The 403,816-nt window shown below is 36.6% G+C and overlaps 3 protein-coding genes and 1 long non-coding RNA gene across 9 annotated transcripts; 2 read left to right on the top strand and 2 right to left on the bottom strand.

Annotated features, from left to right (window-relative positions):
- Positions 1–8,133: 8,133 nt before the first annotated feature.
- On the bottom strand, positions 8,134–12,840 carry sod3a (superoxide dismutase 3, extracellular a). Its single transcript, XM_088625695.1, has 3 exons — positions 12,675–12,840; positions 10,819–11,514; positions 8,134–10,195 (listed from the first exon to the last, which is right to left on the bottom strand). The coding sequence occupies exons 2-3, from the start codon at positions 11,501–11,503 to the stop codon at positions 10,080–10,082; spliced, it is 801 nt and encodes a 266-aa protein (XP_088481821.1). The 5' UTR covers positions 11,504–11,514; positions 12,675–12,840; the 3' UTR covers positions 8,134–10,079.
- Positions 12,841–17,444: 4,604 nt separating this feature from the next.
- Positions 17,445–57,228, top strand: dhx15 (DEAH (Asp-Glu-Ala-His) box helicase 15). Its single transcript, XM_088625625.1, has 14 exons — positions 17,445–17,641; positions 20,811–21,153; positions 26,516–26,709; positions 27,410–27,569; positions 29,339–29,557; positions 34,065–34,232; positions 40,765–40,851; positions 41,098–41,247; positions 42,811–42,919; positions 47,838–48,029; positions 49,271–49,393; positions 50,836–51,026; positions 56,068–56,237; positions 56,696–57,228. Exons 1-14 carry the CDS (start codon positions 17,571–17,573, stop codon positions 56,811–56,813), a joined length of 2,295 nt encoding a protein of 764 aa, XP_088481751.1. The 5' UTR covers positions 17,445–17,570; the 3' UTR covers positions 56,814–57,228.
- Positions 57,229–83,948: 26,720 nt separating this feature from the next.
- Positions 83,949–403,205, top strand: ppargc1a (peroxisome proliferator-activated receptor gamma, coactivator 1 alpha). Of its 6 annotated transcripts, none has more exons than XM_088625639.1 (14): positions 83,949–84,069; positions 364,741–364,920; positions 377,042–377,236; positions 379,081–379,203; positions 380,302–380,575; positions 382,280–382,325; positions 382,462–382,535; positions 385,561–385,638; positions 387,114–388,068; positions 390,780–390,884; positions 393,339–393,459; positions 396,563–396,684; positions 397,090–397,241; positions 400,222–403,205. In XM_088625639.1, the coding sequence occupies exons 1-14, from the start codon at positions 83,986–83,988 to the stop codon at positions 400,323–400,325; spliced, it is 2,613 nt and encodes an 870-aa protein (XP_088481765.1). In that variant the 5' UTR covers positions 83,949–83,985; the 3' UTR covers positions 400,326–403,205. The 6 variants fall into 6 exon arrangements, with proteins under 6 accessions (XP_088481765.1, XP_088481784.1, XP_088481775.1 ...); XM_088625649.1 differs by lacking the exon at positions 83,949–84,069 and adding an exon at positions 360,984–361,162; XM_088625658.1 differs by lacking the exon at positions 385,561–385,638 and having other exon boundaries at positions 83,958–84,069.
- LOC148677769 (uncharacterized) lies at positions 371,021–375,521 on the bottom strand. The gene is made up of 2 exons (XR_015935412.1): positions 375,002–375,521; positions 371,021–371,240 (listed from the first exon to the last, which is right to left on the bottom strand). It is a non-coding gene; the product is annotated as an uncharacterized LOC148677769 (long non-coding RNA).
- Positions 403,206–403,816: the final 611 nt, after the last annotated feature.

The following is a 403,816-nucleotide window of genomic DNA, read 5'->3' as shown; positions in this document are numbered from 1 at the left end:
TGGGGCGAGGAAGTGTGGGGAAACTCATTCCCACAGACATCTATCCCTCCAGATATTCCCTCTGCAGCAACAGGCCCGAGGATTGCCAGGGTTCTTTCCTCCTCTGGGGAAAGGGGCAATGTTGTCATCTGCCCGCCTCTAGTCTTGGCCCTCTCTCTCCTCAATTCTCTATTTTTTTCACACATCAGAGCCTGACCGAGGTTGTGACGTGCAGACACTCATTCTCTCGGCTATTTCATTCCACTTAAATTTCTTCTCAGTGTTGGATAGGCTGCCGTGTGCCTTCGTCAACAATAACACTCTGTTGTTGTCAATTTCATCTAAAAGAAGAGCAAGCTCTTCCTTAGAAAAATGCGGCTTTCTTTTACGCCGTGTAGCTGTCATTTTTTTTCGTGTTCGTCCTAGAAACAATAGGTGTCCGATTTTGTGCTTTCGCTTCATTGGTAATTAAATGATGTCATGTTTTCCTCAGTACTTTTCACAGCTTTTATTTAATTGCACTGAAAGAGCAAAACCGACACCATATAATGAAAGTATTGTCAAAGTATTGTCAATCGATTGTTTTTCAATCGACCTGTAATGCTTTCTCTAACCGACTGGGCAAGGTTAACAAAGAAGTACTTTATACTCTCTCCTTAAATGACCGATTAAGAGGGGTTTGGGGAAACACACGAAAAAGTAGCACATACTTACATCGTACAGTTGCTCGTTAGTCTCTGAGATTCATCGTTTTTGGGAAACTCACCCCAGTTTAGAGAGGCAGCCTGATCTAGGCAGTGACTGGGTGGTACTGTATGATGGGTATGATGCACCTTCCATTTCTTGATGACGGACTGTTTTAAAACTTAAAGGTCCTTAGCCTTCACAGTTGAGTCTTTGCTTAAAATTCACTGTGTGATCAAGGAGCCTCAGAGACAAGTGTTCAGAGTCTGAATTCTGAAGTCACAAGAACCATACCTATTATTGCATACCAAGGCCACTTAAGTACAGTAATTGTGTGACACCTTAATGTAAATACATGTATGTGTACCTTAATTAATTTAATCAATTCAGATTTGCCACAGCAATGGATACTTGTGCAATCATGACTTGAATATTCTTCTTATTTTTCTGATAATTGTAATTATCTGTTTTTGTTTTTTCCTTTGAATATCTGGAGTAGTTTGTTTATATATATTGTTGCTTCTTCAAAGTGTCATGTCTAGAAGATTTAGAACACCAAAATATGAAAACTATGCAAAGGTCTGAATACTTTTTTTTTAACATATGGTGGTGCCAGTTTTCACAAAAGGAATTGCAGTAATAATGCTGAGTGCTCAAGAGAAACATATTTTAACAAGATTAGTTTGTACTGTAAAAGTTTTTTTTTTAATATTAGGAGCATTTTCTTTGGCTTGCTGTTCAAAGCTTCATTTGGTTTTGAGCAGCTGCTTGCTCAAAACTGTAGAAATGTAGAGCTTTAATCTCTTACAAAGAATTATTTAATATAATACAGTGTCATATGAGGTTTATTAACACATCAAAATGCATTTTCTGTTTTACAGATTGAACTAGATTCTGCTTCTTGTTTTATGTAGTGGGGAGGTTCTTCTTATTTTATATAACAGTACTGTCGGCTTCATAGCATATTAGTCAGTGAAGTAGCATGCTTTGCCCAATAGGCAATTTGTCAAATTAAGCAGAACATATAGTTGCATGCAATCTCATTCAGTGGCCATTTGGCAATGGAAAACCATTGTGTCTTACTTAATGTGTAGATTTCCTTGGTAGTGCCTTTTATTATACAGGATACCATGTAGGGAAGGTAATTTATTGACTCTTTACAAGGTATTCACCCAGCCTCATAACTGCACTTATAACAGAGAGCTGCTGTCTTTTCATTGTACTGACGGGCTTCTTGATAGCAAAGGAATTGAGACAAAACAAAGCTACGATGTTGGCACTCTCACACATGAGTGGAGGCCTTGGTCAGTGTTTAGTAGCCCCATTGAAACCCCATCGGCAGCAAAGTCTTTTTAATACATAGATACTCATGGAACTGTCAATTAAATCCCTATATTGTTGTAGGAAGTTCAGTGTGTCCTGGCTAGACGAGAAAATAAGCTTTCTGCCCCTTTATCCAGACTGACAGCCACTGTCATCAGCCTCCAGGGGGCCGTAATTAGGATGAGCTCCCTGAGAAACAGCTCATCTGCTGATTTTAATCAAAAACCAAAGGACTAGCAGTGTGTTGCCACAGCAGGCTTCCAAGTCAGCGTGCAGTTCATTCCCACCACCTCATCAAATCTCAATTAAGAAGGATCCGTTAATGTGTTTAGTTTGTAACCAATGTTTTTAGGATGTGTTTATGGTATTATTGCAACTTATTGGACAGACATCTTTTTTGATATTTTGCATTTAAAATCGGATTTACGAAACCACTGAGCCAGCACTTTCTTGTCATAATGTGCAACTGTGACAGGACAAAATGCGTAGGATTGAACAATGGCAAGCATTGCTGTGTCTTATAGGTTGGCTTTAATAATAATTAATCATAATTATAATTGCTAACACTTATATAGCGCTTTTTCTGGACACTCCACTCAAAGCACTTTACAGGTAATGGGGACTCCCCTCCACTACCACCAATGTGCAGCATCCACCTGGATGATGCAACGGCAGCCATAGTGCGCCAGAACACTCACCACACATCAGCTATTGGTGGGGAGGAGAGCAGAGTAATGAAGCCAATTCATACGTACTTTGTACGTCACATGGGGAGGGGGCATGAATCGATTCTTATACAGAAAGATAATACTTACTGCCCTTCTGAGAAAAAGTGTTCTGCAAGGTCTCGTTTTTATATGTACCGAATCTTATCAAGTGCTTAAGTGCCCGATGTGTCCCATACAGTATGGAGAGCTGTAGAAAAACTGGACAATTTCACTGTTTTTGCAGTTGCTCATGTTAACAATGCCAGGCTCACTGTGGCATTTGTTTTGAACTCTTTCAATGATGGTTTCTTTCAATGGGCATTAGAAGGTGGCATATTTTCTTACAACAAGGCTAAATTTGAACTTTGACTTTGAAGGCATCTTTTTTTCTCGTAGCCTTTACCTTAGCTTTGTCTAAAAGGGATCTTTTAAGGTGTTTTGTCTTTTGAATCTCATTCTTTTTTACTGAAAGTCTGACACATTTTCTTTTTTAGAATTCACGTAAAACAGTTTTGCTCAGTTACGCTTGTAGTTTTCTTGTTTCATTAATGCTATTTAGTAATTATGCTCATGTCAGGAGACATATGGCATTTTGAGGTTTTGGGGATTTTTATTAATTGGATAATAATTATAAAACCTGTGTAGGTTGATGTAGATGCAGTATTGGTAACCATATTGTTTTTAAAACTGCAACAAAGCAAGGGCATTTTTATATTAGCATTAATGTAGTGAAAAGTATATTTTTGTCATATAATGTGAACTAGAATTAGAAGTGGTGTATGCTTAAACTGGTATCGGTACTAGTAATAGTGCTTTTTATGACTTTTGATATTTATCTGAATATTACAGGCATTTCACCCCAAGCATACTCTTGTGCAATAAAATCTTCTGAGTCAACCTGAAGGATATGATCTTCTTATAGTCAAAAACACATTGGGTAGACATTACTTCGTTGTAGTAAAATAAAATGAGTACACTTTCATCTTGTTTTTCTTTATATGAGTATGTCTGTGATGACACAAGTATCAGGTGTACGGTAGTATGACTGACAGGTCCTTTCAGAGCTTCTTGTAGAAATCTGGGCTATTAGTAATTTTTGTAACATTAGAGTGAGCGTTTTAGTCATTCTAATCCATCCCATTTAAAAAATATGATAATTGCCAAGAATCAGATTTTCTGCAGGTGTAAATTACCTGAGAATATAAAAGTTTCCGGAAAGAGAGCAGATCATTTGATGCTGAATAGTCTGTATCAGAGAAGTCTAGCGACGACAGCAAAGACCACAATAAAAGTCCTGCATGAGATAAAATTGTTTTCATTTGCATAGAGGGTGTTAGTTGTGCTTTCAATGCTGCCAAAAAGTTGAAGGAAATGTCTTAAATTAGGAACAAGTAATAGGTTTATTCCATGCTGAAAAAATTCCATGCTTTTTTTCAGCATGGAATAAACCTATTACTTGTTCCTTTGCAGCCTACGCATGCTGACGCAGCTACCCACCTGAACTACTATGTCTTAAATTAGTTGTCATTTCCACAGCAGTTTGTTCAACCTTTGATTTCTGGGCTGCATTATTATAGTGTCATGTCTTGTGAAATGTATACATGGTAATGGCATACAAATACAAAGCAATTTAATTTTAAAAAAATTAAAAAATCATTAAACATGTTTGTCTGTAGAGGTACAATTTTGTGAAAATCATAGTAACAGCAACAGCTCTACTTCTTAAACTCTACACAATGCCATTTACTACAGTATGTAGTACAGTACAGGGACATGGAAAATCATGATCCTTAGCAAAAGTGACGTGTGCTCATCGTATAAAAATAATGGACACTTTTGCTGTAGTTTAGAGACGGAACTTTGGACTCTGACACTAAGAGTCCTGAAATATTTCTGATTTCTTCATTTCAGGCAAATATTTACAATAGCCTTTGAGCAACAGGCATACAGTATGTGGAATGTGTGTAAAATGATTAATTGGGAGAAGCTACTAATGCTGATCATTTGAATACTTCTGTGTTTGTGTTGTAATGGTTTACTTAATTTTTTTATTTATTACACCTGTTTTGTTAAGAAGCTGTTTGCCAAAGAAAATGTTTTATATTTTTCAATGATCTGAAACTAGTGGTCATCACTTTGAATATTGTTATTTCTAACTTAAGAGCCCATGGAGGACTGCTGCTGTAAGATGGCTTTTTTTTCTGCTTTCTACTATTTCAATGTATGGAAGTCTAATTTCACTTAACTTGCTTAGCTCAATAGCAGAATTAACACTACTGAAAAGCTGAACCATGCAAATATACAGTACCTTCCAGAATTATTCATACCCCTCATAAACTGGGAACAAAGTATAACAGAAAAATGTATAGATTGGATAGTGTCCCTCTGAAAAGAAAATGTCAAACTGTAATCTTAACATCATTTCAGGGAGCAAAGTCATATTTGTCGTAAATAATTGAAAGTCCAGAAAACAAAGGTCACGTTTATTCACACCCCTGTATTCAGTATTTAAAAATCCTCCTCTGGTAGGGATTACTGCACTCTCATACGTCTGAGGAGTGATTATTGACCTAGAAAGTTTCTAGGCCCTTTTAGTTTGTGAACAGCCTACTTGAGTTTGAACCCAGATTTGATTGGATTGTGGCTTGGAGATTGTGATGGCCAGTTGAAAACAATTATTCTGCGTGGACTTAACCAGTTCTTTGTCCACATGTAGAGTATGTATGCTTTGGAAACATTGTCGTGGTGGAATGTTATTTTTTTTTTGTCAAACTTGAGTTTCTTGGCTGAAGGATAGTATTCCATCTACCTTTTCGATGGAACCAGGAACCACAGATCCAAACCAACCACACTCTAACAGGCACTCTGTAACCCCCACACACACACACACACACACACACACCCTCCAATGGAAATTGTTGTTTTCGTAACATGAATGTCACCTTTTTTACACCAAGCACACAACTGGTATTCATTTTTTTTATATATTGTATGTCTTGTCTGTCTGCTTCGTCAATGTTCTCCTGCTGTACAGAAAGCAAATTTCACCAAATTATTGAAGAAGGAAACAGTTTCAAATGGCTATAAGGTATGGTTTGTCACCCTGATACACTTTTAGAGGTTTGACCTGACTAGATTTCCTTGCTGCCCGGCCATGAATGCCTCATTCATGCAGGTGATGTTGAATGCTAGTGTTGACACTTTGTATGCTGAAGATGCCAGTTTCTGCCGGAGATCTCCATCTGCTGCCTTAGGACCTACAGTTGCCTCCCAGACTACTTTCTCACAGTTTTACACCATGTGGTGGGAAGATAATCTTGCATTCACTTACGGGCAGGGATGCCTCTATACAGTACATGTAGCCTTGTACAGTATATATTAATAATGCAAACTATTATTAAGTTTAAAGTCATAGATTCAGCCTTTTGTGAATTCCTTACAGCCCATCCCCCCACTTGAGAAGGTCAATGACCATTTGCTTGCAGTCTTCAGACAGCTCTCTGACCTTAACCAGGTGTTATTACTGAGCCTTCAGTAAGTAGTGAATGTCTTCTATGTATCCAGACAATGTTCAGAGGCATCTATAGAATTCTGGAGGCTTCCAATACATTTTGCGATTGTAGAATGCTATTGTAAATAACATTCTAAGAATGTTATTGTAAATAAATATTTAGAGGTGTGAATTACAGTGGCCCTCTTGTTTTCTGGAATTCAATTATTTATGACAAATATGACTTTGCTCTGTGCAGTGCTATAGTATAACAGTCTGGCATTTTAAGAATTGTTTTAGACAAGACATATTATCCAGTCTATAATTCACTTTGTTATATTATGTTTTTTGCTACTGTTGCATCGGGAGCATGAATTAATCAGGAGGGCGTAGTATATGATTTGGCTGATTCTATATTTTTATTTCTTTTTCCTCTTTCTACTTCTACTTAAGTCTTTTATTCAGTATTGTAGGAAGAATTTAAAAGAGTATACTGTGTTTTTAACGGGATAACCAATATATACACTAGGAAAATTATTTTCTTTTTAGGTCATTTATAAGTACTATTTGTGCACTGTTACATATTACACATATTATATATCATCTTTTTTGAATGTCCATTTTTATCATGTTAAAAGCTGTTACTCATCCTTTGGTGAGTACAATTAATTGAGTAATTCCTTCAGAGATAACATTTTATTTTACTAATTTGAGAGAGCTAAATTCAATGTAAAAAACAAAAATGTGCACATTTCAACCTTTAAGAAGAAAATTAACAAGTGTTCACAGTTAAGTGACTGTGGTTATGTTGCATATCCTTTGCTGTTTTCTGTGTGTTGGGTTTTTACACCAAATTGAACAGTATGAGGGGACTGTATGTGGATGTATATTTATATTATAGTTTTTATTATTTATTTCTTATGGGTGTCTGATGGGCTTAATCATAAAATGATCAGGGAGTGAATTCGCTTCAGAAAATACTAATTGATTCTCTGCTCAAAGTCCTTAAGATATCTGTAGTGTTTATTAAGAACTTGTAGAATTTTCAGTGACTGTTTTAATACAGATGGTGTGACCTAAAAGACATTGTGGCTGAAGCAGAATATACTGTATGGATCTTCAGGTCCACACAGAATGGTTTGTGTATGTCTTTGATTGATTTTAGCACATTATGGACTATTGTGCAAGAATAGCAGAATACAAGTGTACAGTAATATTATGGAAAAAATGATAAATACTTTTCTATAGATGAAATGTTTGATTTACCAGAATAGTTTTTAAATATATTTTTTCATAAATGAAATGGCACTTAAACTAACAACAGTGAGAAAGTGCAAACAAGGAACTCAAAGAATATATTATTTAGATTTCCTATTTATCACATTGAGTGTAAGGGTCTGAAATTACTGAACTGATTATTTTCTAAACAAATGTTTCTTAATATGCAGATGATCTCTCTGTATTCAGTGGTTTAATGATTATATTTGCAGTTTTCATTCCACATGGAATTTAGGTTCTTTGAAATTCTTTGTTGAACTTTCTGCAGAAATCACCTATTGCAATTAAGAGTTCAGTTACTTTAATGCATATTAAAATATATGCTTTTTACTTCTCAGGTGAAATTGCATTTCCCAAAAGTTAGAACTGCTGTTTAACTGGACACTGTTTATGATTTTTAAGCATTCTGAAAATTGTCCCATTAGATTTTAAGAAATTATTTCCTTAGGTTGCATGATGTTATTCTTACAATTTGCTATGTCGATTATATAAATTAACTTTACATTTCAACACTGGTAACTGAAATAAAGTTAATATCTCTGTTGCATCATTGTATCTCATTTTTTTATATCACATTTATATGATAATAACTTTACAGTAACAAATTCTCCCAAGCATGGAAACTACATTTTCCATGTATTAGTGATATAAGTAATACAAAAGCTATGCATATTGTAATATTTGTATTACATACACTTTAATCAACATTATGAAAACAGTTTTTTTCAGAACTTCATGTTTGCCAACTTTTGCCTAATTCAGATTTTGAAAAATATACATTACACTGTATATATTTCAAGACTATAGGTTTATGAGTAATGATGTGGAAAGTATTACAAATAAAAACAATAACTCTTCAAGCAGCATATTAGTTGGACCTGTCTTTGCCAAGGTATTCATTTAAAAATATGGGAATGGATTTTCCTTAAACATACCACACGGGAGAATAAACAATTATTTTATGTTATATGGAGAGGCATTAAAAATGAGTATTTTCCCAGAAATACATATTCACAAATTATCAGTAAACATCATTTCATTTACTTTGTTTACCTCTGTACCTCTGACCATTTTTACGAAAATCTGGAGAATAGAAAACATGGGCACTAATCGGAGCTGATCCAAAATGCCACAGCTGCCACAAGGTAAAAGGGATAAGGTCATTAGGATGTTGATGACCGGAATGTCAACGTCCAGACACTTTGATGCACATCACTCAACAATATCACATCTGCACATCCAATAAGTGGGTTCGACTCATGGCAGATGGCAACCACTGCAGCCACATGTGACCTCCACTGCAGAAGATATACAATCTATGATTGACGTATCTCTGGAATTGTTACAGTATGTTCCTGCATCCCCAATCTGCTCCAGTGACACCTGGTTGTTACTGTTATCAGATGAGCTCCCCCACAGTAAGAGTGAATCCAAGATAAAGGCATCAGAGCATACTGTATACATGGGATTGGTGCTGAATAACTGGCATAGGAAACATATCATGCCTGGGCATTTTCCACAGAAACAGGCCAAATGCAGAGCAACGTCATGTTGTATTCAGTGAGGATTCATGATTCAATCTGCTCTGGCACAAATAGATTGGCAGAGAATATAAACTATGTAGGTGGGGATGTATCATGCACGTTGTGATGTAATGGGCTGCAAAACATTATGGATGGAAATTACAGTGTTTTTGGATGATTTCATGACTGTGAAGAGACTGAAGAGATAATGTTCAGCACCGAATTGACAACATACAGCCATGTCACGCCCATTTGCCAGAATTTCCTAACATGATGCAACATGCATGCAATGGACTGGCTACCCTCTGGGATGCACTTTGCACTGAGTGTAGTATGATTGCCAATGGAGAAATAAACACTATTGTAATGCCCAGCTGGGTATGAGTACAGTTATCTGAAAGACACACAAGTTCTTTGTGCACGAGATATGGAAATTGTTCATTGAAAAAAAATGTATGGATCATAACATTTATAGTTCATACTGTATACAGTATATCACAGCATTATGCACAGTCCACTTCTTCTAAGAAACACATCTCTATTTTGTTCTTGATCAGTAAAATGTGATACTAAACTCATTAATTGATTTGTTAATGTCTCTTCTGAAAGATCTGTACTTTGTAGAACAAAGAGTAGCTTTTTAGCTTAAAGGGTATGTATTGTAGGACAAAATTGTCAGTGACCAGTAAGACCTGACAAGGAGTCAAATTTGATTGGTCAATGTCATGAATTAGCTACTGCTACTCTTCAGATGTGCTGCTGATGTTTTGTTTAACTTAACCTGAGATCACGTTTTTGAAGATGATGAACACGACTGTCTACTTATCACCCAAATTAAGCTGCATTAATAACAGTCGTTATAACAGTAGAAAACATTAGTGGAGGCTGTGATTAAGTAACTGTTGCTATAAAATACATATACTGTAATTCCTGATTGAGCCTTTTGTAGTGTATTATATTTATGTCTCCTTTCAGATTCTTTCAGAGGCAAAGTACATTGCTTTTCTTACTGGCAATAAAACCATAAAAGATTACATAATTTCCATTATTATTATTGTTATCGATCATTTTTAAGAAAAATTTCCATATTTAAATTTACTCTTCCATTCTTCCAACCGTTTCTTCCAATTCAGAGTTGAGAGGGATTTGGAGATTTTCCTGGCAAGCAATGGGCACAAGGCAGGGAACCCCCTGGACAGGATGCCAGTCCTCTGCAGGGAAAACAGACACAAACATACACCTAAGGCTACTTTTCTCCAAAGCCAATTAACCTACCCATATGCTTTTGAACCATGGGAGGAAACTGGGGAACCCAGAGTAAACACAGGAAGAACATACAAAATCCATGGAATCCATAGAACCCAGTGCCTCAGGACTGCCAGGCAGGAATGCTAACCACTGCTCCATTGTGCCACATAAATTTACTCTTTAAGGTAATTCAACATGTTAACGGAAACTACCACCAATTCACAATGACTTGACTTCATTAATTTCAGTCAATTAAGGAAAACGTTTTGTGGGAGTGATTCATTACACTGCTACTTAACGCCTGGCAGCTGGGAGAGTTTCTTCCAAGAACTTGCACTTTACATTCCCAAATTCCTACCCAAACCACAAACCTACACCAGGGTATATAATGGTGCTAGCAGTAAAACATGGTTTTTTAATTAGTTTTTGTTTTTATTTCATGGTTGAGAAACAATAAAATATGAGGGTGTCGTTTTTTTGAAGCTTCGCTTTTATATACAGTTGAAATCCCTTTGACGAAGAGCTGGCCATTAAGCAGTTCCTCTGTTTGTATTCGAAAGCCTTTTGGGATTCCTCTTTCTCTTACTGAAGGGGGTGCTTTCGATTGTGTCGCTCCAGAGCTTCTGCTTGGTGATCCCAATGACACAGCAGGCCAGCCGCTTGCCCGCGTTTCCGTGCAGCAGGCTTCCAGCATTGCCTCCTTTTCCCATGTCGTCTTCCTTCTCGTGAACCACCACTGCCCGGCTGAGTATCGACTCTGGCCCGAACATGGTGGCTTTGCTGTTGCTCTTCATTTTATGTATCTTCCCCTTCTTTGGCGTAAAGTTGCCAAAGTCGCCTGGGTGCATGGGGTGGTCAACGTTTTGGGGGTTGAAATGGCCGCCGGTAGAATCGCACCCGTTGCTGAGGTCTCCGTACGTGTGAACGTGGATGGCCTTTGATGTGTTATCGGTGGTGTTGAAGCCCGCCAGTCTAAATATCACGTCAAGTTTTCCATCCGGGTAGAGCTGCTTGAAAAGCACTTCTCCTGTGACTTGTGGCTTGCCTTCTTCCAGTTTACTGCTGGGCTTCATGACACATGCTGCGTAGACGTTTTGGTCGTCGTTACCCGCTTCTGGGGTAGCAGGAAGAGGCCAAACGGCTTTCATCCTCTCCTCGATGTATTTCTGCACCTGCTCTTCGCTGACTGTGCCATCTTCACAGCAAAACACGTGGATTCCCAAGAAGACCAGCATGAGCAGACATTTTAGCGAGAAAATAGTTTTCGCCATGTTTCTGTAACCTTAGAGGGAAAAAACTAAATATTAATTCCTCAGTGGTTAAGGAATTGTATATTAATTATGGCACATAGTCATATATTTACCCTTTAAATAACATACATTTTTTTTTAGTTATTGCAGATTTCTTATGTTTTTAGCATTTCCACTGTGTATAACAAGAACAGCAATAATGAACAGTTCTTTAGATTAATACTTTATGAAGCACGCCTGAAATCACATTAATGGAGGAGTATTTAACGAGGGAAAACTGCTTATTATCCTTTGGGCTTTCCTTTTGTTTTGATGTATGGTTTTAAATATAGTTTACTGAGTACATTATTTGCCAATTTATATCTTCCTTCTAAAGAAATAAACTCACGAATTCTTTATTTCAATTAGTGGGATAATGAATAAAAAAATATTTTAGATTTGGGATTTCATTAAACATTAACGGTATCCCTACTAATCATGCATGCTTTGACTTAATATAATCGAATCAAAACTAAAAATCACCTCGGACTGTTCCGCTTTATTAACGTTGTGAAACGACCATAGCTAATTAATATTTCTAAAAACTAACTCGTAATTAATAGATTTGCTCCTACCAAACCGGGCAACCAAAATTGCACGTTGTGGCACTATAGTATTGCAGCAGTTTTAGAGAAAGTAACTTGTGACGCACTTGGTCTCTATCCCTTCTACAAAGATATTGCTGTATTATAACTGTAATCATAATATTTAAAAGGTGGTATAGTACGATGTTGTTTTTCCATTAAAAAAAAAAATCTTTACACCCAAAGAACGCAATTTAGGAAAGAATAAGAGACTGAGATGCTACTTTATAAAGGTTTTAGAACATTGTTTAGAAATTCTCTTGTGATAGAATTGATAAAAAGAAATAATATAAAACCCAAAACTCATGTTACATTGTGGCCAAATATTTTTCTTTCATTTGCAGCTTTAAAAAAAATAAGAATGGTTTCTCACCCGCGGTTTTAGATTTTAAAGTTTATCCTAACTAGAGAAACATTCCAGGAATGTACTCGTTTCCATCCATTACTAAGACGAGCAAAATATCCCCACCACTTAAGGTAAGCACAAAATTTTAACAACAGTTTTACAGGAAGATGTTACAAATTAATTTCACAAGTATACGAAAAGGGTTATAAGCAGACATATTTACCTTTGCAGGACTGCAGTGCACTTTCTTTCGCTTAAAAAATTCCAAGGTTCTGGAACATAAACGCGATCCTCTTTATCCAGACCGGGTAACGCCCACAAAGAAGTAGGGAGAACTTCGGATGCACTTAACTTCGGACAACAAAATATTTGGTTTGTCTTGCCCAGAATTAGCTTGCATAACAGTGGACTTGCGCAAGTTTACTTACGTCATGTGATTTGTTTTTATAAGAAAAAATGACATACAGTACTTTTCAGTCTTTGTCTTGTCATGTACTGTATAATTTACTGTTTCATGAAGAGATAGATTGACCTAGGCATGCCTAACATAACAATAATAATTATATTGGATTGCATATAATCTTTTTATTATTTGATTTACGTTTCAGTTCATGACCAACAGATGAATCAGAAGGACACTATTTTAAATGTTATTTCTAATAGCCAGGATGCTGGACAGACTGACTGAAGTGGCAAACAAAATGCAAGATGATGGCAATTTTGGAGGTCATACAATGAATCAGGAAAATGGAGACAGATATGACAATATGGGCATTGTTTTGCAAAGGCACTTGGGATTGGGCAGAGCCAACAAGAACAGAAAGCTCATAGAAAGCGGTAATTTCTCAGGTACTTTGAATAGGTTGACCACTGGGGGACAGGTGTTTCCCAGAAACCTGAAAGTGAACCTGACCATTACAGCAGCATGGGAGTCCCAAGATCAGAGAAAATATTTGACTGTCCCCAAGGTCCTTTAAAAACATAATTAAGAACGACAATTCTGTACATGATACAACAACATTATTTGTTGATAATGACGGCAATATCAGTTACTTTTTTAAAAATAAAACATAAACAATTGCTGGGGTCTGGGGTGTATTGCATGCCACACCCGAAGAAGTAAAATATTCTACAAATAGCTATGTCTTGCTTAGAAAATTACAAAAGGACTGAGAAATAAAGTATGACTAACATATCAGCTATCCCGTGTAATATGATATACTGTTCTTTTCACTTTTTGTGCTAAAAGCTTTTTTAAAGTTAGAGCCTTTATAAGTTTGAATGCAGCCTAATTCTTTATTTCTAACAGGGAAAAAACTCATTTCACTCTTCTTTTCTTTGTCAGAAGTCATTTTATGTTGATGTTCATCTAAGTATTTTCAATTCAAGTGCCAGTCATTTTAGCTATAAAACAACTCCCTGCTCTTTCCCTTCCTCCTGCAAAAGGTTCCTTTTCCTCTGTTTGACAGTGAGGCTGCCAGGCAGTCCTATTTCACACACAATTGGACTGTTATTTAATTGCCTGTGAAAGAAGTGGAAAAAAATGGCTGGTATTTTAAATTAGTTTTGAATTTGGAACATTAGTAAGGCTTACTTGTAATGTTAACTTCTTCTTTCCCATCACCATCAATCCCTAGTTACAAGCAATGAGCCATTTGCCATTACAAAGATTGTTAGCAATGCCCAGGTTGTGTAATTACCTGTGTCAATTGCAATGATTGTCTTAGGTGTCTACCGATTCATCACTACATAATCCAATAGCTTTTAAGCTGCATGGGATCTTATTAAAGTGGCTATGTCTATGGGGGCAGTGTTTTTAACAGTCTTTGTTATGGAATATAAATGTCCCATTAACAGACTGATTGTTTACATGGTTATCCACTGTTGCAACCAAAGTTTCCTGTTGAAAAGAATTTCTTTTTTGTTTGCACCTCACAAGTATGAGCAGAAATAATTTTAGATGCTATTTAATAACTTTTAATAATAATAAAATTGCAATTACTTTCGGCTAAGGATCTGTGCCTGTGGCTGGAAGGTTGTCGGTTTGTATCCCATGGCCAGCAGAGGAATCCTACTCTGTTGGGCCCCTGAGCAAGGCCCTTAACCCCAACTGCTCCAGGGGTGCTGTATAAATGGCTGACCCTGTGCTCTGACCCCAAGGTTCTCTCTCTGTCTGTCTGTATGTCCATGGAGTGCAAGTTGGGGTATGTGAAAAGACAAATTCCTAATACAAGAAATTCTATTTGGCCAATAGTGATCTTATCTTATCTTATACTGTTGGTGAAAAACAATACACAGATTTTACAGCAATGGTAGGGAAGTACACATTTAATAAACAATACATTACCTCCAGTTGTGTTGAAGATTTTTCAAAGATAATTAAATTCCAAAAGGAAGCTGGCAGGGCTATGACACTCTCCTCACCCCAATCATTTTTCCCATCATGCACGTGGCCCAGGTCTTGATCTGCAAAAAAGTAATGCTTGCTCCCACATTGCAGACGTTGCATGACTGTTTTTGGCAGAGTAACAGATTCTGCTCCTTCCATGGCCAGAAAATCTACCACATTTGTCTCAGATTGAACATTTGTCGAACAAAGTGATTCAGTGTCTTACTGCCTAGTGAACTCTAAACAGATATTTATGGATTTGCTGAGGAGCTGATCAACATTTGGAACACTCCAGAAGCAGTCAGCATCAATAACATTACAAATCACTGCTATAAGGTACTTGCAGTCATCGATGCTAATGATGGCCCAACAACATACTTACTGACTTTGTGATCTGCATTAGCACCATCCATGTCATGTGTTATAGGGACCAAGATATTGGACTTAGATTTGGATGATTAGGACGTATGCATTTTTTGGGGGAAAGCTTCTTCCATTAACTTATTCTCTTGTATATCGTATATCTCACAATACAATTGCTATTTTATGCAGTTTCTTTTTTATGATAGTACAGTACATACGGTAGTCTATATGACTCTCTCTTCTAAATACCCCAACACATATTTTATTGTAGTTAAGTTGCAGTTATTCATTACCATAATTTAATGCAAGTAGATTAAACTCATTTACAAAATTAATGACTCAAAAATATTAATAAATGTAATCTTGTTATTATTGAGAATCATCTACAAAAGCATAGGAGCTGTTCTCAGAAATCATTTCTGGGAGTTTGTTAAGATTTATACAGCACCACCTTTTTCCTGGAAAGATCAACAGCCTGGGGCATCAGTTCTATAGAAGAAAAATAATAGACTAAATTAAATAATTAAATAAATAACTGTCAAATTACATGTTGACAGCCAAGGAAAACCAGTAGGTTTATGCTACACTGGTTTACACTAGGTTTATCACACTCTACTGTGGAGCATGTGCAGTGTTATGGTAGATTTTGTAGTGCTCAAGCTCATCACATCTTAAACAGAGTTAATAGGGTCCATAGCTATATTGTTTAAAAACTCAGGATTTCTCGAGTTTGCTCCAGCCTTGAGTGAACTTCTGTTGGTTGGAAATGCACTTCGCAAATTGCAAAACATTTGCAAATGCATGTCATTTCTTCAGTTTTGCAGGAGACCATCACCATGATACATTGTTTTCAATGAAAACTGGATCTGCCCTCCTCTCACATTTTGTTTTTTGTGAGAGATAGCCAATCAATCCACAGAGTAACCAAGAAAATATATGCTAGATATATGCTATGTGGTCATTAGCTAGAGAAGGATCATTTTGTTACATGTTTGAATTCAATCTTATTCCATTCCATTCTCTAATGTAAAACCAAATGTATGTACAGTAAAAATGCTTCCTAATTTAAATGAAGAACAGGGAATAGACCAAATTTAAAGCAAATAATTTTATTTTTAAGTGGTACAATACTCTAATAATACTTATTTCTCTAATAATACTGCTGAAAAGCCAGAACTATATGGAAGTACATTTTAAATCAAGAATAGAAGACACTTCTTTACACAAACGGTTGTGGGAGTTGAGGAACAAGCTACCGGACATTGAAGCTAATACCTAGGCCCCTTTTAATAAAGGCTTGATAGATCAATTAACTGCTAATACGGCTACCATTTGTTTATAACTAATCTTATGTCCACTGGAGCCCAGGCTATAATCCCATCTCCTACCCCCATGGACCCCTCCATTACAGTGTATCCGTGGACATTCACATACTGTAAGTAAAAAATATGAAACCAGCACTCATTCATTTCCAGTCATTACTTATCCAGCTAGCCTGAAAATTGCATATTGAATAGTTGAGAATTCATGTTTTGCCTAGTTAATATAAATCTGAAAAAAATGCGTGACCACTTTGGATTATATTCTTATATAAAGTAATACAGGAAATTAGTATTTTACTTACAGTATATTGCCATATATATATAATCTCGTATATATGTGTAAAAAGGTACATTGTATAAGGTTAGGCTGTCCTGGATGTCATCATGAAATGCATTACTTTTTGGTAACACAGATATGATCTCAACAGTCTAAACATAATTATGAAATCTAACATCAGCAACATAATAATAGTTTAATTTTGAGTACTGTTGAAGACACAGCATGATGAAAACAGTTACGCCGTCGTTGTAAACAATAACAGTTTGCAACACTATACGCGCTAGGCCGATCTACGCGCTAGAACTAAGTTGTCGAAACTGGTATCCTTTTTAATTAATTCAATTTTGAGTGCAACGAAGCCCAAAATTGACACCAGATTTTCCCTCGCCAAGAACACATACACACGTCACGGAGGGAACAGAGGGGCGGGAAAGTTACTGTACTGTCTTCCTTCTTCCGGCGGTGCCGGCCGGCTTTCAACACTCCGCACCTGATGAGCTGTGCCATCCTGGACTCAAATATTTTTATTTAATACATTTCATAATTACATATTTGTGGAAAATAAAAGAAAATCAAACACATCTATATATTTTAATGAAGGGGTTATTTTCATTATTTTATGTGAAATAATAAAGACGAGATGAGTGGTTCCGGTCGCCATCTTGTCGCCTGGTGCTGTGACTGAAGAGGAGGGTTTGTTTGGGAATAAGTGTGCATTTCAGGTGTATTATTTTTTTTAAATAAAGCTTTTCCCGGTCAAACAGCATGTCCAAAAGGCATCGGTTGGATTTAGGCGACGACTATTCTTCTAACAAAAAAAGATCGTCCTCTGACTTGTAAGTTAAAGGTATTTTTTATTGTTTGGGTCCGGGAAGATGGGTTATGCATCTCGGCGCCTTCCTCGGGTCAGCGAGTGCTGTGCAATAGCAGTCTCGCTCACTGCTGTTTTCCTAAAATCCGAGTTTAATACTCTTGGAATAATACGCTTGGAACGTATTATTTAAAAGTTAAAGTGGCTTTAATTTACCAAGACGGGATTACAGCACGTCTTATTTTGTTAGACATGTATTTTGTTGCACGTGGGATTCTCTTGCGGCCTGTATGCGGTTTGCAAACAAAATGCTCGTCTTGCATCGAGTTTTTAAACTTACAAAAAAGCTTTTTAAGTCAATCGTGTCCTTTGCAACCCTGAGGGGTTACGATATGCGCCGCCTCAGTTGTGTTTGTCCTTTGCTCAAATGCTCTCTCAACACGTGTTGGTAGCTGCAGTTGTTGTTGCAGACGGTATGTGATTGAGAGCCTTCAGCCTGTGTAGATTTCCGTGCAAATATACGTTTTGGGATTAGTCTATGATAAGTAAGTCTGAGGCATGTTTTAAAACTTCCAACAACAATGTTTAGTTTGCGGTGGGTCGGCATGCGGTGAACATGGTTTTCTTGGTGACATCTGATGATGATGGTTTATGCCTTTATGGCCTTATCCTCGGTACATCTCGGTAGTGTTAATGCAACAACCTTGCTATAAACTAGTGGCAGCTTTAACGGGCGACGCTGGCGTGGTGTAGCTTATTTTATATTTTCTTTTTGTTTTGTCACTGATTACGTAAACACTTATGAATATATTAGAAATGGACCGCCAAATGTGTGGATTGTTGTAGTGGGCTGGGGGCACTGGTCTGTTGAACTTCACAAAAAACAGGCTGATTCTCTTGAATATGTACTGAGCGTGAAAAAATGGATCATTCTGTTTTTGCAAAGCACATGAATTTTGGATATTGATTGTTTTGGGGGCATTAAATGAACCGATCTTGGTGATTTCGTTGTATAAGAGCTAAATTCCTTTATTAATGATAGGGGTGTTGATTCAGCCTATGGAACCATTTGTGAATTGTTAAAAAGCTAGGAATTTGCCAGTCATTTTGAAGATTTCATATTCAGTCCAGATTAGACTAAAGTAATGAATGTTTGCAAATGGCACAGATGTGCAGATCTAGAGCAAAGTCCAAGTTGTGTGGTCTGGGCAGGAGTGTTGCTATAGAGCGCCTCGAGCAATTTTATCACTAATTTGCCACATGGCATTGTAAGACCTGTGACCTCACTTGCTGTCCTTCCTGCATTCACATCCTGATATGACAAAATTCCAGAAGGACAGCTCACACATAAATCATATAACAAGTGAAGGTTTATTCCATGCTGAAAAGAGAATAAAAGAAAACACAACTTTTCGGCCGTGGAGCCTTCTTCAGGTGTGAGAGCCTGAACTAAATCATATAATAGCCGGCCTGAACTAAATCATGAATTAAACCTGGACTAAATCCACCTGGACTAAATAATATAACCACTTTTTTGTGAAGTGGGAACATGGGTGATATGACACAGTTGCCTTTTCTACAGATTTGATGCCCATTGAACGTATGTGGGGTGGCATGATGGCCCAGTGGTTAGCATTGCTTTCACTCACAGTCCTGGGGCCCTGGCTTCAATTTCAGACTTGGGGTACTTTCTGTGTGGAGTTTGTATGTTCTCCATGGCTTTGTGTGGGCTTCCTCTCACAATCCAAAAGCATACTGATAGGTTAATTGGTTCCTGGGAAGCTGCACTGTGGTTTATGAGCGTATGAGTGTCTCTGTGTGTACCCTGCAATGGACTGTCATCCCAGCTGGGGTAGATCCTGCCATAGGCATTGGCTCACCTGCAACCCTAGGCCTGATTAAGCGGTTAGAAAAGGGATGGATGAACATATGTGGGCTGAGTTAAGACAACATGGCAGGGAAGAGGCACATGCTTGTTCAAACCCTGAGAGTGGAATAGGACAGAATCCCACAGAATGTGTTGCAGGTGTACAGCTTGTACTACTTCTAATGGTGCCCCCACACACTACTCGCTTGTGACTTTTAATGTAGACCCTGTGTTGATCGACTCTGGTGACGATGATGATGTATCAGCATAATGAATTTACCTGTGTGTCCAATAATATGTCGGTGTAGTTGCACTACAAATATTTTTGGTACCTTTGCAAATGTGTTGTCACTAAAGGTTTCTTTTAATGCTTATTGTATTTGAAACGAGGTAGTGGATCTTAAAGAATTACATGCATCCAGCTGTTAAAGCCTGAAAGGCAATGGCCACCTTTATGGCTGTATCAGAATGCCATGGTCATTTTCTACTTTGGGAAAATGTTCTGCTCTTATTCACCCAAAGCACGTAGCTAGATTTTGGTTCCGTCATGTACAAGGATCTTTTATAAATAAAATCTGTGATTTTTGAAGGTATCCCCAACACCACTCCCTGGAAAAATCGAAGATGCCACAAATTATCACGATTAAAAAAAAAAACAACTTAGCAATGTTTCCACCTACTTTTAGAAGGTCTCACATCATGCCCACCTGTTTGCAAGGAATAGTAAGATTTTGAATTCTGTGACTATGCCTATCATATGCACAGTTTCAAACTGAGAATATTATTGAATATTGAAGTAATAGGCCATTGATTGACAGCAGCATTTTGTTTGTCAATCTTGAATATTCTGTAAATCTGACCGTGTTGCATGCTAGTTTACTCAGTAATGCCAGGGGTCTATTTATGTAGTGTTTCCAAAATAAAGGTAAATTTAATAAATGTAATTACCAGTATGATAGATCATAAACTCTATATAAATGCTGGTAAAGAGTGTGAACACCCTGTTGGGTGTTTACCATATTTGCTATGTAGCTAACACCTTAAATTTGTTCTTGTTAAAAGGGTTAATCTGATAATACACAGCAATGTTGAGGATTCAAAGTTGTTTTTCTCTGAGTGAAATGCATTGATCTTGCTCATGCTAATATTTTGTGATGCGCTATGAAGACCTTTCCCTCCAAAGTACAGGTTTCTTTTTTAGGTAATGGTGGGAAACAGGGTCTTTTTTTGTGTTTCTCCAGTGCCGTTGTAGTGTTTTTGAATAACTTCTGTTCAGCTTCCATGCAGCCACCCAACAATGGTTGTGACTTTTTGATTTATGTTGCAGGAAAGATCGAGACCGCGACAGAGATCGTGACGACCGATCGAAGGACAGGGAACGCGACAGAGACCGAGATCGAGACCGGGACAGAGAAAAGGACATTAAGATGCCTGGCATCTCTCTCAATCCTGTGATGGCAGTTGGTAGTATGCCTGCTCTAAGGCAGTCCGTAGTTCATCAACAGATTAACCCCTTCACCAATCTCCCTCACACTCCTCGATACTATGAGATCCTGAAGAAGAGGCTCCAGCTTCCTGTGTGGGAGTATAAGGAACGGTTTAATGACATTCTCACAAGAAATCAAAGCTTTGTATTGGTTGGTGAAACAGGTTCTGGAAAAACAACACAGGTGAGATTAGTTTTGCAACTGCAAAGGTGAATTCCTAATTATCTACTGTGCTGGAAATAGGTCCATTAACATTGGTGAGAAATGAATTTGCTAAACCAAATGTCTACTAGAAGGCCAAACTTTAATCTGTTACACTACCCCTGAATTGCAAAACCTTTTCTGTATTTACTCAAAATTATGATACTTTTTATGGGATATGTTCTGGGAAAAAATTAACTGGTTGGAAAGATATTTTATTGTCCGTTACAGGACCCCATCTAATTTCTGAATGAATGCTTTTTCCTATCAGGTCTTTGCATTCACCATGCACATATGCAAGGAAAGCCAGTTTTCTTTTTCCTGTTCAAGTTTCTCAATGTCAGTTTAAATATTTCTAATAGAAATGGCAACCAACAGACAGCCGATAGCAGTCACTTAGGTAGATAAGTCATATTCTGAGTAAAGTTTTCAATTCCCCTTATAGCTACATAAAATTAAGGAATACTTAATTCTTAACTCTCACATTACCATTTCAATCATTGAGCAGTGTTAGGGTCTAATTATTAGGTCCAGTTCTGACTCAGAATAGGAAATATGTCTAGAATATGTTTCTATAACATTATGAACAGCGTGTCTTAGTGTGTAGTGAATGCAATTGACAGCGGTATTGTATTAGCGGCCATGATGTCTCAGTGCACCATGCATAACTGTGACTGTGTGCTGAACTCAGGCGAGGAAACCTCTGTGTCCTACATTGAGTCTCAACCCTGAGATTCACGATACATCATAGTCAGATCTTGCTCGCAAAGTAAAGCTTTGTAAGTTTTTTCTGCAGTTAAATGTGTGTTTGGCAAAGAAAAATGTGATTCTACCATGACGTCAAGGAGATGTCTGGCACAAGCTAAGTAGACTATTTTCCCTGAATATTTGAAAATATACCAACACTGAGACTTAACTAAAACTAAGGTTTATGGAATGAAAATCTGTGTGCTTCCTTTTAGTGGATATTACTCTATAACTGAATAGGATGCATCAGATTTGTGTCATACTCTCCTTTTTTTGCATTTCCCCAACCATATGAGGCTGTGAGACTTGGTGTTATTTCCCTCATATAATCATGCTACTCTTCTTTGACAATTGATAAATATGGATAAAAATCTAGGACACTCACATGCTACAGTTCTCGCATACGCAGGCAAAGTTGTTGTGGCTCAGATCTCACTTGAAATGAAAAAGAAGCAGAGTATCACTTTCCTGCTGTTGTAGAATCACATTGAGCTTTGTCTTTCGCACTTGTCTGAAGATCGCTTCAGATGGTATGCATTGCACAATATCAGCTATTCATCTGTAAGGTCATGATTTGTAAAGTATATAATAAGCATATCAAATGGGTATGTGAAAGAAACATTCTTAAAAATATCCCATCTGGATTAGATACTGGCTACAGAATAAATCCATGCTTAACGTTTTAACAAGAACTTTAATAAAAGTAAAGGATTTAATGGATAAAACACCTTTGATGGAAAAAATGTATTTTGGGGTATCCTAATAGTTAATTATTTCTTCTTTCTGTGTACTAAGGCATTATCAAAAGGCAAGTTTGGTGTTTGGGCACATTCCAAGTCAATAATATATGAAAGGAATATTGAACATATGGTATATTCTGTCTTTAGAAATTAAGATTTAACTTTCGTGCTGGTTATGTGATTAGCCATATTGAAATCTACAATAGTACAAGTATAATCCAATAACCTGGAGTTATAGAAGCAGTTTTGTTCAACTAATGTATATGCTGCAAATTTAGGCAAAACCTAAGATTTACATATTTTGCTATATTTACTTATTTGCAGTTCAAAATGGAAAACATGAGCAAGAAAAAACAGCTATTAGCAAACAATTGCAAAATAAATCTTGATTTATATGGGGGTGATTTACTTTTTTCCATTTAACATATTGTAGATTGAAATATTAAACATAATAAAAATCAAAAATGGATCAGAAAATGAAATCTAAATTTGTTGCTACAAATTACTTCTACCAAAGTATGAGATTGGCAGTGCTGCTTAGTGAAACACTGCACTCAATCATAGAACTTCAATAAATCAATGATTATTTTTAGGCTTGTTGGTACCATACACCTAAGAGACCTTATCCAATCCAGTGTAAGTTTTTGTTGCAGCCAGCTGTTGAGCTGTATAATTATTGTACAGTTACGGCACTCTTTATATACATATGCTGCCAGGAATGGATTGACAACTCTGATATTTGAAAACCCTTGTCATATTATCCAGTTCACATATACTGATACTTGAATGATTATAACTGATACCAGCAGAGTTTGCAGCAAGTTTGTTGGATGGAGACTATGATAAACAATCATGAATATTATGCTAGTCCTTTAGGTAGTAAACTAGATTTGCCACTTGTGAGCTGAAGCAGGGGCCAGCTGAAGAAGCACAGCAATTCTTTGCAGATATGAATGCATGAGCTGCTTTTACAGACTTTTAGGAACCAGCAGAATTAGCTAGGCAAGTAAAGTAGTTATGGAATACACTCCCATGCAGGATTTTCAATACATGCATATGTAATGAACCACTGAAGGTGTACACCTGGTTTCATATTCATGCCAGCAGCCATATCACCCTGCAACTCACAACTGGCAACCCACTGAAGCTAAGCAGGTGTGAGCCTGGTCAGTACCTGGATGGGAGACCTCCTGGGAAAAACTAAGGTTGCTGCTGGAAGAGGTGTTAGTGGAGCCAGCAGGGGGCGCTCACCCTGCGGCCCATGTGGGTCCTAATGCCCCAGTGTAGTGATGGGGACACTATACTGTAAACAGGCGCCGTCCTTCGGATGAGATGTAAGACCAAGGTCCTGACTCTCTGTGGTCATTAAAAATTCCAGGGCGTTTCTCAAAAAGAGTAGGGGTGTAACCCCGGCTTCCTGGACAAATTTCCCATTGGCCCTATCAATCATGGTCTCCTAATAATCCCCATCTATGAATTGGCTTCATTACTCTGCTCTCCTCCCCATTGATAGCTGAAGTGTGGTGAGCGTTCTGGCGCTCTATGGCTGCCGTCACATCATCCAGGTGGGGCTGCACAGTGGTGGTGGTTTATTACCTGTAAAGCGCTTTGATTGGAGTGTCCAGAAAAGCGCTATATAAGTATTATAATTATATAATTACAATATTATAATAATATTGCCTAAGAAACGATGTCAGACCTGTGATCACATCCCTGCTTAACATGAATTACTTTTAAAATTAAGCTTAAGATGTAGGCACAGTATTCAAACGACAGTGGTATTATTTTCAGGACGCTTAAATCACTGTAGTGCCATTTAGTCTTGTTTCTGACTTGCCCATGAACTTGCTTGAGTTAAAAGAAATGAAATAGATTGCTTCCTCTTTCCTCTGTTCATGGGTTCAGTCCGTTAAATGGATGTAAAATTCGCATTATTGCCTCTTTTTGAGACGGATTGCAACATTTTGTAGCGTTACAAAAACAATTACATTGAAACTTTGCTTAGTGATAGACTGCAAATGAGATGAAATACTCTTTGAGAAAAGTCTGTAAAGCACTGATTATTCAGTCCCTCATTCTGGGGAACAACATTCAACACTGCAGCCTTTTTGTTCTTTTTGGTGTCGATTAGATTGGAAATTACCATCAGCTATGAATATTTTAGAAAGCCTCACTAGTTTAGTATTTTTTTTTTTCAATAAGCACAGTTGGGTGGTAAATAGTGTAGTGTTTAAAATAGTTTAGTGTTGAACTTTACATATTCTTACGCCACAGTTTTAACAATTGTGGTGTAACAAGTGAGGTTGTAGTTACATCTGTTTCTTTTTTGAACATTGTTTTTTTTATCATTTTATCTGGAAAAGTAAAGTATTTTCAAATTTGTTTTACTTGATAGTGTTTATAAATGTAGTTCATCCTGTTTAATGCCATAAGATGTAGTATCTTTTTATATCAAAACACTGCTCCGCAACTAAATTGCTCATTCCCTCTTGCAATTTTATCACCAGAACATAGGTGAAAGATTAAGTTTCATCCTTTGGCCAAGAATGGGTAGTTTATTAATCGTCTATAACAAGGTTAAACAAGTTACAAAGGTATCTTTGTGGATCTCATAACTTTGTGAATAAACTAATTGCAGATCTGCTTACATGTAGAATTGTAGGAAGCTTCATCACAGTGCAGGAGCTTTATTAATGATAACGCTGTCCTTTGAGCAGTTCTTGGCAGGACCAGCTGTTCATATTTAGTATTTTAATCATTAAAGGTTTTTGCGATTGATCTTACTGTAAGCAGTCTGTATTTCCTTTCCGCTTTTAAATATGCGTGATGGAATCAAAAAAGGATGTCACATTGTGACGCAGTGGTTAGCATTGCTGTCTTGCATCATCGGGGCCCTGGGTTCGACTCTGGACCTAGGGTGCTGTCTGCATGGAGTTTGTCAGTTCTCCCTGTGTTTGTGTGGGTTTGTGTGGGTCGGGTGAGGTGGTCTCCTCCTCCGCTCTAAAGAATTATTGGTAGGTTAATTGGCTTCTTGGAAAATCAGTCCCGGTGTGAGTGTATGTCAAATAATTTCTTTGGTTCTATTATTCCTTTTTTGAAATTGAAGAAGACTATTTTTTGTTATAAACCCATCTGCTTGGGAGTAGCTTTTTACACCTTTGCTCACAACTATGTCCCCTGTGACCACGCACAAGGGATGGTGGGAATGAGCAGGCAGACTCCTTCGACCTGCCCTGCTTTGAGCCTCACCACTGGCTCCACATTGCAATACCTAATTTATTTGTGCCAACTGAAAGAGATGTGTCCTTTCCCAGCAGTGCCACATGCCTTTAAGCTCCTGGGAGGTCAAGGGAGTTGCTAAGATTTGAGAGACCCACATTATCCTGGGTGGCATTCTTCATCACGGCTAGGGGAATCCCAGCCACAACTAGCTTGTAAAACCAGTGATTGCAGACCTCAGTGTGTGCTTGTAAGTTCTCCATTTTGAATTTAAGCACAGATGTTCCTTTTTGAGGATTTCTCACAAAGCAGATGAGAGTTTTATGGGTGTTTTGTCATATTAGTATGTTTTCTGACATATTTCTGGTGGGTATCTGCATCAGCATGTGGAGGCTGCTCAGGAACAAGTAATAGGTTTATGAAATGAGAAGAAAGAAAACAGCATTTCGGCTGTGGAGCCTTCTTTGGGTGTGAGGGCCACCACAGCCAAAAGGTTGATCTCTTTCTACTCTTTTCAGCGTGGAATAAACCTATTATTTTGATCCTTTCCTGACATGTGACTGGGTGCAGTGCCTCACAAAGATTCTTTTGCCGTCACCACAGAGTTCTAAAATTGGCAATCCCCTTTTTCTTTCCAGATTCCCCAGTGGTGTGTCGATATGGTCCGTGCCCTTCCTGGACCGAAGCGAGGAGTTGCCTGTACCCAGCCCAGAAGAGTGGCTGCAATGAGCGTGGCCCAGAGAGTCGCAGATGAAATGGATGTGATGCTGGGCCAGGAAGTTGGATACTCCATTCGATTTGAAGACTGCAGCAGTGCAAAGACTATATTAAAGTAATTCTTACTCCTGATGTTTGTTTCCATGATATTTAAAGTTTTGAATATACATTTTTAGCCTTGAGTTTTACAAATTAGACGATTTAATGATGTGTCTGTAGTTCGAGACATGGCTGTGCATTGTAATGCTTAGGTCTTCAAAATTCTGTTAAATATTAGAACTGTGTTAAAAGCACTTTATAAAAACTGAAACCTCATATATCAAAAAGAGCCCCCTCAAATAGAATGTTCACAGAAATTTCTCTAAACCACTGTGAAATAGTGCATTTATGAATGTTAGACCTATTTGAGTAAGCACCAGCGGTGATGAGTACCGAAAGAGTATATGATACAGTCTGTTTAGTGTTCCATAAAAGATTAATTCTCAAATTGTTGAAAAGGGGAGTAGAGATTCAAGACTGCATGTATTTGAATTGAGTAGCGTTTCAAAATAGAAAAAGTATATATATAAGTGCTGTATCAGTTGGTTGATTTGTTTTAATATCACTGATCTTCCTAATTTATGTAAAATATTTAGCTTCTGGTATAGTTAGTAATCTTGGTTTGAGTGTGGTGGTGTGTCAGCATGTGCTGGTTGCAAAAGAAGCAATACAGGTTAATTTGACTCTAAAAAAAGTACAAAGAAGAAACATTTCAGATATTTAAACTTTTTAGCATGTAGTATTTTTAATCTATTCTATTATTTTTTTCTCCTAAGATACATGACTGATGGTATGTTACTCCGAGAAGCAATGAATGACCCACTTCTGGAACGTTACGGCGTTATCATCCTTGATGAAGCTCATGAGCGTACTCTTGCTACAGACATTTTAATGGGAGTCTTAAAAGAAGTTGTAAGACAAAGATCAGATTTGAAGGTATTTATAACATGGCGTGTCACCAATTTTATGCAAAAGAACATGTATTATATTATATGCAAAAAATATAATTACGTGGGCAAAAAATGAAATCATGGTTTTGTGTGGGTCAGTGTATTGATCCCAGCATCGTTAGGCTAGTCTAAATGTTCTGAGTTGGGTTTGTTGCCCGTAATTATGGCTAGCATGACTGCAATTGGAGACCTTTGTGAGAGAGAGATCATTTTTGAAGGGTACATTTGCCAAAAAGCTTCAGTGTCTCAAGACAGCTTAACCTGCTGATGTTTCATGATAATGGTGTTTTAAGGTCATGACGACATAGAACTCTAGAAGGGAAAGACAGCAGAAGCAAAGGGGCCATGGTGAGCAGAAGTGCATCCTCCATGATTGTGATATCTGTGCTTTAGTTTGAAGTGCAAGCCAAAACAGACGAGCTCATGCACATCGATCTAATTTACATAATACAAATTTTATCCTGGGGTGCAAACGGCCAGTTTAATTGAAAACGAGATTGCAGTTCACAAACTGCTCATCACACTTCACACCATTTTTTCAATAAACAGACGCCTACGGTGCCACCCTAAAGAACTCATGATCACACGGTGCAGTATTTCTTTTGCTGCTGGTAGTAGTGTCTCTCGGGATGATAGTGCCCACGACCGTATCCACAGAGCATGCGTGGTTGCCCAGTTGTTTTAATGAGCACGACACTGATGTTATCCATATGTCATGGCCTACTTTGTCATCAGATCTGAACCCAACTGAGCATTCATGGGATATTGTGGAAAGACATCTGATATAGTGTTCTCCACCTCTGTCAACTACCTGCTCATGTGCTGATGGATTTTCTCATGGGAGGTGCTGCATCTCTCCTGCAGGATTCCAGACAATGTCAGACTTTGCCATACTGCCATACAGACTTTGCCATACTGGCTGCATGTGGCATCCCAAATCCCTTCTAAGTGACTTTAGTGTTTCCATCTTTTTGTCCCAATACCTGTTTTTCTGTAGGATGTACTTTTTTCTTTTCAACCCTTAAAGTGTCTTCTGTTGCAGATGTTTACATCTTTATTTTTTGGGTTTTTCTGACAAATTAGTGGTGAAGTTACTTTGTCCGACAGCTGCATAGCTATTGAAGAAAGAAAAACGGAACCATTTAACAAGAAATGCTCTGTGATTCACTGTGCAGCACCAGATAAATTGTTCCCTGGTCAGCTTATTTAAAGCAATCAATCTAAGGGGATGAGAAGCGTTCATGATTTTATCGTTACAATGTGCTGGACAATTCTCATAAACCAGATGGGTAATGACTGCTTGTTGTTATGAACTTATTAAAGGTTATACATGTGTTCATAGACTGTTAAATGAGGTCTAGGTTATTCGGCATTATCTCTGGTCTCGGTCTCCTCTAATTTAAGGTTTAATTTGCCTTTGATTAAGAATGCATCGAATGAATATTGAGAGTGGCCCGAAATATTTATATGCTAGAGCTGTACTTTCGGTTGCAAGGCTGATGTGATACGTTCTTCATATTTTCAAGATGAGACGAGGATTTGTGCCTTCATTACAAAATCAAACATCATGAGTTATTTTGATGAAAAAGAAGTTTCTAGGCTCAGTTGTACATCAGGGATAAAACAGACAAACACTCTCCCTTTTGCTCAAGGTGTTTTACAAATATTGCTGAAGTGCAATGTTTTGATAATTTGGGTTTGGTAAGTCCACGCAGTTACAAATAAATCACTGATTTTGCTATTGTGTTTTTTTAGGTTATTGTTATGAGCGCCACATTGGATGCTGGGAAATTTCAGATTTATTTTGACAACTGTCCCTTGCTCACCATTCCCGGTCGTACACACCCTGTGGAAATCTTCTACACACCAGAACCAGAGCGAGACTATTTAGAAGCAGCTATCCGTACTGTAATACAAATCCACATGTGTGAGGAGGAAGAAGGAGATGTCCTGCTGTTTCTTACAGGACAAGAGGTATGTCTGCAAAACCATTCCAGTTTGATTTTTTTTTTAATTTACCAGTTGCGCAAGGTGCAGTGGTATATTGCCTCTGACTTTCTAATATAGAAATCATTTTCTGGTTGCTTTGAAATGGCCTTGGAAAGAATGAATCCATATATGATTGAAAAAGTGCTTGGACTCATACCAATATTCACTTGACAGTCTGTGTAAAAAATGCCCTTGAATTGATTGAAGAAGCAACCTAATTCCTGATAGTCAGTTTAAAGCTAAGGCTCACAGTTTCTTATTCCTTCTGTTTACTTACTGATATCTAAGAAAAGTTCTTGCTAAGATACTTATAGTTCATTTACCAGCACCTGTGAGCTCAAATGCATCTGATATCTTCAGGATCATAACCAGTGAAGTGTGTGAGCATGCTACTCAGTTTCCATTCTGTTATTATGCAGCACATTGAGATGACGTTTTGTGGAGCAGAGCATCTTGGGAGTTCATATCCAGCATTACAGTTGCTCTACAGTTCAAATGGTGCATTGCACATTTCCCACAGCTTGTACTGTCAAAACAACAACAGCAGTTTTGCCTTGAAACTGAAAAAAGAGTAACCACATTTTCACTTTTTAGAAAATTTGCTTTCAGATGTTTTTGCCTAACTTCTTCATTTGAAGAGTGCTTTGTAGTAGAAGCATAAACGTTTTGAGAATAAAACCCAAGGATTAATTAGAATTGACCATTTTCTTTCTCATCTATATTTTTTTTCTTTACATTTGCCGTCTTTGACAGTATCCGATAAGCACAAATATTTAGGCTTTTGGCAGTTGAATGTAATTCATTGCAATTTTGGGATGAGCAGGATGAACTGAACTTCCAAATTCTGAGATTTGAAAGTATTACCTGGCTTCCAGTGGTCAATTTGCGAAATACTCAAAATTAGTTGCACTGTATTTTGTGTTAACTATTCCTGAAGTATAAAGATAATTACCACAGGGCTCACTTTTACTTTTTTAAAAAAAATCTATTTTGATATACATATTTCATTTGTTATTTTGTAGATAGAGAAAATAACTTTATAATTGCTATAGATTAGAAGAAATGCAGAAAAGTTTTTTTCTGAAGTGCCTCTTGTTACCCATATGAAATGGGTTGAGAGTCATTGTTTTTTTTGTTAATTTAATGACGGAAAGCTTTTTACTTGAGAAATTATGTTTGAAGAACAGTCATCTTTTCACAGTTTTTTATGTAAAAAAACAAATACGTTAATTTTTTTTTAATATGCCGTGCTTCAATTATAGCGTGACACAGTCAAGTGATTTCTACTGTTTCATGAGCACAATCTTTCTCGTTACCGAGAGAGTTGAATGGGCACAGGTGAGGAAGGGAATTAACTTGCTGAATGTGAATCCTGGTGAAAATCTAAAAGGAATAATGGAAAAGTAACCATCTTTATGACATGGGTATTTTGTAGGCTGGATTAAGTCTGTACAGAGTCACTCACCATCTGGGGTGTTTACAGCAAGCAGTTTCTAACTTGAGCTGATATTACAGCCAGAAAGTCCATCATTGATGGGCCACGCTCTGGGAAACCATGAATCACATCTTGCCATGGTTGACAGGGGAGGTCTAGGTGTGGGGTGTTTAATCTCTCCAGTGCTCCACTTGTACTAATTAGTGGAGTCTTGACTATGAGGTGCTACAGTCCTCGGACCTCCATCAGGACCACCATCCTGATTGACAGTGCCCCAGCAGCTGTCATGGTGCTCATGTAAAATTGGCTTTGTTGCACGATCGGAATGTGACAGGTGTGCCGTATGGGCTGCACCTGAACTCCACTGGACCTGTGTGGGAAGGGTTGGAGCTATGTCTGGGCAGGGTTGTACAGCTTTTATTGCTTTCAGTGGTGGCCAAACTTGCGACTAGCCTGTGAATTTCACAGTGGAAACTTTGTTTGATGACAATGTAATCAACACAATAGGCTGATTGAACAGACATGACACTGGAAAATGATCACTGCCTCTGCTACAAAAAAAGTAAGTTTCCTAATATTGATGCCACAAAAGCCTTGGGAAAATTGTGAAATTGTTGCAGTTCCAAGTGATAAGTTTATTCTGTTCGATGGTATGTTCTCCCCTGTCAGGAAAACCGAATTGCACTGCTTATTTATTTTGAGTATTCAGTTAATTATAGAGATGACTTAAAATTGAAAAAAAAACATTGCAGCCTTCTGCATTTTTTCTTCTGCTTATTTTCAAAGATAGAATGTTTATTTCCTTTGAGATGAGGGTGCGCCATATTCTTAAGACCCATTTTAAATCCTTTTGTGGATTCAAAGCCTTTGTAACTTTGATAAGGTTATGCAAGTATTGTGAACTAAAGTAATGTACATTTTATTAAAAACTGCTTAAATACGTTTCTTCTGTTCAGTACAATATTTTTAGTTTAAATTTAACATCTGGAGCAAAGTGATTTGTTCAGATCTGGGTGCAGCATTTGCTTCCTATAAACTTAAATTTTGTCTTAACTTCAAAGTTGAAGAATTGTCAGTTTTATCTTCAGTGTACTTACATATGTTTTTTTTTTGTTTATGGCAGATAAGGTATTACAATCTATGCCAAAGTCAATAGAAGGCATTTTTCTTTTGTTTTTGGAATGTTTTTTTTAATGGAAAAATGGAAAATTAACAGGCAAAATATGCCCATAGCTGTTTTCCTTCAAGTGCAGAAATATGCTGCTATCTTGGTGATCAACAGGGCTAGAAGACCGTTTCATAAGATTCATTAAAATAAAAGGATTGTACTAATTCTACAGGGTAGGATTAAATTGCAGTGTTTTCAGTGTCACATCTGTAGCTTTGGTTTAATGGTGGGACAACAGATATTAAAATGGCTCCAATAATTTCAGAATGTGACTTGCCCACAGTTCCTGCAGAACGTTCTATTCTGCAGTCAGATCCAAGTAATTTATCTGAGTCACATGACACTTCAGTAAGCAGTTGTGTTTTTCAGTGTGGGCTGATGGTGGTGCTACAGCACAAGCTTGTCATTTGTCAGCTTTATATCTACGTTTGTGCGCACATGCATTTGTATTAGTTGTCACTTAAAATTGGGAACACCTCTTACAAAGTTTTAAATTAAGCGGGTTTATATCTAAAATTAGGGCAGTCTTTTATAGTTTATTTTGACCACATGGTGTAGTATCTTGACTAGATCCCTATTCAAGAAGACCAGGTTTGAAATGACAGCTGAAGCCAAGCTTCTTCCTCCTTTATTTCAGCTGCACACACATTCTTTTTCTCACATGCTCTGTGGGACCATCAATTGCAAATTCAGTCTGTACATGATAAAAGATGCTCTGGTCCACTGTGTTAGTCAATAGTGGGAAAACAGTTTTGCTTAATCCCTGTGATAAAATGTATAGCTGGGCTTGGTGCTGTAACGCCTGGTGCTTTCATGTGGGGGAATGATGCTAAAGCATCTTTGGGCAAGTGACCTTTGATGCCTTGTGTTCACTTCTGAGTTTCATAAACGCGTTAATTGGGATCGATGTAACACCGTATAAAGACAAATAACCTGACCTTGCTTGAGGCTGAAGTTTTTTGAGTTTCATCTTGGAGAAAGAGCTATAGGAAACTTAAAGATGGCCTGCTTACCTTTTTTGTTTTGTTTTATTACTTTGTAATAGTTGTCTGTTAAAGCAGAATTTGCTTGGCAAAATTTTAAGAAAAGACGTCATGCCCTAAGTGGTGATAAGAGTTAGAAGCCTTAGGTTTTATAGACACTTAATAATTAATCTAACAATGTGGATTACTCTAGTAATAAAAGTTCAGCTTTCAGGTATTGGTGCGGCAGCCATTTTGCAACAGCTGAAAGCAGGTAGTTCTTTAGCCAATTAAATGTCAGGAGGGGGGATATAGCTGACCTGATTTTTCAAGAGAATAATGATACTAAATTGAAAGTGCAGTTGGATCTTAGGCCCCTTTTTGAACATATCACCTGATAGATGGTGCTTCTTACAGTGCAGCGTTCTCATTATTACTGGGCTTGGTGAGGGCCTATTCCATTTACTTGTCCACTAATATCACAAAGTACTCTCCAGGCCTGGCATGTCTTATCTTCTTTCTGAGATTCCAGTAAGATACGGAGTCACAGTGGTAAAGCTACAGAAATACGTATTCCATTGATTTCTACATTTCAAGCCTCGAAGTTCCGTGGAAAACATTTCAGCAGGCGTTGGTCATTTTTTTGTGTGAAATGACCAGCTTATTTTTCTCTTAAAATACCACTGATGTTCTTGACCAGAAAATTCGCTTGGGGTGATACGTAGTTCGTCTTTGGTTCCCCTGTCAAGATTAGGTAGTTGCTCAGAAAATGTATAAAGCATCCCAAACCTCCCGCGGTGCATTCACTTCACCAATGTGTATTGTTTCTGTAGGTGATGCAGAGCATATTGCCAGCCTAGCTCTTCATGCTGACTGCAGCTTGACAGCTGCCTTTTGCTAACATTAATTGTATGAATCATTTTTCAGGAAATTGATGAAGCTTGTAAAAGGATAAAACGAGAAATAGATGACTTGGGACCCGAAGTTGGGGACATTAAAATCATTCCACTGTATTCCACCCTACCACCACAACAGCAGCAACGAATCTTTGAACCTCCGCCTCCAAAAAAGCCAAGCGGAGCAATAGGAAGGAAGGTATGTACTGCATTCAATTACTTATCAGGCCGGTGCCTTCCAACATGTCTGGTCGCATAAGAAAAACAGTTTCCTCGGCTTTGGTGCAGGACTGACTCACAGCATATGCTGTTTTTGTCAGCTGTGTTGAACTGTTTCCCAAATTGTTACTTGGGTATTAGTCATTCACTTAAAAGCTAAGGAAGGCATTGTAGCTGCATGCTTTTTATGTATGCATGTCCCTCCTGATTTCTCAGATCGTTATTGCTATTTTTAAACTGACCCGAGACGAAAATCTGTTATCTTAACACAATGAAAGAGCTTAAAATTCATTGTCATGTGTTGTAGAAATCAGCATTTTTGTGGTTGTGCAGCTAGTTGTAACTCTTTTTTTTCCCAAGGCTTGCCAATTTCGTTGTTTTTGGCAACGATCAATTTAATCAAAGTTGAATTGTAGGTTAAAAGTGGGTGGTTTTATGAGGTTTTTCTTACAGATTTGATATTGAGGAGGATGTCAGCTTTAATTAAATGATACTGTGACAACTGTGATGGTTGTTCCAAACAAAAGTAATCTTACGTACTCTATTAAGAACTGTACAACTCTGTATTTCTTTTTTTGAAAATGGTGTATTAGACCTGATCTGGTTTGGTGTAATGTGACTGGAAACCCCATAAACAGTGTAGACCCCAGTCAGCAGGATTTCCATGCGTGCATATTGGTAAATGTCACTTTCTAAACAAAGTTAAAAAGCAATCATTAACATAAATCTTCCAAAGCAGTACATAAACTTTGTGGACTTTGAGGTTATTCACACAAGGTAAAGCCAAGTCATTCACAAACCATGACACATAATCTTAATATTGAGCAGCCTTTGTTTGTTAAAAACCAAGTGAAACACCAGAAGGACAATTTCAATATTTCCATTTTATTGAACTTATTCTTTCATGCACCTGTACAAAATGCCTCCTCCATCTTGGGAATAGGACCCAAAAGTGAGGCAAAGCATCTAAGTCTGTCTAATCAGTGGCTGTCTCACAGGGGCACATGTGTGGTCATTGTATCAGGAGTAGACCATTATAAGAGTAATGTTTAATGGAAAATCCACCTATATTCATTAAAGGAATGGCTTAGTTTTTTTGTATTCAGTGTGGAATGTTATTTTTATTGTGTTGATGTCGTGTGAGAAGAATTATGATGGAATATTTACATTTTATTTATATTGCTGTCAAGGCATTCCAGGGGGAGAGGTCAAAGCAGTTAAAAGCACCTATATAAGAGTATAGAGTTGGATCCGAGTTGAAGAGAGAGCAGCAAAGACTACCTGGATGGTTTTCTTGATGTTCCTAAGTAGGAATCGGCTACTGATTGTAAACATGTTTTGTCAATAGCTTTCACGGTGTTTGACAGCTGCTTTTTCATGTGGTCCGGCTTTTTGGGAACTGTCCCTAAATTTTCCTTTGTCCTAACGTTATAATGGCTGTCCAGCAAATTACCTATCCTTCCTCAAATGCTACTAGTAACGTGCGTATGACACATAGGAACAAAGAAACTTGGAGCTGTGATTGTACTTTGATAAAATCCATGTTCCTTGGCATATGAAAGCAAGGAATTGATTTTGAAAAGATGTTAACAGCTTTGAGTGTTTTCTTTCCTTCTGAACTCCGGCGCTGCTTTGGACACCTTACAATCCGAAGTCTTTCAATGGCACCTGAAATTTGTTCTGCTTAGTGATGACTGACAGTTTACCTCATCAGCCTAGCGAATCCCAAATTGAGTCCTGCTCATCAAATGAAGGCTCACTTGAGTTGAAGTTAAGAACTTATATTGCAATTTACTAGGCATTTCATTCTGCCATTTTTTTTCTCCTGTGACTTTATGCTCTCTGTCTGCTTTGTATTTATAAAAGCTCAGGCTTTTCCACAGCTTGATTACTGAAAGCAGAAGACAAATTATCTTAGTATGCACCTTGTGTTAAAAGGAATGTTGACATAAAAGCCAGACATGGATACAGGGAGTTTAATAACATAGATACACCAGATGCCACCTTGAGATTCTTTATGTAATTAGCATGTTTTTACTATCTGAAGACCCGATGACTTATGTCTAATTACTGTCTGAAATGGCAGCTGCGTTTCTTTCCTGTTGAATCCAGAGGTGTCTGAATATACTGGATGTTTATTTTTCGGCTTCCTGTAATCCTTAGCAATTTAGTATGCATTAAGATGGGCTTCAATTGCCTTGTTAAAATGCCAGGTTGAGAACGTATATGTCAGGGATACAGGTAAGGGGTTTGTAGGTGGGAAAAGGCTGAAGGTAAATATCTGAAAATTCTTGCCCATAAGTGTCAGAACAAGGCCATCTAACGGATTCATTTTTATAACTGAGGTAGACAGAGGCAGTCTTTTTAGCCTTGATTAAAAGATGCACAGAAATCCTAAGTTAACTTAATCCTAAGTCTTGTGCTGTACCAGAGACTAACACATGCTTGAGTTTCTTAAATTGATAAAAAATTGAAATTTGTGCTCCTCATAGTGAAAATATATGAAGCCTCACTGTTAACATAAGGAATACAAAACGTGCTGTGGCTTTTGCAAGGTTAAGCATTTTAGTAACTTTTATTCAATTGGTTGTACTGATTGCCATTGAGCTTGTGTCATTGTCCGATGAACTGCTTCACCAATCAGCGCTAACTCTCCTCTAAGGCACAAGGAGAGCACACGAGAAAAGGCAAGTGACTTGTCAGATGACATTATCGATCCTCATCCCTCTTGGCAGGTTAAGGTAATTAATTGGCAATTCCATTTAGGGAGAGTATAAAAACAAAGCTAATAGGCAATCCATTTTTAAATGGATGAGTAGGTGTTGTGAACTGTATTTGTAGGACCCTACGTATTGCTGTTGATGCATAACTTTTTTAATCAATATCCAGGATCTACATCTCTGTGGCTTGCTTTTCAGTCTGCTATACCATTTGATGAGGAGTCATGTGATCCAGTTCTTCAAAAAAACAGTGCTTTATTTTACCTAGTATAGTTTTATATTACATTTGCATTGAATTTTTATTACTTCAAGTGAACATTATATTAAATTAATAGAATGACTATTATAATTGAAGAACACAAGTGTTGTACTAATTATATATATGCAGTATCAGAGGGAATAGATTAAGGCTCGTCTTTGAGCTCTTTGACAGTACTTGGAAGACATTTCACTATATCAAAGCCTTCAGACATTTTTTTAATAAAAAAATCTTCACCTGCTTTTGCTAGGAGCTTGTCTCCTATTTGGATGTTCGCCACCTCAGGGACACAGTTTTCTGTCGTTTGTCAATTCTTTTTGTGTTTTTGGTGGCACTAATTCTACTTGTTGTGACCAGCATCTGAATTTCACTACCTGAAATGATAGTGGTAGCCTGAGAACTGCGAATCAGAGTCTTCCAAGTCTTGGTTGGCTTTTTCCAAGTCTTGGTTTAGAGCAAGCTTGCTTGGTGATATGATGTTAATTGGGGCTTTCGGTTTCTGTTCGTGAACTTCCATTCATGATTTGGGACCAGTTCCCTTCTGTGTTGCTTTGACAATTTGTAATGCAAATCTCCTCAAATGTGACTTGTGGGTTTTGTCTATTTTATGGTAGTTGCCCGTTTCCTCTCTCTGTTGATGCTGGTTTGCAAAATGTATTATAGTAAGGAATCATGAGGGCAGACTTGATAGAAGAGGCTGATAGAAATTAAGTTCATGATCTGTTTGATATCAAGATAGTTGTTGCTTATGCACTGGTACCAATAGTGTAGTGACTACAGCTGAGCGAAAGGATAACAGTATAGTGCAGAGGCAGAAATTTCAAAATACTATTAATACTATCATTGAACAGATAAATTGTACATTATTCTATGCAGGATTTCTGGCTAAATACTCCCTATGGAGCCTTTTTAAAAAAGTCCTTGTATGTATCAGATTGGCTAACCTTGGAAATGCTAGGGGCAAATATGAAGCCAACCCCCAGTCTTTAAAATGTGCAGGACCATTGTGGCAGTATTAAGTATGTATGAATGCTCTTGATACTTCACTTGATTAATTGATGAAGTCACTTAGATGCCAATGCCTTAGACTCTTGTGTATCATTAGCTGTAAATGAGCTTTATGAAGCAGGACAAGATTGTGAAGGTCAGACAAAGCTGAAGATGTCATATGTATGTACTTTGTGCTGACCGTGGGTTTGGTTAGTTACAATGAGTGCTTGAAAGTATTACATGCAAGTTAGCGCCTTTTCAACCTTACCGTTTACAGATGGAAAGATTAGATTTTCTCTTAAGCTTTTAAGCTTTTAACAAGTGTTAGGAGTTTTTTAAAGCATACCTAGTTTCAACTTTAATCCTCTGTAGGCTTTACCTTGATGAAGGGAGATAGAACAGTTCAATTAAAAGTTCAAGTAGTTCATTAATCTCTAATTTTTGTGACTTGTGGGTCAATTAATTTTTAGATCTGCAAATGGTGTTAAAGTTTAAATGATAGCAGAGCAGTTCCTGTATGTCCCTCGTGCAGTGCATTAAATGCAGAGGCAAGCCACAAATGTTTATGGTCTGAGGCAGCACGGCTGTATTTTCTGTAATGGAATCCACTGTTAGCCTGACTTGCATGCAGCAAAAGCAGAATTCGCTTTCCCATTTGTTTAAATGCTGACAGAAAAACCCATAGGGTGATGTGACTCATTTGATTTCTGTGTGAAGATTCAGCTGTCATTTCTCATACTGAGACTTGCTATAGGGGATAGTTGTAATAGAAGATGATCAGGGATTCAGAAGCACAGTTGTTAGAGCTTGCTTATGTCTGTAAAATCCAGAAGATGTTTTTTTGTTCAGTGTGTGGAGGGGTCCTGTTCCATTTCTTGCTGCTACCATCATAGTTTGTTCAGCTATAGTGCAGAACTGGGAGAGAAGAGGCCTTTGCTTTACTAAACCCAATTTTTATCACTGTGGTTAATGAGTTGTTCTCTAAACCATGAAACTGTAGCAGAAAAAGTTAATAGTTTTGGACATTCCTTTACTGTAAGTCAGATAATTCCTCCTTTGACAGATGCACAGCTGTGAATATGAGCCAATTTTTAGGTAAACTGCATCACAGATTTGGATAATTGTAATTATCAGATGTTGAAATTTTAAATTTGTAACACTTGAAAAGTAAGGCAAATGTTATTATATTTGTCCCTGCAAGTCATTTTTACATCAGTATACCTGCACACATTCAGTAGTGTAAATACATCACTGCAATTGTATTTGTTCCAAATATGAAGCAGTTTAAGTTTTAGTACTCTGTAATTTAATTCTGGAATACTGTGTCCCTGTTTTTTTTCATTTATGTATTCAGAAAGTCTCCTTCTTTCAGAATACATAACTGAAAAAAACTCTTCTGTTCTGAATAAAATGAGAAAAATGTTTTTTTATATTGATAATGCAAGTCTGTAATACGCACTGTACAGATTGCGGATATTAGTACGACATTGTAGTAGAGGAGTATTAAAATAGCAGTATTTGTGTGAATAGTATGATTGCTTTAAACAATGGGTACAGATGAGCATTTGCTTGCTGACTGAAAATGCCAACATTTAGGACAGCCATAGGCTTCTACCAGCCATCTATTAGGCTGCATAATTAACATTATTGAATTGCATCAGCATTGATCTTTTTAACATTAGTATTTTAAATCTCTTACTGATACCATCTTTAATATGCTTGAGTTGTTGTTTTGTGTTCATAGTTGTATTTGTATGATTATTAGTGCAGGCAGTTATTTTATGGAATTTTTTTAGAATTTATTGAAATATTTAAACTAAGAAGTGTTGTAAAGCATTGGGGGGGATTTGAATTTTATGGTTTTGGCTTTCCATACCATTAAAATATTTGTTTTAAATAGTCCCTTTGTATTTTATTTAACACGTGATTTAGGTTGAATTTAACTTGCTGAATAGTACTTCTTAATTTTGTTGTCCATTGAACAAGATGTAATTTGGTTCTTTAAAACCTCATATTCCCATCATAGATTTTTCTGAATGAACACATTTTGTGTCAGGGTTGTTTTGCTATTTGTGCAAGAAGGAAAGCCTTTCTAGGAACTCCAAATTTCTCAGTGGTTGTTTTTGCAGAGAGCACCACACAGAGAAAACTGCGTGTTTTTTTATTGAGGTGTTAACCTGGTGGATGACACAGTGGTGCAGTGGGGTTCAATTCCAGATCTAGGGAGCTATCTGTGTGGAGTTTGTATGTTCTCCCGGTGTTGGTGTGGGTTTCCTCCCACAGTACATGGACATACTGTTAGGTTAATTGTCTTTTGGGAACACTGTCTCCAGTGTGAGTGTGCGCGTCTGTGTGCCTGGACTGGTGTTGCTTGCTGGGATAGGCTCCAGCTACTGAGAGACCCTACATTGGATGCAGTAAGTAAAAACAAAAAAATGCGTATAAAGGTGTCAACTTATTAAAAAGGTATTAAACCCTTAATTGCCAAGCATTATGGTTGTTTGCTCTTCATACCATTGCTTCTGTTGCTGTTTGCTTCACAGGTTGTAGTGTCAACAAATATTGCTGAAACTTCCCTGACAATTGATGGTGTTGTGTTTGTAATTGATCCTGGATTTGCTAAGCAAAAGGTAAGTGGCCTTTCTCATATCATCTCTACAACATGTATGGTTTTTTTTTTAAATCCTAAGTACAACCTTTTACATTTGACAAAGCCAGAAGCAGTACATAAGGTACTCCTGTTTTATTTGAAAATAATTTGAGAGGATCTGATACACAGAATTATCCTCTTCTATTTGTTTTTAAACTGGTTACAAAAAAAAAACCCTCATTTGCACGAGTGTAAATCTCATTGATTGTGTCCTGTGTCTGGTTAGGTATACAATCCTCGGATCAGAGTGGAGTCCTTGCTGGTGACGGCGATCAGCAAAGCATCTGCCCAGCAGAGAGCTGGCCGTGCTGGCAGGACGCGCCCAGGGAAGTGTTTCCGCTTGTACACCGAGAAAGCCTACAAGACTGAGATGCAGGTGAATACCATTCAGAGTTGTTTCCATATTCTTTATTACTAATGGAATTGATCAAACTGCTTAGGGACAGTTAACACAAACACCTCGTGTTCTCTTAGCCCATACTTCCACCAGCCGCTGGCAATGAAAGATACATTTGAAACCCAGGAAAGTCCTTTGCATTACAGCTTGAGCACGAATTCTTAAGTTGCTCAGTTTTATGGTGATTAAATGTTGTCTTTAACAGAAAATGATATCATTATTGTTCTTCTTAGAACACATTTGCTCTTGCTCAAGGCCTGATTAACATATCTGAACTGCAACTGAAGTGCTACAGATTCAATTAATTCCATAGAAATAGTCAAAACTATATACTAAAAAAAGCAGTGTGTTTGCCTACATGTTTAATCCTTTAAGCATTTACTCTGTTTGTAATCATTTCAAAGGTAAAACGCCGCAGGTTCCTTTTTTATTGGGAATTGCTATAGTCAATAATACAGGAAAATAGGCTCATTCAAACAGATGAATCGCAGGTAATTTTGTTTTTGTGGCCCAGTATAGTCCACCTGAATTCTCACATTGACGTCCTGTTCAGGCAGCACAGAAATTAGCCTTTTTCAGAGCCAACTTTCTGTGTGTCACAATAACCGATAAAAATAGAAGTTGAGGAAACTCACTGACCATCATCCCTGTTTGTGTTTTAAGATCTAAAAAATTAAAACACAATTTAATCATTTTAATGTTTTTTGTTGAGGATATATCTACTGTTTCTGGTGGCAGTAACATTTTTTGTTGGATTGTTCTGTATTCTGTACTTGAACGTTTGACTGCTAAGATCTGTCTTTCTACTTTAGACATGTAACAATTACACCACAACTGCAGAGAGGCACATTTGCTTCAGTATTCCCTCTGCCTTCAGTGTGAAGATACGATCCTTGCTGCAGGCACCTCAATCAGTATGAATACCCCCTTAGTGTCCGCAGCAAGGCATACCTGGGGCAGTAGGGGAGAATAATTGGTGCCATGTGAGATATGATATTTGTCAAACTAAAGCACACAGGTCCGCAAACTTAACATTCTTAATAAAGCAGAGGTGTGGTTCACTACTCTGTACTCTGTCAGAATTATTACTTACCATGTGGACAAACTCTTCACAACTTCATGCCACCCAACATGTTTACTTTGAAAGGGCAAGCAGGGCAGTATTGCCCTATACTGTAGACAGAATGTATACAACTTGTTGTAAAATGCTTTGTTGTCATCTGCAGAACATCACCCTTTTTTCTTATTAATCATGCTGCTCATAAATGTTATCCTTGGTATTCAGGTCCTAAGTACAGTAAACACCCTTTTCTATATAGTTATAGTATTTAATAATACATTATTTCTTAAAACTGTCCAGCTCGAGAATAGGTGGCCTAAGTGCACATGGTCAGTGATAGAAGAATGCACAAGATCTGATTATGAAAGGAAATGGTAGATCTTTTTCATGTCTAGTGGAAAAAGAAATGGTCACCCAAACAGCTCTTAAAGTGATTATAAAAAAGATTAGTAGAACTTAATTTTATTTCTCTCCTGTGACAGGATAACACATACCCTGAAATTTTAAGGTCTAACTTGGGCTCTGTTGTGCTACAACTAAAGAAACTTGGGATTGATGACTTGGTTCATTTTGACTTCATGGACCCACCAGGTAAGAAGGTTGTTTTTTGTAAAACTGAGATGCATTTTAAATACTTTTTTGAAGTTGAACATTCCTGAAGTTTCTTGTTGCAGAAGGTGTGTTTCTTAGTTTCTCATAGTGGGTACACCATCATCTTCCTCAGTGCATGGGTTAAGCACATAAAGAACAGAAATCAGAGGCGTTTTGGTAGTTACTAGTATTTGATCCGAGGATCCAGGTGTTTCTTTAATAATGTCAGGGTATTGGCTTGAACAAATTGCTGGTACGGAATCAGTCAAGAGAAGCTTCCCAACCAATCTTTTTTTGTAGTGTGACCAAAAGTATACACAATATTCTAAATGAGCACTTACTCTTTTAAATTTCTTGCTTTTGATTATATATCCCACTATTTTTCCTGACTTTTTAATTGCTAATTGTTTGTTTTTGCTGTTTAGATTTAGCAAGGGGGGTCTTTTCTCTTCATTCTTTTCGTACCAGGCAGGTGTAATGGCTTAAACCAATGGTTTAAACAATGTGTTAGCACCGTCTTTCATTTTAGTTGTGCTGCGTTGCACAGTGTCAAGAGACTTGGTGACTGTGTGTTCATGTGGTGTTCATATAGAGCAGTGTCTTCTAATTCTTCATTGGGGGGTCATTAACCTTCACGTTGATCACTCCTCTCTACATTAGTAGTTTAGTTGCTTTTTTATTCACAATCTTAACTTTTTGGTTGTAGCTTTCACAGGTTTTTACAAGCTTCGCCAAGGTAGAGAAATCTGTTAATTTGTTGAATTTTTGGGATTGCAATTTAACTACTATATGATCGTAGTTTTAAAGAGCGTTTTCTAAATATAACAAAATACTTTCAAAGAATTTGAAAATGTTCCGTTACCTAGCCACTTTCACTTTTTGGGTTCAGTAATATCAACATTTTAGTAAGGTTTGCTAACAGAGTGGCTTTTTGGCTGTTTGATGATTTTCAATTTTGGGTTTCTTCTCATGTTTTGGATTAATTTCTTGTTCTGTGTTTTTTTGTGCCATTAAAGTTGTATCCAGTTTCCTCATTCCGCAGCACATCAAAACATCTGCATAATAAGTCAGATTGAGACTGAGCTTGGAACTATTCCAAATTCAGATTGGTACTTTAAAAACAAGTATAGACATTTCAGGGAACCTGTGCTTCCTAATTCCCATGGTATCAGTCCCCCCATTTCTCTAAACTGAGTTTCTAGTTTTTAGATTGAACTTTTTTCGACTACAACTCTGATTTATAGTTGCGGGTGATTCCTTGACTAATACATGCATAACAATTGTTGTTTTCTGTAAAGTGCTTGTTTTAGTCAATTAAAATTTAACCACCTTTAAATTCATGACTCAATTTTTATGTAATAGGACTATTGTTAAAAATAAATAAATGAAACTGGACAGGCAGCCATCCACTATAGAAGATGTAACTGAGAACTAACCTTTGATATGAGAAATGAACCATTAAAAATGGGAGTACTTGAAGAAGCCTGGATTTGAGAAATTGGAGCTGGAAATGTTTTAAAAGGAAAATGATTTTTAAGCGACTTCACTACGGAAATGGTGTAGTCTTAAAATAATCGCCTTTAATTTTAGCAAGCTCTGTTATTGACTACTGAAATAAAATAAAAGACTATACTATTTCACTTCAGACCAATGTCTTTTCAGTGTTTCTGCTACATAATTCATGTGCACCAGCATTTTCTCTGTACAGTTCTAGTGAAAGTATTAAAATGCTTTTCACTTTATTTTAGTCAGCTGTCAAGATGTAAAATAGCACAGAATGAACTGAACAGCAGTAACTAAAAATAAGTAATGTACTTGGATGTCACTGTCTTTATTTTGCTTGCAATTTCAAATCTCAAAGCAGTTTCTATTATTCAACTTATTTTTGAAAGCATAAAAGTGCACAAAGGACTTGTGTACTGTTACCACATTACAAAAAATGTATTTTTTTGGCCTGGAATCACTCCAGAGAAGAGAGACCCGATATGAGGTGCCTTGCAAACGTATTCAAACCTTTGCACAGTTTTCATATTTTGTTGCTTTAAAGCTTGCAGTCCTGGTACTTTGAAGTAGTAATTAATGTTCGTCATATACACAGTTTGTGCCATGTGTTCAGCAAAATAGAAAGAATTCATATGAAAGAAATGTAATGATATGGAAGTGTCATGATAGCTTAAGTACTCCAACACTTGAATTCCATTAAATCTCATTTAATGGTGCGAACTACCTGATAAACCTCATTTTGTATGGACGGAGCAAAATGAAATAAAAGTAAGTACATCTGTTTCAGTCTGCTAAAAACTTAAAACTAGGGTGAAAATTCACCTTTAAGAATTCACTGGAGTGGCTTAAGAATAAGAGAGTAAATCTCCTTGAGAGGTCTTGAATCCTATACAGATTCTGTGGAAAGACTTGAAAACTGCTCTCCGCAAGCAATCCCCTAACAACCTGAAGAGTGCCTGAACTAATTTACTGAGAAAGTGCACCAAGCCTCTGCAAAATTTAGAGACTTAACCAAAAGGTCTTGCAGTTGTAGTTGCTGCCAGAGGTACTTCTATCAGATATTGAGTTCACAGGATTGAATACTTAGCAATTAACACTACAGTTTACGCTTTATTTTGCTGACAATTACTGAAACGTATCTTATTCTGAGACATATTCAGTTTTCCAGGTTTATTCAGAAATTTCAGGCTTTGAATAAAATAGTTTTCCTTAAAATGTGTATACAATATACCTACTCCTCAGTTTCCAAGTAATCATTACATATTTTCACTATTACAAAGCTTGTGAATTTATACCCATTTTTCTATATACAGCCATTTTTGCCACAATGTAGAATCCCCTTCGTTCGCAAGAATTCTCTAAAAAGTACAGAATTTGTGGAGAAATGCGGAACGCATGAGAGACTGGATTCAAGGCAGCATCTTTCAGTGTCAAAGCGCTCCCATCTCTCTTGATCACATGCATGATATTAATCTTAAAATATCTTTGCTATGTCTGATATTCATGGGCCCAAAAAGGCGAAACGGTGTCTTTAGGTGGTGTATCAAAATCAAAGAAAGCAAGAAAAGCAATATTGCTGATGACAAAATTGGAAATGATTAAAAGAATTGAAGACGGCCAGTGATCGAAACGCATTTGCACAGCAATGAAATTGGCTGCATCCACAATTCATACCATCGTTGCAGAAAGACGATAAAAAATGGCTGAAATACGTGTTGGTGGATATAGGGTGCTTCAATTACAAAGGGTAGAAATGCAATAACGGAAAACCTTGACTCAAAACTTAGATTTTGTTAATTAAGATTTCACAGATAAAATTCTGGTACTTATACTGTATAATGTGGTTATTAGTATACATCACAATGTAAACTAATTCAAACATTCTCTGTTAGAGTTTAATAGGTAATTATCAAAAAAGTTATATTCTTAATTTAATGACGGTACTATACTTATTTTATGGGGAAAATGTATTTGTATAGGGATTTTTTTTTGAATTTGGGAACAAATAAGAGGCTTTTATTTAAATACACAGTGGTGTTTAAATTTTTAATTTACAAATTTTAAGCTTATGAACAGATTTCATTGAACAAACTACGTTTGCGGGAATGTCTGTTTTATCATTTTACCTAAAGCAATTCCAAAGGGAAAGGTCTGAATATTTTAGCAAGGCACTGTATTGCTTACTTAAATAAAAATCTTTTTAGTGTTGAACAGAGATGACTAGAAAGGAACCCGTTTCATTCATGTATTATTTTAAATAGCTTTGACTCGGATATCCCAGTGGTCTTTTTTTAGTCTTGGAACAGTCACATTGCTTCATTTTCACTGTTGCTTGCAAGTTCATTCTTTAAAATGATAGATATCACTGATTCCATGGCTTTGCTGATTTTGGGGTTCTTTGGTGCACATCTTCAACTTTGTTGATTGCCAGTTGGAGGGTATGGCTGTCACAGAGGAATCAAGTTATTCTCTGCCTGCTCTGAAGCTTTTTCACAGCTACTTTTATATTTTCACCATTATCATGGACTGCGGCCAGAACTTTGCTTACAGAAATTTCAGATCTTGCCAGGATTTCTGTCCATCCAAATTTTTCTTGATGGTACTCTGACCTAATCCAACACGGCATAAATTGGTCAGTGTAGTTCTTTTCTGTTTTTTCCTTCTTGATTTGCACCAGGATTCACATTCAGTATGTTTAAATCATCACCTATGCCCCATCACACCTCACTAAAGTGACTGTGCTAATGCTGCAGCCAAAGTAACTTGATTATATCACTGTCATTTGTGAATTAATGACCCAAAAACCTTTAATCATTATCAATAATCTATACTTAATTTTTCCAAAATGTGCAGTTTGTTTTATTCTATTTGTTTTCTGTGAAAATTATTTTGAATCTGTAATTTCCATCTGTGGTTTGAACCTCATTGGTTTTAATTCCAATGTTTTAGAACAGTGTTAATTTTGTTACTCAGTTTTTGAAAGGTGTTTATGCATATAGTAGAGGTATTTTGAACAATTTTGTTCACTTCATTACAGAAGCAGTTTCAATGTAGAAGATCAGTATGCTTATGGTTCAAACAAGATCCTCTTTTGGGATTGTATTCATACGTCTCTACCGTAATCAGAAATCAAAGCTGGTAATTTGCATTTAACACACAATTGATCTCCAGACTTCAGTTTTACAAAGCCAAAGGTCAATAATTGCATCTAGGAAAATCTTTTAACCAAACCGCGTAATTGGTTGAATTCATTAGATGAAAAAAATCTCTATAATTGAATTAGTGTTGTATGGTTGTGTTTTGGACCATTCAACCGTTGAATGAAAAATGAGCCTCCTTAGTAAGTTAGTATTGTGTTGCAGTTCTGCTTGCTCTGGTTGGCATGAGTAATATTGTGACATTTTGTTTTTTCCAGCACCCGAAACTTTGATGAGAGCCTTGGAACTCTTGAATTATCTAGCCGCCTTGAATGATGATGGTGATCTGACAGAGTTGGGATCAATGATGGCAGAATTTCCTCTGGATCCACAGCTGGCCAAGATGGTCATTGCGAGTTGTGAATTTAATTGTTCCAATGAGATCCTCTCTATTACAGCAATGCTGTCAGGTAATGCCCGGGACAAGTTAAGGAAACAAAATGACCTAGCAAGCATTGAATTTTTCTTGCTCAACCACAGTTCCGCGGACAAAAATCTTCAGTTCTTCTAAAGCCGATTTCTCTTTTTTGTTTGGATTTAGCGGTTGGATGTGTCTTGAAGCTTATACCAAGCATTTTAGGTTTTTCTAGATAGTGATGTGTGGAGGAAAGAACTGGTGGTGTCAGGTAATATTTGTCAAGGGGGAAAAAATGCATGCCTACGCTAAATTAATGAGTTCATAGTCCTCACAGCTAGAGTTTGCTGCTGCAGTAATTGCACTTTAGGCTGCCAAAACAGAATGCTGCTCATTGAGATGAAAACAGATGCCTTTGAAGGAAAGAGCAAAAATTAACTAGCTGTTTCTATGCTGGCTACATTAATAATCAAGTATGTAGGAAGGCTGATTTCTACAGAGTTCATTACCAAGACAGCAGTGTAAAGAAACCATGGCATCACAGCTGCTGAACACGGTTTTCAATAAACATTGGGCTTGCCTGTTAGGTTCATGATTGAATGGAGAGGGAAAAAAAACCTAGGCAGCAAAAGCTGTAGTGTTCATGAACATCAGCTCACTTTTGTTACCCTTGTGTTACACATGCAGTCCTTCAATTATTTAGGAAAATTATTCAGAAAGTTCAGGCCCAGAGCAGCTGGGCAGGGCAGAAATGTCTCTTTCCATTTCATGCAGTATTTTCGGTATGCATATACATTAATGCTGTGTTACTGATTTTTTAAGCTATGGGAATGTCTTTAACTTAAGATGGTTTCATTCACATAGTGCCTTTCATAAAGTGTTTGGAAACGTTTTTTTTGAAGGGTTTGCTGTGAATGTTTTTTCTTTTCAGTATGAAACGCTGCTCTCATACTTGTCTGCTCAGCCTTTTCTCCGATTGTCTTTGTATTTTCGTCTTTCATCTGTAGTGCTAGTGAAATGTTGAAATGGAACTTTAAATTGCCCCGAGCAGATAAGCTGTAGTCAAATAAGCTTTGTATTATATAGTTTTGTAAACACTCTTGTCTTCCAGATGTGGTTAGGTGTTGAGACCAAGGTAGTAGGCAGTTCAACATGCAGTTGGAGACCATGAGAAAGCCCCATCCTGCCCTGCCCTAAGCTCTGTGAACTGATCTAGCTAGGCCTTGTTCCTCTGTCTGTGATTGCGTGACTCATCGATATGGGCGTCTGTGTTGGGCCCATACCAACCTTGTTTAGTCCCACAGTGTTTTGTTCGTCCGACGGAGGCTAAGAAAGCTGCTGATGAGGCCAAGATGAGGTTTGCGCACATAGATGGAGATCATTTGACACTACTGAACGTCTACCATGCTTTCAAACAAAGTAAGTCAGCATTTTTTTATACAGCTCTTCACCTGTGTACTGCTTTCCCCTTTCAGTCTTAAAATGAGAAACTTCAGTAGTTTACAAATGTTACTACTGTAACAGCGGGACATGTTGTAGGGCAGAATAATGATGACTTCTGTCGTAATTCCACATTATATATAGTCTCTAGTCCCTTCTCAGAGATGGATTCTACTAGGTATGCAAGGGTGTTGTTGCTTGATGAAGGTGGGTTTGAATACATTTTATCAGGCACGGTGATGGGCTTCCTATCAGAAGATGAGAAGTGAGCTGTTTAAGCAGTGTTTTACTGGTCTTCACAGCTGAAGCTTCCTACAGTTTTTTTATTTCCATAATCTGTTTAGAATTGACAGAATGAAAGTATCAGTTTGGCTTAGCATGATTTCAAAAGTAGAAAACGTTGTCTAGGTGAAGAAAACTCCATTTTGAATGGCTTTTCATAATACGGATGGGAGATGAAAGATAGTGAACTTTGGGTTCTACTGAGTATTACATAAGTGCTGTCATTTCTATACAGCAAAGCCTGGTTATTTGTGGGGGGTAGGTAGGTAGGATTCCAAGAATGGTGAATTTGCTAATACGGAACTTTATGCATTATGCGGAACATAGAGTGTGGTTCTGCGGCCTGCAAAACAAAAATTGCCATAGTTATATTTTTTACAATTAACTATTTCAGAAAGTGTTAGTAATAAATGGTAGCAGGTATTTTTAAAGAATATGAGTTCTGGAAACTTGAATTAATGTTTTCCCCCTATAAAATTCTCATTTATTACATTGTTAATATCTGACAAGTAACCTTTTTACTTGTTCCCTTCCCTCTTAACCAACTCATTCCTGCTCTTGCGATTTATCTAAATCTCGTATTTCTATCATATCCTTTTCTGTGAGACGCAAGAGACCCGAGACTTAACTGTGATAACTTGGGGGACCGGAGTTATTTTTTCTTTTATTTTGCAACACGACTTTGAGTTACAGACACTTCTCAGGTTATATGTCTGCACACAATGCACATCTAACGCTTTCCTGACAGAAATAGAATAACTCAAGCATAAAGTATAACCCTTGATGCACTAATAAATAAACCTAATAAGATACGTCTTCACTACAGAGACCAATGCATATTGGGTGAAATAGAACTGAGATGAAAATGCTGCAGAATTCGCTGCCCGGTTCCTACTGCAGAGCCCCCAAATATGTGACCTTGGTTCCCGAATGTGGAAAAAGTCATTATAATTTTGCGTCAATTGGCGGAATCACAAATACTGAACTTTAGAATATCGAAGTTTTCCTGTAAGTTACTCTGTGATTTTCACGTGGCTTTGTAGTATGGACTTGAAAACTGTGAGCTGCAAATATTGCCGTTTTGGCGTCCCGTCTTAATTTTTCTTTTCTTTTATTGCATCCGTTTTTCCCCTTTTCAGATCATGAGTCTGTTCAGTGGTGTTACGACAACTTCATAAACTACAGATCACTGATGTCGGCTGACAATGTACGTCAGCAGCTGTCCAGAATAATGGACAGATTCAACCTGCCTCGCAGAAGCACAGAATTCACAAGTCGAGATTACTATATCAACATACGACGGGCATTGGTGACTGGCTTCTTCATGCAGGTAAATCCGAAGCATCAGTTGGGCATGTCCGCACAAAGAGCACATTTTCCTTCTTGTATTTGGCTGAACAACTTTTTGTGTGTGTATATCATTTGTAAGTAAATGCTTTATTTCAGAGACATTTTTATTATTATCAATTTATTAAATCAAGCTTAAGTGCCAGTAGATGACTGATGTATGTCTTAATAGTGAAACAAAAAGGGTATGTATTAATTCCTGGTTATGAAAGACAGTAGTTGTCTACCTTGGCTTTATACAAGGGTTATCCATTTAAATGCTAGTGTTTTAATACAGCTCACAGAGAACTCCTAAAATAGTGTTAAAATATTGAATCTTTTAATGTTAAAGTGCTTACTTGAACAGTGTGTTTCCCGAATGTGTTTTGCATTAGCATCTTATACTTGCCGATTTGGGTACAAATTTGGTATAAAATCAGCAATTCCCATGCAAACGTAAATATAAATGTATTTTTTCATTTACATTATAGTACAATGTAAAAGCAGCCATGTCCTGTAGTATAGGTAGATCCAAAAGAAGGCAGGCTGGAGTTCATTAAGTGAATTTTCCTTCATTTTAGTTTACCTCTAAAAACATGTGACCTGGATTAAAGTGTGATGTTGTGTTTTAGCAACCCAGCACATTTAGATCAGTCTTTGGTTTATGTTAGCTAAAGTTACTCCTGGGACCCTGAGTGGGAGGATGGTAATGAAATATTGCAGCACTCTGGCTTTTATGAATGTATTGTACACCTGGTATTTAAAACTGTAAAAGCTGGCACTGCTTCAGCGAAAAGACCTGCATAGGTTTCATAACTTTTCTCCTGCTCTTAGAGACGATTTGCATAGGAAGAATAATGTACGCCAATGCTGTTGTTTTTCAGTGAGTCATTTTGCATAGTGTTTAGTTTATAAAATAACATCTAACTTTTTGAAGCAGTCACAATAGACACGTGTACAAAATGATCTTTTCCAAAGAATCAGTGACATTTACCAGTTGCATTATTTTGTGCCTTTTCATGATTGCTTTTTTAATTCAAATTAATTTCTCTAGTACCGTAAAAGCAAACTATAGCATACTAAAATGTGTGTAAAGTGAGTGCTTTGGCTGAAGGTTCTAGAAAGGGAAAGTACTGTGATTTTTGGTATATTAAAACCTCTAATACATCTTTCTTTGCCCTTTGCTTTACGCGTTTCCTGGTAATTTGCACCTCTGAGACTGCCGCATAAGGATAACAACTTTTTATAAATGAATAAGAGGTCCCTGAATCTGTGCCTCTCTTTACTTTTTGCAAATGCAAAATGCATTAGAAATTGATGGCTACAGATTTTTAGTGGCTGCTGTGGTTTTTGATAATCTGAATCAAATAGCATAAAGTTATATACAAAGGCATGAGTCATCTGCAGGGTCTGTTGGGTTTTGATAAGTAAATGAAATTGCCTTCTGTAGAATTGGTTAAGACTGATCAATATAAGATGAATACGGAGCTGAGCACATTCTAGTTTTAGCCCAGCGTTTGCTCAGATTTGCCCCGTTTTCAATTTAAATGTGGTTTCCCACCCAGCTTAAATTGCAGATGTTTACCTTACAAATTTGTCTGTTTAATGATCACTGCACTCTAATCCTTTATCTTGTTCATTTTTAAACAGGTGCAGAACTTTGTTGTTACCTTCCTAATGCTTTACATACAGTATGCATATGATAAGCACAATCAAAGGATTACTATTAAGCTCATTTTACAGATAATTCTTTTTAACACGATGGTAACTTTACTGAATTTTTTTGTCCCATCAAAATCACCTATTATTGTTTATCTTTACATTTGTTCATTTCCTTATTTAATTTATTAAATTGTTTTAATTTTATTTTTGGTTGACACTGGCAGGTGTTAACACAATAAGCCCCAATTTGTACTGGGTTAGGGTTATCTTGGGTTTCTGATTTTCTGGTGCTTTTAGTTTTTAAACCCCAGTGGGTGTCTTTTTAAAAAAAAATGGGTAAATCTAGGTTAACCTTTTTTTTCTAATACTGAATTATTTGGATTGGAAAAACTTGTTAAAATTGTTTTTAACAAACTGGTTTTAATAATCACAACAGAATACAACCATCCCTTTAAAGAGTTGGGCACAAAATATATACTGGTTTTTTCACTAGTTAGCATTTTTTAAACTAACCCAAAATCTAATTATCTTAATTATCAACCCTTTTTTAAAAATAAAATAACAGCCACCCTGTGAAATAGCTGGAGTTAGAAAGCTAAACTGTTCCCTGTACCATTTTTTTGCATCTCCAACTTGAGAAAAAAATATTTATTTTGAGGTCAGTATTAAAAGCTTTGCAGCAGCTGGTTACTGTTTTGTATATTCTAATTAACACAGTCACTTAAAAACTTTGCATGTAAGTTTTTTTTTTAAAGCTACACAACTGCATTCTGGAAAGTAGAAAGAAAGTATGGAATGTTTTAAGCTGTGACGATGGCTCTCTATCCAAAATGTCTTACACTCCACTTTCTAGTGTGGAATTAACCTCTACTTGTTCATTTTCAGCTCACATGCTGACACAGCTCCCTGCTCTAATAATTTTACTCTACAAATTAGATCAACTTTGTACAACAGGACTACCAGCATGCAGTGTAAAACATAACTCGAATGAATTTTCATGTGGTAACTTGGCAATTACAGGAATAAAATTCTGCTGTTTAAATTTGTTTTCGCAAGGAATATGAAACATCGCTGTAACTAGACCACTGATTTACAGTGCATCCAATGGCACATTCTATAGACAGAGTTTAAGTAGTTGTGAATCAGTTCTAAAATATTAAGAATAACCAAAAGGTTTAAACAATTTTATACTCTAAAAATATACCTTTAATTCTAGAAATATTTGATAAATTTGATGCATCTTCCTATTTTTACTCAAAACGTTATTTCATAAAGTTCAGGTAGCACAACATTACAGCTGACCCTTCTGCTGTTCTGAAAAACTACCTTTGGAAATGTGGACGCTACTTTTTACAGGCATTTAGAGATAGCTTTGAGAGGACGGCTTTACTTAAATTGTTGGCGTCAGGTTAAATATGTTCATTTTTATATCATTGGAAAAGGCTTTCAGATCAATGTTTAAGAATATTGGCAGTTACAACTGCCTTTTCTGAAAACACTGATTTATTGAATTAAAGTTTCTATTAAGATCTTTCAATTAAATGGCTGGCATTTCATACATAAGCTGCACATTTGAAACTTTCCTGAAATTTGAGCTATTGAATGGAATAGTGAATATCCAGCCTAATGCCATTTTGGAGGAAGACACATTTTTCTGTTTAGTGAAATAGTCTGCATTTGACTGCAAACAAATAAAAGCCCCAAGATGTGCTAAATTTAATCTCTACATGCACATTAGCAGTGACATTTGCTAAGCAGGTTGCCCCCATACTGTTTGAAATATAATTTCTTTGGCTTCCAAGAAGTGGGTTTTATTCTTAGTGCTTATTACTTAAAACTGCTTGTGTTCAAAGACTGTGCAGCTGAGCACATTCATATACCTAGGAAGGTATTCTGGGAAAGACTAGCCACTTCATTTTAGGGCCCAAAGTAGGGTTCTGAATCAACCAAGATGTCAGCTTGATATTTGAAAAAAGTCTGTTGTTGTTATTGAGTTGCAGCACTGTTTGTATTATGAACAATTTCCGTGATAGTTTTAACACCCATTTTGAATATTGTAGGAAATATAGCCTTTCACAAACCGTTTCTCCTAAAAAACTTGTAGTCGGTTAACTCCAGACCTTATTACTCTAGCTCCAACTGAAGGAATAGTTAAGTAGGTGAAAATGGCAGGTGTTATTTTTAAACTTTCCTGTATACATGTCTGTATAATGCTGCTAGGTTTATTTTACCTCTTAACGGGAATGTAGTTTCTTTTTAGACTTCTACCAAATATTCCAAACTTCCAAATAGAAAAGTAAGTTGTTCTTAGGGCAGATAACCAGCTTTTTAGGGTACACATTTGAAGTATCTTTGCTTTTAACAGTTAACCATGATTATTTAAGCCTCGGTCTGGGAACAGTAATTGAAAATCAGGTAAAATATTAACTGTAAAGACTTTTAGTATTATGACTTTATCAAAATGATCCCATGCTTACACCATCACACAGAACATTGATTTTACTGATTACTGTCATGCTGCACTGCAGACATTCACAAAAAAAGCAGCAGCTCTTTATTATTATAACTATAGGTAGAAAAAAACTGCTACTGTAGGTATAATGCCATACATTACTGTATTGTAAATTGAATGTAGTTTATTGATACTGGAGAATTACAAACTGGAGTTATTTCTCAAGAGGTATTACTTTGAAGGCGAATGTAATTTTCCTGTAGATAATCTATCTGCATTATAAAATAGTGATTCTGTTGTTTCACTGCTACAGGGAATTTGATTACAATATACAGTATGACAGGGGTCTTGAACCCTGATCTTGAAGAGCCCTAGTTCTGTAAATCTCAAGGGTCACCCTAAATGACCTGTTTCTTAAAATTGGTGATGCTTGTAAGTTATTGATCAAACGTGCTGGTGATTTCTTTAAAGGAACTTTGTTCACTGAGGGCTTATTCAGATTTGTCTTCCAGATAAACTTAAATCCCTGGTTTAATTGACTTCATAATTTGTTCCAAATCTTAAGAAATTGATTTAATGGTTACCCCATAACCTGCTGGACAGGGGCTCTCCAGTGCCAGTAATATCTGTGGTGCCATGTACATTTTTTACTGTCCTTCAAAGAAGGTTTCTGATTGTTCAGGTTGTTTAGGTAAATTGTTAAAACTTTATTCTGCTACCTTGACATTTAAATGCTTCAAGTGTGAATAAGACATTAATGCTGAGCTTCTGAATAAAGTAACAAGTACTGTTTTTTTTTGTGGAGAAAAAATAAATTTGCAGCAGGCAATGGAAAAGAGGTTATTGCACGAGTTTGAACTTGTTTCTGCTACCTTTCACTCTAATTTGAACCGTTCAAGTTTACGTGGAATGACTGGTCCCTGTTTTGTAGGTGGCACACCTGGAGAGGACAGGGCATTACCTAACAGTGAAGGACAACCAGGTGGTACAGCTTCACCCCTCTACTGTCTTGGATCACAAACCAGAGTGGGTGCTCTACAATGAGTTTGTACTCACCACGAAGAACTACATCCGTACATGCACTGATATAAAACCAGAATGGTGAGCTTTCACTTTCACTGTCGTCTGCATGCACTTTCTTATACCGTTAGTTGTATTAATATCATATTATATATATATAATAATATAAGTTGTTTTAATATCATATTTCTCTTGGTATATTTGTATGCTGCTGTAGTTTACAAACCTTGGTAACTTTCTTTTTAGCTAAGCTCTCCACTTGTGTGGAACAAACATACTTTTCAGTGTAATATGTAAGTGATATTCTTATGAATCTCTTTGTGTTGCTAAACCTTAGTAGCGTTGGTGGTGAGGTAAAAAATGTTTGGATAATCTTATTTAACTGAAGAAAAAGACAGATGTCAACACTGGTTTTTCAAATTTTGAACAAATATGTTGTATTCCATTCTACCCTAACACAGAGCACAATCTTGTACATTTAATTAATGTATTACTTGTAGAAAGAATCTGTGCTTAAACAATGTTATTTCCTCTTCTAGGTTAGTAAAAATAGCCCCCCAGTACTATGACATGGGCAACTTCCCACAGTGTGAAGCAAAACGACAGTTGGAGCGCATCATTGCCAAACTTCAAACCAAGGAATATTCCCAGTACTGAACATGGTTTGGCAGGAAAAAGACCGGCTTCAATACTATTGAATTGGATCTTCTGAGATTTACACCATAAATGTTTAACAGCCTTTGTTTGGAAAGATTTTTAATGTTTTCTTTACAGTTAAGATTATTTTTATAACTTTTATTTTTCCCTTTTTTGTTCACACAATAGCATAGTGTAAAACTTGTCATTGTTGGCATATATTAAAAATGATCGTTTTTAAAGTGAACACTGCAGACTTTCCTTTAAGGTTTTTCAACAGGAATGCAGTTACTGACCATGTTATGCATGATCATTCATGTTGATGTTGACATTCCTTTTAGAAATCGTGAACTCTTTCAGGAAATGTACTTATGTAGACAGTCCTTGTTTCTTCAGTAAAGGAGCTTTGACTTCAATAAAAAAAATCTATTACTAACACCTTTTGCAGTTTCATAAATGTTCTGTACAAATAGCCACTGAAATCAAAGTACGTTTTGGGGGTTATTCTGTGGTTTTTTTGGCAAGTATCTCCATCACAACATCATTGGTACAGCGCAAACAGGAGTAACTGACAGGAGACAATAGAAGGCTTTTAGAGACAAGCAGAATTCATTTTTTTAATAAGAATGGTAAGATGTTTTGAAAGGTACAAGCAATTGACTGTCCTCTTGCAGTTTTTATTTATTCCTCTTCCTCTTGTGAGTGGAAGACCTCAGTAGATTGAAGGACCGCAGCCCTGTGGCAGAGCTCAGACCTTTCCATTAGCTGTGAGAACAAGGACTTGCACATTTACAGGAGGAAAAAAATCAAAATGCCTCTAATCAATTAAAGCCCAGATATTCTTAGCAGACACAAATGGGAATTCAAGAGGTAATCTGAGAGAACTGTTGTTAATTATAAATGTTTGGGAAGGCAATCAATGAAAATGCTTTCAGTGGGCAATGTTGCAGTTACATGGATGCTGATGGCAAAACGGTAAAGAAAAGCCTTACTGAAGGCTTTAATTTATGACTCATGGCAGATTTACATTAAAGTAAAATAATGATGTCTGCTATTTGGACTTCTGTTTCTTATGGCATGGAAATCATTGCTTTTGCTAGCCTTTTGAACGGATGTCCAGATACCAGTATAACTTTTTTTTTTCTTGAATTTAAATTCCTGTGCTCTTTTAATGACGGAGCCAGTGAGGGTAACGATTGCTTTGTAGGAGGTGCAGCTGTAACTTGACTATTCCTTTGTGGCTTTGTGCAACAAACTTTCGAGACCATGGCAGGTTTGCTTTCCTTGGATTTGACAGAAACACTTGTGGTAATGTGCTCATACCTTTCCATTGCTGCAATGCATAGAAATTGCAAAATTATAGAATAAACGTTTGATGAAAAGGAAAACACCAGTATCGGTGTGACAAAGATTTAGACATCTGTCATTTTTATAAGCTCATGGCAGAGAGTCCTAGTTTCAAAGAGATGTAGACTAAAAGGTGTGCATTTAAGAATACTATGAGAAATGATTTACCAATGGTGCCTGAGGCAGTCATGTACCCAGGAGGCCACATATCTAATTTAAGTAGTATAGTACTCCTTTTTGAAGGTATACAGATTGGTATTGATCGTGCATGGCATGTCATATTTATATTGTAGCATTAATTCATAGAAGGTCTTTGAAGAAGTTCTTTTCACTGAGCTCTTGGCTGTTTGTATTGAGTTGCTTTGACGTTATCACAGAACTGTAAAATTGCTGTTCAGCATTTAGTCTTTATAAAACACATTGCAGTACTATAATCTGCAGTAGTTTTTCCATAATTGACTTTCAGGGTGCCACCGTCTTAAAGTTTTTAATGAACAGTTATTGTGTAGTCATTGAAAATTGTGTTTTCTTAAAGGAATGTCCTTTTTTTATCCCCTTAGTGAAAATATAGATTTTATTAGACATTTTAAAAAAAGAAATGCTCTTACTAGCTGGAGCAATTATTTTCCCATTTCATTCATTTAAAATGCACAAATAATTTTCCCCAAATTTCCTAAAACCCTAGTGCACCACAGCTAATGCCGTCTTAAAATTCACTTTGCTGTGCTGCCCAAGGGTTTTTGTTCTATCAGCATCTTAATCCATTTGTTATAGATGAAAACTGAATCCGTTTTTACCCATGGCATTCTCTAGCAGTTCAAGTATTTGCCAAGGACATAAAGCCAGAAAGGATCACTAAATGTGTTGAAATGCCAGAAGTGATGATGAGGGAACTTAAAAAGCAGTCTTAAGTAAGCACTTGCCCTTTGAAATTTGAAACGCATGTTCCTGTGGAATGGTTTAGAAGAGTCTTTAACACCTATTTAAGTGATCTACTCCTGGTCCTTCCAGGCTTGTATTGGAGGGCACTTGCATGATGTGTAAATAGATTAAAATGTTTATTTTACTTTTTGTTTAAGTTAAGGTGTGCTAAGGCTTCTGAATTTGTTAGTGGAAAGTTGAAGGATTAAGTTTAACCGTGAAATTAGGTTTACAAGATTAGACTCATCAATTAGTCCTATAGAAAATACATTAGTTTTAGTTCATTGGAAATTGTTCTTCATTGATCTTGAAAGTTTTTGCTCATTGATTTGCTTAGGCATCATTATAGTAAATCATTAGAATTGCAGAAATCTTAAAAATATTTTGTTGACTTCAAAGTTTAAATGCTTATGGTGTACTTTTTTTTTAGGTGGACAAGATCTAGGCAATCTTGATTCATAACTTGAGCTTTTTAATTAAATGTGGGTATGTAATTCAGAATCCATCAACCTTCAATACTGTTGCATGTTAAAACAAACAGCTTTGCACCATCCATTCATTTTCTAACCCCTTCATCAAATTAATTATCCCGGTGGAGCCAGAGGCTATCATGCATGCAATGGGCGCAAGAGAGGATATACAGTGCCTTGCGAAAGTATTCGGCCCCCTTGAACTTTTCAACCTTTTGCCACATTTCAGGCTTCAAACATAAAGATATAAATTTTTTATTTTATGTGAAGAATCACCAACAAGTGGGACACAATTGTGAAGTGGAACGAAATCTATTGGATTTTTGAAACTTTTTTAACTAATAAAAAAAATGAAAAGTGGGGCGTGCAAAATTATTCGGCCCCCTTGCGTTAATACTTTGTAGAGCCACCTTTTGCTGCGATTACAGCTGCAAGTCGCTTGGGGTATGTCTCTATCAGTTTTGCACATCGAGAGACTGAAATTCTTGCCCATTCTTCCTTGCAAAACAGCTCGAGCTCAGTGAGGTTGGATGGAGAGCGTTTGTGAACAGCAGTTTTCAGCTCTTTCCACAGATTCTCGATTGGATTCAGGTCTGGACTTTGACTTGGCCATTCAAACACCTGGATACGTTTATTTGTGAACCATTCCTTTGTAGATTTTGCTGTATGTTTGGGATCATTGTCTTGTTGGAAGATAAATCTCCGTCCCAGTTTCAGGTCTTTTGCAGACTCCAACAGGTTTTCATCCAGAATGGTCCTGTATTTGGCTGCATCCATCTTCCCCTCAATTTTAACCATCTTCCCTGTCCCTGCTGAAGAAAAGCAGGCCCAAACCATGATGCTGCCACCACCATGTTTGACAGTGGGGATGGTGTGTTGAGGGTGATGAGCTGTGTTGCTTTTACGCCAAACATATCGTTTTGCATTGTGGCCAAAAAGTTCGATTTTGGTTTCATCTGACCAGAGCACCTTCTTCCACATGTTTGGGGTGTCTCCCAGGTGGCTTGTGGCAAACTTTAGACGAGACTTTTTATGGATATCTTTGAGAAAAGGCTTTCTTCTTGCCACTCTTCCATAAAGGCCAGATTTGTGCAGTGTAAGACTGATTGTTGTCCTATGGACAGACTCTCCCACCTCAGCTGTAGTTCTCTGCAGTTCATCCAGAGTGATCATGGGCCTCTTGGCTGCATCTCTGATCAGTCTTCTCCTTGTCTGAGCTGAAAGTTTAGAGGGACGGCCAGGTCTTGGTAGATTTGCAGTGGTCTGATACTCCTTCCATTTCAAGATGATCGCTTGCACAGTGCTCCTTGGGATGTTTGAAGCTTGGGAAATCTTTTTGTATCCAAATCCGGCTTTAAACTTCTCCACAACAGTATTACGGACCTGCCTGGTGTGTTCCTTGGTCTTCATGATGCTCTCTGCGCTTTCAACAGAACCTTGAGACTATCACAGAGCAGGTGCATTTATACAGAGACTTGATTACACACAGGTGGATTCTATTTATCACCATCAGTCATTTAGGACAACATTGGATCATTCAGAGATCCTCGCTGAACTTCTGGAGTGAGTTTGCTGCACTGAAAGTAAAGGGGCCGAATAATTTTGCACGCCCCACTTTTCATTTTTTTATTAGTTAAAAAAGTTTCAAAAATCCAATAGATTTCGTTCCACTTCACAATTGTGTCCCACTTGTTGGTGATTCTTCACATAAAATAAAAAATTTATATCTTTATGTTTGAAGCCTGAAATGTGGCAAAAGGTTGAAAAGTTCAAGGGGGCCGAATACTTTCGCAAGGCACTGTACCCTGGACTGGACGCCAATCCATTGCAGTGCATACATGCATTAAAACCTGCACACACTCACACCAAGGGAAGTTTTCCCAGAAGCCAATTAGCCTACCTCTTTGTCTTTGGACTGTGGGAGGAAACTGGATTATCCAATGAAAATGCACACTAACATGGGGAGAACATACAAACCACGCAAATCTCACCCCAGGTCTGGAATTGAACCCAGGGCCCAGTGCTCTAAGACAGCAATGTTAACTAATACATTACTGTCTCACCTGCTTTGATCTTTTTTTTTAATACTTAAATACTAACTTCTACATTCAATGTTCACAAAAAGTGCATTAGGCAAGTATGTAACATCTTTGAAAAGAGTGGGTAAAAGCTGACCTTTCCAGCCTTACGTTTTGGTCTGATTTTTTTTCACGTCATTCTATTTTGGTAAAATTGAATGTGCTGAATATCATGCCCTATGTTTTTTTAAACAGATTTTCACATAATACACTTGCTGTATCGCAGAGAAAACCATATCCATTTATGGAAAATAGAATAGCATAGTTACTGTAACATGAACATGTATATCAAAGTCTTGAAAGGTAATTTTATTTCTTTCCTTTTATTTTTGAAGTTTTTACAGTTTGGAAGGTTATAGTGAAGTCCTGTAATATGATTAAAGGGTTCCTGTAGACCTAAGTAATGTGCATGCTTATTTTATGCTTTTTAGAGTCTGTATTTGTTGCTGGAAAACCAATGCCGTGTCTTAAGTTGATTTATGTTCTCTATACAGATGCACAGTGAAAACACAATAATTCTTGTTTTGATTCAGTAGCATATTGGGCACATAATTGTATTGGCATTTTAAATAGTGGATAGGTTTGTTGATTGAATAGAGTGTTTGCTTGATAGCAAAGTGCTGAGCTGAAGATTTGGTAAAAACATACTCGGTTTTCAATATTTGAGTTGTTAAAATTGTCAGAACGAGATGATTAACAATCTGTGTAAACTGTCATACAAAAAGACATTTTCATTACAGAGAGCTGGATCTGTTTCCCTCTTGAGTAAAAACAATCGACTTGATTGAAGGTGGCTTATCTGGATGTTGCCTCAGGAATTAAATCTGCTTCAACAATCCAGCTCAAAGTAAAAGGACATGTCTTAGAAAACAAGAGAATCAAGACACCAGTCAGACTAAAACACCTGTCTGATGCTTCTCCATAATCATTTTCAAACTGCAGTGGCTACACAGTCCTGAGACATTCCATGTAACCTGTGCATAAGCAGCATGGCTAGCTCCGTGTTTGAAAATATTCTAAATGCTTGAAGGCTGTGGTCTGCTGAGTCAAAATAGCCATTTGCTGAGGTAGTGGTAGGGATCGTGGAATGTTAAATTCACAGATGAGTGCAGTTGTGACATGCGAAAACATCAGGTTGAGCTTTATGCTGAGTAGCATTGTTCAAGCAAATCGGTGAGGTTATCTAAGGAGGCAATCTCCCTTAAAATGACTACATCTTTCATGCATATTGAGGGCAGAATTACTGCTCAGTCATACATTGAAGTCCTTGAGCCAACAGTTTTTCCTGCTCCTTCAAGCCAATCCAGAAATTTCAATTTGAATGCAGAACAATGCAAGACACAGAGTGTTAGGGTTACAATGACGTTGCTTAATGAAAATCGTCTTGTCGTTGTCGACTAATAATAATCCAACACTTATGTAGTGCTTTTCTAGATGCTGCACCCAAAGAGCTTTGCAGGTAATGGGGACTCCCCTCCACCACCAATGTGCAGTCCCACCTGGATGATGCAAAAGCAGCCAAAGTGCACATGTACGCTCTCCACACATCAGCTATCAGTGGGGAGGAGAATAGAGTAAAGAAGCCAGTTCATACATGGGGAGTATTAAAAGGCTATGCTTGGTAATGGCCAGGGGAAATTTGGCTAGGACACTGGGGTTCACACCCTTACTCTTTTTTTGGGTATTGGGACCTACACAATCTGTCGGGTGAGTACTCCCAACTGATCCCACTAACATCTCTTCCAGCAGCAGCCTTTGTTTTCCCATGAGGTCCTGCATCCAGGTACTGACCAGGCTCACAACTGCTTTGCTTCAGTGAGTCACAGATCTCCAACAGCTGATACTGTTTCATGACCGCATATGCCTACAGGAGCCGGGGACAACCTTGTAGACCCAAAGAGTCCTTTGGCCAGTTAATCACATGCTATCTTTGGTCTCACTTGGCTATAGTGCTTTTAGTATTAATTTAACACTTACAGTTAGAAATATAAGACCATCATTCCTGTACACGTGCAGATGAAGGTACACAACAAATTTGACTCTCTTGTTGCAGATTCTACCTGGTTCTACCCATTGATCACCACGACCTAAGCGATACTGTGGTTCTGTTATGGAAGTATGACGTGACCTTACAGGTGATCTGATCTCATCACACACCATTGTAAAGTTTAAATGCAGACGTTCAATAAATCAACGTATGCATGATTTAAGTGTGGTAGTGTTGGCTACATGTTCACATAGCATCTTTTCATAGGTATTTTCTTCATTTGTCTTTTTTTCTGTATGCAATAAGCTGGTCTCACCTGTGATTTGCTACCTGAATGTAACATGTTTCCCTCTTTATGCTAATATTTAATGTAGAACCTTCTCTACAAAATATATTGTTGATTTCTTCTGAGTACATGAGTAAAATACTAATTTAATACAACAGCTTTTTCCATTTCAATATTTAACCCCCCACCCCATCCTATCCGTGCTCTTAAACTCACATTGTTTCATAATCTTATTGGTTCACCTGGATGAGCCGGAGCTCACAGCCCCTTGTCTCCAAGGAAACCAGACGCATTTGCACATGGAGTTGAACACCTCCTGGTGCCATGAAGATTCGTTCAGGATGGCTGTCTCAGCCAGCTCCCTCAACATAACAGGTAACCATCTTATTGGCTCTAGGATACTTCAACTCTGATCTGCCTCTGGTCCAGCGCTCTGTTATTGAGCGTTCTTCCATGCCAGCCTGCTTAAAGAAGGATTCTCTGCCAGATTCAACCCATTGTCTGATTTTGATTCAGATTCAGAACGGTGCTGTCAGCCCGTTCCAGCATTCCGTTGTTCCAGACCAGTCCTCCAGTCTTGCTTGGCCATTCAGCTGCCCTGTCCTGCTCTGCTCTGCTAAGCTGCACCGAGCGAATCTGATCAGCCTGGCTGCACAATGCTTTTCCTGTTAGGCTGACTTTTTCTGCTCACACAACGTATCCTCCAGCTCCTGACACTCCGCTTGCATTCACTGGGACCAAGGACTTGGGCTACTCACCTTGTCCAGCAGACGCTGCTTTTTTACCCCATCGCTGCTACTTCCCTCTTTATTTAACTGTAAAAATTCATAATTTACTTCAAATCATGCCATATTATGAGTGCAGCTCCTTATTGATTCCCCCACCTCTTACTTCCTATTTCAAACAATGTTGTGATTGTTTGAAGACTAGATTAATACAGGCTTTCTCCCTAGCAGGTATTCTAACCAAGGAAGCAATCATTAATCATCTCAGCCATTTCAGTTTCAGCTGTAGCTCCTGTTGGCTTTTCACAGTCTATGAGAGTAAATATTTTAAACTTATACAAAAGCCACTTTACATATGTTCCTAATTTGATCATGCACAGTTAAATTCAAGTTAATTTTAACTATGGAAATGCTGTGCTTTTGGACTTTTATACAACTCATGCGTACTGTGAGACCTTCATTTCATCTAGATTAAATTCCTCTGCCTTGAATTCTCTTTTTGTTGCATAGTGCTGCTTATCACAGCAATATTCGTTACCATCACTCTCTGTTTCAGTAATTCCAATTACATTGTAATTGACTGCTAATGCACTACCTTCTTGCATTTTGTTCCTAATATTCCTGGAAGTTAGGTATAAGCATTTAATTACCTGGCCCTGTGACGTTTTGTTTTTTACCCTGGGGTTGTTTTGTGACTGTACTCCCTATGTCTAACTCATTTGCCGATTTTATTTGGATTACCCTTTCATTCCGATTTTGATGGTTTTGTATTTTTGTAGATCCATGCCACAAGCTGACTGCTCCCCATCTCATTCAGATATAATCTTTCTCTTTGCTGTAAATAGCCTATACTGCATGAAGGTCTCTTAGCTGGTGTAATACTTACTGTATCATTATCTTTGCATGTTGGCTTCTTGAGAAAAACCTGTTTTAGCCCAGCTCTTCCCTGCTTTTCCTCGGTTTGCAAATTAATTTTGTTTCGAGAGCGTGCACTTTATGGCATTTTCAATCTTGACATGAAGAGGAAAAACTGATTTGAGTTTGCTGGTGCTTTCTTTGCTTTTTGGATGGTTTCCATCTCTGTCTCCATCGAGACAGAAAAGTGTTGTTGATTCAGTCACTTATAAGTTTTGGTCACTTATAGTTTTCCTGATAATGGTGTCCTATGTTCAGCTCCTCTAAGTTTGTATATTGGGTAGCTCTGGCACTGTTTTAAGTTTTGCCTTAGTTTAAAGAGACTAGTGCCAGAACATGTCCTGGGACCACTCAGCTACCTTTTGCTTCCAAAACTTGGTTGTTTTTTTTCCAGGTACTGCACATGAATTAATTTATCTATTGATGTTGGTTGTACATTTGTTAAGCTGCTGACTTTTTTGTTGATCTGTGAGTAGTAGTTGCAAGATTTACAATTTTTGCAGGTGTATTTGTGTGTGTTTGCTGTATTTCTCAATGAATCTGGAACAGGCAAATCCTCAAATGTCATGGAGCCACAGAAGTTGAAAGAGAACCTTCTCCAGTACATTCACTTGTTCAAGGTGCAACTGGATTTTTTTGGCAGATTTCCCAGATGTCCTACTTCTGCAACTGGTCCAGAATGTTCCACGTGTTGCAGAAGCTGCACATCGCAGGCTTAAATACCATTTTTAAAGTGAATAACAATATTTCTATTTTTCTGTATTAAGATATATAGTGCTTGGTCTCACTTTGATCCATTTTTTGTGATGCATCTCTTTCTTTACAGCTGCTTAAATACGAGTGGCCTATCTGTGTGAGCAATTGCCATCTTATCAGCTCTGTCTGTGACACATTAGCCTGCAGGCTATCACCTAACAGTTGTCATACTCTCACTTGGACACAAAAGACCCTTTCTTTGTTAGGAAAAAAAATCTAAATCACTAGTATCTTGGTTACATGGCAATCTGCTTTATTTCTGATGAACCGTGAATTGCTGTGCAAAAGTGTAAAAAAAAACTCTTAAACAGACAGACGTACAGTGTATACTGTACACAAAATATCTAAATTAAAATGTATTTAAATTGCCCACAAATATTTTCTAATTTGTAATAACATTCTATTAATAACAGTCAAATTTGCTTTGAGTGAGAATAAAGCAGGCCATTTTTCATCATGCTGATCAGAATAATTCATTGAACTACACATGAGTAGCCAAAATGGAGGATCGTGTTTCAAAAATCATCACATTTAAAATCCGTCCATTTCCGACCAATTCATCCAATTGTGGGGTCGTGGGGGTGCTGGAGCCTATCCCAGCAAGCAACAGGCGCAAGGCAGGATACACCCTGGATGGGATACCAGTCCATCAAAGAGCACTCACAGACACACCTGGGCCACTTTCCCAGCAGCCAATTAGCTTATCAGTATATCTCTGAACTGTGGGAGGAAATCGGAGCACCTGGAGAAAACCCACCAAATTGAACCCAGGTTCCTAGCTCTGTGAGGCACTCACCCTGCTTCCCACTCACATTTACCAATCCAGTCTAATTTGGGCATTGCCAGGTTGTCATTCATATTTATTATTTTAAAATGTTACTTTCTAGTACTTAAAACTTAGTCTTAAAACGAAAAGGGATCAATTCCGGTAGATTACCAATGGGGATTACCAGTAGATCTTCACTAGATGATGTTTTTTGCATAGAAGTGTTTATGGAAGCATTTTGATACTGTCTCATATTATGTTGTATTTATTCACACATAGCTAAAGGTGTTTCTTTAAATTACTATGGAAATTGAAGTATTGAATTGCCAGGATTCAGCACCATCCCACATTTTAGACACTAAACAACTGGTACTTTACAGCTCGGTGCCAAAGTCAAAAGCAGCAGAGAACACCATCTGGGCCGATTCATGAGTATCTGAAGGCTGATTCAATATTTATCAGATGTACACTGTCCATGGATGAGTATATGTGCAGCACTCAGGGCAATGTTCCTTTTCAACAAAAGCACATTTCAGATGTCTTCACTAATCATGCTTTCTGTCTGATAAACACTCATCCGTGGACATCCTAGTTTCAGCTCAGCTTGAATACTGACCTGCTATGGAAGGCATAGCAGCACACCTGTACCTGATGTCATGACATGACAAAGGGTCTGTATATGTCAATGAATCGGCAATGAATTTCAGCAAGAGTAATGTCCTCTGCATGCAGAGATCAAATTGGATTTGGTTTAACATTTTTACAAGTCCAGGTACCATTAAACTGATCTATGGCTTTATCATGGAGAGCTTGTGCTGTCCTGTGGACTCATGACAAAACACAATGTCATGTTTCTAATTGTCTATCCAAGTACTTAGAGAAGTCTTAGAAGGACTTAGTAGTCTTTTTAACTTAGCGGTCTTGCTTAGTGACGTATACAGATATTTTATCTACAGTATATTCTTCAAATACTATTTCACTCTGCAATTGTTAACATATGCAAATGTTTTGCAAATAGCAAAATTTTATATCATTGATGGATTTGTTTACCTCCTAGGAATTTGTAATAATGTATTTAAACGCTCCATGCAACTCCATTACACGGAATTTTAAAACACTTCAGAACTGAGAATGCCAGGAAAGCAAGGAACAATGTGTTTAATCTCTGAAACCCGAAGCAAAAGGGACTTTACTGCTTTATGCTGAATTTACATTTATTCTGGGTTTTTTAATATGGCATTGGGTTTTGTTAAATTACATTTAGAAGACCAACATGAAAATGCTGAATAGATACAGCTATAAAAATATTAGTTAATTAATTTTAAAGACAAACATATGGCTTTTACTGTTGTGTTTGGTAGTTTTGGGTAATTATATGCTATTTTATTGAATGTATTTGCATTTTTTCCATGTGTGATACCACACCTCTTGAACTGAGTATCTACCTAACAGAAAACTTTGCAACAGATTTTCTGAATGTTTTTGGAAAGCTGCTATTAATGTTAAATGTTTTAGCAAGGTTTTCACAACATTACTGAGAGGGATTTTGTTTGGTCGAGACAAATGCAGACATAACAAGGGAACAAGTAAAGGTTAACATAACAAGTACAAGAATTACTTTGAAATTGTTTTAGAAAAAAAACAATTGGCAATATTTCATAAACATTCAGATGCCAGAATCTTACAAAATCCTAAAATGACAAGTGAACATGGCGGAGCGATGTGTGCTAATGTTAAATTAATATTATTCTATGATTATTCTATGAACTTCCCCTTGGTGTGTATACAGTAAACCTGCACGGCCCAAGCTTGTCTGTGCAAAGGTTCTCCTTTTTTATGATGTTGTCTCGGCGTTATTTGGTTAGCTGAGCACTGCACCAATTTTCAAGCAACAACTTCAGTCTTTCCTAAATCATCTTGACCTTTTAACTCCTATTAAGCTGCTTATCTCTCTAGAGTGGTCACTTGAGGGATGCTTTCTTCACCTTTTTGCCTCATTTCAAACCATAGTTACTGGATGGGACACAAAGACACCAATAAAGAAGGGCATTGGACTGACTATACCCCAGGGGTCGAGGTTATTTTCTGAGGTTATTATCAAGATCAGCAGCACATAAGATCTCTGCAGTCCTTACAGTTTGGAAAGACAGAACCTTTTTCCAGACCTGCAGCACAATTTGTATGACATTGATTGCAGCCACCTCATCAGTGAACAGCCACTTCATATTCTAGCAGCTTCACTGAATCTTGTGCCGACAGGTGTCTTATCTCCATCGCACAGCACACACAACGCTATCCTTGCAAAAAAAATGGCAACTGAAATGTGACAAATCCATCTGTCCTGCTTTGAATTTGTATGCTAATTTTAAGTAATAGCCCCTCTGGTGACAGTGCAATAAAACAATTCAATCACACCATCTTTGACAGAGCCACTGGGCTACCCTTATTAATGTTTCATGTTGTACCTCCAAAAAATTGATGCATAGAACACCAAGGGATCATTCCTATTTTGGATCTTCGTGACCATATTTGAAATCACAACGAGCAACATTGCAACACCTGAAGTTATCCATCACTGAAGAAACAAATGATAAAGAAATCTTTTCCCCCAATTTTTAAAGAGATAGAGATAGAAAATAGAATTGAAACGGGGTACAATTTCACAAAGGTCATGATATAGAGAATTTATTGAACCATGTAATTATACATATATAATTATATAAATATGCAACAATTCCAAAATATTTTATTTACAAATGTTAGACTGAGATGCACAAGCTTTACACTATCCTTTTTTGTGAACCACATTTTGTTTCAAATTGTTCAAAAACAACACCAAAAATATATTTTCCTCCATTCCTAAAATCCTCCAATCTTAAAATGAAGCCAGACAACTACAATGGAATTACTGTGCTATGATAAATTAATCAGCAGTAGCACTCCAAGACTCCATCATACATCTTCACCTGGCACCGCAGAAATAGTCAAGATAGGACAGGATCAAATGATGTCAGAGGAGAAAATGCAGAGACTCCCATCACTGTCCCATATTATCTTATCTGCAGTGAGACCAGACAATCAGATCTGTTTCTACTGCTGTGAGAAGCCAAGAGGTACCATTTAGGCACATTTTAGTAGAGTGCAAGGAATTGCCTCATTCAGAATAGTGGACAAAGAAGAGGAGAGTTATTTTCAAAACATAACCACATCAGGAAGTGTCCAGATGTGATGTAAAATCATGTAAAAGCCCACAGCACCTCCTAAGAAGAGACTAGGAAAATATTTCACGTAATAGTGTCTGAAAGGGTAAAAGTACAGTCTGAAAACAATGAGTCAGTTTATTAATCTGTAACATTTAAATATTTATTCTGAATAGTTATAGCAGCAAAAGGTTTGTATAAGTAGAGGTTAATTCCACTCTGAAAAGTTCAGAGTAAAAACATCTTTTGACTGTGGGGCCTTAATCAGGTGTGCCCAGGAGAGGAAAATAGCAGAGGTATGAGAGAAAGGTGGCATAGGGCAAGCAAAGAGGAGAAAAGAGAAAAGTGAGAATTGGTAGGGAGATAATAAAGTGGAAATATGAAGGACAGATTACAGTGGGAGGTGTGACAGGCAGCAATCTAACTGAATAGGGAGTTTAAAAAGAGTAGACATTTGCTGAGTGCTGGAGGGAATGTGTTAACCCACTCTTATTATTTTGCCTTTTAATGTGTGTATAGCCCAGGTGTCTCCGACTCCCTGTTAAAAGGGAAAGAGAAGTCACTGTGATTGTGAGGCATAAAAAGATGGACGATCATCTTGGAGAGTCCACCATTTGTACAAGAAATGCGTAGATGAGATTACCGGTCAAACACTCTGGGTGGTCCTAAAATAATCTGAGAGACCACATACGAGTGTGCTGTTGAAAATGTATTTGCAGGTGAGAGAGTGCTTCTGCTTTGGCAAACTGTGCCTGGTGAGGATGGAGGCTGTAGGAGGTTAAGGGAACTCTGGACAAAGATTTTGTGAAGATCACTTAGTCGATGATCTGAGATGATTGGTTGGTACTAATAAAAGGTTCCAGTTATTGGATCATCTTAAGGAATGTAGGAATTCCTACAATTGATTGCTAGAGCTGGTGATGGTACCAACATGGTCATCTTTGTAAATACATGTAGAGTTGAGGGACTAAGCAAATGTCGGAGATTAAATGTTCTTCTATTGATCTGACAAAGAAAGCACAGGAGAAAATAGCATAGCTCAATCCAGTCTTGATACTTGAGACTTTACCTTTGATCTGATGTTAAGATCCAATGCATTCAAGATCTGAACCACTTCAGCTAAGCTGGTAAAGGTTATGAGTTCTGTACTCCTGCAATGCAAGTTTGTTGCATGTCTGTGTGAGAGCTATGAGACTGTTGTCATGGAGAAGTTTGTGAATAGCTGGAGAGAGTGGTTAGAGGTTTCAGTGTACCAAAGTGCTGCTTTTGTTTACAGATAATTACAAATTTTAATAAAAAAAACTTAACCATTGTCCTTTTGCACACTTGAGCCTTTGCCATCAATAACATCTAGATAGACTGAGAATAGAAAATGAGAAGAGGTTCTGCCTTTTTGGTTTTGTAACATTATCCTGTATTAGATACTGGATGTAATTGGACAAACCTAATATAATTGTTTTTCACTATTCATTTTGCTGTCTTTCAGTTATTTCATGTCTTATGGTTTCTGTTGAGTTTCATGACCTTTGGTTTCTGTCTGCAGACTGTTATTTGTAATTAACATTTACAGCAAAATTATCTTTATAAAACCTGTTAGGAAAGCAATTTAGCCTCATACAATTCTCTGAAGCCCACTGGAAAAAGACTGTCACTGAATCATTACCAGCTCTGACAATATAAATCCTGGCTTTGTTTCTTTGTTCAGCCTTCAGGGGATCTCTGAAAACAATCTTTTTTTTTTGGCTGGGAATGGTCTGTTAGAATAATTTCGAACAATCAAGACACAAACAAAAACAGAGTCTTGTGATAAATTCTACAGAATCACACATGAAGCAAAAACATTGAAAATAAAATGAGAGAAAAAGATGGAGTGAGGCCCCTAAAAGTACTGCAGTGTTTTACTGGGGTACATTTAGAATTGTACAATCCCTTTCCTTTTATTTTTGCTAAAGCGCTATTGTGCTTACAGAGATCTGCATAGAATTGTCTTCTTGCCTGGGTTTGCACATTTATAGCAATCAGCAATCTTAATTTAATCTACAACAGCCAAAAGATTACTGTAGATTGTGACAGGGAGATAAAGATAGGGAACATTTTGTTTTCCCTGGTGCAGAATGTTAATTCTGCTGGTATTTGCCATCATCAGACGAAGGCTTTGATTTAAGTGGATTCTGCAGGTATGCTTAAAGATTTCAGTAACTGTTCCCCTAATCTCGTTGTTCTTTTTGTTCTCTTGCTGGGCTTCTGAAAACTGACACAATGGTGAAAGAAAGGAAATAAACAGCAAACTAATTGTGCTGAAAAGAATGTGCTGTAAATCTATTGGGAACATGTTTCTGTACTTCTGGTTCACATAAATAAAAATTGTCTCCTGTGTTACTTTGTACATCGAGCTCTAGATCCAATGTTGTGAGAGTCCTGTACCCAATGATCTCAAGAAACAAGGAGGGTGTGAGGAGTTTCAAATATATACATACATTTTACTTTGTGAATGGAAGGGTATACAGTAAGTACCTATACAGTAAATACATAGATAGTATAGTATAGTTCTGTACTATGATTTTCTTTGTCGAATTACAAAGAATTTATATCTTTTGATATCAGTGTGAGTTGGATAATGTACCTCCTCAGCACTCCTGAGGATGGGTTTTGAGTATGGTATTAACTGTTCTGCAATGTGGGCGCTAATCATATTTAGCACTTCCAGTGCATTTATAAAGCTAATACATTTTCAATGACTAGAGTCTACAGAGCAGAACGGACTGGACCCTACAGACAAGCCTTGTTGCGCAACTGTTTTCTGCCTGTCTACAGTAAGCTGGACCGATCATTCTTCTCTCAGAATAGGTTACCTGATTCGAATAAATGCTTTTGTTATTTGGGTCATACATACATCTATTAAATTTGTTATATACAGTATGCATATTATTTTTCTTAGATCATATTAGATTGTGTCTTCTATGGTGTGATCTGTGCTATTTTCCCACAACTGTGTTTTCTGTCAAGTAAATTCTAACAAAACTAGAATTTCAAAGAGTTATCCTCAATGAAAAATGACCAGTATATTTATTGGAATTTTCCTGCTTATAAAAGGCAAGCATGTTTGATAGGGAAAAATGCTTTGCCCAATATTCTGAAATTCCACTGATGAAGTCTGTGTTCCACTGATGTGTTTCTCACTTTTGTCTTTCAGAATGGTTAGATATCAGTAGGAAAGTATGGAGGCACAATTAGCATTGACCCTGGATCCTGGATTCAGTTCAAGTCTGAACTGGACTGGACTTGAGCGTAGAGTTTCTATGATCTCCTCCTGTTCTGGTGGATATCTTCCAGGTGCTCCTCTTTCCTCCCACTGACCCTGAATTGGAAGAAGCAGTTAGAAAATAGATGGCAAGGAAGTATAGATATCAGCATGGTCTTATTCCGGCAGTAGTCCCAACTTATACCTTGTGCTGATTGAACATACTATGGGTTGCCACACCCCTTACCAGGAATAAGTGGCTTTCTGATCATGGATGAACGAAGAGGTACGAATACAAATAACTAAGCATAAGCAACCAAACTACCTTGACGTAGTGGACAACAGCAGCACCTCAGCTAGGATTTGACTCATGACCCTTCAGTTCAGAGTCCTCACCACTATGATAATACCTACAATATGGCAGCTACAGCAACTCTTTCTCTGGTGTTCCCTTTTATAACTGTTTAGGCAGCTGTGTAAAAATATGCAACTAAAATATTTTTTTATTACAAATGCAAGAGCATGTGACTTAAAATGATTAACATGAAAGATTATATCAAATCAAGAATTGTCAAGTCTCTTTTGGCTTCTAGGTGCCTATGGATTGAAACTGATTGTAATCTCTAAAATGTATTGCTAGCTTTGAAATATTCCCCTTCAGGGTATAGCTAATTACATTTTATTGACTTAAAGTAATCTTTCATGCTTTGTAGTACAGAACATCTTCTTTGAGATCTATAGAAACTCAAGGTGATATTTAGTTTTAAAATAATGTAGGTTTTTTTGCTTTATGACAGTAAATATATGTATTACATATACTGTACCCCTTCTGGTTTTAGTAAAGTGTATGAACACTTACCAAACCAATGAGAAAACAATAAAAGAAGTTAGGTTACATGAACTCTGAGCTGTAATTTCAGCACAGCTTACTGTATCTGAAATTGTGTTTTTCAAGATATTTTTCTAAGCTATTTGTGCTCTCATCTAACATAGCTATTCTTTCCTATCTATTTGCAATATCATGTTCTGTGTGGTAAGCAGCAAATTTCAGTTTGATACTTCAAATTCCTATTCCCCTTTGGCATTTTATGTGTTCTGAGTAGAGTTTCTTTCCCCTGATGTGATCATAATGAAATGACTTGAGTTAGAGCATACTTTTTGCACAAGTTTCTATAAAGAAGCAATACATTGTTGAAAGAAATAGGGGGGAAAGCAATATTAGATTTCTAGCATTTGAATTTGTCAGTGTCCTCAGAAAAACCTTTTTTAAAGAAGCAAACTATTTTAAGAAAAAAAGTACACAATGCCAATTTTACCTTTCCATTACTTTAGTCATTGAAGTGTAGCTGACAATTTGTTTTAGACAGAAAACCTGCTCCACATTAAGCCATTCAACCGAAAATCAAAAGGTTACAGCTGACGTACATTTCACATACTATATATCAGATCAAAGGAAAACAAACACATAAAAAGCATTGAGCCACCTGCAAGTAAGGATTTACATTTAGTATTTTAAATAACATTTTAATGAAATTAAAAATAACCAGAAACCTCTCTTTGAAAGTAAATGAATGAAATGTGCCAAAAGAACAGTTTCCAAAATAATATGAACTAAAAAGCAGACCAATTCCCCAATCCACACCTCTGCACCTCGCAAAGTCTGGAAGAGTATTGCTACCTCTGAAGCACAATTATAATAATTGCTTAACAATTGCTAACACTTATATAGCGCTTTTCTGGAAACTCCACTCAAAGCTCTTTACAGGTAATGGGGACTCCCCTCCACCACCACCAATGTGCAGCATCCACCTGGATGATCCGACGACAGCCATAGTGCGCCAGAACGCTCACCACACATCAGCTATCAGTGGGGATGAGAGCAGAGTAATGAAGCCAATTCATAGATGGGGATGATTAGGAGGCCATGATTGGTAAGGGCCAATCATGTCCTGGAAATTTGGCCAGGACAATAATAATGCTAACACACTTCAATATGGTACACTTCACCCTGACCCTAACTCAGTCTAACATAAATCAAATGTTGTCCTAGTTAAGAAATGTGTGGGTCCTTTGGTGTGTGTGGAACACTGCTACACATTTTTTATGAATCAGTTGGGGCGGCAGCCATCTTCTACGCTGTTGTGTGCTGGGGCAGCAGCATCATGACAAAAGATGCAAATAGGCTCAATAAACTTTTCAAGAAGGCTGGCACTGTGTTGGGGATGAGCCTTGACCCCATAGAGGTGGTGGCTGAGAGGAGAATGCTGACCAAGCTCACAGCCATCATGAACAACACCTCTCATCCGCTTCATAGGACTGTTATTGGGCAGCGGAGCACTTTTAGCAACAGACTGCTCCAGCTACGGTGTTCAAGGGAACGTTTCCGCAGGTATTTCCTCCCGGTGGCTTTCAGGGTGTATAACGCTGCCCTAGGCTAGGACTGCCCTTCATTTGCTCATCTATGGACAGCATGTTTGCTCCATTGTACTTTTTGGACAATCAGTCTGTATAAACCTTGCACATATTATATTGTTTTTACAGTGACTATGATCATCATATTTTGCACACACCTATGTATTTATTTATTTTTATTTATTTTGTTTTCTTTTGTTTTATAACTATTCTGATGTCTGTTTTTGCTCGTCTTGGGCTGGACTGCTGTAACATATCAATTTCCCTACGGGATTAATAAGATATTATCAATCTATCTAAATAAATATCTTCTTGGTGGGTGTTGCTTCTCTTTAAAAATGTGACACAATTATAATGAGAGGGGTAGACATCAGCATCACTGGCTGTTCTATGCTGTTGATGCTCTTGTCTCCATGGAACCATCTCATCACCCTGCTTTGGTCAGAGATGAATGCTGCTGCAAGATGTAAATGGCTGCAAACATGTCATCCCTGGATATTAAAACAGTTAAAAACATAAGAAACATTACAAATGAGAGAAGACAATTATGTAGTACCTACTTGATTCAGCCACTTCTTAAAAGAAAACTAGGTATCAACTTGGCTGAATAGCTTTTTCAATACACCCACATCCTTTTGCGTAAAGATGTTTTTTGGCTTTAAATACACTGCTACGGTACCTTACACTTGGTCTTCTGGGTACCGTTTTACTGTTTATCCGTTATGAAATTCCCTGGGTTGCTTTGTCAGAACCACTGAACCACTGAGGACTTTAAATATTTGTATTGCACCCCCTTGTAACCTCTGTTCAAGGCGAATAAGGCTCAGTTCCTTCAGCCTGTCAGTGTAGAGTGTCCTCTTATACCCCAAAATGTATATGGTTGCTCTTTTCTGGACTGCTTCCAGAGCAGCAACATATTTTCTGTAACATAGTGACCAAAATTGTACACAAAATAATAAATGATGCTTTACTGGAGTATTATATAATTTTTAAATGACCTCCCTTGATTTACTTTCTGTCCCATTAACAGTATATCCTAACATTTACTGTAGCTTGCCTTTTTAGTTGCTTCCCCACATAGTCGAGAAGATGTAAATGATGTGCCATAGTACACTTCTGTATCTTTTTCATAATTGGCTTCTTCAAGCTCAACATTTCCCATTTTGTATTTATGTTTTTCCTACCTACTGTACGTGTAAAAACTTGTCCTTCCCTACATTAAACACCATTGGCAAGATACCAACAGGCTCTGGGGATTTATTAATCTTTCTTCTAGTACACCAAATACTTCTGCTTCTTGTATGCTAATACAATTTAATACAGAACTTTGTCCTCCCCCTGCCTGAGGCATGTTGTAGACTTTTCCCTTAGTGACCAACTTCCCATTATTGTCCTGAATATGTTTTACTTTATTCTTAATGGTTCTTTTGATGTTGTGGCACTGAAAGAACATTTTATTACCTATTTTGTCCTCCATTGCAATATTGCTTTCAATTGTATGTCACACCTAAACAAGGCTCTATAGCGCTGACATATTTCTCCTCTCTAGTTTTCATTGTGGAATTAACCTTTGGAGTTATTCAGCTTTGCCCTTTGCTGGTCGGGTTCTTGAGAAGTAATAAGATGGTTTCTGTTGAGGAATTAAGGATCCCTTTTGATGCACTGTATGCACCATGTGTGAAAATGAAGTCATGTTGCATGAACATAGACAACAACTATTTCCACGCAACAATGGATTTATTCACCTTAAGGAGAAAAGGTCCTGCTTCAAGGTCCCTGGCAACCTGTACACATGGAGGAAGGAAAAAAGGATACCAGTATGCATTGACTGACATATACAGATATAATTGTATACCGTTCATATTTATATCTAGAGCATGTAATTATCTCTTACGTGTGGAGGTGTGTGCATTAGTGTTAGTTAAGAGACAGTTATGAGTTGTGGTAATAATATGGGACTTATATTTGGTTTGTTTGTTTATTGCTTGTTGTATCTTTTTTTTTTCTCACTGGAAATAAAAGCTTCAATTCATTGTTCACTGTACTGAAACAGTTACCACTGACAGCTGGCGCCAGTGATGACAAGGTTTTCTTTTTACTAAAAAATTGATTAAGCTATGTTGTTTAAATAAGAGACAGTGAACAATGGTAGAACAAGAAATTAGGAATCCAGTACATATGTCGGTTAAGTTCAGGTAGAAAAGGACTTTGTCCAGAGCATTGCACCCTCTGGGGTTACGTCAGTGCCACGAGTGGGACAGATGCTTGATTGGTTCATGGAGTTACAGAACATTCCTGGAGCATTCCTATCAGTCCAAGAGAGAAAAAGAACATCCATGAGTTACACAGGCTGCTAGAGAGACAAGAGGTTCATTTTACTCAGCTGGAATGAAACTGAATCAGATGCAAACACATAAAGCCCAGACTGCGCTACAGTAATGACAGTACAAGCAATTTGCAAACACAGTCTGAGCCACTACCCAGGCAAACTCTGTCTCTTTCTGAGACTAGAGCCTTTAAAAAACAATGACTTGATAATCCACATGCACGAAAAATATCACTAATCATTTGCAGTCTGGTCCGTGGTTCATCAGTGAAATTAGAGCTACAGTACACTACTCCAGAGTCATGTTGCATGGAACCCATGCAACATCTTCTCTGATGCTCTGGGTGTAAAGGAATAGTGGTAGTTGTTCACCTGGCTCAGAGTGCCCCATTTCTGATTTGCGTTTGACACAGAATTTCAGAAAGAAGGAAATTCCAATCATGTTGCCATGGATGACTGCCAACAATCTTTATGACTTGTAAAATATAATACCTTTCCTGCAAAATAGTGCTTGTAATTTAGTACATATAATGTCGATTGTAATTTGTAAGACTATAACAATTCTTGTTACAGCCTCTAGGGCTGAAATAAGAAGAAATTACAAAATTAGTTAACAGTTTCTTTTTCAATTTCAACTCTTTCATCTAAAGGGATATTTTAACTTAAGAAAAGCCTAAGTTTTTAAGACAACATGATTAAAACATTTTGATTTGTTTTACTGTTTGTTGACACCAACTGTTAGGATTTCACTCAACAAGCTGCTCGGTGAAGATCTGGCAACAGTGTATGTGAAACAGGATGAAGTATTAAATAACAGTTTCCGAGCAGCAACTTACTCGGTAGTTGGAAAACATCTCTAAGAAGAGACTTCCAAGTTATCTATGTTGAAAGGAAAAGAAAAGAGATGTAACGTTTCGTCTGTGGAGCCTTCTTCAGTTGTGAGCCCTTTTCACCTGAATAAGGTTCCACACTTGAAATATTGTGTCTCTTTTATTTGCCTTTCAGCATGGCATAAACCTTTACTTGTTCCTCCACAGCTTACTGCCCAAACATCTTCTATATATTTTCAGTCACTGAATCTACTTGGATTTCATACTTTTATTGTTCATGTGATAACAATTACTTTGGCTTTTTTGCATGATTAAAAAGTGTTACAAATACAAACAGTGCCTCATTATTGGGCACATGTGATGTAGTGATTTCTATTAAAAACAACACATACTCAGCACATCAGCCATGTGAGATTCTGTCCTTTAACTGTAAAGTGCTTTTACTGTAAGGTGAGTAGCACTAATGCACTGTCTCTAAGACTCAAGTTTCTGTCTGCACGTCTGAACCTAAGAGCAGCGTACCTGTAAGGCTCCAACTGTCTGTTGTCCTGTTGAACTGTAGAACAGTTAACCTGCTCTGTCATAAGCAGGGTCATGTCCCAATCTGGGCTTCTGGCCGGTCAGTTCTGCAAACAGAGGATCCTTGTAACATGTCATAAAAGACAGACCTTCGGCTGTGGCTTATTTTAAAGGGGTTTTTACTTTCGGTCATACCAACTAAGGTCTAAATCCTGAGGTGACCCAGACAGATTTGGGTCGCGGGTCAGTGTATGGTCCAAAGATTGGGCCACCGGGCAGCACTGTGGTCCACGGGCAGGTGGGAAGAGGAGATGAGCGTGATATGTGTGAATGGCTGGGTCCTGTGTCTGTGTCGTGTGTGTGTGTGTGTGTGTGCGTGCGTGCGTGCGTGCGTGCGTGCGTGCGTGCGTGCGTGTGTGTGTGTGTTAGTTCTACAGGCTCAGGCTCCTCGTCTGGGACAGGATCCGGTGTGTCTTTATATAAAAAAAATCGATCTGCAAAAAACCAACACATACAAAGGCATACATGTACCCTGCCTTTATGCCATCATTGGTTTGGAGCAACACCTCAGCTTGACTCAGCAGCAGTTGAGTAAAGTCCTCTTAAGCAATAAATAAAGGTTTTGTGCAGATTGATGGATGTCTGCAAGTATGACACAGAGGGGCAGAGTAATAAGCTAATTGTGATATATTATTGTTGGGGAAGTCCAACAAAAATGCAGTGAGCAGGGGTGTCTAGACCAGTGCTGTCCATTCCTGGTCCTGGTAACATACAAGCCTCCTGGTGTTCAATCCATCCTAATTCATAATTAGATAATGGAAGCCTTAGTTGTTTCATTGTAATATTTGCATTTTTTTTTCTTTTCACAAGTTTGGGATTTTATTTCACTTACAAAATACAATGTATGAGGATTGGGAACCATTAGCCTAGAGCATACAGAACTCCATGTGATTGATGGCAAGCTAAATACACAGTGCTCCTTTGAAAAAGTCATGTGACCTCAATTGCTGCACTTTTTGCTGGGTCACCTGATGTGACAGCACTGCAACATAACTTGTGCACCCTTGTTCTTCTTGTTTGACGATGGCTTTCTTGGAAGATGGGAATGTAACACTTATGCAGTGTATGCTGTACTCACTGGATTTGGGCCGCCTTGAACATTTATAGGTTGAGCTTGGGTGTTGTGTGTGTGTTTTTTTTTTGTGTGTTTTCAGACAGGAACATGCTTGTCCCGGCTCTGTGAGAGGAATGGGACAGGATCTCACAGCACAGCATCTGCAATTTGGTGGAAAGCATATGTCACAGATGGGCATCTTGTATTGCATTCAGTGGTGGCTACACATCTACAAGCCCCCGACATTCACAGTAGACACCTCCTTTGATCATCCCTGTTGATGACAAATATTAAGGAGCACAACACATTTATCTGTGCCACATCTCCTGTTCAATGTCAGTAAAACTGCTGCAAAAAAAATGATTATTTTTCCTTATACCTTTGTGAATTTGTTATGCAATTTGTTGTAGTGATACATTTCGTTTGATGACCTGTATACGTGGCAAATATGCTGTATGAACATCAATTTTGATGTGTATGTAAAAATGTGCAATAGTAGCTGGTTACACAATGGGAAGCTATTTTTTAATTTTGTGCAAGGCTGCAAAATAAGGATATTTTTTTATCAGGCACATTTTATCCAGATTATTTGTGGTTAGATTTATAATCTATGCATTTGTCAGTGTAATTTTATACAGTATGTGATTAGTAACACCAGCCTGGGGACTACGAATAAAAATGAACTGTTGGTTTAATTGAATATACATACAACCCAATTGGTCGTTATGCTTGCTTGGCACTCACTTTGCAATTATTCTTGCTTCAGTGAAACAAAAACAAACAAGTTTATACATGAAAACAAAGTCTGTAAAATACTGTATATCCATACACCTACTTTATTTAAAGGATCTAATATAGTGAAACCTCACAGTATTAAGCTTCTGTTCGTGGTCCACTGTTAGATATTTTTAAACCTATAGATACACTGTAGGGTGGCATGATGGCTCAGTGGTTAGCATTTTGTTCCTTGCCCTTGCCCTGTTGGGACTCTGGGTTCAATTCTGGACCTGGGATGCTATACGGTATGTGTGGAGTTTGTATGATCTTGTGGGTTTACATGGGTGTTCTGGCTTCCTCAGTACAAAGACATACTGGTAGGTAAATTGGCCTTTGAGAAGAATGTCCCTGGTGTGGGTGTGAATCTGTTTGTCTTCATTTGCCCTGTGATGGACTGGCATCTCATCCAGGGTGTATTCTGCCTTGCACCCATTATTTGCTGGGATAGGCTCTGGCTCTCCTATGACCCTGTATTGGATAAAGCAGTTAGAAAATGGAAGTACTGTACCTTATATTACCTTATCCTTACTTTGATAGGGAAGATTGCATCTTCTTGGTAACATTTCTCATTATGCAGACTGTGATATACATCATATACAGTTAAACAAAAAATAGAACAAAATAGCAGATGCACAGATTATGATGAGTGGAGTCAAATTCCAGGATTTAGAATGAACTGGTTCTTAATTTTCTTTGTGTTTGCAGATCATAACATAACACAGAAAGTAAAAAAAACAAACGTCTAGCATTATTCTGTCGTCAGTGTTGTTGACACTCATGTATACCGGACCAAATAACTTTTCCAGGCATGTGCTGAAACCATTTAAGCTTATATCATTGCCCAAGTTCTTTTTATTTCCAATCTCCACTCGGTTTACCTTCAGACCATGACTTTTAATTAATAATAATAATTGCTTACACTTATATAGCGCTTTTCTGGACACTACACTCAAAGTGCTTTACAGGTAATGGGGACTCCCCTCCATCACCACCAATGTGCAGCATCCACCTGGATGATGCGACGGCAGCCATAGTGCACCAGAATGTTCACCACACACCAGCTATTAGTGGGGAGGAGGGCAGAGTAATGAAGCCACTTCATAGATGGGGATTATTAGGAGGCCATGATTGGTAAGGGCCAATGGGAAATTTGGCCAGGACGCCGGGGTTACACCCCTACGGTTTTCGAGAAACACCCTGGGATTTTTAATGACCACAGAAAGTCAGGACCTCAGTTTTACGTCTCATCCAAAGGACGGCGCCTGTTTTACAGTATAGTGTCCCCATCACTATACTGGGGCATTAGGACCCACACAGACTGCAGGGTGAGTGCCCCCTGCTGGCCCCACTAACACCTCTTCTAGCAGCAACTTTACTTTTCCGCAAGTCTCACATCTGATTATTGATGTGATGTCTTATTAACTGTCTTGTTTGTAAATGTGCTTTACATCATTACTATCTTACAGTTAATTTATTTTGCTGCTATTTATAAAGGTGTCAGCTAAATCAAATGAATAATATCATATTATTATGGTAAGTGTTATGATAAGGAGCTGCATTGACCCTCACAATGGGCTGAACACATGTGTTTCTAATGAAGGCGGATGCCACATGTTGTCTTACAATGATTTTGCACTGGATATGACTTTAAGGAACCCACTCAGAGATCAGTGAGATGATCAGTGATTGTACACACTGCATGCATCCTTCCAACAATCCCAAACAAAGTACTGGATGTGATGCATAAACTTGGTCACCCTGAACTGACCTGAATATTAACTCTTAGTTGCTTGGCAACTAAAGACTTAAATACCGTACATAGTAAGGGTCTGTGACTGGCCAAACTATATTAATAAAGAAGAATGCCAGATATGGTACTGTGTGGAATTCATTAAAACTATTTGTACAGTCATCACATTTATCTAAAGCTCAGTTTTTGTTAAAGTCTATATAGACAATAATTGGTAACGAAACATCCACGAAGATCATTATTTTCATTTCGTTAGAGACATTTAAAATAGATTCTGTCTCATCTTTACCTTGAAATGCGTGGTTAAAGATGCCAGAGTCTAATGTAAATCTGCAAACATACTGCATCAAAGCGATTCAACTAATTCGTGATCCCAGAAATGAGCGCACTTAGATGCAATATTAAGGTGTGTTTGTGTGGGTGTTGTTTCATTTACACATTAATATTCCTATTACCTGTAGAATCCCCAAAATGACTCGTTCGTGTGATATTACACACTTTCCCTAATTCATTTTAGAATAAGTGATGCTGTTTCGAGATGGAAATGAAAAGGGTTACTTGGGAAATCTGGGGTGGTAAAACAGCATGATATAGTGTAGATCCAATGAAGGCTTCCCGGTTTTGGAAAGATAGTACCCACGTGACGTAGCAAAGCCGCAACACAGCTTCTTACAGATGAACACAAGGCGCTCCAGAATAAGGACACAGACTCGTTTAGGGCAAGAAAAGCACTTCCAGACAACATCTCTCCGTTGCCCCCCAGATAAAAGCAGATGATGGAAGGTTATGCGCTTTCTGAAGATGCATTATTTTCCTCCTCCCTTTACAACTACACCTGGGAAAATCCATACGACCAGGTAAGCACCCGGAGTTTATTGGCATTCCCTTTTACTTCATTATAACTAAGTGCAAAGCTAGTTGTCTTCCGTACAGATTATTTCGACTTTGAGAGCAATCAACAATACTGTATTTATTAAATGGCCATAGCAGTTTTAATTGTAGATTCGAGTACGGACAATTAATTAGGATAGCAATTGTTAGTTACAGCAGGCTAAAGGAAACTCCTGGTGCGCTGTGCAGCATGCATGCTAACTAAATTAAAGGTTGCAGAACGTTCACTGTCATTATCTAACATGCTGTCATTTATTGTACATAATGTGTTTGAAGTGAACCGATTCATGCTTTATTTTTGCTAAATACTTTTTGATGGTTCTGGTGTATTAAGTCTGCTGGTGGCAACGACATGCACGTACGTCCAAGGCATCTAATAGGTGTGTCTGTAAAGCACAGAGGCAGAAAATTCTTCAGTATCAGATTTGTGTAGAACATACAGGTACCAGTTACTTGGCTGTATGTATCCTGCTGTTGTGATCCTACAGAACTTTGTGGTTACTTTGTTTGCGTGTTTAAATACATTTTATCTAGTGGAACCTCGAAGTGTTTGTATCAGGATAAGTACAGTAATTCACTTGAACCTGGAAAATACTTGAACTTTATAACTCGCGCCGTGGAATTAGACGTCCTGCGTCATTACAAGATCTCATTGGAGTTAACACCTGTCTTTGATTTTATAACAGACTTTCATGGGACTTTTTATTTTATTTAATAAATAAACCCACCTAATGACACCGTTTTCCCTCCGCCAGGAGTTTAATGCCTAGATCACCTTAATGCCAAAGCTTCCTAGAACCTGGTTGGTGCTCTGCATGTAACAACTTTGTACATAGCCCGTGTGTGGTTGTCGTAGATGCGTGATGCTGATATAATGGAAAAGCAGCGGCAGAGTGCACTCGTTTCTAGGAAACTACAATCCCCCAACTAGCAGTTGCCAGTGTAAAGTTACAGAGGGAAGGTTGGGAGGGATCAAAAAACCTCACGCTGCCTTGGATGTTAATAATATATAAACACAATATAAAACGGTCTAACTGTAAGACTCAGAGCTGAGAGCACTTCGAGACAGCAAAGCAGAAATAGAGCTAAGCAGCCATACCAGAAGATAATTATGTCTGCTACAGTATACACTGTCCAGTAACATCTATGCAGAATTTGTAATAACAATGTTGCTTTTTATGTTTGTTTTTCTCTCTCAAAGTTATAGCAGTTATTGAGAATCCTACTCTTTCTGTGATAATCCATTTGCCATTTGATGATGTTCAGTGTAGGGCATTATTGTTAAAAGCAAATCAGCTTTAATATGATGAGATATAAAACACGGATCTTACATTTCCAAATCTACATCTGTCGAGGGAATAGTTTACTTGCTTGAGACCTAATTCACTTGCATTAATCATACTCTACAGGCATGAAAATTTTGTATAACTTGGTAATAATATTAATGAGCTCTTTATTTAATCGCTACATGGGTAGAAACAGAAATGTTTTATGATTTTCAAAGTGAATGTTAACAGCCTAGTGACACAAACATATACAGTACATGTAATTGAAGGAACACACTTCTAGGTGGGATTTAACAGCAGAACTTGCAAATAATTATGGATATAAGTATTATAGTCAGAGTTAACTATGTCAAGATAATGAGCCCTAAAAATGTTTTAACAGCTGTCTATGGCTGCTAACTTTGATGTAATATTGAAAAATGGTAGAATGTTTCCAAAGTATTAATATAAAAAAACAAAAAAACAAAAATCTATTGCTTTGCTTAATGTCTTCCCAAAACTAAGTGGTCTTCATTCTGATGTGTAGATGTGTATATACAGAATGTTACTTTGCTGAATATTTGACTGATATCAAGTCTATGTTTTACTACATTTTTTTTACTACATAGACTAAATGCCAAATAAAAATAAATGAATATATATATATATTATATTAAGTAGGTGGAGAAGTCATTAATATTGTATTTGTTTTTATTTTACTGCTAACATTTTGATTTGTTCAGTATTTTATATACAAGCAAGTACTTAAGAACTCTGGAAATATTTTTATTTAAATGAGCCTTATTAGCAAAAAGACATATACAGTATTAAGATAAATGATATGGAAAATACAGTATTCTTATCATCACAATGTCCAAAGTACTATTCTTTTTATTTATGAGAACACCAACACAATTAATTTGTAGTTATTGGAATGTTTGTTAAACCGTTTTCAGTGTCTCTGTATTCTGTAACTGAATAACATTAGAGGATGAATGAATGCACACTGGCTGCATAAGAAAGCAGTATCCATAAAGTTAGTTGCAAGAAGATTTGAGTAGGGGAAAAAACACCAATATTAAAAAAAGAAGCTTTTGGTTGGAGCAAGGCAATGAGGTCTAATACTAGGAAAGTAAATTTTTGATTTTGGAAAATATATCAGCACATATAGTACGCATGTAGTGTAATATAAATACACAAAGAATATTCAGGCTGTGAGTCCTTTAAAGCTTGTTTTTTGTACAGTTTCTTTTTAAGATCATTACCTAACTGACAAATGACACAGAAGGTCATGGTCTTGTGAGAGCAGGTCTAATACTTAGCAAATTCTCTTTTATCATTGCTCTGAATATTATTGCCTCTCTGTAAATGCTCAAAGTACATTCCTTCCACAGCCTTTCCTGGTAAAAGATAAATAAACTGTACACCCATGCCTAGATTACCAGTCAAGCTTGAGGATTGAGATAAACCTCTACATTATTTAGCTTCTTCTGAGTCATGAAGGCTAAAACTGTGGAATCACAGGGCGCAGCAGGGATCATAGCGTGAGCCCTAAAAAAAGACAGAAACAGTTTGTTGTGGAGGGCACAGAAAGAATCTTGAGCAGATAATAACAGCTGCAGTTTGTATTGTTCTTCTCATGTTCCTCTTTCTAGTGAGTACCACTTCTCTTAACAAAAAAACCCTTGGCCCATTAAAGCCCATGCTGGACTTCATGTCTGTAGTATCCCTTTATTTGCTGTTCTAATAGGTTCTGCAGAGCTGTATGGTGGAGGTCCAGTTCTCACCATTCAGTAGTATAGTTAGTAGGAGGTTGTACTTAAATATAGTTGTCCACTATAATATGTACTTTAATAGTGTTTATTTCTCCTAATCCTTTGAGGACCATTTTTTTGCTCATTTTGACTGAAAAGAGATTTTTCAGATCACACTGCAGCAAAGCTCCCAGAGAGTGCCTGGTTTGTTGTCTAAGCCTTACTGCTATATAGAGTCAACAATATTTCTTTCCTGGGGACGTCTGGAAAGTTCTTTTGCTACTGGCTGGCATTTATTTAAAATGGAGTGTTTTTCCATTTAAGAGACAGAATTTACAAATTTACAAAACTCTGTATCAATAAAGGTTCTCTTCTCTCTTTAACAATCTTATTTTAGTAAGTCCTCTTTGAGTAGGATGACTATACAAATCCATGATCACCAGGTCACATTGAGATGGGACAGGATTTGATAAATTCTTTATATTAAAAGTGGAATTCCAGGATGACATCTTTGCTGTAAATTAGTGGTTAATAACTATGCAAAGTCAAATACTTTTCCTACCATCAGCCAGACCACATGAACTGCTTATCAGTGGTATTTATTGTTCTGAAGCATTGTTTCAAATTAGGCTTAATAAAAGATAAACTGGTATTTTAGCACATTTTATAATTGCAAAAATCGAACGGTAACTTCAAGTATTAGACACAGACATTTCTAGTAACAATTACTGAACATTTTATTATACTTTTCTTTAGGATAGTTAAGCATAGTAATGGATTAAGTAAATGTGTCTTGGTTAACCCACGTGATAAAAAAATTAATTTTAAGGATTATTTTAACATCCCATCCCATCTCAAAATGCCTCTGTGAACAGGAAGTCATATGGTCTCCCTAACATTCAATTTAAATTTGGATTACTGATTTCTTGAATCACCAGCCTGAAGGCAAAGACATGGAAGAAGAAAGATATCTTCTCCAGACAAACAATAAAAAAGAAACCTTGTTCTGTTCTAGAACAATCCATTTCTTTGTATATATGATGTGCATTAATCACAAACACGCATTGAATCAAAATGTTGTATTGCAGAAAATTCAGAAAATCAACATTTTAAAAGTAGGAATGCACAGAAGAATTTGGTTTACTATATTGTGAGGTTTGGAAAGCCAAGAGTAATAAATTATGGACTTATATACTATATGTAGCAAACGTTTCCTAGAGAAAGAACTTTTTCAATGCCAGCCCAAGAGCCTTTTAAACAGTTAAAATGGATATCTAGAATATTGTTCTCAAAGTGTGCTTCCATAATGTTGAGCATTCTGTGCAAAATTATAGTTAACCTCATATAATGCAGCACAGGTCAGGATTGATTAATTATTAATTTAATGTCTGTGAGTCAGTTATGATTTTACCTTTTTTTTGGTTTAAGTTTTGTTACCTTTCCTTTCGTTTTCTGTTTAAGAAATGTTTGACTTATTGGATTTCTTGTTTCCTTACCCATAGGTATAGTTCATTCCTGTTCTTTGCTAATGGCTCGCCTGAAGCGTTGCTCTTAGCTGTGCACAGTGTTCTTCTGGGTTTAGACTAGGTCCATGTAAAGGTATTGGAGCAACCTTAAAATATGTCAGTCGATTCAGACTTACTACTGTATACTGAGCATTTTAGTGTTTGTGCAATTTGAGAAACTATCTTTTGAGATTTGGCTTTAACTGGATTGGCTGAGGTAACGACAGCCTGGACATAAGGCAGAAGCGGTTTGCCACCATTCCTCCATCTCACTCCACAAAGAAGTCGAATGGAGAGGAGCTCATGGAAGAACGATGATGGGGTGTGGGGAGGATGCAAAATGCCAAAAGCTGGGATAGTGAAATTCATTACTCATATTTGCACTGACTGTATCTGGGGGGTGGTTGATGGTTAACCCTTTGTTTCTGAACTTTAATTAAAAAAACCCATTAGCATAATTATTTAGGTCTGTTTATCTGCTTTCAAATGCTGTAGCCAATAGGTTATGCCTTTATTAATAAGAACAGTTTGCTGTTGGAAACATTTTGCTTCTGCTAGTTTTTCTTTCACATCACTGATAAAATTATTCCTTGTGCATACAGTACTCCTAACAGTGTTGGTATGTAGTCTGTAAGTTGTTTCTTGTGTTGTACAGTAGGTCTTTTCTTATTATGAATGATTACGCTGTTTTGAAACTTTCTATTCAGTAGAATAGCCCATACTGAAATATTTAGCAGTTTTTCATGAAGTTATATGGATCAATACTTCGATGGGAAGACAGTTTCTACTTTGCAATGTGGGTTTTCAAATTTTAGTTTGTGGGCCATTTAGTTCTTGTAGTTTAGTATATTGTTGTTTGTTTGCAGCCAAGCTATTAAGAGTTACAATAGTTTATACAGATTTATGCCTTAATGATTGGCTTTTTAAAACTAAATTGTACAATATTTCTTGTTCTGTATGTAATACGATTATCAAGAGACAGAAGGCTCTTTTCATGGATCCTTATCAGAGCAGATGAGTCATTACCACATCATTTTTATAATGTTATTTTTAATTTTCAACAAAAGCAGATACATGAGGCAATTCCAAATTTTGCGCACGCAAAAGAAAAATGTAAAAAGTAAAAAAATAGTTTGTTAAAAAAGAATAAGATGTAAAGGCTAGAGAAAGCTGTCAAAATATAACATTAGGGACTGTAATACTGTATTTGTGCAGAATCTTAAAAGACAAATTTTACTTTATCTGGCTTCAGAAATACCGGGTAGGGATAAGGAGGGGAACGCATCTTTCATTTAAACAGTATACGTAATCTGATGGACAAGCAGATCAAGGCCAATACAAGGCAACGTGTTCTATTTAGTTTTCTGGGGATCACATCGAAAGAATGGTGAAAGTGGGATGTTTTTTAACATACTTTGGAAGCAGTTCAATATTTGGATTGGTGGCCCAGTTCGCTGCTGTAACTTGTAACTGTATAATAAGGTGAAGGTTCTAGGGGTGTCCAAATGATTCTTTAACACCACATAAAAATAGTAAAGTTTCTCTTGTGATATTACCAGATTCTAACATGAATATGGTCATTAAAAAAAAATTGTAGTACTTAATATGCACGCAGCTCATTTTTTGTTGGTTTATAACAATGAAATGATTGGACAGTTGTAGGACATTTATCCAAATAATTCAGTATGGGAGCTAACTGATTTCAAAGAACTTTATTTCTTATTTTTTAATGGAAAACAAATTTTAAGTTATCAAGAAATGACTGTGAGTGCTAAAAATACAAAACGCAACACTAATATTTTCTTAATACCTTCCAGGTCGGTCAATCAGTGTGCATAGATATTGCAATAGCCTAATACCATCTTGGGCAGTGCTGTTCAGAGGATAAAGTGTAGTGATACTCATTCCAGTTCACTGGAATGTAACATAGCAACATAATCTCAAAGATGTAATTGCAACTTGGTTTTGTAATAAAATCCACTTAATCACAGATGTCATTAACATGCAAAATTTCTATGTATTCTTTGTTTAGTAAATGGAAAAGCGCACACATTTAATTAATTAACTCTTAAATATATTTGGCTACTTTACTAGAATGCTGTGAGTGTTCAATGTTGATTGAATATTAATTAAAATGACTTACTATACAGCATTATCAGTTTGGTCAAGGAAATGTTTTTCAAGAGAACCATTATTTTCCAGAAGAAATCTCTGAGTGCTTTAGGTCCAGTATGATAGTATTTTATATTCTCTACACTGAGTGTCAAGAGACAGGGCCTATTCTTTGATATTTAGTGCCACCCCAGCAACAAATAAATTACTTAACCTCCATGAAAAATGAAACCAAAAACATGGCAAACTGCAGGTTTATTAAGGCTCGCACTGGAGAAAGGGGGAAAAAAACAAAGAAAGCTTGTGTGTTATACTGAATCCCAACCTTACTCTATGCTATAAGCGGTAGTTTTGGTGCATTGCGACATGTGGACTGCTTTTTACTCAAAGACCCAAAGTTATGGTAATGGATCTGGATTGGTCAGTGAGTTTATTAATTTCAGATGGTGTTTCAATGAAATTAGGTTGGTGGTCTTGGGTTAGCACTTAAAATAAACACCACACATTGCTGGCATGGGGTCAGGAACAGAGGCTGAGATTTTTTAATGCAGGGAATATTACATTGCCACTTCTTGAACTGTCCTTATTCCGTTATTAAATAGACTCTGGCCTTGAGTTTTGCTGCTCAAGCACTTCTTGTAAGCTTCCCTACTTTGCCTTTGAAGCATTTAAACTGATGCACAAAAGAAAAGCAGCGCTCAGGTCTCATAGACTTCTTTAATGGGTTGGTGTAAATGAAGCATTACTGTTACACAGTGTTTTTTAAATTCATGTACTAAGTGGGACTAAAATTAACTTTATTCCAAATCCTTAAAGTCAATGTAGTGGACTTCTCCAGAATAAAGGGTGAAACCCAAATCAGTGGACAGAAGTGGAAACTATATGACAGTGTATTTAAATCTGGGCACATGGGACATGTCTTTACACAAAGAGTTGTGGGAGAATAGAACCAGCTAAATAGCCAATAGCCTGGCTTCCTTTAAGAAACACCCGTGTGAGATCAGAAGACATCCTCTCATTTGTAATCATCCTTGTTCTTGTTTTCTTTGACTTACTGCTGACCAGCACTAAATACATGCAGCCTGAGTGGTACGGGGAATAGTATAATTTTCCAAGTTTCTTTTCTTTTCCTTTCAGCATGGAATGAACATTTACCTGTTCCTGTGCAGCCTACACATGCTGATACTGTTGCCTTCTCGAACGTCTTTTGCCAAATTGGACTACTTGGGGGTTAAATTAGTTACCTAAGGAGGATGGTAATCAAGTATTTAAACATGATTATTAAAATGAGTTAGCTGAAGGACTTTGTCAATAAATCTCTGAGCAGTTAGGTTGCTCTCAGTCTGCACCAAAGGTTTCCTTATTTTAAAGATTCCTTCTCACATCATCGGATTTCTACCGCCTTGCCAGCTGGCGTGTGCAATGCAACAGGAAGCATATCGTACACCATGAAATCTCCATGCATGTTGTCTTCTTTCAGGCCTGTCAAGGGCAAAGTGGCTTTCTCATTCTCAAGCTCCCAGAGATGGTGATTTTGTCTCTGGGTTGTTAACATGATATCCTTCATCTGATATCCACTTTCAATTAGACAGCGGGTTACAGTCATTCTGCTGAGGCGCAGGGTCTTTTTACACCGCTGTCTGAAAGCAATTATGTAGAATGACCAGATAGATGTGAATGTCCTGGACCAGGGTTTTGTCACTGTTTTCCAAGACGTATTGGGTCTCTCAGAGCCAGTTAGCTGGATTTACAGAACAAATCTGCCTTCTGGGATATGATCTGTCCCTTATGAATCCAATTTTTGCCTCTCCTGACTAGGCTGTTGATTATTGAAACAGAATATTTAATTCTTCAGGCAGTTTCTATCATAGGCAGGCCCCTTCAATCATGGCAGTTGCAACAGGTTGCTTCTTATTACTCAAGCAGGACATGGTGCTATCTTTTATGGTTCTTGCAATAATTAAAATTATGGCTATTTGAATAGTTATTCATACAGATTCTTAATCAACTCATTAGACAGTTTTAACTCGGCCCGAATGCTAAACATTGAGCACCTGCTGTGTTTATGAAATCGCATGATATACTGTACACTCATTATTTTCTCACAAGGGGAAATTCCTACTCATCCAATTAAAAAATATATCTCCTGATATTTAAAATGTAAATGTCTTTATTTGGGGGGAAAATGATGTGGGTGTTAGCACTGCTGTCTTACAATACTGGGTTCAAGTCACGGTTTCCTTGTGGCCAAGTGTGATCCGGCCAACTGGTCCGATTTCCTCTGACAGTCCAATGACATGGAACAAGTAAAGGTCTATTCCATGCTGAAAAGAGAAGAAAAGAAACAGGCTGTGGAGCCTTCTTCCGGTGTGATTCAGCACGGAATAAACCTTTACTTGTTCCTTTGCAGCCTGCACATGCTGACGCAGCTACCTACTTGAACTCCTTCAGTCCAGTGACATGCAGCCTAAGTTATTTTGATGTCTCCCTGTACGAGTGTGTGCTCTGTGACAGACTAGTGTCCTGTCCTCACAAGCTTCTTGTCTAAAGGGTTAGGCTTAGGCTCCCTGGGATCCTGCATTGGACTGAGTGGTTATTGAAAATGGATGGATATCATTATGTGCTCAGTGAACAGTGGATGTAAAGTGTTTTGGCTGCTTATCCGTATGCTTCCCTTGAAGGGTCACCCTCGTAGAAGAGTCCTTTGCTGTCTTTGTTGTTTTTTTAGGACCGTGATTTTTACGCTGCATTTTCAAGGGGGCACTGGCTGTCTGATACACCTGTGAGCCTGAAATTGTTTTGAAACAGAATTTTAAACATACTCAGGCAAAAGCTAAAAGATGTAACTAATTAACAGGATCTCAGGATCTCCGTGTAAAAACATCCTAGTATAAAATGTGTTTCCAGTGGAATGTGAAACTTACAGTATAGGCCACCTTCATGTAATTACTGCCTAGAATAATTCCTGAAAAAAAAAACGCTTGATAAACAGGCTGTTCCAATGAGTGCCTTCCCTTTTTCTTTGCAAGCATGTTTATTCATTCATCAGCAAAAACAAGTAGGGGAGTGCAAAATAATTGAGCTCTGAGGGCTCGCAGAAGGAGGAGCTCTCCTGGGAGGTGGTCTTCACTGACTACGCCACGTCAATTCCCCTCCTCAGGGCTCCTTCTTCAACAGTGCCACAGAGATGAGTAATGCTGGGTTAGATGAGAATTAAAACTCAGCAAGAAGTGTTACTACGCACCTGAGAACTGTTATCATTAAAAATGGAAATTTGGCTCTCAGTTTCTTGTCTCAGTTTACACGACGATAGATGTCTGTTGCAAACGTAACATAGAATCAGGCAGGCTGAAATAACTTTCATTAAAAAAAACAGTTGTAGCGTACATGATTAAAATGTTATTGAAAGGATCCCAAGTCATTTAAATAACCCAGCAACTGGCAGGTTACATTTTCAGAATACAAAATATTATAAGTACCATTACAAGATAATGGGGTATTTTAAGATGCTTACATTTCTGCATCCCTCCAGTGAAGGTAATGCATGCTGTCACCAGTTCACCAGAGTTCTATAGTGACATATCAGTGTTTGGTTTGTGTTTTATTCATATTTAGAAAACAGGGTTGTGTTTGTAAATTGTGGCACTATGCCTTGGGATTATGATGGTACATTCGAGAAAAGGTGAATTTTCATGTTATCACAGTAGATGTCAATATTCCTCAGAAATGTTAGACATTTTTAGAAATTTGATTTTCCAAAATTTAGAAATTTTCCAAGTTTCTTTTCTTTTTCTTTCAGCATGGAATGAACATTTACCTGTTCCTGTGCAGGCTACAAATGCTGATACTGTTGCCTTCTCGAACGTCTTTTGCCAAATTGGACTACTTGGGGGTTAAATTAGTTACCTAAGGAGGATGGTAATCAAGTATTTAAACATGATTATTAAAATGAAAGGAAATGCAAATTAAAATACAAATCAAAGAATGGTACCTTTCATTAAGAGCCATGACATATTGTGAAAATCAAAAACCTTACAAGCTATGGAAGTGTATGAGACTCCTGAGCATTAACATTATCCTGGCAGCTTGATCAGATTGGTTGATCGCAACTGTTTCTTGTTGATGGTATTAGTGCATTGGTGCAACAGATGTTCTGTTAGGCTCAGGGCAGGAGGAAAAGATGGCCATGGTGTGGTAAAAGCAGTGGTCTCAACATTGCTTTTGTTTTGTTGTGCTATTGGAAACCCAGCACTGTCTCATCTTGCACATTGGCCTGCTGGGAAAATTAGCACTTGGATATTGACTTGAAGGAGCTGAAAAATAGTTAGCTGAAGGACTTTGTCAATAAATCTCTGAGCAGTTACAGTAGGTTGCTCTCAGTCTGCACCAAAGGTTTCCTTATTTTAAAGATTCCTTCTCACATCATCGTATTTCTACCGCCTTGCCAGCTGGCGTGTGCAGTGCAACAGGAAGCATATCGTACACCATGTCTATGCATGTCTAAAATAATGGGGTATTTTAAGATGCTTACATTTCTGCATCCCTCCAGTGAAGGTAATGCATGCTGTCACCAGTTCACCAGAGTTCTATAGTGACATATCAGTGTTTGGTTTGTGTTTTATTCATATTTAGAAAACAGGGTTGTTTTTGTAAATTGTGGCACTATGCCTTGGGATTATGGTGGTACATTCGAGAAAAGGTGAATTTTCATGTTATCACAGTAGATATCAATATTCCTCAGAAATGTTAGACATTTTTAGAAATTTGATTTGATAAATGTGTACGATATGTATAGTGTGAGATCACACTCTTGTTGTTTGGGATACTGTAAATCCTTGCACTGCACTGTATTGTCATGTACAATTATTGATTATCTGGGAATAAGACGGTGACACTGTGTTTTGCATTACTGCCCTGCATTGCTAGGGCTCTGAGTTCAAATCCCTGGGTTTAAATCTGTGAGGAGTTTGTGTGTTCTCCTCATATTTGTGTGGGTTTCCTCTGAGTCCTCTAAGAATTGTCTTCTGGGGGAGCTGGCACTACATTTGTGTGTGCTCTGTATGGGATAAGAAGTTAGAAAATTGAAGCAAAAGAACATCTTAAATATTGATTCTGTAATATTTATGGAACTCAAATAGGTCCTTGAGTTCATCATTAGAGCAAAATGTAACATGTAAAAATGATTTATCTTGTAGACAATGCTATGATACTTGGTTTCGATTACGAATCATTATTCCCCAACATTGAAGTTGAGCTCTCACCACCTTGCAATACGCCACCGACCCAACAAGCAGATCAAGCTGTGATCATGCTAAATTTAAATGCATAGACAGTGTGTGGGGAAAAATTAAATTTGCCCTGAAGTATCGAATGACTTTGTTGGTTTTGATTAGTTTGACCTGGTGACATTGTTTATTTCTATTTGTTTTATATGGATTTTAGGTACATTAAATGTACTGTATACACCAGTGTCAGAACTGTCCGTTGGGAATGTATCTAATGTTTTTTACAATATTCCTTATGGATATTAATTCCCTTTTCAAAGTAATTTTGCCATAAGTTACATTATTCAGGAACATAACCTAGACTTATAACAGCTGTGAAACTTATATACTTATATACTGTACATTAAACATATACTCAGCCTGATTAAGTCAATACTCTTATAGTCCTGAACCCTCCATATCTTCATTGTTCTAATGGAGAATAATTCCCGTTTATGATATATGTCATTTTGCTATATATCGGGACTTTCTGGACCCAACAACATAATATACTGTCAACATAACATACTGTTAACATACAGTATAGTGGGAACTACCTGTACTTGGATTTTGTTTTTGTCAGTTTTAATACATTGCAACAAATACTGTATGTACATTGTCCTTTATCTGTAAGTATTGCAATTATATTTTAATTACATTTCCTGATTATTTTGTGTAATATATTTTATTAAATACCCTTTATTGTGCCATTGTACATATATTTTGTGAAAACTGTCAAACTTTTCTGCCAAAGATTTCTTTTGATTTCAGCCTAAAGGAAGGACATATACTGTACAATATCAAGAAATTTGTAATGCAGGCATTCTTGAGAATCTACAAGTCTACTAGAATGGCTGAAAAATGAATAAAAAGTCTTATATACTGTTTTAAATTAATATTTAGATGCTTTTGTATGCATCTATGTTCCTTTATCCTACTTTATGGGGTAATTTATTTATTTTGTTTATTTCCTAATCAAGGAGAACCTAAAATTGCCCTGTCCTAGACCAGGGTTCACAATTGCAAAATGGCAAAAAATATATAAAAATCTCTTGAAACAATGAAATACCTACACAGACTGATAGAAAGGACATTGAAATGTTTATATTTAGACATATTCGATAGAAATGTTTTTTTTCTGTAAATGCTGTCTCTCAAAAATTGGGTCCCACTTTAATGTCAACATTGTCAGAGTTTTACAAAAGTGTTATAAAATCAGGAATAAACATGGGCAGCTATATCCAAAGGGCCCCTTTTCCACTTCCTGGTTTCATTGTGTGTGGCACATCTCCTCATGGTCTGGTAGGTTTTTTATTTTTTGATAAATGTAATGAATAATGTTTCAAATGGCCATGTCACAACCATAAGACCTCAACTCCACTGTCTTTTAGATTAAAAAATAAATACATCATGTATTAAAAATATTTGTATTTCATTAGTTGGAAGAGAACTTTTCATAAATAGGCTAAAATAAAAATGCTGCTCTGTAGATACCGTGTGAGAAAAACAAACGTAATTATGTCAACTCTGTACAATGTCACCTCCTTCAGATATTTCGTCTTACAGTGTTGACATCAAGGCTGATGGAGTTGATTATGCACAATTTTATCAACTATAATTGTAATATGCAATTAAAATCAGCAAACAATCTTGGCTAAATTGCTTAGCTTTTTCTTTACAACATTTATTGTTGTGGATGAATAAAAACAGCAAATAACACTATTTAGTCCTGCTTTTATAATTTAGGCACACATGGCTAGACAATCACTGACTTTAGAGGAGTGCAGGAGAAGGAGCAGAGAATACCAAAGAAAGAAGGGAGAGAATTAACAGTCAACCAGACACTAAGGCCCAAGAATTAGCAAAGGAGAGACAAAGATGGAGAAGAGTGTCTGAAGGAAAAATAAAGAAAATAGGAGACTTAAGTGAGAAAGAGAAGAGACAAGAAAGAAAGGCATGGAGACAGTCACAGAGAGAGCTTAGAAAGTGCAAGAAACTATTACAGTTATCTGACACACCCCCCCCCCCCCGACAGTGGAAACCACCATAAGCCCTTTGTCACAATTAATACAAGAAATGGAAGAAGAACCTATGTCTGGTCTGAAGGCACATCAACAGAAATAACTGCTGATAACCTTGGATGTGGGGACTGGATAGCAGTGATGCATGATGGCCATTGGTGGCTGTGCACAGTCCTTGCTGTGGATTCTGAACATCACGATGTGGAAGTAGAATCCAAATGCTCATTTTCCACCAAGAAATGGCATAGAAAATGTATGTTTCTGTCCACTTAGTGACATCTTGGTAAAAATGACAGGGAACACAGCTCCCACCCGCATAAGCAGAACAAGAGAAATTTACAAACTTTCTCTGGATGTTAGGGGCTTTATTGAGCCGGAACATATCTGTCGCCTACTACCCAGTAAATAAAAAATAAACCACATGTCTCCTGACAATGAAGAAAATTTAGATGTATTCTGAAACTAAAATCTATAGTAGTTCTTGTTGTGATGGTTTCTGTTTTGCTGGAAATTTTGGGGGGATCATGCCAGTCGCCTATGACCCAGTAAATAAAAGATAAACCTCATACTACCTGGTAATGAAGACAATTCAGATGTACAGTATTCTGTAACTTAAATGGTTTCTGTTTTAGTTGGAAATTTTGTTAGTTTAAGACAATTAGTCTAGACAGTTTGTGATGTTCTAAGAAGTAAATAAAACATTTTTTAAAATATATTCTCAAATCCGTCACTTACTGGTCAACTCAAACAATCACTTCCATCAGTGGTCTTTTCTCTAGAAATAGAATATTTTCTAGAAAATGACATTTACCAATGCAATATAACTGTTTATTTTGATGAAACAATTGCCTTTTACAACTGAAGTATGTCTTATTTAATATTCCAAGTATGTCTACATTATTTTTCTTAAAAATCTAAGTCTGTATTAGAAAATAACTGGCACGGGATGATTTCTTGCTTATTTGTTTCTAAAATAAACCTTTACAAATATTATAATAGAATATTTGATAAAAGAAGTTTACATTGTGTTACATTTAAGGACTTCATTCTCTTTAGAAGAAACTATTTTCAAATACTATGCTTTTTACTGTGTCTGATTGAGTTGGCAAACAAATCAGTGGTCAACTGCAAAAAAGGGATTTAAAAAATATATTTCAAACAGGAGGTTGTTCCTTTATAAAGTCTGATAGCCAAGACCCTAGTCTGTCAAAATATGTAACGAAATTTTGCTTTAACCAAAAAATCTAAATTAAAAAAAAAAATCTTGTTTTGTCCCAGATCTCAAGAATGGCTAAATCGTCTGTGTGATGCATTGTGGTCAAAATTGCACTATTAAATCACCATTATGCTTTTTTGCTTCTCCATCTTCTTTGCTGTAGTTTCCAGGCATTTATTACAGCAGGTCCACACTGCCATCCATCTCTACTTTATGTTGCTGTGTAATATTGACCAGTTAGCTATTATAATAATGGTGTAATTATAATAATGATGTAATAATGGTGTTATCACTTATATTTTAGGCTTTAGAATAAAAAAAGAGTCTGTCTGTAAGTTTCAACTGATAGTACTGTGTTCTCTTCTGATCTTGTCTTACACACCACACTGTCTTCTACTGAATGGCCTACGTGCCCGTTTTTTTGTTCTGTTAACTACCTCAGAAACAAGCAAGACTTAAGTCCTAGCTAGAACAGAGGCATGACACACATAATTGAAAAGCACTCATTACCCTTAGAAACTGTGCAGGTCAGTTGATTTTAATGATCTGAGACCTTACACAGTAAGAGGGCTGCACCCTGTTGGAAGCTGGTGAAGCTGTGTGTCTCAACTTGTGTCTCTCAAGTGGGTGTTTTTTATGGCCATTTCAGTTGTAGTCTCAAATATAAAATAAGTTGCAGCACATGAGCAGAGTAATTAGTCAAAAAAGAAAGTAAAAAAAATCTGGCATTTATTGGCAATTATTGGATGTCAAGTAATGTGTAATGTGATTCATAGAGCTACTGTATATGTGAGTTCACCAGCCTTTGGTACAGGACGTACAGCATGTGTCTGTAGAGGCTGTTATAAAGCTGTGTTAATCTGTGTATGCAATGTGGTACAGTAAGCACGTTTCCATTTTACAATTGTATTCGAATTATAGAGAAATTAATATCCGTGAAAGGGTAATTAGTGCCTAAAGGTAATATTATTTTTTTCAAAGCTCAGCATTCAGTTGGCAAAATAAAGGATGTTTTCAAAATAGGCTTGTACTTACTCCACAACTTAAAGTACAAGATATATTAAAATGCCTCTTCACTTAATACTCCCCCCATTTCATGCGGTAGTTTTGCTCGCGTAAATTTATTTCTATGTAGCCTGACAAAGTTTTAAAAGAAAGACCATAGTCAATATGTGTGCTTTTTAATAAGCTAATGCTATGAAGCTAAAATGTCAGTAATACATTATTTTCTTTTTAAAATGGAGAATCAAGTAACTTGGGCTACTCAATGCTATTTATATACCATTCAGAATGTCATTTTTTTCATTTTCATGTCTTGTAAAAAGTGATTTTGTTTAATATTACATCTGTCACTGCCACGCTATATGTATGAGAATCTGAGAACCTCCTCGTCTTAAAAAAGAGTGTCAGTAGCTAAGAGTTTCTTTGTAGTAGCAAAATTAGTAGCTAAAATGTGACTATATTGATAGTCTAAACTTGAGTGTGGTGGAGAGAGGTGTGGTTCCATTACTGCCTCAAAACCTTTGGATCCTGTGTTTGATTTTGGACCAGGGTGCCTTCTATGTGGAATCTACATTTCATGCCATTTTTTGCACTCATTTTTCAAAGTTCTTTGGTTTCCTCCCGCCTTTCAAAGACATGCCGCCTATGTTAATCTGGGCCTCTTAATTGTCTTGGTGCATTTGTGACCTTATCCCTGTGATGTTCTGTACTAGGATCCTATCCACATCGACAAAACCAGAAATAAATGGCCTTATGCTAAGATATGAACGAATGTGGTGGAGACGTCTGTGAGACTAGGTTGATTTATTATGTACTGTAAATGTAGCTTCAAAAATATATTTTTTTAAAAATCGTACACTTACCAAAAACCTGCTATTCCAGAAATAGCTTGCTGACACATTACTGTTTATTCCTAGGTAAGACCTATTTATTACTTATTTAATTCAACAACATTTTTAAGAGTAATCCCAAGTTCTGAGAAATAGGCTTTTATAAATGAACTATTTAGAGTACTTAATGTTATTTAATGCGACTCGGACAACTCGGACAGGCAGGTCACGAAACTGGCAGTACAAGAGAAGCTTGGAGTGGTCACAGCACAACGGCTTTTTTTCAACAAAAATAAACTTCCATGCATTCACACTGTGAACTGGCAGAAAAAAAAACTCTTAAGCTGCTACCAGCTCCCTGGACTGCTATCTTAGTGGATCTTCTGCGGCTTGTTGTCCGGTCTCTCCGACTCATGTTCCGCTGTCAGCACCTCGGGAATCAGCCTTAGAGCCTCTGACCTTCTGCTCGTTGGTCTTGTGTCTCTCGGGAGCTCTCCCATGGAGCTCCTGTGTGTTCTGTCTCTCGCCCTGTTGCCTGCTGCCTCACACCTCTGCTTAGACGGAGCACAGGTTTATACAGAGAGGAGCACAGCTGTCGGTGTCAGGATTGTAACAACCGACAGCTGCCTCTCTGTCAGATTTATTTTAATACATTTTTAGGTAATTATGAGAACTGAGCTGATCAACTGTGACTCACTGAAATGTTTTTTTTAATTTGAAATAACCAATTATTTTCCCTCCCTTGTGGGGCTGCCAATTGTTCATCAACTTGACCTTTCTTCTGTAGTGGTATGAAGGGATGAAAACTTCCTTTTAGCCACTTGGGCACTGTCTGGACCATCTATTATTCCTCAAAATTGGCTGCCCACTTTTCCCAGTTAGCTTGGGTTGGAGGAGTGAAGTGACTCTTGCTGACAATTACTCAGCCTATCAGGAGCCTGACAGGTCACAGGGGTTTATGAAGTGTGGTAAGATGATGACCCCTTGGCTCTCCCAGTCTGGCTGCATGTTTCCTAGCTGAATCTTACTGGGGTATTTTAGATACAGTAGATGGATAAGACTTAATTGATCCTGAAGGGAAATTGAGGTGTTATACAGTAGCAACCCAACCCAACCCAAGACAAGCAAAAACAGACATTAGAATAGACAAAAAATTAAAATAAAAAAGTACAGCAATACAAAATAACATATACTGTATAGAATTAGGTGTATTCAAAATATGCTCATACTCACTGTAAAACAATAAAATATTATTAAATACAAAATGCACATAGATATATGACAGATTTACTAACTGCTAACAGTCTTTATTCATTATTCACAGTACAGTATGTAATATTTTACTGTGCAGCTCTGGCTTCTGTATCTAAGTTTGAAATGTGACACAGGTTGCACTAGGTCCTTTCCAGGAGATGTGACACTACGATCTCCAGGGAAGGACCTTGAGCACATAAGTTTTGTGACAGAAAGAGCAGTTCCATAATCTTCAAATGATTTTAAAATGGAGTTGTCTTCTTAACTGATACTTTCTGTCTGGAACTGAGGCTGGAACTGAGGGAGTCTGGAGTTTTTGAGTGTCAGATTCACCAGACCTTCCGATTAAAACTGTGTGTTAATACAGCATTTACAATATCTACAGTGTAATAAATATCCCAGTGCTTACTTGGCTTGTCTTGTCATGCGACAACACATTGGGGTGGATTTGGAAGTGGACTATAATGTCATCTGTCACCACAGAACACTTGGCAGCTAGGGGCCCCTCTTGAGTTGAATAAGATACCCCTGGCATCCACTCAGGCATTTGTTTGATTAATGAGGCTCTGCTGTGTGTCCTACATTGCTGCCAATGGGTGTCCAATGTGGTAATGATTTCTGAAATATCTGTAATTATGAGACAACCCTCTGTAAGGGTGAGTCAGTGGTGATCAAAGATTTGCTGTTGACATTAATTTTTCCATGTGACTGAATATAATCCTAAAATTAATAGGTATGTAAAGTTGGTTATTTAATGTTATTGTTCAATAGACAAAGTTCAGTTTTCATCACAGAAATTTAACTAAAGACTGATTTCAGAATTCATCGCACATTTAACTTTTAATACCTAATACAGTTACATGTCTGAATAAATTGTACTTGTCATGATAATGCATATTGGTGTATTACATTAAAAGTTACTTTATGTATCTCCAAATATCAGAGCTGTTGTGTAATATTTTCAAATTTCATGTTTAGAATTATATGGAAAAACAGCTATACAAGGTATTAGAACACATTTTGTATCTCTCCTTAACCTAGATCACCTCAAACTTCACTGTTCAGTAAATTACTGTATGGCACTGAAATGTACTGTACTGTATATTGTCAAGATTTGTTTAGAGCTAGCTAGCCTTAAAGTCATCTTTATTGGCGCCCGGTTTTGATATCAAATAATATTTTAAAATTGCTAAACACACTAATAAAAAACAAAATCAATATAGAGAAAACTGCACAGGTATTTGCAGATCAAGGTATCATGCCAAAATAGTCTGCCATCTGCCCAGTCCTCTCACTTGACCAAGTAATTGTTTACATCAAATAAGCAATGCTAACCTTTGCTCCTGAAAGTAATATTGGTAAATTCTCTAATACATTCCATCCTGTCTTGCTGTAATGCTTTTTGTTACGGGTCAATTTTGTTGTTTGTTGTGGCATCAGACCTTTAACCTTTACTGAAGTCTTATTCCATTCCTTTAGCATTATCATTTTCTGTGGAGGATGTTTTGTTTCTGGTTTTACTTTGAAGACAGGATCTTTAATTAAATATAACTCTTTTACTGATTTCATCTGCTGCAAGCCCATACGCGCCCAGGATGTAGGAACGATCAAATTTTATGCAATCAGCTTAGGTCAAGATAGATTTCAAGGGATTGGGAGGACAAAATTTAATCAGTTTACTTATTGTACAGACAGGAACTAGGTCAAATATATACTTTGGGGAAAGATCTGTTGGACTTCAATGTGCATTTTTATTGTTTTAAAAACATCTTAGCATAAAGCATGCTTTCCAAAAGAGGTACCAGAAGTCTGCAGCAATCCAGCAATGGAATTTAAACTTGATAAGAGAAAACAAGTATAGATTTCCTTTTTTTTACTGTGCATACTTCCTAATCAAAATTGTTTGTTGACGCAAACCATAAAATAATTGCAGGCAAAGATGTTTTGAATGCAGTATGCTCATTAATGCATTGTGTAAAGTTTCACCTATTACTATATCTGACATACAGCACTAGCCGATGAAATGCATTGATATGAAAATGTATTTTTCGTTGAGACTGATGTAATTGTTTATTATGCACAATCGGACTTACCTTAAGTTCCTACTTGAATTGCTGAAGAGCAACCCCACTACATACTGCAATACATTAGATGGAAAAGTGAGGAACTTTTTACTGCAGTGGTAACATGAAGTCTAACTGATCCGATTCAAGTTTTTTCTACCAGATGTACATTAACTGTATAGCTCAATAAATCCCCGACCACTTTCAAAGAGCACAGGGATTTTAAGCTGCACAAATACTGAAATATATTAGCATATACATTTTGAGGTATACTTTTGCTAGAATTATATACTTTCTCATACAAATGTACAGCGCATGAGTAATGCTGGTCAGCTGCTCACTATTTCTACCAGCAATAAGCTGCAGTGATTAGTATTACTGATTCAATATGGAACGCTCTGTGCAGATTGGGTTTGGATGTTATTAACCAAAGCTAGTTACAAATTTAAAATAGCAACTGAAAACAAATATTGTAATTTAAATGCAAACGTTTAAAACATTTACCGTGCTTAAAGGAGTTCAATCCACTTGACAGGTTAAAATAATGGAGCAGTGAAGACTATGACTGGACTTTAACTCAGGTATTCCAAATCCTGAAAGGTATCGATAGCATCAACTTCAGATTGACAATGAAATAAAAACTATTAGACATAAGTAGAAATAAAAGAAAAGTGCATGTAAGATTGAAAACCACAAGCACTTCTTTACACAAGGGGTTGCGGCAGTATGGAAGAAGCTAGTCCTGCTACAGTATATACCCTGACTTCTTTGAAGACATGGATGGATAAGATCCTCAGATCAATTGCATATTAGCAGTATCAAAGAACCTCCTCTCATTTGTAACCTTTCTTAAGTCCTGATGTTTTAATTTTGAAAAAGGCTATTGCAATTTCATGAAACGTGCTGTAACAATGCAACAATATCCAATTTAGAAAAGGTGCAATATGGTTGAAAAGCTCATTTATTTCAGGTCAAGTTAACTTTATATCCTTGTCATTTGTCAAAATGTACAGTACCAGAGATTATGATGCCAGATGATCACCCCTCTTATATGGGACTACTGGTGCGACCATAGTACAAGTATAAATATGTTAGCAGTCATGAGTTGCTCATGTCTATCTTGAGCTTTACACATGTATTTTGGCTGTTGGATGGTTCCACAATGTCAATGCATCCAAGCTGGGTTGAATATATAGAAGGCACTGGATATTTGTCAGCTGTGTCTAGAATTCTGCTAGTAGGGAGTGGGTACAAGGCAGAATCAGTCAAGTCATCTTTGGCTTGACACACAAACTCCGAGCTTGCAGTGATGAGAGCTGCAATTGTTCTCCCTCTGGTGCTCAAGCTCTGTTGTTGGCTAACAGGGTGAATAAGAAATCGAACATGTGACAAAAGCAGCAGATTTCAGAGGACACGTTTCTGATTGTGATCATCCTTGTGCAAACTTCAGGGTTGATGCAGGCAGCTGAGATTATTCAGAACAGGAAATTGCAAATGGGTGGAGAGTGGTGAAGAGACATAAAAATAGAGTTCTGAGTATAGAAAAAAACAAGGAAAATATCAAGCACACAATGGGGTGTTAAATGTCACTGGAGAAGGAACAGTTAGAGTTCTTTGCCTTGCTTGCGGTTCAGCAGAGCTATAAAAGTGGAAGGTTTGCATATGAATGAGACAGTGGTCACCTCGCCTCAGGGCCCATCATCACAGAAGCAGAAGATTCAGCCAAGAGGACCATTGGAAATCAATAACCATGCACTTAATTGTAAAGAAAAGATTCACTGTTTTATAGCAGGAGTGATCCATCAGTACAACCTAGCTTTGATTTTTTTAAAACCTTTTTTCTGATGTTATCCTGTAAGTGCTTAAGTTTTAGCACTTGTTCTTTCTTTTTTTTTTGCTTTGTCTTTTTGGGTACAATTTATGTTATTCTTCAAACATGCATTTATATAAATGAATAATTCAGTCAGAATTAATTGAAGAATCTGTGTTCATTCAGAACTTGTGAATGTTTTAAAGTGCAGATGTTTCTAAAGAGAGTATCTGAAGTGCTTACATTTCAGGATTCAGCTGTACATTGTCGGTAGACCAGTAGGTGGTACTGTTTTGCTTGGCCCAGACAATCCCAACCAACTTGTTATTGGGCTGAAAAAGGGGACACTTTTGTTACAAAAAGTGAAACTGAGGAGAACATTCAGCCTCAATGACCCTTTGACTGGCAGGGATGTATAACCATCGTCATGGTCAAGCAATTCAAAATATAATATAGTCAGTTTTAATCAAAATCCGGTGTTAATTGCAGCTAAAACCTGCCTCATGTCCCACGACCTGCACTTCAGCATGTGATAGCTTCACTGTTCATGCATTTATAGAATTGCTTATTGCATTGCCCGTCATGGAGACATTTTCATTAAATGAATTGAACCTCGTATTGTACAAAAGAAATAGTCGTCATATTCAGTAGCCTTGTGTTTGTTTGTTTTAAATGGTTGCATTAGTGTACCTATCTGTTTATTTTAAGATTTTGATTAGGTCTTTTTCAAGAATGTTCAAGAAACTTCTGATTGTTTGACCTAGAAGGCTAAGCAGAACCTGGAGACAAGCCCACTGTCCCAAGAGACTGACCTCCCACTGCAAGACTAAAGTTTTTTTTTAAATGGTCTCATCAGCTCTCCATTTTAAAATGCAGTTCAAGATGGTTCATCTGGACTTTTTTTTTCAAGTTTGGCTGTTTATCCATTTTGTATTTTGTTTTTTACATATGATTGTAAATTAAAATAAAAGCATTCAAAGTTTTATTTTATTTGGTGAGTACTTTTTGAACTATGTATGCTTTGCATAGCAAGACCAAAACCTAAGAAAAGGACAGCTCATTTTAGAATCTGCTTGAATATCTTAAGATACTTAAAAATGCATGTTACCTGAAATTCTAGACCCATTTTTGTACTGTTCTTTAGTAGGAGTTTCTTAAGAATTCGTTAGCTGAGGACAGTGATCCAAAAATCTGATTAGATTGACTTTGCTAATTAACTGTGTTGGCTATTGTTTAACATTTGCATCTTTTAATACCACTATCGTTGCAGCTGTCATTCATCTGCCATCAGTATGATTTTTGGCCTTTCTGCTGCATTATTTCTGTCATCAAGAAAAAAAGTAAAGACATAAACACAACATTCATCCTCCTCATTAGGAAACAGGTTACAGCATGCTGTGCATTAATGTTGGAAATAGTACTGCTTTTCTGTGGCTAGTGATATTTTTAATTGGTTTATTAAAAAAAAATCTTTTCTGGGATCTGTTCCATTTCTTAGACACTTACTGTAAGAATTTCCAGTGATTCTTTGAAAGAACCCCTATTTTATAGACATTCATCGTCATTGTCAAAATAATTTTAAGCAATACAATTATTTGTTTTTGCACAGTATATTAGGGATTTTAATGTTTAGATTTGTTTAAGTACGTAAAAATGTTTAAGTATGTTATCATATCTGTTATGGGAAGAAAACCAACATGTGTGGAACAAAGTAAATCTAGTATTCAAACCTTGTTTTAGGCTGAAATTTTAGCTGAACCTGTTTACAAAATAAAATGTAAATAAACCAACATAGTTACATACTGTAGTAATATACAATGTGTTCAAAGTTTGGTTTTGTTTTAAACAGGCCCTTTGTCTAAGTTTTTTATTTGCTGTAAAAGAGAGCTCGTTCTTGGACATTCTTTAACATTTTTGAGCTTTTGTCTTTTTGCAGCCTAGCAACTTTTTGAAAAAAAAATGTTGTTCTTCTTACAGAAGAAGACTCTTTTCCCTAGGGAATGCTGATAACACGTGTGAACAGATCGGTTTTGATTAGGACTGCTGCTTTTAAAGAAGCCTGTGGTATATCAAATGAATGAGAGATATAAACAAATATTGGTGTTACTTCCCTAGAGAACAAAGATATTTTACCTTCATAAAATTTCCCCCTAGAGAAGTTCTTTTTATCTCCAACTGCTGTTAATACTGCACTTAAAAATTCTATGCTATCCACATACATATACTTGTGTTGCAAAATGCTTCTATCCTTTAGGTTTGAAGGGAAAAAAACACAACTGAGGAAAGAATTCATCTGGTATTCACTGGGGATGCAGTTTTAATTTTTTTTTGTAACAGCCTCACAATATAAGACCCACTGCCACTCAGTGCTGACTGTAAATTTACATATAAAGTGTCTGATAAGCATATTTATGTGTTGCTAGCTGGGGTTTGCAAATTGTGATGTGAAAAAAGGAGCAAGTGCTGTTTTGGATATCTGTTAAAAACTTTAAACCGCAGCAGTTCTACTAACCAGGAAGTGCCAAGACCATTTTGTGCATGAATAGATATGTGTTCACCGTGAATGCATGAAAGGGATTGTCTATTTCATGTAGTAAGGATTAAAAGTGTAAATGCTAGGCTATCAATCATAGCACCGCATGGAATAGACTATTTCTTTTTTTCTAAGGACAAATTTGTAATGTGTTCTGGGCTTAGATTTTTTATTTGCTTAGCTGAAATACAGTACGGAACCCCCTTTGTGGTGTTGGTGATGGGGGAGCAGAGACGGAGCAGTGTTAGCAAGTTGGGAGGATTTCTTCACCTTTGGTATGTATCAGTTAATCCCCTCACCCCCTACCTTGGAAGAGGGCTTCTTGTAAGATAATGAATTCCTTGCTTTTTTTAAACAGTTTTTGCTCCAACACGATCTCAAAGTGTTGTACATATAAAAGAGGACTGAATTCATCCACGATTGAAGTGCACATTCAGAAAGGGTGAATGCTATTGTGCACTGGTTACCCACTACATACCAGTTCAGATAGAGAAGTGAGAAACTGCTTCTCTAATTGAATTAAGAAGGAGCTTATTGTCCAACAGATTGTAGAAATCCAGAGCAGAAGTTAGTCAAGGCACTGGGCTTAACACTCCTATTGTTTTTTCTTATGTGTTTTGAGATCTGTAATGATCAAGTAGTCAGAGCCTCAGTTTAACATCTCATCTGAAAGGTGGCACTTCTTCCATTATAGTGTCCCCAGAAACAATACAGGGCTACTTGTGGTTCGGAAAATGTGGTCCATCTTTTGCTCCACCAACATGACTTTTCCTTCCAAGTTTCCCATCACAGTACTAATCTGTCCAGTCAAATAATTGATCCTTTACAAGAATTCATTACACTAGGATGCCCTCTAAAGGTTTTGGGAACATTTAATAATAATAATATTAATAAAATAATAATACTAATAATTATAATTTCTCATGAAACAATCATGGCAAATGACAAGTACAAGAATAAATACTTTAGAGTAGCTTATATTTTATAAGTTCAGTTCTACCCTCTTGGATCAATTAAATTGAAGGTGTTGAGACTTGTTATTTTGAAGGAGAAGAGGTCCTGGGACAGTTGGCTGACAGGCATATGCTGTTGGTTAATTAGCATTCATAAAAGATCTGTGAGCATCTGAGCAACCTCTCTTGCTTTAATTTTATTGTTCGGCGTCTGCAGTCAAACTTCAGAATGAAAACCAAAAAACAGTTTATTAAAGAAAAGCGAACAATTTTTATAGTTGAAAGAAAAGAACAACCCTAGCAAAGAAATTGGGCCTACTAACATCAACAATTCCAATTTGATATAGACTGAAAAATAACAAAACCACAGGGATAATTAACAGTCGGCTAAGACTGAAAACATCGGCAGTTGATGACCAAAAACTGATCAGAATTACGAATTGTCAACAAAATTGTTAACAAACTCTAGAGAGCAGGGATGAAAGCATCACAATCCACAGCTTGCAGAAGACTGAGGCAGCAGAATACCTAAATGCTATACTACTAGATGATCAACAAGATCATAAAAATCAGGTTAGTTTGCTTAGTTCAAAGATGAGCCAGAGGAGTTTTGGAATTAAGTTTTAAGGACATATGAGACCAACATAACCTTTACCCAAGTGACAGAATGAGGCAAAGAAACATGCAGATACCCCCATGAGCACCACCTCATTGGTGCTTATGCAGAAGAAAATACCTCTAGACTTATTAGGCAAGCCCATGCAGCAGTGACCAAGATTATACAGCCAATGTGACCAAAATTGTTCAGCAGGAGAAAACAGTGGAAAATTGTAGACTAAACAAGTCAATCTCCTGACTTAAATCCAACGAAGCATGCATTTCACATGATGAGGAAAAACTTAAAGTTGGAACACCTTTTAGATAGGCAAGAACGTAATGCAACGAAGGCTTGTCTAGACATCTGACATGATTACAAAGAGTAAGGAGTTAGGAGAGCTCAGTGGATTGTAGCCTTTGTGCAAACAATACTAATGGTCTCTTGAAATCGCTGGGCTAAACATAAAGCACACATTTGATCATATTAAGGAAAACACAATGTTGTGTACTAGTATGGTCAAATCTATGGATGGAATATCCAAATAAATAGTATATTGTAACCATTCACATGAATCATCAAACAGTGGTATGACTGTAAAGCAAAAATAACAGACTTGGGCTGTAGCAACATTTTTCAGGACCCTGTGAATGTGCTCTATTCCTAAAAATCCATATTCCATTTCAAAGTTTTTAATTGTATCACTTGGGAACCATTTTTTATTCTTTCTCCATCACAGTATAGTGTGTAGTTAGCAGTACTGGTAGCTCATAAAAAAAACCTCCTCAGTCCTTATTTTCCCTTGCTGATCAAAGGTTAATCTTTCACTGCAGTACGAGATCTATTTGGTGAAAAGGGCAGAGTTGCAGTTTTAAAAATTTAGTCTGACCGGTTCCTACTCGAGAGACATTACTGTTCCAGTCTGCTGTGAATGGAGAATTACAGGATGGTTGGTTTGAAGATCATATAGCAAAGTTGTTGGTAGGCCCTCGACTTCTCCACATATCTTAAGGTTTTCAGAGGTAGAAAATCTAATCTAAAGGACTCCATTACTTCAAGATGCAGATTACTCACAACAACTTTATAGTAAAGTCCTTGAGCTTTTTATAAATATTTAATTCTAAAAATATTGATCTTTTCGATCAGATCATTGAAATAGACTTTTCTGTGCTTTGTGACACAATTCCATAGATTTCTTTAAATGTAGATGGACTTCAAATGCCAACAGACATTTTAAAATGCATTTAATTAGGAGTGTGTTTACAATATCTCTTAAGGAATGTGTTTTCCCTTGTTTAATGTGTGTGTCTCTCTTAACACAGTGGTGCACAACTCCAGTCCTGGTGGGATTCAGTGTGGATTTTCATTCCACCTGTGCTCTGCAAATAATGACTGAATTGAGCCGATCCTTAGCTTATCTGGACCAACTTAACACTTTCCCCCTCATTTTCTGCTGTTGATGATTTAAAGAGTGAAATCCTGATGGATTAAGGGCCTCAAGGACTGGAGTTGAGTACCTATGTTTTATAATTATTTTGAAATTCGTCTGTACCATCAATCCATTTGTATAACCACTTCATCCAATTCAGGGATGCGGGGGAGCTGGAGCCTATCCCAGCAACCAACAGGTGGAAGGTGGAGTAGGCACTGGTCAGGACACCAGTTCATCATAGGACACAACATAGACAAACACATATACTCACACCAGGGCCAGTTTTCTCAGAAGCCAATTGACCTCAATGTACCTGGAGGAAACCCATGTGAACACACAGAGAACATATAAACATAGCCCTCAAGTCTGAACGCAGGGCTCTAGTCCTGTGGAGCAGCAATGCGAACTTCTGCCAACCCGTTCATCAGTACCATATATCCTCAAAGCACTTCTTGAGTATCTCTGGTTACTTATAGTAAGCTACTTAAAACTCTGGAGCATCATAAGTGTCTAAATCCTGTCAAACACACTCATGCATAAATATGTTCAAGTATACATATTTTCATCTTTCATCTTTAATTTTTCATCTTTGTTATTTTTTTATTAAAACCAAATGTGTTAACTTATTTTAAATATGTTTATTGTTCATTTTCACTTTGCCTCTATTAATATTTCATTCATTTTAGTAATTTCCTCACATACAAAAATGTGTAAACGTTTTAGCAGAATACTTTCCATACATTTATAAATGATCGCATTTGCATACGAATAAAATCTAATAAAAATTATTATTTTTTATTCAGGGTGATGCTATATTAAATTCAGTGTCATGCTTTATATTTTAAAGGCCACAGTGACCTATTTATGTTCCCATTTTTCCTCCTGACTAAAAAAAGTACTGGAAAATAAGAAAAGAATCGATTGGCCCTATAGGTTTGTATTATGCTGACATTTTACACCTGAAATGATGATCGTGTAATTTTAGCATTCCTTTAGGGACAGGCTTGACAGTATGACATTTGTTGTAAAATAAAAATTAAATGATAATAAATGTATAACAAGACTGTCGAAAAAAACTGAAAGGCGGTGATATTCATGAAACAATGACAGCTCTAGGGTAGACAAATTAAAAGCATTAATCACAAACCATTAATTGAAAATTGTTAACTGATTTTACATTGGAAATGCATGATAGTCTTCTGATTCAATTTTATCTTGGTAGCCCCAGTGAGACACACAGGTACGATGTCAGATAGCCTATTTATCAAACAGCCCTGTTGGCACTAAAAACTAATTGGCTGCAGGCAGCATCTGGTAATATTGTAGGTTGTACCAGACAATGACAAGAGTTCAGGGCTATGAATGGCCATGTATTGATCGGGATTTTAAAGAGTTCATTAATCCCAGTGCAAGTTGTATGAGTAAATTTGTATAATTGTGAAAAATGTACAAAACCAAATACAGATGTTTCAAAATGTCAGATTTGATCCTTTATTATATAGGCTGCTCTTTTTTCGAAGATTATGCAAGATTTCTTTAATGGAGATAACAGTAAGAATTTATGTAAGAATTGCTGTCAATTTATAATGTTTATGTTTCTTACAATGGTGATGCATTTTAATCTTTTGGCAAAGTAAAAACATTAAGCCAAACAGGCAGTACCTTTCATTTGCAGTATTTGTCTAAAATACAAAGGCGATGATTTGACAGGCGCAGCCAGTTTATTTGTACTCACTTGACCATTATTTTCAAGAAATGACACTCTTGAAAATCACTCGCATAAAACAGAATTATTATTACTCCTGTACTTTTACAAATACAGCGCATACGTTCAAATTGTAGTTTTGCCAACTCTAAAGTTCCAGTTGCATGCATGTTTATTTGTAGATTTCTTTCATATCAAAAATACAATGCAAAGTACTGAAATACTGTACAGTAATTTGACAAAAAAGCCTAGTTGGAAATTTTAAAAAAAGCTTGATTGTGGCTTTCCACTGAGTAGAAGGAAAAAGCAAAATGCCAGCATTGATTGATTTGGAATTTGCAGTCAGAATACATATTGTACAAAAAATACAAAATATTACATCTGGAATCTAGACAATGTTTTTGAAAAGTAGGAAAAAATGGAAGAATTGTTTACAAATGAGAATTAGCCTACCCAGAAAAGGTTAGGAGATGATGGAATGGAAGGTATTAACTTGTACTGTATACCTTATACAGTAATTAGCTGTAATTTTTGTTCTGTTTCCTTAGATTTTGTGAAAACAGACTCCATATACAGTACATTCCTGTCTGCAGTGTTTGGAAAACATTTGGATTGCTTTTATGGGATAACATGGGATAGATATGTCAAAGAGTTGCTGCCAATTCATCATGTCATTGCACATTGCATTATGTCATTGCATATAAATAGCAGCATTTTAATTGTCTTTATAAAACAACACAAATCCATTTTTTACCTCCAGTAAACATAGTTTTCTGCTAAAATTCAATTCATTAGGTTACTTGGATTTTGTCGGAGTTGTCCCACAGAACAGGGTTTTAATGTACAGTATATTGCAACAGAAACAGATGAACAAACTCTTGTTTCGCTTTAAAAAAAAGAAAAAAAACATAAATTACCTTCGACTGTCTAACTATACAAGTTATGAAAACAAAACTTGTCCAAGTTATCTTGCAATAAATTGTAGCAACATTTGAACCGTATTCAGGTTTAATGTGGAACCTATCAAAAAAAAAATGGAAAGAAAAGACGGTTCTGAGGGACCTGTGTGTCATGCGTCGGTGACAAATAACTTCTAGGTAGCACTGGCCTCCTTTCCAGAATGAAACCAAAGCTGCAGAATGAACTTTATAAGCCTTTATGGTCGAAGGGATGAGAAACATAAACAAGTGCTCTCTATGGGTTATAGAACTGCAATAGGAAATGAACATTTCAGAAACCCAGCTGTGAGATTTCCTTTGTAGCTTCACCTTCCATCACACCAGTGCTCCCCCCCCCCAAAAAAAAACAACAACCCAAAATGCTAACAAAAAACAATGACAATTCCAATCGCTTTCAGTACTTTCTTTCACGCTTATAAGGTAAGCTGAACTATAGCTTTCGATAGCCTTTGGCAAAGAACTTTCTTTTTTAATATGGCCTGCCTATATAAGAGCACATTACAATATCATTCCCTTTTTTCATTAGAAATGAAACTTAATGTCATTCCTGTGCTGTTCCGTCTCCAGATTCTACCTGCCTACTGGCTTGTGAAGTGAAGCATTGTTATGGGATAGATTGGATAGTGCAAGGAGAGGAGCTGGGGGAGGGTTTCACTGTACTGTTGGTTTCATTGACATCATTCATTTCGTGGAGTGGTTGTGTATGTTTTTTTATTGATAGCTAAGCAAGTGTATTAAAAAAACTGCTTAACCCACTTTTGTGAAGCACTGCCCTAAACCTGTAATGACAGTCCTCGCCCTTGGTATACTGTACAGGTTGAATCATAAAATCAAGATTTATGTCTTTGCTAAAAAAAAGTCTTATTTAAAATGTCTCTTGGAAAATTCTGATTCTAATTACTTTGTAACTTTTTTTTTCGTGCATCACAGCCTCTATTATATACAATGTTCAGTCAACTTCCTCAGTGGCCTGTGAAGGAAGAATGTCTTTTAATTAATATTTATGAGCTATATGATCTATGTAGTCACCTTTACCAGTGTGAGGTGTCCATCTAAGCTCTGGTTTCCTGTTGCTTTTATCAGTGAGAGCTGTCTAATAAATTTGTTAACTTAATATCTCCAATAAAACATGAAAGGTTTATTTCTTGTAAATTAAATCAGGAACTTCTTACTGATCCCTGCCTGAATCTTGTAAGATGCTTTCCATTTTGAGAAAAAATATAATTTTTGAGTTGCCAGAACCTCTCTCAATTTCTTACAGCAAGCAAGAGACTTTATAAAGTAACACTGATTGGAAACTTATTTTCTGGATATGATCCTCTTCAGCCAGAAAAGGTGGCAGAGACATTTATTTTGGTACATTTACTTTAAATAATACAATTACTATGGACAGTCTTCTGTCCAATCTCATTTCATTAAATTCATCAGATCATTAAAAAGAGCATTGTCATGTTAATTAATCTACTGGATGTTGCTATAACGTTCATGATGGCTGTTGATGAGGCACATTATTCATGGACAGTGTTCCGTGAGAGCCTCCTAAATTTAGACTTTCATCAACAGATTGCAGTTTTTATTGGCATTTCAACAAAATGCCTCAAACAACCACAAAGTAATTTCTTGTCTTCATGTTAGAAAGAATTTAAAATTTTCAGAGGCTCATTTTTAATGTTTTCCAAAATATTACATCATATTATGATGGTTTGATTTGGGATTCTTTCCTTTTTTTATGGGTGTGTGGTGGTGGGCAAACAGGCAGTAGTTTCTGTTTTTATCTATCATTCCAGTGATGTGAGGAATAATGGAGTTGAATACTTAAAACAAAAATGCTTGTTTCTTGCCTTTGTTAGTGCCATGGTTAGTGTGTGTAGGTTATTGTTTGCTACAGGTTAAAATGAACTTCTTATGACATGCATCTTACTGCAGTAATTAATATAAATTAGTAGGTATTAAGATGTGTGGGTGTTTTCAGAGTTTCTCAGTACTCCTTTCTTAATGGATATAGGTAGAATAATTCACCTTGTAGACATGCCTAGAAAATTAATACTAACTCAGAAATGTTCTTTCACGCTCTTATTTATGGCAATTGGGCATCAATTCCTGGCTCTGCAAGGTGCTGTTCTGAGACTCAGGGCTTGTTCATGGAGCCCATGGATGTTCCTCGTTCTTTCCTTGTATGTGCACATTATTCAGTTATTCAGCTGTTTAGGTTTAATTATGGATGATAATTGAGATCATGGGAGGCAAGGTGATGCAGTGGTTGCCTGGGATCTAGTTTTGGGGTGCTATCTGGTTGAAGTTTGTATCTTCTCCCCGTGTCTGTGTGGGATTTCACTGGGTGCTCTGGTTTCCTCTCATAGTCCAAAGGCATATTGTACTGGTAGGGGTTTGGGGGCAAAACAATTGCCTCTGGTGTGAGTTTGTGTATGTACAGTATGTACCATGTGATGGATTGGTGTCCCATTCAGGCTGCATCTTTCCTTTTTCCTGTCGCTTGCTGGGATAGTCTCTGGCTACTCCACGACCATGACTATATTGAATAAAGCTGTTAGAAAAGGGATGTGAAATTGAGATCACAGTTAACCCACAAAATAATTTTCAAAGGCTGCTTTTGATTTTTTTTTGTCTGTGAGACAATAGCCGGATTGCATGTTTCATTTTTTACAACAACGTAACATTTTTATAAAGCTGAATATTATCAACGGTTTCCTCAAAGTGCTTAATTTGTTGTTGTAAAATTGCAATATGCTGCAAAATACACTCAAGATTAAAACATATACTGTACTGTATATACTCACACATTTATTAAACTGTCAGTTAAAATAGTTGGTGGAGGCATATTATTAATTGACTGGTTTCCACTGAACAACAGTTTAAATCTGTGTTTTCCATTGTGATTTAACATGTAAGGAAATACTATTATAAAAACTACAAATCAGTCTGTTCGGAGTATTGCAGGCAGGGCTCCAGAAAGGGAACTTCGTAATAATGTAGAAAAATTATAATAATCCTTAATTTCCGTAGCACTTGTTATGTAATGCTTGGCTGCATAACTCAGGCTTCAGAATGGAAGAGTAAGGTGCAAACTGGCAAATTTTCTTGATTATTTAAATTCTGTTTGTAATGGTATTTTTTTAAGTGGAACATTGATTGTAAAAAGGTATCCAGCTTGTTGACAGGCACTTAAGGAGATTTAGTCCTTGAATAATGAATAATTCTGTTGTATATTTACATACCTTCTCTTCCTGTAATGAAAGACTTCTCTTGCGATTAGGTGCTGTTAATTGAACTCACAAGAACTAGGCGGAATCCTGTCAGGCAAAGTTGGAGTCACAGCCTACTCAGTTATTCCATTATGCACATTAACCTCTTTGCATACCTGATATATTGTCTATTTGCCATTCGCTGTGTGTATATTCTGAGTGTGTCTGAGTAACTCAAAGGGGGGGACAAAAGTGTTCTCTTTTGTGTGATTGATCAATTTTGAAAAATTGCTACTGTACATCCCCTTCTTTGAAGAAGACTTACTGTATATACAGTACATTGGTTTCTTTTCGATTGGTGACTTTGTATTCTGGAGGCAGTCTCTGAATACTGGCCACTCATTGCTCTTTCCTGTCAAGGAACATGTGATGAGGGCACAATAATGCCCTTGCAGCCCGATTGACTTTAGACCCTTCAAAAAGGAATCAAAGTCCCTTTCATTTTCAGAAGGTTCGTGTAATTTCAATTTGTGCAACAGCTTTTTCATTCTACTTAGTGTTTAGCATGTCTTTTTAGCGTACCTTTACACCATAGGTCAAGAGATTGGGACCCTGGTCCATTAGTGCTTAAATCATTTTTGATATTTTAGCCAATCAGTAAAAGCCCAGAAGACTTAACTAAGCTGAGATGGCATGAAGACCCCGAGATATTTGTTCTTTGTGACCTGGGCTGCAGAACTCGATTATACGTGACAGAAGAGTCAGCCGTGTTCTCTGGAGGTAATCTGTAGTGACAGTGTAGTGCCAATACATTTTTATGATATGTCTGAAAACCAACTGCAATTTCATGGGTAACTTTGTGATTTTCAGAAGAGGAAGTCACATCCCCAACTTATATACATATACTGCTTGGGCTCAAACTAATGTAGGAAAATTCATTCGTGTTTGGAGAGATTCTTTAAAGTTTGGGACACTTTGAAAAATTGATGGATAACTTTTTTTTAACTTTGATTAATGTTTTCAACACAATTATGATAGCATGTTGATAAAACCAGTTTTGAATTAACCTTTTAATATGTTCACCTTATGACCATTTTTTCCAGGTTTTCTATCCTATCTGGTTTCAGGCTGGTAAACTTGACAACACACAGCAATACAAAATAACTTCTGTCTGAGATTAATTTCACAGTGTAATGGAAGCGCAAGGGACTGATGTGATTTTGAAAATGCTTTCCTGAGCTGATCAGTGGTCAGTGTGAGTTGAAAAATAATGTTTTGCTTTCAGCCACCTCTGAAACCCGTGTAACAAACTAATAAACACACCCCAGAATTTAAATCAGCCTAAGTACAGGTGTCTTACATACTGTTAACTGTACCTCATGTTTCTGACAAATTGGCTGTGTAGAATGAGACAATTAAGGGGTTGTGCTATTTTACAGGTTTTCTAGAGGAGTACTTTTAATCTATGTGCAATGCCTACATTCCTCAGTAAAATACAGAACTAATAATTCTGTAATTAATAGAATTAACCGAGCAAAGAAATGTCAGAAAATTATAATTTCACTTGTAGAGCATATTGTACTATGACACCAGATATTGATTATTTTTACCATCACAAAGTGAAAAGCACAATGACCACACACTTAATGTGGAAATTGAAAAATTATAAGTGCATTTGTGCTAATTTCTAGTCTTTCTGTACCATATGCTTAATTTTATATGCCTCATGTACTTATATACTTAACATTTTGAAAGCTTAAAGAATGAGTTGGTTTTTTTTTTACATTAAAGATAAAGTCATACTTGAAGTGGTCTTATCCAAACAAAAACCACAGAACTGTAAGCATCTACCAGGATCGTCACATAATTTGGAGATCTGTCAAGTGCTCAGAAATATTTTGTTGGAACCATAAAAAACTGTTTTGTTGATCAAAAAATAAGAGCGGTTGAAGAGTAGGTAGAGTATATTTTAAAAGAAGAGAGAATTTCTTGTTAGAAAACAATCAGCCCATTTCTTTTATGTGTGCATGGTTTGAATAATCTCTTTCCTTTTTATGCCTTGCGCACAGTGATTTAGTGCAGATGTTGCTGTAATGATGCAGAAGGCTTTCACAATCAAACAGAATGGAACTGAAGCCAGATGAAATTAGTAAAAATTAGTTTCTCATTACCCCCCTCATTGCTTCTGTAAGTAGTCTGGATTCCAAGCAATTAGAGAGTGGATGAAGAACTGCTCTTGCAATACAGTGTTTTCAGTCAGGTAAACTGACATGGGGTTAAATCATGGGCCTTACAGCAGCAAAATATGTGTTATAGCTGCTGATTTTTGTGTGGGCTGTGCTTTTGTCACTTATTTTGCTCTTTCTTGGCAACTAATTGCTGAACAAGCTAGATGTCATGCAGATTACGTACAGCTGTACTTCAGTAGCTGATTCAGTGGCAGCATGATTCATGACAATGCCATCTTGCATTTTTATATTGCTAAACATTTATATACTCTTTATATGGTCTGTGGGGAGCTAATTATTGTATGAAATATAGTTAGCTAGGTGTGCAACATTTATTTTTATCTGTATAACAGTCATCTATCTTTTGAATATGCAAATGTACTTAACTTATTAGCTTTGTATTTCTGAAGTATATGTAAAGTGTTTACAGTACAGTAAACTTTAGAAAATGTGTTAGAAAAAGTATAGATTTTAGTATTGTAGGTGGCTTCTCTTAAAACACAGAGTGATAAGATAATATTGCAAAACTTGGGAACCATTTCTCTTCATTGTTATGTTAAGACTACATTTATGTAAAATAAATAAGTGTGCAGCATGCGTTTATCCAGAGAAGCGTCAAAGATTTTCCATGTTCTAAAGCAACACTATTGTGTCTTTCAAAAATTATTTGCAGAATTTTTGCAAGGGTAACGATGTGTAAATCTGTTTACTTCTGTGGTTAACACAAAATTCAGAAAATATAATGATCAAAACCTGTAATCCAGCATTCCATTAAGTTTTATGAAGTATAAAGAGTTTTGAAAGAAGGAGTAGGCAGGGATTGGTTTGCCTTCAATGAATTAGCAATCCTTCCAGGTCTTGTACTCTAAGGAGGCTTAATACCACAGAATGAAGTCCTCTTAAAATGCCACTTATGTTCACTGGCAGAGTGTGATATAGATAAAAGAAGGACTTTAGACCAGCCAAAATCAGAAAAAAACTTAGTGACTACAGAAGAAATAGAGGGGGAGGTCAGCAGAGGTGATCCATGTTGTAGTTCTGGTGAGCTAGATAGGTTTTGAGCTGGATCTATCCTATCTTTTGAATGTGATATGAAACCTAGGGGGTGAACCATTGCAGCCAAGCTGTTGCAAAGTATTGTAAAGCTCATACTGTTTGGTAGCTGGTACTGTGCTTGGCCCTGGAGGTTGTACTGTTCAGAGCATGTTGATGAAAGTCCTGTCACTGGAGCACTGCAGTAGCCCAGGTTGAATGCAATGAAGTCACAACAGAATCTGGGCATCTGCAAGGGAGAGATAAGGGCTCATCGTCACAGCAGTGATGGCAAAAGAGGATTTCATAGCAGGTGATAGAAGATAGTGTTTTAAGCAAAGTGGATGCCAATTGTCAGATTGCGGATTGAATGCTAAGTCATTACAAGCAATCACCTTAATATGCATCTATACAGTACCTCTATATGTTACAGACTCACAGATAATGCAATAGAGGGCCTTACAAGAGAAATTGGAGGCCTTGATGTTGGCATTGGACCATAAGAAAGTTAAAATAACGGCCCAGAAATAAATCCCTTGGGGCGCCATACACCTCATAACGCTCATAAACTCGGAAAAGCTACATAACATGGTTGTAGTCAGAGTAGATGCTCATTCAAGAAGACCAGTGTTTATATTAAAATATCTGTGTATTAGGCAGCATAGTAGATTGGCAATTAGTGTTGTGGCCTCAACGATTGAGCCCTGAGCTCTTGCCTGGGGCACATTCTGAGTGTAGTTTGCTCACCCTCCCCATAACTGTAAATTGTCCCCCATTTTGGGCTTCATTTGCGTTGTGCGTTCATGTGGGTTATTTGCCTTGCAATTGACAGTGATTCTGTCTGATGTATATCTAGTTGTGCATCCATTGTCTGCTGTATTAGGCTTTAGCTCACCGTGATGCTATATTGCAAGAGTTCCCAGTCCTTGGTCCTTGTGGACGACTAGGTCTGTTGATTTTCAATCCAAATGACCAAGTGCTAAATCTCTGATTATAGTTGAAGCCTTTAATCTGCTTTCTATTTTAGGATTTTGGTTTACTATTTCCTACCTTCAGTCCTAAGTTTAAAAAAAGACCCCAATTTAAATCACATTGCTCATATGTAACCAACTTCAACATGCAGAACTTCAAACAGTATCTGCTCAGTTCCCTTGTTTCTATCTACAAGCTCTTAATTGGTGATCAAATTATGATACACAGGCAGTGTATCTGTTATCTGACATTTCCACCATTATTTTTCTTTTCACTCGCCGAGGTCCAATTGTTTCCATTGCAAGTATCCTACCTGGATGAGTGGACTTCTAAAGCTGATGAGGTTTTATGCTAATTACAAATTACATTCATTGTTTTAAGAACAGAAAACGCATCCTTCCATCCTATCCCGATAAGCAATGGACAGTAGGCTCTGCATGGGCCATTAGTCCATGGCAGGGCACATGCAAACACAGATATGCACACACTCACATCAGGGCCAGTCTTCCCAGAAGCAAAATAACCTACCAGTATGTCTTTGGACTGTGAGAGGAAACCAGAGCATTCGGATGAAACCCATGTCATCACTGGTAGAACAGACCAACTCTGTACAGAACCCAGGGCCCTTTTGATATGAGACAGCAGTCCCAACCACTGTATGCTGCAAATGTAAAACTGAATTGTGTTACTCTGTAATTAAGAATGTGTTTAGAGCAGAAGTCCAAAGGTACAAAAGTCTCCCAGGTTCAGAAGTGGGAATCACTTTTATATTGGACTTAGTGAATATTGGAACTGGATGGAATGGCTGTGTACTAAGAAATATAGTGGAGAATATGTTTTGTAGATGCTTCACAGCACATTTTTGTCTTTAAATGACCTGTCATGATACAAAGTTGCAAATACCCTAGTCATCAATTTCCCTTCGGGATTAATAAAGTCTTGTCTGCCTGTCTGCCTGTCTGCCTGTCTGCCTGTCTGCCTGTCTGCCTGTCTGTCATGTTTGGTCTTTTGCATCCATACTTCACATCTGGTTATTTGGTTGTCTTATTGTTTCTTCTTTTGTTAAGAAATTCACATAATTTACTTCTATGTAATGTACGTTAAAAAATTGTTGTGTATACAACTGGAACCTTCTGAGTTGATGTGAGATATAATAAATGTCAAATTAAGCATTGAAGACTGTCAGCCCAACTCCTTCACATGTCAGAAACAAGTGATGAGCATTTTCTTGTGCTCTGCCCTGCAGTTTCCTATAGTTTTTTGTAGCCTCCCAAAATCTTCAATATGGGTACGAAAAATAATGGCATCAATTCTTACACAAAATCAATACAAGCTTTTTTGTTTACTAATAAATCTTGAAAGACTGCATTAGAGTTGTGCTTACTTTGTAGTGTTGGCCTTTCTCACAGTAATATACATAAATGTTGTCATACGAAGTTTGAAATAAAAATAAATACAGTATTTCTATTCAATAATATGGTCATACTATGATTCATTTTTGTGCCAGAGACAAAAAAAAAATTGAAAGCTCAGAGATGCTATAGAGTAATTTAAGAATTTCCTAAATTTATACGGACGCACACAAATACACAATATATACTGTACATGTGTACTATATATTTAAACTGATTATGGTTTTCATCACTGTGAGATTCTGTGTGCTGAGATTAATTTATTGTTTGAATTCTAAATCATAATGTGATTCACTCAAACCATTTTCAAGTTGTTATTTGCCCATTATGTGAAGTTATTTTGCCAAATAGTAAGAAAAAAAATGTTGACTGTGTGTCTGTCGTGCCGTATTTATTACAGATGCTGTTGCTCGGGGCAGTGCTGTTTTAAGCACCCTCGTCAGCAAAGCACAATTAAAAATAGATTCCGGATTAGGCTAAAAATCTAAATGGTATTGATCTGGAATTTAATCACTTAATCAAAACCGCTTGTTGTGCCTTGTGAATGTAAGATGAAAATTAATTGGGGCTGACAACATTTTAGGCTGCAGCACTATGATATGTTTAGCAAAATGCATAAAAACATAGCTCTGTTCTGCATGAATGCTACAAGGTTATGGAATTCTATATTTATCTGACACCATTCAGCAAGAAGAGATCTGACCCTGCACTGATTCTAAAAATACTTGACCACCATGCGTTATTATTAAGTGCAGAACGAGGGAGCTAGGATGTGTGGAGTAATAGGAGCAGCATGTGCTGTGGTGTCCTTTGGCAGGGTCTTGTGGTATGGGAACAGGGCCAAGCATACTATAAAATAAGCAAACATATCACTTTCTGATAGGGAGGTAATGGAAGTTGACTAAGTCAGTACCAGGTTTTTTTTTTTTTCCACAAGGACCAGCTGAGCCATCTCTCCAATTTTTTTTTTGGTGGTAATTCTATGAGAAGATTTAGCCTCCAGCCCCCCTCTACATGTGTAAATGCGATGCCTGGGCGACATGTGTCAGATGGTTATGAGGTAATAGAGTTCCTACCTCACATTTGAACGTCACTCCAGCTTGCTGAATGGTGTGGGAACCGAGTAAGATTGATGTGGTTCCTAAGAATAGCACTGATTATAGAACAGCTTTTCCCATACACTGAGCCATTTTTAATTCATTGACTGCTGCAGCTGCCAGCTTGTGAGATAATTCCTTCCAGCAGAATAGCTACAGATTATTATAGGGAAATCAAATTTGCCAAAGATCATTTAATCTTCCTGTCATTCACAGGCGTGTACTGCATTTGCTTTGATGGTTCTTGTTCGGGCTGTCTGACTTTCAACCACTCATCTGTCTGTCTTTCTGTTCTCTCTTTGAACAACATATATACACACATACGCTCAGTGAATGTCAATTATTTTAATCCTGAGCAAAAAATGGGAAAATACATTCAGTAGTTTTAACCTTTAGAAGCATTTAACAATATTGTATTTTGATTAAAGTAATATATTCACTTGTTTCTGTGAATGATAAAGATGATGTACTATATGCAGTACTAAGAAACCAAAAATGAATGGAGATGCAAGGAAACTAGATTATTTAATTAAATTCCCTAGCAAGTATACCAGCAGAACCTGAAATCCAAGGGATGCCGATTATTTTTAACTGCAGTTCCTCCATTTACTAAGATAAGGAGGTGCTGATTTTGAATCAGCAAATGGCAATACATTTATTTGGCTTTAATTAAAAGCATAATTGCACCAAAGAAAACTTTTTACAGCTTTCATTGAGGTCATTGAAAACTGAGAAATGAACGCAATCTTTCATCAAAGAAGTGTTCCTACAGTTTAAATCACAGTTGCTGCATACGGAGAGGTTTGAAATCATTTTACAGAATGGAGATCTCTGTTGTTTTGTTTGCCTGCTTCTCTTCAAATTTAAATTGTATAATTACATACTTTCATGCATGCTTATAGATATAATTAATACAGCAATGCACTTTGAAAGTAGTTCTCTTGTTTGAGCTGTTACACTTTGATAAATGTTTACAAAAATGGCACAAAGCTTAAGCAATTTTAACATGTAACAAACAAGCTGCTTAACATCAATATATTAGAATTGCCATAATAAAACAGTAACATTTATAAGACAACCTGTCACAATTATGTGGTATTAAGTCATATTAATATTATAGCTGGTCATAACAATGAGTAGTGAATAATAATAATATGGTAGTACATTGTAATCATGTAATTACCAAGTTGTAAAAAATAATATTGTAGTCTTTCTAGAATTAAACAGCTTGAATCTTGTGTGCTTCAGATCATGTGGAATGTCTGCCTATGCAGGTATACTGGGAAGTTTTTTTAAGGTTGTTATAAAGAGGTCTCATTTTTAAAAATAAATTGAGAAAGTAGCTAAAATAAAATTCCTAGGTGAATGTTGGTACAGAAAGTCTTTTCTGACTGATGAATTCATCTGTGAGATCTAGGAGTGATTAAATGGCTCTTTGTGTTGTGGTCTACTTCAGATGTACAGTATAAACCAAGTTCAGGTCAAAGAAAATGTGGTCAGTTTTTTTTTCAACAAAAAGGTTAAGAATGTAAAAATGGTTGCAAACAACAGGAGGTCATTGGGCCCATATATAGTAGCTTGTTTAATTGTTATTAGCTAATAAATCCAAGGAAGTGATCTAGCAGTCTGTTGCAAGAAGCCAGGGTACAGTGACAAGGCTGAGTAGCTTGTTCCTCACTCCCACAGCCCCTTGTATAAAGATGTGTCTCCTGTTGACAGTTTTATTTGCACTTCCTTTTAGTTTCCATTTGTGTCCTCTGAATAAACTTGTGAATTTGAAGACAAAGTCAATTAGGTCGACTTTGTCAGTGCCTTTGAGGATTTAAAATATTTAAATCAAGTCCTCCTGTTGTCTTTTCTATTCAAGAATGTCAAATTGTTTTATCTTGTTATAGTAGGATATTCTTTTTAGCTCAGGAGTCTATCTGGTCTGTGCTTGCTGGACAGGTTAAAATATAGCAGTATACTGTATATTTTTAGAATGTGGTCAACAAAGTTGTACACGATATTCTAAATTTCATCTCAAGTCCATTGTTGCAATGTTACAATAACAATCCTTGATATAAATTCTGTTTCTAGGAATTAATCCTATGTGCTATAATCAATCCTGGTTTGCTTTTTATTGTTCCCTATTTTATCTAGATCTTCTGCTAGATCAATGTTTCTACAATACCATAATTTATACTTTTTTTTTCTACCTGCTTCAAGCACTCTACACTGCATCAGGCTGCTAATCTTAGCTCTACACTAAATGTCCAAACAGGTGACTACCCAATCTTGAATTCTAGCTAAATCTTTTTTTAATTTCATTTTCTATTTCTGCACTGTTTTTTTATAATCCTCCTTTTTTGTCATCAACTGCAATTTGACTGCTTTACAAACCTTTTCCAGGATCTACAGTAGTTTGTTGTTATAATTTAGGAAGCAGTGGTTCTAATAGAGCTAACAGTGGTACAACGCTGACTATATGTTTGTACATTTTTTGAGTAAAGACCAAGGAGGAACACGTTTTTTTCTAGAACCTAAAAGCTTCTGGATATCCCCACAACATGATGCAAAAAGGTTCCCACAATGCCTTCTGGACAGAGCATCAATCATCAATGAGAGGTTTAAAACACATTTTCAAGAAAATTTAAGTGCATCATTCAATGATGAGGATATTTAAATGCAGACTTTATATCATTTACAAAATTAACGCAGGAAATAGCTTAATCTGTAACAGTCACGTTCCTGTTCCAGATAGTAACTGCTGTTAAATAGGAGGAAGCCAGTCCCTCTCTCTTTAAGGGACACATCAGAAAGTAGACAAAAGAGAGATGAGCCAGGAAGCTTGTATTACAACTACAAGTCTTGCGGCCAGTGAAAAAGATCATTTGTAAATATATCTGCTAAAATTTAAATAGCGTTTTCACTCCAATGTGGAAAGGAGAAAGTTGAACTGCCTGTAAAAAGCTTTTGATTGATAAGTCTTTTGTGATTTTGTGAATCTTTCGACTGAATATCAAATATTAAATTATGTTATATTTAGGAGCCCTGTAATTTAGCAGCTGTATCTCTCAGCTGTCTGTGACGGTTTTTGGACCAGTGGGAGAGATAAGGTGTAGACATTCACATGAGACTGCAAGAGTAAGATCTGTTGCATCTCTGTTCAATCATTTGTCTTTATAAAAAGGTTCAGAACATGGGTCCAATAATCTAATTGTCTAGTCACAAAGGCAGACTAGTTAAGGGTTGTGGTTATACCAGAGAAAGTCCTGTAGGTTAAACAGGGAAAAGTGTGTTAGCTTTCCCATATGTTCGAGGTTAAAAGGGATAAGTGCAGCAAAGTTCTCCTGTTATTTAAAATTTGTTATATGGGGAAACAGAAGATGCAGACAAGTTGTGGATCAAGACGAGGTGGGAAGGCTTTTTACGCCAGGTTTGGTCGGGTCTGGCCAGGTTTCAAATTTATTGTTCAGGTTATAGTGTGTAGGATGCAGGTACCCTATAATAGTGGGTTTATGTAGGTCCTCCTATGCCATTCTACTAGGTTAGTGGTATCTGTAGGGCCAAAAATATAAATATAAATATAAATATAATCTACAATGTCTAAGAGGTCCCCAAGTTTAAATCATACAGTATATATAATGAGATAAGACTTCAAATAAATGCCAAGATACAGGAGTGTCAGGGTTAACCCAAACAGATAATGCAAAACAAACGTGTAGAAATAAAATCAAAGTCTGTTTGTTTGGCAAAGCCAGGCTTTCTGTAAAGTGAAGAAGTTAATATGAAGTCACTTCCTTTTCCATATGAATTTCTATATTCTGGGAAGTAATCTTTCCTAATGGCCTGAGAGGGAAGGGGGAGGAATCATAAAATAAAAAAAAAAACATTCAACTGATGAAGGACATTCCTTTTTATTATGGAGACACGAGCTTGACGTGAACTGGAGAAATGAATCTGTCCAAGCCAGCATCTACCTGTTTAAGTGTTATTAAGATTGTTCCCTATACTGGCAAGAAGAGTGAATCTCAGAACCAAGGCCACTGAAGCATTAGACCAGTGCCACAGTCCACAGTAGGCTGACATTCTTCACTGAAGAATTTAACGGCAGTAATGCTTTTGACCTACACATTGTATGCACTAATAGAGCACTGAAATTGTTGAAAATAGCAAATAGAAACTCAGAGACATTGTCTACATGTAACAATAGTAACAATATATACAATAGTCTGATTTACAATCTTGGGCATTATTAACAGTAATATGGGAGAGAGTAGCAGATTGACAAACATCTTGATCTAGAGAGAAGATACAAAGGTTAAAACTGGATGTCGCTGATGAGTGATAATAGATGTCGCAAACTGGCAAGATCACTTGTGTGACTACTACTACTGAAGGGTAATAAATACTAGGTGACTGAAGGTCTTGGAGAAACCTTTCCCTGTTAAAATTAAGTTTCTGAACTGTATAGTTCAGAATAAAACAGATGAAGTGTGTAGCTTATCTGCATTGAATCTGACAGTAATACCCCCCATGCCAATCTGATGGCAGGAATATCTGCAAAATGTTTGTTGCTGCAGAGTCACAAAGCTAGTAACCAGTTAGGTCAACTAATTCTTCCTAGGTTTTAGTGTAGGAAATTTGGCATGATGTTTAAGCACTAAATATAATTCTTTTTGGAGACAGCTATAGCCTTAGAAAAGCTATCAAGCATTCTCTACAAAAACAAACTCAGTTTTAAATTCAATAATGTTCCTGAGATTAAATGGATACGTTTGTGAGGCAAAAACAACACCATTTTTTTAAACACGCCTTTGACTGGGCTTCCCATGATGCAAAGGACATTAACTGACCCATGATTAAAAAAAAATCTGACTTGAGCCACATCCAAAATGTATCGGTTTATTTGTAGTAGTGGTATTAAAAACCCAGGTGTGGTGTGTGTGTGTGGAGGAGAGGGAGGGGTTTGGGGATTTTTCACACACTTTTAAACAAATTTGCAGAAATTGATATTTTTGTTGGTTTGGACACTTCTTTTCCTAGCAAATGGGAGCAAAAATTAGGGAGTGAATAGTTTCATTTAATTTGTAGGGTCACAATAACCTGCAGTTGTTTGTAATTCTAAATAAATGTATAACTGTATGTTTTAAAATAAAGTAACTCACTTTTACTCCAGCATAAGAAAGGTTAAGAATAAGAGGAGGTTCTTTAGCTTGTCATGCTCATCGAGTCATCGTCTCTTTGCCACTCTTTTTTTGGATAAATGTAATGTTCTATGCAGTATATAAATAGTTGGCCTTCCTCCTACTTCTTTGTACACATACCAGCTATTTTTTCTGATGAAATGTTTAGATCAGAGTCTGCCTGAAGCTTTCTAGTTTTAAAAAATTCAGAATGCTTATCTTTTGCCTGCTAAATAAATTAAGCTGTACTGGCTGTCCTAGAAAGTGTTCATTACTTACCAAAATAATCCTTTCTGCAATTTCATTAGCCTAAACACTTTAGAGGAGTGTGAAAAATGGTTGCTTACCAGCCTTGAAATCAAGCGTGTTGATGAGCTAATACTTAAAGAAAGCAAAGAGCCCATAGGTGATCCACAACTGATAAGCAGAGAGAAGTCTATCTTTCTTACATGAAATTCCCTCCGAGCAGCTGTTACCAAGTAGACTGACCAACTGATAGTAACAGTGTACTTTGAGAGGACAAGATGACAAAATAACAAAGTTACAAAACCTTCTGCTGAACTGACAGAAATTAGTGTTGTCATTGCAAGTGAGTTTAGCTGCTAGACTAGAATGAGAAAGCATGTAGTCCTTTCTTATAGTCCAGGAGGAAGAGCTGGGGATGATTTATGGCTTTGTTTGTGAGAAAGGGATGAGTAGACATATGCGCACAGGGTTACACAAGGGGAGAGCCATCACTGCCTGTTTTGTATAGGATGAAGAAAAATTGCGACATTGAAGATAGTCATATACCAGTAATTCCAAGGCAAGAAATGTGAACCTGATGATCATTTATACCTGGGTCTATTAAGTTTTCATTATGTTGAATTCTGCATACTAAACATTTTTACATACGTACTGTATTCCCTCAGATTTTAAATAACAGATGCACGTTGCCATTTTTTTGCAAGCTGTTTTATGTGAAGTTCTGTGAAATCCAGCATGCATTCATTATTATTGGCTTAATGGGGCCAGTTTTAAGTTTTGGAACATGCGGGTGTTTTTGATCTGTAGATGAAGATGCTTTTAGTTGCCAAGATGGAAGACTGAATTTCTGAACAGCAGTTCTAGATACAGTAGATACAGTGAGGTACAGTACTGTATATGCTTTTACAGTGCCTTGCAATGTATTCAGACCCCTGCACAGTCTTACAGTTTTATTGTTTGTAGTCATGTCACTTTGAAGTAGCAATTAAAGTTTGATAAATACACAACGTACCCCACATATTCAATGCCAAAAACATAAAGAAACAGATAATTAGTATGAAAGAAAAAATGATGTCATTTTTGCATAAGTATTTAAACTCTTTGCTGTGAAAAACCTAAATTAATTTAGGTGAAAACAATTATTTTAACAAGCCACCTAATTAGTTACATCTTATCTAATACATCTGTCTCTGTATGTTGCCCCAGTAATACATTTTTTAGCAAAACTTCAACCCTAAAGACCAAGAAGCTTTTAAAACAAATACTTTTTTGTATTTTGTATTGTATTTTTTTTACAAATACAACTCATCAGCAGCCATATCACCCTGCAACTCACCACTGGCAGCCCACTGAAGCTAAGCAGGTGTGAGCCTGGTCTAGTACCTGGATGGGAGACCTCCTGGGAAAAACTAAGGTGTTAGTGGGGCCAGCAGGGGGCGCTCACCCTGCAGTCCATGTGGGTCCTAATGCCCCAGTATAGTGACGGGGACACTATGCTGTAAACAGGCGCCGTCCATCGGATGAGACGTAAAACCGAGGTCCTGACTCGAGGGTGTTTCTCGAAAAGAGTAGGGGTGTAACCCCGGTGTCCTGGCCAAATTTCCCATTGGCCCTATCAATCATGGTCTCCTAATAATCCCCCTCTATGAATTGGCTACATTACTCTGCTCTCCTCCCCACTGATAGCTGATGTGTGGTGAGCGTTCTGGCGCACTATGGCTGCCGTCGCATCATCCAGGTGGATGCTGCACATTGGTGGTGGAGGGGAGTCCCCATTACCTGTAAAGCACTTTGAGTGGAGTGTCCAGAAATATAAAAGTGTAAACAATTATTAATTATTACTGATGTACTGTATAAAGGCACAGATCAGGAGAAAGGTCTAGAAACATTTTACATTTTACAAATAAAACAATTTGCAAGTTATACTGCAAATGTGATAGAAGGTTTTGAGAAAATTAGAAGCTTTTGGTCTCAATGCAATGTTACATCTAAAGCAAACCCAACAACGCATCACCCAATCAATAACAATCATGCATACATGGTAATGGGAGCATGATGTTATGTTTCATTAAAGAATATGAGGCTTGTCTGATGGAAACATAGTTGGAGCTAAGTACCTGTAGATCTTAGAGGAACACCTGCTTCAGTCCAAACACCAGGACAACAATTCACCTTTCTGCAGGTCAGTGACCCAACGTACAAAACCAAAGCTACAGTGGACGTAATGTGACGTGGATGTGATGTAAGAAGAAACTGAATATTTTTGAGTGACCCTTTCAAGTCTTGTCTTGAATCCAATTGCAAATCTGTGTAAAAACTTGAAAACTGCTTTTCATAAGCAATCCCAAACAACTTCAAAGCACGAGCTAGTCTGCAAAGATGAATGGGCACAAATTGCACGGAACTGGTGTGCAAAAAATATTTCCACCAAACACTGAGTTTTTCAGATCTGTGAACTAGAGTCTGCAATAAACATACTTCATTTTTTCCTCTTTATTTTTTGCTGACAAGTACTGTACCTCATTTTACGCTTAGAAACCTTCAGTTTAAACATTCAGGTAAAATATGTCTAGAAATGTGCATGTGTAACTTTTTTCACCAAATGGTACACCATATGGAGGATCTGTATACATTTGTTAGGCACTGTAAAAAATTCACATAGATTAATCTGAAAACATGAATCTGAAAACTTTTTTTCTTTGAGGGGGGAGTTGACTTATAAATAAGTCGTTTGTTTATCAATGAAATATACAGTATATTTACTGTTTGATTTTTAGTATGCTGACTGTAGTAGCTTTTTGTATGTATAATTTATTGTGGGCCATCCTTGAGTGGACTGAGCATTTCAAACTCATAGAGGTTTTAAGATTTTAGAATCGTCCTTTCAACAGTTTAACCACTGGGTTGGGTTAAGTTGGGGAGAAGAAGTTAGTGAATGCTCTTCATTCAGTGATGATTGAACTGAAGAAACACTGATCTGTATTGGATGAATCATTGCTCATAACTCTAACTGACTAGCATACTTTAAGGCAAGCTTACTGCTGACCACAAGACATAACAGTAATCTAGCAGAACAGTGCATGAAATGAAGGAAGCTGATTCTGCTTTGGTGTTAGGGGAGTTCTATATAAGCAGGAGGTGCTGGAGGAAAGCTTTTAACCAGCTGAGTGAACACATATGGCATTATCACATAAAATGCTACCGCTGACATTTTAGTTTCGCTCTGCTATAAATACCATGCATTCATATCAGTAGCTAAATAATTTGCTCTGTGTTTTATTTAGTATTGATGACATTACAACATGGGCAGCATAGTAGCGCAGTGGTTAGCTGTGCTATCTGTGTGGAGTTTGTGTGTCCTCCCCATATTGACTTTGGGTGCTCCAGTTTCCTCCCACAGTCCAATGATCTGACCTGAAGAAGGCTCAGTCTCACCTGAAGAAGGCTCCACAGCCAAAACGTTGTGTTTCCTATCTTCTCTTTTCGGCATGGAATAAAACCGTTACCTGTTCCTACCAATGATAACTGGTAGGTTAATTGGCTTCTGAGTAAATTGGCCCTGGTGTGAGTGTGCATGTCTGTCTCTGTGTGGGCCCCGTGATGGACTGGCATCTCATTCAGAGCATATCCTGCCTTGCGCGCATTGCTCAGATCTAACCATGCAAACATGTATTGAAGACAGTGGTAGAAAAAGGATAAATAGCTACAATAATGGTCATATCACTGGAATTCCCTGCTGGTTACAAGAAACGTGTTACAAGAAAGCCCTTGTTATTTTCACCAAAATGAATTGCCGTAAATAGCGAATTAGGAGTAATTAAAATTTTGTACTTATGTTAAGTATGCTTTTGAAATTTTATTTAAATGTGCAAATGTCAATTTTAATGTGAGTACATGATTGATAATATATGGCAATTAGTGGTTAACAGGTCGCTGCCTATGAATAAATGGCAATTAATTGGTACTGTAAATCTGGTTTTATTGCACTGGTCAAGGAAGTCCCGATGTGAGTTAGACAGAGAGGATGAATTTAATGGTGTTCTGTTCTAGTCAACACTTTTGTCATCTTATTCATTGTTTTAATACATTTTCTGGTAGTTTTGCACCGGCTCCAAATCTCATCTTTGTTCTCCTTGAACTTTTTTACCTAAGTGCCCTGCAGGCAATGGTCGGCCTTCACAATCTGGTTGCAGTAGTGGGTATTTGTCTGTGCCACTGAAGAGACTGGAGCGTAAATATAGTCAAAAGTTGTACTGTGCTTTGCTTTAAAAATGTGTATGTGTGCATACAATATGTTCATATGTATTTTTTGGGGTTTTTACCGTACATGTATATACTGTACAGAGAGATTAAGGATACCTATTTTGACTAGCCAGTGAGCTTTCCGACCACCACTCTGCTCAATATAGACTTGTACAGTTGTGGTGGTACAATTGGCCATATCCACTAAATCTAAGTTCTTTTTAGAATGGGAGGTACAAATGGACTAGAACTTGTGTTAAAGCCTGATATACTGTTGTAATAATCAAAAGCTAAGTGGTGAACTCTAGAAGGCCACTCTAGACCAGTTAATTATATTGGAGGTTCAGTTATCAGCTGTCCTTTTTCTCTATCCCAGTTTTGAAGCAGTTTTGCTGTGTGAGTGGGAGCCATTTTCATAGTCCAGTGCTCTAGGCCTTCTGCTTGAAAGACTGAAAACTAACTAGATAATTGAGATTTAGATGGACAGACTTTAAACCCAGAAAAAGAGGGCTGTCTTCATTTGTTTGTGGAATTATTTTCTTTTTCTGTTAGCCATCGGGCAAACACCTCCTCACTTGGTATTGTGATACATTTATTTTGTGTGGGTTGAAAGGTTCCCTCTGGTTTAGCATCACTTTTGAGAGCAGTTTTGTCCTGCACTTACAATTATTGGTAAGCATTGCAAATAATAATTGGTATGTTTTGGTTTTTTTTGTTTAGATTTTGCATATAAAGATATGTTTCTGTCTTTAAAGTTGTACAGTATGTTTACTTTGAAACGATGCCGTTCGTGAGAAGCTACGTGACCCGTACTTGACATTCTTTTTATTAGCGTAGTGTTTATTTCATTTTTAGAAATTTGCTTTGCTAGGCAAACTGGGATCAAGGTGTGATTTTTAACTTTCATTTTGTGTTAATTCTACTGCTTACTTATTACAATTGGCATCGGAGCTTGACAAATTCCACGTGAGCTGTACCACAGTTTGTAACTTCAATGAACCTGTTCACATACAAAATACAGTACAGTATGTGCTATTTTTTTAAGGCAATGGAGGATCTTTCCTGTTTTGAAATGTAGTCTTTTCTGTAAACCATCTGATGTTATTTCCTTTCCACATTTTGTCAATTAAATTATAAAAACTGTTAGACAGGAGCTACTAAAATACTAAAAGAACTTGGAGTACAGTAGGAGGGAAGGCTGCTTTTAAAAAGTAATTATTACAATACTAAATTACTTGTGTTGGGGATTAAATCATTTTAAAAAGTCATCAGTTACAGCACTCTATGTAGTGCATGTCTAGTTTGTGTAGAAAATACAGTATTTGTTTACTTACTGCAGAAACTAAGTAAATTTCTATATAAAATAGTAGGTTACCTCTTTAAAGCAATTTCCCGCAACTTACACAAGCAAAGGTAAGTGAAAAAGTAATCTCTTACGCAAACAACCCATAACTGCAATGGAGTTGTTTTTAAAAACAACTTTCCCCAACACTGTTTGAGTATCCTGAAGGGCCTGAAGATGAAAGAGTGGAGCCTCCTCATGGGATCTCTGTGTATTATAATATTGTAAATAGGTTTTTCTGTCTCACTTGTGAAGGAGGACATTTTGCATAAATACAAGCCTATTGAATGTTTTGAGGGCCTTCCTGAGTCATCTCACTCAGTGGAAACTCTTCTACAGTATATGGAATGATGCACGACAGCACAGCATCAGAAATAAGACAAGAAGGGTTATTAGTCAGCTGTCAGGATTTATTTATTTTTTTTCTAACTCAATTTGTTGGCAGTTGAATATTGACTAGGACCTGTCAAAGTTCATTCAGCCTGTCATCTCTGCAGCTGTTTGGGAAACATTTCTTGTACCTGCTGTTTCCACATTGTCTTCTATGCCATCAGTAAAGGGCTCACCTCTGCCTGAGTCCTGCGTTTGCTATCTGCTAGCCTCAACTTTTTTTTTAATAATCGTCTGATAAGTAACAACAACAACAGCAAAAAAGATTAATTGTATCCATTGTAAATGTGAACTGATATTCCCTGCTCACATCCATCTTACACTCTCTCTAGCGGGTATCACATGATCGCTGGCTCTGAGAATATTTTTTAAGAATATAAAAGCTAGTCAGCTGTAAAGCTTAATGAAAGTCATTTTCTCTCCACAGGCATTGCTAATGTAAAATACAGCTTTAGGGACAATTGGTCTTTCTGTAGTGATAAAATAACTAATTCTTAAAGGGAATGTTGAATAATTGAAAGTGATGGAAAGGAACAAAATTAGAATAGGCATAATTTACTGGTTGGGGGTACTGGGCTGCTTCTTTCTGTTTCTGTCTGTTTTCTAATAAATCTTTGGAATTATTCATATCAATACATATTTTCTTTCCCCCACTTTATGGTGTGAATAGTTTTTTTTCTCATAGGCACTGTTCTCAACGAATTCTTTTAAGATTCTGCTGATTTAAAAATAAAATGATACTGATTCATACAGTGTGACTGGATGTGCACTCCGGAGACTGCAGCAATGTTACAACTGTACTGCGTGGATTCCTGCTGATCTATTGAGCTGGGCTTTGGGAATTCAGGAGGTTACAGTGGAGGGCTTCAGTAAAGAGTTAAAAGTAGCTGTGAAAGATAGAATTGTGCTAATTTTGTCTGTTTTACCGAGTAGTAACTTTGTAAACTAAAGTAACTAAAAGTTTTCCATTAACTGTTTTCTTTTCAGGTTTTAACTCTCAACTCTTTCACAAAGCAGTAACTTAAAATATCTGATGGTGAAAATGACCCACAGAACTAGAAATCAACAACATGTATTTGTAAAATGATGGTCAAAATGGGAATGATATGTAGAGACACACCCAGCAACAACATAACAGATGATGATAGTAACAAAGATGCAGCATACAATTGTATAAAAATTAATTTGATCTTCCTGTATACTCTCTTCTTTTTGTATTTTGTGTTTCTGTTTTGTGAATGTAAATGAGAGAATTATGTAAGCAACAGCATAACTTCAATATATAATAATTGCTTACATTTATAAAGCGCTTTTATAAATCAAAGCGGCTCAAATCGCCTTACAGGTTATGGGGACTCCCCTACACCACCACCAATGTGCAGCCCCACCTGGATGATGCGACGCCAGCCATAGTGCGCCAGAACGCTCACCACACATCAGCTATCAGTGGGGAGGAGAGCAGAGTAATGAAGCCAATTCATAGATGGGGATTATTAGGAGGCCATGATTGGTAAGGGCAAATGGGAAATTTGGCCAGAACGCCGGGGTTACACGCCCTGAGAAATGCCCTGGGATTTTTAATGACCACAGAGAGTCAGGACCTCTGTTTTACATCTCATCCACAGGACGGTGCCTGTTTACAGTATAGTGTCCCCGTCACTATACTGGGGCATTAGGACCCACATGGACCACAGGGTGAGCGCCCCCTGCTGTCCCCACTAACACCTCTTCCAGCAGCAACCTTAGTTTTTCCCAGGAGGTCTCCCATCCAGGTACTGACCAGGCTCACACCTGCTTAGCTTCAGTGGGTTGCCAGTTGTGATTTGCAGGGTGATATATATAAATAGTATAAAATAATAGTTTTTTTCAGGTTTCACTGTGCCTCTAACCCCACACCCCACAATCGATGCACACACTCCTCTTTTCTTGTTAACAGCTTGCGATGATCACAAAAAGCAATATTTCTGAGTCTTTGAAATATAGAAGGAACAGGAGAAAGTACTGTTGTAAAGATGCCATTGTCTTCCTGGGTAGTATATTTTGCTGCTTGCCATTTTAAGAAACTGGGAGGGATGTGCCAAAAGGAGGACACAGATACTTTTATTTTTGGTACTTTCATCATAAAAGTGTACCCTTCTGAGACCTTACCTGCACAGGCATCAGTCACAGTGCCAGTAGGATTTCACTTTGTTCCAAAAACATTTGCAGTTAATAAAAAGTGAATGAACTTGCACAAAAAAAGATTTCAATATTTAACAGTTACAGAAATCTACAAATGACAAATTAGTCCAAATGTATAGGGCAGGACATTTTACCAACATGTCAAGTATCTGTTTGGTTAATTTTAAGCTTTCATATAATTCTGTTTTCTGAATCATAAAATCATGCAATTCAACAAAAAGCCATTTGTTTGATCCAGTTGTTCTTGCATGCTTAATCTGTCAGTTACTTGAAGGACCCTGGCATAGAGGAGTTCACTGTGTGCACCAGTCGGTGCAGGTGGCATCAAAGTCATTGTCAGTCAGGGGGTAGAGACCTTTCTTAAAGAGGAATGGTATCTTCACACAAAGATTAAGAGGGGAAACCATCAATAACAGGTTCCACTTCCTGTTATAGAAAAACCCTTAGCTTTGCATCCTCACTCTTTTTCCCATCAATTCAAAACCTGCTCATTTTGGTCTTTCCTCTTTTATGTCAGCAGTGAATAAAAGAGACATAATTTAAATTAACAAGTAATTCTTCCAGAGTTTTTAGGAGCTGCCTTGCAGGGTATACAGAAGCTGCACAATGTCTGACATGACTTTAGGGAGATCCTCATGATTAACACAGCTATTGTTAATACAGGCTGACTGCCTGTAGGGAATGCTAATTTGACATCTGCATCTCTGTGGAGCCAAGACTAGTTACAATTTATTAATTTTCATAAGCCAATGACCTGGTCTGAAGGGGTGACTGGCAGAGAAAGTTCATGCATTACTTAGGCTAAACAAATTGGCAAGTAAATTGGGTTTCTTGATAAAAATGTGGCATTAAAATAGGCTGTTTATGTATCAGGTATGTCCGCGTTATGGTCATGGTTTCACATAGGATTATTTTGAAATCTCATAATTGTTAGCAGAAATCACTGGAAAGTACTTGAATACAAGAGGGATTTGTATCCTGATTTTCCTCTGATTCTGAAACCTGTATCTTAAATGCAATACGGTGAAATTGTGTGTGTGACGTCATCAGCTCAGATATTTGAAATACAAATAGGTTGGCACATGTTTAAATGTGTGCTTCGTTATAGGCACACAAAAGACACAAAACTTTATAAGGCTAACAAACTATGAATGTTAGGTAGGTAGGTTTCTATCTTTCAAAGAAAAAGCCCTAAGCTCTTTTACAGCAGTTGCCATGTTACAGTATAAATGGTACCCACTCACAGTGATGCTTCTTTTGTCATTGGAAGATAAGAAAGATGGCTGGATTATTAAAAGAACTGATCTCCTGGACTGATCTACTTCTGGACCAGAATTGAAGAAGAACCTTTAGTTTTACAGTAGGTTGGTATTTCATCATCATAATAAGACATCTTTTACACGGGTTTCTTCCACTTCTTGTCTCCCACTCAGAGAATGGTTACGTTTACCTGCTTCAGGTGTAAACAAACTGCTGTCCAGTCCTATATGTGGCCTTATGTAGCATTACCCTACAATTAGTTTTATGTAGGCCTGACAGAAGGAACTGACCTCCAGTGAACAAGTAGTTACCAGAATGTTGAGTGGGTGTGTAGTACAGTATATAAGCATCTTTAATACCCCTGTGACATGGAATAATATTAGGTAAGAAATGACAGGAAAAATATTTATCTTATACATGCCATGAAACATAATTCATAAGTAGATTTTCAGATATTTGATATTGTACATAAATTTGTCCAGTGAGTCAAACAACCTTTTGACATCTCTTCATTGTGAAATTATGTTTGTATAACTTTTTTGTGACTTTCTGATCATCTTAACAATTCTGTGTAATTCCCTTTAATGATAAACTAAAGGTTTGCATTCAGTCTCTTTCTTGTCTGAACTTCAAAATGGGTAAACCTGACTTTTATTTATTTGACACATTACGTCAAGTAGTGTACCCAGAGCTCTTCAGCCAAGCCAGGTTTTTATCACTGTATTAGTCATTGCCATCATTACAATAAGAGACGTGGAGCCAGCATTTCAAATACTGCCAGCCTGTAGCAATGGAATAACAATGAGAATGAAATGTAAGGAGTTCTGTTGACGTGCTGAGACAAAAATCTGTTTAGATCACCTTGATGTTAATTAACTGTTGTTAGTCTTTAGTATTGATTCTAGCTCTTTGCTCAACAGCACATCAGGGAAAATGTAATTAGAAATAATTTGGGTTACATTGCTGTGTGTCCCTGTTCCAGGCAGAAGTGGTTGGCAATCAGGGCTGGACATAAATATTAAAACAAATATTGATGCTTACACAGCTACACACACACCCAGTGTTTCCTAATGTGATTGTTATTAATGTTCTCTGCAGTTGTTGAGCTGGCACTCTGGCTGTTTGGAGGCTTTGTTTTACTGAGAGATCTTTATTTCCTAGTCAAAGGAGGGTTTCAGAGTGCTCCTTCAATTTGTGAACTTGCTTCTGAAGACTAAAGGAGGTCTGTCAGATGGCAGTGCCTTTAATCAGTTAATTAAATTAGGCTTTGTACATATATGGAAAAAATCAATCTCCCATACACAAGAGTCTTCTGTTCTCAGCTGCTGTGAGATAAAACAAAGGTGGTGTTAACACTTTTGGATCCAGCAGATTCGAGACTTTGAAGCATTTTGTGTCTTGTCTGTTTACCCAGTAGCTTGTGTGCGCTGTGTGCTTGTGTGCTTTTTTCAGATACTGTAGGTAGGATGGAGAGATGGAAAATCCTAAAAATAAACTGTGACACGAGACTGCAGCTCTTTTAATTCAAGTTCCAGCAGATGCCTAAATTAGACAGGGCGTCAAACTGGGACTAAAATGTTGGATGGTGTATACAGTACCTCATAACCTATCATGCCCATCATTATTACGGTAGTGTCGTCTGTCTGTCAGCTGGAGTTGCATGGAAAATGTGTTGGATGAAAAATGACAAATCGGCTCTAATGGGAAATAAAGGCTGGTCATGAGCAGTGAACCAGCGGTGCAGTGTTAGCATAAAAAAAAAACCAGATCCTGGTATATAAATATCTTAAAGCACCTGTGGATTTGTCATTTACAGTATTTTCTCACTTACTAAAAAAATAGTTATTAGTCTTTAAAAATTCATTTGATTTCTTACAAGCATGCTTAGCATTATTTTCCTATTGGGATATACCTGTACAATTTTGTCCTTTCAGCTTTCTTGCAGATGGAATAGTAAGATGGACTGAAATATCACAGTCCTAATTCATCATTCCTTGCTTTGACCAAAACGTTTGGTCTTGTACTGTACATTTTACTGCTTGAGGGCATTATGTTTTATAGTCATTTAAAAATGATTACATGTTTTGTGATAGACTGTAGGTGACAATGGGATGTATTCGGTGAAATCAGAAATTTGCCTTTATAGAAATCATTTTCCAGGACTTTTTTGAAGCAGTGCTCTGATGAAATTCACAACAAAGCTGAAATCTACAGAAATGACTTTACATGTGCATGCACCGGTCTCACATATACTATACATTAGTAGTTTTATAAAAAATATCTTAAAGGGGCAATACGAATATTAACATATTGTTGCATTTGAAGACACAATAAGCATATCAAAGTAAAAGCCTAAAATTATTTTTCCAAAGCTGTCTTTCTATTTAAAGTCTAATAAATGTATATGAGCTAAACTACTTGCTGTCGGAAACTCGGCTTGTTTCTTTAATCCCCTTGGTGTTTGGTTAATTTCTGTTTTCCTCAGCCATGTGGTTAACATAATCATAGAACTCATTTTACATAATTCAAGATTTCAATGCAAACAGACAATATTCTCAAATTCTCTGTTAAGTTGCACTTGTTTGGTTCATTAACATGTGCATTCCTAACATTCTAATAAGGGAAATTCTTTAAATAAATTTAGTTTACTTCTGCCACTTTGGTTTATACAATACACATGATAGAATTTTTTTAATGCTTATTTTACTGGAAGTTACAATGAAAGGATTTGTTTTAAAGGACAGTAGGGGAATTAGTTATTTTGTATCCCAGTAGGCTTTTATCTATCTTTAGCATTCCTTGTATTGTATGAAGGTCATGATAAACAATCGATAGTATAAGAAATGCCTCCGGTGTCCTCCATTTTGTGGGGCAGAATCCTCTTCCCCTGGACAATTAGTGTTTTCAAAGTCATTAATGCTGAAGTAGTCAAGAAACTTTAAGCGTTCTGCCCGGGATAAAGTGAAATTCAATGTATTAATTTTTGTTATTCATGAGCTTTGACATGGAATTGAGAGGATCACCAAGATGAAACAAGTAGCAGTATAAAGGGACAGTCGCTCCTTTTAATTAATAATATTTTGCTGGAGGGTTTTACATAAAGAACAGTAACAGTGGGAAACCTTTATAACTGTTGCCCCTAGAATCTGTTTTTTTCCTACTTTGCATGCACATGTGCTTTTGTGAGCCCTAATTACATGAATATATTTTGAAAGAGAGCTCCTGAGTGCTTTAAGTCCCATATGTTGCTTTTCAGCTCTTGTCTTCAAAGTTTGCTCAGAGAGAATTTCCTTCTAGCACATTTTGGAGTGGCCTTCATAACCTGGACAGATGTGGATTTCATACATGACTTGCTAACTCATATGTTTATAACGGTATTTGTGACAGACTATGTCCGTTAAAATGATAATGCTCTGTAGCTTTATTTTGTCCATATCCCAATTTAGTTTCAGCTATAGAGCCTTCTTCATGGGAGATTTGTTGCAAAACGTCTGTAGAGGAATAGGAGGTGGTTGGAAAATCTTGTCTTGGAGCAAATAGCTGTGAAGAAACAAAATGCTGGTTTAATAAGAGGAGGCCTGGGCAAGAGGCCCATGGAGGAAGAGAATTGCAAAGAGATCTGTAGAAAGATGTAATAGATGAAATTATAAGTTGCAGTAGCAGAGATAGACTGAAGATGTGGTGGGGAGCTGTGTCTGCATGCATTGGCTTCAAAGAAACACATAAAAGTTAATTCCACACTGAAAAATAGAAAGATGTCACACCTGGAGAAGATACTATAATGGAAATGTTGTGTTTCTCATTTCTATTTTACAGCACGGAATTAACCTTTCCTAGTTCCTATGCATTCAGCATGCTGGCCCATTCAAACAACTGTATCATGAAAACTATGCTGTATGGAGTGACACACATTCTATGGTTTGTCTAGTAAATGGAACTATGGCACACACTTTTCCATAGACAATAACAGTACACATTACAAGGTGAGACTTCAGCTGAATGTGATCACAGTTTGTATTCATGAAAAAAAGTATACATGCGTACAAAGATATTCACTGTACCCACTGCAGATATTACTGTGGAGTTGTTCCTCGTGAACTGCATTTGTGTGCATAGCAAATTTCATTTCTCCCCAGTGCATAGTTTTTGATAGAGAATAGGCCATTTAAATTAATAGGGACTCCACACATAAACACACATACTGTACAGTGCATGTACCTAATCAACAGGATGTTCCTGGTTAGTTCCTTTTGCAAAGAGTTACTGTACATGGAAGCTTTCCTACTGTCACTTTGATTTTTTTTATCTGCATTCTGATCAAAAAGAATTGCTGATATTGCAGATTAATTCTTTTGATATTTAATCTGACCATATTTTTGCTTAGTGCATAAATGTAGTCTATACTCTGCAGTACACACACAGTGATTGGTTTATATGCATGTCTGTGTAACCTGACACAAACAATAAACTTGGTTTAGTGAGGATATATCCACATGCAGACCAATGCAGTTATAGCTACTTACAGTACATGTTGAGTATATGTGAAATAATGAAGTCAGTGTTCTAGATGGCTTTGTTCTTCATTTATACTTTTTCTTTTGCAAGTCGGCAATAATGGCTGCTGACAACAAAAAAGTGTTGTTCTCTACTATCAAAACTGTGATGACAGAACTCTGAACCAGAGAAAATTTACTAGTGCATGTTGAAAGTGTTGTGGCAGATAGTTCATGGCAGCACATTTCATGTCTAAAAATCCAAACTAATCTGCACATCTTCTACAGTAGAAAGTTTATCGCTCGTTGTTTTTTAGATCTATTTTTTAGAATCCTCAAAGAACAAAATGTGAAAGCTCCTCCTGCTTTTTCGACAAGCTGTGTCGCTATCAGTTCTGACACCTTGAACACTTCTGTCACTGATATTGGAAGTGCTTTCTGTCAGCATCACTGCCCGTGATACTCCCTCTAGGCAGTGCAACCCCTCTGGCAGTCACACTATAAAAAGAACAATCACAGTAGCCTGATGGAACTAATTTCATCAGGTTTTTAATTTTTCTTCCTCTTTTACTGGTTGTTTTACCTTCTGCTTTGCATTCACGTTTCATCTCTTTTGTATGATTCATTCTGCTCAATAAGCTCCAGACTAAGCAGATTTGTCCCTCCTCTCCTCTCTTTTTAAGAAGGATATTGTGATTCATGGAGGGAATCCTTTTGGAGCAAATATTCTGAGGGCATATCATGTATAAACACGCACAACTTTAATCTACAAATGCTTCCTGGGCACCATTGATTCAGTATGTAGTGTCCAGTGAACATTTGATGCACTGGTTCAGGCAATTTTGTCAAGTTTGCATCACTGGTATTTGGTGTGATAAATAGATTAGTCTTGAAATGCAAGGGGCAAATTAGTTTTTCTGCAGAATCTGTCAGTCTTGCTAATTTGATCGTGTTTTGTGGGCCAGAAATGTATATGAACACACACACACATATTTATGTACAGTATACAGTATATGCATGTGTGTATTTCATTCCAGTATTTTTAAAGAAAGCCTGAAAGATCCCATCATTCAGTTTAACAATCATTATTTTAATATTGATAATACTTGATGCATGTGCTTGTGGATATCAAGATTTTTGGTATTTTACTGTATCTATCACTGTACTGTATATAAAGTATATATACTATATACAGTATATACAGTATCTATGCTACTGGAATGCAGCATGGAATTTGCTTTAGAAATGGTAGAATGTTTGGCGTTTTCTCTAAGAAGCATTGTTTGTAAAACTGCTGTAATGGAGGTGATCAATAATGCAGGTAGATGTTTTGTGCTGTGAAATGTGTTTTTTTTTCTGGTTCTCAATTATAACATAAGCTCATTAGGGAAGTTGACAATACAATATAGTGGAATCCCAGCTCCTCTAGTTAAAAACTGCTTCACTAAGCAACAACAAACAACAACTTCAATTATTTTTTTTCTGAGGACAGCAATATTTATTACCTCAGATGATGTACACTGCACCAGAACATACATATGGAAAAGATTGAAGAATTTTGATTAAAATTGATTTTCCTCCCCTTGGGAAGTGAAAAGTCAAAAATGGTTACTTGCACATTTATGTAACAGATTTATTCTGTTGACTTTGAAGTCTATTTGATAAGTAATTAAATCCCTCTTACCCAGCACAAGGTGACAAGTAACAGCATTAATTTTCCTTACGATACAGCTGTACAGATAACAAAAATATTTTTGCTTTGAAGAAATTGTCCTTTTAATCTGTTTTTATTTATTTTTAATTGTTCAGGGAAATGTATTGAGAAAGTTGTACAAGGAGTATTTAAGAAGGGGTAATCATTCAGGTAGCTTGAGAATATACTGTAAAGGTTATTGAACCTATAATCAGTTAACAGAGTGCAATGTAATGTTTTTGTGTTTAGCTCTTTTCACACAGATGCTGAACTGTTTCAGGGACATCTCAAGAATTATTTACAGAAATGGTTAAATAGACAGTTATACCACTATTAAGACATTATGTTCCATAGCTCTAGGAACTGCGTTACATTTTAATTTTATTTAACATTTAAATGTTTTGTTTTTTATTTTAGTGACTCATGTTTGAAGTTGACTGTATTTTTAGCACACTTTGTCAACATTTTCATATAAATCCTAGCTTCATCATCTAACTGTACACTTAAAATTAAAATACTCCTCAAAGTGAGTAAATCATGCACTTTTTCTAAAAAAGTGATATTAAACCTGAACGCTCAAATTGAAGAAGGGTAAGAGAAGTTACAGTAAATGTCAAAAATAACTGAAGAGAAAAAACTGAGATAGGTTTATTGCATTTTTATTCAGACACTTGAACTCGCTAATTTTGTTTAAGCAACTTTGATAGCAATTACAGAAGTGTTTTTTGGTCTCTAGCAGCTTTGCACAATTCCTTGGTGCAGTCTTTCTTATTTTCTTTTCTTTTTAGAAGATGAGCTCAAGGTCTCTTTTATGACTCATGGACATTTTCTCCCATCTCAGCTATTGACCTCTGTAGCTGTTTCAAAATCGGCAGTGGGTTTATGGTTACATTCCTATCCAATTTCCTAGTGGTGTGACTGCTAAGTTAGAAGGGGTTAGTACTGTAGATCTAGTCAGTGTATGGGTGGTATGATACACATTCCACTTCTTAATAATCAGCTTCACAGTGCTTAAAGAGATATTCAGTGTTTTGGAATGTTAATACCTTTCTCCTAATCTGGGCTTTTCTACAACTTTAGCTCTGAGTGGTTTTGAAAGCTCCTTGGTCTTCATGGGTGAATCCGTGCTTAAAATTTAATACCCAACTCAGGAACCTTACAGAATCAGGTGCATTACTTGTGAAATCATGAGCAGCACTATTATTGCAGGCAGACAGGACTCTCAGCTAACTTTGTGGCTCAATAAGATCATTTTGTGCACCCTAAATTAATAGAGGTTTGCCACAGCAAAGGGTTTGAATGCTTATGCAATCAAGCCCTTTCCATTTTTCCTTCATATTATCTATATCCTTATTTCTTTTTGTGTTTTGATTTAAATGTGTACAGTAGGTTATGAACCAATATTAATTGCTATTTCAAGTTGTCATAAATACAATATTTTAAGTAAAAAAATGCATAAACTTTGCAAGGGTTTGGATACTTCTGCATGGCACTACTATATATGTGTGTTTTACAATGATAAAATATTGTGCAGTTAACACTGCAATATACACAGATTGCATGGATCTTATGAGTTGGTTTAGAGCTATGTTAAAATATGTACTAATATTGAACACAATGTCGCTTAAATCCTGGCACTGAGCTGTGATTGTAGCACAGTACAGTGATCTTCATTCTGTCTTTGCTAAGAGATTAACAGTCACCTACAGGCACAGTTTTGTAAAATTGTATGTACATTTTTCATGATCTAGACCTAGAAATGCTGAAAATTGGGTTTGCAATGTATGTTTTATTTACTGCTTAAGTTATTATACATTTGTTTGTTTATTAATATTTATCTGTGTCCAAATAGAACTAAGAATAGATTTTTCATTGCACTTTGTCTGTAACAATGTGCAGTTTTTCATTATCTTCATTTTTTTCATATTTCATATGTATTTTGAAAAGAAAGTCGAGAAGGTACTTAAATGAACACACCAAACTTCAAGTGCTTTGTTAGGATGTTATTAATTATTTTATGAATACGAATCTCAGGGCTTCTGGTAGAGTCCTCTTCGCTGTTGAGCACATCAGCAGCAATGCAGTGATATACTGTAGGTGATTGTGTAAAGCTTTTCCCTTTGATAGTGTTGTGTAAGTATAATTAATATTTCCTTAGCCACGTTTTGCACAGTTCCAAGCTTTGTGATACAGACGGTGCATAGCAAATACTGTACATCATGTTGTGTTATTATCTCAAACATTTTTTCTTGACTAAAAAAATAATAATAAAATTCAGCTGAGGCATTAGATTATAAATGAGGTTTGCGGCAGGCGTCATAATGTTATTTAGATTTCTGTTTACTGAGACCTTGTATCAACTCCCATGAGCACTGCAACAGATTCAAATGTGAATATGAGCTGATATAGGAAAATTGGTTTGTAATATGCTGATGCATATGAGACATTGCACTATGTGAAAAATTTCTAACAGTGTGTGGGGTGATGTTTTAATTAGCAGAACGAAATGGTAATGTTCCTGTTTTGAACATGAGTCCATGAATATGTTTATAGGGGGTTAGTTTTCTAAAAACCTCATACCAAGAGTGATGTTAAGGATTGCAAATGTTGACGACAATTGAAAAAAGCATTTAGGTTTTAGGTGCCATTTTATTTCCCACATTCATCAAGGTGAGGTGGTTTTCAAATGATATACAGTATTACCATTTCAGCTAAAGAATGAATATATACTGTATATACTTTGTCTCCATTTTCACAGTGGTTAAAATATTTGTTGGAATAGAGATGGGATAATTGGGAAAAGTAAGGACAACTAGCTAGTAGATGAGTACACAAATACAATTGGACATGGAGTAAACTAAATAAACAGTTCTTTGTGTTCCCTCTCTTTTTTGATCTTTGACTCACTTCTTCCAGTCCCTTGCTGCCAGTCTGGCAGCTCGCCTGCTTGCTAAGCAAATACAAACATGCTTTAGTTTGTATTTCAGCAATCAATACTTCAACAAACACTACTACCATCTCTTGGTCTTTTCTCTTCCTCCGTCTTTCATTCACTTGTGAAGGATTCCTTCCCATTCAGAAATATTCGGTTTCTTTCTTTTTTGCTGATAGCTGTTTTCCAGTTCCTGATGGCACACATGGACGTCCCTTAGTTCCTCTCCATGTGGCAGCCGTGGGGCTTCTCAAACTTGTCAGTGTCCTACAGACCTTTTCAGTTTAATATGCTTCCCATGACCGTTCAACTTCAGTGCTTTGGTACCTTATTGGGAAGGCTTCTGGGAGATGGATTTTCTCTTGAATCTCTCCAGAAACCTGGCACTGTGGTAGCAATCATCTCTCGTTCTGCCCCTCATGGTGCCTTACTGGATATATATATATATATCAGGGATGAGCTAAAAACAGTTCAGCAAATTTTACAGGTCACCCTTTAATCTTCTTCTTACTTTGTTTTACATAAACAAATCAGTCTTATGTAGCTTGGGCATCATTTGAAATTATAACACCAACATGCTGTAGCTCTTAAAACTGTAGCTGGCTATTCTCTTCTTAATTGAATCAATTTACTGACTAAATGACTCAAACCTCACATCAGTTCTAAGTCCTTAGGAATAAATGATTTAAGGGCCTCTGACCCGTTGGACCTGCTGGCTTCAGGATCAGGGTTGGCAACCTCTGATATACTGTATATAATGGGAATTAATATAATTAGCCCTTGCAGCTTTATACTGCCAAAGGAGGCAGTATCATTTAAAGAGATTTCTAATTCCGCCTTCTGTGTGTAAAAAGTAAAGTTCATAGTTGCTACATGTTCCTAACATTCACCATAAACCCACAATAATATAATAATATGTCCCTTGTGATGAAATGCACATATGTATACACTTTATTTAAAAACTAGGGTGGCATGGTAGCTGTGTAGTGATCATTGCTGTCTCACTGCTCTGAGGCCCTGGGTTCAATGCTGGACCTGGGGTGTTCTCCGCGTTGAGTTTGTATGTTCTTGTCATGTTTGCAAGTGTTTCCTGACACAGTACACAGACGTGCTGCTAGGTTAATTAGCTGTTGTAAATTGGCCTTTGTGTGATTGTGCACATCTGTGTTTGTGTCTGTGTGTGCCCTGCGATGAACTGGCATCCCATCCAGGGTGTATCCTGCCTTTTGTCCATTGCTTGCCAGGATAGGTTCCAGTGTCCCCTGTAACTCTGTACTGGATAAAGTGGTTAGAGAATGAATGAATGGATAGACATTAACAAATGATCTTGGACAGGATACCAAACTATGCACTCATACAATTAGCCTTATACTCTATAATTGTTCTATTGATTTTCCTTTAGTCCCCCCCATGGATTGAAGAAGAATAACTCCCTTCAAAACTAACGTCTGTGACGCGAGTTCTTTAATCTTTGCAGCTGAGTTTATTTTTTCTATCAATCATTAAAGCCTGTAATCTCCTTAATTTACCTACTTACCTGACTTCAGTCTCCTGATCTCATCCATGGGAATACAATGTTTCCTTTTGCACATTTTAAGTTTTAACCACAAAAGTCGGAGAATGCCTGTTTTCCTGAATTTAACACGTGGGAGAGAAGGTTGCTTGGAAATACTTTCATTACTTCATGTTATTACAGCACAAATTACTGTATACATGACAAAATGTGCTCCGCTTTGCTGATAATAATAAAGTGTTATAATGGCATTGACATTTATTAATGCATTTTTTGCATTTAGCTTATTGTTCCAGTATGACTAATAGCAGTAATTTCATAGAAAGGCACAAATGTGACAGAAAAAAATGTCCACCTGGTAGAAGACTGGAATGACTCAGTAGGTAGTGTGAGATGAAGACACATCCTGAGGGTTTCACTTTAGGTATGAATATTGGGGTTGGAAAATAAGAAAGAAATGATGAGGCAAAACTTCACTGGTTACATACACAGCATTATTACAGTGTTGCAATTTACAATTTTAGTAAAATTGTGTATGTACAGTATGTGAAGTCTTGTGTTTATATGCTTAATTGCTTTGAATGTTAGTTTTAGTTACAAAACAGTGAGTACTGAAGCAAATTCCTGTAGTAACTATTCAAGAATAAAAAGTAAATTATGGTCACAAAAACATGTGTGTTAACACTGTGGTTGCATCTTACATTAATGTGTTTTTTTATTGTCATTAAAAACAAAAGCTGATTTCTGTGAGAGTTAAGTTGTTATTAACTAATTAATTAAGTTGTTATCTCAGGAGTTATTCCTGGCAGCCAGAAGATATGCTAGAAGACAAGTTTATTTAGTTGAAATCCGTTAAATAATTCACTTTTAGTTGTCATTATCTAACACAAATGCATATATGCATTATTTTTCACTTAGTGTACTTACTATGCCCAGCGATACTCTTAGATTTAAAACTTCGTACTTCAACTTTTCTTCAGAAATAATAACAAAATTGAATCCATATAGCACTCTTTTATCCCTAATGATTTTAAAAGTGCTTTACATTTAAGAGGGTACTCATTTCATCCACCATTACAGGGCTGTACCCACCTGGGTGAAATGCAACAACTGCTAAAATAATGCAGCAGCTGCCCCACTGTACAGCAGATCACCTAGAAAAGTGAGAAATTGCTTAAAGCCTCAGAGACATTAAAATGGTCTTGGGAGCTTTTTGTTCAAGCTCTTTTCACAAACTTTCCTGAAACATTCACTTTTCAATCTACAAAAAGATTCTAAATGGAGGACACAGTTCCCTGGATAACAGTTTAGCATATTCAAGTTCAAGTTTATTGTCATTATACGCATATACAGGTATATGGTATAACGAAATGCTATTTAGCTAGCTCTCAGACGATACGTAGTACAAAAAAACCCAATACAATTGTATAATAAAAGAAAGACAGAGACAACAGGCAGTGTGCAAAAGCAACAACAGGCAATGTGCAAAACAACAAAAAGGTAACAGGTAATGTGCAAAAACAACATTAGATGTGCAAAAACATGCATCAACAGAATGAACTAAAAGGATAGAAATTATGGGGAGTGAGCTTTTTGACATGTAAGGTAGAGGTAGATAATCTCTTGTCCATTGAGTTTTGTTGTAATGTTTGATTTAAGTATTCTACACATCCTTATGTACGTACCCTATATTTATACTAACTACGTTAGCTTTATTAACACTGTTAGCTGTCATGCTATGCCGTTTCAGATTGGCATCGCATCCAAGGTGTAGTCTAGGCTTGTGCCCACTGCTTCTGAGTTAGACTTCAGGTCATTGTGTCTCTTACCTGCAATTAAAAACTTCCGAATAATGGAAGGATGGACTGCACAGTTTCATAGAGGTGGGCTTTCAAATTAATTTAAAAAACATACTAGTTTTGTCTCATATGGCAGCATGGTTTTTGCAGTCTGTCTGACTGTTGGTGGGCTCTGAATATTAATTAAATCTCAGTGTTCACAGTATTGAAAAGTAAAATGGTTTAAATAGATTTCAAATTTTACTCAGCAAATATGAAGTCAAATTTAGTCACACTATCTATCTCTGTATACAATAAAGATGTATAACTTTTCAAGGAACAAATGCAGATTCGTGAGCAGAGCAAATCATTTTACACATTTTCTTATCAATTTTTTCTCCCTCTAGATAATATTTTTTTTCTCTAGTTTAGCAGAGATTACTTGGGGACCACTTCATAAAACCACAGATGAAATGATTTCATATTAAATAACTTCTTTCACAAGTTAATAACCAAGCATAGTGAAACAGAATTTTTCTTGTAGTGTTGGATGCAGGCAATTTCAGCTGATAACAGTGAATCTAGTCAATATATAGCCAGGGCAAGTTAGCGTTTTAATTTGTTTGTTTTGTACAAGACAGAAAACACACTTAAGACACTAATAGAGAGAATTAAACAGAAAGAACATTTAAACCAGGAAATCCCTTATATGGGAATATGCTTTCTAAACACTTTCTATGCCCAGAGAACCTGTACCTAATGTAATTTTATAAACTGAAGACAAACCAAATGATGTCACCCTTACTCCAAATGGTAGACCTATAATAATAAGACAGAGTCTTCACAAAATTGTTTGCATGACACAGATTGCATAAATACATAATTGATTTAAATCTAACATTATAATTGGTAAGGCTTCATCAGATTTGGTGAAAGACGATGGACAGATGAATATTGAGAAAACATTGGGATAATCTTGTTAATGAAACAACCTTAGAAGTTATATCATATATCATATATCATATATCATCGACTCTTTCTTCATTAAAGTTGGTGCCTTTTTCTTGGACTTCGTAAGGTGCTTTTTACATTCTTATGCAATGATGAAAGAAAGCAGTTAAGGTAACCAAAGTATATACAAATATGTAAGACATTTTCCTGCAGAATATTAAATCATACCTCTTTTTCTGCATTTATTTACAGATCTTAAATATTGCATAATTAGTCATCTCCAATTGATTCTTGGCCTTGTGGAACTGTCAAAACCATAATTGCTAGGGTGATCAGTGGGTTATCAAAGCCATATCGTAGGTTTTCTATTTTTCTGTGCAGAAAGACTTTGATTAGATTTAAAAAGGTTAAAGGAGGAGGTTATCATACAGGCTTCATATCTTTAATGTTATGAACAGGCTTGCCTATTCAGGAAGAGATAAGTAGAATGCATAAAAGACCTCTGTGCATATATATTGAATTTTAAATGGCAATGCAGTTGACAAATCTCAACTGATTTTTTTGGGAAACTTCAAAGAACCATTGTGGTTGGGTAGTGGATATAATCATATTAAGCTCATTTTTGTGACTCTTTCAAACTCTTCAACATTGAGGTCTAGTATTTTTACAAACTGAACTTCAATTGTGATTACCTTTTATTGTGGGCCAGGTATTCATCAACTACTGTCGTTGTCAACCAACAATAAACACTTGCTAATTCAGGCTGTTGTTTCAGTCAAGTATGGGTTAGGTATTCAGGAAATATATTAAATACTTGGGTAATAAAATAAAAAGCTGTAAAAAATTAATAATTATTTATAACCAAGGGAGCATGATGGTTAGTATTGCTGTTTCACAGCACTGTGGCCTTGAATTCAATTCCAGACCTTGGGTGCTGTATAATAATAATAATAATAATAATAATAATAATAATAATAATAATAATTACTTACACTTATATAGCGCTTTTCTGGACACTCCACTCAAAGCCCTTTACAGGTAATAGGGACTCCCCTCCACCACCACCAGTCTGCAGCATCCACCTGGATGATGCGACGGCAGCCATAGTGCGCCAGAACGCTCACCACACACCAGCTATCAGTGGGGAGGAGAGCAGAGTAATGAAACCAATTCATAGATGGGGATTATTAGGAGGCCATGATTGGTAAGGGCCAATGGGAAATTTGGCCAGGACACCGGGGTTACACCTCTACTCTTTTCGAGAAACGCCCTGGGATTTTTAATGACCACAGAGAGTCAGGACCTCGGTTTTACGTCTCATCCGAAGGACAGCGCCTGTTTACAGTATAGTGTCCCCGTCACTATACTGGGGCATTAGGACCCACATGGACCGCAGGGTGAGCGCCCCCTGCTGGCCCCACTTACACCTTTTCTGGAGCTTGCATGTTCTCCTCATGCTTGCATGAGTTTCTGACAGGTGCTCCGGTTGCAGTCCAAAGGCATACTGGTAGGTTAATTGACATCTGTAAAAATAGGTTCTGGTGTGAGTGTGTATGTTTGTGTCTGTATGTGCCCTGCATCCTATCCAGGGTGTACCCTGCCTTGCTCCTGTTGCTTACTGGGATAGGCTCCGGCTCCCCCACGACTTTAAATTGGAAGAAGCAGTTAGAAAATGGATGAATGGATGAAGCTTTTTATCCCATCTATGCATGAATTTGGATGCATAGTCTTTGCATTTTCTTTGTTAATTTATTGTGCAGCTGTTGACCTTTTCTAAGAAAGTAAAACCTATAATATGTTTGTGTTCAAGTTATTGTAAGTCTACTAATATTATCTACCTAAACTGTATCCAGGGTAAATTTGACTGGCTTTAGTGTATTGCTTGAGCGTTTTAACTTAACTTAATATACAGTACCTGCATACTTCTTATGTTCTGCATATATCTCAGACTATAACATACACTTCCAATAAAATGTTTTAGTATTTAGCAATACACAGATGAAAAAAGGCCTGGCAGGCATTAAAGGGGAACAGTCTTGCTCTATATGCTAATGGCCTGAGAAAAAATCCCACATGTAGAAAGATTTTTCATGAAGCTTTGTGTTCTTTTTGATATGACATAACCAATTTGTGCCAGTGATGTTTTGCAGGTTTAATTTGAGTGCTTAAAGCACTTGTTGCAGTCGTTTAAAAAACAATCACATCATTGCCATTATCTGTGTGCCTGCATTTAAACTCTGTAGGCTTTGTTGTCAGTTTAATGTTTTTAACAGTATTAATGTAATTGCATGGGATGTGAAAGAAAAACTTTCATGAAGGAATACAAACAGAATTGAATAAAATTACAAAGAATATAATTTGTAGAATGAAGTGCTACAGCACAGTACATTCTAGAAAAAATACTTCAGCGTATCATTGTCATAGTGAGCTGACTTCTTAAAAAGTGGATAACAGAATTGTTTTCTTGCAAATGGTGTCTATTGAGTAGAATTGTATAGATGCAGTTGGATATCAAGGTAAACTTTTAGAACCCTTTTGTGTGATGTGGTACTGTAAGTGACTTCCCTTGTGCCCTTAAAACTATATTTTGGGCACTACATCACATGTTTAATAGTTTGGCAGCTGATGAAAAAATTAAATGGTCAAAGAGAATTCTGTCTGTCAACAGTGTGATCCAAAATTTCACTTGGTACTGTCACTCAGCAAACTTATGGAAAAAGATGCATTACTTTCTCTAAGTGCCAGTGGAAGGATAGTTGTGTACCTTGACATTGGTGACAGACAAATATTTGTGTATTTGAAATTCAATATTCTACAGTAGTGAATACATCACAGAAGTGTTGTAATCAGAGCTGATATACTATAGAACAAATATTGTACAGTGCTCATGATATGACAAAATGTTACAGATAGCTACATACACAGGCAGCTTTGCTCTAAATCTGGTGCTTATTTGCTCAAAACACAAAGGGTATTTAGTGTGGATTTCTGTACTAAGCTTTGGAAATGAGATACTGTAAAATAAATATCCCTAATTTCGTTGCAAAAAATCAAAACATCAATTGCATGATTTTATTTTTTTAATTAATAAAAAAGAACTCTGCATCCAAATTCTTATTTACCTATCATAGTTTTCAGTGTAAACATTTCCTTTTGCAATGACCCAGGCAATAGTCCTAATTTTGTGATACATTGATGTTGCCTTTTTTTGTTTGGGTATAGAGAGGTGCAGCATTAAAGAAAACTCAATGAATCAACAAAAAAATTAAATCTATTCTGATTGTGTGATGGTCTTTTTCGTGTAAAGTAAAATAAGTCACGCATGATATCATAAACACTCAGTTCTGTTTGATAGTCATGCATGCCAACCTACAGAGGTACTTTTTATAAATATCATCAGACAAAACAAATCTCAATTTCTTCTGGTATTTCCACAAAAAGTTGTTTTAAATATAACTTTGGTATAAAATGCTTATGGTTGTGCATAATGGCTAAGGTTATGTTGAATTTAATTATATATATTTTTATTTGTGGAAACAGTTGATGTGCTGTATTCTGATCTATCGGCAGAACAAAATTCTCCAGAAATTGAACAGAGAAGGAAAAGAAAAAAAAAGTTTGCATAATTAAGCTTTGACTTATTTGACACCTTCTCTTTTTTATTTTCCACCAAGTGTTTTTAGCAATTGCTTAAATGGAATTATTGGATAACCTCATTGCAAAGGGTGAAACTTGTTATTTGCTTTGCAGGAAGTCTTATAACGTGAAAACATTTGACCCTTTCAAGTATACTTCAATGACGAAGTAAGAACATTTAATAGAAAATGTACTTTGCTAAACTTTGTTAATAGATAATCACTGCAGGAAGCTAGTATTTGTTCTTGAAAAAAGCACTGAGACACAAAGTCTGTTTGATATTAGATTTAGTAATTTCAGAGATATCCTGCATTATTATTTTTTACCATTAGTTCTCCTATTGGGATAAATAAGTATTTTCTTTATGTATGTTATGTGCATGTTTTCAAACAGATCAAGGGATCTTCTCAGTAAAGATTCAAGATCCCCATTTGTAATGGTAGTGGTTATTAGCAATTTACGAAGTGTAATTTAATTTTGGTTTTAAATGCACTTAGCCTAGCCAATCCCCTGCACTAATCATCCTTTTCAGGGGTTTGTTTGGTTTTGTATTTTGACAGTCTCATTGTGAGACTGACTTGCTTTGGGATAGCTTGAAAAGAAGTGCACAGGGAGCTGTGTTAATGTTGAGTAGAAATTGCGAAACATGGGAGTCCTTTGTGGTTAAATTATTTTCATGATGACTTTGATGATGCAGGTTGAAAAATTTCCCCCAATATATATTGTAAATAGTCAAAAAATGCTTGTTTATAAATGGAATAATTAGACATCTCAAATGAATACTATATACTAGGATTTAAAAAGAAGGTACTATAGTAGAAAACAACCAATGACACTTTAGGCTTCTTTTGTATTTCTGTTTGTATACAATGATTCATTAAACTTGCTCTTCAGTAGTTTTTCAGTAGTTTTGTATGTTTTGTATTTGATGGATTTTTGGATATCACATTTATTTTGGAAATGTTTTCAGTGATGATATTGATTATTCAGGTTTTTTTTGTTCCTCTGATATCTATGACTGTAGGTGTAATTATTTAATTAACTGATGATAAAATATATAAGCAAGTTTATATAGGCTATATATAGGCTCAGTTTTCATTTCTGTTTTATTTAACTCAAGAAAATTGTGGTTAGACACAGTAAATAGCCCCTCCTCTGCTGTGGACCTGTGAAGAAGACATTCCATCACCTACAGTACATTTCTCATAACATTATTTACAAGAAGGACAAAGTGTGGGTTGATATTGAAATTAGCTATGCATTGGACCAAATCAAAGTTCTGCTGTTCCCTTTACATAAAAGTCAGTCAAGTTGTGGTTTCTGTAAACATTTACATATACAGATTAGAACGAGGTACACAAGAATGGCATGTGAAATTGTATTTAACTGAATTGTTGATCGAACGCTTACTGTAAATCTGTGATGTGAAAGTTTCTTGTGTTTAGCTGCTTGATTTTTACGAATATTCTTGTCCAGATTGTTTTAAATATGTCACCGGTGGCATGTTAAAAATGTTTTGGCTAATTTGCAATGAAGGGCATTAAATGAAAAGACATCAGCTTGGGGATGTGACTTATAAAAAGGAATTATATGTTTACATGAATCCCTTAATGTCCACATCCAGACAGTGTTCTGGAGCAATAAAAAGACCAACTAAATGTTAGGATAGACTTTGGAAAGGAGGAGGTTATGTTGGAATTATGCAGCACATTGGTAAGACCGCATTTAGAAAATGGTAAAATGTTGGTTGTCATGCTACAAAAAGGGTATTGCTGCCTAAATCTGTTCAAAATGGAGAGCCAGATTATAACTGTCAAACAGACAGGTTAAAGGAACTGAATGTCTTTAGTCTGGAACAGAGGATACAACAGGAATACTTGATAGAAATATCTAAAATCCTCAAACGTACTGTACTGACAAAGTCAACCCGGAGGACTACTTCAGGATCAACAGTGAACTAGGAGGGAGTGCTTTTAGGATGGAACACTGTCATATTTGTTCTACACAAAGTGTTTGGAATAAACTGTAAAAATAAATTGGTCTCATCCAGCAATTTCTTCAAGGATCCCAGAAAATCAGCAGCAATAACATTGCTGAATAAGAACTTTTTCTTGACAAAGTAGTAGCGTCCAATTGAGTAAGGTGGTTGAGCTGCCTCATCCTACTGGTAACTTTACTTGAATTCAAACACTTGCTCCAATGCAAATAATTACAGTATCTTTTCAGTATACCAGGATTAAAACCTTGTGGAGATGCCATTCATGTTCTCCAAAGCTTCCATATATAAGCTCCCAAAGCTTTCTAGATTGTGAACAGGTTTTTTTTCTTTTAACTAGGCAGAAATAACCTGTAACTCATTCTGTCAATACACCCCTGTGCCTTGGTATCTGTTGTAAACAACACAGTAAAAGTAACTGCTGTGGAGATGACTGGGCTTAGCATGCAAGTTTGTTTTTTTCTGTCTGTAATGGAAATACATGTACTGTAGTTTGTGGAAGAATTTACACCGCTTGCAAAACCAAGAACACCTGTCCTTTCTGTTTTATGTTGGTGTAGAAAACAGCTGCCCATACCCCCGTTTACGTTTAATTTGTGAAGCTTGCCTCATAAAAGAGAAAATAAAAAGAGAACCGGATGGCGTTGTTAAAATGTATTAATCATTTTCAAATTAAATGCCACTCTGGTAGCTCTGAAACTCTTTAAATTTCTGTAGTCCTAAAGTGTTGTTGCTTTAGCAGTTTTTTGTGGAAATATAACAGGCTGCATTTTTTGGAAATAGATCTACATCTGACTACATCCTGCAAGCTTTATAGAATTGCCTGTATCAATAAAGACATTTTGCACAGAATGGCTATCTTATTCTATTTGAAACAAGTGTAATGCTCTAATAAGAATGCATATACTATATGTTCATTGTACAGTAACTTTTCTAACATTTTCCTTTCAATGTTCTGTGCAATAATAACAGTAAACTAGGAAGCACCAAAAGAATGTATATGTTTCTCCAAGGAAAACCTGCTTATTATTGATTTTTGTATGAGGTTAAATACATGCGCTGTTTCATAAATTAATTACAGTCTTTGCATGTGTACTTAAGAATCCTAAGTACACCAATGGGTCAATATATCAAAAGAAACCCAATATGGTTAGTTCAGATGGTAGACACTACAAAGGAGATTGTTTAGGTTGCTTACAGAGCTTTGTACATACAGTAATTTTCTTGGAATTCTAGCTAACCTAAAGTCTTCATACATATAAATGGAATTGTTATATAATCCGACTCTTCTAACCTTAAGGTTAAGGAATTATGTTCTATTGAGAGCATAGTCACACAAAGCAAAACATTTAATTGATTTCAGATTTCAGATTTATTACAAAATGGATAACGTTCGTGTTTGTGAATTTTAGGAGAATTGGTACTTACTCTTGCAATGGAGTACACCAGTAGACACCAGTACAGACCTCTTGAAATATAAATAATAATAATAATGGACAAATCAATATACTGTAGATTATTGAAAAATATTAAATAAACCTTTTTAAGGGACAATGCAGGAGGTGATATGATAAGGACCTGCTCACATTTTTGCCATTCTGTCACACAGCCTTAATTATATCCCCAAGACTCAATATCAGACTGTTTCTGTCTTTTATTTAACCCATCTTATATTTGGGGATGCTGTGTTGTTGAATTTCAAAGTCTTAAAGCCGCATTTATGATAATCAGATCAGATCTCTCCATATCAAAGGAGGCTATAGAATCACTTCTATAATTATAGGAAGCAAAAGGGAGACTTGATTCAAGTATGCAAAATGTATAAATCTGTGAAACATTTTGCTGGTTCAGTCAACTTCTACAGAGTCAGCAGTCAAGCCCAAGCAAGTTGAAACTAAAGAAAAGTGCATTTAAATTGGAACAGGATTCACAGGTTTTGAGTCTTGACTCCAAAGAAAGACAGCACTTTGAAGAGCTCCAGTCCAGTTAATCTTCTACTGTAGGTCACCTTAAATTTCCTGTTATTTAAATGTTGATTAACACTTCTTTAAGCAATTGGTCAATTAAGCAAGCAGTAGTAAAATTGTAGTCTGAATAAATATCCTCTGGGAGATGAATAACACTGAATGGCTGACAATAGACAGCAATATACTGCAAAGGTTGTCTAACAATTTGCCTGAAGCCTGTGACCTTATGGACACTAACAAGAGTTATAGAATTGTGTCAACATACTTCCTTTGCTACTTTATTGTTTTTTGGATATATAAATACATTTTCATACAATTCCAGAATTTCTCTTGTTTATTTGCTAGCTGTAGGCATCCTCATCTTGTATTTTTTTGGCTTTTTAGGGAAGCTGGGTTCCTAAAAAGCCGCTAAAATGTTCACGTATGTTCTCCTACAGCAGATAGAATATCATTAGGTAATTCTTGAATGTTTCCTTAACTTTGCATTTTGTGATGATTAATGTAGTTAACAAATAAATATATGGAATATCAACTCCCAAAACTTAATAGCCCTTGACTGAACCAGATGGGGAAAGAATATCTGGGAAGGAGCCTGACACATTGAGTTACAAAGGTTTCAGAATGAGACCTTGTGGTCTTCTCAGTCACATTCAGGTCTGTTAAAGGCTATCACCCTCCACCAAGAGAGATGGCCAGTGAGGCCATCTTTTTGATCAGCCCTGTTGATTACAAATGCTAATCAGTATAAATAATTTACCTGCGTCATTGCTGTTCAGTAAAATGTCAGTGCACCTGCTAGATTGTGAATTTGTTGGCATTAATGTATTTGATGCTTGGTGTATGTAGATTCTTAAATGTATATGTGCTTTATAAAGTATATTTGCAGATGCCTTTTCAGAATTTTTGCAAAACTCCAGACTAAACCAAAGAATGTCTCACAGGTCTGATGTTTAACCAGTAGGCTTGGTTTTTTTTAGAGTATTAAGAAAGTCTTAGGCATTCAAAAATAGAAAACAAAATTCGCTTAAAAGATTTCTAGTTTAGTCTAGTTAAATCCCTTATCTTCTGGGATTTACTTGAACTCTTTTTATAGTACTTTTTTCTAATTGTATGAAATGACATATGGGGTATTTCTCACACAGTAAATCTAAAAAAAATAATACCTTTCACTATAATTGGCTAAATATATACTGTGTATATAATTATATATTATAATTTATAACATATATTATATCTGAATACTATCTTAATTGATTTTTAGAAGTACCCCCTCCCCACACACCATCACAGTTTATGTTTTAGTTGTGAGACTCTTCATATGTTTTTTTTTCATATGGCATTTTCAGTGAAGAATAAAAGGTCTGAAATTTGAATAGTCCACTGTAGTGTATGTCTAAACTAATGCCTTTACATAAGTTTGAATCACACATCTGTTACAGAAAGGATGTTCTGAGCCATAAATATAATTACATTGCTTTATTTTAAGAATTGCAGCTCTGGGTGTTTAGCAAATTAATTATTTCACAAATATCTGTATGGTGCACATGTAATGTAATTATAATATATTCACCAGCAGCAGTATGCTATTCTGCAATAAATATGAAATAACGAGATAAATGCGAAACCAAATATAGCATTACATAATTACATCTACTAAGTTTATTACAACTTTTACATACAGTATCATGACTTCTAAGCCACAAAGAATTGACCCAGATACTCCATCAGTGATGTAGTACTATCCTAATTCATCTGGATTCCATCAACACCAATTAGTTATTCCCACATTGATTGGGCATTCAATAGTGAATGTTAATTTCCATCCTTTGGAAAAAAATAAAATAATTAAGAAAATAATTTTATTAACGACTAAGCTTTTGCTAATAGTAATCAGTTTAGAGCTTTGAAAAGTTTGGAATAAACCGCTGAATAAGTATATTTTGCCTGGTTTCCATGTAAATCAGATCATACAGTGAGGAATATGAAATTTTTAAGTCCTTAAGGATGAGCTTTGTTATTCATTAACAGCCCTTAAATTTTATTTTGAGTTAGAGACTTATGTGTTATGCATTGGGTCATTTCTTGCATCATTATAAAAGAAATCCGTTTACATTTGGAGCAACTAGATTATTTTGATAATGTCAGGTATAAAGATGTAACATGTTAATGCTTCTAATTATACCCGATATCTGAAGTTAACTTTTATCCTCTTGGAATGTAAAGTGTGTGTGGTGTAAAGTACAGTGCTTAAGTTCAAGGAAAATGCAGTACATGGGTGCATTGTTCTCAGCAGTATAGGATAACATATTGCATACTCAAAATAATAAGCATAATGCTTTCAAAATCATTTTCCTGCAGTGCAAAATGTATCAATTCCATTTTTATGGGTGAGGAAATGGAAAGGGGATCCATTACACCCCTTATGATTAAAGTTTAGAAGCATTTCTGAAGAAGAAAACTGGGCAATTGATTTAAAATGTGCATTAAATAATGCAGATGATGAGGAAAACAATGTAGGGAGAAAAAGTGTTACTGCTTTTTGTTGTTGTGGTTAATTATTAATGTCAGCTTGGTTTTATTCCCTAAGTAATTCCCTCAAAAGAATGTCCCTTCATTGCTGAAAAGAAACAAGCTCTGAGAGGTTGAGAGGAGAGGCATTTCAAATGCTTTTTGTAAAAAAAAGGCATTAATAAGCTTGAACATTAATGAATGCAAAATAAAACATGCAGTAAAAAATAATGTACTGTATATATATTAACATAGTAAAGATGGAACAGTGTGTCTGCATTGAAAAGCTCAGTTGCATTCACCACTGTTAATCATCATCATAAACAACAAAATCAATTAATCAACGGAAACTGCATAAAGAAGAATACATTTGTATTCCAGTATGCATGCAAAGTAATGATTTTCTCATTTTCTCATCAGCAGTGATGCTTCAGATAGTTTGGTTACGAAATCAAAGTAAAGGTGACGTTTTATGTTATTAAATTAGAAAAATGGGTTGCAAAATGAATTACTGTTGAGTTACTTGAGCTTCTGACACATGTACTGTACGTTAATACTAACGTACTTGTTAATACATAATAAGATATGTGGACATGCAATACACTGTAGTTAAAGCTCTGCCACTTTGCAGCACTGGAGCCCAGGGCTCAATTCCTGGGGGTGCTATCTGTGTGGAGTGTGTATGTCCTCCCTGTGTTCGAGTGGGTTTCCTCCAGGTTTTCCAGTTTCCTCCCACAGTCCAAAGACATACTGGTAGATTAATTGGCGTCTGGGAAATTTGCCCGGCCAGGCTTGGGCTCCCTTGCAGTCCTGTATTGGATAAAGTGCTTAGAAAATGGATGGATGGAACAAATACAATTGTTAGATCCTATTTTTCATCATGTGCCCCAAACACTACAAAGATTCCGGGGATTTATTTCATTAAAAACCTGACTGAACAGATAAGTCTTTAGTCTAGATTCAAATTGGTAAAGGAGTTAACATATCTCAAATTAACAGGGAATGAGTTCCTGAGTTGTGGAGCAAGGAGGCTGAAAGTGTGCACATTGAGGCTCTGCTGGAGTCATCTGCAGTTACAGTAATTCAAGCGCCACTTGAACACATAGCTGGAGGAGAAAGGATACAAAATTCAAATACTGATTTATGAATCTTTCTTGATCCCTAACAAATAGCACTTCAGAACAACGGCAAAAACACTAATATGCTATCGGCTGGACAGATTAATATAGAATACTTGTTGAATATAGGTACAGTGCATTGAAAGCATTTGATTTGGGGGTAATGAACTGACCTCAGATTAATTTAATGAAGATAAAGGGAGAATGTAATGCTGGTTCCACAGTAATAAATTATGTAGAGCAAAGCCAATTAACATGTAATTGTTGCTTTCACATAGTAAAGTGAATAAAAACGGTTTTAAATACTCACACGTAGTAAATTAAATGGAAACATTGGTATTTCTATTTTATAATCTCTGTGTGTTTGACATGGCTGAAAAGTAGAAACAGTACTGGTACAAAAATAATGTCATTTATTTTACCATTTCCAGATTATGCAACAACTTTCTGACTTGCATATACAATGAGCCGGGATTTCTGGTTTATTTGACGACTCATTTTGCCCACTGAATGTGTCTGTCAACAAATATATCAGTTTCTAGACATCACCTGACATTCTGAGCCATTCTAAATCATATTTTATCATTCACGGAAAGCGATATTGGTACCTCTTGTGGGTAATCTGTTGAGTCATTCCAATTTCGAGAACAGTTTAACTGATTTTGCAGTTGGTGAGATGGCTGTGTTCTTAAATTTATTTCAAATCTGTGTTTCAATGCAGTTATTTAATAAAAGAGACCATAGCAAAAAAAAAAAACATTTTAGGAAAAGGTGTTATATTTATCAAAAGCATAATTAGCTTGTGTCAGTTTTTTTTCCTCTGTCTTTCTTTCCCTTGACTGCTGCTGTTATCACCCCACTTTAAATCACAGTTTTCTGTCACTTAGTCACTTAGTAACAGTATCTGAGGAGGTAGAGATACAGTCTTTGTAAAGATTTACCCTCTGCAGGAAGAATAAAAAATGGAAAGCAGGATTTTCAAATATAGATTTAAAAAATACTGTAGTTTTTTTTTCTTTTGGCCACCATTTTTAGGTATGAAAGGTTGAAAACCAATTACAGTACACAGGAGTTTTTGGAAACAAAAGAAAAGATTTGTAAACAGTAGTGTATTGTAACGCACACTGTACTGTAGGTGTGTGTTGTGGTGTGTTGGAGTCAGGCTGAGTGTTGCTGTGTGCTCACCACCTGCTGGATGCCTGTCTGCATTACAGCTGATACAAAGGAATGTGTTGTGGCCTTGTCAGGCAATTAATGTGTGTTTGCCTATAGAGCTAGAAGCCATGGTTGAATTCCCCTCTTGCACTGTTTAAATTTCCAGGCTTGAAATGTACACTTAACATAAACAGATTCTTTTAATTACCACAAAATGATTAATTTTAGACCTTGTTAAATTAAGAATAATGTATTACCAATGAAGAATGAAGTCAAATATTACATTTAGTGAATGTAAATCGGGTCCATTAGCAGTAATGATCACATTTTTTATTTTAAAATGCTGGTATCCGAGCAGATGAATGTTCATATTTCACATTGGTACAGGCCTGTGAAGAGACACGGTATTGTATCTAATGTTTAATATTTTTTTTTTGAAGGTTTCATATCTTTGCACCATGAATATTATGCACAGTAATTGATTTTTCTTCCAGTGAGATAGTTGTGCAGGTCCTGTAAGGTGTAGAAATGTATTGAGTGGAATTTGCATGAAATGTAAGTGTGTAGGCTCAAGTGCCATTCTCTGCACTACAAAAGGAACTGCAGACAGATGTAGAAGGTAGGATGTGGAAAAATAAATAAATAAAATCTTAACAATAGCATGTAATCTACAACTATGACAAATTCCTTTGCAGGGAGACAGCTGCTCTACTTCTCTACCTAGCTTTTCCCTGGTGGTTTTGATGGATTTTCCCTTTCAGGAGAAATACTGACTCTTCCACTTAAGCACAGCAGAGTGAGAACAGGTTGGGCAACATTTCCACTGAAATGAGCTCGAAAAATACTGTAGGATTTATATTACGTTCTTTTTGTCATAACTTGAAAATTCTTTTGCTCAGAATGTGGGTACTGAGTCTTTGGATTACATCACGAAGGGTGCTATTGTGGTTGTCAGTGACCTCTTTGAGATTCATATAACAATCTGGATCCTTTCCCATTACTCACTGCAATGGTGAAGTCTCATTCATACAATTTCCATGAAAACAAAATGTACAAGAAGCTGTTAGAAGGAAGATTTCAGTTTCTTTTAAAACCAGGAGAATTCTTAATGTTTAAAAAAACGTTTTCCTGTGCCATCAATGTTCACGTTCTGCTAAATAAGACTCAAGTTTACTGCTTATCACAGGGGGCCAAAGAAGTCTTTAGCTTTAGTCCTTTAGGCTGCTTAAAATTGAGTTCCTCTATAGATGGTTTCACTTTAAACGCAGCTTGTTAACTACTGTTTACTACTCTTTGCACAATACTCTATGACAATAGTCTCTAAGTAGAACATTTTAAAAGTAATTCAGTCCTGCTAAGGAAAGAAGATACTAATTAAGTACCATTAAGCCCTAACACTGAGTGGGGGAATTAACCAATTGTTTTTCTTGTGTTCAAGTATTAAGCAGGTGTCATCAACTGTGCTTCTGGGGAACCTGAGTTCAGCAAAATTTACAGCTCACCTATTAGTTAGCAATTTTTAGAGACATTCAACAGTTTATTTACTGTGATCAACGATGCAGGTGATGTGTTGGCGATGAGCACCTGTAGATTCAGCTGTCAAGGACTAGAGTTCACTTAATATAACAGATTGCTTGATTAATTAATCCACGCCTTACATAAGCCAGACACTGACACAATAAGATTTCCCAAACTTCAGAAACAGATGATCACTAAGACTGACAAGATGAGAGGATAGGACGGGGGGTTATCTGGTGTGACCCTTTTGTGTTATTTCGCAGCACTTTGACCTTTTAGTATTGGTAATATAACTGAGGAAACCATGAAGACAACTTATAAAAAAAGCCTGATAACTGATAACCCCTAGATATTTTAAAATGTCCATATTAGTTAAGAACAAAAGAACAGTTACTGTAAAACCAGAGAAGATCATTTGGTCCACCTATGCCATTGGGTGGATAGTAGCTAATTGATCCAAGGATCTGATCCAGCAATGTCTTGAAAGAAGCCAGGGAATTGGTTTCAAGAACATGGCCAGGTAGCTTGTTACATACTTCTTCAATCTTGTGGGTAAAGAAGTGCCTATTGTTCTTGGTTTTAACTAACATATAGTCTCCTTTCTATTTCATTGTTTCATTTATTGAAGAGAAGTAATATAGCAGATTGACACAAACTCCATTTCACTTATTGAAGAAAAAGAGTCCAACAATGACGTTTTAAACACTTCCTACAAAATGCACCACATGAAAAAAACAGTGTTAGAAAAAAGTTGTGATAAATATTTTACTGCAAGGTTAATGTCCATCTACATCTGCTTTCAGGAGTTCTTCTTTCTGTTTTCTGTTGCTGTTTGAACTCTCTGGGAGTACTTTCAGTACATCTAAAAATAAATATACATAGAAATATAATTGAAACGCAAGAATGTTTACTGGCCTTCACACGCTTACTTCAGATGCTCGGTATTCATATGCTATATATTTTTAAAATATAGGTTTTGTAAAAACTTAAAGGTTGCAGTATCTTTCTGGGTCATTTCAATGGGAATGTAGCCAACTCTTTCATTGTGATGGTTTTTTTTTTGCTGCTTATATGTCCTTTTTTGACATGAAAAGAAATAAAAGAAACTTTAACAACACATTTGGGAATGTGTTCATTCTTCATGAAGACCCCAAACTGTAGAGTTGTATTGAAACAATTATATTTATTTGTGGAAGATTGCTCGCTTGTAGTTTTTGGAAGAGTCAAGAGTTTCCTATATTTTACATTTTAGTACCCATGTTATTACAAACAATTGCAATTACAAAAAATGGCATTTTGTATAAGATGTCAACTGAGTCTTATGGTCTTAAGGTTAGATCTTATTATTATGAAAATATCAATACTAATCTTTCAGCTTTGGGAGGTTCTAAAATATTTCTGCTTCTACAGTAAGATGTTCTCCATTCTTGAGATGCATTGGAGCACATCCTTAAATAACTGTATCAGTGGAACAGGGTAAACAAACCAAGTTATATTCTGCTAAGGACTGTCAAGAGCTTGTAGGATTGCATTCAGTAATGAATAATTTGTTTTAAGCTAATAGTCTTGCATTAGTTCTGTTTGAAATATTACTGCACTGACATAATTCATTAAAATTTAACATTGACACAATTAAGTGCTTCTTTTCTGCAGAGAAAACTATTATTTAAAGGTAATAAAACATAGTTAATTTTTGTGCCAACATCTTGTACAGTACATGTACTGAGCGATGACTCGTCAGAGCAGTTGTTTGGGAGGTTCAACATCTGATGCCAAACATTGTCAGAGTTGGAATGTTTTTGCACAGCTGCTACACTGTGCTCTGTGGTGATAAACATTAAAAATACTGGGAATACTGAAACATGTCTCCGACTTAGAACAGTAGTTCTGTGTCCTATAAGGTAATCGGTTTGGTAATGTGATCAAATCTGTTTTAAATAATTCCTTGTACTCTGGGTTTGTCACCAGCAAGACAGTTTTTGTTATCATCTGAAATCCTTCAGCCAAAGATGTGGATTTCCCCAGACTTTAAGGGGACTACAGTTTGTGACCTCTTTAAAAAAAAATACAGCTTCAGAAGTCCAGTTCTTGGTGTCATATGTTTAAAGTGAAGGGGGCAAAGCAGGTGTTGACATTGCTAGTTATACCAGCTCCCAGGAGGAATAAGGCAGTCTTGAAGGTCTTGAAAACATATTGATGCCATATAACTTGGAACCATCTGTGAATCTGAGAGGCTAGATGAACGACAAGGAGCAGCTTGGTTTTGATAGTGCCAATTTTCTTATCAAAGAAATCTCAGCTCTGAATGGCTCTAAAGGGGTTATTGGTGTGAGACAGAATGATGCCTAGGGAATCAGCTTTCATGATATGAAGGTTTTTTTTCCCTCCAAAACATAATGTTCAGACAGTGGTTAAAAAGGACAAGAGTACCTACAATAATGTTGGCTGAAAAGATCAAGACCTCAATAAAGAGGAGAGGAAGCTGAGTGTGTTTTTTAAATGAGCTTTGCAGAAGTCAAAACGGTGCAGTTCCATTCTGAGAAACGTGACTTTTTTAAATGAAAATAAAGCCTTTTTGGAATTTCACACTAATAAAATAGCTGTGTAATAAATAATAAAAGAAATGTGAGTGAATTAATTTGAAGTTAATATTTTCTGAATTGTTTATTATGTTAATTTTGGTTTGTATGTCTTTAACAAAACATGGTAAGAATAATGTGGGTGCCTGTATGTTGGAAAGCAGCCATGTTTGAATGTATAATGTCCCCACAGATGCTAGGGGCAGACTTCGGTTAGACGGATTAATTAAAGGACAGCTGCCCAAATGCCCACAGCTAACCTTTCTAAACAGATGCAGAATAAAACTTAACATACATGTCAGAAATATTTGAATCTCAGTGTACTTTTATAACTTAAGAAAATCCAGTATTGTAAAAATTCAAATATCATGAAAAGCTAATGTAAGTCTAAGCTATTAAAAATGTTCTGTTTTATCAGAGGGATTTACTGGTGACAACCAAAATCATGATAATGTGGTATGAGTCAATTGGTTATTGCTGAAAGACCTAAAATAAGGGATATTTTTTCAAATTCAATCTCTGCAATGAGCAAGAGTTTAAAACAATAATTAAGCACTGCAATAAAAATGATTAGAACCACTCTTGACATTCTCACGGCAAATAACTTCTGTTTAATTGCAATCACAAATTTTAATGCCAGTTTTATGTTCCATGGCTATAAGCTGTTTAAAGTTCAATAGGTATGCTGTTTAAATCTCTTGCCAATTTATGCTGTGAAGCAAACAGAAAGAGATTCACAATTTCTTTTGTGTAAAAACTGGGCACTAAATATTTTTGGCCACAAGGAACATCAGTGTAGTGTCCTAGAAGCTAGTTAGTCATTCAGCTGCAACATCTGTTGAAGACTAATGGATGTTATAACCTCATAAACGTCATGAAATTGGACATTATCCCTTAATTAAAAGAACAGAGATGCATTACAATGATTATGCTATGTTACACACTGAATTTTAGCAGGAAAAGAGTGCTAAACATTTTAAGACTGATGCATGTGTAAGAAATGAAATTGGCACTAGCATTTCCAGCAGGATTTTAATTTTTAAAATGGTATTTAAGGTTCCTGGTTTCATTCTTGCTTACTGTAAACTGGTCGTGCTGACCGTACCAAAAGTGTTAAAAATCAGGGGTTAATTATTCAGGGTCCTCAAGCTGAGACTGCTGTGGAATAACAGAATAACAAAATAGTTCTAGTCTTGTGTGACACTGTGACAACAGTGTCTGTAGTCATAGCTACATTGTTAAAAATAAGAGGTTACAAAATAGAGGATTACAGAAAATAGACCAATTCATCAATAAGTAAAATAAATAATAATAACCTCCAGAATGTAAAGATATGACAAGAATATACAGTACCTGAGCTGATGCTATAATTACAGACACCTGAATTTTTAGCTTTCTGGCATAGCTTTGGCAAAGAAAATAATATATCATGCACACTGGAATAGACAAATAAATAAAAATGTAATAATAATGACAATGAAACACTAAACAACATATACAGTAATATACAGCATATAAATCACTCTATTTACAAACAGGACATCCCATAGGCTAACATCCTGATCAACCAGACTGCTACCAAGTATTCAATATTCAATGTAATAATAAAAATAATAATTGCTTACACTTCTGGACACTCCAAGTGCTTTACAAGTAATAGGGACTCCCCTCCACCACCACCACCAATGTGATCCACCTGGATAACACCTAGATATAATCTCTCTCTCTCTTTCCTAGCGTTAATCCCGCATCAGCAGGGTCCGCTTGTCGGAACCAGTCTCCATTTGTTGGTTTGAACCAAATCTTTGAGCTGACGTTGTCATTAACTGCGACCGAGAAATACTCCAACCGGCGCATCGCTCCGCCTGCCATCGGAGTGGGAGAGGGGGGGGAGGAGAACAAAGTAATGTAGCCAATTCATAGAGGGGGATTATTAGGAGGCATAGGAAATTTGGCCAGGACGCCGGGGTTACACCCCTACTCTTTTCGAGAAACACCCTGGGATTTTTAATGACCACAGAGAGTCAGGACCTTGGTTTTACGTCTCATCCGAAGGACGGCACTTATTTACAGTATAGTGTCCCCGTCACTATATGGGGCATTAGGACCCACATGGACCACAGGGTCACCTCACTAACATCTCTGCCAGCAGCAACCTTAGTTTTTCCCAGGAGGTCTCCATCCAGGTACTGACCAGGCTCACACCTGCTTAGCTTCAGTGGGTTGCCAGTTGTGAGTTGCAGGGTGATATGGCTGCTGGACAACACCTACATATAATATAGAATATAATATAACATGTGCACAGGCCAACAACGAGCAATAAACCTGACAAAACAGAATATGAACTATAGTTAAATCCCTCTCTGTATAAATTGTGATGCTACAAAGTGAATGGAATACCTATTTCCTTAATCTAAAAAAGCATCCACTAACCAGAAGAGGCCATTTTTGACCTAGGGATTCTCTATACTGGACATCAAAGTTTCCTAAAAATAACAGAATGACAAGCTCTCTTAACAAGATTCAAATACTTAATTCACATCTGGTTTTAAAGGCTGATCAGAACAAAGACCTCTCACTTGACACATGCTTTCTTCTCTCTCCTTGTGTCTTACTGTCTTTTTCCATGTCCTTGTCCTTTATTCTGCCTTCTCTGACTCTATTTATGCAATTTTTCCTTGACTGTTAATAACCCTTAATCACATCATCCAGGTGGGTGCTACATCATCTAGTGTAGGTGGTGAAACCACCTAGGGAGTCCCCATTACCTGTAGAGCGCTTTCAATGGAGTATTACTGTACCTTTACTATTACTATTATTTACTCAGAACTTAATTAACCAAGGTAAATCAGCCAATCAGTGTGTCTCAGAGACCACCTTCAACTCTGCAAACTCTTCATGTTCCATAGATTGTTTCTACTTGCTTTGAAGCTCCTGAGAACTGGAAATGTTGATACTAGGCAGGTGTTGACCCTTGTCTCTAGATTCTGAAACAGCTCAGTAGCCATTTCCAAAAGCTGTTTATATTTCTCATGTCTTGTTGAAGATTGTTTAATTTGTAGTTAGGACTTTTACTCAGTGCTAGTAATTAAGTGATTGCCATGCTTACAGTATTCTTTAACACAATTAAAATGCTGCATTTTTACTAAAGCTATAGTTTGGTAAATTCTTGCTACAATTTTTTACTAAAGCTTGGAAAAGTGTGGACTGTTTCCACTCTTCATTCCAGCTGAGCACCTGGATGCTCCACAGAGTTATTTCTGCCTAGTTTTTAAGATAAGAGTGTGGAAAAGTTAGAGAAACATGGCCATCTTGCAGCACAATAGCTACACTTTATCCAATAAAGCATTCTTACAGAGGATTGTGAACAATTGGATTATGAAAGTTTGAGAATGATTAATGGATACTACTTTCACCACAAAATTTGTATCATTGTGGATCAGGAAACAATTATAAAGAAATATGTGTTTAATAAACATTTCTTCCAGGCTGATCAAAATAAATAACTTCAGCCTAAGAAGTAAATGATTATATATACTTGGATTAATTATATATAATATAATAAAGTAAAACCAATTATTTGTAGTTGTATCAAATTATATAAAATAAATTAAAACCTGATGGCTGAAATAAAGAAAATAATAAGTGGTCTGGTTTGCATTTCTGAGTTCAAACCTGACATACTGTAAAGTCTTTGACCAAATTGTACTGTATATACTACTAAAATGATACAAAATATCTTTTATATTGGCTGCAAAACCTTTCAAACCACACTTGTACTGTATATACAGTATGTAGGCAGAGCTAGTATGTCATGCCCTATCTGATCAGTATAATGATGGCTTTTATAGAACCTCGGTACAGACTTTAGGATATACAGCTTGTGTCATCGTGGTCATAAAAGGACGTTCTTATGATCCACACTCCAAAAGTATGATTGACTCCTCAGTTTCGCTTTTGCAGTTGGTGAGCCTCACTGGGAATGATTGGTAATTGGATTTTGTCTCAGTTTAACCATTAAGATGATATACAGTCCAGGATATGCACAGTAGTGATGAGTAGTATACTTAACAACACCATAAGGTGCTCTGTATCCCTTAAAAACTGCAGAAGGCAAATGTTGTTTTATGTAATGTTTTAAACCAAGCTTTTTTATATACAGATTTTATACCATGATTGTAGCTATTTATGGGGTATGTGAGTCATAATAGGGCTCAAAGGCTATGTGAAAGAATTCAGGCTTCTATGCTGAGTTGTTCCATTACTGTCTAGTACTGAAAATGACCTGAGATGTTACATTCTAGTGCAACCTCAGCAAACATAGCATGGTGCATACTGTATGCACAGAAGACACAAACTGAACTGTAGAGCCATGGTTTATTTGTAGTGCATAACTTTAAGGGCTCTGCCATGTACTTTGGTAAATAAAACTAGCCTTACAACTCTTAAGTCTTGGAATGAAACCAAGCAGATAATTTCCTTCTCATGTGTTAACACCAGCTGCACCTTATTGAGTCTCTTGCTTCAAAATGTCACATTCTTTAAGGTCTTGAAACGTACAAGTGTTTGGTGGCTGCTTTACACTCACATGATGCCTGATCCATTTATAAATATCTTCAGCTGCCCTAAAATAGGTACCTCCCATAGTTTATTAATGAGCTCTCTTCCCCATGATGTCTGTGACCTTGGGGCTCAGTATCATGTGACCCTCTCAATTCATGTTTTAGGTTTTAGAAAAAAAAAATGCCTAGTGTGTGATGATTGCAGGTACAAGACAGTCTGCCTTAATACTTGACTGCCATCAGATGACTTGTTTTACATAAAATGTGATATATTTATTGATGTCTGATGCTTTCTATGTTGAAACTGAGACTTCTCATTCTTATAAAGAATCTTGGCTTGTTTCCCACCTGCTACCTATGCAACTATACACCAGGAAATAAAAGGCTTTGATTGAGAAACAAAAAAAAACACTCAATCTGGGCAGATATGCAACTGTATATCACTAGTCAGGAAATTCAGCAAGCAAGGTCAAGGCGTGTAATTTAAATGCAGTGAACATTTAAAACAAGTTGATTCTTTTTGTAATTTTACACAACACTTCAAAATGCTTACCCTTTTCTTTTAAGTTACTTGCTTTTTGCATTGAGGTTGGTTTTCACTGGTTAATTCTTTGTGGTCCTAACATGCGTTTCTGCCACATCTAGGATGATTGATTTGTTCCATTTAACCTTGATAACGAAGGCAATAGAAAAACAAATTGCTGTATTGATACTACTGTGATGGCACGTTCAGCTGAGGTGACTGGAAAAGGGAACAAAGGTCATGCTGGAAGAATGAAGGATATCTTTACTTTAGAAAATTATGTGTGCCCTGCTTTGTGCCTACTGGGATTTTTCATGCAGTGTACTGTATCTTATGCTGAATAGAATAAAACACATTGCTCTTTCCAGCTGATTAAATGATCTACAGTACCTTGAGCTGAAGGAATTTATATTCAAGTAGATTGTTGTTGTCATTTAATGTATTAATCGACTGCCAGACAGCGATTTTTTCTATTATAAATAAAAATAATCTTTGCTCTATGATACTGTATATATTGTAACGCATATGGCCTCCCTTGCTTGCGAGAGCTGGCTTACCAGAGCGGTGACGTCACCGCCCTTCCCTGTGGATAGCTGGGACCGCAGCCGCCGGGCTGACAGGAGATTTCCCTTTGGCTCAAGAGGCTGGGTCCCTGTTGAGTGATGCCGGAGACCCGGGTTCGAGTCCCCGACGGTGGGGGGCCATCCTGATGCGGCAGCGGGAACCCCGTAGTGTTACATTGGTGTGAGAAGTGGGATGGGATAGCCCTTCGCCGAGAACGGCGAGTTAAGCGGGGGAGAGTGTAACGCATACGGCCTCCATTGCTTGCGAGAGCTGAGCTGGCTTACCAGAGCGGTGACGTCACCGCCCTTCCCTGTGGATAGCAGGGACCGCAGCCTCTGGGCTGACAGGAAATTTCCCTTTGGCTCAAGAGGCTGGGTCCCTGTTGAGTGACACCGGCCGACCTGCTACAGCAGCAGCAGCGAGGGCACCCACGTGAACCCTGTAGCGTTACATCAAAGAAATAAACTTCATTTTCTGTGGCTTGTAATCCATAAACTTCAAGATATATATATATATATGTTGTTTTAAATGCAAAATTATAATTAAAAACATTTAGAGTTTCCTTTTAAATACTCAATGATCTTGGATTAAAGTAGTTATTTATTTTTTTCATTGATTGTTTTATTCCTTTGGTCTGTGATATTTCAAAGTCTTTTTAGATAACTTTACCAAGTGTGTGGTACTGTGTGTGTGCACTGTGACTGATTTTTCACCTTCTCAATCTCAATTTTGAATGATTTATTATCACAAAACTAGGTGTCTAAACTGGAGTTCCCCCGAAGAAATAGAGGAAACTATGCTGTTGATGGGAGCGTATCACCAAGAGATCTGGCTGAGATTGTAATCTGCCTATGTAATAATCACCTAAAACTAATCCTCAGCTTGTAAAAGATATTCTAATGCATATTCATAATTCATACTTCTAATACTTTACAAATTGTCTTGTTTTCCAGTTTGAGCCTCGGTAGAATTGATCCCAAAGCTTTCAAAAGAACTGACCCTATAACATCCTAATGTTAATGGTAATACATTCAAATGTATGTACCTGTACATAAATTCATACTGTATATAATAAAATACTGTGAATTATCTCTGACTACATATAGGTTATGTATTTACACGAGGAAAGAAACCCTAGCACTCTGCCCTTTCATAATTCTGTCTGACTGTACTATTAATCTTTTTCTGTGTGCTTATACTAGGATCTATCTTTCTTTATTAAAGAAATCTTTTTAGCAATTTCAAACCTATTTTAGTGCTGCTGTAGAAGTGTGCTTTGAATATGTTTCAACAACCATAGCCTAATATCAGAGCTCAGAGGCAGAGAAGACAAATGAAAAGCAATGCATCATTTTTTTTCATTAATTTCTCCTGGCATATTCTGATTCCACTTATCTACCTTGTCTTGAGTTTTGCAAAATACATCTTTTTTTAAGCCTTTTGTTTGCTGTTCAATACGTGATTAGGTAGACTCCTTTTGACATTTTGTGATATGTCTACTCACCCACCCCCAGGTAACAAATTAAAAGTTTAGGTTTGGGCTTTGCAAGCAAATTAGTAAAGTTTATTTTGATTCTCTGGAGCAAGGACATCTTGTTTCACTTGTGAAATGGGGTACTTACCGTAAAAACAAAACCACCACAGGGATGCACAGTTGCACACACTCACCCCTGGAGTCTGGAGGACTGTGACCAATAAATGTCAGATGATTCTTTATTCTGGGCCATGCACAGTATTAAGCAAAGATTCCATTAGGCTGTGAGTGAGCCAGTTTTTAAATGATTCTGCACTTCATATTGAACGTGTCTTACTTCATTGTGTACAGAGAATGGCTCTGTCTCTGTGGACTGGAGGTTTGTCGTCTTATGAGGGACACTGCGTTCTTTCTCTGCATTACTCTCCTTCCCTAGAGACTTGTTTCCCTCTTCACATAGCTGATGCTACTCACCCCCAGGCTGTTTGTTTTATTACAAACTTTAATATCCCATGTCCCCTATTAACATTCGTGATGTGTTAAGTAATCCAATTGCTCCTTTACATTTTATAACTAATATACATATTTTCCTGTAACCAGATATGACCAATGACTTTATAGCATTTAAAGTTCTGTTTGTTTGTTTTTAGATATGCAGTTTGTTTTATTAAATAAGGTTAGCAATACGAATACCAGTGGAATTAGATATAAAGGAAAAGTATAATTATGTCAAGATTAATATTTTCAGTTGGAGCAAATTAAAAAAAAATGCATATATTTATATCCCAAAGAGATTTGGTTATTTTTTAACTTGGTTTTAGTAATCCTTTTTATATTTGTACAGTACATGAGGCCTCAAAAAGCATACTCATTTTTTCCTCAAATGACAATTTATGCTCCATTCTGCTAGAGGTCTTCTGGAATCAATGAAGTGATCAGCCTTTCATAACTGTAAGCCATGCAGTTGAAGCAAAGGTTTATGTTCCAGGTGTCTCTCTCTTTTTATTTAATTGTTGTAGTGTTCTGCCACGGCAAATTGAATAGTAAGGTATGGACAGGTACATACTGAATTCTCTTAAGCTCACATTTTAAAAGAGCAGTGTCCATGAGCTTTATTCAGTGATCAAATTAAAATCATACTATACTGGTCCAGTTCCAAAAGCTTTTTCTCTCCCTGTTCTCTCTGAAAATAAAGAGGATTTAAAAATAGAGTCACAAAGTCCATTGTATTTCGATTTTTCATACTTCCGTTTGTCTCTTTCCAAGATTTGAACTTTAAACTTTACAAATCTGTTAAAGATTCTGCTCTAGGATTCTGAGTGAAAAGCTTTGATAAAATCATCCTTGATATTGTGCATGCAGAGCCTGGCATGACTAGTCCTCATGGTGGCAGCAACCTTTAAAGAATCCAGGAGCTCCTATATGAAGTGGTTGATTGGGGTCAATGGAGGAAGGTGACCAGTCCAGAATCTGTTTAATCTATCTGCTGTAAAGTTGAGCTCATAGGAATTGAATTAGAGATCTTCTTCCTTTGCCTGTTTGATGTCTATTAATCTGTTCCTAGATTGGCTTTATATTAAGAGCTAATTAAACACTGACATTAAAGGCCAAGACATTGGTAAATCTTGGCATGGACTGATGGCAGTTTGATGAGGTTGTGCTGAATTTGATCCTTGTGTTGAATACTAAAGTCAACATGGGTCTGATTTCTACCTCTGATGGTAAGAAGGTCACATTTTCAAAATTAGCATTTAGTGTACAGTAATGTCAAATTCGACCTTGTAGTAAAGTTATACTATTGGTAGTATATAATGAATCCGACAACTTCTGTTTTGTCATAGAACAAAAACCGGATATTTGCTGTAATGAAAAAAGAATTATTATTAGACCAATTTTACAATCATAATAATATATCATTTGCAACTCTAAATGTATCCGTTATCTTTCTAATAAAATGCCAATGAACTTACTTTGTGTTTCATTGCATTCCATTTCAAATGTATTGTCCTGCTTTTCCTCTGGTATAGAATCTGAAGTAAGCAACTTACATTTAATTTTCAAACTTTGTGTGATGTTGCTTTCCAGCCTTTCATAATTGATGTTACATAAGGCTGAAAACACAGCTTGAGTCCTCATTGCGGTGTTAAATATGTTTTTTCAGCAATTTCACTGAACATAGCACTACATAATTCTGACACCGGGCTTCTGCATCAAATTGTCTTATGTTACTATTAATACGTTATGATCTAATTCTAAAAAGTGTTCTTTTTCAGGTACGTTTGCATGCACATTTGTACTCCTTTCTTTCTGAGAATTTACAGTATGTTGACTCCCATTCTATTTTATTAGGTCTGCCATACTCCATTGAAACTGGAGTGGAAACTCCAGTGAAACTGTATATGAGGCTAAAATAGACTAGAAACAAATAGTTTGGTACTTTTGGATTTAATAGGAGATGCCATCAGGTTTCTAAAACAAATAATTTCTAATGTGGGATCCCAACCTTGTCTGTCAGGTGTCAGTGTTATAATGGAGACATTTAAGATTTTGTCTCCAGTGATGGTAATAAATACCCACCCACACAGAATCAGACCTTCACTAAACTGCCTCTTATCTAAAATGTTCACGAGGTTCAAACTAATTTTTAATAGACTATTTTTAAGCCATTAATGAGAACATAAAAAGTCCAGAGCAGAGTTTGTGTTTGATTTGGGATTTGTATTTATAGCTACTTGGGAAAGGAGCTTTCCTTCAAGTTCTATGAATTTGAGTGTAAGTGCAAAAAAAAAGGTTAATCTAATTTAATCAGTAGTGTAGAAAACTCTGATCTTCTGAAGTATGTAATGTTCTGGGCATCAGCAGGAACTCGTGATGATTATCCCTTTTTCCATTCACAGGAGCCGGCTACTTCTTTTCCTCCTTAAAAGAAACTTAATAAATGATGCTTACATTTTTATTGGCAATCATTGCATCTGATGACAGTCTTTGCAGACACTAAGCAATACCGTAGAGCTTCAGTTTTATCTGTATATTTCCGTAGGATCAATCACCAGCTAAAGATTGACTTGGTCTCTGCACCGTAAATAAAGGCAGGAAGCCAGGTTCTCTTGGGACCAGGTTAACTTCAACAGGATTTAAAATTTGCTTGGTACAGTATGACCTGGAATTTTCAAGAAATGTGTACAAACTTGACTCTTTAGTATGGCCTTGGGAAATCAAAGCTTTATACATACAGTACAGTACAGACAGACCTTTCATAAAAGTAGCCTGTAGGATGTCTGCCAAATGTATTTTACACATACAGGTGACTGAAAAGTTTCTTCAAAAAAAAAAGTTTCTTGCCTGGTATAATCTGCAACTGAGTAAATAAGTGGTTCTCCATACTGTGACGATGCACAAAAGTATTTAACGAAAGCTCCTCAAACTTCAATTCAAGCTTTGTAACAGGAAGAGTAGTGCAAGAACAAGTGCATTCTTTGCACCTGTCAGCTGTCAGTTAAGCTAGAGATGTCAGTTAAGGACTCTGTATGATGTAAAGTACAGTTTGTCTCATGAGAACTTAGCACTGTAGTTTTGCAAATTTTTTTTCATGGTGTTTTGCCTTGGCTTATACTACTGTCTGCGGTCACCTTCTGATATTTTGATATGATGTTGTTTCACAGATAAATGCATTTTGATAATAGACATTATGGATTTTTAGTTTACTGTTTTTTTAATTGAATTTACAGATGACTGTAAATTATTATTGACTTAAATGAATCCCAAAAGCTACAGTAATTTTGTTGTCCACCATTATCCGGTGGAATTTCAGTATGTTTTGTTATGTATATTAACGTGGTATTTGTCTAGATTATGATGAATCTGTCATGGGTATTTTGATTGTATAGCCAACATATTAAAAATAAGTCTATTAAGTACTAAAGGTTTTTGAAAGAGATCATTCAAGGATTCGGACATCAGCTTTCACAAAAGACTTATGTGGTTCCACCTGCCATTTCATTAGCTAGGCAAATTTCAGAAAAAGAATTTCCATCACATCCATTTTAATGCAATTTCCTAGTTACATAATAAAATATTAATATGTAAAATTTATTTTTACCTGCCTCCGTCTATGCTCAAAGATTGGTTTGTCTGGTACTGGGCTGTGGTGTGTCAGATCCTAACCAAGTGGACAGTGCGCGCAAGGCAGCATACACCCTGGGCGTGATGCCAGTCCATTACAGGACACATACTGTACAGTACACAGACACATGTGTGGGACAATTAATACATGCCAACTAAACTAAACAGAATGTCTTTGGACTGCAGGAGGAAACCTAAGCACGCAGCAAACACCTATGCAGCCACTGGGGGAACATGAATGCTCCACACACAAAGGTGTGTCAGGTCCTGAATTGACCCCGGGACTCAGGACATGTGAGACAGCCACTCTAACTGCCAGTCCACTGTGCTGCCTGCTTCTGCCCTACAACACGTAAAAACAAAAAAAAATGACTTCTTCATGTGTGTTCATCCAAGATTACACAGCTGCATTTCTTTTTTGAAAAAGGTCAACAGTGTGACCTTGGCGCTAATTGAGAAACACATTCTAAGATGATTTTTTTGCAAGGAGTTTGAAGATGTAACCTACTTTATGTGCAGGCCATGTTACACTATACATATTCTTGTGAGGAGCACATTAAAAGTAGTGTAGCCACACAGCAGTTAAATTAAAAATACGAAGGAGAGCAAATCCATTTAAGTAAAGCTCAAGTGCATTTCATATCTAGATCATGATCCAGGGAGGCTAGCTGACTGAAACTCTCAATCCTGGCAGTTTGGAGACTGTGAGAGTTATTAGAAAGGCTTGATGTCTGCGTCGTAGTTAAGAACCATACAGTGAATTAAGTTTTCGATATTCAGGGTGCTCATCTTCTTCTGGTCATATGAAAGAAAACAAAAAAAATACAGAGAAGTGCAATGTCAGAAGATGGCTCTGTAAATGCGAGCTCTACATTTGAAACGACTTTAAAAGATGAGGATGAAATGCTGATGTGTAAATATGCATAGCTAGAGTGACACAGTGCAAGCTATTTGCATAGAAAAAAAAACAGGAGAAGGCTCAGGGTACCTTTCAGTTTATTTGGTTCTAGAGTTTTCCTGATAAACTCTCAAAAATGATTGTGAAGAATCCCAATAAATACGCAACACCTGTATAATGTAGTGTGGAGGTCCATTTCATTCATTTACCACTCTAAAGTTTCAGAGCAATCTCAGCATAACCAATAGGCTCACCACCAAACTGAGTTGCCAGGGATACACGTTTTTTATCCTGGCTTCTGTTACGATTTGCAGTACAACTTACTGTAAAAACAGCTTGGCATGAATTGGCACAGCCTTCCATGTGAAACTAGTACGAAACTGTCACACTCATCGTGATACATTCTAAAATCGTCTTTTTATAAACAGCAGGACTTGCTTGCTGAATAATTTACAATATGTTACAATTATATCCTTAATGAATGCCTGGCATTTCAGTAAAGCCATGCCAGTTCCTTCTCAGACAAGACCTTGAAGTTTATAAATATGCTCTGTGGACACAACATGAAGCCAGGAGTGGGCTTCAGTTATATATATCATATATACATAATGGTATATCTACATAGAAGATGCTTCTTTGAATTTTGCAGTTTTCATCAGATACGGATTTTAAGAAATTAATGTAGCTTCAAGAAAAAATGATAAGAGTATACTTTATACACATTGTTGTTGTTTTTTTCATTCATTATATGCATCGACCAAATAATTCAAAAAGGCATTCTCTTACCTGCACATTTTGCTATTGGAACCATTACACATCTTTAATTTGCTTATTTCTGTAACATTTTGAAACATGTACTGTACAGTATCTCTTTTTAAAGGAATACCACGCTGTTAAATGACACTATAGAGCATGAATGGCTTACTGCATTTACATCAATATACTGTATGAATCATTGTGAAGGCCTGGTAATTAAAATTAAAAAGGAAATTCTTAAGTGCTTTTTTAAAGAGATACCTTAAAAGCAATGAATTTATGGTTAATAAATCATGGTAATGAAGACAATTACATTCAGCTTCCATTTTTAAGTGGTATTGCAGTTACCTCAAGGCAGTAACTAGGTGAGATAGGAAAGAAAATGAGCCTGAGCAACACTAATCTTTGAAGCTTTGGCAGAGCTTTTCCAATTGAAATTTCATGATGCACCTGACGTCCGAGTCGTTTCTTCATAATGCTTTTTTGCCTTTTACGTTTCAAAAATATGCAAGTAGATCCAGTCAATTCATTTTTAGTTTGGAGCAAAGAGTCTTTGTCTGCAAAATAAAATATGTGTTTGCCCTTTTATTTGACACACAAAAATTTCAGAAATCTGTAGGGTCAGGAGTTTAGAACAGGCAGGATAAGATAATGTCTCCAGTTACGGCCAAGAAAAGATGGTCTGTAAGAGTACATTTAAGAACATTTTTTTCTTATCACATTTGTGTAGTGTCACATTGAAAAGATGAGTGACAAAGCTGTGCATTGCATAAGAAATATGAACTGCTCTCTGTTATGTCTACACAACTGGCCTCTGTCTACACGTAGTTATATACTGTATATAACTGAAACCAAGAGTGGGCTTCAGTTATATATATACAGCATACAATGGCTAGTATAGCTGATCTTAGGAGGAAAATACAGATGTGAGTTGTAAATTTTTGTAAGGTTAGTGGAGCCATAATTCCCATCTGCTAGGTGGAAAACAAATGTTTTTCGTTGTGAGGTTTTGATCTCGCTTGGCACCCTGCTGAGAGAAGAAGTGCTGGGCTGGAGGCTGTGGCACATTAAAAATGATGAGGCCACAGATTCTGATGATAAGAGGACACTTGTATCTCAAAGAAGATAACCCTTGTCTTTGTCAGCGGTCTTTCAGCCAGAAGTATAGTAGTGTGGGACATAAGAACCCCATTGTCCTGTCACTGTGGGATCTGCAGTAAGGTTGCCACAAAATGGCACATCATTCCATTCACTGACATCTAACCAGTATTTTACCAATGTTATTTTTTTTTCTTTCAAACTGATTACTGTGCTTGTGCAGTTCACCTTGAAGTAGTCCATGTTTCTTGTCTGCTGTGCACACAATGAAAACCATAAACCTTAGATATTGAGATGATAAACATTTGCAGTCTTGGAAGTCATTATCAGAAATTACGCACATACATAAATGTATGCTCAGTTTAGGAAATATTATACCATCATGCTGTTAGTACCCATAAGCTCTTTTGTTCGTATTGTAGTTCAAAGCAAAAAGGACTCCCTGGAATAAAAATAAAATACATTCATTGACTGTAAAAATAGCCCCCCTTTGAGAATGTAATTTAGTCAGAATAATGATGCCCTGAAATACATAAAGGTCCATATGCTTTTTAATGGGGCCAGTTCTTTTTTTCTGTTTTCTTTTTAAGTTCAATGTGGACTGTATATACAGGCAAAAATGGGAAATTCGAATTCCAAAAAATGCACAGGGACAATACAGCACAGCAGTCACTGTTCCATGACTATAAATATGAAGTGCAATATTATGATATGATATCAGAGATACAGAGCAGAACAATGCTACTTTAGCATTTTCAAGTAAGGGAAATATTTTTTATTCTGATGCAAGTATACAGTAACTGCCCTTCGTTTTCTGACTTATTTCAGACCCTTTCTTTAGAAACATCATTAAAAAGGCATCTTGCATTCTAAGTGGCAGAGCTAATGCCCTCTGCACTAGGGGAGCTCAGGGATGTTCAATCTTGAAAAAAAAAACTGAGTGAACATGTTCTAATTGCTTTTTATTTAAGTTGCTGAAGGATTTCAGATTTGTGTTTCTAGAGCATATGTACTGGAATTATTGCTTTTTTATAGCTTAGCTCATGTTCTTATTGTAAATCCTGACTGATGGGAGTCAAGTGTATCAAACCAGATACAAAAATAGTCTTGATTATGAGCTTTTTCCTGGTCTCATCTGCATATCACATACAGGTTAAAGGAACAGGAGCTGTTTAGTCTTGCACTGATTCAAAAATCTTAAAACGTAACGGATGGACTTCTTATATAAAATAAGTACCCAAAGAAAGAGGAATCAATATAGGAAGCAATTCTTTATGCAACTAAATCCATGTGAATTTTTAAGGCACTTCTGCATTATATACTTCTATCAAACGGCTAAAAACAAAATATGCAAGATCTCTCTTCCTATCCTTAACTTTCCTTGTGTTCTTATGTAACTAGTAATTGTGTCATCTCAGGGGTACTGAAAATCTGAAAAACGTATATAATATTTTCTTTCTGTAATTTATTACAATGTGTTGGACAATTTTTTTGCCCTCAAATATGAATACCTTGCGTTAAAAGAGGCAATCAACTTTGTCTAATCCTGACAGCCCTGATACTTTCTTGTATGGCGGTTAAGCCAAACTTTGCTTCCTTTCATTTTGGCCTTAACTGTCCTATTTCATGTGACTTTCTTTGTGAAACATACCTTGTGTAGCTGGAGCTTTTCCCCCTATTCACAGCTGTGAACTACCAGTGCATCTGTTTGCACCATAAATCTGCATTTGTGATATAATTTTATAGCATATCAAACTGGACATGTACTGGCAGGAAGGAATAAAAGAATCAGTCAAATGCATCATGTCAACAACACTTATACAGCAATTAGAAGCAAATATGTAACTTTAGTACTACAGTTGGAAACAATGATTATAATTTACTCATTATTACATCCTATGAAGGCAATTACTTCAGCCAAAGTTTTCAAAAACGTGTGATTGATAAAATACATACCCAATGAACCAGCAACAAAAAATGTAACATGATCCTTTAATTGGGAGCTTAATGGGCTTGTATCCATAGCATAACTAGTTTAGATTTTTAGATAAGTGCATGATGGTCTGGCTATTTTTAGAGCTCTCTATATTGATTTGATAAAAAAACAACAGCTACAATCCATTCTATACACCACACTCGTAAGTGACCATCTAGTTTCTGTTTGTGATGCACCTGCCTTTTATTTCCAGTGGTCTTACATTCATCAAGAACTGAACACATTTTGTTTTCATGCATTAACCAAGCCAATAAGTTACGCTTTTTCTGTCAGAACTTTAGCAGTAGTGAATGTGGATGAAATAACCATATTTATTATCAGAAAGGTGAAAGCTAGTTGAAAGTCTTTGATAATAACCGTATGTTTGTCATGCCCAGGCGAGCTGGAGTTTAATCGGAAACACATTCCCACGAGGAGCCACGTTCCACCCGAGGAAATGAGGACTTGCTCAAGCTGGTTATCCCAGTATCCCTTATCAAATTAACAGTGCTTCAATCATTAAACCATACCATTTAAACCCTGGTTTGCCACTGGTATGGTGCTCTGTCATTGAGCTGCTTCCCAGACTACAGTAGTATGCTTAGCAGTACTGACCTGTGTCACCAAAGTCTTCTCGGCCTGAAAACGTCCAAGTCAGTCCTGAATCTAATCTGCCTGACGATATTGGTCTCCTGCCAGGTGACTCCAAGTCCCCCACCAGTTACTGTTTCTGCCCTGAAGGCTGTGTTCACTTCAGCCCAATCCTGCTGTCCCTTTCTCCATCTCTGTCAGTCTCTGTCCTGCCTCAGCCATCTCTGGCAGCCTCCAAGCTCCACCACGCCATCTCTCTCTGCCAGCCTCCAGAAATCACGGACCTCTAACACTTGCACTATAAACCTGTCAGCAAGACAAGATAGTCAATTCCAGCTAGCCACATCATATTAATGGTAGTATTTAGAGATTGCTTGAATGTTGTTACTGCTTTTTTAATTAGGAAATTTGTAAGATGACTGTAGATTTTGACAATATTTTTATGCAAACACAAGAAAGGTCTTAACTTTTCCTTCATCAACTTAGCTTTAGGAACTACAGAGGAGGCATTGATGTAGTAGATTATCATACTAGTCTACATCCACATTTGATTGAGGTTGTACTGTACAGTATCTTAAGCTAGTGAAGACTGTATTTGCAGATTAATAAAAAGCCAGTTTTAAAAGTGTCTTTGATTCACAATATTTAGCAATCAAAACTAAATTTGATCCACATAATAATGATAAGATTTTTGTGTGTGAGTGTTTTCTGAATTGAATGGTTAGTGTTTATCTGGTGCAATTTGGCCTGTTTCTCTGGAATCTGTTCTGAGTTCATTAATTTGCAAATTGTATTCTCCATAAAGTGCTTACAAAAAGATAATTGTGACTTTATTAACAGTTTTCTTGAGTAGCAGATGGTGTGCTGCTGGGCTGCCATGTAGAATTAGTGATGATGCTGTCCTTTTAGGTTCTATCTACAATAGCAACATATAAATCTATCCAACAAGCCCTCTGATTAATGTTGTTTTTTCTAAACAGTAAGTAAAATAATTATATTTGAAATGTGAGAAAATACCTATTTAATGTGGAGACAGAACAGTAGGCATTCATAATGAAACTGCTGTAATTAAATTGGAGTATAGAATTAGATTAAGCAAGGGACTTTTGCAGTTTTCCTTACATGCTTTTGCCTTATCTCAGTTAACAATGTTTTGAATCAGACACCTTTGATAAGTTATGATTTCTGTCAGTTCCCAAACCGTTGCATTAAGCAGAGCTGTAGATTCCATAAAAAATAAACTCATCTGCATATACACATTAGACTCTATTGAAAATGCATGATTCTTATAAATAAGTAATTGTTTTCCATAGAGTGGGGCAAAACTATTTTTAAGGTGCTGAATCCTGCATTCAAGAATTTATTCCACAACCTTTAAACCTGTGTATTAAAAATAAGATCTCACTGCATTTTGGTTGATTCGTTTTCAAATGGTTTATTAAAAATAATCTGAAAAATCCCAGTAGTTGAGCCCTGTAATGCATTGCATCAAGTATTGGCAACTGCATAAAAAAGTACAAATAATAAGTGAACACCGAAAGGGATTAAACTGTTTACCAGAAAATCACAATATAATTTGTAATCTTCCCTTGGATATTTTCCAGCATGCAATGACTTGACATATTTCATTGGTAAAATTATGCTTCTTCAAACACTGCCAGTAAAATCAGGCCAGTGAGAGACTGAATTAGTTGTCAGAAGGTAGTCCAACATTGTAGACCTCAAGAGTTTGTGACCCATGTAGGAAAGACACCATCTGCATCCTCCAAAATATTTAAATATTTATTTCTTAAGTATTAGATTAATTAAAATTAGTTAAATGCTTACAGGATGTGACATCTCTTCCGACTGAACTATTCCTATAGTTTCTATAAACTATAGCTGTTTTGATTATATCTTGCTTCGGTATCTGATACAGTAAATATGTGAATAAAATTATTAAAGAGATTACTGTAACCTTTACAGTAATCAGGAGGCTGTTCTCCTTTAGCATTGGGTTTGTTAGTGAAGCCTTCACAGAAACACACAAGCATTCATCATGGATAATGCAAGACAGGCCATGGACTCAACAGAATTATAATAGCTGCCCTACGAAGAGTTTCTCAGTAATGAGCAGAGATTGTATTTGAAAATCTATTTTTTTATTTTTAGTAGCCCTTTGGTCAGTACTCCTTTTTACTTGATTGGTCTCTGTGCAGCATCGAGGACTGGCTAAGGCACACCCTGACTCTAATACATTTTATATTTATTGATGTATTTCATCAAAAAGGAGGAGCAGATTGAATTTTTCTAACTGCACAGTTGTACACAGTGGACTGCAGATTACTGGCACAGTAAGATCCAGAAATATTTTACTGTACAGTTTCTTTTCTGGAGAACCAAACCAATTAGAAGGGGAGGAGATTAAAAACTTTTTTTTCTTACAAAAGGGAAGATGGGAAAGTGGATGTTTTTGTTATGTTCACATGCTTCAATCTGAACGCATTGAAATACAGTATGTTACTTAAACCTTGTGAGCCCTGTAACTTTGAGATTTTTATTTAGAGATTGTATTTTAGTGGGAACGGCCAACATTGAACTGAGGGAAAACAATGAAAATATTAGCACTGGTGTAAAAGGCAGAATCTTGATGTTTTACTTTACTGTATACCCACAGCACTTACAGTATTACCACAAAATAAATAGTAGAAAGCAACTCGTATCTTTTTTTTTGGTAGAATTCATTGATGAAGAATCTGAATGAATACAGTATCTGTTGAGCATTATGGTGGCACAGTGATTAGCATTACTGCCTCACAGAGCTTGGTTTAATTCCTGGGATGCTAACTGTGTGGAGTTTGTACTGTATGTTATCCCTATGTTTTTGTGTGTTTTTGCCAGGTACTCTGGTTTCCTTCCACAGTCCAAAGACTTACTGATAGGTTAATTGGTTTCTGGGAAATTTGGCCCTGGTGTAAGCATATACAGTAGATGTTTGAGTCTATGTCCCTCTGATATACTCTGCCTTGCACCTGTTGCTTACCAACATACTGTAGGCTCTGGCTCCTCCACTACCTGTATTGGATAAAGCAGTTAGAAAATGGATGGATAAATAGCTGTTCAAAAAGGCATGGTTATAATAAATGTAACATGAACAAAAGACATGACCATACCCCAATTGAAAAAAGAAAATCACTTGGTTGCTATAGATTGAACCAGCAGGCCATTGCAGAGAAACCAGTAAACTGGAGTAGAACCATCACATTCATGTGATCCATCTGTAGAACAGTTTTAAGACTGCAGTGACTATTGCACACAAAATTACAGGAAAACAGAACCTTTTAGAATGATTATAGTTTGTGGTATGCGTGAAAATGATATCCATGCTAGAAGGCCATTCAGGGATAATGTTGACAAGCGAGAAATGAAATCTATTCTTCTTGGGCCAGATTACATCTGAGGTGGCAGCAGTGAGAATAGTGGAGTGGTTTACTCACCATGAATATTATTTTGGCCTTGACAGACCTGACAGAAGCCGTGTGTGGAGATCTTATGGTGAGTGTTATGCAGACTATAGAGTTGTTTTTAGCCAATAGTGGAGAGATGGAAGCATAGAGATGTAAGAACGAATGTCTGTTAACACAATATTGCCTTTGGAGGCGATTGAGGGCAAATTTACTGCTCAGCGATGCATTGATGAAGTCCTTGTGCTAAATGATTTTAATTCCAGCATGCTAATCAGTTTTGCCAACTTTCCAGGAGGACAGTGCAAAAACACAAATACTGTGATTACAGTGGCATGACTTTAAGAGAACAATCTCAAAGTCTTGCCATATTCAAATATGTTAAATAGAATATCTGCAGAACTGCCAATACCATCACTAGGATAGATCTGTTTACTCCCACCTGGTTTAGATGGGCCAAATGTCCACCTCTCATTTGTAGCCTGTCTTATGTTCTTAAATGCTACAGTCCAAACATTGCCAGCTGACTGCAGTTATGCAAGAAGAGAGATGGAACATCTTTCAGTATTTTTCCAGAGCCTGATCTACAGTATGAATTGAAGAATCACATCTACAGTATGTGCCAATACAATCAAGATTGTATTAGTACTTAGTTAAATCATACAGAGAAGTTTGCAATATTTTCCTTTTCAAAATATTATGTTTTATACTGAAAACTAATAATGATTCTCTGATATGTGCTCTTGGTTTATATTTTCTGTGATTTTGTTTGATGTCTGGTAAAGATTTTTTGATTAATCCGTTAGACCTGACTGATCTATTTCTTTTGTGCATCAGTATATTTTATAACGTTCAAAGTAACATTTAGAGACATCAGACCTATTTTATGCTAATGCTCTTAACAGGAACAGCCAACAATGAATCCTATTAGTTCCTGAAAGCCAAGAAGCCTCTTCTTCCCTTTGCTATAATACCAGCATAATATAAGGATCAAAGTGTGAGTTTTACTTTATATTGTGTTTGTAATCCCTTTGAATCCATTCCATATCTGGTATTTAATGACATTTTTTTAAAAAGTTTTCTTGTGGTGTTAACTGACAATTGGTAATTATCTATCAAGACTGATGAATTTCTTTGAGGATTTATTCATAATTAAAGACTGTTTTGATTTTACTGAAGGTGATGTGCCCGAGGTTTGAACTGGTTCAAATATAAGAATATATGTACATGACATGAAATCTCCCTAATTCAAAATGAAAGCTCTGTTCACAATTTTAAAGTTGAAAAATCTGCTTTATTGTTATTCAGTGTAAAAATAGCTACTGTATGCTAATTCCACAAATTGTAGCTAAATATGGTGGCTCACTTAAGACTGAAGTACTTTGCCTGAAGCCTCAGAGAAGCTACTTATTTTAGTGACACAGAGCTTCTACATAAATAAAGAGATGAGGTGGATCATGTTGCAACTGAAAATATATGTGCCACAGTGCCCAGATCATTATTTAGCCAGAAACTTACATTGTCATGCACAATATCCTGAGATATGACCTTCATAGTTTGTTGTGCTTTATGTTAGTCTGATTTCTGTAATGATTAGAGGCAGCAATTACACACACACACACACACATTCCAAAACCAAACTTTTTTTTCCCTTGGCCTTTGTTTGTGAAGGAAGATAAATATCCTCATAACAAAACGGCTCTGCATTTAATGCATTTTCAACAGTCCACTGCTTCAATTACATGTATTTACTTACAAGTCAGAATTTATTTTCTGCCAGACACAGTTAGTTTTGTTTTGAATAGCAAGTGCAAAGGTTTCTTACACTATTATGTGTAAATTTTGTTGCTAGAATTCAAGAGCAGTAGATGTTTAGCAGGCTAAGACCCTGTGGATAGCCATAATTCCATGACTTTTTAAATGCAAATAATTTGTTATATTGAAAAAATAGTGAATTGAAATATAGAATTGAATTCATTTACAAATATCTCTAGGCATGAAAGGCTTTAGTGGCAACATAGAAAGGTGAGAGAAGTGCTGTTCTGAAAGGTACATACTGCACCACTGCAATACAATTATTTAGCATCTTTTTAAATTAATTTTGAAGAGCGGTGCTTCTCAAACCAGAGAGGCAGCTGTTACTTATAGTTATTTTTTAGATTGTCAGGAATTGTAAGACATGAAACAACTCTGTTGGAAACATAAATGGGGACTAGTTCTCAAATATCTTATCTGATAAAAGCTTCCTCTTGGATTTCAGTGGAGATTCCTGGTCTGAATCCAAGACAAGCCGGCACTTGACTGTGGCTGGGAGCTCCCTAGGAGGCAGTTGTTTTTTTTTATGACTAATAAAATTTGTCTGTGCTCTTTTCCAAATAAGATCTCTTGGGTGTGCAGTATGAAAACAAACATACTGTAGGTGGATGGACAATTTCAAAGCAAGTGTCCATTGTTGTTTTTTTCTCTCTCAAGCTTGTGTGGCAGTTTTCGTCAGTAATTCAGGTTGATGATCAGTTTCTTTTTTTTTTATTTGCTGGTGTCAGCAATAGGATGGCACAGTAGGCAGTTTAGCATTAGTGTCTCACAGGTCTGGGGTCCTGTGTTCAATTCCTAATGTGCTAACTGCATAGAGCTTGTATGTCCCTGTGTTCATATGGGGTCCGCCAGGTGCTCCGGTTTTCTCCCACCAAAGACACACTGGGAGGTTAATTGGCTTCAGGAAAAATGGTCTCTGCTGTAAGTGTGTGTTTGTGTCTGTGTGTGCTCTGCAGTGGACTGATATTCCATCCAGGGTGCATCCTGCCTTGTGCCTGTTGCTTGCCAGGTTAGGCCCCAATGTCCCCCACAACCCTTTACTGGATACGTTGATAACAAAATGGATGGATGGCTTCCAAACAAAAATCCAAATATAATCGGTAATTCTAAACTTAAACAGGAATGAATCCTGTTCTGTTACCTCATATTGCTGTTTTCAAATTTGACTCTTTTGTTCTGAATATGAATTATTGAAGAAGTGTCCAAGAAGCTAATAGAAATTAAAGCTGCCAGCAAACATTTCTTATGTATGTCAAAATTTGTTCTATGTTGAAGCGCTTAAAGTACAGGCCATATGGGCTGCCCTGGGAGTCCTTAAGAGGTTGGGTGTTATTAAAGACCAATAGTAATGCTCTTCTTTGTCCTGCCAAACTGCACTGCTGTATCAGCTTAATATTATCATTTTCCTTAATCCAAGTCATTGTGGCTTTTCTCTGCTAAAATTGGAAGAAACGTGTGGTAGGGAGTATTTTTGCGGTACAGATGAAAGAGAATACCTGTGCTAGGCAAAGCACAACAATAATATTTCAGAAGGGTCCTCAACTCTTGTGTTCACAGGGCCGCAGTCCAGCATATTTTTAGGTTTGTTGGATCATCTGAAGCTTAAGACCATGGGGAAACAAAAATGTTAAATACATGCAATTAATAAAATACTCAGTTGGGATTTGTAATTAAGAGCTCAGCTGGAACAAAATACAGAAGACCCTGCAGGCCTTAAAGACTATAGTTGGGGCTGCAGTAATTTAGTCTGATACTATACATAATAAGTTGAAATCCATACCATCTAAATCCTCACATTAAGATTCTACTCCATGTTGTTTTGCTGGGATTAAATGAAGAGAAATACTTAGGAGAGTACTTTTAATGTGCCACCTCTTCTCATTTTTAGTACATTTTAATTACAAAGTGTTTCATTGTCACTGTTTTAAACAATTTCTTTAACAATTAATATTTAATAATAATTAATATTTTTGCTTGAATATCAGGACTTATGGCTATGGTAAAAAAGTATTCAAAGCCCTTGGAGTACTCATTTGACCTCAATCCAACTGAAAACCTGTGGCAGGAGTTGAAAATTGCTGTTCACCAACAAAATTGCTGTTCATTCCATCAACTTGGAGGGGCTTGACCCATTTTGCAAAGAATATGCAAACTCTGCAGTGTCCAGATGTGCAAAGTTGGTAGATACTTATCATGGCTGTAATTTCAGTCATTGTCTTTTTTATATTTAATTTAGTCGGTTCTGTAGAATTTTGTTTTCACATTGACATTATATAGTGTTTTGTGTTGTTTGTAGTAAAAAAATCCCAATTAAATACATTATAATTCCATATTGTAACATGTAACAAAAGTGAATACTTTTGATAGCCATTGTATGACAGAGAGCATTTTTTCATTTTGTTTTGCAGTGCATAGGAACTAGGAATCCCTTGGCACCCTGCACCTAAATGGAAACAAAGCCTTATTCCACTGTCGTGTGGTTCATTGCGTTTTTTATTACAAAGCTAGTATCGGGTTCTTATGTTTCAAGCTACTTTGTTTTGTGTAAAAGGGAACAGACATTAGTCCATCCATTATCAGAAAGCTATATATTCCTGCAACAGCCAGCAGCTCAGCCTATCATTAGGTAATCCAAATCCACATTAACCTTGGGGAAACATGCAGACTCCTTGCAGACAACACCCCCTTCCAGAGTGGAGCCTTAGAGCCAAGAGCTAAGAGCATACTGCCACACCATGTATTTAAATAATATAAAATACATTTAAATTCAGCTTCAGTGGAACTAATGAAATCTGAAATGACACAAAATATTTTTCATAGAGAGTCTTAACAGTTTTTTCTGAACTTAACCCCATATCAGCAAAGCAATTTCTAGGATCTCCTAGAGATAAGATCAGATAAGATCACTTTATTAGCCATATACAATTTCTTGCATTAGGAATTTGTCCTTTCGCATACCCCAGCTTGCTCTCCATGAGACACATAGGAGAGAAGCTTGGGGTCAGAACACAGGGTCAGCCATTTATACGTTGCCCCTGGAGCAGTTGGGGTTAAGGGTCTTGCTCTGGGGCCCAAAAGAGTAGGATTCCTCTGGCGGCCGTGGGATTTGAACCGGCAACCTTCCAACCACAGGTGCAGATCCTTAGCCACAGTGCCACCACTCCACTCGCTCTCTCCTAGGCACTTTGCAAAATAAATATACTGTATACTGTAGTAGTTGAGAGTTAAAGCAGAAGTTCCCTGTTTGTAAGACTTGGCCTCCTCTCTGAGTGGTGGCCTTTATCTGACAAGTATCTTAGGAGCTTTAATGAACCCCTTTTCTCTCGGCATTTCCACAACCACAACAACAGCAACAAGAAATGTGTTTTATCAGCATTAATTTTAAAAAACAAATGTTCTGAGTCCTTATTAGTTGTCCAGTAAAATATGTCATGACTCTGAAAGAAATCCAAATCTTGAAAGGCGTGGAAGTGCAGTAAATTAAATGAATATGCTGATAAAATATTATAAAATGGGCGATTCTTATTATCCCTTTTCTTCCAAATATAATGTTACAATAACCAAGTTACCCAAAGAAAGTACAGTACATATTGCAAAGAGATGTGTCAGAGTAGAAAAACCTAAGAAAGTGGCCTCTTTGGATGAAAGGAGCACAAAGAAACTAAAAATGCTCTGCAGAAGTTTTCTCAGTCAGACAGTGTAGCCACTTGAGCTGACTGCTGTCTGGAGACAGAAGGTCAATCTTATATTTCAAGTGGTCAGCAGAGCTTCAGTAATCCTTGCTGTTCTCCAAAAAATAAAATGTGATTGGAAGCACTGGACTTAGACTAGGAAGAAGAATCCCTCGTGTTTTTATGCCTGTATGATCTGTGGTCAATAGTGTATTAAGTAATTGGCTTCAAAGAGCAAGTTGTGAAGATCAGCTTTTTAAAACTGGAGAAACAATCCTTCTTGTTGAAGAGAGACTGATTTCCTTGTTGTGTTAAAAAATAGGTAAATAGGCAGTTTCTTACAATATGAATGGGGGAAGGGTGCTACAGTGTATTATTTCCTCAGCGTTTTGGGCTTTATTTCATTAGTTGTACACCGTAATCCTGAATTGAGCTTTTCCTGTAGCTAATCTGTGACTCTTAACCTTAGCAATGGGGCACTAAACAGAGTAATCAAAAATAACCTTAATCATTATTTATACACTCTATCATGCACAAGAATCGTGGTGAACTTGAATTAAAAATGTTCACTAGTTCACTAGTTCTGTGTTGTACATAAATATACAGTTATATTTGGCACAGCTCAATATATTAGACAGATGTCTTTTGACTGCAGTTACACATTTCTCACTGCCTGCTTTGTGCATTTATTAAAAGATAATAGTTTGAAAGGTGTAGGTGTGAAGACATTTAATTTTTCTCTTGAATGTCTATTCAGCAAACAAGTCTAGATATGTTTTTCTAATCCATCATTGAGTTCGTCACTATAACATATTTTGTGCCAGTCCTTAGGTAGTTATTCTTAACCGTTTAAAAATTGCATATTTAAAGGTAGGGATATTTTTAGCAATATTGCTTATACAGCATAACACACCCTGCCTTCCTGCTATAGTAGTATTTGTTTTGAAACTGTATGGAGTGATTACAGTTTCACTTAACCCCTGCTGTTGTGGAAACCCAGTCAGTGTGGAAGGATTAAATTGATTATGCCACCAAGCAGTACAGTTGCTGGGCTGCATCTGTAAATCACAGAGGGCATTATACTGTAACAGTGATTTTATATTACCTAGTTGAAGAGATCAGCATTCATACGGTGGTGTATCTTTACTGCTAAAACAACACAAGGGCCTGTGCATATTATAATGTCAAATGAAAGTCTTTTGATTAAGATGCTTTTTACAACAAAGATGGCTTTCTACTCCAATTGCCTTGTGACTGCAATGAAATGTACTGTAGCTCTGATGAAAAGGAAGTGTTTCCCCTTCTGGATTACTGTGGTCGAATTTCATTTTTTTATTTTATTTTTTCTTTAAAAAGTATCTTTCTGAATCTGAGGACTGGTCTCTCCTGTTTCCTGGAACTTATTATAGGAAAAATAAAATGTTAGAATTAAATTTGTCTTACTTTGGAGAAACTGAGCATACAATGGCTGCAACATAACCATGTCATTGAATGTGTTTTGCTAAGTAGTGTTTTCCTGCAGTAAATCCCAATGAGACCATGTTTTACTGACATCCAGGCATACTGTAGAGTTTCACAAATAACATTGTATTTCCTAGTCATGGCATTTACCGTTATGTTTAATCATAGGCACGGCTCAGACAGACAAGGAGGGCTGATAAACCCAATCCAAACTGTTCAGATCTACTTTATACTGATCTGATTCTGCATAATGCTCTGAACTAGGTGTCACGATCTTCATTAACATCCCAGTTCAACATCATCTACATACATTCTCGTGTAACACTTATATTCTAATATAATTTAATATATATATATATTTGTAGAGGTCTGTGTGAATCCCAGAAAGATGAGCTGCTCTTTAATGCTTAGCTCAAGAAGTTGTATATTATCCCATTTATGTTTTTTTACAGTCACATTGTAAACAAGAGCTGCTGTATCTCATTCGTTATATGTACGGTAATCCACAAGATTGAGAAAGTGTCAAGGATGGAAACTACTAAGACATAAAATTCTCACATGCATAAATCCATATTACTTGAAGGTTAGGTAAGATCAAAGCATTAGTTTTCGTAATGTGGTTCAAAATAAATCTGGCAACTAAAAGCCGTGTGTGTTATACTGTAGCTGATTTTACATGAATACCCTGTCAATAAACAGCACATGCTTCATTGTGCATTTGGATAACCTATAAACCTCCAGCCCCTTGAAGAGGTCGTAGCTTTTTATTATAGCAGATTTAAAAAACAAATGCTAACGTGTACTGTATAGAATAAATACAGTATTATCTTTGACTCTGAAGAGGCAAAACACATTGCACAGAACATTACAGTTCCTTTTGAACTATGTAAATTTAAGTGCTTTGTATACACATAAGCGGTGGTTGAGATGGTTGTCTAAAAAAAAAAAATGTTTGCATCTCCTGGAGGGGGTGCTTGTGTGATGGAAAAGTTGAGGGTACCCTGAGGCTAAAACAGCAGAAATGCAAACAAAGTTAAAGCACATTCTGTATTCATGGGAAACTAGGCTAATAAAAAATTACTATGACCGACACTTTTTCTAAAAATACTGCAATATCGAACACCATTTGCTCTTGTGCTTGATTTTGTGTATAATTAATTAATTGCTCATTGGGTAACATATGTGGGACATTTGAATATTGCACCCATTATATTTTACTATTAATTACATCAGGGGAGGAACCCTTCAATGCCACTAGTGTTAACTATTGCTTTCCCCTCAAAGCAATGTATAGGAACTGCATTTTAAAGTACTTTAACATATAAAATAAAATATTATACTTAAACATATTAATTTTTTTTCATTGTTCTTATTACAAAGACTGTCTGCATTGTGATTGTAAAGACCATATAAGGCGACCTAGAGAAATGGAAGCAACAGGAAATTCGCTCACCTGGCTATGTTTTTATACCGCCTTCAGCATCCATCCATCCATCCAAGATGACAAACTTAACACAAATTATTCCTTACTTTTGTATGTGCTCAAAATGATTGAGTCATGTCTATTCACTTAGTAGTGATTTGATCCTACTGGGTTCTTCTGTGTAGGCTAGGGCTTTGCGTAGCAAAGGGTTTGGGAATAGATGAGTGGGTTTTGAATGAGGCCAGAAAGGGCATTATACAGTAAACAGATGGAGTCCTACATGAGTCTACATGTGGCATCATAGCAATTGCAAACAGAAACCTTTTCCTTTGCATTGCACATAATAAAAAACTGCTTTATTTCCATAGAGAAAACAATACATTGTGAGGTGAAGGCATACAAATACTAGTGTATTGTTATAGGCTTACCTCTCTGTTCCAAGAAGCCCCGGTATGGCTTACTGTTGAATACCAGACCAGTTCAAGCACCACATATACTGTACTGTATGTTTTTTCATGTCCAGCCACTGGTCAAATAGCCAGTGATGTACGCACACACATACTGATTGTTTCAAGAAGTTACTTCTTTGCCATAGTAGCATTTGAGATTTGTTGTTGTTCTATTGTGTTTGTAGATCTGCTTTTAACATTTTTGGTGAAATACTGAGTGTTGGCAGATTGGCTGTGCTGGTATAGTACACAGCACCTCAATAAGGCAATTTTCAATGGTCTGCCGGTGCCATGCTGTCAAAGACTTTCTCCTCAGGCACTTTTGAATTGTTCTTTATAGTGTGCAGTATACTTGTATGCAGCTCCAGGGGCCCTTCTCGCATTAATAGTCTCAAAGTGGGGACGTTTTTGCTCCACATCAACAAGGAAGCAGCAAACCTCCAGGTCCAAGAAATGGAGAACTAGAAACTCATCACAGTGTCGTTGAAGCTACAAATTCCTTGCTGGCACTCACACTAGAGGTCCATGGTGACAAGACACAATATATGTTGTATATATTTTGAAAAACAGTAGTTTAGTAGCTGTTCATTTGAAGTCTTAAGTGGTATGTTTTACAGTTTTAACAAATAATCTGCTTTGTAAGCTGTCAAGATCCTGTGTTGAGCTGTTCCTTTTTTTCCACAGTGCAATATCAATTCACTTATGCAGCTTGAGCAAGCCTGAACTTGCACTGCTTCTGTAGCAGTGGCAACCGTGCTTCCTTGTTCAATTGGTTTTCCCCATAGAAAAGAGTCTGTTGGGGTTGGCCCTGTGTGTCAGTGTGTCGGGGACTGGAAAACCACTGCATGAAGTCACACAGCTGTCTCGTTTCTCAGAACATTTAAATGCTTGCCAAGACATCGATAGCTCAACTGGTGTAGTATTTTCTTCTAATTATTTTCTGATTAGTTTTGATTTAAAGCGATGACACATTCATTGTCACTCAAAACACTGTATAATTTTGTATGTTTTTAAAATGGATGGTCATAACCCTGCACACAAGCGATTGGTGCAATGACTGTTGGTGGTCCAGAAGCTTCCTATACACTAATTTTATTTAATTCTCAGCTGATGCACATGGGGAGTGTTTCCACCATCCTTATGTCACTGCTCTTGTTTTTTGAAGTTGCAACTGTTCACAGAAATGTCACTGCGGATCTGCAGATTTCAGCGCTGATGATGGATTTTGGTTCAAATGCTCTTTCAGTTTCTTGTACTGTAAGTCTCCCTTTGTTAATTTACATTTCACAGATAGCTCATACAGTAATAAATGTAGTCATCATCATCATTTGTAATATTCTTTCTTTTGATGCTTTATCCTGTACATGAAGAATTTAAAAAATAGGTATAATTATGCTCTAATCAAAATATTAGCAGGGCTCCCAAGAGGCTCAGCTGGGGAAGGTGCTCACCCAAGCCAGGCTGAGATCCATAAACTTCGAATTCGAACCTGGATTAGCTGACAGTGGCTATGACAAAAACAATAACTGGAGATTCACACATTTTTTTAAATGTTAGCAGACATTAGTTGTACACTTATGCAAAGATATGAGAATCTACGCATACACATGTTGTAAAATTTTATGTTAGCCCACCTGTCAAGTTTATATGATTTAGTTTACAGTTGCAGGATCCTAAAATTAAACACAGAGGCAGCTACCAGCTACACCTTTTCAATGCCAGTATAAAAATAGTGTCCTAAGGATTAGTGATGTAGGGGTTTAAAAGAAGGAAAGAATTGCCTTGGAAATTCAATTATTTTGTCTTGAATTCTGTGCATCAAATGTGTGCAGAAGGAGACTCCATTAATAGGAATAATCCAGAAGGTAGCCTAAGATACCTGGAGGTGATTCTGTTCTGCATCATACTTGATTAAAGATGTAAATGCCTTCTTCACATTTCTAATTAAAATGAAGAAAATTGATATAGTACATGTAGAGTGAAGAAATTCCCCTTATTGAAGCCCATGAGGTTATTACTTAATGGCAGCATCTGGAAGGGTTATTGCGAAAATGACCCCAGCACTGCTGTAGGTTTAGAAGTGATTATCAAATTAGGTATATTTGAATGATTGATAGCTGAATATGCTTTTATCATCTCATATTACTGTAAAGCCATCCAATGAAAATGGTGCATTTTGCCAGGTTAGAAAGCATTTTATATGCTTTACAAAAGATCAATGAAAACAATTTTTTCCAGGAAAAACTCCTCTAAAACTCTTTGTTGTTCCTGCCTCTCACATCTTTGCATTCTGGGGTAGTGTATAAAAAAGGCAGAAAAAAAATCTGTACAGGAGCTGAGAGGATTGGAGCATATGTTTGACAGATTGTCTTGAAGTCTTATTTATGTAAGGTTATGTGTGATATGACCCAAGATTTATTTACGTGTCCATCTCTGGCCCTATGTAGGAAATGCAAGAGCTGTCCTTCTTTGGTGAGATTGCTTTAGAGCAGTAAAGGGCAAACTCATAGATATAGCAAGATGTTCAGATGGGATAAGCTATTGTATGTTGAGACAAACAAAACAATAACAGGTCAAAAAATAGAGTGTGGTACAATAAACTAGAGCTTCCTGAAATTTACTGTACAACTCTGTGAGCAGTTTAAGAACAGTGTAACAGCCGATTAATGATTTATTGCTTGTGCGGAGGTCAGCAGCACTTCAGCTGTTAGCGCTTTGACCAGGTGGTTGAGGGACAAAGAGGGCATTCCCTTTCTAAAATAAAGCTTGGGAGTGAAGTGGAGTGTCTTACTGTAGGTTTTAGAAAGGCGCTTCAGGAACCATAAAAACTTCAAAAACATTCAAATGACTTCAGTACACCCATGCATTTTTTCCATCTTCTCAAAATTTGTAATTCCATGACAAGATGGAAAGATATATAAAAAAGGCTGGGGTTTTCTGAAGATTGATAATGAATTACTGGCTCATTAACGAGCTCTATTAGCCATGTCCATGTATGCTATCTCACAAGTGAAATGGAAATGGGGTGAATGATGCACTACAATAAAGACTAATTACCTTCAAAAAAGGAACTTGATTCTGTTCTGATACTGTAAAAGTCCTAAAACATTCTTTACTCTACTCTCGTTACTAAAATTTTGAAAATGCGCAGTGACATTTCTGTCCCCCTTCCAAAGATGATATTTCATGCATACATGTACAGCATATACAGTATATATCTTTTACATCTTTGATGGCCAGTTAATATAGGAGAAACAGAGCTTTGCTAATTCCATTTAATATAAATAGAGGAAAAGGAGAACCATAGCCAGTACATAATAGCAATAATAAGAATACATTTTGAATTCCATATTTTTCATAACAGAAACAAAATGACCACAATGTGCGGTTCTCATAGACCCAATTATTTTTCCTGAACTAATTGTTTCATTCTGAAAGAAATGTGAGCATAGAAAAATGAACATGCTCTTGTGCCTTAAAGAGCCTTGCCGAACAAAGTCATCATCAGTGTTGACAAAGTTTGATCCAGCATATCTCTGTTTACAGATTGTACAAGAGGATTGAGGTGGGATAGCCCAGGCTACTATGTCATAAATGATCTGGTCTCTGCTCTGCTTAAACAGAGCTGTCACCTGAGGTTTTTGACCTCTGACACAGTTGATCTCAAAGGTCAGATGTTCAAATGCCTGATTAAATCCTGGCACCAGGTGGTAAAAAAAAGGCAGAACTCAGCATTGATCCTTCTCTGGTAAGGCTCATTTGCTGTGGGAAAACCCTCTATACAAAACTCTCAACAGAAGAGTATATTCAGTTTGGAGATGCTTCATGGGTTTTTAAAAATGCAGGTTACAGTAAAGTGTAGGAAAATAAAGTAAGTATATACATTAAATAAATATACAGTATGTGTGTGAAAGAGAATTTGTGCTTTTTTGAAAACTAAATTACATAAGGCTAAAAAGGATAGTTCACAAATATAAACATCAGTACTGCTCAGAAGGAGGCTGGCACAAAATAATTATTATAGTAGTCAAACTAAAGATAATCGATATAGTAAGGTCCTTATAAATCACATATCTTCAGTTTGGGTGCTCTAACGCTTACTGTATTTTGTTCTACTGGTAGGCAAGCAGGGGCTTCAGAGTGCATTGAATGGCAGCTGCACTGCATTTAATTAGCTCTCTTGGTCCTGTCCATTGTGGCTATAAATACAAAATACAAAAGACCATTTTCGAGTGTAGTTTAAATTCCATTCAGTTACAAGTGTGTCTTCGGTATTTACATACAGTACTGTACTGTTTATGCCTCATCTTTGATGAAGGTGTAAGGTATATTCCCCTCACTGAATTCTTATTTAATACATTGAAAGTAATGAGGAGACCTTCTTCCAGCAGTGTGCTTTGCCTATATACTGTATATATTTTTTAGAACGATGAGCGTATTGCATTGTGGTTACATTTATTTTGTAAACAGTTGAAGACTTTTGTCTGAAACATGCTAAAGGAAATAGTTTTTAATCAGTTAATTGTTTATGTCTATACCCTTAGTCTTTAATGTTGATTAATTGTGACGGGTTCTCACCAATAATATAACTTTATCCATACAAGTATATTCAAATTAGTAAGGCTAAGATGTGCCCAATGTTTGCATATTGTGGATTCTCTACAAATAACAGTACAGGGTTCATGTCAAAGCTCAGAGGTATTTGTGAAGTAAAGTGAATGCTCCTTTGTTATTCCTGGGCAGTAGTTGTCAGCCTCCACAACAGAAATGTAAACTTGTGAAATAAGACAACCCTAGAAGAAAATGAAATTGGTGTTTCACTATGCTGAAAACAAAGCAAGAGCAACTGCCTGGAAGTAACAGAAAATAAATTCTGATTTATCTGTGGTTGATACCAAGCCCAAATCTTTAAGGAACTTGTGGAATCAACCTGGCTGGCAGCAGCAATTAAAAGAAATCCTGCTAATGTGACTAACTTGAATGACAGGCTCTTAATACTATGACAATATGGCAATATCTGGAAGACACTAATTTGAAAACGTATTGATGTAGCCTAATTATCAAAGGCTCTACTCTCTGTACTGTACATAGAGGAGGTAACAAATATTGCTGTTCTCACAACATTTCTGTTTTTCTGCTTTGCATCTAATGTCAACTGTAGTGGGTTTTGCTTTATGCTGGTACAGTAGGTCAAGAGAATTGTTTTTTTAGAAACACACTTGAGGCCTAGATAGCCAAGTGTGATTAAGGTAAGGCTTAAGACTTGTTACCAGGAGGTTGTTGTTACTGTAAGTTGATCAAGTTCTTAATCCTTCTTATCTTTTTGATGAGTTCTAAAATAAAAATAAAATGTTACTTGTCTGAAAAGCATCTACAAAATACTACTTAATAGCTAATAGCTGCTTAAGAGCATATGATACAGGTATTTTTAGTTTATTTTATAATGTTTCTCATAAATAGACTATGATTCTCAAACTACAGGTGGGAGACTTTAGAGAAAATACAGTACTTGTCTTCAGAATCATATGTGGTTAATGTTAAAACAGATGCAGATAATAGCTGAAGTTCAAATATGGGTGTTATTAAATTTAGTAATTAAAGGTTTTATTTTATATAGCACATTTAAAAGCAAAGCACTTTACAATATATAAAATGCACATATGATTATGATGAAAATTGAGAAAGCTAAAAAGAAAGCATTAAATAATCCAAGTTTTAAGGCTAGATGTTGAATAATACAATGTATTTATATAATATAATATAATGAGGAGCCAAACCACATAAATCCATGAATGTGAGCAGAATAATTTGAAAATAAACTCTAATTCTGAAAGGGTAGCCAGTACAAAGACTCCAAGACAGGAGTGATGAGACTACACACTCATGACACGGGATTCTAGCTGCTGAATTCTCATCATATCATAACTTCAGTAAGAGACTCCTAGATACAGGGAGCATAGGAGAATTGTCAGGATGGCAACATTTGTAAAATGCCCAAACTACTGTGTACTGTCTATATACTGTATAATACTTTACACATGACGTACAAACGTTAATTCTTACTTTCAAAATGATCCAGTCACTTTGGATCACAATTCAAGCCCTGATAAACACAAAAAAGAGGATCTCGATAGCATGACCTCAGTTTTATAGAAATATTTGTCTTAGCTTTTGTAGCAGAAATGCAAAATAAAACTACAGAGAGAAGTAAAATGTACAACAGGTGTACATTTCTTAGCCTACACCTGCTGCGACCCAAAATGTACAATAGATGCTCAGCAACATAAGAATTTAACAAATCAAGGACAAAAGATGTTCCTCTTACCAAGTGAGTAGAATGTCCTGATTTATGGTACAGAATGCAGCCCTCAGATATATGAGAATAAGAAAAGATTATGCAAATAAACTCGTTAGCAGCTCTAACAAGCAGTTTCGCTGCTTTGTAATTGTCTAAAACCAAACTGAAAATGTTCAAAAAGTTTATTAACAGGGAGATGATTATTGAGTTGCAGTGCAGAAACATATTCTAACGTCTTTGCAAAAAAAGATGTGTTTGGTATGTGCCAAAATTATCCAAATGATATGCAGTAATTGTAAAAGCTGCTAGCACCAGGGCAGAGCTCGGGGGATAATTTATTACAGTAGGTTAAGCACCAAGAGGGCAAAGGACAGAGAAACAGGAGTGAAATAAAGCAAAGGAAATGTGGTCCAACAAACAGGACCTGGGGTTCAATACCAATTCAATAAGACATGCAGGAGTAAGTTGTGTGAGAAATAGAATTATCTCTAAGTCAGGCTTTCACTGAGGCAGTGTTATCAAGTTTCATTGTAAGTTAGTCAAGTTCGCAGACGATACCAAAATAGGAAGATGAGGAAACACTGTAGAAGCAGCAAAGGACATTGAAAACCATTCAGGTGAAATTCAAGACTAGGGAAATTCTTGGCAGATAATGATGACGATATAACAAGTGCTTATTGTTCCATGCAAAATATAAGCTTATATTTACTTACAATTCTGCTATAATAATCTAAATGAAACATCATCAGCAATGTTAAATTTTAGTATAGCATCCCATGATATCAATTTTGCTCTTAGAGCTGTTTTTTTATTTTTAATTAATTTAGTAAAATGTCTGACATTATGGAGTACTTTGTGTTGATGAGTGGCAAAAATTCTCAGTTAAATACATCATGGTTCCATGCTGTAATACAATAAAATGTGAAAATGTCTACAGGGGTGTAGACTTTCTATAGGCTCCGTATAATATATAAATCTAAAATATTTGATATTTATTAAATGTTTTAGTTTTTGCAGACAACATTTGTGATGAAAGCTGAATCTGTGTTCTTACATGGCACCAGCACAATGCGTGATCATTTATATACAGTATACTGTATAAACAGCACATATCACATATTACATGCATGCGATATTTCACATATATATAATTATAGTCATGCTCTATGATATTATTTTACAGTATTTTTATAGGATTTTAAATGTAATTATAATATGGTTTGCCTTTTACTCTCCATTTTCTGAAATTAAATTACATGGAGGCTAGATTATTGGCTATAAGTAAAGCCACAGAGAATGCTGCCTTTGAGTTTTCAGAGTTGTTTCCCTGTTAGTTTGTAAAATGAGCATTACATTTACACAATTTGTGGAGGAGTCTGAGTGTATGACAAAGGTTTTGTAGCCAGTATGGAATGACAGGCTGTAATGTGAACCTTAGCTGACAGGATCCCTTCATGTCTAACCTTAGTTGTAATTTATTGCATTCCTGCAGCTGTCATTTTTTCACTCTGTCCTCTTCATGAAGAAAGACCTGGAATAATTAATGCATTTGTGAGGTTTCTTAGTTAGTTGGCACACTTGACTCTGTTTAATGAATGATGTACCATATTTTCTCATTTATTATTATGTCATTAAGACATATTAATTCCCCCCACAGCTTTAACCTTTAGCTTTCTGTACCATAGGGATGTTCACAGGTTCAGTCTGCACCTGTTTTACTATGCTAATGCATTGTACCACATGAAGTACCACTAAGTAATTGAAGGCCATTTATATAATAAGCACTTAAATCTATTTATTTTATAGAGATGAGAAAAAATGTGAACAGAAGGAATTTTCACACTGTTAAAAGTGTACGCCGCTCTAGTGTTTTTCAATCTTGTTAAAAAATAGGTCTTATCCAGATCAGAAATCAGTCCTTTATTTAAAATTGTACCCGTTCCTTTGTTTGACCCTCTAGACAAAAGTCAGCTAGCAGCTAACAGAAAAGCAAATTTAATTACTTTGCTTTGTGTGCAGAACCCAGAAATGTCAACATTGTCTGGATGAACAGTCACCTATTCAGAGCTGGGATTTCAGCATGAATTGGAGATGGACGGTCAGCTAATTAATGTATTCATCTGTACCTATAACCTGTAGACGCTGCATTGAGTGTCTGCATTAGAAGCACAAGACAGGGCTGTGCTTCTAAATATTGGGTCAAAGAAAAGATGATTACTATATATACTGTATGATTGATCACTTTATGTTTCTTTCTCACCTTTTGCTTTTGATTAAAGTATTCGGCCTGCTCATTTGTTTCCTCCACATTTGTGTTTAGTGCAGAGTGCTGTACGTAATCATCATGCCTATCCGTTAGCAGCACAGTAGAACTTTTGTCCTGAGCAAACATTATCACCAAACAAAATCCATGATTACTACAAACACCAGTGTAACTGTCTGGAAATACCTGTACTGTGGTAGACATAGTTGTTAGTGCTGTGCGTTTTCTATGGGTTAAGGCCCTATCTGGTTTGTCACAGGGGGTTAGAAATCAGTAATGCTTTATGCATCATCACTGTTCTCAGAATTGATTAATTGGTAGCTGGTTATTTGCTGACACCTCTGCGAGGCTGACATCAAACACGCCTCAGATTAAATCTAGTGGGTTTTTTTTTGTATGGGATCAAATGGACATTATCCCCCTTCCATAAATCACTAGATATTTGTCAGATTCCCAGAGCTAAATAACAGCAGATAGATATTTGGGTTACGGCTGAGGTGGGCTAGCAGTATTCTGAGTGAAGGCTCCTGTGGTGCTTGTTGGCACTGTCTGAGATTTAAGCTTGTGCCACTGTCACTTGTCATGCATGAGCACCGTGTTCTAAAATTAAATCTAGCACAACATCTTTGTTTAAAAATGTAGTATACAAGTGTCTAAGTGGAGATAAAGATGAACGAAAGACTGTTTCTTTATAAATTTCAGCATCACGATTTACATTACAAATAAAAGGTATAGGAGCAGAGTTTTTGCTGTAGACACTGAGTCATGGAAGAAGCACATTTTATGTCTAATTTGTGTATTTTTAAATATGTAAGCATTACATCCTTTTCCCCAGAAAAAAAAAAGATTGCTAAATTGAATGTTTTTCCCTGTTCTTGTGAAGGTTTTATCTCACACAGAATTTGTTTTCCCTTCATGGCATGAATACTGGGACTTGGCATATGACGGTTTTGGTTTTTGTTCAGCTTCCTCACTAAAGGTCACTTTTCAAACAAAAGGAAATGAAACTGTTCCTATTTTTCACAGGGTGGCATTGTGGCGCAACGGTTTGCATTGCTGCCTTGCGGCGCTGGCGTCCTGGGGTTAATTTCTTGGGGCTCTCTGCTTGGAGTTTGTGTGTTCGCCCCCTCGTTTTGTTTCCTGCAGGTGCAGTGGTTTCCTCCATAATCCAAAGACATACTGGTAGGTTAATTGGCTTCTGTAAAAAAACTGGCTCTGGTGGGTAACTTTAGTAGTGTATCATCTGTATTATATTCCATTCTATGGATTGCTTCTACACGTAGACTAATCTTGTTTTCCCTTGTGCAACAATGCAGAATGTTGCTTATGTAGTGCTGTGAAGTATTACCTTCCTTGTACATTTTATAGAAAGTAGCATTTAAAATGTTATTTATTACCACTTACAGATTAAGTACTGACTATTCTGCTGTATATATAGCAGAGCAGACCTATTAATCTTGTTACTGTGATAAATGTCCTTTTTAGATTCTGGTAGTGAAGTGACATTGAGTTAAAAATCACTCTGCAAGACAACGAGTTCCCAATATGCAAACGGTACAGAACAGCAACACTGCCACTATGGTGCTAATTCTGTTAAATGTCACAGTTTATATTAATCTTTTTTATTTACAGCGAGTCAGAATACACTCTTGTACTTTGATGAAGCTCTTAAGTCTTAACAAGCAACCTGTTTTCCCCACAATCCACAAAACATTCACAGAGGCTGGTGTACAAAACAAAAACATGACTTTGAGTTGTGCTATGTGATGTAATGGATATTCCCCTAAGGGTTACAGTTGGGCTAAGGGTGTGAGATTCTGACTTGCCAATGGGTTGGACTTTTGGATGAGGAAATGTACTTTGGATTGAAGCCATCCTTCAGGGTTTAATTCCCTGTCAGACCTGCCTACCACTGTGAGCAATACAATTCCTTAAAAGTAGACATTGTTGTCTGTCTTTCTTAAAAGCTCTAATTTTTTTTTTGGTTAACATATATAATATGGTTTTATCCCAATGACTGTCTGCTAAACCTGGTTTGTGTCACTAATTTCCCTCAGCAGTCTTATTGAAATCATAGTAGTCAAGGTATCGGATTAATTATATTTCCAATAAATGTATCTCCAACTCAAATTCCTAATTTACTTGAATATCAACGGTTCACTTTGTCATTTCCAGTGTCAGAATTTTAATTAAATTTTACATATGAAGAAAACACAGTAACACAGCAAACTAATTGCTACTTTATTAAATGCTGTTATAAGATCTCTTCAGAAGAGACAACAGAGAGAAAGACTGAAGAAGTAAAAACTGATGTCATAATCACAAGAGATACTGTATTAACCCTTCCCAACTTTTAAAAAATGAGATGTTGTGAAATGACACAAGCTAAGTAAAAAATTAATTTCTCCAGTTCCATATGCTTTGGAATATGCTCACCATAAGACATTCTGTTTACATCCTGCTGATCTACATACTTTTTAATGCGATAGAATTAAATGACTGAAATCCTTAAACTTCTGAACAAAGAAAAGTTCAAAGGTGAAACTAAATGCTTTTGAGTAATATTCATTTAGATGAACAGAGCCTTTAAGTGAGTTTTTTTAAGTAGATAAATGAAATTAAATTTAGACTATTCACAAAAGTTTACTTGTTTATATTTTTTATGGCCTCGGTTTAAAAAGCATATATGTACTGAGCATCAAAAGGAACGTCTCTCTATTTATGCATGTTTGTTTTTAGACAAAGTATACAGTAAAGTATAACAAATGTTATTGGTGTCATTTTGATTTAATGATTGTTCATGTCTGTGATGTTCACAAGTGAAATTTACTGTTGCTTAAGCACTAAATCACCATTAGTGCTAGAGGTAAATGGACACCGTTGATGAGGTTTAAACTGTTGAATGTTAAACCTGGTGAAGAAAGAAAAAAACACAGAAAAAACTAATACAGTATTCCTTGCTCATCAAGAAAACACTTTCCTTATGGCATAATTATGTTGGGACAACACTTCAGATGGATTTTCCAGCAGTGGAAACAAGTCCTCTTTAATGATGAATCAAGCTTTTTGTGTAGACCACCTTAATAAATAGCAGCAAGCGTGGCACATAGTTGCAGATTGATTAATTTATGTGTAGGACAGGCCAATTAGTGTTGAGGTTAGAGAGGGATCTCATAAATAGGTGTGTCTAGTTGCAACAGAATTCCTCTTGTAGCGTAATGATTGATGGCAGACTAACTGCACAGCTCTAAACAGATCAAGTCCAGGCAGCTCACCTGCTGCCCTTCCTGCAGGATTCTACAGGCCTACACAACACATACTGTATGCGCACATGTGCCAATGGCTTTCTTCTAGATGACGAGTTTATGTCAGGCTTACATAAATAACAGGTAATCTTTGATATCCTACTGTACTTGAACTTGTTTTAAATTATATCTGTGGGATGAGCTGGGATGACATGTGACATGAAGGGCTCATACTGTGAAAGGACTGGGACAGAATCGGACAGAATGCCATCTTAAACCAGCTACAAAAGCTTGTGTTTCATACTGTACAGTATGTGCAGCTTGCATTGTATCCAGTGGTAGAAAATGCTACTATACAGTGACATTCCCATTAGACTCTATGATAGCCTTTTTGCTGAGAAATGTTAATCAGCACAATTAATTTGCATGCAGTACAGTATGTCATGTCTGTTCAATAAAATGTTATGAACATGCACCTAATTCAAGAATATTTTCATTTTCCTGATAATAACTTTGTGATTTTTTGGCAATTACAAGTGATACGTTTCTTCTGATGCTCAGTCTCTATTACTAATTGTGGCATGAGATCGATATCTGACTATACAGATATTTTTTCCTAATTAAACAAAATTGTGAACAGCTTCTCTTTTCAGTTTCTCTGCTTTTCATTAGTCAGTTGAAAGAAACCATACAGACACTCATACCTGGTTTCAACTCGACATTACTGAAACTCTGTACATATTATGTATTGATAAATGGGTCAAATCAATCCATTTGAGCATAACGTGCCACATGTGGAGTTATGCACTCCTCAGATGGTTGAGATTACTGACAACTTTAAGATCAAGTTTTTTTTTTATTTAGATGTTTATAAGTGCGAAAACGGGAACAACTTAAGTCTCTTGCGTCGTTGTGTTATTGTGATGCCTGATGTCTGGTAGCTAATAGTAATCGAATCTGTTTCAATGTTTTTCAATTGTTTTCAGTAGTCTTATATTGGTGAACTTTTCAAAATGCTTAGAGCAGTTGCTTAAAATCTTTGGAGACAATGGCAAGGACCTCCATGACTTCCCACAAAGTGTACCGTCCATTTTTTCCAAATGATTGCATCTTTGCTATCACCTCTAAAGTGCTGAGTAAACCACAAGAATGCTCTGTGAGCCTTGTAGTAGTGGTACCAGTGCTGTCGTAAGGTATCTGCATGAAAGAAGCATCCGTGTTTGTTGGCCTGTTCAGTGACCACATCTCGTTCCCTGACAGATTAAAGTTTGAGTTTAATGGGCTGCCCACCATGTCAGCCAGAATCAGATTCAATGGGCTAATGTGATTTTCTCAGATGAATCATGAATGATTTAAATTCTGTTGAGTCTCCCTCGGATGTCAGTGATCATCATGTTGGGGCTCATGTTATATGTATGGTTACTTTCACTGGGGAGTTTACCTGTGTGAATACAAGTTTGGAAAACATTTTAAATTTAATGAACAACGTCTGAACTAATTTCACAGAAGTACTACTTTGCTGACACTGGGTAGCAAAGTGGTGCAGTGGTTAGCATTGCTGGGGCCCTGGGTTCATTTCCAGACCTGGGGTGCTGTCTGTGTGGAGTTTGTGTGTTCTTCCTTTGTTTCATGTGTTTTCCCTGGGTGCTTGGGTTTCTTCCCACAGTCCAAAGGTATACTGGTAAGTTAATTGGCTTCTGGGAAAGCTGGCCTTGGTGTGAGTGTGTCCGTGTCTGTGTTTGTGTCTGGGTACCTACTCTGCAATGTACTGGCATTTTGTCCAAGGATCCCAGTTGTTTAGCTTCATGTATCCTGCTTTGTGTTTATTGTTTGCCTAAATAGGCTCCATTTCCCCTGCCACCCTAAATTGGATGAAGTAATTAGAGAATGGATGGATGTACAGACACTGTGCTCTTTTTTCTATCCAATTAATCCAGCCACTAGGCAAATTCTGTCAGGCAAAGCAGGTGTGAGCCTGTTCAGTACCTGGATGGAAGACCTCCTGGGAAAAACTAAGGTTGCTGCTGGAAGAGGTGTTAGTGGGGCCAGCAGGGGGCGCTCACCCTGCGGTCCATGTGGGTCCTAATGCCCCAGTATAGTGACGGGGACACTATACTGTAAACAGGCGCCGTCCTTCGGATGAGACTTAAAACCAAGGTCCTGACTCTCTGTGGTCATTAAAAATCCCAGGGTGTTTCTCGAAAAGAGTAGGGGTGTAACCCCGGTGTCCTGGCCAAATTTCCCATTGGCCGTTACCAATCATGGCCTCCTTATAATCCCCCTCTATGAATTGGCTACATTACTCTGCTCTCCTCCCCACTGATAGCTGATGTGTGGTGAGCGTTCTGGCGCACTATGGCTGCCATCGCATCATCCAGGTGGATGCTGCACATTGGTGGTGGTGGAGGGGAGTCCCCATTACCTGTAAAGCGCATTGAGTGGAGTGTCCAGAAAAGCGCTATATAAGTGTAAGCAATTATTATTATTATTATTATTATTATTATTATTATTATTAGTAGTAGTAGTAGTAGTAGTATTATTATTATTAAATGTTAGCATTGAGGTGTACACATTTGGAACCTTTGAGCTCCTCTGTATTGAAGAGAATTGTTTGGATTTTTGTTCCCCGTATGTTTAACTGATCACATTTGGTTTGTTGGTAAAGCCGCATCATTGACATTTACAAATCACTACATATGTTTATTATTTTGTCAGGATCAAGATGGAAAAGAAATTGTGATGCCTGCTTTTATTACCTTGATGCGAGATTACAGTTATTCAGTTTTATCAGCATTGCCACAGCCATTAATTCACACTCATCAGATTGTCTAAGAACTCTCAGTTTCCAGTACTAGAAAAACTTGGCATCTTGTCCTTTAAAGATCTTACCTTTACCAAAAAAGTAACATAGTTCACAAATAATTCATCTACTAATGATAAATGTTACAAATTTACACTGTATATTATATATAATTCATATACCGAAAATTTCCAAATCAATACTCAATACAATAGATACAGTACGCAGTGCCATGACAGAATCAAATTATTGCTTCTGGGCAATACCTGTTTTTCATACACTAGGGAAACTATTAATCATAATTCATCCTAATTCACATAGCTACATTTTATGTATTACTGATCAGTCTTTTACTATGTTTTCTAAGTGTTTGCAAGTTGCACACATAATGCATGCAGTACATCTTAAAAGCAATGAGAAACATTCTGTGTCTAGAAGTGGAAATAGAACATTTACACTCCTAAGCAAATGCTTGACATCCCAAAAGTGAACCTCTTGGAAACATCATGACATGTGTCTTCTGGAATTCAAATCCAATAATTTGTTAATCCCATGATTAACAGTATAGAGATTGAGGCAGTATATGCTTTTAGTTTTTAATACTTATTTGATCAACCAGAAATATTGTTTTAATTATGCATTCATTTATGGATTCTTATGTTTTGGCACTGACTATATTACTTTATAACCTTACATTATTCTGGCACAGTTCTATGATACGTTGACAAATTACATTTGCCATAGTTTATTTTGAGGTTTTTAGTTTAATTTGCATTAAATATATGCATTGTTATGAGAAGAAATTAAGTAAGTGCTGCTGATGTACTGTACATTAAGTCTGTAAATTTATAAATATCAGATTCACATTGCAGTATAATAGTTAAAGCATTTCTTGAAAAATGCAATTCATAAACATCTTTTTGAATTATTAGGTCTCAGATAAGCATGGTGTGCTATGATAAAAACACAGTACAGTATTTACACAGTTAAGGGTACTAAAGCAAAGTGGAGAATTTGTATTTGTACAGTATGTACTTTTATTCATGTACACAAGTAGCAAAAGCATCCAATTACTGTTTTTTCACATCCATTTCAATCTAAAAAGCCACTGAGAAGCTTCAAAAAGTGATGTTAAACTAATTTGCAACAGAATTTGTTTAGCATAATAATGTTTCTTAAATATCCGGATGGCATGTCACAGATACTGTAGATACTTAAATCCACTAATCCTATAGTTCCATTGTTTTAATGATGGTTCCATTGCTGTAAAAATGGCTTCGAAATGTCTTAAGCAGTGTCTGGGTTTCAGCCAAATGTTTAAGCAGTTCAATTTTGTGGTGGAAAAACTTGCATTCAGGTAGCACGCTCTTTCAAGTTCTGAAAGCAAGTCTTTGAGGTGTTGACTGAGGTATGGATTTCTGCATTGCTTTGTGCCCCAAATCAGATCTTATCTTTTGAAGACTGTTTCCAAAGCCTGGGTGACTGCCTACTGCACCTTCTGTAGAAAAGTAAACTTTAAATTGAGTTGGTTATTCACTTAGCGATAAAAAAAAGGACACCTTCACATCTTATGTTGGATCCTTCAGTTCCTCCACATAGAATAATTTAAGTTCATACACACAAGCAATTAGCATGTGTAGTGTTAATGTGTTTTAGCAGCAAGATGAGAGTTTTGTTTTGATCTAACAAAATAATAAAATTAATGTGTTTCTGATGCTAAGCATATTTAATTTATTAAAGCCTTAAACAGTAGACAATTAAATATGATGTACAGTATGGTATCTGGTGTTGCTCCATTTATGCAAAACTTGTTTACCAAGGTTTCCTATTCTACCCATTTTCCTCCTTTTTTAGTTAAATTTGGCTCTGAAGTGTTAAATGTATTAACACTGTGCAGAGATCATATTCTGATACACTGATCTCTGTCAAACAACACAGACATAGAACTTTCAAGTGTCCAGGCAAGGTGACTGATTTTGTTTTTTCTTGTTTTCATTTTTAAATTATTTCCTGTTGTAGTTGGTCTTCAACACTGGATCAGATTCACTGAGTGCGAGGATGTTTGTATGTCTAATATGATGGTAAAATATACTCAAGCTGTACAGTATGTTATAGTGCTCACATAATTCAAATTACTTTTATGCTAATGTTGAGACTGATGCACACCAATTTGTTTGTTAATGAAATTAAATTGAGATATAATTAAAAGAAGTCTGTGTCAGTGTCCATTTAGAGTTCTGTACAGGTGTGTGTTTAAAGATAAGAAGCATAGGTAAATGTCCATTAACATAAAGGACATAAAACATTGAGTTTACCCCCATTTTGACCTAACCAGATTCTTGTTTATATTATAGAAAAAATTACCTGGGCAGCCATGACTGGTAAAGTTAACCTTACTTGCCCAGAGAATTAAAAGGTTAAAAAAATTAAAAATATTAAAATTCTAATGCACAGCTCTAATGTGAGTAGAATACTAGTAAATATGTGCTAAATTGTTTTGTACATCTTTCTAATAATAAAATATTTAATACAAAACTCTTAGTTATAATATCAAATACATTATATGTATTTAATTATTTTCATAGCATGTTTAAGGTAGGACTGTTAAATCATCGATCCCAAGACTCCCAATAACAATAACGATGAAGTACCCATGCAGATTTTATAACGTTTTAGGGCATAAAACTTTTCTTGTGTGCTTCATGAGGGTAGCAGGATACCTAGAATATGTTAAAATACATTAACATCATGGAGATATTGTGGTTATGTAAAAATTCCCTGCACTGTGTTTTGCTTACCTCACAATTTAGTGTTGTTTTCCATTTGAAATAGTCTTGTATGTCACAATAGGCATAGTTAGTGGTGAATGTACATGATGACGACTGTTGTCCTATATTATCTTTGCTCGTCTTTGTGATGCAGTTCATGTGATAGTGCGTGTGTTGAATATAACAAAAAACGCAGTAGCGATAACAAACATGCACAACTCGGACAGTTGTGATGTTTAAGATCATTTACATAAGTGTTTGGTTAAAAGAAGGCTGTTTATAATGTCTCTTAAAATTATTTTATGGTGAAGTGATTGGTAAGTAGAGATCAAAGTGAGTGATACTGTAGGTTAGACTTAATGGTTTAAAAATGTTATATGTACTGTACAGTATATGCATATCAATTGTTCTACATTTACAGTGGGTAGCTACAGTGAAATACAATTTTAGTCTAATTAGTTCCTAACCCTACTCTTTACCTAACTCTTATGTGGCAAACTCTCGCCTTTTTAAGTTGTATAAGCAAAGCTTACACTCTTGCAGTTCATCACCCCCTTTATTCACATGTTATGGTTCCACCACTTTACCGCCAAAAGGCGCCTCAAGCCCTGGTTACTGACCTGGCTGCGAAGCAGAGTCGCAGACCATGCAGGTTGCTGCCTTAAATATTGACAATCACAGACTGATCCCTGTACCATGGACTCCACGTCTCCCTTTGCCAGATCTACAGTAGATAATACAGTATGTGCTTTCGTGCACTGCAGTGCTCAGCCTCGTACCCTCTGGTTTGAGCTCTAGTCTATACTTACTGTACTTGTTTCTCCTGATTCTTGTACCCTGTTTCTTGACTTGCTCCTTTCTCTTCTCCTGCCTCAGCCCACTGTCCTATTATTTTTTTCTCCTTTATTACGTTGTTTCTTCTAGTTTCGGTAGTGTTGCTGTTTCCCTTCTTTTTGTGATATTGTCCCTCGGATTGCCTTCCTGGTTTCTGAATTCGCCCTGTTCTTGTACTTTGCCTCTGGATTTCATCTTCTGGTTACAACATTTCAATTGTAGTCTTTTGGTTCCTGCACAGGGTCCACTTCCTTGGTTGTGTGGCTGTTTATGCCACTGTTAACATCATTTGGGTGTCTGAACAGCCCTAACATTATAATGATTTTATGGGGAAATATTCCTCTATATACAGTATGTTTTGTTATAATTTGTGATTTTGTGGTCCCATACTCAGTTTGTGGTACAGAATCAATAGCATCTCTGTAGAAAAACTAATTTCCTTGTGGGGACGAGAGATTGAATTGAACCGTGGGAGTGGAAATTAGAGTAGCCATTCAATCCTCTTCTTTGTGCCTTTGTGGGGTGACATGAACATGAAGCACTCGGAGAACATCCAGATGGACATTAGGAGAACAGGAAACCACACTGACAAATGCCAAAACCCAAAATTGAGCCTAGGACATTAGAGCTTTTTTTTCACATTGATAAACTGCGCATTATCATGGCATTCTAGATATCCTGTAGCACTTTTCATAACTCATCCAAGCTCTTTGGTTGCCATTTGACCTTCTCACTTGTCATATCCATATATCACCATATACTGTAGCCTTGATGATGTTCAAATCAGGACTTCATGCAGTCAAAAGCATTTTGAATGTTTCATTAACCTCTATGCATTCCACTTACGTTTTCACCACATCGGTTGTGTTCTTGCGCTCATTGTTTCTGAGGGAGGAGTAAAACCTAATTGAGTTTGTTTTTGATTAGTTTACCGTTACATTTTTTCCTTAACCGCTAATTAAACCTACTGTACCTTTAGCTGCGATGCAGCTAGACCTGCATAAATCCTTTCCAATGCTTCACCATAGCTAGTGTCCACTGACTCATGATACCACTCTTCAGCTGGCCTTTTTAATCATTAGTTCAAATCATTCATATCTGAACTCATCTGCAAAGAGCACCTTTTTCCTGGTCGTGAAACTTCAGTTTAATTTCTGCTGCATAATTGAACATTTTTTGTTCACTTATCTCTATTCAGCAAAGGTTTTCAGGCAGCAACATATCCACTGATACTGTACCACTTTGCACTAATGACTTCTGTTCTAAAAGTAACCTCAGTTCTCACGATTGCATCTCGCTTGTTGGGAAGATATCTACTGGACTATTCCCCATCACATTGGACACTTGCACTGTGGTACTTCTGGAAGATCTGTACTTTCTTTCTTGACCACTTTTCTGAATATCTCTGCTAAGAGTCTTGCATATGACTCATGTTGAAATACAAAGTTGATCTAAAATCTGGTGCTTGAAAGTAATCTTCATCACCCTCGATTTTGTTTTGGTTGTGATATGACAAGTCCTGCCCAGTCGCTGTAGCATTCATCACACTTTTACTAAATTACAATGGAATTCTGTGTCTGCTTTAACAGTCCTAAAGGAGGTGTGACACTTTCTGATTTCATGCCAGACAGCCAGTGACTGTATTCTATAACTGTACTATAGTATATTTCATTTGTACATGAGATAGTATCCCATTGCATTGTATTTGCACTTTATCTCCATATTTTTGTTTCCATTAGTTTCAGTACTTTATACTGCATATGTAAAATGCACCCATAAACAATTCTTACATCATATGCTGCTTCTTAACACTATTTAATAAATCTTTGTAAGATAAAAATGAGTATTGTCACTGAGATAATAAAGCATTTTATGTACTTTGCAAAGATTCCAACTAGGTGCAAGCAAATGTCTAAATATCACACATGCTGTGTCCAAAATATATTTAGTGAATTAGCGGTAATACTCATTTTAATATAAATGAGTTCAGTATAATGAAATGTAACGATCACTGCGCACAGCAGGAGCAATGCAACTTACTGTTAAAAATGCCCATTTGTGAATGACAGCTGAGCAATAAATAGGATCTAATTAAACACCGGGCAGCAAAAAAGTGGAATGGTGTGCAAATCTGATTGTAGTTTAGTAAAAATAGTACAATGTGCTGTGTCAAAAAATGCTGCACTCCTTTAGTAACACCTTTGTTACTTTTTATTTAAATGTATTGTAGTTGTGTCTTCAGAGATAGTGATTCAACTCTTCAGTAAGAATATTTTTGTTTTTTTAAATTGATTTGCAGGTTTTTGGTACCTTTCAAAAGCATTACTTAGGGCAGATACACTGTACTTAAACAAGAGCTTTTGTATGTACTGTGCTGGTTTTGTAACCGTCATGAACTAAATAGAAACAAAAGACTTATTATCGCATGTTTTTTGCATTTCTATCCACAACCACAATTGTTTCATGTTTATTCTGGGTGTTTGATATTGGAGCAGCTTTTGGTGTCACTAATAATCTGGACTGCATAAATCTGCTATCACAATGTACCAATTTGAAGTGGTTGCTGAGGAGGCCAGGCATGCCACATTGGGAACTGGTATAAATCAAGTAGGACAAGTGACAGAGATAAATGTTAGAGCAGCTTCTCAAATATATTCTCTGCCCTGTAACAACTTTCAGATAAAACCAGCAATGTGACACAATGCATTGTGCAACATGCTCAGTGCATCACATACAGTATGAAAATCCAGTAACTGAGAATGAGAAGGACAGTGGCAGTAAATAATGAGATCTGTTGTTTTCCTTTGAACTCGTTACATAATTGTAAAGCATATTCGGATTTGATATAATAAGGAAGCATAGAGTTACAAAGAGTACTCAAAGCATCATGGCCTTTAGTGTAACGTTTGCTACATCTGTCAACAGCATACATCAACCCAGTAGTATCCACAAGAGCTGTTTTCAATCTGTGTGACCTCACTGAAGCTATGCGTAGCATTAATTTTGAAAATAAATGGGGAAATTCCACTGTCAAAGTGACCCTAATTTTGAAGAAACCATACTTTATTATTCCTTAAAGGAGAAAATCACTTCTATGGCACAGTAAGTAAAACAATTACATTTTTTTTCCCTCTTTGTGCTGTTTAGGAAAATTCACTGCCCTTTGTTGGGCCAGAAAAAGAAACATCACCTAATAAATTTATATGGTCCTGGAGGCAGCTGAAAACCTATAAAAAACAGTGGAAATATAGACCAATTAAGCAGACTACTGTTTTAAATAAAGTCATTAACGTCAGGGTAAAATGAAAACCAGAAGACATTGTAACTTTCAAGGACTGGGAATGAATACCAGTGTCGTAGTAGTTGCAGAAAGGCATTTATGTATGAAACATGTTCTTACAATTGCTCGTTGCATTTGTAATTTGAAAGAGCAATCTTGATTATGTCTTGGCAAAATCTTATTTGTTTTTTGATTGGTGAAGATGCTAATAGCTGTTTCCAAGCCGAGCATCTACTTGAAACCTTAAATAGCACATTTTCTTTGCCGTATTCTTGCAAACGTCTACTGAACTGCTTTTCAGTCCTTATATATTTGCATAATACTGTAAGTGGCTTCACTGAAGGCCTGTCTTTATTAGAGCCAGGGGCAGCACACAATCAGTTAAGAAATGAAGTGGCATGTTGATCCACTCTACCCCCTGTCACAAGACAATACAGCATTTGTTTGTAGCTAACTTTTGTTTTTGTCTTAGTTCACTTCATTTTTTTTAACGTAAGCAAACCTTTGCCTGCTGAGGTCCATTACTTTTTTTTTCTCTTTCATTCTTCTCTGCAAATTTAATTTCCCAATATTTATTTTTTTATAATGATTTATAAGTCTCAGGCTGTGAAAACAAATGCTGTTATAGCAGAAAGGATGTGAAAATTAATGCACTTATTAAAATTGTTTAGTTGTTTCAGCGTAATTAATTAAAAGTGGAATCTGCTTTGTGTTTTTAACAGATGCGGTATGTCAGGGTTTGGCTTTTATCTAAAAGTAATATAAAAAAAACTTGTGAGGATCTAAGTACGAGTACAATGAGTAAGTGGGTAATTTATAATACTAATGATATTTGAGGCTTTGTAATTTCAAACATTAATACATTATTAACAATGTATTAGAATGGTAGTTTTTTATTGAATTATATATTTTGAATTTAAAATTGTTTTAAATAATTAAGTACAAACCACAATAAATAATTATCCATTTTCTAACTGCTTCTTCCAGTTCAGGGTTGCGGGGAAACTGGAGCCTAACCGGCAAGCAACGGGCGCAAGGCAAGACACACTCTGGATGGGACATCAGTCCGTCACAGGGCACACACTGACACGAACACACGCACTCACACTAGGGCCAATTTTCCCAGAAACCCATTGACCCCCCAGAATGCCTTTAAACTGTGGGAGGAAACCAGAGCACTAAGAGAAAACCCTCGTGAACACAGGGAGAACATACAAACTCAGTGCGGCCAGCACCACAGGAACTGGACCCAGGGCCCAGAGCTGCAAGGTACAGTAGCAATGCTAACCACTGCACCACAGTGCCACCCATTTAAGAAACAGGGTATTTACTAGAGCAAAAAATAGTACCTTTCTCAATGATCCAACCCACTCAGGTTCTAAACAAACAATCTTCTGGCCTGGAATTTACAGCCCTAACCACATTTTGCCTAATGTAAGAAATACATGTACGAGAATAAATGGATATTTTAATGTAGATACAAGTAAGGCTATAGATTCAAGAAGGCTATTTGGTTATTGTTATACATTTCAAGACATTAACTGAGCAACTTTCAAAACATTTTCTGCGTGATTGAACTACAAAGTAAAATCTTTTTTTGACTTGATTTATCTTACAGTGTCTGCTACTTTACACTTCTATGTTCAGTTTCATAAATATGATAGCAAATCCTGCTCAAGGGCAAAATCTTTTATTTTAATATCTTTTGGGAAATAACAGATGTTTTTGCAGATCTGGATCTTTCTCGTACTATTCTATACTATTGTTCCAGTAGTATTATTTTTTCAACTGTAGAATCACAAGTTAGAATTTCAAATGTTCCCATTCAAAGCCTTTATGTAAAAATAAATTAAACACATATAGAGTTGATATTTGTTTGCCGGACAAGGGTATTATGTTTGTATTATGTTTGTATTTCTTTTTTTTTTCCTGAAGATGACTGTAACGGTATCAAGCAGAAAAAAAATAATTGGGAAGCACAAGTTTATCAAATGCCAAAGAAATGTGACTAGGAATAATCAAGCCTTGATGAAACAAAGGTATGCATTAATCCTGTCTGCGTCAGAAACGGATAAAATTAACCTTACTCTCACAGTATTTCTCAAGCAATCAGTAGAGGTCAGTTTTAATTTGAATCTTAAAGTTAAGATTTTGAAAATCATCTCAACAATCGGAATGAATTGGACATTTCCGTTCCCTTTTCTTTTACTATTTCCTGCTTTTGTTGTATTACTTGATAATAGGTTGTTAAAACAATTGTTAAAAGTCAGCTTGTACAATACTGTACACCTACAAACACTAAGGGTGATGTTTTCAGAACATTTACAGCATGAACGAGCCTTAAATGGTTTTAGCATTCTGTCATTTAAGGCACTTGGCGTAACCTGATTCTTGTAAATTCCTTTGGAAGATACTGCTGAGAATATAAGAGGAGGCCGCTCAGGGACAGCTCAGTTCATACGAGTTGAGTTGGTATTCAACTGAGCGGATGTTCAGCTTTGAGTGTCATTATTGATTTTAATACATCACTGGTGAGTTAGCAAACTGTAAAAATAAGGCTATTATTTAGAGCTAGTAATACACCACAGTTAAAAAAAAAGAATAAAGAAAAGCAAATGCGATAGGACAGCTGGAATCTGCAAAGGCCCCGAAATACAGAAGAACCAAACATCTGAGAATATCAAGAGCAGCGAGAACTCTCAGTCTAAAGGCATTACGTTCAATTTGTATTCATGTTTGTTATCCGTTATGTTTAATTTATTTTAAGTACAAGGTCTCAACCGTGTTTTCACTGGAAATCATTGTCAATCCCAAAGGGATAACATAACATCTTATTTATGTATATGTGCACCTGTTATATGCGTCTTACAGCTGATTCTTGAAGCCAGTTGGACTCTATGGTTTCAATGGCATAAAACACTGGGAAGCGGATCACCTGTTATAACATTTGTGAGACCAAAACCTTGGTAATTCCTCTTTGTTTGATGGAGGAATGTGTAGTGTGAAAGGGATAGGATGGTATTGTTAAGAACAAATATTCAAATTACTGGCAAAATCATCTGCTGTGTTCAAATCTGCAGTTTTCTCTCCAACTCTGTTCTTGTGGTATAAATATCAGATTTCTGAATGAGCATCTGCCTCAGGCCCTGCATAATACTCCAGGCCAAGCTCCCACAAACTACTACTACTACTGTATTTTGTTCTTGTGTCTATGTCAAGGTTGCTAATGTACATGAGTCTGATCCAATTAAACATTTCCGTGCCCATTCAAGGCCCTGAGAAGAGATAGCATTAGTCTTTCATTAATTTTTTGCATATATACGCACGTCTCTTACATGTCATTTTCAATTAGCATGAAGCTTTGCGAGGGTCAAGTCCAAACTGAATACCAGAGCCGAGTTTCTTGCTTTACAACATGATATCATTAAAGGCTTTTCATGCATTTATCTTTTAGTAAGCACCAAGGGCATGTTAGCAGCAGGTTCATCAGACCTCTATTGTATTACGTTCTTTGAAAGTCTGCCTAAATAAATCTAAAACTGCATGAGGCAAGCTCTCATTGCTCCAAGGAAGAAGTATGCAAAAGACTGAAGAAACTGAAATACCTTTTACCCCAAATGTTTGCTTGTGTCAGGGGCACATGATTTAATACACTGATATGCTATTTGATTTGAGCTGGAAGCCAGATTCAGTGTCAGGTTAAGGGCAAAATGTTATATGAAAGAAAGAGATATGTTTGAACTGTAGTTTGAACTGTGTTTGAACTGTTGTACCAACTCTAGCGATGTCACCAGCAGATGTTTAATATGTTTAACATTACAACTGTACTAATGCTACATGCATTCACATTTGAACTAAATTAATACTAAAAGTAATTGCTATTATGATAATTTTTTAATGTGCATTTTCCATAATACCCGAGTTGGACATCTTCAGAAGAATTAAATAAGCACCTTAGGTAATGAACAACTGATTGGATGACCAAAGATTAACCCAACTGCCTACACACTGCAAAAATGTAAGATTGCGCTGCTACACTCTATATGTATTTTCCATTGGGAATATCAGGTTATTTTCCAATTTAGATGTCTTTCATGCATCTTTTCTTTGCAAAAAGGGGTTTTAATTCCTGTTACCTTTGTTTTGCATTCTCTATTCCTTTACAACAGGTCATATGATTCAGTGTTTATTATTTAGTTTAATAGAAAGGTAATCATAAAAATGTGCTTGATAAGATAAAGCATTTTAATTTGAAAAGTATTTGCGCAGGGCACCTTTGAATATTCTGTAATAAAAGTTACTAAGGTTGTTTGTACGTGTTGATTATTTTAATTTAAAAGACATGTAAACTGTTAAATTGACTCTACTATCTATTAGTGCTGATAATATTGAAGTGTAAAAAAGGTAATGAGGTTTTGTATAGATTTAATAAATATTTTACTTTGAAATATGTTATGTTCACTTTGATTTCAGTGCATTGAACCAACCAGGGTATACAACTTTTAAAATCTGTGAAGTGTGTGCCAGGATTTTCAATTTGAGTGAAAGAATAGGGCCTCCTACAACAAAACCTCTGGGCTAAAAGAGAATTGCCGAAAATGTGGTTATGCATAACAGGATCTTAGCTAATTATCTTACCTTAGCACATTCTCTATGTTCCAGTAGAACTTCAAAACATATTTTAACGGTGTCTGAAGTACATATATGAAATCGGTGTTAACTTAACTTATACATATATACATATACATATATTTATATATATACACATAAATATTTCAGACGATCTTAAACTCTCAGAAAATGCCAGACTTTTTTCTAAACTGTACAATAAATTAGTAAAGATACGTACAGATTTTGTTTTCTTTTTGGAAGATGCAGTCCAGTTAACTTTGACATCAAATGTATGTTAAAAGCTTGCCAAATACCATTCAAGCCAGTGCTGCTAATCATGTTGTTGATTTGATGTACAGTATGTTCTCTTGTTTCTTGTTTAGTGGGTTGTCACTTACTCCCAGCATTGTTTAGTAGCAGCTCCACCAAACCAACATTTGCAGTTCATTCTAGATTCTCTTTGAAGACATGTTAAATTTTTCACCATTCTTCCATTTTAGAAAATAAAATACTGTAATTGCAATCATTCTGTTCAGCACATTTTATAAGTTGATAAATTTCTTTCTCTTCATTTGCAGAGTGCATTGTAAGGTAGGGGATATCAGCTGTTATAGAAACCAGTTAGTGTCTCTCCACGATCCAAGCCAGAAGTACAGTGTGAAGGTGTGAAGAGTGATGTGTGCTCAAGGCATTATATCATTTGCATTTTGACTATTTTTACAATTACTCTTGCATCAAATTTGAAGGTCCTGCATTTTGGCACTTTTACACTGTAGACACCCCTTGACCTTCTGTTTGCAAGCAGTAGACACAGCTAAAAACATCTAAAAATAGACCAGCATTTCATAAATAAAACAAAACAAATCAGTACATAGCTTGGTAAGCGGACAGCCGACAATCTTAAGTTACCATTTAACTTTTTCTTTTGAGACAATGAATGAACTTTGAAATGTAACATCCATAAGCAGTTGGTCATTGCAAAGCAGTTTAACCAAATGAATCATTTGCCACAAGTATTCAAAATCCATGAATATTCACCATCCTGTCTCCATCTCGATATCTTCCGCACTCTGTGATGCATGTGAAGATTTTTCCTCTATGAACTGACAGTATGTGAGAAATTTACATAGTACTGCGGGGTCCTGCGACAATGATCTACAATAAGATTCCATCCTTACATCAACATTGAAGGGAAATCCAGAAACTTACACTCTGAAATGCCTAATTGTTTATTTAAGCTTCAAAAATGTGAAGGCTTGAAACAATTACTGTACAAAATGGAAATAAATATGAAAGACCCCTTGAAACTGCAGAGATGAATTTTTGAGCTTTTGTGACAGACCTGGAAATCATTTGTGCACAGTTACTGTATTAACTTGTGTAAATTTCAGTATGTACAGTACTTAAAGCTAAAGAATAGAATGCTATGACATCAATTTAACATAACGTGATTGAACCAGAAAACTGTACCGAATGCTTGAATATAAATGCCTATATTGCCCATTTATATTTTTATGACAGTCTTGAAAAAGATAACTAACAGTACTCTGGTATAAATAGTAAAGGCATATACTATATTGAAGTGTACCTTGAAAGTGCATTATTTTGGAAAGCTTGTGAGTACTTTGATCGCATATTCCTGTTTACATGTTTCAATTTGATTCTATAATTTTATGTTACTGCATAAAAAGGAAGAAGAGAACATTATACTCTTCATTGTTTTTTAATACAAATATGTCCACTTCCCTTTAATAGACATCAACACAACACTTTGACCTTTTGAGTAGCAATTATTGTTATCAGTGATTCATAATGGCATCCTAATGATTTTGTTTTATTTAAATAACATCCCATTAGTTACTAATACATTACAATCACACAGCTTTAGGAACATCAAAAGCTATACTGTATAGAAAAGCTAACTTAGCACTTTAAAAGGGGAGAAAATCCCATTATCATAATTTATAGTCTACTAGAACCTCATTAGAGTAACTCACCTCTTCTTGTAAGATAAATTATTTAAAACACATTTCCCTTTTGGTCTTTTGACAGACATTGCTTTGCCACCAATGGAATACCTGAGCCACTGAACTTTCTTTTTCTAAATGTGCAAACAGACTGAATTTAAAAAGAATCCAATTAAAATATGGGCAGCTGGAAACTTATTAAACCATTGAAAGAATAGCTACCTCATACTTCCCCCGATCATTCAAAAGTTATCTTCTATCCTTCCTTAAAATTGAAGGCTAGCCATTCATCAAATGGTAGGATTGCATTGTGCACAGAAATACTTATCACTGGCTTTTCTAAGAACATAATTGAAATTTCACAAGGGTCTTTAGGGCTTTGCTTAAATTGAAAACAACTCAGTGTCAATAAATTAAGGTTACATTTTTGACTCAGTACATCATAATTATGTGAGTACTACCTACCTCAGCTGAAAATATTCTTCAGAAACTATGTTTTTTTCTATCTAGATATAACAAGATTTAAGCTTCAAAAAATCATTTTCTAATAAAATGTCTATAAGTTATTTTGGAATGTCAACATCTTTTTTATTTAGAAATAAAGACTTTAACACTGAACATTTGAGGTTGCAGTATGCATTGTCATTGCCTTAGCTTTGGAGGAAGTGGGTTGTACCAGAAGAGTGATTTGAACCAAAAGATCACTACATATTAAACACCTAATTCTGTAGTATTTTTTTCATCTGGTTACCTTTGGTATATTCTCTCTTCTGTTTTGGTCAAACTGAGTTTATCAAATAATTATATATAATATAATATAGTTATCCAGGCCAGACGTCAATTTTTTGCCTAATGCAAGTAAATAATAATAAATAAGACCAGATTTACAGCATTTCAAAACATTTGAATTTTGTACATTGTTATGTTAGGTACTTGTCTGATATGTAATTACACACTAGTTTCACAATAGTGTGCTAGTCAGAGAAACATTAACAAAATACGTGCCTTTACAATTAATAAATCGGAGTTTGTAACTGCATATATATTCTATCAATTGCAAAAAAGACTCTAGGGATTCCAGACTTCTGATTAAACTCCTGTCTAGTTAGACTATGCTTGTGCAGCCCTGTTTTTGCAGAGATGGGATAGGAAAGTAAGTGTCCCTGAAATGCCACAGGTTTAAAAGATGACTGTCTACAGTCTTCGGAAAGGAACCAGAGGCTATAAGATAATGCTGAAAGCACCTTTTATGGAGACAAGCATTGTGCTTTTATCTTGCCATATCTCTCTCAGTATCTATTTACAGTAACTGGTATATCTTGTCCACACTTTCCTTGTAACTGGGAGGTTACTTTTAAATTGGCTGTCTCTGATATTTAAAAAAGAGGCACAAGTTAGGAAACCTTCAATACAACATCTTTTCCTTTTTGCCTTGCATCTAATTACTGTATATTATAGCACTGCAAAGTTTATGTAGGTTCGAAAGTATGAAGATATGGAATTTATTGCTCTTATATTGTGAAAGGGTCAGTGCTAGATCTGCAGCTCTTCCTTTGGAAAAGTACACATGGTCCATGAAAACGCCCACTTCAGTTCGCAGTCAGCTTTGCTGTGGTAACTCCCAATAGTCAGTGAATCCTTCGACATGCTGCTTTTCAGAGCTCTAATTGAGTGTATACACAAATATATCAGAATTAGCATACACAACAACCCTTACTGTCAACACTACAAATCAATAAACATGAATAGTTTGTCATCCTTCAGTATTCCCAATATGCCCTTATGCATACAGAGTGTGCAACCCAGGATGTCACTGTCCCACAGCTCTGCTATGGATTGTATAGGTGCAACATTGCCTCTGTGATCCAGATGTCCACATTGGATTCAGATCATTTCGCCAAACCACAAAAGCAGTCAAGTGACATGGAGGACATTTGATCTGCCTGCTACACTGATGCCCAAGTTAAAGTCAGAACCATGTCCTCAGTGCACTTTTCTGATCCCTCCTTGTCTTTGGAGTCCCGTGAACTCAAGTTCAGTTCTTCTAGTTTCAGGCACCAGTAGGGAGAGCTAAAATCCTATGAATTTAGGGAGCCTGTTGGTTGTAGTCCACTTACTGTAGATATGCCTTTTTAAGTGCAACTGTTCCCAAGTCCCTGGCAGAAGACAACATGATGGCCTATTTCTTAGTACATGGCTCACCCGAGAGAGTTTCATAGGCTGCTACACAATCTCATGAAACCACTGCTATCAAGATCCTCATTTTCAACAGGTCAAATGCTGTACAGTATATCTGCTACAGTATGAAGGACCCGAGCGCTGTCTCTAGTGTCCTTCCCAACCACTGCCAGCATTTAATGGGTAGATCCACATTTCTGAAGTGGCACTCAAGTGTGGCACAAAGTCTGTGTGTGTTACAGTAAGTGCTCATTCTTCATTCACTTCTAGGAGAACTTAAAGTTCCAGCATGAGGAAATGTCGCCTCAAGCTAAGAGGCCATGGTTTCTGTGCTCCGTCTGGTAGCCTTTGTCACCATTTCAACTGCAGTGACCTGGCTTAGGCAAAAACTTGGGGGTAGTAGGAGCCATCTGCTGACTCTGTGCTTGGGTCCCTTCTGGCAGCTGCCTGCCAGAATTCAGGCCAAGGTTTCTGCTTTCTCCCCTCTTTTCTGAAACAATAAGGCCCTGTATAGTCGTCCCATAAGCTCACAGGTTTTTGTTCCATTAAAGGACCAGTGCTAGGCCAGCAGTACTGCACATCAACCAGTAAAATGCCAGCTCCAGGCTGAGAGAGAGTATTGCAGTATCCTCCCCACTACTCACACTGGTCAGTGACCCCTTGGGGACTCAGACTCTCATTGATCTTCAGAGCACACAGATAGAATTAACACACACAGAACAAAGTTACAGTACCAATCAATAAACACATTCAGGTTGGTGACCCCAGGTATTATATGCATCCGTGCGTTCTGGGAGCATCAGGAGTAACTGTTATTCCCAGGTTCTGGTTAACATTATAAAAAGCCTATGCACAATGCATAAAATATTAATTATTTAAATATTTCTGTGCATTGGAGCACAATTCACACTTTATGTGTTCATATCTAAAAAATATAAAATAATAACAATAAAGTTGCCACCTTCTAGTTTGATTTTGGCAGGTCTCGGAAGCTAAATAAGGCCTGATCAGTACTAGAATGAGAAATATCCCAAAACAAAATACAAATTGGTGTTACAAATGGTGTTCATAGACCTGTAGGTGGCATTCTTCATTCTAGACCAGAAAGTTCTACAAACTAAAGAGGGGACGGAGACCCAGTATGCTGGCAATGGATGCTGTGAGGATGAAAGATTAAACCAAAGTCCTAGCAACTTGGTCATTATTTGTTTGGAAGGGAAGGAGTGGTATTAGTGATTTCCTGCCTCAAGTCCAGTCTGAGTTTTGATAATCTGGCCTTATTAAAAAGTCCCCTTAATTCATGTGGTGAAGCAATTGGTAACTTCTCTACCTGATGGTACTGTATATACCTTGATGGGGTAACAGTCACATAATGTCTTCATTTCGGTGTTATATCTTCATGGTGGGTGAGTGGGTCCAATTTGATATGAGAAATGCTGTCAAATGAAATGCACTATATAAATACAATTAGTATGTTTTATACTCTCTTCTTGCTACACATGTATGCACATTTGTTTAGTCTTACAGTATGTGCTTTATTCTGAATGTATGCATTCCTGCTATTGATACCCTCTCTTTAGTTTGTAGAACTTTTTGCCCTGGTACTAGTGATGAGAAAGAGCCTTCTTCAAGTGGTACTTTAAAAATGTACCACTAAGACACTTTGGTGTATCTTTTTACTTTTAAAGAGCCATCTCCTCCAGCTGTGTGCTTGCCACTGTTGCTAATGCTATTGATGAACCCTGTACTTGCAATTACAAAATCACATTATTTTTCCAAAATCACATTGTTAAAACTTAGCCCTGAGTTTGAGCTTTGTTGATGAGGCACTATGTTTTTTCTTAGCTTTTTGTTCTTTGTCCTGTGATCAAAATATACCCAAATAATTGTGGTTTGATATGTCTAACATTAGATATTATTACTGTATGATATCTATCAATATACAGAATTGATTTTCTGTTGCTTTATGGGTTTTTGTATTTACTGTAACATCTAATAAAAAGGAATGTGAAAGGAGAGCTTTCCTTTTTCTGTTTTAATGGGGAGAAAAGAGAGAGACATTATTTTTACGAGTATGTTGTGGGTACAAATTACCATTATAATAAAGCAGTTTGTTTCTGTGAGCTCTCAAGATGTTTTAGGCAAAAAGGAGTCATCAGTGTTTTTTGGCTCTAGGCACAGTGTGGAATCAGTGGGAAAAATGGAGCATTTAACAGACATGAAACAATAATAATGCGGGCTTACACCTACAAAGTGAATATGCAAGGAAGTCACATTTTCACAAACCCAGTGGGGTGATTTGTCCAAAATTGCACAGGGTACTTACCAGGAGGGCAACATGGCCTTCTTACATGGGGGCAAAGTTACAATCCCTAGTACTCAAGATGAAGATCCATTTCGGCATTACTGCTGCAGTGAGATGACACCAAGAGAACTGGAGACCCCTTCTAGATACCACTGTATCTCAGGAACTGCTAACTCCTAATGATCCAAACTAGGAGATCCACCAAACGGTCAGTAGCTCATTGGTGTGCGCCTCAATGACTCTTGTACTGCAGTTTGGCATGTCAGCAGCATGAGAGGTTACTGCTGGTAGTCTGGAGGTGGGGGTAGTAAACTGGATTGCAAAGTTTGGGTCAAACTATTCTGCCAGTCTGTGGGTGTGAGTGTAGATCAAGGTGGTGCAAATGTTATGGACACCAACCCGATGGCAGGGCTCCTGGAAGACCAGGGACGCAGAGGTCTAGCCACTGTCACTGAGGAGCACCTTTGGGCCTCTGAAGTAGGCTGTCCTTCCATGCAGCTAGTGTATACATCCAACAGGAGGACATACTGTAGGCCCCGGGCCACTTGATAAAACAGTCCATGGAAATGATAATGACAGTTTTCTGCTGTAGTCATGGGAAAAGACCCCAGGATGTCAGTTTCCACACATCACATTGGTACTCCCAACTGGTAGTGTTGAAGTCGTCCTCTTGGAGACCTCATGCACCTTGAAGATCAGGCAGAAATACTGAAAGTCCTTCTGGCAGTTTCCCCTGGAAAAAATGCATCTGGAGTTGCAAGGTCTTCACTTTCCCAAAGTGGCCTGTTCCAGGGATTCCATGCTCTGTCCTCATAGCACTGTACATGTGTAATAAAAGACTTTTGATTAATCAATTGCTATGTTCTTTTAAATTCTCAAGTGCCAAAATATTCGTTTTGTTATTTTCTATTTTCCTCTTGTGTAGAGCTTTGTTTTTATTGGAGCTTGGAGCAGTAAATAAAAATAGGCTGAGAGTCCTCAGGAAGGTCCCACATGTAGGAATACAAATGTACACTATACGATGGGGGAAGCTGTAGAATATTCCAAGGCTATCTGCTTGTTATCTATATATTTTCTTTGTGCCGAATAACAAAGATATTCTACTGTGGGTGTGATCAACTTTTCTTTATAGGTTCACAGACAAGTTACCTTCTCCCAGTTATTTTTTCATAGTTTCCACAGTCACTGTTCTGAGTTCTGTGAACCGTGTAATCATAGGTCATTTTGATAGAACATTTACTGGTTAAAGTTTTCCCCAGGTGTATTCTCAAGAAAAATGGAAAACAACAGAACTTTTATCACATGGTCTTTCATTAATAAGGCTAAAGTATAAACTAAGACATTTATGTACGGTAATTCCTGCTGTCTCATGAAAGTATTGTAATATATCTAATCCCTAATAAACTGTATGAACATGAATATATGATATACAAATATATATGGTTTATTTGTATTTATAAACAAGACTCCACAGAAATATACAGTAGTATTTGGTACAACATTGAATAATATAAACTTAAACAAATCTGAAAGAATGTTTTTATTAATACTATCTTTTTGTATTTTACTTATCCAAACACCTAAAAATGTTGCCATTTTAGGAAAATTTGATTTTTTAACTCTTTACCTTTAACAAGATTTTAATCCTGGGTGACTTGGTCTGAAAGAATGACAGAGAACCTTCTTGACAGTAGGAATGTAATGGCAAGTGCTAGCCACATGTATGTTTTTCTCAGATTTTTGAGATGAGTAAAAAATAATCCTCTGTACCTGTTTTCAATCATTACCTAGCTGCCAAAGTTTACTCTCTCACATTATCTACCTTATCACAAAACCCTTTTCTGTTTTGCTCATCTGTTCCAATCGAATTGTTTGAGTGGTTTACACCTAATGTGTACATGTCACTTAATGTAATGTAATGTGCCTATTGCATCGTGACATTGCTGTTGTTGTATTGTGGACTTGGTTAATAATTGTACAGTATATAAACCTGTGTTTATATACATCTGTGCCTCTTGAAAGAAGAAAGAAAAAGAGTAAAGAAAAAAGACATGACTACAGCTAAAGGACAGATTTTGGACCTTAGGGAACACCCCTTCTGCGTTTTAGGGAAAATGATCATATCCCATTCTTCAGGCAACCAGGTGCTAAATGTTATTATTTTAACATTATCTGTGCTGTGTTGATTTTCAGTGTTTACCATTTGTAAAATAAGTAGTAATTAAAAGAATGCAGTCTGTAGTAATTAACATTTTATCCTTTCTCTTTCAAACCCAGAGTAAATTGATACTTTATCTTACAAAGGGGGAATGTATACTACTATTCAAATTTGAATGTCTACCCAGTACTTTCTCTTACAATCACATTACCTTTTCTTTGTTTTAATTCCTGTTTTTTTCTGCCCTTTGAAAACCCTTTGCCCTTTGAACCCTTCGTGCTTAACATAAGAAATTACTCCCTGAGCTCTGGCCTGGTTTTGGACACTTTTAAAACTGCTGTTGTCATGTCAGTGCCTTAAGAACCTAATATGGCTTTGGATAATCTGAAGTTGGCTTTTTCTTGTGAGATATTAGAATGTGGTGTTGCAATGCTGCAGTTTGGCTTTAGACAATTACATAGCACTAAGGCTGCTCTTGTTAAAGTTGCTAATGATCTCCTTGTGGCAGCTAATTAGGATGCATTATCTAACTTAATTCTCTTAGCTCTCAACACTGCATTCAGTCTTGTAAATCAGGACATTCCACATATTCAGTTGGAGAGTGTGTTTTGTTTCTCTCTGTACTGTACTGTCCTTAAATAGTTAGCATCTTCCCTTGTGTGTCAGAAGTTATTTCTCTTGGTGATTTTAGTTATGAGATAGGTTTGATTACATCTGGTGTTCCACAGGGCTCAGCACTGGGCCCTGTGTTACAGTATTCAGTATGTTGTCCTTGATAAAATACTCACAATGAATGTTTTGAATTTACATTTTTGGGCAAATGATACTCAAGACTACGTTTACCCTGAACTTTTTCAGTACTCTCTGAATACACTTCTGATGTGAAACCTTTGATGACACCATACTGTATATTTTGCATCTCACGTGAGATATGTCTAAGATCATGGATTTGTGTTATTGAGTTCCTTCCGTCATTTATCTAAAACCATGTTGTAACCTTGTTAATTGCGCTTGATTTCTGTAAATAAAGACTCTGGAAGTGACTTTGTGTTGCCAAGCTTCATCCTAATCTCTTTGTGTCTGTTGTGAAAAGCCTGATTCATGACTGTTTTTTTCAAGGATTGATTACTTTAATGCCTTACTTGTACAGTAGCTCTCTCTAAAACTACACTTCATCAATTCCACTAGTTTCAGAATTGAGCAGCTGCAGTCCTGACTACATGCAAGTGATCAGGTTTTTGGAGTCCTTGCGCTGGCTTCTTGGTAGGATTTTACATTCAAACTTTGACATGGTCTCAGGTATCCAGTCAATGCATTGCTGTTTATTCCTCTCCACATGACTTCATTTAGTTTATGTGTGGCTAAAATGTGTTTCCACTGTTTTTCTATGCTTTGTAGGTGATAGGATGTTTCGTTGCTGTGCTCCTAAGCTTTGGAACCCCATTTCCAAAGAAATCACATGAGTGTTTTAGTTTTGTAGATGGAGGACAAAAATGGAAATATTGGGTAGATGCAGGACATCAAGTACAGTATATTGAAAGAAAGCTACCACATACAGTAGGTGTGGCACATGCATTAATTAAGCAAATGAATTCCAGCATGCTTACAGTCATGTATAAAAATGCAAGATGGGGTTTGTTCCCCATACCGATGGCTGGCATGGCTGCAAAAAGAGGCCTCAGTGACTTTGAATCATGGGAGAGTGTTGAGGCACATTTGGTACAGTAGGTGCTTCAGTGACCAAGACAGCTCAACTTCTCTACGGTCTAAGTCTAAGGTCATGTCTTTAACCTGCGGATCAATTGACTGCCAATCTCAACCTGGATTGCAAACAGCCAATTTAGTCAAAAATGGTCTGTGAAAAATAGGAAAATGGAACACCACAAATAGGGATACCACAGTCAGGAATGCACAAACTGCCTTTCACACCTCGCATGTTATTCTTAAAAGAGTGCACTTTTTCTAAAGTACCATTCTAAAGAAATGATCAGCGCTGCGTGCTTGTTTCCAACAGTGAAGGATTTTGGCTTCCTCTGTAATGTTGTGAGGTGTATTTTTCTGGTACACTCTGGGTAGGCTCATTCACTCAGGAGGCAAGGGTCAATGCTAATCACTGCTAATCACTGGTACTGAGCGATGACCTTCTAAGTCACCAGATCTGAACCCAATCAAGCATTTGTGGGATATTCAGGAATTAAATCCAAATCAGTGCTTTCCACCTCCATCATCCAAACATTTCTGGAGTGTTTCTCTGGATTCTGGATTGTCTTTCTCTGGAAGGATGGTGCTGCATAGTAACTGCAGAATTCCAGACACAGCACATACAGGACATACTGGCTGCACATTGTGGCTCAGTGCCCTATTATATGACTTTAAATAATTGATATTAATAATTGTAGTAGTATTGGACCAAAGCATTTGCTTTGAGATGATCTTTAAAGTATTCTCTATTATGGAAAGCTTGGCTAATTTTTCAATTGTGAGGCATAATACTGCAGTTTCAATATCAATTTCAAGATTATAGTAATATGGGTTTATGGGTTTTAAAGGAGCTAGGACCCACTTTCTAAGAGACTGCACACTAAACACTTCCTCCAGCTCCTTCATACTAAGGAGATGGAAAATGAGAAAAGTTCAGTTTACTTTACTGCGTCATCTCTAGAACTAGAATACAAATTAATTTTTTTTTACATTTGTTTTTAAATTAAAAATAAGTCAGATCAAAAATGTTAATCTCAAAGTGGATATCAAGTTAAACATTGAAGCGTGTTTGAAATTCATCATTCACTTTTGGAGTTGCCATTGTTTCAGGTAATTCATTCTATCACCATTCATCAAGTGGAGCTGTGGTTATTAGGGTGCATAAAATCTGGCAGTAATAGTTAATGCTGCCATAAAAAATGATACATAAAACACAACACAAGTGCAGCTATTGATAGACTGAATTAGACAGGACTAAAGTATAGTGAGTATAGTGAGTATTGGCTTATAGCCAGAAGTTAGCCAGAAAAGGACTAACGGTCAGCAAAATAGAAGATAGGTTTAATAACCTGGGTTATGTCAGTAGCTGACTGTAACTGGGATTCCCCAAGTGATGCAAATGGGTAGGATTAGTTGGCAGGACTCTCTGTATCTCTTTTATTGTTACCATTGGCCTCAGAGTGGCATCCCTGGCAGCATCTCCTTGGAGGGACTACGTGACTGAGGGGCCTTACAGAGATATGTGTATCTATTATGAAATCAGGGGAACCACTGTTATTGTACACAGACATACTGTGGGCTACTGACCTAATTGTGGCTCATCAAGGTAATTTGGGGCTCTTAAATTAATATAGGTTTCCAATAGAATTGTGTTAAAATACATATGCTATCATGGCTTTCCCATTTTTTTCTTTTATCTACTTCTGTTTTACATTTTTATTTGAATGTGTGGAGTATGTTATGTTATAATTGGAAGCTATAAAGAAATACATTGTGAAACTGTGCAAGGGTGAGAATCCATTTGCAAGGCATTATATCCATTGAGACAAGACAGTTTGGAAATCTCTGTCCTTCCATAATCAAAGGCAAGGCATTCTACCCTGGTAGAATTCCAGCAGATTGTGGTAATGAAAGATAATCAGTTTAAAGATGGATGACCTTGTGAAAACAAGCTACACTTTTTTCTCTGTCCTGACATGATGTCTGTATGCCTCTAGGAGTCAACCACAAATGTTGTTTTGCCCATTACATGTAGAAATCAAATCGTGCTCCATACCTCAGTGTCTGACCCTAAGTGCCTTATGTTACCCATCTTTTAATTGACATTTAGGGGGACCACAGGTACATGTCATGCAACTGTGGAATCATCATCATGTGGTCAATCAATCAATCATCAGTGGTGTTACAGTATGATACAGTACCTGTTCAAACACTCTTTTGCTGTGAAAGAACATGTTCCTTTATTAATTTATAATATTTATATATATAATATTTTAAATTTATTTATTTATAATACCCTCGTATTATTTATTCATTCATTTAAATTAACATTTTTGCAGGATTTGCTGGGCATTGGTGCATGTATGTCTAAATTTCCTCATTTGCAGCACAGGTTGAGCCTGTAATCCAGACATTGCTGCTTCCCGGCTGGTCTGGGATTACCTGTATACACAGGCAGATGTGCCAGAAGACTTGGCGGACGCATACATGACTCCACTTATAAAAAAGAGCCCCCTCCTCCTCAGGTCAAAGAAGTGTTGCCACTAAAAGCTGCATCGCTCTCTCATTCTAAGTTCTCTCTTCTGTATAACTCTTAAGTCATATGACTCTGACAGCTCCATATCTTGGATTATATCATGCACAGCCCTCATCTCGTTTTTCTTGGTATGAACGTTCAGATTGACAGGGGGGATAAAAAAAATTGAGTTTTGAAACATGCCTCTTCCCCACTTGGAAAATGGTTTACCAATCATTTCTTTTCTCTGCCGTGACAGGCCGGTTCCTTTTTCTGCAAGTACAGATTCTTGGCTATGCAGTACATTCTGTATCCTGCTTAAATAGTGAATGACTGTTTATATTGGTTTAAGGTAAAATCTCATTTCCCAGTTCAAGGCAACAGAAGTGTGTTTATGAGAAGTTTCCTGTTGTGACACCTTATGGTCTTTGTTTTTGCAAATCTACTCCGTGCAGCTCATTTTGAAATAACATTAAGTGCCCTGAATTTTTATCTGATTTTGAAAAACGCAAATATCAGGTGTTGGAGGGCTCCACTCCCTTTCTAATGTCCCGCTTCATGAAGTCGGAAGATGCTGAAGTATCTAGGCCTGGCCAGATTTAGTTGCCTGATCTTGTTGCTGACACAGGATGCCAACGACATTGTCTCAGTGTGAGTCTGGTTTCAGGCTTCATCTTAAATAGGTCATCTAGGGATCTAGGGTTTTATTTTCATTTCATGTTCCTCAAGCCACAAAGTCTTTTGGTTTTTAACACACTTGAATTTTTACCGGAGCACTCACCGTGTCTTCATTAACACAAAATTTAAGGGGCTGATCTAGCCCTTCCCCAGCCACACTCCCACTCTAATTAGAATTAAATGACCTGCAGAGACCTTCTTACCCTTTGCTGTGCCATACATTTACAAAGCAAACAAATTTGCCAGTACTATGAAAACAAAACCTGTAACGCTCAGACATTTTACTTACAATCGCTTTGGCTAAAAAGCATATTTAAATGCATGAGTTTTTTTTCTTTTGCAATACTTAAGAAGCAAATGAATAATCTCTGCAATTGAATGTTTTGCATTGTGACATTTTTAACACGTATGTTTTACTTAACACGTTCCTTGGAGTATGTGAAAAAAATCACATACTCCAAGGAATCATTGTTATGAAATGATAAACTACTGTACGTACCCTACTGATTATCTATACTGATGATAGGAATTACAAATTTTTGTAGATGCAGTCATTTTGTAGCCTTGCTTGCGTAGTGTGCATCAGGGAGCAATGTTTCCTTACTTTAAGAAGAAAAAGGCTATAATTTGATTACCACACTTTTAAGAGTGTAGTCCTTAAAGAAAGCTGGTGCTTGGATAGTAAAACAAGGGTGAAAAGTTCAAATCATTTGGAAAAGACATTGTTAAAAAAACTATTTCCTTTTAAAAGCCAGAACAAAAACCCAAATCACAATGAAAATGCACGCCAATGTCTATTATTGGTAAACCAATTTGGTTTATTAAGGCATGTTTACTTTTAATTTATAATCAGTTGGAGATACTGTAAATTGCAACACATGCGTTGAAGAAATAGGATATTTAACTGAAGAAATGTGGGAAATCATTTCCTCATTTTAAGAGAAGAATCTGATATAAAACGTTATTATGACAATACATGTTTTATAAATGAAATTAAATCTGCAAAATACCCATTTGATTATTCTGGAATATTAATTGGTGACATATTTTTTCTATCATGAATTAGTGCATGCTGTATTACAACATAGGAGTCTTTATACCCAGAGGATGACTACTGTTCACATGGCATGATATTACTATTAAGTCTATATAGACTATGCATTACACTAACTAAAAGCTAATGCAACACCAATGAAACTACAGCCACATTTAATAAACTGCAGAATTTGTCTGAGATTAAAACATTAAGAAATGTCTGAAGAATGTGTCTTCCACTGAGATACATCTATATAAACCTTTAGTACAAAGTTTAATTTGCTTCTAAATCTACTGGAACACTGATGTTTGACACACTATTGTAAGACTGGCACAGTCAATGAATGAGTAAGGGAGTTTTGACAAATAGAGGAGTCTGGAGCAACTCAGTGGTGTTTGCAGCCCAGTAAAAATGAAGAACAGTCAAACGTTGAAAACAAAATTTCAACATTGCTTGTTCTGTTTTACCTCATGACTGATTATGTATTTTGCCCTTGAAGAAAAATTAATGAATTAAATTTAACATTAAACCTTTGCTAATTTTATATTGTTGCTAAATAACAGTAAAGATATTAAGGGTTTATTGTAGAATTAGAGCTACGCATTTTGTTCGATATTTTGTCTGTTTGCATGTTTTGCAGGTACCATATTTGAAATTTGCTATTTGTCCTGCCAATAAATATTTCAAAATGATCTCTAATCAAGTAATTAAAGATGATTAAATCTGTGGTCTAATAGGTTGCAACAAGAGCTATTAACATTCTGTAATGGAGAATAATTTATGCAACAGTGCTAAATGTGACAGAAAAAAATAACAATATTTGAGATGAAAACTAGAAGAAGCAATACATGAAAAGATAAAATAGCAGATGCATTTTATGGTTTGAACATCTGAAAGTTACAATGATATGAGACAATTAGGTCCATAATGATTGTATTATTGCCACAGTATTATTTTAATAATGAAAGAATCAAACCATCAGTCTTCTTAAAGACTTTTATTCAGCCATCTTCACCACAGTGCAGTATTCTAAGTTCCACAGCAATCAATGTAAAGAAATAGTTTTCTCTCCTGAAAGCTGTCAAACTAATTTCCTTTTGTATTCCAGAACACTGGCATTGTTGTTATGAAAGAATTTTGTTTTGGTAATAAAGGAAGGATATCAGTTTAGCATAGGCTTGCCCATCACTTGGGGATTTGTTTTATTTTCAGGGCAACCTTGGGAACATATACAGTACTTTCTCAATATCATATTCTGGAAAAAAGGTGGCAAGTAACCAACCTGCAGTGTGGTAGCATACTACAGTATAGCTTATTTTAAAGACACACTACTGAAGACCTCCATTAGAAAACCCAAGTTGATACACCAAAAACACACTGTTATTTCCTCATTTCCACCTCCTTACAAAAACTGCAGACTAAATGTAAACAGCAATGCATGGACGTTTCTGTCTCCTCCTGACAAATTGCACTGTGTGGAGTAAAGGAATAGGGAGAACAAAAGAAACTATTAATCAAGGTGGGGCATTTACCCTGAGGTGTATCATAAACACAGGTGTATGGTTAACAGGTTCCTAATTAGATATGCACCTGCACATAATGGTAAAGGTGTCTTTGTAACTAGGGCAAAATGGCCATGACCAAGGTCTTTCTTCAGCCTGTGTGAAAATAAGATATACCAAAAGATCTTTTGTGCATCTGTGAAGCACTAGCTGGCAGAGGACATACACTATAGCGCACAATTGTATGACTGAGATCTTAAACCTTTTCTTTTTTGGTTAATTTCTTCTATTTCTCTTGGACTCTGAAGCTCTCTAATTTATGATTTAATTGAATTAATACATTTAATGATTTAATAGCTTCAGGGAGGATACATTAATACAAGACAGCAGTGAACCATACAATTACTTTTAAGTGAAGGTGAAACTTGTGCTAATACTGACAAAAAGAGTCAAGAAAAAAGAGCTTTCTCCCAATGGTGAAGCAGAAAAATCTACTGTTGGTGTAGGACAAAATGTTATTTTTGGTTTGCTGCTGGAGAAACAGATGATGGATAATGTACAGTAGATATCAGACAAAGAAAAGGTACACTGGCACCTCACTGCTGACTGACGTTTTAACCTTATATACAGTATCAGTCGAGAAAATGCTCCTCATTTCCAAGTGTGTAAGATCTGCCTGAGCATTCCGACCTCCACCGAGTTATTACCATGGGTTTCTGCTACTGATTCGTTGAATGTCCTGTAAATGTGCATGTCATGGGATTTCAGGAAGGTTTGCTGAAGTTCATCTTTTACGATTGGTAGATCGTCACCTGATTAATGTTATTCTTTGTCATATTTTGGGTTTTAATTGAGTCTTAAGAATGTCATGGATAAATTAGATCAACCTAACTAACTTGCATTTCTAGTCCAGATCTCAAGATGAAAAAAAGAAGAAAGAAAACACAACGTTTCAGCCGTGGAGCCTTCTTCGGGTGTAAGCTTTCTGCTTCACCATCGGGAGAAAGCTCTTTTTTCTTGCCTCTTTTTGTCAGTATTAGCACAAGTTTTACCTTCACTTAAAAGTAATTGTATGGTTCACTACTGTCTTGTATTAATGTATCCTCCCTGAAGCTATTTAATCATTAAACATATTAATTTACACCTCACACCTAAAGAAGGCTCCACGGCCGAAACGTTTTGTTTTCTTTCTTCTTTTTTTCAGCATGGAATAAATCTACTACCTGTTCCTTTGCAGCCTACGCATGCTGATGCAGCTACCCACCTGAACTACTACAGGTCTCAAGATGTCTATTAGGCATTCCAAGTACCTACTGTACTGTAGCTCTTATGAAGGTGGTTAATGTGTTTATAAAATGTTTCTTAGTTATCAGTGCATTCCAGTACAGAGAGACAATTACAGTCAGTTTATGATTGATTTGAGAAAGACAAACCCATAAGTTTTCTGTTTTTTAGATAAATGGAATCAACAACTAAAGCAAAACCCTTTGTTAAGCAGAACACAGGCAACAACATATAGTACATCTGGTGATTACCGTACCGGTGAGAATCACTTACTTTGTAGAACAAACTGTTTGTTTTTGCGCTAAAAAGTGACAGTATAGACTACTATGTAATTTTACAGACAAATAACACCAAAGATTTAAGTTGGAAAACTGTACAGTATTGTCTTTCATATGATACTGTATACTGTATGATTAACAGGTGTACCTGTAAGTGGAATCGTTGGACATGTTTCGGTATGGTTTTGGTTTTTATCCTTCATTTGTTTCCCTACAACACTCTTTTGAAAATGCTGATCCCTTTCAAGAGCTGAAAAGAATAAACAAAAGCTTCAGCTGTCACTATTTTTATGGAAAATACTATCTCAGGCATTTCCCATAGGATGTTTTAAGTGCAAAGTTTTAGAACCCCGGTGCTGGGTTAATACCCTGGCTACATCACAAATATCTTTTATTTTGCATGGTGTGAGGCAACAAGAGACCTATGGATCACTTGTTTTGCACTGTTTTCAAAACACATTCTTATGTATGCAAGGCCTAGTTTTGCAGGAGGTGTGATCTCTTTGCTCATTAAGGCTTCTATGAACTCAACGATGGTCTCTTTTCTGCTTTCTGCTCTGTATTTTATTGCTCTTTTTGTGCTGATTTCAGTTCTTTTCTCTTCATTTGTTTTTTAGTCTGTCTGACAGCAGCACTCTATGTAACATTTAAAACTTTTCAGGAGTTTGATTTGTGTGTGTGAATGGTTTTGTTGCTGTGGTGCACGGGCTTTCACAATGCTGCTCTTTGATTCATTTTTGTGTCCAGCTACAGTATGTGTTGTCACTTGTACTGAATAAACAGGATAAAAATAAAACATTTGTGTTCTAAAAACCACAAAGTAGAAACTGGCTGGGCTGTTTGCCTTGAAAATATCTTAAACTGTACGCACAGCATTTAAAGGAAAAGGCACTTTTCTTCATCTGACAAGACAGTCAAAATCTATCACCTTTGACTTCTGGTGGTTGACTGGTGCCCAAATGAGCTGAGCCCCACATTTGTCTTCCCCACTAACCGATCATGAAGTTTCTTCTAACCTTACATTCCCACACACTGTATAAGGTACAATTGCATACAATATATGAAACCATGTCCTTAAGGTGTGAGATTTCAAACCACTTCCAGATTTTCAAGATGCTGTGAAACAGAGGTAGTAACATTATAATTAATCTTTTTTTAATCCCTGTTACAAATCTCTTCGTAAGAGCGTTGTATTGTACGGTTTGTAAAAAACAATGACACAAAAGGCTTCTTAAAAATAGCCCTTAAAATGAAAAGAATTCCTCTTTATAAAAATGCTAGTTGTGTCACATGAGCAGTTTGGCATTAAAACCTTTTATTCAATGACAGCATTCCAGTGTCCTTTGAGCCTCTTGTGGCTCTCAGTGTCACTGTTAGATCTTAAAAAACAATGGTTAACAAGTTCAACTATTATAAATAAAGCAAAATCTGTTATGGCTCTATCAGTATGCGTAGGCTGCAAAGGAACAAGTAAAGAAGAAGGCTCCACAGTCGAAATGTTGTGTTTCTTTTTTTCTCTTTTCAGCATGGAATAAACCTTTACTTGTTCCTATTTTCTGTTATGTGTGTGTTGTATACCCCCTGGGGCTAATTGAAGGCTAATAACAATAACAGGCTAATTGTGTTAGATTTGGATGGCCAGCACTTCTCAATAAGTGATTTTAATTATTTACAGACCTCTGTGTGTAACAGGGCTCATTGGAACCTAGGCATGTGTAGAAATGATTTTCTGTTTTGATTTAGGTCCTAATATATACTTCATTTCTTTTTAAACCTTAATTTCCAGTTAATCTTTTTTGCTCAGTATCTGTACAAATAGTTATTGCATCCCTGCATTTGCCACTAAACATATCTAATTTACTTGATGTTCACATATGAAACTTAAGGCCCAGTGTCTGACGGCACATAGATATTAGAAACTGTCAAAAGTTACCCAGAGTTAGACAATTTTTACAAAACGTAGACTCCTGAACAGTGCTCAGTAAGCATAAAAAATGTGCAGCTGAGGAGGTCTTCAAAGATCTGTAAACCTTTTGTATAAAATTTGACATGCACTTAGTTTAAGATTCATGAAATGATTCAAACATAAAATTGTATGTGCCATCCTTTCAAAGTGCAGTCATTAATGTCACTCTTCCTTTAGCCTGGAAATAGATAGCTTTGCCACTTGTGAGCAGTACTCATTTGTTTTTAGGCATGCCAGGATTATGGAGTCTGTATTTAGAGGAAGATCCATGGGTTGCAGATCTCTCATGCAAAATAAATGTTAATTTCCGTGAGATCAACTGGTAAAATAATGTTAAAAAGCAATATACAGTAAGATCTTATTTTGTCTTCTGGGTGCTTCACGGCATGAGCTGCATCACTAACTGTTTTCCTCTGCAAATTCCCCGATTAGCACATAAACCGAACTGTTCCTGATATGGAACAGGAGTGCAAAGAAGGAATTGGGCCGGGTCCTTGTCTGAAGGAAGAATAGATAAGTATTTGCCCCTCTTAGGGCAATAAAGAAGTGATCAAGATTAAAGTACAGTGAAGATATTTTAAATGGTATTTCCCAGATTTTGGTGTTTAAGGTGGTAAGCAATTGTCGAACCCACAAACATCAGGTCCAGGAGAGCCTTAGTTGGTTTTACAGGTCACCCTAAATCCCCAGCTTTTAAAGATTCGGAACACTTGGCTGTTATTGATCAATTAAGCAAGTAATTTGTTCACTTCAGTTAATGCTGGTCCTTGAGGGCTGAAGGGTATTCTGATTTCTTCCAAATTAACTCTAAATTATTTAATTTAACAAATCACCAGGTTAATTGATTACAGTTAAACTATGTCTGGTCTTCAGTAAGTGATGATTTAGGGGTAACCTATCAAATCTGCTGGATTAAGGCTGTCCAGGACCAGGATTGGAGATAGCTCATCCAAGCTATTTTTTATTTGAAAAAAAAATGGTTTGATATTCTTTCTTTGCATGTGAAGTTTTATTTTATTTCAGTTTTTACATTTTAATAATTTAAAGAAAAAAAAACACTGAAGAAATATTTTCCATCCTCTAAACAGCCCATGTTAAATCCCTATTAGTTATGCATTGAACAAAAGAAAATAATATTTCAAGGACAAGGTTTAGACATGTCTGGTGTATTGATTTGTTAACAATGCCTCATTCAGCTCAGTTCCATATTTAAAAGTGAATGAATCACACAATGGAGCACATTTCACTATTTACAATGCATCCATCTAGCCTACCATACACAAAACAATGGCTGGTTCCAGCATATTTGTAGGTTATCCACCATTTGTTGGATGTTTCATTGTGAATTTTAAGCCAAACCACTACTGTCTTCTTAATCTAACAGGAAGATTCAAGAAATCTTTTGGAATGTACAAGGCAAGCAAGATCGCTTTCTTATACAGTAATTCATAGAGACCGCAGGCTCTAAAAAGATAACTCTGAAAGGTGTTCCTTGTAAGATACATACTGTATATAGTATGTACTGTATGTTTGAGAGTTCAGAGTTAGCTAGATAAAGCTGTTGAGACCTAATAAGGTTGAAGTTGGCTTTTAATGGTATGTATACAAAAAGCAGAATTAGAAGTCTATCTGTATTTCTCATCTCTTTGAAATGGCATGAGGTAATTAGTAGCCACCCATTTTCAAACAGTTTCTTACAGTTCAAGGTCATAGGTGAGCCAGAAGAATAGGCAAGCAACAAGTGTAAGACAGAATACACCCTGGATGGGATGCATGTCCATTGGAAGGCAGACAGACACACACTCACACCAGGGCCAGTTTTCTCAGAAGCCAATTAACCTACCATGGGGAAAAATACAAACCCAACACAGATAGCACCTCAGGTCCAGAATTAAACCCAGGGTCCCAGCCCTCTGAAGAAGCCATGCTAACCTCTGCGCAACTATGGCCTTCATTCCATAATCCATAGACAGATAATAAGTGTATAGTATATGCCTACTGTACCTCATTTTTCAAATTGAACAAACGATTCACTCTTCCAAATTATTGTACCTATAAACCAGTATCCCCAAAGCTGGTTTCTGTTCCTTCTGGCAATATTTACTTGCCTATTGAAAGTTGCTAAGCTTTGTTCTGAATGTTATGTTCCGTCTCGTAAGATCATAGTCTTTACTTAAATTAGCAGTGAGGCCTTCAGTCTGGCAAGAGACTGAAACATCTGTGTGAAACAGTATTCAGTACAGTAGAGCAAAGTCACATGGATTTTAGAGCCTTGATCAGGTATTATAGCAGCCAAGCTGCCTTTTATTTCTAGAAAGAAATGCTTTAAGTAGTGTGTGAAAAGAAGACTTAACAATAATAAGGTCTGATAAGTAAAAAACAACTTTATATTAAGTGTACTGTTCCAAGAACTACTGTCCCACTACTGTCAGCTCCAGCAGATACCACTATTTATTCCATCTGCATCTCTTTAGAAATGCAGTGACTGTCGGACAAACATTTATTCTATCTGACATAGTCCTGCTGCAAGTGAACATTCTTTTCACCCGCCTGTAAGGAGTCTGACAACCCAGTTACCCGTCTCTTGCTTTGTTTCCAGCTTTCTTGGTGTTTCCTACCTTAGGATGAACACTTGCTCCTTTGATTCAGCTTCAAGAAATCAAAATCTTTTCCTCTGATTATTCATAAAACTCCTGTTTTGAAAAAGAATCTGTCTGCTTACTTAGTCTGCTTCCATCTGCTTTTCATAGTAAATGAAAAACAAAGGTCCTTTTATGGGCTGGTATTTGCATGTTAACAGTATATTTGCACAACAAGAAACACAAGCTGTGAGTGAAAATTATATTTAAATACCTCAATTTTACATTTTAGAATTATGCGTAAATCAAAGTAATTGTATTTTGTGATTTATGTTTATTGTTCTCTGTATTTTTCAAAGGTAGAGATTTCCTCTGTTTGTACAGCAGTTTGCAACCATTGTGGATAGAGAAACCCCAGGACAGCTGTATTGCTGAACCAGGAGTGTTTTTTAATGAAAACTGTTCATATTCTTCTTTTTTTGCTGAGTAAAGCCTTTTATTTGGTTTAGGCTTTAGGAAGTCCTTGGATAAAATAAGAAGATCAAGGAAATTAGTATTCTTAAACTCACTCAATTTAGCTGTTAGATTTTAAAGATGCGTATAGTCATGAAATCAATATTTCTTAACTAGGAGTGGCTGTAAATTCAACTACAGGTAAATAATGGGTTATTGATGACAAATTGTGGTAATTAAGGAAAGTTATATTAGTGATATATACAGTATAAGTAATTAACATGAACTGAAGAAAATCTTGCATTGCTTCTTGTAGAATTTGGTTTGAAATTCTGTGGAATTAATACAATAAATTAATTAAACGTAATTTAAATACACCACAAATCTTTGATTTATTAATTTATAATATATTTAAATTTGATTTAAAATGTGTAGAATCTGATGTGCAAAGGAATTCAAAGTACTGTATGTGATAGTTAAAAATGAATAATTAATTTGCCAGGACACTTAGCAATATCCATATTTGCATCTAACATTGCATGTATACAAGGTGTGAGTGTGTAGGAACACCCAAATGAATAGTTAAAAGAATAGTTTAATGAATTTCCATAGTTCATGCCATACATCTACTAATAACTGCACATGTAAGATGATTACAAGTCTGTGAGACTAAAAGATATGACCTTGTCTTTCAATTTTTCCCTAAACTACTATAAAAAAGTGTGTAAATTCAAACATCAGTTATTTAGGTTACCCAACAGTGATTTAAGGATTTATGCCCTTTCCACGTTGAAATTATGTTTACTTAATGACAACTTAAAATCGTAACTGTAAGAACAATGATTTGATTTGACAGATCCGTATCCCAACATTTAGTCAACCTCCATTGTGTATCTTTGCAGTTTGTTTTTGTATGCAGTATAACATTAAGTTGTTAAATTTCTTTATAATCTTGCTCCCAAGAAGCACAGGCTCCTAGTGTGTTTTAAATTGAATGATTGCCTGTAGCAGTCAGATTGCTTAACCTCTGCAGTCACAGTCCTCCAAAGGTTTGTATTTTTAGAACGTATTTACCTAAGGTAGTGTAGTCCAGCAAAATGTTGAATCTTGATTCCGGGGAGGTACCGCTGATACCCATTTTTGTAACAGAGAAAGGCCACACAGACATAGAGACAAAGTGACTCATACCCTGCAGCAAGCCATTGGCCAAGAGGGAATATAGACTGTGATTTCCTTATTTATGACCCTTACCTCCAAGCATGTGCCAATTTGTCTAAAATCACTTCTCCATTCTAAGGTTGGTAGATTTCTGTTACATTTTATTACCCTCTTAAAGATGAGTGCAAACCCTGACCTCTCGGTCCTAGAATGTCTCCTTTTTCTTTTCATATTGCACCAAGTGATGGTATCATCAACTTAATGATGTCTGATACAACCACAGTCAAGCTGTACAGTCTCAGCTTGTACATTTCTGCTGCATAGTACCCCCGTCATCGCATGCTCATTAAAGGCACCGGGCTTTTTTGTGAAAAAGATTACTGTGCTCCCATTGGATCCCTTAAGCTCGATTTTGCAACATACCCTTTAGCAATGAATTTTCGTTGCCGAACTTGCCGCTTAACTTTTTCTATTGCAATAGTCCTGAACTTAAAACATGCTCGGACTTGTCTAGGAGTTTTGGTGTCCATTATACAAATTAAATATTCATGCTGGCTAGCACTCTGATTTCAAAACCAGTTCCTTTTACTGATTTTTGAGAACTGAAACTCAGGTACTGTATGAAGGCTGTAGTACATATATTTTGATACTAAAAATTCTGTAGTTTATTTTCCTTTGGAAAAAAATATCTATAGATCTCCGGACGGATACATTTGTCTTCATCACAAGCTAAATGCATAGACTGTACTAGAAAAATTATTGCCTTAAGTTTTTGTGTTTGTAATTTATTTTTTTCTGTAATAATTGACTGTTGTAAATCAACACATTGATACAACCCTTGTAGTAGCACTGGTGGAGTAAGGACTGAGCATACTTTACTTTGAAACATGTCAGGTGCTTTCACCATTTGACACCCTGTGAGTCCCACAGTACCTTTCATGAGATGTTTTTATCAATTGGAGGGCTGACATGGCTCTCACTTGCCATACTGCAAGCTTACAGAAGCTTGGCAAGTCTCATGGCCACTGTTTCATATAGCTAGATTAGGATACCATCCCAGTCTGATGGTTTTTGTTCAATTGCATTCTACCACTTTAGAATCTGTGGTTAATGAGATAGTTAAGACTTGAATTGCACTGGTACAACAATTTAGGAACCTCAAACCTTTAAATGTACCCTTATTTTCTGTTTTAAATGTTTACCCGGAATTTCCAAACGATGCCTCTTTGAAGGTGAGTTGGCAGATCTTGCTGATGAAATAAACTGAACTTACACATTTATTACAGAAAAAGTTTGAAGTTAATATTGGATTTCTTTGTGATGAGAAAGTTACATTGACCTCTTTTCTGCATTATATCCACAGAAACATAATTTCTTGCATGATGTGACATGCTTATTGTTGAAGCATGCTAAAATAAATTAAAACTACATGCAATTCCAGTTCATTTCTAATAAATTAAATACTAAACTGAAATGTATTCTTATTGGCCTCTGTGGTCTTGAATACTATAGTGTATATACTGTAGAAATACAGTAAAAATACAGTACAGTATATTTACCATTTAGATGCGATTTGACTTTTGAGCAAACACCAGCAACAGTTTTTTGTTTCCTTTCATAAAACACCATTTAGGTTATTCTCCACCTTGAGATCACTGTGGCAAAATTAAGTTTTAAATCTTTCTGCAAATATATATCAATTTTCTTCCCTTTTTAGAATACAACTAAAGGCAATTCATTCAGCTACTTTTTTGAAAGTATATTTAGACAAACACCATCCACAGGGAGTAAGCTTCTTTACTGGGGATTTGTGTTTGGCAGCAACTGGAAATACACATCAACAAAAAATACATATTAGCATAAAATACACACTACAACTAAAAGAGACGTAATTACTATTGACAGAATTAACAGACAGATTAAATCCCTACAGTAATTAGAAAGTCCAATATAAAACTGTCCCGTGTTAGAGACTTCTTTTGTCATCCATCTCATTTAGGTACAGTATTGTTAAAATCAATTCAATTGTGTTAATTTATTATTATTTAACCATTAAAAAACACTTTTGCATTAAGATTTCATTTCCAGAGTTACACATTCAAGCTCTGGTGAGCAGAATGAAGCAGTGCAGTAATAACATACCACAAAATGCACAAAAACAGATCAATACAGTAAAAAATGTTCAGTTCAAAGATCAGAACAATTTCAAATATTTACACTTTTGACAAATTATTAAGCCATTATAAAGTTAGAGTAAATATCTAGAACTGAGCCTGTAAGAGAAAAGATGTTTTGGTGGAAAATGGTTGGGATTACAGAAGGAAAAGAACGAATGATCTACTGCATCATACTGTATCATCTAGAGTTTCATACTGTGTGTGTAACTAAACCAAATCCTCATGCTGTTTGTATTTTAGCAGTTAAAAATAACGTCTTCACTTAAAGTAAAGAGAAAATAATTTGCTGTATGGATACAATAATTAAAATTATCATATACATTAATGAACCTAATGAGTGTTTTATTTAGAATTGGTGTTTTGGAATACATAAACCTTTTAATACAGTATACAGTTATATTACATTTCTTTTTTGGTTTGTCAAATGATTTAATTTGATGCAGACATTTTTCAAAGATGTATTGTAGCTTCTGAAGGACAAGTTAAGTGATTTGAACTCACTTGTGCTTCCAGAAAAGACAAGGTTTTTATGCAACCACCTGTTCAAGAAATCATAAAATCTCTGTTACCATCCATCTAGTTAGATTTACTGTATACAGTTTGATATCCATTGCTGTCACGTGTTTTCTTTATTGAGCATGTATTTTTGACTAATTAGTCATTGAGCGGTATGATTGACTAATTAGTAAATTAGTTGTGTCTGTAGTAGATTTCACAGGATGCATCTTGTGATACATTTGGTTTTTTTATTTAAGAACAACCAAACATCCTATTTAGGTCATCAAAACCATAAACAATTAGTCTTTGACTTTAATACAGTACTTTTAGAAGATTTCACTTAAACTCATACCATATAAACAGGCTGACGTAAAGAAGTACAGTGCCCTCCAAAGTTTTTTATAGCGCTGATGAAAAAGATTTACAGTTTGGGTGGTGCTTCCTGCATAAAAAAATGTTACATAGAATGAAGTCTTATATGACCTAAATAATTAATTTAACACCAGAAAACATGAGGGTCACTTTTTTCACATTTACGTACTGTAGCTAGTATTTTTTGACACAATTTTCACTGACAAAGCACGTTCTACAGAGTTCTATGAGGTACTGACACTTCAGAGGGAAATATATATATGACCTTTTCTCTATACAGAATCTAAAGTTCTTCAGACCCATTATCTTCCATTAGTGAACTGCCGTCTTGAGTTAGAATCACCAGTGTTCAATTGGATTGAGGTCGAGAGATTGAGACGGTCAGTTAATTTCTAAAATAAATACAGGATTGCTAATCATTGCTTTTGCAATTTGAATTTGTGGTTTGGTTAATGGTTGTTCTGGAATTGTCTGTTTTTGGCAAGGCTTGAAATTATTGGCGGAAACAACTTGGTGTCTGACCAAAATGTTATGGTAAAGATCCCATAGATGCAAAACAGCTCCAAAACATATTGCACCTCCACAATATTTAACACTGGACATTACTTTTTTGTCAAGCTAACTCTTCATTTTTTTATGCTAAATGCAATGTTCATAAGCATATTCCAAAAAATCAGTTTTCATTTCATCTGACCATACAGCATTGATTTAATTGTACTATAATTCAGATGGTGTTTTACTAGTCTGAATTGCTTCCATTTGTGGTTGGCTCTCAACAAGCTTTTTTCCTTGCAACAGAAACAGCTATTACACTTATTTTCTATACTGTATTGTCTTTGAATTTTCTTTAAAAATACATTTCAAGCAGAACATCATTCAAACCAAAGATCATTGTTGTGTCTTGATATGAAACAAAAAAAGATTCTTTCCCATCTCCGTGTAAATCTTTACACCATAGTTAAGTATGTTACAGTTTTTAAATATTTGCAAAAAAAATGTTTATCCCTTCTGGTAGTCAAGGAGATAGTGTATATTATAGCACAATTAAGAAATAGTCAAAACCTTGAATACTGAATGTTTGTGACAAGACTTAGTGATATATGTTTTCAGAGTAAACAGAATATTTAGGCATACTGTATACTCTAGTGCAGGGGTTCCCAACCTTTTTTGTCAGATGAACCCCTTCAACCTAAATTATTTGCCTCAAGTACCCCCTTGAGATTTTAACTAAATCAAACTTTTCAATAAATATAGATACATGCTTCACCAACCCTCTTAACATGCTTCTTTTCGTTTTGTAAAATATGAATATTACTTCTGTTGTTTTTCTTTTTTATTATTATTACATTGTTATTTATTAATAGGACTATTTAATTTGCAGCTGACTTTTCCAGCACAATCTCAAAAAACCCCTGCAGTACCTTCACGAACCCCTAGGGGAAGGCGTTGAAATTAAGTTACTGTACCTCTGTTAAATCCATGTTGTCTCCTAGAAAGTGCTTTTTATTCAACGTATTAGAATGTTGTTCCATACCTTTTTGTAATGTAACTAAAGTGAGGGTGATTGGTCTATGACTACATTAATCTGTTTTGTTCTTTTTTGAATACCTTTCCTCTGTTCTTTTGAGTACAAGACTGTAAATAATGCCTGGTCTATGCAATTTGTTTCTGAAGCTCTCCGTGTCCATTTAACACTTTATCCCCCGATATGCAGAAATAACTTGGAATTGAGAACAAATGTCCTTTTCCCTGTGACATACTACCTTCGTGACCAGCTCTATAAAGTAGTCATTGAAAAATCCTGCCATTCTCTGTGTATCTTCTATAATAGACTCATTTGTATCCTTAAGATGCTATGCTATTGGCTGATCTATTGCTGTTGTAATATTGAAGAAGAAACTTTTGGCACGTAGACTCCCATGACTTTATTTCTTTCTACCTCTCTTTGAGCTTTTCTCAAATCTGCCTGATACAATTTCTGACTTGAGTTTGCAGCTTAGCTTTTACTGGACATCTGATATGTTACCAGTCTGTGTTCTCTATAAAGCATATTCTTTCTCTTTATGTTCCTCTTAAGTGATATATTAAACCATTTAAGCCAGCATTTTCTTACTTTAAGATTGTGGAGTTTGCTCCATTCTATTTCTTTAGGATCGGTTACGTTATTTCAGATATTGCTGCTGTAAAATAATATACAGTACCACTCCATTTCATTATGTTTGTCTAGTTTTGAAATACACTTCAGACGTGACAATGGTATTTACAGTATGTTGATTAATTGCTATTAAGGGTTATTTTTCTTTCTTTCATAAGGCTATGTATTTTAAACTAATACAGTACTGTATATTCTTGGTATGTGCCTTTAATGCAGGAGGCTGATATTTTTATGTTTCTTCTTTTATCCTTGACTATATATTACAGTATTTCATATCTGCCTAGTCACCTTATCACTAAAATAGTAATAAATATAGAAACATATTAATATTTTTTGCAGGGATTCTTAGATATGTTATGGACAAGCATGACGTTTCGCATGTATGTTTACAATTGTACCTGTATACATCTTTGTCTATGTAATATACTGTATATAGATGTTAGTAATTTCCATGGGCACATATGTAATTACTGTCAAACACTAGATTGAAGGTAGAGGAGTCCTTGGTATACACGATAATAACTCTAAGACCTTTCTTCACTGCCATATATGTATTAACTGGAAAATGAATTTTAATTTAAAGTTGTCTTGCTTTGTACTCTAAAAAGAATCGATTGTAGACCAAAGCATCAAGGGAGGTTATATCTGGTTGGCTGGTACTGTACAACTGTCTCAAATAGCCTCTCTGACACCTCTGTGGCAGATCGCTTATAGCTGCCATGGCCAACAATAAATATGAGCTACAAAAAAACAGTTGCATCCTAACGAGATATTAATTGTGTCAGGATTAAGTGACATCTAGATTGGTCAATGAAATTATTTATTAGGTGTTTATTTTTATTAGTCAAGAACATTAGTCTTTCTTTTAAAATCAAGAGTGTCCATTGATTTTTTTCCTACTCAGGTGGTATTATATGACCCTTTATAGCACTTGCTATTGACTTATACCAGATCAATATTGTAAATGCCTTAACAACTGCAGTTAAACTCATTTGTCATTTATCGGGTCCACAAAGTAACAAATTTATCAATCCAGCATAACTTACATTTTCATACAGACGTGTGTCATCCAGCTGCCATTACTTAGACCAAACTGTCGATTTAAGGTACAGGAAGCACTAAGGATGTGTTATAATAAAGAGGTGTACAGAACAGGCACCAGTTTGTTTCTCTGTATTGAAATGAAGTCTGTGGTCTTGCCTTTGTCAGTTTAATAGATTTTCATAGCTGCAGGCTGTTAAACAGAGAGTAACACAGCAGTTGTAGGTACATGGGATTTTATTATATCAGACAGCAGTTTTGTGAAGAGCATTATGCTATGAACTTTTCTTAAGAAATTGCTGACTTGATTGTTAAGTAAACAGCTGGGAAGCAGATTACCTCCAAGAATAATGTAGGGGGTAGAACAGTCGATGCAAACATAATGCAGACATTAATGGTAATTTTGGAATTTCAGTTAGTGCTTGAAAAAGTTTTGAGGCCATATACTTTATTTGTATTTTGTAGAGAAAAACACTGCAAGATATTGTATTATTGAATTATTTAATATTGAATTTTATCGTTCTGTGACGAGGTAAATTTCTAAAAATTTTAAGTAGCTGTACAAAAAACAAACAGCTGTCTTGAAATGTATTATCTGTCATTAACAAGTTGTTAATGTTTAGTAGATTTTATGCATTCATTCTTACTACAGTATATTGCTATGCCTTCATTTGCAACCTTTTTTTTATCAAGAAATGGACTTGTAACTGCCATTTTGTTCCATTTCACACCCACAATACCTGTACCATTGAGTTCAACCTGGAATCTGAGCAAATGCCTCCACTAATGGGCCACTGGAAATAAATTCTTTCTCTTTTTTGCATTTTACTTGTTTTTGATTGTTTCCTGGGAATTATTTGGTGACATGCAGTGTAAACTAGACCAACTTTCAGACTGACTGTCCTAATGCGAGATAATATCATTTTTAACAATATAATTTTTACCAAACATGCAGTTCTGATGTGCAGTGAAAACCCCTGTTTCATACAATATACTGTACAGGTACGTACAGTATACTGTCATAATGTATAGTATTTGCCCCCAGCAACACTATACATTTTTATAGCACAGTTCCCCTACATAAAATAAAATAGCCATAATACAGCATATATGACAATAGTTCCCTCTGGTTTTTAAGTACAGTATTTCTTTCTTTGCCACGGTGACATTAAACAGCCAATGGGAATTGACGAAAGGTCATGGCCAATGTGCAGGTTGTTTTTCTATTGAATAGCAAAGGCAAAAATAGTTAAGAGTGGTTGCTACAATATGTGAGGTTTTCAATCACATATTTGTCAAATTGTGAAATTGTAACTAAAACAATACAAATGAGTGATTTTACAGCAGTCTGTAACATGCCTGAAACACTTCTGTTCTGAGGGAGTTTACAGTATATGACAGACAAGCTCCCTCAAAACTGGACATTGGAAATACTGGGGAAACGCATATTGTATATCACTTGAACTTATTAAGCAGAGTTATACCCTTTAAATGTTTAATAAGATATGCAAGACATTATCGTGAATGACATTTTATACTGCATATTGCATTATTTTCTTGCAAATCACATTTGAATGTTATTTTTATGATGTTTACCACCAAGCAAACAAATAAAGACCCCGTAAAAACGACAGATGGGATTAACCAATTTTTCCAAACATTTTTTTAAAATAGTTCTGTTATATAGTGCACTTGAAGCACCTTGTCCTGATTGATGTGCATTAAAAAAAACAAACCACTCTACTCCCAAAATATTAAGTATCATCATTCAAATCTCGGGTATGGTATGCCCTCTCATTAGTGACACAGACATTCTTGGAAGGTACAGATAAAACCTCTCTCTCTACACATACTTTCTTTTTGTCCTTAACCATTTCACCTTTACAGATGCTTTGGGATACTGCCAGGCAGCACTTCTATTTGGCCATTTGGACAACCTAGCAACCACCTTAACAGTTATGACAGCCCTATAAATCAACAAGCACAGGCTCTTTCTGATGGTTCACCGTGCAATGAAACCATCAGCAGCTGTTCCTTAATAAGAGGGCCTTTGCTTTTTGAAGCATTTTAGAATTGTGAACGGCACTAGGTGATGTTTCGGTTGTTGTTTTTTTACTGCCCAACACAAATCGATAATGACATTTATCAACTAGGGGATCCTAGTTGTAATTAAAAAGTTGTCTTAGGGCTGTTTCAAAGGGCTTTAGATTCTGTGTTCCTATATGTGATTAGTATGATAGTGTTGGGTATTCTGTAAATTGTCATTTTACATGTGTAGCATGTACTGCATTTTGTTACAGTATATATATATTCTCTATCATTATTGATTTAAAATGAAGAGAAACCTCTAACTCAGTTTATTCATTTATGTGTTCAAAAAATAAAGTGTGAGGATTTTGTTAAATTATTAAATGTTTTTGGCATCATTTTCATTGGTTTGTCATTAATTACTAACCATGATACTGTACATTCAGTGTCTTTGTTAAAATACAATATTTTCTACTACAGCTAATACTAAAGTACTAAATTACCTTGCTAGTAAGATAGTTGATGGGGCATAGTTTATGATGTAGTTTAATCTGTTGAATGCCAGGCCTGTTGAAAATCTGGAAGGAAAAACATAGAAAGGAATTAATGTATAGTAGTCCTCTTATCAAGAGACCAACCCCTACTTGTGCAATCAACATGTTGGAGGCTGTGCTAAGTTAGGACACCAGCACTCACTGTCTGGGTTGTTCACAGCTGGTATTTTCTAATCTGGCAAGGTGTTACAGCAAAACATAGTTTGTGAATGACAGACCACTAACCGGAAGACCATGAGTCACAACACCTCACCAATGGAGAGGTTAATGTTTGATGGTCAGGGCAGGAGTGTGTGCTTGCTACAGAACACCGCTTTGTGATTGCTCGATACCTGACCATTTATCACTACACCGATCAAGTACTGGAGCCTAACTTGCTGCCCTTACCTGCAGGTTCATCCTTATGTGACATTATTATAGTAGGACAAAGTCTTCATATTGCTTATGTAACACTGGCTGTCTTTTGAGAGTAGAATGTGTGAGTAACTGTATGCCATGGATGCTACGTTTACTTACCAGAGTTTAGACTTACGGAACATTTGTGAGGTGATCTAGGATGGCATATACTGTACAGTAGGTATGACATAAAGGATTAATAGACCAGAGCTCAGGGACATGCTTGTCTATTTTCTATATGGAAAATGGAATACATGGAATGGAATACAAACGAATGTACTTCTTATGTTGCTTCCAATGGAGACTGCATACGGTGGTAGTCTTTGACTTTTACAGCATACTCTTTTTGGGTAGCCCTGTTGATGACAACTGTTAAGCAGCCTAAAGCCTAAAGAATGTACCAATGTTATGTCTTTTCAATAAAATGTCAGCTTACTGTTTTTGGTACAAAAAAGATTTTGCCAGTAATAACGTTGTGAATGTGTTGGAGTCATAAATGATAGTAGTTCAGGTGGGTAGCTCCGTCAGCATGTGGAGGCTGCAAAGGAACAAGTAAAGGTTTATTCCATGCTGAAAAAAAAGAAGAAAGAAAACACAACGTTTCGGCCGTGGAGTCTTCTTCTGGTGTGAGCAATAAATGATGTTTGTTTTCAATGTAAGTATGCTAGAAATTAAGACATGAGCGTCAAACTTACTAGATCTAGTGATAAAATGAACAGTGTACTGTATATGGTATAATATTAGCAGGATTAAAAGGAAATTGTTTCAGTTTTTCATAAATACATTTAAGAACTTTAAAGATAATAAAATATCTATAAAATCAAGACACATTTCTCTCCTTCTTTGCTATAGTGTCCAATGTCATGTGAGTATATAGTGCTCTTGGAATTAATTTCTAACAGTCACTCCAGCTGAAATGTATATGCTATCACTGAAGTCTCACTGTCTGTCACTTCAGTCATGTGAAAGCTGAGCGGCTGAAGCCTTGTGCTAACTGGATCAATCAATACATGTTGTAAGGTGGGCTTTTCCCAATCTTTTCACATGTGGGCCAGTGCATGTCAAGACCTCTTTCCTTGAAGCTTGACGTTTTTTCATAATGGCCTGTCAGTGGGTCTGCTATAGCACTGCCTCAGAAAAATGAGAGACAGAAACAACAACAACAACAACTATAAAACGCAATATACTAACCTCAAAAAAGAACAATTTTGGCAGATGTGTCACGGAGAGCTGTTATTGTGCTACTGCTCAATTAAACAATGGATGTGACATCTGTAAGAGAGAGTAAAGACTTATGGGAACAACAGCGGGTAATGTACTGATGCAGGAGGCTAGCTGGCTGGTCTTTACAATAAATAGTATGACAGATGTGGGCAGAGTCAGTGTAAGTCCAGAGGATTGCAGGCATATTGAACTTCTTTGGTCACACTGTTCAGAGTATCTGGATCCTCACTTATGACTTGACCTTCACCTGCTATCCAGGGCTTTATACTGTAGATGATGGGTAATGAAGTTCTGAACCACAATAGCCATGAAAAAGTATCTGCTTTAAAAAAAATCAGCTGGTGCTGTTACCAAACTTAATATATTGTAACGCTACGGGGTTCACGTGGGCGCCCTCGCATCAGGTCGGCCCCCCACCATCGGGGACTGGAACCCGGGCCTCCGGCGTAACTCCACAGGGACCCAGCCTCTCCCTTCAGCCCAGCGGCTGCAGGCCCTGCTATTCACAGGGAAGGGCGGTGACGTCACCACTCTGGTAAGCAAGCAATGGAGGCCGTATGCGTTACAATATCTTTATATATCATTATTTCATATTTTTCAGTAAATGGTGTTTTTCTGCATAAGGAAGCTCTATTTGACATGATTGTTTAAGAGTGGGAATTTATTTCTAAAAAAAGACATTTTAAATGGAAACAAAGAGGCTTGCCTATTTTGAATGAAGGTGTGACTTTAAAGAAACAATTCTGGGCAAAATACATTACTTTTGTATAGTTCTAAAAAGGATAGTGAGAATAGGCTTGGGTTTACTGCCGAATACCATTTTCTTAGCCATTTGCTTACACCTATAACATTCTATATCATGTCAGACTGTTTTTTTATTGCGCAGCAGCATCATCCAGCTAGGGAATTTCTCTCTAGCACAGTTAAAGATGATTATTACAGCACAAGTTATATTTCACTGCGAGTGTGCTGATAGAGATATGGTGGAGGTACAGGCAGCACTGCTGCCCGTACACTGATATGCTGGCTTCTTATACGAAAACGAAATGGCATAGAATTTCATGAGTGAAGGGTTTACAGATTAGTTTCCATTAGGCAGAAAGTGTAGAGTCAACAAAATTAGGCGATCGTCTTGTTACATGAAATCATTCAAAGTCAAAGTCAGTCCATTTAGAGATTCGTTTTTTTTATAATTCAGTCCAAAAGATAAAGTGAACTAAAATTAGCAGTGAAAACGTTTATACCGCTGTGATCTACTCTGACCCAACCACACCTGAATGGTGTTTTTAATTTTTCAACAATTCTTGGATGTTATAACTGTTGAGAAGAAAAGGTAGGTATAATGCTTATGTTCAAGATAGTGGTACAGTATATACTATATAGACCTCTCTTCCAAAAGACATTGTAGAGAGTTCAAAATCTTGTTAATAACTGGACAGAGCATTTTCCGGTGATCACAAATCACCTGGTTATGTTTTATGTTCAACTCATGAAATGTCGATTCTTCAGTAAAAGAGATTGCTTTCGATTTAAGGATAACATATGTTCTTTAATTACAGATGTATAGTATTTGAAAGAAGGGAAACAGTTTAAGTCTAATGCTTAGTTTTGTCCTTGTGAAGAACAGTTGTCAGAACTGAAAGGAGTCATCTGTGGTCGTACAACTGCACAGAAGATGTTGGCCAGTGACTAACTGTGACTTACTGTAACTGTCAGTCAGGCCTCGGGAGCTTATAATAAGAACAGTGTATCATTGTGGTCCAAGCAGTTTCTAGATACAGTATGTTCTCTTTAGACATTTTAGGATTAGCACTAGAATTGGTCTCAAGTGTCTCTAGTAATCTGTACTTGACTTCATGTGGCACACCACTACATCCACTGGAATCAGAATTAAATGCCATTAAGAATCTATGGAACATCATTGATTCTTAAGTTGGCACTTTGAAGGTGAGGTTTGCATCATGAGGTTGCAATTAACATTTGTTATACACACAGCCTACTTCACAAAAAGCAAAAAAAAACAGGAAGAAGTAATAAATAATATGAAAGAAAAATGGAAAAGTCGTGGCTGTTTAATCATTCAAACTTAAAATTTAGATGGCAAAATTTAAATTAATTTAGGGGCACCAAATTACCTTAGATCTCTCTCTGCAATAATAGTGATTTATATGATTTTAAAATAAATACAGTATGTGTCTTTGTAAGGTTCTTAGATCATATTATAAATTTCACTCATTTTTCAACAATATTAAGACCACAGACCTTTCAAAACAGCTCAGAATAAAGTTGTAGAAAGCCACGAACCAAGAGAATGGTATAAATAAATTCTAAGACACTGAATATCCCCGACTAAGAAGCTGATCGTTAAGAAGTGGAGGTGGTATCAAATTACCCAGACACTGCCTAGATCGGGTGAGCACAGGGACTTTGAAAAAGCTAACATTCAATGGCTGTTATGGGAAAAAAAAATTCCATCTAGTGCAAACAATACAAGGCATCACCCACTCGACACTATCCTAAACCGAGAAACTTTTCAAGACTGAGGGGAAAATGAATGGTGCAAAGTACAGGAAAATCATAGAGGAAAACCTGCTACAGGCCTAAAACCAAGTCAAAATAATATTTCAGCATGAGAATGAAACACAAAAAAGCACAAGACCTAAGATGTAGAGTAAGAAATTCAAAGTCCTAACTCAAATAATATTGAGAATTGTGGAGAGAACCTAATAATCTACAAGCGTCCTGAGAGTGCTGAAGTGAAGTTGTCAAGACAAATGGGCGAAAATATGAACATGCCACTGTGCAAAGCTGGTTTAGACCTACCCAAAAGTTTTTGCTACTCAACTGCCAAAAGTGCTTCCACCAAGTATTAAGTTCACATCTACAGTAAGTGCTTACCTGTATGCAATCAACATACTTCAGAACTTTCTCTTTAGTGTTTGCTGACATTTACTGTAACTTAACTTACCATTAGAAGTTTTCAGTTTGAGTATTCAGGTTTTGAATAAGGTCGTACATTTAAAAAAGTGAATGCATCATTTCTTATTTTCAGAAAAACGGACGCCACAGGAAAGGTTTGAACACTTTTGCGGCTTTGTACCTGGTATTGAAAATGTTACTTTAGTGAGTATAAGGAAATGTTACTGTTAAATTGAGATTAAATGTGAATTAAATAGTTTGTGAATCTTTTCTTTAAAATCCTTTTTGCCATGACAATATATTAAGGTCCATGTTATACAGTAAATAAAGTATTAAATAAATAAACAAATAAAGTTTTTCTTTGCAAGCTAGAGTCGCTAATTATATTCTAATTACATTATTATATTATCACTAATTATATTCTGTTCCACATATAGTGATTAAATCTAATAGAAAAAAAGGGAAACAAGTCAACAAATGGTTAGAATTAGTAACAGACAAACTCTATATGTGAAAGTGGTAAAGTATAAAATGACAGTGACATTCAAAGACTGGCTATAAGGCCAGGAGATGAGTCAGAAATAACTGAGTGAGCTCTACACAACACCAGTAACAGATATTAAGCTGAAGGTGTTAACATATGAAAGTAGCCCACAAGGTAATAGATTTGATACATGTAGCACTGTAAGCATAGAAAAAGTAAAATTGATATTATGTACACAAATCCAATAATTATCATAAGATTGAGATTAAACCAGAATAATTTGGGATATTTAAAATGTTCAGATTTTTGGCTTTACCCACATGACAAGTGGGGTGACTGTCTAGCAAGTGATTGTGAATCTCCTACAGCCAAGTAACGGTTGCATTAGTGGTGGTGAATGGGGTGGAACAGAGTATTAGTACAGTGAATGTTGGATTAGATTGGGCCAGCAACCCACATTTAAACCCAGAATTTGTAAAAATCAAAGTCTGTCTGTATCCCAAACTTTCGTTATTAACTGATTGTGACAGCATGTTCTATTTATTTCAGTTTTACTGTATTTGACTCTGCTACCAGCACCATCTCCCCCTATAACATTCATGCCATTTGGAATTAAAAAGCATTTTTTATTTCTCAACTACAGGCAAAGCTAAAGGCACTGGGACCTAACCACAATTTCATTAAATGAAATCTCTTATAATGAGCTGTACAGTAAATCTTATTTCTTTTTAGAGCATCATAATGAGGATTTTCATTGGACACTGGAGCCTCAGTAGCTAAACTGATGGAAGGATGATTGGATTAATCATGCCTTAAAAGGTTAAATGATGGAGTGGCTTCTTAGTCTTAGCATTTGAGAGCCATCATCTTTAGATAGAGGTGCTCCTTACAAAAGATTAAGTTTTTAATTGGGGATATGATGGGCAACTTGAGTTTTCATTCTTGATCTGTCCTCTTTTGTTTCAGATATACATTTATCAGGGAGTGAAGAATGGTTAAAGTTTCCAAGATAGCCCATCGACTTTCTAATAATACAAAAGAAGGGTAAATTGAGTGACAGGAGTGGAGTGAATGGGCCCTTTTTGAATTATTGGGAATAGAATCATGGTTTGATAATCTGAAATGTAAGATGTAGCTCTGGTAATATATAGTAGTATTCCCAGATTCTGTATGCTAATACAGTAAAGGGGTTTCTAACTTGTTGACCCTACTTTTAATTATAGATGTAACTTTCTTAATTTTTTGAGATGCATTTAATAACAGAGTAGTCTGATGGCTTGCACCATTAAAACGGTCCTCCAGACAGTGCTCCAAAGGTAATTAGTGTAATCATTGTATTAATCATAATTTGTCTGGCCATTCAACGGTATTATTTTAGTGATGTTCATTATTGCACTGCATCATTTAACAGTTTGTGTTAAGTGTATCATTAGCATTAACCTAAAGAATTTTAGTAATTTATCTTCCACTCTTGATGACAGATGCCACTAGATAAGGCTCAGAGCATCATCTTTCAGATTTTTTTTTCCTTTTTGCAGTAAATGCATCAATGCTATATCATGTTCCATCATTGTCTTGTTTCCCCTCTTCTGTATTTTGTAGTCTCTGCAGTAATAATCCCATAAGGAGTCCTCTGTTGTTGGCTTGAGATGTGTTCATAAAACCTTTATATTTTTTACAGCTGCATACTAACATAATAAGTTTCACCCATCTACTGTATATTGATTATCCACTTCTATATACTTATAAATGTGTATAAAGAGTCATAGTAAACTGGAGCCTGACCCCACAGGCACAGTAGCACTATGTAAGTCTACATCCTGAATGAAATATTAGTCCATCGCAGGGCATACTGTACACACATTCACTTACACAGGCATAGAGTACAGTACATGGGTCAATTCAGACCCTAGTTAAAACTGGAGGACCTTAAAAAACATTGGGAGAAAATATAAACTCCACACCCCAGGCTGGCATCAAACTGAGGGCCCAAGAGCAGCAAAGCAGAAGCTAACCATGACAAGATGTTTATCCATAACATTCTTAAAATCATTTTTGCAAGCCCATTTTATTCACTATATATTTCACATGGTTTTCACGTTAGAAGCATATAGTAATAAGAATTAATTGTCAGAAAAATTAAAGATTTATCTTCAGGCTCACAGCATGGTAACAAAGCTTTGCAATAATACAAAAACTCATTTAAAAACCTTCCATTCAATTGGTCCTTCTGTCCTGTTCAATTTCAATTCTTTTGAAACTGAGTACTTTCTTTAAAGAACTGGATTAAAGTACCATATTGCAAGTAACGTTTTTCTTCTCTGCTTTGTTGGAATAAAAATTGTTCTTTGTGCAATGTTAGTTTTAGCAAACAGAGGCATACAACGCTTACTTTTGTGAAAATGTTTACACATCAAACCTCTCAATGTGAGAAACAGAAGCTCTGTTTGATCTTGAGGATTTACTCTGATAACCCACATGCATACTTCATTTTAATTCTTGACACTAGTTCTTCAATGCTAAATTTCTGCAAAATGCTCAGGAGATTAATGTGCCATTCAAAAGATGTCATCTGTGCTGTACATTTCCCATTGCTTTTCCAATTGTGAAGTGTGGCCTAATGAAAGAATGGCTAGGTTTATCCCTTCTGTCAACTTTTAAATGTGGGTTTTGACCCAGAGGTGTAACGTGTATGTTACCTATTGAGTCACAGACATAAAGCCTGCTCATTAATCCTTTCTGAATTAAGGGCTTTATCTCATCTCAAAGTCTCATTGGCTTTCCTGGCAGTAAATCCAGCAATAAACTAATGCTGTTGAGATATCAATTTCAAATCCTAATTTTTCAAATGGATTCATCTCCTTTTAATGGGGTCAATGAGTAGAGGCTAGGCTTGGCAAAAAATTACTCATTACATGGTTAAAGGATACAGTATGTACTGTATACTGTTCTGCAAGACATCTTCAACACAATCAATAGTTACTATATACAGGTCTATATGAAGTTTACACCCCCTTTCAAATCTTCTCCTTTTGTTGCCTTATATTATGGAATTATTATTTTTTCATATATCTCCGTATCCTACCCCACATCTTGTAATAATTCACATGATTCCAGTATAAATTGAGCAGTTCCTATGTATGAAATGAATTTCAAAGCAGGGACTCAAGCTCTAAGCAGCTTTAATAATACTGTAACTCCAATATTTGTGGAAAGACACAGATCATGGGGTGAGTATAAATAATTTCAAAGGGATTGAATATCCTTTGGCATGGTCAAGATAATGATTAAGAAGTGGAAGATGTACTGTATGGCATCATCCTGACCCTACCTAAATCAGGCTATCCCTCCAAACTGGATGACAAAGCAAGAATACAACTGATCGGATCTGAGATCAGAGAGGTTACAAAGAGGACATGAGCAACATTGAAAGAGCTACAGGCTATTACAGCCAAGACTAGTAAAAGTGTGCTTTTGACAACAATATTCCAAACACTCCACAGACCTGGCTTCTATGGCAGGAGGGCAGGAATAAAGCCATAACTGAAGAAAAAAAACAGCACCAAAATATTAAAGTTGTATTACAAATGTTGCAAAGTTTTGTGGTTGGATGAAACTAAAATGGAACTTTCAGGCCAAAATGCAAAGTATTATGTTTGGCATAAACCCATCATAGCACTTTACCCAAAGATCACCATCCCTACTCTGAAGAATGGTAGTAGCAGCGTCATGTTATGAGGATTTTCTCACCAGCATGTTATGGAGCACTTTTCAGGATAGAAGGGAAAATGAGGAGAAAAATATAGAAATGCTCTTGAGGCGAACCTGCTGTAAGCTGAAACTGGAAATGAAGCTCGCCTTTAAGCATGAAAACAACCCAAGTCACACAGCAAAACCTACACTGGAGTGGCTAAGGAACAAAAAGGTAAATGTCTTTCAATGATCTAGTCAGAATCCATTCATTCATTCTAATCAAATTCATTCAAGCACAACTTGAAGATTGCTGCAACCCAATGCTCACCAAGGACCAACACAGAGATTTAAAAGTTTTGTAGAGAAGAATGATCAAATATTCCTCCAAATATTAACTCAGGGAGCTGGAGACTCATTATATTTTAGTTTTGATTATATAACGTTTCCCATTAAAAAAACTGACAAAACAAAATGTGAAAAAAGTTCAAGGGGATGTAGACTTTCTATCCGTAGGGTAGGTACTGCTGTATGTACAGTATATGATGAGCATCAACCATTTACTCAGAGGTCTCCACTGCTAGATTTTCTGCTATTATAATGACTTTATTACACCTCTGTTTAACAGACTTCTCTTTAATGGAATTGGATTTAATGAACAGAATCTGCTAAAGGGGAATTTTGTCTGTGAAATCGGGAATATTGGACTTCCCCCACAATAACAGTAAGCAAACTGCTTATGATAAGTGTTTATATTTCAAATGCTTCAGCACATTTTTTAAATACAATAATTTAAATAAAATCACTCAAATGCTAACAATATGTTAAAAAAGGTCTGTAAAATGCAAAAGAATAAACAACATAAAATAAATACTAGGTTTAAAATACAGTAATATCAATAATGCCCATATAGGTAGGTCAATTGCTTATTATGTTTGTTGTGTTTTGTATGCTTTAACAAATTTATTCAGTATACAGTATTTATAACACATGATATAAAAAGCTTGTATGTTTATGATAAAAAGGACAGGAACAATTTACAATACATGATTGTATTGATTAAAATTACTTTAAAAAGTCAGAAAATCTAAAAAACACATTTATATAGCAATTATTTCTCATATTTGTTTTGGGGGATGAAAAAAATGTAATTTGTAAGTTAACGGACAATCAGATGTAACAGAAATCTCTTCCTCACTATTTCTCTGTTGAACTGAATGTTTAATGCAATACAGCTGAATATTGGTGAGAATAAACCAAACCTTTTATTAAGCAATCTTTGTTTGACATTTATTAGAATCTTCAGAAATGTGATCACAGCAACTAACATTTATGAGGGGCTGTTATTTCTACAAATAAAGATCTAATGAAATTAACTGTTAAAATAAATGAGAAAATATGATAAGAGTAGAGCAATGCAAAAAAGTATTTGCTGTGCATACAGTATATGACTTTTCTATAAAATATGACAACAAAAAGCATCCAGAAGGCCTAAAAGTGATTGCAGTTCTCCAGGCTATTTTCGTAGTTTATTCTGGCTGAATTGACTAACATTTTGTAGTAACACTAAAATGTGTTTTTCTCCAATTTATCGCTTGCCCATTTGCAATAAAAGCAAGATATGACCCTCAGTCCCAAAGGCTTACAGGACAAATTTGTATTTATCCCCTTCCCATTATACAGTAGATATAGACAGACAGCAGAATCAGGTTATTGTAGACACATGACCTTTATTCTGTTTTGTCTTGGGTCTTGATGTTGATGAGGGCCTGTCTTCTGCTGTCCAGAGAATACATACAGTACTCACCAACAAAACATCTCAAGGTGTGTGTTCAATTTCTAATGTGGGCCTGGAAAGTGCAGTTCTCAACAACCCCACCCCATTAATATTATAAATGCATAGAGGACGAAATTTTACTGATTTCATCTGCAAAAGGTATTTTGCTAAGGAAGTAAACATAACTGTTATCCTTTCTAAAAATATAAAGGTGTAAATATATGTTTACTTATAATTGTTTATACATGATATATAGAGTGTATAAGATTTATACAGTAGTATCGTTTTCCCTTTGGAGAAACAAGCAGTTTTCATTTTGGGTTAAACTGATATCCAGCATAACTTTTAATCCCCTAAACTTTTTTAAATTTCATTATGATGTTTCCTTTGTTTTTCCAGTATTCACCAAGTGGCATTTTTTTTATCAAGATGATTTTTATTTGGCAAATCTGAAGAAAAAATGCATTGCTAGTCATCCTGAGTGAAGAGGTGCTTCTTTGGGATTCAGTTATTAAATGAATTGCGCAGAACAAGGCTTCTAAGGGATTTGACTTTCATGATTCAACTACAGAGCTCCCAGAGCTCTTAAACTCTTTTAAGTTTCATTTCTGTACTGCCTTGAACATTTTTGTCATTACAGAATAAGAATTTGAAAGTGTTTATTTTATTTAACGACTTTTATATGATAACCCGATTCCCCTGCAAACATTATTATGTTCATATAAAGTAGTATTATGAAATCAAATCTCATTACTTTATCTTGTCCATTATATGTGTTAAGATGCTTAGTTTTTCATTGACAATGTAATGTTCCTACTTACTAAAATCTTATGAAAATACATAGAATATTGAAGACAATACAACACTGTATACAGTATTTATAATATAATACAAAACTCTGAATAATCAAACCTTTATACGATATGAATATTTTTCTTGCACTCTGGCTCCTATTAATTACAATAGTCTATACTACAGTACATATAATAACATATATATGCAGAGTATTTTAGTCACTAATATGGTCAGTACTATGTTTTGCTCCTATTTTCAAAACTTGATCCATACGGCAACATACAGTATGCGATTGGTATGAGCTTCAGTATGAAAATGTGGAAACCATTAAAATACAATGGGCAAGCCCTAGTTTTGTGTCTGTAACACAAATATTAGTTTTCTGCTTACCCATACTGAGCTTATGTTGTCCCATGAAATTAAAGGTTACTTTAAAAACCACATATAACATGTTGTATGAAGTCAAAAAATTTAAAGTTGATCAGTTCCAAGGATTTGACAGAGCAAGAACTGTCAAAATATGCAATTAAACGTATACTATCAAAAGGTAATAAAATAGATTAACAGTACCTGCTTAAATACTGTATATATATATACTGTAATTGAAGGAATCCCCACCGTTTGTGTACAAGTTGTGTATTTGTAAAATTACATTAAATATATTTAATAAAAAATCAATTGTAATACATTTATGCATTGCGTTTCTGTGGAAAAAATAAATAAACTCAGCACAAGGTGCTACAAATACTTTAAAGCCTTATCTACAGATGGACTTTTCAAGTGTTTGAAATTATTGTTTCATTCAAACAAACAGATTGAACATTCCATACATCCTTGGTGTACATTGAAATAAATCATTCAAATCTGATTTTTCTGAAAGCAATTTCTTAGCCTGCCTCCCCTACTGTGGAGCTGTCGCTCATAAATTTCGCAGCAGGAGTGCATAAATCTCCTTTACAGATAGTGTCACTTGCTTCATAGTGTATGACAAAAGGTTTGGTGGCTCTTCTATTTGTTTTTTTTCTCAGCTTTCTGCAAGATGTGCTGATGTTCATGAAGTATCAAGACATGGGCACTGGATGACGGTATGAATGCCCTAGTTACTGTTAGCTGAACGAACACAAAGCTGGGGGTAATGATTTAGTCAAGGCAGCTGCTATAGTACACATGTCAATGATGTACTGTATGAGCTGGGAGTTCCTGCCCTGCTTGTCCCTGCCTAAAAACTGAGATGTTTAAGTCATAGTTGAGTTCCACTACCCTGCTCTCTTTTTATGAAGAAAATGTGGATATCAAATCAAATAATGCTGTTTTTGCCTCTACAGTATATCAGGTCTAGCGTTAACATATACTGTATTGTGCATATAAGACTAATAACAGTACAGGTATGGAGAGACTCCAGGGAGAAATTAAAGAATGTATCCAAATATGTGAGTGGTACAATGACACTAGTTATACAGTGTTTAATAAAAAGCATGCTTTTATTTCTAATTGAATGAAAAACACTTATGTAAATGGCACAAAAGAACTTTAGAGAATAAAAGCCTTTTCTTTTTTTCTTTTCTTTTGCTGCAATAAATTCATTTGAGAACAGGACAGGCATTCTTTATCTTGACTATTGTAGTGCCTTACCTGAACACAGAGACAGGTGCATGTTTACTTTAAAGCATCTGACACACCTGTGCGTGCTATTGATTGCTTAAATGTATCTTTAACTAACTCAGTAGGCCTGGCAGAGCATCTCTCTAGAAGGGAGGTACCATTGATTTGATATGCTAAGATGGGAAAGGCAGCAATCGCTTTAAATTCCTTTGACTCGCTTTGTCTGTCTGGCAGAAGAGAAAGTAGCATTTTATAATCCTTTCTGGGGCTGGGCCCAGAGCATAAATTGAGCACAGCCAAATCATGTACAATACAGTGCTATATGAGGTCTTTCCCTGCCTGCAAATTAGAGAAAATTAACAGAATGAAAAAGCTTAGATTTTTTAGGTTTATTAAGGGGATGTGATTATAATTGGTGGACAAATAATGGAAACACAAATGTAAAGTCATTGTAAAGACTGTACCATTAATGAGCAAATATCATTGACCTTGCCTCCAAAGGGAATGAATGCCTCCCAACATTATGGAACCACCAGATCCCTTCAGTGTTGGAACCAAGCATTGAGGGGTCTAGAGTTGTTTAAGGTGGATCACTTGTCCATTTGCTGAGAACATGGAATGAGGTGTGTTGAGCATTTTGTAAACTGCAGCCTGACTATAGGATCTCAGCAGACCAATTTCGATTAAACTAGCTGCTCACACCCCAGGATGACGTTATTGGTCAATTTATCTCTATTTGCTCACCTGGTTTGGCTTGCACTTTGAATTAATGCATGTCTGCCAATGCCAGATGGCCCCCAACAATCACCCTCTTTCAGAGTCATTGAGGTCTCCTCTTGCAGCCACACAAGCCAGAATTATAGGCAACCAGCACCGAAGCATTCTGAGATGTTATCTCTGTAAATAATGCATGAGCTTCATCTGTGTGGAAGCCATTACTTTCCTGATACTTGGAGTCCCTTGTTTACCCAGGTTATTTTCTTTTTTAAGCTCTACTACCTCTGGTGGCAGTATTTATATAAATGGAAATGTCTTGGTACTGAAGGAGCCAAGACATTTCTAGGAACACATGAAATAGTGTATTTTTAGCAGAAATCAAATACTTTGCTGGGTTGCCTGTCTCTACATACAGTACAGATAATATACTCTCACATATAATTTATTTTAAGCTTTTGTGGGAATGCGAGTAATAAAATACTTGATGCTACATTTGATTTGTATTTTTTCACTCATCACAAGTCCTTTTCTCCCCCAAATGGTTTTTCTTAAGTGTTTAAGTCTTGATTACTTCTATGGCTTTTGGGAAGGATCCCAGGAGGCAGGGTGTTGCATTACTCTAGAGAGAAAGGTGAAAAAGGCAATGTTATCCCTTGAGGTACCACATCCCCTGGGAAGGAAACCATGAGCAATCATAGTAAATCTCAAAAGCCTTTTAATCCTAAATCAGGTTTCTCTAGGGCAATTAAGTGATTGGTGACAAATATAAATACAGTATCTGACTAAATGTTTGACTTTAGACTTGATATGCTTCCAACTGCAAAACCCTCCCACAATCCCGAGACATACTGGTAGGTTATTTGGCCTCTGGGAAAAATTGGCCCTATTGTGAGTGAGTGTGTACACCCTGTCCAGAGTGTATCCTGCCTTGCGCCCATTGTATGTCAGGATAGGCACTGGCTCCCCAATGATTCTGTATAAGATAAAACAGTGAGAAAATGGATGGATATAAATCTTTTTAGAGCAGATTGCAGTGGCTTCCAGAATTGTTCTATGTTTTCATCGGGTACAGATGAGTTTATTACTTTCTAGAAAACAAACGATTGTATGGAGCCAGCATACAAAAAGCGAGACAAAAAGCTCCACCTGAAATGAAAATTAAAATATTTTTTCACCTCGAAGTTAGTGTGCTGTAGTTGGCAAAGCGTGGTTGCTTTGCTGTTATTATTGGAGGGTTATTGGAGTGTCACTGTGGGGGCTCTCGGCATTTACTAGGATTTTCTTCCCAGAGATTCACTCATTAGTAACAAGCAGTCATAAGTGACTCAAACAGGCTGACTAAGTGAAAGAGTCTGGAATGACCAAGCCCCAAAATGTTGTTTTCTTCCAGTAGGTACAGTACTGTATATTGCATAGGGCACTTATTTTACTTGAAGCTGCATTTTTAATAAACCAGTGCAGCATGGCATGTTGTTGGAGAGAAGTACACAGAAAAGTGGTGCTTCTTCATGGAATAACACAGTCATATCATACTTAATAGTCAAAAGACAGACTTCTTTTTAGTAAAATGGGGTAGCATTTTTATTCATGGATGTAGTTCTGTAAAGAAATTCCTAATAAGGAGATGATGAGTTTTCAGCTGCAGTAAACCCTCAATTTAACGGACTTCATTTGAACAGATATCTGAATTAACAGACAAAATCTGCAATAATGGAGTAAATAAAACAGTAAAAGTAAAAAAATCAGGAAAATCAATAGTACCCTGTAGGGGTTGGTCAGTTTCTTATGATGGGTGTTGTTTGTGTTTTGTTTGCTTTGGCAAATTTTATACAGTACTGTATATTTACTACACAAGAAATAGAGAACTATAATTATGATTAACAATAACACAGGAACAATTTTGATTGTGTTGATTGGAATTGTTACAAATAAGTCAAAGGATCCAGAAAACATACATCTAGTATATTGTATATATGTCTCATATAATACCATATTTACAGTACCTGAATATAAGTCATTCCTAACTTCGGACTGTGTAATTTAAAAATAAGAACTTATTAAGCGCAAGTTACCTTTCTGAATAGAAATGGTTGAAATGAAAAGAAAAGTTCTCTTAGTTTTGAATAATTAAAGGAAAATGGAGAGGAGTTTAAAAGACAAAATACAAGTATACAGTATACTCCATCGTATCCTGAAGAAATGGAGAGGAAGGGGTTCCAGATACAAGGATTTTTCAGATAGATGAGATTTAAGCAAACTGATGCTAGCCTAGAGCAAAATGATTAGGACAGCACCACAATGATAAAAACCATTCTTCCTCATGAAACATGTTATCCAGGCACGAGACACTTTGAATCCTGGAATTGGAACGTTTAGCTTTGTAGCTGCCTCTAGTGTTTTAAACATTATCCTATCTGTTGTGACTGCGAATCCACTCCAAACTGCCTTTCAGCCTAACGATTCCCATACTGTTCAGCACACAGGATCACCTCCCTCTTGAACGCAAATTGAGCTGTGATCTCTTGTTCATTTTGGATAACTAAAAATAAATAGAAAACTTTTTTTAATCACTCAATCACAACAGCACACCAAGCAGAATGGCAGTCAGTTACAATACATTCAAATAGTTCTACACTGTTCAGCACTCTGGTGGTACAGTAAATACTGTATGTAAACAACAAGATCATTTTTTTTTACTTGTATTTGAATATAAACTGCAGGCCAATTGTACACATGGTAGTGTATTTTTGGGCTGAAAAACAATATTTAACAAACATTTGGCAATTATGGACACCACTTCACCACCTAACCACTTCAATAGGGACACCACCCTATTAGTCTGTTGAAACAATGGTTTGCTGTAATAGTTGGATGTGGCTTTTTAATTCAGACACTGTTCACTCATCGTAAACATTTGGAGATAGATTTCTGTTCTGAACACTTCTGTTTAAGTAGCTGGATAGTGTACTCCTCAATAACTAACACTGGAAAAAGTTGTAATTAAAAATAAGAAGATTTAAAACAATAATCAATTCAATTAAGTATTTAAAATATTGTGTAGAATGCCAAGAGACCCAGGACCAGAGTACAGCTCACTGTTTTAGTGTAACATGCCTGAAGAAAACGCAAGTTGAGTAGTGACTATGATAAAGCTGTAATCTGAACTGCAAGGACATCCTGAGGTCTCACTGTGACTATGGCCTCGCACATCCCATTGAAATGAATGAGAGGATGGCCCTTGTCAATTTACCACTCAAATTGCTACACCTGAGAGGTGTTCAGACCTGATTATGCAACAAATGAGCAATGACTCTTCTGAATATCCAGAGCTGACTTGTGCACATTCATTTATTTTTACTTTGATCTGTAATGTCAAAGTTTAATTCACAAATTTAATTCCTCCCCCCCCCCCTTAATAATCAACAGTTTTTGGCCCCAGTCTGGCAAGATATATCCTGTTATCATGCATCTACTTATCGTTTATGTTCTTGATTTATTTGACAAGAAGTAACTTATTGTATCAATAGAGTTGATGATGCCTTGTATAGGTATTCAAGCCCTTCTTATGGTGTCCCATTTTGTAAAACTATTCAAAACCTGAATGTACAAACTAAAGGCTGCTAAAAAAGTAAAGCTCTGCAAAAACTGAATAGAAAAAAATATTAAATATGTTGATTACATAAGTATTCAAACTCACGAGGTCAATATTTGGTAGAATCACATATAGCAGCAATTACAGCAGTCCTTTTGGGAAAGTCTCTACCAACTTTGCCCACCAGCTTGGTGCAATATTTGCCCATTCTTTTTGGCACGTTCCCTCAGTTTCTCTCATGCTGAGGGGTAGTGTTGTTGAAGCATTGCTTACTGAGGGAACTAACAGGAATAGAAGTATTTGTTCAAAAATCACATTAACCACTATTTTTTGCACACAGACATGGGCCACTCAACTGACTTTTGTCTTTCAGATTATTTATCTATTTACTTCTTTCTTTATTTTTTTTGTGTAAATAACAAATATTACTTCAATATGTTGTGACAGCAAGCTTTAAAGCAACAACTTTGCTTTAAATATTAGATTATTTAAAGCTTTGAATATTAGAACTGACCTCCCTATTTCCTTATTAGTAATGCTATCCTATGACCCTTCTCATATTTTGAAGCTGAACCTTTAATGGTTAAGAATTTAAAAAAAATGTCTTAATCCTGACTTTGAAGGAAGTTCTTATTCAACGCGATATCCATTTAGCTTGCTGACAGCAAGAATTCAGTCTTAGCCTTGAGCAAAGTCACTCCCAGGATTCTACTCACATCATTTGAACCCCCAACCGGCCCCTTCTGTCGTTATGGTTGAGATACTGTGTACAGTGGCTTATTGTGACATCAGTTGGAGCGAGTGTAGATTTTGCTTTAACATCTTGAATGAACTCTGCCTAGTCATTAGGCTTTTGTTTATTTCTTGTAATTGAAATCTGAGCTTAAGAATGTGATGAGCACACAGCTAATAGTATGCACTTACTATGATAATAATGTGTTTGGTATCCCTCAAAGGTTTTTAAAATGCTAAAAAGAATTAAGTAAAACATTAACAAAAAGCACTTCATAATAACCCTGACCATAATTAAACACATTGACCTTACACTTTGTAAATGTATTGTCATTAAAATATGATTATACTGTACCTACAGTACATGTTTCATCCTCATATTGTTGGACAGTCTGTTGTTGTTATGCATGCTGTGCAATGGTTGTCTTTTATTTTGGTGTAGAGTAGGTAAAAAGAAAACGTTGGTACCGGAAACTACTGTACTTCATTTTCCTTTTTCCTTTTTGAATGCATGCTGATGAATTGAGTAAGGCCTAGGGTATAAATTTGAAGACAACATTTCTGACATCTGTGTAGCAAATGCCTCTGCTTAAAAACAGTTTTTCTTGTTATCAATTACCAGATGACTCTTAATCAATTTTAGTGAAAGAGTAATGATTTGTTGTCAGATGTTTACTTTGAAATGGCAAAAGGTTTGGAGGTTTGCTTCCTTTATAATGGAAAAAAAATAACTGCTGAATAATTTCTGTTCTAGATGTCTTTCACACACTGTGTTTCTTGACCCTTTTAACTCTTTTAAAAGGTGACGGTATTATCTTTAGGTTATAATTTTCCACTGATCTGCTGCCAGGCCCTGTGATATTACAAAAGCTTTCTTGACATAAAGACAATCACTGTAACCAAAATTGAATATAAATTACACTGTCACAAGTATGCACACAGTATTGCAATTAAATGGCAAAAAATGCACAAACTGTGTCATAGTGATGACTTGCTAGAACATTTAGGGATTTTACAGGCTTTGAATGGAATGAAAAAAAGGTTCCTGTCTTGATGTTGAACATTTAATATTGAGTGGAAGTGCACACAAATATTTCATATATATAGTGCCAAAAACATACTGTACTAATACAGTAAGATAAGTGTATGATTTTTAAAATGCTTTTGAAGATTAATACTAAACCTTGCAAAAGTAGTCATACCAGTGCTGCTTTTTCACATTTTGTGACTTTAAAGTTTGCATCATAACACTTCAAAGTAGCCATTAATATTTGTTCTATTCACAATCTACTCCACACATTCAAAGCAAAACACAAAATAAGTGTATTACGTAACAATAGCATACCTGCATCTATAACGTCCTTCAGTAAGGTAGTGAGTTTTACTACAATTCGGAGATAAAGTAGCATCAAAACATTAAGAAGTAGAATGTGTTTCATACTTTCATACCATCAATTGGTTACGAATGCAACTGTGAGCTCAATGGTGACTTTTAAGGAGCTCCAGAGTTCAGTGACTGAGATGTGAGAAAATGTGCATGAGTCAACAATTCCCCAGTTATTTTGTAAAACCTTCATTCTTGTGCTGAGATAACATTGACCATAATATTCATTTCCATCACTTTTCTCACATTTATTTCTGTATTTATTTGTGAAATCCTTACATGGCCTTAAATAATAGTTGTAAAAGCTAACAATCTGACTTGTGTTTCTGAGGTCTGTAATGAACTGTAGCAATTTTCTGCAGTACATCTAATTAAAAATCTTGGCGCTATTTTTATTCTGGTAATTATTTCCTTTGCTTGAAGTTGAACATAACAAAATATTACTGTCCAGTTTAGGGTTACATTAAAAGAATAGAAGAGAAAAATAAAAAAAGCAAATGTTTATATTGAAATTTAAGTATTTTTTCATTTATTTTGGTTGGCCTATTTTCATTTAAATAATATTCTCCAATAGTGATTAAAAAAATCTATCAGACTTATATGAAGTTTCATACTGAATACCTAAGTGTTGTGTATTTCATTATTTATATATCTGCTAGGTATTAATAGCCATATTGTTATAAAGCTTATCAAAATATACGCAAATTCATTTGTTTAAACTATACAGCTGTATGTTCATCAGTCACTGACATGAGAAAGTAGATCATGGAGGAAACAAATGACACTTCCTGGCATTAAACTAACCTTGTATCGCTGCCACTCATGGTCTTGTTGAGATAACAACGAGTAAATTAATTCTGTTTTTAACTCTGTAGACCTGATTACAGTAGATACATACAGTATATATGTTCATACCTGTAGAGTACATGTGTATATATTTGTCTAAATCCATGTGCAAATACTGTATACCTAAAAATGAATTTCCTGGAATTACCCGTCTATTCACGAAAAAATATTTGCAGGAGACTTTGTGCATTTTTTCTGTTCTTTTAATTTAACTAAACCATAACTACAGTGCATTCCTTGGTCTGTGTTCATGCATGAGAGCCTCCATTAGTACAAATGGTCCTGATGATAAGTCGACTGTGGACTATTCTCTTTTTCATCATTGTGCTACAAGGCTGGGGTCCTTCTGATTTACACATTTCACAGTAAACACCAAATGCTTTTCTTCTTATTATTATTATAATTTCTGACTGGCACATTCCAGTGCATCTTACCTTTTTTTTAATAAATAAAGTGCTGAATCGGAAAGTGCATAAGTCATCATACCTGGTACAATTTGAGTCCCAGGGTCTGGGTGTGTTGTTGTCTTATGGTCTCACAGGGAAAAGGAATGCAAAGGGAAACAGCGACAGTGAAGGATCTAGTTGCTGAGGCGTGAAATGAGAGGATGAAGGTAACTGCTGTTACCCCACTGAGGAGGCTTGTGGGAATAGTGACATCAGGACTCTGCTTACTGCTGTGTGATGTCAGTGGAAGGACAAAATTAGAATAAGGTTTGCATTAGGTTTATGAATCAGCCCCAACCCCCAGCTTTTAGAACCTGCTGCATAGAAGTCTAAAGAAACAGTGTTTTACGCTTTCAGAGACATAGGTATTGCTGAATAAACAGAAACAGAGAGACCCCAGGATCTGTCTTTTAGAAACTCGGTCATAATCTCTAACTGTAGCAGATGGGTTTTGCTTGGAAAGGCTTGTCATTTCCAATGGTTTTACCTGATTTGCAGTGCCAACTCTCAAAAAAATCAACATTTTATCCAGTTTCTAAACGAAATCCATATCTCTGTCAATATAAATTACTGTATGAGGTAGAGCTACTGTACATTCATTATGTCTTTGTTGTTTTTCTTCCACATGGCAGTTTGAAAGATAATACAAACACTGTGTTGTATCCAGAAAAGATATATAAAATTGAGTTTTCTTTTCACAGAAAAAAATCATTCCGAATAAAAAAGTAAAATAATATTTCGACATGTGTGGGTTTTAGGTTTGTGAAAATAATGAAAACTAACCTGAGGCTGGTTAGATTAAAGTTGTATCTTGCAGTGTGCTGTGCCTCACCAGGGATCATTGCATTAACAGTTGGTCTCCCGTGGGTTTGGTAGGGAAAAACCACAAGGCTGTTAACCTCGTTTTCTACCCCGGTTGTAACACACTCATTACCAGCAATGAGGTCTGTAAGTATTACCTGTGTTTTGCGTGTTCTTGAAACAGTAGAAAGCGTTTTAATTTTTCAGAAACCATAATTAAAGTACGAACTACTTCATGCAAAAACAGAGCTAAAACATTTATTTTTTCTATTGCCAGATAATCATCATACTGTAATTATTTTTGAGCCCTGTGAAAAGAAATAAGAAAAATAATAGTTTGCTTCTGATTGAGGACAGAATTATCTAATTCAGAATCCCCTTGTGGTTCGTTCTTATTCTGGAAACACTTAATCTGAAGTCACTATGATGTTGTGTAGGTAGAGAAAGAGAAACTTCTATGTAACTTTCTATCCCGCAATGAATGTATTACAATGTACATCTACATTCCTAAAGTTGTTATCTGTCTAGAACAGTGCTATATAAAATAAATGAATTTATTTGTAAACTAAACTATCCGCTCTTTATCAAGAATCATATATAGTACATTAAACATCTACCTGTACCACATAATATACATGTATTTACTACAGTACGAAACATACAAACTACTGTCAACTTAGGAAATAATAAAAGATTTGACATACTTAATACAGTATTTATCTTAGTATTCATTACTTCTAACCTAAATTTGTGCTTATTAAGTAACACAAAATGAAAGAAAAAGGGGTTTTGGTATCACAATGAAGGCAATAAATGAATAGGTAGTGAAAATGCATTTGTGGTTTGATTTTCATTGCTGCAGGTGACACAGCACTATTTTATTTTGAACCGTGCATCGAAATGTTGTTTGAACAGCATGCGGTATGTTTTGTACTAAAATTTGTGACTAAGTATCCTATTATAGTTTGTTTGTACTTGATGTATAGGGTTAAGGATAAACATCTACCGGACAAATCTGTGTACTGTATGTATTTTCAATTGGAAACTTGTATGGAAACTATATGGCTTGTATTTGTTCCTTATCAGTTGACGAATATTCTCAGAAAGTGTATGCTGAAATAATGTATGCCCACTGCTTATACTTGTGCAGTGGATTTAGCTTTAAATGGGGGAGGTATCTCTTTTCATGGAATGAAACTTTAAACTTTCAGATTCAAAGTGAGTAGCTTAATTGCTTTTGACAGTGATAATATTGGACTACATAACGCTTCTAGTACTGCCAAAATATATCCACTGGTGGCTCTTCACAGTTATCAGTATTGCTGCTCATGTAGTATTTCTAATGGAGTTGAACAGTTTATGCTGTTTAGGTGGTTCCCTAAGGTATTGGTCCCCAAAAATGCTATTGTGAGGTGACTTCACTTACTAGATCTAAAAATTTACTAGATCTTTCACTTTCTAGATCTAATATATAGCTAGACAATAGAAAACCATTAACTTCCTGTTAATGGAAATCTGTGATAACAATCTTAAAGAAACAGGGAAAGCAAATCAGCAGTTGTTTTTTCTTTGCTGATTTTTCGAAAGTCCTGCATTTCCTATTCAGGAACACGCAGAGGTTTCATGACACAGAGACATTTATGAAAGATTCACAAAAGGGTGGACACAATATATCCTGATGCAAAAGAATTTTGATATTCTTTTTTTTCATTCAACCTGAATCATTGAATGCATATTCAGCTATGCATGGGGACACAGTAAAAAAAAAAGCCATATTATTTTTCTTTACATTTGCTGATTAGACAATTCAGCTGCTTAACAAAGGTCGACTACTGCTTGTGTCAGGTTTCTGTGTATTCTTGTATAACCCTGCCTGACTGTTTGCCATCTCTCAAGTGAGTGATTTTTCAATAATACTTTGCCCTCCTGGCGCTATACTGATGTCTTGGCACATGATGAAGGACCAAAGCCCTAGAAAGGAAAGGATAGTTTATACCATTTAGAGAGACTGTTTGTCAAGAAACAATAATGATTTTTATGCCTGCTGCTCTTTTTTTCTTATTCTTTTTGGCTTTCTATCTTTAATGCCATTTTCGTGATCTTCAAAGAGAATGGGAAAACAACATTTCCCCAAAAAAGATTTTTATTAAAATAAAGTGACCTGAATATTTTCCATCATCATGGAGGCTACTGAAGCATAGATGTTACTTTGAGAATTCTAAGGGATGATTCTAGGGTTTTAAGTTTAAAAATCGGACTCGCCAAATATTGAAATCTCTAAAGCAATTGTTTTTTGCCAGTGATAAAGGTTTATCCCAAAGAAAGTATTGAAAGTTTAGTTCAAGTATTTCCCAAGTCACAAAGATGGGGTTTAGTGTGAGACCGGGAGACCCTTTTTTTCTAATTTCTAGTTTTACTACGACAGCCACAATACAGTTTTCTAACATATTCTTTTCCTGCCTTCATTTAGATAGTAGTTTCTGACTGTTTTTCAATTTGTGGTTTTGCTCTTTCAAAGCCCATTTGTACCTTGTTTCAGCAAACAGCTCATCAGGTTCTCCTGATCTGCAGTTTCCTGCCACAGTGGTTTCAATGAGATAGTAGTCAGTCATCCTGAAATTTCATTTCCAGTGAAACAGGGCAATGGCAAACCATTGCTAGTGTTGCTTGCCATTTATAAAAAATTACACTTATTTTTTATATTAAATATTTTTAATTACAATTATTATGTGCATAGAAGGGGCAGCATGGTAATGTAGTGGTAAGCATTGCTGCCTTGCAGTACTGGATCTCCGGGTTCAGTTCTGGACCTGAAGTACTACGTATCTGTGTGGAGTTTGAATATTCTTCCCAGATTTGCATGGGTTTTCACTGGGTGTTCCGGTTTCCTCCCACAGTTCAAAGACATACTAGTAATTTAATTGGCTTCTATGAAAAATGGCTCTGTTTGTGTATGTCCTGTGATGAATTGGCATCCCATCCATGGTGTGCCCTGCCTTGCACCCATTGATTGCTGGGATAGGCTCTGACTCCCCTGCAGCCCTGTCTTAGACAAAGCATTTAGAAAACGGATAGATGGATTTTACATAGTAGTGGTACTATTATATAATTGTCATATGAATCATATGAGTCATATGAAAACGTCAAGATGATATTACAGTAAAAGAAAGTAGCACCTGATGCCAAATTAAATAAACATTCCAGTAATTGTTTTAAAATGTATTTTATATTATAAGAATAATGCACAAATGCAGACAATCCTCCAAAATATTATGTTGTACTTTTAGTAATACAGTATATACAGTATGAGAAAACTAATCATATAAAATAAGAATTCAGTTTCTTTAGAAGAATAGAAATAGACTCATAAGGATTCAGTAATCTGTATGACAAGACACGCACAAAAGGGAAGTGATCAGGTGTTGATAATATAACATTTGTGGAGTGTACATATTATGAAATATCATCTGTAAGTTTAGAATATTTTAAGCATGATTTGAAGGTACAAAAATGTTCTAAATAGAAGCACAAACTGAAAACATAGAATGGGCTTGTTGTATGTATGAGCAACCACATGTGTCAAATGTTTTGCTTGCAAAAGGATTTAGCAAAGTTTTAATGCTCATATCATACAGTACTGATGCTTAAGTGTTACATCTGCTGTGTCTAAGACTTTTGTACAGCAGTGTAAATGAAAGTAAGAATGAACAACATTAAACACAGCTTTTCATTGAAACCAAAAGGGTAACGGAACAAGACAGGAAATTTTGCCCAAGACCTGCAAACATCTTCCTACAGTCTGGAGTGCAGTGCCTTCAGGCTGAGCAGGGTAAATGACACTGCAGACAGTTTAGCATTCACTGAGGGTATTGAGAACAATAGAAAATGAGATTGTTTGACTTATGGTTACAAAACAATGTGTCTGGATTTAGAAAATATGAACAGCTTTTGTACCTATAGGGCTTAAAATGTTGTTTCTTTTAATTTCCTTTGAAGTAAGACTATAGGCTGTGCAGAACAACCTTGGTTAACCATTCATTCTCTTTTCACCCTTAGTCTGCTATACAATCTAAATTTTACCTTGACAAAGTAGAGGAAAGACAAAAGTAAAATTAGGTTTTCCTACAATGTAATAATGTTGATTGGATATTAAACAAATGAGATTAAGTAAGAACCTCATAACCAGTTCTAGAGCCATGGCATAGACAGGCAACCTCTTTCTGGACCAAACATTCCAACAACCTGTAGTCCTGAGTCTATATCTTTCTGCTGTCTGGGTTTCAGATATGCCACTTAATATTACAAAACAAAACTGCTTTTCAAGTTGCTAAAAATCCTTATTTCTTTTCTGAAAATATGATGTCTTTTTTTATAATGACCTCCACCTTCTTCATGTTAGAGAAATTCGTTACACACTGCTTAAAGAGAAAAATCAGCAAATTGGGATGAAGCATGGTACTATACCTTGCACACTTTTAGCCTGAACAATTTATTTTCTCTCAGTGAATTACTAGTAGTTGCTTGTTGGCTCTTCCTACTGGCAGATATTTTCCCTTTTGACTACCACTCTAGATAGACTTTGATGACAGATGTCTTTGAACAGCAGGTCAAAGAAACCGATCTTCAGCAATGACATTTCCTATGAACAGATTCTTATATTCGTGCCAAATAGTGCCCAGCTCTCAGAAGGTGGATTTTGCAAGCTGACCAATAAGATGCAACATACAGTACAGTATAATGGCATTTATGCAATGACATGCATCATGCATCATATTAGAGACTCAAAATGGTAATTGCAATGAATAGCATGCTCTACATCCATGTTTGTGATCTTAGTAATCAAGTGTAGAATAAATACATACTGTAGGATGTTCAGTGTTTAACAATAATAATAGCAATACTATTGAAAAATCAGTGTTGAAACTCTTATATAAAGGAAGTCTTGATGTCCAACTAGTTTGGTCTATAGCACTTTTCAAAGACTGTGAAAAAATGTGTGCAGAAAGGCTGAGGGTGAAAAAATATCATTCATTCTGCACTGTATTCCTTATTTCACTACAGTCTTTTGCTTCTCTGAGCAGACAGGTGTCTTCCTTTCTATAGTAACCTACAAACATAAATGAGGAAATTACCCAAGAGTGATGGAAGCTTAGTTTGTTCTTCTTTACCTAGGAAAGCTGTACAACTAGTCAGTGTGTGAGTTGCTTCAGTCATCATGTAAGAATACATTTTGAACTGCTGTTTAAATCTTAATGGACTACTTTATTCAGAGAATGCAAGATATTTAACATACAGTACATGTGCAGATTTGTCAAACCACACACACACACACACACACACACACACACACACACACACACACACACACACACACACACACACTCTCTCTATTAACACGGTTCTCGAAATAAAGGACGACATAAAATCTTCACTAACATAGACATCGAAGTGGAGATTGTTTTCTGTTCAGGCTTGTCTATCCATTCATTTTCTAACCCTTTCATCTAATTCAGGGTCCAGGGGAAGCTGGAGCCTATCCAGGCAATGCAGGATACACCCAGGATGGGATGCCAGGCCATTGCAGGGCACATAGAGGCACAAACACACATACTCACACCAGGGGCAATTTTCTCAGAGGCCCATTAACCTACTACCATGTCTTTGGACTGTGGGAGAAAATTACAGTAACTGGCAAAAATCCACATTAACACAGGGAGAACATACAGACTCCACCCAGATAGCTCCCCGGACAGGAATTGAACCTACTATAGGACCCTAGCGCTGTGATGCAGCAATTTTAATCACTGTGCCACTGTTTTGCCCATTCAGGGATGTAAATATATTAATTTATAGTGAAGAAAAAATAACATGTTCTCTCCTGCTGAGTGCCAGCTTATCTTCTTCTTCTTCTTCTTTTTCACAGCCTTAGTCCCAGACTGTCCTGGGGTCAGCTGCTTTGGTTGCTCTTCTCCACTTGTCTCTGTCGAGCACATCTTCCTCACTCACTTCACATACCTCCATATCTTTTCTCACACAATCTATCCATCTCTCTCTAGGCCTGCCTCTTCTTCTGTTACCTTCCACCTCAAATTCCATTACCCTCTTTGTTACTTCCTCAACGTCCCTCCTCATGATATGTCCATACCACCGTAACCTCGCCTCTCACATCTTCTCAACCACATCCACCACCCTACATCGTCTACGGATTTCTTCATTTCTGATCTTATCCTTCATTGAAATCTGTAGAATCTATCTCAACATCCTCATTTCAGTTCTTCTCATCAAGTTCTCTTCCCTCTTTCCAACTGTCAAGCATTCAGCTCCATATAGTAGTACAGGTCTAATCACAGTCTTGTACATTTTGGACTTTAACTTTCTAGGAATTTTCCTGTCACAGATTATTCCAGTTATTTCTCTCCACTTGTTCCATCCAGCTTTCACTCGTTGTTTTACTGCCTCCAGTGTTTCTCCTCCCTTTACCAGTGCCAGCTTATGGTATATCTAAAAATTTGAACACACTGTAATACAGCAGTTGTGAAATATGAAGCTCAACTTAATTACAGGGTGTCCTGCTAGTCTTTTTCTATCTATGTGGTTGCAAATTAGAACAGCAGCATCGACTGGCTTGTTTTTCATGGTGTAGTTCCGCTTTGTGCCTTATGCTCTCACAGTAGGCTGTGAGTTGCTACAGCTCTTTCCAGGAATAAGAAGTTTTGTGATAATGGATGCATGTACATGGAACATCTGTATCCTGTAGTGTGAATTATTAGAATTATTATAAGAAAGGTTACAATTGAGAGGGGATCATCTGGCCATCTATCTTATTTGATTGCTTTTAGCTAATTGATCTAAAGATCTATTAGCTAGATCATCCAGCTTTTTCTTGAATGAAGCCAGGGTTTCAGCTTTGACATAAAAGCCATTCAGTCCTTTTAGCCTATCAAAGTAGGTGTTTCCATCAAGCTCATGAAAGTATCTTGACTAATTCTAGAGCCATATGTTTTTTTGTGTCATGTTGACTAAAATTTAATGTTATTCTAAATGAGCTCTCAGTTTTCTTGTCAGATTTTTATAGTTTATGTTTCTGTTATCTATAGATATATTATTATATTATCTATATATATATAAAACACATTATAACAATTTGTAATAGTCCACATTAAATTACATCTGCTAGATGTTTGTCCAATCTTTATTTATTTTTTAATTTTCGCTGCCACTATTTTGATGTTTGTTAACTTTTCTACTTTGGTATTCTCTGTGAACTTGATGCTTTTAGTATAGGTAGAGCAGTGGCTGGTACAGGTCTCTGTACTCCACTAAATATTTCACCCCAATCCACCCATTACCTATCTATTAACCAGTTCTAAATCCCAATCCATATATTATCTTTGATGCCTACATCCTTTAATATAAGAATTATCCATCCATTCTCTAACTAATTTAGGGCTGCAGCGGAGCCAGAGCCTATCCCAGCATTCAACGGGTACAAAATGGGATACATCCTGGACAGGAAGCCAGTCTATTGCAGGGCAGACCCACAAACACACACGCCAATCACACCAGGGCCAATTTTACAGAAGCCAGTTAACCTACCAGTATGTCTTTGGACTGTGCCAGGAAACTTGAGCACCTGGAGGAAACCCACATGACGAAGGGGAGCACATACACCTCGCAGATAGATCCCCAGGTTCCGGTATTAAACCCCAGCACTGCGAGGCAGCAGTGCTAACTACTACATAACCACGCTGCCCTGTAGGTATATCTTAAAGTTAAAAACCCTGATTTGGAACACTGTTCCAATAATGAGATTATTTTTAATTATTATGATGATATTATATGCTTTGCCAGCTTTCATAACTGAGAACCCTGATCTTCGTGTGGTTCTTACAGTATGAGTATGAGTCACAGAGCAATCTGCAGCAGACCAGTTTGTTCAGGGTCCGCTTACTTGAGCCAGATGAGGTTTCAGTCTCATGACCTGGAAATAGCATGAGCTGCCTGCTAAGCCAACCAGCTCAGAGTTCACTGAAACACACCCCCCCCAGACATTTATGTCCCTTGGTCATGCACCCACATCACATTATTCTTCTGCGCACATGCATCTTTTTCCATGATAGTATACAGGCAAAAACCTCAATCATTTTTGCATCTTGGAGATCTATTTCATTCTTACAAGTAACCTTGTTCCAACAATAAGATTACAATCTTTATATACAGTACAAACCAGTGTTATACATTATTCTACAGACTAATTATTCCTTTTTTTAGAAATGTTTAATTGCCCCTATGACAATTATTTGCATTACAGTTATGTGGCTGGGTTGTATGGCATATAAAAAGTTAAACTTTTACCACTTTTGGAATCGCTACAATGAAAAGTGTTCAAGATGCAGTAAAAATCTTTGTCCTTGACATTAAAAGACCATATTTAAGACATTTGGCAGGTGTTCCTGCAGAGTTGAAAAGTTACTTCACTTGCAGGGGGTCAGTTGTTTAGCAGTGAAGTATGGCTTTGATGGATACATGCATCAGGTCTCCCCACAGGAACAGACAACAACAAATTAGTGTCACCCATGACTCAGTAGTGAGAGGGAAATACCCCCCTTCTCTTTACAGCCTTAGTAGGTGATAAATGATCGAAGAAAAGTGTCAATGCCCAAGCTATTGCTTTAAAAACATGAACAAAGTGTGATTTTCAAAATGTCCATCCCTCCAGTATTCAGAAGCTTTGTGTTAAAAGTTAAAATTGTGAGGAGATCACAGGAAAACTGCATTAAAAGACATATTCTGTGACAAATGTCTAAAAATAACAGTTTCCAAATTGTGCAGGTCTCACCCAGTTTAGTACAAGACATTACACATTTCCTTGAGCTTCAGCTCTAATAACTTGACTCTTGGAAACACGTTCCCCAGAAATTGATTTGCTGTTTTTCGTTGAATAGGCATGATGAAGCTGGCGTCTTCTAGTAAATAAAACTTTCACAATGCAGGGTTACTCATCCACTCATTCGAGGAGTTACATTTTCCCTGAACTGTTCAGTGAAAGTGGGGGAAGGTTAATTGCTGCCTTTTTCATTTAACTGTATAATAAAACAGAATGTATTTGCTGTGAAGCTTGAGGGAAGTGTTTTTCCAATGTTCATGTTTGTATGATGACTTTTGGAATGTGCTGAAACATTGCTAAATGGAATGTAATGACAAATAACAACCACACATCTTCCTTTATAGATTTCATTAAGTTTTAATGTTTTTGAAAACTTTTTTTTAACAAAGCTCTGGTTTTATTTAGTCTCTTATTTGTTTAATAGCTTTTCGTTTTCTTGAACGAGGATTGATTTTACCTTTCATTTTGAGATTATTTTCAGTTGTCTTATTACAGTTTTGAAAGCATAACAAAAATGGATCTATGGTAATCATATTCCAGTCGTTTCAAGCCTGTTCCATTACTTCATAAAAGAATGTGTCTTGTAGTCCTGTGTGGCAGCCTTCTAATTGCACTCTTGCTACTCAGAATCTAATTCTGAAAAAAGCCTCTGTGTGATTCCTAGACTTCAGACACCACAAGCTCCTGGAGAGTAAACATCTCTCCAGTCACTGAAAGAGACAGATAGGAGCCAAGCTCTAGCAATTCTTTATCTAGGCCAATGGTGCACATCAGTCATATTTTCCTTTGTAATCTTTCAAAACAAAAAGGAAAACTAACAGAGCTTCTGATAAAACACTTTATTTGTGTTGCTATGGAAATATGCATATGTTTTTTGCCCGTTATATTTAAATCTTAGCTTCTCCAGATTAAAAGAAGGAGCCTGGTAAATAAAATTATAGTTATTTACTCATATGCTTTCTTCAAAGTTGATTCCAGAAATTTCAAACACGTCTTTCAGCTCTTTGCAAGATGTCATTAGTCATTACATTTAATTTCTACAACTTTGCGTAGAAACCATTGATTGCTGTTCTGTAGTCTGTAAAATCTTCTCAATCTGAAAATGAACAGTTAATAAATGTCAAAATCTGCAAAATCTTCAGCCACAAACCTAAAAGCAAAAAATACATTATTTGTAGTCCATAATGAAAGAAAAAATAATTCAGTAGTTATTGTAATAAACATTTTTTATTTAAATACTTTTTCCTTATTACTTGTGTTTTGCATAAGTGAAGGCTATTGTTTTTTCTAGGAATGATATTCCTACATTGGTACTGTAACTAACATTATTCCAACCACATCAGTTATGTTCTCTGAAAACATACTGAATAGTATATATTAGTATTGATATTCATATCATATCAAATAGATCCAAACAGACATTAAAGTCAGGAAAATACATAGTATTTTTAATGTTTTCTAAATTAATCATGACAAAATAAGCACTTGTTTGAGAGCTTTAAACAAAATGTGATTCACAAAAAACAAGTATAGTACTTGCATCAAAAATTAAAATGCTGATTAAAGTCAGAACAGCTGATGATAAAAGGCTCCTTAAATCCCATAATGTTATACTTGATAGCTCTTTAATGCCAAATTGATTCAATGTTCAAAAAACGTCAAATTTATTTATTTTATATGATCTGGAGTTAGTGTGGATTATTCAGGATTGTGGAATCAAAGTTAACTTCTTTTAAAATGTGTTATGTCCCCAAAGAAAAAATACCGAAAAGAGCAATACATATTAAAAACGTATTCCCTCCATCTTCCTTTCTTTAAAAAAAATATTTGAATATTTTGTTATACTGCTGGTCAGGCACTGGCTATTTGTGAAGGAGAATGACGCTATTTGTATAAGGAAAGTGATGCTATTTGTATAAGGACAGTGACGCAAGATCTGCTTGTTCCCTGCGCAGTAAGGTTTTAAATCTTATCGTGCCCCACAAACTGAAAAGAGCAAAGTACAAAAAACTAGAGAGAGAACAGGGAAGGCTCTGATCTGGAAAAACATGTGCACTGCACATCAAAATGCAGTTTTCCAGTCTCATTTAAATTTGGTGAAGCAAACTGTGATTTCCTTGTATGTCAAAAATTATATGAGTTGTGCACAGTTCTGGTTAGTATGGTTCTGCCAGTCAATTTCCTAGAGAAAAAAGCAATGCAAACAATGCTAAGCGAACTGTGGTGACCCTTATTTCTGGAGCAGATAAGAGAGAATGGTGGTAATATTCTGTGAGTTATTGCAAGTAGACTTCTCATAAAAAATGTTCCATTCTAGTTCAATTAACCTTCCATATTAATGGACCAAGACAGCAGGCAACTTAGCATTTGTTGAGGTCAGAGTAATTGAATACTGTTATAAGGACACTGTCGAACAGTCTCTTTGAAAGTATGCTGTAGTGGCATAGTGTTGTAAGTATAACGTGAGCTCCACTTCACTTCTGTTCTGTAGCCTCCTGACAGATATGACAATGGGGTGCCTCCTGAATTTTTGCAGAAGTTAATGGTTTAAAATACAATTTCATTCCATTTATTTCAGAATTCAATCTTTTCCGCTATTTTAAGTTTTCAAAATCTGGTTTGTCCTTTTGACCTCTTTTTAATGCTTATCAATGATTGTGTTCTAATGTCTACTGTCTTCGAATACAGCATAATAGGCTATCAAAAAGAGAGACTTGAAAATGCACATATTTTTTTCCTGTAATTTTGAATACCTCATTCAAAAGCATAAGTAGCATACTGTACATTGTTAAAGTGAATGTGTAACATTTAAATAAAGGCACCTGAATTATGGATTAAAAGTTGGTAGCATTTGTATTTTAAAACTCACCACCCTTACTGTCCTTCTTGATTTTTCAAAAAAACAACAACAATGGACAACAACATATTGCGATAGTGGACATTTCCTCTTGCCCTGGACAAACACTCTGTTGGACGGAGGAAATGGAGAACAGTAAATACACGTCTGTCCATAACGTAGTTGCCTAAGGATAAGATGGCTGATGAATCAATGTGTGTCCGACGCACAGATCAATATTGTGTGCTCTGGTGGTCAGAGGACAGTGTCTGACGAACAGGTGCATTCTGCTGATCCCGAAATCCCATTAATTCCTGCTGGCAATACTCAGAAGCACCTGCAGAAAAAGCCCACAAACATTCACTGAGTTTCATTTTAGCTGCTGAGATTCTTCTGTAGGCAGGAGCCTAGGGGAACAGCGGACTGAAACTCACTTACCAACCTGTGATCCATCATGCAGTTCTCCTTGCACATTTCTATGGAATATTTTACTTACCTGAGATCAATAGTAAAGGAAAAAGATACCTTATCAGCTGCACCCAAATAATTTCAACTTCAGCATGATCTGGGTGTGAAATGTGTAATATACCAGTAGCTTCTGAATAGAGAATGTGCCAATTTGTTATTATTTGTAAAATGTTCAATACATGTGCATTCACTACCAATAGAATGATATATAGTTTAAACACCCTGAGGTAGCAGCTGACTCAAATTGTGTGTTATACATTGTGCCAATAAACCAATAGGTATTCCAAAGTACTCAGCCAGGATTTGTTCTTGTACTTTATACTGCCCAGTCCATTACTAGACTTCTGAATCATCTCTTTAGGAACATACAATAAGTTTGATTACAGACTGGATTAGGTTGTGTCAGAAAAAACAATCCTATTGTTCTAAACTTCAGCTCTTTAACAAATCTGGCTGGTGCAGTTTAACTTAATTGCCCTGTAGTGTTGAAAACATCTGAACTGTGTAATGTAAACTACTGAATGTTATGACTTCTAAGTTTATTTTGTGAACAATAAGCTGTGTTTTCTTTTGCAACCTGATCTTTCAGTGGAGTCTGTGACGGATAGACCATCCTTCCAGGTTAAACTGTGATTTAAGAGTAACAGCTGAAAGGAATTTACATAAAAACGACAGAATAGTTACAAGCACAAGGAGGTTATTTGGACACCTCACCTGTTTTGTAGTTAGTAGCTTATAAAATCTTATTCAGCTGTTTCTTGGGAGGAATAATAAACAAATAGCTTCAACAGCATGGCTGGGTATTTTGTTTCTTACTGTAACAACCCTTTGATTGAAGGAGTGCCTCATGTCTCAATTTTAGATGCACTTACACATAGTTTCCACTTGTTATGTGTTTCACTGTTCATCCTCAGGTACTGAAACACAAATCAGAGGACAAATTTCAAGTTGGTAGCCATAGACAGCAGCTTTGCCTTAATTAAAGGGAAACTGTGGCACATTTTTTGTATTTTTGGGTTATAAAAATCAACATTGCATTTCTGGGCATTTCAAACCACAATAAAAGTACAATGTGCACAGTAATGTGTGAAACCTTCCATTTGTATCACAAATTAGATTAAATTTCCAGGTATGCGTAGAACCATATTCTGCAATTTAGAACGAGGCATCTTTTTTAATCCAACAGAAATATTGCTCATGACTTTGAGAAGGTTTTGCTGACAAATACTACTTACCTGTTAAATGTTGTTAAACAGATCACTTTGGAACATTTCTGTGGTAAAATATCTGCTGCGCAACTTTTACTTATTCGCTCGTAAATCGCAGAAAGTAGTGTGCAGAAAGGGCTGTTGCAATTCATAGGAACTCTCCCTCTCCAGGGGTTTTCAATAACATGACAACTATCCAGTATTTTCATGATTTTGTGCTTAATACAAAATCTGTCTTTTTTTCTGTACGTTCAATGAATTTATTTTGTTACCAATATTTCATATACGATCTGAGAAATTGGGACTGCAGTTCCCCTTTAAGGGTTATCATTATGATATACCTCAATTCTACTACAGTAGCTTGACCAGTGTGAAAGAGGAACCTTAGTAATTATCCCTCTTAATTCCTTCTAATATATACAGTATCTGTCACTGTTTTACCACAGGAACATTTGCAGAGTGATACCCTCAGTGGCTGACCACAAAAATGGAATTGATGGGGGGGGGAATGAAGGCAACCAGTAGAGGAACTGGACATTTCTTCCTGCTCCAGGGCACTGTGCGCCCTTTGGAGGGACTTAAGTAGAGGGCAGAATTACTCTGGAGCTGACATTAAACCCGCATTTAAGTTTCTCAATTGGTTTGGGGCTAGCACTCTCTATAAATAGTTAATGTCATTTAAATTTTGTTTTCCACACAGTGACATGTCTTCAATCGTCTCACTCTAATATATGTACATACATTTCACTGCCCAAAATGTACAATTCACACTGCCAAGCCCTAATAATGGCTAAATGGCAATTTGTGGCTGCTAAGACTGACTTACATCCTCAAAAATATGAAAAGAATTTGTAAGTCATTTTCATCTTCTGTTACATTATGATTGGATGAGGAATTATTTCATTCAGATGTTTTTTTTGTCTCTGAATTAATAGATAATAAAACATATAGAGTGTGAACTTAGTTATTTTGTGGCTTTATGTTTGGGTCTGCTGCTTATTAGAGAATTTGAGAGAAAGAAGAAATATATAACACATTTCAATAAATATATTTAAATAGATATGCTATAATTGACTTGATTATTCTAAGGTATTTTTACAAGTGCACATAAGGAGCTTAGCCAACAGAGCAAGCTTTCATTCTCAAGACAGAGATGGTATGCATGTTTAAGGGGTACAGGAAATTTCCATGACCTGTGAAATGGACATGGAAGAAGAAAGTTTTTAAAATGTATTTGTATGCGCCTGCTTAATAAAAAAAAAAGGCAATCATGGATTTCTTTGACTTTACTTCACTCCCATTTTGCAGTTCTTGCTCTTCACCGTTGGTATGAAATGTAGAGCATCTTCTTAAATTTCACATCATGTAGTTGTACTGATTTAGCACTGTATCACTGAAGCACTTAACTGTCCGGCATCAAAGCAATCCCATCAGGCCTGTCACGCAATGTGAAAGCAGGAAATCTTATTGGGTAATGGTTTACAGTCCTCTCTACTGTGATTTATCCCTGTCAGAGGACTAACGCAGGGCAAGCATTCACTGTTGAAATTCATTGCATTGCCCTCACATTTAGCTGCTTTATAAAACAAGACTAATTCCATTTTTCCTTTGTCTCGTGGGATTTCTCAAGGCTATATGCTCTTGTTTCAGCTGTATGTATTGTAACAAAATGACAACATGCAATCATTTGATTTTTTGAGTGTGCCTTCTGCTGTAAAGCCCACATGGGAATCCAGTTTTGTTTTGGACAGTGGTGGGTATATTAACACAAGGTCCTTCATCTTGAACTCTGTGACCCTGATGGTTTGGCAAGCAGTGTGTCTTTTTTTTTTTCTGATGGAGAGCACATCAGCTGCTGGGCGCACAAATGCGAATCTCTTGCTATTTATAGGGCCTTGTGATGTGATTTTATGTGCTTGGAAAGGATGTCTGTAAGCCAGGCAGTGGTTCACAAGAGCTAGGCCTTTTTAATACACAGGATTTGTGGTTGATAATAGACTCACTCAGAAAGCATGAGCAGGATTTATTCACTAAACGTTGGTAAAGGATTTGATGATGTCACCCGTATGAATGAACCAGTTAGCGGATTATCTCCCTGAGGTGGAAGTGATCCAAACAAATTATTGTGAACAGCTACAGTAAAAGAAAAAAACAGTATTGCTTCAATAGCTGCTATCAGGTAATAACAGGAAACCGTTATTGGGAGAAAATAATCAGCGGAGAAAAAGGGCTAGAGGGCCAAGCCAATAATAGTCCTACAGTAGAGTTTTTGTCCTATTAGAGTTTCCCTCCCTCCAATCTGCCATACTGTGCAAGCTCGGTATTCAGAATAATCATCTTTACTCTGTGTGGCAGCTGAGGTCTACAGGTTGGGATCCTGAGCCAACTGCCATCATCCTAGGGGAACAGTCTTTATTTTGTGCTACATCTGCTTAGAAATGCTGTAATGCCTCAACGGTAGGAACAGGAACAGCAGTTCTGCTGTTTCTTACTTCCTCTGTTCTTGCCGTTGCAGAGAATATGAGCTGAAAGCTGAGAAAACAGTGTTTATTTTATCACCTTGTACACATTGTTCAGCCTGGAGAAGGGCTACCCTTTCTCCAGCTGCCCAACTGCTGTTGACAAACAGCTTCTGACAACAGGGAAGCTTCTAAATAATTTGCACTTGCTAATCAACTCCTCTTGAAAAACCAAATATGGCATGAGCCATTTAATGTAGGTGGAAACACAAAAAAGCTTAAGGCTTCTGCATATATTTTGCTAATGCCTTACCCCGCAAGATGCTCATGACTGGCTTAGGACAAGCCCTTGGTTCTTCCTCCAGCTGCTCACACACAGCAAACTGATACAGTCATTTACAAGAGGGATTTAACAGTTGTTCCTTGCTCACACAATATATCAGTAAAGACACTGCAATAACAATTACAAAGCCTGAGTCAAAATGTCCACTCTACGCAACCCGAGGATATTTTGCCCATCTACATAATATAGCAGACACAATCTGCTTATAATAGAACACCCCATGTTCTGTATAATGTTGTTGTCATTTAAGAAATACTCTTATTCAAAGCCAATGTAAATGTCATGTATAAAAATCCCTCAGTTTTACTGTATATCTCATCTGAAGGATGCAACATAGGGAGGTTCAAAATATTTCTCAAGGTAAAGAACATTATTTCTGAGGCATAGCCAAGGCTAGAACTGGGAAACTTCTGGCAGCAAACCCTCTGCCTTTACAAATGGCTCCGTTCGTCACTAACGTATCAATTTTGCCGATAATTAGAAACAGCCCCATCACCATTGGAAGGGGTGTTTGGGGTTTTTAAACATAATTTAGAGTGCTATGGATTGCAAGTTTGACTTCTATGGAATCATTAATATTTGGACCACCTGGAAAGCTGCAAGGAATCACACTGCCATTAATTTATTAATCATCTCTAATTAGCAGTAGGTGCTATTCTTGGATAAATACTGCTCCTGATCTTAGGTGACAAAAATAAAAGCAAAATACAGTATAGCTGGAAAAGAAAGAAGAAAAAAATGGGTCACGCCTCATCACAGCCTTTGCTGAGAGGGCGTATAATGCAAATATGGGGACCAAATCCTCAGAAAAGATTTCTTATGAAATACGATAGCAGTGAAATTGGGCAGTCATGGCCAGTGTAGTGTCCTATCACTGAAAAAACAACGACAGAATTTTATATTGATAGATGTTTTTTGTGTTAATGGGTGTTTTCACTGTAGTGGCATAACGCCAGCTAACATGGAAAGCCTGGAACTGTAAATGTACAACCAAATGACATTCCTTGTCAAACCTCATTCCACACTGTCTCTGAGGGATAAAACTGATCTCTCTCTTAATTTCTGGATAAACGTAGATTTGCAAAACTAATCACTAAAAGCTGGTGTAACCTGGGACACTGTTCCAGCTATTTAGATGTTGCACATTAAAAGACATCAGTCATGGAGTATCTAAGAAGGATCATAATGTCTATCTAATTAGATGTCAAGGGAAGTAAACAGAGACATTTGTAGTGTTACAAGTACTGTACATGAAATATGTATCATGAAATTTCAGAATTATTTGTCAAATGACACTATTTCCATGCAATAGTGCATGATTAATGTTTATTACCGTTGGAGTGGGCAGACAGTATGATAACGAGCAGTCCTTATGTTGCTATTTTAAAACAATGCATATTTTCACTTTTTTCGGTAATTTAGGCATTGAAGTAATAAGGTATCACTAGAGATAAAGTTAATGATTTTTTAGAGTATTGGGGTGTCCTACTTAGGTTTGTTTCTTGTATTGTTATGTCACAATATAAATTCATGTGAACAATCTGTGGGGTGCAGAGTGTACTGTATTGTTCCTGTGAAAGCAATAAATGTATTATGCTAGAAGAGCTATTCTTTGTGTATTTTCATCCATTTGTTCATTTAGAACCAAGGAAATTCTCTGTAATACTCCTTCTGTTCAAGCATCCAATTCACTTTTCAGGATGCAAATTTACAACAATACCAGGCAAACATCTGTTACAATACATTGTATATGGTGATTCTTCAGAACTAGAAATGCAAATATTAATCGACGGTGGCAAGTGCTTTGGGGGTATTGTACACAGTATTGTAGCATCCTGCACTTTGAACATTGCTTTGTTCAGTTACTCCTGTAGCAAAAATAGTTCTGCTTCCTAGTATACAGAGCACAGCAACAAACATAGTTACCTCTGTCTCTTACCTCACAAGTCATGCACAGCCACCCTTTGGATGAACCCTCCTAAAATTAGCAGGCTGCTGATATTATTTATTAGAAGTGGCCCCGCTGGAATCTTGTCTTTTCTGCAGCTGTTGACATGGATGGCTGCTGCAGAATGTCCCCTTAATCCCAGCTGATCTGTGGTTCTGGATGAGTGTGAAACTGATCCACTGGCAGAGAGGCAGTATTCTGAATTCACAGTATGAGTCGGCAGTTCACAAGAGCTCCAGGAAGCCAGGGCATGGCTCAGGATTACAGAGATATTAACTTGAGGCACTAATTTCATTTATTTTGCACAGAAAGATAAGTGTGTGCAAGTGCATGTGTGTCTGTGTCCATGTTCGAAATGTCCTTCCCTGCATGTTTATGTTCACCATTATTAGAAAGCATGTCAAGTAATTTTGTCGGCTCGTAAAAGTAAAGAGGCATTGCAAGATGTCTTTAGATGCTTGTCGCTAGGACGTTAATGAGATACTGAAAAGATGACGTAACTTTCAGTGGCCTCCAACAGTATTGGAACGCTGAAGTCTAAGCTGTGAATTTCACTATGAACTCACATTATAATGATTTCTCATGAAAATCATGGTCGATAAGCACAATAAATACATGTTTAAAATAATTATGACATTTTTAAATACATTTTAATAAAATATATTCAGTTCTATGGTTCTTATGGGTCATTTAAACAAACTGCTTATTATTTATTATTTTAAAAACTACAGGTACCTTTTTATTTTGAAGCAGAAAAAAATATTGTGACGATAGACTGACAGGTGTCTCTTGTTGGTCGAGTGTTTGTTGTTAGGCATTTAGGCTTATAAAAGATCTCCAAACATTCTATCAACCTCTCTTGCGTTTAGTCCATAATTGAATGTCAAAATGAAAACCAAAGAACTTTTTGAAAAAGAATCAGCCACTGCGAAGCTTAAAGCTTAAGCACAGACGTTGGGCATACCATTATTAATAATTCAACTATACTGAAGGAGACGCAGCGTACTGTACCTTGCGCATTTTGAATGGCTGGATCTGTATAGTAAACCACAGGTTCTGTTACCAGTCAGCCAAGACTGGATTAACCAAGAAAAACATCTGCTGCTGATGACCGAAAATAAAATATCAGAGCTGTCACTGAAAACCATAGAACATCTTTTAGTAAATCAACAACAATCTCCAGAGTGCAGGTGTGAAGGTATCAAAATCCAAAGTTGATGGAAGTCTGAGACGGCAGAATTCCAAAGACTACAAAGCATGATATAATCCTCTCATCAGCATCAACAGCAGAAAAACTGCCTGAGAATTTACTTTCAAGTACAAAGATAAGACAGAAGAACTTTGGACGCTCTGGACAGATGAGACCAATATAAACCTTTACCAAAGTGATAGCAAGATTTAAGGTGTGGAGAAAGAAAGGAACTGCAGATGACCCCAAGAACACCACCTGATCTGTGAAGTATGACCTGACTTGGCTCATGACCAGCCAGAATATGGCTGCCTTTATTTTTGCTTCCATATGTCTTTCATACAGTACATCTCCATACTTTTACATGGTGCATGAAGATGACCCCAAATATGCAGCAAATGTAACCAAGGAGTTCATCAGGAGGAAAATTTGGAATCTCCTAGACTAACCAAGTCAATCTACAGATTTAAATCCAGTTGAGCCTGCATTTTACATGCTGAACAAGAAAATGAACCACATTGGAATAACTCAAAAAAGATAAAAAAGTGTCTACAATTAAATGCTTAGTTTCACAGTCTGAAAGTGAATGTGTCCCCATATTTATGGTAACTTAAATCACTATGTTTCTTAAAAACTATGTTTCTGTCCTTATATGTTCAAATGTATGGATGAAATTATCAAGAAATAGTATTCTTATTTTTACATTATTCTTGGCATTCATTTTAATCACACAACCAGAAGCACAAATACTTTGACTGTAAAGTAAAATTAAGAGTTTTGAGTTTGCTATCCCAGTACGTTTAGAGAGTAGCATAGATGCAATAGAAGAGTTCATATAGTTTTTCCGACACTGGCATTTTTACCACAGAAACATCAAGATATATTAAGGAGCACAGTAGTGTAATAATAAAATATGTGTGCTTTTATTGCATGGTTTTGTAGAACTTAAAATAGCCTGCACTGGTTCTGAAGAATTAAGTAGCAGAATCTTTTGTAAGGATGTTCAGTGTCAGCTCCCCATCTCTGCTGTGCAACTAGGACACAAGACACAGGAAGAACAGAGCCCTTCCCACACTCCAACTAAGACTACCAATAAATCAATGATAAACCACCCATTGCCAATGTGATTAATGGGGCATGTGATTTTTCAGTTGTATTAGGCAATTCACTCAAAGCAGTAACACTGAATTGGCCTACTTCTGTCATTTGCAGATTTAAAGTACACAGTTAAATATTACATTATTCTTCACACTAGTTCTCACTAGAAACACTTTTTTAATAATGAACCATATCTATTTCTGAACACATTCACAATGTGTTTTTGTCACGCAATATTCAAATGTATATACTGTACACGGAGTGGCCAGTTTATTAGGTACACCTGTCCTTCTCATGTAATTGACTCGCTCAAGTCAATGACAGCATCATATGTGTAGGCGATGTTAATTTTAAACAGGTACCTATGGATTGTGCATGTGCAGTTCAGAGGAAGAAAGGATAAGACAAAAGTTTTAAGTGACTTTGAATGCAGCAGGGTAGTGGGTGCCAGAAGCGCCAGCATGAGTGTATCAAGAACAGCAATTGTTGGGGTTGTCAAGTGCGACAGTGTCACGGGTGTATTGGAAATGGGCTGCCACCCAAATAACATTCAACCAAAGGTCGTCCTGTGGTCTGAAACAGACCGTTGACAAATGGGGCTGATGAAGGCTGACATGACAGACGGGCTGCAGTCAGCCCACTAACAGCTGAGTACAACAGAGTCGCCAAAAGAAGCATTTCAGAATGCATGACTCATTGTACCTTGTCACAAATAAGGCAAGGCAGCCGACAACCCAACCGAGTCCGATTCCTGTCAGCGAAGAACTAGAAGGTGTGGTTGCAGCAGGCTAAGGAACACAAACACTAGACAATGGAGGATTGGAAAACCATCGCCTGGTCGGATGAATCCCAGTTCCTGCTGTTTCATGGTGATGGGAGGAGCAGGATATGGCAAAAGGCACAAGTTCTTGAATCCATCCTGCCGGGTCTCAACAATGCAGGCTTGAGGTGGTGTGATGGCGTGGGGTGTGTTTACATGGCACACAGTGGGTCCCTTGATGCGAGTGGAGCAACATTTGAAAGCAGCAGGATATCTGAACATTGTTGCCAATCAGGTGCATCCCTTCGCGGCAGCACTGTCTGCGAATAGGCCTTTTCAGCAGGGTAAGTGTTACGACCTTAAAAATACATCTAGGGTCCCACCAAAAGTCGCAACACAAAAGAACGCCCGAGTGATCGGACTTCCCCGAGAAAACAAATCAACTTTTTTATACCAGAAGAAACCCAGGGAGGCAGAGTTGCACATTTGTATTCCAACTGGGAGGGGAAAGACCAAAAGAAAAATAAACCCCTGATAAACTAACTGACTAAAAAAAACAACTACTGTAGATAAGCTAGAACCAGAAAAAAAGGTGGTGGTGCCAAAATAAAGTCTTCTGCGTCCTACCCGTATCTACACTAACTACCCAAACCAAAAGCAAAAAAGCACACAAGATGACTTTCCCACATCCCTAAAACACACCTCTCAACTTACCTCATTCACCATCTCAGATCTCCCAGTGTTCTTCCCTTTTGCAGTCTCATTTTCCCCTTTTAAATGTTTCAGCCTCATTTGCTTAATATATTAATTGGCAGCACCCAGAGAAAATGTTTAGGAAAAAAAATAACTCTCCAACTGAAGACCGTAACAATAAGCTTCATGCCACAAGGCTAGGAAAGTCCTGAAATCATGACAGTGAATTGTACTTGTGAAGTGTAATGCTATGGCCTCCCCAGTCACCAGATCTCAATCCAATCATGATGGGGGATGAGGTGGAATGAGCTATTCAGAGTAGAGAACCACCACCGGCAAATTGGCAACAATTATGGGACATGTTGGAGTCAGCATGGGCCTACATCACTGTGCTGCACTTTCGACATCTTGTTAAGTCCATACCCCAAAAAGTATAGGCATTTCTGAAGACAAGTGGGGGACCACCGTGCTATTAGTTAGATAACTTTGTTATGTAAGCTCAACAACAACGATTTTGCTCTCATTACAAGAAGGCATTTTCCTTAGCATTTTTTGTCATTAGTAGTGCAGCTGGTATGTGTGTACAACACACACACACACACACACACACACACACACACACACACACACACACACACACACACGGTATGTGTGTACAAAGCTAACTTTGATATATTTCAGTGAGATGTTTTTGTTCACCTCTGGAGAGATCTAGCTTTACAGACAGCCATATCAAATCTTGAAAGAAGGGGGTCACCAAGGTTCTCCCCGAGTAGAGAAATCTTCAGTTTTATCAAGCTAAAGGTCTCTTCATGTAAGAATGTCCAAAAAGATGGAGCACCTGCTGTGCATGCTTTCTCGTTGCCTGTTTCTGCACAAACGTACCTCTTGCATTGCAGTGAAACATTGCCTGTTGTTGTTCTTTTCTTTTACAGTTAAATCACAGTCAAATTGAATTAGCTGCAATTGATATTGTTCAGGCCCAGCGTCAATTTCTCAATTAAATCTGAGTGCAAATCCATCCATCCATTTTCTAGCCGCTCCACCCTGAATTGGTTGAGGGGTTGAGGAGGAGCCAAAGTGGGCAAAGCCTGCGAGGCAGGGTGCACCCTGAATGGGACTTTATTCCATCACAGGTCACACACTTACATCTGGAGCCAATTTCCCCAGAGCCCAGTTAACCTTTCGGTGTGTTTTTGGAATGTGGAAGGAAACTGGAGCTTCCAGCAGAAAACCCATGTGAACACGAGGAGAACATTCAAACTCCACATAGATGACACCCCAGGTCCCGAATTGTACCCAGGGCTCTAGGGCTGCAAGGAAGCGATGCTAACCTCTGCACCACTGTGTGGCCTGAGAGTGACAGTAACAAACATTATTTTCAGTTTTTCAGAAATCTGAAAACAGCTTTCAAATTCCTGCAACAGGTCTGTAATGAATGCTGAATAAGTTTTTCCACACCTAGTGCTATCTGTACCTTCATTTACTTCTCTAAGACTTGCAAAGTGAGCAAGATTGGAAGCCTTTAGTTGCCATTCAAGAAGCAGCAGTTCTTGTTCAAACGTTGCAATGCCTTTATGCTGTCGTATAGTTGATAAATGAGCTGCTCCATCCCATGCAATTACAAATTCAAAGAACTGGGTAGACTGGTGATGTCGAGCAGAAAGGCAAAATCTAAAAGCAAGCTTTTTGTCTAACAGCACCTTTTCATCTGCTCCTGGCTTCTCCATGAACTATTTTATTTCAACTCAAAGGTAAAAAAAAAATATCTTTACAACTTTACTTTGACTTAACCTCCAAACACCAGCACATCATATTCTGCATCCCGTCCCTCTAACATTTCTGTGAACTGTTGGTGATTCCGTGCTTTTTTATTTGCTGAAAAAAATGATGAGACCAGCTGTAGTGCTGCAATCATACTCATCTAGCAGAGAGTGTACATCGTCTTGCCTTAAAAATTAAAATTGATAAAGTAATTTTCCTTGTACCCACTTTGGTACTAAATAGACTAATGCTGTATGTAACCTTTCACTTATTTTTTGCAGAGTAAGTAAAGTGCACACTAAGATGTACTGCAAACCTGCCATTTACTAATGAGCATAAGAAAGCATCTTATGCTCCTGACAGTATATGAAAAGAACTTAAAACTTTGACATTTTTAAATAGGTAGCAGTAGGGTAACAGCTGTTGTTTTTGTGTTCTTCTCTGTTACACAAAGTTTCATGTTCAGACTAATTAATTAAAATTTATATCACGATACAAATAGTGCCAACATCCTAAATCACATTTTCAAGATAACGGTGCAAAAAAAATCTTCCATCTTCTCATACATTTTGTGTTTCACAACTGTATAATCAATGAACAGCCTTATTGCCCAGATAATCCAATATAGTGTCTAAATTACCTTAAAATTTAAGATGATCAGCAAGCTAATTGAAAGGGAAACAAAGGAGTGTAAACAGTATTGACATATAGTTCTCTACAACAACTGTTGTTTAGCAATAAAGTTTATTAGGTAAATTGAATTTATTAAAATATTAAATTAAACAAGCCAATGCAAATTATTTAAAGCTTTCAGTTACAATTTCATGTGTTATGTAAAATGCTTAATATTGTGTGTTTCTCTGCAAGGCACTCTGTGCATGGCTATAATACTTGTTTTAATGGAAGGATGTTTTTATCTAGCTGTATGCTTGGTTTGAATACATGCCAGATACTCACACATTGGAATCCTGAATGGTGAGAAGATGGATGATATAATGCTCTCCAAGAAAACCTTTTGCTCTGTGCAAAAACACTATTTTAAGTACCATCCTTAATGCCATTCTCTGTGATCCCTGAATGACCCTGTGTCATGCAGTTTGTATGTTTCAGTCCTGTATCATTTACATTATGTTGGGAGAAGGTTATTTTTGACTGTGTTTAATCTTAGACTTTTGTTGAGTGCAGTTTCTTGTTATGAAATATAACAGCGAGCATTTCACTGACCAGACTGCTCCTCTTGGAAATGTGAGCTTGGGTGCAGAAAACACTTCCAGCATTATTAATCTTTTTAAAGGATCATCCAAGGGCATGGGGTCATGTACACTAAGTATTTCAAATTCTGTCTATCATGGGATCACTTTTTCCCATTGTGGATATATAACCTACACAAGTACTATAAAATAATAAAATATGTATGTACAGTATATGTATAATATACGTCTAATAAAATAATAAATATTTATGGTCTGATTTTATAGTCAACATATTCATTATGACTGAATTTCATGTTTGGTTGTGTTTTTTAAAATGCTTTAAATAAATCTTCCTGATGATGATGCTAGTTTGTGGACCACAAACAAATTATGTTTTAATTTATCTTAGCACCATACAGACACAGGGCTTAGTTCTCTATATGGTATACATAATTTTTTATTGAAAATGTATGGATACATCAAGGTCATGTTGAATAACTGAGCACATTACGATTTCTTCCAGGTCTGACAAAACATTACAAATGCAGCAGAAAGAGTTGTGTGAACCTTTCACGGTACTAAATACTAAACGTAATCCACTGCATGTGTAAATAATTGATTTTTTTTTTAAGAATTTGACCCATGAATATGGAAATAAAAATCAGCAATTTTGAATGCCATCAAAATGTAACTAAAAACTTAACTTTTCGCTTTGTTTCTAGGCTTGGGCTTTAATTTCTAATTTCAAGTACACATTAATACTGTATGATATCTCTTTAATTGCAGCATGCCAAATAGAGAAAAATAAAAATAACTTGAAGTAATAATTTTTGTTTTTCTTTTAATTTACTTGTATGGGAGTTAACTCTCATGCACTGCAATTAAAACAAAGATGTTGCCATATGCTTAGGACTTTCCATTTTTATCTTTATCTTCTTCTTCATTGTCTGTGGGGATGTAATTACTGATTAATTTCTCAATAATTTCTGATTCTGAAAAAAACGTGGTTACCTTTTGTTGGTTTTTAAATTAATTGAAATGCCTTCACTATTACAGTATGTACAACCTTTTAATTCCCGTAAAAAAATGCCAGTCAGTATTGATGTAATATTGTGGTTGGGTCCTTTTAATATACTCCTTCAGGAGGTTATTGTAAATCTAGGGTCCACAGTTATATCTTAACTCATAAATCAAAAGACCATCTTACTGTACATCTGCTTCCCTTTGCTTTAGCAGCAGATATCACTCATTGAATATTGGGGCTTCAAGTGATGACATCTGTACAACAATCATATACAATATTAACATCTGAGTTTGTGAGTAACTAATTCCTTTAATACAGATTATCCCCTGTGGGGAAAAAGAGTATTGATTGAACAACTGAGGCTGAGAAAAAGGCTCTAGCATTCAATTACTAATGCCGATAGACTGTCTTCTCGCTTCCTTGCTTACAAGGCACAGTTGGAGGCATTGTGAAACTGCACAGTTTTAGCTAAAGAAGATTCACAGGCAATCATATAGACATGTGTGTCTGGCCTCTAATGATTATTTAGAATTCTGTGTCGGTTAATTCTGTGCACGTTCGCTTCCAAAAGAAGGTAGGAACTGGGCTTCCTTTTGACCTTCTGAAGCTTGCTTTGAAGCATAAACTTCATGAATCAGAGGTTATACATTTAGCTAAGAATTAGGATTTCCTGCAGCTCCTAAATATATTCCAAGACATTATGATAAAGGCAGATTAGAACTCCTGGGGAAAAAATGTACTGCAGTGTGTTTAAGAATGCAGTCTAACTGTTTAATGTAACTCCCATGACAATAGCACTACAGCCTTTTAGTGCATCTGTTCGGTGTGATCACCTCTTAGCTGTTTGGCAGACAAATAAACAGTGTGAGAAGCACACTTTAATACAGGTTAACTCAGGAGGCTGGTGTAGTCCTGACAATTTATAATCAAGTAGGTTTCTTTTGAGGGCTCAATAGCCATCAATATTTGCAACATGCTAATTGTTAATTTGCCTTATCTGATTTTCATATCCTCTGCACAGGGAAAAGCTAAATGGCAAAGCCTATCATTTACAAGTTTAATTTAAAACCAGAGGTGCGGTGTGTAAAAGATACATTGCTGTTAGCCCCCTAGGTCATTATCATTAGGTCCATTCTATGGTTTAATAAGGTAAATGCTAATTGAAGTAGAAAATTAAAAATAAATATACGTAAGGACATTCATCACGAAAAATACAGTAATCACAATCTGTAAGGCACAGTGTGCTGAAATAAAAGAATAGTTGCAAAGGCCTGGCATGGAAGTGTAATACCAGATTGTTGGTATTTCTTGTTTTGTCTCAGTTTGTAGTAAGGAGAGGGGGACTAAAATGCAGTTTGCAGCCAAGACACCTAATCTGAGAAATGTCCATAATGGCGGTAATGTTCTTTTCTCCCTGTCTTCCACTGTGTTAGATTTCTGTCCACTTATTCAAACTGGGGATTCATTCATTCAGGAATGAGAAGGTACAGTACAAAGGGGTGATCATGGAAAAATACGACAAGTGGGACAGAACTGCCAGAGACTTCAAAATGTCTTGCCTGTCTTTTGTTTTAAGTTAGGTATTGAAAATAATGGTGAGGAAAGTTATCAAATTAATGTCTGGACCAACACATTGATCAAGAAGCACCGATCTGAGAGCTGCAACACTTGGGAGTAGAAAAGTAACTTAGCTGAATTGGCTTCTGATTAGCAAGACCCTGCGGAGTCATAGCAGGAATCACAGCTACTGTAGCTCTCAAACTTCAAGCAGCAGAAAAAGTCACATGCGTAAGGTTGTAACTTGGTGAATCTAAGTGTTCAACTTTTTCTTTCAGCTTGGATATCAAGCTTTCTGTTGCATTGAAGCCCCATTTATTTATCAAGAATAGTCCATGTATACAGAATAAGTCTGTATGTAAAATACACGAGCAATCATTCTGTTTTTCCAGATTTTTCAATGAATAAAGGTGATTGTGAATTACAATGCACGTCTTATCCTGGTTCTCAAAAATAACCTTTTAACCTCTTTTCTTCAGTTTCAGGATATTAATTTAAAATATGTAGGTTTTCAGTCCTCGAAGACAAGGATTGGTGAACCTGTAAGAAATGAATACTCATTCTATAAAATGTGAAAAGGGTCATATACTGTAATGGTGATACATTTTGTCATCATTAGACATAACATTTAATCATATGGCAGTTTTTGGTTTTCTTCTCTACTGTCTTTTTAGACAAAAAATATATTTCTCAAAAATAATTTCAGCCTTTTTCCAATTATATTAATTACAAGATTGGATGAGTGAACAGATATATACAGTAGATAGGAAGGTACTGTATCTACAGACGGATAGACTGGTAATTATATATAAAGTCTATTTACACTTTTTTTGCTTTTCAATGTTGTAAAATGATGGAAGATACGATTAGTAGTAGTTGTAGTAAGGGGATGCTGGAGCCTACCCTGCCAAACCATGGGCACATGTTGGTGTATGCCCTGGACAGGATGTCCGTCCATTGCAGGACACACAATTTTCCAGAGGCCAATTTACCAGTATGTCTTTGGACTGTGGGGAAAAAAAACAGAAAACCTGTAGAAAGCCCACATAAACACATAGATACTGTCACTCCCCGGGAATTGAACCCATGGCCACAGCACTGCATGGCAGCAATGCTAATCACTGCACTATCATGTTTCCCCAATTACTAGTTCCTTAATAAGATAACTTAATAACCTTCCATAATAGCTGTTTGGAAGGATGAATCAATAATGTGAAATTCCTCAACTGAACAGTTCATGCTCCTTTGTAAATCTGACATCATAGGTTTTGTAAAATTATTTGAATGTGTCATTTTGTTTTCACCAAGTGATCAAGTCTCTGAGAGCTTTTGGCTTCTACCCCGCTAGTGTAATGCAAAGCAGTAATTTGAGAGACCCTGTTGTCTGTTGACATGAGATATAGTTGGACTGCTCTGTTTGTGATGACACCCATCTGTAGCAATGGAATGCAGCTTAAAGTTTAACTGCTATAAGGGAATGTAAATGACATTTAAAGAATCCCCTCATCTTAGCGATGTTTACAATACTTGACATTAGTTTTTTTGCTTTTACAATATTAATTTGTGTTTTTAAGTGTACGTATTTGTACACATAATTGTAAGTGTGAGATGGAATAGGTTTCTACACATGTGATTGTTCATTGAACAAGTACATTTTTTATTTCCACCATTTCCAGAAATACTTGACACCTGGAAAAAAGTCATTTTTCTGCTGAAATAAAGTCTGTAATATAGGCTTATGTTTTGATGTGTCTTAATACAAGGCGGGAAGCTGATGCAGGCATTAGCATTGCTGCTTCACCATGCTGGGGCCCTATATTAATTCCTGGGGTGCTATCTGTGTGGAGCACATTTTGTATGTTCTCATTGTGTTTGCATAGATTTCCTCCAGATGCTCCGGTTTCCTCCCACAGTCCAAGGTGTACTGGTAGGTTAACTGGCTCCTGTAAAATTGGCCCTGGGGTGAGTGTGTGCATGTTTGTGTGTGTTTGTGCCTTCCCGGATTTATCCTGCCTTGTGCCTGTTGCTTGCTGGGATAGGCTCCGACTCCCTCAGTCACCTTGTACTGGATACATCAGTTAGAAAATGGATGGATGGATAACTGGTACTGTATGATTTCTTGTTATTTTTGTTAATATTGCTGTAGTTATTGTATGCAGTTATATTTCGGAATTCAAGTGGAGATGTTAAAAACCCTGTATTTCATGAGAAATAATTCCATTGGTATTGACCATTCACAAATATAGATTAATCAACTGATCTGTGAGATCATAACCTTCCACATGCCCAGCTCCTTTTACTTTATCCTACTCCCATTACCTAAGTCAAGCAAATGCAGTATTTACATTCTGCAATGAATACAGCTTTTAAATGGTGGTATTGAAATTGTGTTCTTTTAATCTTGCTGATAAAAAGCACTGATAATTTTCAACAGCTGACTTTTCAACATCTGCTACTAATCTAAATCATTCTCATTAAAGGAGGAGTCAGACATTTTTCTTATTACATTTTGTATTCCATGTTTATGTTTGTAGTGTTTTAATCATATTTTTGTTTCTTATGAAACAAAAACATTGACTCAATGCACGGTTTTTGGGCCATTGTTATTATTATTCATCATCATTGTTGTTGTGGTAATATTGTATTTATTTACGTAGCAGGTATCCCTATCCAGGGCAACTGACATGAAAGCACTAACTCAAGTGAAATACAATATAATTAGTTTAATCAAATGAAAATGAGGTAGGAACAAAACTATAAGTGCAATGCAACGAAAAACACCAGGAACTAAACACAACATTTTTTTCTGTAATTTCTCAAGGTTGAGAGGTTTAACAATTTTGTACTTTTGTTAAGCATCAGGGAGTGTCTTTCTGAAGCTACATTCATTACAAGTGCCTGAATGCAGTAGCATTTGATTCTTGAGCAGTGAAGCCTCTGGTGCTGTCCTGGGTACTCAATAAGTCCTGGCAGTTATGTGAATGTATGTAAATCAATGACATGGTTGTATAAGCAAAATGGCATCCATTTACTGTACAGTAGGTGCATCTTACACTTTATAAATTGCACTTTACATTTTTAAATTTAATTAATGTATGTTCTTTTTGTTATTTTCTTAATATGGTGTCATAATTGCACTTATTACTGAGGTGTTTGCCCCTCTGCTTAACCTGAAGATTCTTTTACTCTTTGTGGAGCCCTTCTGCCATAAACAAAACAGCAAATAAAGCCAAGAGAGATTTTCCATGGTGGAGACTTTATGCTTTCATGGCTTGTAATTTATCATTTAAGTGAGCGCAGGGCTTTAGGAAGTAATTTAGCCTGAGCTCCTTTGAACTTCCAGTCAGTAAATGAAAGCTGAGAAACTTAAATTATTTGCTTTGTTGACAATCTTTACACTGTGAAGAAAATACTACACTACTAAATGGTTAACTAACCCTAGAACAGAGGAATCAAAATGTTGTTCTGCTTTTATTTATTGTAATGTCGTTATGCTGTATGTTCTTACATGTATGTGGTTACAGAAGGTTGTACGAGAATTCTCCTTTTTTATTATTAAAAAAAAAGATGTGATGACTCATCCACCCATACAAAAATTCTCATGTGGGCAAACCTTTGAAAAAATGCTGTTTATTTAAGTAAGGTAATGATGTTTAAAGTCTCACCGTATCAAACTTAAAATGTTAAGCAAAGAAGACTGCACTACTTGGAAGAGACACTTTAACAATGCTCCTGGGGGCACTCTAAGTCAGGGACCCAAGTTCTAGCACTGCAGTGTGATAGCAGTCAAGTTTACTGTGCTACAGGAGGTGGTCTCCCTCAGATGTTATATTAAACTTAGTTGCTCTACAGTCACAGAGAATCCCTGAGCACCTTTCTGAAAGAGTGTAAAAAAGCCTGCGTCCTGTTTAATCCCCACACAGGTTAATAAAACTCTGACCTCCTTAAATCCTTCCTGCCTGATTATATCTTCATTCTCTCTTCCCTTGGTATACCTCAGTACATTTCAAAGCCTTATAAGAGAGGCAATAAAGTGCTCTGCCAACAGGAAGGTTCATTTTTATGTGCAGATAAGAGTTGACTGTATTGTCTTGTAGACTCTGATGGCTCTGGCCAGCACTTTTTGCCAAGCAATAGAATGGTACACAACATTTTTCCATAGACCACATTTCTCATTTAATGTTGTAAGGAAGTAAAATACAGTAGATATGTAAAAAAATATCTGATTTATAAACCCCCTTTGGGTTGAATGAAAAAAAAAACTATTTTGAGTTGTGGACAGGAAGCTAAAGAGGCATCTCATAGATAAACCTAATGAAGATGCCCTTGTGTACAATGTGTGCTCAAAGTCTTTAGATCACGATAACACCTTTCAGAGTGGCTGCTAATGTGAGGCTTCAGTCTTGGCTACAATCCAAAAAGGAGACCGCTATGGATATTTTTCTTCTTTCAGCTGAGGAGAGTGCAACATGTTTTGACCAGAGCAGTAAAAGTCAAGGGAGAAAAAAGGTGTTTCATTGCTGATGTTTTATGGTGGGGAAAGGGGCAACTGACAATACATTGTTCATGGGTCTTCTGTGGGGTAGAATCACAATGTGTTGATTATTCTAAGAAACAAAATAATATATAACTAGCAGTTAATTTTGTTTATTCCATCAGACATTGTGACCCTATTTGCTTTGACCTGATTTTATTTGTTGATTATGATTTAGCACATAGTGTCTATGTGAAGCTTTACAGCCAGCTGCTGGGAACATAGTGTTTCACAGAGGCACAACCATCAGATTCCATCTAATAAATCATAGCACTGAGTTAAAGATCAGAGGCACCAGATTAGCTACCAGAAGGTCTTTTTGACCTCATGTATATTGTGAGATATGTATGTAATTTTACATCTTTCTTTTAAAGGTCTTGGAGCTAATAAGGCTGCCAATATGCATGGACCGCATGCCTATCACGACTCCCCTTACACATTTCAGGAAGGTTGTCATACTTAGGCTGATGCTCTAATCCACACAGCCAGTGTTGTCAAGGGGCTGTTAAGTTTCATGCCACACAGATCAGTAGAGACCTAAAGCATTTCTACATAATCATAACGTACCTACAGCATAAGTTTACTCTATTAGTGTTCCTGGATGCCTCTGGTTATGGAAAAATACTAGCCCCTTCTTTCTTAGTGGGCATTTCCCCTCACACCTTAATAAATTGTTAATTTTTGTGCACATTTCTTTCATTTTTGTGCATGCATTATTTTTTATTTTTGTCTTTGAATTGCAATAGTTACTGTACTTAACGAATATTTACAGTGTGTATGCTCATTTCTAGTTATTTAAGAATTTTCAACCTTTTGTTTTCCCTTTTTCCCATCTTTTCAATATGGGTTGTGTACACATTAATGTTTTCAGACTAATAGACACTACCTATTTGGGCTTAATAAAGCACATTTCTGAAAGTTGTAATTTTGACATTTATCATTATCTATTGTTTTTTGAAGCATCACATACTTTGTAGAGGGAATCTCCAAATCCAGTCCTGTGGAGACACAGTGTCATCTACTTTCCTTTATATCTTTCCAGGAACTGCACCCTGACAATACAAACATATGCATTATCATGTGGGAAGGAATGCAGAAGCTGCTGATGTGAGAAAAGCAGCTGATGTTAAGTAAGACAGGACAATCCATTCACACATCATTTGTAGGAGATGTTGCCAATATTGAAAGTAATCTTGGGTGCAGGATATAAATAGTATTTTTGTGCAGGGATGGCAATTTAAGGATGACCAGAGGAAGGGTTGGCCATAGTGTGACTTTGCTTTTGGGGGGTAAGGTGTGCTGTTACTGACAGGCGTGGCAGCTTCTTCCCACCTGCAGAAAGTCTATCAATCAGCTATCCTGCGACATCTTGCTCCTCTGATTTCAGTTATGATTATCTTGGTAGCATCAAAACAACTAATCTGGCTACCATTGAACTTCATACACTCACATTCAAACAAATGATTTGCATGCATACAGTTAATGTGCATGCAAATCTGAACAAGCAAATCGTTAGAACATTCATGTCTGCATGAAAGATTGACATCCTAACCTAATGAAATGTCACTTCAAGTTCAAGTTTATTGTCATTACACTCATATACATGGTATATGGTATAACGAAATGCTATTTAGCTGGCTCTCGGACATAAGTAGTACAAAGAGAAAACAACAACAACAACAACAACAATACAATTGTGTAGCAAAAGAAAGACAGAGACAACAGGCAGTGTGCAAAAAACAACAACAACAGACGATGTGCAAAAAAAAACAACAACAGGCAAAAAGGTAACAGGTTATGTGCAAAAATATGCATCAACAGAATAAAATAAAGGGATAGAAATTATGGGGAGTGAGCTTTTGACATGTATGGTAGAGGTAGATTTTCAATGTGTGTTTGGGTTTTTGGTAAGAAAGAAAGGAAGAAGGCACTGTGAGGTTCAGATCATAGGTGAGGGGTGAGGTGAGAGTGAGAGTGAGAGTGGCTGGGAATTTAACAGTTTGATAGTGCGGGGGTAAAAACTGTCTCTAAGTCTGGTAGTCCGGGCCCGAATGCTCCGGTACCGTTTTCCAGATGGTAGCAGATCATAAAGTCTGTAGCTGGGGTGTGTGGGGTCTTTGATTATCCTTAGAGCTTTCCTCAAGCACCGTCTGTCATAAATGTCCTGGATAGATGGGAGGGTAACCCCAGTGATGGACTGTTTTCACCACCCGCTGTAGGGCTTTGCGGTCAGCAGCACTGCAGTTGCCATACCACACTGTGATGCAGCCTGTCAGTGTGCTTTCTGTAGTGCATCTGTAAAAGGTAGTGAGGATCTGGGGACATATCTTGGCTTTCTTCAATCGTCTTAGGAAGTACAGGCGCTGTTGCGCTTTCTTGATCAGACAGGTTGTGTTGAGAGACCGTGTGAGGTCCTCGGTGATATGGAGACCAAGGAATTTAAAGTTACTGACCCTTTCCACTTCAGTCCCGTTGATGTGAATAGGGGCATGTCCGGTTTGCAGTTTCCTGAAATCAACAATCAGCTCCTTGATTTTGCTGACGTTGAGGGTGAGGTTGTTGTCATCACACCATATTGTAAGGAGATTAACCTCCTCCCTGTAGACCCTCTCATCATTGTCTGTGATCAGACCTACAACTGTGGTGTCATCAGCAACTTGATGATGGAGTTGGTGTTGTGTTTGGCCTTACAGTCGTGGGTATAGAGGGAGTAGAGCAATGGACTAAGCACACACCCCTGGGGGACCCCAGTGTTCAGAGTTACTATGCCGGAGGTGTGGTTTCCAAGCCTGACAGCCTGAGGTCTGCCTGTCAGAAAGTCTCGAATCCAGTTGCAGAGGGTGGTGTTGAGACCCAGTGCACTGAGTTTCTTGACTAGTTTCTCTGGGATGATAGTGTTAAAAGCTGAGCTGAAGTCGATGAATAGTAGTCTTGTGTATGTGTTCTTTTTGTCCAGATGGGATAGGGCCGTGTGTGTGGCAATGGAGATTGCGTCATCTGTGGATCTGTTGGACCGGTAGGCAAACTGGTACGGGTCCACTGTGTTTGGGATGGTGTCCTTAATGTGCTTCATGACCAGCCTATCAAAGCACTTCATGATGACAGGTGTTAGTGCCACTGGTCGGTAGTCATTAAGACATGTCACTGTGGTTTTCTTTGGTATTGGGATGATGGTGGTTGTCACTTATAGTGGATATAAAATAAATATTGTGAAAAATTAAATGTGACATGTACTGTAAGTGATAACATCAAGTCATGTCAAGTTCAGTATGTACTGTTTGCAAAAAAAATATTTATTGGGAACACTGAAATACATTTTCCACATACAACTTCACGTATATTATTTTAGCCAACAACAATCTGTTGCATGATGTTGTGCTCTCAGTATGAAAAGTATTAATAATAAATTTAATGTAGTAATTGTGCATATTCTATAAACCAAAAACTGAAATGACACTGTAAATTGAATGGGATAGAATCCCACGACCGTGCACACATTACCCAGTACTAGACATATTGTACACTACAAAGGAACAACTAATAGGTTTATTCCATGCTGAAAATAGAAGAAAGAAAACACAAAGTTTTGGCCGTGGAGCCGAAACGTTGTGTTTTCTTGTGTTTTCTTTCTTCTCTTTTCAGCATGGAATAAACATATTACTTGTTCCTTTGCAGCCTACGCATGCTGACGCAGCTACCCTCCTGAACTAATATTGTACACTAGCCTGTGACTTTCACAGTAGGCCCCTTTGTTGATCACATCTGTTTATAACAAATGTTTATCATCAGAGAATTTCCCTGTCATGTCACTGTGCTTACCATGTCATTTCTGTTCAATAAAATCTGGGGCACAAAGTAATTTTTTTTTTCATTTTCCTGATAGCTTCGTGTATTTTATGGCATGTATAAACAATATGTTTCCTTAGATGCTTAAAAAAGTAGTGAGGAAATAAAAGGGGTCCATTTTTAAAATGCACATCTGTGATGACAGTCTTTGTGATAATACACAAGAAAGAAGCAGAAGCACTACAATTTGGGAAATAGTTCCATTTCACTGAAGTAACTTGACATTTACGTGAGTAAATTTCAGTTTTTATCTTCCTCACTGACATGGTGTAACTGCAATAGATCATTTTCTTGCTTAAATCTCTATTCTCCTTTGATTTTATTTCCTACAGTATTTCTTTATTTTACATTACTGCGCTACTGTAAACCTATGTTTGGAACCCAGCTATATTTGGTGTTATTGCTGTTATAAAAGTGCATTTTATTGTAAGTGTCTATATGTATCAACGATAACACTGTCATTTCTTCAAAAGTATCAAAATAACCTACCTACCGTGTACAGTTCTTTTTTCTGTGATATCTTCATTTAGTGCTTCCATTCAGAGTTACTGGTCAACTATTTTAACTTCTCCTGCAGAAACAAAGTCCGATAACCGATGACCAGAAGGAATGTGAAGGAGGCAAACTTGCATAACACAATGCTTAAGAAGGGCAATTAAAAAATATTAGGAACTTACACTTCTGAAAGGCATCATACATTTTCTTTGCTCTCCCTGAGCTTTGAAAACTTTGTAATGAGTAACCCTCTGCTGCTTCTTTTAAGTATCTTAGCACTCCAATTATCTAAGTAGACTACAATTGATAGGGCTTTTTACCTTTTCACATTCACAAACAAAAATAATTCCCTTGAAATTAAATAAATACATACAGTATAAGACTTAAAGGTTTTTCTAATTCATTGCAACAATCAAGGGCTATGGTGTGGCTTTTAGCTATGGATTAAAAAGTAGCAGATTTGATATCCATCAGGAGTTGGATTAGGCTGCACATAGGAAAACGCTCAAGGGAAGGCTTTTGCGTTGTGTAGAGGGTGTATAAATCCTGATTAGGTAGATAAATTGTTGGAGTACGGCTGGTTGAGAAATACTCTCAGTGCCACAGAGTTAGCTTGGGAGGAGATGGATACCTCTATAAGCAGTTCATCTACAGTAGTTTATTCAGATGGAGCACTACACTGTAGCATGCAGTGTAGTACAAGGGCAACTCCCTAGTATTTGAAATGCAAGTTATTTGAAAATTCGTCATTTTTTTTCAAAAAATATATTTTACCAGTGATATGTAGATCCTAGGATATATAATAAGAAAGATGTAGAACAGGAAACACAATAAGAAAATGAAGTCAGCCTGATTTTTTTCACTTTAAAATTTAACCGCTTTAGTCTGATTGACTAAAAGTAAATTGGTTACTATTTTCAAGTTGCAGTTCTTGTGCTTTTCGGAGCTTCAATTGTACTTTAACAAGTCCATGTACTTTCACAGTAGGCTAGGTAGTTGAGGTTTAAATTGGGAAATAACTTTCAAATGCAAAATAAGCTTGACTGTTACACAGTAAATTGTTTTACTCACGTAGGCGCACCTTTCCCAATTAAAGAAATTTCAACAGAACAAAAGTAACAAAGGTGGTGGATATCTAAGTGTTTGTAGAAGGGTCATTCTGATCCCTTTTTTGTTTCCATTGATTGTGCTGTATAGGAAGGCACATTTATGTGTGCTGATGGTTTCGTAACTGAGAAGTGACAGAAGTTTCTTGCTTCTAGACCACTAATAAGCTCTGCCTTATGTGCCCTGTGGATTGCCATAGGTGTGTTTTGGTTTTATAATAAATGTGTCTTACTGTATACTGTACGTCTGTCAAAAAAGGTCTTAACCATTTCACTTGCTTATATTTCTATCAGAATGGATTTAACACAGCAAAGTGTCAACCTTTTATAGGTTAAGCAGTGGATGTCAACTCTGCTCTTTGACATTTCATCTCTAAAAATAACTTTTTCCCCTTAATTGAATGTATAGTCCTTTCCAGCTCTTATGCTTAAGATGATTAAAAGTAACCTGTAAAACCTGTGGCCATTGATGCCAGGGTTCTGTGCCATTGATGTGATATTACATCTCTTTGAGATACTGTAGCTGAGGGAGAGTGTTGTATTGTGAGATTGAGTAACCACATACTGTATTTTACAGTCTGAAATAGGGGCTTTGATTGTACAAATTTGTGGTAGACTTTGCTAGGGAAAAAAATCAAGAAACATGACATGTTGAGAAATGCAAACTTTAAGCTCCCGCTCTCATGGAAATTACACTTCTATGGAAGAAAAATGATCGATATTCTATTATGACGATTATATCAACACCATTTGTTTTCTTTGTGAATTGAATCATTCTAAAGCTAACTATACCTTCGCTCTTTAGAAGAGTAAAATAAACAAATGTTTGTCATAGACCTCAGTTTCTACAAGTATAGAACCCTGGAAATGAATTATAGAAAATGTTTGTGTGTTTGCTCTGGAATGCTAGAAACATTAAACTCATAGCTGTTTGACAGAAACTTTTATTGTCTTTCAATTAAGCACGTATTATCATAAAAGACTGACACACTAGGCTTAGCCCCATTGAGGAACGTCAGCTATGCAAGTGTCAATATCCATTTTTGTAGCATACTTTATTTAAATTAATTTGAATATATTTGTCTCAGTAAATACTTTTTTGTCATTTTGTTCAGATACATCCACAGTATTTGCATATGGCTCATTAAGATCTCCTCTGGGATGCATTTTGCTGATCTTAAACTGGTAAAATAAAGTGATGGAATGAGTATGAAAATGAATGCAAAATAAATGAAAGTAAAAAATATTAAGGGCAAGATAAGTGGCATTTAAGGTCATCTTTGGTCTAAATGCTGGAAATCAACAGATAAAAAATTTAAGCAGAGTGTAATAGGTCACGTGAAAAGTACAGCGCTTATCTGATGATGAATGGGCAAGGGTCTTCTTTCAGAAATACTGTTTTACTCCATGATACACAACAACCTACAGTAACTTCTCACTCTCACAGTTGTGATTGAAAAACACTTAGATTACTGACATACATGTAGGTGTTGGCTTACATACCTTGTAGATTAACAGGGAGATACTTGACCAGGACATCATGTACATGTTTTATAAGGTCTATAAAACAGAAACTCCTATGAGAAAGTTTTCCTCTGAGCTGTTCATAAATTCATTTGCCACTTCTGAAGGAGAGGTAAAACTAGAGTAGCATGTTATCCTATGACTAGATCTTCCAAGACACTCAGATGATCAGGTGAGAGAAACTTAAGCCAACTGACTTAGGTTCTGGCACAGACCACATACAGATCAGTGCAATCAGCCAGACAAATAGGGTAATGCGCTAAAGTTGTTAGATGGAAGTAACTCATGACACAAGTCAGCACGTCTGTATGAAAAGAGGGTAATAAAAATTTTGGGGTAAATGCCAATGTTATGAGAAATGTATAGTTTGCCTAAGGTGTCTTGATTTTCAGATGTTTTCTAGGCTAAACTGTGCTAGCAGTTAATTTTATTTTTAGCATATCTGTTCTTTCTCATAAGCCATGAGACATTTTTAAACAATGTCTTACCAGAGCCTGTGTGAGCATGCTTTTATTCATAGAAACTACCTTTGGAATTTTAAACAAATACAGTAACAGTTCTTTCCCTTTCCATTTTCCTGTTCTACATATCCAGCATCTGTCAGCTCAAGTCTGACCGATGAGGCATCATCTGGAACTGATGCATGTAAACACAGGTTATCTTAGTGTCAAGAGCTTTGCAAGAGAAGATGAAAATAACATATCACCAACCCTCGTGTAAATTATTTTGCTTACAGAGAGGAATATATTCATGACAGTCTCAGTTGTCCAAATATAATGGTGACTGAGATATTATTCTAATTCATTTTCTTTTTTAATTAAATGTAAAAGGATAGTCTTTTGCTTAATAACAAAGTCTTCATTATATAATGTCTATCCATCCATCCAAGTGGGACACCAGTCCATTGAAGGGCACATGCACATACATGCTATTCAGAGATTCCAATTAACCTAGCCAGCATGTCTTTTGAATGTTAAAGGAAACTAGAGCACCTGGTGAAAACCCATAAAAACACGAGGAGAGCATGCAAAACTTCACAAAGAATGGATCTCAGTCTGGAATCACAAGACCTGAGAGCTCTGAGCCAGAAGCATTAACCACTATGCTGCCATTTCTTGTACACATACAGATACTGTACTGTATACTGTAAGTATTAGCTCTTTGCCCAATCACAATACTACAGTAGATAGAACTGTCTCATATCTTTTCTTTCTGTCTTTTTGCCATCTTAAACCACTGTACCTTTGTGATTGGACAAAAAGCTAATGAATATTAATAATGCATTGTATATTCCAGTGAGTGTGTGTGCATGCATACTGTACCAGTGACTTTCATGTACAAATCTGAAGAATATCAAAATTGCTCTTGATATAGCCATGTACAGCAACAGGAATACTAGTTTTGAAATAATGTTACTACTTGTTAAACTATGGAAAACAACTAAAAAAAACTTAATGGAATCCCGCTACTATGTTGTGCATAGTGTATAGCAACCTCGATGTTTGTGCTGAAGTCAAGTGTGCTTTCAGATACAATGTTGAAAAAAGAGACACCTCTCAAGGAAAGGGACAGCAATCCAGCTCAGGAAAGGCTATCTTCACTTCAGCGCTCATGCTAACTAAGCCAAAGTTCAACTGAAGGGCAAACTTTGACTTACAGTACAAGTCATGTGGCTCACAAGTTGGTGAGTGTTTCACTTAAAGCAGCTTCTTATCTGATTCCATTATAACAAAGCTGGTGTTGACAGCACAGAACAGGTTAGGGAAACAACTTGGCCATTATTTCAGCCACATGATAGTCATGTTAATGTATTATTTGCAGAAACAATAAAGCAAGAAGAAATGAATTTGAGTTTCAATCGCATTTGAGATGTCTTTGTCTTTTCTTTTTAACATAAATCCTGGTTTTGTCTTTTAGTGTCCACAGGTGCAAAGGTAGTTGTCACCTTCTGAATGGGAGCCATTACCACGATTGGACAAAACAAAATGATTATTTCATTACTCACGAAATAAAATGAAAAGGGAGAGCTTTGCACTTTAATACTTGCAAAAAAACCACAGAATCACAGTTCAGGCAGTGAAGAGTAGTGGGGTTAGAGACGACAAAAAACCAATTGAAAAAGGCATACTGTAGCTTAGTTCTGTAGTCCCCAAAAGAAAAAGAATGCACTGCATCATAGTGATGCTATCCTAGACAGATTCAACATACAAATGGTCTTGTTCTTAATATTGCATTAGGAACAGAGAGAATATTGGCTGCATTGAAGCGGAGCTTATGTTTTCACAACAGGGAGTCAGAGACTCTGACAGTGTTTTATGTGTCACTCACGAGCAAGAGACCAATACTTATGCAGTTCTCACTGCGCCTAGAACTAATTACAAACTTGCACAGTATTGCTTTATTTAATTTATCTTTCTGAAAAAAAAAAGATAAAGAATCATATAAAGATAAAGACCATATATTAATTAAAGAACCCAGAGAGACGGGTCAAGAAACGTGATGCAGAAAGTAGGCTACCTGCATTTAAATCCAAATTAAAGAAGCTGCAAAGAAGTTCTACAATCTAGAAACTACTACATTTTAGAATATAATTTTACAAAACAAATTGTTTCAGTTTGGTTCTAAAGATGTTTCGGCTAGCAGAACTGTAGACAGAGTGGATTTAGAGAGAAACCTGAACTCTTAACAGACATGCAGAACAGAGCTCTCTGTTTAGACTCCATCAACCAGTCCACGCGGGGACACCCCCTATTTATAGCCCTTCCGGTGCAGAAGATGATTGTGTGCATTCTGGTAGGAGCTGATGTCAATCCCCACCAATCCCACCACTAGAGACAGTGCATTCCTCCCTCCATCTTGTATAGATCACAGAAGATCATTTTAATGCTGTATTAGGTAATATGTACTAATACTAATAATACTAATAAGGTAATATGTAGTAAAATGTGTAGAAAAATTAAAACTGTTTAATAACAATTTTCAGATTGTGTAGAAAGTAGGCAGTCCAGTATATAACATCATTCCTGCTTTTTGCCGATAATGTTTTGGCTTTTTTGCAACCTTTTAAAATTATTAAATACAAATAGACAAATAGCAATCATTGCTATTTAACATGCTGACATGCTAGGATTACCTATAAAATTATATGAATTTATTTCAATCCACAGTGGATTATTCAGACCTTGTCCACCTGACCCGTGAAAGCTGTTTGGCACATTTATGTTCATTTGTGTTCAAAATGTTATCTACCCTGTACAGTATTGATTCTGCATATAAAACATGGTTATTATTGTATTGCATATTTTAAGATTATGAAAAATGTGACTGTCATTATTTCGATGAAATAGTAATATCTTTAAACGCTATCTAGTCATACTATTTGGTTCCAGTTTGATTTGTCCACATAATATTCGGAATTTCCTTCCCCAACATAAAAAATTAAACCAGGAAACAACTAAATGAATAATAAAGATTTGAACAGATTTATTTTCAGGCATTTGGGTTTCAACATCACCACCATAGATTTTCTATGCTTGAAACTAATGAAGTGAAGTTTATTGTTATTATTGCTATTATTCATAATACAGCATATTCCCAAGTACAATGATAAGTTTGTATGAATGGGTTGTTCTGTGTTAAATCAACCTGACCATCTCATATTTGCTTGAAAATTGGCAAATACACCTGTCCACAAATAGAAGAATTTGATGCAAAACATTAATATCTCAAAGACTTTTGGATGTATGGTTATTAAAGGTGTTTAAATTTTTTACCCAGCAGCCATCCTCGAAGACAGTATATGTCAGTACTGCATACGCTACAGTTTGTGTCATATTAAAGCCTCAATATTTTTATTGTTTCTAAAGTTTGAATTAAAGAATATTAATATTTGTATCAGTAATATAGCATGTAGAATATTCATATTTTACAAACATGATTGAGGATCATTAAAAAGACCCCCAGATCACCTAGTTTGATGTTGGATATTTTTGGTTATGTTATTTTTTTTAATTTTTTTGGCATTATACAGTATTTTCCACATTTTTAATACATGAGCATGAAAAATGACTGAGTGGAAGCTCTGGTATGTTGTCATTTTAAGGAAATGCAACAAAAAGAATGAGATTTGGAAGACACTATTTTTTACTGTCCATTTTTTTAGAACAAAAATGTGTTTTAGACAAAATTGATTGTATTCAGCTATTTCTCTTTTGGTAACCAAGATAGCTCATTTCATCATTGTTATCTTGCATAATATTTGTGAGGTACTATCCATGTCATCTTCTGACATACTGTACTATATGGTCATTTGGTGACTTCCTGTTACTGTTAAAGGATCTGCAACTGTCAAAGCAAGGTCCCACATGAATGTATGAGAGAAGTAATTTGAGAATGAGTGAGCAGATCCTGCTGGCTGAAGGACGGCCCACATTCAGTTTGGATATGTTGTCCAAAGCGCACAGCCAAACCATTATATCACATCATATTCTGTTGTGACAAAGCCTGTGATGTCTTCAGAAATTGATTTTTCTGGGCCTACAGTGTCCTAACAGGCAATACCCTTTCAATATGTTTTCACCCGCAGCTTGGTTTTTGATACTGTATGTACTGGATATGACTTTTGAGCACCTGGGATTGTCTTGACTGAATCTCACTAGCTTCAGTCATCTTCACATTTCTTTTTTGCTTGTGGAATACATTAATACTATACCAAGTATAGTCTATTTTTCAAAAGCAATGTGTTGCCTTGGTGTCACAATTCTGTTACTGAAAGGCAGCTGAGTTTTCTTTAATTGTGACACAAATTAACGTGTTTTTACAGTTTTCATAATGTGATGCTGTCCCACATGAGAAATAGAATATTTTAATGGGTGGATATTGCATTACTTCACACACATGACTAACAAGTATTCTTTGAAACAAGGGCGTTACCACACTGTCATGTTGCTTGCCATCTGAAATCACAGTGACATTCAGGAAGATTGCCATTTATAGTAGTAACCAAACTGATGCAAAATTGAGGTATCTCCCATTCCAATGTACACTTTGCATAGCCTCCTGCAGAGCAAAGGAGTAGTTCTCAAAAAAGACACCAAAGACAACTTTTTACGTCATTCACAAAATGAAGCCAATGATTCAGCAGTACTCTACCAATGTCTTCTATATTTATCTGTCAGTCGCTGTCCGTTGGCTGTAGTAGATCTTTGAAGTGCATCTTTCAGGGAAGGGGATATCTTTGCATTTTTTCCCCAAGATGACATTTTGTAAGACCCAGATTGCACACAATAGCAGCTAAACAGCAAAAGTGGGTGAGAGGAGTTACCTAAGACCTTCCTTTTTTCTTGTTGTTTTACAGTTTTTGCAGCTTTATTTGTCTGTATCTTACAGATATTTTTAAGTATACTGTATCTTCTGTATTGGAGATTCCACCGTGAGAGACTACCATTTGTTGATTTTTAGGCTCTTAACCAGCCATATTAACATCTGGATCTTGGTGACTATGGCTCATAGAAAGTTGAGCTACATCTTTAACATTACATGCTATAGGGTAAGAAATTTTACAGTGTTTGTGAGATGTTCTTGTGACAACATTTCAGAACCAAACTTTCCATGATTTCACACCTTTAGTAACTTTCTTATAATGTATTTTGGAAAGTTCATTAGAACGGTTTCTCTGGCTTAGCCTGTGGAAATCTTTTTTTTTCCACTACTAACATGTCTTTAATATTCTAGAAGTAGTTTAATCTCTGAGTCTTTCAAAAAAATCCTTTAAATTCCTTAAAGGCCACTGGAGTTCTTCTATTGTATATAACAACCACTTGTAATTTGATAATTGGCATGAATATCAATGCTGTTAATTAATTTATGATTCTCATGATTGGAGAACCAAGCCATTTTGTATTCTATGCATTTACTGTATATGAATGACTTGCTTTAAAAGACAACCTCCATTCACTTTCTCACATCATATTACTCATCATAACTCTAAGCTCTGTGTAATTCTCTGTTCCTATAATTGATGGTATAAAAACAAACCAAGAAGGTATTTTTGCAAGACTGTTACTCATATGGAAAATATTAAATTAATGTTCAAAATGTACTAACAAAGAAATATTCATATTCAAAATTTCAACAAAGCTGAAAGACATTCAATCTACCTGGGCATGCAAAGAGCTTTAAAAGATTGTATTTGTGTGTGTGTAGTGCAGACATTACAATGTCTTCAAGGAAGCCTGGGTAGGTATAAAACTAGGGTAGGTAGTACAAGCCCTAAAATGAGCGCTTTAATTGACCATATTTCAAAAACTACTTGAGATTTTCATGTGAAATATTGCCCCACATTCCATCTTCACATAATTGACTCTAAGCTGTTTGGAGCTTTTCTTAAAACTCACAGTCTACAATATGATTTTAATCAGTTAATGTGGAGTTAAATGAGGAAAGCATGATGATGTTTTAGGCATATCAAGGCATTTATTAGCACAGCAGTGAAAATCAAGAAGGACCGTTTTTCATCAATTTATTCTACATTATGGAGAGTTCGGATGTTAGTCTATTTTTATAACTATAACAGATGTTGTAATAGAGCAACGACTGACACGTAACAGACCTCACAACTTATAATAATAAGAAGAATAATTACACTTATGTAGCACTTTTCATCCCTCCTGGGTGGCTTGTGACAATCATTACATGCCAGCAGCTCGGCTACATAACAGATAAGGTAACAAAGTAAAAAATGGCCAATTTAATTAAGCAAGAACTTCTTTACAGTATGTAGGCCAGATTGCGCAAGTGCAACTTGTGCAGCTAGGAATTTTGTCCTAGTCTTCCGAACTGTGCTATATGCATAAATAATGGCATCTTCCACAGCACACTGACCCTGGTCACCCTACTATGACATCAGTTATGGAAATCATCATCCAGCGAGAAGAGTGCCTCCTACTGGTCCACCATTTTTCTTGGAGCCTTCCCATCCTAGTACTAACCAGACACAGTTTTCCTTAGCTTCTGTATTTAGTGAAATCAAATCCTGGTCAATTTGATTGACCAGGGATCAATCCTGGTTCTGGAGAACCAATGCATCTGCAGACATTCTTGGTCTCTCCAGAGCATTCGAAGAGATGGTAGAAGTTGTTTTGTCCTTTAAACACATTTTGTCTGATTAAGCGAGTAACCTGAAGAAACACTAACTCTTTAGTATTAAGATTGCCCATGTCTGAAAGAAGTTGGCAATGCTGACAAATGAGCTAGGTTTTGTCTCTCAGAAGTGAGGCCAGCTTTTAATCATTTTGTTGTTAGCTCATTCGATAAACTCTCATATGAAAAGGCAGCAGGACCCACACTTTATATGTATCATTGATATTACAGCTCTACATATGGGATTTTTCAGTTTTGTAGCACTGGGAGGCACTGAACTGAGCATAGTCAGTAATTATCCTTACTTTGAGGACTGCAATGTACATTCTGCACTGTATGAGTTCTGTAAGCTTCCCTTTTTCTTCTTTTTTTTTCTTTAAAGCAGACTTATTAAAATAAAGGAAAATGAAAAATGCAAAACTACTGAATAAGACCACAAGTTATTTTGGACATCTTGTTAAAAGAATAATTATTTGTTCAGTTTGCTTCTATTTTATTTCGTGTTGCTGATAGTTCTGCGTCACCACCAAATTATGTGCTGCATGTGTTTGATCCTCTTATTTGTAACAGTTTGCTCGAAAATGTTACAGTAGATCACAATATTTCTTCCATAATTTGGTAGAGGTTGTCTTCTAGCAAAATGCTTTTGGCCTACTTGCTTTGACCATCCAGCAATACCTAGTGGGTGCTCCGTGATTCACCTGAGGGGGATAATAATTAATAATCTCTGCAGATAGACAGGTTTTGAAGATTCAACGTTCATGGATAAATTGGAAAAACAAAATCCAATCCACAAGCTAAAACAGTTATCAGTAGAATACATACTGTACTCCCCCCATGAAAAATGGCCATTTTGTAACTGAGTAGAATGGGAGAAAAGTTGTAAAAATGGAATGCATCCTCTCTTTATTAGCCCAGGAAGATTATAAAGTAGGCAATAATCTGTATGAACTGACAACGTTGTGAGGTTTGAGCTTTTTACTTTTTACAGAAGGTATTAATAGCACTCACTATCTTTCATGTTAAACACAACATATAAGTTCAGTGTTTCTGGGGAATGCAATCCTAGACTAAATGCTTTGTTTTTATGATTTAGGATTATTACTTTTTTTCCCCACTCTGTATCCACCAGTTTAGAAATCCCACACCTCATATGACTGTTCAGAAACAAGGTCATCCTTTCACAATGCTTATTTTTCACAATATATTCTTAGATCCCCAGAACTCACACAATCCTCACTAATATTGCAGAGACTTTGCTGAAGCTAGATTAGACACAGTCCTCGCTACTGGTGGCCACTGCTGTGTGGTGACAGAAGGTCCCCAAATGAACTCCACCCAATACCAGAAGAACACAGTCAGCTGGCTATTGAGCCCTGGGAGCTTCTGTTCAATAGCACAGACAAGGTATAAACCAACAACCCCAGGCTTAAGGGTTCAGTCTGCACACTAAGCCTACCTTAGGATGTTATAGGATTTTAGCAGATGAACCAATCAGAGCCAATCAGAGCACCTCAAATACACTTTGCAGTACCATTCTGTAAGATAATTTGAAAGGCATCTACAGATTAATTAGTGAAAGAATGTTTTAAATGCCAGCGTATGTAAATTCTTGTACTCTTGTAAACATTCGCATCATTTTTGATTTGCTGATTCTTAGGTAAATATATATCAGTGAAACACATCATGTACAGTATGCACTAAAATATATTAGCAGTGATGATATATGTACAACAAAAATAACAACAGCAGCGGTAGTAAGTTTCCCCTTTCATGAACCACTCTTTTGGAATAATACCCGCATACAGTATATCGCCAGTTTTTTTTCTTTTGAACCTGCCAGTGTGTATGTTTTTTCCCTCATTATACCGTCTATGTATAATATCCTTTAGTATCACCAGTTGCAGTGCCTGTCCAAGATTATTTGGGTAAATAGAAGGACAACAGTCGAAATGAAACATTTACATTTGAGGTTCTTATTTGTTTCTTGAACTTCATAACTTGGTAACCTTGAAGATTATTTTTTTCTCTTGTACAGAAAAATGTCGTTTAGCTATTAAGCATTTACTGGTATGACTGCTGATGCGTTCCAGCATTTGCCTATTAAGAATCTGGAGAAAAAATATATCGGTAGGTGAATTGTAAGGAAAAATCAGAAACCAAACTCTTATGGTGAGAGGTTGAAAAAATACTCCTTAAATAATAAAAAAATAAAATAAAAAATAAAATATTTTTGGACTTATTGACTATTTAGCATTTGACTAAAATATTATCATTCCTAATATTAATTTTATTGAAATCCAGTGGAGTGTATGTTAATGCTCAGCGTATGCAAGAGATTGCAGTTAGCAGCAGGCACCAGCAGTAGCACCCTGAAATCAAAATAGCCTGTGTAATCAGTGAAATATAAATGGCAACAGAGGCTGGTGCTCCCTTTTATGACGCTGTGAAGGGAAGGAATTTAGTGGGTAGCCATATGACTATACTCTGCATAGCTGAGAATGTAACACTTTGTATTGTCTGGAATTACAGTGATCCTCTGTCCTCTAGGTATTTGGTATAGTGCCTTGTGACTGACCCCCGTCTGAAGGTGGAAACAGAACAGAAAGGCATTATATGTAACACATGCATAGGCACTGCATGCTACTGCTGTTAGCATAATTAAAAACTCACAAAATGCCAACATCAGCTTTCATTAACTTGCACAGCGATTAAGAAAAAAAACATGAATAGCATAAATTCCTGAAATCCAGCAAAGCATTTTCCATTCATCATTCAGATAGAGAGGGAGTGACTTCTCTTATTTCTCACATTAAAAAGCAACGAATGTTCCCAAGCAAAATTTTGTGTTCTCAGTTTTTTTGGTATGTTTACTACAAATATTTGATGACCATACCTTGGGTAATAATGTGGAAAGGTTATTGTGCATTTTGCATTAAGTTTTACACAAAATCTAACAGTTAAAAAAAGATCTCTGTGCTAATGTGGAATATTTTCAGGTCTGTACAAATTAAAAGGAAGTGGCCAGTATACATATTGCAGTGAAGCACAGAATTAAGCAGCCAAAAAAATGAAAAAAGTAATAAAAAACTGAAAGCAGCAGTGCCTTTGTGGCTGTGGCAGGAGTCATGTACAAAACAAATTGCTGGCTCTTTTTTGGGGTTTTGAGGAGCATGGTGGAGGGGGGCGGTTGTTATTAATTGTTGGGGAAGGCGATTATTGAAGAGCTTTCAATTTGCCCACAGAGTGATGATAGGACATTTCGTGGCAATGTGGTGTTACACTCATTGACCTGATTTCAGATTGCTTTGAGGAGGGAGACAGGGAGCCCTGTGTGCACTGTAGAATGTGTGCAATAAGTCCATTATCTTATTCTGTTGCTATTCCAATACTTTGTAGGGAACTTGTGGCCTTGACTACAATGGAATCTGGTTTCTTGTTTCACATACACAAGCATACAGTAAGTATTTGGTATTTAAACTACAGGAAGTGTAAATTATTTCAAAATATTAACTATTTTAAAACATTTAATATGAAAACAACTTTCAATTTTTAATAGCTACTAAATTAGTGCAAAACCTCATTAAACCATTCATATTTTTGCAATTCCATATCAGTTACTCTTTTATTTTGCAGTAAGGTTGTTACTTCATAATATACTGTATGTATGTTTTCTACAAAAAAAGACCAAAAACAACACATTTGATAGAAATGAGCTTTTTTTTCCTCCACAGTCCGGTAATTAATTCTATTCTTTAGATTTTAATACATATAAATGTTGTAAAGAATTCCCTCTCTCTGTTTGGTCTATAACTCCTGGGGTTTGTAATGTACAGTATGTCTCATTGCATTATGTTGAACCTTTAAATTATACCACCCATCCATTTTATAACCACTTTTTCTGATTCAGGGTTGTGAGGGAACCAGAGCCTATCCTGGCAAGCAACAGGCACAGGGCAGAATACACACCATGGTGATGTCAGTCCAACACAGGGCGCACGTGCACACACACACACACACACACACACACACACACACACACACACACACACACACACACACACACACACACTGTGGGGAATTGAACCCAGGGCTCCAGTCCTGCAAAGCAGTGGTGCTAACCACTGCCACCATGCCACCCTTTATTAGACCATTCTGTATATGTTTTTACAGTTCAGTGCGTGTTTTGAACGTTCAGTATGTCTTCCTGAATAAAGATGTCAACTATAGTACGAATCTGTTTTAGTTAGGTCTTGCTGTTTCACAACACTGAAGAGGCACTGATGTCCCACTGATGAGCACTAATAAGGCAAAGCTAATTAATATTCGTTCCCATAATTCATAACAACTGCATGCTCTTAATAGACTATATGAATCTGAAAAGGTGTTCCTTGTAAATCTATTATATATCTTTATTTGGATAGCTATGTACATATAAAAGTCAAATTGTTCAAATGTAATCTTCATCAAAAAGCTATTTATAGTAGTTGAAAATCTGTCACAAATGAAAAATGAATTTAGGTGAAAGTAGATTTTTGGCAGATGGCTTTTTTCGCATTATTTGATCGGGATGTGTTCTGTGCTCTGTTAATTATTATTCTTGTTGTTTCAATCAGTAGAATGGCTAATTTTGCAAGTGAATGCACGAAGGACAGTACTGTTTTATTTATTAGCACATTGGTTTTTAAAAACAGGGAAAATTGAGTCAGATCAGGAATGTTTTAACCTACTGGAGCATGGCTTTCAAACTGGGATTAGTATGTGGTTCCATGCTGTGCACTATCACTGCACTTTAATATACAGTAAATTAAGAGATTGATTAATTAAATAAAGTCCACTTATTCAGTAACAAGTTCCCCATCAGTAGGCTGTAGTTCATAATGCCATATATGATAAATTGAAGTTAAATCATTTATAGGTTGGAATAAATAGCATCAAGGAAATGGTGGGAAATTGTGTATTTTAGCCAACGTATAGAACAAATATGTAGACATTTTTGCATACAAAACTATTTGATACCTTATTTTTATAACGTGAATGATTATCTACTTTTTGAACTGATGTAAAGGAACAAATCATCAAAACCCCATTTTCTGCCATGTGCTCACATTTCTTCTTAACTGCTTTCAGAAACCCATAAAAAATAGAAGAACTGTATATGTACAGTATATGAGTTTTTGTATTTATTCCTTGGATTTTGGATAGTACTGCTCTAATATGCATTGTGTAAATATACATGGAGCATACAAAAATAGAAGACCTTTGCTGACATCATTGTGAATTTTATAGTGCCTATAAGATGCATTAAACACACTATTTATAAACCCCTTATAGCCCTCATAATATCTGAAAAGAACAGTGGCATCTTTGTTAACTGAAGTCTGACATTTGTAAATAATTTATTGGTAGCAACTTTTACTGTTAACAACTGTTTCTTAACACTTATAAAGTGTGATTTTCACTTCTTAAAACAAAATGAATGAATGAGTGAATGAACTATGGTAATCTCGTAATGTTCTGGAATGTAAGCAGTAGTAAAAACAATCTCTGCTGATATACAGAACTCAGGTTCTCTTAGACCTTGAAAGGATTTCTGGAGTTGTGCTCTGTCATTACTGGACTTAATGCTATCGCTTTCATGCTCATGTTACAGTTTTGTGGTATTATGCTCCTTGACATGTCATGACCCTCTTTGAAAGGGGCTTTAAGTGTGCACTGTCAAATGCACGAACCACATGAAATGAGCTGTATCACTCACCATGTTTATGTGGAGGGTCTTCTGTGGTTGTTAAAGAACTCTACAAAAAAGGCCACACAGGCCAATCCAATGAAAGAGGAGCCTGGAGGAATTTTCCAGATGGCGCTCTCCTGCCTTTCTGTGGTGAAGGGTAAATGGGAACACCAGTACGCAGAAAACACCAGCTGTGCGGCATGTACTGCAGGTACTGGAGGTGTGAATTCACTGAAACCTTTCATGCTACATTTAGCCTATTTGAAAATGAATTGTACTGTTACCTTGGGTGCCATATTTTCAGCCTTTATATCTATTCATAATAACTATTTGGCTATTTTTGACATTGAGGGGTGGAAGGCGTTTGCAAATATTTATCTTTGTCTCACACTGTTTCAGTGAAAGGAAATATCAGCTCAAGCCATTAACTTGTCAATAGATTTAAATAATTAAATTGTGCACCACTTAAAGCTGTTGAACAACTGTGAGCTTTAGTTATAAAATGCTATATACCAAGCTATATACTGTATCAAAGATGTCTTTTCTTCGCTTTAAATTGTTCTTAGCACCATTTATTTACGAGAGAAAAATGAGCCGCAAAGTCAATAATGTGTAGTGATGTCTAGGATAAAGTTTGAATGGAAGAGTATTGCGATGTATTTTAAATATATACAACATAATTCAGATAATTGTATATAGAAGAGGTGGTTGCATTTCAACATGTATGCACTTCAGTATAATTCTAAAATAGACAGAAGTAACGATATAAAGTTTTTCCTGCAAGGAATATATTTCTGCTTTCCATTTCTTTCCCTTTTCCCTTTAATTAATGCTGACAGAACATTAAAAATGCAACAAATGCATAAATAAACCAGTGACATTTGTTGTGTTTTTTTTCCCTTTCAGTATATACTGTAACTATATGTTTGTATGCATTGATATTTACAGTGCAATACAAAAGTATTCAAATCCTTGCATGTTTTCACATTGTGTTGTTTTTAAGCTGCTGTCATGACACATATACACAAATATATACACAACCTGCTCCACACATACCGAGCAATAGACAAAAAGTAAGAAGTACATATTGTAGATAATCAATAAGCAAGAAAAATGGAAAAGTCTTGATTGCTTAAGCATGCAAATCCTTTGCTCTGGTAAACCTAAATTAATTTAGATGCACAAAATTAACTTAACTTAACGAGCTCCAAAATTGGTTGAGTGGCCTGTCTGTGTGCAATAATACTGGTTCACATACTGTAATTTCAGAATAAATACATCTGTATAAGGTCCGTCAGTCAGTGAAATTCAAGCAAAGATTCAACCATGAAGACTAAGGAACTTTAAAAACAGCACAGGGTTAAATGCAAGTTTGTTCTATAATGGTGCAGATAAAAAAAAAATAGTATAAAAAAGTTCTACTACCTGGATAGTGCCTAGATCAACCTGTCCCTCCAGAATGAGCAGTTGGACCTGAAGACAAAGTCCTAAAACTGGGACACAAATTTACCTTTCAGCAGGAGAATAACCAAAACATGAAAGCTATACTAGAGTGGGTTAAGAGTAAGAAAGTGAATGTCATTAAGTGGCCCAGTCCTGACTTGAATCCTCTTGAGAGTCTGTGGAAGGACTTGAAAACCGTTGTCCTTAAGTGATCCCCAAACAACTTGAGAGAACTTGAGCAAATCCATCAAGAAGGATGGGCAGAAATTGTTCTGGAATGCATTGATAAAAAAAATATTACTGATCTTCTCCAAGACTGCAGAATCATTGTGCCGAAACAAGCAATGTGTGCTAAAGATTTTAATGCAGACCCTACAAATTTCACAAGGAATAAGAGTTTTGTCCAGGAATGACACCTACTGTACACAATTCTGACCAGTAAAAGATATCCCACCCCTACTACTTCAAGCAAACTGTGTTATTATAAAAATATACACCCTATCCCCGGAAAACCCCAAAGAAATGTGGATTGTGCCTGAAAGAACTTAGACATTCTGTCACCCAAGTTGTCACCGTGTTAATGCATACTGTATGTGGATTGTTAGGCTCATCAAATGGAATGTGAATGTAATGTTTTTGATTGGAATATATAATATCTACAGTAAGTTGCACAGCTGATGTGAATAAGGGCTAAGATGATAATGGAGCGTACCTGTTGCTTCAGGAAGTTTGATGAAGATTCCACGTCTCACAACCAACCAGAGAGTGTTAAGCCTCCTCAATACAGGCAGTACATGGGATCGAATATCATGTAGGCCTAAACAATACTCAAGATGTCATTGTTTATATGACAAGAGCACTGTTCAAAATCTTTACATGATGAGATTGTGTTCAAGTCTCTCTCAATAAGTGTTTAAAGAGGTTTTGAACACCTCAAAGTCTGCAGAGTCTCACTTAGAAATCACCAATGTATTTCCTTATGTGACATTAGTGTGCAGTACAGTATTCTCAGCATTAGACTATTCCAAGTCTTCGCTTCCCAATTTTATCTTCCACCAATTAAACACCTCTGGGGAAGTCTTAGAGGTTGAACTCAAAATCACCCTTTGCCACATAATCTCTGGCAACCAGAAGACTATTCTTTTATAGAGGTAAAATAGTACGCCCTAGGCATGTCTTCCAACTCTGCCAAACCATTGGGCAATTGCAATGAATCCTGTGTAACTGCGAATGGATGTTACTTACAGTACGGATTTCTCAAAGTCTGACTCTTTCTTAGACCCTTGAAAAAGTCTTACTGTGCAGGATGGAGTATTATGTTTTGCTTCCCCTCTCCAGCAGCTCTGTCAAGATAACAAGAGTGGGTCAAATTGAAGAATGATAATCCAAGCTCTCTCTATATCAGTTCATTTGAATATTTCTAATTCATGAAAGATTTAGCTTCACAGGAAAAAGTAAACATGCATAAAAATTATTGAAGTTCAATAATGACAAAATTCTTCCAGTGAAATAATAAAACTACCCTGCACATCATGAATATGAAATTTTATCTCTGAACTGTTTTGACAGTTAAAAGATAGACAAATACTTGAAGGAGCATTAAATAAACAAAACAAAAAATATCATTTACTTTCATGTCATTAGTGTACGTGATAATGTACCATCATGTTATTAAATGATGATCATCATGTAATTACATGATAATATTAAAGTAGATACATGATAATCTCCACGTGATTATGTGATTCACATGATGTTTTTCCACGATGGCACCAATGCACTTCTGTATATTTTAGATCAAAGCTTCACAGACATACAGTAACCTAATTGACTAACCTCTTGATCCGGGAAGATGCAAGACAGTAAAATACAGTAAGTGTGAAATTTACAGTACATCTCCTTTTCCTTAATGAAATCTGAGTCTCTTCAGTGCAAAATACCTGATAGGTTACTCTTCATCAATGAAGAATATGTGTGTTGAAAAAAAATCTATAGGGCTGAACTGTGACTCGAACCTCTATATTCTTCCTTTTTTTTTACTCATTATCTTTACTTACCCTATCTTCCTACTCGCCGGTTGATGACATGAGCTGGTCCTCATTTCCAAACTCAGAAGTGTCAAAACATTCACTTGCCTCTATTCTACTCAAAGGATCTTGTCCTCTTTTTCTTGGTGTCACAGTAGAACTGCTTTTTTAAGATGACCAATAAAATAACCAACAAAGACATCTCAGAATATGAACTTGAGATACCCACTATATAACACTGTTGATAACATAACACTATTGATCTATAATGCATAATTAATATTATGCACTCACTTTTCCTTCATTTCCAAAATAGTTCCAAAACTGTGCATATACTGTATATTCACACAGAATATTTATAAAATGATGCAGTATCATATTGGGTCTTACTGCATGCAGAAATAGTTCATTTGGAAGGAAATATGGGCAGATAGCATGGTCAGGCACTTTGTCTTGTAATCAAATCTTGTTTGATTAGAACCCCTGTCCAAAGGTATTTTTATTAGTGATTTTCTATTTTCTACACTGGCCAGCATGTTGATTTTAATGTTTGTTATTGTGTAATGATAAAATGAATCCAAAAAATGAATAGTATTCCTTAATGCCAAAATACTTGCGTAGAAAATTGTGCTTGTCTTATTTTTTTGTCGAAATCTAACATGCGTGCCTTTTGCTATGTCGGTACACAACATCAAAGTGAACCCTTTAACATTACTGTTTTTTTTGTTTTTTTTCAAAGGCCACCTGTCTCTTAGCGCAGATGTAAGATACTGCCTGTGATATACAATCAAGAACTAGACATGTAGTCAATGATATTTCTGTATATCTTAACTCCTTCTAATCCACATTCTCCTATTGTGTTACATGTGCTACATTTTTTTAATTTTAAAGTCATACAGGTATTTAAATACCATTTGGTGTGAAAAGGCATTTTTATAGTTCTTGAATGACCTTATTTTTGTGTGATACACACTGCTGTGCAAAAGACTTTGTTCTGCTCTTTTCACTCAATGTGTTTCCTCCTTTGTGAAGAAACACAATTCTATGGTGATATTTCACTGACATTTCAGTTATTTTAAGCCAACAGTTAATCCCAATAGATCTGTATTTTATAGTAAAGAAAGTGGCCTATTAGTTTTATGGATGTATATAGAGAGAGGAATAAATGATGTTAATGACAAGGAACACCCGACAATGAACCAGTTAGATTTGACTAATAATTTTGATGGATTGACTGTTACAACACTTCATATTGACTGCTCATGTATATTTCGCCTTTATTGTGATCACATTTTTGAAGATTATGTTCCATGTGAATAAAAAAATTGTAAATGATGAACATGATTTTTTCACACTGAAACAAAGTTGTATTAATAACAGCCAAAGCTGCTTTTATAGTGGACTATATACTGTAGCTATTATTTAGGATTTGAGTCAAATGTTAAAGTTCATCATAAAGATGTATTTTAGTTTCTGATTGTGTTCGAGATCCTTATGCAATACCAATTTGTTTAGCAAATTTATAAGCTGAATGGTACATACCAAATACATTAAGTGAAAATGTTGGCTATTGAAAACAGACAAGTGCATAAAGATGTTGTATGGCACTTCATTCAGCAGGAATAAAATTACATAATAAAACCATGGGAATGAGAAAATGTATATTTTATTGGATATGTATTATTATAAATTGTATACTGTATTTCACATAGTCATAGGAGTTCCTGAGGCCTTACGCAGCCAAAGACAAATTAATGTACCTAAATAGATTCTTATTTGGGAAAATGTTTCTGGTAAATGTAAAAATAGATATTCCTTTAAATTTTAAAAACAAGGGATCACTTTCTATGGTCAACTGGAAACAATGTAACAATTCTTTGTCCATCAAAATGAATACAGTACTGTACATGCACCATAGGTACTGCATTGAAGTAGCTCACATTATTAACACTGCTGTGTGTATGACACCAAGAGTTACTTCCAGATAAGACAGGCAGATCAATCACCGGATATTGTGAGGATTACAGACAAGCAACATTAAAGAGCATGGTTGTTACTGTACATGGGGATGTTATAAGATTCATGGCATATAAAATAAATGTTTGTAAGCCATGCTCCTGTCATCTGTTATGTCCAGTAGAATTTGCTTGAATTTTTGTTGTTTTCACTTGAAATAACAAAAATGTTTTCTCTCTATTTTGTTTTAGGGGTACAGTATTTAGTATGATAGCAATGGGACTAGAATCATTTTGGTTTGTGACGACTGGTGGATCCACAGCTCAGTGCATTCTTTTTTTTCTCTTTTTTTTGCAGGGCCAGATGAACTTAAGAAACATTAGGCTGAAGATTCCATTGCTTTAAAAATATTGACCAAGTTAAAAATGGAATTTATTTAGTAATCACCAGAATAGATGGATATTTCTTCTAATCATTCTTAAAATGAATATGTCTAATTGTTTGCTTACACCACAAAAAAAAGGAATGTTTGTGGCACTATTAGTCATGCTGAGTGTAGGCGCATAAGCTAGTGGCCACAGAGAAATCTGTCTGAATCACCACTTTTCCTCATATCAAATGCGTTTGTTCATTAGAGATTTCACGTGTGAAACTATTAGAGACCTACAGAGCAACATTTATTTTGAAAAATGGGTTTCCCAGATTTCAAACTTGCTAAACATTGTTGCTATTATTCTTCAGTGTAAAATGATAATTTGATGAAAATAAAGAAACCTTGAATAACAAACCAATAAGAGCAAACCTTGAATAGCAGTGGTTAGTATTGCACTCCTGGGTTCAGTTCCTGAGGTGTTGTCTGCGTGACGTTTGTATGTTTTCCCGATGTTCACAATGGTTTCGTGCAGGTGCTCCGGTTTCCTCCCACAGTTCAAAGACCTTACAGCACGCTGGAACGGATCCCTCCTTGCGCCCAATCCTAAGCTAAGCTCTGGCATCCACGCACATCCCTGTACTGTATGAAGAAGTTACAAAATGGATGGTTGAATAGCCAATGTGTTACAGTACATACATTTTCAGATCTGGTTATTTCAGATTTGTGAATTCTTCACAAGACCTGGAAATTATAATTATAACCTTACTATGTAATTTCATCAAGTTTGTTTTTGATACATGTAAATGCTGTATATGTGGAAACTGCTAGTTTAACGTATGCATGGTATGGTAAAATATTCATCCTATGAATGTCTAATGGATTACAAGAACAATTTCTCCAAGCAATCAGGCAGTTTTGCATTATTTCTGTGTACAGTGAATATGGTTTTCCTTTCAGAGCTTCCTTTTGTTTATTATATTGTGCTCAGAGAACTGTCTAGGACACAAGTGTTTCCTCAGTCAACAAATAGTTTGAGAGGAGTACACAGAAAAAGAGAGAATCTCTGTGTTTTTCTATTTCGAAGTTTAGAAAGTAAGTGGTTAACTTTAAACAATATCTGTTGCAGATTAAGAAATGCAAGGCTGAGCTTTGTCAACTCTAAAAAAAAGACATTGCATCGCTATCAATGAATTACATGAAGATTTAGATCCGTCTCAGTGATTAAAAAAGGAGAACTGCACAAATAGCTAATCATCAGAAGCACTTTGCCAGTGTTTAGCAGATAGTGTTTATTTTAAAGTAACTGTGTCAATATCTAAATGAAACTCTTTATATAGTTTATTGTGGAACTACAGTGTGAATGGGGGCAGAGGTGGATGTGAACTGCTACTGTACTTGTCACCTGACCAGTCTGGCAGAAATGGTCATGTCACTGCCAGGGGAAGATCTGCTCTCTTCCTTATAAACCAGATTGTCAGAGCTGACAGTGAGTCTTGCTGTTCCTGCTATACGCAGCCACCTGAGCAATCACAGGTCCTGGTGACTGTATGCACAAGATCATTCCCAGAAATGTCTGAGAAGGTAGTGGAAATAAGATTTACCATTTCACTCCCAACCTATGGAAATTCAAGTTTATGTTGAAGGAGGAATTCCGGTTTGGTCAATCATATTAGATCCTTTTTATCAGTGGAATTTGATATCTTTGGAATGTGGTCCTGAATGCTTTTAATAAATGATCCAAATATGAAAATATACTTAAAAATATATTTAAAGAACTGTAAAATTGATATAAAATGTGAGCTGCCTTCAGACTTTCTCAAATTTGAGGTCCCTTATTCTTACTTAATTCCTTAAAGATGACGAACCTAATTAAAATGATCCACAACCAGAGTATTAGGTCTCCAAAACATTCACTATTTCTATATAATGTTCACAGCTTTTTATCTGTTATAGGAAAGAGATATCTATAAAAGAGAGTATTGAATTAAACTACTTCTCTGCTTGTTTCTTTTTTTTTCTCCTATTTTTATACATCATGGCTAAATAGTATATTGTATGAAGTATACAAGTGGGGAGGAGAACACAGTAATGAAGCCAGTTCATAGGTATTTTTAGGAAGCAATGATTGGTAAAATCCAGGGGGAAATGTGGCCAGGGCATCGGTGTTAACACCCCTACTCTTTTGAGAATGCCCTGGAATTATTTATCACCATGGAGAGTCAGGACCTCAGTTTTATTAAACTTCGGAAGGACAGCACCTTTTAAGTATTTTTTCCCCATCACTATACTGGGGCATTAGAACCCACACAGATCTCAGGGTGAATGCTCTCTACTGGTTCCACTAACACCTTTTCCAGCAGCAACCTTAGCTTTCCCAGGAGGTCTCTCATCTAGGTAGTGGCCAGGGTCACACCTTTAGTGGGTTGCCAGTTGTGAGCTGAAGGGTGATATAGCTTCTAAAACACAAAAAGATTTCAGTTGTTAGCAGTTCTACTTCTCACTTTTCTGTGGGCCTCCCATTAAACACCAGCAGCCAGCAGCCAGCATTAAAGCCTTTCATCCAATTTTCTTTTTATAGTTATCCTGGAAAGAATGATTCCTTTCACCGTTGTGACATGAAGACCATTTTTAAAGTGAGCAGATACCAGTGCTGGTTAGAATGACAGTGAGTAAAGAATTCAATGAAAGAAAGTTTTGAATGTTATTCCTTAAATAAAAAAATATTTGGGGCTTAATCCAAGTCACAATCATTTTTAAATCACGGATGATCGAACAGAGAATAAAGGCTTTGAAACACTGACACTGTTAAATTGATGTGCCACTGTGCTGCATCCCTGTGCACCTTCCGTACGTCCATAGCAACCAAAGAAAAATTGTGGAAAGTGTGTGTCTAGCAACATATTCCCATTTGATTCATGGAACTGGCTACAGCAGCATTTGAAGTATTGAGCCTCCCTCAGTGAGCTTTTATGATAGGTGTTAACTTTTTTTTATTGTCCATCCATATGGTTCAGATTGAGAACCAGTGGAAGCACAAAAATGGAGCTATTTTTAACAATCTTCTGCTGTTTTTCCAAAATGACTTTTATTACTGCATTGTATCGAACCATACAAAAAAATGTGACATCATTTAAAAATGTTGACAAGACACATATTGGAAAGAGGTTTTTCCCTCATGATGATTTTGATTGAATTATTACAAGACAACAATATATAGTACTGTATATCTGAAATAAGATACCAATTAATCCCTTACTAACAAGTAAACTCATTCTTGTTTGTGCTGTACAAGGTATTGTCTTAAAATATTTCTTTAGAAATGTTTTGAAATGATGCTTATCTACTTACCTACCAGTGAAAAGCCTTTTTCACTTCACTCTAATTTAGGTGGTTAAAAGTCTAACTCCAACCTATTGATGAAATAGTTAATACTGTCAAGCCTTCATATTTTTAGTTTGGTTTTGAATTCTGATTTTTTTACACTTCACAGTCACCAATGCTATCAATACTTATACAGTATATGCATTATAGTACTGTACTGTATATGCTTTTTCACCCCTTAAAGCTTTAGTGTGTAATAATCCTGATTAATTCTCCTAAACTAAGCAATACATATACACAACACATTTCTCTAATGTATTCCCTAGGGAATTTGTTGAAAAAAATTGTAAATGTGTCCAAGTCACTACATGAAACAAGTAAATGCAGGAATAAGCATTTTTTTTCTCCCAAAAAGCTCAAGTGTTAAAAGAAGAAAACTAAGAGCATTTTTTAAGCATTTAATATAAAGCTACCTAGATAATCCATTTACTAATTCTTTCCTGGTCTCAGTTCAGTGTTTAAGAAGCAATACGGTTAAACTGTCAATTTTATATTTTTTTTACTAGGTAACCAAAACACATAGTAATGAGCTGTGACCGTTGGCTCCGTTTCAGATCAAATGATAACAGCAGGTGACTGATGGTTTGGAAAGTGAAATAAAATGCACCCTGTTTTCCAATAACTTTGAAATAGACACAAGGACTACATTATTCCATTTGGGCCATCTTGTCATTTCGTTCTTTCAATTTTTATTTTTTCACATGTTTGGTGTTTTCTGTTGTTGTGTTTCAGCTTGTTGTATTGAATAACTACAATGACAGTGGACAATGCAAGTAAGATTTGCTTTGATTTAATTATAGTGCCACACTCCGTGTTGTGAAGCAAGACAGCAGAGCATTCTGGTACTCAGTCCTGGAAACATTATCCATAGATCATAATTTTCTTAGGCATTTGTTAAAGGACATGGTTATCTCTCAGCAATATTAACATATTTATAAATAACAATTCTGAACAAGAAAAGTAAGAAATACAAATACAATTCTTCAGTTTTTAGTTGAGTGTGTGTTTCTGTTGGGGCAGTATACCAATAGCGTGTCAGTTTATAGAATCGAGCTCTGAGGTTGACATGGCAGCGTCTTATGCATAGGAAAAAAAAAAGAATTAAAATTCAGAGAAAATACACCGCAACAGCAGCAGAACAGTATGCCAAAATATTTAGAACGTTAATAAAGCCTCAAATTGGTGTTCATGTGGTGAAGCCTTTGGAGTTAATTAACAATTCATTTAGAGTTCAGTTTTCTCAATGGTATTCTCTTGGATTTACAAAAAAGCATATTTACTCATAATAAGCAATAATTTCACACAAAACATCTCCTAAATCTATACTACTGTATGTTCTTCAATTTCTTGTTCAAGAGGAAATGCATTTTAATATATGACCAGGTCATTGGAAAATAATCAGCAAGGTTTAGGTAGTAAATATTTTAGAATTAAAAAAGAGGTTGTTTTTTTTGTTGTTTACACTTGAGTACAGACAATAGCTTAATCTTTATGACAAGAAATCATGTTTGGTAGAAAGATAATTTGCATGTGGGAATGCAAGTTTAATAAAGTCTTAAAATTAGGTTACTTGATATTGGACAAGTCTGCAAATCCGTTTTCCTAGCAATCTAATGTGAAAACCATGCAGACTTAAAATAGCCAATCATAATACTTTATTTTGAGAATGTAATTTTCTCATGTCTTGCCAGTAATTAACCTCAGCTCAAAAAGGTATTGGAACACCACAGACACAATTTCAGCCAGAGTTTATTAAAGAAGTGGGTATATGATAGGACTAAAAAAGCAGAGATTCAACTTTCTCTGCACTGACTAGGTCCTGATTAAGTTTCTATTATTATTATGTAAAAATGCTGTTTCTTCACTTCTGTTGAATTGGTTTTTATTCAAAACAGGTTCACTTCTCTCTTTTACGCAAAGCCTTGCAGTGTCTAGGGATTTTTCACAGTTCTAGTAGTCAAAATACTTGACTGAACTTTCTTTGCTTCAGAAAATATGCATTAAAATGTTATTTTGCCTTTCTCAACTCTGCAGTATCACACTAGCCAAGGAAGATCAAGGCACACTTACCTCTTCTTCCAGAAGTTATAATTTGATTTTTGTTTCTTATTGCCTTCAATCAGGCAACACATTATGAACTATAAATAGATAATTTCCTTACCTACTGAAGTCACTTTTGACAATGTCATTTTCTTCTGTTGGAAGCTAACTGTTACAAAGATGGATGTTTGTACAAAAAGGCAGAAAGTTGAATATGGTGTATAAATCTTTCATTGATTTTTTTCCCTAGTTTCTACACTCTAAAACTAGGGCTATGTTTGCCTTTTTAGTCCTGAATTAATTTATTTGGTACTGAAATTGCTTCCATTTTTCTAGGTATTTTATTTTTCTTGAAAAGAACTAACTATATTGTACTGGATACGCATAAAAAAATGGAATGCAGCCCAATTTAGAGATGCATTTAGTACCATACTGTATTATCGCTCAGTGTGAAAAGTATCTATAACCCCCCATGAGATCTTGTCCATACTTTGTCTTCATACATGATAGAAGGGAAAGAACATGCTAGTTAGAGTACAATCATCCTGTCCGACCTCATAGTGATGAAGGGACTTCTAGTCAGCACCACCCCATCAGACCTCAGCCATATTCTGTCATTCACGTAATGCTAGTGGGACTTTGGACCACCGTGGACAGTAAAGAGCCCACATACTGGGCAGATGCTTTCACAAACTTGAATCTTAAATGACCCCAATTTCATTTTTGTTGAAGTCATGTGTAAGATATTTTGCCTATTTTAGGGCGATGCTCTAGATTAACAGATCCCTTGCTTCATAGAGAATGGGGCTCTCACTTTAAAATAGAATCAGTCAAGAATTGTATTTGTTGCAGCAGTCATAGGTGCTACATGCTTTGAATACGTGGGTTGAACAACCAGGCAGCTAACAGTATGTTTTTTTTTAACACTGACAAACTGAACTAACAGGTGGGTAAGCAAAAGGACACGTAAGATTGACACTCTGCTTGATAGGTGACTAATATTGACTTGAAAAACTTCAGAAATATCAGCCTATAAATAGGTCAATATGAATGGAAGTTATAAAAGAGCAACTTCCTTCGTTTGGGCTGGATATCATTTATCTTCAGTAAAGACTGTGAAAATGGAGATCTCATGATTCGTCACGGGAACAGGAAACAATGTGGACTGCAAGGCACTTTTTAGCCATGTCAGCAGGACAGATAACACAATCAAAAGCCCAGTCTTCTGTTTTTTTTGTTCTAGTAGTTAAAATTTTCCATGAATGGAAATATTTGATACCCCCATGCTTACACTTTATGTCAGAAAAGGAATAATTGTGCTTGTTTGTAGATATTCCTTTCTGTTTCATACTGTATGTCGTCTAACTCCTTTAAATAATAGAATGATTTTTTTTATCATCCCCGTGTGTCACAAAAAGCTTTAGGATATTGAGTATAGATCTGTCTTGTTCTGTTGAACAATTAAAAAAAAAGTAATGAGTACTGAAAATGGTATCCATGTCAGTGTTGGAATTTTTATTCTGTGTATTTTTAATTTGTAATGACTATCACTATGGTCAGCCAAAATCACTGGCATAAGCTGAAATAGCCTGAATGTCCGCCAGTTGGCTGAAACAACAGGCCAGAGAGTTCTGACATGGCTTTCACGTCTGCTATTCCACACAAGTTCACCCCCCATCACTGACACTATAGACATGGACACCAAGAACAACAAAACACTATACAGTATGTTACTTACCAGTTTGGTAGACTCAGGCAAATGTACAGGAATTGGTCAGACCAACATAAACTTCCATTCTTTTGTTACAGCTACTTAAAACAGTTCCATTGTATAACACCGAGGTTATTGTGATGTAAAGGAAGATGGCACAAGTGATTGAGGTCTTTGGTGATGTAAGTTATAACAGGGAGCTCAGGAATCAAAGCTGTCCAGTCATGTCTGAACACCCAATCCCCTGCTGAAAATATCAGAGTTAAAGAATATGTACTAGTGACATGTTTGACTATTGTACAATATATTAAGAAAACTAGGATGTTATGCTTTAATCAGGCAGGATATGAGTATGTTTGTAATGGTAGTTTATACGGCATGCATCAAAGGAGTAAATGCATAAAAAACGAGTAAATTATTTTTTCAGCAACTTTCATAAAAATAATTTAAAATATGGTAGAAATAAAAAAATAAACACTACCCCCTTTGTCCTGATTTTAGTTATTTCTTCAAACAGAGAATCTTAATTGATTATTTATCCCTCATCTTTCATTGTTTATTTCAATATACAGGAGGTCAAGAACAGTAAACATAGAAATGGCCACTGTCATGTTCTTAATGGAAACAATTATATATGTATAAGGAAAGGGGAAAAATTGTCTGTGATTCAAGTTTCGGATATATGGTGTCTTCACTTTAGCTCAGGAAAGCTGTATGAACTTTACTGCCATGATATAAAACCATCAAAGAGGGCACAGATCAAAAACTGGGTCTACATACAAAGTGGCCATAGTACATTTTTAAACATAAATTTTATATATACTGTATACAAATCTCATAGAACGAAGATGTGGGTGAATAGGTAATGTGGAGTTTTTGCTTGTGATCTAATCTTTTTGAGCTGCATTTGCAAAAATAATAAATGCAGTTTAAACAGTACCAGAAATGTTGTGTCAACATATTTGTTCTCTGTCAGAAGATGTTTGGTAATGTTATATACTGCATTGAATGCAAAACTTATGTCACTTAAAATGCTATATACTGTACATGTGCACATATACAGTACATGACATTTCAGAAGCACTGCATTTTCTATTTTAATGAAAAACCATTGTGAAAGCAATGTTGCATATGGTATGTATACTGCATTGAAAGTTAACAACTACAAACATATGAAAATTACTAGACTTGGCAAGGCAGAAATCCAGATGGGATATACTGTACCAGCATAAACTGCAAAACAAAATCTTCATAGGGGTGCTGAACATTGAGTCAGGGGTTTACCAGCGCATTAAGACCTACAGTATATATGCATTTTGCCTCGCACGTTTCTTTTTGGAAATGGGCCTTTGTTTTGTTTTTTTGCAGGCATTTTTAATCTGAAGGTTCTCCTTCAACACAAATTTAAGAGAGAGTGCATACTTTAGTATATCATTTTCAGTGCATACATCTTTTTCACCTTTTTAATACTTGAGTAAACACTATGATTTTTATTCTGAGGAATATTTAGATTGGCATTTAGATTGTGACACAGCTGCATCTGTTATTTAAGATTTATTACTTATTTCATTGTCCCAGTGCACCATAGTGGGTCCTAGCTGCTCTGTTTGGAAAATATTTATTTAAATGAGCGATTCTTGATTAGAAAGTCTCATGAAAATACATCAGCATTTACTTTTCTTCTGAGGGAAGATTATGTGAAAGAATTTGTCAAATTAAAAGGCATGAATAGAGTAGGATACATAAATGAATGCTAGAAAAAAATCACTCCTACAGTTACGTGGAGTGCAGTAAACCTTTATGTGTAGCTCAGAGAAGTTTTGTCCCAGGTTTTCTCAGAAAGGCGCTTACCACCAATCACAATATCAGCAGGCCAATGAGCACATCTGTAGTGTGCTCCCAGATTAAAATGAGCAGTTTTATGACAGAGGTAACCAATCTGCAGTTGCAACTCAAAACCCAACCTGGTATTTGTAACATTCAGTTAACCCTGAATGAAAATTCATCTGTGATTATGAGTCCTCAGAGATTCCATCTTTCTTTTTCACTCTAATCTTCTGAGAAGAAGTTCCCTGCAAACTTGCTATACATTTTTTTTTTCAATTTTGCAATATGAATATTTAAATTATTTACTTAGAGAACTCAGTAGTAGATTATATAACCATATCTGATTACTTGAAACATGAGTTTCCTTCCCTACACCCATACATATTTCTACTACTGAGTTTAAATGTAAGTAGAGACATAAACAGGAGAAACAATAAAGAAATTAGTGTTCTGTGACATGCTACAGTATATAGAGACGTCAGGCTTTTTAGACTGCAACTAGTCTTGACACAAGTTAACAGAAAATTTGTGGAGAGAAGTGCTTTTGTGGGTGAGTATAAATGAACTAAGTAGAATAAAATTGAAAGTAAGATTTTATAGAACTTACCTAAAACATCCGTCCATCCGTTTTCTTACACTTTATCCATACAAGGAATGGGCACAAGGCAGGATACCCCCTGGGCAGGACACCACATGAAAACATTCATACCAGTGCCAGTTAACCTACCAGTATGTCTTTGGACAGTGGGAGGAAACCAATGCAAATTTTTCAGATCCAATTATTAAATAAGGTGGAGACACTTTATTTCACCAAACAATATAAACTTTCTTGCCAAAAGTGTTACAAAAGCAATTAATAATTCTTTACATTTACATAGCACTTTTCTGGACACTCCACTCAAAGCACTTTACAGTAACGGGGACTCCCCTCCACCACCAGCAATGTACAGCCCCCACCTGGATGATATGAGAACAGCCATAGGGTGCCAGTACGCTCACCGTACATCAGCTATCAGTGGGGAAGAGAGCACGAGTAATTAAGTGAATGCAGAGATGGGGATTATTAGGAGGCCGTGATTGGTAAAGACCAGGGAGAAATCTGACCAGGACACTGAGGTTAACACCCCTATTCTTTGTGAGAAACGCCCTGGAATTTTCAATGACCACAGAGAGTCAGAACGTCAGTTTTATGCCTCATCCAAAGGACTTTGTATTTTTTACAGTACAGTGCTCCCTTCAATATACTACTAGGGCATAGGGAACCACACAGACCACGGGGTGAGCGCCTCCTACTAGTCTCACTTATATCTCTTCCAGCAACAACCTTTTCCCTCCTGCAACCTGCTTAGCAAGGAGGGTCAAGTTCTGTTTAATATTCAATTATGTAGATTCATATTTTCTCACCTACCTCTTACTCCTCCCCAGAAAACCTCCACAACATCTGCCACCCTCACAATTCCCCATATATACTTATTCCAGTCATGTGATCATAAAAATAAAAATGAAGATCAAAATCTCTGGATCATAGAGAACGTGATTAGAAAACTCCTCCTTTAACAGTATGCCATTATTTGGTAGTGATGTGCAATGTTTGTAGTCAGTAGAAAAAATGAAATTAATTCACAGAACACTAATTAATTACAGCATACTTACCAGGAGTAATAAAAATGCTATTAAGTAAAATACCTCTATCATTAACCTAACTCTGGTAAAACTGAGTTCAGCAGGACTCAATAAACAAAAGCAGTAGATCCTTTCACCATGCTGCTGTAATTAAAATTCAGGTTCATTCATTATATTACTGGAGTTCATAGAATTAGTTAGATAATTCTGAATTATGTTCGATTTTTCAGTGATCCTGTTCAGCTGGTGATGCGCTGTTTTCCATATTCCATATACCATTATTGTCATCTAGGACATTTGGCTTAGTAACTATTTGATCCAAGGATTTAAAAAAGATTCTTGGAAGGACTCAGGGCATTGGCTTTGATAACACGACTGGGTAGCTTGTTCCAGAATCCTCCAATCTTCCATGTAAAGAAGTGCCTCCTGTTTTAAGAACCCTTCCCATAGTTCATGCTTCTGTCCTCTGGATCATGTTTCACTGTTGATGCTGAAGGAGCCTGTTGACTTGACTTTGCCGCTGCCTCCGAAGATTATGAAAATGTGACTAAAGTCCCCTTGCAGACCTTTCTGTTTAAGACCAAAAAGATTAAGTTATTTTAGCATGCTGGTGTAGGACTTTCTACAGAGCTTAAGAATTTGTCTGCTTTCTCTTTTCTGTACCAATACCAGAACAGCAATATACTTTTTTATCAAGGTGACCGAACCCTTCAAAATATTGTTTGTGAGGTCTTATTAATGAATTTTACAGAATTAACATAATAATGTAAAAAATATATTCTATATTTTTACCTACCTATTGACAATATCAGCCTGAAATTCTATTGAGGCATTTATCATTTGACAAATTATATCATATGTAGCTACAGTATCTTTGCTCAATTTTCAGTACAGTTCCTTAAAGTCTAGAACCTTATAGTGTAAGCATGTGGTACTAATGATAGAAAACATCTAAAGAAATGTAGGTTGCTGCTTTAAGTGGTATCAACCAGTAATTGGTATTATTTCCTCTAGAATTTTCAAACCAGTGCAGCACTATGGTGCTGAAAGGGACCCTAAGCTAAATACAAGTAATCATTCAGATGAGATATTAAACCAAAGTTCTACAATAGGTTCCTGGTCATTAAAATATCCATGAGATTGTAGTAGGGGTGTTCACTCAGTGTCCTACTGTAGCTAAATTGTACTTCAATCACTGAAGAGGATGCAGGATTTAAAACATAGGTTCAAACATAGATGAAACAAAATCAAGTTAAATATTGGCCAACCTGCAAACAGGCTTAAGCCCAAAACTGAAGTCTGAATTGCACTAAGCTTGGATAAACAAGTTTGTTTTTAGCCTTGATATGAGTTCCAGATAACTATTGTATTATGAGAAGTCCTCTTAAGGAAATTTTACATGTATGCTATGATAAGCTCTGCCAGTCAAACAAAGACAAGTGTGAGTGCTGATCCCATAGAATAAAGCAACAGCCCGCAAGATGTTACTAAAGATATGAAATACTTCTGTTGTAAAAATAACATAACTGAAAAATAAAAATCTTGCAAATTTCCATGAGTGATTTTTCCATAGTGTTACGGAGTAACTCATATTTCCATGCACCAAAAAAAGAAGTGGAAAAGAAGTGAAACCTACTCATTAGACATTCGTGTTATAGTGGTGCAGTGCAGAGAAAAAGTTTGTGAACCCTTTTGGATTTTCACAGACAGTATTTCGAACCTAAAATGTGGTAAGATCTTAACAGTCCTAATAATACATATAATTAATTTAATGAAACCATTGACATAAAACATGAATCTTTACTTATCCTCAAATGATGCAACAATCAATATGTGTGACAAAGTATATGAACCTTTAGATTCAGGAACCAGTGGCACCCCATTGAGCAGCAATGACTGCAACTAAACGTATCCAGTAACCATTGATCAGCCTCTCACATTGGTTTAGAGAAACTTTGGCTCATTCCTCCTGACAGAACTCCTTCAATTCTGTGACATTTGAGTGCTGCCTTGCATGGACAGCTTGCTTCGGGTTCTGCCACAACATTTCAATGAAGTTTTAGATCTAGATGTCAACTAGGTCATTGTAAAATTCGAATTTTCTTCTTCTGCAGCCCTTCTTTTGTAGATCCACTTTTATGTTTAGGATACTTGTCTTGCAGCAAGACCTACGTTTGATTCAACTTCAGGCCACAGATGGATGGCCTGACATTCTCCTCTAGAGTCTTCCAATACAAAGCAGAATTCATGTTTGTATCAACGATGGTAAGATATCTGGGCCCTGAAGCAGCAAAGCAGCCCCAAACCATCATATTACCACCACCATCCTTGACGGTTGGGATGAGGATTCTGTTCACAAGCAGTGTTTGGTTTTTGTCAAACATGTTTCATTGAAGCCAAAGAGTCCCACTTGTGACTTGTCTTTCCAGAGAGTAGTGATCCAGAAACCTTGTGGATGATCTATGTGTTCTTTGGCGAACTTCAGAAAGGCAGCAACATTCTTTTTGCAGAACATTAGTTTTCTCTTTGCTATTCTTCCACAAACATCATTTCTGATAGCTGAGTCATGAACAGTAACATTAGCCTAGGTGAGATTGGCCTGCAGTTCCTTGGGTGTTACTCTAGGGTTCTTTGTTAGTTCTTTGATGATTTTCAGATTTATTCTTGAACAGATTTTGGACAGTTTCTCATGCGTAGAGTGACAGTGGCCTTAATCTTACGCCATTTGTAGAAGGTCTGTCTGATAATAGATTTGTGGAGCTTCAAATCTTAGAGATGTTTTCTAACCGAGACTGATGAGCATCAATTACACTTTTTCTGAGGTGCTGAGAAATTTCCTTTGATGGTTTCCACCCACCCGTGTGCTGAATGCCTAACTCGGAATGTTTCTTGATCTTTATATAGCATGAGACCTTCCAAATGCAGACCCCAAGATCTCCCTGATTATTTAAATACCTGAGTCCAATTATTCCCTTAATTGAGCTAATGAAACTAAGGTTCCCTTAGTATCTTAATTGGTCATTGTACATCATTTTGTTTCAGGAGTCATAGAATTGGTTATCATAAAACACATTATTTACATAATGATTGATTTAAGAAGGTTATCATGGTATCATTAAGAAATGTCCATATCTATCTTTGGGTTCACAAACTTACACAGTACTCACTACTGTTTAAGCACTTCTCCTGCCCTCTTCTAATTAACCTTATTGTGTAATGTCCTTTCAAGTTTTAGTAAACATTTTATTTTTCATGCGAAATGAAATAGGGAACCTCTGCAGCATAAATTCATCTTCACAAAGTCAGTCTATCACTCCCTGTACAGTATATACATACCACTGCTGTCTCTGAGCAGTCAGGAAGATTATAGAGAGACCTAAAAGCATGGTTTTTCTTGGGGGGGCACTGGATATAAAATATTTGCCACATAAAAATAGCTTTCAGTCTACAGTCCAAAAGCGTACATGTCTTCAGAAAATATATAATGTGTGACATTATTATTATTGATTTCATACCTTGTACCAGAAATCCATTTACATCTGGAAGGGGCAATTCTTCTCTCCATTACCTAGCAACAGTGACCCATTTTGCTAGATACACCCTTGGTGTGTAACGCCGTACACCTTTAAACGGTCCTGCACTCAAAGGCTAGCTGTCTCTCTGTAGCACACAGAAAATGGCACTGCGACCATGAAATTGATGTGATGAAAAACAACTGGGATATCTCTATGAACCATTTGCTTTGCTATTACAGTGCACCTTTCTCTCACAGCACGCAGCTTGGATTCCTCTGTGATGGGGAATACAGAGCAAATTACTAAACAGCTACATGTATCTTAGGATATCAACTACAATGCTTTGGGACTGCTTCTTGTCAAGTTTTCTTTATTCCATAAAATATTTATATTTTACATCTCACAAAAGTAAGTCAGAAAATATAATTAATGAAAAGCGCATGATATAGTCAATAAAGTTGAAATTTCAAGCAATATCATATACTGTATCAATACCTTTCACCCTCAATTCCATTAGAAATCAATATAATGCCTCTCAGTTGCTAATTGTTTATCTTATTTTCACCCTTCACAATTTGACATACCTACACTAATACTATAGTAGTTTTTAGTTCCCTTCATTAGCTCCTCGTTACTTGTGAAATTGGTTTTTTAATAACCAAATTAATGTCTTATTAATAGTAATAAGTACTTTCAGAGATGGTGCCATCTTCATAAGTCCATCTAAAAAATTTTTCTTAGGATTTTAGAACACAGACTTACAGCATTGGCCATGGAAAGACTTTGACTTTAGGCGGCTGGAACTTGAGTTTTTACCTTCTCATTACATGGGGAACTCCCACGCAGGAAGTGTGAGGAATGTGGAAACCACCTTTTAAATCTATACTATTTGTGTGGTTTAACTGTAGTGTATCTTTACCTATTCTATGACAGTTGTTCAGTTCCTTGATGTGACAGGCACTTTAGAACACAGGAATATAAGAAAGACTGCAAGTGCGAAAATGCCATTTATTTGATCTCACTCATTTGGTTACTACTAACTAATTGAGAAGGAATTTCATACAGCTGTCTCTTCAAAGAAGTCAGGTTGTCAGCTTCAAACACGGATACATAGCTGGGTCCAGACTCCTGCTTTTGTTCTTAGTTTTAAATATACATTCCTGAAGTTTGCACTTGAGTCCTGTGATTCGTATCTGATATAATAAACTGATATTTTATTCTCTGGTTGTCTATAAATTTCTTTTAAATCCAAGCAGCTATGCTTGACACATGAGGAACTTACAAATAAATCCAAAAACAAGATACAAACAACACAAATAAACAATACATACTGGTATCCTGTCCAGGATGTATCCCGCTTTGTGCCCATGGCTTTTTGAGATAGGCTCTGGGCCACATTGACCCTGAATTGAATAAGTGGTTATTGAAAGTAACGTGATATCCAAGGTTTGTGTTGGCTTTTTACTGTTTTTCTGCATTGTCTAGGAGATAATGATGTGTCAACACTTATATCTTTGACTTTTTCACAGATAGCTTACTCAAGCTAAGTGTTTCTTTTATTTATAGTTGATAGTTTTGCTGTCTTTATGTTACACTCTGCACTTGACTACATTAGGTGTCGTCTACCAGGTGTTTGCCTGTCTTGAATTTTGTCTATATCTCTTGGAATTGTAGCTCTGCAGCTTCTACAATATTGGCTAAACCTCCTATTGTGAGATCATAATCTGTAAACAGTTTCCTACCTGTCCCAGTAGTTAAATAATTGCTATAAATTAAAAAAGCAGTGGTCCTAATACAAATCCCTATAGTACCCCACTAATTGCATCACACCAGTTTGAATGTTCACCATCTCTAATCTCTGTTTTGTATCTTTTAACCAGTTCTCAATGCATCATTGATAATTAGTATTTCTGTAAATGCCTACTGCCTGTAAAATAATTTAATTTTAATAATTAATATTCTATGATGAACTTTATTAAAAAACCTTCTGAAAATCTAAATGTACCATGTAATATGCTGTATTTGTGTCCATTACAGTTATTTCTAAGGTATAGCATTACATGTACAGTAATAGACATAAGACTTCCTGGTAGCTAATTTCTTGTTTCGTTGTTGTTGCTCTTTTTATGTCTGGGTATTACATTAGCAGTCTTCTATTCAATGGGTATTACCCCTTTCTGGAGTGAGTACTGTGGACAGTTTTATTGGATATAACATGGATCAGAAGATAACATCTCTTGCTTCCTTAAATACTAATGGTAGAGTACTATTAGGCCCTGGGGACCTTCTAATACTTTCTGGTAACAGTTCTGCCTCCTCTATGCTAATGTTATTTAATACTGTATAGAACTGTGTTCCTTCAGCTTGTGGCATGTTGTCATTTTCTTTTTGGTAAATACCTGAGGTGAAATACTAATTTAATGCATTAAGCATTTCTCTTTTTCTAAATGAGTCAAATTACAGTATCTCTGCTCTGCTCCACTTTACAAAATTGTATTGTTTATAACCAATAATGCCATGCTACCTTTTTTTCTTGGCTTCCTTGTATTTGCTTTGACTTGAATTCAGTATCTCTCTCTTAAGTATGCTTCAGTCTACAGCTGATTTAACCTGAAAACAACAGGTCTTCAAATAGACTTGTGCAAATATTGAGGAGTAATATGTTTTGGAATTTGACAACTGTTCTTGAATTATTTACATCTTCTGGGTCAGAGTGGTTGATGAAACCTATTTGCCCTTATTTCTGGACTTCTTCCAGCCATAGTGTCTGAAAATGGGGTAGAAGTTGCTAGCAGCTTGTTATGTTGCTATAAAATAACACAAGTTAGGGACTGTCGGAATGATCTTGGCTACTGTACTTCAGAACAACAAAAGATGGAGCGAGCAAAGTTGCCAAAAAGCGTGTCAGTAATATATTTAGTTGATTCTGTGATTCTGATGAAAAACCCCTTCTCCAACTTGATCATTTTTAAAATATCTATTTTTCTCTTACTACTGGGTAGTGGTAATTGCTAGATTAGTTAAGTGCTATGTTCCAGCAAACAGCACCACCGTAGAATGATAAAGATTCCTTTGCTGAAGACCAAGCCTATAGTTTTGTGTCAAGTTACTATCAATTTATAGCAGCAGAGGAAAAAAAAATCAAAGCCGGAATAATGGGTTTATGTAACAGTAGATTTCCTACAGATTTTTCATAAAGTCTAATACATACTCTGGCCAGACAACTGAAGCCAAAGAGGGAAACAGAGACTCTGATTAATATTTTGTAAGAAAATATGTAGTATGGAATAAGATACATCTTTTATAAATAGGAAAATCTAAAACTGCACATAGCACTCACAACAGTGAATCACTACAGGAGTGTACTTACTGTAGGATAGCTTGTGATAGCAGTAATGCCAGCCAAGCTTGTTTTGGTCCAATAAAAGGCTGACTCAGTTCCATAGAGGGCTGCCCTACAAGTCTATGTGAACGTTGATTTATCTGAAGATGAGAGATGGGGGTTGGAAGGCAGTCTGTCATCTCCACTTTATTCAAAAGGAATGCTGAGAGGCATTGGAGTTCTCCTCTTCTTTCTACACCACTCCCTTTAGTCGGACATAGGGCCTGCTCAGTTGCAATGTGATTGTTATTTTAAAAATGGGATCTGACTGTTGTGTATCTTACAAGCTGTATCTTCTCTTTTAACAGGTTACCCGGAAGGTATAGCTTTGAAAAAGCTGAAACAGTGAAAAAGATATTTTCACTAAAAATTATAATATGGTGTTATTTTAGACAGTGTATGAAATTTCACAGAATTAGACAATAATACAGTAGCAGCAGAGTGGAGCTTAATGAACTTAAAATTCATTATGATGAGAGCTTTTTTAAGGATATAACAAAAAGAATGAGTACTATAGAATTATACTATAGAGTTGGCTTTTGTTTCTAGAAATATTTCCTTGTGATACGTTTCCATCATTTAGCATTGGCATAAGGTAATGCAGCACTCAATGTAGTTCAAGCTTCAGTGGAGTCCTGAGTTGGTATTAAGTTCCACAGAAGATTTGTGTGTTGTTATATTGTGTGGCTCATATACTGTATGTGCAAGATGTTCAGGGCCATGCTGTTGAGATAAGAGTTACATGCAGAATGTTAAAAACTGAAAATTTAAAGGAAGAGTGAATAATGTTCAACTTAATTAAAACCAGATCGCCAGCAGCCATACAGTATCACCCTGCAGCTCACAACTGGCAACCCACTGCAGCTAAGCAGGTGTGAGTGATGGGACACTATACTGTTGCAGTGCTCTTTGGATATACAAAGGGCAGGACAAGGCACAGAAAGGCATCAAGTCCACTGTAACCAAGGAAGTCTCCAGTCGTGGCGACTACTCATACCACTGGACCCAGGCTTCTGAGGTTAGCCTTTTCAATAAAAAAGCATTTTAGTTCCAGATTGGCATCATACAAATAGCTTCTATGAGTTCCTCTTTTAACTATCTGTGGCACTTTCTAGTGTTTTCCTCTTGTGCTTTGCGTAGTGCTTTATATTTTGTTTGAAAGGAATAGTTCCTCACCTTTTTTTTCTCTATGAAATGTAGACTGTGATAAGAACATATTGCACAGTTACAAACGCTTGGAGGCCATTTGACACATCTAGTTCATTTGGTTGTAGTTAATTGTTCTCAGCTACAGCTCAGTTCTCTAAAGATGCCAGGGTATGGGCTATTTGGCTAGAACCCCAAAAAACAGAACCTTCTCTATACTCTTACAATTGAGTTTTGGTATCCTATTGAGTAAAACACTGTCTCCTGTTTGCACTTCCAAAATTGAATGTGATAACGACAAGGTTCATCTTGAGCAAATGAAGAACCTTAATTCTACTAAAAAGGTATCTGATGTCCTGCTTGGCCGATATGAAAATAAAAGTAAAATGGAGTATTTTAAAACAGTCGAAATTCCTCTGTGTCTCAACTAGCATTTAGATAGAATACTTGATTTTTTTATACATTTATGCACAATACAAGATCAGTAATAATTGCAGTGCTTATTTTAAGATTAAATTAAAATGACTCCCTTATGAAGGCTTATGACTCATTATTGCTACTAATATTTCATGGCTTTAATTACTTTGGATCTGTGTTCTGTCGAGGACCTTCAGTTTTCTGTGAAAATACCAACACACAAACTACAAACAAGGAACTTCATGATGACTGTGTGTTCACAAGTGGCTTTTTTCTTTTCCCAACAAGTCAGAGGTTTATAATTTGTCATTGGTGGGTCTATGCATGACCAGACTGATTCATTTTTTTATTTTATGTGAGGCAATGCATTGCTGTTACTTTCCTTCAGACTAGTCCATTGGTATTTTTATTTGAGTCGGACTTTTTTTACACAGTTCTGACAGGCATTTATCAAAAATACCACTTTCATTGGGGAAAGAAGGAGGAGTTTAAACTTGTTTGATATAAAACTGTGATATTATCTGTAGGAGACCAAAGCTTGCTGTGTGCACATTCAGGAAATTTTGTAATGCACCTACTGTGCTGAACCCCTCCTGTGTTACATGCCTGGCTGCAACACGGACATTATTTTCAATTTCAAGGCTCAGTCTCCACACACCCCTAACCCCATCATATAATTGGTAATAATAATGTATACAGTACTCTTGACAGTGAAGGTCTTCCTTAGTCTGAACCTGAAATGACACCGCTGAATATTATGATATAAAGGATTTCATGCTTGTACACAACATATTAGTTCTGGGAGGACAGGCAGCAAACACATTAGGGTCTTACTCTGAGATGTTTTTTTTCCCCCAAGTTGTGTTTTTACAACGTTTCTCTTTACTAATATTTGTCATGTTTCATATTTTCCTTTAAAATGGAAAGCATTCATAACAATGCACTTTATATCCCATGAAGTGTGAAGGGGGGGGAAATATTCTTTGCTTTCCTTTTTTAATAGAAATGTGCCTGTGTGTTGAGTTATCTCAGGCACTTTTTGTGATTCTGCTTTTGTGGTGACTTAGTGAAGTGAGTGTATTTTGAAAAGGATGTCGCAAAGAAAAAGTGTTGTTTTCAAACAAGGCTGTCAAATGCGAGTTGGCTTAATAAAACCAGATCTAAAAATAATTCAGGCAGTCAATCTAAATAAATACTGTATGTAGAGAGCAGAGGTGAAAGTAAGCTGGCACGGTCTGTTACCAATACAAGTAAGACATAAGTAAGAAAAATGGCGCAACTACGCAGTGCCAAAACATTCTCGATCACAACCATTGCACCGTTCACGTAACTGTAAGTACAGTATGTGCCATTGCAACGGTTTCACATTAGATCAGCGCAAATCGGTAAAGTTCGGAGATCTAATGTCATCAATGAACTCGTTTCAAATACACAATGAGCGATTAAAGAACACTGCTGTCCACTTATTACAGTAGCTGATGTTTTACTCGTTCTTAGTATGTTCAGACCGCTGAGGAATAGGCGAAATGATTTTGACATTTCACCGTAATTCGCGTCTAGCCTACTTAAATGTTAGTTAAATTGTCTATTTAAAAATTAAATTCCATTATAAGATAAAACAATTATATTTCTTTTAAGCTTAACTTTGTGGTGAGCTAATTGTAGGGTGTTTATTATTATTATTATTATTATTATTATTATTATTATTATTATTATTATTATTATTATTATTATTATTATAAAACGAAAAAACATTTTCCACTGGTAAAGGAAAAATACTTCGAACTAAGGGCCGAGAATACACATCAATTTAAATAGGGGACGGTTCTTCACGTGTTGAGTTTTGTGTGGAGCAAACTAAGCCAGGCAATTTATTGAAACGTATTCAAGGGAATCCTTCAGGAAATGGCTAAATGACATTCTGGAGCTGATTAACCACTTGCAAATACAGAAGTGGGGAATGCTGAATAGCCTCTACACATTTGGTGATTTTCTAAGGGCTGATCAATTAAAATGTCATGGACACACATTAAGATTCACTGCCCAGACCATACCCCACACCCATATGTAATTTACTCCTGATGCATGGGGCGTACTTCCTGATAATTTTAAACTGTTAACCTTCTGAGGTCACTGTCCCATTAAACTGATCCTTTGATCAATTGACTACGAACTTTAGACGGTGGTCCAGGTTGCCTCCTATTGTTTCTAAACTGTCTTATTCTTTTTTAAGTGTGTGAATAAAAATAACAGAAGTACAAAGTAGGATTTATGTAATTATGTAATAAAAGAAACTGTTCAATTTAAACTCGGATTGTCTGATGACGAGTCATTCTGCATGGTTTTTAAAACAAAATACAAGGTGGAGGGCCGAATCCTTCAGGAAAAAAAAACAGATTCTCTCTAAATTTAGTTAAGGCTATCTTAATTTGCTACACTGAGTACAATCTGATAAAGACCCCAGTGTGAGTCATTGGGTTTTGCAGGATGATGCAGTAAGGAAATTCCAGCTTTGCAGTTTCATTGTTTAGTTTCTTTTGTATAGAAGGCTACGTTGTATAAATGTTCTAATGGATACAGAGTCTATTAGACATAAAATGGACTTTAGTGGATGGAGCTAATTATTGCTCTATTTTGTTCATGTTTTCTGGATCCTGTTCACCCCTGTGTGTATTTGTTTGTGTGTCTGCATGGATGCAGGTTGCTGTGGCTTCTGCAACATGCTGTCAGCACAGTGAAACTGAAACAGGGGGGCGTATAATGGTCCCTGGGAATGAGTGTTTTAGGTTTATGCTTTTCTGTTTTTTCTCTGTTAATAATTTTGGCTTACCCCACACCTTTTTAACTCAAGTCCGCATCCCAAATGCTGTTTATCCTTAGAAAACCTCTAAGCATTAGATTTATTTTCACTGGTGTCAGAAGGAAGAAGGATGGAGCAGTAATACTGTACAACCCATGCAAGCAGGAGTGGGCATTAGGGCAGAGAGAGAGAGTCACTGGAACCCTGCTGATGCCAGGCGCCTGAGATCGCACCCAGCTGGAAAAGAATTGTGGCAGAGGCAGTGCACTGACCAGGGAGGGCTGTTTTGGGAGTGTGAGGAGCAGTCTGGAGGTCCTACAGGCAGCTTGGGGAGGCGCACAAGTTTTTGTGACCCACTGGCACAAGCCCCACTTGGCTGGAGGAGAACGCAGGCTAGCTGAACTACAGGGAATGAGCCAAGCTTGCCCTCAGAGCAGTGAGGAGCGAAGCCAGGTGTCATGCCTGGGTCACTGCCTTGAGGTGGAGGCAGAAGCTGATCCCAGCCTGGTGTAGAGGAAGACAACCATCCCCCCTACCATGATGAATCCAGGGGCGAACAGGAGGACTTGGTTCCACCATTGCCAACATCAGCATGCCGGCCGGGGGATGCCAGGACGTTTTCAGCCAGGCGGCCCCCTGCCAGAGCAGCAGGCTGCGCAACTAGAAGAAAGCGGAGTCGCTATAGCCCGTGATCCCAGAGAAAAAGAGGACCATGCTACCCAAGGGGGTGTTGCCAGTGCTGCCAGACGGGGAACAAATCATGCTGCCGATAAGGTAGCAACCTGAACAACAGGGCTGGTGGGAAGGAGCCAGGCACTGTACTGTATCTGCTTATCTGTACTGTATCTGCCTGTGCCTTGGTGGTGATATGACTATGAGAGCCGGCACTAAACATTTTTACTGGTACTGGACTTTAAATGCAATCCTGTATGTAGAGTGTCCTTCAGCCTTAGGAGAGGCTGTAGTGGAAATCCTTCTGGTATTATGTACAGTGGCCCACACCTCCCCACCCCACCCATCAGGAGTAGGTTTTGAGCTATTGAGTCCTAACTGTAACAACCCTGACAACTCTCCTATTGAGGCAGGACAGAAAAAAGGGAAGACTGGACTTTGCTCTGTGTCCATTAGCTGCTCTGGGGAGTAAGAGGGGTTTTTCCTGTGTTTCGTGTTTTCTGAGTCCACATGTGGGTGTATTTTTTTTTCTGCGGCATGCTGTTAGTCTGGGAAAATTGGAGCAGAGGGCTTGCAACGGTCGTACATTATTCAAGGCGGAGAGAGGTGATGTGGGTGGAGGGAGACCCGGTGGACTGATAAATTTGTGGAGAAGGGGGATCCTCTCTCCCTCGGAGGTAATTCCCATGGCGGGGAGTACAAATAAGGGCTGTTTTTCCTGTCTTTCGGGGAGTTCGGTGATTGTGGAGCCGAATGATTTAGGTTCGTGTTGCTTCTCTAAACGTTTATTTGTTAATATACAGTGTTTTTTAGTCAGGTCTGTTAATGCAGGTCTGTTAACTCCTTGACAACATTTTTCGCGAGACCTATAACACTGTCCAGCAGTTTGAAGGCATTTACCAGGTGTTGCCGCTACTGCTATACCCGCAGAAAAAATAAGTTTCGCTCCCTCTACTTAAAGGTACGCAGTTACATTATAACGTGTGAGCTCTGGCGAAAGGAGAATGGGCTCGCCTGTAACTTTTTTCACACTTTTTTAAAAGTGAAACTACTGTACTTGTTGAGAATGAATTATACTTTAGTTTCAAGAGCAACGTAATGCCCAGTCCCGCCAGTGCAGCCTTTGTGTTTCTTTTAAGGAATATATTTAAGCATACTTTTAAATTGGTTTGACAAACACCGATGTTTCTGAAACAACCTTGTGTTTAATTTTAGATTATAGGCTAGGTACTGTAAATTAACACCTTGTGTCCTTACTGCTTGGCACCAACAAAATGCATTGATTAATCAATTTCATTCTACGTGTGACAAAATGTTGAAATACGTTCTAGAGGAAAGAGCTAGCAATAATCACAGGAAAGGTGCGGTAGACAGGATGGAAAAAAATCAGAAGATCCATTTGCACAAATTCTTCTGACTTAGCACTTTAAAAAAAAAACAGAAATGGTCCCACCCAAACTGTAAAACGGAACTACACTGCGATTATATGTAATCTATATGGAATTCTCTGTATCTCGTGTTAGGAGCGCTTTAAAAAGAGATTAGAAAAACTAAAAAAAAAGTACTGCAGTGACAATGAGATGCTGTAATAATTAGCATGCCATGGTGAGAAAATATATCATGCGTTGCTGGACAAAATACGATTGTATAATCATGGTATTCACGACTGAAACATTGTGATTTAATGTTGTCATTGATCTGCAATGTAAACTATGAAATGATATAGGCAGTTTATGTTATAATTAAAGTTCAAGTAATACTGTCCTTGTATAGTCGAGTCATTACCTAGAAGTGTTTCATATTCTCGGTACTTAAAACAGCGAACATGACGCACTTCTTTACTCAAAGATAAGTGGGGGTGTGGAACAAGAGATCCAGACGTGTTGTCGAAGCCTATACCCTGGCATCTTCCGCAAAACCTACGAGATAAGCTAGATGGACCGATTTGCTTCCCATGGTTTGCAGCCTTTCCTATTTTTACCTATTTTCCCAGGTGAAAAGCTAATGTGTTCTCTTTGTGGTGACACGATCCTCACCATGCTGAAGTATCACTAAGATCCCACCACATGGAAAATATTAAGCCGGACAAAATGACACCATTGTCGAAGTCATGCAGCCACTGTTTTCAGTTTCCATACAGATCTGGTGTTATTGTTTGTTGTTGTATGTTTAGTATACAAAACGTGTTGTTAGTGTAAACGTGGTCACCTGCTGAAAGGTTTTGTGTTTGCTGCCTGTGTTAAAGATAAAGTGAAATAACCGGAGCTCAACTACTGATACTGTATGTCTCTTCGTGTTAAACGATATTGCGTTATCGATCTGGTGACTTAAATGTTAAGAGTTGAAAGCTATTCAAAGTGAAATGAAATACTTTATGCGAACGTCATCACGTAGGCGAAGAGCACGTTTTAGATTTAAAAACTTGGTATCTATCAAGTAGTATAGCATACATAGTATATGATTTTCCTTGTTTACATTTCAGTTGTAGTATACTTCAGTATATATACACAAAGATGTCGATTGTTTACGTCGTAAACAATGATGATAAAATCACAATGCAAGTAAAACTTCGCCAGCGTTTTGAGTTGTACGTACACATGCGCACGCAAAATTACATATAATTTCAGTAACTGCATGAGTACTTTGGTTATGGTTTCTGTTTCCGTGCGTTTCCGAAAATATGTTATGTTTAGCATCGCCTGTTAAAAACTAGCATGCCTCGATTTTGCGATTCCCACCAAATCAAGCCTCTCCTTTTTTCATTGATCAGCCTAACGCGTATACAGACGTAGTTTGAGACTACTTTAATCACGTCGTTTCGAAGGATTGAAGGATTTAACAGTTCACAAGATTTACAATGCGTGTGCCAAACCCCGCCTGCCAGTAACGTCATTGGCTTTACTCGTATAGTGGGGAGGGGGGCTGGAGGAGTCACTCCCCTGCCTACTTTTAATAGCTTTGTCATGTGATGGCAAGCAGTTGTAAGACAGGTGCCTTCAGTTCATTCTCAGTAAGGGGGCAGTTCCCAGAGTGAGAGCAAGTGGACACCAAGTGGATTTTTTTTCTTGATTTTTTGTGTGTGCCGTCATTCAGTGGCTGGATGGCGTGGGACAGGTGTAACCAGGACTCTGTATGGAGAGAATTAGAGGTGAGCTGTTAAATAAAACGAACGCTTTGTGAACTGTTGTTGGGGGTCGGAGCAATTTTGGGCAAGATGGACCACGGAGGACATCACGGAATGGGTAGAGAATACAGTTTTTACGGGTGATGTGGTTATCGTTAAACACCCAGCTGCACGGAAGATGTGCGACAAAGGAAACAAAATAAAGCTTAGGAATTAATGGAATCGGGGATAAAAAAGTAGAATTGCTTTTCGACTTTATCCTGTCACCGTAAACTCGGTAGCTACTGCTTGCCGGTATATCTCGTGCAAGACGGGAATTTGATGCCAAGCGTCTACGTAGGATGTCTTACAATTGGAAAGTATGTTTACATGCCTTTGGAAAATTTTCCAGTCATGTGCAGCATTATGCTGTGAGGCTGTGACATATATCCGAGCGCGAAATCTTTCCAGTGGCACCCTGGCAAAACGCCAGAATTATTTATCAGTAAGGTACTGTACTGTGCAACTTTTATCTCAACTGGAGCCTTCTACACCAAAGCTGTTGCCCTACGCTGTACCCCATTGTTTATCTACAGTAAATGTGATATAATTGTTAAACAGACGTACATGGAGGAAATGTAGGAAGCTTCTGGTAATACTAGCAGTTATGTATGTTCAAAAGCGCATCTCCTAACGGTACCCCGCAGCACTCCGGAGCATCTGTGTGAACATTCATTGGTTATCATATAGAGGAATGGAAATATCAAGCATGCTAAATAACATTCTTAATTAAGATTTTACACATCTTATCTCCGCTCCAGATATTTATTAATTTAATTATGCTTGCAAGAGATTTGCTATTTAACGTTAACTCCCCCGTGCTAAGATTGATTGAGTTTTGTTTTCGAAAAGGATGCGCTATAATTGCTGTCGTGTTGAATTAAATAAGCCTGCATGCTTTGGAACATAATATAGAAACAAAGACACATCTTAATGCAGGGATATATAAAGTGCTGCCAGCTTAAAAATAGATTGCAATGCATCATCCCAACAGCTACAGGGATGTTTCCTACTGAACTAGCATTAAGCTCTCTTCCTTATGATCTCAGTACTCTGTAACATGGTAGGTTTTTACTTACAACTGACATGTTTGCTTTTATCGTTTTGTATAAATGTACTTTTGCATAACTGGCGAACATATCGAGAAATGTCTTTATTTTCTGAATTTGAAGGTAGTTGTTGCCGGCTGTTCTGACTGAACAGGTCTGTATCAGACAAGTCGTAAGTATTTTGACTTAGAGGCAAGCGGTATTCGTTATCTTAGGCTTTGTGAATGTTTTGCGTTGAAATCAACCTCTGGTTAAAATTTCTATGCAACAGTAGCACGCAGTTTCACTTGGCTAGGTTTAAATGGTTCCTGGAAACGGACCTGTTTTTTGCACGACTTCTTAATCAAAACATGTTTGTCTGGGAATCCGTATCTGCGTAGTGTCTGATAGGCTTACCTTTTTATGGATGTTTTTGCATGTAAATGAAGAGCCTAGCTTTAATACGAATAGGGCTGTCATTTGTTGGGATGAAAACATGTTTAATGTTTTAAGATTAATCTTGGCAATTGGTTCAAATGTATTATTAGTTGACTCCTGTTGTTTTGCATAAATCATGCAGTTTGATTAGTAAATCATAAAATACTCAGCAGATTGCGTCCGAACTCCAAAGTCCTAATCGTCTCCATGTAGCCTAGCTATTGAGTCTAGTAGGTTTATTTCCCTTTATCCATACAAACATTATTTATATCACTGGGGGTCACAATTGCACCAGTTTTCATTTTTCACTCATGGTGTATTACTTTATCACTCAAGAAGTTAACGGATGAATCTGACTTGAAATGTGTGCTTTTTAAAATAATGCAAGCATGGCAAATCGTTTTGTATTTTCGTTTGCCTCTGCGACCAAAACGACCTGTTTTTTTTTTCTGAGGTCCTTACTAGCAACCTTGAATTCACACTTTCTCGCAGGTTATGGTGAATTGAAATGATTTGTATTGTAAATAGGGGTGTGCTATAGTAACGGGAGTGTAATCTGAGCGAAGATCAACGGTGGAGCATGTGCTGTCTCATTTTTTTCCGCTTGGCAAAGTATTCGTCTCTGGGGTGCCCTGAGCTGAACTGGAGTTTTGTTTCTGTGCGCGACGGTTTTCAGACCTGAACTGGAACACGCAGTGACTTATGGTACTGCTTGGCCAGAGTCTAGCTATGAATTTGAGCCACGCTAGGTATGAGCATCACAAAGCGTGTTTCGAAAGACCTTTGAACAAGAAGATAAATCACTGCTTGTAGTTGTTGTTAAGCCCCATGACATTTTACCAAATGGGATTTTTTTGTTTGTTTATCTTAATGTATTATCTTACTGCAGAAGCACCTTGTAGCCATCATCATGTAAATCGTTCGCTTTTCCAATGCGTGGGAATATGTATTCCTGTGTCTCGTAATCAAGTGTGTGTATAATTCAACCTAGGTTATATACGGCTTTTGCTTGAAAGATGAAATTCCTAGTTTATTTTAAACATATCCTTATGTGGGGCTACTTTTGTAATAGTGCATTTTCAGTGAATACAGATGAATTAAATAATTAGAAACATGCACATTATATTTAATTAAATGCCACATAGCCTAACTATAGATGTGTAAAGTGATCACTAGGGGAAACATTGAACTGACTACCATTCCTATTGATAGAAGAAGTTAGCATCGTAGTACTCACAGTTTATTGAGATAATTTATTGCACTCCAAGAAAAGGAAGAAAGAATGCAGATAGAAATGGTCAGCAGTTTGTGTTGAGAACATGTTATGTTCCTGCCTTGTGTCATAAACTTTGTATGCATCTAGCCTGACAGTCTTTGAACCAGCAGGCACTGAGATTTGCAGTTTGATGAAGCTGATAATTTGTATCTTAAGTGCAGTGCAGCAGCTGTCAGACATACTGTATATGAATACAAGTGTTGGATGTGACATTATCTAAAAGGCCAGATATATAAAAAAAACTAGCAAGACTTCATGCTAGTACCAGTTGCTTAAAGTTTACAACAGATGGTCTTACCATGGCTAGTATGTGATACTGTTCATGAATGGGGGTAATGGTGTAAAATTGTTTGGGTTGAAAAATCTTTCTGTGAACAGGCCATCAAATAGCTGTATCACAGAAGAATGGCACTCCAGATTACTGGTGCAACTGCAGGAGTTTGCAATAAATAATTACTGCTTTAAGTGGTTTTGTAAAAAAAGGAAACTCAAGCATAATGAATTTGTTTACAGCTTTTCAGAAAAGAACAATGGAGTGACAGAGGGGTTTGAACAATAGAAATGTCTTCCATCCAAAGTATTGGGTTAAGCTTTTAGGAGCTGAAAAACAGAACAATAAAGAAATTAAAATACAGTTGCTATTTTAGATGTGCGCTCATGGTCAGAATTCTTTTAATCTTGCAATAGATTTTTTTTTCCATAGAACTAAAGTATTAAATTAAACCCTTGCTTTATTCCACTCACATGTTCTTGGTCTTGTTGTGTTCTCAATATCCTGCGGTATTTAATTAAACCCCTTTTGTCTGGATTCCTCCCTGCAGTGTGCTGCCTTGGTTGGTGAAGACCAGCCTCTCTGCTCCGACCTCCCAGAGCTTGACCTTTCAGAGCTAGATGTCAGTGACCTTGATGCTGATAGTTTTCTGGGAGGACTCAAATGGTACAGTGACCAATCAGAAATCATTTCCAGTCAGTATGGCAGTGAACCTTCAAATCTGTTTGAGGTAAGAACAGAGAACTGTTACCTTCTCACCTATGTTTTGTAAGATACGGCAGAGATGTGTGTGCACATATTGAACAAAGGAAAAGGACCAATGTGAGCTTATTTTTTTATAAATGTGTATCACCTCAAACAGTTTCAGGTACATTTTGCTTTGCTTGAGTAAACGCACGTTTTATCTTTAAAGGTACAAAGAAAAACATTGTTGCAGGTGATAAAATGTTATTATATGGTAGCAACCTATGACCTGCAGTTACTTTCTACTCTGGCGACAGTTTATCAAATCTAAAGTAATGCTTTGAATAAAGAGGAGTTCTCAGAACAAGTGAACTGCAGAGTGCTGTTATTAAGTAAACGTATCCTTGATTATAGGTCATGTTGTGAAATATCTTCAAAGGTTTTGAGTAAAACTTTAAACCATTTTACTTCTGTTTCTGTCACATTTCAGAACCAAAGTCCATAAGAGCAGCAAACTGGCTATTAAGCAAACCATCTAAATTAGGAGGTAGTTCATATATACAGAGCAGCATAAAAAACACGGTTGACTATTGGAACCAATGACATTTTTTGTAAATTTAATGCCTCTCAATGTAAGCATACAGTACATAAAACTATGGAGGCATTGGTATTTGGATATAAAAGTAGTAATTTACTAAAGCTTATTCCCTGATTATATTACATTTTATTTGGTTTATACATTCAGTGTTCTACATAATGTTGCAAATTTGTTACCAAAGACAATTAAAGTTTTTGCATTTTCCACGTTTTCTAAGCCAGTTATTAACTACAAAATAGCTACTGAAATATTTCCAGTGCTCCAAACGTCTCCTGCACTGGAGTTGACTTCAGCTTTGTTGAAAAATGAATAAAAAATATCAGAATGGTCCCTAAATACTTTGTCAGAAACTACAGGGCATTAAAAGCTTTTTAAGTTCAAGAGTGTGGGTTCTGTAAGCAGTCTGAGGCATTCAGCTTTAGTATGTAAAATCATTACATGCTAAATTAGTCAAATTGTTCATACTGGGAGGGATTTCAATTTCTGAGCATGGCAAGTCATTGTGTACATTTAAATATAGAAGTAAACATGGATACATACCCAAATATGTTTTTACAAGTCATGCACAAAATGGTGGAATTGATCGTTTATTCTTTTCCATCGCCCTCCTTAAATCATTCAGTTTCTAATAAGGGATAAAGATTTCAGGCAGTTAAAAGCACTAGGACCTCCTGGGTGTACTTCCAGAATACACCAGCGTGGGTCACTAGAGAAGGCTGTGCAATCAAAAAATACAGACCGCATATTTAATAAATTACCAGACCTAGTGTCCATTAAGTTGGCATGACCTTTTGAACTAACATGTTAAAAAAGTTATGCAGTGTTTGTGTTGCCTGTCTTGTGACTTCTGTTAATGGGTATTCATGGAAACTTCTTTGCTGAATGTGTTCTGGACTGCCCGCTGCCATCCTTTTTTTCACAGTTTGATTTTGATTCTCAACAAAAAAAAAAAAAAAAGCCTGTGGCCTTTGGTTGGTGGATCAGGGAGATATGATCAGGGAAAACAGAAGGGCCTGAGATTCAATGACTTGATGGCTGATGCCCTTCAGTGCCAATTCAGCATGATTTATCAGTCCCATCTATTCGCTAAAATGGAGTCCAGAGGTGGTTGTATGAAGCAGTGTAGTGGCGTACACATTGGAAGACTGTGAATGAAAGCTCCAAAGCTGTCTGCTGCCTGTCACTGCTAACTGAACAATTAATGTTTATGAAAGTGTTTTATAGGAGTATCCCACTACGGTTTCTTTTGACAGATTATATATTAAAAGTGCAAATGCCTACCAAGATGTACTATGTTAGAAAAATGCCTTATATTTTTAGCAGCCTTGGTATGGGCCTTTCTATTTAAGCATACACGTTGCTTACTCATAATCATGAAAATATGATGGACCTACAGATTACTTATTTGATTCTTTCCCTAGAATATTTTGAATTGTTTGTGTTCACTGCAGTGCCAGTTTGCAGTACAAAGAATATTTAAATACATTTTACTTTTAATTTGAGTTTATCATCCACAAACATATTCAGCTTTGACACAAATTTCTTTTTTTATCTTATTATGGGAGATTTAACAAACTTGTTTAGTGAATACATTCAGTAAGATGATTCTCTGTGCATCTTGCATATTCACATGTCTCTGCTTTATAGATTGAGATGTGCGGTATGGTGAATACGGCCTTTTAGGTAGTGTGCTTGCAAATTAAAATGTTGAACTTTGATTTCTGTAAGTTTGTTTTTTCTGCGTAAAGCACTCTCTCTAAAATTCATCATTAACTTGTATTTTTACCAGACTGTTTTAATTTGAAGATTATCTTCATGTACAGTAGCTATCAGTTAATATGCATGCTCTGTTTCTTTTTGCTTGTTTATATGGAGCGGAGCTCATTGCTTTCCTGTATATCAGAGTCTGTGCCAAGAGTGCCGACTCTTAAACATTCTTGTAACAAAGCTGTGCTCCCAGTAAGGCTTAAGTATGTGCATTCTCTTGCTGTTATGTACCGTACTAACTGCTCTACTTGCCTGTAAATGGGACCCCCAGGCCTGTTTGAAAAAGGGCAAGTTAACATCTTACGGTTACTTCTTGGCCCCAGCTTTGTTTTTCACTCTCCCTGATGTGTAAAGCTGTTGATTCTCAATGAGCCAAGGATTAGAAGCATAGTGCTTTGTAATCTTGCCCACCTGGTAGTGGATGTATTGTGTATCTGTTTATTTCCTGAAGCAAGCCACTTTTATTTGCAAAAAAAAATAGGCTATATTGGCAAGGAGGGAAAGGGGAAAGGAGGCAGAGGGAAGGCAGTGATCCAGACCAGCACCACCTAGCACATGTTCCAGCTAATTATAAAATGCCTCCACTTCCATTCTAGAGGACACACTGTACTCTGGCGGGCGCTTTTAAATACAAGCCGATGTCAGCTGACGAACCACTATTTGAGACTGCATTCTGTACAGTTTGTATTCAGCAATTTGAACATGCCACTAGCCCTTGTCTCCCAGACCACAGGAAATCCAGTTTTGTCACAGTAACAGCATACAAAGGCACCCATGTCCCTTATCTAGTTAGGGCTGTGATTTATAAACCATATTTCTGTTCTAGAGAGATATGTCAATAATCATTGCTTATCTTTTAACACATGTAGAAGAAATGGGCCAAGTAAAAACCTTCTCTGCTGCAAGAATCTTGTACTTAAACTCAGTCAAATTGTTTTGCTACTGTATGTATATTTAGTGAATTGCTAGCAGTTGTATTGACGATTCCCTGGTGTGAGCTATTTTAGGCCAAAGGTAATCTGGTGTAAGAGCTTTCCAGGACTCTGTTTCTTTAACCTGGCCTGAAAAGCTAAGCCAATAAGCTGTCTGATTGTTTCCTTCCTATGATAAACCAAAAATGGCTGCAACCTTCCTCTTATCTTCCCTATCCGTGAGTTAAAATTATATCTTCATCTTTACACAGGAAAGAAAGGAAGTAAATAAGGGATTTAATACATTGAAAAGCAGTGATGAGAAATGGCTCATTACCTGTTTCCTGTTGTTGTGTGGCACATTCCCTGTTGTTGTGTGGCACATTGCCTGTTGTCTCTTTCTTTTCTTATACAATTGTATTGTTCTTTTTTTTCTACTTCTTACCATCTGAGAGCTAGCTAAAAGTAATTGTTATTGATCACAAATAAAGTACCTCAATCACTGAGTGGTAAGGCATGGTAATTATGTCAAACTGATCACAGTATCTGAAACTTTATAAATGTTTTACTCCATCATAATTTTTAAGTTGATACTACAGCTGTTGGGAGCACAACAGCATGGGGGCTAGTGTTGTTGCCAATTGGCTCAATTCTTCCTTCAATTCTGGCCTGGGGTGTCTTCTGTGTGAAGTTTGCATATTCTCCCTGGAGCCATGTGGGTTTTTGCCAGTAGTGCTGGTTTGCTTCCACAGTCCAAAAACAGGCTGGTCAAGGTATGTCCCAGGGCAGATCCAAACTTGCATCCTGTTTGTCTGTAGGGTTGAGCTCTGGTCCACGATGATGCTGTAAAGAACTAAGCAGTTATTGAAAGTGGATGGATCATCATAGCTTTACTCTCTATAATATTTTCATTTTTAGGGTTTTTGTCCCCCCCCCCCCCCTTCCGTTGACGCTCTGTCTAAATGTGTGGTCCATCTCTGTTCCCTTTTTTTATTGTGAACAGAATCATCTTGCCATATCTTGGTTTGATGAAAAAGAGGCTGTCTTTGGGAATAACTTATTATTGAATGTTGAAATACAAAAGGCTGATCTGTAAAGAAGCACAGAGTGACTAGAGCAAGCTGCAAAGTCAACTCTGTGCACGCTTCTGACAGTAATTCAGCTGCTCCAGTTAGCATGTCATGCAAAAGCTGGGGAACCAGTCAGAAGGGGCATTTTGGTTACAATGAGGGCTGAATTGTTTCCTCTCACTTGCAACCTCTCATGTGTTCTGTCAAGTGATTGTGCTTTCCTGTGCCAAGTTTTCTCATGGACAATTCCTATGTTTGGCTCTTCATATATACAGTACTTTTGACATTTGATAGATCTGTATTGCCCGGCCCTCTTGTTGGACCCATTCTGGTAGTTTTTATCCTATCAGGAAAACGGAAAAGTGTTTTTTCCATGTTGTTGATTATGGATGTGTAAGATAATTCCTCAATTAGGATACCATCCACTTACTACTTTGGTACAAATTAGACATATTTTTTCATGATGGCATATTTTAAGTCATTAACACTGTGGAGATTTGACTTTGATAAATATAGGTTTGTAACCACAATTGTGTGCTTTTCAAAGTTTGACCACTGAAATTGGTCTGTGGTATTAACCACTTTATTAAGATTATATTGTTAATCCCCAACTGATTAGTTTGAGATGTAACATTCTGTTTGAAGACAGCCATCAAAGTTAAATCTGTACATTTCCTACTCTCTTGAAAACTGCAACTGATGCATAATCCTTGAATTACTATATATCATCACATTATCAAACCTCGACTTTGACTTTCATATTCATATTCTTAGCTGATACAGATTTCTAAGAGCATTGTTGCAAAAGCAAATTTAACATTGCCAATGTAGGTGCTACACTTTATACCTCACCTTACCTTTTAACAATGCAACTGATTGTGCTTTGTGATGAACTGAAACTGCCTCCACATTTTCCAATCATGAAATACAATTGATTTGTATTTCTTCCCATGTTTGATCTCATTCTCTCCACATAATCTGCCTGGCAGAAACTAGGCAAGAGTTCTTAGTGTGGGGTACAACCAGTCTAGGGGAAGGATTACTGTAGCCTGAGCAAAGAAATTAGAAAGTATCTGAAATATACTTAAGTAATCCTTTTACTAAGTCAAACCTCTGACGAACCTACCTTAGGCAGCGTCTGATTTGGAATGTCAAGGTAAAAGGTAATGCGTTTATTTAGTAATCAGCAAATAGCTTTTATGTAGTCAGTAAGTGCTGAGGTCTGAACGTTGATAAGATCATTTGCTTTCAGGTGTTTTCTCCATATTGTGCTCAGCATTGAGTGTAAATTGAATAGGATGACCTTTTGATACTGAATCAAATTGACTGCATTTCCAAAGATTCTGTGGTTTCAGTTACCATAAATTTTTGATATTGGGTCCATAACCTGCACACTGGTTCCTGCATAACAATATCTTATCACTTTGTCCTGTTAACATAGTTAGGATAGTAATATCTTGTTCGCCCTTTTCCTGCGAAATCCTTTCCCACAAAGGAGGTTTAAAGTCCAGCAATGGGGCAAATTAAAATCTATGTCTATTTGATGAGCTTAATAGTATGTGAAAGGTCACAGGGTGAGGGGTTAACGAAGCATTTTTGCATGTGGGGAGACATTTTAGAAATCTGCATATATAAATCAGCGCCTACACTAGGGAATCGTTCAAAAGCAAGTTCCCCTTTTCAGTTTTACAGCATTTACCGCTTATAAAGCACAAAAGGCTTGGATGCAGCTGTTCCAGGCCTCTTGGGTTAAAACTCAAAATTATCAACTAATCAAAACAATGTGAAGTTCAGTTGGGATTGGGCATCATCAGTATCTTAATCCTTTTATAAATATTTCTGCTTCATTGAGTTTACTCACTGCTGTGATGGGGATTTTTAACAACTATTTTTTGTTGCCTAATAGCAAATGCTACAAAGTTTCACATATTATACAAGGCTGATAAATGCAGAGGCTTATTCTCTTATTTCAGATTTTGTCTCTGGTGAATTCCTCCTCTGTGGATGTTCATTTGTACTCCTGCAAATCGGGGAAAAACAAAAATGATAAAAGGCACTCACACAAAGCATCAAATGAAGTGTTTTGTAATGCCCACTTTTTAAAATGAAGAGCTTACCCTCGCTGTCTTAGAATGATGCATTATGGAACCTTTGTTCATACTCTCATTATTTGAAATATTTGGGTATGGGGTAGTCCCTGGGTTTTTTTCTTTGTCACTTGTGACTAATCTTTTCTACAAACTTTAAACAGCTTGGGAAATTCAACAGTCATTATCTAAGGTAGGTCCTCTGCTCAATTCTCAAGGGATGATAGGTTCCTGTTTTTTTAATTCCACTTGTGCTTTAAATTGCTTCTTAATTGAACCCGTGTCATTATTGAATATTGTTCTATTTCCCATTGAACTTTCAGGACTGGAAACTTTCAGCACCTCCTTAGCCCTGAAACAATACATACTGAGACAGATACAGAAATACTTCATACTGTATATGACCATTACTTGTACCTCACAATTAAATCTCCATATTTTAATTGCTTTAACTTATATCAACCTCTTGAAAAACAACAATGCTTACCTTCAGTTATGGTATACTAACTTCTCTCCTTACAATTGTGTTCAGTATAAAAGCAATTCTTGATTTTTTTCCCCCTCAAATAGGAGTCTTAAATCCTTTATTTTAAAATAAATTGTCAAATGTGAACTAAAGAATTTTGAAAATATCAAAACACGATCCACAGGAGAGCCCCATTCCTTTCTAATTTAAATATTGAAAAACATTTTCTGAAATAATATTTAAAAGAACCTTGACAATTATGTGATTTAAACAATGGAAATGTTTTATTCTTTGCATTTACTCTTTTTGAGAGTTGTGTATTTCCATGGCTTTACATGGAGCGTGGTACACCAAGCTGGATTTCTACAGCTTTGCAGAGTGTTCAGAAAACAGAACTCTGCACTTTTTGTTACTGCACCAATGTTGGAAGGCTGTCTCAGTCAGATTCAGAAATCATATCAATATCTGCTGTGTCCACAAATGCATGCATCAGTAGATTTAGATAGCTCTGACTCATTTTAAGCTCGTTTCATATTTCATTCTGTTGTAATGTCTGAAAACCATGCTACCAGGCATGACATTGGTACTTTTACAAGAAGCAATTTTAGTTACTTGGGGAAAATGAGCTTTAAAATTAGTAGTGCTGCAACAGTGCATCTAATGCATTTCTGAACTGTGAGAGGGGGAAAAAAAGTTTTTTTATAGCCCATTCTAAGTGATAATGACATTTTAGATCCTCTGCCTGTAAAAAATCAGCGTTAGCTTTAACTTCTCAATTTGAGTAGTGGCTCAAAACACACAGGGGACTTAATAAATCCTTTAAAAGGTGCTGTATAAACCCAAATTCATGACTGGTGGCTATTTTTATTTTAAATGCATCCCACAAATATTCATTGCTGAGGCATTAACATATGATTATTTCACCTCTAAGTTCCAAAGTGTGCCTGTATAGGTAATTCGGTATTTTCTGCTATAACTACCTGAGTAGTGCTCAGGTGTTCAGTATATTGAGGTTCACCTTTTATTCCCTTTGGAGTGGCTTCTGTGATGCGTCCAACTGTGGCAATAATTAGCTGGGGTGAAATTGTCTGAAATCAGCAACTCAAATCATCAAAGGCACTGACATTAAAGTGGAGTGGAGAGGTGTTCTTATGTCTGTCCTTATCTCCACCTAGCGAGCTAGGCTGAAGAAATGCAGAATGTCACTGCCCTTCTTTCTTTGCTTTTTAGATCTTTATTGAAGGCCACAATGAACTGCTGAGTAGGAGAAAGAACACTGTGTACCTGGGGGTGAGCAGGATTGTAAAGACCTAGCTGGGTTATTAATTCATCTTGCAAGAGTGTTTGACTTTGAAGACTTTTAAAAACAGACCTGTGTAGGGAAAGCCTTACAGTGAGGAGAAATAATTGAATTTTTTATACCAACTTCAGTTAAATTATTTGTATACGTGTTGAACTTGGATGTTTAAGCAGGTGAAGGGTGCAATACAAAATCATCCCTTTTTAAGGATGTGTTGGTAAGAAAGTTGTTTGCCTCGCACTGCTCAGGAAACTGAGGGCGATCGTCAGTCACATTAAGTTATAGCGGATTTTCTGTAGCTTGGTTACATAACTGTCTGGGATATCTATACACTGTAAGTAGCTTAACATATTTATGGATTTCATATGGATAAGATTGCCTAAATATTACAATTACTGTAAATACTTTATTTTCTCCCATTTATATGGCCAGATATTCTGTATTCTGTGTGATTTGCCTTGGCTGTTTATTCAGCAGCTCCCACTGCCATATGTTCTGCTGGTGTGACCATGCAATGTGTCAGCAAGACTAACATATTTTGTTACGAGTGACTTTGATTTATTTCCTCTGAAATCTGGGGCCATGGTAATAATAGAAAATGACATTATTTGTTTATCAAATCTAATGTGTGTTCTCTATAGAGTTCAGATGTTGAGACACACACACCTAATTCAGATGGCTTAGCGATTAGGAACTGTGCCCACTCAGTTAACCTCATCTGAGAGAATGCTTTTGATATCTGAAAACTAAGCAGTGCAATTAAATTGTCAAGACCAGGAATTTAACCCGAGCGATCCTCTGGTCAATTTATTAGGTATGTTTTCTGGTTGAATAAGTCTGTTCATTTTATTTTGAGCCAGAAAATAAATGGTTGCTTTGCAAGATTGCCCTGCTGGGATTATGCATTATCTTAGCAAAAGCTTTCTCAGCTTTGGGAGTGCTGTTCTTTTGAGTACATGTATAAGAAACAGGACTAGGATTTATTTATAAAAATGCTATACTTCTCTTTTCTAACTGAATTTGTTGGCCTATTTCAATTTGAAAAGGATGCTATTCTGTCAAACTAAATGTATATCAATGCCTTTTCTAGCTGCATTTCTGACTCAAATAAATTAGTTTTACAGTGAAAATTGAAATCCAACTTAAAGTTCATGTGGTTGATTAAAAAATGTGCTGGTTATCTGTGGCATGAATTATATCTCAAGAATACAATGGAGCCAAAGAACTCCATAAAAGAGTTAAACAAGCAAGGACAATTTCAAAGACAACCTATTCGATAACAAAAGGGTTCTCCAGATAATAAATTACTGGTGTGTGCTTTTTCTTTAGAGTGAGGTTGGGAAGGGTGGGACACAGGGTTTCTCTCTCACCAGGATGTTTTATGGCTAATTGAACCATTTTATATAAAATGCCATGAACAGCACCCTTTAGAATTGAATTAGGTGAATATATTGTGATCCCACAATTAGCCCTTGAATGTCTCTAATTCTGTGAAGCTCAGTGTTGCAAGAGCCACAGCATGCTGAATGGGACTGTGCTTTTTGTTAGCAACTGTTTCTCTTATCAATAAAGCTCATTTTGCTGTCAAAATCTGCCAGATAATTCTTCCCTCTTGAGTATGTACCTTGCAAACTCCTTTTAATGCTGAATTTCAGAAAGGTTTACAGAATTGGATAATGCTCTCTTGCTCTGAAATGAAGCTAATAGATCATCTACAAACCTCTGAACAACTGCTTTTGGTAGGAGAATAATTTGAGACTCAGCAGCCCAGCTTCACTTTGTGCAATGTTATGAGCAGAGCACAGACCGTGACTTATCTCCACTCTAGAATCCATAACATTTTCAGAGTATGTAAAAACATTTCCCTGCCCTACATTCAGGGAGAGATGAAACTAAAGAAACACTTATCCTAGGAACAGAATACCTACCTCTCATTTGTAGAATTGTTTGCTTCTGTAGCCTTTGGAGAACGTTATTTGATAGAAAATCATTTCTGCTGTGGCTTAATTGAAGTTTTGACTCCTATCAGAGTTCTGCCTGTCAGTGCCAAAGCAGGTATTCCTAAAGGAATATGAAATTTATTTTGTCAGGTTACAGATCACTTAACAGGAGAGGAACACCACTATAGTTGTGCAGCTGCTATTGTAGCCTTGTTTTGGGAACAAGAGACTCATAATTTCTGGTTTCATTCCCAGTCTCAAGGTTACATGTTGTGTAAGGGAGTTGTCCCCCTTTACTTTGATCCTATATCACAAATACAGTAGGTCTGTTAGCTGCTAGAGTTTGCTATGAAAACTCTTCACCGTTTATGGTAAAGCATGGGGGTTGTCAAATTATAGAACACAGAGATTTTTTATGAAAGTGTAGTACAAACTACTACAAAGGACTGGCCATTGAAGCAATATCTTTTTATTATCTAATTTAGGAATTTCCAGTCCTGGTGCTGGAGGGCCAGTTAATGTCTCTTTGAAACAGCAGCACCTGAACAGTTCTATGAATCTGTTAAGCAGGTCCAGTTAAGCCAGCAACCAGCTGGTTTAGCTCATTAAGAGATGAGTTTGAATGAAAACCTCCAAAGAACCTGGCCCTCTTTGACCAGGATTAGACAGCCCTAATGAAATATTCCCTACCTGGAAAACACTGTAATCTTTAACAAGCCCTTTTTCTGTTTTTGCTGTTTTCTACCTTGTTAGTTATTCAATTTTAGAAAGTCTGATGAAAGAGTTGTCAATGGCCACCGAATCTTAACTGCAATAGTTTGAAGTTCTAACCGTTTTAAGAGCAAGTTAATGCATAGGAAATTGTTTTTTTTTCCGCGTGGTTTGAATTAGTGCTATCCAGCAGCATCTTTTGACTTTCTGTTCTCTCTTCAAAATAAGTATCTTGTCTTGAATTCCAACTCATTAGTAAGAGTTATATGAAGGTAACTAAGTTCTGTAAGCTGTGTAGTACTCACCGTGATTTTTTTCTGTCATTTTAACATCGGAATAATAAATCGGTAAGCCAAGCCTAGCATGAGAAAGATGAAAAGGTCATCTTTTGTGAGGTGTGAGTGTGTGAAATACTAATCCATGCTGGAATATTACTGATTTTGACCGGGAATTCCTCAAGACAATTGTGCGATGAATAGTTGTCTGTCTTTAGCGTGCATTTTATATATAATTTTGTATTCCCAATGGGTGGCATGGTGGCTTAGTGCTTAGCATTGCTACCCTTCAGCACTGAGGCCCTGGGTTGCTATACTATCTGTGTGCAGTTTGTATGCTCTCTCTCTGTCTGTGTGGACTTCTTCCAGGTACTCTGGCTTCCTCCTACAATCCAAAGACATACAGTAAAAAGTCAGTTAATTGACTTCTGGGAAAATTGGCCCTGGTGCGAGTATGCTAGGTGTTTGTGTCCTGGGATGGACTGGTGTGCCATCCAGAGTGAATCCAGCCTTGCTCCCGTTGCTTTCCAGATTTGATCAAATCCTGTATTTGATAAAGCAGTTAGAAAATGGATGAGCAGATGTGTTCCTATTTTTTCAATTAAGTGTTCTTTTTTCATTTTGGAAATTCCTTTTGCATGGGAATGCTAACCTAAGAGGAGTTGGAAAAATAAAAGTGTCTTTTTTTCATGTTAGTGTGGAGAGTTTTGAAAAACAAACAGCTGAACTTCGAGCTCATTGTGGTTGCCTTTTTTGGGTCTTTTATTTTTCTTTTCAGACACTTGCTGTGTATCAGCCTTGATAATGGATTTCTTGGGGGAGATATTATTTTGGTCCAGTAAGCTGCGTACTTAATTTGGGAGTGACAGATCTGACTCGTACAGGAAAGGGAAATGTGGAATTAAAGAAAAGACCAGCACTGCGGATATTCACTGACCGAAAAAAGCAACACATTGAATAATTCTGCATTAGCCGTGAACTGTGTGTCCAAAAAAAACTGTCCAATTTAAAATTATATTTTTTTTAACTTTCCTCTCGGCAGAAGATAGATGAAGAAAATGAGGCCAACTTGCTGGCAGTTCTCACCGAGACCCTGGACAGCCTCCCGGTGGATGAGGACGGATTGCCTTCATTCGATGCTCTGGCAGAAGGCGACGTGACCAACACCAGTGATCAGAGCTGCCCATCCTCACCTGATGGCTCTCCTCCCACACCAGAAGCAGAGGAGCCATCTCTAGTAAGATGTCTTCCTTCTGTTTATCACCAAAGGATTGGCTACCCCCTGCATGGGTATGAAGTAGTGAAAATAAGGCCTGGACTGAGGGTCTGTGGAAAAGGCTTTAAGAGATGTGTACACTGCAGGCAGGCTCACTTTATTAATTATACAGTAGGTCCTAAAACAACTGCCTTGGAGCTGAGTGGTGCAAACAGTAAGAATTACAACGTAATAAGCAGTTTTCATTTTTGTTTTCCAACAGTAGTATTCACTGTTGTGTACCCCATAATGGTACACATAGAGTATCTGCAACAACAAACTTTCCAAATTCCTGATAATGATAAGTCATATGTACTTTGTCCTTAACTAGTTCTAACTCCAGGAAGAAAAAAGATGCACCCCCACTATTATGATATTTGTATCATAAACAGGGCTGAATATAAACTCCAAACTTCAACAAATGAGTGTGTTTCCTGTAAAACACCTTTCCCACCATTCAGCACTCTGCCATTGTGTTTAAGGAAAGCCTTCATATTTTAAGTATGCCTCACTTATAATGGGCTTCAAGGCAGTGTGAAAACCAATGCATTCTAAACAAAGTCCTTCAAAATGTAGTGAAATAAGGACAATGCTTTTCTGTACAAATTCAATGGAAAATATGTGTATTCACATGTGTGTTTAGAACATTGTGTAAGATCAGATTTAACTCTTCTCAGTCTTCTTGGCAGAAGTAAGATTGTAGTTGTAGATGCTGTAGAATATAAAAAAACAACTACAGTCTCAATTTCTAAATTCTTCATTAGCACAAATTACTGCTGCTACATTTCTGCGACTTGTACGTGCTTGATTTGATACTCAATATACCCTGCTATACTCACTTCTGACTTGCTTCATGTGTGTACATGATTTTGCGAATATACATCCTCAGCCTGTACAGGAACAGAGGGCAAATGTTTAAGCTGTACTGCTGACAAGGTACAGTACATAGACATTTTGCCCTGTTTTATAGCTGCCTGTTTCAGTGCAGTAGTTTGGCAGTTAATGCTTCATGAATAGGGTGAATCATTAATCAGTGCCCCTTCATATTAATGCTTTCATGATTAATTCTTTGGAAACAAGCACTGTCTTATGAATAGATGGCTATTTTGTGAAGCCTGGCTTCAGACTTGACACCTATGTGATCAACTGCACATCAGGTACATACTGTATAAACCCAGTCATCTGAAAATGTCGTGCTCCTATGTCAATATAGGTAAACTTATTATTGCTGTTCAAGATCTATTATAACTTATCAGATGAGGATATGTCTCTGACAGGGGAAATATACTTCTTTTATACTTTACATCAGTGGTTGTCAACTATAGTAGTCCTCCATATTCAGATATAGCAGTTTAAATTACATTCTGTGAATGTTAAAAAAAAGTGCACCTTTTAATACATATATCCAAGTCTGCTTCAGCCCTGTGTTGTGAGAATCACTCAGCATGGCCCTTTTCCATTTGTTATATCTTGTGACTTTAAAAGAAGCACCACTCACAATACCGGTTCGTTTTGCTGTTAATTTGACCTGACCTGTACTACATGTTCTTATTGTTGATGGACTATTACATACGATGCTGGTATGTGAATTTTCACACCTGTTGCTCAGCCTGCTCTGTCTCCAGTCTGATTGTCTTGTTGGTAGCTAAGATGACCAGATTGTATTATATATTGTAGTATTTTGCTGGTGTCTACCATAATGAATCCTGAACTGTAAAATATGCTATTTACAAATCCTGATTTAAGGATGCTTAAGAATGTGTTTTATAGACATATGCACTTTTGTTTTCACGTACATGCTTTGTTTTCTTCATTTTATTCCACAGCTAAAGAAGCTCTTGCTGGCACCAGCTAACTCCCAGCTCAGTTATAATCAATACACAGGTGGCAAGGCACAAAATGAGGCTCCTAGTAATCACAGGATCAGACCAACACCTGCTGTTGTCAAGGTAGCTACCTAACACAATAGTTACATGAAAGACTGTTTCTGTGTTCCTCCATTTTTGCTATTTTTGTTTTATTGTAGACTTGGGAGATTTTCAATTCCTGTACCAGGTTTCTTTCTTGGTTTCATCTCATTGCAATGCAAAAAAAAAAGTCTCCGAGGCCTATTAATGAAACATCTGGGTTGTCTAATTAGTGAAAGTTATCCCCTGCATTTATTGTTTAGCTATGGTGACATCCTTTTTTTCCCTGACAGACTAAAGAAATGGATCTTTTGAGACACCATTATCATATTTTTAAGCTTATGTCTTTACCACAGTTTGTGCTGACATGTTCTTTTTAATGAAGCACAATAATCCATACATTTTCGGAAAAGAATGACAACCATCTAGTAGAGTTTCTATGCCATGCTCTATAAACATTGACTGTAGCAAGTTGATTTTGTGGACCTCAGTAAAAAGTGTTTTATGATTCTCTATATTCTGGTAGTAGCAACATGTTTAGCTCCCATTCCTTTAAGGAAAGCAACTGGAGGGTTGTGGGTTCAAATCCTAGGACAGGAACTGCTGTTTAACGCATGAGCAAGATGCCTCACTCTCCAGTGGAATGCCCTGCTGTACAAATGATTACTACCCAAGTTGGAATTGTAAATGAGAATTCAGTCTCAATTGACTTATTTGTTTATATGAAAAATTATTGCTTTTATTGTAGGACAGTATATCGGATAAGTTGTTTTATAGTGCTTAATTTGCATTTTGTTCTGCCTTTGACTATAACAGAGTGTCACTAATAAACTGGACAATAGGGAGAGGAATTTGCACAATATGTTATTTCGTATCTTTGGGGTGGATCGGCTCGGTTTTTCTTTTGCACTTTGTTTGCATCAAAAACTAAAACCATCATTGCCTGGGAATGAGAGAACATTTAGGCACGGCTGTGTGTTTTAGGTTGAGAAAAAAACAAACAGTGATCAACCATATGAAAAATGAAAAGCAGCAGCAGTGTTGTTAATCAAAATAAATGTATTGGTGTCTTTGAAAAGTGGTGCATACATAGCAGTATTATGCTGTATTCTGTTTTTTGTTTTGTTTTGAAATTACCAGACAGAAAACCCATCCTGGAATAATAAGCAGAGGGTCCCCTGTCAGCAGCAGCAGAAGCCCACACGACGCCCTTGTGCCGAGCTTCTCAAATACCTAACAGCAAGTGACGAGACCATCCAGACCAAAGCCTGCGAGCAGAAAAGCGGTGGGGGTAGCAGCAGCAAAGTAAAAAGCGGAGGTGCCTCTTCATCCTCATCCTCTGTTGCCTCCTCCTCATCCTCTTCTAAGAAGAAGCCAGTTCATCCCTCTCAGCAGCAGCTGCATCACCAGCGAGGTGAGAACCATGCTGGTGCCGATTGTAGCGTTGCAGTGGGGGGTGCTGGGGAATGGAGGTGTTGTGCTCATGGGGCCGGCACTGAGGGACAGTCTGAACCCAAAGCACCTGCTCGCTTTTCCCCAGCCCATAGGAACGGCCATGGCAATTCCCGCGTCAAAAGGGAACGCACGCAATCCAGTGAAGAAGGAAGGCCGCCAGGTCAGCAACCTGCCCTGGATGCTGGGGTCCTGGCAGCCGCTAGATTCATTAGGTACATGCATTCTTATTCTCTCCGTCCTAGAGAGAAAGATCCGTCAGGCAGGTGCGAGCAGTGTTATGAAGAGTACAGAAACCAAAGTACTTTAGGTAGCACCCATCGGAGAAGGGATGAATTTGACAGGCCCATTCCAGGGCATGTAAAAGTGACCATTAAGAAAAGAGAAGATCTCGGAGTTCGATTGCATGGGGAGATGCAGAACTCTAAACAACAACAGTATAACTGTCGGGCCCAGAAACGTAGCCCACCGTTACCGACCGAGACAGAGAGGGAAGAGATTAGGAGTGCTCGCCAAGTAGGTCTTCGCAGCGTCCCCATGAAGAAGAAACACCCAAGCAAGAGCGGTGAGAGAACGGAGAGGCGAGCATGCAGCCCAGACAGAGCTGTCAGGAAATGGGCTGCTCAACCCAGTCTCCAGTCCCTACTTCTGGAAGGGGTAGGCGTTGATCGCTGGGGTAGTGAGACAGATGAAGAGATGGCGCGGGAAGCGAAAGGCAGGGCGGAGCAGGTCTGCTGTGGTGGGAATGGTGGTCACAATCATGTCATGGGCAGCCCCATGCAGCTCTCACTGGGCCCCCCAAGCTCCCTCTTCCCGGACTCTATTATTCCAATAGGAGACCTCACACCCTCCGTCACACAAGAGCACCACCTTTACAGGCAGGCATTCTGCAAGTACCAAGATGACCAGGTCCTCCCCCTGTTAGGTAATCACTCTGCTGCATCCTTCGCCTCTCCTTTCTCCTACTCCTGCTTTAACTGCTTCCTTTATTCATACTAACCATACCAGTGTGACTTGTGCCTTATTTTACAAATGCCAGACAATCATCATCCTAATAGGCACCATTAGTAATTTCCAAAGAAGTGAAATGTAGATCTTAGAACAGAGTCATTGTGTAGCCTTAATTGAAAGAAAATTTTCTGTGCCCTGTGCAAGGCAGTTTTAAGTAAACCCATTTCTGTCTAGACCATGTTGAATGTTTAACGTTGACAGATGTATGTTACTGTAATGACATAGTCGATTAACTGAAAGGCATTCCTTAGTGGCAGTTGGAGATAATCATAGCTCTGGGCAAGTTGCTTCCCTTGCTCTTCTTTCTCCTTCTGCTTTGGTTCTTTGCATGCAAAATTACTTTTAAAATGTTCTCCTCGGGTTTTCCTGGAATACAGTGTGCAACATTTGTCTTGATTTTCTGTCAGACTAAGCAGTCTGAGGAATCAGAATGCATATGCCATTACGCCATCCTGCCTCATAGAAAATGTTCAGAAAAAAATGGGGTCTAGTTGCAAAATATTATTAAGAACTGTAGAAAGTACAGTTGTTTTACTGGTTGGGTTTATAGATAGTGCTGTTAATGATAAAATTAATCTATAGGTATGGATTTGAATTCTTACTAAAATAATGTGATTTAGTTAAATAATTACCCATGCTCCTTTGTGTTCTACAGCCAAACCAACCACCTTGCCACTTCCTTTGACCCCAGAGTCTCCAAAGTAAGTGAGAGAGTTTTTAAACATTTTTCTAGAAAAATGAGGCATCTTTTCCCTTTCATTTCCATTTTTATAATCATTTAATCCAACAATTCCATTTCTCTCCAAAATATTTAAAAAAAATTGTGTTGTGTTTCAGTGACCAAAAAGGATCTCCATTTGAGAACAAAAGCATTGAACGGACATTGAGTGTGGAGCTCTCTGGAACAGCAGGTAAGAAAAAAATGCATTCTTTTTTTATTTGTGATTTTGCCTTTACCAGCTTCTTTGTCTCTGAAAAACTGCCATCTGTTTTTTTTTGGACAGAGTACATGGTTTTGGACAGAGATTAAGTAATCTGAATTTAACCATTTTAATATACTGTATGTTGGACCTACAGTGTATGTTTATACATGTATATAAAACATCTATAGAAGTATGTTTTCTTGCATAAGTAATCTTTTGAATCAAGCAACAATAGATAAAATACACAGTAACAAAGCTCTGAAAAAGAGATTAATTATTGTTACAGGTTTTTTTGTTTTTCCATTTTGGGTCACAATCTCTCTTTCACATCAGCATCTTTAGGCGATATTTCAGAGGGGCTGACATAGGATGTAAGGGTTCATGAGTTCCCGTAGTTGACTTAACCTTTAGTAAACATGAATTTATTTGTTTGTGAGTTTAGAGCCATCCTGAAGGTATCGCTTTTGAGTTTTATTTGGGCCTTTAGGTTTTCTGAATTGCATTCTACAATGTATTCACTTACTTGCTACATTGTGGGCAGTGCAGTGTATTATTTTTAATTGCATCTGCAACTGAACAGGGATAATATCAGGAAAACGCAATTATATCGGGTAGGTCTTGTGATTTGATTAGGGTATTAAGTTAATTTCCCGTGTCAAACTCCTCTGAAAACAATTTTCACTTTTAGTACAAGATATCTTGTACATATACAAGAAAATAAGTCATTTATGCAGAATATCCCACTAAGCTCATCCCTGTTTATGTATGGTATAAATAGGATATACAGGTGAATTGATTAAATATTTTTGGCCTCATTTTGATGAATTGGGTTTTCATGACTGACCATAATATATTTAAGTGCTTAAACTGTTGCATAGCCACTTAAATTACCTCATTAGTGAGACTTGGCGAAACTGATGAGGTAATTTGAATTGTTGATTTTGAAACCCAGTGAAAATCAAGAAAGAAGTGCATATTCAAGGAAGGACCCAATATACACCCTCTTATCTCTTATCAAGAGAATGTCTTTGTGCCATCAGTATGTTAAATGCTGGAGCACAGTTGCTTAGGCATGCTCCAGCCCTAGGACTTTGCAGCCAAACAGAATGATGATGGGGTGCAATATTGGAGACCACAAGTGTGATTGTCTGGAGTGGAGTGGAAAGTCGCTAGAGAACTTCACCCACAGGGACTGCCTGTACAGTAGTTCTGGAACCTCACTGCCCTTCTTGTGGATTTTTCCTATTCTGAGAATATTCCAGCATGTACAGTACCAAAAAGTCTCATGATGCTCATTTAACAGTGATTTTATTGCAAAATAAGAATGCAACATGCTGTGGATTGTCTTCTAGCCAGACTTGAGCCACATTGAGCTGGGATGACGTGGCATCTAGGGCTTCGAGACCAGTGAACAGGCACATGCTTGTGCAGACTGTGCGGGATGGGACAAGGACAAAAGACATCTGTTAAAGAAAAGCAGGCAATTATGAAGCAGAAGGAAATCTTTAGATTTAATTCCAATGGAGTGTGTGTTTTTTCGCTGAAGAAAAAAAAAGGCGCAACACCATAAGAAAAGGCAAGAATTCATAATGCTGCAGCAAAGGCTTGGCAAACAAATCTCAAATGGTTACACAGAGCTTAGTAACTTCACTATGCCATAGAATTAATGCAGTTATTGCCTCATAGTGATATGCATCCAAACACTGACGTTTACACTGAAATTTTCTTTACGTGTATATGTTCCTATAATTATGGCCACTTGAAATCATTGGGCTGAACTGTAAGTATGGTTTTGTTTTAATATTATTTTTGTATGCATGGAATTACCCAAAATAAGGGTATATTCTATTGTGCTTATTCATTTTAATATCATGATTACAAGTAAAAATTGACTGTAAAGCCAAAAGAACATTTTTGACTGGTTTACTCAATACTTTTGGGGAGCACTGTAGATTGTACCTGTACCATCAATAGAATCCAGCACATAAACAACCCGTCTTTGAATTGTTACATTAGTCAAGCAGTGCTAAATCCTTACTTTTACGTTTTAGCCACAGTTAATAAGAATATCCCCAGCCTCTGAACCTTATCTGAGTGTTGTAGAATAACAATCTACTAAAACACTTTTCAGATGAAGGAAAGTAAAGAGTATGGTTGTTTAAACTTTAGAATCAATTTATACAATGCCATTAATATCTTTGTAAATGTTACAAACATGTTAAAATGTTTCATCCAGAAAGGTGCCTCAGTTAAGATAAAATGTCAAGTACTTGATATTATAATTGATAACATGGTTGGGCGTGATTCCAGAATGGCTGAACAGTCCCACATGTAGCTGTCGTATCAAACTGAATACCATTCTTTGTAGTAAAACATTGGAAAGAGAAAAAACTCCCACAACTGCTTCAGTGCCTCACTTTATTAATGTAATTATAGATTTTTGTTTTCAATCCAATCTTGGATTCTTATATTAATTTCAAAGTTCAGCTTTGTTCAAATTTAGCTAATTATACACTATCAGTACTAATTAATACATTAATGCATTGATACAAATCATTTTATCAATTTATTTTGGGGATAGCACAGTGGTTAGCATTGCTGCCTTACAGCTGTAGAGGCCTGAGTTCATTGAATACTCTCCCTGTGTTTGTAAGAGTACTCTGGTTTCCTCTCGCAGTCCAAAGACATACTGGTAGGATATTTGACTCCTGGGTAAACTGGCGCTGATGTGTGTGTGTACATGTTTGTGTCTGTGTGTGCCCTGTGATGGACTGATTTCACAGGGTGTGTCTTGCCTTGAATCTGTTCCTTGCTCTGGCCCTCCTCCAATCTTGCATTGAGTGAAGAGCTTAGAAAATGAATGTATGGATGAAATGTATTTTGGAAAAAGCAGTCCTTTATGCAGAATAATACTGCCAGTAAGATTCCTGTTTCATCTTGCTTTGTTCACATATGCTCTAGATGGTTTATCATTCTGTAACATGTGGCTCAATATTGTGCTAAACCCACATAGCTAAAGTGGATAAAGAGGACACCAACAGAAGCAGGTTCCAACCCAACCAGCATCCTGTGGACAGTGCTAAACAGGCTGGTAATATTCTGAGACTTGTTTTTAGTATTTTAAAAATTGTATGCTCTTGGCGTTGGTGCAGAAATATTTTTCTTGGTATGTACTATGGTGTCCTTAAAATCGATTAGGTTTAATTGAGAAGAACCGGTCTATAGTGGGGTATATTGATTTAACGATCTTGTCTCTATTGTAACATCTCTTTAGAATCTAGGAAAATACTTCTCTCATCTGTAATCATTTCAGCTAAAATTTCATATTATCACAAATGACCAAAGCAGTGTCTTTAACAATACTGAGAAGCTTAGTTTTCAAGCTAGGAGCTATTATCCTCAGACTGCAATTCATAAATAACATCTGGTGTAGCACAGTCCATGAAATTATTTGCCTGAGATCTACTTTCGAAAACAAAAATCCTCTGCCCCCAAAGCTATTACTTTTTGTGTGTGTGCATTAGTTACAAGCCATTATGATTAAGAAACATATAGTAATCTAATTTTTTGTGGGGGGGGTTCTCTGTTTTATGACCTAGTAAGTTTGTTTGCACAGATGGCGTATCGGTAGAGAAACAGAAGTTCTTGGCAGAACTTTTCCTTTCCTTTACTGCGCATTTCAGTGCAGTAATAATAAATAAAGCTGTGACTGAGCCCGGCTGAAATATGAGCAGAGCATCTGATTGTTTGTGTAGGTGGAATTGTCTGACACCAATTACATTTCCACTAATGGCAGCCATTTGTTGCTATTTACTGCAAACCCTTTGCACAAAAGAAAAACAGTAATAAAGGAAAAAAAGAAATTGCCTGAATTTCATTCTGTTAGAAGACCTGCATTGCTGGTTGTATGTGCAAATGCATTAACTATGCTATAAACTGCTACCTGTCAGAATCTCGCATGTAATGGCCATCTGTCTCCACATAAATCTGTCAGGAGCAGCTAGGTTTCAGGGAAAGTGAGAAATCTATAGACTCCACCGGGAATGGGGACAGGATCCGACAGTCACTACAGTTTCATTACGGGTATAATAACATTTTTGCTTTTTAACTGTGGCATACTAATTCACTTGACTCCAAGGCTTGATTTGAAAACAATTAGTTTTTCAAAGCAGTTTAAAAGACCTGAAAATAATATATTTTTGGGAAATGAAAACAGCTAAACAAATAATACAATTGGATGGGATCCACCATATTTGATCACATTAATGGCTTTTGCTTTTCATGATACAAGCACAACTTGTAATCAAGGATTTAATCCTTTCTGTTGGTGGTTAGTGCCTTTACATTCCTAAATAAGGATTTTGTAAGGTCAACAATGGGTGTAGCACTTGAGTGTTACATTAATCTGGTGAAACTGCAAAATATTAAGGCTCTTCCATAGATGGAATGAAAGTGATTATTTTAGCACATTTTTATGTCGTGCTATATATTATTTTGTTGATTTTAACAGTTCATTTGGTTAAATTTATTTGAACAATTTTAACGTATTATTTTGTTTTCTTTCAGGTCTGACACCACCTACCACTCCTCCACACAAGGCCACTCAAGAAAATCCTTTCAAACCTTCAGTCAAGCCCAAGTTGTCTTCATGCAGCTCCTCAGCTCAAGCAAGTAAAAGACCTCACTACAGTGATTCTGCTGTTTGCCCCTCTATCAAAAAGGGTCCAGAACAGACTGAGCTGTATGCCCAGCTTAGCAAAGTCTCTGCATTACCTGCAGGGCAGGAGGACCGCAAAAGCAAGCGCTCCACTCTGCGTCTGTTTGGTGATCACGATTATTGCCAGTTTGTAAGCACAAAAAGAGACATTTCCCTGGCCTACTCAGTGGAATCTCAGGATGGGAGGCAACTGGAATGTTGGGATTTGGTCTTGTCTCCCTCCTCTTTGGCTGTGCAGCAGCAGAATTACTCTTCGCCTGACCAGGACCTCTGGTGCAACAGGGAAGGCAAACAGCTGCAGACATATCAAAACAGGCAGCAGGCTAACAGCAGGAAGCCGCTCCGAGACCAGGAGATCAGGGCGGAACTCAACAAGCACTTTGGTAACCCAAAACAAGCCATTTACAATGAGGATGAAAAGGCTGACCCCCAGCAGAGAGATGAAAGTGACTCTGAATATTACTACAAACTGCCTGACTACGTGCACCCAGGCCTGTCCATGGAAGGGGTTTTCGACGACAGCGAGGATGAGAACGAGAAGTTTCTCTACCCCTGGGATGGGACCCACCTGGACTTGTTGTTTGGGGGTTCTCCATCCTGTTCGCCTTCCAGTTGCTCCCCTTCAAGGAGCTCTGTCTCCCCTCCCAAATCCGTCTTCTCTTCCCAGCGCTGTCACTGGTCTAGGTCAGCGTCTCACTCCAGGTCCCGGTCGCGATCTTCGTCTTGCCACCGGCGGCGGTCTTACTCCCGATCTCCTTACTCACGCTCCAGATCAAGGTCCCCCTACAGCCGGTCCTCCTCACGGTAAGAAAGTGTGAACGTCACAGAGAAGAGAATACTGTGTACCATTTCATGTCATATAGGCAGTAGCTATGTCATCTGGCAACTCACAACTGGCCACTGAAGCTAGGCAGGTGTGAGCCTGCCAGACCTTCTGGGAAAGTTGAAGGTTGAGCAGAAAGAGATGTTAGTGGGACCAGTAGGAAGTGCTGACTCAGCTGTCTGTGTGGGCCCTAATGCCCCACTACAGTGATGGGAACATTATGCTGTAAAAAAATGGCACTCTTGTCATGACAAAATCCCAGGGTATTCCCATGGTGTCCTGGACCAATTTCCCCCTGGCCTTTATCAGTCATGGTCTCCTAATATTTCCATCTATGCTTTGAGTGGAGTGTTGAGAAAACTGCTAAATAAGTGTAAGGATTATTTATTTTTGTCAGTAAAGTGTTGGTTTATCACCATGCTGAAAATCACCAGGTCCAGCTTAGTTAGAAGAGGAGGAAAGTCTTGTTTGCAAATTGTTTGAGATTCTTTGGTTGTGTCTGCTCAACCGTGCATATAGTTTCCCTCACATTTATATACATCTATATTTTATGATGAGGGTTTTCGGAACAGCTATTGTTTTGCTTATCAGTGCTTGTTTGTGTCTGGGGAGATGAAAGGTAAATCACTGTCTCTGAAGTCCTGGCCTCTTTCCACTTTGAAGACACTTACAGCAGCAGAGGTTTGCAGAGAACAATGGTTACAGATGGGAGAAAAATGGGATTTGATTAAAAATATAGTAAAATTCATCAAGGTTATTCCATAGAAGTTTAAACCTATCTTCCATCTCATCTAATTACAATTTCAAGCAGTTGAACAGCAATGTCAGAAGACACGAAGTCTGAAAGGCTTTCCTGTTTACTGTAGGTTTTTTCTCTGCTCAATAAACATAAAGACAAATAATTTTTAAAGGAACTACACAAAATTGTAAGAATTCTCTTTCTGGCACTCCTATTTTTAATTTTTTTTTAAAAATTAAAGTTATGATTATTCTCTTTATATAAAAAAAGCTGGAAGTCTATTAATGTTTCTGTTTGTGTTTTTAAATACATGTCTGTGCAGGTTTCAGTTACCACTCATTAAGTCAAAAGCCTATTTTGGGATGTTTTTAATTTTAATATCTAGAGTTTAATTAGGGCTGCATTTTTAGTCTCAACAGGATGTACATTAACCAGATGTACAGTATGACTAAGACATGACACCCACATGTACAAAAAGTAAATGGAGTTGTGATAAAATCGTTATCAGATCTTTGCTAAATATCAAATATATTTCAATCTTTCTAACCCCCAGTAACCTGTGGAACTAGTTAATAATAGAGGTTTCCCATGGCCATCTTCATTATTATTTATTGAATCATTGGCTTGATCAATTCAGTGATTAAGCTATGGAATTTAAAAAGGTGCTAGTGACAGAGGTGAAAATGGGTTTCTTAAGCTGTCTCAAGTTTCATCTAATTATATACTGAGAAGGATTAAAAATGCAACAAATGCTGTTTATTCTAGAACTAATCTGTTGTATTTTTAATGGCTATCAGTACAGATTTTGGTTTTCCACACATCTGAGAGTAAGTAGAAATAAACGTGTGCTTTTCAGTAATTGGTTGTACATATTTTCCGTTCATTTTCATGCCTTGTATATTTAATTTTATTACTTGAACCCTGTTTTTCCCTGAAGTCCACAGTGCAACTTTTATAAGAAAACACCTTCATGGTTCTGAATCAAATCCTTAATATTAAGCCAAACATGATCTCATGTCTAGTGCAATATCTATTTCAGTTTTATAAAGTATTTTGTTCTACAAATATTTTAAGATGGCAAAATGCTTAAGATTACCAGCGTGTGTTTTTCAATAGGAGCCCTCTTAGTTATACAGTATGTTCTGTTATTTTGTAGAAGCTTGTGGAAGAGGCAGAAATACTTCTTTTTCATTTAAATTTAGATTACATTTTACAGAGATTGTAACAGTACTAACCCAGAAGATCTTATACTATATTAACCACCACACTCATTCTCTATTCTTTCAAATATGTTGGACTGTTGACCTTCAAAAGATGAAAAATAAATGTAAAACACAATAGCATAATAACAGTTTTAAACAATAATGTAACCCATTTAGTATTTAGTAATAGATCAAATGATTCCCATACTGCCATTTTTTAAAGAAGCAGGGTAAAACAAGGCAGTTTGATCCAAAATATCACAACCCTTTGCATAAAGAAGTGTCTTCTAAATTCAGGCAGTTTTAAATAAACTGCCATGTGGTGGAAGGTTAAAAGTACTGAGTAAAAGGTTTTATTATGCAGTACATTGGAATACCCACTTGGTCTTTTAGTCTTCATTAATATTAATTCCAACGTGAGTCTTTTCTGTTGTTGAAGACAAAGTACACAGTCTTTGTCTTTAAACAAAACTGTAAACAATGTCATGTTGTTTTCATATCACTTTCCTTTGAGCCATTTTCACAGTTCGTTTTGAGTTGAAGATCAGTTGAACATCACTCAACGCTAATAATCATCCTTCAAGGGGATATTTGAAACTGACATAATGTACTGTATAGCACATAGTTTTTGTATGAACTAAAAGGAAAAAGCCCTTTTCACAGAAAGTTTTGAGTTGGGTTGACTGAGTAGGGACCACTTGTACAGACTCCTGAATGAGCTGTTTCAACATTGAAATTTTTGTTTTCTAAGGTCTCATCACTGTGTGGATTCCAGCAACACTAGGCCAAGGTCTCGCAGAAGCCCACCCATACATTCAAGATCACAGTCTAGATCCCCCTTCAGTCGGAGGCCAAGGTGATCTAAGTTATTCTTTCAGACAGTTCTTTTGGTTGTTACATTTGTCTTCAGATGTTCCAGCTCTAGATCAATCTCTTTACTCCTTTAATGCATGAATTTGGATGTCAAAGACCAGAGAAACAAGTAAAGGTTTATTTCATGCTGAAAAGAGAAGAAAAGAAAAACAAAGTTTTGGCTGTGGAGCCTTCTTCAGGAGTCCTAGTTGTCAAAGCTCCATGGCCGAAACTTTGTGTTTCTTTTCTTCTCTTTTCAGCATGAAATAAACCTGACGCAGCTATCTACGTGAACTTCAAAGACCAGAAAAGCTCCTTTTTTGCAATTATTCCAGTTCTATGTTTATTTACATACAATCGTATTTTCTCATCATTTCTTGCTGCCATCCATTTTGTGTCTTTCAGTTCTTTTAATTCTTTCTGCTTAGATTTGTCACACTAATAAAATGACTTTTGAAAACAAGTTGGTTAGGAGGCAGCAGCTGCCATTTCTAAAGAGTTACAGTAATCAAATTCATTCAGTCTGTAGCTGCAAAGGTAGTTTGTTACCAGGGTCTTGTACACGCTTCTCTTTTATCATCATTTTCAGCATTAATTTAATAGTTAGAGGTTTAAGAAACTTCTAGTAACAGACAATGGGATTTAAGAGTGGCAAACCCCTACTCTGATCTGTTGTGTTATTTATTTTATGTAATCTTAATAATATTGCTATCTGTCCATGCCACAGTTTGTCACTGCAAATCCTGTGAATTTCTCATGGTCTCCCTTTAGAATAAGGTTATATCTATAACTGTTAGTAACAATATATGCAACATTACCAGGTGATGGATAATGGCTTATTAAACCATAATTAATATAATTCTGAATTCATTTTAAGTTTATCTTCCAGGAAAACAAAAATGAGAATGGAGAAAAGGCCACCTGTTAAATGTTTTTAATCCAGTACAGACAGAGACAAGATGTGAGTCACAGGAAATAAATCTTTGTATTAAGGTTACATCTAGGGCAGTTAGTATCTGTATATATAATGCTTTGATACATTTTCATTATTTATTAATACAGATTGCTTATTAAATTTTGTTATAAAGTGTGGCCCTCATTGTATTCTGCAAAAACAGTTATTATAGCAATTAACCAAGAATGAGACAAAATGATTCAATAACAGCAGACACAACTAAACTGGTAGTACAAAATTAAACAAAATCCTAAAACAATTAAAAGTAAAAAAAGACAATTTAAACTGACCTGTTAGGTGAAATGATTTCTGCAAGTGTCATTGTCTTCTTTCTAGTCCCCAAACAGTTTATTTTTAAGTTCAATCTAAAATGAACATCCCGTGACCACAGTTTTGTATCACAAATACTCCAAAGTTCCTTTTTTTCTCTATTTTTAATTATTCAGTTCATGTCTGTTGATGCAGACATGACTCATAGACCAGCTCTGACTGTTTAAGAGCTTTACAAGTGCTGTCAAAGTCGTTTTCCACTCCCACACTCAACTATTCTTATTGGCTATTTTTTCTGTTTGCTGGCTGTGAGGTTTTTATTAGCAGCAGTGAATAGTTCATAATGTCTTTTACACTGAAAGCTACTTGCCACTTGCCTTTCACAGAAAGCACTGCATGTTTTCTGCTCGCTGTTTTTTTATTATTTACAAACCTAAAAAATCTATTTTATTAATTGCAAACAATTAAGCTGGCTGACCGAGTGAACAAAATAATTTCATATGACCAAATTTAGGTTGCTAAGTGCACAGCTGCAAAGTGAATAGAATATTGAAGGATTTTCTGCAGTTGCTTTTGAATAAAAAAATAAAATAAGCAGGAGTTAATGAAATGTGACATTTCGCTGACAATTGCATCTGTTAGAGTAAAACCAATTTCTGTTGTCTCATCTTGTGGGAGTCATTGTCTTTTCAATGAGAAAATGCAATTTTTTGGTTTATATTTTAAGTTAGCCTTATATGGGAAACAATATTTTTGAAGTAATGAAGCGAATGAGGTGGCAGTGTGGTGGTGCAGTGGTTAGCTTTGCTTTGGGCTCATTTCCTAGGGTGCTGTGTGAGTTAAGTTTTTATGTTCACCCTGTGTTTGCATGGGATCCGGTCAGGTGCTCCAATTTCCTCCCACAGCCTAAAGACATTACTGGTACAGTAGGTTAATTGGCTTCTGGGATAATTGGCCCTGGTGTGAGCATGTTTGTGTCTGTGTGTGTCCTGGGATGGACTGGGGTCCCATCCAGGGTGTATTCAGCCTTGCGCCTCTTGCTTGCCAGGATAGGCTCTAGTTCACCCATGAGCCTGTGGTGGATTAGAAAATGAAAGGATGGATGAAGTGAAACGGTTTGCCTTTTGATCACTGATCGTTGATTTTATGTTTCTGCTTACTGAAAATATGAAACGGCAGAGCACCAAATGGAGAATTTACTGCACAGTTTAATGTGCTGTTCTTCTTCTTAAGGTACGACAGCTACGAGGAGTACCAACATGAGCGACTTAAGAGGGAGGAGTATCGACGAGATTATGAAAAACGCGAGTTTGAAAGAGCCGAACAAAGAGAGAGGCAGAGGCAAAAGGCAATTGTGAGTTATCATAAAGTGAAAACATTTGAGTGAATTTGCCTTTCTATAGCAACTATGCATTAATACTGCCTGCTTTGCTCTCTCATAAGTCACATTTTCTCATGCAGAGAGGGGACACCTGACAGACATAATCTGAAATCATGCAAGTACACTACTTAATGACTGAATAAATGTAATGTGAGTCACTGAATTATTTAACTTACACATTTCCCTTTTATCTTATTTAAAAAAAAAATGTCTGTCTGGGAAATGACAGATATTATTAATCACACTTAAGGAAAAATGCAGCAAAAATATGAAAAGAGTAGCTCTTTAAATAAGATTATTGGAGAACAGCAAGATTCTTGCAGGATCCCACTAACACGTGAAATTCAATAAGGTGAATGCATTTAAGCAGCGCTCTGTGAATTTAATCCTTCTTCCCATTTTCTGATGTAAGATGAAACACATCCCGAAATAAAACACCCTATGACAAATAAACGTTGTCAAGTCATGTACAGATGACTTGCTAATGTTAGCAAAAATGCTAAAAAAACACAAAAAAACCCAACCGTACTTGTGCATCACAGCTGCACCTGCTGAAGTCAAAAGGAAAGAAAGTGGCAAGTTAATCATAGAAACTAAAAAGTAGTGCGGGTCTTAACGCATTCCTCTGGGTCACAGGAAACAAAAACAAGCAGCAGCACAAAGGTATCAGATCAAAATCTGCTGATTTGTTTACATGTGTTTTCTATTTGGGAGAAAGAAAACTGAAAACAGCATTTTATCTACTGTTTATTTTAAATTCCATGTAATTTCTTTCCTGACATAAGACCTGTGATTCTGTATTTGGAATGGTAGTCACTTCTTGTGCATAGAAAGCCATTGTTCAAGATGAGATTTTCTTAGCTGGGCAACAAAGTTGATCTACAGCATTGAACTTGCAGTGCTCTCCTGCTGCACTAGCTACAGTATACAGTATCACTCTTGCGGTATAGCAACATTGAATGGGTTCTGCTCCTGAAATCATATGGAATTGAGAAAAAAGTTCAAAATGCAAAAAAGTCGCTACTACTGTACGTTTTTTTTACTTGATGATAACAACTATCCATGCAATTTAAAACGTTGTAATTCAAAATGAGCTTTGTGTTGAGTCTTTGTTACCTTGGTGCGAGGATTCACAAACCCTACTGTCGTGTACACAGTCTTCTGTAATTCAGCTTATGTTAATCCCCCTTGTGACTATCTCTTAGCCCTTCTCTGAAAGATTTATCATGCCTGAATGCAAGTACGTGTACAGGGGAAGAAAAGTAACACCATCCATGAAACCCTTGCTGAAAATCAGTATAAGATCAATATTACCACCCTAATTCCTAAGCTGCTTTTGATGGAAAAGTTATATGGCATGTTAAGTAACCAAGAGATATACTACAACACTCATGAAAGTGTGTGGCAGCTCGTAAGAAATTATCTTGGCATTCTGGATGGAATCAACAGATTCTTAAATAGATGTATCTTCTTTCTAATTCCCTTCTCATTTAGCGCTCCCGTTTAAAGTTATATTAAGGGAAGTTGTACACACATGCTGTTTAGCTAATGTTAGTGTAATTAGTGATGAACTTTAATTTTAGAGTCGAGAAAATTAATCGTTTTTTGGCATAATATCCTGTGTTACCTGTACCCTCAGGATGCCTTTGAAAATTAGATAGCATCTCAGTGGACCTATACCATTAATGACAAATGAATGAATGAATAAATAATCATAGCAGTAAAAAAAGTAGCCGGGGGTTAAATAATTAGCAGAATTACAGTTGTTTGAAAGACATAATTGCCACATTAAGAATGCCAATATTTTAAAACTTCAAACTATGACCTTAATTTGTTGTAGTTCAAGGAACAGCTTGTATAATATTCTGGCTTGTTGGGTGGTTGTTTGTGTCAAACTTCCCTTTTTTGTGAGTTGTTTCCTTTTATTTTGTTCTTTTTAGCAATCCTAATTCTTGAATATGTATGAATTAGTCACCCCTTACTGACTGTCTCAGCCAAGAAAAGTTCCATTAAGTCTTTGCTTTAAGGAAATGGGGGAACTTCATTTTTTGTATTAGCTACTGAAGATGAATTCCTTTGATATACACTTCAAATTAGCCATCTATCGTATAATGAGTCACAACAGGGCTTTTGACTTCTTTTCTTAGATTTAACACAGTACCCATGGACTCTTTGCTTTTCCATAAACCAGACTGCACAAAGCCAGAGTGGTTGAATGGAAGTTTTAGTTTCTTCATTTTCAAGATCATAATGAAAGAACATGTACTGTAAGAAAGTGTAAAAATAGGCCATCTGCTGTTGCCTGTTTGGTTGTTGGTAACTAATTGATTACCGATCTTGATCAGCTGTGCCTTGAAAGAAAGCAGATGATCAGCTTCAACAACATGGCTGGTTAGGCTGTTTCTGATCCCCCACATTTGTTTGTGTAAAAAGCTCCTGATTGCCGCTTTAAATGTACTATACTGTAGGTTCCACTTGTGTCCTCTTTTAACTGTCACTGCTGATCCTGAAGCCCATTGGACATAGGCAATGCCTTTGAGAATTTTGAATATTTGAGTTGGATTCCCTCATAGTCTGTTCCATTAAAAACTAAAAGTCTGTCAGTGTATAACATTCCTTAAAGTTCTGGGATTTATATTGCTGCTCTTTTCTGGACTGATTCCAGAGCAGTTGAATATTTTTCTAATACGGTAACCAAAATATAAACTCTTTTCTAAATGAGGTCTTACTAATCCATTGTACAATTTTAATGTACCATCCCCCTAAGCTTTTAACTGGATACCCTAAGATTCCTAGTTTAACTTCTTAATTAGTTTCCAATTTTGGTTAGAAATTACCAGGCTAGAAATTTTCAGTTAAAAAGCAGACAGGTCCACCTCAGTGTACACATTCTGCAGTTAGGTACTTTTACAGTATATGAGATGAGGGAAGGAGATTAATATTTCCAACAAATTGCATCTACTGTAGTTTTGTTGGCTGTCCTTTTGTAATTCAGTTTACTCTAGAAGTTATTGATGATGACTATGGTGAAAAAGGCTCCCTTTGTAATTCCTCTTGGTTTTCCTTTAATCTTCAGGAGGAGAGACGTGTGGTGTATGTGGGAAGACTAAGGCCTGACATTACCCGGACGGAACTGAAGCGCCGCTTTGAAGTGTTTGGTGAAATCGAAGAGTGTGCAGTCAATTTGAGAGATGACGGGTATGAATTGAGGGTGGTGGTTGTGGAGACATGACAGTGTTAAAAAATGAATTCCATGAAACTCCCATTCATTTATGTATGTCTCCTGACCAGCCGTCTGTTGAAATTTGGAAAGGAAGCTTGTATCCAAGAAGGCAAATTGTATTTTGTACTTCCTATGTGTGATGGCATATTTCTAAAACACAAAATCAAGGACAGAAAAGAAATCCTTAGGAATATTTACTATACTGTTAAGAAAACCCTCACCTAGCCTCCAACTGAAATTGTCATAAGTGTATCATCTGTGTTATCATCTGACATTTTTCATCATTAAACAAATCTACAGTGATACAAAAAAGCCAGGATATGGCTTTTCAGAGATTAACTCCCTTTCAATACAGTGATGTCCTCCTTTTCTTGTTCTAGGGATAATTTTGGCTTCATCACCTACCGCTACACTTGTGATGCTTTTGCTGCTCTGGAAAATGGACACACCTTACGCAGATCTAATGAACCTCAGTTTGAGCTGTGCTTCGGTGGACGAAAGCAGTTCTGCAAATCAAATTATACAGACTTGGGTAAGGGTAATTTTATAAAATGGCCTGCAACTAAAACTAAATATAGATATGCAAAGATAAGTGCCTTTGCGATGCAGTAAAGCATTTTCCTGGGGACCCATTCATTTAATAAAAATCTCAGGAAAGGCTACAATATATTGCAATCAAATAGAAGTCCCTGACCTTTTACTTGGAGGTGGAGGAGGATGTTAGTGTAGCTTAAATCTTGGGAATAAGGACAGATATGGAGCTTCTGAACTTTTCCATAGGGGCAAATCATGAGGCGTGAAAAGGTCCTTCCTTTGTGTGTGTGTGTATTTTTACATTCCTAATAAATATTTCAAGTGCAAAAGCACTGGAAAAGCAGAAACAGTTTTCAAAAGAGTAACCCTAGGATTACACTTGTATGTGTTGAGTTATGTGAATTTCATTAAAGGGTTCCTTATTTATTTTGGCTGAGAAATATATTTCCTTAGAGTACATTAATTGTTACATTAATTGGGTCCAAAACAGATACATGTACAATATGAAAGATTATGAATTTAAGCGATCCACCTTAAATTTCAAGACTGGACTGTCCACTTTCCTGTTCAAATAAAACTGACACTGTGATAACACGTAGGATCAGAATGAATAAGCCATAGTTCAGTACACAGCATGTACAATAAATAATTCAGTGCTTTGGCAAAATTGAAGTATTTCGGTACATAATGCCAAAGATGAAAGCCTGAAAAATAGAAAAACTTTCCCCTTTTCTTTTAAAAGGAGCTGGATAAGAAGAGGTTGTGAGATATATTTGAATTTGCTGTTGAGAGCAAATGAGACAAAATGTTAAGGACAATGCCTATTTTGTGATAGTCAATTATTCCTTAAATTCTACGTTCTTGGGAAACCTCTGTATTCTGTGGTTTTCTAATGTACCAGTGGTTTACAAACCAAGCATTATCTGCTTTTATTAGCACATGGTGTACTGACTTTTGATAATTATGCTGTGTAACAGGCAATATATCTGATTAAACTTGAGGATGTTTTAATCAAATTCCAACAATGCTCAGAAGGCTTTGTCTTTTAAATTGAAACTGGAAGGGAGAAAACTGGCTGCCGTGTAAAAGTACCTAGTCAGCTGGTCCAGTGCCTTGCAACATTTAGGTCCATACTGGGGCTCCCCAAACTTGAAGTACCATTAATTTTGGTTGGTCCTTTTTTTTAATCTCGTTATTTTACAGCTGAAGTCAATTGAGAACAAATTCACTTTAACTGTACCGGGCACACATTTGTACAGCAGGAAATGTGCAGTAATAATTTGTAATTTGTAAATGACCTGACCCCCCTGATTCTCCAGTCAGGAGTCCAGAATCCTACTGTTTAAACCTGAAACACAGTGACATTATTTATTTTGGTTAACCGGTGCTCTGGAGTGAGACTGTAGTAACACCTGAATTTCTCATTCACTCAAAAGCTGGTAGTCTTCGACATGCATTGTCTGGTTGTTTTCTATCAAGTAAGGAAAAGAACTGTCCCTCATATTAAAGGGATCATAATGATTTGTTAGTAGTTAATGAGAAAGGAATGTAGAATAGTAGGTTGCAATATCTCTTATATTTCCTACGAGTCATATAGCAGTTTTGAAATGTTCAGACGTGTAGTTTCAGTATATTTCTAACCTGCAGTGGTTTTATTTCTCAAAAGAGGGATAGAAAAATGCTCAATGTGAAAAATGCTGTTTGTTTAGACTTCTCATTCCCTACTCCTTTCCTGTTTTGCAAGAGTCCGCTCATTAGTTCTGGGCTTAGGGCTGGTATATTTTTCATTCTTCAAGGTGCACTGTGCGGCACAATCCAGCCCTTGGGCATCACATTACATCACAACTGGTATCTTGTGCATACCATGGTCATTCTCATTTCTCATGCTTTCTAAGTTGTGCTGTTGCCTGTGTGGCATCCTATTTGTGAAGCTGTCTGCCAAAGAAGATAAGACACTGTTATTTATTATCAGCTTTCAAATCAAAATATACGGTTCTCATTTTGCCTGTTTGTCATTTGTACCCTGTTAAAAGCTTTATTTCCCATCACACTTTTGAATTATGTAAAATGCATTGTCCAAAGCACTAAACAGAAGGATACCAAAATAAACTGGTGGTGGCATAAATCATTTACAGTTTAGAATCTAATTTTTTACTTTACAGTTACCTTGTAAATATGTCACTCACCTTGATCCAGTACAATGACCATGGCTTCTGGGCAGCACTAAAAGAAGATAAATGAAGAAACTTAAGTCTGTCAAGTTTTGCTTTTTAATACCGTAGTGTCATTACGATGTTAACCATCCTTTTAAAAGAAATTCGGCTTAACCATTTTGAGTCACGCTCGCCTGGGTAGTTAAGCACAATGCAAGGCCAGGTTAGCAATTGAGTTTGCTTAATAAGTTTGTGAAAAGAAATAACTCATGCTGCAACATAACAAAATCATTCTGAGACATTTTGTTAGACCTGAAATCTGTAGAGAAGATACCATGGTGCAGGAGTTAGAGCACTGGTCTTGTGAATCTGGGGTTGTGAGTTCAAGTCTCACTGGGATCTAATTTCTGTGGGACGGAATGGTTAGTACTGTTATGTTTTGAGCTCATGGCTCACAAGTTTGATTCCAACTTGAGCGTCATATTTGTGGGGAGTTGTCTGACTGTTCAAGCAAGTTTTCAGTTGGTGGTCTGTATCCTGCCTTTATCCAGAGTAGTGGTTTTGCTACTCTGAATTCTTCCCAGGGGTAGGGCAGTTTAAGAGAATTTTATCCTTGGTGTATTTGTTCTCAGTACAGCCAGTGCTGGCTGTGGGACTATAAATACAGTAAATGGATCTAAATGAGCATGATAGTTCTTACTGCCTCTTATTGTTTTTTGATGTTTTGTGCTGTAGATAAGGTATCAAGAATGTGATTGTGGTAGAACAGATGAACAACTCTGAAAAACTGCTGTCACTAATGGATATTCTTTAACATTCCTTCAGATTCCCATTCTGATGACTTTGATCCATCATCCACAAAGAGCAAGTATGACTCCATGGATTTCGATAGTTTGCTGAAAGAAGCACAGCGCAGCCTGCGAAGGTAACAAGCACCAAACCTGCCACTGACAGAGGGATTCGTAATACCTCATGGATGTTTTGTCCTTCAGCTGAGACTGAGAAGTTTTACACTCTATGTACGATGAAAAAATAAAGATTAAAAACTGAAGTTTACATGAGCAAAGCTGCTGAAGAGTCAAGAAGAGACATTATCGATGCAGAGAGCCGACAAATCTTTATGTATGAACAAAGATACAGTGCTTCACAAAAAAAGAAAAATAATAGAATGGATGATCTTCCATGTTCCACAATACCAACAGCTTTGTGACTGGTAAAAAATGTGCAGCTTGTTCAGTTTTTTTTGTTTTTATCTGATGTGTGGATGTGGTGTTACATTACTAATAAGAGTTGGGGGTATTTCAGATAACATTATCACCTACATTTGGCAAAAATGTAGTAGTATATTTACAGATATTATATGGAATATTTTTATTTTGTGTACATATCTGAGAAAGTTCTTTATTTGTTACAGCTATGCACTGTACAATGCAGCCTTCTTTTCAATGATGCTGAAATTTTCTTAATCAAGAATGTTGACCTGTAGTTAATGACAATGAAGCAAGACAAACATTGTCCCCTGTCATATTTAGAGGATGTGCTTATATGATTGCATATAGATGTGTGTGGGTGATTTTTTTTTAGGGAGATGGAGTCAAAGGTTCGTCTGAGCAGATTGTGGTGAAGAAGTTGTTACCCATGTCTAATGTTTGTATAAGTGTTCTGTTTTTAAAGTTTCATGGTCAGTTTTTTTTTCTCTATACAGTACAACCAGTGTAAAATACTTTTTTTAAGGTATATTTTCATAATTGTATATAAGACCTCAAGAGGTCAAGAATTTAACATTGTTTTTCACTCATACATGCATTAATTCTGAATCATTACGCATAAAATATGTAGATAAGCATCTGAAATCCGTGTTCTCTATACCTGTACATCACTACAGTACTATTTTTTATGCATTGACCACTTTTGGAGAAGAGCCTCTTCAGTGAAACCTACAGTAAATCTTTTGATATTTTTTCCAGTGCCCTATTTATCTATTTATTTTTAATTAAAATATTTATATGGTCTTCACAACACAAGAAGAACCTTGTGAAACTGACTATTTATTTTATTTAATTATATTCTGAAATATAATATCAGGGGGGAGAAAGTGTACAATGCATAAATATTAAGTCTGCTTCTTTTTTATGCCTTTTAAAACTGATTGGCGCATTCGACAGATCAGTTCTTAAGGGGAACTCTAAAAAAATCTGCTTTTCTTCGGTTGGTCTGTGTGTTGTCTCTAAAGCAGGGCTGCTCAACCTACAGCCTTTCCAATGCAGTTTTTTGCAAAGTGTTGCTTGATCAAGCTCTGTAATTATTTGATAACCAGTAAGACTGATGTGTTCCACAGCATAAGTAGCCCTGGTCCAAGTTGTCTCTTGTCTACAGCTATGAAGAGCTTCCTTTTTGTGTCTGAATTAGTTTTCTTTTTTACAAGTAGTCATAAAGCAATAAAAGGTTTTTACAGGTACTTGGTTGTACTAATACACTCTGCTCCTGCCATCATTTTGTAGTTTTAAAAAAAGTACAGGTATTTCAGCGCTTGATTATGTGAACGCCAAACAAAAGTTTACAATTTTTCTTTCCTGGATTTTTAAATCTTCTCTTTGTTGTAAAAAAGAATAATAATAATAATAATGATGATGAAAATGATAAGTTATAATTATAAGAATAATAAAAAGCAATAAATTATTTTTTAAAAATTGTATTTTAGCTGATCATTATGTTGTGTGGTTCTGGACCAGACACATTACCCAGCTGTCTCACAAAAATGTTGTAGGAATTCCATTCCAATGTGTCTTAACACAGTGTTTCTTGTCTTGAACTAGCTTTAGTTAAAAAGTCTAACCCTATGCGTGAATGTCTGCATTTCTGCGTGTTTGGGTTTGTATGTCTGTGTGCTCACCATAGGTCAGCCTTTGTAAGTCGTAGTTGCTGTAATTATTTGCCGATGCTGATCTTTGTCAATCAGAATTGATACAGACTCTGAAATACAATCAAATCCATCCCGCAATTTTTAAATTTACTCAGATTGAGACAGTCCACGGGATTCAATTTACATTGGCAACACTATCTGACTCAAGAGTATTGCCATTCATTTTTAAAGCACTGAACCGATATTACATGTTCTTCCTTCTATTCAGTTGTGTCTCAATAGGAAAGTGACTTTAATGTTAGAAGGTAATCTCATAATTGATTTTAATTTCCTGCTTATATGGAGTACCCAGGTAATTAGAAACCCAGAATAAATCAGGACTTCTAGCAATCATGTGTATTATAGTTTGTTGATCACAATGTAGTTAACATGAAGTGTACTTGTGTAAGTGATAGCTCTTTTTTTTCCAATATACAAAAAGGCAAAACTATTAGCGGGGGAAAAAATACCTATATTTATAAATAGATGTTTTTCTTTTCTGTGTGGAGCTTGGGTAATGGTGTCCTGTCCCACTTGGTAGATGTGGCTTTAATCATTGTAATATAAAATCGGCTTTGTAAATTGCCTAGAGTAGCAATATAATATAAACCTGACAATTCAACATTTAAACTGCGTGGTGGACATTTTTTTTATGATGTCAAATAACTGAGGAATAGAGCACTGCTTTAACGTTTGTGGGTGAACATGTTTCTTTGGGTAGGACAATACGCAGGGAGGGGGAGTGTGTCGTCTGTTTGTGTCTTATCCACGTTGCCTTCTGCCAGCTCCTTACCAATACCTTTTGTGGTTCTACCTATTGTATGAATTTCTTGTGAATTTTATTTTTTATGTGCAATTCTCATCAGCCTCACCAAGCCAATAAAGGGAAACACATGTTTCAAAGAAAGTATCTGAAGTGTCTTCATGGTCCTGCGCTTTCCTTCTGTTTGTACTAGGACAGCGGTATTCACTCCTGGTCCAAGGGGCCACAGTCCGCCAAGTTTTATAGGTATTGTCAATGACTGAATACCTGGTAACAGTAGTAAACTACAGCAATCAATTCAAATAGTACCAGAAGGTTTTGAGTTTAGGCACAGTGGCTATACAGGACTAGGAATGAATATCAGTATGCTAGGGGAATGATTCTGCTGGGATTCAAAGGTCAGAATTAGACATGAATTGTATAAAATGCCTGTGCAGGTTGGAGGCACAGAAAAGATATGTGAAACTTAAGTTGCCTTCATTCCTGTCCGCTTTTTTGGTGCAGTTTCCGAAAGTCTTTTTTGTTATGAAAAAGAGCATCTTCCAAGACTCTTAACACAGGTGTCCCCAGTCCTGATCCTGGAAGGCTAATGTGCCTGCATGTTTGTCAAGTCATTGTAAAGTACGTGGAAAAGGGGATTCCTCAGCACCTGAAGAGCTGAGTGAATCTGTTAAAATAGTCCAAGTAAGTCAATGTTGAGCAGATAGAGTATGTTAATAGCATAACTTTACTGAAATCCTGTAGGCACACTGACC

The sequence above is a fragment of the Lepisosteus platostomus genome, chromosome 1 (assembly GCF_059453375.1).
Source record: "Lepisosteus platostomus isolate fLepPlt1 chromosome 1, fLepPlt1.hap1, whole genome shotgun sequence".
Classification (NCBI taxonomy): Eukaryota; Metazoa; Chordata; class Actinopteri; order Semionotiformes; family Lepisosteidae; genus Lepisosteus; species Lepisosteus platostomus.
Note: the sequence above shows the minus strand (reverse complement) of the source record. Positions and strands in the feature narration are given on the sequence as shown.

Excerpts from the sequence above, each read along its gene's own strand:
- ppargc1a (XM_088625639.1), top strand. The coding sequence starts at position 83,986 with ATGATGGAAGGTTATGCGCTTTCTGAAGATGCATTATTTTCCTCCTCC. Across the intron at positions 382,326-382,461 it reads TTGACCCCAGAGTCTCCAAA|TGACCAAAAAGGATCTCCAT; the intron begins GTAAGTGAGAGA and ends GTTGTGTTTCAG. Across the intron at positions 390,885-393,338 it reads CCCTTCAGTCGGAGGCCAAG|GTACGACAGCTACGAGGAGT; the intron begins GTGATCTAAGTT and ends CTTCTTCTTAAG.
- dhx15 (XM_088625625.1), top strand. The coding sequence starts at position 17,571 with ATGTCCAAAAGGCATCGGTTGGATTTAGGCGACGACTATTCTTCTAAC. Across the intron at positions 27,570-29,338 it reads GACAAAGATCAGATTTGAAG|GTTATTGTTATGAGCGCCAC; the intron begins GTATTTATAACA and ends GTGTTTTTTTAG. Across the intron at positions 41,248-42,810 it reads CCTACAAGACTGAGATGCAG|GATAACACATACCCTGAAAT; the intron begins GTGAATACCATT and ends CTCCTGTGACAG.
- sod3a (XM_088625695.1), bottom strand. The coding sequence starts at position 11,503 with ATGGCGAAAACTATTTTCTCGCTAAAATGTCTGCTCATGCTGGTCTTC. Across the intron at positions 10,196-10,818 it reads AATCGAAAGCACCCCCTTCA|AGGACTGGCATCCTGTCCAG; the intron begins GTAAGAGAAAGA and ends TTTTCCCTGCAG.